Source organism: Megalobrama amblycephala, linkage group LG10, assembly GCF_018812025.1.
Source record: "Megalobrama amblycephala isolate DHTTF-2021 linkage group LG10, ASM1881202v1, whole genome shotgun sequence".
Taxonomy (NCBI): Eukaryota; Metazoa; Chordata; class Actinopteri; order Cypriniformes; family Xenocyprididae; genus Megalobrama; species Megalobrama amblycephala.
The window spans coordinates 12,169,265-12,745,980 of record NC_063053.1 but is presented as its reverse complement, the minus strand read 5'-3'; the positions used below and the strand labels follow the sequence as shown (position 1 = coordinate 12,745,980).

Below are 576,716 nucleotides of genomic sequence, written 5' to 3'. Positions count from 1 at the left end.
GCACTGGAAAACACACCAGAGGCTCAGTAAAGCAAACACAGTACAGGTCAGAAGCCTTCAGAAGTGACCTCACCCTGAATGAAGCACTGCGCTTAATATTTCACCGGAATCGGATGAAGGATTAAGAGGTATTATTTAAACATGAGAATGGAATATAAGTCCCTTTGAAACAGACTAGTATATTGCTGTAATGTGATGTGATGCAACAAAGGTAGTCATGTGAGTTTCTAACTAGAAAGAGAATGTCTACAAAAAGCACCATACTCAGCTGTTGTCTGTTTTCAGTTGCATTACTAAAAATTACTGGCAGGGAAAAGTTTAAATTGCTTATTGTGGTAATAAACATCATGCCATAGATGCTGTTGATACAGACTGAACACAGAACAGACTTTTTATTGACTGAAATCAACCCTTATTTAAAGGGTTAGTTCACCCAAAAATGAAAATAATGTAATTTATTACTCACTCTCATGTTGTTCTACACCTGTAAGACCTTTGTTCATCTTCAGAACACCAATTTAAGATATTTAAACGGCCAAACTGCTGAAATCACGTAACTTTGGCACTCCAAACCACTGATTCGATTCGTAAAGCTCCGAAGCAGTGTTTTGAAATTTGCCATTACTAGATATTGTTGAAAAGTCATTATTTTGGGGGGGTTTTGGTGCACAAAAAGTATTCTTGTCGCTTTATAATATTAAGGTTGAACCACTGTAGTCACATGAACTGTTTTAAAGGTGCTCTAAGCGATCCTGGGTGGAGTAACTTCCTGTTGACATTCAAAGTGTTGTCAAACAAAACAGAGGCTAGCTAGACCCTCCCTCCTCCTCCTCCTCCTCCTCCTCCTCCCCTCCGTGCTTCCTGAAACAGTCATGAACGCGTTTCACAGTAAGCATAAACAACGGCTCCGCCGTAAACAAATTTAGTCAAAGTTGTCAATAGGCTATAAACTAATTCATAACAAACAGTGGGTGAAAACAATCCTTATTTGTGTTTATATCCTTGTGTTGGTTAGGCGAACATGAACGTCCATTTAGAATAACAAAAAAAATGGTTTAACTCACCTGTCCAGCAAAAAAAGAGCCACCTGAATTTCGGATTGGAAATCCTTCATGTGCACGCGCACTAACCCCAAAACTCCACCCCCCAAATCATTCTTGTCGGTTATTGGCTGGAGCACTGTTTATTATGTTTTGTGGTCCAGACTGTACCAGTTTGTTTTTATTGCCGTTTTCGGAGCTTGTGGCGGCTACAGAGACTGCGTTTTTTACAGTGTGTTCAGGGGACAGGCAGCTAGCGGATAGTGAGGAGATGTTTGCTGTATGTGACAAAAAAAATGTTGTCCTAAAAACGCGTGACATTGCATAGAGCACCTTTAAATATGTTTTTAGTACCTTTATGGACCTTGAGAGGTTCAGTGGCTTTGCTCTCAATAGAGGTTTCACTGAGCCATCGGATTTTATCAAAAATATCTTAATTTGTGTTCCGAATATGAACGAAGGTCTTACGGGTGTAGAACGACATGAGGGTGAGTAATAAATGTCAGAATTTTCATTTTTGGGTGTACTAACCCTTTAACTTGTTATTTGACCAGTTGAAATGATTATTAATCGTTGGACTGTTGAAACAGCATGGCTCAGGTACAGAGATTCCTAGTGCAGCTTAACACACTCATAAACCTTACTTACCTGATTCTTACAAAATTCTGGTAACAAAATTATCACACACATAGAAGATTTGAGAGGTTTAAGAATTCTGAGAATTTAAATAACTTGAGATCGACCAATAATCATTTTACCAATATTTTTTTCCCCCAATAATTAAGCATTTTTCCTTGATCGGATATCGGTTTTGTATTATTGGATTCACTGATAAATGGCATCAAAGAGGCTGCAGACAGTGTAAAAGATACATATTTACTGTTTTGATTGTTATTTTTTTGACAATTTACACTAATTATTCCAGTCAACTAGTCGTTAGCCTAATAAACACCTAAACATTCCTATTAAACTGTAGTTTAAAACAAAACATTACATTTTTGCTAAGTTGATAGACTCCCTTGTTCTTTATTTATGCTCTCCATTGAAAAGATTACACTTTGTCAGTTTATTTTGCCTTGTTAATATTATTGTTGCTGCTGATATTATTTATGCTAATATTATTTATATTTATTATTGTGATATTAAGATGAAATTTAACAAAATCAAATTAAATATTGGTCCTGCATATCGGTTATCAGACATCAATAAACACAAATAATTGGTATCAGTATCAGTTACTAAAAAAAAAATCTAACTGTCGTCTAAAAATAACTGCAAGATAAATTTAGTGAATTAACTAAACTGGAATTCTCAATTCAATTCTGAATGGTGCACAGGCATGTCTTACGAATGGCGTGTCTTATATAATGTGGTTTCACACAGAAATATAACTGCACAAACCTGACTCTACACAAATTCAAATACATAAAAGTGCACCATACCCAATTAAAAAAAGACAGAGCAGATGTTACAGACAGAAACCACAGACAGCTGCTAAAAGAGAAACAGAAACTGTCTATATGACACAGTGAAACTGAGAGACAGTGACTGACAAATAGAGATACAAAGACAGACAGCAGAACAGACGCAGGAACCGTCTTTAGTCAGTCTGCAGTCAAAGTACAAAACTCAGTATGTGACATACTACTCTAGACTCAAGAGAGGATATGAGTGATCAGTGACAATGAGGTCATTTACTCAGATTTTAGCGAATGATGGTTGCAACCGTATTAAGCGGCGCTGCCATACTAGCTATTAGCATCTGCTCTAGAGGTTTTTTTTTTTTTTAATGTGAAACGTGACAGGGAATCAGGGAAACAGTGAAATATATAGAGAGTACAAAAATGTATAGCAATTAAATGCACAATTCATATTATATTTACTCAAAATTCATTCAAAAATATTTCAAAACAGAACTTAAAAACTTTTAAAAACTCAGAAATTTCAAGAAATTAAAAACTCATACAAATGTATTATAATGTATTCAAAAATGTTTAACAAAACATAATCTAAGAATTATTAATCAATAGGGGCTGTTAAGATTGTGTAACATTTATTATGGACACATTGTCCAAATATCATCCAATCAGTCTAGTATGACTAGATTTTATATTATTGTATTAAATATATACATAACATAAATGTAATGTAAAACAAATTTGACCACACATAAGCATACAAAAGTAGCCCAGTCAAAACACACTGCCAAAAACTCTTATAAAGTGTGTATGGGATAAAGTTTAAGGTGGGGCAGCTGGAGAATGTCCATTTCAGGCTCTTTTTTTCCATTTCAGATGGATTAGTTTATCCTGTAATGGACAGATGGTCATATAAACACACACTCTGAGAGATCAGCTGAAATTCACTAAAGGACAAAGGTCTGGGAGTGACATTGCAGTGCTCTGACATCTCCATCATCCTCTTATAACATACATGTATCCATCCACACATTCACACAAACCCTCTAAAAATACATCTGAGGTCAAACCACAAGGCTGTCAATTACAAAGACTTGCAGAAAGAGAGGCAACATAACAACTAACATGACTCTATGTAAACACAATGACTAAATTACTTGACAAACATCAAGCACAACACAAAAACAGACCATTTAAGCACTGATTGTCAGAGATTTTGACATTCACGTAGATAATACAAATTATGCATTAGGAGTTGCATTTACAGACTTTGGGATCAAGCAAAACATCACCAGACCCACTCATCATATTTATCATACACTAGATTTTATTATATCACATGGAACCGATTTAACTGATATAGATATTCTACACTAACAACATGCTTACTAGGTCCAACACCCACTAAATTACTGAAAGAGTTGTTACCTGTAACAGAAGAGCCCTTTCTCAATATTATTAACTCATCTCTATCTCTAGGTCATGTCCCAAGACCGTTCAAGCTGGCAGTTATTAAGGCTCTCATTAAGAAACCACAACTAGATCCAAATGAAGTGGCAAATTACAGACCCATTTCAAATCCTCCATTTATGTCTAAATACAGTTGTGTCTGCTCAGCTGTGCTCCTTCCTGCAAAAAAATTATATGAAAAATTTCAGTCTGGATTCAGGCCCCATCATAACATGGAAACGGTGCCTGTTAAAATTACAAATCACTAGCTTCTGACCTAGGCTGCATCTCAATACTAGTTTTACTTGATCTTGGTGCTGCGTTCGACACTAAAAATCATGACATACTCTTAGATCGACTACAAAATTATACTGGTATTTAGGGACAGGCATTAAGCTGGTTTAGATCGTATCAGACCTTTACCATTTTGTTTATTTAAATAGGGAATTTAAATGGGGAGTTAACCTCAGTTAATTATGGAGTGCCGCAAGTGTCTGTTCTACATGCTGCCCCTTGGTAATATTATTAGAAAACATGGAATTAGGTTCCACTGTTATGCCAATGATACTTATATGATGATGTTATACATTTCATCACGACCAGATGAAATCTCTAAATTATCCAAGTTGACAGAGTGTGTTAAAGGTGCCCTAGAACCAGTTTTTACAAGATGTAATATAAGTCTAAGGTGTCCCCTGAATATGTCTGTGAAGTTTCAGCTTAAAATACCCCATAGATTTTTTTTAATTCATTTTTTTAACTGCCTATTTTGGGGCATCATTAACTATGCACCGATTCAGCGCGCGGCCCCTTTAAATCGCGCACTCCCTGCCCCCTCGAGCTCTCAACTATAATACAGTGTATTTACAAAGTTCACACCTAATATAACCCTCAAATGGATCTTTACAAGATGTTCGTCATGCATACTGCATGTATGCGTCGGATCATGTGAGTATAGTATTTATTTGGATGTTTACATTTGATTCTGAATGAGTTTGATAGTGCTCCGTGGCTAAAGCTAACATTACACACTGTTGGAGAGATTTATAAAGAATGAAGTTGTGTTTATGAATTATACAGACTGCAAGTGTTTAAAAATGAAAATAGCGACGGCTCTCTCGTTTCCGTGAATACAGTAAGAAACGATGGTAACTTTAACCACATTTAACAGTACATTAGCAACATGCTAACGAAACATTTAGAAAGACAATTCACAAATATCACTAAAAATATCATGTAATCATGGATCATGTCAGTTATTATTGCTCCATCAGCCATTTTTCGCAGTTGTCCTTGCTTGCTTACCTAGTCTGATGATTCAGGTGTGCACAGATCCAGACGTTAATACTGGCTGCCCTTGTGTAATGTCTTGAACATGGGCTGGCATATGCAAATATTGGGGGCGTACATATTAATGATCCCGAATGTTACGTAACAGTCGGTGTTATGTTGAGATTCGCCTGTTTTTCGGAGGTCTTTTAAACAAATGAGATTTACATAAGAAGGAAGCAATGGAGTTTGAAACTCAATGTATGTCTTTTCCATGTACTGAACTCTTGTTATTCAACTATGCCAAGCTAAATTCAATTTTTGATTCTAGGGCACCTTTAAAGATATTAACATTGGATGACAAGTAATTTTCTTCTATAAAATTCAGACAAGACTGAGGTATTACATATTGGACAAAAAACCTGTACACAGAATCTCTTAGAATACAATTTGTATCTAAAATGATTTACTGTTACAGTTAAAGACCCGAGTGTTATATTAGACAGCAACTTGACTTTCGAAAATCATATCACATGTTACAAAAACAACCTTTTTCCACCTCAGAAACATTGCTAAACTATGGAACGTTATCTGTTTCTGATGCAGAAAAGTTAGTTCATGCATTCATGACATCTAGACTGTATTACGGTAAGGCATTACTAGGTGGTTGTCCTGCATCCTCAAACATACTACAGTTAGTCCAAAATGCAGATGCAGTTTTTACCAGGTCAAGAAAATATGATAATATAACACCAATTTTAGGATCTCTACACTGGTTAAGTTCCATATCGATTACAAAGTATTGCTACTGACCAATAAGGCTCTAAATAGTTCAGCTCCTGTGTATTTAATTGATCTTTTATTGTCCTACAATCCATCACGCGCTTTAAGGTAACAAAACTCTGGACTTTTGGCAGTACATCCAAGTCCTCTAAAGGAGGGAGGGTGTTTTCACATTTGGCTCCTAACTAAGCTCTGGAATAGCCTTCTTGATAATTTTCGGGACTCAGACATACTCTCCCTGTTTAAATCTAGATTAAAGACACATCTCTTTAGCCAAGCATTCACATAATACATCTCATAACATTGTACTCCAGTTATATCAGATGGAAAGCACATAATTATCTTTTGCCTTAAATGTTATGAACAACATATAATAATTATTTTCCATTTGCTTTTGTTTTTCTACAGATTACACCAGCTTCAGTTTGGATCCAGCCTCTTACAAAAATTCAGATGACCCAACACCTTTGAAGAGATGACTCTGAATCAACATACACAACTACCAAATTTTCTATATATTGTAATCATTATGATCACAACTTGTAATAACTGCTTTAATAAGATCATTGATTCTGCCTAAATGAATATGATGTTCACAAAGTGCATGATTTCTAATATCTTAGAACTGTACATTTCTGGAAATATGGACATTACTTGGACACTGTCACCTCTGATAACAAATTACTCTACATTGTAATGTAGAAACATGCATTTTCTGTAAAGCTATTTTGAAACAATATGTATTGTAAAAGCGCTATACAAATAAATGTGAGTTGAATTGATTTGAATTAGCTTTTTTAAAGATGCCTTAGAAAAAAAACATTACTGGTGTGCATCTTGAGACAAAACTATGGCACTGACATATTTTAAGTCTAGGACTAGACATAAAAATATCCTGTGCAGATGCTTAAATAATACACTGTTTTATATATTTTGCATTAATAAAATAAAGCAGTAAAGATTCTTGAAGTAGAAAAGAATTGTTTTATAGAATATTTATTATACTAATAAAAATTACCCTATAGGCCAGGGTTTGAAACTAACTTTCATATTGTTATAGTTTTACATCTATTTGCTTTATTTAGTTAATTTGGTATCCAATCCAACAACAAATGTATTGCTAGCTGTTGTGCACAATGCATTTTATTGCATTTATGCTCCATTTTCATTATGCTTGAAAAAAGTAACTACCCATTCTAAATTACAGAACTCTGACAATAACTGGCAGACCCCAATCGCCACTGCAACAACACGCTTTTAATAAGCAAAGAAAATATGGAGCATGATTATCATTGTGCATTCAGGTTACTGCTCCGCTCTCATTGATACTGACACACATTTTCCATCATTTCAATATTAGATGTCTAAATGACAGAAAATGCAATTGTATGACAAAATTCTGTCATCCACTGTGACCCCTAAAGGACTCACATTTCACATCTTTTATTACTATTCTTTTCTTTTAAGATGTAGCCTGAGGTAAGGCATTACATGATTTCCCCCTGGCATAGAATGCCCAAAGAAAAGTCCGTCAGCAGGAGAATATTTATGAAATATCTTTATGAAGCTATTTTTGACTCCCTCGGGACAACCAAGTATGTTCCAGGATGGAGTAAATAAATTATAACCGGAGAACAGCTCGTTCATTTTTCCTCCTAAAGCAAACCACTACAGAGAGACATACATAACATGTTTCTAAATCCATGCAATCTCTGTCCTTCCTTGGTATGACAACATTCACATTAAGTAGAGTTAGGTATCCTTCTCTCTCTCTCTCTCTCTCTCTCTCTCTCTCTCTATTTATTTAACTATCTATCACAATTAGGGTTGTAACGATATACCGTTTGTCTGTCTGCCTGTCTGTCATAAGGCCTATACCATGCACAATGACATACACTGACAAGACTTTCCTTAAAAGACTTTTACTCACAGAAAGTTATTGTGGAACTTTAAAAAATTAAAAGAATGGTATGGGGCTTTGAGTCTTTTTTGAAGTTTGAAAGCATTCCAACTCATAGTAACTGCACAAAAATGATGCAATTCTTCTTTAGTACAATGCTTCAGAATTTCTCCTTTTGTGTTCCACAGTAAAAAAGAATCAATCAATATGACAGTGCCTAGGTTTTTGGTGAACTTTTCCTTAAATCTCTGACTGACTTCTCTGGCAGATTACAAGGCATTTTGAAATGAAATAGACATCTGTGGAGAATGTCAAAGATAAGGGAAATACAAGGTCAGATCCTTCAGTTAAGCTCTTTTATAAGCTCCTCACCTCCCCAGAAGGCACTCTGATGAGTGACGCTGCCCATAATGTTCTGGGGACTATTTTTAGATATACAGTACAGCATTAGAGAAACCAAATTTTGATGAAAGTGCTGCTGAAAACAACCCATAGAAGTCTGTACCTATTTTCACACTTCGTCTACAGTTACACAAGTACCACTTTACGTTACCAAAAGATAACATGTCACTTAAACATGATGATTGAACATAATCATCATGGGTGATTCTTCAAAGAAAGCAGAGTCACAGGGCCAGTTCAAACACTCTAAACACACCACATCATTATCCCTTACTAGAGAGCACAATGTATTTGAACTCAAGGAGGAAACCATTTTCAAGCACCAATGTAATTATGCCTCTAGTCTAAATTAAACTATTCAACCACTGAATGTGCATTCCTATTTTAAACTTAAGTTTAAGCCACTGAGAATACAATTCTCTGAGGTGTTCATTATAGCTCAGGAGATTTTGAGTTCTCACCTATAATTTAATTATCAACTTTGACTCTTAAAATTCCTTGTGATTAATCAAATAAACACAAATAAAACAACTGTGTGGACATATGGTAAGAGTTTAGTGCTATAAAATGAATGTGATTTGGACAGAAAAGTCAGATTTTCTGAGCAAATCTAAGCAGTTTTTGATATTACTGAGACCTCTTTAGTCTTCTGTAATTCTTATGAGATATAAGATTACTCTGGTCGGTTTCTTAGAAATATCTGAGAGGCAGCAGATTTACGCAAAGCCAAGGTCTCAATTTGCTCTCCCATATATCGCATTGGTGTCTCAGAGAAATAAAATGAGATTTTAAAGAGATATCTTTAGTGATTTACCTTCACTATGGTTCAATCAAAAGAGTTCTCCCACATACATTTCTGCATGTAAACTTAAAGTTTGACCTGATGGGAATCCACAATCTCAATACCCATACTGTTATATCGTGTCTGATGAATTCATAGTTATGACACGATGAAGAGATCTCTATGTTGTGTTCTGACTTGACTACACTTTACACCAACTTATAATCTTTAATGAATCTTACACTCAGTTTCTGACTATTACACACTCTTAAAAATTCCAAAAGGAGATTTTCACAGCAATGCTATATAGAAGAACCATTTTTGGTTCCCCACACAACCTTTCAGTGATCATATCCTAAAAGAACCATTTTATTTTTCTTAGTGTAAAGAACATTTTAATAACCTAAAGAACCCTTTGAGCAATGCAGGGGTTCTAAGACTTTATTTTTAAGGGTGAATTATGTAGTAAGCAATATGTTGTTTTCTATTTTTAATGCATGTGTGCCATATTAAAATTATTTAAAAACATTTGCAGATGCATTGTCTATATTATCTAAGTATCTAACATATATCTAATTCCCTTCTGAAGATATGCTGATATGCTGTATGTGGGGGGGGGGGGGGGGGGGGGCTTTCTGGCCTTTGTGCTCTTAATAACAGTAAGGCAAACATTTAACCAAGAAGGGAATGTACTGCTATCGCCACATGTAAACGTTGTTTGCAAACAATGAACCTGTTACCCGGAGGGAAAAGCGTTACTCACTTGAATTTCCCTTGGCAATGTTGACATTGATCTCCAGCCCATCCCTGGTCACAGACGCAAGTTCCATTGATACATCTTCCAAAGATGCAGTTTTTATCACAGGTTTTGGAATAGGATCCTTCAGTGCATATTAGCAGGTAAAAAATCATAAACGTGAAAAGGTACGTCCTGAGCTCCTCAGTCCTACATAAGAAACACCTCGTGGAGAAGCGTGAAGACATTCTTCTTCTGCCAAAATCCATCCTCCTGTTCTCCTCTGATCTAAACATAGAGATAAGGTTACTGTCTTCATTAGACTTCAAGTTTTTAATTCGGAACTCTCTACAGAGCAGAGAAATACTCCTGGTTTTCTTACAATGTGTAGCTTGTTGTCATTGCCAAAACGCATGAATTTATTAACCAATATGTAACGTAACTTTCTCCAGTCTGTTCTAGAGGATGAACATCCACCTCAGCGCGTTATTCATAAAAAGCCAAAAACCATGTCATTTATATCGTTCCAGAAATAGCGACATAAGATACAGATGTGCAGTTATTCAAAAACTATGCCAACATAGTCGAAAAAATAACTGCGTGATTTGAGCATGCCTTTCCAAACAGTAAGTCGTGCTGTTGTTGCCGTTTCGCCTTTGTTTCTCTCAGAGATGCACTCGGAGACGAATGACAGCTCAACTCCTATCCAAAACAATGTGCAGTTCCCTACTGCTGCTCCTGCTGAGCTCAGAGCCAAATGACGAATCTTACTACGGAAAAGGTTTGGCTTATGAATATTAATTAGATTACGCTGACGTTGCTTGGTAACCTTCCCTGCGCGTCCAATCAGTCACGTGACACAATTAATATTCAAGAGCCAATCCTTCATCATAGTAGGATTGGAAACTCTTAGTCGTCTTACATTTAAAGCGATAGCGCCCTGTTCATTTGTGCAGAGCTGCATGCGCGTCGTGCGGGTTATAAAAGTTGTGGTCTGAACATAGGGGAGGTACTGAAGTTCTACGAGACCATTCTTTTTTTTCTTCTTTTTTTTTCCTCAAGGTCACAACTTAAAGGAACACTCCACCTAAAAATGAAAATTCTGTCATCATTTAGCTACTCCAAACCTGTATGTATTATTTCTTCTGCAGAATACAAAATACGTTGTCAATATTTTCTAATGATCTCAAAACAACCAAAGTTGTTTTCTCCTATTTTCTACATTCACATCATGTTATAATTACTGTAATGATTCTGAATTGTAAAAAGCCTTCACATGTAGAACTTGTAATTACAACTTGTACCACATGGCCGCTGTACCACCTGACCACTGCGATTTAAAGGATTAGTTCCCTTTCAAATTAAAATTTCCTGATAATTTACTCACCCCCATGTCATCCAAGATGTTCATGTCTTTCTTTCTTCAGTCGAAAAGAAATTAAGGTTTTTGATGAAAACATTCCAGGATTTTTCTCCATATAATGGACTTCAATGGACCCCAAACGGTTGAAGGTCAAAATTAGTTTCAGTGCAGCTTCAAAGCATTCTACACTATCCCAGACGAGAAATAAGGGTCTTACCTAGAGAAACCATCACTCATTTTCTAAAAAATAAAAAAATAAAAAAAAAGGTATAAATTTTAACCATAAATGCTCATCTTGAACTAGCTCTTTTCTTCTTCTCTATTTGAATTCCAGCAATGTAGACAGTGCTAAGTGTATTACTGCCCTCCACAGGTCAAGGTTTGAACTAAATTGTCATATACAATATGCTAGTGCAAGTATATAACAATTAGTTCAAACTTTGACCTGTGGAGGACAGTAATACACTTAGCAGTGTCTACACTGCTGGATTTCAAATAGAGAAGAAGAGAGCTAGTTCAAGATGAGCATTTATGGTTAAAATTTATATTTTTTTTTTTTTTTTTTTTAAATGAGTGATGGTTTCTCTAGATAAGACCCTTATTCCTCGTCTAGGATCGTGTAGAACGCTTTGAAGCTGCACCGAAACTGTAATTTTGACCTTCAACCATTTGGGGCCCATTGAAGTCCACTATATGGAGAAAAATCCTGGAATGTTTTCATCAAAAACCTTCATTTCTTTTCGACCGAAGAAAGAAGAAAATGGACATCTTGGATGTAAATTATCAGGAAATTTTAATTTGAAAGTGAACTATTCCTTTAAGGTGTGTTCAACTTCAAGTGGTGTATTACAAATATACAGAGCTTTATTTATGGTAATTTCGAAATGGCGTGAATGCAGCATAACTTCCCCTCCCTCTTGCAGCGACATCTCTGATTCTGGTGACGTGTTAACTGGCACAAGGGCAGGGCAACCTGTCACTCACATGAGATCACACCATCTAATTAATTCCCGATTGACAAAATGAAGTCCCGACCTACATTTTTTCTTGTTTGAGAAGCCCTTTTACTTGGATATACATCACAATAAGAAAGTAAAGACTATTGCACCTTACATTGCTACAACAGTCAATAAAGCATTAAGCTAACTGGAATGTTTATCTGTGAAATGGACATCAACATTTTCCCAGAAACTTAGTCATATTTCTGGATCAGCCTTCAGAATATTTGAGGGTGTGTGACTGTTTATCTGAAAAATAGTCTATTGTTCACTTATCTGAGCTAAATACTTCTTAAGATACCTCATGGGATAAATAAGCATGAGTGATGAGGGTGATGATGAGGATCAAGTCACGTAAACCGCATATTAATAAGGTCATATGTGGAATAAGCATAAACAAATTAAAATGTAGAGAATTCACACTTTTTTGCATTTTGCAGTATTGAAGATATTTCAGTTCACAGTTCACTTTATTAGCCATTTGCAGTATAAAACCACATTGGAAAAGATGTGCAAGAAGCTCTGAGTACAATGTACAATGTCAAACACGCAAAAAAAAAAAAAAAAACAGTGTAACAGTTCATTGCTCTCAAACAAGATTCTGGACATCCTATGCAGGGCGGGAATGTCATCAACTCTTCTGTACAAATCATATACATTTATAACTCGGCACAATCCCATCATTTTCTTTGATTGACAAATGTATTCACAAAATAAACTAGGCCTACAAAGTTTTTACTTTAGTGAGACTGAAGCGAGTGTGCTTTTGCAGTGATCATTACATAGGACGACAGAAAATGACTGTATGCCAAGTATAAACAAATGAAGATGTATCATCTGGGTAAGATGTCAACAACATTCTCAGAAGGCCATATACACAGCCATCACTGCACACTGTGGGAGAGAATAAAATTATCTCACTCAGGAGAACTGCTCTTTCTCTCTCAGGAAATTAGATTGGCTCTGTTGATAGAAACCAAGGAAAACAAAAAGTCGTGGCATCCTTTGTATTTATAAAGGGAAAAAAACTTTGATATTAGCCAAATTTGTACCACTTTGTGTAATCTGGCTGCCCCACTGGAAAGGGAGATAATCGAGGTTGATTAAGGCATGGGAAGCAAAACTAGATTTGATGAGTTGCTACTACAGGAATTGCCATTTAAACATTTGCCAGTTGAAGATTTTATGACATTCAGCAAATTTTCATTTTGATTTACATGTTATAGCATGTGCAAAATCACATTGATAAATGACAGCAAACCCAGGCATCATTGTTATAAAATATATAGAAGTTAATACTAAAACAAAGAAACTGACATGGCTTGTCAGTCTCTTAAGTATTATTAAATGTGTCTAATTTTAAAGTACAAGGCCCATGAGACAGTTTTGGTTTATTTTGCTGTGTTTTAGATTATCCGTCTTGGATAACTTGAAGTAGGTCATAGTGAATACATCAGCCAAAGCACCTGCAATGAAAGTGGTTGTGGAACACTGACGAGGAGGATAAACATGTGATATCACATTCTGTAAACGATTTATAGCAGAAACAGATTACGCAATAGAGCCAACCATCTGTCCTGACTGCAGTACAACTACAGAATAGCTGTGTGTAGAACATTGTGGGAAAAAAGTACTTATTAAATAATAATAATATAATAATAATTTACTATATATTTTTTATTTTCTAGAATTATTAAACCTACATTTTAAGATTAAACACACATACTGTACATCACTGTCACCAGACCTACACAATCGTCCATTGCCCAATAACAGAAACTATGCCTGCTTATCAATGTGCATACTATGCATCCTAAATAGTATGTGACATTAGTAATATTAAATACTATTTAGGGTGGATAGTATGCAAATTGGGATGCAAGGTCTGATACAGAGAGAGAGGGTTAGCTTGCACTATTTCATCATAGCCTTTATCATGTGACTGATGCACAAATTAGAGGCAGCTGGAGATTGCTCTGAAAACAACACTGAAGAAAAAGCAGTGTTTGTTTGTGTAAAGTGTTGCAATACATTACAAAGGGCAGGAGATTAAAAAGATGCATAGATGCAGTATTATTTATTTAGAAATGCACTTGTTTCCACTGAGAAAAATGTTACAGTGATTAAAATTAAAATCTACTTTGGCTATCATTAGATAATATCAATATTAATTTAGAATTTTAACTGTAATATTACATTCACAAAATCATCCTCTTAGTTTGTTGTTATTATGGAAATTATAGGCCTATTTTAAAAAGCTGTAGTTCGGTGGTGACATATGGTAAAGTGCATCAATGGGAAAAGAGATATTCTAGTGCCCTCTTGTGGTCAGATACTGAAGATGCTGTAGAGGCACTAAACTTTTAACATACATACACTATATTGCCAAAAATATTGGGACACCCCTCCAAATCATTGAATTCAGGTGTTCCAATCACTTCCATGGCCACAGGTGTATAAAATCAAGCACCTAGGCATGCAGACTGCTTCTAGAAACATTTGTGAAAGAATGGGTCACTCTCAGGAGTTCAGTGAATTCAAGCGTGGTACTGTGATAGGTTGCCACCTGTGCAATAAGTCCATTCGTGAAATATTACACAGTCAACTGTTAGTGGTATCATAACAAAGTGGAAGCAATTGGGAACAACAGCAACTCAGCCACAAAGTGGTAGGCCACGTAAAATCACAGAGCGGGGTCAGCGCATGCTGAGGTGCACAGTGCGCAGAAGTCGCCAACTTTCTGCAGAGTCAATAGCTACAGACCTCCAAACTTCGTGTGGCCTTCAGATTAGCTCAAGAGCAATGTGAAAGAGGAACTTGACTGGCCTGCACAGAGTCCTGACCACAACCCGATAGAACACCTTTGGGATGAATTAGAGCGGAGACTGCGAGCCAGGCCTTCTCGCCAACATGCCTGACCTCACACCTTCTAGAAGAATGGTCAAAAATTCCCATAAACACACTCCTAAAGAGTTGAAGCTGTTATAGCTGCAAAGGGTGGGCCAACTCCATATTAAACCCTACGGATTAAGAATGGGATGTCATTAAAGTTCATGTGCATGTAAAGGCAGGCGCCCCAAAACTTTTGGCAATATAGTGTAGGACTAGAATTAAAACAGTTACTCTTAATGAGTAGAATAAGGCCTTTTGAGATGCATAGTGAAGGCCTGCAACTTTTTTAAGTAGAACAGAAGATTGTTTACTTGATTTTGCTAGTCAAACAAGAGGCCAGAGTCCTGCCACAGTAATGGTGCATTGCGTTACATGGGAAATTCCTAAGCCCATGGGAACTTTTAACTGGAATGCCCCCTCAATGTAGGGAACTTGGGGTAAGCGCAACAACCCCCGACTTCAGAATCCAATATGGCTGCTCAGAGCATCAGCTGTAGTGAAACAGTAATAATATGTTGTTTATTATCATTTCTGTTTGTTTGTTTCAATAAACTCAGTGGTCCACACAGTACTATCCGACCTCTTTGGACATGATACTTCAGAATTATCTGTGCAAAATACCCCTTTTTATGTCTTTGTTTTCCGAAAGAGCAAGCACAAGGACGCATTCATCTTCAACTTGGTTGTGACGCCATTCCCAGCTCCAACATCCCTCTTCCAGTTTTGACGCCAGGTAAATGGAACACAGCATTAGTATGGTAATTAGCCCCTGCTGTAATAACACCATCTGTTTTCATTGAGGACTATTCAAAATAATAGACAAAATTGGCAACTTTTTTTTTTTAAACATATAATTCACAATTGTTTCCTTATATGTAATTAGCATAGTTTTTCTCAACTCTTGGGAGTACACTAAAATACATATGGCCTCAGAGCTCAAACAGATGAGGACTAAAAACTTAAAAAAAAATAAAAACATTTTTATTGCTCATGGGGCCTTTTATATATTTATAGTATACGTTTTGCCTTTTACCTTTGTATTTATACTGATATCTTTCCTCTTCTGCAAGCATAACCTCTCACAACCCACACTTCGGACAAAGTCTGCAATGAAACAAACAGTATCCTGCTTTGTCAATATGATCTGTGAACTGCCAACCTATCCATTAATCCAGAAACATTCTCTGACTGCAGGACTTTTTGTTGATACATTCACTGCTTATTGAATTATTCAGAATTCCTTCATTTTAACATATTTTCAAACATTAAAAAAGTAGCCTGTAGATACTAATGTTAGTCATGTAATGACCAAAGAATTGTAGCAGATTTTACTTGCTGTACTCAAGCTGAATATAAAACTTTTGAAATACAAAAATAAGTGTTTTGACTTTTGTCAGTTGCACAGATCCTCACATGTATATGCCTATTAACCCCTCACACGTACTTGTATAGATACACACACCCACGCACTCACAGGACACTGACCTTATACACTGTAAGACTCAGAGTAGGTCTGCAGTGTGTCACTCCCCAAGAGACAAACGGCCAGCATGAATCTCAAGCTGTGGCTGCTTCTCCTCTTTCTCTGTGCGGTCATTATCCCTGCACAGGTGTGTATGAACAATTATATACTGATATATCATAGATTCATTACCTTACAATACTTACTATGCTGTGAACATAAGACTTTTGTTAATCTGAACCTGTTAACAGTCATCCCCTTTTTGAGCATAGATCTAAACTTAAATGACTGTTATTCGTGAATGCTTTGGAATACAGACCTAAGGTTAGTCTCTTTTTAAAGAAGACACTTTTTTATTGCAGAAGAGAAAGCAGCTTCAAAAAAAATGAAAGTGTAAAAGAAGTTGTAGAAGTTTAAGTTTACTGTAAAGCAAATGTACTTAACTCATCCTTTTAATTTATACAAAATATACATTTTACAAATTAATTTAGACTCTTAAATTGCTGAAAAATTACCAAGTTTAGTCACACTTAATACAGTTATTAACTCAATTATATGAGAGAGAGAGAGAGAGAGAGAGAGAGAGAGCATATGTGAATTAGCCTAAGTTACCTGAGTCTGTGCGTCTGTCAAAAATAGTGCGAAACTGTAAGTTTATCTACTTCAATAAGCACACAGTTATTACATCACTGGTGAGAAATGTCATGTAGGTTTTAAGTTGCTAAACTATTTTACTGATTAATTCGTAAGAGCAGCGCGGAAAACACGTTTTTGTGCGAGTGTGTGCGTTTATGTGAGAGAGAGCGGGAGAAAAAGATTGTGTTTCTTTCAAGGGCGTTAATTGGGTATGGCTGCCTGGTCAAGTCAATGCAATTTATATAATTTTATTCATTGCATGCAGGATTAATGGTGTTAGCCTATATTACTATGTATAATAAATAATTTGTATTGTTAAATAAAACAGAAAAGTAAGTAAATTAAAGCGACCTGGTTGTTATATTCGTGTCATGTAAAATCAATGGCGCTATGCACGTGACGTCCCCGTAGACCGTCACGACTGCGGTCACGCCCACTAAGTGGCAAAAGACTGAGTGGTAGCATTGGTTTTCAGCGTGAATGTCGCGAAAAACACACAAAACACATCCAAAACGGGAAAGAGCTTTGCGATTGACTGTACAAATAGCTTTGACACAAAACCTGAGGTATATATTTAAAGACTGCAGAAAGCTACAGAAAAAATGGATCGATGAAATTCACAGAAACAGCTGGACTCCAGGCAGAGAAACATGGATTTGCAGTTATCATTTTGTGTCAAATTGTTGGATTTTGAGGTAAAATCATACCATATATATTTTATTGTTATATATTATGTTGATAACTCATCAATTAAATACTTTCCATCTTATATTCTGCATAATTGGGTGTTTTTAAATAAACAACACTGACAAAAACTATACTATAAAACTATATATGGCTATACTATAAAAACTATATATTTTAGGGCTGGACAATATGACGATATAACATTGATATAAGTGATTACGTGGATTTAAACCTACCTATATTGTAGTTATATAAAATATTCACAGGCAGATTTGCTTTATGTATTTCCCCGGCGTCGAAATCAGGCACATATAAATGTCAGGAAACACGACTCCTGGCTGCATGTCAATATCCATGGATTAGGTTTATTTGACAAGTTGTAATGAACACTTTCAATTCCAACCTTTAGTGTAATTCGTTAGTTTTACTCGCGTTTTTGCCGTTTCCCCTAATAAATCCAGTCATGCAGCAGGTTCTTTTGCCACTCAGTCCAGCTGAGAGAGCGCGTTTTCGACGGGAAAGTGATGTAGATGCATTGAGTATTGTAGCCAATCACAGGGATTTCTGTTGAAAATAATGACCAATCAAAGGTGTTTAAGTTACCGGTTGTCCTAACCAGCGACGGTGACAAGCAGAAATGGTTTCTATTTTTTGGGGAAGTTGCGGCTAGAACAACAACACAAAGTATGACAATTATAATCTCAGGTAATGTTTATGTGTTTTATTCAGTGTTAAAAGCGTGTAATGTGACTTTGAATATCATTTGCTCCCAGCTTTGAGGCTGTAGTAAAAGCAACAATGGATAATTCACCTCAGATCTTGAAATTAAACTAATGGAAGCAAGAACGTTCAAACTGTGAACAAACAACTGTATTCTATGACAAAGATTGTTTTAGTAGCTCAGTATGTATTTTTAATAATGTTTAAACCGGTTTAAACGGTGTAGTATTTGTGGAATTGATTATGTATTTATCCATTCCTTTTGAGTGCTGTCAAATTTAATCATAGTCTCTGGTGCAGCGCAAATGCCGCGAGAGCCCGCCCACGCTGTGTTCTGATTGGCTGTGGTTTTTGATTGATTGACTTTTAGTTTTACAAATGAGGACAATCTTTGTAGTATGAACAAAAATATTTTTGGTAATCATATTAAAAATAACACTTAAATTGGATAATATTCAGACTTTTGAGCTTTGAAGTGCTGGAAAAAGTTGTGTGAAGAAAGTGGGACTGTGAAGTCGAGGGAGTAAGATTGGATGACGTCATCAGGGTCTGCCATGAAATGATGCCGCTGGTTTCTTTCAGGACATAATAAAACGTATTTTGCGGTAACGTAAAAGAAAAAAAAGAAAAAATTTGTCATTTTATCCTATAATTATTTTGGTCAGTGTCGTTGTGGGTTTTGTTTCTTTTGCTATGCTGTTGTAGGCTGTAAAGACCTTTTGAAATAACTTAAAGGTACTCTATGTAAGTTTTTGACTGTACTTAAACATAAAAATACCATAATATGTTTGCAGATATTTATTAAACATGCTCAGTTCACATACTCGTTTCTCTGAAAACCATTGCTAAAAGTTATTTTACTTTGAAATTTGCGTTCCGTGTCAGAATGTCTGTTTTTATTTTGGTCTGTGCAAGACTGCACGTCGTCAATTTACCCAGTAATATTTCGCCACCCCGGGTTGCCAGTTGGTGGAAAACACAGCGAATTGCAACCGTGAAAGCCAGCGAACAAAATGGGTCAGAGATCGCAGATTCTACCCGACATCAGCATCTATCTAAAAATCTCTATGAACGGGAACATATTAAAATGCGATATCAACTTATCATAAATCAATAAATCAACTAATTATCTTACAGTGTGTAAGTCTCCTCACCTTCCAGTATCAATTGAGATCGCTCCTGTTGCGTGTCTTCAAAACAACCTGCAACCCGCAAGAGCGTCGAGTCTGAGGAGGAGGGGGCGGGGCAAACAATATTTTGAATTTGGACTGCAGTACCCATTTCAACCACTAGCTGTCATGCTTACTTAGAGCACCTTTAAATCATTTGGGGAAGTGATATGGAACTGTAATGTGGTCAAGATCTGTCTAGAACTACTTTAGATGTGCGTTTCACTGAAAATAATTCTTTGAACGTTCGTCAACCAATCAGATTCAAGCATTCAACAGCTCCGTAGTATAAACGTTTTTAAATCACTCGAATGATACCTAATTTATGATGATTACTAAAATATGTGATGGGGGAAAGGGGCAATATAAAAAGTGTGCCAAGTGTGTCCCGCTACTGGAACACTGTCAGGTAACAAGCTAAAATACATTATATTTCAGTTTTTTCATCTGAATGAAAATTAAGTGATGATATATTATGTTTTGTTTTGTACTTGGTCAAATGATGGTCAAAAGCAAATCTTTGCCTATACAGTAACCACATTTTAATTTATATTCTCTAATATTTGAACATCAGATATGAATCACGTTTAGTTAAAAAATAATATAAAAATAATGCATTTTCTGAGCAAGTTTCTCACTCTCAACAGTTGAAGAAAGAGAAACATGACAAACATGATAAGCATGATAAGCATGTTGGACGTGATAGACATGGGCACCATGAGAAACAAGGGGGTCCTGGTAAACATCATGGAAAGAGAGGCAAAGGAAGATTGCAGGGTAAGAAGTCAGCTTTTGTGTTGAAATATAATACATATGCATATACATCTTGCAAGTGTTCTATTTGTAACTTATATCAGACCTGAAGGCTGAGTTTGACACCTCAGACGACACTGATGATGATGACGATGGCAACGATTGGCTGTTTGAGCTTCAAGGCCTCAGAGGTATGATTCATTCAACAGATTTTTTCCTTGTATTGTTTACGCTACCATTCAAAAGTTATTCAGTAAGATTTTTTCTTCTTTGTTTTGGAAGAAATTAATATAATATTAATAAATACTCTGCAAGGATGCATTAAATTGATCAAAAGTGACAGTAAAGACATTTCTAATGTCACAAAGATGTCTGTTTCAAATAAATGCTGTTATTTTAAACTTTCTATTTATCAAAGCGTCCTGAAAATAAGAGTTTATATTTTGGTTCACATACAAACCAAAATATAATGTTATAAATGTTATATCAAACTGAAATCACCTAAACTATGATCAAATATATGTTTCCCCCTTTGGTAATTCAGGAAAATGCAGCCCAAATCCATGCCTGAATGGCGGGGTGTGTGAGGAAAAAAGGGATAAATTCAAATGCAAATGCCCCAGGCAGTTTGTAGGTAGAAGGTGTGAGAGAGGTACTGTATGAGATCACTTCACACCACCTGCACATTCATATATAGATCTTTGAACTCATTATGAGAAGCATTTGATGTTTGTTTTAGGGAAAAGGGTTTGTAAAAGAGGAACCTGTGGGACAGGACTGTGTCTTCTCACCTCAGCTCCTCCCTACTACAAGTGCAAGTGTATTCCACCATTTGCACCACCAAACTGCAAATCACGTAAGACTTAGGGCACTGAACTCATGCTGCACTGATCCAGAGTTACTTAATAAAAGACCATAGCATTTGGTCTAGGTTTGGTTCTAGAATGCTCAGAGTAAAAGTAAAACTGGTCTACAACTAATCATATTTCTTAGAAATTTGGGTTGTATACTTGTCGATTTATGGTTTATGTCTTTTTGTTTAGCCATTCCATGTGCACCAAACCCTTGTCAGAACAATGGCAGATGTGTTTCAGAAGAGGGTGATTTTGATTGCATCTGCCCAGAGGGGTTCGATGGACATTACTGTCAAGTCGGTGAGTATATATTTTGCCAATTACAGAGATTACAGAGAGTCTAAAAGATTCTGAATTAATGACATATGACATTTTTAAAATGTATTGCAAGTTAATTAAAAAGAATCATATATATATATATATATATATATATATATATATATATATATATATATATATAGTGCCCTCCACAATTATTGGCACCCTTAGTAATTATGAGCAAAAGCAGCTGTGAAAATAAATCTGCATTGTTTATCCTTTTGATCTTTCATTCAAAAAATTCACAAAATTCGAACCTTTCATTTAAGGAAAATAATTGAAAGTGGGGGGAAACTCACATTATGAAATAAATGTTTTTCTCCAAAACACGTTGGCCACAATTATTGGCACCCTTTTATTCAAAACTTTTTGCAACCTCCTTTTGCCAAGATAACAGCTCTGAGTCTTCACCTATAATGCCTGATGAGTTTGGAGATCATTCCTTCATGCAGAATCTCTCCAGATCCTTCAGATTCCCAGCTCCATGTTGGTGCTTCTTCTCTTCAGTTCACTCCACTCATTTTCTTTAGGGTTCAGGTTAGGGGACTGAGATGGCCATGGCAGAAGCTTCATTTTGTGCTCAGTGACCCATTTTTGTGTTGGATTTGATGTTTGTTTTGGATCATTGTCCTGATGGACAAACACAGCCCATTATTGGATTTCTAGCAGAAGCGGTCAGGTTTTGATTTTTTATCTGTTGGTATTTGATAGAATCCATGATACCATGTATCTGAACAAGATGTCCAGGACCTCCAGCAGAAAAATAGGCCCACAACATTAAAGATCCAGCAGTATATTTAACTGTGGGCATGGGGTACTTTTTATCCATGTGTGCACCAAACCCATCTGGTGGGTTTGCTGCCAAAAAGCTCTTTTTTAGTTTCATCTGACCATAGAAGCCGGTTCCGTTTGAAGTTCCAGTCGTGTCTGACAACTGAATATGCTGGAGATTGTTTCTGGATGAGAGCAGAGGATTTTTCTTGAAACCCTCCCGAACAACTTGTGGGAATGTAGGTGCTGTTTGATCATTTTTTTTAGGCTTTCTGAGATTCAAAACTCAACTAATCTCTGCAATTCTCCAGCTGTGATCCTAGAAGAGTCTTTGTCCACTCAAACTTTCCTCCTCAGTGTGCATTAAAACGATTTAGACACACATCCTCTTCCAGGCAGATTTGTAACATCTTTAGTTGATTGGAACTTCTCAATTATTGCCCTGATAGTGGAAATGGGGATTTTCAATGTTTTAGGTATTTTCTTACAGCCACTTTCTATTTTGTGAAGCTCAACAATCTTTTGCTGCACATCAGAACTATATTCTTTGGTTTTACTCATTGTGATGAATGATTATGGGAATTTGGCATTTGTGTTTCCTCATGTTTATACTCCTGTGGAACAGGAAGTCATGGCTGGACAATTTCATGTTCATGATCACCCTGGTGTGCTAAAAAATGTAAATATGAATGGGAATATACTTCAGAGATATTTTACTCATAAGAATTTCTAGGGGTGCCAATAATTGTGGCCAACGTGTATTGGAGAAAAACATTTATTTCATAATGTGAGTTTCCCCCCACTTTCAACTGTTTTCCTTCAATGAAAGGTTAGAATTTTGTGAATTTTTTGAATGAAAGATCAAAAGGATAAACAATGCAGATTTATTTTCACAGCCGCCTTTGCTCATAATTACTAAGGGTGCCAATAATTGTGGAGGGCACTGTATATATATGTATCTTTTTGGTGCTTCATACATAAATAACTAGAAAATGTGACATGTTGAAAAAATATGAAACAAGTTTTTTGATGGGCATTATATACTAATATATATATATATATATATATATATATATATATATACTGCCCTGCCACTGGAAAACACCCCTGGCGAAGTGTGGTTTTAGACGATATCAGCATAAATCCTTATCATTTTTTGGTGCAAATACATTAAAGTAACTTTACATTATCATTGAAGACCAGCAATAATAATTTTCATTTTGATTACATTGGTTACTGGTTTAAACTTGGCCCAGGTTTGTAAAAGATTTTTGGGTCAGCACACTTTAATAGCTTTAACACTTGATTGCCAATTAAGTTTAGAATACAATGATCCAATTAGAACCCAGTTTAGGTCAGATAGCTGCTAATGGTGGATATTATGATGAATCGAAAAAAATTTTTTTTCTATGTATAAACTGTTTATGTAATAAAATATGTTTTCATAGTTTGTGTTGTCCCTTATCAGTGCAATTATCACAAATTAAAAAGGATTCATGCCAATATTGTCCAAAACCCCACTTTTCTAGGGCGTTTCCAAACTTTTGGAGGGCAGTGTACATATACACACACACACTTTTAAATAATATATATATTGTTTATTATTCTCATTATACACCGCCCTATATATCTCTCTTATATTGGTCAATGACAAAAAAAGATCTTTAAGAAACAAATTGCACATTTAAAAATGTGCCGATTTCTTAGAAAAGCAATTTTTGTAAACATGTTAGTTTCATGAGTTAGTTTCAACACAAACTGACAAAAAAAAAAGAAGATTTACTGACCTAAAATATGTCAAAAGGTGTAATCGTCTAGTTAAAATAACATTATTTGACACCTTAGATAAATATGAGTTTGCACAAGTATTATTGTAAAATGAAAGTTTTCTTCTTCTTTTTAACTTTATTTTTATAGAGGACATAGACAATCATAGAGAGACAAACAGTGAAAACAGTCAACATAGCTTCATGGGTACTTGGTACATGGACGTTCTTTGAAAATGTAACATTTCTAAGGGGGAAAAAACTGTTTACCAGCACTATATTAAAGAAATCCTTGAATAAAAGATAATCAACAGGCTACAATGTAAACATATATATATATATATATATACATATGAAGATGCACATAGACATACATATACATACACACATTTATTCATATAATATCAAAAATATACTCATTTCCATAGCCATACTTTTATGCTGTTCTAAAGTAATATTTACATACAGTATGTTTACATATATGCATATATACATTATTATTACACATATTTAAACATGTTTTTCAAGGTAAAAAAAAATCATGAATGCCAGTTTTCTACAGTTTATACCATGTGAGACATGAATCTGAATCAATGAATCTGACTTACTTTGGCACATTGATATGAGGATCTAGAAGGGTCTTTTCTGTGATATAATTCCCTGTTTTATAGTTTATTGTAACATTACAACAACATGAACACACAGTCATAGTGTGCTGTGACTATCCTCAGACCCAAATGACTGCTATGAGGGGGATGGACAGTCATACAGAGGAAAGGTGTCAGAAACTGAAGAAGGGGACGAATGTCTCGACTGGAATTCTGAGTTTGTTCTGGATAAAGGATCTTTTCCTTCAACTGCATTTGCATCTAGTGAAGGCCTGGGACCGCACAACTTCTGCAGGTTAAAAACACGTGCAGACCAAAAGCCTGAGACTTACATATTTAATTAGTGACCTAGCAATTTATTTTATTTGAAAACATTTTTTTTTTTTTTTTTTTTCAAAATCCTAAAACTTTGTTTATTTACAGGTTTAAATTAATTTTTGGCAACTTTTTTATTTTCAATGTGCTCTTAGACTTTTTGATTCCACTTAATGTGCACATGTCAAAAAAACACCTGGGCATTTGGGCTTGATCAGCAGTGGACTTGTAATCATAGTAACTCTCAAATGCAAATCCTGCATCCCTCTGTATCATAGAAACCCTGATGGAGATAAGAAGCCATGGTGCTTTATAAAGAAGAACAGGAGACTTCGATGGGATTATTGTGATGTCAGAAAATGTCCCTCACCTGGTAAGACTGATAATAAAGTCACAGTGTGGTTTATAATCTGATGTTTTCCCATCAAGAGCTCAAACTCAACAAGACTAACATACAGCACCTCTATGGCCTTCAGTCACTTGAATGAATAAAGCAATATCTTTGAACCCTCTCTGACCTAGCAGATGTATTAGTTACATGACATAACATTGCTAAATCTGCATCAAATTTTATTCCACATTAGTTTTCCCACAAATTCAGCTATTCCTTTTATGTTGTAATTTTTTCCACAGCAACAACTACCAAAGAAACGGTGACCACCACCACTAAAGCTATCCCCACCACAGCTGCATTTATAGATACTTTTAGACCAATAGTAACTACTCTCCAACCAACTATACCAGTTAAGACAGGTAAGACTTCCTCATCGTTACCCATGTGCAATGTCTAAGAATGAATGAATGATATTAATGAAATAAATTGTCTTTAACAACATACAAAAGAACTATCTGCCTTTTAAATCATTATGATCATTGTTGGCTTTACAAAGTAAAATACTGATCTACTAGCTATTTAAGCTTATTGATGATGATGATGATAATAATAATAATAAGCTTAAATAGCTAGTAGATCAGTATTTTACTTTGTAAAGCTGACAATGATCATAATGATTTAAAAGGCAGATAGTTCTTCTGTATGTTGTTAAAAAAAATAAAGTTGCGTATTAATGCAAGTTACTCAGTATTAACATATTGTTTACTTAACTGTTTTATAATAGCAACTTCACGCTCTGAATTGATACAAATCCTCAGATTTTGCACTTTTTCCAAAAATGTCTCCTACCAGATGCCAGCACAACCCCAGAGAGCACCAGTTCAGCCCGAATAATCACCACTACTCCACCACCAACCATACCAACTACAAATATTACTTTTACAAGGAGCTTTCTTACCTGTGGTAAACCTGAGCCGAAAAAACAACTAAATCGGATTTATGGAGGTCTTAAAGCTATTCCTGGAGCCCATCCATGGCAAGTATCAGTGCAGGTCAAACCTAAAGGATCTGTCCAAGGCTACAGACACATCTGTGGAGGCACCCTTATCAAGCCTTGTTGGGTGCTGACTGCGGCCCACTGCATGTAAGTATGGCCTTTAGTACAATATTAAAGAACATATTTCACCCAATGACCACAGAAAAATGGTGACCCAAGACAATTTAAAGTATCAAACAGAGATAGGATACTATAGCCTAATGGTTAGATCTGAACTGTTTTGAATTTTGCAAGCAATCTCTTTTGTGCACCTGACAAAATTGCTTTAAATGTGCATGTAAAAAAAAAAAAAACAGGGTAATATATATTTTTTTAAATTACTGATTACCCTAAAATGATCAAGAAGAAAATGTTGTGCTTTATTATAATTATTAATATTATTAATTTCAAACAAGGTAATATGTGTGCTGTCTGGTTTGCTTTTTTTTGGCGGTATGTGTGCTTTTCTTCAAATCACATATTGGGTGAGTGTGAGTGACGATTGTGTAAATGTAACATCTTGTTATTTTTGCCCCATCCTTGCTTTTCAATCCATGAGAACTATAAACTGATTTAGTTCATATTATACTGCATTTAATTAACAGTTAGCATTATGAATTATCATTTTACTGTCATCCTAAAACAATGAATTTATGAGCTCTCAATATTAAATTTTACTTCTAATGTGGAGAAACCTGAAGTCTGAAATGTAATTTATCTGCATTATTTCATGCTTCTTTTTTGTTGTTATTTGTAACCATAGCTTAGTTTTATTTCCTTTTGTTGTGTGTACAGTGATAAAAAGCATGATTACAGTGTTGTATTGGGAGGATTAAATCTAGTTCAGAAGGAGCCAACAGACCAGACTGTGCTGGTGGAGAACACTATCGTCCATGAGAAGTACAAGGAAACTCCTGACGTTGTCTACAATGATATTGGTGTGTATTGTAGACATTTATTTGCACATATAAACAGGGTTTTAACTCTTTCCCCATTTTATGAAAAAAAAAAAAAAAAAAAAAGTTGCCAGCCAGCATTTTTAATCATTTTCACAAAACTTTCATGGCCCCCAGAATATTTTGTTGTATGAATATCTGAACATAGCTTCATGCATTCTTTTTTTTTAATCAACACTTGGAAGGTGGGTAAGTTTCATTAAATAAAGCAACATTTTGAACAAAAAGCTGAGAAAATCACATTTTTGTCTAAGACTACATCCGGATCGGATTTAGAAAGATGACCAAAACAGATGGAGTAGATCGCTTCCATCAACACCCTCAAAGCTTCACGGTCCTATACCTGGGTCGATATTTCATTCCAGAACATTAGACTGTTTTGATTTACAAACCCGATTCCAAAAAAGTTGGGACTTTGCAAATTGTGAATAAAAAAAGGAATGCAATAATTTACAAATCTCATAAACTTATATTTTATTCACAATAGAATATAGATAACATATCAAATGTTGAAAGTGAGACATTTTGAAATGTCATGACAAATATTGGCTCATTTTGGATTTCATGGGAGCTACACATTCCAAAAAAGTTGGGACAGGTAGCAATAAGAGGCCGGAAAAGTTAAATGTACATATAAGGAACAGTTGGAGGACCAATTTGCAACTTATTAGGTCAATTGGCAACATGATTGGGTATAAAAGAGCCTCTCAGAGTGGCAGTGTCTCTCAGAAATCAAGATGGGCAGAGGATCACCAATTCCCCCAATGCTGCGGCAAAAAATAGTGGAGCAATATCAGAAAGGAGTTTCTCAGAGAAAAACTGCAAAGAGTTTGAAGTTATCATTATCTACAGTGCATAATATCATCCAAAGATTCAGAGAATCTGGAACAATCTCTGTGCGTAAGGGTCAAGGCCGGAAAACCATACTGGATGCCCGTGATCTTCGGGCCCTTAGACGGCACTGCATCACATACAGGAATGCTACTGTAATGGAAATCACAACATGGGCTCAGGAATACTTCCAGAAAACATTGTCGGTGAACACAATCCACCGTGCCATTCGCCGTTGCCGGCTAAAACTATAGGTCAAAAAAGAAGCCATATCTAAACATAATCCAGAAGCGCAGGCATTTTCTCTGGGCCAAGGCTCATTTAAAATGGACTGTGGCAAAGTGGAAAACTGTTCTGTGGTCAGACGAATCAAAATTTGAAGTTCTTTTTGGAAAACTGGGACGCCATGTCATCCGGACTAAAGAGGACAAGGACAGCCCAAGTTGTTATCAGCGCTCAGTTCAGAAGCCTGCATCTCTGATGGTATGGGGTTGCATAAGTGTGTGTGGCATTGGCAGCTTACACATCTGGAAAGGCACCATCAATGCTGAAAGGTATATCCAAGTTCTAGAACAACATATGCTCCCATCCAGACATCGTCTTTTTCAGGGAAAACCTTGCATTTTCCAACATGACAATGCCAGACCACATACTGCATCAATTACAACATCATGGCTGCGTAGAAGAAGGATCCAGGTACTGAAATGGCCAGCCTGCAGTCCAGATCTTTCACCCATAGAAAACATTTGGCGCATCATAAAGAGGAAGATGCGACAAAGAAGACCTAAGACAGTTGAGCAACTAGAAGCCTGTATTAGACAAGAATGGGACAACATTCCTATTCCTAAACTTGAGCAACTTGTCTTCTCAGTCCCCAGACGTTTACAGACTGTTATAAAAAGAAGAGGGGATGCCACACAGTGGTAAACTTGGCCATGTCCCAACTTTTTTGAGATGTGTTGATGCCATGAAATTTAAAATCAACTTATTTTTCCCTTAAAATGATACATTTTCTCAGTTTAAACATTTGATATGTAAAATATTGAAATTTGAAACTTCCACATCAATGCATTCTGTTTTTATTCACAATTTGTACAGTGTCCCAACTTTTTTGGAATTGGGTTTGTATATGCTTTTTAATATTTATTTTTACATGTGCATAAGCAATGCTTCTGTCGCTTGACTCGGCTTCTTCCTCGCCTGTGTTTTGATCCGGAGATTATGTATTCTTTCAGAAAAAGCGTAATAGTGCCGGAAAATTCAGTCAATGGTGGGGAAGCGTTGTGTCATAAATTAAGAAAAATTCTGTCAATGGCGGGGAAAGAGTTAATAATAGTCAGTGTTACAGATTGTTTTAAATTTTTTGTAATGATTTTTGTTTTATGTATTTATTTATTTGTTTTGCTTTCTGTTCTTAATCTTTTTATAAGGCTTTTATTTTGAAATTTGTGATTCCTTTTCTTAACTGTGTCCGAAATCGCCCCCTATGGCTATCACTCTAATATATTGCACTATTTTGAGTGTCAGCCATTGTTTTGTGGTGGCCATCACCATAGTGGAAATTATGTAGTGCACTCATTCATACAGAGTGGTGTGGGTATGACATCACTTTGTAGGCCAAAACGTGGAAACAAGTTAGCATTTTAGCACTTCCGGTTCCATCGTCCCAAAGTCATTGGGTTTTTTTAATGGGATTTTGGTAAAATGGCTGAAATAAGGTCTGTGGTTAACACAAGCTAAAAACACTTTCACATTTTATTCTACAACATAAAATACATAAGTATTACCCCACTCACTATTTTATTTAACTTGTTACGTGTCTTGAAAAAGGCGGTTGCTAACAAGTGGCTAAATGAGACTACAGAGGCTGTCGGGGACATTAAATGTCATGCCGAACAGGTAAGACAGCCTTGTTATGCTTATAATTGTGCTCTTATAAACTAATCTAACTTAAACTTTCTGGGAAAATGTTTTAGATAAAAACTGAAAGAGTTGTTGGAAGCTTAGCGGTGGTGAAGTTAAAGTCGTGGGACCATGGTGTAGTTCGTTTATAGCCTACCTTTAGCTTTTTACTTCTGTCGACTGCATTTGGGCTTCAAAATTTATAAAAGTTGTGTTCATCTGAGAAAATGATCTTGATGGACAAAATGTGTATCATAAACTTTTGTTGATCACATAGCTTGTTTTTTGTGATAATCTAAAAACCAATGGGAAAAAAAAACCTATTGGGTTTTTGTTGTGGGAACCAGTGTGATGCTAACTGCCGACTGATTGGCCTACAAAGTGATGTAATTTCCACAGCCTTCTTCAGCACATGATACTTAAAGCAGTGCCTGAATTTACTCACTCCTTTCTCCCAAGTGCTGTACATGTATTTATTTAGGAAAAAAAAAAAAAACAGACATGAGAATAAATATAAGCTATAAATACACAAGAACTTCAAAATAAAATCCTGACAAGAATCAGAACTTCAAAACAAAAGTAATTATTCTTCACAGTATTGTTGCAATTCTAAGCAATTAATCTGGCTATTTGGTGATAATAATAAACAAAAAATCCACAAACTACTTTGAATGTCTGTAATGTTTTATTTTCTTGTATTTCTAATTTTCATTCTTTCTTGTGATATAGCTCTATTAAAACTGAAAGCTACTAAAGGAGAATGTGCTAAGGAAACTCAGTTTGTGAAGGCTGCCTGCTTGCCCAAAGAACCTTTCCCAGATGGAGCAGAATGCAGCATTTCAGGATGGGGAGCCACAGAGACGTGTATATCTCTATATGTCCATTTTGAGTTTTGTTGAAAGTTGATTAATGAAAGGACTGAATCCATTCTCTTTTCCTTCCTGTCTGTAGCAGAGTATGGCTCCATGCATTTGCTTGATGCACAGGTTTTGCTGATTTCTCAGGAGGCTTGTTCAAACAATAAAGTATATGCAGCTTTGCTGGATGACGGCATGCTTTGCGCAGGCTATCTCAAGGGAGGAGTTGACTCCTGTCAGGTGGGTCACCATTTTTAACTGTATAATGTTGTTTATTAATATTGAAAGCTGGTGCTGCTCTAACCAGAATGACATTTTGAAACATATGAGAGAAAAGTAAAATTACTACAAAGTAATTCTGTTGTTGTCAGATGTCAATACTTTATATCTCTCTGTCTTTCTGACAGGGTGACTCAGGTGGGCCTCTCACCTGTGCCAAGGATCAAATACACTATATCTATGGTATAGTGAGCTGGGGAGACAGCTGTGGAGAGAAGAACAAGCCTGGTGTCTATACAAGAGTCATGAAATACTTGGACTGGATCAATGAAAAAATTGGGAGCCAGTAGCATGTCCATGAAAGATAAACCACAACCACAATGGTTTGTTTTTGTTGTTGTTGTGTACTCTGACTCAGTAGTGCTTTGTACAAATTTGTATTGTAGAATTTAAGATGATTCTTTTGATTAATTAATAACATATTGTGTCATCGTGGGGATAAATACTTTTAAAATACAGTTTTAAAATACACAATTTCAGACAGCTACTGTTGAAATATCTTCTAGCTTTTGACCAATTTGATGTGTCCTTCCTAATATTAATTTCTAGTGTCCATATAGCTAGCTAGCAGTAACAGGAAATGTTTCTTGCCTCCACTAGCTAGCTATACATACACTACCATTCAAAATGTTGCGGTCAGTAATGCATATATATATATATATATATATATATATATATATATATATATATATATATATATATATATATATATATATATACTTTTATTCAGAAAGGATGCAGTATATTGATCAAAAGTGGCAATAAAGACATTTATGTTACAAAAGATTTCTATTTCAAATAAATGCTGTTCTTTCTATTCATCAAAAAAACTGTTTTCAACATTGATAAATATAAGAAATGTTTCTTGAGCACCAAATCAGTATAATGATTTCAGTCATGTGACACTGAAGACTGGAGTAATGGCTGCTGAAAATTCAGCTTTACCTTCACATTAATAAATTACATTTTAAAATATTATAAAATAGAAAGTGTAATAATATTTCACATTATTACTGTTTTTGCTGTGTTTTTTGTCAACTAAATGCAACCTTGGTGAGCATAAGAGACTTCTTTCAAAAACATGAAAAAAAATCTTGCTGAATTCTGAACTTTTGAATGTGTACTTGTGGCATGCATATCTATTTGGTATAGATACAGTATGTATGCCATAATTTTTATTGTACATGTATTTTTTAAATTTATTTTTTTTATTTACAAGGGCCACAGTACTTCAAGTTTTAATCACTTATGCTGCTCATTTATAAGCACTGAATAGGGTGAAATCAGGATAATTGGGACACTTTTTCCAATTCATCTCAAAGTGTCCCAGTCACCCTGAATTCACCCTACTTCAAACTGATAATGAATGAAATCATGTAAAGACGTAAACATATACATATAATGATTCATAACTGATTGTAGTAGTTATTTTGCACTCCTGGGAAGACAAACTAAGACATTTAAACAAAGTCAGTGTGAAATCAAACAAACCAGTTCTAGGGAGGCCTACTTGATCTAAATGCTATACATCCTAGGTATGAGTTTTTAAAGATGGTTAGGATTGACAGATCTTAATAGGTTTTGAGTTTGTTCCCTGAAGATCATGACCCGGACAAAGAGCCAGGTGTAGTGAGTCTGTAAATCTCCCAGCACAAAACGAGTACAGCGGCATCATGCTATCTACCCCTAAAAATGTCACCAGACCTCCAGGAAAGCTGCAGAAGATCCCTATCCGATGGACGCACGAGGAAATGGGCAAAGGATGAGCAATACCTCCATGCCAGGCAGTGTAGTCTCCATCAAAGTACTCCAGACACCAAGATTCAGAATGCCGGCCCAACCAACAGTCCTCCTTTTGGCCTTTTCTTGGGATGGATGAGTAGGTGAGACCCAGTTCCCAGTAGATTTTTCCACTCACATCTACCTCCCAGTAATGGCGACCAGAGTCCCAACACTGGAGGCTCAAGACGTTAAGGGTGTTGTCAAAGCGGCCCTCATGCTCAGGGACATCCTGCCATACATCTGTGAAAGTGGCACAGTCCCCTTCAGATGAAATGATCAGCTTGGGATGGGCAGTGGAAGGGTCCAGGACCACTCCTGATGAATCTGCGAAATGAAGACAATTTTAGAGTGATACCTGAGTTAAGGTTTATATCTTTGAAAAAACCTGTATGGAACAGTACAGTACTGTAATTTGTTTGTCAGTGAGCTAAAAAAGTAGCATTCATTTGGTGTAAATCATAAAAGATCAATAATTTTATGGGCTATTGCACAATAACTCACAGCTCTTCAGCAGCCTCTTGGCAATGGGGATCTGAGAGCGAATAAACAGTAGTAAATTGTTGGTGAGGTCCAGTAGCTGATCTGATTTTGTCTCATCAAGTTTTATGAGACCTGGGTCTGTTGCTGTTAACAGTTCCTGCACCCTGCCAACAGAAGTATGTTCAACATTTATAGCAGCACTTTATATAACACTTGTCCTCTATAAAAAATGCTGAGGGTTATTAAATTAAGGTTAGTATAAGTCCTTTATATGACCTATGGATTGTCCCAAATAACATAATGACCATGTATCATTTAGTATCATTTTCTAGTTAAGTTTCACATTCTGGTTGGCTATACTACCAAGATTTTTAATGTATTTGAAAGAAGTCTCTTATGCTCACCAAGACAAGCAATTATTTCATAAAAAATACAGTAATATGATTTTAAAATTATGGAAAATAATGAGAGTAAGGCGTAAATTTGAAATGATTAATACAGGGATCATTTATTCCAGATGTCTTTTAGACATGTTCTTAGGTTTTTAGAAACTAAATATTGGCTGGAATCTCATTAGTGTGTTTACATGATGCTTGTATAATCAGAATATGACTAATTTTGGAATAGTATCAGAATATTCCTGTGTGTGTAAATTTATTCAGTAAGCCCATCCAGCTATAGGATGGAAACTTTAATTTAAGAGATCATATTTGTTCCAGAATGCTAAACAGTGTTTCATTAATGCAGCACATTAAATAAACCTAAAACATGTTTGCTAGAAATGGATGCTGTCAAACATGATCTCTACAATAATAATTCCTTTGTAGATGAGTCATTCAGATGTCATGGTGTCAGTCAAAGGCTATAGCATGCCTGACATGGTGACAAAACAATCTCTAAGTGCGGTTCTAAATATACATACCTATCCTCATACACTGTGACCTATGAGTAAGAGAGAGAGAGAGAGAGGCAGAAATACATAGTGAGAATGTATTATGTTGCATGGTTGGTAGCTTTCACCATGTAACGTTGGTCATTTGAACTATTTGGCTGTTCAGAATTATACTGTCATACCCAGCTAACAAAAATACATTCTAAGAGTGTTGTAACTTTCCCATTACGTTCCCCAAGTTATTTCTGAATGTTCCCTGAAATGTTCCCTTAAATGTTTAAAAAAAAAAAAAACATTTTTTCTTGGTTAAACAAACTTTCAGGGAACAGTCCATTTTATAATTTTGAAAACTTTATGGGAATGCTTTGAATGTTCTATGAACGTTCTAAACAAGTAGTAACATTTAAATGCGTCCAACTAAAACATTTCAGAAAAAAACATTCCATTAACGATGTATAAATACTAGTTTTGTCCTAACATTTTGAGAACGTTATTTGACATTCTATTAACGTTAGCTGGAAGAATGTTTGTTCATAACTTTTAGAGAACCTTGCCAGAACATTAGCCAAAGATCTGAGAATGTTCCCTATTAGCTGGGTATGATACCATACTTGGCAGGTTAAGATAAAACTTAAACAAATGAAAAACAAAAAGAGTCCACAACAATGGATCTGTCCAACCAATTGCTCATAAAAAGGCACACCCTGTCACCAGGCTGTGTGTCATTGTCCTTCATCCCTTCATTGAGCTGGACCTCAATCTCTCTGAGGAGGAGACAGTTTGTCTCAATGAGGTTGTCTAGCGCTTGAACTGCAGCCGTCTCCTCCATCTCCAGCAGGGACAGCGTGATCCTACAGTCCTCCTCCAGAACTCTCCGCATCTCTTCATACTTCTTCACTATACTCTCTCTCACTGCAGAGGACTTTGACTGAGAAAGATGAGCAAATGTTTTAGACTAGACTCATTTGGCTAATCCATAAAAATGACAAAATAATGTTAAAACAGTAGTGTAATACAGGCCCAAAATCGTCATACATTTATATAATCATGTTAAAAAGAAACTTGTAAATAATCAGGTTAAATAATATTGCAATGTTTTTGTTGAATATCAAAACAAACAATGCTTGATTTTATTAAATAGTTTTGACTCACTTTAATTTCATTTTGCTTGCCATTCAGTTTCTTCAGTCTACATCTGATCACTTCCCTTTGCCTAATAAGATGATCCTGGATATTTTTTTCCATGTCTTGTTGAGAAAAGGAAAACAAAATACATGAAAATTCATGCAAACTGTGACATTTTTAGGATAAAAAAGGTAAAAGAGAACAAACCTTACCTGACACTGAGCTTTCATGTCACCTTGTTGGACTGAGTTGTCAGACTGAGAGACAGTCCTTATGTTGCTTTCACAAATCCTTAGGGGGTAATTTGCAACTCTGTAGATGTTCCAGCAGGCGAGATTTTAAGGAGCTCATGCTTCACTAATAGTGAAAGTAGATCACATGGGTGGGTCACAGTGGTACGATCCTGCCAGAGATAAATGGCATTCACCTTGACTCGTTGCTGTGACGCATCTGTCACTGCAGTGCTGCTTGCCACCTGTGACAGGACACTCGCATACCACTTCCTCTCCAGGCCATTTTTAGAGGTGGTATTTAAAGAAGTGGATAGTGAGACATTGTCCCATGTGGATTCATAACAATCAGGCTTTGTAATACAGTCTATGTATGCTCTCTATTAATGTTACTCGCAGTGAAACTAAGTACAAGTGGATTCTGGGAAATGCAGGAACGAGAAGGTCAGTTAGCACGCAGGAGGACCTACGATTTAGAATAGTGACAAGAAGTGAACAGAATGAGTTAGGTGTAATACTGAACACAAATCCTGCAGATCTTTAACTTTCAGCTCCAGCTCACAGATGGATCCACCAGATGGCAGCAGAGCATACACATGGCTGAACATCTAGGAAGAATCACATAAATTGCTACTGGTTTGCAAGATTTACAGTTCTGATGATTAAAATCCTAAGGTTGTTGTTGATGACAGTGACGAAGATGATGATGTCATACTGACATCATTCATGATGCACACTGCCATCCCTGCTTACTGCAAGTAACAAAACCAGTTACAGTTCATATGGGCTATTCTACAGAATTGGAAATAAAGGCATTAAGTTTATTATAGTAATTTTTGAAAGTTAAGGATTCATTCATTTGAATATGCATTGAATCAAACACTACAATAACATCTTAGTTAATAATTCAATATACTTTATTTTTGACAAAACATCCCATGTTTCGGTTGTGACTGCACATTTTCGTTAGTGACAGTAATGTTTTGGTAGCGACCACATCACATTACAGAATTTTAACTCACATACTAAAACATTAATGATTTGCATAATAAAATTCTGATGATTTGCATAACTGTACTAAAATGTTTATTTTCCCCAAATAAATGATTATGTTCCCTTCTGTCACTACCAAAACAATGATGTCACTACTGAAAGAGTCACGACAGTTGTACACAAAAAAAAAATAAAAATAATTTTTATCGAATAACACTCAAAAAACAATGATGTCACAACTGAAACTTCATCATGTTTCGGTAGTGACAATTTTCCATACTTTTGAGCCTAGCTCAAAGATGCTAACCAGTACATGGTTACCTAGCACAGTTCTGAACAGTTGTACACACATAAAAACTAAACTTTATGGAATAACACCCCAAAAGGTTTGCTTAATTGCAGAAAAAAATGTGTTTGGTAGTGACGTTCCTTAAAGTTACACACAGATTTTCAGACTTTTGAACACATTTAACTCAAAATGATGGTACCTATATGAAAGAGAGGCTATGAGAAGGAAGGACACAGAAATGTTTCCTGATCAAAAATGTAGAAGTGTGGTTAAAATGAGTCTCAGCCAATGGACTAAAACATACACTGTTTCAGTAGTGACATGAAAATGCAGGACACATTTTTTACAATTTCATGATTTAAAAATAGATATATGACATAAATATTTTTTAACTTCACCTTTTTAAAAAAAAATCCAAAAATGGGAAAATTGAAAAATTTATTCAATATCATTGCAAAAATTAATTCAATATCATTTTCACAAGTTGAAATTTAGGGGTTAGGGTTAGGGACAGCCACCTCCCAATTTAAAGTACCCAATAAATATATATATATATATATATATATATATATATATATATATATATATATATATAGAGAGAGAGAGAGAGAGAGAGAGAGAGAGAGAGTTTGTATATATAGTTATTCTCGATAGTATCATTAATTTGTAGTATATTGTACAAAATATTCAGAAAAATTGTAAAAAAAAAAAAAAAAAAAAAAAAGGAAAAAAAGAGGTAAACAAACAACAAAGTGTGTACAGTAGTTTGGATTCCTTTCTCAATAGTATCATTAGTTTGTAGTATATTTTCACAAGTACATTTAAAAAATGTAAACATGTATACATAAATACAATTTTTACATTGTTACATTTTTTAGGTACTTCTTAACATACTGGTAGGAAATTTTAGAACATTAATTAATTAAATCACATAAATTGAATTTCCTTATTCTGGATCAAATGGCCCTTTTGTATTGCTTCATATCCTAATTTTAGAAAACATGGGCCCAGGTATATCTCACTTGATATTCATCCACCGCTCAGATTTTCGCCTAAAATTGTGCGGACAGGCACATTTAACAACATCATTGCATATGTCATTTTAAAAACAGTTTTGTAGTACAGCAGCCAAAAAACCCATACATGAAATATGAGCACAAATAAAGCATGATCTGACTTATCTTCTGTGATCTTGCTTTGTCCTTGCCTTGCTCCCTGTGTAACAATAAAGCACAGTCAGCTTTACGTGCGCTTTAATAAATACAGGCCCGAGCACATTACTGGACTCAGAGGTGGATTGGGAAGACCACTGTGATCCATAATCCACCTTTCATCAGAATTTCCTGTGGAAATAAAGTCCCTTAATTTCTCCAATCTCCACCATTAGACAGCAAAACCTTGACCCCTCCGTTACCTCCCCTCTGGTCCCTCTTTAAACCACTGTCTATTAGGCAGCTCAGATTAAATCCCTGCTGTTGGACTTTAATAAGAGAATATTTGCTCCTGTATTTTAACCTTGTTATCCAATATCCTGTTCCATTTTCCTCAGAGTGTATGCTGGGCTGCTTTAATACAGAAAGGGTGCTTGACTTGAGGCCCACATGTAGAAAGAGGCAGGTCTTTGAAAACTTTTCTTTTCTTTTTTCTTTTTTTTGTATTTAAAACATATAAATGGGTCAATACAAAAAAATCTGTATAAATAAATAGTGAATCATGATCATCAGCTGATATAATCAGCTCCTTGAGTAGTACAGGCTATTTATGTAAGTTGATTGTGACGTAGTAGTCACAAATCAAATGATGTACTATTTAAATTTTGAACAATTTGAGCATGAAGTCAGTCTTGGTGACCAAGGACATGAAATGCTATATGTGTCCCTTTATCTGTAAACTGTACCTGTGAACATCAACACAAGCGAGTGTGTTGTACTTGACACCTGTTTATGTTTGGCAGAGGACAGTTCATTAAATATGTACAGAGTGTGTCGTTGTACTGGATGAGGTTAAGTGCTTTGTAAACCTCTTAGGATTGTATCAATAAAGAAAAGGTCCTTAATCGGTGTAATCACTTACTGTTTTAGACACCTATTCTTAATGTCACATCTACATTTGAAGCTTGGCTGAAATGTGTCGACAACTGCTACCAATATAGGACTATTATAATGTAACGTGAAAACAGGAGGTTATTAATAAAAGTATGTTTTAACAGCATTTTCAAACACCAAATGCACCAAATGATCATTCAAATCATCCAGTTTTTAAAATGTTTTTAAAACTTTTTTTAACGTTAAGGAAACATTTCATTTTATCTTTTTGTAAACATGGGAACATTAGTTTTGAATGTTCTTTGAACATGGGGTTAATAAAGGCCTTCTGAAGAGAAGCGATGCCTTTTTGTAAGACAAATATCCATTTTATAACCTTATAAGCTGTAAAACCTAGCTTCCGTTAATGTCTGTCCGCACGTTTACGAGAGAGTCAAGTTCCGGCGTATAGGACGTAGGTGTAGTAGCGTCAGCACCGGTGAGAAGTGATGAATGCGGAAGTGCAGAGGATAGAGCAAAACAAAATGCCAGAGGAAAAAATGTCAGAGGAAAAAATTATCAGAGGATTTCAACAGAGAAGAGTCGGGTCAGAGGCCACCCTTCCGCCGGAACTCGACTCTCTCTTGAATGCACGTACAGCCTTTCCCGGAAGCCAGTGATTATTGTTTATAAAGTTTTAAATATGGATAATTTTCTAACAAAAATCCATCACTTCACTTCAGAAGGCATTTATTAACCCACTAGAGTCATATAGATTACTTTTATGATGGATGAATGCGCTTTTTGGAGCTTCAAAATCTTGGGTACCATTCACTCCCATTATAAAGCTTGGAAGAGCCAGGATATTTTTTAATAGAACTCTATTTGTGTTTGGCTGAAAGAAGAAAGGCACATACACCTAGGATGGCTTGAGGGTGAGTAAATTATGGGATAATTTTCATTTTTGGGTGAATTACTCCTTTAACATTACTGGAAGAATGCCAGAACATTAGCCAAAGTTCTGAGAACATTTCCTTTTAGATGGGTCAGAGGGTAGATTGCCAATTATCGCCTTTATTTTAGATTTTACATCACAAAATCTAACACAAAACATCTTTAAGATATTTTTAAGATAGTTACTTGTTAGCTGTGCTGGGAGCGTCCTGAGATTCTCATGGCAGTTCGTAAAAATTTTACATTTTGGCAAATTGGTGGCTAATTCATATGGATTTGTACGATCTCATTTTTTTGTACAATCTGCTTACACCCCAGGGATAGGAATGTTTAGGGGTACACTGTAAAAAAAAATCCCGTTGTTTCTACGGAAAAATACCGGCAGCTGTGGTTACCAGAACAATACTGTAAAAATGACATCAAACCGTAAACATACTTACGGAGTTACATGTGAATTTTTCCTTTTTTAATATGTATATTTAACATTGGATTTCAGTAATATTAACATCATTGTTACACACTGTAAAAAAAAATCCCAGTAAAATTTACGGTAAAATAACGTATTTCATTAACTGATATAATGTTAATTTACCAACCTAATGAAGTACTAATATCTGTTTTGTACCTTTATAATACACTGACAGTCACCAAACACAGTGGTGATGAGAGTCAAATGATGAATCAAAGTTCATCACAAGCAGCTTTTCCACAAGCTGAGAAGCACAATACTAATATATAGAAGGTGCACACAGTGTCATTCACACACACACTAAACACCATCATGGTAACATGCATGAAATTTTAAAAATGCAATAAACATTAATTTAACAACATTAGATGTAACATAAAACCCTAATGTACATAACTGATTAGAAAAAAATGAGAAAAACTAAGAAGAAACAGAGTTATTTCAACGAAAATATATCAAATGTGAAGCATCACGCAGGGAATTGTGGGAATGTCAATATACGTTTTTTCACTGTAAATTTTACAATGAATTGTTATTTTTCACTTCCAAAAACTGTGAATTTAACGGTATTTTACCGTAAAATGACATTAAATGTACCATTAGATCTATTACAGTTATTCACCGTATATAGTACGGAAACTTTCTGTAAACCAATCAACAGTTTTTCACCGCAGCATTTTTACAGTCTTTTACTGTTAAAATCATGGTCATTTTTTACAGTGTAAGGTTGGGGTGGACCTTCAAGCTTACTTTTTTTCTAATAATCATATGTTTTTGTACGATTCACATTTCGTAATTACGGTAACGATTCTGAACTGTAAAAAGCCTTCAGGTGCTTGTAGAACTTGTAATTACAACGTGTAAACTCATAATTTTCTAAGAGCTGAATCATCAGCAGAAATATTTACATTTTCCCATGAGATCAGATTGGCGAGACGAACCTCAACCCACAGTGCAACAAAAATGAGAGCAAAAGTAGACCCTCTAAAAGTCATTGAATAATTCTCAAGTGTATTATTATTATTATTATTTTGTATTTTCAGACATGAAAACAACATCTGTATACATTTTTTATATTTATTGTGATCACCGTCGTTCTTGAGCAACAGAGCGCACCTTGGCAAACATATGAGAAGGGCTGAACTAATCGTGGATAGGAAACTCCATGTTAAATGATTTACATTTTGTTATCCAACAGCCCTTCCTGTTTAGTTAGGGTAGCAACATAAATAACAGAACAAAGGATGCACATACAGGCCTGAATGAAAACAGGGCCAGCCGGGCACTGTACAGCCCCACTCATCTTACACCCTGTCGCTTATATTACCTTCTCACTTACTGTACTTCCCCAGAGCCGGGAAAAGCTATCCCTGTATCTGCATCTCTAATGGCTGCTGCCTTTTGGGGAGTTTTCAAGCAGAAGGAACCGGCAGACAAGCAGCAATCGCTTAGTTAAATGCAGGGAGCAATCTTGAAACAGAAAACTGGAGCAGGACTAGGGGGTTGCTGGATGGGCTGAAATGTTATTTGGATGATACCCGTGCATTAAAGCGAGGGGAAGCTGTGTTGAGTTTCTCATTGAGAGGCAGCAGCAGGGCTCACTGCGATAAGGAAATAAGGCTAATGTTACCTGATCTGGTATAATGTGAACCAATTACTACTCCATTGCACTTCATTACAGAACAGTAATAGGGCCGGGGTGAGCCACGCTATATGAGCAGCCCGGGGAAAATTGAGTGGTCATTGATAATATGATAAAAAGTGACAGAGAGAGAGGCCTCTCAAACAAATTATTGAAATTTACAGTGAGTGGGAGAAACAGAATAACCTCATTTAGGCAGCCGTGGGCCAGCACTTGTCCAAAGTAGCACACTAGACACAAAGGACTGCTTATGGAAGGAAATCTAAAACGATCAAAGAATAGTTTTGGGCCCTGAACTCTACAGACCTGTTTGGGACGTTGAAATTATTCAGGAAGACCTTAATTCCTGAGTACTAACACCGAAGGGAATTTGGTGTTTTGTGTGACAATTTGTTTATGCTGTGTGTTTCAGCTATAATTCAAACTATCATTAGCACTATCTATATATCTATCTAGGAAACCAGTTACAATTTGAAAGTTTTTAGACATTTTAAGAAAGAAATCATTTACCTGTTGAGAGTGTGTTGACAGACTATAATTGGATGGCAGAAAACCAGTAATGATGTGGCTTTGACAGTTACAGATATGAAAAAAAAAAAAAAAAAAGGCGGGAAATCTAGTGTCCTAACCAGACGCAATGCGATAAGATTCCAGCGACGAGCAATTTGACTGTCCACAATAGACGCGACGCGAAAATGAGAAGCGATAAAAACCGTAGCCAATCAGAAGAGAGTGTGGGCGGGCTCTCTCGGCAAGAGCACAGTGGACACAATGAAATGGGCATTGGGCAAGTACTTAGTAATTCATAAGTATTACACAATTTAAACATTATTTAAAGTAGGCTACATACGGAGTGACTGAACCAATCTTTGTCATAGAATACACTTGTTTGTTCGCACTGAGTTGACAGTTTGAACGTTATTGTGCCCATTTATTTATTTTCAAGATCTGAGGTGAATTAGTCAGTGTTGTTTTCATTACAGCTAAAAAGCTAGGAACACAGAACGATATTCAAACTCACGTTAGACGCTTTTAACATTAAATAAGCACATAAACAGTACCTGATATTATAATTGCCATACTTTGTGTTGCTGTTCCAGCCGCAGCGTCGCGGAGAAATAGAAACCGTTTCTAAAATAGAATATTCACGTGATGCCGTCGTGGCTGGTTAGGACAAAAACTCAGATTAACATGGAAAAGATTAACTCTCTCAAGATCCATAAAGGTACTAAAAACATATTTAAATCAGTTCAGGTGAGTACAGTGGTTCAATATTAATATTATAAAGTGACAAGAATATTTTTGGTGCACCAAAAAAAAAAAAAAAAAAAAACTTATTATTAATTAAATTACTTATTTAGTGATTTCAAAACACTGCTTCAGGAAGCTTCGGAGCATTATGAATCAGCGTATCGAATCATGATTCAGATCGTGTGTCAAACCGCCAAACTGCTGACTTTGGCGCTCCGAACAGCTGATTCGACACGCTGATTCATTATGTTCCAATGCTTCATGAAGCAGTGTTTTGAAATCGGCCATCATTAAATAAGTCATTATTTTGTTTTTTTTGGGGCTCCAAAAATATTCTCGTCGCTTTAATATATTAATATTGAACCACTGTACTAATATTAACTGATTTAGGTGTGTTTTTAGTACCTTTATGGATCTTGAGAGAAGTAAAATGTCATCGCTCCCTATGCAGGCCTCATGGAGCCATTGGATTTGAACTAAAATATCTTAATTTGTGTTCCGAAGATTAACGAAGGTTTTACGGGTGTGGAACGACATGAGGGTGAATAATAAATGACAGAATTTTCATTTTTGGGTGAACTAACCCTTTAAGGCTTCTTGCGGTTCTAAATAGAACCGTTACTACGTGTAAAGAACCTTCAAAGAACCATCTTTTTTTAGTGTAGTGTAGTGTACAGATTTCTTTTAACAGAATTTTTATTCACTCAACCTTAAAAAAAAAGGAAGGAAAATAATAAATCAAACCAATCACTGTCTAAGCACATTTTCAATCATTGACGGTAATCAGATTGTGTTTACCTGAACGGGGACGGTTTTAAAGTATTATTAAAAACTTAAATGGAGTTTAGGCCTGGAAAAAATGCTCATATGAAATGGTGTGCAAACAGTGTTGAAAGATTTCAATCGTTATTTGGACAGGCGTCAGACTGGTGAAAGGAAAATTAGCATTGAGACTGTCTTCTGTTGATAAGAGTCTTTGTCGACAGGAATACCAAGAGGTGTGAGTGACACACTGCCTTTGACTTTACAAACACAGTCAAGTGCTTGGTAAATGTAAGCACATGATAGAGGAATGACGAGATTCTTACACTATCCCACTGTATTAACTATGAGACACTATAATGGGTGTGTATATATATATATATATACATAAAACAAACACCGAAGGGATATTATATGTATAAAATATAAAATTATTATAATAAAAGGCTTTTATTTTTTTATTCCGTCTATGTATATATGTAATAAAGTAGGTCTATTCATTTATCCCGAGTTCTCTGTGTCTCTCCATAAACGTTTATTACGAGGTACCTCTGCTAGAAATATTATTAATACACTAAAGTAGTAAAAAGATTACTGCAGTGCACATAATTTAAGAGGCATTAAAGGTCCAGTTAATCTAATCATCAGGATCTAAATAGGCAATATATTGAATACACGCTCCATTGATCAAAACTGTTGTGAAATAACTTATCAGTAGCACAATCTTAAACCACTATTTAAAGATCATTTTGCTTTCATCTACTGTCTGTGTTCTGCTGAAAAAGCTCAAACATGATAAGCATTCAATTTGGAATAGCAGCTTTGGCTCTACAGTAATCGCAAAGTGGATATTAATCAGTCCTATTTATCTATAGAAAGTGTGTGTGGGTCTGGCTCAAGGTAATTGTTTCATCCTGAATAGAAAGTTGGTGTGGCGGTCTCATTTTCATACCTAAATGCTCCTTTCAGGCCAGACTGAATCCCAGAAATGAACGCTGTTAGCACTGCCAATCTCACTCGGCAGAAATATGCAGCGGTAATTTGTGTCCGTGATGGTATGTGGAGTAAGAATATTAGCTGTGAAAGCTGAGATTGCAAACTTTTTAAAAACTTGTTTAAAATGCTAAACTAACAGCGAGATTATAGGGTGGTGGCAGCTCAGCGGTTAAAGATCTGCTCTAATAATCCAAAGGTCACAGGGTCAAACCCAAGAAAGTTTCATTCATGAACTAGACAGTTACTGCTATCATTTCTATCACAGTGCCTTGACCAAATAAGCATGTAACCTTCTCGCTGAACTTTTTACATTTACTGTAGGTCTTTTGAAATGTTCATCTAAATGGCAACTAGAACCAAAAATTCCTTCATGTTACGCTCATCAAAATAAATATGCTTACAATTTCAGCTAATAGGTCAAATGTGTCAAAACATCCATTTCATTAGTGATTTACGGTAATAATGATTGCTTTTTATTAAAATGCTTTTCAGAAGCAATTCCATGGTTGCACTGTACACACTGTTGACAAAAATATTGCAAATGTCCAGAAGCAATTTTATTATTTAAAAATTTGCATGTATTTATTTGCACATTATTGCATTATGTTGGCTTTATATTGGAACAAGAGCTTTACAAAAGAAACAAAACATTTCCTGAGGACATTTGCATGACTTATATAAGTATACCAACGCATTTACTAAGTGTTATGCTTTTTAAAAATATAATAAAGTGTTTTCTTGTACAGAATTACAACTGCACACTGAACAAACCCTACTGTAGCTTCATAAGACTAACCTCCATTAAAACAGACCAATATTTCAGGCCTGTTCACATTTTGAATGGATAAACAAACTGATGAACAGATCTGATCTCATAGATCTTATAAATGCTAAATTTAGACCAAAGAAGATCTATTTTACTTAAAATAAGGGTTTTCGGCACCTATCAAATTCAAGTCTGTTACATATTGGCATTCTATCACTTAGACTAGAGGTGCGCCTTGCAGTTATACAATTTATACCTTTATACATAGATTAAATGTGGCAATGATCTGCAGATTTGTTGAAAATAATAGACTCGTGTGGGGTTCTAGATCTCTCTCCGTGTTCTCGGGCCTCACTTGAAGTACTGTGTGCAGTACAACTGCTCAACATCCCTAACAAACACAGTCTTTGTATGGAGACTAACATGACACCCAATGTGGAGGAGGTAAGCTTCCTAAAGTTAAACGCATCACTTAGCTCATTTTAAAAGGCTTTGAACAGACAGACATTAACCTGAAATATATGCGGGCCTCTTCCTCCAGCTTAATCCAGTATTTAATTAGAGCGGGTCAAGGGCTGGGGTCGCGTGCCTGGCTGATCGCTGCTTAAAACTTGTCCGCGGCACAAAGAGAGTACTGATAGAACGCAACCGCGGGAATGACTGCAGATCTCCGTCTAACCCTATCGCAGGTTATTCTTACAGAAAGTGAACAGTGAGAGCAGAACACATAGAGAGATATGCTGCTCTAATGTTGTAAATAGCGTTAGATGAGTGGATAGATTAAGGAAATTACAAAAAGTCCAGGCTCGGAAGAGTTAGGGCTGTTTAACAACCTGACCTGGTATATAGTACCTTTAAATAATCAATTACTTTTAATGATATAATGATATTTCAGTAATATTTTGACAGTTTTGAGGAGGTAAGAACATCAGGTGTAATGACTGCAAATGAGATTGACTTAACATCTAGAGAATTAATACTCTCTATAGCAATAATATTGTAAATCATGTGATAAAAAGTACAAGTGTTCATGTTAATTTGCATGTTGAAATCAGTGACATTGACAATTTGTGCTTCTGTCACACAGCCACTAGAGGACAGAAGTTGACTGCAAAATTCCACATATTTGCTGTACCTGAGAATATTCCTTGAATAGTCTGCTCATCACCAAGACAAGTGACATGACTAGATTTACAGTAAAATAAGTTAGCTTTAAAAGCTATTACAAATCCTAATTGAAATACTTTCACAATTATAATGTAGATAAATGGTTCAAATTGTTTTTAAATAAATCACACACAAATTCCGGGTTGCCGAGTTATATCAGCTTTTGCTGTGATATGTTCTGCCAAAACAAACACATTTAATTAATAATTCTTCCAGTGACAATGCACTCTCTTTGTTATTTTCTCTTTGCGATGATTGATTGAGACCAAGTGAGGAGTATTTTATATTGGCCAGTAAGTGCTTTCCTGTGGTTCAGATATCACAAACTTTATACATATAATGGAATATGGCAAATAAATTGAGATATAAACAAATCAATTAATAATTATCCCAGTAGAGGCACAGAAAATTGCTATTGATGCAGGTTTCACAAAGATTAAAAATTACAAAATTGAGCAATGCAAAGTAATAATTATAAGATTACTTGGTTTGTACATTTCACCTTGTTTCTGTTAAGAAATTAATAATAATAATAATAATGCCTGAACCGCATAAGAAAAAAACTATTTTGCCATAATTTGCATAACAGAGACTCATGTTGAGGTTTAACAATCTATGCAGAGTTGCATTTTGCCCCCTTCATTTAATCTAATTTCATATTGATTCAAGGACAACAGAATCTGTTTGTGAACGCCGTCTTCGATTCATCTCAAAAGACAAGGGTTAAAAAGACACATCATTCAAGCGCTGACAGGCAAATTCACCTGGATAGAACGATTCACTTCTACTTGACACCATTCCCAAAGTGGTCATCCCGAGCGAAAGCAGATCTGAAAAGTTTGGTCTCCGAGCATGTCTGAGAGGGACGGGAGCGTGCGGCAGAGACAGGGACAGGTCTGTTCCACTCCCAGCTCTTAACAAGCATAGTAATACATCAGTCAAAAGCAATAATTTTACAATTAATGAAATTCCAATTTGCCTTCAGAGCATTTCGCGTTGACATTTTCCACATTGCAACAGCGCTTTGATAAAGTTTTTAAAATGCAAAAATGCATGGCAGAGGCTAAAGACCAGCCTGGGTGTCAATGTGCCTGCCAGAGGACTATGGTACTTAATTTTTATCACCACTCGCCCAGGGCAAAGAAAGCCTGAATGTTAACACTGGCACCATTTTCATTATCGCCATATGATTATGGATTTTACTGTGTTTAGCTGATAATACAACCAGGAGCTCACCTTAAAAGAATTTGCTGGGAGCCTCCATTTCCACCCAAATGAAATTTTCATTTGACAAACAAGTACAATTAGGCTGCTCCTCTTGTTCAGTGTCAGTCTGTTTTCTGATTGAACTTAGACCAATTTGCCGACGCTAAATGAGTTTGAATAATTTACATTCTGAATGTCTTGGGGACATTAGCTTTTGGAGTGCTAAGTGGCAGCATGCTTTTTGAAGTTGCTGATGATTAGATGTCATCCTCCCTCTACCTGCACATTTTGCAGCCTACTTCAAAGTTAAGGAGTGAAAAACCTATATACCTTGAAGTACAATGACAAGTTAAAAGTGATTTTTTTCCCCCCTCTCTTTTTTGGGCCAATTCTGTTAGGCGGAGAGAAAATTACTTTAATATGTGTGTAATGCACTTCGTTAGATTTAATGCACTTTGCCTCTCTCTGAGGGGGCTCTTTTCTTATTACAAACATTTCATATTTAGTTCAATAAGAGGATTTGTTTCTGTTAAATTCGTATAACTAATAAAACACAATCGGTTAATTGAACTCAAACATTTACTAATTGGGATTTAAGAAATTAAACGGCGAGCAGGTGCATAATTTTCCTGAAAAAAGGGATTGTTTTACAGATATAATACATTTTACGAATCCGTCGTTTCTCCTCGAGTGCTAATTTCACACGTGCTGAAGGCTGGATAAACAATCTGAGTCATATTTATTACATACATTACGGAAAATGACTCGCTGCCTTCCGTCGATGTTTACTCATCCGACACACAGACACATTCATACACACGTTTAACCGTATTATTGGTATATGGCTCCCTAATTATGCACATTAACTTATCATTAGCTTCGGAATCCTTAATATTAGCCTCGCCGTATAGAAAACAAAACAGCTTCGAGCCAAGATAGCATTCACGCATTCCCTCGGTTCCCCCCAGAACGGGCAGAGGTCTCTCCGACTCAATGACATCCAGTTGTTGTGTAAGTCTGCCAAGTCAGTTTATGGTTTCCCGTCCACCAGATCCAGTTTCCCTGTACAAATGTGCCTATTGTGCAGGCCTCTTGGCAGAGCAGACATACTTACTTTAATATTTGTGGGGCAGGATAACCTGCTGATACCAAGGAGGTCAGCTTGCTTCTCTATTTGCCTCCCTCTCTAGATTATAACTAGTTTCCATGACTGCGAGCAAACTGAGCCTGGCTTTATCACCGCCTCTGACCGAATCAGTGCGCGCTAACTGTCATTCCTGAACAATGAGCGTACACAGAGTTTGGGTCGAATCCTGCATGTTTAAATAAGCAGTTTTGAGAGACGAGTTGCGCAAGACGTCGATTTCACTCACCGCACGTACGTTTGAAAAACAGTCTGATTAAAAGTTGTAATTAGACAAAGTGTGCGCCATTGTTGTTTGTATCATTATAGCCCTCTTCTGTTTGACATCTGTTTAGGATTCAATCCTGTAGGCAAATTCTCCAGACGACCCAAGCCTCGCTGAGCCATGAAAGACTGTTTTTAGGCCCACACAATAATGTAAATATATTAGAGGAGAAATTGTGCTGCAGATTACCTTCTATCAATGGGAACTAAGCCTCAGCTCAGAACAGGGAGATGAGGAACTGTTGAAAAGCAGGTCACTATGGGTAGAGGAATAATGCAACATTATTTGTTTTCTCTCTCTCTCTTTTCTCTCGCTCTCTCTACTGGATTTGGAATTGACCTCAAATTTGAGTAACAGCTTTTTCGGAGTAATCCATTCATACTTGAGAATCTGAACACCAACGCAGAGTGGAGCGAGCGAGTGCAAAAGAGAGAGGGAAGGGAAAAAAAAGAGGGGATCGCAAATAAAGGAGGGGGTGGGATAGATGAAAGGCACAAGGATTTTTACAATGTGATTAGGAAGTAATGGGCTTGAAATAATGCTCCCACAGCTTATGGGAACAGTGCAGAAAAAATGGGGAATTTCCATTAAGGCAGAGTCTTTTCCCTTATTGAAGGTCAATGGCTCGACTTCGTTTTCCGATATCAAAATCATTACGGAACGAGGCGCGCTTGCCTACCGCTGAAATGGATGAAGCCCCGATTTGGTGCCCACCACCTCCGTCAACAATGAGTCCTCTGTCCTCGTCTGCGATAACTTACTACGCATGCACACACACCGACTCCAGGAGTTCTCCAAAGGCCCAGGTGGAACCGCTTCACCCCGTAATGGCTCTGTGGAATGCGGAGTAGTGACCCCTATTGGTTTCCCTTCCATGTGAGAGGCACGCGTATGTTAAAGCCTCCTCGCCTTGCCGCTGATGCAGGGAGAGCAATCAGTAGGGCATTACTCCCAGCTTGCCTTAATGAGCACTGAGTACAGAGGGTTTAGGTTTACACAAGGTTATTAAAGAAACTTAACAAGGGCGCACTGAGACAAATCAAGCTCCATGTGCTAATACAGTCCTCTTCTGTCCCGAGAAGGAGAACGTTGATGTTGATTTGTCAGCTCTACCGATGATAGGGAGATGCACGGAATGTAGCTACACTGAACACCTTTATGATAATAAGAGTTATTCTTGAAGTTTCTACAAAAGTCTAAGGGTATGTTTACACAACAACAATGTAAAAAACAAAAAACTGAAAAGTTTTTTCTCTTGTATAGATGACAACGCTGTCAAAACTATCCCCGTTCACACAGATCCACAAAAATGACTAAAAACTTTGTATTATGCATGCCAGGTCAGTAGTTGGCGATGTCACTGTAAAGAAAGACTGTGCACCTGCGCACACATGCAATCTTTTACACATGCCATCGCCGTTTTCACAAATCCGCGTTTTTGCCGTTTACAGATATAACAGAGATAATAACAGTATAGTTTTCAAAAACTTGCACTTTGAAACCTGTTTTCAAAATTTTGCGTTTTCAGGCCCCCAAAATGCCGTTGTCATGTAAAGCAACAGCCAAAGCGCATAAAATGTTTTTCGCCAATATCCAATATCATAATTTCACAACATCGTCTATACTTGTAGGTTTCTTCCTTTACATAGTTCTCAACTGGTTGGTTGTGAGTATTAAAATTGTTAGTGAAATCCAAATTAAAAACTAAATGACAAACTAATATAATTGTGAAAAACTGCAACTAAAATGTAATACAATTTCACTATATTCCAAAATAAAAATGCATGGCTACAAGTTAACTTTAGTTTAGTTTAGTACATATATTATGAAACAATGAGGCCTGGTTTCACAGAAAGGGCTTAGATTAAGCCAGGAGTAGGCCTTAGTTCAATTAGGACATTTAAATTATATTGTAGCCTTACAAAAACTACAACTAAAATGAAAACTAAAACAAACTACAAAACTCTTAAAAAAAAAAAAAAAAAAAATCTACTAAATCAAACTATGATAATGGACACAACTAAATTGAATAGAGAAATTGAAAATAAAAAAAGTTGTGTTGAAGGTCTGTTCTAATCATGGAGAGAAGAGAAAATAAAATGCTAAATGCAGTTTAATTAAAAGCGACTAATCATATAATTGTACATAGTATGGAATAGGGCAAAATAGGCTTATTAACTTTTAAAACAGAGGCAAAAATGCTTCAAATATGTTTTGTTTTCAAAGGCTGTCCAACAGTATTTTGATCCAAATACAAGACACTTTATAGAAGAAACTATTCAAATTAGATAGGTTGCTGTGTGTATATTCTGTTTTAGTTTCGTTTTCACTCAGTTCTCGTTTATCTGAGTTTCTAATTAGTTTCCTTAGTGCCTAATTCTATCACACCTGTTCTGTTTCGCGCTAATTGCTCCCCATGTATTTAAGCCCTGAGTTTTCCTTAGTTCTTTGTCCATTGTGGTTGAGTTCTATCCCCTGTGATTCTCCTAAGTTCTCTGTGTGGATTATAATAAAGACTGCTTTAGTTTCTACTCTTTCATCGTGCGCTTACTACTACAGCCACAGCTGGTTGTGACAGTTGCATGAGATGTCCTTATACTCAAAAACAAAACTATGCAAATTGAAAGAAAATACAAGCATTAAATACAGGTTCACTCAAAGCAAAGTTTGTGTCGGAAACTGTGTGTGTCATCTGAGCTGTGAATTACTGGCTGCCAAGAGCATGAAACCAATAAAATTCAATTTTGTATGATAAATAATTTTGGTATTGTGTTGGATCACCACTTGATGGCCAAAGAAAAATCCGGTTCCTGAAGCAAAACCATTTGAAAACCAGTGCTTTATGGCATTGTTTATTCACCTTTTGTATAAAGCTATCCAGCACTCCTTTTCCAGAATACTTAAACGTTGGTTGAAAAAAAAAAAATCATTATTGCAGTTTTCTTACAGGCTTACAGGTGTTGCTTTCATATACTCTGCAACTGCAAGGAATAAAGTTCAATTCATTTATAAAGCTGAGCGGTGTGCGTTTCATGTTCAAACCCCTTAAGTAGCTTGAGAGACCAATACAAAGAGCTGTAGGCCTCTCATTCAACGGTCCGGGTTCTTGGCTGTAATTGAAGAAAAGAACAAATCCTGAAAGAGAAAAATGGTGCCATGAGAAAAATAAGGTGCTCGCGTGGAGTGACGGAAAACAAACAACAGCTCTAAGCAGGCTTTTATTTATTCAGTCACCAGAGAAATCAAAGCCAGTAACTGCTGTTACAATTGTTTGCTTTGCTTTCCTCTGCTTCTGTCAAAGCATTGTGCCTTGATGATGCTTTGCATATGTTATATGTGATCTTTACCATTATGCAATGCGGGACTCAAGGGGTAGCGTGATTCGAGTAATGAACAATGAGAAGCTGTTTACATGACGATCGTGAATCAGCATCTCAGGAGTTTTAGAATCACAATGGCATTTCCTTTAATCTGGATATATGCTACACATGCTAATTAGACTAATTTCCAGTGGGTAAATTAACACAAGCATTGTATGTATGGCACAATATCAAATAATACCATCCCCAAGCATAATGTTTTTAATTAAGCAGTATTACACAAGTGAGAGTGTTGTTGTTCAGAAAATGTAGGTTACATTGCTATGTCTACAGTTGAATCAAAGCCATGCTGATATTGAGACCAACAGTTTAATAAACAAGAAGTTAATAAAGTAACTTAGGTTCATATTGCCAGTTAGTTTTAGATTTTGCTTTGGCAACAGCAGAATGAACTGTTGCGCGTCTCCAAGCAACACAGTAGTGGTGTTTTCCTTTTGAACAAATTGGTTAAGCGAATAATTCAATGATTGACAGTCGCTGTGTCCGAATGTGCTTACTTCCCTACCATACAGTAGGCAAAATCCCTTACAAAAGTCTATTCACTTCTTTTAAACCAAAATAATTATACATTCAGTCTACTTTTTATGTACTTCTCAGAAATATACTTTAAATTACACCTAAGTACTTGACTTAAACTGACAGAAAAGTCTAAGTCTATTTTGCCTATACTTATACTCAGTCTTTTTATCGAGATATACTTAAAAGTACAATTAAGTATTCTAAGTATGCATAGCTTGTAGCTGTGTTTACTCCTTTGATTGAGTAGGCTATTAAATACTTTTTTTCACATACTGTCTTATAAACTTACGTTTTGGCATCCAACACAACAAATTTGTTTGATAATATTGATTTATATAGAAAACAGATATGTTCCTAATTCTGAGTATGTGAATTTTTGTGTAGTCCACTAGTAGTGTACATAGGAATTTACTTCAAATCTACTTTTCCCATCAATGGCAAGGAAAGGGATTTTCCGTCATTTATGACACGTTTCCCGCCATTGACAGAAATTTCCGGCATTCCATGTATTCAATGTTATACAGTAGGCAGGGCTATTATGCACTTTCTGAAAAACACAACCAAAGAAGAAGCAGCAGAAATAAGGGATAGAAGCATTGGGCTTTTTAATTTGGTGCTTCTAATTAAGTGATAAAAAGCTGGTGCAAATGTTGTACAAAATACACATACTCATCTTTGCACCAATAAAATGTGCAAATCTTTATGTTTTACTATTGAATTATATGTTATATGAAATTAATTTAACTTAGAGTGGAATGTTTTCCTCGATTATGGGATACAATTAGCCTCAAATACCATTCCGAAGCAGTATTTGAGATAGTGTAGGTTTAGTGTGCGTTAAGGGCACTGCTGTGGCATTTTTAAGACCTGGGACAGCCTTGCGTACTTACTTCCAGATGCATGCACGTGATCTCAAGCAACCAAGACAGCAAGTGTGGGTATTTGGACAGGCCGAATGCATACGTGCAAGTAATCTGACGCAATCACCAGACATTAAACAGCAATGAAATTTTAACCCTGGTAGAGGTAGACTGTGAAGACTCAATCTATTTGATCTGACAAAAAATGCGATTTTCTCAGCTTTTTGTTTAAAATGTTTTTTTTAAATGAAACTTACCCACATTCAAGTGTTGATAAAAAAAAAAAAGAGTGCATGAAACTTGAATATTTTTCTTTCTTTAAAAGCATTGTTCTTTGTTTTGATATATTGTATGTTCAGATATTCATACAACAAAATATTCTGGGGGCCATTCAAATTTTGTGAAAATGTTAACAATTTTTGGATGCACCTTTTTACTTAAGATAAGTGTGTTTGAATGAATGATTCAGTGATTCACTCAAAAAGACAGTCGCTTGTCACCATGTACTGCCGTAACTGTAACCTGCAGAAAGAGTCACTGAATAATCCCAATCACAAATACACTGGAACACGCAAACACAGACAAGTGAAGAGATACAAACAGTGAAAAGTCTCAGTCCTGAAACGCCAACCAAATTTGAGAACCAGAACAAACTCTTGTACAATAATGCAGATGAGAACAAAGACACTGAATCATCATGCCCAAATATACTATAGTCTTTGATGAATTAGAGTGTGTTATAGAATCTGAACGATCACAAATAGCTCAGTGTTGGATTATATTTATTTGTCTTAAAAGGTTCTATATAGACCTTATGGGCCTTAAGTTCTTCACATCAATATCCTGGCAGTCATATTTAGGTATTACAAATGTCAGAGTTCAAAATAGGCTGGTGGAGTTTTAAGTGTACTAAGTCGCAACTACAATGCAGCCACACAATATGACACTGGATCCCCTTAAAGACCACTTAAGAAGTACGAAACTCTTCCTGAATCAGTAATGTTTGCCGTCAGAAGCACAAAGCCATGCAGTTTTCAAAGTTTAAAAACTAATTAAAGCCGCTCAGATTCTACATGCATTGTGTCCCCCCTTGACAGAGATCTCTGGAAGATCAAGAGTGCCTAAATCTCTCCCAAACCACTCAACAAACAAAAGCTGAGTAATAAATCCTAAATCTGATTTTGGTATCTGCAGTAGGCAGCCCATGTATCCCCAACACAGACAGAGACTCATTGTGCTGGGTGTGTGCATGTCTCTCTCTGCAGAGTACTAGGATCTGTGTGAATCTAAGAAACCAAGAATCCATTTGGACTTCAAGACTGTCATAAGCAGGTTAAAACAAAAGAATGGTTTTATGCTGGTATTTCTAGCTTTCATCCACACTGGAATGCTTTCACACTAGACAATGAACATTCTGCAAGATGTTGTATTGCAATGACTTGTTCAAAATACACAATAATGCAAATCCAGTATGGCACTATCCAATATTTTTGCACATAATACTAAATAAAATGGGCAATATATGACAATTGCATTGTGATGTATCATTTCGTGTGATTAAGGATTGTGCCAAAATAACTGGCATTCACACATTATAGCCCAAAAAAGAAAGGATATTGATTAGATAAGGCTTCTTGTACTTTTAAAAGCCAGTCAATAAGCTAATATACCTGATTACGCACCAAACTGTGATTGTATACGTGGCCATAAAGGTCCTCCTTTCATTGAACACACACTATAAAATAGTCTCTCCTGTGTTCTGCAAAAGGGAGCGAGATGGGCAGAACGAGAGCGAGAGCAAGAGGAGGAGGGGGAGGAAAGGGGAAGCGTTGGAGGCAGAGGGACTCAAACAAACGGTGGAGAGTGGCAAGTTTGCATTGCCCATACCAACAAGGCCCTATCTCATTAACACACCGCTGAAATAAAAGGGGGCTTTTCTGGCTCACAGCTATAAAAAAAATTATCATAGTGATGATGTTCCTCAGCCGTCAACAGAGCTGCGATAACGTTGTTTGATGATGACTTTCCCATGAATGTTAAGCAGCTGCCGCAGTGGAGGAAAGCAGCTTATCAGAGCCTAATGCCCATCTCTAATTCCTGCCCTTCTTGAACTAGCCATTTTCTAACAGCGTTAACTGTCAAATTTACATCCCGTCTTAATGCCACTAAAGAGTACGAAGGATGAAGAGTAAATGACAGCAGTGTAATGAGCAAGGCATCCCTCTTTCCTTCCTTTCCTTTTCTCTCTCTCTCTTTCTCTCCGTCTGTCTCTCTCTATCTTTAGGCATGAGATTTTCTAGAATTTGAGAGTCCTTTTTTCTCTCCACCTGAGCTAAGAGCTCAAAATGATGCCCTTTTGCTGCAATAAAAGAAATAATGGTGTTATGAGCAGAAATGAATTATAAATTATGGATTTTATTACGAAGTAGAAGGGTCCCGTAATAGGAATTAAAAATCACTGTAAGTGATTTCAGATTTTGATACCTAATTAATTTAACATTTTAGTTGGGCAATTTTTCAGTTAGATGCACATTCATAGCACAGAAGCAGAGCTATATTTTCTAATATAATACACTATCATCTAACATACATACATACATACACACAATATACACCGATCAGGCATATCATTATGACCACTGACAGGCGAAGTGAATAACGCTGATTATCTCTTCATGGGTGGGATATATTAGGCAGCAAGTGAACATTTTGTCCTCAAAGTTGATGTGTTAGAAGCAGGAAATATGGGCAAGCATAAGGATTTGAGCAAGTTTGTCAAGGGCCAAATTGTGGTGGCTAGACGACTGTGTCAGAGCATCTCCAAAACTGCAGCTCTTGTGGGGTGTTCCCGGTCTGCAGTGGTCAGCATCTATCAAAAGTGGTCCAAGAAAGGAATAGTGGTGAACCGGCGACAGGGTCATGGGCGGCCAAGGCTCATTGATGCACATGGGGAGCGAAGGCTGGCCTGTGTGGTCCGATCCAACAGACGAGCTGCTGTAGCTCAAATTGCTCAAGAAGTTAATGCATGGTTCTGATAGAAAGGTGTCAGAATACACAGTGCATCGCAATTTGTTGCGTATGGGGCTGCATAGCCGCAGATGCAGTCAGGATGCCCATGCTGACCCCTGTCCATCGCCGAAAGCACCAACAGTGGACACGTGAGCATCAGAACTGGACCAGAACTGGACACATATATACATATATGCACCCTACATGATCAAGTCAACAATAAATATGAAGAAAATACTTTATCTTTCTTTTTATATATATGAAGGAAAAAGGTATCTATCTGACAAAATAATTTGGCAAAATAATTTTGGCCTTAAAGCGCCATCCCTTAAGTTCATTGGGTTTTAGAGCAGAGCAAACAGGTTATCATAAACTGAGACATGCAGGTCCTATTTTAAACTAAAAAAAGTAGATGTTATCATACTGGAAAGGAGACACTGGTGCTGTTTAGGGGGGTAAATACTTTTCTAATTGCCTAATTTCCAGTGTATTGCTATTATTATTTCACCCGTATTTTAGAAGGGTGTTCAGACTTCTCACGGTGAGGCATGATGTGAACCCAACACTAAGCTAATGCAAATGAGACTCGTTGAAAGTTTTCCAAGGTCTGCATATAATTTAAGATGGCATTTAAGCTTCTTACCCTCGATCTTATCTCTTAAATTAATTCATCAGGTAATATTTCCCATTATTCAAAGGCATTATTTTATGTCAAAGAGAGTAATGGCATGATTACAGAGCCATGCACACAAATTAGCAGTGAAACGTGAACGTTTTCTCTTAGAAAATGATAGTTAGAGCAGCCGGAAATTAATGCAACGAGGAAAAAAAGGGGGAAAATCCTTTAAAAGGCATTGAAAGTGAAATTTGACACAATATATCTGGTCCAGAAGGCCAATTCAATTTGGGATTCTTTTTCATCTTTAATGATATATATCCTCTTCTGTTCAGATTTTGATTCTCGACTGATGAAGAAAGGGGCTACGATTAACTATTCAAGTTTGGAGGCAAAATTGTGCTGCTATAAAAAAAGGCAGAGAATGAGAGTTACCTGCTATCTCTCGCTTCATAATCAGGCATGTAAGTGAAGTTATGAATATGAGGTGTGTTTCATCTGGGCAGCCCCTCACGGGTGGGATGGACGATTCACTCTGATTAAATCTGCGCTCATCTGATTGGAGCGTGTAAGAGATTCTAACTGGGGTACATTTCACACTAATCTATAAGCCAGTGAAGCTGTCCAAAAGGCAAGGAAGTGTGATTAAAATAAAGAAACAGAAAACAGATAAATGTGCTGGAAGTCCTGCACTAAAAAAGGGAATAAATGATTCAATTTAAATGTACGATTTTATCTGGGAATGGTCTGGTTGTGCAACTTTGTGCTTAAACTAATTACAGATGAATGGCGGCAAACTCAGCCAGTCTGAAAACCATGACTTCGGCACAGCATGCATTTGAAATGCATCGCATTCATAAAATGTATTGCACTGATTTCACATTACTGTACTTTTTAAAGAATAGACACTCTCATGTTTTAGCTCTAGAGTTAGAGATGTTAGACATGACAAAAAATAAAATTATATGTTTGCTTGCCATAAAAATTTGCAAAAATTTGCAAAAAACTTAAAGTGTTAGTTCACCCAAAAATGAAAATTCTGTCATTAATTGCTCACCCTCATGTCGTTCTAACCCCGTAAGACCTTTGTTCATCTTCAGAACACAAATTATGAAACAATGAAATCTGATGGCTCAGTGAGGCCTCTATTGCCAGCAATGTCATGAACCTCTCAAGATCTATAAAGGTACTAAAGACATATTTAAAACTCATTCATTAAAATTCATGTGAGTACAGTTGCTCTACCTTATTATAAAGCGACGAGAATATTTTTGTGCGGCAAAAAAACTAAATAACGACTTTTCAACAATATCTAGAGATGCGCGATTTCAAGCGCTGCTTCGAAGCTTTACGAATCTTTTGTTTTGAATAACTCGTTCGGATCACGTAAACGAACTTTGGCACTCCGAACCACTGATTCGAAATGAACTGTTGAAGCCATCAACATTGAGTGGAACAACGCTGACTCTTCTTCCTGTAAAAAGCTGTCTGCAAATTAGGGAAGGCTATTCCATGCTAAGTTACTTTATCTACAGTATTTGTGCAATTCTTGCTAATCTCTTGACCAGTGATTTGTGATTACAATGGTTAAGACCATTAAAAGACCACTAAATATATATATGAAGTATTTTTTCAGGATGTGTAACACTTTGAGGCCAGATTAGATTTATCACATGTATACTGTTTTAGAAATTGCCTTTGGGCAGTGTGGATTTGACACTGAAGAACTGATGAATCTCATCTGCTTAATGTGTTTATGCTGGCTTAGCCCATAAACCTTGTTTCTGTTCAATGGAGCGTTTCAAATTTACCTCTCTCTCTCTAACTTGCTCTGTCTTTGTCTCTCACCCCATCTCAGTCATCCTTTAAGCATTGTTTGTTTAACTCTCTGATGAATACTCCAGTTGTTCCTTTATCTTTAGTATATACAAATACCAAAGCTTGCACACTCTATGAGTTAGCAAAACATGAATATTAATCACAATGATTCCCTTGATTTGAACCTTCTTACTCATAGTAAGATTTTACATTGAGTACAGCTATAACGAACCAGACTCTGCACAAGGAGGTGAAGATCTACATAGTGTAATTCATCATACTTTAGGACTACTGCGATAAAATAAAATGCAATTATCTACAATTCCATCTTGGAGCATCTTTGACTGCTGTTTTTTTTTTTCTCCTTTATGTCGTACTGTACAGCTACCCAAGCAAGGTTGTGGATTAATGGAATATAATGTTTACAAAGATTTTTTTTCCCTTTTGCCAACCAAACATCTACTTAAACCTCCTGTGGAGCCTGTAAGTATTATCTTGCCAATCAAATTAGTTTGTTTTAGCACTAACAGTCTAATCCCAGTAACACTGCCATCCTCTTCAAACTCCTTATTTGAATTAAAATGTCACACAAGCGAATCATTAGAGCTTAATGGTTCAAATACAGCTCACTATTACTGCCATAATAAGTAGTTCGAGGTGACAGGTGAAAATAGAAAATAAAATAAATGAGGTTGGCATGATGGAATTATCCAGTGCGAATATGTACCATTAAAATGTATGACGCACCAGTAGATGTGTCCCGCTGTACAATTACACATTAGGAGCACTGTCATATTTAGTGCAAAATGTAATGTAGGCTATAACTACTCATCATTCTTTCTTACAGGGATGATTTAATTTTTTTTTTTTAAAGATGTAAATAAAACAAATATTACTGGAGTATGTTTTACAAGAAAATACTATTTCTGTGTTTCTTTTCACATTTAATTCAGTCTGTCAGCTTACATGCTGTTTCTTTGTAATTGTTTGTTAAATTTACTAGCAATTTCTAAATGAGAATTTCTACACCATTGTTTTTTCAGTGGGCTTACTTCTTTTCTTTACGGTGGGGACAGTATCAGAATACGGAATGTTATTTTTCACACAACTATTGGAGGTGCAATTTGGCTACTAGTAAGATGTATAGACCTTATTCGCAGCAGCGCCATATTTGAATGAGTAATTGATCTAGGAGCTTTCTTTTTTTTTACTGATGCCACTGAAAACACGGTAAGTTTATTCCTCACAGCCTCGGTTTCATACCCGTCACTGCGCTGCTCTAAATAAGGTCTATACAGGTTAGTCAGCCGTTTGCTATTGCAAATTATGTATGTAACGTTAGTGATATTAAATAAAGCGGTTCAGTTGATACCTCGCTCCGTGTCTGTGGTCCTAAAGCTGCCTTTCGTCTATATTCGACAAACACCACACCGGAAGTCATTCTTTTCCAATGGAGAGTAGCACGGGAGCTGCATGAGTTTCTGCATATGCAGTGTGTTTTGTCGGGTCCGATTTTATCTTCGGTTGCAGTGAAATAAAGTCGTCATGAAAATTTCACCGTCGCTGCTCTCATGTCAACATCAAGGCCTAAATGAATCTGCAGCGGTCACGTGGTACAGGTAGGAGCTCCCGGAAAATTCTTATCTTGCTGTAATTACAGATCTACGAGGACGTGAACTCTTTTTACAAGCTGAAATCTCATAATTGGCAATTACAACATGGCATGAATGCACCTTATTGCAGTAATCTCAGGTTGTCCCGCCCTCCCGCCAGTAAACACGTCATCAGAGAAGAAAAGAGATGTCGATTAAAGAGGAAGAAGTTATTTTGACTAAAATTACTAGTGCACATGAATTAAAGTGATTTTAATCAAAACTCTGAGCGCAAGCTACCAAAATTTTTGCACTTAAACGTTATGCTTTAAACACAGCTTCTGTAAAATGAGCGGTTACAAATAATTATTAGTATGTAATAACTACATACAGAGTAGGGCTGGGCGATATATCGCATGAGATTGTCACGCGCATTTCGTCAGTAAAGCCGGTTCCCTGATTACCACTAAATCACCATCACCTGCTTTCAAATGGAGCGCCATTTAATAGACAGAATCGTAGTTCACTGACAAGACACGCAATATCGCGTTCATATCGCAGATGAATCGCCTTTGATAATGAACGCGATATTGCGTGGCTTGTCAGTGAACTAAGGCTCTGTCTATTAAATGGCGCTCCATTTGAAAGCAGGTGATGGCGATTTAGTGGTAATCAGGGAACCGGCTTTACTGACGAAATGCGCGTGACAATCTCATGCAATATATCGCCCAGCCCTAATACAGAGGTGTAAAGAGTACCTGGAAACCATACTTGAGTAAAAGTACAGCAAAAATTACTCCATTACAAGTTACAAGTCACCAATTCAAATACGACTTGAGTAAAAGTCTTAAAGTATCTGATTTTAACAGTACTTAAGTATTTTACTCGTGCTGAATGTAGGCTCAAAGGTGCACTAGTCCTCAACACCTAAGAGACATGCAGTGAAAATAAGAAACAATTGATTTGTAAGATGAGAAATCATGTTTATTTTAAACACCTCAATATTGCAATAAATCAAGGTCGACACAACAATCTTTTAAACGTCTACAAACTATCAAGCCTTAGTTAAGCTTAAGTGCAAAAAAAGCCATACGTAAACCAATATCAATCAAAAAGGTCTCGTCAAAATAGTGGATGTTAAGTAAAATTAAATAGTCAATGTCTACTTGCACTAGATGTGCTGGTTTAGGCCTCATCACCAGCTGCAGTCATGACCTCATATCCTAAATCAAACACCTGCGATTCAGAAACTACCTGCTCATGCACTCACATTCAAGTAAAATAGCCTTGCTGACAAGTTTGGGTGAGTAAAGGCAAAACGCACAAGATAGTACCTTCAATGCCCTTAGATGGCGATATCGCTTCTTTATATCAGAAACAAACTGCTGCAGAAAAAGTTAGGTGCCATGCAAAATGTAATGTGTAATTGCATTACTCATCACAAATGCATATATTGTATTGTTACAATTAAGTTCCATGCGTCTGCTAGTAGGGGGTGAAATGCGACAATTGTATATGGTAACCGGTAGACTGTACAATCTCACTTATTACATGACTGCTTGCCAAATAAATAAATACATGTACATGAAATTTTGATTTAAGTTGAAATTATTTTACAATCTTATAAGTGGTCTTATATATCGATTATTTAACGAATCGTATCTTTTGAACGATATCTGACTGCTAGATGACACTCATTTGTTTGAATCTGTCTAAGTAAAGGTTTGTGTTTTTATATTGCCAATAGCAACTTCAGCCTTGACATAAAGACAAAACCACTTTTTGCTTTCGCTTTCTTGGCAGAATTTAAAAGAAAAAATGTGTTAAAATCATCATTAAAGGCGTCATTCTGGACGACGGACACAATGTGACATTCTGTCTGCGTAAATATGGTTTAATAAATGAATTAACTCCATAAATAATGGCTGTAATGACATTTTAGGGGACAATAAGTCTGAGCATTGTCAGGAAATAGTTGATGTATGAGTTTCATGCCTCAGCAGTTCCTCAAAATGAATCGGCACAGGAAGATAGCTAGGGCCTTGCAACTAGCCCATTTCCCAGAATTATCTACTTGTTGTCAATTTGCACAGTGGAATTACACATGCAAATTGCACTGCCTGCACAAACACCACTTGGAGATGATAAAAACAAATTAACAAAGGCTATAGAAGAAGGATTTATTTCACTGGCTCACCCAGGTCAAGCAATACATGTATTTGACGATTGTGTGTACCCAATTTTGGTGTAATTATATCTGCAAATTATTCTTTGTAATCTTATTATTTTTTTCCCTTCAACCTTCTTCTTAAACTCATAATTAGCTTCCCTCGCTTCTCTCTCAAAAACAATTCAGCTGGCTGCCCTGTCAGGCTAACAGTGAATAATCTCATCTGGGTGTCACCCGTCTCTTCCTCCTCCCTTGTGCTGTGGCGTTGGACGTTATTGGTAATGGCTTGTACGCTGGATACACACGGAGGCTAAAAAGTCAAGGGTCATTAAATATGAGAGCACACCATCGGGCCAAATGCACGGAAAGCAGGCATATAGCCAGTGCAGAAGTCAAGCTATACATAATCGCCTCTTAACATGGTTTCTCATATTCGGAGCTAAATGAGGAATCCCTGGACCTCCGTGTTGGCTAGTATTAGATATCTCATTTACTTTGTACACACTCAGCTAATCTTCTCTAATGAATTCTGCCACCCCAAGCCAGATTCAGATGACTTAAAATTATTACTATTTCCTCAGACTTGCGCTTGCTCATTTGAGGCTCAACTCGGCTGGCTCGGGGAAAAAAAAACAGCCTGTCGCAGTAATAATTAAGACTTTGAGATGATTAGTTTATCTCACCACACTTACCACCTCTTTTCCACTATAACTAAAACTTAATAAGGGTTTCCAAGTTTTAAACAACAAACTCTAAATAAGTAATAAATGACAGAAATAATGATCTCGAGCCCGAACTGAACAAAAGTGCCAGTGTAGGAAGATAAACATGTCTTGTAATGAAATAAAAATAATAATAATCATAATCATTTTGACACTAGTAACTCCACAGCAAGCTCAGTGATGTATTACACCACCAAATTACCTTTAAAATTTCCAGTTGTCCTTGTCATCGAGTTGTCACATATATAATTAAATTGGTATTAACTGTGGATGGGTGATATCAGTTTGCAATGGAGAGGATATGGGCTATGTAGATTGACGTTTAATATATCTTAGTGACTTAAGCCCTATCATATCATATTTAGTTCTTGATGTTGGATGAAATTGATGTTTTTAAGGAGTACAACATGTAGGGCCTACTTAACCCGATAAAGACTATATCATATATGATACATGATTTTATAAGGCCTCTAAATTATCGACATGATCAAAACTTTGCTGAACTTTGTTGTACACAATCTACATGCCTTCTGTCATCTGATTGATAGTTCATACTTTTTCATTTGAATACATTTTAGTATAAATAAAGATATCAAAATGTCATCATATGTTTTGATCATATAAATACCAGGATCTGCACCAAACTGTGATTTAGCTCAGTTTGGTGTTTATTTTTGCTGCATGAGCTCCATATTCTCACTATATCATGCTACACTCTTAATTACATTTTCCTTACTGTAATTTCATATCAGGCTTTAGAGGGTTAAAAAATGATCACTAAATACTTACAGGTCAAGGTCAACACAGTAAACTCAACTAAAGCAGCAGTGAGCACAAATGAGGAACATTGCTCACTCACTACATGTTATAGAAAATACATATAGAGAAAGAGAGTGTGGAAGGGACCTATGAGAGAGAGAGAGCAAATGAGAAAGAGATAATTTGCTGGGCACATTCAAAACTAGTGGCACCCCTGCTGGAGGCATATCAAGCAGAAATTATATTGATGAAAATTTGTGACATTATGACAATACAAATTAGCTTGTTGCCTCAGAATCTGTGCACACTAAATAAATCATTTAAGTAAATAGGTGGTTTTGCAATTAGGCACAAAGCCCACCCCTATTTAGCAACAAAACAGAAAACTGATGTTATTTGATATAAATAAGCAATTTAAGCATCAGTGTTTTTCGTCTGCCAGTGCCACAGGCTAAACAAGATTAGCATGCTAATCATTTGAATGATAATGTGGTAATGCCCTCAGCTGTCTGAATAAATTGGGAGACATTGCTCATATAAGAGCATTCTTATCACTCTGGAAAACATGAGCAATTGTGTTTTAGTTTGCCATTTGTAAAAAAAAACTGAAAAGTGAATATATATATATATATATTTATATGTATTTCATAACTGAACCGGCAACAATGTTTCAGTAAGTTTACTCATTCTTACCTCAAAGTTTGCTACTGCACAATATATATTATTTTCATTAGGAATATTTCTGGTCAAGGCATCTTATTCAGGTTAGAAGCCATATTTAATTTTTCATGAATGAAAACGAGGCTGTGAGTGATAGACATCGCTACAGTCTGTTTAATAGGTTGTAAAATTCCATTTTTGATTTTCATAACCAGAAATAACAAACCTCCCTAAAACTTTGGAATAAAGTAATTGATACAATATATAATTTACATATTTAATGACTTTTGACATTTTTGTTTGGCAATTTATTTATGGCAAAAAATGGTCAATATTTAATCACCCGTCATCTATTTAGATTAGATTTAAAAAGAATGTTATAACAAATTTTATAACAAAAATGCAATTGGATAAAGACGTAAAAATACAGTAATTCATTTAGAAGGCTAGTAGTAGTAGAAGAAGTTGAATCAGTAATAATAATAATAATAAATTATTATTATTATTATTATACAGAAATAGACAAATTGACGAATTAACAAAAATATTAGTCGTGAACTATTATTCATAACACAGAACAACAGCTTCCACTATTTTGTAAAAGGCAGGATCCGAGTTCATAATAATGAGATTAAAGTAACCAATCAGCGTTTCTGTTACAGCTTTCACTCCTCCGCCGATCCAATAATGAAGCTCTATGTTCAAAACACGGAAATACAGAACGCAACTGTAAGCGTCATGCTGTTATTGGTGTTGTGCGCTGATATATTGTGATGTCGTTATATCGTCCGTTTCATTTAATAATATATTTGCTTTATACATAAATAACCTCCGTTTTGTGACATAGAATAATGCGGGAGTCTGCCACAGTTGGGTTTTTGATGATTCGCCGGATTTAATATGTACAGTGGACTTCTGCCGCCGGGTCTCACTGAGGCTGACCTGAGCTCTGATGATGCTGATGAAGGAGTAACATCCGAAAATAGACAAGGAGAGACAGACGAGCACCCCTTATGTCAATCAGGCACAGAGCAACATTCAATTGAATGTAATAAGTCAAAAACTGAATTGCACAGTTATGATGCCTCTGGGGATGATTGTCTTCCTGGAGTTTCCTTGGATAAGTGGCAAGTACGTGGACTGACTGAAGTTATGCATGTATGCAGTTATATTGTCAGAGAGTGCTTATCATGTAGTGATTAAATTATGTATTGTAAGTCGAATTGTGCAGCATACTTAATAACACTACAGTATAAACAAAACAAGTTGCATTCATTTCAATCATCATAATATCATTACGTCAGTATGACTGATTGACAGCACTGTTTTTGTTATTGTTGCAGAAGTTCAAAGATCTCCAAAAAGCAAAAGATGATCAGAGAATGAAGCAACCACAAACAAAACGGCAAAGGAAAAGGCGCCACAAGAAAGGTCAAGTTGTCTTCTCGTTATCTACCAGTGCTCTTATCCTATACTGTTTCTGTTGTGGTTTATAGTATCTAATTTATTAAACATTTCCATGCAAACATAAAAATGCACATATGTAAAGGAATTTGCAATGCAATCACAATGATGCCAAGTATTTTGTTTTGGTTGTTGGGTGTCCAGTAGAATTATAATCCTACTAATACTAATCCACATGCACTCTATTTGTGGAAATAAACAACACAATTTCACTCTTTCTAATCAATATGCCTTAATTCATGTGTATACTTTTTTAGACACATTTAATTTACATATTTTTGTTGTTATACCTTAAACAGGTGGGACACAGAATTGCAAAACTGAGCAGAAAAGGTATGGTGGACACTTAATGATGATTTCCAAAATTGACCATTCAAACAAAACATCAGTGCATTAGTCAGCAGGTCTTGAGAAAGACATTGAGAGAAACATGTGTAAACTACTCGAAGCTGATATTAGTCCTTAGGCTTAATAAACTTTGAATGAATTTGTTTTTCAGTGATGAAGGAATGAATAAATTAAAATAAAGTTCTAAAATGTTTTATTTGTTCACTGACTGATGTGAGAAATATAATAGTACACTGTAATACACTACACAACTTTTTGCTTAGGGTATGATGGGCACAGAATTTTGTAAGCTTTCAGACTATGAATCCATCCAGTTGGACAGTATCAAACGTGTTATTATTTTGAACCGATTTTCACATTCGGTACTGTGAACACATTCGGTAATGTGTCCGAAAAATCGCGTACTGTCTGAGTAGGTACTACATTTGAATTTGAATGTACTTCGTGATGTTCTGTATATGAATGTGGGTAGTATGAGTGAAATTTGGACGTACTACATCTGCCATGTTGTTACCGTCATGTGACCTACCAGCATCAGTTGCGTTGCTTCAATGCCATTAATAAATCATCTCCCATGGCCTCATTGGATGGTAAAGTATCCATCGAATGCACACTTCAGTATCTCGGCGGAAGTAATAAGTCATCTGGGTACTTTTTGCCTACTGTTTTTCGAATACTGTGTATTCAGACATACGTATTGTTTTTCGCATACTACATATTAGGGAAGTATTCAATTTCGGATACAGCGATTGTTCATTTGTCAATGAGGTGCATGTTACAGCGTGAGTTTGTTGTGTTTGGAATGGCTTGAAAAGTCTGGTAGTGTCTTAGTTGGCAGCTGTATGGTGCTTAGTGTTTTAAAACCTATTTAAAAGTTGTGTAGTGTATTCTAGCCTCGGGGGGAACAAATAGAACATGTTTCATCTTAAGTATAAAATTCTTCACATTTGAAACCTCCTTCCTCTTTCACCAAGCACACATATTTACCAAAACTCTGACTGGCTCTGTACTTCACCAGAAAAGGGATGTGTACAGAAATAATTGAATCTCACAAAGTATACTTGCTAGTCCTGGAGTGAATAATAATAATAACAGGAAGACTTGTCATTCTGTGTCTTTGCCCAGGGAGCCTGAAGAGAAACAGGAGGAGCACTGGAAGGAGCTAACGCAGTATTTTGGCATCAATGATCGACTCAAGCCTCCTCCTTGTAGCAGACCTCCTCTCATGGTAACAATGATTTCCACCATCTTCCTCTACCTCTCTGTGGGTGTCCTAATTCCACTCTGATGCTGAAAGCATTTTTATCCCACTGCCTCGTTCTGTTCTCTGCCTACTGTATGTGTAACTCGTAATTGTTTCCTCTATCAAATGTGAAAGACAGAGTGAGGAGGCGTTCTTTCTTCCACATGACACTGAGCATAACAGAATAGATCATATTATATTTAATGATGAGATTACCTTAATCTTGACATGAGGATGTAGCTGCACTGTCTGTTCTGGTTGGTGTTTAATATTTCCTATATGAGGTGGATTTCTCCATTGAAAGCCACAGTACAATGGAGTCAGGAGCTCTCTGTAATGCTGTAATTCAGTGATAGGGAGGGGAATGCTTGCAAATCAAATACACAGGACAGCTTGTGCTACAAATATGACATTAAGATTTTCCCCACTCAGAAGCTGAAAGGGCATCATATGTAGAACTGCATAAGGAATATAATAAACGGCATATGTCTTTATTTGTCCTCTGTAAATGGACCTGTTTTTAGTATTACCCACTCTTCCAGCACATTGAAGTTGGTATTAAATATCAGCCTCCTTGGGTTTCGCATTTTGTTAGAGATGTTGCAGTAGAATCGAGTTGTTTGTTGCATAGTCCTCCCAGAACAATCACCATTAATGTTAAATTAAGTATTTTTTTGTTTGACTATTGAAAAATAAAACTTCTTCAGACTGTGTTTAAACATTTATGGAATGTTTGGATTTGGATTATGGCCATGTTGGTGGATTTTGAATATTGGCATGAGGGTAATGACATTTTTTGAGAAATATTTGCGAATTTTAACATTTGGTAACAAATCTACTTTCAAGTCATGATAATAAAAAAAACAGATAAACTGAAAATAATATGAAAAAAAATGTTTTAGGAAAAAATGCAAGGTAGATATAGCACATTATATATAGTATATTATATTACAAAAAAGTAATTAAAGAGCCATTAAACCATTTAAAATATAATCTATTCTATTATAGTAATTATTTTCTTTTAAATCATATTATGGATTTAGGTTTGAATTTAGTGTGCATTTAATGGCTGCATTGTGCTGGCACATAAATATTGTTGCTTTACTTCTTCTGCATAAAAAAACATATCTGTATTCATTGAACAAAATTCACCTTATCAGCACTGAGCTGTTAGCAGGCATAGGTTTTTTTTTTTCTGTGGTGTCTGTGCACAGGTTTGCATGTACGTATATTGTACAGCTCATTTCATTTAAAGCAATGATATTTCTTTTTGCAGTGTATGATTTCAGTCTGTTCCTTGTGAGATGAGAGCAGAATATGTGAGAAAAGGATTCAAGAAAGCTGACTTTGTACATTGGCTCATAATTTAATTTCGTCATGCAGGAATTTCCTGATTAAATTTTCTATAAATAAGTCTCTTTAAGTGCAAAGCTTTGTAAACAGAACCAATTCATTTGTAACTTCAAGCCCTTTTTGCACTAATGCATATTACTTATCATTCTGCAGCATTAACTCAAAACAGTTTTTGCAGTTATTTTAATTTGTAAATTGTCATGTAAGCAGAATGTTGGCAAATGTAATTTGTTTTAAGTAGGAAAACGCTGTTAATTCAATTGTCCATATCGTTTAATGTTGAGCTCAAGTAATTTTGCATTAGCGAGGTTATTGAGTTAAAATATTGTTTTGATTATATATATCCGGTTGTCCTGTTAATTTAGACAGCTCTGCTGCTCCATTTTCCCTCACTTTCAAAGGCTATATCTATTTTGGATTAAACATTATTAAAGGGCTGAGCATATGCTGTGAAAATACATTTTAATGGAGTTGTGAGTGAGGCTGATTGGAACAGTCCCTCTGAAATGTTTACCTAAGCAGAATGAATTTTATATGACCGTTTCTGAAATCACAGTATGGAATATACATTAGCTCAGGAATAAATTACATCAGGTAGTTTAGTTCTGTTTTTCATTGTGTATGTATTGCTATGTTTTCATCTTCTTTTGACCATAAGAAGCAACAAACACGTCTAGAATTAGTGAAACTGGTAGAAAATGAGAATGTTGTGTCTTTGTTTTGGGATTTGTCTTATGGATCCGTAGTAGCAGACGGAGAGCTCTTCTCCACCAGTCCTGCTGCTTTGATGGAAATATCTAATTAAAGACCAACATTTATGTTTGGTAACCTCCTGTGGCTAGACAGATTTTTTGCCTAATATTTAATCAACCAACGATTTTCATTTACGAGAGGAAATCTACATATTTGTTGTAATGGCAGTCATATTAAAAAGAATGCCTGGGGGAGTTTTTAAGTTACTCTTTGATTTTTTTTTTTTTTTTTTTTTTTCTCGTCCCTCTATTTCTATTTGAAAATCACTTCATTTTATTTCCCTCCTTCTCATCTTCAGTCAGGCCTGGAAAAGAGCATAGAGAGTGCCATCGCTGAAGGGGACTATGGGAAGGCGGAAGAACTGAGTGACAGACTTGCTACTCGAGAGGTATGTTGCCCAGATAAGCCATCTCGGGGGGCGCACCAACTGTGACAAATTGAGCTAATGGGTCTGCGGCCATTTTGCCTGCAAAGACAGAGGCTACAAACACACACACACACTTGGGCAGAAAGTCTTGCAACCCTTTTACACTAAAGTTAATGGAAAGCCCTCCCCCAGTTTGAAGTACGGCAGTGTCTATAGAACTTTCGGTTCTGCCTTTTAATGAAGGCTACAATGCTTTCAACCCGAGCGCTAAAACATTTTCAAGGTGCCAGTTTTACACCTTTGAAGTGGGCTCATACCTAAATACAGTGCCTGCAGTTTTAAAAAGACACATTTTAGGAGTGTACGTAGGATCAAGCGCTTCGAAGCTAATTTGGCAGAAAATGTTACATTCGCACAGCTGTAATTGCAGTTAAAAAGACATTCAACTTTTCTGAAGTTGGGGCAATCATAGCAGGCAATATTTTTAAGCCTCGCAACTTTGATTCAATGGAATCTGAAATGCATTCCACTAAATTCCAGCCTAGGCTTTGATTTCAGCATTACTGCATGGAATTGATGTTCACTGTCAAACTTAAACAGTTTAGTACAGAAAAGATTGGGGTACGTACTTCTAGTTCACTTACCTATACATTTGGTGACTTTGTAGCATTTTTAAAGAAAACATGATTTTTATTTCTTCAGTCACTCCACCCCAAACCAAGTGTTTTTTTAATACAGAAGTGGTTTGACAAAAGATCAATTGTGCAAACTTCTTTCTTTCTTTCTTTCTTTCTTTCTTTCTTTCTTTCTTTCTTTCTTTCTTTCTTTCTTTCTTTCTTTCTTTCTTTCTTCTTTCTTTCTTTCTTTCAACAGTCTTTTCAGTGTTTGATAGGAAAAATGTCAAATGATGATGGGAAACTCATCATTTGAAGTGAAGAAGAATTCATTTTATTTTTACCTTTTATTTATTCTTACCTTAACCCAGGGTTGAGGAATGTACAGTGTGAAACGTCAGCGTATCAACACCCAGGATTAGTTGTTAATCCTGGATAAATTGTGAGCAGTGTGAAATGTGAATCAAGATAACCCAGGATCCCTCTAACCCAGGATTTAAAATGACCCAGGGTTAACTCTTTCCAGTGTGAAAGGCCTTTCTTTCTTTCTTTCTTGCTTTCTTGCTTTCTTGCTTATTGTACTATGTTGTCAGGCATATTTTTATAGCAGGTGTCAGTCATACCAACAATGAACCAGCTTTATTTCATCATGCAGTTGCGTTACGATATATTACATAAAGTAGAAATTAATCTTCTGTTAATAACTTTATATTTAGGTGTATTAAATTGTTTGTAGGCCTCATTCTGCAAATCCTTTTTGTGATAACAATTTTCTTTTACGGTTTATTGCCGTACTGCAGCTGTATCTGTTCCTGGCTTTGGTGTTTTTAAATGTATTTTTCAGTTTCTACAATAATTAATTTTCTATTAAGCTTAATTTTATAGTTTTATTATGGATAAAACAGTCTCAGGTCATGCTTCGATAAAGCTCTTCCATCCATCTAATCGGGAGGAGCAGTGTTAATCGTGTTAACCTCAAATATTAGTTTCCTACGTAATCAATTACAGCTTGTTTCTCTTGGTGTAAATGCGAAAATGACACCATTTACTCCGCACTAATGAAATCATATTGTGATGCTGTTGATTGTTGATTTGAATCAGTTCAAAGCAAGGTGATAATCATGCTCCTAACAAGCGTAGCGCCATGGGAACAAGCATTAAATAGCTCAGTAATGCCAACAACAGGCCCTTGGTTTATAGGCAATTTTCTTTTGAGAGTCTTTAAGCGGTAATCCATACAGATGCCACTTACGCTTATCTCTGGAGTATCTCTGTGGTTTTATCTTTTTCTTCCCCAGGTAGACGGAGACATAATAACGGTTTCTTTGGAAACCGTTCTCGGAAACATTTCATCATTACACGGGCTTCATTGTGATGCCACACGGCTATATCAGCCCTCGCCTTTGTTCTTTTGTTTGGTTGAGAATGGCAGATTTAAGCATTCCTTCACAGAGAGTTTATCTAGACTTCAAAAGCAGGTAAAGAATTTCAGAGATGCCATCATGCTGTCTAAAAGCTTGCAAATGACAGCGCTGAAATGTTTAAGGTTAGTGCCTCTTATCAAATAACACTGGTATAGTAATTATAGCAGGCTGCGTTATTAGTTTGCCATTGCTTGCAGGTAAAAACACAAACACAAACTGCATGGCTTTCCTCTTTGATTGACTTACCAGGACCATGTTGTCACAGAAAGCTTCTTAGAGCATCAGTGGATTTGAGCAGACTTAGCAGTCTTGAATCTCTCGCTCAGCCAGACAGCTGAGGTCTGCCTCTGACAGAACACTGGCAGTCGCTGCACAGTAATGCCACTGTTAGCTGCTTTATTTGTTCTCCACTAAAGACTGTATATTACAGATTTCACCAGGTAATGTGCATTTGTCATCTGCTGGACATGTCCCTTACGCTCTATAGACTGATTCAGCATCCCTCAGGGAGATGTAGGTATGGAAGATTTTTGTGAACATGCCAAGATAAGATGATACTTGCATGTTCTTTGTATCCAAAGTTTCATCAGCCATGTTAATGGTAACAACATGATAGGGTAGGTTGCACATATGGAAGATCATTTCTGAAATTTGAAGAGTTTCAGATTTAGGTATACGTGTTGCACCATTTGTTATTGTAGCCATACTTTATGCCTGCATATGTTTGCCAATGTAGCTACATATGTAGTACCATTCAAAAGTTTGGGGTCAGTAATTGCAAAAGTCTCTTATTCTCACCAAGGCTCCATTTATGTGATCAAAATTACGTATTTTTACATGTAATTTATCCATGTGATTACAAAACTGGATTTTCAGCAGCCATAACTTCAGTCTTCAATGTCACAATCATCATAATATGCTGATTTGGTGCTCATTTCTTCTTATCATTAATGCTGAAAACAGTTGTGCTGCTTAATACTGTGAAAACTGATACGTTTTTTCAGCTTTCTTAAATGAACAGAAAGTTCAAAAGAACAGCATTTATTTGAAATATATTTTTGTAATGTTATAAATGTCTTTACTCTCACTTTTGATCAATTTAAAGCATCCTTTTTGATAGTTCTTTCAGAGAAAATAATCTTACTGACCACTATCTTTTGATTAAAAGCGTAGCTGTGTTAATTCAAAATTTGTCCTTTTTACCACTTTTATTTGAGAGGTAAGTAGAGAAAGGACAGAAAATGAACAAGATCTGAAAGTTGCAAGCCAGATCTGAACTTACATATGAACACCAGTGCTTAATGTGTTTTTTTTTTACTGAAAGGATTTAATCGCTACACAACCTACTATCACTAACATTTCCAGTGAACTAAACACAAATTCTAGATAAACAGAAATATGTTGCCCCTTCTCAAGGGTCCTTGGGGGCAATTTGGGTATTAGTTAAGCATTTTATGCCCTAATTTGTAATCCGGCTAGTATTCATTATCACAGCGCTCCGTGCGGCCACAGAGCGCTCTGCCCAGGATAAATGTTGTTGCAGACACAGCTGTTTGAAATAATGCATTGAACAGTCAATAATCCCAGCTGTGGCAAGCCTCAATTTCAAGGTTCTAATAATATTTGTGTCTACTGATATATGAAATATCATGCGTTCTGTAATATGTTTACATGCTAATACAGCGTTAAATTAAAGGGTTTAGAAGTCGATGAGACAGTGATATACTAAAGGTCTTGTGATATTTTTTGAGCCTCTTGTTTTTGTCCTCGAGAATGATCTCTATAATGGGCCAGAGGTATTTTAAAACTTTTTTCCTCTCAAATCAAAAGGTTTTCATGCTTTTATAAATATAAAAATTCTGCTGTTTTGAAATGTTTAAATGTAGACAAATTATTGGTTGCTCCCTTGTTTAGCTTTTTTTAATCATATGATAATATTTTATTTCTTGTTTCCTTTAATCTGCAAATTAAAGCAATTTGTTAAAACCTTCTTTCAAGTTATCCTAAAAAGTGTGTGTTATGTGGGCTTTCATCTTTGTCTAAGTGTTTAAACACAAATGTGGATAGTAAAGGGTCCTTTGAGATTTTCCTTTCATGAATGTGTATTCAAATATTCTGTTGAAGGTTTAACTGTTCTTTTTGTTTTTGATTCACAAAGTGTTTTATAAATTAGTGTAAAAGGTAAAAGCTTTTTAATTGATTAGAATTAAATACAGTGTTATCAAATTCTTCACTATATCCTCTAACAAACCAAAAAAAAAAAAGACGGGTACTAGTCCAAAATCCAACTAATTGACCTTTTAAACGTACACTCTTAAAAATAAAGGTTCTTTATTTGCTTTGATGGTTCCATGAAGAACCTTTATCCCTTTATAACCTTTATATTATTAACATGTTCTTCACATCAAGAAAGATGTGGTTGTTTTTTAAGAACTGATCACTGAAAGGTTCTTTGGGGAACCCAAAATGGTTCTTTTATGGTTTTCGTCGAACATTTTGGCTTCATTAACAATATGAAGTACATTTTGCCATATACATCTTCCCAAAGTGCGTTGTTTGTTTCAGGTCTCAGACTTTGGGACCCCATTATGTACGTATATAATGCCTTGAAATATAACATAATTATGTCAAAGCTGTGACTGTTTGGAAATGTTGTTTCTAATTTGACTTTTAGATTCATGTTTTTTATTTCAGATGTTTTGATTTTTTTTTTTTTTAAGATAATGAATTACTTGCATCAACTTATTTTTAAGGGGTTTCATTTAGCCTTCTAAGCACATTTTAATAACAAGAGCTGCAGTTTAAATCTCAGTGGTAAAGACGAACTGAGCAAGACTAAACAAAGGACTGTCACACTCTATTATTTCCTACAGTTTTTCTCTGCCCCGATCACAAATATTAGCTCCGCATTACCACTTCAAAACGTAGACTTCCTAGTCTCGAGCGGTGGGGGGTACTGCGTCCATTTCAAGTTCTCCAGCAGTCAGACAATATGAAAATGATTAAAGGGAGACGCAGTCTGAAAAGAAGTTGTTGGGGGGGGGGGTGCAGTAAGATAAAGTCGGGTGAGTGAGTGAGAATTCGAGAACACGGGCACATACATACTTCAGTATGCGAGTTAGATGCTCACATTTCTTTTGCGTCACAACCAAGATTATACATTAGCATTGGCTTTATTATTATCGGTACACTTATTAAATGTGTTGCATTGCTTTTTTCGGTTATCAGCCTTCATCTCAGAATAATCAGCTGGGGTTTTGTCCTAATATGCGTTTGAAATACAATGTGTCTCGGTACAGGCAGATCTCTAATGACAAAGTTCTCTGAAAGTTTGCCTTTGTGTGTTCTTTACAGGGGTGTCATACTGTTTGAAGTGCCAGTATTGCAGTTAGGTCAAACTCATTGGTAGACACCAATCCAATTAAAATGCACTAGTTTGACAGCTTTTGTGAAGGAAGTTAGTTGGCCTTTGTACAGGCTGCTAAGGCTTGGTGCATTAAACGTAATGTATGTCTATTTATTTATTTTTTTCACTCAATTATTAATCATCTTAATGTTTCTTTTTCCTGATATGAAAGTAGCATGATTAGGTATTTTTAGCCCTTTTCTCCGTGTAACGAAACCCCAGACAGGCTCTTCCTCCTGTGCGGGCCCCTCCGGCAACAAGAAAACTGCTAAGCAAAAACTCTCCTCTTTGTTCCATTTTCTTTTCAGTATTAGCAATTTATCACAGAATGAACTTTTATTATATCTGTAGATGACTCACATTAAATTTTTGCCCATTAATTTTGAAATGGGTTTTGAAATGGGTCCTAAGCTTTTATCAAATGCTGGGGAATCTCATTTGGATTATTGTATTTCATTAATTACTTGATAGACAAAGCATACTTTTCAATGTAGATTTTTTTGTGCTGTTTAATTAATTAGCATGTTTTCTCTTTTAATTAAAGCCATTTTTTTCGAATTAAAGCCCACAGCAAAACACATATATAATTTTTTTGTAATTAGCCCTTAATTGGTGGTAGTGGAAGCTTAGCACCCTCGTTTCCTTTTTTTTTTTCCTGATTGCCATTTTATTGCCAGTCAGTCATTAATTAAACAGTTTTTCTAATTAGCTTATAAAACTGTTGATGGCACATTATTGTAAGTGTGAGTTCAAAGCTTGCTAATAAGCCTTGCCTGCTTAGAAGAGGGAAGATAATGAAATGCGCACAAAGCCAGCGAACTTTCAGACTTTTTTCCACTCCCTTGTTCCCTGAAGATGACAGTCTTATGTATCTGGAATCAGATTATTGGGGCTGAAACATAGAGAAGCGCATTATACCGAGAGCTTTTCCAACTATATCCCCCTCAGAGAGGCTGCTTCTCTGTATGTCTTGTAATGCTGTTTGTCAAGTTGGTGGCAAGATTACAGGAACTCCTTGTCTTATTTCCCCCACCACCCCCTTGAGACTGATAAGCTATGTTAACTGGATCTTTCACTGTATACAAGGATATCAAGTGTAGGACTCTCAATATGTCACTTTTGTTGAGAGGATTTTGTCTCCTCCGCTTTAGTGTAGACGACACAGGGTATTGTCACAGGAGCGTGGCCTGTTTCATTTCATTTAGGCAATGCAATGGTTTCCATGAGATTTCCCTTGGTATTGTTTTAATGCAAGCAATGATTATTCCAATCTGTCCTAACTGAACACATCTGGCAGAATTAGAACAGAATTACAGTAATGTTATTGATTTATTGGTGATATTAGAGAAGGCAAAAAAGTGTTTGTAAGAAACATACGATGTTGATATGATCAGTTGATTAAACAATTTACGGGTTTCACTTACACGAGAATATTACAGAATAAAATAAAGTGGCACATTTTTGGTGCATAGTGAACACTTAAAGGGCTAGTTCACCCAAAAATGAAAATTCTATCAAAATTTACTCCAAACCTGTATGTTGACGGTAGACACTGACTTCCATATCATTATTTTTCCATACTCTGAAAGTCAATGGCTACCATCAAATGTTTGTTTACCCATATTCTTCAAAATATCATCTTAGTGTGTTCAGAAGAAAAAAGAAATTCATGCAGGTTTGGTACAACTTGAGGGTGAGTAAATGATGACAGAATTTTCATTTTTTGGGTGAACTATCCCTTTAAGTGTTCACTATGCACCAAAAATGTGCCAATTTTATATGGTTCTGTAATATTCTCATGTAAATGGAACCCCATAAATTGTTTAATCAATTAATAATACCAACATTTTATGAATTTTTAAAAGGAAATTTAAATGTTAGAGAGTAGCATTATGTAAGTACTATAACTAAAGTCCAAAAACAAAAAAACACACACAAACAGCCTTAATCTAATAATCATTCTAGTCGCATACAAGTCAACAATGACCATCTAATATTGGCATTAAGGTGTGTGCAGGTGTCACCTATTTTACAGAGTGAATGTTATGTATAACAGCTATGTATAAACCAATTTACAACTGTTGGAGTTTTAATTGTTTGCAGTGCTTTTTCAGTATGTGGGTGCGAGTGAGAAAGCCTGGGTTATAGATGCAAACTTCAGAATTAATTTAAAACCTATTTTAACAGCTGCAAGGAAATCAGTGCAAAACCAAACTTTTCACCAAAGTTATTAATTTTAATGCATTTATTTTTTTCAGGATATTATCATAATATCATTATATATTTCAGAGCTTTGTCTGCTCCGATATAATTTGCAACCGTTACTGTCATATATTTGTGTAAGGCTCAATAATAAATGAACAATGCCCTGGCATCAGGTGATGGACTAGCATTGTAAATTTATGCAGAATGCATATATTGCACATGAACGTTTTTGTCACAGCAGCCACTGTGGCAGTTAGTGATCTACTATACAACACCAAGTGGGGACTGCACTACTGTTGACTTAACCCACCTAGTGGCCCCACGTTGCAGTTACAGGGCTGAGCAGAATGAACTCATCCCTCACAGACCTTTCAAAGGTCACGACATTAATAGTGCTAAATAAACCAGGCACTGAATAAGGCTTTGCTGAGGACTGGCGTAAATGGCACACAATGCCTTTTAAAGAGGAGAGAAGAGAAGTAAACGACAATGAAAACGCACTGAATGTAATTCTTACGGAAATATGGGAAGGTTTAGTGTGACTACCTAGAACAAAGAGCACTAGCGCTTTTTGTTGTGTATGTTACCTCCCCCCCCCCCCCCCCACAAGCCCACTTTTTTTTTTTTTTTTTTTTTGGATTGTGATTTTCATTCCTTTTTTTCCTGCCCTGCATTTTTCCTCTGTGCCCGCATTTGATGTGAAAGGATTTGGCACTAAGTCACAAGAGAGGGAAAAGGAGGGGGGGGGGATAAGGATGAAAAAGGAGGGAAAATCATGAAAAGTGGATCAAAAAAGTAAATGAAAAATAATGTCATATTACGGAAAATATGAGAGGCTAATTTGTGCCGACTTTTTGCTAATTTTGTTCTTGCCACAGAAAGAAGTGCTGTCACCTGCTCTGCGCTACACTGATGACAGTGCCAGTGATCCATGAAATAAGCTGCCGCCGGCTTTGTTCTGATAAGAATGAACAAATCTGCACAATGTACTGCGCTCCGAATCTCATTTTCATACTTGCATGCAGGCTAAAAGAAATAAGCTGTTTGCAAGGCTTGATTAATCAGACATTTGAGAGCTTTTTTTTTTTTTTTTTGTCTCTTTGATCTGCTCTGTCTCCTAGGTAACTTGCTTGACATTAATGTTGAGCCCCAGTAAAGACAATCGTGGATTGTAGACTGGACTGATTTAAAAAAAAAAAAAAAAAATAGAGATCTTTAATGCTTTGAATATAGCAATGTGTGTGAAAATTGGGGAGTCCCGACTGGAAGAGCGAAGGGGGGCTTTAATTTGGGTGATAGGGGCAAAATTTGGTTAAAGCTGGAGCGCAGGTTAATGTGGGTAATCCTTGTGTCGAAAATGCCGATAAATCTCAAGATTTAAACCTCAGAAGCCATTTGGCATCCCCGCACTTTGTTGTCTCAAAATGCTGCTTTTTCTTACCAGTGTCATTATTATGTCATGTTTATCATTTTCTGGTTGCGATAGCTTTAGCGCCTATTCCGCTTAAACGCGCCTCTCCAAAAACACCCTGGTGTGAATTATCTGCCAGCGGATCTCGCTAAACACGGGCATGATCACCCATTATAACTTCCCTCTCTGCGCTGTCTTGCTAGAAAACATGATTTATGGCTCTTAAAACCTCAAAAAAATGGCAAGGATTTTAAAAAACTGTCATAGTGTGTTAGCTTCAGGTTATGCAGACGCCTTTACAAATCTTCCAAGTGCCTGTATAGATGAATGCCTCGAGGGCCCAGCCGGAACCCCGCTCTCTCAGCCTGCTAAAGGCCTTATCTTAAATCCAAGCAAAGTACCATTAATCTTTTTGAAAGACCTTTATGGCTTTTAATGTATCCCAAATTAGAACATTTTACACCCTTGGTTCCTGAAATATGGCGATAAAAAGCCTTTAGAGTTTAATTTCTCCTTCCTGCTCGCTCTGACCTGCCTAATCCCAGCATGCATTAGGAGATATTTTAGTTTCAGTCTTTCTAATAAAGTTTATCCCACTTAATTATAATTGAAACATTTTTTTCCACTCTCTTGCTCTCTCCAGGTTTTTTCGAGCCTACAAATGGTGGCACATTTCCTCATTACCAACTGAGTTTTTTTTCCCCTGATTGTATTCTTTCACTGTTCTAAAGAATTACCCTCATATCCCCTCCCGAAAAAAACAGAGGCGGCGAGAGAAAGGCAGTGGGTAAAAGAAAAAAAAAAAAAAAGGGTTTGCGATTTGTTCCAAGTGTTTATCAAAGTTTCTTGCGGTCCAATAATAAACCCATCCCAGGAGTGATGGAAGAGGCCCGGACTCTCCTTTTGTTTCCTGAGCCCTCTGTGTCACTCTGGCTATTGGAATTAATCTAGCCACACCACACACATTTCCCCTCACTGATACCGTCGACATGTGCCTCTCACCCTCCTCCATTCATTTTGCCGTACTAAGTGCGTGCACTGCAATTTTCAGAATTAAAGGTCCTCTTTAGATGAACAGATTAAGTATATGAGATAATAACATTAATTATGCACATCCATGCTGAGTGGTGGAACGGAGGGTTGGGTGTCCTACTTCTATCTATGAACCACAAATTCTTTTTTTATTTTGGCAAACTCGAGCATGTGCGTGTCCGTCCGGGATACGCCATCCTCGCAGTGATGAAGATATGATTCTTCGAGCACCACCTTGACGTACTGGCAGTGTTGGTGAGGTTTGCCAGGCAGACTGATTTTCTCCAGCTAATGGAGCTTGTCTCTGTCTCCTTCTCAATAGCTGGCCGTGAAAATCGCACAAGCCGCCGATTGCCGTGACTTCGCTAGCACCAAACAGGAAGCAGAGGCTTCCCGGGCAGCCCAAAAAAGGAGGAAGCAAATCGCTTGGGGGTTTGTTGTGTTTTTTTTTTTTTTCTTCTTCTATCTGTCCCCAGTGCTGATACCCTGCAGTTTCATTAAGTCACTCTGTATTTCACACTTTAAATGTCCCTTCTTTCCTGGACTATGTGTTAACTCATGTGTATTCACTAGAGCTTTCTAATGAGCATGCGAATGCTGCTTATCTCTTTGGTCAGTCTCTGAATGCCCATTGAATGCTGTGAGCTAGAAGTATAGCCACAATATACAGATTTTGTTTGCATTGACTGCAATTATATGCAAGCAAAATAATCTGCTTTCATTGCTTTTTCTTTGCATTGCTTTTATAATTTTTTTTCTGAAATTCTTGATTATTTATGTCACTTTCAATGCAATTTTTTTTTTTTTTTTGTAATTTTAGGTTTGAAGCAAAGAAAAGATGGGAAACCAAAAGCAATATGGGATTCATGTGACATGCACAGCAGTTGAAATGTTTTTAAAAAGATGAGTAAAGATTTGGCATGTTGATAACTGTTTATAGAGGTAATCTTTTCATAATACATTATTATTATTATTGCACTCAAATTCCCTTATTTGTCATTTAACATTTAATTTTTTCTCTGAATCAGTTTTTTGGTCATTCATTCAGATTTGTGGGTCATTTTTATATAGCTAAATAAATTCTATAAGCACACCATTATTGTATGATTGGTCATTATTGTATGTTTTTTTTCTCATAATTAAATCTGGCACGTACAACCGCACACGCCATTTATTTACTGCCGTAAGTGGGTTAATCAGGAGCCGCTTTTTTTCTTCCATGGAGGTATGGAGCGAGGGAAGAGAAAGGAGAGATTAGGGGCCTAATGCAATGTACAGGATAATATGCAATAGGATTTGCCTGGGCAAAATGAAATTTGTCGGCTGTAAGGAGGTTTGAGCAGTCATAAACGAGGAGTTTAGTCGGGTTCGAGTGTAAGATGACTGTGTGTGAGGGAGAAAGCGAACAAGATGGAGAACGGCATGTATGACACTGGACTTAACCCATGATGCATCTTTGAGAGGATTGCTGTTGGCAGTGCATTTTTATAAGCCTGTCTATCAGATAAAATCCAGTTGACTGCTCTTTTAAAATATAAAATGTATTTATTTCTGTATAGAATGTATAGATTATATTATGTTAATATAATTATTTTAAAGCAATAGTTCATCCACAATGTTAATTCTGCCATAATTTATTTATTTATCTGAAAAACACAAAAGAAGCTTTGAAAAATGTTCATGCTGCTCATTTCCATAAAAATGAAAGTGAATGGGCACCAGGGGCTGCAACATAATTGATGTAATCCATATGACTATATTCGAAAACGTCTGATGCCAAATTATAGTTTAATGTGGGGACAGACTAAAATTTAAACTGTTGATCAATGAAAATCTTGCTTGACAGCCGTGGTCAACTTTTGCTTTCATTGTGTTGAAAATAATGGCATAATTTTGCTATAAACATCTCTTGTGTTCAACAGAAGAAAGTAAGTCACATGAGTTTCAAAATGCATGATGAGGGTGAGTAATTGAATAATTTTAGGTGAATTATTTTAAAATCTTCATTATATTTTTTAGCAGAATGATTCTTTATGCTGAGCACCTTCCTTTTTTTTAACATCCCTCCCACCTGCACAGCTCTGTCTTGTGAGGTCATTAGCGGGAATGTGGAGACTCACTCCCTTGATTTATGCTCTGTTGCCCTGAGGTGGAGACATCTGTAATTTTAGGGCTTTGACATACCCACCTTGACAACAGCCAACTGACAACTGTAGCACAAACTTGTCAGTGCTGCCTTAAGGCGTAGGGTGTGGTTTCAGCCCTGCCAGTTACCACGGAGACATCTTCCTGAAAGGAAAGCACTGCTCTGTTGTAAATGCCATCTTTAATACATCAGTCAAATTGTGGTTGTTACATCACTAGTATATGAAGTCTTAAAAGATTGCAGGCCAATGATTCCTTCTGATTAAAAGTCTTTTAGAATTTACTGTAGAGCATCTGGACCTTATTGAATAATCAGCAAATCAGCAAATTAGAATGATTTCTGAAGGATCATGTGACACTGAAGACTGAAGTAATGATGCTGAAAATTCAGCTTTGCCATCACAGGAATAAATTACATTTTAAATATATTAAAATTGAAAACAGTTATTTTAAACTGCAATAATAGTATTACTGTTTTTTTTTTTACTGTATTTCTGATCAAATTATTTGGTGAGCATATAAGAGACTTAGGGTTAGTCTTCGGTATCTGAACATTCAATTACATCTGTTATTTACCTGTTATTTATCCATTTAAAAGTACGATTCTGCAATCAGATGATCTGTAAAACATTACAGGATCTTGATGAAACTTGATTTATGCGTATTTCCGTATGTGTCACAAACATCCCAGACTATGTTTAGAACATGTCTAAGGCTAAACCACATCTCATCAGTCTACCATTAGTCATCTCAGGCTTTTTGTCTTTAAGGAGAGCACATGTCATCACCTATGAGGTGCTAATTACACTCATCTTGCGGAAGGCTTCACACTGAATGTCTCATCTGCTGAAAGATAACATCTTTTCACCGTTCGGCCGAATTTCACTGGACTGAAATTCACACACATTTACAGTAGGAATGATAGGGTGTGTACGCAAAGGCTTGTACAAAATATTTTTATTGTTGCATTGCACAACATCCTGAAGAATATTTCCAACAGTGTTGTGAGGCTTGCCAGAGACATCTATAATTATTAGGTATGAAACACACTGTCAGTCAGGTTTTTGTCTTGAAGTGGTAAGTGATGTTTAAAGTTAAAACAAATACAAATTATACAGTAATCAACCCTATTTTTGTACAGAATTTGTTATAGAACTCTCTTTGCAGATGGGGAGCCTTCATTCATATGTATATATACACTACAGTTCAAAAGTTTGGGGTCTTGTGTCTTTAGCAGTAAATCAGAATTTTAGAATGATTTCTGATTAGATTGACCCTGAAGACTTGAAATTCAGCTTTGCCATTACAGACATAAATAACATTTTAAAATGCATTAAAATAGAAAACTCTTATTTTTAATGTTATTTTTGTTATTTATTTTTGATCAAATAAATGCAGACCTGGTGAGCATAAGACAATCTTTTTAAAACATTGAAAAATTTTACCAACCACACAATTGTGAGTGGTATTGTATATATCTAAATGAATGTAATTTATTAATATGACTGAAAATAATAACTTGTTCAGTAAGTGAGTCAGATCCAGTAACCACCGAATTAGAAAACAATCATTAATGTAGGCTCAAATAATTTGTGATAATGATAGTCTACTTTAGTCATTCTGTTAAATATAAGTAACTTTGCAACTACGTGTCAACTTATTCTACTAACCTTAAAGGGTTAGTTCACCTAAAAATGAAATTTCTGTCATTAATTTCTCACCTTCATGTCGTTCGACACCCGTAAGACCTTCGTTCATCTTCGGAACAAACTAAGATATTTTTGATGAAATCCAAAAGGTTTGTTTAATCCCCCATAGAAAGCAATGAAATTACCGCAATCAAGGTGCCGAAAAGTATAGTAAAAACAGTTAAAATAGACAATGTGACTAAAAAAAAATTAATTTGTGTTCTGAAGATGAACAAAGGTCTTAAGGGTGTGGAACGACATGAGGTTGAGTAATGACAGAAATTAAATTTTTGGGTGAACTGACCCTTTAAAGGGATAGTTCACCCAAAAATGAAAATTTGATGTTTATCTGCTTACCCCCAGAGCATCCAAGATGTAGGTGTCTTTGTTTCTTCAGTAGAACACAAATGATGATTTTTAACTGCAACCGCTGCCGTCTGTCAGTGGAATAATGCAAGTCAGCAGGAACTTGGACAATAAGAGTAAATAAAACCCGACAGACAAATCCAAATTAAAACCTTCGGCTCGTGACGACACATTCATGTCTTAAGACACGAAACGATCGGTATCATTTTTTACCTCTAATACACCACTATGTCCAACAGCATTCATCACTCGATTCGTGAGGTCTGATCACGCTCTGACAAAGGCAGACATCACGAATCGAGTGATGAATGCAGTTGGACAAAGTGTTGTATTAGAGGTAAAAAATTATATAAATACTGTTCGGTTTCTCGCATAAACCGATCGTTTCGTGTCTAAGGACATCAATGTGTCGTCACGAGCCGCAGGGTTTAATTTGGACTTGTCTGTCGTGTTTTATTTATAGTCCAAGTTCCCGCTGACTTGCATTATACCACTGACAGACGGCAGCGGTTGGAGTTAAAAATCATCAATTGTGTTCTACTGAAGAAACAAAGACACCTACATCTTGGATGCACTGGGGGTAAGCAGATAAACATCAAATTTTCATTTTTGGGTAAACTATCCCTTTAACCCCAACAGTCTACTAATGCTCTAATGAGAATTAGTTGACATGTATTTGAAAACTAATGAAAGTTAGTTAAAGTAACTTAAAATTAGTAGAATGTCTGAATTGGACCATTGAAATAAAGTGATTGTACTGGATTTTATTTTTTTATGATTCGACAAATCAAAATTTTTGTGTGCAGTTTGCAAGTTAATTTCACGATTCATGGTCTTTTTATTGCTTGACTTTTAACTGGCATTTAAAACTCAGGTAAAATGTAACACTTTTTTTGTCATATTTTACCATTTCTTTTTAGAAGATTTCTTTTTTACACTTCTGTGTGTCTCTCTAGCATTTTCTTGAGTTTACCTTAATTTGAATCTATTTTTAGTCCACCAAAATGGCCCTGCAATGAAGGATGTACAACGTACATTGTTACAGCCGTCCAACTGGTACAGCTGTCCAATGTTTTTTTGGCGCAGCATTTTGGTCATTTAAATCCAATGGCGAAAATATCGAAATAGATTAAATTATTTGTTCCAGTGAAAAACCGAGCAATGATTTATGTGAGCAGAACCTGCTCCACACTCCTCAGCCTTTTGAAAATAACCTGTACATCATTTACAGTAATCCCATGTCCTCCAGGATTCCGGAAGGAACATGCATCTGCTGAGAAGCTAGTCTCGGGCCGCATACATAAACCATTTCACCATGAGGGAATGTTCCAGAGAACAGCTTTCAGAGAACATGACCATCCTTCCGCTTAGAGGGGTTGCTTGACGGCTTGGTTCCCTATCAAAAGCATCTCAGTCTATTAATCTCTTTGAACATGGCACAAAGCCTTGAGCTGTGTGTTTGTAGCATTTAAAGCAGGACAATCCGCTTTTCGAAGTCTTCGTGTATGTTTGCAGCTTGTGCAGCGTTTCTTTACTGCAGGCCAGGCTTGCACCCTGACCCGTGTTGATTTGTTGTGAAGCGCAGAGGAAAAACTCTTGATGCACATGTTGAAACACTTAAGGGGGGAAAATGGTTATTGTTAGAAAAGAATAACGTTAAAAAATCTGTGACATCCAATCCTGTTAGATGCTTGTACGTGGCCACGATGCGTTGAAATCCAGGTTTTTGCCACGAACATACAGACACGGTACTCCCTCTTCACTAGAAACCTGCATCACTTGAGGAAAAGAACGTGTAAACAGAAATACTACAAGTGGAACCTTGAGGACAAAATCATAGCCGAGATTCCCTAGATAAGCGGTTTAGCATGTCGAACAGTGTGACTTCACAAAGAAGCACCAATCCATTTGGGAGAAGAATAAAATTTAGCTTCAAAACAATTGAATGTTTTGTCGTGTGCGTGTGAGAGCACTGCTAGCATTCATTTCACTGTAAGACAGGAAAAGAGGAGCTGTCTGTGAGGATGTTGACTTTTTCCTTCGCTGATTTAATGACCTGCTTAATTTCGCTGTATCCGCGGCCCTCGCAGATGTTTTGCAGTTTTAATTAGTGTAATCATCGCTCTTGAGAGAGGCCAGGAGGTCACTCAGCGGGCCTTGTTTGTCAAGATGCTCAGAATAATAACACAAAAGACGTGTCATTTATTCTGTCGCTGCGTTCATTAAATAATTATATGTGTCAAGACAAAAGATTCTTAATCAGTCAGGAGAAGAAAAAAATAGACTCATTACAGAGTCAAATGAACCTCCATGCTCAAAAAAGAAAAAGAAAAAGAAAAAAAAAAAAGAGTTGGACTGTTTATGTTACTGTAGTGCCAGTATTTCAAAAGCATTAGATGGATATTTTCTGCAAATTCTGGTTGATGAGGCAGATATATTTAGTACACATAAAGCATTTAGTGTCTGTGTCTTATGTAATAGGTTTGGATGTTAGATTTTAGATTGTGAATTGCCTCGTCATCCAGAATTGGATACCAAACACATGAGGTGTCAGAACATTGCTATGGTCACCACGGTGTTAAGCATCACAGTTTCGGGAGTGAGTCATGTTCGGTACACACATGAAACGATAATTTAGGGGACTCACTTCCGCATTTAAATGTGGTTGTCTCTCCTGAATCTTTAGAGTTCTGACATGTTTTCTTTTAATTGAAGGCTAAATATCAGGTTCCTATGTTTCAGTAATTTCACTTTAATGGTAATGAAAAGGTTATTAGTCAGATATTGAAATGCCTTTTTTTCAAAAATGTCATTTAGTGGTATGTAACATTTGACTGTCTTTTGCTGCAAAACCAGCTAAGTCCATGTGTTTTGTTTTGTTTTGTTTTTTTTGTTGCAAAAACCTCTACGTCCACCTCTTTGGACAACAAGACATAGTAAAATGCCTGATCTATCAGTTTTACAGCAGCAAAAGGAACACTGTTGTGTTTACTTGCTACTTGCAAAATCCTGTCATTGCCACTGTAACGATGGACAAAACATGATAAAAACTTGAAGCTCGGCAATTGAAGGCCGGCTCATACGCACACCGTAATTCATCTTGAAATCATATGATTCGATTTGTGTCTTCCGATTGGTTCTTCTGTGGGCTTAGAGGCTTTTGCTGACAGAGGGAAGTGGCGTTTAGTGGTTTCTACCAACAAACCAGTATTTCTGAATGGGCTGACGCTGGGATTTAGCGGATTTGAAGCGAAAGTGTTTGATGAACGTATACTGTGCGGTGAGCATTCGCTCAATATCATTATCTAATTTTTGAATGAGGTGGCGTTTAATGGATTTTGCATCTGAACTCTTCATATATATATATATATATATATATATATATCATCTGTGGAAGATAGAATGCAAAGGACCATAAAATGTTCGTCCAGTAATTGCTTTCGGACCAAATGCAATCATACGATCACACAATCATGTGTTTTGAAGGAGGTGTGGCTTTGTAGAGCGCTCGGAAAGTAGGGTAGGACCTTATGCTTTCAAAGATAACTTGCTATTGCTTGCCTCTCTGAAAATTGCCTGCCCTACCTTTAAATGTGACATGGTCCTCACTGCAGAACACCAGATCCACTTTGCATATCCCTAAACCTACCCGTCACCACCCCCTGGATCTAAACCTACCCATCTCTACCCCCTGGATCTGGATCCAACTCATTCCACTTTACATATCCCTAAACCTACCCGTCGCCGCCCCCTGGATCTAAACCTACCCATCTCTACCCCCTGGATCTGGATCCAACTCCTTCCACTTTACATATCCCTTAACCTACCCGACTCCGCCCCCTGGATCTCGAGTGTTCTGCAGTGAGGGGCTACTGTTAAATGCAGGAGTGAGTCCCCTACATTATCGTTCCATGTGTGTACGTAGCACAACCATAGCAATGAGGGTTGCGCGATTTATCGCGATTTGGCAAAGGCTGCGATTATTTTATGCGCAGCTTGTCAGAGCTGTACGGCTCTGTGATCAGTAGTAAATGCTTCTCCATCTGAAAGCCAGAGAGTGCCCTTGTGCAGAAACTCCAAATATGCCCTGCCGCAGAAGATGCAATATTGCTGTAGCTGAATAAACAGACGATTAAAGAAGACTATACACGACTGTCTTATTCTGTGAAAGAAGCCACATCATCTCACAGAAGGATGTCGTTATAAACATCCTCAACTGCCGTTATGAAGTGAGTTTGAAGTAAAAACATATTATTAAATGTCTTTTGTTGGACAAGATGTTTGACGCGTCTTGATTTTTCAAATGTACATTATAAGTGACTCAAACTTGCAGTCCTTTCAGATGGATTAGAGCCATACTTCATTGTGCGCATAAAAAAATAATCACAGCCTTTGCGATTTCATAATCGCACTAAGAATCGCAATTAAGTGATAATCGCGTTTGTTCAATGTTATTTTTTGTATCGTGCGGTAAATCGTGCAGCCCTAATAGAAATGTTGTGGCGGATACACTATTCTGACCAAAGAAATATTACAGTGACAAAAGCCTCGTTATGTTCAGCAATTTTAAGCAACAGTTGACGGAGGCATTGTGTTTTGCCTTTTGCACCACACATACAGAAGAGATAAACATTTCTAATGCTCACTCCCGTAAATTACTGCACTGTGTGGGAATGCGATTAAGCACTAAAAGGTGAACTGACAACCGAATTTAGTTGCAGTGTGTATGTGGTAGGGGTGGGAATCCATTCTTGATTTTGTATTGAATTTTGATTTGATATATGCATAGATTTGATTCTAAACTTGTTTTTTGAATTGCATTCAATTTATTGTCCTTAAAGCCTTATACATAAGAAAACATGTGCCCCCAATTGATTGATATAAAATACAGCTCAGATGTAATTTGTGTAATGTTGAACATTTATGTCTCTTCTGTGACTTTTACAGAAACTCACTCTCGTCTCGTCAATAAACTACAATGTCAGTGGAGGCCAAATTATGAACATTTGTTACTAAAAACTTATTCTAAGTATTTAAATTGGTAAAGACTTGACAAATTGCTGTTTGAAAAAAAAATTATATGGTATTATATTTGAAAGTTTTTGTTAACTATCTAGATTACTTTATGCTCTGCGAACGAGGAAAGAGGACAACATACAGTGGTCTGATTAAAAAAAAAAAGTATAAATGCAATTTCTATATAATTAAACTAAGCTGTACTTTGGCTGGATATGGATATGGCAACACGTGAAACAGAAAATTGTATTTTACTTTGAAAGCACTTATAATCATCTAAAAATAACTCTTGAAACAAAATGGAAATGAACTTCCAATTAAAATTATGGTATCTTTAAATGAAATAAATGTTCCCTAGAACAAATATGCTGAATGCGCAGACATAATACTCTTTCATCGTTAAAAAATAATGACATATTGCATGTTATCTGAATTAATTATTAATTAATCTTCATGAATATTACACATTCTTTTTAGTGAAATTAGTCAATGCGCACAAATGTAATGTAATCTGCGAAACTATAGAAAAATATGGCATTTCAGTGTCTTTTAAAACACTAGTTGACCCATAATTGAAAGAAATAAGTTTGTTAAACTCCTCCTTTTGCAGAAAGGCTTTGAATGTGCAAGGCTTTACACATTCATTTTGCACAGTTTTAAACAGAACGTGCTCTGTTGAGTGACCCTGTGAGAACGGCCATAGAGTCGCTCAATGGTCAAGACGCTGCTGTGTAAACACACCTGCAGTGAATGATTCACCTTCACCCTCAGGGCTCTGACACCACTGACCGAACTAGAGAAATGCCCCTGTCTTACAAATGGACACTAAGCGCTCGCAAAAGCCTTCAGGGGATCTGCCCAAATCATCTTAAGTGACGTAATTACCATTAGCTTGATTTGTCTTTGTAGCCGGTACGGTGAAGTGAACGCTGCCGTGGAAGTGAATGAAACCTTTTGCCTTTTTCGCTGGGGATTCCGTGTCTACACAAAAAGTATTCCTTTCCCTAGCTAATAATTACAAAAGTTAGCTTGATTAGAAATAACCCATTAATGGGCCTTGTTGTCATAGCATTTTGGCTGAGCCTCATTCTGAAATAGCCTTTGATGATGAGAAAGATGCCATCAAACAGGTTTAAAGAAAGTCATGAGGAAAAAAATGAAAGGAAAAATACTTTTTTTTTTTTTTTTTTTTTTTTTTTTAAGCAGTAAAAGTCCTGACAAAACAAACTCGGACAGGCCGGTGTATCAGCAAGTTCTAACGAATGTCTGAAAATTACACTTGGCAGCAAGCGAAACAGTTTAGTGTGCATGTATTATAATCAACTGGGTCATTAAATTTGTTGGAGTAGCTGTAAGTCTGTGGCGGTGTTGTGTAGCTGCGCTCCTCCGAGTTATAGCAGCGTCAGTGTTTTCATGTCGAGGGCTGAGCTTACTTTCAGCGTAGACCTGATGAGTGCTGAACCAATTTGTCTCCAAACCCTTAGGAACTTTGCACAACTCTCTAAAGTAATTCCCTCACTTCTGGCTGCCTAAAACCTTGTCCCAGCACAAACAATAGCAATGCTTTGTAAAAGCCATTCTAAAACCTCTGCCAAGCATAATTTATCATTTGAATGACAATAGGCCACTTAACACAGCTTAAATTATTTCTTTGCACTATCAGCTACTTGACTGGATATGTGTTGTAACTGCACACTATCATTAACTGCAGAGTTTATGAGGTAGTCCCTTATCAAAGGCTTTGCACCACAAGTTTGGGTAGGAACTATGCTGAACTTTCTGTTTTCTCTCAGAGGTAGAAACTGAATAACACAAATCACATATTTCATGGTGTGAAAGAGCTGGTCCTGAGGGAATGAGCTGTAATTTAGTTGTTTGGAATATTTGCAATCATTTGTGCAACTCGAATTGCTTAATTCACAAGTCGCAGTTGTCATTTTAAATTAAAAGTCTTGCAGATGTTAGTATGTGTATCTGTGAGTGTTCAACCTGATCATTATATAAAAAAAGGTTAGTGATTTTAAAGGGATACTTCACCCAAAAATGAAATTTTCAATTTGGGTGAAGTATCTGTGAAAATTTACTCAGCCTCATGCATGACTTGAGGGTGAGTAATTTAGCCGAATATCCAAGCGGTGATAATTTTTTACACTTTTTGTGTGTCTGTGCGTGTGTGTGTGTGTGTGTGTGTGTTTGTGATTTATGAGTACACAAATTAGTATAATGACATGGGTATTACGACGTAAACATGAAATATGAGGACATTTCATGAAAACATACTAAACAATGTTTTATTAAAAATGTAAAATTGCAGAATGTTTTCTGTGATGGGTAAGTTTAGGAGTAGGGGTAATGTAGGGGGATAGAGTGTACAGTTTGTACAGTATAAAAACCATTACGCCTATGGAATGTCCTCACTAAGAAAGCAAAACAAACCTGTGTGTGTTGTGATATTTTTGGACTTTTGACAAAAGTATCCTTCAATTTTAGTCTTATCATTCATTAATTTTAATGAATTTTACTCTGAATAAAATAGCATCTAATTTTAGCCAACGGAAATAAGAATTTAGTTGACGAGAAACCAGCTATAAAACATTTTATATATTAATTTAATCATGTATCACCATTTAACAAAAACATCGGGTCAGTCACCAGCATTATTCATCTTCATTATTGCTGATAAAATATTAAAAATAATGATAAAATGACAATAATGACAACAATGAAAGAAAATGGTGGCCACAGTTCTGATTCCCATCCACTTTCATGATGGCTTTTTTTGTGGGAACAATCGTACACTACCGTTTAAAAGTTTGGGGTCGGTAAGATTTTGTTTAAAGAAAGAAATCAATACTTATTTAACAGGGACACATTAAATAGATCTAAAATGACAGTAAAGATATTTACACTGTCAGAAATAAAGGTACGGTGCTTGTCACTGGGGCAGGTACAAAAGTGAAAAGGTAAATCTTTGTACCTTACTTACCTCTAAATGGTGCATACAGTATTAAAACTGCAGTACGTTAAAATACATATTTGAACCTTAAAGGTACATATTAGTAACTTTTTACCTTTGTACCTTAAGGGTACTGCCCCAGTGACAAGCACTGTAGCTTTTTTTCTGACAGTGTGTCACAAAAGATTTCTATTTCAAATAAATGTGCTTTCCACAAAAATATTCAATTACATTTTAGAATATATTCGGTAACACTTTACTTGAAGGGGTGTGCATAAGACTGACATGACACCTTCATAATCATGACATGAAACGTGTCATGAATATGAAGGAGGTTTTGTGCATGTTTATGACAACTATCATTAAATGTCATTCGCTCAATTATGTCATTTTTAATGCAAAGATGACATTGTTTGAGATGTCTTTGTTACGACAACTTGACATAAACCAATACATCATAACCTGTCAGTGTCTTTGTCATGACAACTTTACATTAGCAAAACATCATAACCTGTCATAAACATGACATAGCCGATTAATTATCAAACTTAAAAAAACTACTTAGCTTTATGGGTTAACATTACATTACATTATTTTGGTAACATTTCAGTATAGGGAACACATATATAAACGATTAACTATGACTTTTCCCTCAATAAACTCTTAATTTACTGCTTATTATAGTTAATTGTTAGGTTTAGGTATTGGGTAGGATTAAGAATGTAGAATAAGATCATGCAGAATAAGGCATTAATATGCGCTTTATAAGTACTAATAAATAGCCAATATTTTAGCCATATGAATGCTAATAGTAATAAGCAACTAGTTAAAAGACCCTAAAATAAAGTGTTACCATTATTTTATAACAGTGTCATCTTTTTTACGAAATTTGAAATTGTCTATTATCTGACCTTCTGTTGGAGGAAACTTAAAAAAAAAAAAAAAAACATGAAATGACAAATAGTCATGACGCTGTTATAAAATTATTTGTCAGAGTATTGTCACTTAATGACATTTTAATGACAAGTTCAATTTGTACCACTGTACTTGAGCTCAAGATACATATTCATGACACTATTATAATGGCCTCATGACAGCCAATGTCAAAACCAACCACATGACAGTTTAATGTAATGTTAACCCATAAAGCTAAATGATGTCAAGTTGTCATGACAAAGACACTGACAGGTTATGATGTGTTGGTTTATGTCAAGTTGTCATAACTCGGACATCTCAAACAATGTCATCTTTGCATTAAAAATGACATAATTGAGCGAATGACACTTAATGACAGTTGTCATAAACATTCATAAAACCTCCTTCATATTCATGACATGTGTCATGTCAAGATTATGAAGGTGTCATGTCAGTCTTATGCACACCCCTTCAAGTAAAGTGTTACCATATATTCAAATAGAAAACAGCTTTTATAAATTGTTATAATATTTCACAATATAACTGTTCACACTGTATTTTTGATCAAATAAATGCATAAGATACTTCTTTCAAATGCAAAAAAAATCTTACCGACCCCAACATTTTGAATAGCAGTGTTGTTTAGATCAATAAATTAAATCTAATAATTTGTAAAAACAGGTGCAGCCAATTTATTTCCCCCCTAGATTTCTAAGTTTTAAAAAGATTTACTGTCTGTGTAGCTAAATTCAGCATCGACACATTACAAGTTTTGGCTTGGTGTACTTAAACCAACTAAGTATTTCCAGCTTAGCACTTATTAAAAGTCCAATGACAGATGCACGGTCACAGAAACGGGCCTATTTCATTAGCTTTACTATAACTGATATAATGCATGCCTGCATTAATCCTTTTTGTCTGAGAGGAAAAAGTGGACTAAATTAAGTTCTCGGTTCTCTAAACTAAGCTTGTTCACAAACAAACTAGAAGGCTGAATGCTAAATATCTGACGTCATGAGGCTTAACAGCATTAGGCCTCTGTTGTGTGTGCAGGAACCAGTACCGGCGCTCTGCTCCGCGATTCTTTTGGAAAGCCCAGATTTAATTAGTACATAAATCCCCTGAAAAATTCATGAATTTGCCTTGCCCCCTCATTGCTAGTGACTCGGGCAGTGGTGTGAGGCTTGCGGGTCGTCCCAATAAAGCAGGGTCACGCATGCAAACGCTCGCACACACACACACACACACACATTCAAAGTAAGAAAGAGAAAAGAAACAACTGTTTATGTAAATAGGGGATGTGTGTTTACTTGATGGAAGAATGGCAGGGCCCTGGTCTCCCCGTTCAGCTTAGCGAGTCTCAGCCAAAGGGGACCTCTCACCAGCAACTCCAGCCTTATTAAACTGATTACCAACTCCAACTAATTAATCAGAAACGAGGAGGGAGCAGTGTGCGTCGCTCCCAGACTACCCCCTTTCTCTCTTTCTCTCCGTCTCCTGGTCCAAACCCCCCTCCTCCACTTTTCTCAGCTCCCCTTTTCTCTCTTCTCTTTCCTCGGCTGTGATTGAAGTAGGGGAATGGTTATTTTTCATGCATCATCAGAACTGGTGGGATGGGAGGACGAGTAGTAATTACCTTACACAAACAAGGCCAAGATTGCCTGTGAAGCCACCTCTTTATTTTAGCTGGTGAGGAGAGAAGAGGGTGGAGGGGTGGAGGAAGGGAGGAAGGGAAAAGGGCTGCATAATGACTTCAAAACAGAAGTACAAGTGTGCCTCTTCAAGAGGATGTCGATTCTTTTATTTGAAAACACGTTTCCTTAATGCATCAAGCGATCTGTAACTTTCAGGATGAATTAATGGGACAGTTCACCCAGTGAAGACTTTGTGTTTTCTGTTGATTCTGTTGATGTATTGCTTTTTTTTTCTCCATACAATTACAATGAATGGGAACTAGAGTTTTCAGATTTAAAAAGGCGCAAAAGCACATTAAAACAAAAAAATTATATAAATAAAAGTAGCCCATAAGTCTATGGAAGTCATTTGATAGCATTTTTACTATACAGATCAACATTTACATTGTCATTCACTGAAAATTCACTGAAAGTTCAGTAGAGAAGGAGCAGTGTCCAACTGGTGAACAAATCATTTTTTTGTATCAGATCAGAATCAATTGAACTGGTTCACAAACCAGTCTGAATGTTTTGTTCACAAATTGTACTTATTTGGTTCTCACTGGTTCAGTGTTTCATTCCCAGTGGAGTTCAATTATGAGTGAATAATCTTCTTTAAAAAAAAAAACATTGTTTGTGCATCTTGCAGTGTTTTTCCTATCAAGTATTTTAGTAATCATCATAAATTAGGTATCAAACACATATCATTGGAAAGGTCTGAGACTCAAGGTTTCATATTTCACCACTATTTTGTGATAGAAGTGATATTGTGATGGAAATTAATTAATTTGTGACAGGGGAATCTGTCAGCCTGTGGCTATTTATTGCCTAAACAAAATCTTATAAGAACCTCAATTTCTTGTGATATCAGCTTTAAATTTGGAACACAACTTGGTTAGACATATGGCTTTGATTTTATAGTAATTTTAAAGTCCAGAGTATTTTGTAAAATATATATTTTGCATAAAATAAAAATGTACTTTTGCTTCACAGTAAACTTAAACTTCTGTAACTTTTTACACTTTTATTTTTTAAATGCTTTAACTTCAGCAATAATCTGCTGAGTATTCTTTAAAAAGAGACCAACCTTAAAGGGTTAGTTCACCCAAAAATGAAAATTCTGTCATTAATTACTCACCCTCATGTCGTTCCACACCTGTAAGACCTTCGTTCATCTTCGGAATCTTGATATTTTTGATAAAATCCGATGGCTCAGTGAGGCCTCCATTGCCAGCAATAACACTCTCTTTTTCAATGCCCAGAAAGCTACTAAAAACATATTTAAAACAGGTCATGTGACTACAGTGGTTCAACCTTAATATTATAAAGCGACTAGAATACTTTTTGTGTGCCAAAAATAACAAAATAGCGACTTTATTCCGCAATATCTAGTGAGGGGCGATTTCAAAACACTGCTTCATGAAGCTTTGAAGCTTTACGAATCATTTGTTTCGAATCAGTGGTTCAGATCCAAAATCCCATGATTTCAGTAAATGAGGCTTCATCATGTCAAAAGTGTTTTGAAACTTCAATAGTTCATGTGACTTTGGCAGTTTGGTACGCGCTCCGAACCGCTGATTCGAAACAAATGATTCGTTAAGCTTCGAAGCTTCATGAAGCAGTGTTTTGAAATCGGCCATCACTAGATATTGTTGAATAAAGTCACTATTTTGTTATTTTTGGCACTTTATAATATTAAGGTTGAACCACTGTAGTCACATGAACTGTTTTAAATATGTCTTTAGTAGCTTTCTGGGCATTGAAATAGGGAGTGTTATTGCTGGCGATGCAGGCCTCATTGAGCCATCGGATTTTATCAAAAATATCTTAATTTGTTTTCCGAAGATGAACGAAGGTCTTACGGGACGACTTATGGAACGACATGAGGGTGAGTAATTAATGACATCATTTTTGGGTGAAAAATCTGTATTCCAAAGCATTCATGAATTACGACCATTTATGTTTAAAAACGTGGGTGACAGTTGTTCCACAAAGTCATATAGTGGTTTAAAATAGCTTGAAGGTGAGTCAATAATGACAGTAGTTCAATTTCAGGATGAATTATTCCATTAATATGATGTGTATCCTGGTTCCATTTGTCCCATTTTGTAAATTGCGACAGTTTAAAAAAAAAACCACACAGACAAACACTACAGCATGCTCTTCCAATATTCCCTCAGTTCCAAGCCCTCCAAACAGAGTGAGATGCCATTGTCAGTGTGTTTTTCCAACACGTTTCTCCGGAGACCAGACTAACACAGTCTTTTCTTCGAACAGCCAATCTCTTAAAATGCCAAGTGTAACTGGGTGCCCTACTGTTCCTAATTAAAGCATGATTAAAGAGCAAAATGAAGGATTCCACAAAAGATGTATTCTCTCTCCCTCTCTCTCTCCGTCTCTCTCTCTTCAAGGAGTTCTGATTAATCCCCATTGGATGTAGTCGAACCATTTATGCATTCCTCTTCTTCTGTTTATCAAATAAACCCAAGTAATTAGAGACTTTAGATAAGTAGGCTAAATGGATGCCCACCCTGTGTTATCCAAGGCGCTCTATCCTGATAGGAACTCTAGCGTGTTTGGTTAATATCTGCTGTTATCCTTGTTGGAGAACAATGCCTTTGTGTCTGGCATCTGTTATTATGCTCACTGGGGCTTCTTTGACCTTAACAGACGGGATAGTCTGATTACATAAACCACTATTCTACACATTACACACTGACAGCACACTTTCATTTGGATGGAATGGAAGAATATATATAGAAATAAATCATTTACTAATATAAAAGACAGGGCTTTTTTTTTACCGGACAGCTCATTGCGTTCCTGGCAGATGAAGCTAGCGTCTCTGTGAAGATCACAAACACAGACGTTTTTGTTCAAGTCTTCATTGAGGTTTGATTTTCCAGCTTTAAACTGAATACCATTATGCCCGAGAATGTGGAAAACCCCTTGAAAACATCTAAGAGTAGAGTACCTGAGTTGGGCCTGTTGGCAACCCTTATGACTAACAAAAAGAGGATTAGTTGCCCGTACTTTAGTCAGCCATAGAAAGTGAAACCAAATGGAGCCAGAGATTTCCCTTCTGTTCTTGGCGTTATAATGGCATCTATATCATTCTTCCATATTACTTACCCTTCACTAGACACGCACTTTAGTGTTATTGAACGTTCTGAAAGGAAGAAAAAAATCTATATTAGCGAATCAGCCTCTCATCTCCACATGCTAATCTCTCAAATCCGTTTTGAAAATAGAAATGATTTGACAGTCCATTTGAGTCACTTTCACATGTTTAGCAGAGAATCAAATGTGTTTAATTGATTGCCCGGCGAGCTTGTTTCGTCATAGGAAAAGAGGATGCTAAATCAGATCATCGCATTGTCTTTGTTTATGTAAGGACTCAGAATCGACAGCTCGCTGTTGTTGGATTTGGCTTATCCTCCGAGGATATCCGTTGTATTCCTTTTCATTTACAGTAAGAAAGGGCTGGCTACGATCTTGTCTATGAGATGGCTGATATAAAATGCTTGGATAAAGAAGACATAATCACGACCGAGATTAAGATTCCTCGGTCTGGCATGAATTAAAAGTGCTCATTATCATACCTCCTTTTTCAGAACACACTGTCCAGTCGTCCAAAACCAAGCAAATCATTTCTTGATGAAAACCTTGAATTTAATAACCTCCCTGTGTTGAATAAACAGAATTAAGTAGGTCACAATATGATTATGCACCGTTAAAGTGTGTTAAGCTCTCTTCTATTTCAACCGCTCTATAAATTATGCTAATTATGTTAGCTATTCTCAGTTGATTGGCTTCAAAATGATCAGTGCTCCGAATTGAAATATGTATTCAAATTTAGCAGGCATCTGTATAGGGCATACAATGTATATTTCGAACATTAAAGCGGCCTTTTTGCAGTTTTTTTTTTATATGATTGGTATTTAATAGTATTCTCTGAACAATTGTCTGATGTTGTTTTTCAAACCATGTAAGAGTCTTGGCTAATTCGATCAAGAATTACAGTAATTAGCTTTCAGAAGTTTTCCTCTGACCATGGTAGCTGTTTCAAATGGTCATTTTGATTCTCTCTCTTTCTCTTTCTCCATGTTCTGCATTATAAAACTGCTCTGAGAAGAATGACAAACACCGTTAATCTCTTGCTCACTGCCAATACATTACAAAAGGCCGAAGATAGGATTCAGCTCCAGCAGAGTAAACACTCACAATTCAGCAATTGTCCATTACGTCTAAATGCGAACGATAACAAGCCTCATTAATTTAACCGCGAGAGTAAGTGGGGTAACACGAATCATAATTAATAATTGGCCTCCAATGTAAATGCAGTTGGCGTTTTCCAAATTGTTTCTCCAAATTCTGGATGTAGCTCACACAGGTTTTTTTTTTTTCTTTGTCTCCCCTCCCTAAATCCTAGGGATAGGTTTAGTCATGGATGGCTCTTTTAATTTGTTTACCACCTTCTCTCCTTTTCCCAGAAAACTGATCAAGAAGCCATTTAATTGCTGGAAGAAAGGGAATCACTTCCACCCTTCCCTTGTATTATTGCCAAGTGTGCTGCCAGGAACATGAAATATCTTACCATTTGTTTGTTGTAAGTCCTTGTAAGGAGAAAATCAGGTCAAATATAATGTAAGGCTTGTTAAAGGCCCCCCGATTTCTCTCCTGACGACACTTATTTTGATTAGTTCTCAGAAAAGCTCTGCTCTCGGAAGAACTCGCTCACAACTTTAATCCATTCCGGGTTAGAGCTGGAATGGCGAATTTAATGAGCGACGTTTAATGGCTTCAAAACACTGATGAGCTGAACTGTAACATTGAACTTGCGTAGAATCGGCATCAAAATCTATAAGTTTTTGACCTTCTGAATTCTCTACTCGCTCTTTCCGTGCTCATTAATCTCGGTGGCTTGAATCTTGTTGTGAAAGTGCGGATGTCGCTGCGGTAAGTGCATGTGAAAGGTGCATTTCTGGAAACACACCTGAGTGTGTGTGACAGGCAGGAGCTCCGGGGAGACAGACGGAGAGAGCGACAGGCTCAGGCATGCCCCTCATCATCTGGCAGGAGACGCAGACACTGCGCTTTTTAAAAATGGATGGTAATTTAATTAACTCTTTCCTCCCCACAGGCTGTTCTGCACAGATGGAGCTAAGTGAGGGCGAGGGCTGAGGTAAAGGACTCGCTGTTGTTGCCAAGAGTTTGGACAGTGTGAAAGTTGCTATGTGGACTTTAAGCAGTGCAGATTATGACTAGTCAGTCCCAGGTGATATTGAGAGACACAAACCTCCTGGGGGAGATTGGAAAAGTTGTGTTCACATAGCTTCAGCAGTCAGTGCGTCTCTGTCAAAGTACTGCGGAGGAAAAACAAAAACAGCTGTCGTTGTATTTTAACGCTGGCTGCTCAAAAATTGTTTTGGCAGCGCAAAATAGGAAAATGCTGAATGTCAAATTTAGTCAGAGCCTTTACCCTATGCTTAAAAATGTGTATTTTTTTATTTATATAAAATTAACAGCAATTATCAATGTGTTTACATGCTTAAAAAATGTTAAAATATATATATATATATTATTAATATATAAAATATAAAAGTATAAATAAAATATATACAATATATTTTATATACTTTATTTATATATAATTTATATATATATATATATATATTGCTAAATTGGTAAAACTAAATAAAGTATTGATTTTACGACACCATTAATCTTGTAATGTATTGATAATCCGCTGAAATCCAATCTAGAATCCACATCCAGTAGTGCCATACCTTTATGACAGGGATGTTTTGTTTATATCGTCTACACATAGGCTTTTGACCAGTGGTTACACAGGTTCATGGGTCTCAGCCATAGTCGTGGGTATTCCCAGTCGAGCGCAGATAATTGGTCCAGTCCCGCTCAGCACAAGTCCAGACTTGAGAGGCATGAATGTGCATACATGACTGCCTCATTGGCTCTGTGGGTGGGCAGAAGGTGGTTAGGCCTTCTGGGGGATCTCATGTCATGTGATTGGAGTTTTTCTAAAGTGAGGAGAAAGTGTATCCCATAGATGAACTCCACAGGCACCGGGTCAGTTCTTTTAGAGCCAATGGGATGAGGGTTCCTCATGATGGTAAATCTGTTTTGACCATACTGTCAGTTTCAGTGTGGCCCTGGAGACTGAGCTCTGTTTTGAGAAGGTTTAAAGTATTCTCTGTGGAGCCGTACTCAGTCTGTGGGTTTGTAATTGCATTTGGTGTCAGTGAGCCAGCAGACAGTTGGTGTGGGTGGATCTATCTATCTATCTATCTATCTATCTATCTATCTATCTATCTATCTATCTATCTATCTATCTATCTATCTATCTATCTATCTATCTATCTATCTATCTATCTATCTATCTATCTATCTATCTATCTTTTTCCTCTATTTATCTATCTTTTTATCTTTATAACATCCATCTCCCATCATTCATCCAACTCATTTTTCAATCATCCATCCATCCATCCATCCATCCATCCATCTATTCTTTACATCTTTTTCAATCATCCATCCATCCATCCATCCATCCATCCATCCATCCATCCATCCATCCATCCATCCATCAATTAAATCAATTTAATATATTTTTATCCAACCATAACTTTTAAATCTTTTATCCATCCATCCATCCATCCATCCATCTGTTCTTTACATCTTTTTCAATCATCCATCCATCCATCCATCCATCCATCCATCCATCCATCAATTTTTAATATATTTTTATCCAACCATAACTTTTAAATCTTTTTTCCATCCATCCATCCATCCATCCATCCATCCATCCATCCATCCATCCATCCATCCATCTATCCATTCTTTACATCTTTTCATCCATCCATTTTTAATATCTTTTTATCAACCATAATTTTAAGATCTTTTTATCCATCCATCCATCCATCCATCCATCCATCCATTCTTTACATCTTTTCATTCATCCAATTTTAATCTTTTTTTCCAACCATAATTTTTAAATCTTTTATTCCATCCATCCGTCAATTCTTTACATCTTTTCATCCATCCATCCATTATTAATGTCTTTTTATCCAAACAAATTTTTAAAAACTTTTTATCCATCCATCCATCCATTCTTTACATCTTTTCATCCATCCATTTTTAATCTTTTATCCAACCAGAATTTTTAAATCTTTTATTCCATCCATCCATCCATCCATCCATCCATCCATCCATTCTTTACATCTTTTCATTCATCCATTTTTTATCTTTTTTTCCAACCATAATTTTTTAATATTTTATTCCATCCATCCATCCATCCATCCATCCATCCATCCATTCTTTACATCTTTTCATCCATCCATCCATTCTTTACATCTTTTCATCCATCCATCCATCCATTCATCCATTCTTTACATCTTTTCATCCATCCATCCATTCTTTACATCTTTTCATCCATCCATCCATCCATTCATCCATTTTTAATATCTTTTTATCCAACTATAATTTTAAGATCTTTTTGTCCATCCATCCATCCATCCATCCATCCATCCATCCATTCTTTACATATTTTTATCCATCCATCCATCCATCCATCCATCCATCCATCCATTCTTTACATCTTTTCATCCATCCATTTTTAATCCTTTTAATCAACCATAATTTTTAAATTTTTTATTCCATCCATCCATCTGTCCATCCATCCTTTACATCTTTTCATCCATCCATCCATTATTAATGTCTTTTTATCCAAACAAATTTTTAAAATCTTTTTATCCATCCATCCATCCATCCATCTTTTCATCTATCCATTTTTAATATCTTTTTATCTAACCATAATTTTCATCCGTCTATCCATCATAAAGATGTTTCTATTTGTTATTCATTGAGACAAGTTGACTCTCATAGACTTACCAAGAGTCCTGTTTGGAGCGAAGCTTCTTCACCTGTATAATTACACAAGAGCTAGTCTAGATGCCGTGTACTTTAAAACCATGCGCTTAAACAGCACTTTGACTGACATAATTGATGTGGGAATTTCCTGGTTATTGCTCGTGCGCTCTCTCTCCTTTTCCATGTATATCCTTTTCTCTTTCTCTGTTTTTCTAATGACATATTTAACAATTTGTCATAAACACCACAATCATACCCTCTACCACGGGAATTTCTATTAAAGGGGGTTGAGGGGAGAATCAGCGAATAAATAAAAGACATTCTCGGGGGAAATCAAGGAAACATGCAGATACATGTTGAAACTCTAGAGAGGCTTCTCATTGAGACTTGAGAGGGATCTGCCAAATGCTGATGTGATGGAACCACAGATGCCACACAACAAGAGGAGGGGAAAAAAACAGGGGCCCGAGACCCGCAAGAAATAATGAAGCAATTAGAGAGACAATTATGAGCACCTGTGATGCTGATTGGCACACTCACACTCCATCTGTGTTTTCCTGATGCTAAAGATGCCTTAATGTTGCTAAGTTAACCTCTAACAAGGCCAGTAATGATTAGGAGTGCCCAAATTTACCGTCACACACACACACACACACACACACACGTCCTCATCTGTGCTCCATACACACACAGGAGGTTTGCATTAGGAAGAAGAGTTCATCCCATAGAGCAGGATTGCGTCATGTATTATTGAAGCTCTTGCTTGTATAAACACAACTCCAATAAATTGGGGTCTCCATTTTTCCGATTCATTAACGTTAATGCAGTTTTAATTAGTACTTGATTTGAAACCTATTAGATGTAATTTATAAGTCCTCTCTCGGACCTGCAAACGTTGCTGCATGGGATTACTAAGATAAAAGGGCCGAACTGAATTAGTCACTGTCTGGTACCGGCATGGGCTCTGAGATTCCTCTCTATCAGTTCTAACTGCATGTTTATTTGCACAAGTGCTTTCAATCACATTAGGTCGGACTAATGAATGGTGGCTTTCTCTTCGGGGATTGCATCACCAGTCTTGTCAACTCTTTCTGTCAGATTAAAACCATCCGTAATCAAGTCTGAAGGAAAAGGGTGTTCCTACATTGACGTTTCTCTATGATTTCCTGAAACAACTCTCTCTCTCTCTCTCTCTCTCTCAAAGCTCTCTCATGGGCGAGTCTCTTTTTAATAGCTGGTTTTATAAAGGATCAATTATTCAAGAGAAGAGAGAGAGGATATGGCCTTGGAATTAATGGAGCCGCTGAGCTTTTCAATTGCACTCGTGATTTATGTGTGGCCTTTTGCCTTAGTGGGAGAGAGATAAGGCATTAACATCATCATCATATAACCTGACTTACACGTCATACTTCTTTGTGTATCGTGTCGTTTGTTGTCATCAGCTCAGTGAATGCCATTGTGAAGGAAATTATGATTATTATAATAATAAAGTCAAAGAACATGACTGTTCTTCTTCTGTTTAACCAATAATGAACAGGTTTGGATGAAAAAAGCTTTATATGAAGCAATAATAAGAAATAAGTATATAAGTATAAGAAATAAGTATAAGTATATCTGTATTTTCATGATATCTGTTTATATATATTCAGATTTGCATTTAGATATTCACTAATAACCGCATATTCATACATATATATATATATATATATATATATATATATATATATATATATATATATATATATATTATAAATTTATTCAGACACCTTCAACATTTCATTCATTAATACAGTTTATTCACTATAGTTTTAAAGAATGGTAATAAAATATGAGAAGATCTCAGAATTAAACTGTGTCAGAAAAAAATAATCTTAATTATGTCAGATAACATTTAAGCAAAACATGGTCAGGTCAAAGTGTCTGAATAATTTTGGGCTCCAAAGTTTGATCAATTTTACTGGTAGTCCACTGTATGAAGAATTTTTAGGTATAATATGTCACAGTTTACTTTATTTTGCTATCCTCACTTACATAAATGAACTATAGTGTACTGCACCCACTAGTAAAATATATCAAAAATGATAGACAGTGACTATATATATATATATCCAGATTTACTTTACATTATAATTTTATATTTACAATTTATGTATGTATGTTTGTATGTATTTACTTGATGTCCAATACACTGACATGAGAAACTACTATACAGACATCTGTATCTCTCAGTATCTGTTCTCCATTGTAGTAAAGGTTTGTGTGAACGTGTGAGTGACAGCTATATTACCTGTTGCTCATCTGTTTCTGCTTTCACGTATGAACACCACAGAGCAGTAAAACTTAAAGTACGGTAGACACCAACGCAACCGACCCCCTCGTTTTGTTTTGATATACTTATTCTGGGAGACACCGACTGAAATGGTAGAAGAGGGTAAAATTTAGCAGAACAGGACAGATACTGTAACATGGTTCCCCTTTGCTGACAGCCAAAGTCACAACAGATGAGGAAATCCCCCCTTTCAACATGACGTGCTTACTGTATGGAAGAGAATCGTTAACATGGTCAATTTGAAGGCCGTGTCACACACAGATGTTTATCTCAAGCGGGGAAAGACAGGAAAACGCTCTGTCGGGAGAGCAGCGAGGAACAGGTGGAGCACTTCTGGTGCACAGGTTCTCTGGGAAAGAGATATTCTCTTTCACTAGCATGTGTCTGTGAATTGCCCCTAGACGTGAATTAAATGGTCCCATCTGTAACCTTATAAGACGCAGCTTTGCTCGCAAGACCTGAGATCGATTTTGTGCACTTATTCTTTGAGAGGAAAAACGCAAAAGAAGCTCGCCGGGGATCCGTTTTCAGACGGATAATGGCATTGTGAAACAAGGGGGCAATATAGGGCAGCGCTTTCACACATTCTTACATCTTTATATCTACATAACATGAACCATATTTACGATCAGAATCGCAGCCGCTTCCACTTCACTCAATCTACCTCAAGCTATTACATTTAGCAGACACTGTGTGCTGTTCCTTCGTTTATTGTACAAACAGCTGTACTGGAACTAGGTATTGTATCCACAAGGAATCGTACGTTTTACTTTTTTCTGTTTGCTGTATTCTTTTTTATTCGTTTATATCGACTTGCATGTGTAATCATAGCTTTTGACTGACAAATGATCTTTGGCTCTATTCCTCACACTTGCAGTGTGGAGAGGAGAGAGAGGTTTGCTGGCTCGTCTTAGTTTATCAGTCTAACCGGCTCCAGCCACTAGATGGGGTATGATAACCATAAAGAGATTCCCCGCGAGCTCTCGGCTACTTAAAACCCTTTAGATCAGTGTCTCCCTACTGGTTTTGTTTGAGCGCCCACGTTTTACATTGGACATGCGGCGACCAACACAGTTCCAAAATTATTTTGTGTGTAAACGTGAAGAATATTCAAATTAAGAATTGAAATATGTTTTTAATATGACAGACTGAACAGGACCATTGACATTTTTAAATCCATAAGAGGCAGGTTTAACAAATGTAACAAACACTGGACCAAATATTATATTATGCTATTTTCTAGTGAGAGGTACATTTTAGGCTAAATATATATGTATTTATTCACTTTTAAAAACATAAATTCTTTGCACATTTAGATGGTTAGTTGCAGTTTATTATTTGTTTTATTATTATTTAGTTTTTTCCACCATATATGATAGCCTACGCAAATAAAAGTCTAGAACGAATAAAAGAAAGAAAGATTTAAATCTGTTTTTTTTACCCCACATGTCTTGTTGGTGATTTATTGTTTCTTTTTCCTCAAATGAAAACTTTGCACTTGCAGTACACTATAATAATTTTTATGACTGTCTTTAAAGACAGGAAATTTCATAGTAAGTGGTAGACCAATAAAAGTCAATTGTAATTTACATTAACAACATGATAACTGGTCTGTCCTTGAAATGTGGTGACATACCAACTTGATATGTTGCCAACTTAGATCTTTTCTTTAGGGCATGATAGGAAATTCTGCAGTTGCAATACCATGTAAATCTGTACAAACAACTGTTAAATTCACTGGTTTTGTGAAGAAGAATCTGTAATATCAAAGATGCAGTGAAATTAGTGAGTTGAGTCAGTGAGAAATACTGCAAGCGGTTAACAATGTTTATATATTTGAAATAAAGTAATAAAAAAAAAAAGAGTAGAAATATTTAGGCTTGATGCCTAACTTGAAACTAAAATTTGCAATTACAGCAAATCTCTGATCCAAAAAATACAAATGCAGGTGTGCAGGAATCAATTTACATAAAGTTTTTGATTTCAATTTAAAAACTCCCAAGCTCGTGAAAATGTCAGCATGTAACCAAAGCAAAACACTCTCTCCATGGGTGGACATTCCATCCTTCATGAATATGAAAATCTTTCCAAACTAATCACAGGTCTTTTGGGCTTCATCCATGTAACCTGATGTATGCGCTGATGGTCTGGATTGAAATCCATATTTATATTTTTCAGACAAATGAGAGAAAATCCCCTAAAATTATTTGCTCAACATTATATTCTTGTACTGTTTCAAAAATACAGTAAAAAGTAATACTGTGCAATATTATTACAATTTAAATTTAAATTAGTTTATCTTGTTAAATATTTTAAAATGTAATTTATTCCTTTGTTGGCAAAGCTGAATTTTCATCAGCCATTACTTCAGTTTTCAGTATCACATGATCCTTCAGAAATCATTCTAAAACTTTTCTTATTGTTATCAATGTTTAAAACAGTTAATTTGATGTTTATTTTTTAAAACAATTTTTCTTTGATGAGTAGAAAGTTCAAAAGAACTTTCAAAAGTTTGTAACATTAAAAATGTCTTCCACTTTTGATCAATTCTTTGCTGAATAAAAGTATTATATATATATATATATATTTATGTAGTTGTGTAATATCTGCACTGTTAACTGTAACATTAACTGTCACACTCATGTATAACAGCAGGAATTTTTTACATCTACATGTAATTTTAATGATTGTGTTTTCATAGCCAGATTTAACCACAGAATCTGTGAGTAAGAGAAGTGATAAAGCTCTACTGATCACTAGAAAATAAATTTAAAGCAGGTCCTAGAGTACAAGAGAGACACTGAGACAGAGAATATTTCCCCACCTGCTCTGAGTTCAGCAAGGGTTCACTCCTCAACGTTAAGCCGCTTTGAGTTCACTCTCCTCAGGGCACCCTCGGTATATAAACACCAGTCAGACACACAAATATACTCACACACACACACACACACACTCACACATGCACAGTTCAAGCCATCTGATTGTAAGTGGTCAAATATTTTTAATGTCTTTAGTGGTGCAGTGAGCGGACAGGAGTGGAGGAACATTCCGGGGACTGAGTTGGTACTGACAGGCGCTTCTCACCGCAGCTGGTCAGGCCGATCGTGCTGTTATACCGAATAAAATACATAAAAGCAAACATTTGCTTCCCTCACTTTCCACAGTTTAAACACACTGTTTTTGGATGAGATAGAGTGGATATATTATAAGTGTGGGATATACAGTATCAAGGGGAATTTATTCCCTGCTCAATTGTAACACTCACCGACCACCACCTCTATTAAAATCAACCTACACCATCCCCATCTCTTAGTTGACCTTTCTTCTGAAATTTTTCCTCGCCCCAAAATAATGAATGCCTCCCGACTACTTCAGAAAGATGACCTAACACGTCGTCCTGAAGTAGTGGAATGTCATATCGCTCCAAAATCGCCCAATCAGCATGCCGGAGCACAGAGCAAACAGAGAGGGGGCCCGGTTGTGGGCCGAGGATGAGTTCGCGCGGGGCTGAAGTGCGCTCCTTGGGATGTCAATGTAATAGACTGGCTTATGATGTGTAAATAGCACGCTGCGTTAATGGCGGCTGTGTCGCACTGATGCTCTCAGCGATTGAATTTAAATCACAGGGGAGAGGAGATGGAGGCAGAGTGAGGGGAGGCTCTACACCAGGCCATCCCTGGCTTCCTCTCACGTTCCCGGGCTAATCTCGTTGACCTCCGGGGTGGCAGGAACTGGTGGAAGACAGGGGCCGGTGAAAGCGGGATATGGAGTGCTGGCTCACATTTTACGTGACATACATTTACTGGTATAGTTTACATTTAGCGTTCTCCTTTTGATATAAGAGCTGTTGTAGGATCAATGCTTTCAAAAGATTCACATCGTTTCATGTGAAAAGTAAATGTGTTCATTTCTGTGAGCCTTTCTGTGTAATTACTGAAACTAATCAAAACAAAAAGTTTTGGTAGATATTGTAAAATAAGGGAAATTCATAAATTCACACTTTTTCATACTTATCTTTTTGTATCTTCTAGTCATTTTTATTCCCAATTATAAATATGTATAGCAGACGATTTTTTTTTGTATTTTACCTATGCATCAATATATATATTTATAATTTAATATTTAAAATTATTAGTAGAAATAAAAAAAATAAAATAATCCAAATATACAAATAAATGAAATAAAAAAGAACATGTATGTATGACACATGGTAATTAATTAAAGCCTTTGTCTCAATCTGGTAAAAAAAAAAAAAAAAAAAAAAAGGATGAAAGAAACTCCTCCAGCCGTTTGTCTGATCTTTGTCGTACCTCACAAAGCATGTGTCTCTGATTCTGCCAAGACTTTTTAAAGTTGCTGAGAGAAAGGTTTATATTATAATATAAAACTTTAAATATATATTTAGTGTATTTAGTGCATTTCAATCACAGTTGCAACCATGGAAACAATATATTAAAACATTTAGCAACCAAAATATACCTTCTCCATGCTTTATTAATCGCTTTCTCTTTTTATTCATTTTGGGAAAATTCACATAATTCAATTGGTCAGAATTATTTTTGGATCATCAAGAATACATTCATCTGTTTGTATTAACTTTAAAAATGTCACTTACATTTTAATTTTGTATTTGGCTGCATTAAGTTTCCAATTTTACATTGAATTAAATGTGGTAGATGCAAACTTACTTTTAAATACAATAAAGCCCCCAGTTATGCCACATATACTTTACAAGGCCTCCATCAGCATGAATATAGTCATATGATAGTGTCCGCTGAGAGAGGTGAAAGCAAGAGTTTGAATCCAGCCTCCGTGGAGGTAGCAGCCTTTGATACGTTCTCCGTTTCCTTTTTCATTCTGGCAAAAGTGTCTGTTCCCACAGCAATTGACCTTGGAGTCTCTTCAGAACTTTCTCCCCACCCAATCTGCTGGTGCTAAAAGCTTGCCTGGAATCTGGCTGTTGTTTCATTACATCACTAAACTCCGACTCTCCCGAGATCCCCTTTTGAAAAATAACACCTGAGTTTTGGGTCAGTAGTGGCACGGGAAAGGAAGATCGGATTGGAAGCGGCAGGTTGGAGAGGGCAGATAAAGAGAAGAGGAAGAAATAAACAAAGTAGATGAAGTGAAATATAATTTGGCCCCCTATGTAATCCAGGGCTGCTGGAGACACCTCTGATCTGGCAGTTTGTGTGGTTAGCTTAGCGGGACTGAGCGAAGCTCGACTGGCTGCTGCTTTTCGTTCTGATCCTGGGAAGCAATCAGGCCTATAGGTCGCTATCTCAGAAGCGCTGAGGAACACTCTAAGCCCACATGCGTCTCTAAGGCAAGTCAGCGCAAAGTGGAAAAACTGAAATGTGGCAAGTCATACGGGGTGCTTGACATCCCATGATGCACTGGGGGAAACTATATTAAATAAACATTTACTGAACCAAATAAAACATTAAAAAATCTTATATTTAATAATAAAATAATAATAATAATAATAATTATTATTATTATTATTAAATATTAATTATTAAATATTATATATAAGAACTACTACTACTAATACTACTACTACTAATAATAATTATTATTAAATATTACTATATATAAGAAATACTACTACTACTACTACTAATAATAATAATAATTATTATTATTATTATTATTGCTATTATTATTATTATTATTATTATTAGTGGTGGTTCAGCCAATAAAATGTAGCTCTTATATTTATTATTATTATTTAAGAACTACTACTACTACTACTACTACTACTACTAATAATAATAATAATAATAATTATATAATAATTATTACATATTATATATTTATAATTATATAATAATAATAATTATTATTATTATTATTATTATTATTATTATTATTTTATTATTATTAGTGGTGGTTCAGCCAATAAAATGTAGCTCTTATATTTATTATTATTATTTAAGAACTACTACTACTACTACTACTACTACTACTACTACTAATAATAATAATAATTATTATATAATAATTATTACATATTATATATTTATAATTTATAATAATAATAATAATAATAATAATAATAATAATATTATTATTATTATTATTATTATTATTATTATTATCATTTTTATTATTATTATTATTATTGGTGGTGGTGGTGGTTAAGCCAATAAAATGTAGCTCTTATATTTAGTATTACTATTATTGTTATTATTAAATATAATTATATAAGAACTACTACTAATGATAATTTTTTATTATTATTAGTGGTGGTTCAGCCAATAAAATTTAGCTCTTATATTTAGTATTATTATTATTATTATTAGTAGTAGTAGTAGTAGTAGTAGTAGTAGTTCTTATATTTAATAATAATTATTATTTATAATTAATTATAAAAAAATTCAATTCCCTAGCAACCCCTCCCAACACCTTAGCAACAGTATAGCAACACCCTAGAAACCACTGAGCACTAAGTTTTGTAACTCCAGCATTGTGAAGGCAAGTTTCGCACAAACTAGCACTTTTCCATAGAAAATATAAAAATTTAGTTAATATTATTATTTTGATCTTGTGTTGTTGTAAGTGTTAATACAGTCTTGTAATGTCTTTCATAGGGACATGACTTAATCTGTTCTTCCATGTAGCATATTTTTGCTGAAGTTGTGGTTTCATTTACATTTTGCTCCAGCATATTCACAGCCCATCTTGAGCGGAAACGGCACTTTAAAATTATAAACACAAGTGCTTATGTGAAACATATTTCAAGACATTAGTCTCTCAAATATATTTGTGTTCTCTGTTTGTACAAAAATCTTTGGTGGTAAAATGATATATCACAGGAAACCTAATTCTTCGATAAACCTTAACACAGGGGCAAAGAAAGTAAAAGAAAACACTGAGAAAGAAGAAAAACAAGTGCTATGTCCTCCAGAGGAACTCGCACTGTATGCTAATAATGCGTCTGCAAATCATCTGGACAGACAGACCATCTCCCTCTCCTGATATACTGCTTCCTTTCAGCCCCTTTAAAATTCCTGTGACATTTCTAATAAAGGGTGACTAATACACATTAGTCATCATTTACTAATTAAAGTCCTAACATGTTTATCCACTTTTGCTTCGTTGACATGTCAAACATTTTGAAGAGTAGTTAGATGTATCTACGTGAATTCAAATGTTTATTGTGTTTAAATTACTTACTGGCACAGAATGAGAGTATCTATGATTTTGACAAAGCGCATCTTGGAAATTCTGTTTGCACTGTGTTGGATATTTGCGGAGCAGACGCTGGTCAGGCAGTATGAATGAATTAAACTGTGATCATGTAGCTAAAAGTCAAAAAGAGATTATGTGTGAAGCTGAAACACTTTACCAGCTCTTGCAAAGACCATGATGTAATTTTGAGATTAGAGAATGTTTTACAAGAAAATACTATTTCAGTCTTTCTACTGACAATTGTTTCAATGGCAACATTTTTTGTTTATGTACCTGCTTCATATCCCCTTACATTCCATGTAACCATAATGTTAAATCCCTTTAATGAGTGTCATGCTATAAAAAGTATATTGTGACAACCTGAGCAGCGTGACCATTGAAATCATTTGATATGTTGCTTGTTTAGAACCACAATCATCTGTATTTCAGTGATTTGGTTCTATTTAAGTTATTTGATCCATTTCACTTACTGATCAGATTCTTAAAGGGTTAGTTCACCCAAAATGAAAATGATTTCATTAATTACTCATGTCGTTCCATGTCGTTTTGCTCATCTTTGGAACACAAATCTTTTTGATAAAATCTGCTTTCTTGTCTTTCCATAGACAGCTACACAACTGACAATTTGACGCTTCAAAAAATTCATAAAGAGATCATAAAACTAATCCATATGAATTGAGCGGTTTAGTTTCAGCGAACATAAACAGAAGCTCAACCCAAACTGAATGACGCGTGAGAACAAATGTGCTATGTAACCCACGCGAATGAACCTCATTGGTTCTCGCACGTCAAGCAAACCTACTTGAGCTTCCGTTTGCCACAACTGAAGTGTGAGTTGATGAATGTTTATATGTGAATAAAAGCCTAAATTCTTTTCATCGTATAAAGCGATCGAGTCTCTTCAGACAATTTGGACTAAACCACTCCATTCATATGGATTAGTTTCATGATCTCTTTATGAACCTTTTGAAGCATCAAAGTGTCAATTGCGTGGCTATCAACAGAGGGACAGAAAGCTCTCAGATTTTATCAAAAAGATCTTTATTTGTGTTCTGAAGATGAGCAAAAGTCTTACAGGTTTGGAATGACATGAGGGTGAGTAAATGATGAGAGAATTTTCATTTTTGGCTGAACTATCCCTTTAAAAACATGTCTACCTTCTAGAAATGTGTTTAGACAAAGCTTTTTCCTCCTTTTTGAGCACCACCAGATGACTGTTTCAGGCTATACCATTTATCCCAGGCCCAAAGGCATGGCGAATTCCATGCATGTGCGTTTATTTGATTGTTTAAGAGTGATTTCCGGAAACCAAGTATTAGAGCGCCAGGAGCTGCCTTGTAACAATTAGGGGGTTAAATGGTAGTTGGCCACACAGGAGGGCATCGCCACACCACACCCCTCTTCCTGCCCCCGACAGGTCAAAGTTCAAGGAACTTTTCAGGAAACGTCAATTTCTCAACTGCCCCAAAGCAGGTGGACACCAGGCCGGCGCTGTTTACCCAAACAAAACGAGGGAAGTGAGGGAACGGCCAGCGAACGCTCACAAATAAGTCCAGGAATGAGGGTGTCCCATTGTCTCTCCTGAAACTCTCAACTCAGAACTGTGTGGCGTGATGTGCGCAAAGTTTGCTATTATAATTTTCGGTTAATCCTGCCCTTCGGCAATAGCAAGTCTAATTTAAATTAAACTTTAGTTCAGGTACTCCAGCTTTGAAGCTGATGCCCTTAAAAGCTGGTCAGTAAGCTCCCACAGAGTTATGCGCTTCCACCATGTTATTGTATTGAGACCTGGAGATGAACCCTCCGGGGAAGAGTTAGCCATTAGTAAAAGGATCAGACTGTTATTTGAAGAGCCAAGGTCAGATTTAGAAGATTGAAGGAGAGATAAGCTCTAGCCTTCAGTGTTTTGATTATGAGGTAAACAATCACAGAAGAGGTTGGGACGTCTCTTCAAGGAACACGTCGCCCCTTCTCCACCAATCGCCACGCACCTGCGAGAGGAGCTCGCGGAGTAAAGCAGAGGACAGAGGTCTCGGGAACTCTGTGGCGTTGTTCTCCTTGACACCAGCTGCCATCACCAGCGTGGCCAAGGGCAAGGTCACTATGCCGACCAGAGGGAACAGCCAGCAGATTGTTTTCGCTCCAGCAATAGACAAACAGCCGCCGTGGACACGCTGAGAGAGCCAGCTGTGGCCGTGACCTCTATACCCCACAGCCTGACCCCAAATTAGCACTATAAAGGCAAGCAGGGATGACAACTAATTATTGGCCTCTTGGCTGCCTGTGGCCCCACCTGAGAAAAATGCAGCTCAGATGTGCTGCTATGTGCTGCTTTTGTTAAAGGCGTAAATTTGAGGTATGACTTCAGTGGGTATTTAATTTCTTTTTATAATACATGCAGTGTGTAATATAGTTGTTTGTGAATGTAAAAGTTCTGCAAAGTTTTAAAAATCAATGTGTAAGATAAATAAAGTTATTGTCTCCCAAAAAAAGAATCGATTCCGAACTGACGAAACGTTCAGTAATTCCAGTCTCACTTCCGTAACGTACATACATAACAAAGTAACAAATTTGCATAATGCCCACCTATGGTCTTCTTTGGTTGCACACGAACAACGTCTACTTTGACCCACCCTCAAAAACTGTAGCTGGTTCATGTTGTGTACATGTCGAGAAGATGCTGTTTTCTGCACTGCAAAATAAAATTCTCTTTGTAAACACTTCCCAAGGATGAGGAAGTGAAGATACAACTGCAGTATAACCTTTTGTCAGCTGCTTTTCAAATCTCGGCGAGGTCAACGCAGGATTTGCAAAACACTTATCCATTAAAGATGGGACAGTACCCACTTTATTTGGACCAACTTGCTCCTCTGAATCACAGCCTGTAAGTATGATTAATTATTGATGTATATTTTTTAATCTACCGGGTGTTCAAAATGCTTAGTTTTGTGTTTTATCTCTTACTGAAATACTTCTGTGCAGTAATCAGCGGTGTTTCTTAAAATTGTGCCCATTGATGCAGAGTGTCTGTCGTTCTTACTACTTTGAGTAATGATAAAGGATGGAGGAAGATTTGTTTTACAAACTTTAATGTTACATCAGTGATTCACCTTAGTGCTCGACTGACACTGAGAATATAGTTACCTTTATGGAATAATCTACTAATGTCTTGAGATACAATCTGAACTAATATTCTCAGTTGCACGTGCATTATTAATATATGAATATTAACTAATTAATATTCATGTATGCTCCGCCTTCGGAAACCGAAAATCTTGTAACACCGGTAAATTTAATGGCCCAATGAAAAACAATGAAAACCAGGACATTTTCATCACTTTATAAAAAACAACCAGGACGGCCAAGACAGGACGTGAAAACAGGACATGTCCTGGGAAAACAGGACGTTTGGTCACCCTACAGTTCCCTCTTCAGTAGATTAGAAATATACACATCAGTTTGTTGATAGATATACACTTGTTAGTGCTGATGGTGAGGAATAACAGTTGCAACATCTCATAACGTACGTAGCGTATCACTGAGAAACGTCCTGCTCAAGTCGTCCTTGCGATGGAGGTTCGGGTTTAATAACTAGTTCTTCCAATGTTTCATCATCAGACATGATATGGTAAAATCGATGCCATCGTTACTTACAATTGATGAGCTTTAGAAAGCTTCCGGAGTTCAGCTTTGGTAATGGCGTTTTGTTTCCGACATGTGCTTTAAGCTGTAGACCAGTCACAACAGACTGGGCCGTCTGGCCAATCAGAGAAGAGTAGGCTCTCGGAAAGGAGGGGTTTAGAGACACTGAAGGTGCGTTCCATTCGACCGTAAGTGGACTGCGAAGTGGACTTCACAGGGTATTTCGCCATCTTAAGTGAGATTCCATTCCGAAGGGAGCGAACATGTCCCGTTTGAAGGGCACTGCGAACGGCATAGGGAATAAGGGAACATCGATACATCACTTCACAGGAAGTAGAGAGGTAAAATCTCCCAACTGTCATTGCGCACCGCGTCACCAGACAGAACTACGATGGAGCAGAGCCGTTGAAAGAGTTATTAAACGGCTCTCCGATGGAGGAATTTACGTAACTTATGCGTTTTGAGTATTCGTACCTTTTGTTATTCTTATACGAACGAAATTATTAATGGTTATAGCTATGAGTGTTACATTTGCATATTTTATTGTATAGGCATGACAAAGTAAAAGTGTTGAAAAGCAGCTGAGGCTCTGTCATTTTTTATTTTACTTTATTTACCTCAGAAGTGTTTACTATGCGGCTGCGCGTGGAAAAGAAAGTGCACGAGATGAGACCCAGACCATGGATTAAGATACAGTTAACCAAATGATAATTTATTTTCATGTGGCATGACAGTTACAGCTTCAAATCTGTTAAGAGTCAATTTTAAATTCGAAAGTAAATTATAATATATATTTATTTATGTTACGTTATATCATAATCTGCGCGACACCGTCGTGACTGTCTTTGATGACGTTTGCAGTGCGTTCCGAATGAGCGATTATTGCCAGCGAAGTCCACTTCAACGGATATACCGTGCTGAGGGAGTAGGGAGCAGTGAACACTGCGTAGGGACCCTGTCGAATGGAACGCAGCTTGAATCTTTGGACGAGTCTTTTGAGAATCTTTGAAAAAAGTGGTGATGCGCAATGTATATGATGAAAAAATGAAAGTGTTTTTTGACCTTTGATGCATGTAAACCTGTTGTAGGAGACGTCCAAAATTAGGAACCTGTTTTAAAATAACATAATAGGGGCACTTTAAATATTAAAATGAGCTCTTTTTCAAAGCTGGTTTGCTCTTTACTGCCTTTATAGGCAGTAAAGAGTAAAGCTGCCTTCTAAGAAATCATCTTAAAGGTGCCCTAGATTCAAAAATTGAATTTACGTCGGCATAGTTGAATAACAAGAGTTCAGTACATGGAAATGACATACAGTGAGTCTCAAACTCCATTGTTTCCTCCTCCTTATATAAATCTCATTTGTTTAAACGACCTCTGAAGAACAGGCGAATCTCAACATAACACCGACTGTTACGTAACAGTCAGGATCATTAATGTGTACGCCCCCAATATTTGCATATGCCAGCCCATGTTCCCAACATTATGAAAGGCATTAGAGAAGGGCAGCCAGTATTAACGTCTGGAGCAGCACAGCCGAATCATCAGACCTTGCTTACCTTCTTGCATAGGTAAGCAAGCAAGAACAATAGCGAAAAATGGCAGATGGAGCAATAATAACTGACATGATCCATGATTACATGATATTTTTAGTGATATTTGTCTTTCTAAATGTTTCGTTAGCATGTTGCTAATGTACTGTTAAATGTGGTTAAAGTTACCATTGTTTCTTACTGTATTCACGGAGACAAGAGCCGTCGCTATTTTCATTATTAAACACTTGCAGTCTGTATAATTCATAAACACAACTTCATTCTTTATAAATCTCTCCAACAGTGTAGCATTAGCCATTAGCCAGGGAGCATAGCCTCAAACTCATTCAGAATCAAATGTAAACATCCAAATAAATACTCTACTCACATAATCTGACACATGCATGCCGCATGCATGACGAACACTTTGTAAAGATCCATTTGAGGGTTATATTAGCTGTGTAAACTTTGTTTATGCACTGTTTAAGGCAAGTGCGAGCTACGTGGGCGGACAGCACGAGAATTAAAGGGGCCGCGCAGCATAAATCGGCTCATATTTAATGATGCCCCAAAATAGGCAGTTAAAAAAATTAATTAAAAAAAAAACTATGGGTTATTTTGAGCTGAAACTTCACAGATACATTCAGGGGACACCTTGAAAAAACGTTTGATGGCACCTTTAACTGAACTGGGACCTCATACGTGATGATTTGAAACTCTCCAGCAATTGATTTCAATTGAGTTTGATGTTAGCATGTTGCTTAGCAACATGCTAACATCAAACTTTTATGTTTGACTTGTACGTAAATAGCTTTTAATGTGTAATTTTATCTTTACCTCTAAAATACTGTTATGAACAATATTTGCTCAGGTGAATGTGACAAAATTGCTATTTTTCTAAAACACACATTCATCCCATGACCTATATTCACCATCAGGCAAGCCTCTGTAATGACACCGATTTTGTAGTCTGTCCCTTGACAGCCTGCTTGCCTAAAACATAGGTTTTATAGGTTCATAGGACATAACATTCATTGCTAAATTAAAGAACTGCATGCAATGTTGGCTCGTTTCCCTCCGATGGAAATACCCACATAGTCGTCTAATTATTATCATTTCAGCACTGTAATCACAGAAGCGTTCGGTAAAAGCTTTGTGTTTTACAGCCCCACCGAAAGGTTAGTATTTGAAACGTTTAGCACAAACACAATTCTCACGAAGATTGTGCTTTACCACCCAAATGAAAAAATATATAGTTCTATTAAAACAACTCCATTTTCCATTACTTTTCCCATCGACCACAAGCTCATGAGCTCGTAGCACATATTTTGCTGATGTTGCCTGGTGTTCTTGGGCAGTATGTTGCTAAGTTGGCCTTATCCCATTATTAGGCTAATGTAATGGGCTGTCCTAATCCAAACACACCAACTCGGTGGACCACAGGGGGTGAAACGTTGGGGCACCATGTTATCTGGGCACATTGCGGCTTCTTCCACTGATACTCTGGCAGGCATTAGGCCTGTTCAAACAAGTCCTTCACACCAGCTCTCTTTTAAAATGATTTTCTCCCTTCAGTCTCTCTTTTTCTCTCGCCCCGACTCTGACTGACAATCACATCGCTGGCTGTGCACATTCTACGGTCTTTAATGCCAAATTAAGCTCCGGACTCTTTTATTTTAAATGGGGGAGCCAGAGAGAGTGCTGACAATCACGATTGTGCCAGAGAGAGGAAAAATTAAACGGTATTTAAAAAATACAGAACCCCACATTAAAACCCTCCGCCACAATTGCTGCTAATTGGTAGATTATCCGGCCGCTCTTGGAAGCCTAATACACGGGGTGAGGAAGAGGAGACCCGGCCCCCGTACTCTTCCTCGGAGCGGCGGGGTGTGGGTCCAATCGCGTCTGAGTGGGCGAAGGATTAGTAGCGCCATTGTCGGGGAACATGACCTTGAGTGGAGTTTAGTTTAGCCCCTCCCTGTCCTCTCCGCAATCTCTGTCACCATATTCTTTAACGGCACATAATGATATGCTTTGGGAGAGCCGCCGATCCCACAACAGACAGAATAATGCTCGGCGATGCCAAAGGAGGTCTGATTTACAAGTATATAAAAGTGTCACGTTTCATGTCCTTTTGAAATAAAAGAGAAACAACTGGTAATGAATTCCTCCAACTTGACCTTCCAGAATGACAGACATAAAACAAACTGATTTGTGATTTAAAGGAATAGTTCACCCCAAAAAAATATCCTCATGTTGTTCCAAACCGGTATGACTTTCTTTCTTCTGTGACAAATATACTTGAAGTGTATTTGTATAGCAAGTATATTTGAAGAAAATATCAAATTTGAGTCGTATGGATTAATTTCATGTTCATTTCACAATATTACTGTTTTTACTGTATTTTTCATCACATAAAAGCAGCCATGTTGAGCATATTTCTTTAAAGTGTCCCTATAATTAAAAACAGTAATCAATTATTCCAAACTTTTTTTTTTTTTAGAGCTTAAAAGTTTTGCACTCCACTGATTTTAAGAATATGGAAAAAAAAGAGATGATATTCTTCAAAATATCTTCTTTTGCAGAATAAAGAAAGTCAAATACGAGTTTGGAACAACATGAGGGTGAGTTTATGGTTGAACCATCCTTTTAATATTCAGAGTTTTCTCCAAAGTCGTGCTTGTTCCATTTGAAAGGAGAGATCATATGCCCAAGCTGTTGACGAGCAATTATCTTCATTAATAAGAAAAATATTTAATTCCTCTACATTCTAACTAACTGCTGTTCTATCTCCCTCACGTTTATTGCAAAGCCTCTTTTAATTAATCAGTACTGCACCATAATAACACTCAAATTACATTTAAACTTCATTACTATTTGGCTTACTGATCCATAAACAGGGGGCTGGGAACAAATTAGCAGTGTGTTGTCCAGTATTGCGCTTCTAATAATTTGAACCCTAATCCTTTAATTGCAAGTGTGTGTGACTCGGATATCGTAGCAGGAAGACGTGTACAATGTCCACACCTGTGCAGGCGACTGCTTTTCAGCACTCTGAGTGGACACTTTACACAGTCCTTGGCTGTGTGATTTCCCAGAACGAGAGCGAGACCCATTACCGTCCCAAAGAAAGAGATGTTTTTCGGTGCTGCTTTTGATGAGCGGCCATTTGCATCAAAAAAGGCCTCAGTTTCCGACTGTAACTTGTGAACTGATCAAAAGGCCAAGCGATGTCTTAAAAGCTGAGCGGCTTTTCCCCTCTTTTGACATAAGAGAGGCTCTCCAGAGGCCCCCTTGCTGTTGTGGCCTTGGAGGTTAGCTAAACCAGCCTCTCAGACTGTACTGAACAGATCTGTGCGCTCCTCTTCACTGTGGCCCGTTTCAATGGAGAGGCTCAGTCACAGAGTATCGACGCCCCCTTTCACTAAAACACAATGAAAGCAACTTGTGCGTCTGCAATATGTGTATATGTGTGTATCGGTGGTCATAATGTGTGCTGTGAGTGCATGTCGGAATGCTTTGGAATAAAACGCCTGGAATTCTAGAATTAAGCTTCAAGTAGCATTATTTGCTCTATGTACTGAGTACATTTAAACTCTTAGTCCAAATCTGCTTAAGATGTATAAGAAGAAATACAGTGAGGGTGTAAATGTCTGAGAACGCTAGTGAAAATTCTTTTATTTTGCAAAAAAATGAAATAAAGATGTATTATTATTTATAAAATATATAAGTTTTGGTAACACTTTAGGGTAACGCTTTATTTTATAGTGTCATTGTTACATATGTTACATGTTACTATTGTATTAACTATAAATTATGCATAATTACATGCAACTAACACTAAACCAAACCCTAAACCTAAACCTATAATAAGTACATTTAGTTACTTAATATTACTAATACCTAAATGTATAATTACAATGTAACAAAGACACCTTAAAATAAAGTGTAACCCACTTTAGTTTAGGGTCCAGTTTTCACTATTATGATGATATTGGCTGCTTATTAGTACTTATAAAGCACATATTAATGCCTTATTCTGCATGCCCAGGTGAAAAAGAAGTACACTTCTATTTTCATGCACTAATTTTGTACTTAATATACTAAAAATTCTTCTTTAGTACTACTTAAGATAATCTTAAGAACATCTAAGTGTACTCATCTGTGCTATTTTAAAAACACCATGAAATGTGAACTAAAATGTGCTTTTAACATACTATCTCTGTATTTAAAAAATGTATTTAGTTAGCACTTGTAGTACACTATGGGTTCAATTGTACTACAAGTGGTAAATACATTTTTTAAGATTATCTTAAGTAGTACTAAAGAAGAATTTTTAGCATATTAAGTACAAAATTAGTGCATGAAAATAGTGCACTTTAAATACATTATAGAAATGTACTTTTTTTTTTACCTGGGTGACTATATTCTACATCCCTTAATCCAACCCAATATCTAAACTTAACAACTACCTCTGTTAATAATCAATAATTAGGAGTTTACTGAGGCAAAGGTCGTAGTTAATAGTTAGTTAATAGTGATAATTGGATCCTAAACTAAAGTGTGACTGTGTTTTTTAATGTATAAAATGTTTCACAATCTGTTTTAGCAGCATGACAGTTTGAGAGAAAGGTTAAACTTTTTTTAACATAACATATTTAGTCTGTGCTAAATATGCACAGCTTTTTGACAGCTTCAGCTGGAGCTGCATGAAGTTTTGTGTAAAACCATGATGATCATGTTTTCAGCATGATTTGAGAATGACCCAAAGAGTATCTTATGCTTAATGGAAGCAAGAATATCTGTACATGGAGTTTGCATGATCATAATGCATGTCATAAATTTGGGTAACACTTTATTTTAAGTTGGCATATTTACACTTTACTACATGTACTATATTAATAACATTAAATTATGCATAATTCAAGTAACTAACCTTAAAACAAACCCTAACCCTAACTGTAACCCTATAGTAAGTTCTTGTAGTTAATTAATAGTACTCAGTATTTATTTTAGTAATTACAATGTAACAACAACACCTTAAAATAAAATTTAACCTAAATTTGCGTTTTGCTATATTTATTACTGGCATAGAAATAGCACAGAACAAATATTAAAAAAATATATATTTTACATTAGAATTTTTCATAACCTTAAGCCTTCTGTTTATTTCAGATTTTCAGTGTAGTCTCTGAGAGTTGAACCCTACTATACCGTACGTTTCCTTGACCTGCTTCATTTTCCTCCATTTGTTCTGCTAAGGTAAGTAATAGAGCACTTCCTTTTTAAAATAAACATCACAATTTAGTTCATTTCAGAGCTATCGTTCCATGTCGGTTTTAAAATATAAATATTTGTAAAAACCTTTACAGATGCCATACTGACTATTCTTAACGTTGAAAGTTCTTCATTTTGCGAAAGGGTTTACATATTTTCATTGTCCGGCACATATGAGCTGTGAGCCAGAATAGAGATGAGAACAGGTTGTATGTGTGCGTGTACGAGTGTGTACATGTGCAAATCTCTCCTGATCTGCACCCAGCTGCTTTCACTTACAGGACATAGGGGTATATGGGTCACAAGGTCACAGCATGACCTCATCAAATTAGCCCCAACCGAGCGAGGTGTTTAGCACGAGTTAACGCTCGTAATCTGAAGGGCATTAAATGCAAATGCAGCAACCATATGCCCACTTCAAACAGGCACCGCTCGCTGGCTTCCCACCACCTCCCACCCCACCAGTATGTATTCATTGCCCAATCATTCACATGCCTGCCTGAGTGGGGGGCTGTTAAAATGACAATGGTTTTCTCTCATACTGACCAGGTGCAAAACATTTTCATCCCTGCAGAGGGAAAGACTGGGAATAGAAAGGCATTTGATATCTGTTAGGGAAAGATTTGCAATCAAAATATCTAAATTGTGTTTTCTAACTCTTCAGCACTCTCGTTATATGCACATCTCCTCAATGACATGACACTAACTTTTTTTGTTCTATCTATTAATTTATTAAAAAATACATTATAGTGCAATTCATATATACTGTACAATGATTTCAATACAGACAAAAGTATAATTTGACATTTTTATGACAAGGCAAGGAGGTTTTTTAGGTTGTAAAATATCATGTGGTGCATCTCCCAAAAACGTATTTGATATTTATGAAGAAAATTTTGAAATGTCAAATTTTGAAACATTTGCCACCTGTTTTAAACTAACTTTTTAAAAGGTTATAAATTTCTTATATGACACTGACCCTTATATCTATATTGGAGTACATTATGAATATATTGGATGTTGATATAGTGAAGTGAACTTTAGGGTGTATTTACAAAATGGTTTGCTGCCTCGGTTGATCTCTCATGAGACAGAATGAGCGAGTAAAAGAGAGAGAGTGAGTGCTGCCAGGGTTGCTGATGATTATGGGTGTGAGGGCTGATTGTACACCCTGAGGCTGTGTTGCATGCTGGGACATATGGCAGCTCCTATGTGCTAATAAACACCTGTGGACAAAGTGAAACAGGGGAGACCCCCACTGGGCCTGAGGCCTTTAATGCCACCTGTGCAGACCTCCACTATTCATACTCTCCCTCTTTTTTTCCAACATCTCCTCTTGACTTTGTAATCTTACCCAATAGTTATCTTTTATCTCCTTTTTTGTCTTAATTTCTTTAACGATGCACTCAGGAATTTTTTTTTTTATTAAAAAAGTGATCAAATGGGTCACAATTTATACTCTTATGAATATACATCAAAACATTGTTAGGTACAACAATGTATTTATTGTATGTGTTGTATTACAAAATACTTTTGCTGCTATTGAGGTGGGATACGGGTAAGGTTAGGGACGGGGTTCCCTTACAAGGGGTAAGGGAAGGGTCAACAGTGTAATTATAGATGTAATTACAGAAATTAATTACAGCTGTAATTACAATAATACATAAAAAGTGTATTGTATTACTTAATTAATTTTAGGACATAGTAGTCATGTAATATAGTGGGGACAATAAATGATTAGTGCTTTTGAAAAATGTTTAAATTGTTTATTTATATAGCCTAATAAAGGCTAATGTATTTTACACAGGGCAGCCATATTGAGTCATGTCACATGACCAATCAAATCCTACTCACTTTATCTCAGTAACTTCCTTATTATGAGACATTTTCACACAATGAATAAAATAATCATAGCTGACTGTATTTCAAATTTTTTTAATGGAAAAGCATTTGCTTGGTGGTTCAACACGACTTTTAATTATCAAGAATGCATTAAATTGGCATTAAATACATTTATAATGTAACAAAAGATTTATATTTCAAATACATTCTGTTCTTTTGAACTTTATACATGTATTCATCAAAAAATCCTGAAGAAAAATATCACGGATTCCACAAAAAATATTAATCGGCACAAACGTTTTCAACATCATTAATAAAAGAAATGTTTCTTGGGCACCAGATCAGCGTATTAGAATGATTTCTGAAGGATTATGAAAAAAGGAAAATGTTAAATTGTAAGAATATTTCACAGTATTATGAGAGACTTCTTTCAAAAATAATAAACTCCAAACCCCAGACATTTGAATGCTTGTGTAAGATATCTAGTTATAGATTGCACAATCATTTTTTGAGTTTGTGTGAGTCTATTGGCTGTATATTACACCAAATTTCTTCATGCATTGGAGAAAATTGAAGATACTCACCATTAAAGCGGAATGCAATGTTAAAATGTGTAGTCACGTACTATTATTCTGGTGGCATTTGAATAAGGAATGTTTTCATAATGCTCTCAGAGTGAGATTCAAGTGTTGGGTTAAGACGCACTTCCACTAGTGCGTCTGCACAGCTGCTGCGAGGTAGGAGGAGTGCCCCGGCAAAAAGAGAGCATTGTGGGAGAGCTCCCCCCTGTCACTCAAAACTCCTCTGATTAAATTTGTTTAAGCTGTAAAAGCACTTTGACAAGAGTTAGACTGTGTGCCTCATAACATATTCCAAATGCTAAACCTGAAAATTAGGGATGCGCTATCAGGGATTCCCAGAGAACAGTTTACCGCTTTGAAATCGAGTCCACTACTGAGGTTTAAACTAATATTGGCAATGCTTTTAATACAACCTCAGAAAATATTTATTTCTCATCATTAATGACACGCTATCCATTATTATTATGTGTTGGTATAAGATTATGTTAGTGAAATGTATGATCCCGTTAGGCCAGGACACAGTGTAGTGGTCAGAAAGCACATGTTGGTATGTGTGTGAGATGTACACATGCTTTTATACCCACTTAAAACTCTGAGACTTGGTTCCCTCAGTTTATTAGATTCTTTACTGTGGGTCCAGTCTGCAAAACCACATTACAGAGGGCACTATATAGAAAATACGTGGGCCTTTAATCTGGGGGGAAAAAAAAGCTATGAGCGATGTCCTGGTACATTTTTCAACTCAGAGATGATGAAGGCCGATAATCAACCTAAAATAATTTATAGAATTTCATTTTAAACGTCTGCTTTTCATTAAGAGATTTGTGTGATGTATGGTGACCTCTGTGGACATTCTGTGTATTCCAATGAAGATTTGACCATATGTGAATTTATGTATCAGACATTATTGTAAATCTAAATATTCTTTTAAAATGTATTTTAATAAATGCGATTTTATCCGATTTCGATAAATTCCACAGAAATTCTGTAATTTTTCCTTTATTATTATTATTATTGATTTTCAGGGTTTAAATTCAGAAAATACAATCCATACTATTTAGTTGACATTCATAGCATTTTATATTGGGACTGAATCCCAGTTTTACATGGCAGCTTTGTAAAATGAAACCATCAATGAAAACATTTTCACAATGTTAATAGAAGAGGCTAGAAATTATTTAATGGAACAAAAAAAATACATCAAGTATATTGTCACTGAAGAAATGACTGTATATATATTAAGTGTCTATCTTTTGTTTGCTAATAATCATCTGCTGACTTTTTTTTACATCCTGATCAATAATCCACATTAACAATAAATAAAGAGTGATTTTATAAAGGGTTATAATTTTTAAGAATAATTCAAATGTACCAATGCACACACTGTAGACATATTTGTACACACACAATTCAATCCTCTACCTTCTATCAATGACTTTATATATAATATTTAATTGCACGGACTTTCCTTTTTGTTGTTTGTTTTGGTGGCATCATTACAAATCTGAGATTTAGTTCACCCTATACAGGCAGGATTCTCAACATTACGTCGGTTCAATTCTCTGTTACGCCATGTGAAGACTAACATTAGACTACCCACCTTTAATCCTTTTCCTGAGTCTCGGTCCTAAACAAGGGCCTTTTGACCCATTCATTGAGCCTGTGCCCTTTGATATTGAGGACTGGTTGTAGAGGAGCGCAGCCCCTTTTGCAATGCCTTAATAAGTAGCTTCAAGCGTAAGGTATGGAGATCTGCTCTTGAAGGTGAAGGGTTAGCATTGCTAGGGCATGAGATCAAGCACTGGTTTATCCCAGCAGGGTAGTGAAAAGCAGAGCCACTTCAGACACTAACTGCCCGGACAATGCCGATCGGGTCGAACAGCGCTTGGATGAAGTGGTGCCCCTTTCACATCCGCAACAAGTGACAAAAGAGGCAGAATGAGAGACTAACCTGCTGTTTAGATAAATAAAGCTACTCTATCAGCTCTCATAATTGCTCCGGCCCCCTTCTCCTCTTCAGAGTCCCAGCACCCCTATTGTCCAGCGGCGAGTGCTGCATGGCCCCCTCAGATCCTCCTAATTGCTGACAGATTTGATTTCTCAGTGACGGCGGGAGCTCTGTTCGTGGCCTTTACATCCAGTAATTGCTTTCTCTTCTCCCCCCTCGTTCTCCCCTTCCCCTTCCTTCTTCGCTCTGCAGTCCGTTCTGCCCCCACTCTTCTCCCAAAACGGAATTCCCCTCTCCCCGTTCCGAACCCCCTTTTAATGGTTTCCTTCTATGTTAATAAATCCTTGCCATTTAAATCACATTTAGAGATGTTTTGAATAACTGATTCCAATTACCCCGTGGCCCGGTCTCGGAGAGGAGAGCAGCGAGAGTCTTGGTGCGAGACCGAGCTGCAGTTGGAAAGTGGGAAAAAGTACAGGGTTTCAAGTGAAAGAGGGGTCCACGAGTCTCTCTTCAACCCTCAATAGTGCATGAGCGCATACTGCGGAAGATTCCAGAAGCACTCTGAATTGCAGAATCACTGGAATTTTTTTTTTTTTTGCGTGAATTGACTCTCCTCTTGAATATTTTCAGATTTCAGGAAGATTAAAATGATACAGTTGTGCTTCCTAAAACATTTGATATTCTGTATCTTGTCTGAAATAAAGATAATGATGATGATTTTTTTTGTTATTATTATTAATATTATTATTATTATGAATTATATTCCAATAATTTCCATTTTAAGCATGAAAAGAAAGTTTATTAATAAAAAAGTAATATTAATAGTCCCACTTTATATTAAGTGGCCTTAACTACTATGTACTTACATTTAAATTAATCATTTGATACAATGCACTTTTACATTGTACTTATATTTTAAAAACACCTGCATGTAATTACATCTGTAATTAATTTCTGTAATTATATTTATAATTACACTGTTGACCCATCCCTTAACCCTTACCCCTACCCTTAAACCTACCCATACCACCAAACATGTCCCTATACCCGTATCCCACCTCAAAAGCAGCAAAAGTGTTTTGCAATTCAGTATGAACCCAATAAGTACATTGTACTTATTTTTTGATGTAAGTACATAGTAGTTAAGGCCACTTAATATAAAGTGGGACCATATTAATAAATAGATTATATTAATATTCTAGATAATACTGTTCAATGCAGCTTCAATGGTATGAAATAAAAAACAAAAATCATATACATTTCATGTTCTTATTCGTGTGCATATGTCCAATTGATGCAGCCTTAAACATGCCTTAAAGATGACTCTAAATAATCAGATTTTCTGAAACATCAGTTAAGTATATGTAATATAATACACAAATAGAATAAAACAGTATATAGCTACATTTTTAAAGTTATAGATACTTATAGTAATATAATATGTGACCACAAAACCAGTCATAAGGGTAAATTTTTTAAAAATTGAGATTTATACATAATCTGAAAGCTGAATAAATAAGTTTTCCATTGATGTATGGTTTGTTAGGATAGGACAGTATTTAGCTGAGATGCAACTATTTGAAAATCTGGAATCTGAGGGTGCAAAGAAATCTAAATATTGAGAAAAGTTGACCAAATGAAGTCCTTAGCAATGCATATTACTTAAAAAAATAATTTCTTATACATATATACTCAGTAGGAAGTTTACAAAATATGTTCATGGAACATGATCTTTACTTAATATCCTAATGATTTTTGGCATGAAAGAAAAAAACATTGACAATGTATTGTCGGCTATTGCTACAAATATACCCGTGCGACTTATGACTTCTGGCCCAGGGTCACATATCATAATATATATTATATAGGCTAGTGTAAATGATTTCATGTGTAGGTGCACCACAATATTTTACAAAGCACATTCAAACACAAAGCAATTTTGGCTCTGTAAATGTGGTTTAAGCATGAATGAAGGGGCTATTCAAAAGCAACAAACCTATTAATGCAACTCCATTAAAATATGTACAAAGCCTCAAGCATAAAATCAAAATGAAGTCTAAACAAACAAATATACTGCACTACAAAGTTATTTACAGCTAGAAAGCCACTTTTCCCCACTAATAAAAGTCCTCAACACACATACACATGCAAACACAAGTCTCATTCCCCTCAGGAAAGCTAGAGGGCCCACTTGAAAAAAGAACAGGCGCCAGAGCACAGCTCCCACAATCACTCCAGCAAACATTAAAAAGCTAATTATCCCGGGAACAAAAGTGCCAGTTTATTTTCACTTAACACAATTAGTCATAAACTGCATTTTGAGTTGTTAATCCAAGCCAGCTCCCATTCTCTGCCAATTATTCATAGTTGCATATTCATGCCGACCGTATTCAAAGTTTCAAAGCAAATGTTGTTGTTTTTTTTTCATTTGGTTGTGTGAACGTTAATCACACCACCCACACATTGCATGGATTAGCCATTTAGATAGGAGGCCGTATCAGGACCCGAACGCAGCTCCGCCAAGTGTTTGCTTTAATGTATATAGTGTTTATTCTCTTACTGTGGTAAGTGGCTAGGTACTATGTTCTCTGTCGAAATCATTCTAATCCATTCCCAGAGTGGGTGGAATAATTAAATGATTAGCAAAATATAGAAATATTTAATGCGTCTTGCCTTTTATTCGCTGAGCATCAATGCAGCCCCTTGAAGTGTCATAGGAGCTTGAAATGCTCAGAATCAAATTGGCTTGACATTCAGTTTCAAATGCTTGCAACTAATTCAAATGAACTCTGTCAACACATGACCCTGAAAGCCAAAACTTTTCATTATGGTCTTGAGACTTACACGTTCACAAGTGTGCGTGTGAATGTGAAACTGACCTACTGCTCTTTGTCCCACCCCCACCCCCCCAACCGAATTTTTCGTGAATATTCCATAAAGAGAAATGTGCAAAATCGCTTGTTTGGAAGTTGCATCTCTCTTCCGTATGTTTAAAAATACCATATTATTATTGTCGCTCCGTCTCGGACTTCACCTCTGAAGGTCATAAACCTCGATGTGTCAGTCAAACGCGTCTAAGGAGCATAATGTCATCTTGGTAACCTTTAGTGTTAAGATATCATTTTTTAATGGAAACACCTCTCTGATGTGAGATGCCCTTTGTTCAGCCAGCAAATATACAAATAATTATGTGGCTCATGATACAAAGACTTTCTTTTCTTGCACTAGACGCTGTCGTATATGTTACCTCCCCATTTGTTTGACTATGACAATGAAAAAAAATGTAGATGATCTGCAGGCCAAGTTCAGAATAAGGCACAGAGAATAGTAGGTGTACAAAAACATCAAACATGAAGCCGAACGCATAACATCTGGATAGTGCATTAGCGGTCTGGTCAGATATAAGTGATTTTTTGGTAAGGTCACTAACACGTCTTGTGCAGAGTAGGATGAAGAGTGATGGTGACAGTAAAGCAGTGCTGTGACTCGCTGACCCTCCTGTGCTACCACTCCTGGGACACCTGGGAAGAGTTTTTAACAATACCCATGACAGCTATGGTCTACATTATTTAAGACATTTAGAAGTTTAGACATTTTCGCTGCAACACTACATTTTAGCGTCCAAGTGCAGGCTTATAAAATACACATACTGTATAGCACATTATCGTTAACATTTTACAATAAGGTTCATAGTTAACTACATTAGTGAATAATAATGACCTGCACTTCTACAGCATTTATTAATCTGTTAACATTAGTTTCAACATTTACTAATACAATATTAAAATCAAGAGTTGTATTTGTTAACATTAGTTTGTTAAATGCTGTGAAGTAATATGAACAAACAATGAACTGCTGTATTTTTATCAACTGATGTTAACTAAGATAGCACAGTAACAAATGTATTGCTTATGGTTAGTTAATGTTAGTTAATAACATCTTATTGTAGGGGTGTTAATGAAATATCACATACACAAATTAAATAACATGAAAAATTTAAAGTGTGACTGAATTTTCTTGATTGGTTACACTTTTTTCGATCGTCCACTTTAGACATTCTGCTAACTATAAGCAGGGCCGTAACCACAATAGACATTGAGTCCCCCCAATAATTAGAAATGGCCAAATTGTTCCCCCCAATATTTGAGATTATAGATGCTGCTCTGCTGTTCTCCATTATGCACCATTTTGTTTGTTGTTAGGATGACAAAAAAAGTTTTAAAAGTAAATTTTTTTTGGCTGGTCTGCCTCAGCAGTCTAACAGAATCATCACAGAATGAGTGAGCTGGCCAATCAAATCAAAGAAGTGCAAATTGCAATGCGATGCTTTCGATTTAGCAGTGAAAGAGTACATGGCGAGTATGTAGCTAAATATTTAATAATATACGAGGACTGTTTTATGATTGAAATATTCAGCGACCAACAGTAATATCCAGTGATGCAAATTACTCAACATTTTTATGAAATAATTTGTTTAATATGAAATGATTCATGTAATTCATAACTGAATGTGATGAGACAAGAAATGTTTTGTGTTTTTGACACACGACACATACAAATAAGAGTGAACATATAAAATATTATTTGCAAATAGTTTAGTTATTTCTTTATTCCTGTAAAGTTATTTCGTTATTCCTGTAAATCCCTTTTAATCTTTTAATAATTTAAATACCCCCCCCCAAAATAAATAAATAAATAAAATAAAAAATTAATAAATAAAAATCATGGTCAAGACATGGTTACGGCCTTGACTATAAGTAACTTTGCAACTACATGTCAACTAACATAATTTGCAACATCAACTAAGTGTACGTTTACACAACAATGATGTACTAAAAATGGAAAACTGTTTCCTTTACTTTTTTTGCGTACAGACGACAACGTTGTCAAAAAGATCTCCGTTCACACAGATCCGCGAAAAACGACTAAAAAGGCTGTATTCTGCTGCCAGGCCAGTAGTTGGCGATGTCGCTTTGTAAAGAACCACTACAAGCCTATAGACTTTGAAACCCGTTTTCAAAAGTTTGCATTTTTAGGCCACCAAAACGCTGTTGTCGTGTAAATGAATGGCCAAAACGCAAAAAGGTTTCCAGATTTTAGAGGAAAAAAAAAAAGAAAAAGTGTTGTGTAAATGGCCTCATTAATTTGCAACTACATGTCAACTATCTGTCATTAGAGTAGTTAGTAGACTGCTTAGGGTTAGTAGAATAAGTTGACAAGTTCTTGATAAGTTCTTGAAAAGTTACTCAGTATAATATCTGTTGGGAACCATCAAAATAAAGTGTTAGCAGATATTAAGCAGACAGTCTAATACTTTAATGGCTATTAGTTGAAAAAGTAGTTGCAAAGTTCTATTTAGTAGAATGTCTAAAGTGGAATACTGAAATAAAGTGTTGCCCATTGATTTATTTTTATATGCCTTTTCTGTTCTTTTGTTTTCTTTTTTCTTTTTTTCTTTTCTTTTCTTTTCTTTCACATGCATGCACCAGATGGATCAGCAAAACTTGATTTATGATTACATGGCTTTTGCAGGTACTTGCAACACCATTTGCGGTATTAAGCAACCATAAATAGCTATGACTCTGCCAATGGGTTTGTACAGTACTAGCCTTGTAACTGTCTAATGTGGACACCAGTCCCAAAACATTTGAAAATGATTTCTAAGCTAGACGAAAGCGTGTCAAGACCCCGAGATGACTTCATCACAGCTGCGGAGTGAAGATGTGTGAGTGTTTGTACAGTAGTTTTGTACGCCGCTCTCTTCTGCCTCAGGGATAAGATGAGAGTGCTGTTGTAGCTGGAGTAGAACTTCACCCGATGTGCCATAGTCAACAACACAGCTCTCTGCCTGCACTGGCCTCCATTCTCACCATTCTGACTAACAAAGGTAACGGAAAAAGGTTATTCAAAGAAATACTGCCTAACCAAGTGCATTTGTTATGTATATTTTTATGGGTTATTAATTGTGTGTTTTTTTCATCTAAATATATTTTGTGTGAGTGATGTTAAAATTAGAACTGTTCAAAAATTTTCTTAAGTAAATCTCCATTTGAATGATTAAATAAGTCTTTGTAAAGTAATCGATTTGTGATTATTATTCAGCTATTAGATGAATGATAATATTTGTTGCTTTAAAAAGAATGATAAAGACAGTGAATGAAGCAGTCACCTGATAAATTACTTAAAGGCAACCTAAAAATGTTGAAAGTATAAAGTTATCTTAATATATTCATTTTAAATTAATATATGTATGTCTGAAAAATAAAGCAAAATTAGCATACACTGTAAAAAAAAAAGATTTTTTTTTTTTGAGTTCATTGAAATAAAAAATTTGAGTTAATACAATGAAGGCAATTGATTTAATCAACAGAAACTCAAAATATTATGTTATCTGAACCACATTAATTATTGAAGTTGATTTGACAAAAGAAAAAATGTTATGATAAAAAATCATGAAAATAATTTTTTACAGTGTATATACGCTGTCACAAAGATATAATCAGTATGTTTTTACCTAAAGAAACATAAACAATACAGAATACAGTTTTCAGTTTTGCTGTTGTTCATCCATTGGATCCATAACACTTTATTTCACAGTGTCCTTGTTACATATCTTACATACACTTACTGATAACAGTAAATTCTGCATAATAACCCTAAACTAATCCCTAATTCGAACCCTAACCCTCTAGTAAGTACATGTTGTTAATTAATATTACTCAGTATTTAAATAAAGTGTAAAAGTGACACCTTAAAATAAAGTATAACCAATTATAATTCACATAAAATATTCTTTCTCATTCACATTTCCTATAATAGCTTTGTTTCCACTTTATATTAAGTGTCTTTATACTATGTACTAACATGTAAATTAATCATTTGATACAATGCACTAATTGTGTACATACATTTTTGTACTTTTTTTAAATACCTGCATGTAATTACAGCTGTAATTAATTTCTGTAATTACATCTATAATTACACTGTTGACCCTTCCCTTTTAACCCACCCATACCACCAAACCTGTCCCTAACCTACCCATATCCCACCTCAAGTGTTTTGCAATACAACATGAACACAGTAAATACATTGTACCAGACTTTTTTTGTTGATGTAAGTACAAGTAGTTAAATACACCTAATATAAAGTGTGACCATGGCTTCTTTTTATAATGCACAAATATACAAGGCTATATGTATAAAAGAGAGAGAAACTGCCCATTTGGTTAAAACTACTCCTACCACAATGCTACAGTATATCAGTTATGGTATCGCTCATGTGCATGGCAGGTCGAGACAACCTTTATCAGCTGAACGCATTCCCGTGGGAGAGAGAAGACCTTCGCCACAATCCTAACCTTTGGCACCAGGTGCACACAAAGGGCATCAATTTAGCTAAATGTTACCAATAAAAAGAGATGTATCTACTTATCTCATATTTTACAAAAGAAAACGGCAATGACATTAGCAGCTTAGATAATATTTGATGGATAAATATCATTCTGTTCATGGTAAAGATCACCAAATGAAAGCTGTCTGTAAAATTATGAAACTGTTTCTTATACAAATATGTGTATGGTCTAAACCTAAAAAAATAAAAAAAAATCACTAGTTTCAAATGGCTACTTAAAGTTTATTTTCAAAAATGTATGAATTATTGTTATTATATTATGGCAATATGCAAATGCTGTTAAAACTTGTCAATTGTCAATGCTAATCAAAAAATAAATCATGTATTATTCTGTATTTAATGCATTTACACACCACAATGTGGTGAAGAGTACAAAATGTGTACATTTAAGCTGAGTGTGTGATTGTTTATCAGTTGTGTATTAAGTACATGAAATGTGTTTTCAATTGTGCAATTTCTGTTTAATTGACACGTGCTGATTACTGTAATTGCGTTATGCGTTTGTCTGTTTAGAATGTGAGAGGTTTTATAAATCTGCTGAAGAAGCCTGTCCATATGCATTCAATAATAAATCTTTGCACATTTTCACAAACATCTTCAGGAATTTGATTGATTTGTTTAAACAGATTGAGAAAAGCCTCGTCTTGTGCTAAGATTTTGCTTATTCGGCGAGGCTTTCAATGTGGGTGTCTTTTCTTTGTGTATGTGATTAACCGCATGGAGTTTGATTTATATATGTGCAATGTGTTTATTTAATTTATTCTAATATGCTGCTCAATATGAGCTATTTTCAAGCATCTTAAATAGATAAGGCTTTATCACTGAGGGAAGACATGAAAACAGTACGCCGTTTAGTGTGGAGTTGAGCTTCCCAGTGACTGCTAATAGGCTTTCACTAGAGCGCTTTAGCACTTTGAAGCCGAGGAGACTTAATGATCCCACAGAGTGTATTTCCATGCAGGGTAAAGCTGTTTCTCACACATTTTTTGAACTCATCATTACTTTAGATGTATAGCCTCTTTCCCCGTAACACTTCTCCTGCATGTAATACAGCTTAAATATGTCCCTGGTATGCAAATAACACAGGCTCTTATACTCCTACATGGAGCAAAAAAAAAAAAAAAAAAAAAAAAATGGAATGCCGTAACAGCTTTTTCTCCATTTCTCCTACTTCAGGCTATAAGCAAAACTGTGGAATAATAATTTCAAATTCTGAGAGCAAAAAGGGTTGACTGCCTTCCTCAAAGACAGCTGTATGTTTGATCATCCTTGCTACATTTAAAAAAATAAAAATAAAGATATAGGCCTAAAGAATATATATAAGAATATATACATACATATACACACAAACACATATATCAGAATTTTGTAAAACAGTTAATACTTATGTTAATACACATGTTAATGTAATTGATTGATTTAGTTAAGATATTAGTTAAAATAGTTTGTCAATAGTAATTTGAATTAATTAAAATGAGTAGAAACAGATCATTGATATACAAATGCAGGTTACAGTCTTTTTAAACATTCTACATTAATTAAATGATATTTTGGATATGGGTGTTGTTTGAACATTATGTAATAAAAAATAAGTATATTTATAATAAAAATTTGATGGAGCATGACTGTCCTGCATCATATCCTTTTCTCCCCTTTTCTCCCCCTGTTTCTTGTCTTGAAAGGAAAAAAAGGACATAAATCAAATAAAACTATGGTGTAAAACTCTCATCACTTACAAAATCACTTCTCGGAAAGCCAGAATTAGTTTTCATATAGTGATAAGAGGATCATAAGAAAAAAGAAAGAATGGAAAATAATTTAAAAAAAAGAAACAACTTTAATAAAGTATTCTTTAATATTATATTCTTGTATTCTATACTTTATACTTTATTATTACATAGTATTAGATGATATATTCCATGTGTGTGTGTATACTGAGACTAAAAGCATCAAAAACAACCACGTTAGGCTGAAATCTCTCATGAAGGCAGTGATGATGCATTGTAAAATTCCAGCGGAATTTTTGGCTCGTGAAATCTAACCTGTCAGTTTCCGTAGGGGAGATGCCTGATCTTCGGTTGCCCAGCTCATGTCATCAGGCGGCAGAATTAGTGACATATAGCTTAACTCGCCAAGCACCAACATAGAGATCTTACTGAGAGATAAACTCACGTGGCTCTTGTGTTCATGGACAGGTCTTTGATATATGGACTTGACTTGTTTTCTTTCATCTAGTTTGAATCGAAAATGGGTTTGTGCATTTTACAGTTACTCAAACATACTCGTCACCCTGAAATAAAAATAGATCATTCTAATTTTTTATGCAGTATTGCAGTATTTATTATAAGTATTTATCCATGCATATCATAGGCGTAATTTGCGGGTGGGACAGGTGGGACATGTCCCTGCCACTTTTTGAAACATATCGCAGCACGGATGTATCTAATACAAAAGAAACATCTCTAGTTGATTAGCAATTCATTCGTTTGTGTTAAATAATAGACAATCTGGCGCTTGGATGAGTTGTTTTTGAAATCATGTTGAATGCTCGTTGCCGCTGTTATCAGTGGCGCAACAGTGTTCTCTTGGCGCTCGTGCGCACGCTTCAATCTATCGGCCGGAGACTCTATTCGTTCCGGTGAAATCACAAAACAAAATGCACATAAATGTGTCCCTGCTCTTGATATACAATAACTGATGATTCTTTGGTTTTAATGAGAAAAAAATAAAATAAATCATACAAGGGCAGATTAGAACCCAGAACCTCTGGCACGCTGAACAAAAACTCTACCACAAGTCCACCAAGACAATCTAATATTAAAATCTAATAATGTAAATACTATCAAGACTAACAATTGTATTATAGTAGCTAGATGTAAGGAAGAAACTATCATGTTAAACATGAGGTCTGTGTCAATACATTTTGTGCATTTATTATTGTAATAATACAATACACCCCCCACTACCACACACATTCCTGTCCCACCCACTTTTTAAAACAATGTTATGCCACTGGTGCTATTATTATTTTTTTATTCATGCCCTCGTATTTAATCAAAATAACTTCCCCTCTTGCAGCGACATCTCTTCTCTGATGATGTAGCATGAGGGCGGGACAACCTGTCACTCACATGATATCACAGCAATAGCAAACCACAACGATACAACTATCCAATCAATTACCCATGAACAAAATCAAGTCCCGCCATACATTTTTTCTTGTTCGAGAAAAAATGAGTTTCACTCAATAGTTATAGCAACTTCCGTTTCATGCTGACTTTAAATGGAATTAGTGTAAGGGGTTTTTAAATCTATTAATAAGAAATATCCCTGTACAAATGCAGAATATGGCAATCAAAAAGATGAGTAATTTATTAATTGTAAAACAATTAACACATTTCTTTTCTCTGTCTGCAAGGCATCAACACATTAATCAGATATAAAATGTCATTCAGTTCTTAAAAAACACTGTCAATCCATCCTTACAATGACTTCTGGTTGTTATTTTAATATAATTGCTCATAAAACCTATAATTATATGGCCATAACTTTCTCATCTTTCAGAAAGCCCCTGTGTATTTGAACACAATATCTTCAAAGCTTTTCTCCTTCGTCTATTCCCAACTTATTTCTGGGAGCGCATTAGCATGTGTCTGAACTATGGCACTGCATACCTCCCCATCACTCTAATATATACATACACACAAGGGGGGGAAAGAGGGGCCGCGGGGCACACACATGTGGGTCTTTTCTCTCTCTCTCTCTTTCTCTTTACTATCTCACTCTCTCGGCTGGGGCACAGGGGACTTCTCTTAAACTCCAGCAGGAGGGACACCTGTTCACTCGCCCCCTGAAGACATGAGTTCAGTATTGCTCTGTCAATCTCTCAGCATCCTGGCTGTTGAACACATGGCAGTGGCTAACCATTCACTGACTCATTGAGAATGGAATGACTGAGTAAAAACCTGAGAAGTTTAGACATGCTTTACAATCGAAAATGTACTGTTGAAAGAAGAGAAAATAAATAAAAAAATGTGTTCATGTGGTAACATCTAAATTAATTGGGTTATATTTAAGCCAAAAAGTGTTTAATCTGACTAAATAAACTTGGCAAATTAATTTTTTTTATTTACTTTCATACTATTTTTACAAGTAAAGTGTACATTTTTGAAACTCTTAGTACAAAAACTCAAGCGATAACTATAGTGTTAACTACTTGGCACAAGCTGATTGGTCCATGTTACATCTGCAGCCAATGAGCTTGTTGCTCACACATTTAAATGGCTGGTTACATTCACTATAGCAGTTTGCAGTGCGCTTCAGAGTTAAAACCCTCCATCTTCCCCAGCTCCACCTGTATAGATCTGCTATGGGTTCATGATATATACTATTTGTGTCTTACGCGAAGCAGAGTTTTGGCATATGTATTGGCAGTAGAAAGTTCTTGTACTTGCTCTGCAGCAGCAGCAATAATCAGCAGCAGCAATAATCTGCAACAACAGCTATAATCTACGGCAGCAATTCAGCTGCAGCGTAGCAGATCTATTCCGCCAAGACCAAATACATTGTATTACCACACTGTAAAACCGAACAGTGAAATTAATTAAATTAAATGAGTTTGTTTCACTCAAATAATATTGAAAGTTCATTGTACTTAATAGAAAAAAGTTGCATGAACTCAAAATTTCATTGTAGTAAACTGAACTTAACATGATTGTGTTGAGCTGCAGCAGATTTCTAATTCCCAGCATGCTTTGCGTCAGACCATATAAATAACTGTTGAAATTAAGTGTTATTTTGTGTGTTTTTGAACACACTCTAAAAAATGCTGGGTTAAAAACAACCTAAGTTGGGTTGAAAATGGACAAACCCAGCAATTGGGTTGTTTTAACCCAGCGGTTGGGTTAAATGTTTGCCCAACCTGCTGGGTAGTTTTATTTAAACCAACTATTGTTTAAAAATTGCTATATGGCTAGCTTAAAATGGACCCAAAATAGTTGGGAAATTAAAAACCAGATGCAATTAGAGGCAACAATAATAGACAAAAGGTGAATGTTTATTAATAAGCTTTAATATTTTATTAATATAAATGTAATAGTTTAATAGTTTATTAATATAAATTTATTAATAAGCAATTTAATAAATGTTTATTGTTTAATAATTATTCATTGAACATTAATAAATGTTCATTTCCAACATACTTTGGGTTAATTTTAATTAAGCAATACAGTAATTTTTAAACAATAAATGAGTTAAATAAAACTACCCAGCAGCAAACATTTAACCCTACCGCTGGGTTAAAACAACCCAATTGCTGGGTTAAAACAACACAATTGCTGGGTTTGTCCATTTTCAACCCAACTTGGGTTGTTTTTAACCCGGCATTTTTTAGAGTGCAAGATTAACATATGGAGATATAAGTTAATGTTTAATGTTGTGTTATGTTGGGATTCAGGGGGGGTTCTGTTATGTTAGTTTTGTACCACTGTAGTGAAGAGTAGAGCCTGTGGTTAGGTTGAGGATGAGCTGCAAAACATTTAAGACCACATATGTTGTTTGATTACATATATGCAAGTATGTAATGACTCTCTGATAATGTCTCTCTGATAGTTATAATAGCATGTGTTATTTGCTATGTAACATTTAACCAAGATCTGAATGTGATGTTTATGTAAATTAACTGTATGTAATTAACATTATGATGAGTTGGGAAAGGGATGCTGGTGACGGGATTGTTAGTGAGAGACACCTGTGCACCACACTGGCCTTGATCCGCTTCCATGCGCTTCTCAGCCCCGCCCCACTTGTCATAAAAATTTTAAGTTCTACCAACTTTAAAAAGTGAGTTAGTTTACTTAAATGTTTTGAGGTAATAAGTTTCCTCAAATGTTTTGAGTATTCTGAACTTATTGGGTTTTACAGTGCATGCTAACAATCTTCAGAGAGTTGTCATGATAGAATTATATTTAGTTATACATATTTTCTTCAAATAATAAGTTTCAAATCACAACATCATGTGTTAAATTTGGTTTAATCACAGAAACACGACAATATGATCTTCTTTCAATTTAGTACTTTTAACAACCATTTAATTCAGTAGTAAACAATGCATGATATGTGTTTCAAATCAGCCTTGTTGCTGAATTAAAGATGTTACAGGCCACTTTAGAAAATAAACATACAACTTACAGAACTGACATAAATACATAATGTTTGTAATATTATCTGTCCAGTGTGTTATTATAAGGTATGATATGGTGTGAAGTGATGATATGACATGACTACAAGGGTTTGTGCTAGAACAGTTTGCTGCAAATACAGGTCTGACTTTACTGAGTCAATACTGTAGTTGACACTTTCAGGGTGAGTTACAGTAATTTTGCATTCTCTATTATGTTAAGGCCTCTGTTTACAGTATCATAATGTAAAATACCTGTGTTTGATCCCATTCGTCTCCCTCTTTCTGAAGCATTTCTTAACAATTTGATTGACACATAGTCATTGATTGTTTCATCTCACTTGTTCTCTATCCTGCTTTTTTTCACAATTGTCTCTCTTTCTCTCTCACACACAGACACACACACTTTGAAAATTATCGGAGATAAATCACTTACACTGTAACAAGAATTTATTATATTTAGTTTCCATTTCGGAAATTGCAGTCTAGTTTTATAAAATATCTATATGGAATCTATTTCTATAGAAATCTATAGATGTACCAAATGATTAATTGATTAACCATTAAGATCAGCTGTAGAAAAATGTAACTGAACTAGAAGAGATGCAAATGAAAAGTTTGATAGTATTATGAAAGGCAGTTACTGTGAATAAAATGTTTATATAGATGAAAACTTATTTTGTGTAGTGAAAATGATAAAAAAAAAAATTAACTTTTACTGTTGTTAGTTTCACTCAAACCACCCTTGTTCACATTACTTAAAAAACTCATGTAACTATATGAACTTAATTTAGCTGTGTTGTTTCTACTAAAAATGAGTATTGTCAGCTTTACTTAATAAGTGTTTGTTCAGTCAACTAGGCAGTGGATCCGTAGTTCCCAGCATGCTTTGCAAGGGACTGCATTAGGAGAGTAAATTTAGGGATTAAAGTGTTATTTTATGTGTTTTTCAGTAAAGGGAAAGATGTTGTTAGTTTATGTTAGTGTTTAATGTTCAGTTATGTTGGACATTTAAAGGAGTTTCTGTAATGTTTGTGAATTTAGTGTTATGTTTAGGATGGAATTCCTGCTCAATGGGCTCAATTCAGTTGAGTTTATTCAGTGTGTCATATTTTGAGTGCATTTTGTAGAGCAAATAGTTCATTTAATGAGGTAAATTAAGTCAATAAATGTGTTCACCTTACGTAATAAACATAACATTATTAAATAAACATGTACATATTAATATTATGTAGCAGTGACATATATTTACTCAAAGAAATTTTGTCAGCTTTACTTGAATTTCTTTTGTTCATACAACTAAACACTTGACACTTCTTTTTTTAAGTAAATCCAACAGTTCATTTTTTGAGTGTACTTTGCGATTTTTTGTGTTTTTAAAGTGTTTTTAAAATTCCCCACTTGCTTTAATTTAACCAAAGCATTAAAAAATGGTAGTTTTCAATAGTTTAGCAGTCATTTCAATTGTTAAGATTGAGTAGTAGTACTTGTAAGTTATTTATTTATTATATATTAAATTAAAAAGTAAATTAATTACATTTAAATTTAAAATAAAAATCTTTGGCGGAGTAACTGACCTGCATCACATCCTGCTCCCCCATCATTTTCCCCTTCTCTCTGCCAGCTTCTTTCTTGAAAAGACCCATAAATCAAATAAGACTTTAAACTCCCAAAAATTACACTTCTCGGAAAGCCAGAATTAGATTTGATAAAATGATAACACATAAAAACCAAACCTCATTAAAGTATTCTTTCCAAATTTCCCAACAATATTATGAAATGCAATGCCATTCGAGGATTTCGACATAAAGCACTCCGACTGCAAATGATTTGCTTTGGAGAGAAGAGCTTTATGAAGACTTCAGCTGAATTACAGCAGAAGGACACAGGGGATTCTCTTGCTAATTTAATGTAATATGAATTGCACAGCAGAAACAGACCATTTAAATTAATGCAACATCTGAGCAGCGCAAAGTGGGTGTACCTCATTTGCTATAATTGCGTGCATTTGCCTCCATAATTCCCCGAATTGGTCATGCCATTTGTGAATCCAGCTGTTTTAATCACTCTCATTTGTTTAATTTGTTTGTCATATCCCTGGTCTGCACATCCTCTCATGCATACAGAACAGCTTTCAAAAGCAGCACTTGATTCGTGCAGTGGAATGTGGATATAACATGCGGATAACTTGTTTATTTTACAACATACCAGCAGTATGTTTACATTTGCAAATGACTTGCTTGCCAGTTCACAATGCTCGGCATCATTGAATAAGCACAGCTCGACTGTGACATCCTGGTAGCAGTTTTGCACTTCTTTGTGCAGCCATGAAAAAAAGAAAAAAAAAAATGACAATGTTTTACTTAGTTTTGTTGTTTGATTGTAGTCATGATAATATATAGTAACCTCAATATCCTCATGTGATTATTCAGACAGACATGCACACAAAATACACACACATGGACAGTTGCATCATGAAGAGAATTTGTGCTGACACAAGATAAGATAAAAGAAATGTGCTCTCATAAAACATCTTAATGTTACCTTTGACAGTGTTAACATTTGTTTTTCAAACCCATCACCGTTCATGATTTGGCCTCAGAGGTTTTCTCGACGCTCAAAGTGCAACTTGCTAACTTCTGTGACAGTCTTGAGCGGCTATGAAGAGGTGAGAGGTGATAGCCTTTAGTGATATTCAAATAAACACTCTTGAAGTATTGTTCCACACAATGGACCTTTCGGCAGCCGCACGCCCCCAACAATTTCTGCTCCAGCCGTCGCAGGCTACATGCACATCTGCAGATCTATATATCACCATGCACTGCACACCCTAACATTCCACAGAGCGCAGCGCCGGCAGTGATTTGTGCTCTTCTCTCCTGTTTTTTTTTTTTTCATTATTATTAAATTTTCATCTGCAATCTGACTGTCCTCTCGACTAAAAGCACAGCCTTTTAAATCAATCTCGCAACCCGACCGTAAACCTGAAGCGCATTATGAGGCGTACTGATGTTACAATGGCATCCCCTCACCTTCTTTTGCTCCCTCCGCATGCACTTGGAACGCATATATATTGTCGTGTGCGAACAGATGGGCAATCTTGCAGCCAGAGATGCTTAAAAGTGTTTAATAAATGTAAAACAACCTATATAGTGTTGAAGAAAGGGGCCTAAAGCAGAACCAGCTGTCTGACCGTGGCAAGAGACCTTACAGAGGATTCGGGCCCATAAAGATGATGCCTAATACAGGCCAACACGTGGACCTTACTGATATGCAATACAGGGTCCTGTTGAATATTGGACAGTTTATGGGCTACAACATCATTCCTCTGGAAAAGTGGACTGAGGCCATACGTTGCTCTAGGCTAATTTATGACTTGATGGATTTTTTTCCTTTATATACTCTATCAGAGGAGAACAATAAAAGGAAGCAGGTGAGGTTGGAATGTAGAGCCTTTCATGTTTTTATCCCACTCCAGAGGCACACAGGCGTATTATGGTCTTAGAAGGTAATACATGAAAGTGTCTAACAAATTGTCAAATTAAGGATTGGTGTCGTGACCTCTGGTGGAGTCTCTTTACAGCCATGAGCCTCTTCCACCCCATGAGATTTTTTAAAACTGAACAGTGCAAAATTGAGAGCTAAATTTATGGAATGGAGAGGAAAAAGCTCTATTCTTTCCTATCTATCTTTGCTTTGTCTGTTTTTGCTCCGCCAATGAAAGTAGTTCCAAACTCCACAACAGAACCAGTGCAACACACAGTAATGGTGTTTTTTAGTATTATTATTATTATTTCTAACATTATTTTTTTGGCATTAATTCAAATAGGATAGTTAGAAATTGGACAAGAGGCAAATTGCAGATGGTAAAGGATCAAGAGCCGAGATTCAAACTCAGGGCGCCCAAAGAGCAGCTACCCTTCATGTCGAAGCACTGCCCACGAGGCTGACGATAGTGGTGTTTTGTTCTTGAATTTCAAATCGTTTGTGCAAGTTATTCATTAATTCATTAATCAAGACAGTCACTTCTTGCATTCCTGAATGAATCTGCTTTTTTTTTTTAAATTAATTGATTGAGTGAATAATTCAATGACTCGCTCTTAATCATAGTCACTTCTTTAGTTTCTTAAAGGGTTAGTATACCCATAAATGAAAATTCATGTTGTTCCACACCCATAAGACCTTCATTCATCTTCGGAAAACAAATTAAGATATTTTTTATAAAATCTGAGAGGTATATGACTTGTCCATAGACAGCAATATAATCACCACTTTCAAGGACCAGAAAGGTACTAAGGACATCGTTAAAACAGTTGACGTGACCGCAGTGGTTCAACCTAAATTTTATGAAGCGGCGAGAATACTTTTTGTGCGCAAAAAAAACTAACAAAAATAACGCTGACTCATTATTGGCTGGATCCTGCGTCAGCATCACATGCATGTGTCATGCTGCTCACGTGTGCAGCTTTGGCCAATACTGAGTCGGCATTCGGACGTAAACACGGAAACCATCACTGTGTTTACTGTGTCAACTGCGTAAGGATATTAACAGGGAACAGATACGGAATATAACGGAACAGAAGAGATTGTTAAATAAAGTTATTTTGTTTTGTGCACAAAATGTATTCTCGTCGCTTCATAAAATTAAGGTTGAACCACTGTAGTCACATCAACTGTTTTAACAATGTCTTTAGTACCTTTCTTGACCTTGAAAGTTGTGATTACATTGCTGTCTATGGACGAGTCATATACCTTTCAGATTTCATCAAAAATATCTTAATTTGTGTTCCGAAGATGAACGAAGGTCCTACAGGTGTGGAACGACATGAGGGTGAGTAATTAATGACAGAATTTTCATTTTGGGGTGAACTAACCCTTTAATGAATCAGTGTTTTTTAACAAATTGATTCAGTGAATGATTCAAATGACTCACTCATTATAAAGTCACTTGTCACCACCTACTAACCATGTAACCTGCAGAAAGAGTCACTACTAATACACAGATAGTCTGTCTGCAATGCGTAAAAATAAACAAGTGATACAAACAAGGAACGACTATGTACATACATATATTAAACATGGTTTAATTGGTCCATGAAAAGACCATACAGCTATCTTCATGGCTTGCATGTGAGGAGATTCTTCCGCTCTGGTTCCTCAGCTGTTTCCTGGTGTTTGCAATGAAGCTTAACTGGAAATGGCACATGGAAGAGCCCCTCCTCAGTTTAAGCTGTCTTAAATGCATTTTATATGACCTAATATTTCATCACACTAGGCCCATTTTCATTCTGAGATACAGTCCAGATAAGAGTTATAATCTATGTGTGACGAATGTGCCAGACTCATGCCTCTGACTCTGGTATGTACACAACACTCTGCGGTTGATGGCAGGCTGATGGGAATAAGGAAAGAGAAAGACGATAAAATGAGAGAGCAGGTGTGTTTGGTTAAGATCTTCCTGTCAAGTGGGGTGACACACACATCTGTAGTCATTTAAATGAATCTCTTATCAGTACCTCAATGTCCCCACTCAAGAAACATTGGCAGACAGTATGTTAACATGGTTGGTTTAGTTTTGTCAAGAGCCCCCAATAGACATTTATTGACTTTACTGTCTACAAGAGTAGACATTATAAGAATCCCTGATAGCCTGAATGGGACACCCCAGGTGTAATTTATAGTAAATACTATAGAGTTTTTGAACCATACTATAGTAAAGTACATGAATTAATTTGTTGTGGTAATTCTAGTTGCTATGGTAATATAACAACTATAGTAATATAAACACATTACGTTACCCAATACTGTACTAAGTTTTCTTTAATCTATAGGGTATATTATACTACAATACACGACAGTTTACTGCAGTAAAAACTAAAGTATACTATTTATTACAGTTGATCAGTTCACAATAATTAATATTACAGTATGCTGTAGCATTCATTGACAAAGTGTTGTAAATACTATAATATATACAGTTTACTACATTTTACTATAGTATGGTTCAAAAACACTATAGTATTTACTATAAATTACTATAGTATTTTTCACCTGGGACGGGTAGGATTCAAAGGGTTGTTAAATATTGGTTAAGTGTTTTTAAAAATGACTACAAGCATAAATGTCTGCCTTTATCCATTTTGTCCCTTTTCACATGTATTCATCTTACTTAACCTGCAAAATTAATTACTAATAGCCTTTTAATGAGCCTACTCTAAAACTAGGCTATATGCTTTTAGTAAAATGTCACTTATATAGCACATTTATCTAAAAATATATATATATTTGGATTGTTTTACAAACAGGCTGTTGCTTATTTCTTTTCCTCTTTCTTTTCTTGACAAAACTGACAACAAAAGGAAAAACGAAATGCTCAAACTCTAATAATCCTCCCAGTCATTCGAATCCCAGGAACAGCGCCAGGCGCGCACTGATCAAAATCCAGTGTTTCCACGGCAACAGAGGAGGAGTTTCCACTTCGACCCGTGACCGCATCAGCGGAAATGAGGAACTAGGAAGTCGAGTTCAGGCAGGGCTGATGTGGAATACCACACATTTGTTTAAGATGAATTAGTGTCGACTAAAGCAATATATTCATTTACATCCACCACAGATGTAGAGAATTGATACCGGTTCGCCTAGGCAGTCATCCCACAGTGGCGTCGCTAGCTGTGCTCGAGAAAGATGCTTCAGAGGTAATTATCAGAGCCTTGTGCTGTATGAATGTTTGACAGCAGCAGTAACTGTGGTTAATAATAAAACTAGCAGTGATGCTTCAGTGGTTTTGTACCATGTCTGATTGAATTAAAGAAGGGAAGAACGCGGAGTACTTGGTGAGTTTAGCCAATTTAACCCATGAACACCAGTTGTAAATTGAAATTTGAAGTTGTAAATACTTATAAAATATAAAAGATATACAGAAAAAAAAAAAAATCCTTAAAGTAAAACTTCAGGTCTCGATTAAAAAATTAATTTGACAGAACTGAACAGAGAACATATTTTAAACAAGTTTTTTTCTTATATAATTTCATATACAGTACAAAAACAACCTATTCATCTACATTATATATATATATATATATATTATATCAGGGCTACGGTGTATAGTTCTGTATTTGATTTATTAGCCTTTGGAATATTTAATTATTAATTATTATTTTAATTTAGTTCATTTTATTTTCAGATTGACAATGTTTCCTATATGTTTTACCATTTTGAATAATAATAAATTAAATGACATGACATAACTATTATTATGACAAGTAAATTTGATTACCACAATAATGTGCAAATGTTTTTAAAAAAAGTATATGGGATATATATATATATATATATATATATATATATATATATATATATATATATATATATATATATATGACAGTCAAACCAAAATTTATTCAGACACCTTGGACATTTCATTCATTAATACAGTTTATTCACTATATTTAAAAAAATGGTAATAAAATTTGATGTAAAAAATAAAATGATATATAAAATAAAATATGACAAGATCTCAGAGTTAAACTGTCAGAAAAAAAAAATCTTAGTTATGTCAGATAACACGTTAGCAAAACATGGTCAGTTCAAAGTGTCTGAATAATTTTGGTTCCATTTTTTTATTAATTTTACTGGTAGTCCACTGTATGAAGAATTTATGGGTATAATATGTCACAGTTTACGTTATTTTGCTATCCTCACTTACATAAATGAACTACAGTGTCCTACACCCACTAGTAAAAATATATTAAAAAGTCTAAATAATTTTTGGTTTGACTGTGTGTGTGTGTGTATATATATATATATATATATATATATATATATATATATATATATATATATATATATACAGTACAGTCCAAAAGTTTGGAACCACTAAGATTTTTAATGTTTTTAAAAGAAGTTTCGTCTGCTCACCAAGGCTACATTTATTTAATTAAAAATACTGTAAAAAACAGTAATATTGTGAAATATTATTACAATTTAAAATAACTGTTTTCTATTTGAATATATTTCACAAAGTAATTTATTCCTGTGATGGCAAAGCTGAATTTTCAGCATCATTACTCCAGTCTTCAGTGTCACATGATCCTTCAGAAATCATTCTAATATGCTGATCTGCTGCTCAAGAAACATTTAATGTGTACAATTGTACAAAATATTTGTGTACAATATTTTTTTTCAGGATTATTTGATGAATAGAAAGTTCAAAAGAACAGTGTTTATCTGAAATCTAATCTTTTGTAACATTATAAATGTCTTTACTGCCACTTTTGATTGATTTAATGGATCCTTGCTGAATAAAAGTATTCATTTCTTTCATTTCTTTTAAAAAAAATAAAAATAAAAATTCTTACTGACCCCAAACTTTTGAACGGTAGTGTATAATGCTACAGAAGCTTTGTATTTCAGATAAATGCTGTTCTTTTGAACTTTCTATTCATCAAGGAATCCTGAAAAAAAAAAGTACACAACTGTTTTCAACATTGAAAATAATCATAAATGTTTATTGAGCAGCAAATCAGCATATTAGAATGATTTCTGAAGGATCATGTGACACTGAAGACTGGAGTAACGATGCTGAAAATTCAGCTTTGCATCACAGGAATAAATTACTTTGTCAAATATATTTAAATAGTACACAGTTATTTTAAATTGTAATAATATTTCACAATATTACTGTTTTTTACTGTATTTTTAATTAAATAAATGTAGCCTTGGTGAGCAGACGAAACTTCTTTTAAAAACATTAAAAATCTTAGTGGTTCCAAACTTTTGGACTGTACTGTATATATATATATATATATATATATATATATATATATATATATAATATATATATTAAAAAGATCTGTTTTAGATACATGGCAGAAATTTTGATATGATTTGTAATATGAATTTAAGTTTAATATTTTGTTTTCTCTCTTAATGTCTTTGCTTTTAGGTGACTGAGTTGGAACAGGGTCAATGTGTGGAGTTTTACAGCATCAGTACCTTCTCTGTTAATAGACGCAACATTTGTAATAACAAATATGTTCTTCCCACGCTGTTAAACATAACTTTAAATTTTTATCACCTCTTGGTCACTCGTTTCCTGTGGTTAGAGGCTAAACAAAATGCGAAGGCCAAATTGAAGTACTACACTTTACCCTTTCACACACCAAAATCCATAGTTTCACATTAGAAGTCATCATGTCATTGGGCGAACAGTCGCAGAAGTGGTTTCCAACTCATGTCCAAGCCACTGTTCTGCAAGCCACAGACCTGCAACCAAAGGGCAAGAATGGCACCAACGATGCCTACACCATCATCCAGCTGGGCAAAGAGAAGTACTCCACATCAGTGGCAGAGAAGACCCTCAGCCCGGTGTGGAAGGAAGAGGCTTCGTTTGAACTTCCAGGGCTGCTGATGGAGAGCAATCCAGAGGTTTATGAGCTGTGCCTCACAGTGATGCACAGGTCCCTGGTTGGAATGGATAAATTTCTGGGCCAAAAACTCATCAACTTAAATGAGATATTTGACAACAAGGAACGACGGAAAACTGAGTAAGTGGGCTAAATATTTCATTCATTTTTGACTACAGATCTTTTAAAGGTGCCCTAGATTCAAAAATTGAATTTACCTTGGCATAGTTAAATAACAAGAGTTCAGTACATGGAAAAGACATACAGTGAGTCTCAAACTCCATTGTTTCCTTCTTCTTATATAAATCTCATTTGTTTAAACGACCTCCGAAGAACAGGCAAATCTCAACATAACACCGACTGTTACGTAACAGTCGGGGTGTACGCCCCCAATATTTGCATAATGCCAGCCCATGTTCAAGGGATTACACAAGGGCAGCCAGTATTAACGTCTGGAGCTGCACACAGCCGAATCATCAGACTGGGTAAGCAAGAACAACAGCGAAAAATGGCAGATGGAGCAATAATAACTGACATAATCCATGATAGCATGATATTTTTACTGATATTTGTAAATTGTCTTTCTAAATGTTTCGTTAGCATGTTGCTAATGTACTGTTAAATGAGGTTAAAGTTACCATCGTTTCTTACTGTATTCACGGAGACAAGAGCTGTTGCTATTTTCATTTTTTAAACACTTGTAGTCTGTATAATTCATAAACACAACTTCATTCTTTATAAATCTCTCCAACAGTGTAGCATTAGCCATTAGCCACGGAGGACAGCCTCAAATTCACTCAGAATAAAACGTTAACATCCAAATAAATACTTTACTCACATAATTCGAAGCATGCATACAGCATGCATGACGAACATCTTGTAAAGATCCATTTGAGGGTTATATTAGCTGTGTGAACTTTGTAAATGCGCTGTAATATAGTCGACAGCTCGTGTGTCAGGGAGCACGCGATTTAAGGGGGCGGCGCCGAGTGTAAATCAGTGCATTGTTAATGATGCCCCAAAATAGGCAGTTAAAAAAATTAATTTAAAAAAATCTATGGGGTATTTGGAGCTGAAACTTCACAGACACATTCAGGAGACACCTTAGACTTATATTACATCTTGTGAAAAAGCATTCTTGGGCACCTTTAAGGATTTTTAATGCAAAAGCCTTGTAGAACTATACAAATGTAACATTCTTTCAAATGGACCCTTTTCACATTTCCATGATTCTCAGTAGCGTCATAGTTAAACTTTTATAGTGGCGAATGGGAGACAAAAGCAAATATAATTTTTGTATTCTCATTTGCTCTAAGCAAAAGAAAAAATCCATGATAGCATTTCCATGACTTTTCAAAATGGGAAAAATATCGAGAGATGTATTACAGCAGTCAGAAGAGAGAAGTGAAATTTGCTGTCACTCCCTCAGCCACTGTATTAGAAATACCCTTGAGCAGCGTTCATTTGTTTTTTGTAATTTACTCCCAGTGTAATATAACACGAAGTATAGCATATAGATTTATTTTCAGTATTTTTTAAATTAAACAATATGATAAAGGTTGATGTTGATAAAGGTGGAAGCATCATCGCAGTCTGTGTAAAGAGTCCATAAGCAGAAGTGCAACTTAAAAGAGGAACCCGATACTAAAGCCTTGTCCTCTTTTAGTATCACAGTGAAGTTAGTGACTATAAATGTTATTTATACAGTCCAGATTAATGAAGTTAATGTTGCAATCCCAACATGCAAATCTATTTTATGGTACCAGTGGTTATGTCACTACTGTATTTATGCAATGTATAAGATTCTTTTGAAATCACAGGTCTTTTTTCCTCATTTAGATTTTTTTTAACTATATTTTTTTTATTATTTGTAGGTCACGTATGATAGCTGTTGGCTGATTACCTTTATCATAAGAGCAGGCCTACATAAATCCTAGAATGAAAGGTTTTGAAATGACCTGGGCTATTTTTAACTCCTGTAACTTTTAGTGATGCAGTTTCTTTTGAAGATCAGGGCACGTTGCTGACATGGACCATTGATGTAATCATGTCTTTGTTTTTGAAACCTGTTGTCCGAGTCTTAAATGTCTTTGGACATGCCATTTATATGCAGTACTATGGAAGGGTAACCATCTCATGTAGGCCTTTTTTTTCAGATACGAAACAGAGATAAAGGCATTTTGACTTCTTTAACTGCAGTTTGACTCAAAATCCCATGGTGGATGAACGGGTTTAGTGGAGATGATTATCCTGCATGCTATTATATTTTCCTCTCTTTTTGTCAGGCCCTGGTGACTGTATTTCCTTCAAAGAAACTTCATCATTTTTTGTTCTTCTATCTTCTGACTTCCTCTTCTTTTATTGTCAGATGTGACATAGGCTACTAATTCATTAGTGCGTCTTAATATTTTCTGATTTCACTTTTTTGGGCATGTACAGACTAGCAATAGCTTATGAGTATTGAGAGAGAAACAGGTATGGCTGGTTGACGTAGATAAGGCAGTGGCAAAGTCTTGCATACCTCACGTTATTGAATGCAGGAAATGACAGAAATCAATTACAAAAATGCAGTTTTTAAAATCTTACTATCATGCTTTTTTCTAGATGTAAGTAAGTAAGTAAGTAAGTAAGTAAGTAAGATGTAAGTATGTTTTGCACTGGAGATCTGTAGATGATTGCATTACCTCTCGTGTAATAATATATTGGTACCATATCAGTTATCGGCAGATATTAGATGTTTAATTGTGAATGCTCATTTTCCCTATTTTTCACTCTTACATTTGCCGTCATCGAATGATCGCTTAAAGTTAATCTTAAAAATGAAAATGTAATGCAAATTTTAAAAAAATTAATATCCATTTTTCATACTACATTCTAATGTGTGGATGCCTAAATTTGGTCATAATATGAAAATAATGGTGCATTCCATTTGTCTTTCGGAATTGGGAAAGTCCTGGTTCGCATTAGGAACTTTTAACTGGAATGCCCTGTCAAGTCAGAGTTGCGACTGCGAATCTCGAGGGAAGCGCAACAACCCTGACTTCAGAATCCAATATGGCTGCTCAGCGCAGCCAGTGAAACAGTAGTAATATAAGCTGTGTCCCAATTCAGAGGCTGCATCCTTCTAGGGGTGTAAGAAAATATCGATACACGTGAATATTGCAATATTATGTTTGCCGATATTGTATCGATACTCAAAAACTGTGTATCGATATTTATGTATTTATTTACATCCAAGAAAGAAAGCATCTGATCATAACAATGTGGACATGTTTGCACCAGCTCTGCAGTTCAGTATTTCAGTGAAGGCACATTTATTTAAATAGCACATTATACAATAGACTGCTTTAAAGAAAGCAGCTTTACAATATTAAATATAAAACAAACAGTCATTCAGTCATGAAATGGACTATGCACTTTCTGTTGTTAAATAGTTTAGAAATTAAAAACTGCTATACTGTGAACCTTTAAAACATATACACAAAAAGAATCCTGCAGTCACTTTACTATTTTCCCTTTACTTAGATTGCACAAAATACTGATTAGTGATATGAAATGCAAATGATACTGTATTGATTAAATAAAGTTCTTTGTCCGGTTTTATGCATATGTTTTTTTTCTTTATGACTGTTTTTTTCTAAAATTGGATCCTCTTCCTAAAAAACAAAACAAAACAAGGAGTATCACAATGTATCGCCTTTCTTACAGTATTGCAGTATATCACAATATATTGTATCATAACCCCTGTATCGTGATATGTATCGTATCGCCAGATTCTTGGCAATACACAGCCCTAGTCGTCACTGGCACGCAATGAATTCTGGGGCAGGTTAGACCACGAAGGATCCATCTGCAAAGGACGCATTTTGAGGCCTTCGAAGTATGCAGCCTCTGAATTGGGAGTTTGGGACGAAGCTATATTGTTTATTAGCACTTCCGTTTGTCTGTGTCTCAATAAACTAAACTAAAAGTGATGCACACAGTTCTATCCAACCTCTGTTTGTGGACATCATACTTTGGCATTGTCTATGCAAAAAAGAGTAAGCACAACAAAAGTTTGCCTGAATGCGTCCATCTTAGTTTTCAATCTTAACTCAGGTGTGATGTCATTCCTAGCAATGACATTCCTCCTCCGAGGTAAATTGAACACAGCGTAATTATTGGCTTATTGGTGTCTGCTAGAATATTAATATCGATGCATCCTCCTTACTCTCCTGGATATTACAACACTTCCTCTAAGCTTATAATTATTGTCGGTATTTCACAATCAGTGCCTGTATTTATTGTCACACCCTTGGGAGGGTGTTATGTACTGTAACTGATTGCTGAGATCATCTTTGACACTCATGGCACAAAATAACTCTACCAACCTTGCATCCCATGGACTCTCAGGGTTAGCAGTCCCCAATGACTCTGTTCATGCAAAGGTTTCCTACTAACTGACGCAAGGGTACAAGAGTCCGTTTCGACATTGGAGTCGACAGACCCTAATTATCGCACACCTGTGTTTGTTGATTGTACGGTGGTTCCCAGCGGCCCTCGCAGAGTGGGAGTATTGTGGTTCCAGGCAGAGGAAGATTTATCTTGGCCTTGACTCCCATGTGAAGAACAGGGGCTGGCTGGCTCTCCACATGCCCAGATCAGAGCTCCCTCACTGGGCCTGAGACCAGGTAAACCCTCTTCCCTCGGATCTACAAGCTCCCCAGTGTGTGGATGGTCTTGGAAAGAAACATAATCACCATTCACTAGCTGTGCCATGATGGAAGAAGAGCACTCAGCAAGATGGCAGCCTGTGACGACCCCAGAGGGAACCGTGTTCCGATACCGAAGGAGTGTTTACAGTAGTGTTTGCATGAAAGAACTGTGTCTAGGGCGGTAGTGTCGAACTACATTTCTGCAGGACTGGTTTTTGAGTGTACAGAGTGTCTTTTTAATCAGTGCTGAGGTCAAAAAAGGGCCCAAACTATGTTTGTACAAAAATAATGAATCACATTCTACACAGTCTATCAGGTTAAAAAATTAAAGTAGTTTAAATGGATATCATTGAAAGTTCACATTTAGAGGGACCGTGCTGAATCATCTCCTTTGAAATTCATGATTCAAGATACTCCTTTTTCATTTAAATTGGGCTGCACAGTAATAATAATTTTTCACGTTAGGCCAAAATTTAATTTTTAGTCTTAATAAATTATAAAATGCTAAAAATCAGTCAGTTTAAACACTACAAGTGAGTTTAGGCATCACACTATTATAATGTACAGTATGAAAAATGGATGGTAAAAAAAAATAAAAAAATTCTATTTTTCTTTTTACGTGTTATACTATTCAAAGGAACAACACAAAATATAGAATGATTACACCCCCCAAAATATCAAAGAATTATAATAATAATTATTATAATATTTACATAAGAAAATTAGTTAATTATTCAGTTAATCTGTATCTGTTATTATTTTAAAAAAATTAATCTTGCATCAGTGATTTGTTCACAATCACCATTTTGTGTTAAATTGTATAAAGAGAGAGTTATTAGTGTTTTTAATAATTAACATTATGAGCGTTCATCATAATGATGGTCATCTAAAAATAGGGAAAATGAGCATGCACAATAAATATACAATATCGGCTGACATATATTCAATATTGATGGATACTTATAAAAAAAAAAAATCTTTTGAAATATGGTTTGCCGCCTTACGTTTGCCTATGCAGGTGTAAGATGGTGCATTCACTCATTATACACTCTGGCCAAGTCTCTGTCTAGTATTGTACCTACATTAAGTGTTCACGGCGATCATTTCTAAATGAATGATCCCGTTCCAAGTGTCTTATATCGCAGGAGCATCAATATTCAGCCACTCTTGAGATTCACGCGGCTCTGCTGAAATATTGTCCATTTCATAATCTCCAAATACCGGTGTGAGAATCAATGAACAAAGGCCAGATTTGTGCAAATGCCACCTCCTTTTCACACAGTTACAGCATCAATCACATTACTTCCAGCAGAAAAAAGAGCAAGAGGTTAAATAAACAGGAGCTGGGGAATGGCCTAGATGGGGGCGTATTACTTCACATTCTTTATGTGGCCCAAACCTTTGCAGTTACCAGGGAATTATGTTTATCCCTACTATAATATGCGTTCTCAGGAAGGGGGAAGGCTTTCAAATGGACTAAATGGACTATGCTGTGGATTTGTGTGAAGTGAAATTGGGTTTCTGGCCAGACAAACACATTGCCCCCATGTCGTTTTTGTATGAATTATACATACAGAGCAAAGCCTGAAAGAGAGTCTTCCCACCAGGGGGGTTTCACAGAAAAGAGAAGTGAAAGAGTGTGTGGTTTTCTCCTGTTTGTTTTTATCAAGCTGTGAAAGTACACTGGAACATCTGCAAATTACTGGCGCATGTAGCACCAACCTAGCTGTTTTCAGTAACGCCTAAGAGGCCAACCATGCTTGTGACACCACGGCCAAAGATGTGTAGAGATATAGCGACTTCAAATGTGTGCGTCGAATTTACAAACTTTTCCAAGAGGGTTTTCTTACTAACTAATCAACTAATCGAGTTTTTGGATGAATTGTGTTGTGTGGAATATTGGAAGAAAAAAAAAAAATCAACATTGGATAATTCAAAATACTTTCTGTCGTTTTGACGTAATAAATATTCATAGAAAATCTTTCTTTAAAAATAAATATATAAAAATAATTCAAATAAAAAGTATCAAATTTTACATTATTGATAAAAATAGCATGATTGAAAATGCACAGCCCAGTTCGGAGTGACATCAAGTGACTTTTTTTCTAACTGTAATATCTGCCTTTCTGTATTTCTGACAGTTTTATTGACAAAATTTGGCTATTTGCCTCATACTTCTTGTCTCTCTCTTTTCAGCTGGTACACTCTAGACTCACGGCCTGGTAAGAAGAGGAAAGATCGAGGCAAGATTCAAGTGAGCATCCAGTTTGTACGGAACAACATGACCGCCAGCATGTTCGATTTGTCGATGCGAGACAAACCCAGATCGCCGTTCTCCAAGCTCAAGGAAAAGATGAAGGGTCGCAAGCACGACGGTGCCTTTTCAGACACATCTTCTGCCATCCTTCCACGCTCAGGACAGAGCGAGGCTGATTCTCTACCAGACCAGCACCCGCACCCTCAGGCTGCACCTGAACCCAAGCCAAAACGCTCGCTGCTCACTGGGACGCAGAAACTTTCTGCTGCTCACTCCATGTCTGATCTGATAGGAACTCACTTCAGGCCTAAACTCGACTCTGTGAACTCAATTGAGGAGAAAAGTAAGGACATACTGTATATGGTCTATATAAATGAACTTCACCACAGTCACATGACTTCAAAGTCACCATCATTAAGCTTAAAAAAAATATTGACCCTTAAAGTTTGAGTTAGAGTAGTTTGCAAGAGCAGGATTATAAACACAATGAGGCTGTAAAAGCGGACTAGTGAGTAGACGAGATTTACCTGCTCAGTGTGATGATGTTTAATAGCCCCAACAACATCTGTAGTCCCATTTAGCCACTTGTTAGCAACATCTTTTGTTTAAAAAAATAAATAATCCCAAGGGGTATTATTGCTGTATTTTGTCTTAAAATAAAATGTGAAAATATCTTTAGCTTGTGTTAAAGGGGTAGTTCACACAAAAATGAAAATTGTCATCATTTACTCAATCTCAAGTTGTTCCAAACCTCTATCTATCTTCTGCTGAACACAAAAGAGGATATTTTGAAAAATATATGGGTAACCAAACAGTTGATGGGCCCCATTGACTTCCATAGTATGGAGAAAAAGAAAAAAAAATACTATGGAAGTCAATGGGACCCATCAACTGTTTGGTTAGACATTCTTCAATATAGACCTTCAAAATATCTTTTGTGTTCAGCAGAAGAAAGAAATTCATACAGGTTTGGAACAAATTGAAGGTGAGTAAATGATGACATAATTTTCATGTTTTGGTGATTAACCACAGACCGTATTTCAGGCATTTAACCAAAACATGTTCAAAAACTGGAAGTGCTAAAATGTTAAATCATTTCTGGGTTTTGGACTACAAAAATGTCATCCCTGCAGCATTCTATGGAGAAACCACAAAGAAAACGTTCTCTTTCTCATATATAGGGGGCGCTACATCTCACCGACACTCTCAGAGCGATGGATATGGTTGCCCAACCAGCGATGTGCCATGTGATCCCTTTTCCGACATCGGAGACAACATGCCCCAGAAATTCGCCACTCTCCCTCGAAACCGCAATCCCTTCGAGGGTGATCAGGGGATGTGGGGGGCAGAGAAGAGAGAGAAGAAGGAGAAGGTCGGTCTTCTGGGCAGAGTGACTGGGAAGAAGGAAGGAAAGAAAGCAGCCACTGGAGCACGGACAGGAAGCTCTGGAGACCTGCGATCTCCAAACCCCTTTACCAATGAAACCTCAAGTGAAACCAACCCTTTCCTCTCACACTACAGATCCAGGTACAATTTGTTTTCAGCCATTTAGTTTTTTTCTTAAATTCATCAAGCTATCATTAAAGTTACTTGAGGTCAAATTCCATTAGCATCTTTTTTGACGGCATAATGTTCAAAAAGGAAAAATAAATAGATTAAAAAATAAAATAATTTATTTAAATACATTTTTAAGTATTCTATGTAATATTATAATATATGATAGTGACATATAATTCTAATAAAATAATTGCTGAGGACTATGTCCATATTCCATCTGCTTGTCATTCCCAACTTCTGCTCTTTTTCTCAGTAGAGTTAGGTGAGGACAGTCAAGCACTTAATGTTTATCAGAGAAAGTCTGTCATTAGGAAGACCTTATCGATGTCATTAGGCCCAATCCAGACTACAGGGGCCTGACCAAGTCACAGTAATGAGATCTGAATGAGAGATAGACCATTCAATTAACAATTTATCTGCCTGTAGCCTACTAGGCCGCTCATCCTCTCAGATTACTCTCTCATCTCAATTCAAAGGTCTTCCAGGGGTCACAGGTTAGCTAAAAAGACATTTAACAAACCTGCTTAATGTTGTATAGTGTACAAAGATCTGTGTGATCTTTCCAACCTTATACATGAACTGACTTTTTACAATCAGTATCCTTAAAGGGATAGTTCACCCAAAAATGAAAATATGGTCATCACTTACTCACCCTCAAGTTGTTCCAATTATGAGTTTCTGTTGAACACAAAAGAAGATATTTTAAAGAATGTTGGTAACAGCGCCCATTGGCTTCCAAAGTATTTTTTTCCTACTATGGAGGTCAATGGCTGCCGTCAACTGTTTGATTACCGTGTTCAGCAGAAGAAAGAAACTCGTACATGTTTGAAACAACTTGAGGGTGAGTAAGTCATTTTTGGGTGAACTATCCATTTAGTGGATCCCACCCATTCACAATATTTTATCATTAAAGGATCGGACCACTACGCATAACAATATGCCCATGTAAGCTTAGTCAGTTTCTTTTCCTGCAAGTTGCAGTGGTATTTGACGGTTGTGGTATGGGTGGAAGAAATGTGTCAACCGGTTGAATTTCCTAATTTCCTGTTATGATTAAAAAAATTTAACATCCAATTGCAACCTATAGTATAATCTGCAAAGTGTCACAGACAGGCATTTTCAGTGTAGATAACTTTGTTGGATTTTTATATATTATGGGATTATATATAATTTAACTAATGTGTGGTTGATAATGTGAAGCTGTTTTTGCATTGATGTCAGACTTATTCATTTACTGTGTGTAATTTTAAACCATAATTTAATATTACTTGATGTTTCATAATGTTTAATAATACACATTTTTTAAAAATCCATTTAAGTCACTAGATTGCCTGATAGAAATTAGTACATTGCATATAATATACACTGCTGTGTAAAAGAAAGAGGTTTTTAATACAGTACAGTCCAAAAGTTTGGAACCACTAAGATTTTTAATGTTTTTAAAAGAAGTTTCGTCTGCTCACCAAGGCTACATTTATTTAATTAAAAATACAGTAAAAAACAGTAATATTGTGAAATATTATTACAATTTAAAATAACTGTGTACTACTTAAATATATTTGACAAAGTAATTTATTCCTGTGATGCAAAGCTGAATTTTCAGCATCGTTACTCCAGTCTTCAGTGTCACATGATCCTTCAGAAATCATTCTAATATGCTGATTTGCTGCTCAATAAACATTTATGATTATTTTCAATGTTGAAAACAGTTGTGTACTTTTTTTTCAGGATTCCTTGATGAATAGAAAGTTCAAAAGAACAGCATTTATCTGAAATACAAAGCTTCTGTAGCATTATACACTACTGTTCAAAAGTTTGGGGTCAGTAAGAATTTTTATTTTTATTTTTTTGAAAAGAAATGAAAGAAATGAATACTTTTATTCAGCAAGGATGCATTAAATCAATCAAAGGTGGCAGTAAAGACATTTATAATGTTACAAAAGATTAGATTTCAGATAAACACTGTTCTTTTGAACTTTCTATTCATCAAATAATCCTGAAAAAAAATATTGTACACAAATATTTTGTACAATTGTACACATTAAATGTTTCTTGAGCAGCAGATCAGCATATTAGAATGATTTCTGAAGGATCATGTGACACTGAAGACTGGAGTAATGATGCTGAAAATTCAGCTTTGCATCACAGGAATAAATTACTTTGTGAAATATATTCAAATAGAAAACAGTTATTTTAAATTGTAACAATATTTCACAATATTACTGTTTTTACTCTATTTTTAATTAAATAAATGTAGCCTTGGTGAGCCGACGAAACTTCTTTTAAAAACATTAAAAATCTTAGTGGTTCCAAACTTTTGGACTGTACTGTATATATATATATACACACACACACACACAGTCAAACCAAAAATTATTCAGACTTTTTTATATATATATATATATATATATATATATATATATATATAAATCTTAGTGGTTCCAAATCTTAGGACTGTAATGTATATATTAAAATATATACATAATATACATTGCAGAATCACCTCTTTTCTCACAGTGTCTGAACAGTGTTGCCAACTTAGCGACTTTGTCGCTAGATTTAGCAACTTTTAAGACCCCTTTAGCGACTACTTTTCAAAAAAGCGCCTAGCGACAAACCTAGCGACTTTTTGGACAAACCTCAGTAACTTTTCAAATGTCACAAGCACTGTCCTGTGAGCGCGAGGTCTTGCTTTCCCGCTGCCGTCACACCTCTCTCGGCGTCTACTCTGTTCAGTGAGTGGCTGAGAGGAGCAGCAGCACGAGAACACGGTATCTGACAGACGTGAATGAGCGAGCTACACACGAGCTCACAGTGTTGCCACGGACTAAAGACTATTTCTGATTCTCCTTTGTTTTATATTTAAAGAATTTAGTTTGAAGGTTTTGATTTCCATTTTTCTTGTGTGCTTATCACTTATATTACTCACTATCACAAAGCTTTTATTCATCCGAACTCTGTGAATTCATGTAATTTACAAATATATAAAAATGTCATTCATTATATCATACTCGTTCTGTTGCCGGACAAAAAATAAAAATGTATATAGGCTATATATATATATATATATATATATATATATATATATATATATATATATATATATATATATATATATATATATATATATATATAGGAAATGAGAACAGCTTTATTTGACATTTGGCTATATTATATTATATTGTATCAAAATACAGTATATGAGCACGGATTTTGAGAGAAAACACTTTAGGCAGGCAGAATGCAACTGACGCGATGACGTCACAAATATGCTAATTTACGCATGACGTCACAAATATGCTAATTTACGCATGACGTCATCTAGCGACATTTAGCGACTTTTTGGGCAGGCTTTAGCTACTTTTCTTTGAAAATAGTTGGCAACAGTGTGTCTGAAACCGCTCGATCAAGGATCCAGTCTCTCTAAACCCCTCCTTTTTGAGAGCATACTCTGCTCTGATTGGTCAGATGGCCCAGTCTGTTGTGAATGATTTACCTCTTACAGCGTGTGTCTAAAACAGAACGCATCTAAATTTCAGCCCTGGAGGCTTCCTCAGCGCTTGTATACGCAGTGAGATTGACTTTTTCGATGGTGTCAGTTTTACTGTATCAATTCCAGCCCCAGTCCTCGTCCTTTGGAAGTGCATGCAAAGTGGAAAACAGTGCCTTCTTGTCATGTCGACAACACCAACCAAACACTTTCAGGCCTCTGCTACAACTACAGTGCTTGAGGGCGGGTCAAAGTAGGTGTTGGTCGCTGGCAGACATTGATGACCATGGGCTGGCATAATGCAAATGAAGCGAGACTGGAATTGCTGACGACTTGTTTTGGTTGATTTGTTTAATTGACAATAACTTTATTTGTCGTGCACTTTGATCTTTAAAACTTTGCATACTTTTTACATTCATAAACAGCTATATTATACATTCCATGAAAGGTAATACTCAAAAGAGCATAATAGGGGCACTTTAAAATTCATCAAAAAATCCAGAAAACAAATGCATAATGATTTCCACAAAAATATTAAGCAGAACAACTGTTTTCAACTGTATAATAACAAAAAATGTTTCTTGCGCACCAAATCAGCATATTAGAATGATTTCTGAAGGATCATGTGACACTACAGACTGGAGTAATGATGCTGAAAATGCAGCTTTGCATCACAGGAATAAATTACATTTTAAAGCATATTAAAATCGAATATTTTTTTAATTATTGTAATATTTCACAATGTTACTGTGTTTACTGTATTTTTGATCAAATAAATGCAGGCTTGGTGAGCAGAAGAGACATTCAAAAACATTTTAAAAGTCTTACTGACCCTAAACTTTTAAATGTTTAAAACAAATAAGGAAATTACCAAGACACACACCGTCACTGTGGTATAAAATTGCTCATACTGTGATCTAAGATTTTGGTCATACCACCCACCTCTTCTGTGAGCCGTAACTGGCTGCAAAGCCTTTGTTGTGGCTAGTGACCAATTGTTAGGAAACGAAACGTAGACATGCTGTTTGCATGTGAGGGGGCGTCAAACCATTTCCCGACCCTCTGTTTGTCACTTCACTAAAGGTCAACTAAAAAATTATATTGAACATTTGCGGGCAAGTTGCATTTGCACTAAAGGATTTGATTTTTGACAGTGCTTGTTGTTGAGCAAGATTACACCAATGTTGATTGGTCAGAACGTCAAATAAAGGACTTTCTTGTAAGATAAAAAGGGCAATTGATGCATTTATTGGAGTAAAATTTGTTCTCTGACAGTTTTGTCTTTTTTTTTTCTTCTGTTTATCAGTGACAACATGAGAAATCCCACTAGTAATGAGGACCTTACTCAGAGAATCAAAACCTCTCCCGACAAGAAGCATGGCATGAAAACCGCAAGAGAACATGTAAGTTCATTCAAAAGAAACATTGCACACTGCATTTCTTTTGTTTTACACTATTGTCATACATATAAAGTGGAATTACATGTGATGACACTAAATGTAAGAATATTTCTACCCATTGCTAAACAAGTCACATTGTCACTGTCCAGTCTGTCTTGACCACATTTCTCACAAGTTTTCAAAACTTGCCCAAAGTTTTAATTGGTCATTTATTGCAGCCCTATTATACATGGAAGTCGATGATGTTGATCTCTGACTGAGTATCACTTGTGGCGCTCCGCCTGGAGGGCCGTTTATCTAATTAACAGCTGAAATAGGTGGTCGTCGTCTTTGATCTGCATGTAATTTGAAGTAGTGTGATGTTATTAGTGCGCTTCCATTTCGTTAGTGAACCATCTTGGACAGCATGTTCTCTCACTCAATAATTGGAAATCTAATCATTAATAATACGCAATTTGTCACTGGTCTAATTTTACACTATAGGTCAAACCACGGTCAGTGTTAAACGTGGAAAGGGGCCCTCTCTCACTTTGTCATAATTATACTGATTGCGATCGTCATCATGTCCAGCGCGGAGTAACGCAACGTTTGCTCGTCTGCCGTGTGAGAATAGCCACTGAAGTGATGTTGAAACTGGAGACGCGTTGCTGAAAATGGCTTTCCTCACCCATTTTTGAGGTTGTGTTAACACTGCATCCGTGAAATAGTGTCTCTGGCACTCTAAGGCCTTAATTAAAGGAATGGGGGAGGGGGTGTGGGAGAGTCGGCCGAGGCATTTCAAAGGACTTGGAGTTTTAGATTTTCAACGCAAAGGCCCTCATTAGTGCCCATAATGAGACAACTGAAGAATGCCAAGTGGAAGTCTTATCTCTCCCACACTCCTGATTGCCTAAATCTGCTCATCAGCTGCTTGCCAGTTCATGGTCATTTCCTGGGTTCTTTTCCTGCCCCCGCTAGCTTGTGCCCTGGTGGTTTTGAAATTCATGCAGCATCTCTTTCTCTAAATCTTCCTTTGATTCAGTGTTCACTGTTCTTGATTTGCCAGAAAGTGTTTTTTTTTTTTCTTTTCTTGCTTTGTCTATTGACCAGCATTACCAAACACTCAATACAGCAAACACATCTTAAAATGTTTTATTGCATGCAAGTGGCATCAGCAAACAAATAATGAACCTGTTATGAAATTATGACTTTTAGTGAACGTATGATGTCAGTTCCCCTCAAGTTCACTACCGTTGTAGTTCATCACATTAACAAGGAAAATATTCCACTTCCAGAATCCATAAAGCATCAGTTCTTTTTTTTTTTGCCTTAATTTTGATCAGTATATCTTATCGTAACAATGGATTTATTCAGCAAATGTTTTTCTTGGAAAGTATACCTTTTTAACTGTACTTAAAGTGTACTTTCTCCTTTAATATAAATGCTACTATTTTGTTTTATTTTTTTCTATTTTGTTATCTAATGCAATGACATTCACATATTTTAAATGTGATTTACGTATCTAAATACTTTTTAGGGCCACTGCTTTAGTTTCTAGAATGGCAGTTTTATGGAGTCAAATTTGTTCTGCTGTTTCCTCAGGGAAAAAGAAAAGGAATGTTTTGTTTTCATTACCGTAATCTAAGGAGGATAATCGTAATCAAAGTGTCACATGTATAAACAGCTGTCCGATATGGTGGATCAAGTTCAAACCCAGAAGCAGTTCAGACTCTCTGAGGCTTCAAGTTAAGTGTTGAGGCTTGTTCCTGCCAAGTGTAATGTATGAATTCGGGTTATTATTAGTCTTATATTAATATTAATATTATATTTAATTTTAAATATAATAATTAATATTATATTTTATTATATATATATATATATATATATATATATATATATATATATATATATATATATATATATATATATATATATATATATATATATATATAAACACAGATCATTTTTATTATATTATAGGCTTTATTATATTATATTTATTATGACACAAAGCTAAATATTAAAATGTATTAAATTCATTTTTTCAAAATTTAATGCTGTAAAAAGTGTTATATTGTTGAAGGTTTTAATATTTTTATAAAGTAAATTAAATTTTCACATTAATTGCTCTAGTAGCAAAGTGTCCAATGAAGCAATTTTGGTGCGTATGAATAAATGTCGTGAAAGGTATTTTGTGAAGGGAAAAAAACGTTAGAGATAATGTATTGACTATTTAAACTAGAATTATACTGTATTCTACTCATTAAACATTTTATGTTTTGAAAACTTTTTTGTACTTATGTCGCCCAGCCCTAATCTATGGAAGCTTGTTTCCGCCACGAAATAAAAAAATGAAAAAGCAGAAACATTTTTTAATTGCGACTTTTTTCTCACGATTGCAAGTTTTCATCAGATTTTTTTTCTCAGAATTGCGAGAAATAAACTTTCAATTGCGAGTTATACAGTCAAAATTGCAAGAAATAGTCAGAATCGCAGTTTATATCTCGCAGTTATAACTTTTCTTGAAATTGCAAGTTTATCTCGCAATTCTGACTCTTCTCAGAATTGCATGAAATACACTCACAATTGGGAGTTATAAAGTCAGAATCGCGATATATATACTTGCAATTGTGAGTTTATACAGTATCTCGCTATTCTGACTTTGTGAGTTTATATATCTCGCAATTCTCACTTTTGTTCTCAAAACTGCATGATATAAACACAATTGCGAGAGAAAAAACTGGGATAAAAAGTTGCAATTACCTTTATTTTTTATTCAGTGGTGGAAACAAGCTTCCATACTTATCACCATTGAACTAATCACAGCAATATTATTTAAAGTCCCTGTTAAAACCTTATTTAATGACCTAATATATTAATTTATTATAATAATTTGCCTTAAAAAATATGATTTCATTTCCTTAAACACACACATAACATTATCAGAGTAGATTTGGTGTGAGTACTTCATTTCTGGAGCTATTTGGATTGTTTGGTAATTAGATGAATTTTGGGTCTGTGTCCTGTTGTGTTGATGTTGATTTTGGGTGACAGTTTTATTGTAATTAACTAAGCGTCAGTAATTAAGCATGACTGAGAGACATCGACTCATATTTTGACAGCAGTGAAATGTATAAGCTGAGAGATTTTATCAACTGACCGCATTTAGTGCTTGTTTTCACCTTGACTGCAAAAAGTGTGAATTTGTCAGAAGCCTGATAGCAGATGAGCAAATGTTTCTAAATTGCTGTTCCCTCAATATCATGGCGAAGTCAGATGCAGACACTTCTCATGTCAACACGTTATCATTCTGCTTGACAGACCTGAGCTTGAACGTTTAGAGCAACACATTTAATAAAAGCTCATTTATCAAGTGAGTTCTGTATTGAAGGAAACATTAACATGTTTATTTCACTCTCATCTTTTAATTTTTTTGCCGCTTTACAATTCTGATGCTTTTTTCCTAGTTTACTTTGTCCAGCTACTACTGTGTGTGGCATTATTGCTTATCCACTTGTCCATTTATAAACCAATGTGAAGTGTTTAAATGAACATATTGTTTCATGTTAGACATTTAAAGGGGACCTATTTTACACCTACTCTGGTGTCCCCAGAATGTGTCTGTGAATTTTCAGCTAAAAATACCCCACAGATAATTAATTATAGCTTGTCAAATTTGCCCCTATTTGGGTGTGAGCAAAAACATGTCATTTTTGTGTGTGTCCCTTTAAATGCAAATGAGCTGCTTTTATATATTTAATACAGGGTACATTTACCAATCACGTCATCTATTCTTCCTCACGCATAGGAGCCTGAAAATCTGCAGATGAGTATGGCGGCCTACAGCAATCTCTCCTTTCGGGAAGTGGTGCAAGAGCTCATCAAGCAGAAAGAGGTGGTAAAAAAGAAAGATGCTCATATTCGGGAGCTGGAGGACTACATTGATAACCTGCTGGTCAGGGTAATGGAAGAGACACCCAGCATCCTGAGAACACCCTATGAGCCCAAGAGAAAAGCTGGGAAGATCACGAAGAAGTAAAGGATCTCAGAAGCGTATTGTAATGTAAGATTTCTAGCAAAATAAATAATGCTTGTAAAAGGACACCGCAATGTTGGTTGTGACAGAACGCAAGTGTATTCGTTCGCACACGGACAGATTTCATGTCATTCAGTTATTCTAGGTTTTCAAGAACAACCGGATATATTGTGAAGAAAGACGGGCACTAAATGTGGAGATGCCAAACGGCCTTTTTAGATTTTTCCATAACTTTATTTTGATTTTTTTTTTTTAAGAATCCTATGAGCTGTTGACTAATATTTGTGAGTGGAACCATTTTTGAAAATATTCACAAGCAGCCATTTATAGTTTAGAACTACGTTTTCGTGCAAGGAGACCAATGTTATGTTTGTACCGAAAATAACTGTGTTTAAGTTGACTTTTATTTTGAATTCAGTCAGTATAACAGAATTCAGCACTTAATACTCTTAGTAGTACTGTGTTTTGGGGTGGGCTGTCCATATGAGGCCTTTGCTGTGACTGAATTCACACGGCAAAAGCTGTACCAGATCAATTGACGTACATGTTTGTCCTACACAAATATGTGAAGTAAGGAAACACCTGGATTGATGGCACCACGGGACATAGAAGTGAATGTTTACTGGATGTTTTATCACCAGGGCGTATTGGTTTACTAGAAGACCATGTTGGGTTTGACAGGGTAACTCTTCTATTGCTCTTGAGGGTGTTTACACTGTAGACGAAGAGCGATCTTGATACGTTAGTTGCAGAATGTTGGTAATGAAACCTTTTGGTACTTTTTCAGATCAGACGTCTATAAAATAATACACTGGTACACTACTAATTATTTATTTTGAGCTTGATTGCAATGAGAAAATGTGTATGTGAATAACACTGTTCACTTTACAAGAAACTTTACCAACACAAGTCCAAGAAACAAACTGCCTCTGTGATGTATAGTGACATCAGAAGTGTAGAAATGGGCATCCAGTCTCCAAAGACTTTATTCTGAACTGGAAAGTACTGATGCTCGGTATCTACAGTATACCGCAGGACTGTCAAAATGAGTGGACTGCCTACAGTTGACTACACCAAAGTGTTGACGGTTTTTGATTAAACTTAAGCTATTAAACTTAAGTCGGTCAGACAGTCAAGCACAGAAGTATTATTTAGCCCATTTTAGCAACTATTTGAACTTAGTCTAGCAGGTTGGAAACCACAGCAAATAACTGATTCATTTTGGGAAGTCTGAATGAGTCTTTAGTTCAAAACGCCTCTTTTCAGTCGATTTGATTTATTACAATGTACAGAATGTTTCTTGCAACAAAATTATGAGCAATGTAGACAAAACCTAGCTAAAGAACAGTTGTTTACAGATTGCTTTATAGTCTCAAGGCAGTACTCTTTGACATTGTACTGCTTTTCCAATGCAGGACACTTCTTACAGTGTTTACTGTGATTTTTCTTATCTTCTATCATCTTTAGTACATATCTGGTGAAAAATGGCTGTAGGTTTTGGTAACTGAGCATCTTTTTCGCACCTTAGGCTCATGCTGGAGCATCTGTGTGGTGAAATACTGTACAACAGTGGTGCATGTTTGCTCCAGATTCTGAGAAATGTACATTTGAGAAAACTAAAATGATTGATTGTAATGGTGATTTGGTTTATACAACTGTAAAATAGCCCGTTTTAATATGTTAGCCCTTCATGAGAAGAACAAAACTGATACGGGGCAATTCTTTAGGCCATAATACCCCTTTTTGATGTTTTGGAAACACAATAGTGTATGTATATAGCTCTGCAGAAAGCTTCCCAGATGTAGTTTTTCTTATTAACATGGTAAAACACTGTGCTGGAAAGGAAGTCACATCTTCTATTTTATTGGGTCACAATGAGCAAGTGTGGTATTCTAGCTATAAATTATTGTTTTGTTTAAAGTTTTATTTACTTACACTTTAATATGTATTTAGAGAAGTTTACATGTGTGTAATTGATGAGTCATGTTAAAATCATTCAGTGCCACTTGAAGTGTTACACAGTGCTGACATTAAAACCCTAGTGGAATGTTTTTTTTTTTTTTTCTTTTTTAAACGAGACAATTACTAAATTTTTGTTTGTTTCTCCATGTAGTTCTGTATACATGCTAATTTTTTAACCTTTTTAATATGGATAAATTTGTTAAAGCATTTATTTACAAATATCACAAATATGTGTTGTACGCTGGGCTCAATTACGTTATATATCAATGATTTTTCAGCATTACCAGTATATTTGTTATTTGTCACCTGCCAAAAATGTTTCATTGAATGTGATTCAGTTCAGGAAAGTCATTTGCTGAAGAGTAAAGCCCCCCCCCTCCCTTCTTTTTTTTTTTTTTCCTTTTCCTTTTTTTTTTGTATTTGATCTGGACTTCTATGCATTATGTGTTCATTTTCTGCTCAAGCTTTCGATCAAATAAGGTTCACAACTACATAAAATTTGCTGTAGATCTTGTTGGGCGGTTAAGATGTGTTGCCTCCCAAGAACAGTATGTATTGTTGTATTTTTATCATATCACGCACTTTCTTTCTCTCCCTTTTGTCTGGAACTGGAACTGCTATGCATCTCTCTCCAGAGCAATTCTGTGTGGTACTCCGAATGTATTTTGACCAATCAGCAATGTCTGTAATCACAAACACAGCGTTGATCACCCTGTGTAGATATTATCAAGCACTTCTTTTATCACTTTTTACAGTATATACAGCTGAAATGATAATTATACAATGTTTGCCTTCATTAACAGAATAATGGTCAACATGTTGTACATGGTTTCACTGTGGTTGATTATCAAGAAGACAAGTAAATGTCAGTCACATGACACGTTTGGGTTTTTTAATAAGTACAATTTTTTTTTTTTTTAAATCATTGATTTAATGATCTAAAGGTTGAGGCTACCTATTTTTTCCCCCTCTTTTTGTTTTTACAAAATCTTTCTGTTTTTCTCATGGCTGTTGATCTTTGATTGTAAACTTTTCATTGTTGTTTATTTAGCTGTGTTTATAGCTATTTAATGCATAATGTGTTACAGTGATCATGTTTTTGTGTGCTGCTATTTTCCTGCAATTTCCCAACAGATGGTTTAGATGAATTTGCGTAGCTTCATTGAGACTTGAAAGATCTGAGTTTATAAATAAAGATTTTATTTGTGATTTTCCTCAAAGGATAGTAGCAGGACAAACGTAAAATTAAGAAACATGAAATCCACAGTATCAACACAAAGTTCAAATAGAAAATGATATTTGAATATCAATTTTTTTTTTTTCCATTTGGTGTCTTGTATACATTAATCTCTGGTGCTGCAATCATATCCAATAAGTTACCAGTTTTTCAGTATTCTGCATCATGTTTGCATTGATGTAAACTACTTTTTGCTCAGACACTCCTTCCTTTAAAATGCTTCTTCTCCTCCTCCAAAAACTTGAATTTCCAATAGTGTGTAAATAACACTACTTAGAATATAGAATTTTACCCTCGGAATTTGCTTACGGTTTCAGAAAAACCATAGGCGAGCTGAGGATTTTTCTCAATGAGACACTTTCCTGTAGGGTTTTGCTTAGATGTAGTTATTGATGATTCATCCAGAAGTAACACGTCTGTCTTTGTATTCTTGGCATGCGGCATGAATGAGTGTAGAAGAGAGCTGAGTGTATTGTCTATGTGACTACCATACAAAAGGGGGAAAATGACAGTACAGCCCATTTCAATAAATCTTCTGTACTTCATGATATGTGTCTTTTATTGCTTCGATATACACGTAAAAGCTTGTAGAACAACATATTTTCACATTCCAAGCTGGGAAAGCTCAAATATTATTTGCTCTTCACCACAAAAGCATCCGTCTGCATTCAGTGTGTATCTTTATTTCAGTATACTTCGAGCCACTGGTGTCCACATCAATGTGTTCATTAAATGAAAATTCATTAGACTTTGCAATTATCTCTCCAAGCTGAGGGATTTTAGCTTTGTATTTGCATTACACTGCGAACCTCACGGATGTTGTTTCTTTCAGGGAAATAAATGGGAAGGAAATTCTCATGCCCACCCAAATAATATAAAATAGCCTCTTTAGTGACAAGGTAGCTTGTTAAACTTCTCACCTCATTTGTTTATGAGTAACAGGAGTGTGTGTATGTGAACCGCTGCATGTACAAGTGCCACTCAAGCTGTTTACCATCTCCTCCTTCTGAGGAGCAGTATCATTGCTCTTCATTCACAAGACCGGCCCCTTTACAATCAGCCCAGGGTCCTTCACAGAAATACTCAGATTTGGATGAAAATGGAGCTTTTTCAGACCCAATGAAATGTAGATGAACAGAATTCCCCATTGAAACAGAACGCTTCTCAAAGCAAGGATTTCCAGTAGTTCATTCAATAAGACACAGTCCGTCTTAGGAAGCTTGAAACAATGCGCTGTGCTAGACAAATGCTTAAAAGTATTCAGAGAGCTTTTTGTTTACTAGCAGTTTAGATTTATTTATAAGGCTTACAGATGAATAGTAAACCATTAAAGTGTAGTCCATAAGTTAGGCCAAAATATGCATTAATTCTTTCATTTAAGTTAAAGGCAGGGTAGGTAAAAAATTTTGTTCCAAATTTGTTTAAACTTTCTATATATATCCATGCATAATTAAAATGTAAGAACTCTGATAAAAAGAGTATAAAAATCGAGTGACTCTAGACCGTTTAATCTGTATTAAACACAGCTCATTATTTCCATCCGGGACGAAACATAGGATTGGCTTAGGCGACTGTCACTCTCTCGCAACCATGGCAACCACCCTTTTGCCACACATGACCTGCCCACTTGCGCGCGCACGTTTGATTTGGGGAATTCAAGAGGCATGGATCCTAGGAATGCCAAAACAATGGCAGAGAAACAGCAAGCAAAATTCACAGTACCGGCCTATGCAGTTAGTGAAGGCAAACCAGGCAAAAAAAGGAAGACAGTAACAGTACAAGAAAAGGCAATGAACAAAAAGTCTTTGGATAAACAAAGAAATAAAACGCGAGTTAATATCGGCGTGGCTCTCCAGCGATGTTGAGAACTGAGGGAACTCAAGGGGCTGAAAAGTGACTCCTTGATGGCTTTATTTCTGCTGGACAGGTAAATCTTTCTTTTTGTATTTTGATCATACATATTTTTTTGTTTATTTTTTTCATGAAGCATGTGTCATTAGCACACGTAGCTGCGTAATATAGCTAACATAACATTACTTAGCGAGCCGTAGTAGAGACGATAAATAATCTATAGGCCTAGCACAAGATGATAGCTATAGTGTTGAATTGTGCATAATTTTGCTTTAGATAACTAAATACATGTTTAACAGATAGTAGGCCTAACGTTACTCCGCATCTAGGAACTTTTCTTAGAACTATATTTACCCTCTGTCTAACTCTTTTACCATGTTCACCTGTAAGTTTACCTGCACGTTTTTTTTCGCCTTTGTTTTGTTTTTATATTCTCTACCTATGTTTACTGATGTCTTTATCTTGTATCTGTGTGTGTCGTACACACTTTGTTGTATGTGTGTGTTATTATTTTGTGTCTGCAATGCAGTTGTGAGTTGATATTTGAGTGTATGTTACTCTGTTTATCTGTAGAACAACGTATATGTTATGAATCTTACACGAAATTCATCTTCATCACAGTGTAAATGATGGTAATGGAAAAACGTGTATCATGCAACCTGTTTTTAGCTTTGCCTTATAGATAACTAGCTCGTTAGCGAATCAAAAAATATATATTTTAAACTTTACCAATATCAATATGCTAGCTTGATAGTGAGTACTAAAATACATCTTGTTTGTTTATCTTCATAATTATAAAGTTATTTTTATTACATGTGATTCTGACATGATGTCACTACATGCACTGTGCTCCTTCCTCTCCGCTCGTCTCAGGTAAATAATGCGTCTTCCAGCTCAGTGGTCGGAGTCGCACGTTCATGCGTTTTGGGGGCGTGGCTTTGGAAGGAGCCCAGAAGGGAGTGGGTGGAGTGAATGGAAATAATGAGCTGTCTTTAAAACAGTCGTGAGAGGTCTACAGACACTCGATTTTTATACTTTCTTTTTCAGAGTACTTACATTTTAATTATGTATTGATATATAAATAAAGTTTAAACAAATTTTGAAAAAAAGTTTTTTTATACATTTTTTACCTACCCTGCCTTTAATTTGTTAAATGTAATGCCCTTTGCTGAGTATTTAAACTAGTTAAAAAGAGGTTAAAAAGTCTAACACAGCTAAAGTATAACAAATCATCTGTAAATGTGTGAATTTTCCTACAAAGTTTGTAGGGTCTTGCTTTACAAGTTAGATATATTTCCATTCTTGTTTAATGATTCCACATTCTGTCCTTTTCTTTGGACAGGCTTGCTTTCATTTCACTTTAGTGTTTTTAAGCAGAGATTGAATGGTCAATAAAGAATCAAAAATATTTGTTCTGTTTTATCATCAATCAATTATTGGTAGACTTGCTGTAAGGAATAAAATAATTAAGTTTGGCAAAAATGTTTTTTTTTTCTTTTTGAGTACTGTAATAATGTAGTAACACTCATACACATACACACAGACATATATATATATATATATATATATATATATATGAATGCATATATGTACATATGTCTGTGTGTGTGTGTGTGTGTATATATATATATATTATTCACACATTTTTATGGCGTATGTGTTTATTGTACATGAATTAAGTGTCAAAATACTTCCTGGGGTCATTGTAAATGTTCCACTTTGTACCACTAAAGTTAATGATTATGCAGCATTAGACACAGATGGTGGAAGGTGTAATGTTTAATGAGGTGCACTGTGGATCATTTTAGACTGGTAATACATTAATTACCCTTTTTGAAGGACATCTAAAAGCCAGTAGTTACATTCATTACCACATAATGTTTTCCCCTTTGAATCAGAAATGCGATCTTCTTTTGGTCAAGTCAAGTGTATATTGTATTTTGATATCGACCCGCAATATGCTACATAATCCTAAAAAATACATGAGGAGCATCTTTTTTGCTCACTTTTCATGAATTAGCAATGACTAACGCTGTATATATCCTGGCGTAGGTTTACGTCTCATTTTCATCTACTCTAATTGGAACAATAACTTTAACACATTCATTGCGAGATACTGTTTCGTTTTGTCTAGTGTCCAGTGGACGTGGCACGCGTCATGTCCCTTTTGCTTTGAAGCCCGAAAGGTAGGGGTTTATATGATACGTGATGGCACCTGCTAGTGATCATAAATTACAGGACGGACAGCCGTGGTTCGAGCCCACCGGACAGCGCGTGTGTTTACGGGGACACGCGTGCAGGTGGAGGCCACCCACAGTTCATCTGTGCTGGTGTTAAAAATGGATGGGCGTCATGGCGCAGGATCGGTGACACACGGCACACGTCCATTCAAAGAGAAACACCCGCAGCAATTTCTGTGACAAGATGTTCGACAAGTGAAATTCAACACACGGATGAGCTATTCGGGAATGACAGGCCTAGGTGGCTGTCGGCCCCTCCTTATGGCCCAAGCTCTGTCTGAACCTGACCTAACATAAGCCAGATGTCAAGGTTAGCTTCCACTGGGGCTTCCACCTTGCTCCGAAGCTTTAGGAGAGAACAGTAAGTTAATCTGGCAAAGCACTTGGTTTATAGGGGAAACCTGCACGCGACTAGGTGTCAAATGAGCCTCTCAGCGCTAGGATGGGCCCCCATCAGGCCCTATTGTGTGTTCCATTGTGTGCTTGATTGGTGCCACGTGTCCTGGATCAGGTGAACAAAGGCCAGATGACACCTTGAGGTGCAGGATGAGGGGAAATCAGACACACGAACAGGACAATTAAAAGAAAAGGAGGTGAAAGGACCTGAGCCAAAGCTTAAGAGAAAGCAAAAAGAAATTCAAAGGTAACTTATAAAGTTTACAAAAGAGATAGGAGCGTCAGTGCAATTTTTAAGCATTTTAGAAAACTGCAATGAGGAATGACTTAATATATCAAGAGATTGTTCAAAACTTTCATTAAAAAAGCACAGATTGTTATGCAACAAAAAAGGTCTGGAATATAATGTATTCTGTTTTGTATAAAGCTTATGTGCATCTTCAGTCGTGACCTTTGGCACATTGCCAATATTACCGGCTTGAACAAATATAAGTAATGAGTAATATTTACGTGTGTGTGTGTGTGTGCTAAAATAAAAATATTTCTTGCAATTAAAAAATTATAAATTGCTATTATTTCTTTTTTAAAGATTTAATTATGAAAGGATAGTATAGAGTGGACAGGATCGGAAAAGGGGACTCGAACTCGGGTCGCCCAAAGTGCAACAGCGCTGTATGTCGGTGCGCTGCCCACAAGGCTATCGGCACAGACTTAAATTGCTATTATTATGTATAATATTCTAAAAATCATATAAAATATTTTAAAAAAGAATAAAAGAAAAGTGATTTATATGTTACTACTTCCTTTCAGGGCACAAAGAATCATATGCATGACATAAGCAAAAATATTTACATAAGCAAAAACTTATGATTTATGATGCTTGATAAGCCATCATCAGATAAGCTGCACTGGCAAAGAAAGCGTAAAAATATTCACATGCTAACATTAGATTTTTTTTTTCTTTATTCAGGTCGTGGTTGTCTCCTGTCTCTTTACAAAGAATTTACTTCTTTTAACCAAGGTTTTCCAAACTGGGGTTCATGAACCCCTGGTGGTTTTTGAGGGAACTGCTGGTGTTTTGTGAGTTCATGAAAATAAAAACTACATCATGTGACCATTAGCCAACATCAGAGGATGTTAAAATAATTAAATATTAACTTAAATCTCAGTGGGTAGGGTACTACAAGTAAATATCAAATCAAAGGGGTTCAGCTGGCAAAAAAGTTTGGGAATCCCTGCCTTAAAGGGATAGTTCACCCAAAAATGAAAATTCTGTCATCATTTACTCACCCTCAAGTTGTTCCAAACCTGTATACATTTCTTTGTTCTGCTGTAAACAAATGAAGATATTTGGAAGAATGTTTTTTTAACCAAGCAGATCTCGCCCCCCCATTGACTACCATAGTATTTTTTTTCCCTACTATGGTAGTCAATAGGGGGCCTGATCTGCTTGGTTACAAACATTCTTCTAAATATCTTCCTTTGCGTTCAGCAGAGCAAAGAAATTCATACAGGTTTGGAACAACTTGAGGGTGAATAATTGATGACAATTTTTATTTTTTTAGGGGTGAACTATCCCTTTAAACCAGGGATGGACAACTCCGGTCCTGGAGGGCCAGTGTCCAGCAGAGTTTAGCTCCAACCCTAATCAAACACACCTGAATCAGCTAATCAAGGTCTTTAGGATTAGTAGAAAGTTATAGGCAAGTGAGTTTTTATCAGGGATGGAGATAAACTCTGCAGGACACTGGCCCTCCAGGACCGGAGTTGTCCATCCCTGCTTTAAACCATGCATCATCAATGTGCCGCACATTGGAGAAGCAAGATATAACTGAATAAATTACATATACTCTCTCTTACTCCTTTACACCAGTGAATTTCCAATTTAACATTAACAAAAGTGAAAAGAGTGAATAGTAAAACTACACCTAATAATAAAATGGCTTCTCAAGGAAAATATTTGCTTGTGAGGACTGCCATTACTCTCAGTGTCCCCTAATCTGACTTTAATATTGTGAAATTTTTTGTTATATTGAGATATTTTCAGCTTAAACCAGCCTAAGTTGGTTCTCTGGTCTCCCAGCCTGGTCCATTGGCTGGTTTGAGTCTTTTTGTTTTTCTTTTTTTCAGTAGTGAATACAGTCAGTTAAAATGTGCTAATTGGGCCTGTCTGCATTACTTATAGTATTTTTTCTTAACTTTTTCCATCTTCAAATATTTCTGTTTATATGAGAGATCGTTGGTTTCATAACTTCTGTCAGATAATTACCAACAAAAGCACTTGTACAGATCTGTTGAAATGCTTGACAAATTGAACTTTGAGTGTTTGGGAAGGACGACTTGCATGCGTCAGTGTGTATGTTGATCTGTAAATGCCTCATTAGTCAGTCTTTACATTGTTCATAGTCTACCCATCTGGCGGTACCAGATTTTCTGGTTTAAACTGATACGACTCAACCTCAGGCCCAGAGGGGAGCATGTTTCTCTCTTCCTCTCCAGAGCACTTTTACTCTCAAATATGCTGCTAAACATGGAGTAATACAGTCAATCAGTCAGTTGTCTGCCTGCCTTTCCTCTAACATGAAAGCCCAGTCGGAGCACCGCTGGACCCTGTACCAGCCAAATTACTCCGGCGGGAATTACCAGCTCATAAATTCTAACGTGTCAGAGGGGTGGCGGGATTTCAGAAGCAGAATGTTTTCACCATTTTTTACTGGTTCCTGTGTAAGAGCTTGTCATTTTGCAGGCCAGACAAACAGTATCACAAACTGACAAAATGTAATGGTGTTTACACCTAAACACGGCCCAAAATCACAGCAATCTGGGCGGAGGGAGGCGATGGAAGCTGGGAGGCTGAGTGGCTTCCCACCATGCCTTAACAGGTCTCTTCAAAAGCAACATCTGTGATGTGTCAACTCCCAGAGACTCAAATCAACATCCTAAACCATGATAATCCACTTTGTAAATGTGGGGCAAGTTGCAACCTGCCTTTTTCTATTTCCTATTTTGCTCTCTCTCTAACACACATTTTCTCTCTGTTTCCTTCACCGTCATAAATGTTTATTCTTCCGGCACCTTGCTGACACTTTTTGTGGTATTTAAATGCGTATCTTCCTCCTCTATGCTGTTTCTGATAATTGAACACATGGTGAAGAATTGAAGTGGATGGATTTAGATGCATATTAGGGAAAGCTGCTCAGTGCTAAATGTGGTTAATAAAATTTCAGCAGAAAGATGTTCAATGAAGAGAATATTAAGAATATTAGTCATTTCCAGCTCACTCAAATACATTTTAGGCTTTCATTCAAGGTTTTGGAAAATTGCACCAAATGCAATGTGTTGTGAAAATTATTATTTAAACTACCGTTTAAAAGTTTAGTGTCTGTAAGGCTTTGTAATGTTTTTGAAAGATCGCCAAAGCAAAAAGTAAAAATGGTAATACTGTGAAATATTATTAGCATTTGAAATAACTGTTTTCTATTTTCATTTCTTTAAAAATGTAATTTATTCCTGTGATGGCAAAGATGATTTTTTTTTTTTTTAGCAGCCAGTGTCACATGATCCTTCAGTAATCATTCTAATATGCTCATTATTATCAATGGTGAAAAGAGTTGTGCTGCTTAAATATTTTTCTGGGAACCGTGATGTTTATTTTTCAGGATTCTTCGATGTATAGAAAGTTCTAAAGTACAGCATTGTTTCAAATATTTTGTGACATTATAAATGTCTTTACTGTCAGTTTAATGCATCCTTGCTGAATAAATGTATTAAAAAAATCTTACTGGCCCCAAAATTTTGGTAGTGTTTTGAATGCAAATTCACCACCATGCATGAGAACAGTTGTGAAAAACTTCTATAACTTGTTTTGCTTTGTGTTATGTAATGTTATATATTAATAGTAGATGTATTGTCAATGCAAGGCCTTTTATTTCACTTTTTTATTATTTAATATAGTTTTTCTAATGTTTCTAGATCCTCTGAAAATGAAATGAAAATGTGATCATTCATATAAACCCAAACCTTTGTTTTGGAAAATCCAACTCCTCTCATTGGCTAGGTTAAGACACCCGATCAACACCCTTCTCCATATGCTTTTAACAACTGCTCAATTAAATAGTGTACATTTCTCTTGTTATTTTCTTGAATAAGCACAGGGAACACTGAGACCAAATGGATGGACACCAAAACATGAGAGGTGTAGTATTTTTTCCCATATTTCAGTACACAAAAGCATGTTATCCGATGAGATGAAAACATTCACAAAATGGAAGATTGAGGTGTCATTATAATTTGTGAATTTTGAAAGAGTGTTGGTGACTTTTAATGTGATGTTTATGAACAGCAGATGTCTATCATTGAGCCTCAGGTGGGCTGGCAACCAGGCACAAGTTTGCTTGTTTATTTATTCATTTTTATTTGTTTGGTAAGCTGTAAACTAGCCAGTCTGAAAATGTCTGGCCTGTTAGTTTTCTTGTGTCAGTGCTAACAGAGGGCACATTCAGATGTCCGATCTTGCCAAATGGGCACAGAGAGAAAGAAGGACAGGATGGCCGTGACTAGTCTGTTATATTAAAGGTGCCCTCGAATGAAAAATTGGATTTATCTTGGCATAGTTAAATAACAAGAGTTCAGTACATGGAAATGACATACAGTGAGTCTCAAACTCCATTGCTTCCTCCTTCTTATATAAATCTCATTTGTTTAAAAGACCTCCAAAGAACAGGCAAATCTCAACATAACACCGACTGTTACGTAACAGTCGGGATCATTCATATGTATGCCCCCAATATTTGCATATGCCAGCCCACGTTTCCAACATTATAAAAGGAATTAGACAAGGGCAGCCAGTATTAACGTCTGGATGTGCACAACCAAATCATCAGACTAGGTAAGAAAGCAAGAACAATAGCGAAAAATGGCAGATGGAGCAATAATAACTGACATGATCCATGATAACATGATATTTGTGAATTGTCTTTCTAAATGTTTTGTTAGCATGTTGCTAATGTACTGTTAAATGTGGTTAAAGTTTCATTTTTAAACACTTGCAGTCTGTATAATGCATAAACACAACTTCATTCTTTATAAATCTCTCCAACAGTGTAGCATTAGCCGTTAGCCACGGAGCACTATCAAACTCATTCAAAATCAGAAGTAAACAATATAACAGTATACAATACTCACATAATCCGACGCATGCATGCCGCATGCATGACGAACACTTTGTAAAGATCCATTTTGAGGGTTATATTAGCTGTGTAAACTTCACTGCACTGTTTAAGGCAAGCGCAAGCTCTGTGGGCGGAGAGCACGGGATTTAAAGGGGCCGCAGCATAAAATCGGCGCGTTTATAATGATGCCTCAAAATAGGCAGTTAAAAAAATTAATAAAAAAAAATCTATGGGGTATTTTGAGCTGAAACTTCACAGACACATTCAGGGGACACCTTAGACTTATATTACATATTTTAAAAACATAATCTAGGGCACCTTTAAAGGATATGACACCAATCTACTTTTTAACCTATAGTGTTATATTAGCATAAACTGTAATACTGTAGCTTTGGCTGTCAACACAGACAGTTAACATAAAGAAAATAGTGTTCATGCCTCACTGTTTTGCATTATGACTGTATTTTCCCTGTTAAGAAAATGCAGTGAGGGATTAAACATAAAGAAAAATGCTGGCACTTTTATTCCAGGTTGTTTGGTATGGAATTTCAATAGCTGTTGTACATAATGCAGTGTTTGTAAGAGGTGACCTCATGTCGTTGACTCGATTATGGGTCAACGACATGAGGCATGGTTTTTTTCTTACTATTAATTTTTTTTTTTTTTTTTTTTTAAATAGGTCAGTAATTAAAAAAAAACTTTTTTTAAAATAAAATCTTTTTAAGAAATGGAGCAAATCTAAGATCCTAATGATATTCATAATTAAAAAAAACTTTGAATACATTCACATGAAAACATTTGAGTTGTCACTTTTCTAAAATGGCCAAAGTTTTTATTTTTAATGTATGAAACCAACATGAATATTATACAGAACTTTGCACTTGCATTTTGAACTAGATTAGCCTAAACAGCTTATCCTTATCATTATATAACTTTCCCAATTTTGTAAAAAAAAAAAAAATTCCAATATTTTTTCATTCATTCTTGTAATTAATTTTTAAGAGTGATGCACTTCATCACAAAGCAAAGCAGTATAATCTCTCTGACGGGACGGAACAGATTGCTTTGGAAAGCTGCAAGCATAACGATATAAGATCGGTTTTGATAGATCATGATGGCGGGACCCAATCCCTCTTTACACCTGCCACCTCCGTTTTACAGGTGCCTAAAATCAAACCGGCTTCCCCCAGTGTGAATGTCACTTCACTTTTATTGCATCTCACTACGTCTGAAATCTTTGTAAAGCTTTAACAGTCAGTCTCATGTGAATACTCTAATTTCTCTGCCTGCATTAGAGGTGTCAAGGTACTTAGTGTAATTTCACTCTAATCCTCTCTGCTAGCCGCTAACAACAGGTGATATGATTTCCCAGCCGTATTTTTTCCCATTATTCCCATTTTTTGAACCTCAATAGAATAATTCTTTGGGACGTTTTATGTTTGGATATTCTTTAGCCTATAGCTGAGCGTGGACCGAACAGACTGGCAGAATAAAACTGGCAGTGTCTCCGGCGTGAAAAAGGTCACTGTGCAAGAGGAGACATCAGTCTCTCGGTGGTCCCTCATTAAGAAACAGGACAATTAGCCAATTGCCCAATTAATTACAATCCTCTAATCTACAGAAAATGACTGGCTGGAAAGATGCACTGCTGCTTTCCGCCGCTTACAAAGAAAAGCTCCATGGGCGCTCCACAGAAGAGACTTAAAAGCTCTTTAATCAAATTAATCTGAGATAAACAATCATTTACCCCACTATAAAACTGCTACCAGTGAGGATTACAGTGGTGTTTAAGAAACGAATTAGCTCGAGTCATTCACGTTCGCCTCTTTCTCTGCTATCGAGAGACTTTCTCATTTTCTTCCTCCCTCCTTTCCCTCTGAATGCCAGACCGTTTACATTACAGTCAAGATACTCTGCTGATTTGACACCACTTGACAATAAACCGTGGACTGAAAGCCATCTCTTAGTAATCCCAGAGGTCACGAGGTCACTCCCGCTATAATGATAAACCGTGATGCCAAATCATGCCGAGTGCATTTTTGGTGCAGAAATGAAGCATTGCTGAATATGAGTCAGCACAGATGTTTTACCCTCTTCCTTTGACGCTCTAATTATCCTGGAGAGCCAATGCAGCCTCACAATGCTTCATTTACTTTTCGGCCTTTGTGGCAAACTTTCTAAATGATTGTGGTGTTGACATGAAGAATGATCGTTCAGTTCCCAGTCACGGCCAACAACCCCAGGCTCTCACAATCCTCTCTTAGCGGCGTGCTTGCAAACATGCCAAGGTTTATTTTATAAACACGGGAACATGGCAGATAATCGCGCAGTACTTCTCAAAACAGGCCCACAGCGTCATTCCGGCCGGTTTTCGCCCATATGTCCTCATTAGGGTCTCTCGCGCTCCGTTTCCATAGTGCAAACAAGGTGGAAATTCTCCAATGTTTTGCAAGTGTCACATAGCTGGGTGATGAGCCATCAAGCACAGGCTGGCTGGAATATCACTGACCCTCAGTCACCCCTCTTTTTTTCCCATTCGTGTTTTTCTCCGAAATGTTCTTGATTTGCAAGTAAAATGAGCACAAGAGTCGGCCTTGTAAACTACTCGCAGGTGGTTCGATTTGAAGGGGTGTTTTGATACAATTAGGCAACAGATAGAGGGAGGGGGGTTCAAAAGGGTTCTCTGACTGTGAGACTTGGGAAAATATGAGTAATTAATTGTGAGGCATCGGTTTTGACGGGGCAAGAATTAAGCTGTCAGACTGTAAGAATGGAGATTCTTATATCCTCATCCAAATGGAGTAATTGCTGGTTGTCACATGGTGAATTATTAGAGCAAAAGGATACACCTGTATAGTAGAAGGAAAAGAAGCATGGTAAAGAAACCTGCATCGTGTTCTCACTAGCAAACTGTAGAAATCAAAACAATACAGTATTTTGTTGCATATGGAAATTAAATGTTCTGAAATGCATCTTTTTTGTTTTATCCTTGCTTCAGAGTTTCAGTGATGAAAAAACATCTTTAAAAATATGAAATATTACAAATTAAAATAAGATTATGACAATCTAAACAAGAAGTGAAATATACTTAAACCTTTTTAAGTGTGTGTGTGTGTGTAAAATATATTTTTATACATATTTGTACATCAAAAAACACTACAGTCCCTCATCTGTGGCGTAATTTTATGTGCCCAAATAATGTGTATTCAGATGTTAGTGTCAAAAAAGTAAATAGGCACAATATTTTGATTGGACATAATTTTTTATGTGCCAATCAAGCTGTAATTTGTTAAATTGTGCAAAAAGTGTGAAAATATTATTTTATTAGGAACATTTGGGATACATAAAATGCTATCAATTAAATTAGTCTGCATAAACACAACATAATCTGGTAGGAATTGCATGTATGTCGACATTAAAGGGATAGTTCACCCAAAAATGAAAATTTTGTCAAATTTTGTTGTTCCAAACCTTGTATGAGTTTCTTTCTTCTGTTGAAAACAAAAGAAGATACATATTTTAAAGAATGTCGGTAACCAAACAGTTGACGGCAGGCATTGACTTCCATAAAGTGTTGGGTGTAACGCGTTTCTGTAACAATTACTTAAAAAGTAAAGTAAGGGATTACTGTTCATTTTAGGTAATTTAATTACAGTTACTGTACTTGCGTTACATAGGCTACTGTCGATTAGTTCAACAGTTCTGTATAAATCAATATTGAATTTAAAATCTAAATTTGTCATCTAAAGGTAAAAGTGAACGCTGCCTCTTTAAAATCGTTAGCTGTAGTGAAGTTGCGCATGAGTTCGCAACTTCGCACCAGCTGGCTGTGTAGTCGCAGTCTGAAGATGTTGGCAGAAGCAAGTATACTCGCGTTGGTTATGTGAATGTGAACAGCATGTGTAACAGCATATTGTCTCCGTTCATTAGGTCTTACTGACAGCAGCCTTTAAAACATGCTACGGTCTTCTATTGGTCTGTATTATAAATGATAATCAAACAACAAAAAAAACACTTTAATAAGGATTAATCTATGTTTACAGTTATGACTATGCAGAGTTATTTTATATTTGATTATTCAATTTCTGTGGTATTTTTACTTACTACTATTAGACCTACCTGAAAAAATATATAGTATTGTTTTATTTGTATCTTTAAATATTTTTACCTTGGTATCGAGTATTGTGCACTTTTGGTGGTACCGGTACAGAATACTAGATTTTTGGTATCGTGACATCTTATTTGTTACTAAAAAATTTAATTAAAGGGATAGTTCACCCAAAAATTAAAATTGTCATCATTCACTCGCCTTCAAGTTGTTCCAAACCTGTATACATTTCTTTGTTCTGCTGAACACAAAGGAAGATATTTTGAAGAAAGTTTTTAACCAGGCCGCTTTGACCACTGACTTCCATAGTAGGAAAAAAAAAATACTATGGAAGTCAATGGTGCCCCAAAACTGTTCAGTTTCCCACATTTTTTAAAAAAACCTTCCTTTGTGTTCAACATAACAAAAAAATTTATACAGGTTGGGAACAACCTGAGGGTGAGTAAATGATGACGGAATTTTCATTTTTGGGTGAACTATCCCTTTAAGTATCTTTTAATAAAGCTAAACTGTTTTAAAAAGCTATAAAACTATTCCATGTTTGACTTAATAATTTAAAATATTAAAAGAGTTTCCTTTCTATTGTCTATCCGGTCAAGGTTTATAGGGATTTTAAGAAGAAATTACTTATTGAGTAATTAAATTACTTTTCAGACAGAGTAATTAGAAAAGTATTTTAAATACAACATTGATGATGTAATTAGTAATTAATTACTTTTTTGAAGTAACTTACACTCTAAAAAATGCTGGGTTAAAAACAACCCAAGTTGGGTTGAAAATGGACAAACCCAGCGGTTGGGTTAAATGTTTGCCCAACCTGCTGGGTAGTTTTATTTAAACCAACTATTGTTTAAAAATTGCTATATGGCTAGCTTAAAATGAACCCAAAATAGTTGGGAAATTAAAAACCAGATGCAATTAGAGGCAACGATAATAGACAAAAGGTGAATGTTTATTAATAAGCTTTAATATTTTATTAATATAAATGTAATAGTTTAATAGTTTATTAATATAAATTTATTAATAAGCAATTTAATAAATGTTTATTGTTTAATAATTATTCATTGAACATTAATACATGTTCATTTCCAACATACTTTGGGTTCATTTTAATTAAACAATACAGTAATTTTTAAACAATAGTTGAGTTAAATAAAACTACCCAGCAGGTTGGGCAAACATTTAACCCTACCGCTGGGTTAAAACAACCCAGATGCTGGGTTTGTCCATTTTCAACCCAACTTGGGTTGTTTTTAACCCAGCATTTTTTAGAGTGTACCCAACACTGCTTCCATAGTATTTTTTTTTTTCCTACTATGGAAGTCAATGGCTACCATCAACTGTTGATTACCAACATTCTTTAAAATATCTTCTTTTGTGTTCAACACAAACTTATACAGGTGTGGAACAACTTGAGGGTGAGGAAGTGATGACAACATTTTCATTTTTGGGTGAACTATCCCTTTAAATAAACTAGTGAGAGTGTGAAAAGTGTGTTTTAAGAACATTTATTTTATTTTAAAAAAAATCCATAGTTGAAGAAATGCCCATAAATGTATAAAATGTCCTACAGTCTTTGACGGTGGTATTTTCCTGCTCTTTGACAGAGAATGTCCATTAGGACTGAAACTCTACATCAGTTTCCAATGCTTATCAGCACACACACAGATGTGATATACTGTATATCCTGAAAGAGCAGGAAGGGGCTGAATTGAATAAGAAGAGAGACCGGGATGAGCATAGATACTGAAAGAGAAAGCAGATAGGAAGACGGATGGACAGATGGGTAGATGTGGATGAGTTTAAGGCCAGAGTATGGAGTACCCTCTGAGTCACTGGACCAGAACCAAGTGGGGCTGACTGAGCCATCCACAAGAGCGCTATTGTTCTCATCATTAATCAAACTCCACTAGGGCAGGTAACATTCCCCTTATACACACATACACACGCACACATACTTAAACACAGACTGCCAGGAGGCATGAATGGGCTGCTTTTTTAGCTGGCAGCGATTGGCGTTTGAGCTGAGGAGAGGATGTGTTTCTGTTTCATTAGTGAGATGAGCTCAGCGCAGGCTCGCCACCGTGTTCAACAGCAGGTATTAACCTCCAGAGTTTGACCTCTGCTCAGATTCAGCTTCCATTTCGGAATCTTTCCCTCTCTCTTTCTCTCTGCCCCCTAATTTTTTTTCTTAGCACATGTTTTTCTCTATTAACTGTCATCTCTTTCTGATTTTATTTTGGGATGATGGTAATTGGTCATTTCCAGTCATTTCACTGTGCTGCTCAACAACATCTTTTTTTAGACACATTTAGTACTGATTATTTGTTTGATTGATGATTCTCTTTCATATGGAGCCCCTAAAGCGACATGGCGGTGAAAAAAATCTGAAATGGCAAGAAAAATAATAAGTCAATGCTTTTGCGTTCTCTCGCAAATGTTTTGCGTTTCCCCGAGAAACTTTGTGTTCGCTCTCAAAACCTTTTGAGCTCTTTGCAAGCGAACGCAAAGTTTCTCTGGGGAACGCAAAACATATGCAAGAGAACGCAAAAGCATTGACAAATAATTTTTCCTCCATCTCAATGAGGTCTACAATTATTTAGTTCGAACAAGAAATACAAAACCTGTCCTAAATGAAAGAAAACAAGTTGACAAAAAGACTGAATCCAGTATTTGGCAATAACATAGCAAAATGAGAGATTTAAAGGTGCCCTAGATTCAAAAATTGAATTTACCTTGGCATAGTTAAATAACAAGAGTTCAGTAAATGGAAATGACATACAGTGAGTCTCAAACTCCATTGTTTCCTCCTTCTTATATAAATCTCATTTGTTTAAAAGACCTCCGAAGAACAGGCAAATCTCAACATAACACCGACTGTTACGTAACAGTCGGGATCATTTATATGTACGCCCCCAATATTTGCATATGCCAGCCCATGTCCCCAACATTATGAAAGGCATTAGACAAGGGCAGAACGTCTGGATCTGTGCACAGCTGAATCATCAGACTAGGTAAGCAAGCAAGGACAATAGCAAAAAATGGCAGATGGAGCAAAAATAACTGACATGATTCATGATAACATGATATTTTTAGTGATATTTGTAAATTGTCTTTCTAAATGTTTCGTTAGCATGCTGCTAATGTACTGTTAAATGTGGTTAAAGTTACCATCGTTTCTTACTGTATTCACGGAGACGAGAGAGCCGTCGCTATTTTCATTTTTAAACACTTGCAGTCTGTATAATTCATAAACACAACTTCATTCTTTATAAATCTCTCCAACAGTGTAGCATTAGCCGTTAGCCACTGAGCATAGCCTCAAACTCATTCAGAATCAATGTAAACATCAAAATAAACACTGTACTTACACGATTAGACATGCTGCATGATGAACACTTTGTAAAGATCCATTTTGAGGGTTATATTAGCTGTTTGAACTTTTTTATGTTGTTTAAGGCAAGCGCGAGCTCTTGGGGCGTGGAGCACCAGATTTAAAGGGCCACACACCCTGAATCGGCTCATTTCTAATTATGCCCCAAAACAGGAAGTTAAAAAATTAATTAGTGAGTATTTTGAGCTGAAACTTCACAGACACATTCAGGGGACACCTTAGACTTATATTACATCTTTTTTTTTTAAGTTCTAGGGCACCTTTAAAAACAATCGGTCATTTTTGATCAGGAGCACCACAAATGTAACAAGGTTGGTGGGAAAAAAGTACAAAAATTATTACATTTTTTTGGGAAGTTGGGGTCAAAATGACTGGAACACAATGTGTGGATTAAGCATATTTACAGATAAATGTAAGCATATTTGCTTGCATGATTTTCAATATGCTTTCAAACTTTAACTCCACTGTATTGGTCATAATCTTTGACTTTTTTTCCCCACATAGGTGCAAATAAGGACAGTCAAGCACAGAGATATGTCATAACCACCCTCAAGTGTTTCTCTCTCATTTCTTTCAACCATAACAATGTTCTGTTAACTACATTTGTTAACTAAGAGATAGCAAAAAGCATGAAATCAACAGCAAGAGTGTCTGTGCATAAATTCCCCAAAAGTAACACACACCTCTTCAGGCACAGTAAAGCTGTGAGCCTCGAATTCTCATTCATGATAAAGATCTAAATGGCACACTCATTAACCGATCAAAACAAACAAGAGGGGGCAATCTGCATGCTCAGACACTTGAAAACAGCACTCTTTATGCACATGACGCTTTTCTTTTTTCTCTCTAAAGATAACACATTTAGGTGTTTTGTCTATGGCGGAGCTGGAAAATGAGCTACATGCAGCTGAGATACTTACAATATTAAGTTACAGGTGCTATATTTTTTAATGATCACAAATATTCCTCATGATACCTGATCTTTCGTGTGTGCATTTTGTCATTTCTATTGTGGTGTTTTACAGAGTTTCCAATTAAACTTGTGTTCTGTGACTCCGCACCTGAAGTACTAACTAACCCTGTCATCTGTTTTTTTTTTTCCTTAGAATGTTTGTATGTGTTAATAAGCGTGACAATGTCACATGATGCCGGTCTGCACATGGTCACGTGTAAACTTTTTTGCCAGTTTTTCTCATTAATTAAATAACTTTATATAATTAAAGTAAAATTTCACCAAAAAAAATTGCTCATGTCATCTCAACCTGTAAGCATTTCTTTCATCTGTAGAAAATAAAAAAATATATATTGAGAAATTTATTTTGTGTGTGTGTGTGCTTCAAGTACCATACGTTATGTGGACAAAATGTTCCCACAGAGATGGCAATATCTGAAATCCTTGTCCTTGTGGAAACATTTTTTGGTCCCCATGAGGAAACAGCTTATAAATCATACTTGGATGTTTTTTGAAAATTTAAAAATGCAGAAAGTTTTCTGTGATTAGTAGGTTTAGGGCTAGGTTTAAGGTTAGGGGAATACAGTTTGTAGAGTATAAAAATCTATGTTAATGGAATGTCTATCTATAAACCTATAAACTCAGCACCCTTGCTTTTGGCAAAAGCACTTTGGCACAATTTAGAGCTTGATAAAAATATAATATTCTGAGTTTTTTTTTTTTTTTTTTAAATGGGTGTCTTTCACCATTATTTGGCTTAACTTTTAACTTGTATAATACAAGGTGCTATATTGCAAAGCCATAGTAGATTTTCAAGCAAAAGGCCCCTAGTAGTTTTTCACTAAAACTGCTATATTTTTTAATTTTATTTATTTACTTTTTTTTTGAGTTGCTGGACTTGTTAGTTGCTCATTTGCCCTGTGTCAACTGCCATTTGCTTAAGTTCTCTCACAACATGTTCACATTGTCTTCTAACATGCACTCTAAAAAATAAAACATTGGTTCAACAAAAAAAAATATGTTAACGTTTTCCACTAGAATTTTTAACTTAAGCCAATTGGGAGAATTACATTAATTCAAAGCAATATTTTGAGTTGATCCAACATAATGTTTTAAGTACGGTGAAGACGTTTTTTTGCCACAATAAAAACACATTTCTAAGTAACATGAACTTAATAATTGTCAACATGAATGCAACTATTTAAGTTGATCCAACATAATGTTTTAATGTTTATTGGACACAATAAAACGCATTTCTAAGTAACATGAACTCACCATGATGGTAAATCTCCAAAAACCCACATTAACAGAAACTCTTCTAAATTAGCATAACAAAACACTAATTACTGCTAAATCTCCCTTACCATTAATCTTGTGCAAAAAACATTATATAACACTTAATTTTAGCATTTACTCTCCCTTTCAAGTGCCATGGGCAAAGCATGATGGGAAATATAAATCCCAGCCCAGTTTCACTTAACTTAAGTTCGTCTAAATTAAAAGAAGTGTTCATACAACACGTTTACACGTCATCAGATTGTATTTTACATTAACAGAACTTAAAATGAAATACATTTTTGATTAACTGAAAATGTTAAACTATGACAAGTCATGATAGTATATTGAATCAATAGGCATAATTTGTGTGTCATCCAAGCTCAATAAAATAACAATTACAAGTAAAAACAGCATTTCAGAACTTGATTTTTTTATCATTTTTTTAATATATATATATATATATATATATATATATATATACAGCTATGGAAAAAATTAAGAGACCACTCCAAGTTCAGAAATCAATGTTAAGTGGTCTCTTAATTTTTTCCATAGCTGTATATATATATATATATATATATATATATATATATATATATATATATATAATTTAAGTAATGACTAAAGGTCCCCTGAATTAGTTTTTAGAGTGTGATTTTTTCAGACATGTGGATAATAGTCAAGGAAAATTAAGTTTTTATGACCATAAAAAGGGCCAGTGTTTGGGGTAATGCATTACAAGTACAAGTTTTATAATCATATTACTTATTTCAAGTAACTAAAGTAACGCATTACTTTATTATTTACAAAACATCTGAGATACTTTTTCAAATAAGTAAAGCAAGTTACTTTTTTGTCCCATTTATTGACTGACACTTTTTCTGTCCCCATGTTGAAAGAAATCGTGAGTAAGTGCAGAGGTGTTGTGTGCGCTGAAACATGATGGTTATTGCAGTTCTAGTTTAAATGTGAGCATGCATCTCATCTCACTTGCACAAAAACAGATTCAGTATTCCTCAAAATGAATAAAAACAGTGAACTGCAAACTCAGAATATTACACTAACCTGCAATAATTAAATATGTTAAACAATACAAATAGGCTATACTTTATGTATTTGACTTTATTAACCAATGTCTTTGCTGCTCATCTTCGATTATCCAATTCAACCACACTAAAAAGCAATAATTACTTTAGATAAACATCACATTTGTGTTCCATTTTTGTTGCTAAAGGAAGAGTGTAACCCAGCCCAGGTTATAAAAAGTTAAGCAAAAGTAACATAACATTACTTTCCATAAAAAGTAACTAAGTAATGCAGTTAGGCTAAGTTCACACTGCAAGCCTTAATGCTCAATTCAGATTTATTGCTCACATCTGATTTTCAGATTTTATTTATTTATTTTTGTATAGCTGTTCACACTGTTGTTTTAAATGTGGCCAATATCAGATTCCAGTGTGAACAGATCATGGTCCTGAACTGACCCGCATGCGGAAAAGAATGATAAAAAGACGTCATGCAGTACGCAGTCATACAGAAGTAAACACAGAGGACATTAACGTAAGCGATTACACATTTATTTATTGTGTGATAAATGTGTGGTCTTGATAACTTCTGCACTGCAAAAAAATGCTTTTCTTACTTAGAGTTTTTGTCTTGTTTCTAATCTACATATCTACAAATTCGTAAATCAAGAAGCATTTTCTAGACAAGTAAAAATTATTGTCTTGTTTTGACTTATGCCATTGGTACATTATTTTGCTTGTTTCAAGCAAAAACTCACTTAATTTTGACTTATTTTTTCTGAAAACAAGACAATATTTTTTACTTGTCTAGAAAATGCTTCTTGATTTAAGAATTTTTATATATTTGGACTGGAAACAAGACAAAAAATCTAAGTAAGAAAAGCATTTTTTCGCAGTGTGGTATGTAAAGACTCCCATGAGCGCAGAATTGTGTGACGAATGTCGATCTAGAGTGAATTCCGATATGACTGTTCAGATTGAGGTCACATCAGATTTAGGAACACATATGGAAGTGGCCCAAATCAGAATTGAAAAGATCAGATTCCATGTTGTTTGTCCTGTTCACACTGTCATGACAAAAACAAATCTGAGTCACATATGAGCGCGAAAAGAAAAAAAAAAGAAAAAAGGATTTGGGCCACATTTACCTGCAGTCTGACCACAGCCTTAGTTACTATTTGGGGAGTAACAAAATATTGTAACGCATACTTTTAAAAGTAACTTTCCCTTGCACTGCTAAGGGCATTATTTTAAGGTATGCAGTCATTGTTTAATAACTTCTGTTATTTCACTGCAGCTGTGATTTGTTGCACCGGCAATGAGTATGCAGTATTTCACGGTAATGTTAGTCTGGACTGCTAAAATTATTTTCAGACTAGTTATTTAATTGGCTTATACTACTTTGACTGTGCTTATGAAAAGAAAGAAAGAAAAAAAAACCTCTCTGGTGTATATATATCTCTAAAATCCACAAAACAGATGCTCACTTATTTAATTACATGTTAATTCACTTAACCAGAGTGCTCCTTGACTCATGAATTCAAGGGTTCATGGATATCAAAAAAGCTCTGCTTCTCTAAAGCACCATGGATTCTGGGGAAAGGCCTTTTCGGAGTCTGACGCATTAATTAAAAAGCTCGTGGAAAGTGAATGTCTTATTTTCCTGTAATGAGTGTGGCTTTCATCATCCTGTTTTCCCCAACATGATGCTCCAGGCTTAAGTTTGCTTTTTTCAGCCTTACGTGCAGTGCTGACGCTGAGGCGGGCAACAAAGGCCTGTGAGTCACAGCGTGTCAACTCTCTATAGCATACTGTTTTTCTTCACCTCCTTTGAAAACAAATTATTAATTGGATTTAGATATTTGCAAAAATGATCTATTTAATGGGATTACTAGAGCAATAATGATCTTATTTGAGAAGGAAGCCATCCAGGCTTTTGGGGGCGGATTTATAGTGTCTTACCAGTTCTTCGGTAGTTAATGTTATGTTTGGGGCAAAGATAAAACTCCGTTTGTTGTTTTTGTGTGCTTGTGTGAGTGAGAGAGCGAAAGTTTGGATGAGAGATGGGCAACGGAGTGAAAACGAAGCCGGGGCTGGTGAGATGTCGGACGAATCCGAAGGGACCTCTCGCTCACTTGCATCCAGGGGGCCCCTCAGACACTCAGCCACTGAACTCCTGACAAGTTCAAGGTTGGAGAGAGGGAGCGAGAGAGGGACAAGTGAAATAAGGGGAAGGATAGAGTCTCTCGTGGCCACATAATGGCCTTTTCTGGCATCTTTATCCAGCCTGATATCTGGCTGAAGCTTTAACAGGCCCCATGTCAACTTAAGTGCTGCTATAGGTAATGGTCCTTTTCACTATCACTCTCTCTCTCCATCTCTGCAATTTGTTCCCCCTCCCCGTTTACACTCATTTTATCCGGTAATGAATTTTGCAGGGGGGGAAAAAAGCTGAAAAACAATGCAGAAAAAGTCACAGAGTTGTGTTTGAGCATTTAAGAGAGGTTTCTTTAAACAATCTGATGACACATTTAGGCATTTGGAAACTTTCCTCATTGACGTTCCGACCTAGAATTTGCCCGATTTGTCATACATATATGAGTCTACTAATGCCTGAACACACTGCGCACTAATTCCTTCACAGTCCACACCACGTTTACATTAACATTTGAATATGTTTCTTTAATATACATGTATTTTAAAATGCGCTGTAATCTTTCACTTGGTTTATAAGGATGTAGTCAAATGTGATTATGCTAATGACTCATAATTTGCATAAAACGGGAGGATATATTAAACTAGATTAAAAATATTGAATATTTATGGCATTATTTATTGCTGTTAGTCAACAGACATTTGTATGAATCCTCAAGATAAATTCATTGCATTTTAAAATAGTGCAATAAATAGGAGCAAGTAAGAGTTCTATTGTCTTAAAACACATTTTTTGTCGTATGTTTCCATTCTGGGAGGTCCAACGTTCAATTTAGGACATCTGTGCAACAATATATATTAATCCCTAAATTCTTACATAAAGACATTAAATTATTTTTAGTCTTTAATGCTGTTTATTGTACTAAAGTGAATATTTTAGTTACACTTTTTTTGATAGTCCACTTGAGTATAAGTAAATTTGCAACTGTGTCAACTAACACTCAATAATCTGCTACTACATGTCAACTAACTCTCATTAACAAGACTGTTAGGTTAGAGTTAGTTGGCATGTACTTGCAAAGTTACTTAAAGTCAGTAGAATGTCTGTTGGGGACCATTAAAATAAAGTGTTGGTAGATATTAAGCAGACAGACTACTAATTCTCTAATGAATGGTTGTTGCCGTGCTGTTGCAAAGTTACTTATAATTAGTAGAATGTTTAAAGTGGACTGATCCGGTCAAAGTGTTGGAAACATTCAAAATATATTAACTTGTTTTAAGTCTAAGCAGGGTTTGTTGATGATTTTATACATGCAACAACAATATTGACTGGATTTATGGTACTCGTGTATACGTGTGTGCGCACAGTGTGTAACAGGAGTGAGTTGTAGGTAATCCTCAGACTTGGTCTTGAGGCCCACATGTGAAGCCATCCATAAAGGGCAGTCTCACAGACCGCCATTCAGAACATTAATCTGCAAACAAGTGTTTTTTTGTGTCCCTCTTCTCCAAATTTCATCGCCATCAATTTGGTACACAGATTGAATGTGATTCAGCTCATGCTATCGAGTTCCAGTCCTCTTTTTACTAACACAGATCCACTACCCCCATCCATCCACACACACATACACACATACACACCCGCTCTGCACAAATTTACACACAGCACCTCTCCCCACCTCACCCTTGACCTGCCCCGACTCCAGCCGTGGATTTAAATTGGGTAGGAGGATGAGTAAGACAACAGCATAGATTTATCATGCTCATGGCTGCACGTTTATCAATGTGGATAAACATTATCATAATCATATACATGCATTCAAGGAGATTAAACCATATGTATGAAAATAAATATGTGTTTACATACTACAGAGACTCGATAAAAAGCATTTAAATGCATTCGCATGCACACACCTTCACCGATTTCAGGGTGCAAGTTCAAGTACATACAGACAGCAGCGTATTGTGTTGTGTATGATACATTTAAATGAGAATAGTGCATCAAATCCCACATATACACACTGTACACAAATAGACATGGAAATAACTACAGCTTGTGTAGTTCATTCCCTCTGAAACAATCAAAAAATGAATTAAATGAGTGAAGAGCAAAGCCTCCAGCAAATCACAATTATCAAACTGGCAATATGATTTTATATGTATCCCCCTGTGGTCACATTTAATGGCATTTTTTGAAAATTAATAGAATCTAATTTAATGTAAATAAGCCTTGGGTGGCAATGGCAGCCATGCTGTTCTCATCATCTATTCCTTTGAGAGACTCCCTGGATTGACTCAGGCCAAGACCTACATGTTGCTCAAATCAAGTGGCTAATCGAGTTACACCCCTTAATTTTTCCCGTAGCCATTCTCTTAATCTGCTCATCATTGGATCATTCCTCCTCCCAGCACCTCCAACATGATGCAATAAGGTGCAGTCCATTTAAATGGAGCCGTTCATTGTTCTAAATGAATAACACCTCACATTTATGACATTTAAGTGTCTGGAATTCACTTTCTCATTAATTGGCAATATTTAACCTCGGAAAATATTTTCAGGGGCATTTTTTTTTTACTTGTATGAGGGCATTTTTCCCCTCTAATAATGTAAAAACACAGTGTGCCATTCATGTTAAATAGTTCAATTAAATGTCAAGCGTGTAGTTTAAATAAACTGTCATTTCGAACACTGGCTATTAATAAAAAATAATGTGAAGTAACTGTAATTAATGCATATGATGTAGAACACGATAATGTTAGACGCCATATTGAATTAGACGTACAGTCTTTACAATGGCAAGCACTTTATAAAGGTCATAGATTTTTACAACGCATAACTTTTTGTCTCCTGATAGTTTTTCGGAAAGACGTTCTGGAAAGACGTTCAAGCTGAACAATCGGATTGTTGTTAAACTGACTAAGGTCTATGTACATTTTAAAGGTGCACTATGTGACTTTTTTGTTCAAAATTAACAACATTTAAATAATGGGTCAATACATCATCAATTCTTCTTCCAAAACTCTGATTCACTAACCTATTATAATTGTTTATTTTAGTTTATTTTAGACTTATCTATCTTAGTCAGGATGTTTTTCACAGTGTCTCGTCATATCCATAAATAAAGAAACGTTGCGCTGGCTACTTTGACGCATGGTATGTGAAGCCCAGAGTAAGTTATAGTTCACTTTTTACGCGTACCTGAGGGTCAGCATACGGTGCTGCGAATTTCGTCATCACAAGAGAATTTTCGTCATATAGGCTACGCATGTGTGCGCTGACAGATTTTTGTAGTAATTAGTTTATCCACAAGGTGGCATCTGTGCCCTGGGGCGTCGATTCACAAGGTAACGTTAGTCAAAGAAAAACTGCCAGAACAGACCAGAGCGCATGCAAGCTACAGCGACAATGGAGGCCTACATGGACGAGAGATTGTGTGAAGAAGTTAGAAAGTATACAAGAATACAAAGATTTTTACATGGGTTGTAAGTTATGGCGAGAGATTGCTCAAAACTGCGCATGCGTCGAACGCCTGTGTATGCGTACGAGTCAAATGAAGTATATTCTTCATACTTCAAGTATATACTTTCCAAGGCTGTGCGCGTACACGTAAAAAAGCAGTATACCCAGGCCTTGAGTGTCATGTTAGTTGTCATAACAAGCAAGAAAAGTTGTCATGGAGCAGCTAAACCTGAACCTCCGGGGAATCACCCGTTTAAAAAAAATGCAGAACAGAGGCAACGACAGAGCTCGTAACTGGCTTGGCTTTTCGGTGATGGCGAGGAACTGCAGGATTTGAAATGTTGTAAAAGTGACGTGGAGATGGCGTTTTATTACTCAACAGGTGAGTAAGGTATTTTATTGAACAGATAAATTCCCACAGCTCTCTAACAGAGTTCACTGTAATGTGTTATCTATTGTGAAGGGTCATTTTCACTTGCACAGTCTCGCAGAGCCAAAGCACAACCACAAACAATGTTCTTGCGCAAAATGCATGCAGTTTTGTTTTTTAACCGCTAGAGAGCCAAAAGTTACATAACGTACCTTTAAAAGAACACTCCACTTTTTTGAAAATAGGCTCATTTTCCAACTCCCCTAGTTAAACAGTTGAGTTTTACCGTTTTCGAATCCATTCAGCCAATCTCCGGGTCTGGCGGTACCACTTTTAGCATAGCTTAGCACAGTTCATTGAATCTGATTAGACCGTTAGCATCTCGCTCAAAAATGACCAAAGAGTTTCGATATTTTTCCTATTTAAAACTTGACTCTTATGTAGTTACATCGTGTACTAAGACCGGCGCAATGATATTACGCAGCCCTGTGACCCCCTGTTTGCACAGGGAGCGTGCCTTGCAACCATGGAGACATAATGTGGGAGGCGCTGCATAATATCATTGTGCCTGCTGCACCCATGGTACGCAGCAAAGTTCCTTGATTATTCAGCTGGAATGATAGTATAGTTCCTAGCCATAGCCTAGAAAATCATAACTTTTCATTTTCCATCGGTCTTAGTACACAATGTAACTACATAAGAGTCAAGTTTTAAATAGGAAAAATATCAAAACTCTTTGGTCATTTTTGAGCGAGATGCTAACGGTCTAATCAGATTCAATGAACTATGCTAAGCTATGCTAAAAGTGGTACCGCCGGAGATGGGCTGAATGGATTTAAAAACGGTAAAACTCAACTGTTTAACTCTAGGAGAGTTGGAAAATGAGCCTATTTTCAAAAAAAGTGGAGTGTTCCTTTAAGTAATTGTCTTTAGATATAACTTTCTACTGTGTACACAGTACATTTTGATGAAATTGGTAGTGTTTTCTGCAGTTTTTAAAGCTATGTTTTTCATGAAAAACTACCTCAGCTGCACTACAACACTAGCTTCTGAGCCAGTGAATACAGACAGCTACAGTGGCTAAAGAGGGACTAAACTCATAACAAAGTGAGCCTAGTAATGCACTGCAGTATCCATTTTGTCTGGTGCATTTGGTCACTTTCGGTGGCATTTCTGCTCCTACTCTTGGTTAATTGCTCAAACTGCATTTTACTAATTTACTGAATAAAATCTTCACTGATTCACAAAGTCACAGCAGGCACTGTGGTTGTCCGATATTGTGATGTGGTAGTTTTGTCACTGACAGCTAAGCGCTGCAATTGTCTGCAGAACATTATCCATGTTTCAGTATCTTTGCCCCCCCGAGCATCACAGCAGGTTTGAATATTAGTCTCTTCAACCAGCTTGTATTTCATATTAATAGTCCATCTGACATGGAGAATCCAGAGAAAGCTCTCCACGGGCAGCCTCGGTTCTGTGCTGTACAATAACACTTTGATGCAATGATTAAGACTGTGCTGCATATGACAGGCTGGCCTTCCCTCTCTCGTCTCCATCATTTCTCTCTCTCTCTCTCTCTCCCTCTCTCAGAGATTATTAATGTAGTTGTAGATACTGCCGGAGCGAAATAATTTAGACATTAGGATTAATGGGGGCTGGTGAGTGCAAAGGATATTGAAGTGTAGGGATGCACAGCTGGGATGAATAACAGACCCATTCCTGTTTGAGCAATATTTTGATGAAAATTTCCAGAAGGCCTTGAAATGCACCTTTACTACAGGGGCATCATGTACCTGGCAGTCCTGGCTCACTTTGTGAAGCCATTTTTGGACAACTTATTCTACATTATTTAACTCAAAATAATAATGTAAAAACCTTTCCCATTGTTTAAGCTTAATAAAAAAAAAATATGATTTTTTCAAATTGCATTTAAAATCCAATTTAGATTTTTCCTTATTAAACATGCCTTTCCAAAACAAATATTTGTGGTAATGTCCTGTTGGCAACTTAAAAAATAATCATTTTTTTGGAGAAGATTGTAAATGCATAACACAGTGCCCCTGCTGGGGAGGACCTGAATTACACACATATTCTGGTTACTGCCTTGAGTAAGAGGTATGGTCTCATTATAACTTTTTTGCACTGGCCAGTTATGCTATTTGAATATGCTTATGATAAAATCCTGTTTAGTAATTATTTCTTCAGACAGTGCTGGATTAAGGTCCGCTTGGAACCTGATGTTTAAAAGCCAAAGTATGCAGGGAATTCTTCTGTCCAGGTGCTACTGTTTTAGCCATGGAATCTGAATTTGGCAGTTTAAACAGAAAAGGTGTGTATTACCCCCCACCCCCCTGTGCAGCTCTCAAACATTAACCACGCTTAAGTTTTATATCCTAAGCATAGAAAATTAAATGTTACATTGTCTATGGCCTCTTACCCTTTTTATTGCAGGCGGCACATTAGAAACGCTACTTTAACAACAAATTTTCCGCTATTCAGTAGACAATCCAAAACCTTTTGGTATTTGAATTTTCTCTTCAGCAAGCAATCTTGCTCAGATGGGCGCAGAAGCACTCACCCATGTGCAAGTCCTGCCAGGTACCAAGCAACCATATACTCCCATTCACAAACAGGCCCCCTACAAGCAAATAGTTTTCAAGTAATTTAGCTCCTAGGTTACAGCATGTGGACTAGATTGCAAAATTTAGCGCCTTAAATGAATTGCACACCTTATGAACAAGTGAAAGCTGTACAACCGTAAACCTTTTGTTTAATACTTGACATCAAACACATCCTTTTGGTTAATTTGTGCGATTTATAATCAGCAGCAGATGCCTGCCTCGGTTCTTCTTTATCAAGACTCTCAATTTATTACTTCCTAAATGATTGTTCAACAGGTGGCTCCCTGTGCATCTGTGAACCTTGCCTTGGTGAACTTGAAGCATGCTTTAAATAGCTGCAAAGTTAGATTAAACATATTCCCTGCTGCATTTTCCCCCTTTTCCCCCCTTCCATCGCTTCAATGCTGAATATGTTGATTTATGAAGTGTTTGGGACTGAGGTCAGCGGCCCATTGAAGATTTATGAAACGGCAACTGAGAACGATTACAGAAGCCCAATCTATCACGCCACGCTGTTCTAGCATTGTTGTGACTCCGCCGTTATAACCTCCATCAAATGCATCACTCTCTGTAAATTGTGGAAGTTTGTTTGAAGTCAAAAGGGGATTCAAAGATCAGTGTAGACGGCACACTTCAGTGGATTGAGCCCATCCCTCTTTCTCAGTATGAAAAAGCTCCATCTAAACTTCCACTGTGTAATGCAGAACATGTTCCTCTATATGTCAAAGCAAGTGGATGAATAAGCCTAATTGTTTTTGTAACCCAGTGTATTACGGTCTCTTTAGGACTCTTTATATCACTGAGTATAAAGTGGATAAGTATTTAAAGAACAATAGTGTGTGCGTGTGTTTGCATTTACAAGGGTCAATGACAAATAAGAGTGTCCACGATAAGAAAGTGTAAACAATCTTTAAGAAAAACTTTGAAATGTGGTTTAGCCATCAAGTCAGTTTTTTTAATAAAACTTAATGGTTTTTAAAATAAATAAATAAATAATACTTCAGACACCGAAGACTGCTGAAAATTCAGTTTTCCCATCATATGAATGAACTACATTTTAAAAAATGTTAAAATAGAAAATTTTATTTAGAAAACATTTTAAAATGTAGTAATATTTCACAATATTATTGTTTTACTGTATTTAAGACTTGAAAAGCATTAAAACAGTACAGTACTTAAGAGTAGTGAGTGTGTAATATATATATATATATATATATATATATACACACTCATAAATGTACACATACATACACACACACACACACACACACACACACACACACACACACACACACACACACACACACACAGAACTAACTTTGCCCTGTCATATTAAAGGATTAGTTCACTTTAAAATGAAAATTACCCCATGATTTACTCATCCTCAAGCCATCCTTTAGGTGTATATGACTTTCTTCTTTCAGACAAATACAATTGGAGTTATATTAATAATCACCCTGATGCTCCCAAGCTTTATAACACACTGTTTGAGTGCATGGAAACCACCTGTTTGAAGCTCAAAAAAGTGCATCTATACTATTGCCTTCAGTGTAAACACCCACTGCTGTGATTGGCTGATATCTTTGCATATGAAAATATCCAAGTATTAATCTCTCTTTTAGTGCGTTTTTACTATTGCAGCTCTAAGGTTAACTAATCGTGAAAAGTGTTGCATTACTTTTAGATTGTGGCATGAAAGGTTGCAGTGATGAACATTGTAGCCGATCACAGACAATGTTGAGCACATGAAAGCAGTGATCTCGTCATTGCAACTCATTTTCTGTACACTAACAAATGCTTTCATCTTCGCTAACAGTGCAAACGCGATATAGCTAAAAGATTCGTTGAATAAAACGGGAGTTTTGCGCGTCAGTCACTGATAAACTCGCGCTGTTTGATTGACAGCTCCAGCTCGCGCTGCACCAACGATTACAAAGGGAGCTTTCTTTGATCGCTTTCTTTATATAATTTAATCACCGTTAAATAACAGATTATGTTCATCCTTCTAAGAGAAACAATGCAAGTTGACGTTTAGTCACTGGTTTGATTTACTGATACACAGACAAAGATCATCTGACTGTACATGAATCATTAATATCAGATCAGGCATTAGATTTAACACAGTTACTGACATGTTTCGTTACTGTCGAGTCCAGGCACTGCAAACCATTCTGTAATCCTCAACGGCATGTTAATTGCTTGGTAGCTCGATCTGGTTTTGCACCACATATGTTACTTTTGCGCAATTTGGTGGGCGGGGCTAAACAGGCAGTGATGAAGTAGGCGTTGATCATCTTCTGCAGAGGCGGTGCTTGCTGCCCTTTGACGTCATAGATCCCCACTTTGAAAAACCTGTCATTTGCTGGGTCTGGTGTCAATTAAAGCTTTTATTGGACCAACAAGGAAGTTTTCAGCTCTAAAACTTACAGGATATTCTTATAGTATGATGACCTCTTTAAGGTCAAATTATCTGATATTTTAAGATATTTATTGACCTTGAAACACTTTTTTTCTGCAAGTTTTTATTTATTTATTTTTTACCACATGTTGGTTTATCACATACAAAATTAAAAAGCTGTGAAGCAGATTTGTTAAAGTAATTACTTAATTTGTCATTTACTTGTCTGCTCTTACACTGTAATATCCACAGTTAACCACAGCAATAGTTTTTGATGAGCTTGTACAAACACATTGCAAAACACAGCATCTTCTGCATCCACTATGAAAAAACAGTAGCTCTCAGTTGGCAGAATGTAAAGTTTACTCGAGAACATTTGGAAATGAAGCTACGGCGTTTAAGCTAAAGAGTTTTACATGATCCTTTTTTAAGCGAGCTATGGATGGCTATGAGTTTAGGCTCGTGGGCGTTTTTCAATGGCTCTTCTGGCCTTAGCAGTGGGCAGATGCAGTCTCTGTCCCAGATCACTGAATAAACTCACATTGTTGAGTGTGTGGGACGACTTGCTTGGCAGTCAACGCTGACAAGTGGATTAGTGGAGGCAAGGCCACCTCTGAATGGTACCCACACGACTTGCAGCCATGGCGACGAGCATCGACGAGCATCAGTGCCACGTATCATACATCTGACAATGCTCGGTGTTTGCAAAAAAGAAAGGAAAGAAGGAAGATGGGAAAAAAACAACAGATACGCTACAGCATATTTTGAGGCTTCCGTGCATATGGCAGTGGCATTAAATGGTGGAGTAAATTTGGCATGTCTAAAAACTAGGATAATGATGATAAATGTGACAGCATGAAAACTAATTACAATTGTTTCACTGCGTTTTCCAATAATGCCGCAAACGCTTCTATGAAAACTCATTTGAATCTTCCACAAGTCCAAAAGGCAGTCTTGCTCCAAAGCCATTTGGCACGTCCCCTCACCAGTTTACATTTCTAGCGGATTAGCAGAAGAGCTCAAAAATAATCATGCCAGATGTCTCCTTACATCCAGAAAAAGAGCCTCCCCGGTGGCCATTTTGTTTTTATTCTTTTTTTTTTTTTCTCCATATCACTTTTAAGTGAAAACATTTTGAGGCCTTTAGACATGTTAAATCTCATGTCAAGATGTTGTGTATGCGAATTTGAGTCCTCTCATGTCTGTCAAGTTTTACAGCATTACCAGATTTACTCATTACTGTTGTTTGTAGTGGTACTTGTCAGAGGAGAAACCCAAAATGCCTCTTTTGTTGAAAATTGCATAAAAATAAACTGGACGGAAGGCAGATAAATGAACAGCAAAGAAATTAGTTTAAAGTACTTTAATAGCCTGTACATTTTCATTACAGAGGGGCGTTGTTGCTTCTGTCACGTTGTTAAATTAACTAATACGCTTTTACTGGACTTTTCTTCTTTGATTTATAATTTAAGGCTGTACAATTAACTGCCTTAAACGTTTTAGTGGTCTAAAGTCAGTAGCTTACAGGATAATGTAAACGACTGGACACTAAGCTTCTTTTCTTTTTAAATGTTTTTTTTAATCCCTGTAACAAAGGTTAGCCCAATTTAGAGTTTAAGAACATCCTATTCAAGGAATATTACAGGTACAATACAATACAGTTAATTTCGATTGATAGAATAATGAAGCATAATGTTGATTACCACAAGAAAAAAAAAATCTATCTATCTATCTGTCTATCTGTCTATCTATCTATCTATCTATCTATCTATCTATCTATCTATCTATCTATCTATCTATCTATCTATCTATCTATCTATCTGTCTATCTGTCTGGTATAAAAATAAATGTAACTGTACATAGAAAATGTTGGTAAGCAATTTTTTTCACACTATACTCATGTCATCATGCATATTGTTTATGCTTATTGTTGTTTATGGCAATTATTCCCTTCTATTGTAAAGCATCACTGTAATCCAGATTTTTGCTTGTTTAAAAGAAAAGATTTTTTTTTTGTTGTTGTTGTTGTTGTTGTTGTTATCAACATTATGCCACAAGTGCTGCCAATTGAGCTTGTATTGAAACCCAATAATAATAAATAATAAGTCATTTAACCTCCAGTTAATAGTAATGTTTGTCAGAGACAACCTGACAACTCTTTTCCATGGAGCACAGATTCCTCAGCTGACCCTCTACTCGCAACTATCGTCTTAGTGGGAAAATAAAGACACATGTCTCGTCACCCCATGCATGAGAGTGCTACAGTGTTTGTGGGATGAGTGTTTTCAGCTTTAATGAGCTTGGCAGGAATGCTCTGTCTCCCACATGTCTCGGGCAGGGAGGGGGCCATCTTATTGCTGCCACATGTTGAGGTCCCTCTCCAAGCGGTTCCTCCAGCCTGGTGTGGTCAACCAGTTCAAAGCAGCACGGCTCATTTGTTACACAACTTTATGTAACAATGAGCTGAAGCCTCGGTGCGTCTGAGAGGAAAAAAGGGGGCAGCAATGTAGGAATGTATCTGCACTCATCCTTCGTCTCTCCTCTTCTCCCTTTTAATGTTAAACGAGACCTGGACCTTTCACTTATAGCCTCTGGTTTATCTGTTTTGGATGAATATCTTAAATCCAGTGCCCCATTGCCACATTTTCCAGACAGCTCAGTAGTCATTTTCTCCCTTTTTTATTCATGGAAGCCCTTTTAGGAGGGTTTTAAACTCCAGTAATAGCACTTAAGTCGCTCTAAGAGATGAAAACTCTGCACACCGCACTTGATCATTGTCATGGTGGAAGCAGAGCGCCGTGCCACATATGGCAACAATCTGCCACACTAATCCAGCCAGAGATTAGACGACTTCGGGTTCGGGCTCCCTAGATCATGCACACTCCATCACATCTTCTATGCACCATTTTTATGAGAAGAACATAGCCAGCAGTCTTAAGTGGTAGTTGACAGAATCATTTGCCAGTGGTGGAGAATCTACCTCCAGCAGTGTCATCTTAGGCCCAACAGCATGAGTAACAACCGTTGTTGATTTGCAGGGTGCTGTAATTTAAGACCACATGGGTTTGAGTTTGGAAAAAAAAATGCGTATGAGAGTTTGATCCCTCGGACTTAAAAGTGAATGATTGGCTCTGTGCATTGTAATTGTTTTTGACCTGACCGAAAAATCATGATAAAGTAATAGATAACAAAGATTTTTGCAAAAATTATATATATATATTTTTGTATATATGTATATATATATATATATATATATTACACACAGGTACAGTCCATAGTGCCAATGATTCATTTTTAATTCTGAGAGATCAAACGATCATACTCATTTTTCTAAAAACAAAAGGGGAAAAAATCCTAGAAAAAACCTTAGTTTATACTTGAATGTAGTGTATCTGAGGTGTCCATGAAGTGCCTGTCTATCTGTCTGTCTGTCGAACTCAAGACCGTCTCGCTGTACTCGGACTGTATCCCCTTCCATTCATCCTTCAGCCAGTGTGTCTGCTTTGGGCCAAAGCCCTCAGGGAGTCCTCAGCGCCTCTAATTTGGGCCGCCCCTGGGGGCTCCAAGCTCTGGCTAGCTGGGACATATGCAATAATCTCCTTTTTACCGTTTAGAGGCTAATTTGGTAACATTACACCTGCCTCTGTGAGCCACCGCTTTGGCATGGTGTGGTTTGTGAGGCTTTTCCCTTTCTCTCTCTCCTCATTTTTTTTTCATCTGTTGGTAAGTTTTGTAATGAGATTACCCCAAAGCCTAGCTCTGCTTTGTGTCACCCGGAATACTCTGAGATCCGGGATCAACCGAATCAAAGCGAGGAGTTCCAATCGGCACAAGATGCAGCCCAGCCGACCTCGATTCGGCACATCCCCCCCCACCCCTGCCGTCCAGACCCCCGCTCCCCATGTGACTTGGACAGTCTCGTTCGCTATCACACATGACATTGTGTGTGAGCTTTGCATAGGAAATATCTTTGTCTTCTCTGTTGTGTTTGCTCGCCGGAAAGCTTCTTGCTGCCGTCTTATCATGGTGCCCGGTCAATATTTTTTTTGTCTATATTTGTGTTATTTTCTTTTATTTTGCGCAAAGAAAAAGGGTCAAATATTAAAACAGAAGGACAAAAAACAGTTCACTGCTTTGTCTGCTTCAGCTGTGGTAAAACACCACATTTCCCTTTCTGTTTCTCTTTAATAGTAATATTGGATTTCATACCGCAAGTTTTGAGAGCTAGACAATGCTAAACAGCCCTTTATAGACGGCTGTGTACATGACTGATTCCAATAAAACATTGAGCCACACACCCAAAACAGCCCATCTACAACCACTCTCTTTGTTCTTCTAATTTGCTCCAAACCTAATGGCCTTGTGACTACAGACGCTAAAGCACAGGAAAAATGATAGAAAAGGAGAAAAAATGCTGAGAGGAAAAAAAGAGAGAGAGAGCTTCCCAAGACAAAAAAACCGACTTCATTCCCAGAACATTGCCCATGATCCTCTCGCTGAACACATTAAGAAATAACATGTCAATATTTTGCCCTTCTCCACAAAATATGATTTTGATTAAAAGGTGTAAAGGTTAGGGTCATTGAGAGGGTGAGGATTAGTATTATGGGCTGTGTCTGGGGTTACCATAACAGTCTGGCTAGTGGGACTAGTAATAACAACAGTAGTAATAATAATCACGGACTAATTGATTGAACTTTGTGTGCTTCCTAGCCAGAGAGTAGATATTTTGACAAGCCTAGAGCTCCCCTTGAAGTCTATGGAATTAAAGCTAATATAATGAGGGATGCTTAGAGCACTTGTTTTTAAGGATGAGGTACTGATGATCATGGAAATTGCTTGTTGAATACCTTTTGTTTGCTTAAGTAATGAGTAGCACAGAAGAAATATTGGGAACGTATTTTTTTTCCCATGAGTCTGAGAACTATGCATCTAGTCATGTTTAAAATAGACAGAAATATATGTTAGTGAGCCAAAATATACTTACTTTTTTATGTACTGCTAAAAATGCATATTGCTTATGAGAAATTTTCAATGGAGGACATTTCATTGTTAAAGGAAAATGCACTCAAATATTTAAATTCTCTCATTTACTCGCCCTCATTTTGTCCCAAACCTGTATGATTTTTTTTTCTGTGGAAGACAAAGAAATATATTTCGAAAAATGTCTTTTTTTTTCTTCTTCTTCTTTTTTTGACCAATGACATTAAGTGGGGTTCAATATAGTGCAGTTATTTACCCTATTAACAGTTCCGTTGGACCCCATTAAAATCATCCTTCAAAAGTTTATATACAGGTTTGAAACGACACAAGGGTGAATAAATGATGACAGAATTTTTGTGATGAACACGGATTTAACATGGCAAGCATACATTTTGCAATAATACAGTGTGCACTGAACACTCTTTTTAATGTTTTAAAATGAGCAATGAAGGTCTCACTCTACTTTTTTTACACTGGTTTCCTCAATGTCAGTCACAACAGCTTATTTATAGCACAAATCATCCATTTTACTCGTAGCGAAGAATGTGCGGCTCTCTACATCGGCTGTAGCCTCTCGGATAGAGAGGTAGGCTGTGTTTGAAGAGTGCTTTTGTCACGCTGAAGAAAATCATGTTTGAAGTCTGGCCCCTGTCTTTCACACTTCTGATAAAGCCGTCGGGTTTAGCGTGTCTTCCGTGCAAAGCCCATGTCCTCCCCCTTTGTCTGACGCTCTCTTCCCCTTGCCTGCGCTCCCCCTGGCTCCCCTCTATTGTCTGCTCGCCTGTCACCATGCCCACATTACACTGTGTGGAGAATGGGCCCAAAGCCTTATCCCGAGGCTTCATGGGAGATGTAGTTGGGGGAATAGTTTTGTGGGTTATTTTCTTCCATTTATTTTGTGTTTGACCCTTGCTGATGCTGTGTTTATTTTGCCTTTTCAGACTAGATTTTAGTTCAAATTAGATCAAATTTCATCATATGAAAACCATATGTTGTGAAGAACAATGAGGAAATTATATACGGGAAGGTTTCATGAATAAGTTAAATGAGTTTGTATTAAATTGTATTATATTTTCATATACTTACATGGCAAATATTGAGCATTTGTTTTCAAATGTCACATTTTTCATAAAGCAATTTGGCTTTTGTTTTCCCTCACATCTTCTCCATTGTTAGCCGTATTGCCACGTCTCTTAAGCACTCCACGCATATGCATGCACAGTATCGTATCAATTGAATATCTCAAACATTTTCAGAATGCCAAATATTTAAACAGGCCAGACAAACAAGTGATTGTATTAAGGGGTTATTTCGCATAGTGTCCTATCAGCCCCCGCGATATTTTCATATTGAATGGGTATGCATGAACCATATGATCCTGGCATAAAGAGGGTGCCTGAACCTAGTCTCTTAAACTGTAGCAGGCATATATTACCAGGCTTAGAGCTTGGCAAGCCCTGTGTTTCCCAAAATAGATTTTCAACAATACTCCACGAGGTTGCATTAAATAAATCTGCACTCAGCTAATCCTAAAAGCAGTTCATATGTCGTGGAGATACTCTCGCGCAGGACAAAGGCAGACACTCCGCTCGTCGCGCCTTAGTCGAGGGACAGACACATTTAAATACAGATATTTACAGAAGGGGGGTGGATGGGGCGCAAAAAAAATCCTCTTTTAATGTGACACAGAATTCGGCTAAAAAGCGAGAAAGAAAATCTCCATCAATGTGCTACAGTGCCGCACAGCAAAGCAGATTTTTTTATATCAACCTACAGTATCTTCCTCCCTCCCGCTCTTCCTCTCTCTTTCTGCTGCAGTCTATTTTTTAATCTAGACCCAAACACTTGCAGGAGGGGCCATTTCAAACATGTTGTAGATAACTGTTAATCACATTACTGTTTTCCCACTTCCGTAAAACGCCATAAATAGCGTACTGAGGTTCATCCCCTTCTTTTTTCCCCATTGAGAGAAAATTACAGTTGATGAATTGCTTCTGCCATGCATGTAGGCTAATGAAAGCCTGGCTCCTGGGCTTTCCTCAACAAAGGCTCACGATTTTTCCACTTTCCACTAAAATAAGAACCTGTTCCACTTTTAATTAATGGTTCTACTCTTCTTCATTCAAAGGCTACGGCAGACTTTTAAATTGATTTCGGAGGTGAGCTTGCTCATTAGCACGGGGAAAAACAAAAGCATTGTTCTAGGATTGCAGGGGAGTAATTTGATCACACAGGTTTACGAAAGCTTTTAATTCTGATGTGATCTGCCAACCGAAATTACGTAACTCTACTGCTCATAATTATAAATGCACCAAACTCACGTTATGTTATGTACTTGGGAAGCTTTAATTATGAATGTACCTTGAAGTCGTGATGAAACGGAAGTAGCTACAGATCCTTTTTTCTGTGTTGTGACGTAAATCCGAGTGTAATGGATCAGCGAAAAAAAAAAAAGTAGGTTGGGGGACTTGGTTCAGTAGTGGATTGGATGTTGTGATGTGGGCGTGAGCTGGTGAGTGATTGGAGAAGTCCTGCATATGTCAGCAGAGAGAAGTTATTACATTTTAAGTGTGTAGATAATGTGTATAATATATATATATATATATATATATATATATATATATATATATATATATGAATGAAGCATATAAATTAATATAAATGGATAAATCGTTCACAGTAAGATGTAAATACACTGTAAAAATATTTTGCGATGTTGTAAATACAACAAAGATTACTGGAGTACATTCAAAGGCACAATATGTAAGATGTTTGGATACAAATATCCAGAAACTACAAGAACAGTGTTATATATCTTGTTGACTTGTGTACTTGCATTATCCCAGATGTTTCCAATAATGTTTAAATCCAGAGAAATAAGTAATTTTAACCAGGACACGGACCATGTCCATGCATCACCCATCAATGACATCAATGACATCGATTTTCGGTGTTATTTTGTAGAAACAATGGAAACACCAAAGATGCTTTAATATATTATGTGTTTTATTACAGGTGAGCAATTGTTTGGATACATTCATCAACAGAAAACGGATTATGTTATATAGCTCAACACATTAAGTCTTATTGTTTAAATCTCGTTTTCTTGATTTACCGCGAGTACCATGTTTTACCATGCCTAATATCGATCTTGCTTACTGCAGTGTGCAACAAGTGTCTCATAGCAGCTGCCGAGCAAACACACAGAGTAGCATTATAACAACTTTCAACACACAAATGTATCTGATATAATAAATATCAGCGATGCCTTTCCCCACACTCATGACAGGAAGAAGCGGAAGCGCTCGTCTGTTGCATAATAAAAGCTCCACTGCTCTCGAGCCATGCGTTGCGCTTTAGGAATCGCTCCAGAGGCTTTGTTCCACTCCAACGGTTTTTAGCCACACGCTGCTTCATACTAATGTTAATAAATCTTTAATACATTAGCTCATCCATGAATATGAATATGAATCCTCGTCGGATTCTTTTCCACTAGACATGAAGACAACACCTTCTATGATGCCGCGAAATCAAGGAGTCATCAAGCAACGCCTTTGTTTTGAATAAGCGACCTCTTGAGGCGAAAACTACATAGTGTGCCTCTAACAAGAAAATACTATTTCATATTTTGTACTTCAAAATTCAATTTTTGAGTGCAAATTGTTTCTACACCAATTTTTTTTATAACAAATTCAAAGCAAGTAATGACAAATATGTGTTTGTTGCATTGGTTATTAGCAAAACCTCCACCATAAAGTATTTCTATTCTGAGCAGACAGTCCCAAATAAAGCCTAACCACTCCTTAATGTAAATGACAACGGTGAAGGCAATCTTAGCATGCTTCTTAGACAGCTAGCATTGTGTTTGTTCATCGGTGTGACTGATGTTTGCTTTTGGATCAGTTGTCCACACTCAGCTAACAATTAGCATACATCTGCTGCAGACAGCATGCAGCCTTGCTTTATGTACACTGCTATCAAGACCCCTCGCAGGCAGCTCGGTGCAGTAGTGTGCAAACACACGTCTGCTTGACTGGATGCTAGCCACCCTACTGAGTGACCCTGAAAGCAGAGTCAAGTGCACCAGGCTTCTAATTGGTGAGCAATTATGCAAGTCAACAATTTCATTACAAAGTGTTTAGGTGGGACTTAGCCTTGATTACCGGCAACTTCACAGAAACCTGTTTAGACATCAAACTCCACCTTACCTTATCAAGCACAGATTAACCAGAGCAATGGAACGCTATTGGGTCATAACTCTTTTTGCACTGCATATTTTTCTAGATTAGACTAGAAACTTGACATTTTTGACAATCCTGAATTAACTTTTTGTCTTTTAAAGGGATAGTTCAAATATGTCATCATTTACTCATGTCATTCCAAACCTGAATTACTTTTATGCTTCTGTATTTGGAACAACATGTAAAACAGAAGTAAAACAGAATTTTAATTTTTGGCTGAACTATACCTTTTAAGTAAAACACATTCAGTCGGGACATTTAAAATCCTTCAAGTAATCTTAAACACAACCTTTTTTGACCATTTTTGTTTATCAAAATCATCAAAAGAAATACCTCAATATTTAAACATATGCTTTGAAGAACCGCAAAGAGTCTGATAGGTGACCCATGATCTGTTTTTACCATTGGAGAAATGGTCCCCCTGTTGGGTGTTCGCTGTAGGAGTGATCTGGCATTTGTATTATTAGCTGTCAGAATGAATACGGGCTGATGCTGAACAGACGCTGTGCAGAAGCAGTGGCGGAAGTGGCACTTTAGCACTGTGGCTGATTTCATAGCGATTAGTGCAAATCACCCAGCACTTAACGTTATTGCCCAGAAGGGCTAATAACAGCTTGACACCTCGTGTAAAATTTGTGATGTGCCACTTGCCCAAGTTATTATGATTTTTTAATTTTTTGTAATTTTTTTGATAGCCCAAAGAACCTCAGTCACAAATTATATGTGTCAGTGTGTGAAAAAAAAGAATGAGGCAGGCGGTTTGTTTGGAATAAAGTTCTAAGCCGTAGAATGGGAGTATTTAGGGTTTTACAGGGAAACGTTGGTGGCGCTCTCCCTAAACCCCCCAGTATACAGAGGCTTGGCATGACACAGAAGCTGCTGTCGCCATGGTGACAAGCCACTTCAGCTCAATCAGTGGTGCCCAGTGTTAACAAGCTTTGAATCAAACAGAATTTGAAAGAATAGAAGAATATAACTGTTGGGTTTGTGGGTCACAATAATTACTGTATGTTGGATGGACATTATGAATTATGATGAATAGAGAATTATATTGTAATTATAAAAATTACTTTTTAACCCTCATTTTTTGGTAAGGCTTACTTTACTGTTTTTCATTGTTCGAGGTTCCAGAGATCACAGTGATGCAAGTGTAAAAAAAATAATTGAAATTGAAATTTTGAAATGAACTTCCTATTTTCCTTTGAAATTACTTTAATGTGTTCCTCTGACTTAATGAAAACTTAGAAAGCAGTTAAGAAATGCAGAAAATGTTAACACTTTCTGATTAACGCTGAACAAAACTAAATATGTTTTCACCAACAAAATGAATTTTAAGGGTTGGATCAAGTACAAATAGCATCTTATGGTAGGAATTTGAATTGTAAAAACTGTATTTATTCATTTTTTTTTATTTCTGGAGACCTCGAACATTTTAATGGATGACAATTGAAGTGCATTATCAAGTTACATTTTTGTTTATCATTTTTATTTGATTAGGAAAGATCTTCAAGTAGGGCTGCACGATAATGTACAAATAAAACACTGCTTAGTCTTCACTGTATTAATTAAATATATACTGATACTTATTAAATCTACAAGACTTATTCAGTCAAGTGCAGTGAGTGATTTTCTCTTTGTCTTTTGTTGTTTGATTAACATTAAGTACATAGACGGTAGCAGGTTTATTCGGCTGCTGTCACTTTAAGAGCTGCGTGGATCCGATAGACCCTTTTCACAGTTCCGGGTTTCTCAGAAGTGGAAGTCATCATAGTTGGGTGAAATTCTATAGTAGAGAATGAGAGAATACATTCATTTTTTTTTTGTTTCCATTTGCTCAAATTTGAGCAAATTTTGTTTCCATTTGCTCAAATAACTCCACAATAGTGTTTTCACAACTTTAAAAAAGAGGAAAAAAATAGAGAAGAGAGAAAGATGTCATTTTTACTGTCACTCCCATAGCTGCTGTATTAGAAACACCCTCACAGCAGCGTTAAAGGGTTAGTTCACCCAAAAATGAAAATTATGTCATTAATGACTCACCCTCATGTCGTTCCAAACCCGTAAGAGCTCCGTTAATCTCCGGAACACAGTTTAAGATATTTTAGATTTAGTCCGAGAGCTTTCTGTCCCTCCATTGAAAATGTAGGTACAGTATACTGTTCATGTCCAGAAAGGTAATAAAAACATCAAAGTAGTCCATGTGACATCAGTGGGTTAGAAGTTTTTGAAGCATCTAAAATACATTTTGGTCCAAAAATAACAAAAACTACGACTTTATTCAGCATAGTATTCTCTTCCGGGTCTGTTGTATATATCCGCTTTCACTCCACAGTGACGCTGCTGCTTCTTCTTCTTTCCTGTTTTATGGCGATTGGCATCCAGCTTATTGGTGCATTACCGCCCCCTTCTGCTCTGGACAGTGACACTGATGACGTGTTATCTAGTGCGCCCGAGCTTCGTTTACAGTCTGAGGGAGACGCACGCTGTATTCAAGCTATTCTACATTGTTTGTATTTTGGTATTGCTATATTTTTTAAAATGGTGCGTAGGTGTGCATGTCACTGATGTCCTAATCGCGTCACTGTCTGGAGCAGAAGGGGGCGGTAATGCACCAATAAGCTGGATGCCAACCGCCATAAAACAGGAAAGAAGAAGAAGAAGAAGCAGCATCACTGTGGAGTGAAAGCGAATATATACAACAGACCCGGAAGAGAAGACAATGCTGAGTAAAGTCGTAGTTTTTGTTATTTTTGGACCAAAATGTATTTTAGATGCTTCAAAAACTTCTAACTAACCCACTGATGTCACATGGACTACTTTGATGATGTTTTTATTACCTTTCTGGACATGGACAGTCTACCGTACATACATTTTCAATGGAGGGACAGAAAGCTAAATCTAAAATATCTTAAACTGTGTTCCGAAGATGAACGGAGGTCTTGCGGGTTTGGAACGACATGAGGGTGAGTCATTAATGACATAATTTTCATTTTTGGGTGAACTAACCCTTTAACTAGATTTTTTAAATTTGATGCAAGGTAATATAATACTATAGTGTTATAAATGTACCTACATTTAAAAAAAAAAAAAAAAAAAATGAAAATATAAAAAAATTTGCAGGATTTACGATATTGGTGAGCATTAAAACGCATCATCGCGGTCTTTGAAAAGGGTCTATATACTTTTACACGCACACTTTCTTTCTTAACTGTTTAGTCCATTTAAGTAATAACTGGCTGTGTTTATGTGAATACTCACCAAGATAGGCATTTTGACATAATTTTGTCTGTATATGGCCATATAAGCTGCGGAAGAGAACTGAATTCGCAATCACATGCTTTTTAGAGAGGCTGCTTTCTGTGTGCACGAGTACTTTGCTTATTGCATTTAATAACATCAAGCATGTCACATGTATGTAACAGTCATGTGTCCAGTCTACTCTCTGCAATCTGCGTCGACCTTTAAAACTTGGACTTTTTGTAATCTTTTGGAGTATTAAAATCATGCAGCTATCGCAAACCCTTGTGATATGTACATTTGCGATATTTTAATATATTGTGCAGCCCTATCGATCTACTTAAAGCTATTAAAGGCAGTGTAGGCAATTTGTTTTATAAACACTTTTGGTTATACTGGTTGAAACTCTCTTTACATCCTGATAGCAATCAAGAATATAAGTGATCTAAATATTAAAACATGTACATATATCTTCTGGAATTCTCAGGACCAAAAAATGTTCATCCAATCATTGCATGATCAACAGATCAAAAGGCCTAGTGGTGTTAAAAGAGCGTCAAGCTTGAAGGTTGAAACATTGAGGCCAATGTAGTTAGAATGACCAGGAAAAAGAGCACTCCCGTAGGATGTGACGTGGAGACTGTAATAGTCTCAAACTGTCACAGTGTTTGCGAACACTAGACAGCCTCTGAAGATATAGGAATATCCTCTCCCCTGCCTCCGACAGCAAACGTCTGTCTCCATCAATCACGTGGAGTTAATTCAAAAGCAAAAGTCATCATAGTTGGGTGAAATTCTATAGCGGTGAGTGAGAGAATAGATTAAATATATATATTTTTTGTTTCCATTTGCTCAAATAGCAAACGAAACACTCCACAATAGTGTTTTCACAACTTTAAAAAAAGAGGAAAAAAATAGAGCGATTGATAACAGCAGTCAGAAGAGAGAAAGTTGTCATTTTTACTGTCACTCCCATAGCTGCTGAATTAGAAACACCCTCACAGCAGCGTTAACTAGATTTTGTAATTTGATGCAAAGGTAATATAATACTATAGTGTTATAAATGTACCTACGTTTTTTAAAAAAAAGAAAAGAAAAAGAAAATATAAAACATTTTGCAGGATTTACGATATTGATAACCATTAAAGTCCCTGTAAAGTCATTTTAAAGTATGTGTTCTGAGTTTGTCACACCGCAGAAAAATCTATTAACCGCCCTGCCAAATTTGAATGATTAAAAAATCTACAAGTAAATGAAATAAGTTATCAAAATCTCGAAAAAATAGGCAGCACTCTCTGCTCTCAAACGCTGGGGGCGTGTCCGCTGTCGGCGCTGAAACCACGCCCACTTGCGAGAGCTGCCGTCTCAACTGACTTGAGTCTAATGAGTGAAACATACTGATGCATATAAAAAGAATCATCTAGGGTTGCAAATTTTAGTAGAGTTACTGTGGACTACCTACTAATTATAACATAAGCAAACTCGGCAACTTACACTCATTGGTGGGCACGTACAGCGGATTATCTGTGAATTCCAGCTGTCTGATGAAAGTTTGTAAAATTATCCGGTGTAGAACAATGACTTTAGAATCCAATTCATATCATTGTTTTAGGAAATTTAAATAAGGAGACCGAGCTGTATTGTATATTATAGCAACAATGTAATATGCATTTGTGTGATGAAGGCATTACTAGCTAAATGTGCAAAGGGCTGTATGACTGTAATGACACTCGAGATTGAGCGAATGAACCGCTGTAGAGTTAGAGGCGGCGCCACGCTCGGTGCATCATCGACAGTTATATAGTGTTAGGGGAGGGGCTATGCTCGGGGGTCCAAGTGCGACATCAGACCCCCGTTTTAGCTCCGCCCAAAAAATCCTGAGCAGAGACTTGGTGAAAAACTGTTTAACACTCTAACTTCACAATTAAACATTACACAATTCACAGTCTTTGTAATGTGTTTCAGCAATACATTTGTAACATTTATAAAGTGTTTAGAAAGAATTCTCAGAATTGACTTTACAGGGACTTTAAAACACGTCATCGCGGTCTGTGAAAAGGGTCTATATACTTTTACACGCATGCTTTCTTTCTTAACTGTTTAGTCCACTTAAGGAATAGCTGACTGTGTTTATGTGAATACTCACCAAGACAGGCATTTTGACATAATTTTGTCTGTATATGGCCATATAAGCTGCGGAAGAGAACTTAATTCACAATCGCATGCTTTCAGAGAAGCTGCTTTCTGTGCGCGTGAGTACTTCGCTTATTGCATTTAATAACATTAAGCATGTCACATGTATGTAACAGTCATGTGTCCAGTCTACTCTCTGCTATGTGCTTCGACCTAAAACCTAAGACTTTTTGTAATCTTTTGGAGTATTAAAATCATGCAGCTATCGCAAACCCAGACCAGGAAAAAGCGCACTCACGTAGGATGTGACGTGGAGACTGTAATAGTCTCAAACTGTCACAGTGTTTGCGAACACTAGACAGCCTCTGAAGATATAGGAATATCCTCTCCCCTGCCTCCGACAGCAAACGTCTGTCTCCATCAATCAAGTGGAGTTAATTTAAAAGCATAAGCTACTTAATTAAAGGAGGTTAGTTGAGCACTGAAATCAAATTCCTGAAATGAGTTTTAATGTCCTCATATTCCCCAGCTCATAGGATGCCCCTTCCTCATCACCTCTCAAATGGTAGAGTAATATTCATCGACTTCGGTTTCCACGTTGTCATAAAACACAGTCTCGCCGCATAGGCTGCAAAGAGCATTCGCTAAAAGGCCGAGAGATGTTAATGTGGTCTCAGCAGGCCAAATGCACTTCTCTCTTATCGCCGTCCTCTCTTTCTTTCCCTCTCTCCATCCATGCCCTGCATCCCTGATGGGAAGCGCAGGACGAGATGAGAGGACGCGAAAGCGAGAGAGTGAGCAAGATCGTAGCATTAAGTAAATAATTTGTATGATAATTCATTACAGTGGCGTCTTTTTCAACTTTAATTGGTCTAAATGAAGAGACATTTCACACCATTTAGATAAAAAAAAGAAAAAGGAGGCCAGCATAATGAAAAGGGGGCCTGGCTATCGGACTTCAGAGGTTTGCTCTAAATGAAAATGTAATTGCAGGCGGAATGGTACAAGAGGAGTCGACCCAGCGCAGCAGATCGGGGGTATCTTCAGACAGCCGCGCAAAAGCTAATGACTGAGCAATTTGGAACATTTACTCACCCCAAAGACTCTCATTAAGTCAATCACAGGCTTAGCCGAAGCCCACTCGCAGCGGCGGAGGGAACCCTATGCGTTTATTCCGACATCAATCAGGAAGGCCGTCTCTCTCTCTCGCTTTCAGTGTCTCTCTCCGCATCTCACTCTCTAAAGCTCTCTCTCCCTCCTCCTCCTGCTAGTCGGCGGGAAAAAAGAGAGGCCCAAGTAATTTATTCGGGATCTTTGAGAGGATAATGGCCAATTATTTGTTTATAACACTGGTTAAATTTTCATTAGGCAGATTAATGGAATATCATGTACTGTCAACAGTGGACCGAGGGGTGGTGTGTCAGAGATAAACGCCCCAGCAGATGATGTCGCTCTGTGGGTAAATTGGTTTTTCCCACTCCCCTGTCTCTGCTTCTCCATATGGAAATGTAAAAGGTGGATGAGGTGGACGGCGCGGAGATGACAGAATATGGAATTGTGGATATACTGACAGAAGCTTGTTGTGAGCACTCCAGGCAGAATCTAGTCTTTTTATACATTTATATACATGGTTATTTTGTCACTGTTTAGATCATAAAAGTTTCTAGCATGTCTGAATTTTTCATTTATGGAAAATATGTCTCGGGAACATGGGCCAAGTTCTTCTTGAACAAGTTATACAGTGCGAGAATGCGGATATAAGCCTTCTTTTACAGTTTTCAATTTCAACTCCAACACTTCTAATGGTTCGACTGCATTGGAGATACAGTTCCCGCTTCGCTTTCTATCGGGCCGAGATGTTGGCACCATTTAAATGATTCATTTCAACAGTTTAAACTTTCAGATGGGCTCATAAATAGATTCATGGAGTCATAAATAGAGCTTTTCGAGTGGTGACACGAGGGGGACGGCATAATCTGACATTATGCAGCTGACTCTATTTCTGTAAATGACAGCCTTCAGTGAAGCGGCTGCTACAAGTAAAGGCAGTGGGACACATTCTGACCCCCTCAGACTGATAGGATGATAAATAGTGGTTTGAACCTGAAGTCAAAGGTTCATAAACAGCCACTTGAAACGTATCTAAGAATTCCTATTTTCTGCATATTGGAGTGTTATACTGCCTGAGGCATATACAAATCCAGATATCATTTGCTGGATTTTTATGCTTCAGAGAAAAGTTCTAAGTAGTCTTTAAGTACATCATGAGGTATTAATATTTAGACAATTATTTGGTGAATTCACTAAATGGTAGCACCATTGATGCATGGTATTTCACCACAGTAACCTGAGACTTAATAATCGAATAATCCAATTTAACCAGAAATATTTTAATACTATGTTACAGTAGGTATAAAATGAAAAATCACCCAGTCTATTTTCTAATTGCATGTTATTAGACTTACTGTTACTGTTTTGTTTTTTTGACCTTGTAATGTGACCTTGACAACAGACTTATGTTTGGTGACTAATGCCGGACTGCTCCAATCATTTAGTCTGCTCAGATCCTGGACTGTAAGCTCTCATTTAGAGCTGCCTCCATCCAACCAACAACCAATGGATTGAACCAAGTGCCTGCCCTACAGTGTTTTTCTTTTGGGTAATCTGTTTCATTCTGATGTACGTCACAATACGGAAGAAGAAATCTGTTGCTGCTTATTAGCAAAGGTATTTGTATTGCACAGTGTCACTGAAATGTATGAAGTGCATATTGTGTAACTGAACACTTTTAACTAAAGATGTAGATGCCACAAAAATTGTATAAAAATAAATTGCATCAAGTATACAAAATTTATAAAGCTAGCTGAAATAGTCAGGATGTAAAAACAAAAAATGTAATGCATTAAGTACAGTAGGCTCTGCTATAAACAATAAGGTAAAAAAAAAAAAATGTATCAATACTAGAGGTTGGAATATCGATACACTATCGTGAAAACTTACTTTATCGATATTTCTGCACAGCCCTAATAACCAATCATATAGCTAAATGTGTGGTGTTGAAAAGCATACTTCTGATGTTTTAAAAAGCATCCCTCAGTACATGGATTGTAGTTGTAGATTGATGCTAACAGTCTCAGCAAAGACAACCAAATTGCAGTGATCTGCTGCAGCATCTGCAACCTTAGAATAGGTGTGGCATTTAAATTGTACTCTGCAGATTTTGTGGCTGTTACATGATTTGCATAATTCCTTTTAATGAATCAGGCACTAAAACAATACAAGCAAACAGGGCCATCAGAAGGCATTTTTTTTTATGCATTCCCTCCTTTTGACTATGTCCTAAAAGAAATACCATAAAAAAAGTTATGTTTGGTTTTTTAGTCTTTTTAAATAACTATGTGTTATAAAATGCAAGTTAAAGTAAGGTGGGATTAGTAACGACACCAGAAATTATCATCAAAGTGGAAAGAGGAAGTGAGCCGACATTGAGGCCTAAAAAAAATGGGAGAACAAGTCAAGCATGTTGCCCCCTCCTCTCTGTCACCATCCATATCACCGTGGACAAATTGTCCTGATCTCCCTTTCACACATGCCTCCTCCACATCTAAATATTCATCCATCACTTTCCCTTAGTCTGGTATCACCCTCCTTAAAAGCCTGTGGGGAAAACTGAACGGCCGGCTCCACCCAATCAAAACAATCGCTCGGCGAGAGGTGGGGGTTATCGAGGGGCGAGCTATCTGTAGCTAGGGCTACGGGTTGCTGGCAGGACACAGGGTCCATTTAATTAGGCCTGCTGCTTCCCTCTGGTGTGAAAGACTCTCAGACCACTTTGATTCGCCATTGCTCTCCCAGCAGGAAGTGCCTGGTGATAATTGACACAGGATTTCCTTGTTAACCAGCCACAGACTGGCTGGATTAAAGTGACAGAGATCTCCAGAAGAAAGTGGGGAGTAGATAAGGGAGGGGTTGGTGAGGTGAAGGTGCTTGCTGAAGGTAGGGGAAATGGTGCAAGGGGGGTGAGCGAAGCAGCTATTTACCGCTCTTGAGAAACTAGAGAGGAAATCGCAATAACAGACTGGTGTGTGGGTCCCGGCGTGAGTTGTAGCTCCTACTTATCTTGGCCATTTCAGCTTGGCTGATCAAAGATTGGCTCCCTCAGAATAACCTGGACCCTGGGTTGAGTACATGCTTCTACGCTTTGGGTTTTTTGGCAAATTATCGTCCCCTCCTTCCCTGCCTCCCTCTGTACTGTGGTATTACTGTTTATAGAGGGCTAGAGAGGTAATCTCCTTTCATTCAGACAATTATGCACTATCGTGAAATGAAAGCACATTTGCAAATGACGTAATTTTCGCCTCTTTGTACCAACTAGGTCATGAGCCCTGACAAAAGTATTATCATACACAGAGAGAGAGAGAGGATAAAAACTCATTCGGCCGTGGACAAACATGAGGTTTCCACAGCACCTAATCCATATTATTTATTTCCACATTTTCACCTCCCTTATCCACACAGCTCACGCTCGCAGAAAACTCACACACACTTACTCACTTCGTGTTACCAAGTGTCCAGATTTAGGCTGAAATGGAAAACTAAATATCCAAAAAATCAGGGCACCAGAGTCTACATCTGGCATGACTGTATACAGTCATACAGACATTGAATTCTCCAATTTACATCATTAACTGTAAAGATAAATTCAGTACGTTTCACTGATACATGAATATGACTGTACAAAAAATACATTAGCATATTGCTGTGAAGAGATGCAATTGATTATATGCAATATTTTAATGCATCGTTATTGAAACAACTAGATCACATAGTTAGCATTAGAGACTTCTTTCAAAAACATGAACAAATCTTAAGACCAACCCTAATTTTTGAAAGGTAGTGTAAATAACACTGATATTGTTATTATAAGGTATTTTAGATCTTATTTCCAATATGCTTCTTGTTTATTGGCAGCAATGATGAATAATCTGAGAGTGACATTACTGTCCTGTGGTGGAATCCATCAGGAGGACTAGCATTTGACCCCATCTGACCTTCACTTCCTCCAGCTCCATCTGCCCAGAGGTCAGCAGTGCATGATCGCACATGAGAGAAAAATCAAGTGAGAGACTGGAGGTATGATTTTGGACTTGTGAGACAGATATATCTGTAGCTGTCTCTCTGTCACACAACAGAGTACAATAAAAGTCTACAAGACCACTAAATTGCATTAGCATAAGCTAATGCTAACAGTGTCATTATAAGCACCTGGGCAGTAGGACGTGTCTAAGGTCCTATATGTCTTTCCGTTTGTGCATCAGAAATTCTCTACTTTTTGTTGTGTGTGTGTCTGTGTTAAAAAAAAAGAGCTTTGTGAAGTGTTATTTATTTATATGGGAGATCAGCACAAGTTGTCACACTAGTTGGATCCATTTTGAAAGTAAGTTTATTCAAAAAAATAAAAAAAAAACACTTTACAATAGGTTTTTTTTTAACATAGTTAACTACGTTAGTTAACATGAACTAAAAATGAACATCTATTAATATTAGTTAAAGCACTGTCAACTAACAAGAACAAACTCTTTTATTAATTAACATTAACTAAGGTTAATAAATACTGTATTGCTGATTGTTAGTTAATACATTAACTAATGTTAACACATGGACTACATAGTAGCTGGACATGTAAAGCAACCAATCACAGTTTGTTTTGTTCATTGTCATGTTTTGGGGTGTTAAAATGTAAAGTCAATGTCTCTACAATAACAGTCCTACATTTAAAACTCTTGGACGTCTATGTCGTGAACTTCACATAATTCACATTATTCTGAAAATACAGCGTTTAGTTGCTCATAAGCACTTCTATGAGGAGATTTGTCATCACGACGGCTTTGTTTCCAGGTGGACCGTTGAAGAACGCGATACACACATCTCCTGGAAATCCTGTAGAATTTAACCAATCAGATGATGACTTTGAAACTCCTAAAGTGTTTCCAATTTTGTGTGCCATATGCATCAGCCAATGGTCCGCATGCGTGATGTCTGAAGCTGAGACTATAACAAATGAGACCTTACTGTAAAGTGTTAACAAAAAATATTTCCCAGGAAAAAAGACAGTTCATTGAACACTTATTCATCTTTCTTGAAAGATTAACAAGGACATGTTGTCCAAATATATTCTGTAAGTTGTTACAATGAACAGTTTAATTTAGTTAAAATTAGCTTTATTATTTATGAAATTGAAATTAGTTGACTGAATCTATTTTGGTGTGTTTGTTAACTTGTTTACATGCCATTATTCTGGTTTTGAACAAGGTTCTTGAAATCGACGTACAAAAAAACTTTCCCTCATGTATGACTAAATATAAAGCTTTTTGCAAATATTATCAGAAAACAAACTTTCAGCAAATACAAAATAATTTTCATGCACTTTTTTATTAACATTAAGCACATTTCTAGATTAAAAACATTTTATTTAAGTGTAGTGTTCCTCTTTCACAGGCCAGAGAAACTTTACACTGCTGTTGTGAGACTGTTATCAGTGCTCATGTCGGCAGGAACTGCATCTAAACCCTGCTGTAAGACTTCAATATGTGAGTATTAACACGCTTCAGGGTGCTTGACTTCTGTATCCGGAATTGCTTTCTAGCAGAGAGTGAGAAAGGCGAGACAGAGGGTTAGAGATTTGCTGTTCTCTCAGACCAAAGTAAATATGATAGGCAGGAAAAGCAATCATATAACCAACATATGCTCCCCTATCGAGAAAACACAGGAGTCTAGATTAAGATTTTGTCATGAGTGAAATCATTGCTGTTTAATTGAATCGTGCTACAGATAAACTCCTTGGTCGAGCCCTCTCCCGATGGCTAGGTCGTGATAAACAACTTCAATCAGAGTGCTATAGAGTCACACACTGGCTCTCTTGACTTTTCTACTGATCTTTATTCTGTGAAACTAGAGGAGAGAGAGAGAGTGTGTGTGTGTGTGTGTGTGTGTGTGTGTGTGTGTGTGTGTGTGTGTGTGTGTGTGTGCGTCCCCTAATGGTGAGAGCTATAGGACTGATTTTTTAAACATGTTTTAGGCCATCAATGCATTTCTTCATAGTTTTGATCATGCATAGATGTCCCAATTATTTACAAAAACCTCTGAGATAAGGGGCTTTTGCACCAGAGGAACAATTTTATAGTTCCTAGAACTAACTGTGGAAGTACGCACTTTTTGGTGTGTTCGCACCGCAGGAACTGGGAATGAATTTAGTTCTATATGCCTTTTGGGGGAACTAAATTAGCTCCTACTTCAGAGTAGGGTCTAACCCAGCACAATGGTAACTAACAGTGATGTAATTGGACAAACACATGCCATACGAAACAGCACCCACCATTTTTAAAACGTAGTGTTAATGCACACATAAAGAATGTAGTTTTCTCCACGAACATAACGAAACATACAGAAAGCTAATGTTAATGGCATTTACCTGTCGCCTTTGTCTGTGGCATTGTGTTCTTTTCTTGACCTCAGTGACATATAGCACCGCAAGTTGTTGGAGATTTCATCTCTTGGCCCTCCTTTTTGCTCTTTCCTTCTCATAACTTATATACGTCTACAGTATAACAGTATACGTCTACATTCCATCACCGTTATTGCGAATCCCACGAAACACAACAAAAACACAGCTCCGATCACGGCGTCCTCTATTCTCCAGTTGTTAACGTTGTTGAATGCTACACTATCAGACTCAGCCGGCTTACGTCACTTCAGAGTTCCTACTGCCGGTGCAAATGCAACCAGGAAAATGGCCCTTGGGAAATATTTATTTCTCAGGGAACTGTTCTGGTGGCTAGTTCCTATAACCAAGTTCCTATAACTACCTGGTGCAAAGTGCGTAGATTAGTCAATAGAATTATTTGACATGAATATGCATGTAAAATTTGCCTCAGGGGGTGTCAAAATTAAACAAGAGAAATGTTTTGCCTTGAATCGACAAATAATTTCATGGTACATAAAAAAGTCACTAGGGTGGTTCCCTTTTAAAAGGTACTTATGTGTACCTTTAAGGTACTGCACTTATATGCACCCTTTAGAGGTAAATAAGGTACAAGTGTGAACCTTTTGAAAGGGTACTCCCTGAGTAACAGATTTTGTGTAGCTTTTTTTTTCTGATTTTTTTTCTGATAGGAAGTCAATTTGAAGAATCGTTATGGATCCTGATCCAAAGGTGATGATTATGATTTACTGTGGATCGTTTGTTACTGAAATTTGTGAAAAAACACTTTTATCCAGTTGAAAGCCTAGCTAACTCTGTATGACAAAGGCAAACTTCAAACATATGTACTGGGAGCTTTCTGACTAAACCGCCAAAGGGGACGGGTCCTGAGTGGAGATTGTTAGGTTAGTATTTTGAGTGCATGCCAGAATCAAATGATTGCTAGGCTCTTTATCAGTGTGCCGCCACGCAGAGGGTGGGTAAATTTCTGGGCGTTGTGAACCATACCTTGTGATCCAGTCACTACACATTCCCCTAATCTGACCACTTCAGCTTTCCACTCATTGTTCTTCTGTATGGAGCCATGGTCTAGGATCCATTTGTGCTACTGGCTTGCTTGACTGAGATAAAGTAGTCCAAGGCCTCCTATGAGATTTCAGTGCCGAATACAGGCACTAGGATTCAAAAAGTTCCTATGGAAGATATCTGAAAGAAAATAGTCTTTTATGTTTCATTGTTTGTTGTTGCAACTATTAAGCCATTTTTTTTTGCAGATTATGCCCTTCTAAATGTTGTAATGTATTATGTATATACTTATGCTCCTTCAATCATTCAACTTCAAATGGATCTGGATCAGCTTAAATTCATAGTATATGTATATAAAAGGATATGTTAAGAGTAGGTGACCCAAGGTCAGCTGCAAACTTCAGGACTAATGTCCAGGGAAAGGGAGGAAAAGGTCATGGCCTCTACTGGCCAGGACTCCTTAGTCTTCAGATTACCCCCAACGGCAGCCCCTGATAAAGTACTGAAAATCAGAGCCACCTGTGAGCACATATGAAACCTGAGTTAGAGGGCAGAGGTGCTTATTTGTTTTTGCTAAATTAATGGAGGCTAATTGATTCCATTACATCATTACAGAGGGGGAGGAGAGATGGAACGTTTCCAATCAATCGTTGTAGGATGCCGAGGATGCCGAGGACACTTGATGAAGATCTGTACTGCTAATCAGAAACAGACATATTTGTCCACACTTTGTGACCATGTGCCAAACTTTCTCTCTTCCTCTCTCTCACTGTCATTCATTTAGTTCACCAGTATCCTAGAGAGCACTCACAGTGGCTGTGCTAAAACATTGGTTCAGTCTTCAGTGTGTTTACTGAAGTGGGAATTGGTGGGAGCTATCATATTGATATCTTGATAGATAACATTGTGATTCTTTGTTTAGCATGTAATTATTTAAATGTGTGATTATTATATTGCATATACATTTCATAATTCTGATATTGCTATTTCAAATAAATGCTGTTCTTAAAAACATTAAAATTACCAACCCCAGACTTTTGAACGATAGTGTGAAGGTATTTACAGTGCACAGTTTAGTGTGTATATATAAAGCAAGTAATTCTTCTGTTAAACGATTACTGAAGATGTGTGACAGTTCAAACTGATTCCAGTTATGGTCTGGACCAGAAGCTTAGTGAGGTTCAAGTCTGTGATAAAGTGAATTAGCCTGTTTACTCTGACCTGAGTGGGTGCTGAAAGATGTGCAATGTGTGTTGGATGTTAGACTAGTGACATGCTAGGCTACACGGGTGATTTAGATGACAGCTAAAGGAGGGGGCAAAAAAGGCAAACGAGTTCATTATACTTTTCTCCACTTCCCCATCACTCCCTTAGGAGCAGACAGGGAAGACATTGAAGAAATGCGAGAGTTAGGTCTTGTTCTTCAATACCTATTAGCAGAGGCCCAAGGGTGAGAGGACCATCTACTATCCTACCCCCACATCCTCGACCCTTCCTCAAAAGGTCGCCCTTTTTCTTCCAGTACAGCTTAAACATTTGTATTCCTAAGTTCTCCCCAAGCACAACTTTTATTTTTCCTCTGACTAACAAAATGAACAGGAGGGTGGAGGTTTGTAGGAAGAGAAGTGATTACAAATGCCTCCGTTCTAGTCTAATTGGATCAAGCTGACTCAGAGCATAATGAACAAGATGCTGTTTGTCATGCATGCAGATGAACAATTGAATTTGTTTCATCATGAAGTGTCATATACACCTCAGACCCTAAATTAAGCAGTTGTTTGCATAAATTAAAGGTTTTTAGGCAATGCCATTAGCAGGGAATTGCTAATTATTGCTTCCTAAATTATTTGGATACACTTTTTTTTGTAATTTGTAAAGTGAAAGTGTCTCATATTTATCAGTTGCATATGCTTTTCTTGGCAGACTGCAGCTCACTGTTGCCGCTGTCTGACAGAATCTATTAATCCATGGCTTTAGATTAATTTAGCATGTAATTTACAATGCTTGATACTACAAGTGTTGAGTTGAAATACTGATCGTATAGCATCACAGCACAGCGGCATTAACTTGTATTGGAATGAACTTCAAACAGTCTGGTTAGTGTTTGTTCTACACCTCGAACCTGAAGTAATTAATTTTTGCTATTTATTCTAACTAAATGTACAGACTCACTTTATTCAAACTTTTTGCACTCCAACAGTATTATGCCATTTTGTTTATGTAGAGCAGGAGGTGCCAAGGTCAGCAGTTTGATTTCCAGGTAATGCATGAACTGAATCATTTTATTTTATTTTATTTTATTTTATTTTATTTTATTTTATTTTATTTTATTTTATTTTATTTTTTTATTTTACTTTTAGAAGATTTTAAAAAACAACAACCATAGTTTAAACTTTAACATTATATTTTGCCACCTTGCAAGCACTGGTATTTTCTTCAGGAAATTCAAATCTGGTTACTTTCAGATGAATTTTTAAGCCTGAATCATAAACTTGTGTCATAATTTTTCCTTCTGCTGCCAGTTTCTAAGCTGTTAATTGCGGTTTCTATGGATTATGATCCCATGTAATCTCAGCAGTAAAGCTGCCTCGAGCCTAATGAACCTGTTGCTGCACTGCCCCACCAATTTTATTAAAGATGTGTGAACTGCCTCTGCACTATAGGCAGCCAATCAGAATCAACAGTGTCGTTATGCTCTTTCACCAACCCTACCAGCAAAATTCACCCTTTCGCTTATGAAGAAAAGCAGCTAAATCCAAACATGCTAACCTGCTGGTAGCATGTTAGACCAACACAGGAAAATCATGTATCAAAAGCTTATTTTAAAGCTCCATGAATGTCAAAATGTGTTGCCATTCTTAATTGAAATGTAGTACGACGACTGAGGAAATATAGCTAGCATCAGCCAGCATGTTTTATGGCAATACTAGCAACACCTGCTTAATATTAGCAAACCCCCCTTACAGTATATTTTACATTCCATGCGTCGCTCTGACTTTGATTTATCCAAGGGAGGTCAAGCAGAGATAAGATGGCTTATTCGTACTCGTATAAACACTGAGTCATTGATTTTTCAGATGCTGGCTTTGTCTCAATGCACAGTTTGTTTTGAGGACACGCAAGGTGCTAAACAAAGTCAACTTTAAGCATTGATGAGATGTTCCCTTAATGATTAACGAACGCTCTTCTGTGAAAGTTTGTCATCTGTGAGTGATTCAGGTTCAGCGACTAAGCCATTTCATGTGTGTAAGATCTGCAGAGGCACGTTTCATAAAGCAACACCAGGCTGAGAGTCTAACAGCTGCGACGGCGGAAATGATTAGCCGGGACCGCTGGTGTCTTTTGCCCAGTTCTCTGTCAGAGAGATAGAGCAATTAAAATCGGTTAATCACCAACTCTTCCGTAGGATACAGAATAGTCACACAGTCTCTCTGCCAGCATTTCTTTGAGATGTTCTTCTTGATGTCAGCAATTTGGGATTCTAAATTTTTAGATGCTATCTATCACTCTCTCTCTCTCCCTTTTTATTTCCTATCCTCTCAGCTGCAGCATCTGAGTATGAGAGCGAGGGTCGCCCTTCCCCCCCTCTGTCAACCTTACCATAACCCCAGGCTCCTGAACTCACTTGTACATTTTAGTCCTCGATAATAAACCAACATCTGCAGAACTTACAAGTGCTTTACCCGAGTTAATTGAGTAAATTGAAGCAAGCTGTGGCGCAGTGGTGATCTATGAGCCCCAGTCCAGAGCCCAGAAAGGAGACAACAGATTTACTGCGAAGACAGTGGGCGGCCTTTTGTTCGGGCGCTGGTTCACGGGAAGTTTGAGGTCAGGGCGGATTAAAATATCTAGAGGAACAAATGGAGTAATTTTGAGTGTAATATAAGGAACGCTGTGCCAGTTTCCACCAGCCGGCAGGTGTGATTTATTTGATTTTAAGCCCTCTTTTTTTCATCTGATTTTCACCATCCCCCAACTCTCATCTGACCACTGTTTGCAGTATTCAGGATTTATAGATAAAAGGTAGATTTGACCATATTAACAGGTAACTGCAGTTACCTTTGACATGACTAAAGGAAAGATAAAGAGCAGAGGAAACGCAGAGAGCGAGCAGGAGATGCATAACAGCAGTAAATAAATAGCAGCAGGGAACAGCCTCCACTGAGGGAATCAATCCAGCTATTTCCTCCTGTACTCAAGCCCCGGGGGTCTCTACATGGTCAAGTAGTGTTCATCTAAAACCAAAGAGAAGTGTTAGAGAGCATGAGAGAGAGAGAGAGAGAGAGAGAGAGAGAGAGAGAGAGAGAGAGAGATTTATAATTCTTATATAGCCTGGTCTAATGCGGTCCACTTGTCCAGTGATTGCATTAAATTGAGCATGCAAATTTAGCATGTTAAAGCTCAGGTAATATGTTTGTGTGGAGCGTGTCACATCTACAGGAGAAAAAAAATGCATGCTGTGATAGTTATTTAACAGATGTTTTCATAAATGTACAGAAATGTGTGGTATCCTCATAATATATTTGATAGTTTCAACAAATGTCAAAGTTTAATTAAATAAATGGCTCTTTATTGCTTTTGGAGTAACAATTTTGATAATTATTATATTATATTATATTATATTATATTATATTATATTATATTATATTATATTATATTATATTATATTATATTATATTATATTATATTATATTATATTATAATGAGGAATATTCCAACATACTTTTTTTATAAATTGCAAACCATACACCATTTGTCTAAAACAATAAATGGAGGAGTGTTTAAGGAAAATAACATATCTTGTAATTGATTATCTGTTTAGGAACAGCAGATGCTGTTTACACAAAATGTCCATATAACAAATCATATTTTATATATAAGTTATTAAAATACAAAATATACATAATTGTAAAATACAAAATGAAATTCTAAAAAATGTACCAAATGTATGTTGATGATGGTTTTCTGGCTTGCTGTCATTTAATTTTCATTGCATAAGTAATGATGCTAAACAGCAGTAAATAATTCATAATTCTTGTGTGTTTGGTTTTAGAAATCTACTACAACATGAAGTTCTCCACATGAGATCCGACACATTTACATCTACATTATTGAGTCATCTAGCAAACGCTTTTATCCAAAGTGACTTGCAAATGATGAACATCACAAGCAAATCAAAGGTAATCAGTATTATGAAGCATTTTATCATCACTTAGGATCATTAAAATGTTACGTTCATTGTGCGACCAGTGGGATGTGGGAACGCAAAAATGTGATAGTGTATGAGAAGAACACTAATGAACATGGATGTCCGGGACGGATCAGATAATTATCCCAACCTGATCAATGGCACTTCAATCCTGCTGTCTGCTTCAACATTCATATTCAGCCAAGACCACATATCTGTTTCTTTTCTTTCTCTCTCTCTCTCTCTCTGTGTCTCTCTTTCTCTCTAACCCCTCTTTGTGATTGAGTATGAAGTCTCCCACAAAGAGAATGTCAGAATGAAAGGCAGAGAGCAGGAGGGAGGGAAAAACAGTGGGCCAACCTCGTTTTCCGCTTGATGGGTTAGCTGCAGAGAATGCGCCTCGACGAGGTAAATGATTAAGGAGGGAGAGAGAGAGAGAGAGAGCTACAGATAGAGAGAGAGAGCGAGAGAAACTTTTGCGGCTCTGCCATTTTGCACTTCAAAGATCTAGCCAGGCAGGTTAAATGAAAAGCAAATGTGTTGCCCTGCCGTGCAAATACCTCGAATGTTTTAGCAGGTGCAAGCAATGAGGGAGGTGGGCAGTGACGGAGCCTTGAATGCACCTTGCTTTAGGAACAAGGGAGAGACGTCCTCTTCTCCCCTCATAAGAGACCTGGGCTTTAACAGAGGCTATAGAGAGGTCAACTTAGTGCAGGTCTCAAAGGTCAATTACTATAGGTTACCATGGGATAATATCCAGCCAAGTAAAGAGGTCAGTGCATGGGAATATGTTGTGTTCTACCATACTGTACCGTCAGAGTGTGTTCAAAACAACGTGTGAATGTGGTTTGCATGTTGATGTGTATTATGCAGAACTATTAAGAGGGAATTTACAGAATATATATAATGAATTGTCTGTCCGGCTTTTATAGTAAGTCACCAATAGTTGGCACTGTTTATCTGGCTGTAGACAGACACTGAAGGCCCAGTAAGTTTCAGTGTACTGTATTAACACATCTGCTGCTTTGTCTTCTGTAAAAAATAATAATTATATATATATAATAATATATATATATATATATATATATATATATATATATACAGTACAGTCCAAAAGTTTGGAACCACTAAGATTTTTAATGTTTTTAAAAGAAGTTTCGTCTGCTCACCAAGGCTACATTTATTTAATTAAAAATACAGTAAAAAACAGTAATATTGTGAAATATTATTACAATTTAAAATAACTGTGTACTATTTAAATATATTTGACAAAGTAATTTATTCCTGTGATGCAAAGCTGAATTTTCAGCATCGTTACTCCAGTCTTCAGTGTCACATGATCCTTCAGAAATCATTCTAATATGCTGATCTGCTGCTCAATAAACATTTATGATTATTTTCAATGTTGAAAACAGTTGTGTACTTTTTATTTTCAGGATTCCTTGATGAATAGAAAGTTCAAAAGAACAGCATTTATCTGAAATACAAAGCTTCTGTAGCATTATACACTACCGTTCAAAAGTTTGGGGTCAGTAAGAATTTTTATTTTTATTTTTTTGAAAAGAAATGAAAGAAATGAATACTTTTATTCAGCAAGGATGCATTAAATCAATCAAAGGTGGCAGTAAAGACATTTATAATGTTACAAAAGATTAGATTTCAGATAAACACTGTTCTTTTGAACTTTCTATTCATCAAATAATCCTGAAAAAAAATATTGTACACAAATATTTTGTACAATTGTACACATTAAATGTTTCTTGAGCAGCAGATCAGCATATTAGAATGATTTCTGAAGGATCATGTGACACTGAAGACTGGAGTAACGATGCTGAAAATTCAGCTTTGACATCACAGGAATAAATTACTTTGTGAAATATATTCAAATAGAAAACAGTTATTTTAAATTGTAATATATTTCACAATATTACTGTTTTTTACAGTATTTTTAATTAAATAAATGTAGCCTTGGTGAGCAGACGAAACTTCTTTTAAAAACATTAAAAATCTTAGTGGTTCCAAACTTTTGGACTGTACTGTATATATATATATATATATATATATATATATATATATATATATATATATATATATATATATATAGAGAGAGAGAGAGAGAGAGAGAGAGAGAGAGAGAGAGAGAGAATATATAGAAGTAATGAATGCAAATCAATTAAATTGACATCTGTATGTGCATTTATTTAGCATAGATAATGTTCTTGTTAATATTTAAGTCCTGCTGCCATTTGTAAATCCTTGTCCAGGGTTTCCAGGTGTTTATAAATCCCCTTGACATTTTACACAGACATTCTTTACTGCTCAGTGATATTCTGGTACTCCTGGATAGGGGATAGGGAGTTTCTGTGCTCCATATATATATATTAGCGTGTAAATAGTATGAAGTAGTATTAAACTGAAATAGAAAACTTTTGTAACATTATACTCTACCATTCAAAAGTTTGGGGTCAGTAAAGTTTTTTTTTTTTGGGGGGGGGGGGGGATTAAGTACTTTATTAATACTAGAAATTAATAATATTCAGCAAGGATGCAGTAAATTGATTAAATGTGACAGTAAAGACATAATGTTACAAAAGCTTTACATTTCAGATAAATGTTCTTCTTTTGAACTGTTTTCAACATTGATAATAATAATAAATGTTTCTTGAGCATATATATATATATATATATATATATATGTGTGATATATATATATATATATATATCACAATATATGTATATTGTTCAGATCCTCGTGGATGATTACAGATGCAGCTGTGAATAAGGTGGCCTCAACCAACTTTCTAGGATATAGTCATTATTTTTCAAAGAGCATTGCTTTAGTGTCCTGGACACTTAACAAATCCAAATCATTCTCACACGCCTGAAGATGACTGAGGAATCAGGGACAATTATTAGGCAATTAGGAAAATTGTTTGTCAATTGTTCTCATCTCGGTGTCAAACACAGTGGCACTCGTTAATTAATTTAATCTTAATTAGAGACTGCTGGCTCACCATCAAAAAATTATATGGATTCAATGTTGGTTTCAGACATCATTATGTGTAAGATGATATCTACATATCAGCTACTACTAATGTTGGGGTTTTGTTCATGACAAGGCGGTTTGTGTTTCTGTAATTACAAACTCAGCTCGAGTGTTCCATGCTGCTGGAAAGAAAAAAAAAAAAGTGAAAAAACAAAAAACGAGGGGCAAGGCATTCCCAGCACGCCTACGTTTGATCTGCGTTACCGCCAGATTGCTTAACACTGCGCTGCTCTACTGTCAGACAGTTCAAGTCTATTTTGAGGAGGATCGATTATATTTTCCTGAGAAAATTGTGTGCAGTTGGAACCACAGTGTAGCTCGAGGCTGAACATTATGCAAAGAGGCAGTAACCCAACAAAAGAGAGGTTTTTTTTTTTCTTGTTTGAAGGGTCAGGTTGGGGAGCTCTCTGATGGAGGAGAGAGTGGAGAATCTTGGCTTCTGGATTTATCTGGTGAGCGAAGCGTGAGGCACTTCTCTCCCTCTTCCCTCCATTTCTCCTCTATCTCTGGCACCAAACTTATCACAATAATGTTGAGTAAGATCGTTTTTGGCTTGTGCCTGACAAACTGATATAAATTTCAATCTGACTCTGACAGAAGTTTTCATTTTGCCAAGAGTGCAAAACGAGTTAAGGGGAGAGACCATATACACATTATGTGGATGCAAGCGGTAGCTTTAACATTGGGAGTGAAGGGTTTTTAATGGATGCCCGAATGAGATTTTTACAATTAAATTGATCTGCACGGCTAAGTAGTGACTTAGAATATTTATGAATGTCTGACACTTTTAAAATATTAAAACTTGTTCCATCAAACATTTTATGTTGTAAGCGAAAATAAACAGTGTTATTAAACAGTCAGACACTTTTGTGCCCTGAAATTTATTAGAACGAATGTCAGAGAAGTATGCATGCTTTTTAATACTTATCATAAATCATTCCTTAGATCTTTCTGGAAGTATTTCTTGACAGTTTATCCAGAGATGAATCATCCTGGCTGCTCAAAAAAGACAAGTGATTATAATTTAACAGAATGGTCATTCTATTTAATTTGATCATTTTTGTTGCTTTTGGCTGTCGCGGTCTCTCCCATGATGGGCATCTACAGCCAGGTCCAGTTTGGCACAAACAACAGAGGGAGGAATCTTGCACCCTCATTACATAGCAGCCACTCTAATTACAAGCTGCTCAAGAGATGTTATTCTACACCTGCTGGTGACAATGACAGCACCTCTGTCCCTTGCTCGTCTTTGCTTTTGTGTAACGGGGCGCGGGGTGCAACACAACACCGTTTTAAATAAATGAAGCTTCTCCAGAAGGAAGGGCCAGCCAAGGAACAAAACAGAGAGAAGAGAACTTGACTAGACGAGTTGAGAAGGCAGGGCGTAATTTCACCTATTAACAGTTCAAATAAACTGCATATTTGCTATTTTAATTGGTCTTAATTGATCAAATTTACTTTGGTCTGAAAGTGTTGCTATTATCATTAGCTTAACATAAACTTTATTCAGAGGCAGCAAACACATAGAAAGTCCAAGAATCATCATTCACCATTAAACTTTATTGCGGCATATTCCAGAGAAGTCTAAACTTGACTAAACTTTTTTTTTTCATAAATTCTTGCCTTTTATTTTTATATACAGTAATATCACTTGATAAATTCTCTTTGAAATACATTATATCAGATTGCTGCCATTGCAACAATAGCCTGGAATAACAGAGAGGTTACTTTGGCACATTAATGTTAAGCAAATGCGTACGTTATACATATCTGAGATGTTGTAAATTCTGACAAATGTGTGAATCAGTTCATTCGCATTACATTTTTTGCACTTTGTATCCTGCGCTACTTGTGTTTTGTAAGCCACAGGAGGTGTGAATAAATTGCAGTGTAGCCTGCGTGATCGGTTTGACGAGTACGGACCCTAAAACCATTGTTATGCCGTAAGTTCCCCCTCTCGGTCTAAATAAAAACATAAATGTATTACACCGGCAAACACTTTTACACAAGTACACATTAGGCGGCATGTCTCCTAAAAGGTTTATGACATCCATTTAGCATCAGTGAAGCCAGCTTAACATGGCCATGTCAAGATAACATGCAAGCATCTAGTGGGCATTCATTGCCTGTCAGATGAGATTTTACAGTGGCCTTGAGGAAACGGAGCCTATGTTTCCCAGGCAGGGACAGGGGACTTAAAATAGCACCTGAAAAGAGCAAGAAAGAAATAGATGGGGGTGAGAGAGAGACTGACAGGGAGGGAAAGAAAGTGAGAGCAACAGAGAAAGAGACAGTGGAGGCATTAAACTGAGAAACCGATTTTATGAAAATGGATAGTTTTATAAACCTCAAAAATAAAGGTTTCAAAAGAGGGTTTTCACAGCAGTGCCATAGAAGAACCATTTTGGGTTCCCCAAAAAACCTTTTTCCTAGTGTAAAGAACATTTTAATAATCAGAGGAACCTTATTCCACTATAAAGAACCTTTTGTATAGTGTAAAGATTCCATGGATGTTAAAGGTTATCCATGGGGACTGTATATGCCATTAAAGAATTATTTAACCCCCCGACATCAATGAAAATAGTGCCAAAGCATCGAGTTTTGCATATTGTTAAGCAGCACACAGACTGGAATGGACTATCTGATTAAAGCATTCCATAATCAGTCCACTCCTGGTCCACTCCAGGTATTACTACTCTAAAGTCATTAGTATTGTAATGGTACCAAAATGGTGGACTGGTGACATCAAAAGCCATATTTGGGTATGTACTGGCTCCAGACCATTGTAAGCAGAGTAAGCAAGTATCTGTCAATAAACTGGATATATGGGTGTCTCTAGCAGAATAATTTGAGAGGAGAGCCGTAAGAAGAGACTGGAAGAAGAAGTGAGAGGAGCACGTATGTGATGAAAGGAAACAGAATATGGAATAGGTCCGAGCACACTAAAGTGCTCTTTACCAAGCTAGAAGAACAGTATATTTCCACCATCTTTAGTCTTAATTCATCTCATTAGCCCCGTTCCAAGCCCCAGAAGGTGAAAGCAAACTGCTTATTATCTCATGAAAGGCTGTGTATTAGTGATTGTTGGGTTGAAATTCACAGACTAAATAATTACCCTCTGTTTGTGTCTCTCTCTCCATCTTCCATGCATAATAAGAGGCTTCTGGTGAGATGAGTAATCTGGTTCCAGCATGCCTCTCCCGGCGCGCTCCCCTCTTCACGCGATCGTCAGATGGCAAGGCAGCTTAGTCAACCCCTCGCTATAGGCCAGGATAATAATTGCTGTATTAATTGGTGTTGTCCAAGCTCGACAGAATATAAAAGATCCCACTGGGGCTAATAATTAATGTTTTTTCGCTCTTAGTTCCTCTGTCTCCCGCTTTTCTTTCCTCTTTCCATGTCTCTGTCTCTATCTCTCCCTCTCTCACCCCCCTCAACCCCTCCTTCCCGTCTCTGGTTAGATGTTGGAGACTCGTTTACGCTGTTTTTAGATTATTAGCTGGCCAACAACAGCATTGCTGGCACTGTACTATGTTTATTCAGATTGTGTAACCTTACAGTATGTACACATGCAACAACAAAAGTGGCTTGTCAGTTGTGTACTGGGAAGGAACTCTCACATTATGCCTGTTATTAAAGGCTCTATTTAATTGATGAAATCACTGAGTTTGCCCACAGAAAGTCTGGTTTGATTTGTTCCAGTTACTGTAAGTGTTACTCTGATGGATTAAATTATGATAGCTCAGTCATGAGTTATTAGTTATTTTTAAAGATCATAAAAGTGAGTAATTAGCATCTACGCAACTAGCATCACCAAATGAAATATCAAAAATAGTGACTTTTCAAATAGGTTTCCTGCACTGTAAATTTTTATTGTAATTTTTATTTAAAAAAAAAAAAAAAATGCTACAGTTAAAGCATGTTGTAAAGTCCAAGATACCTTCGTGAAAATTTTTTAAAAGGAATTGGAAAATGTTTAACATCTCATTGTATGTCATTTTACTCTAAAAGTCCGTCAAATTTATGGTTTTTGCAGTTAAATTTTTTTATAGTGTAAAATTTTCCCAGAAATCAACATAACATATGATTATATAGTATTATATAGTCTTGTTTCTCAGGGTGTTTTGTGTTATATTTTCTCTTGTTTATTTATTGCTTATTTGTGTTACATTTCTGTTATTTAGTTAATGCTTATTGCAAATGGCGCATATGTGTGCCATCTATATACAAGTATTGACCATGTTTTTTTGGACCACTTATGATAAACACTTGTGATAAACTCTGATGTGACTTTGTACTGTACCACCTATATTATTATGGTGGTTATCAGTACATTTTAAGGTACAAGGCACACACTGCATGGTATATTAACATTATATCATTTAATGAAATATGAATGAAAATATACAGACATCCAATAATATCTGAAACATTGTCACCATATTTTTACAGTGAATTTTTGGCATCCTCAGCTGACAGTTTTAAGTTAAGTGCCCCTATTATGGATTTTTGAAAATTACCTTTCATGTAGTGTATAACATAGTAAAATAAGTGAATGAAAACATCCTGCAAAGTTTTAAATCTGAAAGTGCACCGTATATAAAGTTATTATCTCTCAAAAGTAAGAGTCGACTCTGAGTCAATTAAACGAGACGTTTCGTTGTGACATCACAACGAAACATTAGCATATTGCCCGCCCACTTATTGCGCACGCAGATGCCAGGGAAAATTAATTTTTTCAACAATGCCACAGCAGGACAATCTTTTGTTGTTCCCGTCATTTTACTGACGACTACTTCTCAAACCTTGGGGAGTTTAACACAGGATTCACAAAACGTCTGGTCTTAAAATATGGATCAGTGCCTAGTTTCTTTGGACCAGCTTGCTCCTCTGAATCTCAACCTGTAAGTATGATTAAAAATTGATGTTTATATTTTCTATTTCTATTAAAATTCATAGTTTTTTATGTTATGTTGTATAACGTACACCCTAGTCTGTCTCCTGCTAACCGGCTCACTCACGTTTCTGTAGTTCTGCTATTCAGGTGTGGGTCCAATATCATCTAAAAATGTGTCGATTAATGCAACTTGTCTGTCTTATTACTTGGAGAAATGATCAAGGATGGATCACGACTGCATTATCAGCTAGTTAGTGCTCGGCTAACGTGGGAGTTTACAACATACAAAACAAAACTGTTTTTTTTCCTCTGCGTTTTTATTATTGCAGTAGAGTGGAGCTCTATCTGTATTGTAATCGGATGTTAAGTTGCTAGTCTGCGCTAACTAGTTGAAGTATTCTCTCTGTAAACGGTAAACACCCCTTGTAATGTCAAACAATGATATTGCCATTTTTCTTTGTTAATAGTTATGACAAAAAAGCCTGTGTAGACATCTGGCCTAAATGTTTATCTTATGTTAGAGCTTTTCAGCTTCGCTTGACATTCTGATACAGTTCCCACAGGTGCACCTACATAAAGTATAACAATGACGCTGCAATCTTATAAAAAACACAAACTAAGGTGACACTTACCATATAGAAACGTCGTACTCCAGTCGTGACTGCGAATCATTTTCTGGTTGATCGACAACTTCAGGCGTTTCATCGTCAGGCTCGAATTAATACAGTAAAATCGATGCTATCTTTTCTGTCCTTTTCTGTCTGTGCGCGCAGTAGACCAATCACAAAGGATTGCGCCATCTGACCAATCAGAGCAGTGTAGGCTCACAGAAAGGAGGAGTCTAGAGAGACTGATTCTCTGAAATGCTTCAAACGAATCGTTTCCAAAAAATTGAAAACTCAGATGAAATTAAATGTATATTATCAGAAAACTAAAGTGTTTTTTTTTTTTTGACCTTGCATGCATGTAAACCTGTTGTAGGAGACTCCCAAAAGAATATTACCTTAGAAAAGGCATAATAGGGGCACTTTAATTATTATTATTATTTAAACCACACATTTAGCAGTATATTTTATATAGTGCTGCTGAATACGTCCCTGGTCCTTCATTGCTTGGACAAACAGATAGTCCCACCTCAAACTACTGTTATTAGTTAGTCAGTGTTGCTGTTGCCAGTCTGGTCATGATGCTCAAACAAACATATAGCAATGTTTTGATAGCATGTTTCAAGGAAATCAACCTACAAATGGCATACTTGTAGTTGCATATTAAACTGGGATAGGAGAATGTGTTTTAAAATTGAAAAACTTCAGTTTTAAAGAATGAATAGCTCTAAAACAAATAAGACCAAAGTTCTTTGCAGGTTTCTTGTGGAGGGTCTATTTGAGGTGGTTGTAAAGGAGCAGTGCAATTTCATCCTCTGTACCAGTGTCGAGGACAAATTCACGATGCTTCATTATAACCAGTTGTAGTGCAGAAACTTATAAACAGATCTCAGAGTCAATCTCATACATGTAATTCTAATTAAGTCTCAGTGCACTTGAACTGCTTAGTAGCTGTCAATAGATTTCCCAACAGCCTTGCGTCTGCATAAAGGCTGGTAATGGTCTTGACCCCCTACCCTTTACCCTCCTCGGAAAGACAGCAGCAAGACAACTAGTTCATTAAAATGGCTCATTAGTCTTTTTCTGGTATGAAGGTTGTTCTCGAAGTAACACATTTTTGGAGGTCCATTTATGAGCCTCTAACTGGGTGTTCATAGGCTAATCAAACTCTAAAGAACCATAGCCTTATTAGGGGATCAGTGTGTGACGAGCACACAACCATTTGTCAATTCCTGAAACCACCTTTCTTTCTGAAGCCACCTGACGACACATTTGTAAGTAAAGTCCTGCTCTTTGTTAATCCCCCAGCTGCATTTACTGTTCTCCTTAATTGTACCCACAGCTTGTAGTGAGGAGGGACATGGGTCCTGGTGTTAGCAACAGGACTGTAATGACCTGTTAGGGGAATAAAATCTTGGGTATTGTCTGACCTTTATTTTTAAAACGGGAAGAGAATTACAAAGCATTGACATCATATGGTTGTAGTTTGTTAAAGTACAAAGTTGCACCCAGGGACTTTTTTTATAGGTATTGGGCTATTACATATGTCTACCGAATTTAATACCTGTACGTTAAACGTAGCGTGAATGGCACTTAATTGAAATTTTGTAGGTGGCGCTATCGAGCCATTTTGCCACACTTAATTCTGAAATCCATATCAGATGTAAATTTTCACCACTTCTGATGCGTGTGCAAAATTTCTCGAGTTTTCGAGCTTGTTTAGGCCCTCAAAAATGCGATTCATTTCGGAGAAGAAGAAGAATTGACTGAACAATTACAATAGGGTCCTCACACCATCGGTGCTCGGGCCCTAATTACATTCAATGGAATATAAAATCAGTCCACAATAAAAATTCAAAGCAATATTTATTTCAAAACTTATATTGATATTTTCTAATGGATAAAAAATTGTACAGAACATTGGGTCTCATTCACTAATAATTGCGTGGATTATTTTGTATTTGTACGCACAAGAACTTCTCTCGAAAAATCTCTGCCTAATTCACAGCACGTGCATACGCACGTTAATTTTTTTTTTTTAATCTCTTACTAATGTTAGCGAATTTGGAGTATTTTAAATGAGTGGCGGTTTGCATGAGGTTAGTCATTTGCATAAAACACGCACAAACCATCTCCATATAAGGGCTTTTAACGCAACTTTTCCTTTGCAGCCTTCCGTCACTCTCATCAAACATATGCTGCTCTCTGCAAACGCACTCTTGCCAGATCCTTGAGCAATGCCAAGTGTGTCATTCTCAAAACCAGTTCAAAAACACAACAAACACCTTTTATACTGACCCAGATTACAGATACGTGTAAATCTGCATTATTCAGAGAAACCTCACACCCGAAGCTATAACACAGCTTTTCTTACTCTTTTACTGTATACGATGAAATATATTTAAGATTATTTATTAATTTTATTACGTAATTTTATATTAACATTTTATACAGGGTAGGCCTAATATAGTCATGTTAAGATGAAATATTTGCGATTCTTATATTAACACGATTATAAGGCTGCACAGAGAAAGCTGCTTTTTGTTTACATGTGGTTTCAGTTGTTCCTACATTTTTACGTAAATGTAGAATAAATTTTAGCACGAAAGTTTTTGGTCAGTCATGATTTGTTCATGAAAACATTTGTAGGCAGATGTCATGCACAAATTTGTGCATATGTGTGCTTAGCAAATGAGACCCATTGTTTTATATAATTTCTTATTTTTCAGGGCTCTACAAAATTGTTTTCTGGCAATTTATATTTTAGCAGTCATTTTGTTATGGTACTGATGAGATGTGGGCATGGCAGAAAAATGATGAGGAAAAAACTGCATAAGATGCCCACAGGGCAAATCAAATGGCTTCCTTCCCAGCATGCACTGCTGTGTGAGATACTGGTAATTAACTTAATAGAGGCCTTTAATTATAGTGGACGACTGATTCATGGCATGTGTTGATGCTCCCCCACTGGCCTAAACAACCACTTGCTGTCTTGTTAAAGACAAATGCTAATGAATCTCACAGCAGTGGAAAAGCATAATTTTGAAATGCCATGACTGTGGCTCTCTTGGTCATCATGTGTTATCAAATCTTTGTTCATCACACTTATATGCATTCATAAAGTTGCGCTGATGGGCATATGCATATTAATTGTTGTTATTAACAAATAACTGAGTCTCATGCTAATGCTTGCCATGTTGTCAGATGAAGAGCAGAGGTGTGATATATCATAGCTTTACTCTGAAATGCCTTCTCATCTCGCAGATTAACAGTTCCAGCCAATGAAAGAACATTCAGTCTCCTCAGTTTCCAGTAAGTGGTCTAGTTTCTCCAGGTCCCAGTCACCTCATGTGCGACCAAAGAATCATTGACCTAGCGCTATCATTGACCAAGGAGCTAAGTGAACTAAAGCAGTGGAGAGCCATAGAAAACAATCACGAAAGAAGCCTGATATGTGGAGTGGAATAGATAAAAATATCATAAGCAAATGGCATGTTTTAACATTTTAATAGCCAATTGTTAAAGTAGAAAAAGTAATAAGACCTGGGAGCATGGTCATAAGCAGGACACATTCAATGTAATGAAAAACTCCCACACATTGTCATAGCATGAAATACCCCAGAATGGAAATTACATAACATTTTGGTCATTGACTGAATTGAAGCTAGAGAGTGTGTGTTTTTTTTTTCTTTCAATTTCCAATTTTAACCATTTTTTACACGTAAAGGGCAAATCAATATATAAAGCAATTTATTTTGGTGCAAATAGGTGATACAACATGTGACAAGGAAAAATTAAAAAACAATAATGAAGGTGTTATATGCACTTGCTGAGGTAATCTGTTCCTATTTTGTGAGGCGGTTTTTGACAGTTGTAATGAAATAATCACAATAAACTTTTTTGTGTGTTTTGAGATGCTTGACAATTTAGGAAGCTGGAGAAGCACAAAATGCTGTCAGCTGCCCAACCCAAGTAATAACGCGTGTTAATTAGTCTGATAAATTACGCTCAAAACAATGACATGTTTAAATAGCCCAATTTAGCTTGAATCCTAAATGAGATATTACATCAAAAGCCATCAATTTCCTCCTTTTTTTCTCATTTGAAGAGGCATGTGCCTTCCTGAAAGCATTTTAAAGGTTACGATTTCCTTTGACGATAAAGCAGTACCTTTTAATGAAATTCTAATTAGTAATTTCATGGACTTTGTTATTAAGCATATCTGATTAGTGCACATTTTTACAGCACAGCTCTAATTAAGAACACTTACTGTATGGTTTCTAACAATTCTTGTTTCAAAGATGGAGCAAATATGTTACAAACCTATTTGGTAAACAATAAATGTAGCAGTTCAGAGTTTTAATTAAGTTAAAGTGTGATTTCCCTCTACACCCTCTCATTACATTATAGTGTGGCAGCAGTTCTCCAGAAATTAGCAGAAGAGTTTGCTTCTTTTGATATTTAGTCACACTGAAACTTAATTTAAACTTTTTTTTTTAAATAGCCTACTAAATCACAATAACTCTAAAAATGGCTTAAACAATATGAATTTTGTATTACTGTATTTATGACATCAGAAGACCTTTAGGAGAAGTTTCCACCAATTATATCCATACGATGCGTAATCGATGACATTGCATTATCGCTTTAGGTCTGGAAAATGTATGTAGTGGGCGATTCATCTCAGCCCTTCCACATATGCACGTAGATGATCTGTGATTTTCAGACATACAGCAGTTGCTTGAGAACATAAATAAACCTACAGAATTTCTATTATTACCATGATTGCGTGGTGGAATTTGTAATCAAATACTGTAGTGTATATATTTGCTATAAAAACTACACCAGACTGACCTGGCTGATTCTTATTGCTACACATCTGACATTGACTTCTCAAGTGGTCCCAGTACAGGCCCCTGTGGGACTCCCGCAGTCCCAAACTGCCAACGTGTTTCCACAGTGGCGATCTGTTGGGCCAATGACTGACACCCCAGTACAGGAGAGCCCATTTAAAGTCCACAAAGCCCCACAGACCACCCCTCCAAATTTAAACCTTATCCCCCTCACCCCCACCCTACTTTAACATGAAGTCTACCTTGTCAAGTCACAAGCAGGACCCGTAATTTGGTCTAATAATTACCAGACATCACCACAATGAAACATCAGTGTCTGAACTTCTTTGGGCCCAAATGAATTTTAATACATTTGGAAAAGGTTGGCCGGAGGTGGGAAAGGGCTTTCCAGAAAAAGGGAGGAGGGAGCTCACATGTGGAAGCACTTTAGGAAGTGATAAATGATTTGAAATCCATTGCGTACCCCAGAATGGAAATTAGGGCGAACAGGTGTTAAATGGTAACCGCTGGTGCATGTTTTTTAATCGGGATGGAAAGGGGTTCCTGGTCTTTGGGATCAGATGTGTCAGGGCAGAGATGAGGTGTCAATCTGGGAGTGAAATGGTTTAAAAGTCTGCAGGCTTTACACCTTTGACCCGAAGGCCTGGACTCTACTGATCGCGCCTGCTTTTGGAGAGCTTTACTACTGTTCAAATAAATGCTCCTCTGTCCGTGAGCTGTGTGCTCTTGCTTTTGTTGGTTACCCTGATCCCTTTTGCCACTTGCGTCTATGCTACTGCAGAGTGTGAGGTCAAGGTATTACTGAAATAGCTATTGACATGATTCTTTTTTTTATATTTATTCCCTTTCATTACATTTATTTATTGTGAAATCAGTGATTTGTGCACCTCTAGCAGATTTGACACTCAATTTGTTGCTTTGCAACATTTCTGTTAATTGAAATATAGCTAAAATAAAACAAAATATAAATTGTAGATGAAAAAGTTGAAGTACTAAAATTACTAACTAAAATAAAAGTGAAGTTCTAAAAAAAAAGCACATAACAAAATTGCAAAAAATTAAACTAAACAATAAAACAAAAATATAGCCTAATAGTCAAATAGTAAAAACTAAAATAGTGTATATAATAATGAAATAACACGGCTGTGAAATGTAAAGGCAACACACACACACAGTGTTTAAATTATTATTAAAATGACCAACCATATTTTTTGTGTTGATATGAGTTCTTGGTAACACTTTATTTTAGGGTCTTTTAACTAGTTGCTTATTAGCATGCATATTACAAGAATATTGACTATTTATTAGTACTTGAGCACATATTAATTCCTTATTCTGCTTGACATTCTTAATCCTATCCAATACCTAAACTTAACTACTAACTTACTAACTATTAATAAGCAATAAATTAGGTGTTTATTAAAGGTGCCCTCGAATGAAAAATTGAATTTATCTTGGCATAGTTAAATAACAAGAGTTCAGTACATGGAAATGACATACAGTGAGTCTCAAACTCCATTGTTTCCTCCTACTTATATAAATCTCATTTGTTTAAAAGACCTCAGAAGAACAGGCGAATCTCAACATAACACCGATTGTTACGTAACAGTCGGGGTGTACGCCCCCAATATTTGCATATGCCAGCCCACGTTTCCAACATTATAAAAGGCATTAGACAAGGGCAGCCAGTATTAACGTCTGGTTGTGCACAACCAAATCATCAGACTAGGTAAGCAAGCAAGAACAATAGCGAAAAATGGCAGATGGAGCAATAATAACTGACATGATCCATGATAACATGATATTTTTAGTGATATTTGTAAACTGTGTTTCTAAATGTTTCGTTAGCATGTTGCTAATGTACAGTTAAATGTGGTTAAAGTTACCATCGGTTATTACTGTATTTACGGAGACAAGAGAGCCATCGCTATTTTCATTTTTTAACAGTTGCAGTCTGTATAATTCATAAACACAACTTCATTCTTTATAAATCTCTCCAACAGTGTAGCATTACCCGTTAGCCACGGAGCACTATCAAACTCATTCAAAATCAGAAGTAAACAATATAACAGTATACAATACTCACATAATCCGATGCATGCATGCCGCATGCATGACGAACACTTTGTAAAGATCCATTTTGAGGGTTATATTAGCTGTGTAAACTTTGTTAAGGCACTGTTTAAGGCAAGCGCGAGCTCTGTGGGCGGAGAGCACGGGATTTAAAGGGGCCGCAGCATAAAATCGGCGCGTTTATAATGATGCTCCAAAATAGGCAGTTAAAAAAATTAATTAAAAAAAATCTATGGGGTATTTTGAGCTGAAACTTTACAGACACATTCAGGGGACACCTTAGACTTATATTACATCTTTTAAAAACATAATCTAGGGCACCTTTAAGGGAAAAGTCGTTGTTAATAGTTTATACGTGTTCCCTATACTAAAGTGTTACCGAATACTTTTATATTTGTTAGCACTTTTAATATAAAGCAGCCCCAAAAAGTATTTGGAGATAAAATTCTAAATGTTATTGCGTTAAATAACAGAATATCCAAGCCAGCAAATGATACAAGACCTTTCTGTCAAAGCTAACTTGGTGGTCTCAAAGTGATTTTGGTGGATATATGAAGTCGGTTCCCCTCAAGTTCACACAGGTGTCCTAACAGATGTAGATGTCCAAGCAGGTGTAGTTCATCACATTAACATGTTCCACTAATGTTTGACAACCACAAAGTCTCTGAATAGACTTCATCTTTTAAAACCTAACATTTTTTATTTTAATGTTTTTATAAAACTGAAAACCTAACTGAAATCAAAATGAAATCATGTTCTTGTTTCTGTAATATCTTAACGGCCTCTTTTTAATGTTGTTGACTTAGAGGCCCTCAAAGTTAAATCCCTCTAAAGAGCTTCATACAAATGAAACCGTTTCCCCTTTTAGCGATATGAGCTATGCAGGCTAATACATTATCTCGTAATTGTAATTTGTCAGACTGTCTATCTCTCTGTTTGTTTTTCTGTCTGTTTCTATGTGTCTCATTCTGCGCCTGTCTCTGTGATTCTCACACCCACCCATCAAACGCTTGATTTTATGCAAAGTTTGGGAAAAGCAGTTGAATTGTCCACTTGTTTTAAGTCGAAACACTCTCGGCTTGTTTGGTGCCAGCTGTCCAAACATAAGAGGCTGAGATGATGATGGTAGTTTAGGGGGTTGAAGAGAGGGCGGCTCAGTCTGATGACGACGATGTGTTATATTTCTCTCTGACCCCAACACATCCCAGAATGCATTACAGCATAGCACACTCTAATCAGGCAGCGAACAGTGGGGAGATGGACAGCTGGTGAGACTATTTATTGTAATTCAAGTTAATTTACATCATACCTATAGGCTGGCCCACAGCCCAGATGGAACATAATCCTATCTGTTCTCCAACACAAGTTAACCGTTTCATTAGCCCGAGAACACTGCAGCCTCCTGCTTTTTGGCCTGTACCTACGAGGTGCTTTGCCATTGTTTTGCTATTTTGAACTTTTATGGGAGTTTCATTGGCTGTTTCATTAATGGACAAACTAATTTACCAGATCCTGCCTGCTTTAAAACTGCGGGAACAAAGGAGTAGGAGGGTGGAAATCAATCTTAGTCTTGTGGCAGAGCTGCTGACCCGTTTATGCTTTGAAGACGGTCACTTTAAAAAAAAAGAAAGGGAGGGAAGGGGAAAAAGAAAAGGGAAAAAAAGCATCTCAGAAGTTATTTAACTACAAACAACGCCTACCTTCCCCATTCCAGCTGCATAATCAAGCATAATAAGTGGCCTGCAAAGGTCCACTTAATGTATTTCTAACACCGCAGACCAGCTAATCCTGTCAGAGAGAATAAAATGGAAGGAGGATGTGTGTGTGTTGGGCTGGTGGTGTGTGTGTGTGCGTTTGTGTGTGTGTGTAAGCTGCAGCATGGATTTGAATGTTTAACTCCATGAAGCCTCATATTTCTGCCCAAGTGCGGATCCATTTTTCCGCTTTAGTGGCCATCAAGGAATAGAGAAAATAACAATAACAGCAGGGGCAGACCAGCAGCTCACAGTGGACTGAAATATGCCTGTAATGACTGCTCTTATTCTGCCTCTAAATAGAGACCTCCTCTGTTTGGCTCTGTAAAGCATATCTGAAACTCTGTGTAATATTCTTGCAAAGAGACATGAGTACAAATCTGAAATTTAAGTGTGTGTTTACTTTAAAAAGGCAGAAAAGAACTTGGGTAATGGAACATCTCTGTCATAGAATTAATTTTGATAAGACATGGTACTTTAAGAACTTAGTTCTGCAGTTCTGTTCGAGCGCTACACACTTGCTGACCTTAGGTAAAGGAATAGTTCACCCAAGAATGAAAATTCCATCATTATTTACTCACCGTCATGTCGTTCCAAAGCTGTATGGGATTCTGTGTTCTGTGGAACACAAATGAAACATATTTTGAAAAATGTATTTTATTGTGCATACAATGAAAGTCAATGGGGGTCCAATGTTGTGCAGTGTTGGACACCAATGACTTTCATTGTTTGGACAAAAACAGGTAAAACATTCTTCAAAATATCTTCTTTTGTGTTACAGGTTTGGAACGACATGAGTTAATAATGACTGAATTATAATTGTTGATGTTTTTTAACCCTGTAAAGCCTGACATATGAAAAGATAGTCACAAAAAAAGCTTATTTTTTATAATGGAGCAGTTTATTTAACCTTTAGAGAATATATATATATATATATATATATATATATATATATAGGCTACACATACATGTTTACAATAGGGGTGTAACAATATATCGTGTCACAATATATCGCAATACAAAAATGCAACAATAGCCCTATTCGGACAGGACTAGTTTCACAGGGGGACGTTAGAGAAATTTCTGTTTCACAGACGTACTTTGAGATTTTAATCCCGTCCGAATCTGCCATGTCTGTCTTTTTCTCACACGACCTCTGTAAAAATTCCAGAGCAAATTACCTACTGTTTTTCGTCAAACTCGGCGGTCCTCAGAGAAATCTAATCCCGTCCGAATGCGAATGTCTGTGATTTCCGAAAATGTTTTTTCCAAAACGCTTTTTCTTGTGGGTTTTGGTCAACGTGAACTACCGTACAATCCAGGGCAGGGTCTAGGGGGGGGGCTAGGGGGGGCATTGCCCCCCAGAATTTCCTTGTGCCCCCCCAAAAATGTGCAGCCAACAATAAAAATGAATAAGCCTACATAAACATTAAAAACGTCTCATCTATTGAATAAGGATCGGCCACTTTAATCACAGAAAAAAAAGTGAATATTATGCTTATAATGATATTTAATCTCACAAAAATGGACTTAAAATCCAAAAACATGCGAACTGGGAAGTAACGAACATTAATCAGAAAACACGTCGAAAACAAGTGTACACCTAATCTTCAAGCAAGTAGCCTAAAAAAAATATCACAATGAGGATCACATCTGCATCAGCCGAACATATTTTCTGCATGCTGAGATAGCTGTCAGCGAACATTTCCTCAGTAATTTCGTTAACAATGAATAATTTGAACATTATATCCAGGGGCGGCGCTAGGGGTGGGCTAAGGGGGCTGGAACCCCAAATGTTTTTCCAAAAGCCCTGAATCTTTCAGGTTTGAGGTTTCTGTGCTGCGTGTTTTAAAGAGAAGTGTGCATCCGAAAATACAATGTAGACTGAGACTCTATATCACAAATAAAAAGATGTTTGAGCCCTCTTTCATGACCAGGTACAAGTCAATGCTGTTTCTTTGTTCCATTTGCACTCTGTACATGGGTTGAAGCTCTCAGTTTTGAGCTTCCAAAGTGCACCAGACTGATGCATTTAACCTTAAAATACACAAAAATTTCTTACCGGGGGGCGTGCCCCCAGACCCCCCTAGATGATGGTATATAATGTACATTTTATGAACTTTAACCAAGAATACCACAAAAAACGCTCCTTTCATGTCAGTAAATTAAAATGTCATTGGACAAATATAGATTTCGGTTAAGCCCCGAATGTTTACAATGTCTGGCTCCGCCCCTTATTATGTCCATAAATAATTCACATGGCCTACATAGCCAGTACAAATTAGGCTATAGCCTATAATTTGTTAGCCACAAGACGATTCTTGATGAATCAAAAAAACAAAAAGTTAGCTATGAATATTAGCCTAGAAAATGCTGCCCTACCAAAATTTGTGATTGCCCCCCCAGTCAAGCAAGCCTAGTACCGGGCCTGGTACAATCTCTCGCTATCGTGCCGGTATCATGGCCGGTATTCAAGTTTCTGCTTTTTGCGCACCGATAATGGATGTAGATGTGTTTGGTACACTGCGAAGAAATAAAAAAAAAAAAATCAACAAGAAGAGCCAAATCACGTAAACTGTTAAGACTGGCTACTGTAATATCAGTTTCAGGTAAGATTACTTTCATTTCTGCACTTAATTACATAATGTGTAAATTATATAAGTTAAAACTTTTTATTCCAGTGGGTTTATTATAAGAACCCAGTTCTATTAAATCATGATGATAAATGTATGTTTAGTTTTTTCACACTACAATTTTTATAAAATGTTTACAAAACACTAAATGTGTTACGACGTTTTACTTTATATTTTACTTATATTATATTTATCTTATACTTTTACTTTATATTACTTTATAAATATCTGAACACGTGATCTTCTGAAATGCCCACATGTAAAACACAGACACTCCTACCTCGGTAATAAACACGGAGATGTTAGTCCCGTCCGAATCCGTACATAAAATCACAGACGTAGGTTGATAAGAATTGTTACTCAAACGTCGTTTGGAAAACTAGTCCCGTCCGAATAGGGCTAATGTCGTATCGTGGATAGTGACAATATGTGTTGTGCATAGTTCACTCAGTTAAAATTACTGTGTGAGGGGAAAAAATCCATTTAAATCAACAGTACATTTTTTGTTATCCTTTACCATATGTTTTAGAGTATCGCAATAATATCGTATTGTGAGTTCAGTATCGTGATATGTATCAAATTGTGACATGAGGGTATCATTACACCCCTAGTTTACATACTAAAGTTTACATATGTGTTTTTTGTTGAGTGTTATATTTGATACATCTTGGCTCATATAGTATGAAATAGGAGAATATGGTGCTTATACTCTAGAAGGAAAAAACGCCTTGATTTTATTCAGAGACCAAAATTGATATAAAAAAAAAAATGCAATTTGGTGCAGTTTCTGACATTTTTACAAAAAGTAAGATAAAATGGCAATGTAAATCAAAGAGATCTTTATAACAGTATAGGAGACTTCTTACATAAAATACATATAAATATCAGTTAGCAATTATATCTCAATAAGTGCGATATTTAAATTCTTTTATGATCATAGCTCTGCAATTTTTATTGTGGGGGGCAAAACATATAATTCATTGCAATACAGTGATGAAATACAATTATGAAATAGACGTTCTTCAAAAGTCTGATCATACTTGAAAACTTAACTTGCTTCAGTCCAATAAATGTTCGTTTATGCTTTATTTCAATGGTCTGCTTTAGACACTCCACTAAATAAAAGTAACTTTGCGACTACATGTCAACTAACTTTCATTAAAGTATTAGTAGACTGTAGACCAGTGGTTTTTAAACCTGTCCTGGGGGCACCCAGCCCTGCACATTTTGTGTATCTCCCTCATTCATCACACCTAATTCAACTCATCAGCTCGTTAGTAGAGACTGCAAGAACTAAATTGGGTGTGTCTGATAAGGGAGACATACGAAATGTGCAGGGCTGGGGTGCCTCCAGAACGGGTTTGAAAACCATTGCTGTAGACTGTTAGGTCAGGGTTAGGTGCTAGGGTTCTGCTTAGTAAAATAAGTTGACATGTAGAGGCAAAGTTACTTATAGTCAATAGTATGTCTGTTGGAGGTCCATCAAAATAAAGTGTTAGCAGATATTAAGCAGACAGTCTAATACTCTACTGATGTAAGTCTGGTGTTTGGTTGGGCTCTTTGTTGTCATGTCATGATTCCCACGTTTCTCTTGTATTCATACCATGTGCTTTTGTTTTCATTTGTGTTACGTTCTCATTGGTTTATTGTTTCATTGCGTTCAGGTGTTGCTTGTTTGCTCATCTGTGTATTTATAGCCCTCATTTTGCCATGTGTCTTGGTCTAGCTTTGTCATTTTTTGATGCTTTAGTCCACTGTTGTGCGTTTCATGTCCATGTCATACTTTAGTCAAGTTTCTGTTTAAGTTATGTTTATTTTCAAGTTATTGCTTCTTTTGTGCGCTTTCTGAATCATGGAATAAACTGCATTTGAGCTCAGAAAACCAACTCAACTTGGCCGTTACAACTGACTGCTCGTTGACATGTAGTTGCAAAGCTACTTATAGTTAGTAGAATGTCTAAAGTCATCCATTGGAATAAAAAATGGTAGAAAGGGTGTAGTAGATTGTGTACAACAGGTTTTTAGCATCATTTGATCATTTAGAGGCCTTAGAATTTTGCGTATCAAATATGATGCAGTAGGCTTCATAGGGTTAATGACAAAAATCATTTTGGATGAACTACCCCTTTAACAGCATTTTTTTTTTTTTTTTTTTCAAACTATTCTCATTCTGTTGTGGGTAGGGCTGCAGAGCCCAAATCCCCACACTGAAGAGTTTGTTAAAGCGTGAAATTTAGAGATGCATGTGACGCTAGACCAGTCATGAGGCAAAACAAACAAAGACGTCACGGAAGACAAACAGAGATTTGAGTGCATCAGATGCCTCGTTCTCTTCCCTTGGCTCTGTCAAAACACCTTTCCCGGGATCTGTGAAACAGACAGGGTCCATTAGGAGCTCAAGCATATAATCACATCTCTGTAATGAGTTATTAATTAAACCAGGGGCATTCATTGCCCCGCTAACAGCCTCATAAACAATTGACTGGAGATTTGTGATTTTTGACTCGCTGACACCATTAAACAAATCAATATTGGGTTTTGCAGCAAGAGCTCTGCGCCTGGCTCTCCCTGGTTTTTGCCAATCAGCCGCGTTGAATACTAATAAGGGAATTAGTCGCCTCATATTCCGCATGTGTCCCATCAAACAGATCCTTATCAAGAGGGAGCAGAAGACTCATTTGCATGGAGGAAGACTCTGCTTTGTAGGTAAAGATTTCACAATATGTCATTCATTCCCATCCTCCATCTTCCTTTTTGCTGCACAATCACACACACACACACTCACTTCGCTTTAGCCCTAATGACGAAATCATGGTATGCCATCGCTGGCCCCTAGGAAGCAGTTTATCCTGCTGTGACAACTCTTGAATGCTTCTTTAAATGCGTCTGCTTTCATGTTTATGCACTGTTTATCGGATTTTTTATTTTTTTTTGAAGCATCCTATTTTTCTAACGATGTCTCTGTCCTTTCTTTGAAAACGTTGCTGCCAACGAGCAGGGACCCAGCCAACCCCGGCTACCATTCAGTTCCTTTTGATAGCTGCGCCAATCTAAGTCGATAAATGTTGCACTTAGCACACCTAATGATGTTTACCATTCCAAGCGTGGAAAGAGAGGCTCCAAAGTGTGCTTTTATGTGTGATGTGTTAGCCAGCACGCATGAGGAAAATCTTACGTGATTAGGCTGAGGACTGCGCCTAAAGCTAATCGGCAATACAAACATGTTCATATACTTTAAAATATTCTTGAGGAAAAGATCATGTAAATAAAATCAGGTTGAGTCTGTGCAATTCCATTTCCTTTGAATGTAGAAATAATATGGCTGCCAATTTAACTCATGTATTAAAAATCGCCTTAAATGGACGACCCTCATGGAGTAAGATGCTGAAAAACAGTGAGATGTATAGCAAAGTTTGTAGTTTGCGATTATAGTTTTTATTCATTTTTATCTCAGTTTTAGTGACTAAAACTATATGAAAATGAAAAATGTTGCTTTAGCAATTAGCTGAAATAAAACAAGCATTTTTTATATTTTATTTTATGTCAGTTAACGTTTATTTTATTTCAGGTAATGATGTTTTCATGGTTTTAGTTAACTATAATAACCCTGACTAAGGTAAAACTTCTGTAAATATGCGCTTGCTTTTTTCAAGATATCTGGCATTAGCAATCTTCCGTCTTACCCAAGTCAGTCATTTGGCAATCACTCTGCATTCATTTACACTTAGTATTCAATAAACCACTCTCTTAACTCAAGTTAAGGACATAATTATGCTCAGCCTCCCCCACTTCTCTGATCCTGAAATCATTATCAAGGCCCAGGTTTAAGTTTCACCAGGTGGACAGGGGAAGGAGAGAAGCACTCATTTACTCAAACTCAGCAGTGATACTGGGTCCATCCCTCTTCTCTTCACCTGAGTGCCTCACAGAAAGGAGCTGGCAGGGGGGAGGCCGTGCAGAGCGAACCCCTCGTGTGTGGTCGCGGCTCTGTGGGGCTAATGCAGGAGATTGACTCTTTAATTGAGGCAAGAGTGATGCTCATCATCTCTCATTAATGAGGCCAGTTAGAAAAGTGGGAGTGCGTGTGTGCTTGGTTGAGAAAATGAGAATGCGAAAGAAGGAAAAAAGAGAGGTGAAGAGGCTCCGAGACATGCCTGGCCATCTCTGGGTGGTTATTAGGCACGAATCGCTCTGTGTTGTATGTTCTTTCGGTCTACTTCAGAGTGTCTAATGAGGCAAAAGAGAGGCTCGCTTATGATATCGGGTATCAATCACAGTCAATATGTCCAATTAAGATCAAAGCACCATGCTATTTTGAACTTCCCTGAATAGAAAAATGATCTCCTAATTAATATAGATTATCCAAGACAGACTGGAAAAAGAGAAAGGGACCAGTCTAGACACAGAGCAGGGTACCTCATGTGTTCACACCGGTCCCACTTAAACGGCTCGCTCTCTCATGGTGCATAACAGCAAGGGATTATGGGGGGACAAAGTGGGCATCATTAAAAACCTGCTCCTTAGGGTTTCACTGAGAAATGATTGGCGATTAAAGGTTTGAAATCTGCTATGGACCAGCATTTGATAGAGAGAAAGAGCAAGAGAGAGGTGAGGTACAACTCTATCTGTCCTGCTTATGCAGTCATTTTCCCCATTCTTTATCCCTCTTATTGCACCAGGATGTGTGTTCGCGGCTCACGCCGCCCGGCGAGGTTGCCAAACTCATTTCACCTTGTGGACCTCAACTTGACTGCAAGCCAGACAACCCAACGTGATAAGGCCGCATTAAACCTTCACTCTCCTAAGGGAGGGTTATTATACAGACAGAGAGAGATGCCGCTCTGCATGTGAGAACAACAAGTAATGCTACATTATGCTAGCATCACGTTCACAACATAAAAGGGGAGATAAATGCATGCCATTACCAATCACATCTACAGAAGGGTAGAGAGCGTAAAAGGAAAGGAGGGGAAAAGGGTTTCTTCTGTCCACAAGGTCTTTCCAACAATAGAATCCAGCCATAGAGTGCAACAGTCAAGTAAAAATCCCATTTATAAATCTTCATTTGATGAACAGATTTAATTTAGGCTTTTATTCACATATGAACATAAACAAAAGCTCAACCAAACCTGAGAACAAACCTCTTCCGGAAGCTGCATAACACATGGGAATGAACCTCATTGGTTCTCGCACGACAAGCAAATACTCTTGAGCTTCTGTTTACCACAACTGATGTGTGAGTTGACAAGTGTTTCTATGTGAATAAAAGCCTAAATTAAATCTGTTCATCATATTAAGCGATTGTGTGTCTTCAGAAAATTTGGACTAAACCGCTCAATTCATAGTCTCACGTTCTCTTTATTAACTTTTTGAAGCGTCAAAGTGGTGGTTACATAATCTGCCAATGGAGGGACAGAAATCTCTCAGATTTCATCAAAAAGATCTCCATATTGTTTTTGTATTTTATAATCACCAACTTAAATTAATATTTTTCCATCATTTTTTAATTTGATTACGTCATTTGCAATGTCCAAAACAATACAATTTTGCTTCAACTCAAAGTTGTTTAATGTTGTAGTTAATGTTTTAGAACCCTTTAATGAAGTACATGCCTATGTAAAAAATGGGGAAAGTACTTTAAAGGGATAGTTCACCCAATTCTGTCATTTACTCACCCTCAAGTTGTTCTAAGCCTGTATGAATTTCTTTCTTCTGCTGAACACAAAAGAAGACATTTTGAAGAATATGGGTAACCAAACAATTGATAGCCTCATTGACTTCCACTGTATTTTTTTTCCATACTATGGAAGTCAATGGGGCCCATCAACTGTTTGTTTACCGACATTCTTCAAAATATCTTCTTTTGTGTTCAGCAGAAGAAATAAATTCATACAGGTTTGAAACAACTTGAGGGTAACTAATTGATGACAGAATTTCCATTTTTGGGTGAACTATACCTTTAAAAGTGGTCATGCACTATAGCAGTCTGGAAATGGTTGACGACCATTACCTGGCTTGCACATTGTTTTGCTTTCATCTGCTCAAGTCACCATCATTGCGGTGGTAGTGAAAGTGCTGACAGACGTGTTCTCACACTCGCCTGAATTACTCCATAATTTCCAGTGATGTAGTCATAGTGATAAGTTGAGTTACAGTAATTCGTTTTCATTGCATCTTTGAAGAAGGCAGATCTTTTGCACAGCACACGTGGGACTTAAAATCAAAGATATGGTTTATTGTTTAAGTAAGCTTACTTAAACTATATGAAATCTACAGTGCAATAAAGGTCTAGAATAGCATTACTGTGTTACTAACTTTAAAATACCAGTGGATAGACACCCATGTCATCACTCTCTGGCATATTAAATGTACAACAAACTCATACGGCCAAATTATTACCCAGCTAACAGGGAGCCTTCAGGGAACCAACATTTTACCAGTGTTCTCTCAAAATCATGAACTTCCAGTAACATTAATGGAATGTTCATTATCTGGTCTGTAATAATCGTCTCAAAACATTTGAACAAAAAACATTATTTATACATTGATCATGGAATGTTTTTTTTCTTAAACAGAATTTTTTTATGGATTTTTACAAATTCTTTTGGCCATTAAAAGAGCATTTTGTCAAGACAGTTTTGTTTAAGAGTGGTAAGAGGACCTGTGTTTGGGATATGCGGATATGTTAAGTAGTCTGTGCGGTAAGGACTAAAAGCTGTGGGGTGAGCAGGGTGAAGAGGGAGCCTTAGTTCACTGGACAGGTGTAGGTAAACCGATCCAAGTGCCACCCAGGTTCAGGATGAACTTGAGACGTGTCTTCACCGTCCCTCTGAGGTGGAGGTCAGGAGGATTGTCCAATCAGCTGCTATCAGAGAGAGAGGACACCCCTTTACCCCTCCTCTGAACCAATGAAACGGAGACAGGTCACCCTGGTCCAATTAAGAGTCATAAAACATAATCAAAATTCAAAGGCTAGTCACTACGGTCTCCATTACTGGGGTTGGTCAGGCTCTGAGGCCAGCACTGATATCTGTTGGCCATGCGTTAAACAAATACATTGTGTTCATAGGCCTGAGCCTCACATCTCAGGTGAACTTGACACAATGGCCTGAACCTGACCATAAATAGCGACCTATGCATGCCTAAGCAGCATTCAATGAAATAAAGAACTTGAAAGAAGAATAATTGTGCTTTTGTTTGCTACAAAGAACAATTAAGATGTTCAATAAACACTGGGCTGACAAAGCCATGAAAGGTTCTGTGACTTTATGATTTGTTTAAGGTTTCTTTTTTAATGGCAGTTAATTCTCCTATAAATTTGCATGTGTTTTTTTGTTATTGCATTGTTAATTCTCCTGTAAATTTGCATGTGTTTTCCGTAGTTTTTTTTTTTTTTTTATTTTTATTTTATTTTTGAGTTATAGGTGCTAAAGAGGATGTTTTGTTTTATACATTTTTGCAATATTACTTGAAACTGTCTTTACTAACTGATAAAAGACTATTTATTAGGTGCACTGAAAGGAATAATATTAATATACATCATCTGTGCACGAGGTAGGGCCTTAAAAACATCAGCCAATCGTTTACGCGATCATCACGTAAACGATTGGCCCTCTGGCTTGTCAATCACTGCCGTGACGTTCCTTGTGAGAGACGAGCGCGGCTGCACGCTCCAGTAACTTTCCACACTCCACAGGCGCCGCATGCAATGTTTTTGTCAGGAGACAGGAGTAACAACTGCAGATTATGAGTTACCTGCGGTGAGTCCGACATAATGAATCCAAAAAACACGACACAGCGAATGCCGGTGGTAAACACTCGTGTTCCAATACTCGTGCACGAGTTTTGGGAGGCGTTCCTTTGAAATGAGCTGTGAAGGAGGGGGGCTGTTCTTACGCATGCGCTCATTTCAAAAACTCAGTAACAGTCTTTGGATTCTCAGTTGACGAAAAAATCCTCTCTATCACCTTTAATTCTCCTGTAAATTTGGATATGTTTTCTGTTCACACATGGAGAGACAGACGTTCCTTAAGTCAAAAATGCCTCATAAATACATAATGCATACACTTTTTTGTCATATACCTGCTAAAGCAAAGATCTTAAAGGTGGTATAGAGGATGTTTTCGTCGACTGAGTTTTTGAAATGAGCATTTGAAATGATACACATTTTACAACTAGCTAAAACATTCTGACTGTGCTCAACATACAGCGATAGTTTCCTGCTCCTGAAGCAGATTTATATACTTTCACATGGAATTTGAACACCGACTGTAATCGCAGACTGAACGCAACTGGCTCTGACTGGACGCGTTTGAGCGCGATCAGTCATAAGTATCAATTTACATTCATAATCGGCCTTACAATCGTTAAGCCGCGCACACACTTAGTGGATTCATTATGTCGGACTCACCTCATAATCTGCAGTTGTTACTCCTGTCTCCTGACAAAAACATTGCATGCGGCGCATGAAAGTTACTAGAGCGCGCAGCCACGCATCTCTCACGAGGAACGTCATGGCAGTGATTGACAAGCCAGAGGGCCAATCCGCGCACGTCTCTCACAATGGCAGTGATTGACAAGCCAGAGGGCCAATCGTTCACGCGATGATCGCGTAAACGATTGGCTGATGTTTTTAAGGCCCTACCTCGTGCACAGATGATGTATATTAATAATATTCCTTTCAGTGCACCTAATAAATTGTCTTTTATCACTTAGTAAAGACATTTTCAAGTAATATTGCAAAAATGTATAAAACAAAACATCCTCTTTACACCTTTAAACACTTTAATGATTTTTTTTTTTTTTTTTTTTAGAATATTTTTTCAATAAAATAATTTTGTTCCTTTAGTTTCTCATCAATATATTTATTATACTTTTTAAAATGTAGTTTATTCCTGTGATGTCAAAGCTTAATTTTTCTGTCTTCAGTGTCACGCGTTCCTTTTGAAATCATTCTAATATGCTGATTTGGTGCTCAAGAAACATTTCTTATTATTATCAATGTTGAAAGCATTTCATATTGATTAATATTTTATTAATATTTTTTGTGGAAACATGCATTTTTCAGGACTCTTTGTTAAATATAAAGTTCAAAATAACAGCATTTATTTGAAATTGATTTTTTTTTTTTTTTTTTGTATCATTTTAATTGTCTTTACTGTCACTTTTGATCAATTTAATGCATCCTTGCTGAATAAAAGTATTAATTTCTTTAAAAAATAAATACAATTTTACCACAAACTTTTGAAGAGTAGTGTATTTGTGTATGTATGCATTTAATTCCTGGACATGGATTACATTACATCAAACTTTTGGTTTGTAACTATGTCAAAATATCTGATATTTTGTGTTAAAAATACATGTTGGCATATTAACTATTTCGTCAGTAGTAACACATTTTATTGTATCACCATAAAAAATGATTTAAAAAAACCCAAAAAAGTCCATTCCGTCAGGATCTCGTCAGAACCCCTCAGGGGTGAGACAACAGCTGGCGTTTCCAACCAACAGGAAAGTGAGTAAGAAAAAAGCGTGTTTTGTTTTGTTTTGTTTTTGTTTTTCAGATCTGACACTTGTTATATTCAGATTACATAGAAACATCAAGCTTGAACATATTTCTCAATTCTCCACTACACCCTAAACAAAGAGCCACATTATGAGGAATATTCTTCCGGCCCAGAGGGACGTTCTGGCCTGGGGCAGCACCTGTGGTTGACATCTCAACTCAAAACCTGATTAAACCTGCCCATCAACCCTGCAGGCCTCTACACCTGTCCAACAACAAACATGTCAGGGCTTTCAGACTGCGCTCGGGGTGATTCTTCATTAACACAAACATGTACACTTAAGGTGACGTGATTTCTCTCTGTCTGATTGTGTGCGCGCAAATGTGTTTGTCTTGGACAGTAAAATCAAGCGTTTACTTGTTGTTAAATGTGCATTGTGCATGTTATTAGTGTATTGCAGTGACAATGAGATGCTATAAAGCATTTAAAACGACATAAAACCAGGATCAAAGCTGCAGGACTTTGTCTTTTTTGATGTTTCCTTTCTCAGGTTGAGACATGTCCACTAATGACCAAAGACATGGTGGTTTGTAGCCAGTGGCGTTGGCTGTGCGTAATGATAGAAGCATGTCATTGCTGCTTCCTCCCCCTGCAGTGTGCTCAAAGGATATGAAGCTAGTAGGAAATTGGGGTGAGATTTGTAGTATTCCTTTCATGTGTCTGATGGCCATGTTGTTTTATTATTTTTGTACAAGCTATACAGCTCTTCTACAGGAAATGCCATGAAGGCCAAGAATCTGTGTCTGAAGGTCATAATGGATGGGTGGGGGGGAGAATCTGAGGGATACTTGCACATGGTACGTTTATGTGAGTGTTTATGTGTGCTAGCAATCGGCCCGAAGCTCTGGGATAGGCTCCAGCATCCCCACGACCCTACATAGGACATACAGTTCGGATGGATGGATGGATGGTTGTTCTGTCATTCTGGGAATATTAGTGTTGTTTATTAAAGGGTTAGTTCATGCAAAAATGAAATTTCTGTCATTAATTACTCACCCTCATGTTGTTCCACACCCGCAAGGCCTTCGTTCATCTTCGGAACACAAATTAAAATATTTTTGATGAAATCCAAGAGGTTTTTTATCTCCCATAGAAAGCAATGAAATTACCACATTCAAGATCCAGAAAAGTAGTAAAAACATTTTTAAAATAGTCAACATGACTACAGTGGTTCAACCATAATGTTATGAAGCAACGAGAATACTTATTGTGCGCAAAAACAAAACAAAAATAACTTTATTCAACAATTTTTCTTTTCCTCTTCCCTCTGACTATTTTAATGATGTTTTTACTACTTCTCTGGACCTTGAATGTGGTAATTTCATTGCTTTCTATGGGAGATAAAGATAAAAACCTCTTGGATTTCATAAAAAATATCTCGATTTGTGTTCCAAAGATGAACGAAGGTCAGAAATGTCATTTTTGGGTGAACTAACCAAATATTTTCTCAAAATCTCAGAACTTTTTCAGTGTGAACTAATCACACTATTTATACTATAAAATGGCATAGAATTACGTAAATTGAAACACACCTATTGTGTTTATTCAGATTCATCAGACCCATTTTCAAATCCAGTTTCTGCTTCAGAGGGATGAAGTATAAAATAAGAAATAAACTCACATTATGAGGTGTAAAGTTGCAATTGCAATATATAAAGTTTAACTTGGAGGCAGAAATGCCATTCATATTTGTATCTCATCTCACAAATGTAGGAAATAATTGAATTTACCTGTGAATCTTCTGCAGGACTTTAAGGCCTTAGGCAGAATCATTTCAGTTGTTTTATTCTCACATAAACTAAATTTACTCAACCTTTTTTTCACATTACAGGTTTAACCACATTACATACCCAACGCCTTGTAGAGAGTGTGTCGTTTTTATTTTCCCTCTTACATTCCTCAAGCTTAACACTGTCATAAGTTATTTTCTGCTCCAGCGCAAACCCTAATTGATCGCCCTCAAAATCAGCTTTACGTTGTATGGGAAGATGACGGCATTTGATACCGATATTATGCGCTGCACTTGCCAGCTAATGCTATTTTTTCTGCTCTGGTGGAACCCGGCGTCTAGACAAAGTGTATGTACACAAGAACGCTGTAAGGATAAATGTTTAGACAGTCATTATTGTAATTTAAAAAATTTTAAGGTTGACTTGCTTTCAGATGGAGTTGACTCAGTTTGTCGGAGTGTGTGAAGCTGCCATGCCTCGGCTTGCACTCGTTCAACTTTATTGCCGTCTTGCTTTAGACAGCTGAGTCTCTTTCTAACATAGGATGATCTAATTACATAAATAAAGATATGTTCTAGCTGTCAATCATCACACAGGCAAAGCTGCATCAAAACTTTTGTGTGACAGTGACATGTAGATGGAGATTAGAGAGCTGGAAAGTGTATTGTTGACTGAGTCTAGCTTTTGTTTGGTCATTATGTTACAAATGTGCCAAATGACGCGCCCGGCTTTCTTGCATGGCAGATGGTACGGCTGTAAATATTATTGCAAGTATGTCAACACAAACAGAGCAACAGCGCTAAAATGTAGTTCATTTAGCTGTAAAACCATCTCTCATCTCCTTTAAAAGATTTATTTAAAAGATTCCAGCTCCACTCAAGTCCATTCAGATCCTACAGTGATTATATCTGTTTGGGCAGTCACAATGAATACAGTTTTTGTAAATACAAGCCATCAAGACTGAAATGCTTCAATTTCTGACTCTTATTGTCAAATTCGTGTGAGAGTATTAAAAGGATCTGCCGTTTTAACCTACATTTTTCTCAGTTTAGCCTGAGGTTAAAAGCAATAACCATCAGTTAAACACCTGGGATGGAGAGTGACTCATTTGACTTTAAACAGCCATGAGCACAGGGAACATTAGCAGAGTCGTCAGAAGTCCTGACTTCGCTTGCGCATTCAAGCTGATTCTGCTGTAATTATCTACTGGAAAAATAAAGAAAACAAAGAAACATCCTAGCCGAATCAATCCGGCTCATCAGCATGAGCTCATAAATGTCCAGGAGGATGTACTAATGACAATTTAGTGAGAGGGAAGTCAACTGAGGAACCCAAACACACACACAGACGCATTCTTTCCCAGTGTGGTAGAGAGGTCACAGAAAGCCGAGGGGCGGATGGACTCATGGCTGTGAATGAAAGCTGGTTTGGGGCAGTGTCTGTCGGATGGATTGAGCTGATCACAAAAGCATACCGCACAGGATGCTGTCCCCTGGCCCTAACGAGAACTGAATTATTGAGTAACAGGAAATTAAAAAATTCTTGCAATGCCTATGCACTACTCTTAGCCGTTGCGCTGTGACTTGGATTGCCCCTTCTCTGAACTTCGGCCACTGAACAGGTTCTTTTTTTTTTAATATCTATTTTCCCCCCAAACAACCCTAATATGGGAACTATTAGAGCAATAGCAAGAATTGGTTGTTTTTCCATCTGGTTTCTTTCCGCTGTCTTTTTTGTGACTGAAATGTATATGTACGATTTTGTCAAAAATCAAGTATTCGAAGTGATAAACCCATCGCTTTGACTTAGAGTCTGCGCAAAACTTGACAATTTTTAGGCTAAGTTCAGAACAGTAAGAAAGCAATGATGGTTGCCATTGCTTCAAACAGAAACATTTAAATGAATCATCCACCTCTAATTCCCTAATCTGAGGGAATTATGCTGCACAGAAAACTGATCACTCAGGAAAACCCTCTGAACCTAATACCTAGTCAATTACTGTCACAGTGCAAAGTGCGCTGGTTTACGATTAATACTGGTATATAAAAGTTGTGAAAACATCTATTTGTCAAAGCTGTCATTGTGAGTCAAACTGTACATGGGGAAGGTAAACGGAGCTACCAATGTCTTGAAAGCTTATTGCGTTTGCAAGACGAGGAAAACCATAGGTGGACTGTTACTTCAGCAGCATATGGAAGTTGTTCAGAGAGCATTTGCACTTTCCTCTTAATATAGACTCTCACATCAGAAGGGTTTGTCGCAGTTAGCTGGAAATGTTGGACACAAATAAAGGCTGGATTTGGTAAACTTCTGAAGCAAAGACCTGCACGTGTATTTATGGGCTTGTAGGCACATTCAGTGCAGGGAATGCTCATGATGACCAACACAGGTAATGAGGTATGACTGTATTACACACACTAGCTTGAGCTGAATTCCCTGCGGGACCACTACACTGATTGGCTGAAGGGGCCCCTGCCATATTACGGTTAGCGATTAGCAATAAATATGACATCACTTTACTCATACGTCTACAGAATTCATAGGTTCGAGAAGTCTACTGAAGTCACAAAGATTATGTAGAGGTTTAAATAGATGGCATAGCACACTAAATCTTCAATTTTTTGCAATTTCAGGGGCAACATTAACCTATTTTTGATGCAGGTATTACTGACCGTACTGGCTTTCTTGATGCGCTAGATGAGTTGAGAAAAAACATGTTTTAAGTTCACATTTGAATTCTACATTAAAGTGCTAGACAGTCTAGTGGTACGTTGTTTTTTGTTGTTATTGTTGATGATTTTGGCACACAAGGGGACCTGGCAAGTAGAAGCAGAAGATTTTGATGATGGTGAGGGTGACATAAGGGTGAAGACTTTTTTTTTTTTCAAAGCAAATCAAATGCAAATTGATTGGATTGATAAAACCTAGACATGTGAATAGGTTTTTTTTTTTTGCCACTTAATTGTAGACACACTTTTTAACCAAAAATAATAGTGTAACTTAAAGGGACAGTTCATCCTAAAATAATAAATCTATCATCATTTACTCATCCCCATAGCATTTCAAGCCTGTATGACTGGCATTCTTCTGTGGAACATAAAAGAAAACACTTGAAACATTCTTCAAAAGTTTGGAGTCAGTAAGATTTCGAAATGTTTTTTTGAAAAAAGTCTCTTATGTTCACCAAGGCTGAATTTATTTGACCAAAAATACACTAAAAAAGTAATAATGTGAAATATTATTACAATTTAAAATAACTGTTTTCTGTTCAAATGTATTTAACACTGTAATTAATTCCTGTGATGTCCAGTCTTGAGCGTCACATTATCCTTCAGAAATTATTCTAATATGCTGATTTGCTACTCAAGAAACATTTATTATTATCAGTGTTGAAACAGTTGTTCTGCCTTAGTGTTAGTTCACCCAAAAATTAAATTTCTGTCATTAAGTACTCACCGTCATGTCGTCCAAAACCCGTAAGACCTTTGTAAGACCATCTTCAGAACACAAATTAAGATATTTTTGATGAATTCCGAGGGTTTCTGATCCACACATAGACAGCAACATCATTGCACCTTTTGCACTACGTCAACTGCATATGACAACAGCTCAAATTGGTAAATAAAGTTATTTTTGTTTTGTTTTTGCGCAGAAAAAGTATTCTTGTCGCTTCATAACATTAAGGTTGTAGTCATGTTGACTATTTTAACGTGGACCTCAAAAGATGCAATGACATTGCTGTCTATGTGTGGTTCAGAAACCCTCGGATTTCATCAAAAATATCTTAATCTGTGTTCCGAAGATGAACGAAGGACTTACGGGTTTGGGACGACACGAAAGTGAGTAATTAATGACAGAAATTTCATTTTTGTGTGAACTAACCCTTTAATGTTTTTGTGGAAACCATGATACTTGCTGTATAAAAGTATTACATACCCCAAACATTTGAACAGAAGTGTATTAAATATTCTCATTCAAGTCTGAAACATCAAGAGGGTGAATAAATGATACAGTTTTCATCTTGGGGGGCAAATTACCTATTTAATTATTAAAGATAGTTGAAATCTGAGGGGTATGTGTTAGTTTAATATGTGATATTTCAGTATTGTGGGGCTGTCAAACAATACTGACTTCACTGACACACACACACACATTGCCAAAGTCATTATTTCCTTACTCACAGTACTTTCTGAAATCCAGGATGTTTACAGTTGAAGTTTGTGGTAAACCTGTGGCTGTGTGGCAGGTGCTGTAGTTGAACTCCTGCTCTTTCAGATGTTCAAAAGGCTGTGGCTGGCATATAGAGTGATCACTCTCCACTCTTTTATCTCTCTCTCCCCACATTAGCACATAAATGAAGCTTCACTTTGTCTCTGCAGCGCTAAAACTCACTCGGAATAAACAACACTCCTCTTATCGGTCATAGACAGATTTCTGACATCCTTAAAACCCTCATTCCATTAATATATCCCAGAATAATAATATTCCAACCAGGTGTCTTTGAGCATCCCGTTTATGTCTACACAAACTTACTTTGTTTGTTATATAAGCACAGATACGTGGTGAACTAACAATTTATTATTCGTGTATGCTTGCAAATCGTACAGATCACATGTACAACAACAGCACAAAACACAAGTTTTGGTGTTTCTGGACACTCACTAGATCTATTTCATGATTCAGGAAAAAGCCTCAGCGCTCAGCATCCAGTGCAAATTACATTCTCTGGCACACTCACACATTCTCATCTACATATGAGGCTGTTATAAACACCAGCAGGAGGTTCCTGAGCGTCGGATATATAAACACATTTTCGAGAGTGTGTCGATAATGAGCTGGAGTGTGATATAGCCAGCCAGCCTTGATAAGAGTGCGGACATACGTAGATGCCTGTTGAGGGGTTAACGCAACGGTCTGGAGACACCATTGTGATTTCAAACTGAGCTTATCACAGGGGAAGGAGCTGGCAGCCTCTTAGAAGGCATTATGTGCTCTCTGTTTCTCTCATCTTTTTCAACCACTCGTTCTGCATCTTTCTTTCACTTTTCACTCTACAAAGCATGTGGAGTAGAGCGGCATAGAATAAAATGTGAGGGCTGAGGAGAGTAAATTCTGACGCAGATTACAAAATGTACATTTTTTTCCCTCTTAACATGTTGGTGGCAGGACAAAAATTTAGGGCAAGTAGGCTTACGGGTAAAGTGAAAATTCTGTCATCGCTTACTCATTTTCTTGACATTTCAAACCAGTTTGACTTTCTTCTGCGGGACACAAGAAAAATAGTCAAAAAAAAAGAACATTTAGGTGAGTAAATTAGAATTTTCACTTTTGGGTGAATTATTCCTTTAAATTGGTCTACATCATTATTTCTGTATTAAGTTCAACTCATAATAGTTCAGGACTGTATTCACCTTAGTTCACAGATCAGTAAGGGGACATTTAACACCATTACTGTATGACATTTGTTATAATTATTCCATAAATCCACAAAGGTCAAAGACTCTTAGGGCATAAGTAAGGAGATGTAGTTCTTTGCAAAATGATTTGGACCCTTAACCATTCTCTCATTTTACTGCTTAACCTACGTTAAAATATAGATGTTTTTTTTTTTTTTTTTCTAAGCACTGAAATTAATTATTTTGCACAGTCCCTGAGATTGCAGAGATGAAATTGCCCTAACGAGGACTCAATTGCCTTATAATTGGCCTTTACCTGTGAATCATTAAAATAACTACCACATTTTCTGGGTTGTTAAAAAAAAGAGTTTTTATATTCAGGTCGTGATAGAGCTTTCAGCCTAAATTAAAAGCATTAATTAAAATGTGGTCCAAATGTAACACTGCCCACACCTCAATCTGCCAGATCTATCCACCTGCTTTACATCAGCAGGAATGGGCATGTTTTTAATGTAAAAAAGAAATACTACAAAATGCTAAAATGCCGGAAATGGAATACTTATGTAAGGGAGACTGGGGCTAGTTGTCACACTTTTCATTCCTGTGAATATCTTTTAGTTAAACTATACTATGGCCGAATACCTCAAATCTATTGAACAGTTCCTCCATTAGCCCACACTGTAAAAAAAATCCCAGTAAAATTTACGGTAAAAAAACGGCAGCTGTGGTTGCCAGAACTTTACCGTAAAAAATACAGTAGCAACGTAAAAATAAATCTGTTAAATTTACGGTAAAATAACGTATTTCATTAACTGATATAATGTTAATTTACCAACCTAATGAAGTACTAATATCTGTTTTGTACCTTTATAATACACTGACAGTCACCAAACACAGTGGTGATAAGAGTCACATGATGAATCAAAGCTCATCACAAGCAGCTTTTCCACAAGCTGAGGAGGATAATACTAATATATAGAAGGTGCACACAGTGTCATTCACACACACACACACACACACTAAACACCATCATGGTAACATGCATGAAATTTTAAAAATGCAATAAACATTAATTTAACAACATTAGATGTAACATAAAACCCTAATGTACATAACTGATTAGAAAAAAAAATGAGAAAAACTTATTTAATTATTATTTCAACGAAAATATATCAAATGTGAAGTTTCACGCAGGGAATTGTGGGAATGTCAATTTATGGTTTTTCACTGTAAATTTTACAGTGAATTGTTATTTTTCACTTCCAAAAACCAAATTTAATGGTATTTTACCGTAAAATTACATTAAATGTACCGTTAGATCTATTATAGTTATTCACTGTATATAGTACGGAAACTTTCTGTAAACCAATTCACAGTTTTTCACCACAGCATTTTTACAGTCTTTTACTGTTAAAATCACGGTCATTTTGGTGCTTTCGGCAGTGGACAGGGGTCAGCGTGGTCACCCTGACTGGTCTGTGGCTATGCAGCCCCATACGCAACAAACTGTGATGCACTGTGTATTCTGACACCTTTCTATCAGAACCAGCATTAACTTCTTGAGCAATTTGAGATACAGTAGCTCATCTGTTCTACTGTTCCTTCCTTGGACCACTTTTGATAGATGCTGACCACTGCAGACCGGGAACACCCCACAAAAGCTGCAGTTTTGGAGATGCTCTGACCCAGTCAGAGTTGCTGCCTAATATATCCCACCCACTAACATGTGCCGTGATGAAGAGATAATCAGTGTTATTCACTTCACCTGTCCGTGCTCATAATGTTATGCCTGAGTTTTGTTAAATTTAATTTTAGTTTTAATTATTTTAGTTCATCAGGTTAAACTAAATGAAAATAAGAAATGTTGCCTAGACACTAGCTGAAATAAAATGTTTTTTTTTTTAAATGATTATACTTTATTTCAAGTAATTTTTTCAAGGTAACACAAACAATATCCAATATCTACCAAAAACTGTAATTAATAAATTAGAATGAAATGCATGTGACAACCTTGCATAACCAGGACATTTATATCCTCTTCTTGATAACAAATCAAATCATTGTTGAACTTAGTCTTAATGTTTGCCAGTGTGGTTTAATTATGTCCACATATTTATCCAGCAGCTTTTACAAAAATATATTATTTAAGAGGACAGAACATCACAAATATTATCCTTATTTATGACCAGGTGTTTGAAAATTAGCTGTGTGAAACCACCATATAAAAACAGTTTATGTAACTGTAAATGTTTGATATTTGTAAAGTCAAGTCACCTTTATTTATATAGCGTTTTATACAATACAGATTGTTTCAAAAAGTGAAAATGATTCAGTGATACGAACAGAGTTCAATTCTGCTATAGAGCAGCTCTAAAAAAGAAAATAGTCATTGTTTAGTTGAAGTCAGATCAGTGTTGATTCAGTTCCATTGTAAAGATCAACAATTATTAAATTGGTTGCAGAAAATAGTGATGTCATCATCTAGCTAATCAATAATATTGTTAAATATTAAGCGTCTCTGAATAAGAAAGCCAGAGCCGACAGTAGCAAGGAACCCAAACTCCATAAAGTGACAGAATAAATCAGTTCTCTTCTGTAGAGAATTTCTAATCACTTAAATTTGAGTTTTAGTGCTTTGAAATTAAATATAATAAAAAGAAACGACTTCCTTACAAACATTACATTGAAAGTCAAAGTGACCAGTCTCTATTCTAGGCATTATACATCAGTGAATACACTATGAGAGATACTTTGGCAGAGTGTTAGTAAATTATTTACATATGTATGCAGCAATGTAATCAAATGTGTTGTTTTAGTGTTATAATGCAGCCTGTAATTATCAATGATATGTGTATATGTTTATTCGCCGTTCTAATACTTATTTGTGCTAGAGGGATGGTTCCTCGGCTCTCAAGGATGTCAGGCCCAGCTGCTGGCACACTGGAGATGCAAATTACTGGCATAAAAGCAAATGAGGGGAGTCTGTGCCAGAACCGGGCCCGTGCCAGTCCTGGAGAGGCACGGACTTCTCATAACTCTTTCTCTCTCTCTCTCTCTCTCTCTTTCATTTTTCTTCTCTCTCTCTTTCCAGCGATTGGCAGGACCCTCAGAAAGAAAGGAGGAAGAGACATTTTTTAAAACATTAAAGGAGTGTAATGCATCCTTACTAGTCGAGAATACTGAATTGATCAGTGCATTAGGAACAGCTTCAGATTGGAAATAATTATTGCACAAGGTGCTGAAATGCTGATGCCAACTTCTTACAGGAATGCATTTTAAAGGCTTTCGGATGTCAGTGTTATCTTGCGTGACCAAATTAGGGCCAAATGAGAAAAAGTTTATCTGGTATTTTCAAGTATTGGAAGAGCTTTAGGTTCATAAATCTTATACGGAGTGTGTATTTGTGGGTAAATCTCATGAGGAGGGAGCTGAGGCCTTGTGGATTAAAACTGAATGTTTTGTTTTCTTCTGTATGGATTGGAAGCCATGAGAACAGTTTTACAGGCAGATTAAACAGAACGAGTTCAACTGTTTGTGCAAATGCATGCTAGCTGTCTTAACACGCATGGAAAATCAGGAGGTAAACTGATTACAGCTGACCACCCATGACAAACATTCAGAAGGAAAAGTGATTTGACTCGGCTTAATAATCACAATCATCACTGCTTGTGTATTGTGATTTAGCATAGACTGGGTTTATCATTAGTTATATTCACTACATGAGCTGTAATAAATTAATGGCGATGAGCATCATACTGCAAGCTAAGTCAAAATATTTCTCAGAAAGTACTTCATCTAACCAAACCTACTAAATATGATGAAAATAGACCATTTATATTTGAAATCTATGGAATTATTATCTAGTGTAGATGCTGAATTCAGTTTTATGTTTACAATCTTTTTTTTTCTTTTTTTTTGAGCAAAGAAGGTTGGTAAGAAACTACTTACTTACTTACTATAGGGTTAGGTTTAGGGTTAGTTTCATGTAATTACGCATAATTTGTTATTACTACTACATGTAACATATGTAACAATGACACTAAAATATAGTGTTACCGAATGTTACAATTATTTTTGTATGATGAAAGTCAACGGGGTCTAAAACAACACTGGACTTTCATTGTACATTAAACAAACAAACAAAAAAAGTTACACTTTATTGAAGCCTTTAAATGTAATACATTATAAAAGTATTTTTATTTAATTATTTATGCACTGTAAAAAAATTTACAATTTTAAAAAAAGTAAGTAAAATATAAAGTTTAGTCAACTTGAATTGTGAATTTCTACTAAGTGACAACTTTGATATTTGAGTTGACTAAACTTAAAGATTCGAGGCAGCACAAACACTTTTTTTAATTGAAACGATTTTTTTTTCCAGTGTGCCTTCTAATGCATCTTATAATGCATGATATCATGAATAATTGTAACCACAGTTATAATACATTATAATTAGGGCTGTCAATCGATTAAAAATTTTAATCTAATTAATTACATACTCTTTGATTAATTAATCTAAATTAATCGCATACAAATTTTTTGCTGTGAAAGTATTAAATATTTCAATTCAAATGAATCAATGCAGGGTTTTTCCTGGGTCAAAAATGGTCTTCGGTGGTGACAGACATGGTCATCCACACAAACACTAAAAAGTGCCCTACCCACGTGATCTGCGAGCCTCATACTGACAATAAAGTACCCGTCACTCTCACTGTAATTCTTTCTTGCCCTCTTTGCAAAAAAAAAAAAAAGTGATTTTATAGCTTTGTAAGAGAAGATGCTTTTTTGCTAAACCTGAAAAGTATTAAAAAGTAGCATTTAGAAGTTATATTAACTAATAATATAATTTTCTACTATATACAATTGAATGCACCTAGCTAACAACAACTTGCTTTGTTCTGGTTTCACCTCACTCCAGTCTAAACTAACTGATTTTATAGGTAGGCCTAATTTACTACACATTGTCATTTAAATAACCTGAAAATACTGTGGATTATTAAGGCTAATTTTACTAACCACTCTTGCTAAATGGGGTAAGCACACTTGTGTTCTCATTTCAGAGATGTTCGAGTAAATGATTCATTATAGACCGTGTGGACAGATCAGTTGTTGTCATGATTCATTAAAATTAATCTGTTCAAATGAGTCATTAGGTCGTGAATCAGACATTAGCGGACGTTGACATGTTTCGTGCGATTCGCTGTTATTAGGACGTTGCAAAAGATTTGTCAACACAGAAAACACTTCACCACTGGATAGGATTTTCTTTTTGTTTACTGAAAGTGTGGTTTATGTCAGCTGCACGTGCAGGGCGCCTGTCAGAGAAGATGAGGTGACGTTCTTTTGAGCACTATTCACACCCAACGGTTATTCAGGAAAAACATTCTCCGAATGCGCCTTGTGAAACATGGATTCGGTCTTACGAACTTTTAGCATTCTGTCAGTTGATTTAGATTATTATGTGTGAGGTAGAGAGAGTGCAAAGATCTGTCTTTGCTTACTTTGAAAGAGCTCACACGCACGAGAACGGCTCCAGGTTCAAAGGTCAATACGGAATGGATTAATCTGCATTATTTTTTTTAACACGTTATTTTTTCTCAGATTAATTAATCGAAATTAGCGCGTTATTTTGACAGCCCTAATTATAATACTTATCTATTCATTGTTACAGTTTTAGAATGTGTGATGCATTGTTGCACACATGACAAACAAACGATTTCTGATGCAACAAGGAATATGCAAATATTACGATGCATTTTACCTTTGGTTACAATTATTTATGAAAATATATAATGCATTACAATATTTATATAATGTATTAAACATAAGGGCTCCAAGTGAAGTGTGACCAAAACTTTTCAAAATATCTTCATTTGTGTTTCACAGAAGAAAGTCATACAGTTTTGGAATGACATGACGGAGAGTAAATGATATTATAGAAGAATCATTTTAATTATTGGTGAACTATCCCTTTAACTAAGATTGTCTAGACAATTCTACATGCACTAATAAGTTCCTGATACTAGTTTAGAGGCCTGAATTGAAACTTTAATGTCACGGATAGATAACTGGAGTGAAATCACTGCTATATTCATAGATGATCTGCAGAAGTCATGAAAACAACCATGACCAGTGGTTTTATTCACAGAAAAAAAACAATAATCAGTGACCTTTTCACCTCTATTATATTCACAAAGCTACAAACAGTCCTTGATCCCATACTCTGTCATTTTCAAATGAACCAAAGAATGCTGTCCATACCAGACATGACAGCTGAAAAACGACATCTAAATAAATTCAAGTTGTTTATCAGTTGTAATTTTTACATTTTATGGCAAAACGAAAACAATTGCTTTGAAGGCAAACAGTTAAAGACTTCAAAAGGAGCTGGACAAGGAATGCCAAACACTTGGCAAGCATTTGATCTTTAAACCCCTTTGATCAGATATGTCCACCTAGGATAGCCATCTCTATTGTTCCAGCTATTGTCTTGCTCAGGGCTACTTTCTCAGTGACAAATTTGTCCCTGCAACAGTTAATGCAGCAATTCTATAAACCTTCTCTTGAAGGTCTTTGTGCTCAACCAACATACGTGGTGAGATACAGATCTGACTGTTTGTGAAAACACATCTGAAGTGAACTTACAATGTACGCAACCACTCATAGGCCTGGTTTCACAGACCAGGCTTAGATTAAGCCAGGAATTTAAGCCTTAGTTAGTTCAATTAGGATATTTAAGTAGCTTTTTTAAACATGCCTTAGAACAAACCATTACTGGTGTGCATCTTGAGACAAAACAATGGCAATGACATATTTTAAAAAGTTAGTTCACCCAAAAATGAAAATTCTGTCATTGATTACTCACCCTCATGTCGTTCTACACCCGTAGGACCTTCATTCATCTTCGGAACACAAATTAAGATATTTTTGATGAAATTCGATGGCTCAGTGAGGCCTCTATTGCCAGCAAGATAATTATCACTTTCAGATGCCCAGAAAGCTACTATAAACATATTTATAACAGTTCATGTGAGTACAAGAATACTTTTTGTGCACCAAAAAAAACAAAATAATGACTTTTCAACAATATCTAGTGATGGCTGATTTCAAAACAAGCTTTACGAATCTTTTGTTTCAAATCAGTGGTTTGGAGCACCAAAGCCACGTGATTTCAGTAAACGAGGCTTCGTTACGTCATAAATGTTTCGAAATTTCAATAGTTCATGTGACTTTGACAGTTTGATATGTGATCTGAACCACTGATTCGAAACAAAAGATTCGTAAATCTTCGAAACAGTACTTTGAAATTGGCCATCACTGGATACTGTTGAAAAGTCATTATTTAGTTTTTTTGGCGCACAAAAAGTATTCTCGTTGCTTCATAACATTAAGGTTGAACCACTGTACTCACATTAACTGTTTTAAATATGTTTTTATTAGCTTTCTGGGCATTGAAAGTGTTAATTATCTTGCTGGCAATGGAGGCCTCACTGAGCCATCGGATTTCATCAAAAATATCTTAATTTTTGTTATGAAGATGAACGAAGGATTTACGGGTGTGGAACGACATGATGATGAGTAATTAATGACAGAATTCTCATTTTTGGGTGAACTAACCCTTTAAGGCCCTGTTTACATTAGTGTGTTTTCGCGTAACTTTTGCTACAGTTAAGCATGTCGACCCTCGAAAACTGAGACTTTCGAAAACGCTGCAGAGCCCGTTTTAGTTTGAAAACGCCAGGGTTGCATTTCAGTGTAACTTTTGAAAACGATGGCGTGGATGCCCATGTTCACTCTGCGTATCCTTGACGACCGTGTAAACAATAACATGGAGACTGAACTGCAATCTTTGCTGGCTTCGTCATTTTTAGCAGCCATTGTGCAGTTAAACCAAAGTCCCTTTAAGACTATAGTCTTTGGTTAAACTCTGCATTTTTTAATACTGCAGCTACATACATGCGCAAGAGGCAACTGTTATACACGCATACCCAGTGTGAATGAACGGTCATGTAACATTTTCGGTCGTGTAGTGTACACGGAGATCGTTTCTGAAACACTGAAGAAACGCCAGTGTAGACGAGGATCATTTTCATTAAAACTCGTTTTAAAATGAAAACGCACTATTGTAAACAGGGGCTAAGATATGTTAGTGCAAGTTTATTTCAGTTAAAACAGCTCAAACATACATTTTAGTCTGGGACTAGACTTAAGCCTTGTCAGTGAAACTGGCAATAATGAATGTATCGGTCTACCTCATGTATCTATCAACCTCATCCACTGAGTGTCCATAAAGGTGGATAATTAAAAAATTATAATAATTTTGGTCATTTTTCCACTAAAATGTTTTTCTCCTACATGTTAAAATCACTTACTGATATAATAAAAAAATAAAACATAAGTATTTTTCTTTTAGATCAAATTAATCACAAATCATATCATCCATAGGCTGATGAAATTACCTTATTATGAGGACAGCATGATATGGGAAGTGGAAATCAAATATAAAGAGGGCTGAAATACCCTTAATTACCTTGAAATGAGAAACAGATGATGGTATCACTGGTTATGCTGTCATGCATTTGTTGTCTTATCAATGATGAAAAGTGAAATGGATTTGTTATCGATTTGTGGGGAAGAGAAATCATTTAATTTCATGTTCATAATTTAAATTATGTCTGTTCAGTATATGAGACATATGGCAGTCCTGAGAAGTTTGCTTCCTAAAACACATTCATCCAACAGCATTTATGAGACGTAATGCATAACTCCTGACCAGATCATTCAATCTCATTGCCTTTTATAAACCGATTACACCATTATGGGTGTCAAATAAAATCATTTATATCAAATTTTCACACATACAGAAAGGTTTTTTTTACCTGCTGGGCCTGTTGTGTAGATCAGGCCAACTCGATTTGCCCTCCGTTGCCTGTAGGTGTAAAACAAAAGCTCACAAATCATGCATTAGACAGGATATTTAACACGCTCATGTAAATACTCACACCGACACATGTAAGATCTGCTGGCTTTCTGTCTGCTGCACTACATTCACATTTTTCTCTTTGCTTTCCTGCACTACACTTTTGACACATGCTGATGATTATCAGTGCTATTCTGGGTCATTGAAAGTCTGCCAGGTGTTTTTACACTCATTCCTTCATTTTAGTGTAAGGAAATAAACACATGAGCAGGACGCAGATATATTAGTAAGTGAGATGAAATTGCTTTGCAGAGCCTTTGGCAGAACATTCACTGAACTAATAAGGACGATTAGGTGATTTCAGGGGTGAATGAGTGAGTATGTCAGTGTGTTCAGACCAACCCCTCATTTCCTCTTTCCCTGGGGGTGTGTCTGAACCTGCCCCCCAACCAACCAGCAGCTGTACGATGAATGTCCAGGAACGCCCCTCCGTCTTAACACAATGCTTCAGATGAAAGCAATGAAAACATTAAAGCAGTGGACAGACCATTGGGCTCGACAAATGCGCACGTGGTATTGTGTGCAGTGTGCATATTTTTGAACGTGTAGATATTTCTAGTTTTGCTATTACTTATTTTAGCACAAAAGGGATAAAGGCTGCATGTGAATAGCTTGTTTTGATTAAAATTACTTTGTTTATATTATTAACATTTTCTGTAGCTTATGAATAGATTTAACAGAATGCTTTCATCACATGAATATGATGAGCACATTGTTCTTTACAATGGATTCTACAGCAAATGCGGTAACATGCGTATTAAAAAAAAAGCATATTGTGCATATTAAAAAAGCAAATGCAGCACACAGAAATCCACTCCCTCTAGAGGTAATAACAAAGCCTTTGCTTTCTTTGCACTTTTATTAAAGCTAACCATCAAATACAAAGAGCTGAATTACAACTTTGTGAAATTTACAAATGTATCAAAATACATATTGCCATTGTTCTTAAGTAAAATTCATGTTCTAGAATATTTTAAAAAGGCCAAATAATTAATTTTACAGTTGAGAATATGTTATAGCATATTATGTTTCTTAAAATCTTGTGCTAGATATTTTCCACACACATTGTTTTTTTGTTTTTCGATTGTTTGTACGTTCGTCTATAGTGACAGTTCAGTTTTTGAAAACAAATATGATTTGTTTTATGATATGATTGAACACAAAAATCAACACACCTTGATTCCTGATGCTATGCCTTTGATTTTAGGGAGTGGGAAAGGATGGGTTTGATAAGTGTTGTTCCAGATGTTCTACCAGATAGTTGTTGGTTGAGGGTCTCATGATATTCCTTACAGAGGTACTAAACTCTGGGAATGTAACCACTGAATAAACAAGTCCACTCTTGAACACCTTGCTGGGTAAAGTTTGTGCATAGTACACGAGATTCCCTCACTTACAGGCGCTTTATAATTTTCTCTAAAGCTTTTAATTGTATTGAAATGCAGTGCAATGACATTATTGTGACAAATATCCAACAAGTAGTGGTCAGAACAATATACTAAAAAGTTCAGCATATAAGATATTGTTTGTTAAAAGATGTTTACTACTAATGGAAGCGTAAACATTTTAAATGTAAACAAACGTGAGCAATTTTTGTGGTCTGAATGGTAAATATTGTGTAAATGAACATATTTTGAAAGTGCAAACAAATGTAACGTTTTTTTGTTTCGTTTTGTTTTTTCTGTTTTGTTTTGTCAGACCGATACAAAAGTAAACAATTTTTGTGATCTGATTGGAAAATGTAATGTAAATATAAACATTTTAAAAGTAAAGTGCAAACAAATGTAATATTTTGTTTTGTTTTGTTTTTTCTGTTTTGTTACATTTTGTTGTTTTGTTTTGTCAGACTGATACAAAAGTAAACAATTTTTGTGATCTGAATGGAAAATGTAATGTAAATGTAAATATTTTAAAAGTAAAGTGCAAACAAATGTAACGTTTTGTTTTTGTTTTGTTTTTTCTGTTTTGTTTTGTTACATTTTGTTGTTTTGTTTTGTCAAACCGATACAAAAGTAAACATTTTTTGTGATCTGAATGGAAAATGTAATGTAAATGTAAATATTTTAAAAGAACAGTGCAAACAAATGTAAAGTTTTGTTTTGTTTTGTTTTGTCAGGGAAAGATTATAAATAGTTTAAGAAAAAACCTTCTTTTTTCTTCTTTTTTTACACCTTTTTGCCCGTTACCTCAATTTTACTTGTATGTAAACATGTGTATGGCATGCTCTCAGCTCATTTAGTGTTTTTCCTTAAACTTGATGTCAAGACCGGAGAAAATTCCAAATTTCAAAATCTCACACATTTGTCTTGTGTTGTTGGGTTCTTGTAATGAATGGGTTGTTGATAGTTATCAGCTTTTGTTGTACATGTAAACACACTCAATGTCTTAATGAACTGCACTGTAGAACGACTGATCCCTGCAGTAATTACCATCTGCCTCCTTACACACACTTAGTCATGGAGTAATGCCAGAGAACATGGAAAAAAAATCACTGTTTTCCTCTGATTTTCCCTCACAAACACTTCATACTGCATATATCAGTTGGCTTGTAGTATGGACAGCAATTTAACTTGTCTTTTAGGATATGGTGTATGGTGGGCAGTTTAATTGCTGGCTGGGTCTATGCTATCAATTATGATCTCCTTGATCAGACAGAAGGCCATTCTACACTCTAAAGACGGTCCCACAGGTTTTACTTGAAGAAGCTTTGTTATTGCATGACTTCTGTTGCTTTCTCTACTGCACTCCAAAACACCAGTAATTGTCCCTCTATATTCACCAGAGCATCTCTCGGGAATACACTTATTCCACCACAAACTCAAACTCCTTAAAAAACACAGTTGCAGTTGTAGAGCATCAATTAATGACCATTTTTAAAGGACTTCAGGTGTGCTCTGATCACAGAGGTGTTTCCTTTGGGAGAGAGAAGATGGGAGAAGGGCTTGACAGTTGGATATGGGTGTGAATGCTCTAGTTCACTCCTCTCCCCCGGCACAGCGGTGGCCAGCAATGGTGGGGATAGTGGGGTTTTGGCCCATTAGCCGAATGCTGTTTAATGAGAGGAAGAAAGTGGAAAGGAAAGAGAGAGGACAGAGCTAAAGGCTGACTCTTTTTTAATGAGCAAAGTGTGAGTCAATAAGCAATGGACGGCTTCTGCAATTCATGGATGCTTAATGACATTGCTAATCCCTAAGGCGACTATGCCAGCGAAACAATTGGTTTTCACCCTTGTATGGTGAAATATTCCAGCAACACCTACCCTCGGCCTGGGCTGCTTTTCAGACAGGGCGCAGGCTGCAATATGTGGAGCTAGATGGATTCAGGCAGTTATGGGAATATTTAGACTTTTTTACATGGAAATATGAAGTTACTTAAAATCTTTGTAATGAAATACATCCAAATACATGATATTACAATAACATCCAAGCTAACAGGGAACTTCTCAGAAGTTTGGCTAACGTTCTGACAAGGTTCTCTCAACGATGTGGACAAATGTTCCTCCTGTGACATTTATAGAATGTATATTTAAAGTTCATTCGCAAAAAGTTAGCACAAAAAAAATGTGTATAGGCCTATCATACAGTACATCAGATGGATGTCTTTCCTAAAAACATTTTAGTTGGATGATCATCTAAAGTTTTTTAAACATTTTTATCCGTTTCACACCATTCAGAGTAATGCAGTGTTCCCATAATGTTTTCAAAATGATAAAATTGACCATTCAGTGTTTTCAGAGAACATTCAGAAGAAAACCTAATGGAAATGTTAGCAAAACATTTTTATACATATTTTTCAGTGGGATTGTATTTCTTTTCTCGTTTATCTTTCTATTAAGATACTTCTTGTGTAATGATCAAGTCTGTGAAAAGATGAGGAGAAAAGAAGGTTAATTTTAAATAATTTAGGTGCCAAATTAAAATGATTTAAGATAAAATATCAAATAATAAAAAGTGATAAAATATTATCTAATTACCTAATAACTTACAAATCCTTGATCTAAGTCTAGTTCTCTAAGGATGGAACGCCAGGCCATCATATTCTCTATTTACAATATCCTCCATTGTCAACTCAATTTCAGATGTGCTGTCTATATGGAAAAGGATATGCAGTTTTAAAAGTGAAAGTAATGTGAAACTGCATTCCACATCACATTCCAGGCTGGACTTCAATGGTCTACGCTCCCGAGCCACTGCCACATCAGATCTGGCAGAGCTGAATCAATGGAAATTTAGAGGTAAACCCAGAATTAGTTAGAATTTTCTGGGTTTGGGACAAAATTGTCATGCATATAGGCCTCCACCCCTATATTTAGCAATGTTTTATTGGCCCCCTTGTCGTCATAAAGCCTGGAACGCAGGCTTTATGCATTGCATTGAGTAAATCACAAACTAGAAGAAAACTGCAGATCTGATCACCTCATAATAGCATATGATTGTTCTACCCCTCAGACATGCATTCATATGCATGTTGATGACTGAGAACTTTGGATTTTTTATTGCAAATATTTCAGTCTTTTTGAAGATACAGTACAGTTAGGTGCAGTATTAGAGAGTAACTAACCAAAAGACTAAAACAACACTACTAGCTTTTTAGATACAGCACTGTTTTTATTGCACCTATCGCTTTACAGTAAAGCTAATTGAGACGATCTCTGTTATGTGTTGTTAAGTCATTCTGTCCTGCCTCAGAAATAAATCCAGGTTTGGTACAAGACTCCTGTAACCAAACAGAAACTACTACAATCCTCAGACTCTCTTTAATAAATATAAACACTCTTATATGTTACAAACACATGCAAACCTTGACATATATCAGAACAAACAAAACCACTAACAATGTTTAGTGCTTGTTTGATTTCACATGCTTATCCTTTCTCTCTCTCTTACAGACCTAGATCCAGATGTCCTTTGCTTTCAGCCCAGTCTGTCTGCCAGCGGAGGCAAGAGAGCCGTCCTGGCAAGAAGAGACTGACAGATGAAAGAGAACGAATAGAGACAGAGAGTAATGAAGCAAGGGGGAAAGAGGAGAAGAGAGAGGTATGAAGATAGATGTATATACAGAGTGAGAGAGTAAGGAGAGATTTTTTTTCTTTTTTCCCTGATGTCTTTATTGGCAGTTCACCCTGGGAGCTCTTCATTGCTACTTGAGTCTAGAGAGACAAGAGCAAATGTGCTACATGTCCATTTCTTCATCCTCTCTCTCTTACACTCTGCCAAACTGTTCCGTTTCATTTCAGTTTTCCCTTGCACCTGTGTGGAGATGTAAGGTGACCAGATTTCTGAAATAAAAACCAGGGACATTTCTAGTTCAGTGGTCAATATATTAGTGAAATTATGAATGTAGTTATCTGTGAATTAAAAAGAGGTGCATCTGTTAAACTATGGCATATCATATCTGTCATCTGCGCACTGACTTACTACACTGAATTAATGTCACTAAAATAAATCGATAATAACATGCAGCGTCAAAATATTTGCGTATATTGCACACATCTAATGCAATAAAGAAAAAACAAAACATAACTTTTGAGATGTTATGTGGCAATATGTATAACAGACTCTTCTGTACTACAGTTTAAATGTTTGGGGTCGATAAGATTTTATAATATTTTGGTCTCTTATGCTCAACAAGGCTGCATTTATTTGATCAAAAATACAGCAAAAATGGTAATATTGTGAAACATTCATTTAAAATAACTTTTCTATTTGAGTAGATTAGATTTTAAAATGTAATTAAATTTTAGCAGCCTCAACTCCAGTCTTCAGTCACATGATCCTTCAGAAATCATTCATACTGATTTGCTGCTCAAGAAACATCAATGAAGAAAACAGTTTTGCTGCTTAAAGGGTTAGTTCACCCAAAAATGAAAATTACGTCATTAATGACTCACCCTCATGTCGTTCCAAACCCGTAAGACCTCCGTTCATCTTCGGAACACAGTTTAAGATATTTTAGATTTAGTCCGAGAGCTTTCTGTCCCTCCATTGAAAATGTATGTACGGTATACTGTCCATGTCCAGAAAGGTAATAAAAACATCATCAAAGTAGTCCATGTGACATCAGTGGGTTAGTTAGAAGTTTTTGAAGCATCGAAAATACATTTTGGTCCAAAAATAACAAAAACTACGACTTTATTCAGCATTGTATTCTCTTCCAGAATCCTTTCCATTGAATTGATTACATTGAATTGATTCCTTTCATCTGTCGGCGTTGGTAATGCACTTTTACGTCCTTGTTTTTGGCGATTAGGACATCTGCGACATGCACACTTATGCACCATTTAAAAAAATATAGCAATACCAAAATACAAACAATGTAGAATAGCTTGAATACAGCGTGCGTCTCCCTCAGACTGTAAACGAAGCTCGGGCGCACCAGATAACACGTCAGCAGCGTCTTACGTCAGCAGCGTCACTGCGGAGTCGTGAACCCGGATTGACAACCCGGATTGACCCGGAAGAGAATACAATGCTGAATAAAGTCGTAGTTTTTGTTATTTTTGGACCAAAATGTATTTTCGATGCTTCAAAAACTTCTAACTAACCCACTGATGTCACATGGATTACTTTGATGATGTTTTTATTACCTTTCTGGACATGTACAGTCTATCGTACATACACTTTCAGTGGAGGGACAGAAAGCTCTCGGACTAAATCTAAAATATCTTAAACTGTGTTCCGAAGATGAACGGAGGTCTTACGGGTTTGGAACGACATGAGGGTGAGTCATTAATGACATAATTTTCATTTTTGGGTGAACTAACCCTTTAATGCTTACTTGTAACATTATAAATGTCTTTACTGTCACTCCTTATCAATGTATTCATCTTTACTGAATAAAATAATTAATTTCTTTCAAAAAGAAAAATCTAAGGTGTGTTATTGAAAATTGTAATTTGATTTGAAATTTTTGGTGTTTTCTCAAATACATTTGGTTAAAATATTGTTTTTATTTCTCCTTTATTAACGGCTGCTTCCGAAATCGCATACTTTTTTTTGAGCAAGTACTTATTTTGAATAAGTACTTACTTTGTGACCGCTAAAAAAGTATGTTCTATATATTACAAATGTGTGTCGTATGAATGTAATCCAGATGTACATTCGCTATGTTTTCATTATCATATGACCTACCAGCGTCAGTTACGTCACATTACCGCTATTCACAAATCCACTTCCGTGGTCTGATGGGATATGAGTGTCCATCTTATGCACCCTTCAGAATTTCGCTGGAAGAAGGTCATCTGGGTACTTGCCTACCATCAGGAGACTTTGCCTACTGTGAATTCGGACATACTTCTCTTGTCACATACTGTTTTTCGCCTACTATATAGTAGGGATGGATGCGATTTCGGACGCAGCCAACCTCGGCCAAACCCCTCACTGAGCAAGTTGTTCCTCTCAGCAGGGCTTCACAGGTGTGAGTGATTGTTCTTCCTCCACCCCCTTCCTGTCTGTTTTCTCCTCTTTTCCCTTTTAACTATTCTTCCCCTGCAGTAGAGGGTGCTAGAACTATTTTCAGATATAAACACCCACACATCCTTCCCTTCTAGACTTTTTCTACCCAGCTCACACATCCCCTCCGACAAGGGAAATTAGGGCCAGTTTAATAGATCTTAGAGGCCACTAAACACCACCCGAGATTGCTCACTGATTGCCGGGCCTGACTCGTAGTCCACACACGTTCAAACACACACTCTGAACCTGCACACCCCCCTAGTGCTTATCTTTGCCTTTGGCCAAAATCAGCTCCTTTACTCCTCTTCCCTTAGAAAGAGCTGTCCAGAGAAAATATATAACCCACTTAATGTAGCACTCACCTTCTCTGAGGAGCTGAGAGATAGTATCAGATGTGGGAGTTTCACTGCGCAGGAACCAGGGGTTTGTGGCTTCCAGAGAAACATACAGTTGGTCAGATAATGCATTTAATTGCACTGTGTATATAATGGTGAAGGATTCAATTTGGTTTATGTTGTTTTAACAAGCAAAGGATTATCTGTTTCTTCTTGAACAAGCAAAGATGCCCTGTTATTTTTAAATGTGACGAAGCCTTTTTTGGAGTGTTAATGGCCTTTATCCTTCTAATCTGTTGTGTTTCACAGCAGAATTGTGGATCCAGAACCCAATTTTCATTCATCACTCGTCACTGTAGTTTATTAGCACCCTTTGGGGTTGATCAACCTTTGGGTAAAAATGTCAAGCTCCTTCAAAGGATTAAAACCTTTGTGGGTTGTCCCTCATGTCAGGTTCCTAATTCTCCTGATGTACTATTTTATATGGGGCCGTGACCTAAGAGTCTGGCCCATGAGAGCGCTCTGAGCATGCTCTGCACTGAACAGCCAGGTGCAGTTGGCTCAATATGGCTATCAAAACAGAGAGATTTGTTTTGCCTGAGATGCAGCCAAGAGAAGAACCCCTTTTAAAATAATTCTTTATTTTTGAGTGATGCAATGTTGTTATGTGTGAAACCGCGGAAGACAGATTTGGCACCCGGCCAAGCCTTTACATAAAGAGGGAAAAACGTCAGCACAGGCTGCAGGAATGCAATAGAAGGTGTGATTTATGGGATGTGATTGTGAAGAGGTTATATGTCCTACATGCTGTATGACTGGGTTATGATTGCTTTGTCTCTGAGGTCCTGTTGTTTTTTCAAAAGTATGAATCAATGATTTTATTTTTTTCCTAATTATTTAGTTTAAAAAGTCACACATGCATTGAGTTACACCTAATCTATGATGAGTATGTCTTTGATATATTTGATATATTTTATGGGCATAAAGTAAAAAAAGTCAGGGTAACAAGTGTCTGGGTTTTTAAAAGGGGAAAAAAGACACATTAAAAGTATTTTGGATTAACCTTATATAAGTTCTGTTCAAAAGAAAATACTTTACACATTAACACATTAATCTTATCAAAGGTGACAGTAAAGACTTTAGGATTCTTTAAAAAACATGTATCACAGTTTCCACAGAAATACACAAACATTTTTAACATTGGTAATAACAAGAAATGTTTCTTGAGAACCAAATAAGCACATTAAAATTATTTCTAAAGGACAACTGAAGACTGAAGTAATGGCTGCTAAAAATTCTGCTTTGCCAACACAGGAATAAATTAGATTTTAAAATATTTAATTAATAGTATTTCACAATTTTACTAATTTTACTGTATTATTGATCAAATAAAGGTGAGCAAATAGACTTCTTATGATATAAAAGATCTAAAAAATCTTACAGACCCCAAATATTGATATTATATACAATATATAGTTCTTAGAACACTAGAATTTAAACCAATGTTTCGGATATGACATGATTGAGAAGCTTTTCAGCACTCTTGATGTCACTTGAACTGAAAAGGAATGCAGAAATAACACAGATGTACGGTCTACGTAGACTGTATTTTCAACGTCAAACAATTTACTTCCCTCAAGGAGACATTTAGACATCTTTTGAAGTAGCACATTAAACCGACCTGTTATGAGAAGACCAGATGCATTCTGAACAGCGCAGGTAAAGTTTTACGAGTTCAGACTTTTAGGTCTTTTCCAAGTACGGAAATCAGTTTGCTTGTAGATTTACTCAAACAAGTGTTTTGATTCGAGACAGCATTTCTGTTTCCCAGGATTTAAACACTAGCTCCTTAATTCAAACTATATTTTTAAACTCATACCTTGTAAAGTGCACACTGCAGCCTCTGTTCATAAATGAGTGGACATTGGCAAAAAGGCTTTTAGCTGTGAGTGTAAACAAACGCTCTAATTCTAGATAATAGTTCACTGCACATGATGCTCAGGGAGCAGCAATGACCAGTCTCAGTGGCTTCATTATCACTCTAATTTGTATTAGTGAGGCCTATTCTCAGAGGAATAATTATGTATCTAGTGTGTGCTCTCTTAATGAGGTTAAACTTAAGTCTTTGCACTGAATGGGGGTCCAGTCTTGCCAGGATGTGAAAAAGTGCCGTTCTCAGTGGTATGCTGCCTGTTTCTGTAATTGCTGTTTGTTCGCTGTACACTATTATTAATAAGGTGGCAACAGGCTTGGAAATAATACTGCCCTTAGTGATATATGCACATGTTTGTAATCACTTTTGTAATTAGAGCACACCACTTAGTTCTGAGAATATTAATGCAATGTATTCAGATGCAACACTCTGAATCATATCGTAGGTACAATAATACAGCAGCATTTCTGTGTGTAGGGAGTCGCTCCATATCTGCTATCACAGTAGCTTATCACTGAGCAAAGTGCATGTAAAGAGCTCTGCTTTAAACAGCCTGATCCTGCTCCACAACTCACCTAAAGCCATTTAAACACTCTGACCTGTATAGGAGATACAATCGGAGAACACTCTTATCAAATAGATGGGATCCTGTCATCGCACAACCTATCTAACCTTGTCTCAAGAAGCTGAAACTGGTAAATCAGCACTCAACTGAAGGTTGCTACCAGATCAATCAATGTGTTGATGTTTGCTGGTATCTGTATTATCAGAGGTTTCACAGCTTGCTTGGGTTTAAATATCAGTCCAGTAAAAATCACAGAAATCTTACAATTCCTTTTCGGTTAGATTCTTGTGCTTAAGGACACAGTCTGCACCTGCAATAAATGACTGGGCAATGTTTTAATCGTTTAAATACCACTCTGAGTGGTGAAAAGAAATAAAATCTACATTTACAGTATGCTAAAAATGTATTTATGGGTCAATGATGTGTAAGAGTGTCCATGATAAAGAAAAGGAAATATGTTAACAGTTTTAAACATATGCCAGTGTTGGTTTAATATAGATACTATTTTCAAGAAGAGTTTACATTTAATAAAAATGTCACGTGGTGTAACCAAGTAAAAAGTGAAATTTTTCTTACATTCTGAATACACAATGTACACATCTTGATCATTTAAAATTAGGTAAAAAGTAAACTTCAATACAAAATTATGAATTTTATTATTCATATTAATTTGTAATTAATAAATATTATGTTTAAGGTGAATTGCACCACATAACATTTTACAACCTTGCCTTGTCATGAAAAGGTACAATTATCTAAAACTTTAAGTGACTTATTGACCTTAACAGTCATGAGGGTCCGCAGGGGTCCTCCCTATGATATCATTTCCTGTTTTTTCTGCATATTCGTTGTCTAATTTTGCAGACTTTTTCCAAATATTAAGCAGTAAAGCTGTTTTATACAATTTTACAAAACTATTTAATATGGTTTTCATTTAAAAAATGTTTTTTTTCTTCATTATGATATAAGGACGGTTTATGTTGTGCATTTTCGTGGATTGCATTTAATGTACTTTTTAATAAAGTAACAGAACAAAACAAAGAAATTAGTGTCTTTTCATTGACTTTTCTTTATCCAAGTACCATATATGTAATTTAGCTATATACTAAAATACTGACATTCCACTATACTAAACAAATGGGGCACAAACATTAAACAAGCCCCAATTATCTTAGACACCAGACCAAAGCACCAACTAGCTCAACACCACCAACTCACCCAGCCCACTTCTGTCTCTTCTATTCCTGCCTCCTCGTTAAAAACACCTCTTTTTTCTTCTTCTGCAAGGTTAGGGAGGGAAACCAGCTTATCAGTGATGGAGAGGGATTTATTAGTGAGAAAAAGATAATAGCTACCCATAGGGCCATAGAGGCCTGATTTACTGCCACTAATATTTAGGATTCCTACAGCCAGGCAGGCCGGGACTCTTTATCTTCCCCCCTGCCTGTGGCGCTGAGAGGTGCAGGGTCGAGGCCGGACGATGAGGGATGAACCCCCACGAAACCGATGCTCTCACTCGCTCAATCAAAGCAATTTCGGACACAGAGTGAAGCAAGAGGAGGAAGTTAGAGGGTGCTTGAGGCATCTGTTATAGCCAGGCTCAGAGATCTGTCAAGCACCTGCTGAGAAACAGACAGACTTCCCAACATAGGCTCTATTTTTAATCTGTCATATAGGAGTCAAGACCAGCAAACCATCATCTTTATTTAACATTAGCCTGTGTTCACATGGGCAGCTATTCACTGAAATTCACTAAATAAAACAACATTCTTATTAGAATATTAACATGGGCTGCCTGTTCCACACATACTCTCTTTTACAAAGCTATCGAGTGTACATCCTGGGTCATGTGCTGTTTCATAAAACCTACACAAACACTGTGCTGTCTTCTTTATCATTATTTATCAAGTATTTTAATATTTCTTCATTATGGTACTCTAATCTGTAAATTATCTATAAACCACAGTTTACCTCACTCTACCGAGTGGAGCTCCTCCACTGTGAACAGCATGTCAAATCTGAACTTATCTAGGGTATGAATTAATGTTTGTATTTGGCGTGCTATTTATACGCAGAAATTACTTTTTACCTGCATACGATACGCATTGTTAACCCCTTGGGTAGGATTGGTGGTGTGGGTTAAAGGGTTAGTCCACCCAAAAATGAAAATTCTGTCATGAATTACTCACCCTCATGTCATTCCAGACCCGTAAGACCTTTGTTCATCTTTTCGGAACACAAATTAAGATTTTTCATAAAATCCGATGGCTCAGTGAGCCCTGCATTGCCAGCAAGACAATTAACACTTTCAGTGCCCAGAAAGCTACTAAAGACGTATTGAATGTTATGAAGCGACAAGAATACTTTTTGTACGCAAAAAAAATAAAAAAATAATGACTTTATTCAACAATATCTAGTGACGATTTCAAAACACTGCTTCATGAAGCTTCGAAGTTTTACGAATCTTTTGTTTTGAATCAGTGATTCGGAGCGTGTATCAAACTGCCAAAGTCACGTGATTTCAGTAAAACGAGGCTTCGTTACGTCATAACGAGGCTTCGTTACATCATAAGTGTTTCGAAATTTCAATGGTTCACCACTGGGGGGCGTGACTTTGGCAGTTTGATTCGCGCTTCGAACCACTGATTCAAAACAAATGTTTGTTAAGCTTCGAAGCTTCATGAAGCAGTGTGTTTTGAAATCGGCCATCAGTAGATATTGTTGAATAAAGTCGTTATTTTGTTTTTTTGGCGCACAAAAGGTATTCTCGTCGCTTCATAACATTAAGGTTGAACCACTGTAGTCATATGAACTGTTTTAAATATGTCTTTAGTAATTTTCTGGGCATTGAAAGTGTTAATTGTCTTGCTGGCAATGCAGGCCTCTCTGAGCCATCGGATTTTATACAAATATCTTAATTTGTGTTCCGAAGATGAACGAAGGTCTTACAGGTGTGGAACGACATGAGGGTGAGTAATTAAAGGGATAGTTCACCCAAAAATGAAAATTTGATGTTTATCTGCTTACCCCCAGCGCATCCAAGATGTAGGTGTCTTTGTTTCTTCAGTAGAACACAAATGATGATTTTTAACTGCAACCGCTGCCGTGCTGTCAGTGGTATAATGCAAGTCAGCGGGAACTTGGACTATAAGAGTAAATAAAACACGACAGACAAATCCAAATTAAACCCTGCGGCTCGTGACGACACATTGATGTCTTAAGACACGAAACGATCAGAGCGCGATCAGACCAAACGAATCGAGTGATGAATGCTGTTGGACATAGTGGTGTATTAGAGGTAAAAAATTATATAAATACTATTCGGTTTCTCGCACAAACCGATCGTTTCTTGTCTTAGGACATCAATGTGTCGTCACGAGCTGCAGGGTTTAATTTGGACTTGTCTAAGCAAGTTTTATTTACTGTTATTGTAGAAGTTCCCATCCACTAGCATTATTTGACTGACAGACAGCAACGGTTGGAGTTAAAAATCATAATTTGTGTTCTACTGAAGAAACAAAGACACCTACATCTTGGATGCTCTGGGGGTAAGCAGATAAACATCAAATTTTCATTTTTGGGTGAACTATCCCTTTAATGACAGAATTTTCATTTTGGGGTGAACTAACCCTTTAAATGCGTATTATATGTACGCGAAAAGTGCATATCGTAAAACACGTGCATATCATATGCACATAAAAAGTAATTTCTGCGTATAAACAGCACACCAAATACAAACATAAATTTGTGCTATTGATACACACTTTAATAAGATCGCACACAAAAACTTCTTCATGCGCTTGCATTGAAAACTATAGTAACGGTATCTCTTGGCCACGGTAGTCTTTTTTTTTTCTTGCAGATGTCACTTTAACTGCTCTGAATGAAACCGATGTTACAAATTCTTATTCAGATTCATGGCACCAACAGTAAAATTTATTCATGTAAACAATGTTGTTAAAGACAGCTGTTTTTATTTGTTTAGCACCACCCCAATTCCACCTTTATTTCTATCCATTGAACACTAACTTACTCTGGGGTGTATTTAGAGCTTGAACCCTCTATAATGGACACCAAACCAAATCTGTTTACTTTCATTAAACTCAAAGAATATATAAACAGATACATTTGTGAATCAGAAAACTGGACAGTAGGCCGAGGCTACTTAAAGATAACACAATGAGGCCCGGTTTCACAGACAGGGCCTTTGAACTGACATATTTTAAGATATGTCAGTCCAAGTTACTTTCAGTTAAAACAGCTCAATCATGCATTTTATTCTAGGACTAGTTTAAGCCTTGTCTGTGCAACCGGAGGTGAGTGTGTTTATACCCATGGATGTCTTTTAGTGGTCCAATATATTTATAAAGCATTATGTTATATTGTAGTTGTATATACATACATTCATGTTTTGATACTATTGAGAGCCTTCACTTCCTTTACCTGAGCACAGGTGAAATATCTTCAGGGCTGGATACACAGTCCAAGATGACAGAGAGCCTAACAGGATATGAGGAGATATGCAGCTGTCTGTCCATGCTGATCCTGCGCTGACCGGGAGGCAGAGAGAACTTCGACAGCCACACTTAGATGAGAGGTCACAGGTTCAAACCACAGGTGTTGTGCCCTGCAGCAGGACACTTCCAGTCTAAACAGTGTAAACGGTTTTCAGGAATGTGAAAGTGCACGACTGGATCAAAAGAGTCAGCCAATCAGGATCCCGTTTACACTGTATCTTTTGGAGAGACTTTGGTTAAGCCATCCTGGTTTAAGTGCTGAGCTGTGATAAAGATGTAAGCTGTGTTATTGGCATGTCTCAGTGTAATGAGGTAAACATAAAAGCTGAAGTTTGGGGTGAAAACTACAAACGACTTCACCACCGTAACTGATGGCCAGGGACAGGTTCTCTTTAGCATCAAAAAAAAAATTATAGGCTATATAGTTGTTGTTTTCTTTTCTTTTCTTTTCTTTTCTTTTCTTTTCTTTTCTTTTGACCTTTGTTGCACAGACTGTACACTCAATCTAAGCACTCTTGACTTTAAGTCAACATGAAGCAGAAGTTGTGTTAGCCTTCTTTTCCCTATTGTGATGTATATCCAAGTGAAACAACTTCTCGAACAAGAAAAATTGTAGGACGGGACTTAGTTTTGTGCATCAGGAATTGATTGGATGGTTGGATTGTTGTGGTTTGCTATTGCTGTGACCTCATGTAAGTGACAGGTCATCCAACCCGATCTCACAGCAATTCGTATGTATTTTACAAGGTAGGTCATTCGTACGAATTCATATGAATTTGGCAACTCGTAAAATATGTACGATTTAGCAAAAAACGTACTAATTCGTACGAATGACCAACTCCTAACCCCAGCCCTAAACCTACCTGTCACTTAAACAAATCGTATGAATTCGTACGAGTGAGGTCATACAAATTAGCCACCTTGAAAAATACGTACGAATTGGTTGTGAGATAGCGTTGGCTCGTCCCACCTTGGCGCAAGTAAACATGTCATCAGAGAAGAGAAGAAATGATGTTACAAGAGAGAGGGGAAGTTATTTTGATTATAGATTTCGAGAGCATGCAATTAAAAAAATAAAAAAATATGTGTATGGATATTTAATACTCCAATATTCCATAAAAACATTTAAAATTTAATGGTGCCTTTAAATTAGCGTGCCCTTTGTTGCTGTTTGCCTGCTCACAATAGGATGTGGCTAATTAGTTAAAATGGCATAAGTGACTTTGGTTGTTGTCCTCACCTATTTAGAGCCTATTAATCAGGAGATTTTAGCATTATGCTGCAACCCATGTCACATAATCAGTGAGTGTTTTTCACCATTACTTTGTGCCTCAGGTGGTAAAAGCTCTGCCATACGAGTGCCTCACACCCTTTAGTGGCAAATAACACATCAGTGGAGCAGGTGTAGCACATCTAGCTGTTGAAAAGTGGGCACCACAATAACACAAAGGCATACAAATATACTCAATGGGCTATTGAGCAACTTATGAACAAAAATTTCTCTTCTTTCTTCAATTATATATTAATTCCGGTCAATAAATTCCTGGCATTCTCTAATATTTAGGATCTATTTGGATTAATATCTATTAAAATGCAAGGCATCTTATATATATATAAAAAAAAACGACTGTGTAAGTGCACACATCAGTCTGGAAACCACAAATTAGCTTTACTTTAAACTCTTTTTTTTTTAGCTGATTCAATTTCTAAATCTTTCATTTCCTTTTTCCACTCTGAAAGACATCACGCCTTCAGAATATTTCATCCCTCCCGCATATCGCCACCTCTTTAAAATAATCTCTTTGCCCAGGCAGAAATCTTACCGACAGATAATCGGAGATAAATATGCTTAATTGAGGCCAAGTGAACTTTCTCTATCCGCACCACAGTCAAGCAATCTAAAGTAAACGTGCTAATTAGAGCAAAGCTCTGTTCCTGCAGAATGCTGAGTGGGCCAGGCTGCTCGAAAGATGCTTCACTACGGCTCAGCCATTAACATGGGGAGGTTCTCATACAAATGCATTGCACAACATCACAGGTGTGCTGGATAAATAATATGCAATTTCTGTGTTACTTGGTCAAATTAATGTTTTAAAATCTCCACCATCTGGGTAAGAAAACTAGTAATCTATAAAATGGGTGTTATTGCAGATCACTTACTGTTGTATATATGAAAATTATGGGGATCTTTCACAAACCAATTACGCCTCGCATGTAAACAGAGACACAATGAACAGGTCCAACCGAACCACACCTGCTCTTTTATGTACTGCAGCTTCCTCCATTTGCCAGTTAACAAGTTTACATCTCGGCTAACTGAGATTCAAAATGTGGGAAAAACAGCTGAATAGCAGGCGGGGGAGATATAACAGATTCAGGTCAGACTGAGGTGAAAATTAACATTTCTCTCCATTTTTCTGAAGGGTCTGAGAGCCTAGTGTCTGTGGTCAGACCGCAGGCCATAGCACTGATGAGACTGGACCACTAACACCCAAGGGAAGCAAGTTCCTAATTACCCATTGTGCCTGACAGAAGCCTCTTAATTACCAACTTCATTAGCTTGCTGGTCTTTGTTTTTCTTCAGAGGGGGCCAGTAGGATGGGGGTGGAGGCTCGTAGGAAGGAGAAACGAGTTGCTGTTTTAGCACCTTTTCTCCCCTTTCTGAAAAATTCTTTTCTCTCTCTCTCTCTCTCTCTCTCTCTCTCTCTCTCTCTCTCTCTCTCACTCTTTACTCTCTCTGAGGAAATGTTAAGACCTCAGTCAAGGATCTAATTAGATTCATGGTGAGAATCAGACACCTTTTAACTAGCCTCTGGAGTCCCTAAAAGGACAGCAAGTGACTGGGCAGGAGAAAAGAAGAGTTTCTCACACGCACACACTACCTTTCATGTGTGAAGTGGCCTGCTTTACTCTTTTCTCTCACTTAGATTTAAAAAAAAAAAAAAAAAAAAAGCAACCTCCAGCAAACACAAACCATAAGACTATATGAAAAGGTCCAATGTACTCAGTTCTAAATAATGGGTTTTATTTATTATTAAATATTTTTATCAGCTTGAAAATACAATATAGGCTAATCAAAAATTAGTTTTTATTGCCCCTATAGCTTACGCGTTTGAGGATCCTTGATGATTAAAAATAATAGCTATAATAATTATGTGAATAGTTTATATGACAATAGTATTTGAGGGGGAACTTTTCTTAGATAGAAAAGTACATTGTCTTAATCCTTCATTATTAGCCCCAAATAGCCTAGCCTAAAATTCAGTCCAGTGAAAGCATTCTTCTATTTTGCCGTTCTGCTCTTCTCACAGTGCTGTGTTGATGGAAATAGTGATCTTTCCTAAAACTGTGGGCTATCAAAACATTAAGGTCATAAAGTTGAAACTGTGATCCCCGGTTACCAAGACTGTCAATACTCACCATAACTGTCCAGGGGTGAGTTTCAAGTATAACGACGTAACTCATTGCTTTACCACCAAATACAATGCATCGTTGTAGAAACTAGCTACTCACACTATTTCCCGAAACTGACGTCATACCTCATTCGAACACGTTAGTTCAACAATATGACTGTTATGACGTCATGTGCAGGTATAGTAATAACGAATTAATCGATTCGCATTTAATGTATAATATTATTGTTAATTTACTTCCTAAATAACAGAAAGACATTCTTTTTTTTAATCACATTAACATACAGTAGGCCTATTTGGCGTAGGCCTACACTTTATACGAAGCCAAGGCTACATGCGGTACATTCAGCAGCTTTCTCCGTCCACGTAACGGACGTTTCTCTCTAATATGTTGCTGTAACGAACTAAGGACTACTTCATTGTTTTTGTTTCCTGTCATTTTGCTTTATTTGATGTTTGATTTATCGCGGGTTCCTTTATAGCTACGTCGGGATTCCCGTACACATAAAAACGGCGCTGATTGTTAACATGCTAAAATATAGACCTATATATAGATTAAATATTTAAAAGGGTTGAAAGACAGAATGTAGCTTACTGAATGTTAGCTTGCTTGTTGTGCCCAATGCATGAGCTATTTAAGTCCACGTCCATTTTAACTAGAAACTATGCTTACCACAGCCCGAAAGATAGTTCCAACCACGTAAGTTCGCGAAGCTGTTTGCGAATGTTCGTTCGAACTAGGATTCAGGAAACGCCAAATTGTTCAAATGTTGGTTACGACGGAATGCCGACCATTGATTTAACGAAGCTTTTAGGAAATGCATCCCAGGTCCAGTTATTAGTTCTATTAATTATTCAGTTCAAAGCAATATTCATAATGTACTCACGCAAACTGGAGTCATTCTTAAACAAGAAAGTGAACAGAATTCATCTAACCAAAGTTTTGGATCTTGTGCACCTTCCCCTTCTCTCCACACTTTCCCACTAAATTCCATTGGCCAAACATGGATCTTTAGCATTTTCCCCTTTAAGAACGTTTTTCATTTTGTTGCATGGGTACAACTGTTGGACAATGTTTGGTCTATAGGCAGCGCACCAGTAGTTAATTTGGGTCTGATTCCAGTTTGAATCAGGGATAGTCTTTGACTTTCAGAGGTTGACACTGACAGTGAGTTATGTCAAGTGGTTTAGTGTTTTCTGTCTGCTTGAGAAATGTCAAAGGATTGACATAAGTCCCAAACTGAAAATGAAATGAGTCTGTGAAAATTCCAGACCACTGTGTGTGTGTGTGTGTGTGTGTGTGTGTGTGTGTGTGTGTGTGTGTTCTTATATCAAGACCTTAGTAATTTGAGCAGTGCTCATGAAGCAAGATATCAAACATTTCAGATAATACAGATCAGGCCTATGTATCTTGAAAAATAACTTTTAAAATTGCCAAGACAGAATGAAATGCATAATCATATAGGCTACTTGAATGTCTAATTCATGACAACATATGAGAGGAGTGACCACGAGGGCAGTATATGAGGCGAATCAATACGGCAACACATGTGATATATTTAGTGAAGCCATTGTTTATTTTATTTAGGGAACGAATCGAGGATTTTCCAAACAGCGAGGCCCCAGGGATATTTTATCAGGTGTACAGTCCAGCCACGTGGAATACATTAGTACTTTAAAGGGAATGTCATTTGAAAATAATAATAATAATTATTATTATTATTACTACCATTATTATCATTATCACAAAGTCTAAACAAAGAAATAAACTTTAACTTGAAAAAAAGCTTGCATTTGCACGCTCGACTTAAGACTCCTCCGTAAAAAGTTCAAAAAGCCTATCATTCAATTTAAGGAAGAATTAAATAAGATGTAATAACCACAACACTAATATGATGCTTTTGAATATAAAACACGCGAGGTAGTGCACTTGGGACGAACTCCAGTGTTAATTTAGTTTCAATCCACTATATGCGAGGTGGTCAGTCCACCAAGCTGACCAGGTTCATGCAGAAGATCCAAGATACCGCAAGCAAGCTGCCTGCCAAACTGACCGACTTACACTATTCATTTACAGTAGCCTATTGTTAAAATTTCGTTATTTAGGCGCTATAGGTCTAAGCGCCGCAGGTCTGTTTCTAGGCCTATATTTGTGGTCTGTACGTGCGTACAGTGTGAGCTCCCCTCTCTCTCGCTCGCTCTCTCTGTATGCGTGTCTTCAGACACCAAAATATGTAGAAGTGGGCTGTCTGTGAGATCTATCCATATAGACCAGAGGGGAGATTTACAGATTGTTCATTTTAAAGCTAAGTTACAGATTTTAGTTCTGTTGAATGATTTCTGTTCTTTTAATCAACCAGGTTTTAGTTGTCTCTGCTTTTACTTTCCAAGAAGTATTAAAGGCAGTTTAAAGGTAGAACGCTAGTTGCACTTATAGGCTAACTGATCCTTAGATAACGTTTACCAAAATCATATAGGCCTAGTTATCAGCACCTAAAAACTTTCGTAAATTAAACAAGTCTGTTGCGTGAAACTTTGAAGGATTATTAATAACCTAAATAAACTACTATTAGAATTACAAGGCCATTTAACACTATACAAGAATTTAAAAAACACCTTTAATAGAATTTTAAAAGTAATATAAAAGGTGCTGGCAATATTCCCTTTTAAAACAAAAGGCTACTCCGCAGTCTGTACAGTGTGCATGCCACTTGATAGGTCCAAAATTACATGACAGATGACAGCTTAACTTCATAGTCCTACCTTGATAAGAATAGTGATTTCGTAAGAAATTACACTTCAATTAGATTTTACCAATAAAGTTAGCAAAGAGAATTTGCTAGAGAGATTGTGCTATTCCCACTTGCTCTTCTTCCTCCTCCTCCTCCACTTTTGATGCAGGTTCAGCATAGCCAAATATTGTTGATTGATTGCAGTTATAAATGCATTGGATCCGTTAAGCTGTCGACCAAAACAGCACAAAGGAATAGCTAAGCTAAACAACTGCAGGGTCCCTTAAAATGATCCACACTGCGCGCTATATTTTATAACGTGCATTATAATATCTCCACGCAGTTGAGCTGTGCTGTATTTCTTACTCATTTTGTTGAAATATTTATGATGTTTTTTTGTTTTTATCTGAAAGCGCAAATCATTTCTTTATTATAGGCTATTCATAAATGTTTACTTTGATTACGTGCGATTCTTATGTTTGGCAATATTTTCACGCTATGTAAAACTGGGGTTAGGACGACAAATTTTTGGCTATTTTTTTGGACTATAGGATACTGGCGAAAGTTGCGGCCATAGTTCAGCACATTTGTACCTAGCTGTAGACACAGTGTATGCCTATAGGTTTATGTTCTAGGCAACTTAATGCGATCTATGTGGAAAATCCATACAATGGTCTTTATGTAATCTTAAGAGTGTTTGCATTTTAGGGAAACCCAGTTTACATCGTATCTACACTTTTTCATAGCTAGCTTGTCTGTTGAGCGACTTAAGGTTTTCGTTCAGGACCATCTAGATCATTTACGTTTCCAACGTCACAATAGGGCAATTTTACACAAATAACTACACATAAATGCAAATTTTGCCATTGCAAAGACTAATGCATTAATAATAAGTCGACGCGTTAACCATAGCAATAGATTTTTAATACGTTTTAGCATCTCTGTATTCTAGATCCGTCCTTTCAATGCGGATGAAAAACCCGGAAATTGTAATGCTGTTAAATTTGTCAATGAAATGACGCTTTGTGCCATCATAGTAAGGCAGGTGAAAGCCATAACAAGGCAAAGGTAAGCCCTGAATCTCACGCTGCGGGCTCGATAAAGTCTCAGCAGTGACACCGCTGTCACCCGTGTTTTACCTTTGATCCATTGATATTTGTGTTTAGTGGAGGGGCGGGGATGGAGCCTTCATGCAAGGGTTAGAGGATTTGACTGCTGCCAAAAGATAAGTACAATGCACTTGACCACTGATATAAAAATTAAGGCCTATACAATTAAAATTCTCACCGCACTTTCATTATCTTACCCGTGTGTCTTCTAGAAGATGTGCCTACATTTATTAAACCTAAATAACGGCGCAATTCACCGTCTCAGACTTCCAATCTTAAATCATTTTAAGAATGGAAACTCTAATCTTCTTCGTTAATAATAAAATGAGAAACTGAATCTAAGATGATGATATTTAATTTGTAACGTAAACTATTTTGAAGGGTGATTATTTTGTAATTGCTCATTAGTCTTGTATATTTATCGCTGTACCTTATGGCAAGGCCGCGGGAATTGTGAGGGGGTTGATTCTCCCATTACAAGGATCAGTTTCAAAAGCAATTTGTGAAACTGGATAGATTGTGTTTGTCGTGACGTCACATTTCAGTCCATGCTATAAATATCACCTCAAACCAACATTAATGGCCAGTCACAACCGGAACGCGGCCCTCTGCAAATACAAAGTCCAACAAAACTATAAAGCAACATCCTGCAAATAATTTAGGACGGTGCAGGACCTTTGATCAAAAGACAGCTATTATGGTTTTTTGCCAACTGTAAATAAATTGACGTGGAACTGGAACGGAGTACAGGCTGTACTGTACATCAATCTCCATTATACATTTACATTTTTCAAGGGTAGCTATAATCTTACATCAGTATATGGTGCAATGCTTTATAAGTTGCTATAATGTTTTAATCAAGGCATAACTTTATTTTGCACACCAGCCCAGACCGTCCACCGTACTGTAAAACTGCCTTTTAGTAGGATCAGCGGACGTAATTAAAGCTAGTAATTGCAGATTAGAGGTTTTGGGTCATTGGGGTTATTTGATAGGAGGCTGTTTTAAATGACGGGTAATTATTTAACATCACTCGTATGGCGCAGGTTTTTCACCTGTTTAAAACCCAGACCTCAATTTCAGAAACCACTGCAAGCAAGTTAGCTACACCAACATTTTTTTCTCACTGTATGATGAATCATGGCAATGGCCCTCTGTGATTGATCGTTTTCCCTTTGCATAAGCGTGGCGTTGTTGAACATTTAAGTTAATGTTGCTTCTGAAACAAGTTATCGCAGCACGGGGTAACTTAAGCGGGTCAGGAGGTTCTCAATACAGCGAGTCCCATGGCCCGTATGCTTGTTTAGAAAAGCAAATCGATTAATAGGCCTAGCCTATACAAGGTCGAAGTCATAGTCTTTTTGTGAATAATGACATTTCTCTGGGTAGATATTGTATCTTTCCCAAAAGTATTTAAATAATTTAAGCTGATCAGAATGTGAATAATTAGTTCGACACATAATCAAATTAAACACGTTGCCTATATGCTTTGAAAACTAGCTAATGTATAGAATAGAATAGGCCTACTATAGCCTACTTCGGCTCTCTAATGTTAAATAAAATTAATTTAGTCTTTTCAACTCAAATAACGTTAACAAATTTTTAAAAGTTTCTAAGCCTGTTCTGTTTAGTGAAATATAATTTCCCTCCTTTATATTCAGCTAGCTAATTGTCCAGCATTAAATGCAAAACACCAGTCGCATTTAAATCGGCAATGCAAAATTAATAAAGGGGAGCAAGCGGTAACGAGGGGGTGTCCTGTCTTTTGAGGCACAACCGAGGGAGAAAGTGCGCCAAATTTGTTTGCAGCGGATCAAGGCTCACCGCCTTCACTGCACTTTCTTTATCTTAATTCCAACTTGAAAAGATATAATTATCTAGTTTGAACAGGGCTGCTATCAAATCCTTCTTTAGGCAGGGTAGGGAACAGCTCGAGTGGATTGTGGGCTCTGAGCCGCTCGGTGTTGCCCGAGATAGGAGTAATGAAGTTGTGGAGTCCGGAGATACAAAGGGCATTAACCTCATTAGCATGAAACCTTTTCTTCTAACTATTGTGGGACCCTTTCAGCCTTCTAATCCCTCTATTTCAAAGCTGGGTTTGTAATAAAGCTTTTAGGGGTTTTTCAAAGCTAATAGTATTCTCCGCAGATTTTTTTTTTTATTACCGTTATAGTCCACAGACTGTTCAAAAATCCCCTTATATAGAATGTGTATGTATAGCCCTCTAAAAATGTTAACCTTTATCAAACTACGATTAAAAGTTTTTGGGGGGACACGAAAACGCTCAGCAATTTTTCGGAATATTTTGTCACGTAAGTAATAGTAATTTTATACAATTTTATTTTATAATAAAAAAGTCGATTATTTTTGCATATTGTGTTTTTAAAAAAAAAGAAAAGAAAAAAAAAGAAATTCAAAATACCAGGTAATGGATGAATTGACGTGTTTTCACATACAAATATAGGCTAAAATTAATATCTGCATTCTATATTCCTATAATAAAAAACAAGAACTGAAAACGAAGGCTAGATACATTCCATCCGTTGCTGCCGACAAGATTTAAACAAAGCTCCTATTTTGCGGCACATTGCAAACCTTCTCTTATCGCGTTGTGAGAGGTAGTCAGATTGTACTAAATTATGTCCAACCAGGCCCCCTTGGATCCACGGATTAACAGATTAAAGTGGACCACTGGGCAATGCATCCCCTTTCCCCCACATATTACTCGTATGATAATTGCCTAAACTGATTTGCACTTTCACAAAAGCTCGCAGGACTCTTTGTAGCTTGAACAGACCAGACGCTGCTCGTCTACCAATGGAAATAAAACTGGTTAATGCCAGTCTATCAGACTGAGCGGCAAATGAGGCAAGAAAAAAACAAGCACTTCGCTCTGGAAAAATCGAGCTCAAGACCGTTGTATAGCATTCTAATTGTGTTACATTTTAACCAGTCCGTTTCCCCCTTACATACTTTATATGCTCGGATTAATTACACAGCTGGTGGAATATTCCATTGATAACTCCATTGAATAGTGATAACTATGATACCTCGCCTGTTTGTCCTAATGACAATGACACCAAGGAACCGAATCAAAAGAAGAGAACTGTCAGTGCAACCCATTCAATGTTGTCCTATAATGTTTTTTCTAATACAATGCATCCCAAACCATTCACTATACAGGGCAAACGTCTCATTTTGGCCTCTTTTTGTAAAACAAAAAGGCTTTAATTTTATTCTGAGCAACATATTGATAAAACTTTATTGACAAAATATTGACAATTACATACTTCTTGGAAGTATACTTTGTGTTAAAATTGTAGCAAACTTAACACAAACACAAAATTATTTACATTCTTGTAAAAGACGATTTAACATAAACATTAGCTTTTAGTATCTCTATACATGGAATACGCTCAGTGCTTGAAGTTTTGCTGCCTAGGCGGCCGTCAATTCTTGCATTAATCCTTCGAGGCAACTCTTTAGAGGAGGGGCGAGTCCCGATCATATATTCGCACCAAGATTACGGAGTCATGGTAAAGCTTAAATTTTAAGGAATGTCATGGAGAATTTTCATTATAATTACTATTGTATGTGGTAAACTTGAATAAAGTTTTTTTTTTAATAATCTGGTTTTAAATTGGTTTTACTTCTTAAAAACACTATAACGCAGCACTGCTACTTCATATTGTTTTCACAATCACTTTAACACGAGAATCATAAATTCAAAGACTGCACACTGTTGTAAAAAAAAAAGGAAGAAGCACACAACATTTCTCAGATTAAAAATCGAATCAAAACAAATTTACTTTGAAAAAGGTCAAATTAATTAACCTACCAAAAATCCATTGCTCTACCATGCAATTCAAGTTTTACAAAAACAGCTGTATATTTTGGTATCTTGATGTGGAAGGTTCACGTCTTGAAAAAATAAAACGAGAGGAAAAAACCCCTCAGAAGTGCAAATGTCCTATGCGCATTTGAGCTATGTTTTGTAATAGTGGTGATGAGGTGGTGCGGGTAGTGTGGTGATGGGGGCGGGGGGCTGCATGTAATACCTGTCAATCACCTTGCCTTGGCAACGTGAAAATTATTGACAGTTCCCTTGTAGTGACAGCAGTGCCACCAACAGGATCTCTCACCCTCAAGCTGCCGATCTCGAAGAATCAAAATGTGATATTGGCTTTACCCTCTCCCTCTGTCAGTACACAGCATCCTTATCCGTGACATCCTTCAAGCCACGCCGCTGTCCCGGGTTCGAACAGTTTAAGTCTTTTTAATCGTCTGAGGTGACGTCAATTTCCTCAGGGCTTCCTTGTTTTGTGGCCAGTCTCCATCGGTTTATGTGATGAGTTCCTTTCTTTTTCTGTTGTGAATCCGACCCTTCCTCCTCCAGTTTCTGACGCTTGAACTTCGTCCTTCGATTCTGAAACCAAACTTTTACCTGTGGCGGAAAAAAAATGAAAATAGGCCTAATCAGCTTAAAATACAACAGCTTGGTCTATGAATAAAACAATTAAACAAAGAGAGTTTGCCTAACAGAAAGTATCACTAACAGGCCTTACGAATAACTAGGGCTAGACGGACAAAGAAGTGCCAGGTATCTCACAGTCAATCTAGTCGCGAGAGCATTGGTCGACTTTCATTTAGTGTCTTCGGTCTGAATAAATTAAAGCAACATAAAGAATTTAAATGAGGTATTAAATAGATATTACTGATATGTGAGGATGATTGGGGCATGGCTTTTCTTTTAAACTGCACCTGACCTGTTTACGAACGACAGGTTGAATCATCTGCTGCTACTTCAAACTTAAACTTAACTGAGGAGCGGAAATGAACTCGGTACAATAGAAGCAGCATGTGATTGTACATAATAGTGTGATACCAGGGTAACTTCACCGACACAGTCTCTTATTATCACGGATAATTATGTTAGCTGGCCTATTTACAATTCACCCCCCTCAATACTACATCCCCGTAAACCTTTTCTATTAGGCTAGCATACATTGGTAAAGTTCGGTCTTTAGCTTAATTCATCACCTTTATCATTCATATCATCCGTAAAGCTCACAGCTGACAACTTGGCAAGTGAGGCACATTTAATGTGCTTTCAGAGAGCTAATTGAAGCATTGAAGTGGCTCGTAGTCCATTTCTCTCTCTTTCTCTTCAGAAAGGCGGCGTTTAGAAAAGGGCCGGTGCTGTCACTGGGACAATAGACTCCGACCGGGCCACTGAACGATACGCGCAAATACGATCTTAAATATGGTTAGGGAAATTCATAGAATCCGCCTCATTCTTTTAAGTGTCCATTTAAAACGGTTAACTGGTTAATTGCCAAACACAAGAGCCCTCTGCCTAAAACGGAATCGTTCAACCTCATCAAAAACCGGGGTGAATTGGAAATGGTGGATTTAACTCACTTCAAACCATTACGCTTTTAGAACAATGCCTTGTTCTTTACGCATGTGATTGCCAACAAACCAAACTCTAAACAAAACAACATTTTCTGTTATAATCAACTAGAAATCAAAAAGTCGCGAAATCTGTAAAAATAATAATAATAATAAATATAGTAGCTATGTTCCAATACTCATCGCGACTACATGCAAATATGCTGGCAAAAAGAACGAATAACCGTTTTAAAAAAACAAAATATTAAATGTAAAACCTTAATTGTTTATTAAATCATTCAGAATGGCATTTTTGTGACATAAACATTGCCTATTACATTTAAGGTTTAACCAGCATGTAGCCGTTTCAAGGACGAGCCTGATTTCAGTCTTTATAGGCCGTATAATATCCACAGCACCACGCGCACATCCGCGTAGGCTGTACACGCTAATGAAGACAGGTAAACATCTTCTTACCTGAGTTTCTGTGAGGCTAAGGCTGTGAGCGAGCTGTTTTCGTTCTGCACCGACGACGTAATGATTTTTTTCGAAAGCATGTTCAAGCCGTAGTAGCTGTGATGGTGAAAAAGCTGTACGAATCCTTTTGGGCTTTCTTGCCAATGCATTGTGCAATAGGAAGCTTTCCGGACTCGTTTCGTTTCCTGTAATGAAATGATAAAAATCAAAACCCATAGTCTCCCATAATAACTTTAATTTTCGATATAATTGTTAGACTACATGCATTGTGTTCCCATGAATTAGTTGCCTACTATAAGGCCTGCAGTTTTAAAACATTACATAGAATGCAACATCTTACTAAAAAAAAATATAGCCTGCAATAATATTACATTTCCCGGTCTTTTCATTTAGAAATAGGCCAATGTGAAAGAGTTTTTTCTGTCTTCTTTCTAATGTGCTCGGCATGCAGTGATAGTGATAATGTTTTAGTGGCTAAGTAAACTTTTGTTGCAAATGCAAATGATGGACAAAGTAATGTTAATTTACCGGTAATCATTCAAAATATGATGCTCACAATATTAGTTTCCTACACTTAAATAAAACATGGAAATATAAGCTACGACTGTTTTTATTTCAGAACTGAAACATTCTGAAACTAATTCAATGGCCTTAAGTATCATCAGTGGTAGGCTAAATAAAGGTTTCATTACGAGTGTTTCGGTTATCAGCTGGGATGACAAATGTTTTCCCATATTTAGTATTACAAAAGTAAAATAAAAAAGTAAGACTTTTGCTATAACATTTGTGTAATTTAGTAGTAGGTATAGCCTATATGTATTACGATAGTATCACACTTATTAACGTTTAATAATATTACCGTTCATTTTAAGGGAAATTACATCACAATTTTACAGCATTTAAGAACCAGACAAAGGCACTTTCAGATAAAGGCGAAATTCTCATTTACGAGAAGAAGAAAAAAAAAGTCGAACGGAAATTAAACTTCCGTTCTTTTCATATATTAATTCGTTGCTCTTAAGTTTTTTCCCCTAGTGATATGAATGTGTATTATTTTAATATACATTTTCATATATATATATATATATATATATATATATATATATATATATATATATATATATATATATATATGTGTGTGTGTGTGTGTGTGTGTGTGTATATATATAAACTAGAATGCATTCAATATGTATCATATTCTTTTGAAAGGCAATGGAAAGCATTTAGGTTAGGCTAAAAAAATAAATAGGCTATTTAAACCTTAAAATAATTATTTTTAGTAACTAAAAAATCAAATAAGAATGTTATACATACTTAACTTGTGAGTTTTGAACTAGCTTAGTATATATGGAATAAAGCCAGGTTTCTTTCTTGCAGAAATTTACTGAGAACCGTTGTATAATGCCATATTTCATACTTCACAACATTAGCCCATATTTCGATACAATAAAATGGTTATAAACTTTTTTTCGATAGCATTAATTTTAGCATTTCTAATATATATGCACAAAAGCGACATTTCTAATTATCAATGAAAAACCGCCGTGTCCTTGGGCCGTGTGGCCTTTTTTTCTCTCTGGACGACTGGTCAAAATAATTGGCGAATAAAATATTTCGTACGAACTTACCTTGAAATCTGTGACCCAAGTATCTATATCTATGTATCAACCACGGGTAAAAAGTTGAAGGGTCCCTTTGCTGGCTTGCGAAAAGAGGGTGCGGACTGTGCGAGGACGACAGTGGGTGAGCAGCCAAAGCATGAGGAGGAGGTACTGAATGGACTGGGACGGCGGAGTTGGGAGGATGTGAAACAGCCTCAGCGAACACCAAGTCCGGGTTTGAGTAGACGCCCCTGCCGCTGGAATGAAAGCCGTTTAAAAATGGATTCATCTGGCTTGAGTTTGCATAGCTGAGCGCCGCTGGTCGTATGGGCTCCTCGGATCTCGACGCTGGCAAAGGATTATCCTTCGCTACCAAAGACTCTATGGTAAAACACCTCTTCGGTGTGGGTTGAAACATGGTTCACCAGTCAAGATTCCCCAGTTTAAGTGAAAACGGCACACGCGTTAGCACTAAAAATACTCCACACCCAAGACCAAAGTTTTGTCAGCAAGAGACAAGTTAGTGGCAGCTAAAGAAATGGTAAAAAAAAAATCTTTCAAAAGCACACAGCTCAACACATCGTGAGAGAGGTGGCCGACTTCTCCAGACAATCCATGAATGTGATCGGTTCCTCACCAGTTGTGCTAGCGATTTGTTAGTTCATGAGCCTAATTAGCTCTGGAGTCACATAAACAGTTTCCTCTGAAGCCTGTAATGGCTTGGTGATTGGTCGCTGCCGCTCGCCTTAAGGTTGAGGGAAGAGTCTTTAAGTGCGTCAATACGAACGAGCACGGAGAGGCGGATTCAAGCAAAACGGAACGGATTCGCCCAGAAACAGAGCTGTGGAGCAATTTACATACGCAGCTGATCCCATTGAGAGACTCAAGGTACTTCAGCATGTATTTGTGTTGCACACAGGGCATAACGACGCTTTTACACACGCTGTTACTACAGCGCCTCAGTGCTTAATCAGTGCACGTTTAGATGCATAACTACACATGCTGATTTGTACTTGACTACAGCAGTATAAATGCGGAGTGTCGTTCAAACAAATGACTGGTATCAATGAAATGATGTCAGAAAACAATCAGTTCAAATGACAATCTCTGTATTTCAAACTTTTGAAGGTTCTACTTTTCTGGCAGTTCGGTGGGCCTGTCTGACGCCCACCTCTGTATTGTCTCTCCGCGTTTTCATTTTCTCCGATGGGTTTGTGATTAGTTTAGGGATGAGAGACTCTCTTTCTCTATTGGCTAGGAGACAAGGATGAGGCTTATTAGACACAGACAATATTTTCAGCCCTGTTTGTTTGTCGTATGACTACAAGAGTCTATTACCCTCTAACTACTCATTAAATTAGCTGAGTTCAATCCCATTATGGGTTACTAATGTGCATTCTGCATCTCAAAAGTTCAGGTATGCATAGTTGACAACGCGATATCTCTTGGGTTTTGCAGGGTGTGAGGTAGTTCGATGATATTTTAATAACGTTTTATTCTTTTTACTTTAGATAAATCTCATACTGCACTACAATGGCTTAACATATTATTGGGTGCAACTGAGGGCAAATTTAGGCCATATTAGTAGAATAGCTTATGTATAATACGGAAACTGCAGATATTTTAGCAAAATTTCTACACTTTAATTTCTACCGTTATAGCCTATATAATATTTAAAATAAAATAAATATAGCTATTCTACTGAATTTGGCCATGTTACAAAACTCGCGTTTGATGTAATTTTTACAAGTGTGTTTTATGGCACGGCAGTGAACCCAACAATGTGGGAATAAAATATTAGCCTAAATGTTTACTAAATAAGTCTACATTTTTCCACGGTCATTGTTAACTTGAATAATTTTGCCTATAGCTCCTAAAACCCAACATTTGTCAAAATAAATGTACATTTTACATTTATCAGCTATTGGTTTAACGTAAGCTACGAACGCAGCATGACAATATAAGTGGTATTCAGTATAGCCTCATGCTGCATTGCATAAAACGGAGGAATTCTTCTTATGTCTACCCTTTCCCTTTCGCTTTTACTTGTGTTAACGCAAAGTGAGTTTATAGAGTAGTTTAATTTAAATGAGATTTTAATATTATTAATATTTATTATTGAATATTATTAATATTATCAATAATAATATTTATTATTATGTCGGTCTATTTTGCTTGCGTCTAATTTATTAGCAAATGCACTGTTGTGTAGGCTAATATCTCGGCGTGTCGGATTTAAAAAGCCTATACCTTTTTTTTGTTTTTATAGCCTAATCCTGTTATAATACTTGCTCAAATATTCAAGTGATTTTTTGATTCCAGAAAGAATCCCGAATCTTCAAGCGTATAGGACGGACAAACATCAACAATTAGCTATCAATTCAATATTTAATTAAAGGTTATTATTAGGTCACTCTTAGATTTTGCTCACTTGCTCTTCCGTGCAGTCAATTCTCCGAAGTAGGCTATTTATATTGCACTTTTGGTACACTTATGGACTCCAAACAGATGATATACCCCGCACATTTTCTTTAACTTCCATTTCCTCAGCCATACATAAATAAGACAGAACATTTCGATTTTTATTATGAATTAATCGTTTGCTGATGTAAATAAAGCACACGTTTGGAGTAAAAACGGCAAAAGAAATTGTGACATTTTTTTTACACGTCTGTCTTTTGCGAATTTGCTAAATAAGGCATATATAGGCTTTTAAATTCAATTTAGATATTCTACATTATGATTTCAGCTTTGTATTCTAAAGAAAAAAAGGAATGTGCTGGATGGGGATCTGTGCTTTTCGAAGGGGGTTCAGAGTCCTCTTCGATCCTCGCACTGAAGTGTAAGGATAGTGCGACACCAACTGGTACTTTTACAAAATGCATTTTCCGACAATTCTTGGACGTAGGCTTAAGTTGGCCGCATCAATGGAAAGCATAGTTTTACTGTCTCGCTTGTCTACATTGCTAATTCCTTTTTTTCTCTCTCAGGAAAATTACATTTATCGTTATGTTTACAGCACCTTTCGATTACATTCAATGACATCGAACGTCTTCCTTCATCGTCCATGTTACCACCTGCAGTTAGTGATAGACTATTTCTATAGTTCTACCGGTCTCCTGTGGACAATGACAAGCTCATGACAAGCTTTGACGAAAACATTCAAATCCCGCAATTAGATTCACCTGATCAAAAACAACCCAACGTTACATAACACTTTGCGGGCCTATAACATAAAAAATGTAATTAAATAGCACACGACATGTTACAACAAACTCAAGAAATAATAATAATAGCCTAATAATAATAAATTATCGTCAGCTGGTTAATTTTAAAGAATAATTTGTTCCTATATAGGCCTATCGTTAATTTGTAGCCTACATGCTGTCAAAAACCCTTTGATCAATAGCAGCACATCGTTTTAGTCTCCAAAACCCATTGATCTTTCTTCTGTGTAGTATAAAGAAAATGTTAAAAAGTTGCCGGTGAGCCTAGACCTAAGACAAAAGCGCATTGAGCTTAATTCGACAATTTATTTGATCCATCCTTCAAAAATGTGCCGGATACGCAATAATTATGTGGATTGCTTTTGAAAAGATGTTATGAAATGTAACTGACGCCCATGAACAGTTTTTCGAAGCGCATTGCAATAGAAATGTCAGTTGAATTATGTTATATCGTCAAACTGCAGGCTTCACAATCATGTATTCCGTGTGCAAGACCTATCAATTCCAATTTAAGAATTACCTCAGAACTGTTCCTTTCACTCCATAACTTGTAAGCACTTTGCACAGACCTATCGAAAGGAATTATTCTGGGATTTATATTAGTCAAGTAAGCATGTATTGACAAAATATTAGCCTACTCAGGTTTTTGTTTTTCTAATGATTTGCATTTTGAATTCAAGAATTCTATTCACATTTACCGCGCATTAAATATAGCCTAATTGTAGTGGGCCAATTGGTAATTAATTCAGAAATTGTAGGCTACTTGTTGCTATAATTTTATATTTATCTAATATCAACATTTATTTCAGTAATTTATTGAATAACATGAAAACATTCGAATTTCGCCATGAAATTCACTTGCCTTAAACACTTAAATAGTCTACCAAAGATTAGGCTATCTAATCAATGTTTTAGTCAGTTTTATAGAAACGTCAACTAACATTTGACAGCTAGCATTTATAAGTTTGGATATTTTCTTACACAAGCCACATGTGTATAGCCTACACATACTACAAGCCATATCAAATAGCCTGTTCTTGACCATTAGGTACAGTGCAACTGGAAGACTTTACAAGAAGCCTATCCAACTATAAAAAATTTTTTTCTTTATCTCAAGTTCGCTATTATACGTTTTGCATATAATTTTTGAAGGCTTTGCTACTATAACGATTATTTTCTAAACTCTTTCTGCCAGTAACTTGATCGCAAGTATTTTATCTATTCTTGAAATTCGATTTAGTTCTGCGAGTCTGAACTTATAAAATGCTTATAAACTAGTTTAAACATGATTTTGAGTTAAGTTAAATGGCTTTTTTTTTTTTTTGCTACAAAGGTATAAATGCGGAGTGTCGTTCAAACAAATTACTGTAAACAATGAAATTCTGTCAGAAAATAATCAGTTCAAATGACAATCTCAGGACATCGATAGATGGCACTGGGTGGCAGATGCATAAGTGTCGTGTAAAGGCATATATCCCACATTCACAAGCAGCACCCCTCCAGCTCGAGGTCCGCGGAGTTTACACACGGTGACCCGTGGTCAAACTTCACAAAGCAGGTCTTAGCAAATATAAGGGTCTAATCTAGTTTGGGAGTTCATAACCTCTTGCGTGGGAATTTGAGGCTCCAATTGTGGGATTATTGGCCTTAATTGTGGATTTTCCACTAGAATGCAACAAAGACCTCTAACATAATTGTTTCTCTCTTTCTTTCTAGTTTTTTCTGCATAATGATATAATGCGAGCAAAAGTTTATCACCCTCGCAGCGGGAAGAATCACGATCCAAAGAAGCCTTTCCATGAAACTAAGAACTCGCATTGATGAGGTTTACCGAGGATTACCTCTTATCAACGTGTGCGTGTGGTCTTCCTACCCCAGTTAGTTTAACCAAGAGCCAGTCTTTTAAAATAGGTGGCGTAAAAAGAAAAAGGCCAACCTAATCGAGTTTGAGACTAGATAATGCCATTGTTTTTGTTTTTTTGAATAGATCTCACTCTACTGTTAGAATTGTATGCATTTTAAAAAAAGAAAAACACAATAGACAGCAAAGTTTATTTACTAAACATTTTAATGTATCAATCAGGAGGACCAACAGCAGCGTATAAACGCTATTGTTTTCTACTAACAACAGCATAAATGAATAGATTATAGGGATCGAATCAATTGTTCTTGGTTTATTTATGGAGAAGCGTCTAAAGCTTCAGAAAAAGTTGCTGAGATTTAGGTGACACCTAGTGGCGGAAAAAAAAAACACCATTGAAAATCGATGCTAGGAAGACTGCTCAAATAACCACTGACTGCTCAAATAACCATTCTTATTTCAAACAGTTTAATTTATGACACAAAAAAGCATGATATTGTCTTCTGCTGTGTGATAATAACTGAAATTAGTCATTTAATGAGCAAACGACTTTATTAATAAAGATTTTTTTCATATTTCTTGAGGGCATACAACCACAGCATAAGCAGCAACTACAGCATGGACACAGCTGTAAGGATAACCTGATGATTTCATCTCAAAACCTCAGCACTACATCTTTGAGGTCATGTCTGCAAAAACGTTCATGTTCTACAACACCCGCACCTCAAAGAAAAAACATCTACTTAATTTTGTGTGACCAATTTAATCCTCTAAGCATGCATAACAAAAAAGGAATGAGCTACTTTTCAAATGTAAGGTGAAGTTTTTAAAAAGGGAAGAAATTTAAATGGCCATGTTTGAAAAGCCACTGTAAGTGTTGTAATTCTATGGCAAAGCTTTATGCATTTCATGTTAATGTAAGCAGTGACCTGTACTGATTAGAGAACACATCAAGGCTTAGTACAACATCAAGCAAGAAAAATTATGCTTTAGTATTAGCGGCGGACAGTGGTCCAGCCATCGTCATCCGTCTCGTTCTTGGTCCGACGTGGGATTTCCTTATCTTTGTCAGAGCGCCAGGTGCTCTTCTCGCCGCCCTCAAGGTCCCGTTCACGTGGTCTGGGAGGAGCATCTCTTTCAACCTTGCGTTCCTCCCTTCGCTCATCTCCACCACGACGCCATGAACCACCTTTTGAGTTGGGGGGGGAAAAAAAAGATAAGAAACTGACCTCTTAAAAGGTGCCCTAAGCCGTTTCACTGACTCTTTGTCTCAGAGGTCTTGGACTTTATACTGACATCTACTGTTGTGGATGCCTGCCCTTTTTTCTTTTTTTTTTATTACTTCTGCCACTTTAAACCAGAACTGCTCATCTTGTTTCGTGCGGAAAAAAACTTAATGGATTTAATTAGTTTTCAGACTGTGTTGGTGTGCATTAGGCAGTGTTTGCAGCAGCAAGGCTGTCTTAGAAGCATTTTGCACTGTTGTGGTATGCGTTTGTAGTTGCTGCTTGAGTTTGCTTATTCTGTTAGATGTACTTTTGTTATTTAGCTTTGTAAAAGTTTTTGAAAAGCTGTAAACATTACCATCTTTGCTATTAGTAACTCTGGTCACTCATGATCCAACTCTAAAACAGCTTTTTGTGGGCCACTGATACAGTGTCTTCATCTCAAGCAAGTGTATATTTTAATCAAATCTGTCAAAAAGTTCAAGTTCTTTATGTGCAACTTAAAAGAACAAAAAACAAAAATCTAAGTGCACTATTAAATGTGCATTTAAGGCAGATCATAAGATTCTAACCTTCATCGTGGTCTCTCTGGGGGGCTCTATTTTCACGTTCTCGGTCATCTCTGCGGTCCCTCAGGTCACGACGCTCACGGCGATCCTCACGGTCAAAGTCTTCACGTCGAGAATCACGCCAACTGCTCGGCTCATCACCGCCACCTCTTCTCCAGCCACTCCCTTCTTCCCTGCACATGCACACACATTCACTATTAAAAACTTGCTGGACTTTTAATTGCAAATAAGCCCCAAATACACCAGGACTCTTATTCTGAAATATCTATGCATTACTAATTTCAGCTGCTCATTCAAAAAGAAGCAAAACAGACATTCTTAACAACCATCTACAACATATTACAATCTAAAAACCAGGAAGTAAACATTGTCAATTCATTAACAGTAGATCATAAGCAAACGCTTGGCATACATGCATGGAACTGCTCTGAAATGCCTGTAGAAGACACAACAGTGCTATATTTTTACTTTGAACAATGCAACACTCACATTCAAGTCAGACTTTTGAAGTTTAATAAACAGATTAGGCCTTATCGCAATTTGTTTTTCTGTCCCCAAATTCAAGTCCTCTTAAAATGACAAGACTTTGTTATACCATTTAAGAACTGTTATGACCTTGAAATGTCTCAAGTTCTATCAAATTTGAGACTTTTTAAAGACCCACGGAGACCCTGCATCAGAGTTGAAAACAGAAAAGCCTTCAGACACCAGTTTGTTTTTCATACAGAGTAAATTTTTATACAAGTTGCATTATGTTTTCACCTGGGAGGGCGGCGTTCTCTAAATCGATCTCCCTCAGTACGGTCATCTACTTCACGCTCACCACCATCATCATCACGGTCAGTATCACGAGGAGGTCCCCAGCTTTCCTCCCGAGCCTTCTCCCGCTCTCTCCATCCACCTTCAAAAGGTTACATAAAGTAATTTGACGAGTTAAAAAAAGTTTATTGAAAAACTGCAACTGAACTGACTACAGATAACAAAAACTGTAAACTCACTGATCAAACACAAAATGGTTAAAGAGGTCATATTTTCCCCCTGAAGTCCACAAATATTAGCTAAGGATTTGTAACAAATACAGTCATAATTCATTTTTTCCATTTTCCACCCACCCTTCCTCCAACTCTTAAGCCCCTGATATATTTCAAGTGTGATCGAACTACCACTGGTCTGTGGATTATAATACGCAGGTAGGTGTGCTTTGGGGCTCTGCCTTTGACGTGGAAACCTTTATTTCTTCTGTTCAGTCTGTCGAGGTCAGATGCAAATAAAAACATGAACACACTGGAGAGCAGATTTAGGAGTAGAAGTTGAAGTTTTAATTCTAATTGAAAGCAAACTAACACTATTTTTTTCCTGTTTAATACTCAGGCATGTAAGCAACCTAAGACAAAAAAAAAGGAAGGAAAACCTGCTCCCCCTTTCCCCCACATTATTATTAAAAAAATATTTTACTAAATTATTAAAGAAATTTCTTATAACATTTATTATTGTGCTGTACAATTAAAAAAAAAACTTAGTATTTAATTAATAATAATAGTATTTATTAATAATAATAATAATTCTTATTTAAATTTTATTTTACAGAACGACAGTAAAATTACAATCCTAAGACTTAGTGTTGTCCTAATTTCTTTGCTTTCAGACATTAAACTACTGAACTTTTATTTTGGTGGAAAACTGCAGGGAGACTAACGCTTCTCTTTGCTGACAACATTAGATTAATGAATGATTCTCATTACAAATTTGGAAAGATGGTTGGAGCATGTTCTGTTACCAAATGCCAATTATAAGCAATTCAAACACAGAAAGTACAGAATAGTGTTTACTGTGAATCGAAACTGAAAATTAACACATTATATAAAAATATATAATTCCATCCCAACCGTTGCATTTTGATGATCGCACTAAGCCATACCACATTCTCACAACCATGCATTGTCAAAATTCATAAAAAATTGTTTTTTTTTAAAAGTTACCAGGCAACTGGCGAGTAACACTGTTTCAACACCAATTTTTACTCTGGTTCGGCACTTTGAACTCTGTCTAACATGCTAAGGGTGTCCCATAGCTGGCACCGCAAGCTCGTGCAGCGCCGTCAAAAGCAATCCGTATATTTAGCAGTACATTTATTTTTTGTCAGGTCATTCCATGATTTCAATCATCATTAAGGAACTAGCCACCCACCTGTATTCCATTGCACCGTGACAGGAAAATTTGATTCCTTGTGATATGACCCCTTTAACAACATATTTGGCAATCTGCCCTCAGCAAGAAAATATAAGCAAATACCATTTGGGCTCACACCTGGTCTCCCAAGTGGTTTCCAGGGTCGAGGATCATCGCTACGACGTGGGCCAGAGTCATCCATACCCCTGCGGCCTCCCCTATCATCATCCCCTCCTCTTCTGGGGCCCCAGTCATCATCTGCCCCACGTCGAGGCACTCTAGGTTCATCCATGCCTCTACGGGGCCCACGGTCATCATCAAAGCCTCTTCTTGGGCCACGATCTTCATCACCTCGTCTGGGGGCACGGTCATCGTCCATTCCACGCCTAGGTCCACGGTCGTCATCACCTCTCCGGTGACCTCGGCCATCTTCAAAGCCCCTCCTTGGCCCACGGTCATCATCAAAGGGCCGTCTGGGTCCACGGTCATCGTCACCTTCCCGGCGTGGACCTCGTTCGTCATCAAAGCCACGTCGGAGTCCTCTGTCATCTGAGCCGCCACGACGAGAACTATCTACACCTCTCCGGAAGGGCAGCTCACGGTCACGGTCACGGTCTTCTCGTTCAGGCTCTTCTCGGCCTTCACGTCCTTCCTGACGCCAGTCCCTGGGAGAATTTTTTTTTAAAAAAGGACACTGAATCTCAATACATGGCATCTAATTTGTCATCAACTTATCAATTAAATAGATGTCACTTACTTGTCAGGAACAGGACGTCGCCACTCTGACTCGCCCTCAACGCGTTTCCTCCAGCCACCCTCTTCCCGTTCAGCCCAGTCCTGAAGAAAATTATTTTTAAAAATTTGAACCTAGATATAAACTAGTGTTGTCAAAAGTACCGGTACTTCAGTATCAAGTCGGTACTGAAATTTTGAAAATGTGACGATACCAGCATTTCTGTAGTACCGGTAGTACCGAGAATCCGGGTATATTCGGTACCCACTGATAGGGCTGTGCCAGTATTTACTTGAATATGACACGAGTGAAGCACAAAGCTTTGTTTACAGAAGAAATAATAGGTTAGCAATTAAATGTGACATCGCAGCCATGGAAACATTTTGGTTAATGCCGAATAAGAGAGGTGCGTGAGTCCATACATTTAAGCTTCGTATTCTGTTTTCCGAATCGCGATCTGGTCACCTGATTAGCCGACAATTTAACAATATTCCATTAGTTATTCCACTGAACATGGAATCTGTTTTTTTTTCCCAAATCTTCACTCACGCAGGGGATTATAACGTTTGTTTCGTTCGCATTTAGGCCTATTTATAGGCTATTCGCATTATTTACTGTGGTAAAGTAGAAAAAACACCGTAGGACAGAAACCTTTGTGCTTGCACGTCAGTTTCTATTTAACAGAGTATGTGCTTGTTATTAGACTTTATAAGGCGCGTCAAGTTTATTTGTATATATCGCGTTTCACACACCAGTGATTTTTACTTTCGTTTTCTCTGGCAGCGCAAAATCAAACATAGCCTGAATGTCTTGCCCCTGCGGAGGATAAAACACGCTCTTCAGACCTTTTACAACAAGTGTCAGTTGCTTGTAACATCAGGAGATAACGAAGATATTATTAAAGAGAAATGGTCTCTTTCCTGCTCGTGTCCCACATCCCTCTCAAAGCGCAAAGCGGCTATATCAAAGTAATAACGGTACGCGTCTTTGTAGTGTGTTGTTTCTCTGACGGAATAGCTAAAATAAACACGCACGTCTGTTACCCCTGTTGAAAAAACGAGCATATGCTAGTAAAGTAGGTTTTGAAGCTGGTATGCTGGTTTGAGCTGGTTTATGCTGGTCCAGGACCAGCTTAGGACTAAGTATGGACCAGCAGGACCAGTTTAGGACCAGCATTTGACCAGCACTGTTTTTTCAACAGTACACAATGGAAGTTTGAGCATTTAATTTTTTATATTTTTTTTATATTTCAAAATTTATTTCATTGAGGTAGCCTATATATACACACACAAACACACACACTCCAAATCATATTTAATGTTATTAAAATAGGCTATATAAAATAGTAAAATAGTTCCAATAGATTTTACTGTGGTACCGAAATTGGTACAGAGAACCGTAAAATTTTCATGGTATCGGTACAGACTACTGGAATTTTGGTACCGTGACAACACTAATATAAACATTTGTATTATATGTGTAATCAACTGACTGCTGTCATCATCTGGTTAAAATAGAAATATACACAAAAGACATTTATAATTACAAAAAATTTTTTAAATAAGTGCCGTTCTTTTAAAAAGTTTTGACCTTTTTTTTATCAAATAAATGTAGCCTCAGTCAGCATAAGACTTTTAAAAGACAAAAACATCTTACTAACGCTAAACTCTTGAACAGTAGTATATTAGAATCCACTAACCGTTTAAAACGCATGAGTTTTTGTTCACAAGGAGTTCTGCTGGCTCATTAACCATGTGTAGACGAGCGTTTTTTTTATATTTCAAAATTTATTTCATTGAGGTAGCCTATATATACACACACAAACACACACACTCCAAATCATATTTAATGTTATTAAAATAGGCTATATAAAATAGTAAAATAGTTCCAATAGATTTTACTGTGGTACCGAAATTGGTACAGAGAACCGTAAAATTTTCATGGTATCGGTACAGACTACTGGAATTTTGGTACCGTGACAACACTAATATAAACATTTGTATTATATGTGTAATCAACTGACTGCTGTCATCATCTGGTTAAAATAGAAATATACACAAAAGACATTTATAATTACAAAAATTTTTTTAAATAAGTGCCGTTCTTTTAAAAAGTTTTGACCTTTTTTTTATCAAATAAATGTAGCCTCAGTCAGCATAAGACTTTTAAAAGACAAAAACATCTTACTAACGCTAAACTCTTGAACAGTAGTATATTAGAATCCACTAACCGTTTAAAACGCATGAGTTTTTGTTCACAAGGAGTTCTGCTGGCTCATTAACCATGTGTAGACGAGCGTTTTTTTGTTTGTTTTTTTACATGCTTTCGGCTATATATATTCCATTGAATAAAAGTTTTGTTTTTAATTGAATCGCAGCCTTTGATTTCACAATAGCACTATGCTATTTTAGGGCTAGGCTATATTTTTTTTCCATGGCATACAATTTCGATATTTATCACGATATTCATTTACCATTAATGGGGAAGGCTATCCACATGCTTTTCACATTTGTTAGACCCTGAGAATGAATGTAAACTTCTTTGTTCACAATTAAACTCCACGACATTCCTTAGAAATAACAAATATTAATATTAAAATAAATACTATTACTTTGAGAAGTACATTTTAGTATAGGCTACAATAGTGATATATTTCTGTCATAATTTCTTGAAGTTAAACTGAACTTTTATTTTGACAGACATGTAGATCTTTCAGCTTTATTTTCAGTGTGTATTTGACGGTAGTTTTTCCTCAAATGAAACAGTGAAAATCTTGTGAAGTGACTCTCAGAACAGCTCTGGAGATGAAGTTCATCTGTTTATGTCCTCATAACACGCAGATGCTGAAAATACTGAGCGTCACATGTGTGCGAGTTTGCGTATCAGACGAAACCGCACTGTTCATTCACACCAAGACATGCAGAAATCACTTATTAGTGACATGCACTGACTACCTGTTGTCAAGTTTACTTCTGCTGTGTGATAGGCTGTTAGATTAATCCATACCAAGTAAAAATGTACAGAGCTTAACATATCTCGATATGATATCGTTTATCACCCAGCCCTATGCTGTATTATGATTTTTAAATATCACGCAGCCTTAGAAAACGTCTAATAATGCGGTTCACAGATTCTTGTCCATGGAATGTGTCACTTCCGGTATTCTGCCATTTCATCAACAGGTTTTTTTTTCTTTTTTCTTAAATGGAGCACTCATATTTAATTGAGAAACTGTGACAGCCCTAGTAGTGTATGGTGTACAAGCAAATTTGAAGCAGGGTTCATATGAGTTACCTTGCTGGGTTTTTCTTCTGGTGCCCTCCTCTCCTCCTCCTTACGGCGTTCACGCTCCTCAATTTCCTGTTGTCGGGCGCGCTGCTTTCTTTCCTGTTCCTCCAGCTTACGCAGACGCTCCTGGTATTCACGTTCTTCCTCCTCTCTTTGCTCCTGTTCCAAGCGTTCACGCTCTTCCCGCTCTAAAACACACAAAATCAAAGACCAAATTCAAAAATTAAAAAGCAAGCACCCGCAGCAAAAACATCTTATGCATGACGTGATTTTTCTGAAGCCATAATTTTTGCAAATTACACAAAAAGACCCCACAATTTTTGCAAATTACACAAAAAGAACCCACAAAGAGACTTTTCATTTAATAATAAAGAATCACTGTTAACTAGGGGTTGAAGAATGGCAGATAAGAACCTTTTTTGAGCTGTTCTTCACGGATTCTCTGAGCTTCCTCTTCTTTCTGGCGATAGAAGTTATTTCGTCTGTCCTCCTTACGCTGCTTCTTTCGCTCCTCAAGACGCTTCTTCCTCTCCTCGACCATACGTTCTTGGAACTGCTTGAGTTTTTCCTGGGTACATGTGAATTGCTCATAGCTTAGCTAAGTGTCAACATCCAGTGCTTCCCACACATAGACTTTACTTGGGCGGGCCGCCCAGGTATAATAACGGCCGCCCAAGACACATTTTTGCTTTTATTATTTTTTTATCATCTTATACTTTTATATCCGCCCAAAATAATGAAACCATCCATGATCGATTAACTAGGGGTTTCGTACCTGCTCGTTATGTGTGCGTTAGAACTGTTTACTCCCGCTAACATTCCCATAGGCGCTGCATTTTGCAAAGTGACAAAGGGGAGCTGTTGCGTGTTCAACAAGCTCACGCAACAACGCTTCAGAAGTGATTATCAATCAATGAAAAGCTCAGACTTATGCCACGCGATTGCTAATGAACTCAAGTTGATTAATTATTACAATGTCTACTTCATGGCCTTTATATAAAATGTTTTATACAGTTGTAAGAATCTGAAGGATCAGCCTGCAATAATACAGACATTTCAAAATAAGAGTCCCGGTGTATTTCTGGCTTGTTTATAATTAAAAGTCACACGCTAAATTTTTCCTTTTTGGCATTATTGGTATTTTGGTTACACAATAAATTGTATTTAATTTGATTTCCATTTAATTCATAGTAAATTATTGTAGTCTCTCCCACAGGAGGAAAAGACTAAGAACATTATTTGACACATATTACTCATTATATAAATTTTACTAGTAAAATCTGTGTCCCATTCACTGAGAGAGACACTATATGACAGCAAGAAGAACATAGGAAAAGGAAAACCATTTAAATGCTGTAATTTTGCATAATATTAGTATGTAAATAAATGTAATAGTATGCTATGTAATTCAAATTCATTTCAATAAATAAAAATACTGTTAAAAAAAAAAAAAAAAAAAAAAAAAAAAATCACACATTATTTGTTTGTCACATGTAGTAGACCATTTTTATGTTTAATAGGAGGATTTTTCACCCGGCTACCACCGCAAGTATATTACTAAAACTTTTCATCTAATACATTGTCCATACTAGTCATTGAAAGCAAATACATAATCTGTAAAACATTAACTGAATAAATGAGAGTTGAAATTAAAATTTCATTTACCTCATAGATGAAGCTTCGAGCAGCTTTAATTTTGGACAGAAAGTTCTCCTTGTCCTCCATCATCCTGGACATTCTCTGTTTGTGTTCTAGGGCCTTCTCACGCTCCATCTTCATATTGGTTATCTGAGCAACAGATGAGCACAACCTTTAGCTTCAATTACACTAAACAATTGACATCACAACATGATTCAACATATGTACTTTACATGTGGATGATGTTGTTAATCTCAGAATCAAACTAAAACCAGACAATGACAAAGTACGGCTTCAAGAAATACTTCAAACTACAGTTAAAGTGAAAGTATGTTCTAGTATGTGGTGGATTTGAGACTCCAGCAAAAAAAATTAAACATGGACCAGAGGGCAAAGTAAAATCACATTCGAGTGCAAAAGGCAGTATGTGATTATTACCCTCTCTTCCTCCTGCAGCTCCCATAACTCCATGTCTTTGATGCGCTGCTCCTCGTAAGCTTTCTTGATCAGAGGAATCTCCTCAAGGCGCTTGGCCCTCTCAAAGTAGTCGATCTAGAATATGTATAATAATATCGCATCAGTGTAATAATCGGATGTCATCTATTCACCAAGTATACAGGATTAACCCTATTTCTTTTACATTTGAAACAGTTTACCAACATACTTACTTGCAATAAAGTACTTCAAGAATGGATAACGGAAGGTGTACCTTCTTTTCCTGATTTTTCAGACGCTCTTGAAGTTCTTTCTTCTCCTTTTCTAGTTGTTCAACCTGTTTGGCCATGATGAAGTCAGGGTCCAGTTCCTCCAGATCCTACAGCATAAAAAAATAAAAATAAGAATTACTTTATTTCATTTCCAGGGTAATTTTGCCAATAACACATTCTGGTAGGTTCTGGGCTCAATGTCCACTTCCCTAACAAACTCATTACCTCAATATCAATATCTTTGAAGGCCTTGGCTCCCAGCTCAGTCTTCTTGATCTGCTCCAGTCGCTCACGCACTGTCTTCTTTTTGATCTGCTCATGTTCTTGCATGATGCGCTCCTTCTCTCGCTCCTTGGCCTCCTGTCTAAGACGCTCTTCCTCGGCTTTGCGCACCTTCTGAAGCTCTGCCTCCCGCTGCTCCAGCTCCTCTTTCTCCCTCTGGATGTTGAGGCTCTCCAGACGCTCTTTGCGCTCCTCAATAGTTTGCCGACGAGCGAGAATGCGCTGATGCTCTTTGCGGGCATTTTTCAGGTAAGCGGTGATGGCCTGTTGACTCTGTTCCTCATGTTCTTGCTGTGGGCAAAGGTGGAGTTGATCAAACTGAAAACTAAAACTGACCAGCAGGGAGACATTCTACAAAACGTAACTGTTCTCTTACCAGTATGGAGGCAGGTTTAATGACTTGGATAGCTTTAGCCAAGGAGGATGACATGGCAGTGAGCTGATTCCGAATCTGTTCAGAGGGCATGTTCTGTAGGAATGGACCTACCGGGGAATCCTCTTTAGTAGAGTAGTTCAGATCGGAGCCAAAACTCAGTGTGCGAGATGAATGATCAATGCGCACCTTTAGGTTTAATAAAGTCAAAGTGACAGTTACAACAACATTTTGGAGAATTTCTTCTTTAACATTTAAACACCTATACTAAGATCCTTGCATTAGAAGCTAAGTGTGTAAGATATACATGTGCTTGTTAAGAAATGTAAAGACAAATGAAAGCCAGAAGTTATTTTTGATGACTAAAACTTTATGTACTGTACCTGCAGGTCACAGTGCCGTGCCGCATCTACAATTGAGCGCTCCAGTTGGAAAGCATCAACAAATGGTACCAGAGATGCCAACCTGCTGAACTCAATGCTTTGGTAGATCTGAGCCACCTGGTACATTAAAAACCCAGAAGACAAAACTGAAGATTTGCAGAAGAACAGAGCATGCAATGATTCCTCAAGTAGATATCTGAAATCTGGGGGTAGATATTCACACTAACCTGTTGTAGTAGTCTAAGGATGGTGTTGCTCTGCAAGTGAGGAACATAATGATGCAGGTCTGATTCCTTCTCAGCTTGGTCCCTCACCCAATTCAGCACCTATGCATCAGCAGCAAGAACACAAACAATACATGAATATTATGTCTTTAATGTGTGTTGATTTCAAGACCACAACATTGAAGACTGCTTTGTCAAAATGGTCTAACAAGGGCATCACTCTTCCTCTTAACTACAATTAAGTTTATGAAAATTAGTCACTTAATGGTTTTAATGGTACAGCATGGGTGTGTGTTTTGACATTACTCTGGAAATGTACATGATTCTTATAAGCTCAGAAAAAAATAGACAGTCAAATAATTTAAATGTAATGTAGCTAATACATCACGTTAATTAAAGGCACAAAGCAAACATGCATTATGTGGTAAGTGCTACTCGCCTTAGTCACTCTTCCACAAAGTTTAAGAGGGTGGAAATCCATCTCCAACCAGTTGTAGAGCTCTTTGACTTCAGGGACAACATACTGAAGCAGGTTGAACCTCACCTATGACAAGAATAATACCCAAAAAGAGTGTATTATTTGCAATGTTTAAAGTCTTTTCCAACAACACTTTGCCACACATCTCCAAATATCAAGAAACCATAACATTTAAGGGATAGTTCACACAAAAATAAAAATTCTGTCATCATTTACTCAACTTAAGTGTTTTGGTTAAACTGACCCTCAATGGAAGGACAGAAACCTCTCAGGTTTCATTAAAAACATCTTCATTTGTGTGTTGAAGATAAACAAAATATTATGGTTTGAAGCGACATAAATGAAAGAATTTTTATTTTTGGGTGAACCACCCCTTTAAACGGTATTACAACAGACAGGCTATTACCATGTCATTGATGAGACTCTGGCGGGTGGGTGGAGACTGTAGGCCAAGTAGAGTAGCCAGTCTGCGGTGTTTCTCTACAATGATGCCATCCATGTCCAACAGACGAGCGATATCAGTGCGCTCAGGGGTGATGGGGATAGACAGAGTGGCCAAAAGCACACGAGTGGACATTCTGTGGGAAATGAGCACAATACACAGAGCAATTAAACACTCTGAAGTCTCAATGAACTAATAAATATGATGAAAAGTTTTTTGATTAAGTAAAAACTACTCTACTGAAAAATAATTCCACAAAGCATTTAACCCAATTCCTCGATCAAGCTGAAAATCACTCCTATTTAATGCTAACCTCTGCATCTCTTCTTGGGTGAGGTTCTTGCGCATTTCTCGGGAGAGGTGATAGAGTCTGTGTAGGGTACAGGCATGGAATAAGGCATTGCCAGACTTCCAGAATACAGTGGACACCTTGTTGTAGTAGTTGGCCATAAGCTGAGGTTTAGGGGGCTTCTTTGAGAGGGCGAACAATCCATGGATGTCTTCAACTGCTTTGAATGCTTCCTGTGTTTGAATGCAACCAGTGTAATCAGTCATCAAAGATGGTGCTACATATAGCACACAAAAATACCATATATTGGCATTTTATTTAATTTTTTTTATCTTTTTCCTGTAATCTATATAGTTTTGTTCTTTGTTTGCATGTAAAGCACTCTCCTTTGCACTGGAAAAAAGGTTGAAAGGTACAGTATAAATGGAGAGTATATTTAACTGAATATATTTGAATTTAACAAATTCAACATTTCTATGAATTTAACATTTCTATGGAACATTGGTGCCTACAATGGAGAACAGAGACCTGCCACAGCTCCATGCTAATAGCGCTGTCCAGCTGGACCAGACGTGTCTCAAGGTGCATGGACTGACTCTCTGGGTTGTTCAGGTTGATGGCAGTGCTCTGGTTGTGATGTCGTTGGATCTGACCCAGGTGCATTCGCAGGTTGTCACACAGCTTACGGAACTCTGCTTTACGGGTGTACTGCAGGCAAAACTTAAATGCTGTGAGAGACAAATGAAATTTTTTTTCATAAATTAGTGTACAAACAAAACTTACATTTTAGGTAACATAAAATATGATTATGCACTATCATTAAAAAGACTGGGATTAATGTGTGTTTTTTTTTTTTTTTAGATTAAATGAAAACTTTTAATAAGCAAGGATGCATTAAATTGATCAAAACTGACAGTAAAGACATTCATAATGTTACAAAATATTTTTTATTTAAAATAAATGCTGTTTTCCATTCATCAAAGAACACAGATTTAAAAAGATGCAGCGTTATGTCCACAAAAATAATAAGCAGCACAACTGCTTTTCAACATTCATAATAATAAAGAAATGTTTCTTGAGCACCAAATCAGCATATTAGACACTGAGCTTTATGATGATATGATAATAATATGATTATTTTCATTTTTTGCAACATTACTTTGTAAAAATATATTAAAATAGAAAACAGTTATTTTAAATGGCATGTTTCACAATATCACTGTTCTTACTGCATTTTTGATCAAATAAATGCAGCCTTGATGAGCATAAAAGACTTCTTTCAGAAACATTATAAGAATCTTACCAATTCCATTTTGGATGGTAGTGCATGTATTTATCTACAGTAATCTGAACTACATTAATAAGAAAGGACCTCATTCCCTAACTCTACAGATAAACCCTTATCTGTACCATATGCAAAAACTCCCATGAGCAGATGTCTTTTTTTATTATTTGAAGTGTACACTGACCTTGCTGAGCAATGTCATGGTAAAGCCGCTCCACTTTGGAGTTATTCCTTAGCAGGTCCAGGCACTGGCGGTACGACTCCCACAGAAACTTGACCCAAGGCGTAAGCAGAAGTCTGTCAGTGCGGTCTTGAGTGTCTTCACCACTGACGGCACTCAACAGAACACTATAAAAGAAAAGGAAAAAAATGAACTTGATTGTCCTCATGAACATGAAATTGAACATAGATGTCCTTTCTGATAACAGATATCAAAATTAAACAGGACTTCTAGATGTAGAGAAATTCTGAAAAAATCTCTATAGACACATTAATCAGTGCTTCCCACACATAGACTTTACTTGGGCGGGCCGACCCACGTATAATAACGGCCGCCCAACAGTGGTGTAGTCGGGGCGATACGCACGCATACGCCGTATGCTTACTTTTTGCTCAGGGCTGTTTGCGTATTACGACTTCTAAGGATCAGTATTTACGTATACCCACTTGTTTTTTGCTTTGAAAGTCCATAAAATATTGTCCTGTTAGCTTCCCCTTTAACTGTGTGTCCAATGCTGTTGTGTAAACTCGCGATTCTTTGATGTAATTGGTGCATGAGCACTTCTGTCATATCTTTTCCCGCTCATAGTCGGCTAAAAACCAGGCTTCACAGTGCGTGTTCGCGCTGCAGTGAGAGACTCCGATCAAAGCCGCTCGGTGTTTTGAGCCGTGCATTGAGCGCATTTCTCTCACTGCAGCGGACACGGCGTGAGAAATATTGTGGTGAGTAAATAAGACTATTAATTAATTATATAGCCTACTTCATGCGTTCAGAGCTTTTATAAGCGCTAAGTTCCCGTACGAACTGAAAGACCATCAGCGCAACCGAAACCTTGTTTATAATGCATTAGTGGTGCGGGAATCATAAACATACTAGGCTACTCTCTGAATCTTATCACGCTCCAAAAGTTTGATAAGATTTCCATTCCGACACTGATGATAACATGTGCGATCCATTTGAATTCTATTGAGAGTTAAACACTTTAAAACGCTATAGAGAAAGTCAAACGTGATCTAGACTGATGAACAAAATGAACAAAAGACTGAAAAGAGGACAAACATCATCTTGCGCCAAAATTTATTAGGGAGCTTTTTAAACTATTCATGATCCATCCTTACTAGAATTTATATCGTTTTAATATAGCCTAGTAATTTTGGTAAATTTGGCTTACTTGTAGAATCTATAATCTATTAAGGGAATATATTTTCACTGGATTTATATTACACCTGTGACATGTTCTGTTGTTTCTATAGGCTATGTGTAGGTTGCTATTTTTCATAACAAATGCTATGATAATGGAAAATGATATAGTTTGACTTCTTATGGCACACTGAAGTAGAAAATTCTGTCAAACTGATAAGCTTACATGTGCATAAATAATATAAAACTGAGTTTGCAGAGGTTACCGGGGAAACAGCTATATTTCTGCTGTTCCATAAGCACCACCTACCGACAGAGAGTGGTTTAAATTTTCATTCAGCCTGACTACTGTTTTTGTTTGTTTGTGAAACTCATGACCACATTTTTATAATGTTAATAAATTAAATTTTGAATAATTGACTTTTTTAACACCCTTTTGGATAAAATGAAACTTTAATTTCAGATATATCTTTTTTTTTTTTTCTTTTTTTTTTACAGTTAATATAATTCCAAAGCAGTATGTTTAAATAATAGTCAAACTGTAAAGCATTAAAAATGTCAACCAATTTTAGAATGCACTGTATTTATTTGTTTTTAATGAGACATGTTACTAGTGAACAACAACATAAAACACATTTACTGTCGTGTTTATGTCGTTTATTTTATTTTTTTGTGGGGGGGGGGGGTCTGGGTAATAGTACACCACTTATTTTTTTAGGACTACACCACTGCCGCCCAAGTATATTATTATTTTTATCCTCTTATACTTTTATATCCGCACAAGATAATGAAACCATCCGCGATCGATAAACTAGTCGTTTCATACCTGCTCGTTATGTGTGCGTCAGAACCGGTCAGAACTGTTTACTCCCGCTAACATTCAAACGGGCGCTGTATTTTGCGAAGTCACAAGGGGGCGCTGTTGCGCGTTCTACAAGCTCGCGCAACAGCGCTTCAGTCTGCTTCAAAGTGATTCTCAATCAATGAAAAGCGCAGATTTATGCCAAGCGATTGCTAATGAACTCAAGTTGATGAATTATTACAAAGTCTACTTTATGGCCTTTATATAAAATGTTTTAGATGATTGTAAGAATCTGAAGGATCAGCCTGCAATAGTACAGACATTTCAAAATAAGAGTACCTGTGTATTTCGGGCTTGTTTATAATTTAAAGTCACACACTAAGTTTTTTCTTTTTCTTTTGGGCATTATTGGTATTTTGGTTACACAATAAATTGTATTTAATTTGATTTCCATTTAATTCATAGTAAATTATTGTAGTCTCTCCCACAGGAGGAAAAGACTAAGAACATTATTTGACACATAATTATTCATTTTATAAATTTTACTAGTAAAATCTGTGTCCCATTCACTGAGAGAGACACTATATGACAGCAAGGAGAACATAGGAAAAGGTGAACCATTTAAATGCTGTAATTTTGCATAATTTACAATGCATAATAATGCATAATATTAGTATGTAATTAAATGTAATATGTTATTTAATTAAAATTAATATCAATAAATAAAAATACTGTTAAAAATCACACATTATTTGTTTGTCACATGTAGTAGACCATTTTTGTGCCGTGGGTAATAGGAGGATTTTTCGCCCGGCTACCACTGCAAGTATATTTCGAACCTGTGGGAAGCACTGTTAATAGAAAGGAACGGTTTAGGCCTAAAAGTACCTTTCTGGGGTCTGAATGTTGTCCAGATCCTCAATGTCCAGCACCATCTGCTGAGACTCCTCTTTCGCTGTCTCAGTCTTCTCTTCCGCAAGTTTCAGGTAAGCACGGACCACATCTTCCAAAGATTTGATATTCACCTGAAGCATAAGAGTAGTAGTCAGTAACTTCATCCTCAGGAAGGATGAAACTGATCATTTACGTGTCTGTTTTTGTCTATACAGAAATTTGAGGCCAATTCTACAATAAAAAGTTAACTGGAAATCTTCATGACTGGAAATAATGTATAAAAATAACTTAAGAGCATTATGACAGATTTCTATAGTGAAAAGTCACGATGAAACAGAAGTGACGGATCTTTTATTCTATATTGTGACGTACAAGCTAGTGTAACAGATCATTGAAAAATGAAGATTAAAAAATATTTTGCATTCAAAAGTGGAAGCAAAGTTAAGCAGACTAAATGATTGGAGAAGTCTGTCGTTTTCACTGGAAGATTGAGATATGACATTTTAATTAAACATTATGAGGTCAAAACATGTTTAAAAAATGAAAATGTGCACAGATGATTTGTTCACAATGAGATCTATAACATGCTTTTAGAAAATTGATAGGGTGAATTTTCATTTCATTCCGACTTTAAAATGTATAACTTTCTGCTCAAGTCAACTATATGGTTTGTATAAAAGGGGTGCAAACCTGTTGACAGATGTTTTTGTACTGATACAGTCCCTCTTTTGCCAAGTGGCTCTTGCGAAGATCCACACAGAGCTCCAGATACTTGAGCATAATAGGCTCGTGTATCTTCTGCCATGTTCGATGTTTTTTGCTCTTGATGACATCGTAGAGCACATCCAAAGCTGGCTGCTTTTTACCGACTTCAAGAAACTCTGAGAAAGAAAATCAAAGACTGTCATGACATGCAAACCTCTGGGAATTTTTCAATTATGACATAGCCACTGCATCCAGATGGGAATGAATCACTGGAATTGCTGCAGTACTTCATTTATGTATCATATAGCCTTCAACCCAAATATGACATTTACAGCTGACTATAAGGCTACTATAACAGAGAAAAGAAATGGTGTCATTTTTGTAACGTTGCGTTAAAGCTGGTGGCAGGAGCGCAGTGCTGCAATTCCATTCACAATCTGTTTGTTATTTTGTCCAAATGCCTACGTATTTGATTTTCATTCATGAATAAGCGGAAGACTGTAATAGACTTAAGGATTTTTTTTCCACACATAATGTCATTAAATCTTCAACCTCGGATACCAGAAGTTGAGTGCTAAGCTAGCGGAATGGAATAGCTTGCTAACACGCACGATAGCGGTCTCTAGAAGTATGTAGATTATTTACACTTTATTTCTAATTAAAGTCCTCTCTTTTAGTACACTAAGAAGAGGTAGAAGTGATAGAATACATCAGGAAATTTGAAACGCTGCATCATACATGACACACGGGCCCAGTAAGGGTGACATCCGGCCTGCTCCAGAGCCTGTGAGAAACATGGCTGCTCCAGCACGCGCCATATCGAGCTAACAGCTAAGCCCACGACTACAGTCTAAGAGACGGCCGGTTACCATATTCACTCACCGTTTGCTCGCTTGAGAGCATTCTCCGGTCTCTGGAAATAGGCTGGCATTGTTATGGCTTGCTAGCAGGCGGTTTTCAGGTAGTCGAGGCTGTTTTATTGACTCTGCCTGCCCATCCGCGCTGTAACTTCTCGCCGCTCAAGCAAGAAAGGACTAGCGCACGTGAACTGCGCCGGCGAGGAAGACGAGAGTACCCGTATGTGCGCGTCCACACCACTTCGTCCACGCGCTCATGACAGACATGATGCATCAACATGCTAATTAAATATAGGACTAAATAAAATCATCAGTACTGAAATGTTGCGTAAAACGAATCTGTCGAAAGCCACTGTAACTTTTTAACTGTTAATTTTTACCTGCAGAAAGCAGCTTGACACATTATGACAAGAATAATAAAATTGTATGCCTTTTATTGTAGACATTCATAGTACACATTATTTATAAGATGGCAGTTGATCTTAATATTTGACCTTTCAATAATATTTTCTCTATAGGATACCAAAGACTTAAGGGATCAAAGTAAAAAAGCATGGTATGTTGTAATTATCAGTATTAATTCATTAAAACAGTTATATGAACAATTATTATTATGTGCTAAGCATTACATCGGTTAAATTATAGAGGGGTAATTCACCCAAGAATTACACTATGCTACAATTACACTAAAATTGCACATTCTGTCATCATTTACTGTCTCACATGCTGTTCCAAAAAGAGACATTTTTCAAGATATCTTCTTTTATGTTTCACAGAAGATAGAAAGTCATACAGGGGTGAGTTTCCCGAAAGCATCGTTGGTGAACCATGGTCGTAAGTCCCATTGAACTCTATTGGTAACGACGGAACTTGCGACCATAGTTCGCTTTGGGAAACGCACCCCAGGTTTGGAACAACATGAGGTTGAGTAATTTATACAACTTTTTTTTTTTTTTCATGTGATGTATCCCTTTAATTCTGTCTTTTTTTTTGTTTTAGAGTTAACAAGGGAAAATAGTAAAAATATAAAAATATGCTAGTGCAAGTATATAACAATTTAGTTCAAACTTTGACCTGTGGAGGGCAGTAATACACTTAGCAGTGTCTACACTGCCGGAATTCTAATAGAGAAGAAGAAGAGAGCTAGTTCAAGATGAGCATTTATGGTTAAAATGTATAAAATTGTATTTATTTTTTTAAGAAAATGAGCGATGGTTTCTCTAGATAAGACCCTTATTTCTCGTCTGGGATCGCGTAGAATGCTTTGAAGCTGCAATGAAACTGTAATTTTGACCTTCAACCGTTTGGAGGCCATTGAAGTCCACTATATGGAGAAAAATCCTGGAATGTTTTCATCAAAAACCTTAATTTCTTCTCGACTGAAGAGAGAAAGACATGAACATCTTGGATGACTTGAGGATGAGTAAATTATCAGGAAATTTTCATTTGAAAGTGAACTAATCCTTTAAATAATGTAATAACTGCCTTTGAATATCACATTGTTCAATTTGTATGTTTTTATGCAAAACAAAGAAGTTACATTTTTGTGAAATAATATTTCAATTAAAGATGAGTTTATTTACACCATTGTAGATTTGATAAAGTTGCTCCAAGTTTTGTGGCATTTAAAGTTGATTTAAAAATGTATAATTTAATACGCCTATAGTCTGATGTAGTTTCTATTTCATTGTATGTTGCTAGGATTTATTGTGTTAATGTTGATGATGCCTGTTTGTTCTTTGAAGAGGTTTAATAAAGGTTCAAATTAACTTTAATCGCACCAACACACTAGATGGCAGTATGTTTCAGGATATTTTAGTTGAACTCGGAGCAATAAACCCCGGAAGAAGCGTGTGGGTCACTTGACCAGTAGTGGATGTCCACAGTTTATGATAAGTTTTCGTTGTTTTCCTCTTTATTTTTCTTTGATACACATACTCGCGGGAATTATTGCAACTCAACAACTGATTCGCTTACACTGATATACAGAAACTGATTGATAATTGGCAGCGTTAGGCTTTTTATTAGAAAACTGCAGCTGGATTCAACACTTAAACGTCTATTTTTACAATAATATTTATTGTTTTTTGGATAGACTGTCCCGACATATTTGACAATGGTTTTTGTCTGAAAAAAAATTGCCTGTGCTTTCCAAACTGTAGACATAAACTGTTCACAAATCATTAAAGTATTAGAAACAGATCAACGCGGATAAGGAATGGAATATGGCTACATCTGACTTGATGCTGAGTCTTGGACTTATTGGTAAGATCGAAATAACTGGAAAAGACAACATTTGTACATTTTTTATGTATTAAAGTGATAGCTCACCTCCCCAAAAAAGTTATGTGATAACTTACTCGCCCTCATATTTTTCCTTACCCGTATGAATTGTTTTCTTCTGTTGAGCACAATGAGTTGTTAGGCACTATTTGTCAGTCACTATTTACTTTCATTGTGTGGAAATTAGAAAAAGGATGCAGTGAAATTGAATGGTGACTGAGACTGTCGGTCCCTAGCGTTCAGTCTAATATCTCATTTTGTGTTCTGCAGAAGATAAATGCCAATATGACAGAATATTTTTGGGAAAACTATCCCTTTAAATATAGAATAATAATTATTTATTTATTATTATTTTATAGGGTTTTATTTATTTGTCAGTAATTGAATTTGTCCCTTTTACACAGAGAAAGATGTAAATGCAGACACGCTTTGGGTTTGGTGCTATCCTTCCATTGGTGCTGATCTGCGAGAAGTTCTGTTGAGAAAATGTTGCCTGACGTTGAACAATCGTGTGCTGCACACGTTTGTGTTCGGACAGTACAGCAGAACCTGGTACTACATCAGCACTGTCGAGGTTCAGGAGCCAACTGCACTTAAAAAGGTACCAGACTTCATGATTAGGACACCACTACCATCCTAAAAGCTTACAAACCTGTTCTCGAATAATGGAACAGGAATAGTTCAATATAAAATGAACAATTTGATCATATGATACGTTTTTTTTTTTTTTTCGTTTTTTTTTTTCATTTAATCATCTTTGTCATTCCAAACCTGTGTGACTGACTTTCTTCTGTGGAGCACAAAAGGACACAAAGCACTTCTCAGCTAACAAAAATAGGTTCTAAGAACATTGCTAATGTTAACTTTGATATCTTTGAAGGAATGTTTTATTAACATTACTGGAAGAACGTTTGCTCGTAACCTTGCCATAATGTTAGTTAAATTTCTGAGAACGTTTCATGTTAACCGGGTTTCCATATAATGAAAGTGAATGGTGACCAGGGGCTGTAAAGCTCCAAAATGTGACAAAACGCACCATAAACGTAGTCCATCCTCGTGCGCTATATGTTCTTTGTCTTGTAAAATCAGCTCTGTGTGAGAAAATGTAAATAATTTTTCACTTATAATTGTTTCCACTGCCAAACAACTAACAGTCATGATATTTCTTATTTAAATGTACCCTCTCCAACTGTTTGTTGAAAGTGTGATGTGAAAGAAGTCATGTAAATTAATAAAATCTTTAAACATCATGGCCCGGTTTCACAGACAGGGCTTAGACCAAGCCAGGATTAGATAGATCTTAGTTCAATTAGGGTATTTAAAGGGTTAGTTCACCCAAAAATGAAAATTATGTAATTTATTACTCACCCTCATGTCGTTCTACACCCTTAAGACTTTCGTCATCTTCAGAACACAAATTAAGATATTTTTGATGAAATCCGATGGCTTAGTGAGGCCTCTAATGCCAACAAGTTTTGAAATTGTTTGAATATTGTTGTAGACAATAGGCCTTGGAGAGCCACTGCTATAATCTATTGCAATTATAACTTCATTTGTGACAAATCTGACAACTTAGTATATCTCATCATGTGCTTTTCACCTTAAAGGTGCTAAAAAGGATGTTTTGTTTTATACATTTTTGCAATATTACTTGAAACTGTCTTTACTAACTGATAAAAGACTATTTATTAGGTGCACTGAAAGGAATAATATTAATATACATCATCTGTGCACGAGGTAGGGCCTTAAAAACATCATGCCATCGAAAGGAAGGGGGGTTGTTCTTACACATGCGCTCATTTCAAAAACTCAGTAACAGTCTTTGGTTTCTCAGTCGACGAAAAGATCCTCTTTATCACCTTTAAGTGTTGTATGCTTTGTAGACAGATGGTACTTATTTTTATTCAAAATCATGCCGGTTTGCTAACTGACTTTTCATTTTCATTCAAAGGTGACACATTTCTCAATAGTTGTCACAGCTAAGGACTTCAACCCTGAAAAATATGCTGCATTCAGTAGAGTTCTGTGCAGGTAGGTTTAATTTAAGTAAAAACCATTTAGTTTCACAACAGAGGTTCCCACTTGAGTGTAGTTGTTTGTGTTGAGTTTAAATTATTGGTCATTCATCATTATTACTTCAGTAAGCATCTTTTGTTTGTCACAAAATCATTTCTAAGGACATACACTGACTTTGTGATGTTGCATCTGTAACATATTGTTTTTGCTCAGAACGTATATTAAACATGGGAGCCCTGTGAAGATGATGGAAGGCTACATTGCTGTTCTGACCAAAGGGATATGCCAGAGTGATGAGAACGGCTCCTTCCTTATCAAAGATTATGACGTCAGGAAAGCCTACCTGGCTGGCTCCTTAAAAGGTCAGGGGTGCACCCTTAAAATGAACATTACAAGCACTTATGGCAGCTTGAAGCAAGAACTGAACAGCTAAAATCATCTGATGTATACTTATTTTTAGTACCATAGCCATTTGCTCCAATTGGCTTCATGGTTGTTGGCTTTCAAGAAAGCATCTCAGTTCTGTAAAACATGTACGTATGGTATCCAGTTTGCTATATTTAAGATTTCATGAGATGTTTCAATCTTTATTTTAGATGTTGTGTCACAATTTGGTATGGAGACCATCATCCTTTACACAGCACTAATGCTGAAAAAAAGAGTGGTGGTCTATCACCCACGGATTGAGGCGCTGCTGGAGTTCACAAGGTAACCATGGAAAGTTTCATTACACAACAAGATCATTAAGTTGACATGAAATCAAAATGACCCTATTTACATCCTTAATTTAATTTCTAATTATATTGTGCATGATTCATTGACCTACATTAATCCAAACTAGAAATGTGTCAGATTAAGGAAAATAAAATAGGTTGCAAACAGCATTTCACATTGAATTTAAGTATCTTAGTATTTATGTCCTGTGGTGCTTTAACAAAGAGCAGAAAGTGCTTATGTTTCTATTTCTTTCTTTCTGCTGCGATTTCTGCACATCATGTAAGGATAAACGGTCAGGGGTCTCATAGATTGATTTCTTTCAAAAAGAAAAGGAAAAAAAAAATCTTACTGACCCCAAACTTATGAATATGATAATGGTCATGCACTAACAAGGCTGGAAGTGGTAAAAGTGTTTTTCTTTTTAAAACCAGAGCTCTTCCTGGCCTAGTGTGGCATAGAAAAGACTGGTCCATCCTCCACCCTTTTGTTCATCTGGATAATAATGAGCTGGAAAACCTCAAGCTGTGTACAGGTATGATGGAAAATAAGTCCTTCTCCCAAAACTCATTCTTGCAATGGTTATGAATCACTTTGTTCACTATCTATCTCTGTAGGCTACGTTGCAGGGTTTGTCGATCCTGAAGTCAGAGACCGATCAGACCTGTTTGATGTGTATGTAAATCTTCCAGACAGTGAGATCACTGTATCACAAAATGCCAAAGGTGAGAGATTCTGCTTTACAGATAGATTGAGACTAGAATTGTCAAGTACCAATTACCATGCCTTGTTTTTCTTTTTCAGAGGCATTGGCTATGGGAAAACTCCATAAAGAGATTGGCAACTTCATTGTCCAGGCTGCAGAGGACACTGATCGCACAGATGCGCAGGTTATTAAGGTGAGTAATAAGAACAAGTATTAGCAAAGAAACAACATATAGCTGTAGCACAATCTACTTTGAAGTCCTCAAAATCCTGCAACACTGTGGTTTAATCCAACGCCTTTTTTATGTTTCAATCTGTTTCCAGGAAATTTCAATAAAAACTAAAGAGATCCTCAGTAACCTGATGTCTCTTGCTGATGAAGCAGACAACTCCAAATTGACTTTGGAGACTCTGAAGCAGCGGCATTACCCTCCAGCGACTGAAAACTTTCTCTTCCACTTAGCTGCAGCTGAGCAACTCCTGAAGATCTGACCAATCAGTGCATCCCGTCCAACTGGCATGCCTCAAAATAATCATTGAGAGAAGAACTTACCTTTCATAGTGGAATCACAAAATGAATTGTAACATTTGAAAGAATCTCTGGCTAATTTCAGGGTTGTGAACAGGACAAAAGTTTTATTGGGATATAAATATATATTTCTTATAAAGATATACAAAAGATAGCTATAACTTGATCCTCTCCTGGGTGCAATTACAAATGTTGAATGTGATATTTCTAAGCGATAACAGGTTTGAGGTAAATAATTAATAATCAAACCTTTTGGTAGCACTTAGATCTTGAGCCAATGAACAATTTATATTTATATCTCTGCACTCATTAACAAGGTATCTAATTAAGTTGTTCGTAATCTTAATTGGGCATGCTCTTTGAAATTTTATAATATTTCATAATTGCACACCAAGGGCTGACGGTTGCCTAGTTCATGCCTAACAAAACATTTGTTTAGCTGTAAAATAACTGTTATGGTAATTGTTCAATTAAATAAAATTGCTCTAGCGAGGTTCCCATTAAATTCAGAATGTAAAGCCACTGAAAACTTTTTACTGAACTGTTGAGTGCCAAAACCTAACCATAAAGTTATGATGTTAATTAACAATCTGTAGGTCTATTCATGTAAGAGTACTTTTTAATGATAAAATACTCTAATTTAAATATACAAAAGTCATTCCTAATGTGGGATGGAACCTTGTTCCCACATTTTGCATTTGCATTGCCACATAATATTGGCTTCAGCATTCCTTTATATATTTTGTTTAATATCCTTATTAATCTCAAAACCCCTTATCAGCTAGGGCTATCCTCTGTGCATAAATCGATCATAGAAGAAATTCTGATATGTGTGCAATATATCCTGAAAAAAGAGGATGCTCAAACTGTACATCTTTAATTTCTTAAACACTGTCCTAATTTTCAGAGTCATAACATGCTGTTTCCTCAGATACTTTGTTAAATGCATATGTGATCATTAAACATACAAAAAGTACACGTGAGTGGCAACAGGAATTTTTTTGACACTAACAAACAGAGTGAGGTTATAATTGTTTGAGTTTTATTGACATTATTTGGTAAAATCCATTTCAATGTAGTGAATTCAGCTATTCATATGAATCCAAAACCATACAGCTGTACCTCTTAATTTGGTCATTAAGTATTAGTACAGCATCAATTAGTAGCTCATAAACCCTTTGGGAAAAAAGAGCGCATGTTTTTCATACTTCTAGTGTACACCATTTTGAATTTGTCGAAATACATTTAACTTAATATTGTATTGTTTCCATTGTCATTTCATGTCAGCAAACCCTGTCAATAAAAGTCACCCTCAAATAAGCAAGTTTGCAATAGCAACTTTACAGTCCTCTGTGGTAACACAGTTCCCCATTACTTTCAAGTGACTGAAACTCCTCTTCTAAATTCTCCCTCTTTATCTGCAAACAAAAAATAAGGTTAGTTGTCTGAATCATGCTTATCTATTGGTGATGGATAATGCATTTTTTGATGAAAACATTCAGAGAATTGATTAATGTATTTATAAAATTAAACTGAATAAGTATGACAACCTGGTTTATAATGAATTAGCACCAACATTTAACAAACATCAGTTATCTAATGCGTTACCTTGCCAAACTGTGGAAAAACACTGAAGGACACCGGAATCATCAGGCCAAAAATAATGGCAGTACTGACATGCCGAACAGGAGCGATTATCATTGGGTTTCTTTGGACAAACTTTGCCCTGAAACATTGACAAGAGATTTCACATTTTCACACTATCAAAACTTTTAAGAATCAAATTGTGAAATGGAAAGCAAATGGTTTGGACTTGTACCTTTTAAGAAGAGCCAGCAGAAAACTGGGAACAGCTGCAGTGGTGCCAAAGAGAGCAGCTCTTGAGAGGGCTGTTTCCTTTATGGCCTAAGACCAACACATGATAGAAACCAAATGATGCTTGAGATCCATGAATGATTAGATGTGAGACATCATATAATACTAATTACATGCGAAGAATATACAACAATGAGCCAAAACATTATGACCACCTGCCTAATATGCTGTTGGTCATCTGCGTGCTGCCAAAACAGATAATTCACTTCACCTGTGACTGGACATAATATTATGGCTCATCAGTAATATTTGAAATAATTTAATGATAAAGAGCTTAGGTGGAATAAGGTTTTGTTGCAGTCTCACCTTGGAACCAGCTTCCTTTGAAACTCCAACAGCATTCCCGTTAGAATCAAACACTTGTATTCCGTTCTCAGACTCTTCGCTTCTCACCACCATTACACTGAAAGCAGCTAGACAGGCTAGAAAACCACATGTTTGGCTCAAAATTTTTCAATGGTATTAAGACACACTTTAGATCAGGAATATGTATGAAATGGAGTAACTATGCTAGGTGTGTTGTGTGCATATACATTGGTGTTCTTACCTGAGAGAGGAATAGGTAACAAGGATCTACAGATGGTCTCAGTCACAGCACTGAAGAGTCTAAAACGCTGGAGTATAATCGGTGGAAGAGCCTGAAAAGAGAGCATTTCACTCCAAAATCAAAAGAAAATAATTATCTGTACTACAATAAAAATAGTATAGTTCACTGCTTTTGATTAAATAAAGTAGCATAAATTAAAATACAACAAATGGTGTGTGGAATAAAATAATCTATAATTTTCCTCACAAAACCTTAATGAGAATTAAATTATTTTTTTCATTACGTTAATGATCTTTCAGAGAAAACGTGTGCCTAATTGGCATTCAAATTATGCGTATTGTGTATTAAAATAATAATAATGCACAACATCTTAATGGACCTAAATTAGGCTTAATTTTCTTTAAACTAAACATAACTTTGTTTCTTTCTTTTGATTTCAGGGGGTGAAATATGACCCGGACATGAACCTTGAACCTTGACAGGTTTCATGAGATTCACACACCTGTGTCAACAATTTTCCAAACATAAAATCATCAGATGAATATGGTTTATTGACTGAGAAAACAGGACTGTGACAAAAATCTCTCGTACCCCTGCAAATGTTGAGTAGGAAACTGTTCCAACAATAAGAAGTGACTGCTTCATTGATGTTTTGTTATCCTAAGCAAAAAAAGTGAAATAAATGTAACAATTAAATCCTGTATCAGAATACTCATTAGTATTATTACTCACTTGCACAAAAGAAAAGGAAATACATCCTGGGACATAACACTGTGGTTAAAATATTCTGCTAAGCAACACAAAGACAATTTTTTAGTTTTATTTAAAAGTAATAAAAAAAGAAAGAAACAATTCTTTACCTTAGTTGCTGTTGCATTTCTGTTAGAATGGTTGAATCCTGCACAGTATGACTGAAGCAAAAACTGTAGCAAAAATTGTCACAAAAATTGATAGTTGATAAGATATAAATAAAGACAAACATGAACAAGAATGTACTTACTTGCCAAAACAAAGCAGGTTTAATGCCTTTGTGAGGTATTAAACTTGCAACAACCTGTGGAAACAAAAATATGTGTGATCTTTCATTTGCAGATTATGAAAAAAAAACTCACAAATTTACATTTTAAGTTGCTCATCTCTAGCACACCATAAGCACATTCTGAAATTGAGAACTCACCAAGGGAGCAGATATAGGTAGAAAACCTGAAAACAAAATGAAAAAGATGTCATCAGAGAAGCAAAAGAACATTTTCAATTCAGATGAATGCAAATTGCTTCACATATATGAAGCAATATCTCAAGCACATAAATTACAGAAAACACAAACCCTCAAGTTGTTGTTATACCTTGAGGACGAAACACTGGTGAGATTACGGCTCCAGTATCAGCATGGACAGAAGACTGAAAATGTATAACAATGTTAATGACAAAATAAATGTAAATAAATAAAATGTACTAACAAAATAAAAAGTACTGCAGTATTTATTATAAAATGATTTACACATGTACATCATTATTTATAATCAAAATGATTTCCCTCTGATGGTGTTTTTAACCCGACCCGTCACTCATATGAGATCACAGTAACAGCAAACCACAACCATACAATCAATTCCCAATGGACAAAATCAAGTTTCTACTTTTTTTTTCTTCAGGAAGCCATTTCACTTAGATGTATGTCAAAATTGAATCTATTAATATTTATTATATAATTAAAATTATACAATTATCATTTGTGAAACAACAGAAGTTAACACAGAGAACATATTAATACAAAATTTATTCTTTCAGTTCTGTAGCCTCTTTCGTCACATGTCAGAGGAGTCAGTGAATATCTATACCTGTTTGTCACGCTCATTTGAAAAATGTAAATTCATTCACTTACAAGAGACAGTAACCAGGCATTAGCAACCTAGAGAGAGATAGATAGGAATATTATTATGCATGAATGAATGAATGAATGAATGAATGAATAAATGAATGAATGAATGAGCTACTAAACATATTGTGCAGCCTACTTTTTCATTTCTCTGTGTATTTCCCTCTTTCTGAAGAAGTGTCCGGGCTTCCTCAATTTCAGCCTAAGGAAAAATCATATTATGTATTTTGTTGTCATCTATCAAATGTAAACAATATTATATGTAAGGAACAAATATCACAATGTTCGTTTCACCCTGTATGCGCATGATACTGTTCATACAGTCTTTCTATAAGAAGCAATTGACTGTACTCATGTGACTGATGTTATATTACAGTATGTGCATGTGCTGATTATGTTGCTGCTACTCACCTGTGATGACAACACTAAACGGGGGTCGAGGATGTTGAACCAGAGACGCAGTCTGCTCAGAAAAGACTGCAAAATTATCCATTTATTAGTCACTGATATCATAATTTTCATGAAAAAGACAAATATAAATCAAAACATTTTAAAACGACACACATATTCAAGAAAGTACCTGTCCATTGTTTTGCCAGTACTGTAAGTTGGGGTCCATTTTAGCTTTTTAATGACAGCTCTACAAGCATTACCAATTCATTTTATTATTCTTAAACACAGCTTAACTTGTGTAGGTCACGCAGTTAAGACATACTTGAGACTGCGGCGCAGCGCTTCCGCATGTCACGTGCTCAGACATCATCCAATTATATTCCAGCGTGATCAGGGTGCGCGTCAAAACAAATAAACGTAAAAGAGCCATCAAATTAAAGAAAACGAAAAAACACACAAAAGACAGAATGTATTGTTATTTGACACAAAATTGCCTATTACTTCATTTAGTTCATTCAGTTTCAATTAATTTGCTAAGCAACTGATTGATGGTTTTATTTCTGTTTTAAGTATAATTCTAAAAATGCCTACCTTTGACATTTCGTCGTAATGTGGTCTTTTTGCTGTGAAATCTTTAATAATATTTGATATTTTGTAATATTTGTAAATAAAATAACTTCTGCATTGTTAGAAATATTTCAAGATGAACATTTACTAGAGCAACTTAGATTTACTTGATTATCCAATACATACATCATCTTCTTCTTCTTCTTTTTTTTTTTTTTTTTTTTTTTTTTTTTTTTTTTACATTTTACGTGTTTAAATGTATTTATGATACAACATGCTTTTACAACATGCTTTTGAGAATCATTTGAGTTTAACGTAGACCTTCCCTTTATACCTCTCAATCAGCATTGCATTATGTTGTGCCCCCCTACAATTAAAACTAGAGAGCTTTGATCATAAAAATTAAGCATTTAAATATCCTGATGAATAAAATACATGAAAACACATGCAAACCTTATAGCCTATAAAATCGATTTTTCAGACTCATTATTTCATATGTCAGGCTTTAATATAGTTTTCAAACACTGATTCTTGTGGGCACCAATTTATCTATTATTTGTTTGTATTATTAAGCAATTATTTTAAACAACTGCTTAGGGGTGTGCGTGTGCTGCGCAACAAATGCAAAATTAGTGCGCAGCTTTGATGCTCAAGGAGTTTTTAGCTGTATTGAGCACATTGGCAAGATGGCAGCCACCATCGGGAGACTTCTCGGGACTTCTGTAAGTTTCATTTTGAAGTAGCGATGAATCAGATTTCTGCTGCGAAAGATTATTACGAGGAATAAGTGCTGAATTGCATTTAGGTGCATTTTGGTTAGATTCTGTTAGTCGTCGTTTGGTTAGCAGATACGTTTCACGGTATTTAACCTTTATCCAGCTTATGCAATGTTCACTGTGAAATACCTGTCAGAATCACCAGTGCAATTGTTTTGTATATATTGTGCAGACCTTTTTGTTATTAACTGATTAACAATTTGATGTATTTTTAACCTAACGTGGTAAGTAGCAAGTTTATGTTAGATTAAAGTATGATATACTTTTTTTTTTTTTTTTTTTAACTTCTTTTTACATACTCTCCCTGCAAATATATATTTTAAAAAGCACCAAAATGTACAGTATTCGTGGAATGTGCCATTATTCAGTGGACCTGTATAGTTTGACAATGTGCACAATGTTAGGAATATGAATGGGCATTGGTCAATGTTAGGGCATGGTGCTATCTGTTGAAAAGTGATAACCAGTTTGTTTAACGACTCTTTCACATGTTTGTCCCTCCTTTTCACAACAGGCAAGAAGAGTTGCAGTTAATGGACTGAAGGCCTTGGTCCCTCACAATGGACCATCAGTGATCAGGGCCCCACAATCCCTTGCCTGCATTGCTGCACAAAAAGCTTGCTTCTCAATCAGTAAGTCTTAAAAGACTAATGAGATTTTGTCTTTAATTAAATATAGTACTATCTTCTCTAATCCATCATGCATGTTTGTAAAAATCAGGCACTGCTAGATGGGCCCCAGCAGTCACTCAACAGGCCCCACATTTCAAAGGCACTGCTGTTCTCAATGGAGAGTTCAAGGAGATCAGCCTAGAAGATTTCAAGGGCAAATACCTGGTCCTTTTCTTTTACCCACTAGATTTGTAAGTTAATGTAGTAATCTAATAATTTTTAAATAACATTTAATTTTTTTGTAACTTTTATGGAGTGTAGAAATAAAGCATTCACTCATGCGCAAGATTGTCTCAGTATAGAGCATTCTTAAAGGAACACTCCACTTTTTTTGAAAATAGGCTCATTTTCCAACTCCCCTAGAGTTAAACAGTTGAGTTTTACCGTTTTCAAATCCATTCAGCCGATCTCCACGTCTGGCGGTACCACTTTTAGCATAGCTTAGCATAGTTCATTGAATCTGATTAGACCGTTAGCATCTCGCTCAAAAATGACCAAAGAGTTTTGATATTTTTCCTATTTAAAACTTGACTCTTCTGTAGTTATATCGTGTACTGAGACCGACGGAAAATTTAAAAGTTGAGATTTTCTAGGCTGATATGGCTAGGAACTATACTCTCATTGGGTTTAACTCTAGGGGAGTTGGAAAATGAGCCTATTTTCAAAAAAGTGGAGTGTTCCTTTAAGAATACAACTTCTATTGTAATATTCTTTTAAGTAATAATTAAAGTAATATATCTCAATTGTAACTATATTTATACATTACTATAGAGTTATTGATTAAATTATTAAATGCTTCTTTATTTCTGCCCACTCGGCAGCACTTTTGTTTGCCCCACAGAGATCATCGCCTTCAGTGACAAGGCCAATGAGTTTCGTGATGTAAACTGTCAAGTTGTTGGTGTGTCTGTGGACTCTCACTTTACCCACCTGGCCTGGACCAACACCCCGAGAAAGGTTTATACTTAACAATGTTCACAATATTCACAATGGCTGTGTACACACTGCAGCTAAATATACTTGTCACTTTACAGTGTTTACTAGGCCTTATTAATTAGTTGCCTGAAATGAAACACGCACAGTTTACATGCTGTCCAAACAGTGCAACGTTTGACACTGTACACATTACGGTTTATACATTCTCAGTTCTCTAAATAGGATCAAGGTATTGGGAAACTAGCATCAGAAATGCCTAAATCATGCAAAATGTTAATCTTGCCAACTAAAGTCTGGTTTTCCTAGAGTGGAGGATTAGGGAAAATCCACATTCCCCTGTTGGCTGATCTTACAAAGCAGGTGTCCAGAGACTATGGGGTCCTGCTGGAGGGTCCTGGAATTGCTCTAAGGTACCGTCATTTAATCAATGGACATGGCTTACTTTATTTTAGACATTCTCAAACATTTTATTTCCTGTATCTGTATGTTTGTTTTCATGCTTTGCTAAGCTTTTTAGCAAATTATACATCACTAAATGATGTTTCACATTATAGGGGTCTTTTCATTATTGATCCTAATGGAGTGATCCGACACATGAGCGTAAACGACCTGCCGGTTGGACGCTCTGTTGAGGAAACCCTCCGTCTGGTCAAGGCTTTCCAGTTTGTGGAAACCCATGGTGAAGTCTGTCCTGCCAGCTGGACCCCAAAGTCACCCACGGTAAGCTTTTTCTGTTTTACTGGTATTTCATTGTGCGATATGATTGTATAATATGTGGTTGGTGCATTAAGGACTACTAAAAATTGAGATACCTCAACTTCTGGATGAGTAAATTGAACCTTTTTTTGTAAATGTGTACACTGTTTTAAAGCAGGTAAAGGACAAGTTTTCTCTTTTTTTTCAGTATTGTTACAGTGATGGTAGTATATGTAAATTAACTCTTTATTCATTTTGAAGTACCTCCTAAACCCAGGTAGATTTAAAGGTAGGATAGGCAATTTTGGAGAGGCTAGCAATAGCAAGCTAGCTTTGAAAGCTCAAGATCCCACCCTCCCACCTTCAGAGCGCTTTCCAAAGCCACACCTCCTTCAAAACACATGAACATGCACAGCACCATGAGAGAGATGATACATTTTTTTAATATTTAGACCACTTTTATTATTGGCTGCTCAGGATGTTTAGAGTTTTAACCAGTATAACATTACCTACCCTACCTTTTAATCATTAAATCAAACCTTTTTGTAAATGTGTACACCATTTTAAAGCAGTTAAAGGATAAGTTCGTTGTTACGATGTCGGTGGTATACGTAAATTAACTCTCTTCATTTTAGTGCATCTCCCTGATTATTTATCTTTATAGATTTATTATAGATCTGGGTGCGTAACATGAAGGAAAAAGTATGCATTGTTCATTTACATATACTAGACACTGTAATACAAAGCTTGTTGAAAATCAGCGAACTTGTCCTTTAAGTTATTGTGAATGGGTAGTATTTGGCCAGCTATGAGCTACTTATTAAGTCTGTCATGGCCATAGATAATGGTATGAAATGTAAGGTTTGTGGGGTTGTTGCTGTTGTTTTGACTTTGCATTTATGTATTTGTTTGTTTTAGATTAAACCGACTCCAGATGGCTCGAAGGAATACTTTGAGAAGGTCAACTGAAAACGCTAAAACTATTGGTACTGACAGATCCTGCAGATCTTAGCATTTAACTGAAACAAGTCCATAATCCATATGCAAAATAAATATAATTTATAGACTTCATGTATCAGTATGTTGGCAGTTAATAGGGAGTGGAATCTGTTTTGATTTATATATTTAAGCTGTCCGAATAAAAACTGCACTGAGTTAAATTTGTCTCTTTGCCATAGTACATGCTTTCTATTCAAAGTGCTTCACTCTCTGACATAAGCAAATAATTTTTGATTAAATATTGTTTAATTATATAAAAATATATGCATGGATGAAGTTCACAATAAAACCAGTAACATGCATTAAGAAAATAAATGGGGTAAATTTTGATTTCATGCTAACTTTCAAAGAATATTATGCCTTAAAGGTACACGATCTAACTTTTTGCTCTCTAGCGGATTAAAAACAAATCTGCATGCATTTTGTGAAAAGAACATTGGTTTGGTTGTGCTTCGGCTCTGCGTGACTGTACAGACCTTTTTTTTTTTTTTAAAGGGTGATTCCCTGGAGGTTTGGGGTTGAGCATGCTCCATGTTAACCTTTCTCTCTCTTTGGGACAACTAACTTATGCCACTCCCATACCATTCACATGTCCATGTCCATGTCCAATCTCCATTTACAGACATGAAAAAACACAAATGGGCAAGTGACGTCTGTATGCAATTTCCCATGAAAACCATCCTGTCAGGTCTAAAATATAAAATCGGTTAGACAAAAACACGTTTTGGAAGAATTGATGTATTGACTCATTTAAAAAAAGTTAATTTAGATTAGAACAACAACAAAAAAGTTATAGTGAATCTTTATCAAAATCAAAACAATGATCCCAGTATATGGCAGGATAGGAGATATTAAAATCCTAAGTACTGCAGATAATTTTTGTTATAACAAATAATTATTTGTAAGCGCAAGAGTTTAAAAATATACATTTGTTACTAAAGAGGTAGAGAAATCTTGCTTTATATTATTGTTCAAGTACTGTACAATGATAAAGCAAAACTTTGATCTTAGTAACTCTAGAGTTTGGCTGATTCTTGTTCAAGGTATTTTGACAAACACATTTAATATGTTGAAAACAGATAAAGCTGCCGTCACACCATTTGTTTATTCTACTGAAAAGTGCAATCAATTACATACTGATTGTGTGTATTTCTTGTAGTTCCCATCAAGTACGCAGCTGTCCCTGGGGAGAAAATTTTAATTATGACAACTTTTCCTTCATATATAAACCATGCCTACATAACCTCAAAAACAATGTTTATTTTTTTTCTCCTTTTTACAGCAAGTTAATATTGTGTTTAAAATGTCTCTTTAGACTTCACATGGAACATGACATGAAGAACCAGAAATCAATTTTTTAAACTGGGAGGAATGGGTTTTAGAAAAAGGCTTTGCCACTTCTCAAACTTTTTTTTTTTTTAGTTACATACTGTATTTACACAATTGAACAAGAAAAATAAGAACAACAGCTCTAAGTGTGTCTGCACTTAGTAACCATGAAAACATCTAGTAAAGTGTACAATAACTTCACTTTGTACAGTATGTCTGCAGAGATTTAGCATGTGCGCCTAAATTGTGTCTGACAATCACAATTTTGGTTCAGATCATGGATACAAAAATAAGCATGTGAGTCAGCTGTCCAAGACAATGAATAGCCTTTCAACTCTTTAAATAAAAAAAATAATAAAAAAAAAGCTGATGACTATCTCCTCTATGAGCAGCACAAAGTCAATGAAGCACTTATTTTTGAGACCGTTCTACAAGACGCAAATGAAGGGTAGTGATGAGGGTCACCTAGTGTGTAATGATGATAAACAAAAAACAAACAAATAGAATCTAATCATTTGATTTGGTGAAAAATTCATGCAATATCAGGCAAGATGTAACGGTGCCACCAAGCCCACCCCAACCTTCAAAAAAAAGTAACAAAAAAACCTTTATCCGACTGTCCATAAAAGAAAGAAAAAACACCCTTTAATAAATCTGTACAACCAAAATACATTTGGGATCTACATCTACAGTTTTCATTATTAAGGTTATATACATGGCCACCCCCCTCCATATATTATCTTTACGAGCAGACTTCATTCAAACCCCAACATCAACATAAGACTGAACTGGAAAAAAAAACTAAATTTCACATCACACATCCCATTAAAACAATCTGCCACCAAACCATCATTTCAGATCATCAATCTCACTAGAATCTGCTTGTGGTTAACAAACTGTATCTGATGTGCCAAGCTCTTTTGCTCAGGTCTGTGGACCTGAGCTACAGGACAACAGATGCCCTTCAAAAGGTAGAGCTAAAACCTGGCTGCTTCATATTCTGGTTTATCTGTTTATGAAAAAAGAAGAAGAAAAAAACTAAATTTCTGTATTTTGGAATTTCAAACCACTTTATGAATTTGGTGCGATTCTTAAGCATGTAAAACAACACTACAATGATGGCATTGTACGTCTAATACAAAACAGACAAGCAAGAGGATGGACATTAACCCCACTCTCTGATATTCACATATAATAGAACAAAGGCTCTCAATACACTTTGGCCTCTTCACTGAAGAGAGCTAGACTATTCCATCAATAAAGATCTGTTCAATGGTTTTTGGGGGTGGGATAGAGTTATAAGAAATAGGAGCAACGTTGTGGTGTACTTTCTTTCCCCTTTTTTATCTGCATTTACTGCCTGCATTGCCTCTGGAGGGAAAAACATAAAGCAGATAAAATTAAAAAAAAAAATTACAATAAAAAGTCCTGTTTATTACACCTCTCATTTTACCCTTGTGTACGCATCATGCCGCAACTTTTAATTCATTGAGAAAATGGAAAACTAGATTTTGTACAAGATACCACAATCTCTTCTTGCAAAATAAATGGAGACTTTGTGCCCGCATCGATCGGGAGGAAGTGTCGGCTGATCCGCAGCATTGCTGCTGAGTTTCTAGTCGATTTTCACATTTGTGTAGATCTTCCTCACAAAGGCACTTGTTCCCATGTAACCTACCGCTCCTAAAAACAAAGATGCGCATTGTGTTAGCATAACAAGAATATGTCGCTCCCCTTTGCTATATAGCAACATTTATGATTTAAGAGGAGAATCACAGTACTAGAGAAGTGATTTTGTTTTCTTGTACTCACCACACATGATTCCCAGAGCAGTACTAAACACAGCCATGTAGCCAAAATAGAATGACGTCTGAAATAACCCATACATCCTGGGGAAAAATTTGTACATGCTAATCTTTGGTATCAGATCCACAGACTTAAATCTACACACAGACAATTATCATATTTTCTGGACTTTAAGTCTATAAGTTTTATCATCTGAAAACATGCTGCAACCTATATAATGCTATTAACGTCAAGCACGGAAAATAGAGCATGTATATGTACAGAAAACAAATAAGTAGTGTTGTCAAAAGTACTGACCGCGATACCAAGTCGGTACTGAAATCTTAAATTCGTAAACACCTCTGATTGGCCTTTGTGTTCACGTGCTCACCAGATTTGTCTGTGATTGGCAACAATGATCAGCGCTTCAATAACATTGTAAATAGACATCTTTGACGCTCTTCATTGAGCGCTTACACAGATAAACATGGGAGTGTATAAAAGCTTTCAACCGCTACTGCTTTCAAATTCAAACACTACCGTGTGTTGATCATTGTAGCCAATCACAGACATATTTGATGAGCGCGTGAACACAAAGGCCAATCAGAGGTGATTACGAATCCGATCAACAGCGCTCAAAACGTCATTTTTTTTTATTTCAGACTTGGTATCGCGGTCGGTACTTTTGACAACACTACAAATAAGTTCAAGCATTGCTAATCTGACATCACAGCAGTAAATGACAGTCATTTAAATATAGAGCATTCATACAATGACATTTGAGGAAAAGAAACTAAAACTCACTTTGTTTTGAAGAAATAGTAGTAGAAGGAGTACATGTAAACGTAAACTGCTGTTGAGGCTGCAGAGAGAAAGCTTGTCCACTGCCTAAAAAAAAAGAAAAAGAAAATAACATCTTAAAACAATTACTGTCATTCAGTCTCATGATGTCAGCTGGTTATGATGCATTTATGTCCCTACAAATTTAAATGCCTCTACGGTCTGATCCCAAGTACACTTGGGAGGATGGATGTGGAAACAAATTAAAATGCATAAGCAAAACAGCATTATGAAGACAGTATTGCATGTAATGCTCCTTACCATCTGTAATCTTCTGCATTGAGAAGGAAGTAGGTACAGACGATGGTGACACAGACTGTAACAATGCACAGGATCACCAGCACCAGCATCATAAATCCATACACATAGTAAATCTTGTAGGCCCAGAAAGATGTGAAAATGAAGTACCTGAAAGAAATTGTGAGATGATTTTTAATCTTACATATATTCATAATAGTTATGGGTGTGTGTATACATATGTACCCAGAAGCGTGCAGACTTACATCTCAATGAATATTGACCCAAATGGAAGGATGCCACCTAGACACACAATAACCGCTGGCTCCATAAACCTGCCAATTCAGAGAAACATTTAGTAACAAGGTAAATTTATTTATTAAAGTCTATAACTATCATTTAATCTAATGATAATTACTTTACGTAGAAAACCTTCAAAGTATTTACATTCAAATCAATTTGATCATGTTTGAACATGTATTCACAGAAAACAAAAATGAAACTGACACAATATGGGACGATATCAAGACAACTGAACAGGTGTGAGACACTCTGTGATGTGTGAATCATGATTGAGGTTACCATTTCTTCTCTGGGATAGGTCTGGGTACGGCATTGACCCTACAAGGAAAGTTGGGCTGACCGGACAGGTTCCTGCCCAGGATTGTCCCCACCAGGTTCAGAGGCAGAATAACAAAAAAACAGATGCAGCACACTGCAACCTGATCGAACAAATAAGATACATGACATTTCAACAGATGCAACAAGTACTGTACCAAAGCAAGGGTTAGTTAACCCAAAAATGAAAATTCTATAATCAATTACTCATCCTCATGTTCCAATAAGACTTTCATTCATCTTCAGAACACAAATGAAGATATTTTTAATGAAATCTGAGAGATTTCTGTCCTTCCATTGTCCTATTCATTCAAAATTCTCATGGTTTAAAATGTTCATAAAGAGATTGTCAAATAAAAAAAACGTATGAATAGAGCGGTTTAACCCAAGTCTTCTGAAGAGACACGATCGCCTTTATGTGATGAACAGATTTAATTTAGGATGTTTTTCACATATAACATTGATCTTAGCACACTAAATGGAAGCACAAGTGTGTGCTTGACACACGAGAAACAATGAGGTTCATTCTTACGTGTCATACCAGCATGTTTCTCTCTTTGATTAAGACTTTGATTAAACCACTCAATTCATATGGATTTATTTTGATCTCTTTATGAATGTTTTGAGTGAAAAGACTTTCAATGGAGGGACAAAAATATCTTAATTTGTGTTCTAAAGATGAACAAAAGTCTTATGGGTTTGAAACAACATGAAAGTGAGTAATTGACAATTTTCATTTTTGGGTGAACTAACCCTTTAACACTAATAAAACACTTTCAAAAAATTTCATGTATAATATGAAGAGGACTTGAAACTAAATGACACTAGCATGTTCACAACCAAATTTAATTGTCCAAAATAAAATATGTGATGTAAAAAGAGGTGACTGTCTTTCCTACTCAGCAGTTGATGCCAGTTGTAAAATCAGCCTGAGATTGACTGAGATAGGCAGATGACAAACTCACCATGGTCCCGAATGGGATGGCTCTGGAGGCATGGTAGTAGATTGCAATGAAGTTGATGAAGAATGCTGTGCCACACACCATGGCAGGAATCAGAAAAGCTCCTATGAACATCTGCTTTATCCATCTCCTCCCTGCACAAATGATGTACAATAGTTGCAAGAAATAACAAAAAAAGTCTGTAGACACCTATAACACCATCAATAGGCTACCTTAAATCCTTACATTTATTATATCTTACTTAGCACTAATATGGTTAAAATTATATTTGGAGCTTTCCTTATCGCAGATCTTACAAATATTAGTTTGCATACCTCCTTGTTTTGCATAAAGGCTTCCACCAAAGTAGCCGTTGACTGGGGACGTGGCAGCATAAACGAATATGGCTGTACTCAGCATGGACCCTCTCCTACAAGGGCAAACATAAACTTTCTTTGATGAGCACTTCAGAAAATGTGAATATCCCTCACAGCCTATCTTTCCATAAATGTCCAAATGTATATCACGATTTTACAACAATGTCATTTTTATTATAGCCATATAGACAATAGTTAAACAATACAAATAGTTTATCATTGCCCTGTTAATCATTAGGTAAAACTCACTCTGTATACAAGTCCTCAATCATGGCCAAAATGATGACTATGAGAGAAACAGAGAAGATTTGACAGCCAGAGCCAATGAGGGAGGAGAATATCAGCGGGTGGCTGGACGGCCTGAACACATCACCATGAACCTGCTTCCATCCATATTCATCACCGAGATCACGATCCTGATAGTGAGATATAAATAAGATAAAGTAAAACAGAATGTGCGTTGAGTTTGATAAGATGCAGAGAGGAAGACGGCATCCCTGAGAGGAACACAGCATTAAATTATGGAGATCTCATCAGAGCTATTAAACATCAGTTATTGTGAGGTTATGAATAAACACATACAAGATAAAACAAGTTTGTAAATTAAAAGGTGATGGGATTCATAAGGCTCGTTTAATAAAGTATTTAAATTTTTTTGTGTGAAAATAGTGATCACCATGTCATCCATTTCCTCTTCTTTGCTATATCTGGCGTAGTCTTTCCTTAACGTCCTCATCAGGATCATTGAAACAAGGCCCACCAGGAAAATCACCATCATGAAAGAGTTGAATATTGAGAACCAGTGAATCTGTCAGGTGCAAAACCACACAAACACACACAAAAATTCCATAAATTAAATATCATTCAGCACATTTTAAATTAGCTGGGAAGGAGTTAGCAAATAATTTGTGGCTTTTACCCGGTGTTGAAAGAAGGACGGATCAAGATATTTGTCAAATCTATCCTCAAATTTCACATCAGATTTCTTCCACTTCACCTGTGAGGATCGGCAGAAAGTTTGTATTATTATAAATATGCATGAGAAAGAGCCTACCACCAACGGAAACACTGATATCTTTCACACAATAAGCATTAATGTTCATTTTCCACACAAAGTAGAATTTCAAATGACAATTTAACTAGCATTAGTAAATATTAGCAGTAGTGCTGTCAATGTTAACGCATGCGATTACTTTTGTCCAGTTTAACGCGTTAAAATATTTAATGCTGCATCCGTTTTTTTCTGTCATCCTTTGGCATAGCGTTACATTATATGATCGAGCTCTTATTCATGCAAATGCTTTTAAACCATTCAATGCTCCAAAAAGAGAACGCGCGCCAGTATCGAGTTCTCTTTCACGCTTGAACGAACAATAACACACAATATTGCCAAAAATATCCGTTCTGTCAAATATCCTCATAAGAGCAGCCTTGAATGAGTTAAAAGCGGCAGCTCTTAAAGTGACAGCAACCACTAATGCCGTCTGTCATTGAAGATAATGAAAGAACAAAGGTAACAGAAAATTACTCATTGCTCTTGATTAAATAACTTTTGTAGCTTTAATAAGGATTAATCTATAATTAATTTAGGCTATAACTTATTACCTGATAATATATAAAATTATCAGACTGTTTGCTAAATTTATTCAGTTTCTGTATTTTTCCTACCTGTTATTTACCTGTATTTACCATGACATTTATTATGGGTTTATGTGATAAGTTGTTATATTTTTTTGAAGCCTACTGTTAAAAAATGTATAGCTTTCAGTTACACTGTAATGTTGAATGGCTATACTTCATGTTTAAAATTGGAGGAAAAAAAATCTATTTAATCAAGACATCAGTAACTGTATAGTATCACTGATATTGGCCTTCATTCATAAAAAGATAACAGTAAACAAGTATATAAAATACACTGTCTTTATGTTGTTTCTACCTTAATTTGGAGATTAACTGTGAAATTATTACATTATACAATATATTAAAAACGCAAGTGTTTGTAATTGCGATTAATCACAGGAAAAATGTGTAATTAATCTAGTTCATTTTTTTAATCAATTGACAGCACTAATTAACAGGTTTCTGAGGTTCAGGAAAGTTTTACTCACCGAGTATGACATGGGAATTCTTGTGTTTGGCACAAGCTTGACCTTCCCTTCGCTGGTCAGGTTAACATCCACAATTCTATTCCCATTGTATCCAATCTCCAGCTTTTTGTAAGTCCAGAGATAATAGTCCTCTCCATTCTCATCAGCTTCACCAACAATACCTTTAAATAAAATCCCACGAAACAATCTTCAGTTTAGAATGAAGGCAAAAACTTTACATAACTGTATATTATCAGTTTAAATTAATAAGTACATTAAATCCAAATCAAATAATGAAATACTTTCATCAAAAATGTAATAATTTTCTCTGCCTGTCTGAAATGACTGGAATGAATAACCACTAATATCACAGTCTAACATTTTACAATCCAACCAAACCCTAACGGACAAGTCTTCTTGAATATTGCTTCATGTGAAACGCTTCACATTACAGAGTGAATGGCATTTCATGTTGTCATTTCAAGTAAATAACCAACAAAAACATTTAAGCTATCGAGACAAACATATTATAATGCATATTAGATCAAATTAAATATTTCTCAAAAATCAATATATCAGATATAATTCTCTAAAACATACAGCTCACTCACATGGCAGTTAAAACCCAATATCTTTTCTTCCTTTCTCATGATCAAAGTTCCTTAAATAATTTATGAGCAACTATTAGAACACTTAATAACCCTACTGCTCTTTCAGAACACATGATTTTACAATTAATTTAATTTTGTTAGTTCTGTTGAATAATAATGCTTTTTAAAAATGTCCTCTGGAGAGAAATGGTGCGTTTAAAATGCTTCAATAAATGATTTCCCTTTCAGGTACAGCTTTTTTTCCTTTTTTTTTTTTTTTTTTTTGAGAATTAGGTAATGTCTTAGTAACATTCATTATCCGAGGTACAAGATCATTTGAAAATCTTGTAGTAAGCAGACAGTCATTAAATGGGAAGCTTACAGAAAATATATAGCTATTTTGGCAACTCACAATGGATCTTAAAGAACTCTCTGGCATTTCTGTATCAGCGTCCCTACAATGATGACTGCTAACTTGAGTCCCCCAAATGCTGTGGAGATGCTCTTACACAAGCTGTTGGATGTGAAGAATTATGTGTAGGGTGCAAGATGCCATATGAAAAGAGGCCATATTCTGAAGCACCTATAATTATGGTGGCTTTATCTTTCTGAACGTCTGCAGAAGTCTCTTTTGGGAGTGGACATGCTCTGGACATATGCTGCTGACATAACCATTTCCTGACTAACTGGGAGGAGACACTCAGCAGCCTGATGGTGGATGGGCGAGCTGTGTTAAGGGGTTGCCAGCAGCCCTGCAAAATCACCAAGAGCTTAAAACGGATTGCAATTTGAAGGAAACCATTGAGTTCTCCATGAATCCAACCAAACCCTAACGGGAAAGTCTTCTTGAATATTGCTTTATGTGAAATGCTTCACATTACAGAGTGAATGGCATTTCATGTTGCCATTTCAAGTAAATAACCAACAAAAACATTTAAGCTATCGAGACAAACTTATTATAATGCATATTAGGTCAAATGCAATATTTCTCCAAATATCTGCAAAATATAATCTCATGTGAGGTTTGTCTAGTATCAGATATACTTCTTGGGTTCTCCATGATCTAGGTCATGAAAAGCTACATCAAAGTTGAATGTCTTGTCAAACTAATAAACAGTTTCATTCACGTTGTGACCATAGGCTCAAGAGACAACAGAATTCGAGGGCTCTCAAACAACACTGTCCAGCAGAGCGGAAGAGACGACTAGATGGACACTCTCACCCTGAGGGAGGGCAATCATTGCATCCCATTGAGTGCAGGGTTGGAGATGTGCAAGCTGGGAAGCAGGGCAGACACTAACAGAGCTGGAACAGTGGCTAACATCCAGATGCCAGGTCTTTTTCTCTAGATTTTGAAACCACTTCTTTCAGTCATCTTGATGCTCCTCAAAAGGCCTTGTAATGGAACATGGACTTGATAGTCACAGAGCAACATGACATCAAGCATTTTAATGACCTTCTCAGCAGCCTCACATATGTTGCATTATGAACAAATCAATATTTCTAGATGCATTCTCATCAAAAACTGTCACAGAACAGGATGTCCCAGAATGACCAGCAGATACATAAAGATGTACAGACGTTGCAATTTCATATCTTTGCAAAGATGAATCCCAACAGGACCTCAAAAAATTGGTCTTTAATGCATTCTGATCATCAACAGGATGTACATACATAGTTAACTGTACCCTGGAGAGCAGCTGGTTACCCTGTCTCTGCACACCCGCAGAGAAAAGATGTGCCTAAACACAATGAATGCAGCAGGATTTCATTCACATTTTAGTGAAGGTCACCCACGAAACAAATACCCATCCAGTCTTTTTGATGAGTAAAATGATCACCAGAAAACCATTTGTCGTTTTTTTGTGTATGTGCAAACAGATGGGTCTCAAAAATATCTTTACCCTTCACAGTTGCTGTCTCATTCATAAACAGTCTCAGCTGAACAGTGTTATTGTGGTATTGTAACTAAAACTATTATAAAGATATTAGATGAAAAACTGAATATATTAAGATTATATAGAAATTTATAAAAGAATAAGAAAATCTTACAAGCACAACAAAATGGCTAAAAATTAAACAAAATAAACTGAAAAGAGATATAAAAGCTAATTCAAATTATTATATAAATAGTATAATAGTATATAATTAAAGCTGCAGTCCATAACTTTTTTTGGTTAAAAATTATTCAAAATCAATTTCTGAGCAAGTACATATCCAGCCAGTGTTCAAAACTATATCCTTATCTTAGCTCGATTCACAATGGTAAGCTTGTAATAATGTTTTATAATAAGAGCGACCTGGTGGATTTCCGTGGGAAATTCGAGCATGCAGCAGTTCGTCTTTGCGTCATTATGTCACGTCTGTAAACAGAAAGGAAGGAGTCCAGGCTAATCGGTTTTATCATGTTAGGATGCTGCTTGTAGCGGATCATTTATAGCCTGTTCTCACAGCAGCTGAAATAATTAAACTTCTCATTTTGATGGCGGATTGTAATCCATAAAGATCCAAATGACAATCATCAGTGACAACTGGAGATTCGCCCATTAGCAAAAGACTTCAGACTGCAGAGTGGCTGCAGAAATTGAAATCTACAGGTTAGGCTAATACACAGTAAATACACATAGTCACGCAATGGTTATGTTGTTAACATTAACAATGAGAACAAAGTATAACAGTTATAATAATTTGCACGGTTTGGTGTGATCCGAGCTAAGCGATTGTTAGATTTAATTACCATTGGCAGCACAATTTATTGTAGGCCTAATGCTTTTCCCCTCAGTTGGTCAGAACAAAAGTGGCAGACATGTTACTTGTTCAGATTATATTTTCCAGTGAAAATTCTTACATTGGTCATACTTCCAAGACGTAAAATCTGTGATTCTGAAGTACATTATCCACACCGGTGTAGTGATTGACAGCAAACATTAGATTCATCCGCTGAGGAGCCGTACCGATGCACAACGCACGTAACGATAACAATTCCGCATTTGACTGCAATCGCAGGTTTCAAACAGAGATGGCGACAAAGAGGAAAAATGCCGGACTGCAGCTTTAATGCAATAACACAGCAAACATTCTCCATCTAAAACCTAGGGACTGTTAAGGTGCGCTCGCATTATTTCAGCAAACATTTGAAGCATAAAAATATCCATTGTGAATAGAGTAGCAATGTACGAAGCAGCTTTCTGTTGGAACACCACAGCAAATTTGAGTGACCAACATGAGTGAAATCTGAATTGGGAACTTTTTCGCCCTCACCCAGATTACTATTGAAATGACTGGATTAACTAAATAACACCACACACAAAAAGCAGAAAAGCAAACCAGTGCTTGCCAATCACTCTGGCTTCCGGCTTACTCACCCCAGATGGGAAGGTCATCTATGTACATTTGGTACCAGTAGTGGTTCTTGATGGCATAGACAAACGCATCTTTTTTAGGTTTGTCTAGTTCAATGTCACAGTATGTCGTCTGCATCACCTCATCTGTAAAAGACAATTCCACATTGCATTCTTACAGTCACCACAAGAGCAATGATCTTACTTTCTATCAAACATGTGAATGAATGATCTACGAATGTAAATTTACATAATGTAAATTACATTCATAATAATTTACATGTAATTCTATTTAATGCTTGTGCCCTTGATAAACTTTATTTGAAGAAGTTAACATGCTAGCCACAATAACACAAGACCATACCTGTGTACTTGATATCCAGACCACTGAACTCCAATTCAACCCCCTGTAGCGCCTCTCCTAACGTCTCATGATAATGACTAATAGTCTTCTTCGTGCCCACACAGAATGGTAGGGAGAAATACTTATAGGTCTCCTGTCGGTTGTGATAAGGGCCCACTGTATTCATCCATAGAACCACCTCCTCTTTATCTGTGTACTGCAGAAGAAAGAGAACAGTCATTAGCTACCTGTTTCAAATATCAGCATCTACTTCTTCGTGATGTTAATTCAACTCCAGGAAGTCACCAATTAAAAGAGAATTTTAAAACTAAAGCCAAGCTCAGACTACTGGAGTTTATGCATTTTGCACCTAAACAATTTATAAATAGTGCAAAGCAAACTAACATATTCATTTAATTAAAACTGACTAAAGAAAAACAACATTCTAAATACACACAGACACGCACTCTCTGTGGTGTCCAGGATATGTGTGTGTGTGTGTGTGTGTGTGTGTGTGTGTGTGTGTGTGTGTGTGTGTGTGTGTGTGTGTGTGTGTGTGTGTGTGTGTGTGTGTGTGTGTGTGTGTGTGTGTGTGTGTGTGTGTGTGTGTGTGTGTGTGTGGCTCAAGCACACCCATAAAAATTACTCCATTCAATGTGAGATGAAGTCAGCTGGAAGTTAAAGGGAGGGTAGGCAATTTGTTTTATAAACACTTTTTATTATACTGGTTGAAACTCTCTTCACATCCTGATAGAAATCAATAATAAAAGTGGTCTAAATATTAAAAATGTACATTTATCTTCTGTGGAAGTCTCAGGAAACAAAAAGCATAATCGTAACCGTAATTACAAGATGGCAACCCATGACGTTCTACCCAGACCTGTTAACATCCTCAGACTCAGATTTATGCATTTCTATGTCAACACTATCAATGTTAGGGGTGTAAGAAAATATCGATATACATGAATATCGCGATATTATGTTTGGCGATAATGTATCGATTCTCAAAAACACTGTATCGATATTTATTTATTTACTTACATCCAATATTTGTGGGTTTGTGTTCGGTTTAAACCCACAGACTATAAAACCTAACCGCTAGATGTGAGCGTTATCTCAGAACGTAAACTGACGCATAGCCGGAGAAGCGTGAGGTGCATCAATAGCGTTAGCATTAGCAAATCCAGCTCACAAGATGATAAAATTATTCCGCTCCCGCGGCATACAGAGCTGAAGTGTGGACTCATTTTGGCTTCAACTATAAAGAACCCACTAAGGAGATCGACAAGAGTCAGTTGTTTGCAAAATAGACCATGTTATATAATCCAAAACTCTGGAAACTCATTGAATCTGCCGATGCCATCCTGAGAGAGGCATTCGATAGAATATGTACTATGTACTGCACGTTCTCCTCTCAGTAACAAAATAAAACACATAACAAAAAATGACAGCGGTGGCAGCATAAGAAGGCATCTGATCAAAGCGATGTGGATATGTTTGCAACAGCTCTGTTTCAACACTTCATTGAAGGCACATTTATTTAAATAGCACTTTATACAATAGACTGCTTTAAAGCAAGCAGCTTTACAGTATTAAATATAAAACAGACATTCAGTCATGAAATGGACTATGCACTAGTTGTTAAATAGTTTAGAAATTAAAAAGTGCTATACTGTGAACCTTTAAATCACAGAGAATCCTGCAGTCACTTTACTATTTTCCCTTAGATTGCACAAAATAGTGATTGTGATATAAATGCAAATGATACTGTATTGACTAAATAAATTAAATAAGGTTTTATGCATATGGTGGTGTGTTCTTTATGACTGTTTTTTCTCAAATTATATCCTTTTTCTAAAAAAAAAAACAAGAAATATCGCAATGTATCGCCTTTCTTACAGTATCACAATATATCGTATCGTAACCCCTGTATCGTGATACGTATCGTATCGCAAGATTCTTGGCAATACACAGCCCTAATCAATGCCAAAATGAATCTGCAGCAGTCAGGTGGTACAAGTAAGTGCTCTGTAAGTTGTTTACGTTCATTATTATTGTAATGTTTTGTGCTTTCAGACAGGAGGTAATTTAACATCGTATCTCGTCTCGTGATAGTTTGCAGACTCTGCTGTGTTCGTTCATGTGTTTTGATGGAGGCGTGGCTTTGAAGAGCTTTTTGGGAATTGCCCTACCCTACCTTTAAGAGATTTTAGAATTGAGACTGACAAAATTATGATGCTGCCAAACCCGCAACCAAAAAAGAGAATCAAGAAACCAAGTCAACTAAAAAATGCTTCACAAACAGTCTTTTCAACCACACAGTATCGTTATTTCTGAGCAATATATATTCATATTAAATCACAGAAGTACTGAGATACAAGTTTATAGTTTGAATATAAACACTGATGTCTACGGTAGAGCAAAATATAGCATTTCACCTTTTGAAATTAACTTCAAATAAGGATAGCAATTACACTGTTACACCACTAGGTGGCGACAGGTGACAAACATATTTGTCACTGTGTTCATCCAGTAATGAAACAAGTGAAGTCTTTATGAGTGAGTCATTGAATCATTCAAACCAATTTTTTTTTAATAATTCATTCAAATCAATTAAATGTTTTTAAATAGACTGCAGCAATTAAGATTATGTCAGAACCTCTAGTAAATTATGTGTTATTTTGTTTAGTTGCCCTTTCAAAATCTTGGAACAATTGCGATCTCTATTTAAAACAAAACAATAGTGATTCTCAATTTATCCAGAACCATGCAGCTCTAACTACCAGATGTTTCCAGTGTCGAAAAGGACAAACAATATCAAATTATTTATACGTATACTCAATCTACATTCAGCAAAATATACTGCACATAGTTTTGTTTAGTGACCAATATGATGTACTAGAAGCAACAGCATAAAAAAATGTTTCATCTAAAAAGTGTCTGCTCCTTGATACAGAATAAAGTATGCAGAACCTATGACACAGACCTTTGGAAGCAATGATATTGGTGCCTCTTAATTATTATTATTTTTTAATTTCCTGTTGTATCTTTGACCCTATTCTGAGGCAAATTACAATACATGATTAGACATACAAAAAAAAAAAAAAAAATTCCTTAAATTCTTTAAATTAAGAGGCTAAAGAAATGCAACAAAGACAGGGTGTGAATGTGAACCAGTAAATCAGGTAGTGTTACAACATCCTATCTGAATCTACAGAATAAATACAAAAGAGCAATGCAGCAACACTCTCATGTTCATTATCACAATGGATAATGAACATGAGAATAAGAGGAAGAAGACAACTGCATGGTTTACCATGAAACCTTAAACACTGTCTCCTATGCTCAGAGGTATTCCCGTTGGCACTAGTTTGAACAAAAAGAAGCACAATATCCACCAGAAATCCCAAGATCTCTTGAGACGAAAGAAGGAAAATATCTGTGAACTTATCCTATTTTATGAGATATAATTCAACATCACAGATTGTGTGTTGTGCATGATTCCAGTAATATTATGGAAGCTGTGAAAGGGGCTGCAATAAAAGTGAAGATTTACATCTCTGTAAACACCCAAAATCAACTTGTCTAAACCGATCATGTCATTACCACAGATGATTTTCATATTGTATTCAATAGTGAGTATTTTCATATGCCAATGCTTGAAATGCTGATGAATTTTGTAAGCATCTTCAGGACACATTTTGATTAAATATTAAGATTGTTTTTTTTGTTTTTTGCACATGCACAAGTGACCTGTTCACAATAAGATGCATTTTTAAAATAGTGAATTTTTATTCCATGCTGACTTAAAGTCATCTCAAATCCAAAGCAAACATCGTTATCACTAGGACTATAATACTGTATTCTGTACACAAAGAGTGTAAATTGCTACAATAAGTTTCTTAATTGCAAGCTACCTTATATATATAAAAAAATCTCCATTCTAATTTTAATTTTAAAAGATAATCCATGTAATTGTGGTCTAAAATATTTAGATGTTATTAAATATTTCTGAGTTATGCGTGTTACATTTCACCTTACTGGAGAGAATAATCGTGATGAACATACTGTGACCAAAATGACAAAGAAAAAAGACTGCCATTCTATCACGGTATCATTCTTGCAACCAAATCTGCTTTTTACTGTAAATAGGACAATGTTTTACAGTGCATCAATCATATAAAAGCCTAGACGAACCGGATATGTGTGTGTACAGACGGACATATTTATTTGAGCTAATGACGGTTAGCCGACCCTTCAGAGTAACCTAACACATACACAAAAGAAACGTACACAACACAAGAAACTCATCTTATGCCTAAAATAACATTATACTGATTATGCATCATACGAGGAGTCGAAACAGAGCATTTTGAGCTCAGCCCTGCTTTGCACAACATAATGTAATAGGATAGCTGATGCTAAGCTAGCCACGTAGCTTCTGATGTGCTTAGCATTTCTAACATAGACACGGGACAATGAACCATTCACCGTATCAAATGTTTTGGATGAATTTCTGTCCTTTAATGTTAAGCACTTTTGCCAGAACAACCAGCTCAATATCTAACGTCTCTCGAGACTATACACACCGAACACAGAGGGCTTCTCGGCCCGCAGTTTATCTTACCTTATGGTCGTGTTCATCTGCTCGAACTGGCAGCAATGAACTAAAAACAGTCATCAAGACAACCACTTCAATCGTCCACCTGCAGAGCCCCATGATTTTCTAGGGAAAATTCTGCGACTGATTTGAAATGGTATCTTTTTTGGGGGCTATCCCACCTTCCTTCTTCCTGGTTCTATGACAGTAGTTGTCTTGAGATGCTCACATACGAGTTTGTCGTAAAACTGTTCAGCGAGTGATCAGCGCCTCCGCCGCTGATTGGTGGGAACAGGTCACATGGGTAACTTGGACCTATCGTTGGAGAGAGCGATGAGTGAACGTTGAGGAAGAAAACGCTCTGCTTCGCCACCCATGGCCACGTCATCTGAGCGCAAACAGAAGCGGTGGAAAGGCAGGCATAGCAGGATGTAAAACCGCACTGATGAAATGTTCATTGATAGGAAGTTTAAATAATGTAGTCAAAACTCACGCCTAATCCGTAAACCTATTGGTGTAAGTTTAAAATTACAAAAAAAAGCGCTAGCCTAATTAATTAAACGTCGGTTAGCTAATTAAAGACCCTTGTTATTGGTCACCAGGCTTCTAAAATACATTTAACAAAAACGTAAAGGATTAGTTCACTTTCAAATTAAAATTTCCTGATAATGTAGGCTACTCACCCCCAAGTCATCTAAGATGTCCATGTTCTTCTTTCTTCAGTCGAAAAGAAATTAAGGTTTTTGATGAAAACATTCCAGGATTTTTCTCCATATAGTGGACTTCAATGGAGCCCAAACGGTTGAAGGTCAAAATTACAGTTTAGACAAGAAATAAGGGTCTTATCTAGAGAAACCATCACTCATTTTCTAAAAAAATAAATACAATTTTATATATTTTAACCAGAAATGCTCATCTTGAACTAGCTCTCTTCTTCTCTATTAGAATTCCGTCAGTGTAGACACTGCTAAGTGTATTACTGCCCTCCACAGGTCAAAGTTTTAACTAAATTGTTATATACTTGTACTAGCATATTGTATATGACAATTTAGTTCAAACTTTGACCTATGGAGGGCAGTAAATACACTTAGCAGCATCTACACTGCCGGAATTCTAATAGACCCTTTTACTGTTTGTACACAATGATGACGTAGCAATGTATGCGCGCATTTTGGCAACGAAACTATGGCAAGAATCAGCAGCGTGTCAAGCTACACGAGCGGATTAAGCAACACAGACAGAGAAAGTTATTTTAAAAAGTTGACTTTATCAAATGGTATCCGGCTACCAGATCCGTGTACTATATTGGAGTGGATAGAAGACGTTAGCAGATGGCCAAATATACAGTGGCCAGATATATATACGTATTTAGTTGAGAAACCAAGAGAAATTACGAGCATATAAATCATATCTAACACGTTAGAACCACTGGGGAACAACACCACTTCCGTTGCCAAAATGCACGCGCGACTATTGGATCACGTGGGCTGTAAAAGGGTCTATAGAGAAGAAGAAGAAGAGAACTAGTTCAAGATGAGCATTTATGGTTAAAATGTATAAAAATATATATATTTTTTTAGAAAATGAGTGATGGTTTCTCTGGATAAGACCCTTATTTCTCGTCTGGGATCGCGTAGAACGCTTTGAAGCTGCAATGAAACTGTAATTTTGACCTTCAACCGTTTGGAGGCCATTGAAGTCCACTATATGGAGAAAAATCCTGGAATGTTTTCATCAAAAACCTTAATTTCTTTTCGACTGAAGAAAGAAAGACATGAACATCTTGGATGACATGGGGGTGAGTAAATTATCAGGAAATTTTAATTTGAAAGTGAACTAATCCTTTAAGTTTACATGAAGAGCTTATTTCCCCCAAATTTTTTGACCTCTGAGATTTTAAGCTAATATTTAGGCCTAAATCATTTAACAACAAATTTGTTCAAGGTTCTCTGTCAGAGGGTCACATGACATGCAGACAAATCAACACACTAACCCCTTGCTGTTCCCTCATGAACCCCCAGGGATTTTTAAACTCCTCTTTGGGAAAACCCCTGGCCTATAGGTATTTTTGTTTTGTTTTGTTTGTTATTTGAAATGGGACAGGTAGCATAGCATGTTGGCTAATACCTAATTATATGCATTTGTCTTGCAAAGTCCTTGATAACGAGATCATTTTCCTAGCCTTTTACAACTCCAACACAGCATTTAAAGAGCACAAGAAATCAGAATGAGACTTTTGTGCTTGTCATTCAAATCCTAGAATGATATTGTCCCTTTTCCTACCTGCAGCTGACTAGCAAGCAGCAAATCATGATTCATTACTGATATGTTGCACACTTTCTCCCCTGCTGTCTGCCTATGAAGCACACATTGGCATAGACAATACTCTGATGATCTGCTCCACAATGCATATTCCACCTGGACAAGGTTGGCACCACTTATGCTTTCAACATTATTCTCCCCATTCTCTGCCTATCTATGGATGCAGCAGAACAATTCTATTAAGTAAATATGCATATACAGTAGAATGCAAATACTCTTATACTATACAGCATAGGCCTACATATCTTAGGACTATTTTGCTGTCCAAATATGTAAAGCAACCTTGTATCATGCTAAATTAAATGACCATTAGTTGCCCACACAATGAAAAACCTGGAAACTGGATCAAGAAATTAATTTTATTATGCATTGTGAAAAATGTTTTACTGCAGTCTAGAAAGAAATTATTGTTATAAATATAAACAATGCATGTTTCTTTGTTGCTATAATGTGTCAAAACTTTAAGCAGTTGCAGCATACACAACATATAATTCATATAAAATATCATTTGATATGAATTCTGTCATTCAAAATTACCAAGACACATTCTCTTTTTGTTTTTCATTCTCATTTTCGTCAGCCCCTCTTTGCAAGTCTTTTTGATGTCACAAATGCTACAGTATTTAAAGTCTCTTACACATTTTGTAGGTTGAAATTTCAGAGTATTTGATATCAGAGTGATGATATTAACGGTTTTATCATGGGACAGATAAGTTCACAACCAAACAAATCGCTTGAGTACATGAACCTTGAGTACTACTCAAATATACTACAAACATGGCGGAGAACCATCCTCATCCTCACCGGCTTGATGAGATGCCTGTTGGTGCTGCTGAGACTGATGGAGGGAGAGAGAGGGGGAAAAAGCAAGAGGAGCTTCTGAAAGTGGCCCACTCTCCATTTTCTTCAAAGCAGAGCTGCCAAATATGACCTGGTTCAGGCTGAGAAGGACTACCAGAGTGAGGCTGGATTTATCATTTAATAGACATTTACAGGTGTTATAAATTTGTCCACAAGCTCGACCAAAACTTTCCATATATGTTCTGGATTCATGACTGTCATGATATGAATGACCTCTGTGCACATTGTTAATTCTTGTTATTGTTTTGTCGATCAGGTGGCCGTGAAATTTTCAGTGAAGGGACCATATTTCAAAGTGGTGAGTAGACTGCACTCCCTATGTTATTGATTCACAGCCACTGTTTTCAGTTTATAACATCTTATATATAATGTTAATCACAGGCTGCAAAATTATTTTTCAGTATAGGCAAACTTTTTTGTGAACTTTGCCTCCCTATGGAGATCAGCCTGACATTGATGGCCAATAAGGCCCAGCGTTCCTCAGATAATTACTTCATGGTCATGGAGTGGCCCTTGCATGGACTTGTTGAGCTTCATGAGCTCCACACAGGAAGCCTCAATGAGAGGACAGCAAGACATGTTATGCAGCAGATCATCAATGCTAACATTTGCTGCGAGTGCGGCGTCTTCCATCAGGTCATCAAATTGAAGAACCTGATGGTAAACCAGGACACCATGGAGGTCAAATTGATTGACTTCGGGTGCAGTGCACTCATGAAGAAATCTGCTTTCAAAGTCTTCATTGGTATGTTTTATAAATTGCTTTATTAATTAGCTTACAGAAATGCATCATATTCAACTTGCTGTGGACATGTATTAAACATCAGACAACATAAAGTCTGTCGACAGTGTGGACACTGGACATTACTATTCGGAATGAATTGAATAATGAATATATATATATATATATATATATATATATATATATATATATATATATATATATATATATATATATATAAAACACTGCATTGTCTTCACAATATGAATTAAATATAACCTACATTGATTCATATTAAAGCTTAAGTTATTCAATCAAAGAGCAGTGAGCGATTTTCTCTTTTTCTCTTGTTGTTTGATTAACTACTGCTGCCCCTCTAAGAACCATATATGGTTTATGTCAATATACTCACCAAAATGGTTCTTTTTTGTGGTTTATTGCGCTTAATAACTCTTTTTAACATCAAACAGCTCCCGCACTGTATATTCTCATTCATTACAAGTCAATACATTCATCCTAATGGGAGAAATTCAGTAAAATATACTTTAGACATTACAATGTTTTTATCAAAGAAGTGCATACTGTTTACAACAATTCAGAATTTACAGTTACAACACCAGTTACAGAAAACAGCTATTTAGATGGATCTTTCTTGGTGTGAATCCTTCTCCTCCTATGCGTCTGTCTCATGCCTTCAGTGACTGCACAAACTCCCTGTAATAATAAACATAGGCATTTGTTTTTCTCCAGAGCTATCTTTACTTGCAACATGTTACCATGGACCTAGTACCTTGTATCTCTTATGAAAATTCTTTGAAATCTTGAAAATTATTAAAAACTAATATTCAACCATGACATCACCTTATGATATTTGGCAAACCAGGGTCTTTATACAGCCCATTATGAAGATATCCAAGTGACCCTTTAAATGGTACCAGCTTGACTCGTTCATCTGAGTTCTGGGCCTTTTTTGCGATTCTATAAATCTGAGCCAGAATAATGTAATTAAAACCAAAGATGTCCAAATGATTTTTTTACAAGATAAATTAAGTTTCATACACACAAACTCAAACCTCTTGAGCTGAGGCGAAGGGCACTAAATGGTCATCTTCAGCATGGAGAATCATAATGGGAGTTCTAATTTTCTGCAAACTATCAAAAAAAGAAAAAAGAAAAGTGAGATGAAAATTTTACAGTAAATTTTCATATTTAACATAACACTGGCATACTATTCCAATCACATTTCTACTCATATTGTTAAATATATATTTATTACTTTAGTGAAACAATGTCACATACTTCTCATCAGTTGGAAATTCCACAATGTTGTTTTTCAGTGGATTGAAAAGGAAGAACTGAATGTATGGGAACTTCCAATAAAACTGGAGAAAAAAAAAGAAAAGAAAAAAGGTACAAATAAGACTTATATGTACCAAACTATGATTAATGACCCATATTATCTTGTGTGGTTTGTCCATGTAAATATAAATGAACTTTAAATTTCATCAGAATTAAAATGTTCAGATTTCAAGTACATTTTACTTTGTATGAAAATACCAATTACAACGTTGTGAAAGGAAGCGTTTTTAAAAATATTTAAAAATGATCAATAAAATAAAAATATCTAAAATGAAAATATCTGATACTCATTTGTCAGGAGTTGTTTTTCTATGATTTCTAAGATCCTAAATGTTACTTACCCAGGAAAAAGGGTGTTCAAAAATTTGATTAGGTGCCACTCGCCCAGTCAGGAATGCACCCTCAAGTATTATTCCATCAAACTGTTTTCCTGTCAAGAAATGTGCAGTTTTTTAATCAAGATACTTTCAAGAAACACCATTCCTTACAGTCAGGAAATGTATAATTACAATATGTGAAGTGTTATAAGTTCCTCGTGTCTTGTTCGGACTTGTGTTACTTCCTGTTTCTGTGCCATGTTTTGTAGTCCCTTGTAGTTTTATTGTGTTATTAGTTCCCTGATTGTTCCCAGGTGTGTCTTGTTAGCTTGTTACCCATTTTTTATATACTGTATAGCCCTTGCGTTTTCCTCGTTCCTTGTCAGTCGATGTTTGCTATGGATTTATGTAGACGGATTGTGCCTCAACTCAGGTTTTCCTGTTGCTGCTTTGTTTGTTTTTCAATAAACTCCTCGCATTTAGATCTGCGTTTTTGCCTCACATTACATCAAGTTTACTATGCTATACAATGACAAGTGAAAGTAAAAAGCAAGACAACAACACTGAAGAAACACTAAGACAAATAAGAGCATAAAAATAAGCAAAATTCTTACCTTGCTCCAGTAATTTCACTGCAGTGTTAGTTGATACACTATTGACAAAAGAAAAAATACTACTGTTATACTGTATATGTAATATATATAATTTACAGTCATATTGTATTGATTGTCTTTGTTTCAAATATATTTATAGAAGTGGCAAAAGTCAATAAAAAGCAGATTCTACACACCCACTACCAAGCGAGTGCCCCCACACACACACCAGGCTGTTTCCACTGCGTGCCTTAACCCAGTCGTACAAGTATAAGGCATCAGTACTCAGACCGGCCTCTGTAGGTTCCCCAGTGGAGTCCCCAAAACCTAACAGATTTTAATACATTTGAGTAAGCAATGGAAAAATCATGAATGAAGTTTAAAATGAGTTCCAGTGATTGTGGGCTACAGTGAAGTGACAACATTTTAACCCACCTCTGTAGTCCAACACCAAGACGTGATATCCAATGGCACTCAAGACCTGTATGGCCAAGACACTTCAGTCATTATCACCATTCAAGTTCTTAGTCTTTCTACATAATGAATAAGTGAGTTTGCTCACATTTGCAATTCCAATACGATGGGGTGCAGATCTGTTTATTGAGGTACAAAAGTCACAACAGCATCAAGACAAAAGCAAATTATTTACATGTTTTTTCAATAAAATGCTAAATGTATCACTTTATTGATTTAGAAGAGAACTGATTTTAAATAGTATATCACCATCAAACAAGAAAAATTGCAAAGGAACTCAATGTGATAATTGTATTTAAGTTAAACAAGCTGATAATATCGTGGTAGTGTTTACACACTTACAGTTTTTATGCTTGGTTACATTGGACTGTGATATTTTGTTTAAATAGTGAGGTTGCGAAAGGGTTGAAAGTTAATGTTAAGTGATATGCTGCAGTTGCCCATCCCAGTTTTTTACTAAGATAAAGTACAAAGCAGTGTGAAGTTCAACGCACAAGTTCAATGTTTATGTATAAGTAAAAAGTATATGTAGGCCCATTGATCAATGCTAAGAAATTGTTCAGACATTGCATAGTGTCTGTTTAGCATATCAAAGGCATATAAATGTAATCTTTAGTAAAAAGTGATTCAGAGTCTTAAAATAAAAAGTGTTCTCTTGTGTTTTAAGTTGATTAAAAAGTTTCCTGCCTGTTACCCCCATTGCCATGGAGGTAGATGAAAATTGGTGATCCATCCCCCAGAGCTTTCTCATACCACTCTAGATTCTGCCCCTGCGCCTCCTTCCATCTATGTTCAGGTACAGTATACCTATAAATTAGTTACGTATAATGCAAGAACAAAGAAAAAGAAAATATTGACAACCTCAATATTTGTTATTGTTGATTTATAGTTTATATTGTTGTGTACATATGTAACATGTAGTTGTCTTAAAACTAACCACACGCCCACTCTCACTCCCTCCTCGGGTTTGAGGTAGATATTTATAGTGTGATTGAGACCTATATCTGAAGGTCGGCTGAGGTCAACATAGTCTGGAGAAATAAACAAATGAATTTACAGGAAAAATCCATAAACTACAGTACAATACATCAATATTGGGGAAAAAGTTGCATACCAGAGAAGAGATACAGAAGAAATGGTACTGTTGCAGAAAGCACGCACACTGAAAGAAGTCCCATTTTAGTCCAAGTCCACACCCACTGAGATCTTAAGAAAAGAAAATGCACAGAATCTAAGTGTAAAAAGTTCTGATTTTTGACCCAATAGGTTGCATTCAAGATGTGGTGAAGACAAATGTATTGTTAAACCAATGCAATGTGTTTTAGTCTTTGCCTTTGCTTACAACTCAACTTTGTAGTGTAGTTTAGTGTAGTGTAAACTTCATAGTTTTACCTTAGTTTTATTCCTGATGTCTTGTGTTGCCTATACACATCAATGTTTTTTTTTTTTAAACTGCAGATTTAAAGTAAAATTCATAGTCGCATTTTAAAGGTTCTTCTCTTTTACAACCATATTCAGGACTTAATGATACATCTGTTAGACATTGCCTGATTTTGTTGCTGTTAGTTTTATGCAGTTGTTATGCAGTCACAAACAAAAACAGGTCTACGCTGAATTACTTTTGAAGAAGTCAATACAGCAAATGTGACTTGCCTTGCATGCTCATTTAAATCCTTAGGTTTCTGCAATCTTCCTGCAGACTGAAATTTTCTTTCAGATTTATTGATTCTTCGCTTCATTTTGAAGAGCAGGGAACACTCTCAACGTTTACTTTACACTTTGGCAATAATTGACAAATAAACCATACAACTCATGGACGTGGATGGGTGTAAAGGGCAAAGAGCATGGACTGGGCTTATGTACACATTATAGCAGTTTTTTTTTTTTCCACTCAAGACTTATGAATATACACTGCTCTTGATAGGCTTTATTTATTTGATCAGTTATGAAAATAAAGTAAAACAGAAATAAATATTCCACTGTGTAAAGCAATGTCCAAAAACAAATAAGCATGTTTGTATAGCCATATTTTGCAAAGTATACACATATTGAAACACATTTTTAATAAGTTGTGTATTTTATGGAGAATAACCCAGTTTAGGTTATATTTGTGGTACCAGCCTTCATTAGTAATTTTAATGCTGAAATTCTCAATCAGAAGATTACAGTGTCATTATTCATATTAAATTTTTTTTTCTCGCACAAAGCACAATACTAAATGTATTTGATACAAAAATACTAAATGATACAAAAATGTATCTCTTGACTCTCTTTTACCATCCAGATGGCTATAGTTCTGGCAAGGTATTCATCATTCATGGAACTTTTTTTGCTTTTTTCTGAAACATTTTAGTTGAATTTTACTTTTTTTTTTTTTTTTTTTTTTTTTTACGTTACTACTTAATTTGATGGTTCAGAGAACATTCAAAAGTAACATTCCCATACTTGCAAAATAACAAAATAGAGAAAACATTCCCTTAATGTTTTATCTAACATTCACATAAATCGTTTGAAAACATTTAACAAACTGGATGTTTTGAACGTTCTAAGAACATTCAAATCAAAGTTTTAATAACTTAATGGGAACTTTAGCAAGATGTTCTTAGAACATATTTTTTCTACATCTCTTGGTGGCTTCTTTTACATCTCTTCTCTCCTAATGGACTTAAAATCTGGCTTTTGTATAAGTATCAGGAAGTACCATTAATATATATGCTGCATCGGAAAACCTAGACAGCTGACTTGCTGCCTCGCTGCCTTATCAGGCAATAACTTGTAAGGAAGGCACCTCATGAAACTGATTTCGGACAGACTTCTTCTGAGGCAGCGTAACAGTTTACTGATCTACACTACAGCAAAATAGCGCAAGCTTTGGTGAGAATTAAACAAATATTTAATTACTACAGTAGTAATTTCTCGATGGAAAATACAGCAAAAGTGGAAATGTTGGTCAGAAACGTACATTTGCACACAAACTGACCACTAACCGCAACTTTCGGACGCCAAATTTTTTTCTCTAGTTTTTCTAGCAAAGGCAGCGAAGGATACATTTATGCTGCCTTCATGAATCGATCAGATGAAGGTATCTCAGGAGACAGGAAGTGAAGCTAACATTGGATTTGGACGTGCCTTGATGCCTTCCTACCTTGAAGGCAGCATTTTTCAGTTTTCGGATGCAGCCATTGACAAATATATTAATTTACCAAAATTGAAAAGTTGAATTATTTAATTAAATTATCTTATTTATAAATAGAGAATGTTTACCTACCTATGTTAAACCTGTTTACCTCCTAATTCTGTATACTGCTGAAATAATTTGAGGAAAAAAACAGGAAGATGAACCTTTATTATATATTTTAAGCGTTCGAGAGCCTTAACTACATCACTTCCTGCTGCTGACGTTGTCGTTGGTTGCTACAAAGCATCATTCAGTTAAATGGGTGAGAGTTTAATGTCTGTCAGAAGAACATTGTAAGTTTTAACAGTTCTGAAAGCGACTTCTGTTGGTTAACTTCTCTGGTTTAATACTTGGTCTTTTGGAGAACCAACAGCTAAGACAAATTACACGAACGTGCTCGCCCGCTAAATTCAAAATGACTTTCGGATTCTACAGACAGTTTTCTGTTTGCTAACATTTAACATCCACCACAACAACGTCAAACATGCTTCTGCATTGCGCTGAGTACTTTGCACATGTTTGACGTGACAACTGACAGGAAGGGTTTTCATATTTACCATACTCACATATGTAAGTATGTATTAATGAGTTAGAAAACATTGGGTTGGGTACCCATTATTGGGTTGAAAACATCCACGTCCAAGTTTTAAAAGAGTTATTCTTTTTATTCTCCCACACATCTTTATTTCTTATTGTCATTTAGTTTGTTTTCATTTGTTGTTTCCCCACAGAAACATGCTTCGAAGAACAAGAACAGCAAAGGTGTATACAGAGCCAGCGACGGATGATGAATCTGATGACACGTGAGTTAATTTGCTTTGCTTTCACATTCCAACTCAATTTTTTCAAAACAGCTTTCAAGAAGACTAAGATGCAACACTGTGTGCAGTAAAACAATCTTTAGGCTCTTTCTGCCAATAGATTAACAGTGTTGAATACATGCTATTGAATTTTAGGTAGTGACTGTTACAAACCTTTTTTTAATGATGAAAAAATACAAGATCGTCTATTTCTTATCCTCCCTGAATGCTGGATATAATAGAAATCATTTCTTGTTACAGAACAGGCAATCAAAAAGATGACAGTGAGGGGTTAGATGAATGGTTGCCAAATTTAATTGGCAAAGGCAAAACTAAAGGAAGGTGCCAGAAGGGGACAGATGATCCCACTGAAAAGAAAAAAGTCACCAAGAGGGTGGCCAAACCTAAAGAGCCAAAACTTAAAGCAGAGAGGAAGCCAAGAGCTGCACGGGTTCCTAAAGCGAAGAAGGAGAAGACTAATACAGAGCAACAAGCTGAGGATGCAGTTCTACCGAAGCCTGAATCACACCAGCATGTGACAGTCAAAGAAGAGGCAAGTTTTTAGTATTTGACTCGGCAGCAGTAACTGTCTTGTAATAAGTGTACTGTAATTTGCTCTGCATAAAAGCCACTGCTTTTCTAACTGACTAATTACTAAATATGGTATATATACCCTCACTCATGTCAGCAGTTCTAATATAATTTATCCAACACAGACATCATGTACTCAAATCACTTACTTCATTGGGATGTCTGGTGATTCTATAATCTATGTATATTCTATGTTTTATAATTTTATCTCTTGGTTATTTGGCTAAATTTGGCATTTTCAGTACATACACTGCTATTCAGAAGTTTGGAGTCTGTAGCATTTTTTTGTTTGTTTTTGAATGAAATTAATTCTGTTTAGCAAAGAGGCATTAAATTGATCAAAAGTGACAGTAAAGTCATTAAAGAAGGTTTTTTTTATTCATAAAAAATATTTAAAACATTGTAGTAAAAAAAAAAAAAAATCAGTTTCCACAAAAAGATTAACCAGCACAACTGTTTTCAACATTGATAATAATAAGAAATAGGAATTTCCGAAGGATCATGTGACACTGAAAACTGGAATTATGGCTGCTGTATATTCAGCTTTGCTATTACAGAAATGAATGACATTTTATAGTATATTAAAATAGAAAACAGTCATTTTAAATTGCATTCATATTTTACTTTATTAATGTTTTACTGTATTGTTGATCAAATAAATGCAGTATTGGTGCAGTAGAAGACACTTCTTTAAAAAATTTAAAAAAAAATCTTTCTGACTTTTGTACAGTAGTATATCTTGACAATGACATTAGTTTTCACATCAGCAGATGTCAGCAGTTCTAATATATAATGTACTCAAATTGCTTTTGTTCCATTGCCTTATTTTAGAGGTTGTCCATGAACTTGAGCAGTGAGTTCAATAATAATGCAGCTGTCCCAGGAGATATGCTTGATGAGGGTCCATCCTCCAGCCAACATTTCCCCAATATGAAAAAAGAGGAGCCAGATGACAGCTTCACCTTTGAGGAACCGGCTCAAAAGAAGCAGAAGACCACAAATATGCCCCAGGGAAGACCTATAAAGCTCAAATCTGGCAATTCCTGTGTGGAAGACTTACAGATGAATTGGGATCCCATTCGGGTGGGTTATTAATTTCTTGAGACATGAAATAGTTATTGACTCTGTGTTGTTTTTGAAATAGTTGGATAAAGTTTGTTAAATGTATTATTATTTGCTATATTGTAAATTCAGTCTTTTTCTTCTCACATAGTACAATAATAGCAACTCAAATATTTCAAGACTGTTTATTTTTTTCATCCCATGTTATCCCATGTAGGTTCTTGCTGAGAAGACGGGTGTGGAGCAGTGGGTGTGTATGAATATTGCACAGCTCTTCCAGGGGGAGAACACTATTCCCTTCATGGTGCGCTATAGAAAAGAGCTGATTAACCATATGGATGCAGATGCTGTTCGAGACGTGCAGCTGACTCTTGAAGAGTTACGGTAAGACTGGAAGGACAAGTCCGAAAAAAAAAAAGACCTGAATGGATTTTTCCCCCCCTTTTTTTCCCTTTAATTTTCAGACATATCTACTAATTAGTGCTGATTTTATATTTTAAGTAGGGCTGTCAAACGATTAATCACGATTAATCGCATACAAAATAAAAGTTTGAGTTTGTATAATATATGTGTGAGTAATGTGTGTAATTAATATGTATATATAAATATACACAAATTAATGTATATATTTAAGAGAAATGTGTTATTTATGAACAAAAAATGTATTTATATATATAATATAAATTATATAAAAATATAAATAAATACATATACTTGTAAATATTTCTCAAATATATACATGGATGTGTTTGTATTTATATATACATAATAATTACACACAGTACACCCACATATATTAGGCAAACTCAAACTTTTATTTTGTATGTGATTAATCGTGATTAATCGTTTGACAGCCCTAATTTTAAGTAACAGGCTTGACATAGTTTAATTTTCAAGGAAACAGAATAAGTGTTTTGGTTTGTTGCTGGATAAAGTTTTTTATTTAATAATTTTACAGAAACTGGATGGATGGATTTTTATTTGTATATCCTGACTGCTTCCTTGCAGTTAATTAATCTATATGAAAATGCTTTTAGCAGATGAATGTCTTCAATGACAGAAGAAGCTGATGTTTGAATATGGCTATTAATTGGCTTGAGTTACCTTGATTAGGCTGCTAAAATCAAGTGTGACCTATAGATGGCAGCAGAGATCAAGCTGAGTAATGGGAAAAATTATTCTCAATGGAAGTGTCAAATTTTTTTTTTTAAAGAAATTAATACTTTTATTCAGCAATTATGCATTACATTGGTAAAAAACCTTAGTAAATAACCTTGCCTGATTCATTTAGATAGTCTCCTCCAATAAATTTAGTGTCTGAAAGGGAAACGCCTACAAATGCATATGCAATAAGATAAGCTGCAAAAATAACCCAGTCCGTGCCTTTTTCAGTGTTAGTTTTTCACTGTGCGTCTTTAGTAAACTGACAATATTTTTTTTAATGCAAAAGAGGGTTTGCGCTGACACAAGCTGTTAATAAATCTGGCCCATAATATATTAAAATAGAAAACTGTAGTTTTAAATTGCATTAATACTTCACAATGTAATTGATTTACTGTATTATTGACCAAAGAAATGCGGCCTTGGTTAGCATAAGAGACTTCTTTCAAAAACATGAAAAAAAATTTGAACAGTAGTATAACTTGATAATGTAACAGACACTTTTCATAATGAGAAAGCAAACTGAAAAGCAAACAGGATCAACTTAATTTTATGCATGTGTCTTAGGTCAGTGGCCAAGAAGAGCAGATCTGTTACTCAAACACTAAAGAAGGAGGGAGTCCTTACTTCAGAGCTGGAAATGGCTCTGAAGAACTGCACAACAGCTGATGAAATAGACCATGTGGTGAGAATAGAACAAGCTTCTCAGCTTATTTACTTTGAAATAAAATTTTGATCATTTGGTGAGGTTTTTGTCTGTGAGGGATGTAATAATAGCCTTTTGTGTTTTCTTCAGTATGCCCCCTATAAAAAGGGCAGCAAGTTGTCCAAGGCCCGGCGAGCTAAGGAGCTAGGACTGGAACCTGTTGCGCTGGCTCTGCTTCAGGCACCCCAGTCACTGGACCTGCACTCTTCGATCCAGCCCAACACAAAGGGTATCAGTCCTCTCTCTGTATACTACTTGCAGCAAGCTGCATGTTAAATTGGTGCTTGTATGCCAGAGGCCTGTTGCATGAAGCTAGCTGAACAAACTCTGAGTTTCAGAGTAGGTTTATTGTTTGAACCTGGTTTATATCAGGTTCAGCGGGCTCACAGCAATGCTCTGTATAAACATTCTCTGGCAACTGACGTGTCAAAATCTGAAGTGCCAATTACATGGAACATAGAGAGCGTCAATTTGATTTGATTTACTGTCGCGAGATAGCCGGCGCTGTTGAAGATTATGAAAAATATCATGAATTTAAATGCATTGATAAGGCAGGAATAAACACGGCTGCTGCAGCAAGAGTTTGAGAAGAGTTTGAATCAATGCATGTGTGTCAATTGAATTTAAATGATAATTTTTAGGTTCACAAAGAGCTCAAAAGAATACACGTAAGCTTAATCTGTTATAAATATAATTATTATATTAGTTGACAATTAATATGAATATGTTATTTGAATTATACAAAATTAAATTTTAATATATAAACAAATATAAATATAAACAATAAAAAATAAGCAGCAAAAGATGGGCAATTTTGTGTCTAAAATTTTTACAAGATAAACTGCTTTAATTTGGAGCAATAGAGATATAGGTGGAGTTGCTTTATTGCATCCAATATATGTCACTTTGCTCACAGCTGATTGGCCTAGTTTTGGTTTGCAATCTCTAACCCAGAATAAAACCTGCTCCGGAGCAGGGGTGCTTTTCCCAAAGCCAACTATGGTCGCAAGTTCCGTTGTTACCAACACAATTCAACTGAACTTGCGACCGTAGTTGGCTAACAATGCTTTTAGGAAACGCACCCCTGGTTAGCCGTGTAGTGTAAGTTACCATGCCGGTGAACACTGCTAAACACCGTCTTGAGATAATAGAGTTTGCTCAAAATAATCTCAAACATAACTGGGTAGGAACTGAAACTGGCTTAATGCAACAGACCTCAGATGGAACAACTTGAAATTGATTTATGGTCCCAACATTGCCTCCTTAATTTCTATATCAAATAAAAAGTGATAAAAGGCATTGAGTCAGTAGAGGGCAGCAAAGGACTTCAATTGTGACATATTTTTCTAGCTATTTCTTCCATTTATATGCATTCTTATGGATTCATTGTTATACATAATGTTTTCATATATTACCCTATAACTATGTGGAATATTTGTATTGTACAAGTTTGCAGGAGTCAGAACTATTCAACGCTTTCAACCAAAGCAATGCAGTTCTCATAAGTTAATGCAGGGTCACTGATAACTGTGAATGTTATGTGACATTTCAGCTGTTTCACTTCCTGTGTGTAGGGTTGTCGACCCTGGATGAGGTGACCACGGGTGTTCAGGAGATCTTGGCAGATATGATTGCAAAGGACAAAGAGACTCTCACCTTTGTCCAGTCACTGTGAGACACTTTAGCAAACCCAATATTTTATCCTACTCTCAAGTCCCTCTTAATTATCATCTTTCTATTATATATGAATCTATCTGTTTGTCTTGCTCTCTTGTCATTATGCATCTCCCCTTACATTTTCTAACCTGTCAGTCCCAATTATGTGTGTATGTTTGACTCTGCATATATGTATGCTCTCAGGTGTGACAGGAGTGCAGTGACCATTCACTCATCAGTGTCTAAAACAGCCCTGAAAGAACAGCAGCCACAGGAGGGCAATCAGAAGAGCAAACCGAAGGACATTGCCAAGTTCAGCCTGTATACTGACTTCACCTGTGATGTCCAGCGTATCCAGCACCATCAGGTATAGTCACCTCTTATCTTGTTCCATACCAGATTCTCTGTGCAGACAGGACACTTTTAGATCTATGAACATTTTATTTTTTATCTTCCTTTCATTCAGAGATTTGAATATCATGCGGTGATGTTGCTTTCTTGGCAAATTACACAAATGCCTGTTCTACAGTGAAATGTTATTTCATTATCTGCATGATTAACATAATTATATATTTTCTAAATAATAAAATGTCAGATATGATGACAGCATTTATTGCCATGTGGTCAAAAATTAGGTTTCTTTTTCTTTTGGTCCTTTTGTCACTTTTATCAGTGTGAATAGTGGAGAAAGGACAGCAAATAATTGGGAAAGGAAGGGGTAGTGGGTCTGGGGAAATTGTGATTCAAATTCAAAAAAAGTCAGTATTTTTTTTTTTTTTTTTTTTTTTTTTTTTTTTTTTGTAGATTATTATATATAGTATTTTTTTATATTTTTAGTTTTCTTTGTCATTTTTATAGGTTTTTAAACATTTCTCTATATCTTTAATTTATTTTTTAAAGGTGCCGTAGAACATGTTTTCAAAAGATGTAATATAAGTCTAAGGTGTCCCCTGAATGTGTCTGTGAAGTTTCAGCTCAAAATACCCCATAGATTTTTTTTATTCATTTTTTTTATCTGCCTATTTTGGGGCATAATTAAATATGCGCCGATTCAGCATGCGGCCCCTTTAAATCTCACGCTCCCCGCCCCCGAGCTCGCGCTTGCCTTGAACAGCATAAACACAGTTCATACAGCTAATATAACCCTCAAAATGGATCTTTACAAAGTGTTCATCATGCAACATGTCTAATCGCGTAAGTATGGTATTTATTTGGATGTTTACATTTGATTCTGAATGAGTTTGATGGTGCTTCATGGCTAAAGCTAACATTACACACTGTTGGAGAGATTTATAAAGAATGAAGTTGTGTTTATGAATTATACAGATTGCAAGTGTTTAAAAAATGAAAATAACGACAGTCTTGTCTCCGTGAATACAGTAAGAAACTATGGTAACTTTAACCACATTTAACAGTACATTAGCAACATGCTAACGAAACATTTAGAAAGACAATTTACAAATATCACTAAAAAATATCATGGATCATGTCAGTTATTATTGCTCCATCTGCCATTTTTCGCTATTGTCCTTGCTTGCTTACCTAGTCTGATGATTCAGCTGTGCACAGATCCAGACGTTACTGACGATACTGGCTTGTCTAATGCCTTGAACATGAGCTGGCATATGCAAATATTGGGGGCATACATATTAATGATCCCGACTGTTACGTAACAGTCGGTGTTATGTTGAGATTCGCCTGTTCTTCGGAGGTCTTTTAAACAAATGAGATTTATATAAGAAGGAGGAAACAATGGTGTTTGAGACTCACTGTATGTCTTTTCCATGTACTGAACTCTTGTTATTCAACTATGCCAAGGTAAATTCAATTTTCAATTCTATGGCACCTTTAAATAATTTTAGTACCTTTTAACTTAAATTTAAATTTATTTTTTGTTTTCAAAATTTATTTTAGTCAGTTACTATGTCAACAATTTATTTGTATTTTATTTGAACCTATTTCATTTAACGGAAATTATTTGTTGTGTTACTCTTCCTGAGGAAGGCTTGTGGCGAAGCGGGTAGAAAACCAAAAAATCATAACATTCATCTTTTCTGAATCGTTAAAATATTGGTTCCCGGGACTTAAAATGTCAGCACTACGTATTAACACTACCAGTCAAAAGTTTGGACAACCACATTTAAAGTTGTTTAAAGATCTTAATCTTTTAAACCTCCCCTCTCATCTAAATGCTTCTGCTAGTTTTGTAGACCAATATAAATTTTTCCTGCATATGAATTTCTTCGAAAAAATTTTTTTAATTCCACTCTTTTGTAAATGAATAAGTTGGAGTGGATAGTAGTGTCCAACATATATACTCACTACTATGCAAAAAGCATCTCAGGATACAGCTCATGAAATCTCTGCATAGGGTGGACACTTTGAAAAAGCTGAAATTTATGTGGGTGTTTTGTTGTGCAGCTTTACCTGTATTGCCCAAGACAATTTTCCCTTAACAGGGACAAATAAAGTATAAAGTAAAGTAATTTTGATTTATTTAACATTTTTAGTCACTACATAATTCCCATACTTGTGTTATTTAGATTTCATGGCTGTTCTATTATTCTAAAATAGTATGAAAGTCATAATAAACAATGAGTAGGTGTGTCCAAACCTTTGACAGCTACTGTATATGTATACACTTGAGCACAATCCTCCACTCCACACACACTGACAGTGTTGTTCCATATAAACAGGTCCTCGTGCCACTCTTCAAAGCTCTTCTGTCAGCGCAGTTTAACTGAATGTGTTTGTGTCAATGGCGTCCCCTTCCCCCTCTCTCACTTCATGGCTACACGCTTACTCAGAGTTGGTTATGGGCCACATGTCACAGTGACTCAGTCATCCTTTTCTCCCTCTATTCGTCTCTCTCACCCTGTTCCCTGTCCCCCAGTCATTCCCTATCTCCCCCTCTTAACATATGTGACACGTCCCCATCCACGTGCCTGTGGATTAAAGGCTAGGATTGACAGACACTGCTTCATGATGACAGCCGCTCATGGGCTCTGTGAGGAAGGAGGGGGATCAGGGCGTGAGGGTGAGAGGGAGAGAGACAAAGAGCGAAAGAGAGGCTGAATGAGTGAGTGAATGAGTGCTGGCGAAATCTCCTGTGAAGCATACAGTTTACCCGTTGTTAATCTGCTGACGTGGTTTGTCAGTGAGTGTTAATTTGAGTTTGCCGTGACCTGTGAGCTGTCACACTCCGGCTAAAATGAACCTTTTCGTGGTTTTGCTAAGGAACAGTGTGGAATGTATTTTGACAGGAGGCATGTGTATACACACATACTTGCTTGTTTAATTTAACACATCAGTTGTGAGAGTGTATTAAGGACAGATGTGTGTGCGTGTGGGTTCCACACGCATATCGAAAGGGTGAACCGGTTGGTGAAAGGATTTGTTGGTCTTAGTGATGCCATCATTAACAGAGATTACACTGATGCTTTGTGTAAATTAGGCAAAATGTATGCATTTTTATTCAAGTTCAACTCAAACTCTCGAACTGTCTACACTAGTGGTGTAACTGACTGTTGAAAAATGTTACATATTGAAAGATGAAAGATAAAAAGACGGGGACGGAAGCATTCAGAAAATAAAACTTCATTTGATGAGTAAATAAATTAATGAACTAAGTTAATGAACTATATATATATATATATATATATATATATATATATATATATATATATATATATATATATATATATATATATATATATATATATTACAGTTGTGCTCAAACGTTTACATACCCCCCTTGCAGAGTCTGTGAAAATGTTAATTTTAACAAAATAAGAAGGATCATAAAAATTGTATGTTCTTGTTTTATCTAGTATTGTCCTAAATAAGCTATTTAATATCACAGATGTTTACATATAGTCCACAAGACAAAATAGTAGCTTAATTTATAAAAATGAACCTTTTCAAAAATGTACATACCCTTGATTCTTATGCTGCCTTCATGTGCTATTGGAATTATCATAAATACGAGTTTCTTAAGTGAAAATTGCACATGAACACCCTCTGATGTCGTGTTTACCACTGGAAAGTTCGGAAATAGTTTTGACACCCAAATTCATTAGATGGGCGTGCCATAAACTTTAAACATGGTGGAGGGGAGAACTACTGTTATGACAGGTATGATTTATAAGTCCCCCCCCCCCCACAACAGCTAGATCGTCTTGTCTTGTGATTAATGTAGTGCATATTTACATTTGAACCGTATTGTATGTTTTATACACAGCGAAAATAGCTGTATCTGACCAAAATTACAAAATCGTCAGCAAGCAGATTATCTCGATAGCATTGTGAATGTTTATGGTTGTCAGTGCATGGGACACTACATATAATTTTGGTTTTAATAAGATTTTCCCAATAAATAGACAAGAATAAACCGGGTGTCCTCCATGATTTCTGCTCATTCCGAACAACAAAGCACTTGAATGCAAAAAGCTTGTAATCACTACTTCTGAAGTGGGAATTATGAAATTTCCGGTAGCACGTGAAGGCAGCGTTACTATACTGTGTAATAACAATAGTTGTTACTGAGTCCCTTGTTTGTCCTGAGCAGTTAAACTGTCCAGTGTTTGTCAGAAAAATCCTCTAGGTCCTGCAGCAGATTCTTTGGTTTTCCAGCATCTTCTGCATGTTTGAACTAGGGCTGGGCGAAACTACGGCGCAGAGCCGTAGTTCACTGTCAAGCTACGCAATATCGCGTTCATTATCGCAGACGAATCACCTTCGATAATGAACGCGATATTGCGTAGCTTGACAGTGAACTACGGCTCTGTCTATTAAATGCCGCTCCATTTGAAAGCAGGTGATGGTGATTTAGCGGTAATCAGGGAACCGGCTTTACTGACAAAATCCGCGTGACAATCTCATGCGATATATCGCCCAGCCCTAGTTTGAACCCTTCTCAGCTTTTACAAAACCTGCAAACATTCACTGATGCTACAGAAGCAAACACAGTGCATTAAGAACCAGGGGGTGTAGACTTTTTTAATTGGATGATCAGGATAAATTGTACTTTTTTTTTTTGTCTTCTGGGAAACATGTAAATATTTTCTGTTGCGAGAGGGCAGTAATAAATGAAAAATATGATCTTTAAACAAAATAAGAAAAACTTACATATCATCATCCTGTTCAAATGTTTACACCCCCCGGCACTTAAAGGCACGATATGTAATTTTTCACCACTAGAGGTCGCCTATTTAAAACAGAGGCATAGCTTGATGATGCCAAGATTGAGCACAGAATCATGGGAAATGTCTTAACCTCACAGCTGGTAGAAAAGAATTGGCACAGGACTCATACAGAAATCATGTTCATGGATGAGAGTATTAACGTTACTTTAGTATGAAGCAGAGCAGGGCCGAGTGCATGTGGGGTAATGCAGCGCTGTGTATCATATTAAATTTGAGTGTGTTGAAAATGAATTATTTTATGATGTTACTCATTTGCAGCTGCTATGAGACACTTGTTGCACACTGCAGTAAGCTAGATCGATATTAGAATATCATATTAATAAATGCTGGATGGCTTGTGTTGTTAAATGGCATTTTAAAACATATTGTGTGACTGAAAGAATGCTGTGTTACTGTGTACTAAAAATAAAGCTGCATCTGATTATTCTATGTTAGCCACTTTACAAAATACTGTTGTCTCTGAGGCATGATGATGACATGGTACTTGCGGAAAATCAAGAAAATGAGATTCAAACAATAAGACTAAACGTACTAAAGCAAGAGATCATATTTATTTTGTATGGAGAATGATCATTGTTGTGTTTTGAGCCCCATGTTGTGTATGTTTGTTTTTCTGTACATGCAAAGATAGGAAGTGAAAAGTTCACCCGTTCTTTCTGTTTTTGTAGAGGCCATCCTCTATTGCTCTGTTCCATGGCAATGCAGTTGTCTTTATTTGGAGAAAAAATATTGAATCGGAATAGCTCACTCTTTAAAATAATATTCATTTCTGTCGCTTACATTCCTCATATTTTTCCAATTATGATTTCATTGTTTTTGAGGAACATGATATGTTGAATATTTAGACTAAACTTTTCCCCCTTCTCTGTTTTGAAAATGTCATGTTTTGGACTGGCATGTCTTACAGCAGGAGAAATACGACACTAAACTAAATCTGAAAAAATGGGTTTTTAAAATGGCTGATTTTTCTTATTTTTTGTCTTTTCAGTGACAAGTGTTAAATTGAATCTTTATTTTCTGCACACATTCTCTTTTTTTCCAATTTATCAGCTTTGTTTGTATGTGGTTGTGTGATATGACAAACAAGATTGAATTTTTTTGGATATCTGTGCAGCCTGTTTTTAACAGCTGTTTTTTTTTTGGGTAGAAATGTGTTCTCCATGAATATAAAAAGCCATACTTGCTTGTATTTTTAGGGTATGTTTGTTTTTTATCAGTGTAGTCCTGCTGTGGCTATTTTACACATGGCATGATTCAGACTAGTTGGTTTAATATATGCATTACTATTAATATTATATTATTATTAATATATATCCAATAACTACATAGGGCTAAGTTGGAAATGACACAGTGTATGGAGAAAAGTTTGATATTTGTTTTGACATTTCCCTCATCTCATGCAAAACTTCAAATGCGATAAACATCGCATGAGAAAACCCAAGTAAACAGCTGCCTTAGGGTGTTGAAGTGCCAAAATATGGAAATATAATTTTCATCATATTTCTGGCTGCATTAATTCACGTCTTGATCGGGCCATTAGATGTTGAGCGATGCAGAGGGGGCGGATGCCTGCTCTGTGGTGGGGTGTGTGTTTGTGTAGGGGGTTGGTGGCATTTGTCAGCTCGGTTCTTCCGCTTGGAGTCCAGATTGATGGGTCATCTTTTCCTTCTTGTTTCCTTTCAAAAGGTTTTCCTCAGAAAAGGTCAGATACTTAAAACTATTTGCTTCACAGCATGTCACTTCCCCTTACAGGGTCAGTAAAGGAAAAGTGAGAGAGGCACGGAGCTTTTTGGTGCCACACGAGTACGTCTTAGTGCGCGCTGACTTGTTTTAGGAGAGAACGGGAGGGGGTGGTACCGACGGTGCACTACCGTGCCTCGCCTTGTGTCGGCTGTCTCTACAGGTTACTCTCTTGTTTCAGACGTTAGCCATTAACCGTGGGGAGAATCTGAAGATTCTGACAGTGAAGGTCAACATCCCCGACTGGGTGAAGAATGACTTCTGTAGGTGGTGCGTCAACGTCAGGTCAGCACACACCCAACAGTGTTCATACATGCACCACGCCTCATCTTCTTACTTTCTTCCTCATGGTCTGGCCCAATGCCTTTGCCTGTTTGATGAGCAATGGGTTGGGAACTTGGACTTTTACGATGCCAGGGGTTAAAGATTATCCATGGGTTTTGATACTGATGTAGCTCTTTCCAATATGCCTCAGACCTTACTTCTTTAAAAAAAAATGTTTTGATAATGTAAAAAAAATATATATATTGGTTTAAATTCATTTAGTGAATATTAACCCATTTATCTCCATATACTGTAAAAAGAAAAGATCATATTGGAAGCTCGCCTAATATTGCACAAATTAAAAAACTCTATGGGTTTAGAAGTTGCATTAAATATAATAACCATCAACATACTACATGAACAAATGGTAACGCTTTGTGTTACCACATTAATTTTTTGATGGTCCGCATTCATTTTTTAGTTACTATAAGTAACTTTGCAACTACATGCCAACTAGCAGCATTAGAGTATTAGTAGACTATCGGGTTAATATCTGCTAACACTTTATTTTTATGGTCCTCCAACAGACATTCTACAGACTATAAGTACCTTTGCAACTACATGTCAACTTATTCCACTAACCCAAACCTGACAGTCTACTAATACTCTAATGAGAGTTAGTTGACATTTAGTTCAGTTATTTATAGTTAGTAGAATGTCTAAAGTGGATCATTGAAATAAAGTGGAACCAAAAAAAAAAAAGTTTTAATAAAAATCATTAGTTGTATTTTAATTGTAATGTAACATTTTTCTCATATTTGTTTTATAAGTAATTACTTTAAGTTGAGGGAAGTTTATTTTTATTTAATTAGTATTTAATTTGTTTTATTTTGAAAAGTCGATAGATTTTTTTTCATTGAAAGAAATATTTTCAAATGCAATGAAAAGCACCTTGTTCCCAAAAAGATAATTAGTTGTGTCCTTGATTACTTACACATTTAAAATTATTTCCCTCTAGTTAGTACACAATCATGTCAGATTTCAAATACACATATTAGAGTTTTGTTGTTTGGGAGGCTGTATGAGTATGTGAAATGTCTATCAAGACTATATCTGCTGTTTGACTTGCAGATGGAGGCCACAGGGATTTGCACGACCAGAAATCATGAAGATTTTGAAGAATGCTGCTGAAGATTCCTACAAGAGATTCATTCTGCCTTTTCTCAGTCGAGGCTACAGGTTTGTTCTCACAAGATAGTTGAGCTTATTTTCTTTACACTGAACACAAAGATGCATTGCCGCCTCTTTTTCTTCTTGTCCCAGGACTAAGTTGACTGCTAGTGCAGAAAAAGAGTCCATTGCCATGTTTGTTCGTAATCTGCGTCAGCGTCTTCTGATGTGTCCTGTGCGTGGGAAAGTCATCATGGGAGTGGACCCAGGGTTTCACCACGGCTGCAAACTAGCAATCCTGTCCCCTACCAGTAAGACACCATGTGTAAATGTGTAATGAACTTGGATTAAATTGTATATGCACACAAACACAGACATAATATTGTATATTATTAGTACAAATTAAAAGAACTGTTCTTACTGTTCTGTTTTATTTTTTTATTTAATGTTAAAAACAATTTTTGTTGCTGAATTTTTTTTTTTTTTTTCCCATGATTCTTTGATTAAAAAGTTCAAATGAACTGAATTTATTTGAAATACAAATCTTTTTTTTTTACCAAAATAAAAACAAAATAAAAGCATAAAAATGTGTCCTTGCTGAATGAATGTTTTAACTTCTTTAAAAAAAGTTACTTAGGCAAAACCTTTTAAATTGTAATGTTTCCACAAAATTATTAAGCAGCAAAAACTGTTTTCAGCATTTATAATAACATGAAATGTTTCTTGAGCAGCAAATCAGCATATTAGAATGATTTCTGAATGATCATTTGAAACTGAAGACTGGAGTAATGAAGCTGAAAAATCAGCTTTGCCATCACAAGAATAAATTATATTTAAAAATGTATTCAAATAGAAAATAGTTATTTTAAACTGTAATAATATTTTGCAATTTTTCTGTTTTATTTTTGATTTAAAAAAAAAAAAAAAAAACCTTGGTGAGTGTAAGAGACTTCTTTCAAAAACATTACAAAAAAAATCTGAATTCTTCCAAAGAAAAAGTAAAACTTGAAAGATATATATAAAAAAAGGATTAATTTCAAAAAACAATGATACAATATTTTAGAACAAATTACAAAAATACCTGCACGACACAGATCATGCATTTGTTTTTGTCAATTGGTTCTAAAGGTTTTGGGAGAAAATGAAGAAAGATGCTTTTTTTGTCTTAATATTTTACGGCAATATTGTAATCAATATGTTTTATTATAACTTAACGTTTATTTATTGTATCTTTTATAATACTTTTCTAGTTTTTCTTTTGGCTGTCAACTAACAATCTGATTAATAATCTAATAATAATGGATAGTTATGGTAAATTTAAGCTGATGTTTTGAAATCTTTGTAATCAACCAAATATAAACTAGTATTGAAACAGACCAACATAGTCATAAAGAACTTTTGCCTCTTAATTGTAATTGCTTTCAGCTTAGTGCAACATAATTTTAAAGTTGATGAAGGAGAGTGTCTGATTGGCAGGTGTGATGAGAATGCCTATTGTGTCCTCTCAGTGCGTGGAGCTGCACGCTGTGCCCTGTGTGCCCCGCGTCCAGGCGACTGATCGGCCTGGCGGGTGTGTGTCAGGTGGCATTGCCATATTTGCCCTCTGCCCTGCAGCAGCACCACACGCAAACCCAGCTTGACTGTGACATGTCTGTGGGTGTGTAGTCACATGACCTGCCGGGCTCTTGAGGTGTCTATTGCTATTAGACTGCCTCTCTCAGGCTGACAGAAAATGGTAGCCGTATTGTCTGAGGAGAAGGGAACAAGGTGGAGACAAAAAATTGGAGAGGAATCGAATGAGAGTCTGCTGTACCTACATGATGATGATGTATTGTTAAGTTGATTTCCACACACAATCTAGTCACATGTGTCCTCTACTGTCCTGACATATCTCCTCTTTTTATTCTTTCCTCAGGTCAGATCCTGCACACAGATGTGGTGTACCTCCATGGCTTAGCTAAACACAAAGAGGCAGAAAAACTGCGCCATCTTATGTTCAAACACAGGTATTGCAATCATAGTGTTGACACTGAGCAGTTTGTAGGCACCATAAAGATCTATGAATAACTTGATATTTTTGTTCTCCCACAGCTGTCAAACCATTGTCATAGGAAACGGCAAAGCATGCAGGGAGACTGAAGCCTTCTTTACAGACCTAATTAAACGGCGCTTCTTCAACCCCATGGATGTGTCCTACTGGTATGACATTTCCCTTTTTAAAAAACAAAACAGACGACTGAGCAGTACAGCAGATGTTATTCTCCTCAGAGTTGCTTAGCAGTTTTTGGCTGTGTTTGTTTGAGGTCACATCAGGCTCTTGTACAGTCTTAGTGCAATTACAGCTTGAAATTTGAAAAATTTTCATCAATAAACTCTACAAAGAGAGAAAATAGCAACTGTTAAGCAAGGTACGCGGAAAAGGAGCAAAGGAAATGGTGCCGGTCTGGAATGTGTTACTCTTGCGGGTTTTAAATGGTATCTGGACCTTGTTTGACTGTCTCTAATTAAAAACAAATATTTCTCACCGCCCTTCAAACCAAACCAGTCCGACGTGTTTTCCTCCAACCCAAATAAAGACTGGATCTGGGATTGTCTCTCTCTCCTTCTAGCTAGACTCCTGTTTGTTGACTTTTGGTTCTGACTGGAGAGCTGCCCAGAACCGCTCTGAAGTGGCCGTTTATGGCGTACGCTGATGGCGGTTTTCATTAAAGCTCTCCGCATCCCTTAGCGCAGCTCAGATGGGTTGCCAGGTCTGCCTCAGTGGTTCTCTGCAAAGCATGATGTGTCAAAATTGACATTCAAGGCACTCCACAAGTGGATCCATTTCAACCTACGTTCTAAAATGAAAGTGGAAGATTTGAGATCTCCAAATTGGCAGTGCAACATCGACTGTTACGGCAGGCATGCCAGACAGTTTGAACTTTATTTCCTGTCCTTGTAGTCACAGCCAGGTATTTGTACAAGCAGGGTGCGAGTTGAAATAAACGATACTTAAAAACTGCATGCTTAAATGTTCCATTAAGTGGAGAAATGGATCTAGTAGCTGTATTTGCATGAAATGCTTGAACACGACGTGTTCTCGCTAGTTGTATTCACCATTTGTAAGTCGCTTTATATAAAATTGCCTGCTAAATGAATAAATGTAAATGTAAAAGAAACATGGAGCAGTTACATGTATATGAAAACACATGAAAGCACTCAAAGTGTGGTGTATGGTATCATTATTTTAATTTTAATTTATTTATATTTTCCCTTGAGGTCCACTTATAATACAAGTTAATTTTTTTTTGTGCCAAAAATAATCAAAATATTGATATTAATATTATTAATATTGATATTTCACCCTTTTCCTGACCCTTAAACTTCCCATTTTTTGCCTTTTGAGACTCAACACACACGAATGATTCTATAGGACGCTTACACATACATGGACCTGACTGACTTTTGCAGATTAATAATGCCAAAGTTGTGATAGTTGATGATGAATTGCATTGTACACTACTAAATGTAGGGTTGGTAAAGATTTTTTATTTTAATTTTTGTTTTGAAAGAAGTCTCTTTATGCTCACCAAGGCTGCATTTAAAAATAGTAATATTGTGAAATATTATTTATTACAATTTAAAATGATTTTTATGAAATTTTGAAAATTTTCTATTTTAATATATTTTAAAATGTAATTTATTCCTGTGAGGGTAAAGCTGAATTTTCAGGATCATTATTCCAGTCTTCAGTGTCACATGTTCCTTCAGAAATCATTCTAATATGCTGATTTGGTGCTCAAGAAACATTTCTGATTATTATCTGTGTTGAAACAGTTGTTCTGCACTTTTTTTTTTTTAAAGGATTCTTTGATGAATAGAAAGTTCAAAAGTACTGCATTTTTACAGAAAATTTCTATGACAATATAAATGTCTTCACTTTTGAACAATTTAATGTATCCTTGCTGAATAAAAGTATTAATTTCTTTCTAAAAACAAAACAAAACGAAACAAAATCTTACTGACACCAAACTTTTGAAAGGTACTTTGGAAGTGTAGATGCATTTTGTGGTATTGTGTTTTAGGTGTTATGTTTGTTAGGAAATATGTACTTTTTTTCCATTCCCTTTTGAAAGTTCATCTCCACTTTGCACTTTGTACATCACTAGTCAATTAATCTGGCAGCTTCATTTGCACCGTCTGCTATCTGTCTCCCTACTCCTCCGCTTGTTCAGAAATAAATAATCATCCGTTGCCCCCACCTACATCCCTTGCTCCCTCCCTTCTGTCCCGACGTCCCCGCTAGCCATCACTTTTCCTTTCTTTTGCCTGACTGCTCCTGAGGAATGACAGGCAGTGCCGGCAGACTGTGTGCGGTAATGAGCCTGCGGGATGAGCTGCACGGCTCTCAGCGACCTGGTGCTCTTCGTTTAAATGAAGGGACACTTGCCTGTTGAGTTGGTGGGGTTGTTACTTGAGGAAGACCAGGTTAAACACTGACCTTTTTGACATTTTCTTCCGGTTCTTTCTATTATAAGGCCTTTTTTGGTGATTTGTATTGGTACTTAGATGTTCTTGATAGGAAATTGGGAAAATTGTCTTTACACAGGACTTTACTTGCATGCAAGAGTGTAGTGTAGTTACTGTTGGTAATACATTAGTGCTGTTTTATTCTTATTTGTATTTATTTTTAACATAAGTTTTCATTGGTAACTTGAATGCGTCTAGCTTCCAGTGTCATTCGCTTTATTTCACCTACCCTGTTGCGCTGCTTGATATCGCAAACTGGTATTTGTTGTCATATTATTTTAATTCATTATCATAATCATAAATGCACTGGTTTTACCGTTTTACTGCACTGTGTTATTCTTGTAGTTATTTACCTATAGCGGATAATTTTTTATGACTCACTCAAAGACTTGTTTAGTAAGATTTTACCTGAAAAGATTTTAGAATTTTTATCATGTTCATTTGAAAAAAATCCATGTAAATAGTTGCGGTGTAACGATACCCTCATGTCACGATTCGATACATATCACAATATTGAACTCACGATACAATATTACTGCGATACTTCAAGACATATAGCCTTAGATGATGACATGGCAATAAAAATAGATAACTACTACTACCTATAGCGGCTAATGAATCAAGTCTTGCACAGAAAATGGCTTATTTCTGTGTTGCAAAATAAGAATGTAAGAATGTTTATAGTAAATATTAAATATACATTATATAATTAAATTAAATATTATATTTTATATCATACCTTTATTATTATTATTATTAATGTTGTTAATATGTAACACAAAAATACTAGCAGGCGTCCACATAAGCTGTTGCCGCATTCAAATAGCCATCATTCTCAAAGTTCTACACATCAATTTGGCTAATTTGTTAATGCTTTCACATTTTTCATATGCAAATCAATTTCAAATGTTTTAAAAGTTGTGCACACTACACTCATGGTGTAGGTCTTTTTATTAATCTCTCTTGTGACAGTTTGCCTTAATACCTGTGCTGTGCACTTAGAAGCTTAGAGTTGCCCTCTTCTTGAACTTTGACTCTGTAGTTTGTGCCCCAGTTGAGTCCGCTTCAATATATTAGCTGTGAGATTTACACCATGCTTTGAACCTCTCCCCTGGAACCCCTCTGTGGCGCCCTCCTCTGGCCCAGCACTCTTTACTGCCAGGTGCTTTTATCCTTCTAGACCGCTACAATGATTCAAATTGGTTTGAATTATGATTAAAGGAATGGGAGTGTGAGATTCATGTACTATCTCTCACTGTGACAGTATGTGTGTTTTATCAGTATTGGTGTGTGAATGCTGGATTCTCATGACTAAAACATGCTCAAAGGGCTTCTGACATCCAAGATGACCTAATAAAAGTTGACCTTGGCTGACATGGCGTCTTAACGCTTCTAGGAGAAACACTTGGCGCTTTGGTCATGGATTTGTCATAGTTATGTTGTACAGATTTGGGTTAGGGGTTCATTACATATTGTGTGCCATATAGAATTGATATGTTTATAAAATGTTTATTTTAGAGCAACTGCACTCTTATTTACTGAGTGTGAGTTGTCAATTATATATTATAAATGGTGTTTCCCTTCTGAGAAACATGGTAAGAAGGTGCTGCACTGACTCTGGCCATTGCTGCTGTTTGGCCCTGACTTTGCCTCTCGCCCCTGAAGGACAAAATGACATGTATCTTGCTTAACGAGGGAGCCTGTAGTGTTTCGACTGTCAGGACAGTGATCCTGATACTGAGCTATGGCTACAGACTGATTGGACAGCTCTGTCAGTTCTTAAGGTTGAAGACAGTGGCAGTGACCACCCATTTCCCCTCAGGCTTGCTCTCTGCCACCAGCCGGCCAGTCTCTGGTCATTAGACTCACTTTGCAGGGGATCACAGAATTACAGGAGCTCTCTCCTCTATCCTATTCGTTTTTCTTTTAGTACACACTGTTGCTGGGATCAGTTGTTAACAACTTCAGTCTTAATAGGAAAGAAACTACCACTTTCTGTAAATTATGAATAGATGCGTCTTTATAGTGTCCTTAACACTGGCAATGTCATGCAGTGTCAGCATGGATGAAAAAGTCTATATGAAACGTTTGCTTTTTAAAGGGACAATATTCAAAAATATTACATTATTCTTATTATTTCACTTTACCAGGAGCAAGCTTGCTGTAAATGATTATATATATATATATATATATGTATGTATGTATATATATATGTATGTATGTATATATATATATACATACATACATATATGTATGTATGTATGTATATATATATGTATGTATATATATATATGTATGTATATATATATGTATGTATATATATATGTATGTATATATATATATATGTATGTATATATATATATATGTATGTATATATATATATATATATATATATATATATATATATATATATATATGTATATATATATATATATATATATATATATATATATATATATATATATATATATATATATATATATATATATATATATATATATGTATATATATATATATATATATATATATATATATATATATATATATATATATATATATATATATGTATATGTGTATATATATGTATGTGTATATATATGTATATAAATAATAATAATAATAATAATGTTATATTTTTAAATATTTAATTCATATATATGCCCACATATATAATATAGTACATGCCCTTTACAGCCAGCTTGCTCCTGGTAAAGTGAAATCACTTTTTGCTGTAAGGTCTTGAATGACTAGAATTTTGCATCAGGGAACTTTGTCCTTTGAGGAGGATTCTGGGTAGGGTGATTAGGACAGTGAGGAATGAGGAGGAATATTTGCCAGTCACAGGCCCACGGCTAATGGCTCACTGAGGGATAGATGTCCGCATCACAGAGGACAGCCAGAACCAGTGGCTCCATAAACAGCTGTCTTGAGCCCCCCTAATTTTGACTGACTGCTGTTAATTTATTGAAATTTATGGTAATGTCTGTGTTTGGTTGACAGTTGTGGGGCTTTTATTAACATCAATGTGCCATCTTACATTTGCTCTTAGATTTATCTTGCCATTGAAAAGTAAAGCAGCCAGGTTTTTAAATGAGTAGTATCTCCTATTTGATCTACAATACATCCAACTAGATGCAGTAGTTTTTGGAATTCTTTTTCTTAGTATCATTATCATATTGGTTAGAAAACAAACTGAACGAATCATAATAAAGCTATATAACCAACGGTAGTTCAATAGTTAGATTTATATCAAAATAATTAAACTAATATAATTTGTTTACCTAAATCTGGGCTGTTTAAGGTTGCTATATGACATTATAACTTGTTACACAGAATTTAACTGATATGTGGTATTGTATACACTACCGTTCAAAAGTTTTGGGTTTGGTATGATATATATATATATATATATATATATATATATATATATATATATATATATATTTGAAAAAAGTCTCACCTAGGCTGCATTTATTTGATCAAAAAAGACAGTAATATTGTGAAATGTTATTTGAATTTAAAATGGTTGTGCTGCTTAATAATTTTGTGGAAACCATGACTTTTGTTTTTGTTTTTGATGAATAAAGTTAAAAATAACAGCATTTATTTGAAATAGAAATCTTTTGTAACATAAATGCCTTTACTGTCACTTTTGATGAATTCAGTGCATCCTTTCTGAATAAAATTATTCATTTTCTGCTGAACAAAAGTATCAAGAAAAAAAGCTTTTGAACACTAGTGTATTAACTGTTACAATAACTAAGAACATGGAACATCCAATCATAAAAATTAAAAATATCTAAATGATACTAAATTATATATGTTATGTATTAGATTTTGGTATCTGGAGTTTGTCAGACAATCTTGCTTACTATGAATACTTTCTTGCGTCTAACACAAAGTTTCCAGAAGAACGGACATGAATACTGCAATGTCACTCCCTATCCGCCTAGTGCTGATTGATCTGTGGCAGCCAAGCATGAGATCAAGCAAGCGGTCCACTTGAAAGTTTTCATTGCCTTAAACTCACATGCCAAATCCCCATTTGTCAATTTCTAATCTAATGTGCTCTTGTGATGTCAGAACAACTGGAAGCAATCCCCACCAGTAAAGTTTTTAACATGCTGCACATTTCATGCCTCATTTACTTGTATTTGGCCGTTTTAGGTTGTAGTTTATAGCCCTTGGAGTACAGAAAAAGAAATCGCAAGCAACATCAAAACATAGAAACCTCAAATCCACATCGGCATATATGAACTAGACTTCCAATGAAACTGGTATTGAAAATTAGAATATGGAAAGCTCTCGAATATCCTTTTTATGGGCTACACTTGAGTGCTTTGAATTGCAAGATCCAGTCCACAGTGTGAATCATTGAATTTACAAAATATTCTTGGTTTAGTTGAGGTTCTTGAGTTTAAGGCTTGGACACCAACATATATTCAAAACCCCCTTTAGCACGATACACAGGAAAACATCCAGCAATCTGGACAGCTGACACCCTCTGCCACAGTTCTTTGGCTGTTTTAAAGGAGGAAGGGGTGTTGAGGGGTGATGAACATCTGCCACCAGTTTGACGTGAGTGACTGTGAGGTTTTGCTCTTTTCAGAATTGTGTGATGGCGGCAGCTTGAATGTGCTGTTAACTGCACCTCCACGCTGACTAGGCACTTCCTACCCCCTAGCACAGAGCCTGAGACTGACGGCCTTTGACACCTGCCATTTTGGCCCTTTTCTGGGCAAAAAAATGTCATAGTGTTTAGACTTGGCATTGGTCTGATATCTCATGATTGTTTTGTTTTTTTCTCTTTTGGGAATCCCTTGGGTCTGCTGGCTGTGAGTAATTTTCATAAAAAAATTTTTTTTCATAGTACTGTTCTTTTTTTGTTTCAACTTGCGTGAAAGTCAAAAGACAGACTTTAGTAAATTTTGCACATTTGATGATGAGATAAATTTTTTTATTTATTTAAAATTGTATATTGCTAATAATATATATATTGCTATATCTCCTTTTGTGTACATTGAAATAAAAATAATTAGTATAGTAATATACACTACCATTCAAATGTTTGGGGTCAGTAAGAGTTTTTGAAAGAAATTAATATTTTATTCGGTAAGGATGCATTCAATTTATCAGAAGTGACAAAGAGACGTTTATTATAATATCATAAATAAATGCTGTTCTTTTGAACTTTGTTCATCAAAGAATTCGTACAAAAACATACCACGGTTTCCACAAAAATATGAAGCAGCACATCTAACTTTGTATGATAATCAATGTTTATTGAGCAGCAAATCAGCATATTTCTGAAGGATCATGTGACACTGAAGACTGGAATAATGGCAGCTGAAAATTCAGCATTATCATCGCAGGATTAAATTTCATTTTATAATTAATTAAAATAGAAAAATGATTGAAATTGTAAATCTCTTGTATCCAATTTAACATTTATCTTGCATAGGATAAATGCATAATGATACGTTTTTTCACAGAGACCTCCTAACTATAAAAATTGGGTAGTTTTTGCCCTAAAAAGCAAACTCTATCAGAAAAGTTATAAAATAATCAAATAGTATGCAACTTACTCTACTGCATAATTGCTTTGTTTGTAGTTGTTTATTTAATAGTTTGCAGGGAAAAAAACTTTCATTGTGTAGAATTTTGAATTTCCTCACCTTTATTGATATAAACCGCAGCATGTTTGCTTTACTTTTCCAAATGTAACCAGTATTATCAGGAACAGTGGACTTCTATCTGCAGGATTTGGAGATACCGTGACAATTTTTCTTCACCCTGCAGACAGATCTGATGAATGCGTTTAATTAGAACATGTGTTTAGGGGGCAAGTATCAAAGTATGTATCCATCTCTTGGTGTCACCCGGTGGTCATGGACATTGGGAGGGGGAGATGGACCGGCCTGGAGGGTGATGACAAATACTGAGAACACCACAATTACTTACAGTTAGAGGGGGCCCGGCCATGACTTTGCCCAGAGACTCTCATAGAGAGATGATAGTCCCCAAAGTGTGGGTGTATTGGGTGTGAGTAAGTGCGTGACTGTCAGACCTCAAGGGTCATCAAGTCATCTGCAGCACTTGCAGGCAGGTTTTGTCTTTGTTCTTATGTCTTGGTGTCCACTTGAGCTGGGCCGAGTGCTGGCAGCCTTCTGCTGCCTGCCCTTTTACAAGTTCAGCCGTGCCCTTAATGAAGAGAAGTGGCTGGTCGATGTGATGCATATCTATGTCAGAATGGTTCAGGGCTTGTACTCATTAACCCTTGCAGCCCTTCTAATTTATGCAAACATGACAGGTTCATCTCTTTCTAAATATCCAATACCTGCTCACATTTTCAGCACTGCTGTCATATCGTTATGGTGGAAAGAATGCAGAATAATTCTGTGCACTGAAGGACTACTACATAAGAAATTATTAATTTAGTTTGACGAGGACTGACATGGAATTATTGAACCGAATCAACCGCAAACTGAAATTAATCGAATATTTAATGAACGTTTAATTTATTTGAGGGTTCTCAAAATTAGAGATGGGTGTATTGAGTGAATCCAAGTAATATATAACATGAAAATTTAAAATAAGTTTAAAAAAAAGTTTATTAATTTGATGTTCTTTTCAAGAAAAAAATAACAAAATGCATAAAAAAATAAGTCTAGTCAATTACTTGTGCACATCCCTATAGTCAAGAAGAAATACCACTGTGTAATAATAATAACAATAATAATTATTATATGCAATAATATTAATATTAATGTTGTTGTTATATTTTATTTTATTACAAATTATGTAATATACATTGTTTATTATTATTATTATTATTAAACTAGATTTTTATTATAATTACTATATAATTCTTAATATATTAGATTTAATCTAATTATAATATATTGTTTAAAGGGTCATTCTTATATATTAAAAAAAAAAGTTTTTGTCATGTCAGTTCTGTAATGCTAAGTGAATGTTTACACTTCTTAGCAATGCATTGTCTCTGTGTATGTGATTACTATGTCTGAAAGAGACATTTAGATAACTTTCCATCCTTGAATTTTATGAAGAATAATTAGTTTTATTTTTACGGTTTATTTATTGTATTTAAATAATATGTGATTTTATATTTTATGTGAGGTTTATTTAATTGTTTATCTGGGTTGGCATGTGTTTCCTTCTTAATTTGTTCTTAATCTTTCTAATAACCTGCTCCACCTTGACCCCTAGGTCATATGCCAGAGCTCGTTAGTACTGTCATCATGGCGATCTGTCAGCTATGGGAGGGAGAGGGAGGAGGGGAAAGGATCTGGGAAAATGAGGACACCAGTCAAACTGGTGGTCCATGTCACAAAGCCTCTGCATCCTGTCATGAGTATGATGACACTAATTGGCAAAGTTACCCAAATAGCCCTTAGGCACCAATAGAGAGGAAGCAAATGTAATGGAGGCTGCAGTGGTGATCTGCCCTAATTTGTAGGGTCATTCTGTAACAGTGGTGATAATCATGTGCAGAGGACATTTATCTTTGCTGATGTTTTCAGAGAGAGGTCAGTATTAATATATGCCCAACCAGGTATATATTAAAACTGTTAAGTTAGAGTTGGTTTGAAAGGTTTTGGAATGGAAAAAATTGATAACTTGCACAATAACATAAAATCATATGTGTAAAAATTTATTTTTCAGATTTCTTGAATTGTACTTAATAATAATATGATAATATTAACAGAATTGAGATATTGTTTATATATATATATATATATATATATATATATATATTATAATATATTAGCACACCATAACACTCATGTACATTTCCTTGCTTTTGTATATTTTCTATTTTGTATATTGTGTATTTATATTTTTGTTTTATTTTAATTTTTTTCACGTATTCTATTATATTCTGTTTTTTAATATCTGTCTTTCTGTAAGTCACTGTCATTCTGTCTGTACTATGGAAGCTTCTGTCACCAAGACAAATTCCTTGTACGTGTAAACACACTTGGCAAGAAAGCTCATTCAGATTCTTAATAATAATAATAATAATAATAATAGTTATTATTATTATTATTAAATTAAATTAGCATGCAATAATCAATCTTTTCCAGCAAGACTGTTTTAACATTTATTTTGAGTTACAGTATATCAAAAATATAGTAGAGGCAAGCACATAAGTCCTCTAGATGGCAGTATTTACCCATATTTTTACATTTTCTTTCTTTCTGTTAGATTAATAGACCATTTTATTGCACAAATTAATGGTTTAAAACTCTTAATATATGAATCAGTATTTAGCAGTATATTAGTGGTTAAATTGTGTGTTAATTATTGTTAGTATTGTATTTGTAGCCTAATAGGTATGGGCTTTTTGTTGGTTCAGGTTGAGTTAACCTTACAGATGAAAATATAACCGAGTGCACTCTTTCACTATTGAGCCTGTGTGGTCGTCAACTTGCTCCCTCCAGTGGGACTGATTCTGCAATTAGTGTATTATAAATCACTTTGAGTGGCAAGCAGAACAATACACATGCTACTGAAAATGTGTTGAGAGAGAGAGAGTGAATCTAGTTGACACCCAAGTGAGAATCACTAAACCAGTGATTGACAACAAGGTGCACCCAAGGGAGTACTTATAAAGATTTCAGTGCTTTGCAAAATATTTGGGCTGTCAGATTATTTCAATAACTATTAGTAATTAATATCATGTTTGCAATACTCTTTTAAGGAATAAAGATTCTTCAAAATATGGATATAAAGATTTGTATTAAATATGGATGTACAGATTTGTACAAATTTGTATGGATAACACTTGTAACAGAGCATACTGTATGTGCATGACCGCACAGAAACCAAATGCAGTTATAACCCTCTGAATCCAGGGAAAAAGTTTTTTTTTGTCAGATTTTTTATTTTTTATTTTTTTTTTTTTTAGAAACTTTCTAGAAAGTTTCTTTTTAGAATTTTTATTTTTTATTTTTCAATGAAAACATGGCTGTATTGTGAAATTGTGTGTTGAAGTACATCTTCCATCCATTGCTGTGTACTCTACACTTCGGTTCCTGCTGTATCAACTACAAGCTTGCTATGGAAATGTATTTAAATGGACTCTTTGGTCTGACGCCTCCTAGACGTACTGAGGGAGCTTCATAAGTTCACTGGGGTCTTCATGAGGTTACCTCTCTGATTTCCTTGGAAACCAGCTTCAGTGTGTCTTTGTTGTTTCAGCATAACAGATGAAGCTGGAGCGTCCATCTACAGTGTGAGTCCTGAGGCTGTTAAAGAGATGCCTGACATGGATCCCAACTTAAGGAGTGCAGGTAATTTACATATTCCTCTTTTCCACACACTCAAAACTAGTGATTGACCGTTTTAGCTTTTTTTAAATTTTTTATGTCAGATATGATGCAGATATATGTAATGAAATTTAAAGATGACGATTGAGACATACACAAAATCTGAAATAAAAGAGACACTTATTAGTACATGGTATTTACTCAAAATTCTCTATAAAAACTGAAAACAGAAAATGTTTATCAACTGTTGACAAGGCTATTGGGACAAGGATTTAACATTTTTGTTATTATTTGCCGAGCCTACTGGTGCTAATAATAAAATACATACATACAATATTACTAACACACACAAACACACACATATATAATATATATATATACATTTTAAGCTGCCATTTTATATTTTATTTTTAACAATACTTTAAATAAATAATTGATATTTAATGGTAAAGATGTTCTTATATAAATTCAAGGCTTTGTTATGGTTTTAGGATTTTGCAAATATACAAACTTGTGCACATGAATGTCAAAGCTTCACTGGCAGAATATGTCTTGTTTTTCATACTAACGTACTAACATTGAATGAAAGCTGTCCCTCTGAATGATGGGATTGTTTATTCTCCAGTTCCAAGGCCCAATTCTCCAGTCACAGTCAACAGCCTTACCTGTCAGTCCAACTCAGCTCCCACTCAACCAGACCTTTACATGCCATTTCAGTCAACCTTGTCTCCTTAGTCTGAAATGGTCTCTCTGTCTCCTTTAGGCCACATTCATATCTCCAGTTGTCGATACATGGACTTCAGAAGACGTAACAATAGTCTTTCACAGTCTATCAAACCATCTAGTTTCACTTCTCTCTATATCTGTCTTACCCATTAGATATGTTTCTGTGAAACAGAACTTTCTGTAAAAAGGTTTGCCTGTGTTCAGACCACACAAGCACCCTCTACTCCTCCAAAAATAAAAAAAAAAGGCGAAAAGTTTGGAAATCACTCAAATGTTCTCAAAAACAGGATCTGAGAATTATACCAGACTTCCTCTATAAAAGCAGTAAATCAGTATGGGATTATTCATAAATTTTCCTCTGGTCAAATGCAAGAGCAAACTAGGGAGCTATATTTATCGCTTTTATGAAAGGCGTAAGAAATTGGACCCTCCTATGTGGGATGTGTGTAAATGTGTGTAGTGTTATGTGTTTTGTGCATTAAATGCAATGCTACATCACTAGCATAAATAATGTAGCATATATGTATATGTATGTATATGTATGTGTGTGTAATATATATATATATATATATATATATATATATATATATATATATATATATATATATATATATATATATATATATATATATATATATATATACAGCTATGGAAAAAATTAAGAGACCACTTAACATTGATTTCTGAACTTGGAGTGGTCTCTTAATTTTTTCCATAGCTGTATATATATATATATGTGTGTGTGTGTGTGTGTGTGTGTGTGTGTGTGTGTGTGTGTGTGTGTTACAAAAGGCTTCTATTTTAAAAAAAATCTTATGTTGATAATAACAAGGAAGATTTATGCTGGGTACACACTGCACAATTTTAAGAATTGTTGGATTGCTGTTTTTCTCACACTGCACAACTGTCTGGGGTACCATTTGTCTGCTGTTTTGTGCACATTACATGATGGATCGGCGACAGGGTAGATTACACGGCATTTCAGAAGATTTCAGAAGACAACATTTCAATAGGAAGAATCGCAGACAAATAAGACTGACAAATAATGTAAGATCACAAGTGAGATGGGAGTTTTTGTGCGAGACTGGATTGTTAAAGTGATAGCCTTAAAGAAGCTTGCGATGCAAGATGTCTGTGCTGATTTGCAGCAAAAAAAAAAAAGAAAAATATGAAGGAAAGACTGGTTGTTTGCAGAAGCCATGATTGATAATGTTTTCTTGCAGGTGTATGACTCCTCTGAACTTTTCCTCACTCTGTATCTTGCTCTCTCATTGACTGTAGGTTGTTGCCAATGTCATTTCCAGTCTAAATACATTTCACACTGCAGGACTCTGAGTTGCAGACAGGTCCAGATATTTGGCATGCTAAATATTTTACGGCCATCAGTGATGCATCGGTGTTTGTCTCAGTTTCCGTCTTTGATAACACAAACTACGTGATTGTCACTCACATGAACGAGCACCAATTTGCCTCCGATTTTAGGAATTTATCTGTGATTTTCACAAAACTGTTGGCGAGTGAATATGGGGGCTATAATCATGCAGTCTGTACTCAGCATTATTGAGCAGCAAATAAGCATTTTAGAATGTTTACTAAAGGATTATGTGACACAAAAGTCTGGAGTAACTTCTTTCTTCTCAAGCCCCGTCAGCGACTTTGTCGCTGTATGTAAAAAGTAGCATTCTGCTCTTGCAGAGTGTGATATAAATTACAGCAGTGCTCAGTACAATAAATCATTAACTAGATTAGCGATCGATCAATCAACGAATTAAACCCTCTCACACTGTCAAAAATTACTAAAACGTCATGCAAATTTTTGACGAATGTTCAATTTTCTTGTCCCTAATCATCAACATAATGCAGGGGAAACTGTAATATGAACTGTTCACTGCATCATATAATTAGAACAAACAATCAATGTATGAATCAAACTCACTAAGACTGCAGACGGTTTCTTTCACACGCGTAATTTTATTATGTCCATATATGTGGTTACAGATGGGAACCAGACGGTAACGTGAGCTCCACAGAAAGTCTTCTCTCCTATCGGTTGTTGCTTGTGAAATTTGCTGCTCATTTGCATAAAGTTTGCATAAACTTCACATTTCTGAACATTTGTCACGTGACTCGCATCGCTTGACATGCCTACATTCTGTCGCCAACAGTCACTGTCGCTTGTGTCATCGAAATTCGCCGGCCCTTCCTTTGAAAATGAATGGGATCATGTCACTTTGTCGCCGACGGTATGAACAAAGCTTTAGTATACTTCTTTTTGTATGAACACCGTCCTAATTAAGTAAATGTTGGCATATATATGTTAATGAATTTGTGTTTTTGACTTATTTCTCATTATATGACTCGTCCTAAACTACGCTGAACATACCTGTAGTAGAGAAAGGTGTTTATATCTTGATTGAGGACAATTGTTTCCAGAGGTGTTCAGCTTTCTATAAAGATCAAGGTGTATGTGCTCGCTGAAGTGGGTGACTGTTGAAGGAGGTTTTGAGGTGGCTTGCTGGAGCGTGATCACCAAGCCTCACTCGCTGCGTCTCCACGTTGAACTCTGTGGGAAATTGCTGCCTGTAATAATATTTGGAAAGGGATGGAGTTTCAGCTCAGGCCTTGTACAGCGCACACAAAAGCACTTCTCTCCACTCTCTGTAATGTGAAGGTTGTGCTTGGGCAGAAAACCACGCAATGTCTCACATTCTGTCCTGTGTTTTCTGTCTGAGTCGCTCTCTCTTTCGTTCTCTCCCTCAGACTCTCGGGACACGAGTTAAGATGGAAATCTGACTTTCATTTGCTGACCTTCAACAAGACTAGATAAAGCTAATGGAACAAGTGCGCCAAACTGCTTATGTTCATTTCATTTTATAATATTGTGTTTGGCTGGTCACATTTCCTGGGATAAGTTAGATTCAAGTTTTTCTGAATTGGGTTTTTATTTGTCTTTAATTGAGTTCTTATTTGACCAGACCTCTCTTAGTTGGCCCATGTATGACAATTTACTAGGAAAAAGGGGATTCATGAGTGAGTGTGTCTGTTAGTGGGCCGCTCTCTCTCTTTCTCTCTCTTCCTCTTTCTTTCCCCTCTTCCTCTTTCTCTTTCTCTTTCTCTTCCTCTTTCTCTTTCTCTTTCTCTTTTTCTCTTCCTCTTCCTCTTCCTCTTCCTCTTTCTCTTTCTCTTTCTCTTTCTCTTTCTCTTTCTCTTTCTCTTTCTCCCAGACAGATGATGGCATATTCATCTGTATAGGGCTAATATGTGATTTGTTCACAGTGTTTTTGTAGATTATTTCAGCCTTAACCTAGCTATTTTTGGTTATTGTAAATGTTATACTTTTTAAACAACTTTAAGATTTAAAAAAAAAAAAAAAAATCTTGATGACTGATAGAATATAACTGACAATAATAATGGGCTACAATAATATTTGTATATTCATTTCCGATAGGTTTTTCTTCTTTCCCTCTTTTTGCATGCTCATTTGTGATTGGGTTTCTTTGCTTCCTTTTTCGCATGTATTTAACCATATATATGGTCACATTTAAACTGCAAACACAGTTGTGTGTTGCAAGCCCTGATATTTCAGTAAATGCAAATTTTGTTTATTAATATAATCTGTGAAGCTGTGATTAGTGCAGTATGTTCCACACAAGCCTTTGCATGATTTAAATAGAGTCTAATTTACAAAGATTTATGCTTAAGTGAGCTTAATTTATTCTTAATTAAGTCCGTGGGTTTATTAAAGTGTAAATTGCTGTTCTCTTGAGGCATTCATTATTATATTTGAGCATTTACTGCACATAATGGTGAGATAATTTTCTTCCTGTATTCTTTTCTTTGTCCTCAGTGTCTATTGGGAGGCGGGTTCAGGACCCTTTAGCAGAGCTTATTAAGATTGACCCTAAACACATTGGTATTGGCACCTACCAGGTGAGTCACATGACACACAAACTCATTTGAAACTAGTTTTGTGCATCTCCTCTTCAAAAGCATGCTAATAATGGGTTGTTAGTTCATTATCTAAGTGTTTTTATTGCAGTAATGTTTATTGTATCTTTATTAAACACACTGTCAACGGCTGTGCGTCCTTTCACATAATACTGTGTACATGATGTTGTGCCTGGCTCTGCTCTTGATGCAGTCAAATGTTCGAAGTGATTGTAGGCGCATTCCCAACTTTCTAAGCCAGGCTCTGATTTTTAGTTTTGAGTAATAGGAGTTTAAAACAGAAGTCAGCTGGACTAGTGAGCTAATCCTGTCTCTGACTGTTTGCTTTTGCAGTCTCATATTATGAGTAATCCATTTTTCTCATGAAATTAATTCTACTATGATTCCCAGCAGCATCATTTGTTGACTCAAGGCTGGGCCTGATTTGAGTTTTTTTTTTCTTTCTTCTCGCTCTTACTTTTCATCTTTCGATTTTTCTCTAGCTGTCCTGCATACTTGATTTCTCTCTCCTGCCCTCTGCTGCTCTTTTTTTAAACATCAAGGTCTTCAACTCTGCAGAACTATAAAAAGTTCTTTATATACAGTACTGTGCAAAAGTCTTGGGCACGTCAGTATTTTCACCGCCCAAAAAAGGTTTTAAGCCAGTTATTTATATCTTTTGCTGTAGTGTGTCAATAGGAAATATCCGTTCACATTTTCAAACATTTGCCATTAATTGTAATAATCCAGTGAGATTTTTGAATACACAATAAGACTGATAACAGCCGGTGCTCCACAATGAGATCAGAGCTCACCATCATCAAATCCGTCTGTGATTACATGAAGAAACAGATGAAACTGAGACGAACTAAATCCAGAAGAACTGTGGCCATTTCTCCAAGAGATTTTAAGAAACCTGCCTCCAAAGCTACCTGAAGAAAAATGATGCCTAAGTGTACGTGGACAAGCTGTTTTAAATGCAAAGGGTGGTCACACAAAATATTGTTTTGATTTAGTTCATATAAATTAATTGTTAAATAAAATCTATTTATAACAGTATTTTTTAAAAACATCCTCACTTTACAGCATTTTTACACAAGTGCCTAAAACTCTTCACAGTACTGTATCTTTGCAGGCAGGTTTCTTCAAGCATCTTAGAGACACGGCCACAGTTCTCCGGGATTTAGTTTGTCTCAGTTTCATCTGTTTCTTCATGTAATCACAGATGGATTTGATGATGGTGAGATCAGATCACTGTGTGGAGCACCGGCTGTTGTCAGACTCCTTGTGTATTCAAAAATCTCACTGGATTATTACAATTAATGGCAAAATGAATGTTTGGAAATGTGAACGGATATTTCCTATTGAGACACTACAGCAAAAGATATAAATAACTGGCTTAAAACCTTTTTTGGGGGGTGTAAATACTGACGTGCCTAAGACTTTTGCCCAGTACTGTATGTACTACCAGTTTCCACAAAAATATGAGGTAGCACAACTGTTTTAACATTGATACTAATAAGAAATGTTTCTTGAGCAGCTAATCAGCATATTACAATGATTTCTGATGGATCATATGACACTGAAGACTAGAGTAATGGCTGCTGAAAATTCAGGTTTGCTATCACAGGAATAAATTACATTAAAAAAAAAAACATAAATTGTAATATTTCACAATATTACTATTTTTACTGTATTTTTTTCTTCCATATTGCGATGTATATCTGAAAAAATGTAAAGTGTGACTTGATTTTTGTCAATCAGGAATTGATTGGATGGTTGTGATTTGCTATTGCTGTGATCTCATGTGAGTGACGGGTCGCCCATGCATGCACCAGTAAACACATCATAAGTGAAGAGATGTTGTTGTAAGAGAAAGGGGAAGATATTAGTAAAGATTAGGAGGGGACATGAATTTTTTTAAAAAAACGTTTTTTTTAATAAATATTGCAATATTAAAATAAGTATGTCAACTTAGATTTTATGGTGACTTTAAATGTAAATTTAAATGTTGTTAAATCTGGGAATGGGCAATGTAAATGGCTAAAGTACAGTACAAAGTAATTGTAAGCCAAGTCCACTGCAGTTTTGGAGCCATTTCCCAAATAAGGAGAAGAAAGAACAACTTGCGTCTTTACAAAAGGATCAATATCACGTATCACATAGTTCTCACTGCCAACTTTTTGACTCAGAAAACATGCACATGTGCTGATGCTCACAGGTTTAAGTTAGCAGAGGATTAGGGTCACCTCGCCTTGCCCCTTGCACAGTGTGAGTGTTGTCTAGTGTGCATCACAGCGACCCCCTGCACGTCTGTCAGCACTTAGCGTTTATTTACCCTGCCACATAATCTGAGCAACACAAGATGCCTCTCCACCACACTGACATGCTGAGTGATAAGTGTGTTTGTGTGTGTGTGTGTGTGTGTGTGTGTGTGTGTGTGTGTGTGTGTGTGTGTGCGTGAGAAGTGTTCGTTTTGGAGGTTGCTTGCACTTTTGACTCCAGTATGGAGCAAACCTTTATGACTAAAGTAGTTAAATATCAACCACTCTTAAACACCATTTTAGAGATAGGTTATCGGGCCCGATTACTTGTTTTCATATTTGGCAGCTTAGGACATGCACACAGGCTGGTAGTAAAGGGGCTTCAACAGCTTGGGATAGCAAGGTTAAGCGAGGTACTGTGCTCCGTCTGCTATTATAGGCAGCCGCCATATATGGCAGAGGCGTTGTTATTTATACCCATAAAAACTGAGAGTTATGCTTAATATTGTGTTGATCTGCTGTTTGCTACTGGTCCATGATTTTGTACGTGTATTTGACTGCACCTATAATATTTATGTCCCTGTGGGTTATTTCTCTTTGGATTTATATAAATTGTTAAAATGTGTGTGTGTGTGTGTGGGTGTGTGTGAGTGTGAGAAAGAGAAAGAGGTTTACAGTACATATATCTGTGTTTAGTAGACAAATAGATTGGACCATGTATAGTGATCTTATTTCTTATCTGAAGTATCTCAAGTAGGGCCATAAGCACTATAATCATTGAAGGGGGAGTTATTATACCACTTCCCTCAATCATGAATATGAGGTAATAAACGCATATGTTTTCAGTGCTATGTAATTGTGACAGGAAAAAGGGTATTTTAGATTTTGTTTGTTTGTTTGTTTCTGTAAGGTTTGCTTTTAGGGGTAGTCTCATTTTAGAATTACATTAAAATGTATTTTATTTGTCTTTTCGCACTTATGGCAGTAGTAATACACTATTAATTTAATTCCATGGTATTGCTGATATTAAATTTCTAATATGCTACAAATGGTGATGCAGTGTAAAAATGGATATTTATTTTGAGATTTACTAATTATTAGTACTAATTATTAGTGTTTTTATTAATATAAATAGAGTTAATTGACAGAAAGCCATTTGAATATAAGCATATGGGAAATGGGCATGTACAATTTAAATATCTAGTATTACACAGTATATATAACATAGTACAATATAGGAAAAAAACTAATAACCAATATGGACTGATATATTGTTGTGCATTGCCAAATAAAATGTAAAATGCTAAAAGAAAAAGAGAAAGAAAGAAAAAGAGAGATGGGTGGAAACCTTTACTGTTAAATTGAAGTTGAATTGCTCACTTAGAGTTCACCTTCACATGACTTTTGATTGCACATCGCCCTCTATTGTTGCTTGTATTGTCATGACATGCTATTTAGTCAAAGTGGGTGGGACTTCTAGGGTTTAGGTTTATATAGTTAACTGTCAATCATTGAGACATAGGTGGAGTGTGTTCAGGTTTCCCAACTGCTTAAAGGTCCCAGAGGGCACATTTTACCATTTTACCCAGCTGTGAGAGAAAACATCATACACACCCCTGGATATTAAGGAAACTGTCACTCTCCTTGGCGCACTTTCCTTTGTGTTTCTCATTTCCAAACATTAAAACCAGCAATAAACCATTTTTATTATATTATGTTAATGAGTGTTTATCAAAGATGTTTTTCAGGTTGCCTGCAGGAATATGCATATATTAGGTTGTACTTTAATTTTGAATTATAAAGTAGGTTACATTTGAATGTTTGTTCACACAGGGACCAGTCTGTTGGTTACATAGGTATAGTAAATAATCTTATCTTATTTTTACACCATTTATTGCGACGGTTTAGAAGGTTGTGTAAAGAAAAAGTACCAGTGATGTCACTCCAGCCTTCTCTTTTTAATGAGCCTGCTGAGACTGTTCCCTCAGGGTAAAACGGAAGAGAGTGAATGAAGGTGTAAGTATTGACTGACAGGAAGCTGATTGACGATGATTGATAGCTGAGTCCATTTTCGCGTGGGAAAAAGGAAAAGTTATGCGCTTTGCTGAACACATTCACTCATTCTGATCACGTCTGATCTAGCTTTCGTTTTTCTATCTTTTACCTGTATGACTTTTCCCTCCTGCTGGGTAAAGTCAACAATTATCTTTCTATTTCTTGTCTTATGGCTGTTCACATTCGTAGTAAACCTTTTAAAGAAAAGTAACAGAAGTGTTTTTTTCTCATGAGTCTAGTAGTCCAATATGCCTGGGTGCAGCTCATGTTCTGTTTGACAGGTGTTTACTGACTCCAGACCTGGTCTCCAGGCTTCACCTGAGGTAAAGGAAAGATGGAGCAGAGTGTAGGTGAGAAAAGTGTCAGAATTAGTCGTTAAAGTGTCAGCCCACTGCCAGGAAACTGCATCATCTGATTTGCTGCCAAAACACTTTTTTGAATTAATGCACAGTGTTTTTAGTGGAGCAAAGCAAGCTTTGAATAGTTCTTATGTACAGAGTTCACAAGGTTGTGGCAACCTGGAAACATCAGGGAATTGTAAATTGTGATGATTTTTTTTTTTTTTTTTTTTTATAAATTGCCTGGAAAAGTCATGGAAAATTCTGTAGTGAATGTTTTTTTTTTTCCCTAGTAACGTTCTACTCTAAAATATTTCATAGACCAGATATTAAACTTGTATAGACTTTTTTTTTTAGTCTATTCTTTAATCTTTTACTTCACAAATTGGTCTAATTTATTCATTAGCAAACCAGTTATAAAACTGAATCATATTTCTGAAACTGAAAACTGAATCAAACTGAAACAAATGATTGGAAAGATCCTGAAAAAAGTCAAGAAAAAAATCAGAGGAACAAACACTACAGTTCAAAAGTTTGGGTCAGTATTTTTATTTTAAACAAATTAATAGTTTTATTAGGGATTCATTCAATTGAGCAAATGTGACATTAAAGACATTAAATGTACAAAATTATTTTATATGTTTATATGTTTCAAATAAATTGGGTTCTTTTGAACTTTCTATTTATCAACGAATCCTGAAATATAATAAGCAGCACAACTGTTTTCAATATTGGTCATAGTAAGAAATGTTTCTTGAGCAACAAATCAGCATATTATGATTTCTGAAGGATCATGTGACACTGAAGACTGGAGTAATAATGCTGAAAATTCAGCTTTGCATCACAGGAATATATTACATTTTAAAATGTATTTAAGAAGAAACAGTTATTGTAAATTTTAATAGCCTAATATTTCACAGTATTACTTTTTTTATTGTATTTTTGTTCAAATAAAGGCACCCTTTGTGAGCTTTAAAGGGTTAATTAACCCAAAAATAAAAATTCTGTCATTAATTACTCACCCTCATGTTATTCCAAACCAGTAAGACCTTCATTCATCTTCGGAACACAAATTAAGATATTTTTGATGAAATCCGATGACTCAGTGAGGCCTGCATTGCCAGCAAGACAATTAACACTTTCAATGCCCAGAAAGCTACTAAATACATATTTAAAACAGTTCATGTGACTACAGTTGTTCAACCTTAATGTTATGAATCGATGAGAATACTTTTTGTGCACCAAAAAACAAAATAACGACTTTATTCAACAATATCTAGTGATGGGTGATTTCAAAACACTGCTTCATGAAGCTTCGAAGCGAATCTTTTGTTTCGAATCATTTGTTTGGAGCATGTATCAAACTGCCAAAGTCACATGATTTCAGTAAATGTGGCTTTGTTAAGTCATAAGTGTTTAGAAATTTCAGTGGTTCACCACTGGGGGGGGGTGACTTTGGCACCACTGATTCGAAACAAAAGATTTGTAAAGGTTTGAAGCTTTATGAAGCAGTGTTTTGAAATCGCCCATCACTAGTTATTGTTGAATAAAGTGATCATTTTGTTTTTGTTTTTTGGTGCACAAAAAGTATTCTCGTTGCTTTATAACATTAAAGTTCAACCACTGTAGTCACATGAACTGTTTTAAATATGCCTTTAATAGCGTTCTGGGCATCTGAAAGTGTTAATTGTCTTGCTGTCAATGGAGGCCTTACTGAGCCATCAGATTTTATGAAAAATATCTTAATTTGTGTTACGAAGATAAACAAAGGTCTTAAGGGTGTGGAACGACATGAGGGTGAGTAATTAATGACATGATTTTCATTTTTTGGGTGAACTATCCCTTTAAGAGACTTCTTTCAAAATATTACTGACCACCACTTTTAATGGTAATATACATTTTTCTACAAGTGCTTTAATGAATGTCAGATATGTTGACCGATTGATCTCTGAATGATTCGTTGGTGAATTGTATTGAATCACAGTGATTTAAAAATCTTATCCAGTAGTCACAAATAACTAGGTGTTCGATTCCAGGTTTTTTGGAGTCGACTCCGACTCCCGACTCCCACTGTTGGAGTCGATGGAATCGACTCCTCGACTCCATTTACTGTACATCAAAACGGTCATAAATAAGCCGAGATGGCAGTCCTTACACACTTAATTTATTTTTCCCCGACGCGAAGCCTTAAAATCCCCTCGTTAAAACAACACACGTTTAGTGAGACTGTCTAAATTAGTCCAATTTAGAGATGACTTGATGAGTAGCATATCAACATTGCTAATTGCCGATACCTAATTTTATCGAGAGAAAAGTCACGAAAAACATCTGTGGTCGAATATTATGTCAGAATTAAATAAACGAGAAAGCAGGGATTCTTAAATGAATTCATCTCATTATAATGGTCGGGGGATGGCGCTAAACGCATATGATCATTGTCTTAAAAGTGCTTGGACATTAGAGTTAAAGATGCTAAAATTAATACTATACATAAAAAATGCATACAATAATGTACACTTATTAATGTGTTTATTATTGATGTGAGTTTTTTATTATTTTTATGTATGGTTAGTTTAATGAACACGGTTAACTATGGAAAATCAAATCTATATTTATTGCAATAATATAAGCCACCATCAATAAGCCTACTGAAGCTGACACGGAGGTATGTATAATTACAAACATACTATGACTGTTATCTATTTCTAAAGTAAGCTACATAAATGTATGTGACAAAGTTTCTGCGACAGCTTTCTGACGCGATTCGTCAGTGTCCGAATTCCTCGCTTCATTTCATTCACTCCTTGCTTAGTGCACTTAACAATAGACATTATGCACTTCACTGCCATGCATTATGTAGGCTATGGATTCGAGAATCAGTAAACAAGTGAGCGATTCCGGACACAGCAACAGAGTCACCACCGAGAGTCGATTCCTGTGCTGGAGTCGACCCCGACTCTGGGGCTATTCAGAGTCGAGGAATCGACTCTTTTGGAGTCGACTCCCCATCACTACAAATAACTCTAAAGATCATAAAAAAGTCTGAAATATACAGTTTTCTATTAGTGGCTTGTGAATTTGTCAAACTGGCTCAGACTGAATCAAAAATATTTCTCTCAAATGACTGGAAAGATGGAAATTTATTGGTCAAAAAGAGTGGAAACATATACGTGAACTTAAGCTCTGTCAGATCTTGTCATCTCGTACACTGCTGTCACGATGTCTTTAGCTGTTTTCAGATGCCTTGTTTCGGGGTATCCGCGGGGCATTAAAAAGCATTAAATGGATTAAATGGTCATTAAATGGATTTTGCGAAAATTAAGGCCTTAAATTGCATTAAAAAACATTAAATTTTATTCCTACAGGCATTAAATTTTTTAGATAGTTTTGAAGAAAAATAATACTATCAGTTTATTTTGAATATAGCCTTCATAATTAATAACTTTGATTTGCTTTCGCGAAATATGTACATTGATATTCAGCCTCCAGGTCACAGCCCACCGCTGTCCAAAATGGCGTTACGGCAATATTGCACCGGCCGGAGGCAATTACCAAACTGGTTCCACGTGTGAATATCAATGTACATATTCTGCTGTTCAGTGAGTGGCTGAGAGGAGCAGCGCATTCAGTTGAGGCTGTGCGCTCTCTCAGAAAACAAATAAAATAGATACTATTGCTTCTAACCTGAGTGATAATTTTATGTGTACATATAGCCAAAATCACAGCAAATGTCTTTATCTTATGTGTATTGTGATTTTGTATAAATCAGGATTTTAGCGCTGGTTTAACATGTCAGGGCTCGACACTAACGCTTGTCACTTAGTCCGGGATAAGTATATTTTTTGAAAGGGCAAGTGAAAGAGAATTTTAGGACCTGATTAAAACATCAATTCCAAAAAAAAAAAAAACGTGAGAATGACTGACTGATTTTATTACATTTAGTCTAAGTGGCGATCGATAGTGGAAAATAATAGGCTGTATAATGTAGGCTACTGACGATAACAAGGTTGAGCTGTTAAGGCTCGCGCAGCATCTCGAGGAGAAATGGAAACATGAGCGAACCACACACAAAAAGAAACTCAGTTAAACATACTGCGGCTAAAATTCAAATTGTGGAGTATAACTTGATACAGTTAAGCAAAATCACATGACCAAGAATGCTTTTTTCCTAAATAGGCTACCATCACAATTAAAAATGTGACACTGATTTCATACAACAGTTAATTTAACAAATAGTTGATATTAAGTCACTTACATTTTAGAAGGAACATTGACTGTTTTTGTTCTATTTAAGCAGCGAAAATAGTTTCAAACAAAAATCACATCAGAACCATAGTGTAGCAACACTCACCCTGCATCCCAATGTGCAAACTATTCACCCTATCCGCCCTAAATAGTATTGAATATTACTAATGTCACATACATGTCGCACAGATTTAAATATGTCAAAGCTGCAATATTCTGAAAGGATATTGCTTCAGAAATTTTAAATTTATATTTACACCACAAAAAAGAAAATCCTTTTTTTTTTTTTTTTTTTTTTCGGACAAGCAACCCTTTTACTTGTATGACAAGGCTTAATGTCGAGCCCTGTATGTAGTCTTAATAGGCTGCATTTCAGTCATCATTTCATGTTGTCTGACAACAAAACCAGAAAAATATATAGATGAAACAATTTTATTTGGACTTTGGCTGTATTGAAATAATATTATGTGTGCGAAAAGGGTAGCACCAGAGAAGCAAATGCGAATGCAACAATGACATGATGAATATTCTAATTGCCATATGACGTCATCTATCAACATTTACCGACATATATATGGCATTAAAAAATAAAAAAATTGGCATTAAAAAGCATTAAATTAGATTTGATGAAACCTGCAGAAATCCTGTTGTTTGGAGCTTTTGTGTTTTGCTGAAAACGTAGGTCTCTGGTTACGCATGAGGCAGAGGTTTGGGAGGTATGTTAAGGAATCTCCTCAGTCAAACATCTTTGTGTGTTCAGCTCTCTGGGAAGTGTTTTCAGAGCCTGCAGCTGGTTAGACCTACATTGGGTCAAAAGGGCGGGGAAAGAAGAGAAGAACTGATTGACATCTCGGAGTGGCAGCATTTCATAAAAAAACCCTGTTAACTGGGCTGAGTGTGGACAGACATACTTTGTTCTGGCGCTGGGGCATATCCAAACCAAACAGGACCTCGCACCTGAATTTAATCCCGTGGTTTGTGTGAGCCTGTATGTTTTTGTGCGTACGTGTGTGCCTGGCTTGGGTCGGAGACCTCGTCGTGGCTTTGCTGGGCTTGGTGAGGCAATGTTAGTGCGTATTTGTGTTACCACTGGCCCGTCCCCTGCGCTATACCTGGCATGTCGTGGTCCGGGATGTGTGTCTGTTCAAACAGTGGGCAGGTTTAAAAAAAAAAACTATATGAACTCCAACCACATTTCTTCACCTATTCCCCAATGCTTTAATTGAGTTTTGGATGTTTTGTCTTCAAGGTTACCACAGCGCTAAGCCATGTCAAAGCTCAGCTGTCAGCCGCTCTTCCTACTGTGAACGAAGACCAGAGAGTGCGGCTTGTGTGCGTTTGAAGACAGATGGAAAGCTTAATATCGGCTTTAGGCGAGCATGGTCTTTCTCAGGCCCTCCTGGAGATGTTGGTTTGATTCTTAACGTATGCTCTCTACCAGATGCAGCTCAGTGCGTCTCAGTTTTACACTCACTAATTGAAATGGTTATACAGTCTTAGATATATCCAGTAGGATTGACAGGAGATTGGAGAGATGATGTGGCTGAAAGCCGAAGGCTTTTTCAACTGCAACTACTAGAAAGATTTGAAGTGTCTAGGCTGATTTTTCACATCTGACCACAACAATTTTAGCTTATATTTACATTCTTGTTCAGCTTTGTTCAATTTGTCCACAGGCTTGATGTGTTTTTAAAGCCTTAAAGGGATAGTTCACGAGAAAAAATGAAAAATCCAAATCTGTAGGACTTTCTTTCTTCTGCAAAACACAAAAGACGATGTTTTGAAGAATGTTGGTAACCGAACAGTTTTGGTGAAAATTGACTTCCATTGTATGGACAAGAGACACAGAAAATATCTACTTTTATGTATGCTCTATTAGATGCAGCTCAGTGCGTCTCAGATTTACACTGACTAATTGAAATGGATATGCAGTCTTAGATATATCCAGTAGGATTGACAGGAAATTTGAGAGATGATGTGCGTGAAAGCTGAAGCCTTTTTCAACAGTTACTACTAAAGAGTCTAGGCTGATATTTCTAATATGACCACAACAATTTCAGCCTATATTTATTTTAAGCTTTGTTTGTACACAGTGATTGTTGTGTCTTCAAAGACTTAAAGAGACAGTTCACCCAAAAATGTTCGTTATTTGCTGACCCACATGTCATTCCAAACTTGTATGACTTTCTTTCTTCATAACACAAATGAAGGTATTCTGAAAAATGTTGGTAACCAAACCATTTTGATGACCATTGAATGGACAAAAAAAATCTTCTAATTTAACTATCCTCTTTTATGTTCTACAGAAGCAAGTCATACATGTTTGGAAAGACATGAGGGTAAGCAAATGATGACCAAATTTTCATTTTTGTGTGAACTATCCCTTTAATTCGCTCCCTCCTGACCCTCCAGTGCCAGACGGCCTGACAGTTGATACGGATCATTGGCCGCTCTCTTGTTCTCTTGTATGCTGTTCATTTGGCTTTTTCTCCCAGTATGTGAGTGTTAATATCGCAGTGGTGGCGTCCCACCTCGTAAATTAGTGTACCCTTGCACATAACTTCCTGGAACATCCTTTAAAAATAGATCTGGGGGGGCCTTGATGATTGATGGCTTTCTAATGAGTGCGCATTCCATCAGCAGAGCTCCAAACCGCCTGGAGGCGACACTTTTTGGGTGTCTATCTCTCTCAGCCTGCTCAAGGACTGTGAGAATTTTCGTTCCATCCGCGCTCAAGGCGCTTTATACAGCCGACTGGCTGCCAAATACTCAAAAGCTAACCTTAGGGTTTGGGAGCAGCTACATGGGAACCTGTCCACACACTTCTCAGGTTGCATCCGGCTATTATGCGGCAGTATAGGTATTTGTACGATAAAAATAAAGAGTTGTTTGTTGTTTTTTGTGAGAAGTATCTCGAGCGTGCACTGATTTATTGATTATCAGCAAGCTGTTTGTGATTTTGGCATTTTTCTCTGTGTGTGTGTGACAGTGATAAGTCTGATGAGTTGCTGTTTTGAAATCACCATAAACATCACATGGAAAAGTGCATTAAACTGTTTGCAAACATGTGTCTAAATATTCTTTTAGAGAATATAAGGATCATTAGGAATGACTGGGCTGCCGTTGAATATCTCAACTACTGCCTTCAGGCTCTCATGTTTATTGTTTAGATTTCACGTTTCATTTCAACACAGGCCTTCCAGTAGCGCGCATCATTTTCTCACCTCTCTAGGGTTACAAAATAAAAGTATGAGAAATTTTGACAGAATTTTACAGCCGATAGCATTCACCCACATGAAGGCTGTTTTTGTGCAATAAATGTTTTGACTGTCTTCTGTATCAGGTGATATTAAAATATTTTATATATATATATATTTGTCTGTGATAAGTGATTTTGGTCCAGTTTCACAGACAGGGCTTAGACTAAGCCAGGATTAAACCTTAGTTCAATTAGGGTATTTAAGGATAGCTTTTATCAACGTACCCTAAAAATAAAATAAATAATAATTACTGGTGTGCATCTTGAGACAAGGGTTAGGGACATATTTTAAGATATGTCAGTACAAGTTGCTTTCAATTAAAATGGCTCAAACATGCATTTTAGTCTAGGACTACCTTAAGCCTTGTCTGTGAAACTGGGGGTTTGTCTTTGCTTGGATTAGATTACTCCATTGTATACAGCCTGACAGTATTTATCACACAGACGTCCTTGGCCTGTTTACACCTGGTCACTTCATGCGTTTTCTCTGATCGGATAGCTATCTAATCGTGAAAAGATCAGGTCTAAATGATCTCAGGTCACTAATATTCCTGCTATTATTTGTCCTTTGTTAATTAGTGTTTTACTGGTCTTTAATAATGCTTGAAATTTACATTAGTAAGGCTAGTTGTTTTTGCTATGGTATTTTAAACCATAGGCAAAGGTTCCTTGTGTAAGTGTTCTTTAGCCTGTTGATTTTTGTTCATGACTTGCTCCCTGAGAAAGTCAATATGTTGGTTGATTTATTTATTTATTTTTTTTATAAAAATTGCTGCTAGAGATGCTAGATTGCTTACGTTCTGTTGTGCTCCTATGTACGTTATTCAAATATGTTGTGCTGTGGTATGCTAAGGAAATCTCTCTCTTTATTTTAAAAATGTGCTTTGTGCCCTTTTCTATTTACTTAGAGGCATTTGCAAACTGCAGTACTAAAGTTTAGCAGAAATAAAATAACTTGAAATTTTCAACATCTCTTTACATTGTCTTTTTGCACCAAATTATAGAAAGTAGTATCGATAACAGTATCGATAAGTACCGGTATCGATGAGCAGTATCGGTATCGATAAAATTCAAACAGTAATATTTATTTTATTTTTTGACTTGATTTGATTTATTTTATTTACTTTTTTTAACCTTTTTATATTTACCTTTTTTATTTTTATTTAACCTTTTATTTTTTAAATTAATTATGTTGCCTGTTTAATATATTTTAAAACAAACCCACAAAACTTGTATCATATCTTACATTTTCTCATTGTTTCGGCGCCTGCTCTCAATGGACCTGTGTTTTGTGGACAAACAGGCAGATCTGCTAATGAGTTTACAAGATCAGATTTCTCTATGTAACAACATTTGTTTTGAGGGTGATTTTTTTTTTTTTTTTGAAGAAACATCTGCTTCTCAGACCACTTTGACAGTGTTTTCTTGGCCGCATTTTCCCATTCTGAATGTACTGCATTTTATTACATTGGATTCTTCAGCTGGCACATTGCGTCGCTTTGTGTTTAATGTGAAACATGATTGTCATGGTAAAATACTAACAGTAAGTCTTTAGTGACTGACTATGTAGGAACCAAAGAAAAGGATATCTTTAATGTCTTCCTCTAAACATGTGTTTAATACCAGATAAATTGGTTTGTTGTGAAAGCTAGTTCATTTGTAATATGTCCATGAATGATTAAAGCAAAAGATATTAGGATAAAGTATCCCGATCCACACCATCTCAGACCCACCTTTTACTTTTTCTCCATTGGTTGTGCAATTTCAAACACTAACACTCTCTGAAAGTAAACCGCTGTGTCCAAATATGAGGGAAATATATCGTCTATGTCTTTGTTTATTATTTCTGCCTGTTCTTGTGTTAGTGTGTGACTGTGTGTGTTTGTGTGTGAACAAGGGAGGTTGAATGTGTATATTGAGTTAGTTGTAAGAGGCCTGTGGGATTCTTGGACTGTTTAATATACAGAATTTTTATTCACACAAACACTATAACACAATAGCGCACGCAAAGACAACTTGAAAGTATTAGATCTTAGTCACGCTGTAAATTTACACACAGAAAAGTACACATAACTGGCAATACATGTCGTACAATCCCAAACCACAAACCTTTTGAATTGAGCAGGTGATTCAAAATTCACATGCTCCACAGTTCATCAAAATTTAGTTGAAGATGGAATTGAAGTCAATTAACTTATTCATGAGTAGTTTAACTAAATTTTATTTCCCAGTGTGTCGAACTCCACAGAAATGGTTTAAAGAGTACAGTATAATGTTTACATTTTGCTATATATTTTTTTTTTACCTGTATGATGCTGTTTCATATTAATTAATTCATAATCTTTTTTCGATAATCTGTTTTACATCACAATATGGAAGAAAAGATATGTTGCTACTTTGGTTTCTTTACAACTTTCAATTTTAGTGAAATGATCCAGTTTTACCCCAAGCCACCATAGTCGACTTTACCTAGTACATACAAATCTTGTTCTAAGTGGGGAAGGTGTTCATCGTAATGAGTTCTCCTAAATGAAGTATTGCACATTCGTCTAACAAGGTTTCAAGCACTGGTATAACTTCTTCCATATGAATACTGGTCCCAATGCAAAACAGACAAAGGCTTGTCAGAATTCCCTGCTTGCTCCTAATTTTGGTCAGTTTTGGATTTGGCCTTGCGGTTTTCTTTGCTTTGAATTCCATCTCCATTTTAGAAAACCGCCTCCAAAGTGTGAAAAGTTCGGCTGGATTAACTTTATCAATTCCCTGCACTTAATGGAAAACCCCTGTGAGAGGACTTTGAAGTGTCACAGATGCTTTCCAATGAAAACAGCCTCAGACCTTCTCTCCGTGTCTCTTGAGGCAAAGCGATCCACTGGCTGCCTTTTTATTCAGCCGTCTCTTTTTTCCTCCTCATACCAGCATGAACACCACAAAGTATTTAGGGTTACCGTTTGATTGCCAGTGACACGACATTGGCCTTGCGAAACGGCTTGTTTTTGGAAAGTGACTGAGACAGCACGATTTGTTGCTGAGATATCTAATAGATGTAGACTTTCTTGACATTTCAGATGACGCAGAGTAAAAAGTTGTAATTATTTTCAAAGTAACCGTAGTGATTTAGTGAACTTTGAATGTACATCAAAATTGCGATTTGAATCGATTCAGCATACTAGATAAAACATCCTTCAAGGTGTTTGATTTCAAGTTCAGAGCCCAGGTCAAAAACAGAGCCCTTCCTTCTCCTTTCTTACACAAACACACGTTCTAAGACTGGTCACTCTTTCCAGCACGACGTGTCGCAGAGTTTGCTCAGGGCAGCGCTGGACGGGGTGGTGCAGGAGTGTGTGAGCTTCGTGGGAGTGGACATCAACATCTGTTCAGAGACGCTGATGAGGTAGAGACCAAATACTTTCCAGCAGGAGTCACAACATGGCAACTTCTCACTCGCCTCCCCGCTATTGCTTAGCACTCTGTTTAGTCTGACACCCTACACGTCGTGCGCTCGCACACACACACAGTCTCACGAACCGTAACATCTTTTCACTTCCCCACTACACACAAACATTGTGATCTACATACACAAACATTGCTGTTGCCTAACATATACACAAATTGAGATATATAGCCTCGAATATTAGTCACATAAACTTACAGAAACACTGAAATGTACACATTCGTTATATCCACTCGCTCTGTCTAATACCTTGTAGGATTTCGTGAGTAATTGCAAATTGTTTGCACTATGGAAAAAAGTGGCTTGGAATAATATGTTTCCAGAATACAAAAAGAATCATGTCTACATGCCCCTCGATGTGCCTTAAAAATGTTTTTCATTTACACAGCTTATTCTTTAAAAAAAAAAAAACCTTCCTTCAACACTATAGAGGTAAGTATGTGTACTTAAGTGAGTTTAAAAAAATATTATGATGAAAGCAGGTAGACTTGCATATTTCATCAATACACTAAATTCAGATACATGTAAGCATTAGACTGAAACAGGCACACATTTCACAAAGATCAGATTGCTATATTTAACTCTTTAGGCTTATGCCTATGACTTATAGTGTACTTAGACACACATACATCACTATTCTGAGCTAGAAAGCTGTATGATCCCATTAAGAGGCAGGGTTAAATGCTCGTGAGGTAGGCTGGGATCAGGTCATCTGTTTACCTGACTTTAAATGAGCTCTCCGTACCAGAACTCCAGACGACGTGTTCGTGGCTCCAGCATTATTTCGCCCCTTATTTATAAGTGATGACATACAATGTTTACATAGCTGCTTTTAGGGGAGCTGCCACTTCGAATTGCCCATACCGTGTCACAAAAAACTTCTCAATGCCTTTCTGTTTTGTATGTAAAGGTCAAAAAGATTATGAGATCTTAGGCAGCCATCTGGTAATTCTGCTGGAAAATGTTCTCAATATTTTACTAATATCTGACTTCTTGTTTGTGAATATATAGGGATTACATAAGTATGAAAAGGAATTTCCATGGCCTTGGGTGGACTTCTGAAGTGAAGTTCTTTATCCAGGATGTGTGGTTAATGCTGGGTATTGACATATAAAGCAATGACTAATTCTAAAAACAAACTGTAATTGAACCAGGCGGTCAAACGGGAAGATGTGAGAGATTACATTTAGGCTTTTTGGACTACATATCTGTAATATCTGACAGATTAAACATCATTGTGACCTCAGATAAGATGTATCTTAGGATGCCATTTCTGAACATCAGAGAAAAATAGCAATACTAGCTAATCAAGATCATCAGGACAAAAAGTGTGTGTGTTTTTTTTTTTTTTTTTATTGTTCATTTTGTTTTATCAGGCACATAGCAGGTCTGAATGCAGGCCGAGCACGCAGTATTATGGAATGGAAAGAAAAGAACGGACCTTTTCTCAACAGAGAGCAGCTGAAACTGGTCAAAGGCCTTGGTCCTAAGAGCTTTCAGCAGTGTGCCGGCTTCATCAGGATCAACCCCGAGACAGTACGCAGGTACACGGCTGGGTCATGCCACTTCTACTTCTACATGTTTTTGCACCGAGCTACCTTTATATACCTTTATGTTTTATAAAAGGCCTGTGTATAAAGTGATATAAATTATTTGTCTAAACATTAGCCATGAATTATTAAATATTTTCATATTGTCGGATGCTTCCGTTAAGATGTGCCAGTGGATTACCTATTAGTGATGACTTTTGCCTCAATGCTAAGAAATTAAAATACTATTACAAACACTATTAATATCAAAAATGCTATTAGATAATGTTAAAATACTTTTCACTGTGTTCAAATTTTCTTAATATTAAACCCTTTTCTGGCTGATTGATAAATTTATTTAGGGATTTTTTTTACTTATTTACTTGTTTTCTTAGTTGAATTAATTTATTTGGAGCAAAGTGGGACAGGTTGTCTCACTGGACCATTTTATACTTCTCATAATTATTTGTTATAGGCAGTTCTTTGAAGACAATGTTTTTATTAGTTTTCCTTATACATATCATACCAGTACAAACAATAAATTAATACACTGTATACAAAAAATATATAATAATAATAATAATAATAATAATTATTATTATTATTATTATTATTATTATTATTATAGAAATAATCACTGTAATGCACAACAAGGTTGGCAAGTCACAAATCAGGCATGGACCTAATATTAGTCATCCTTTGAAGTAACAATCTGAATAAAATTCTCCCACATGTCAACATCTATGTGATTTCCATTCAATTTAGCTAACATTTTTCATATGATACACTCTCAATCATAAATTCAGTCCTTATTTTAAGTGTAGGACATTGAATATCTTTCCAAAATGTAAGCATCAATCATACTGAATCTTGTTATACCCAGTTCTGATCTCAGTTGACATCTTATCTTATCAGAAACATCTTATTTCTCCTTGCAGAAAGCAAGTAAAAAGTGGCACGTTACCCCAATCTCCCTTTTTACTGTAATGTTTTGTAATTGTGCTTCATACAGTATCAGCTGCAGAGGGAACGAAGACCTTGAGGTTCCTCAGAAACAGACAACTGAGAAGAGAAAAGTCAAGGGCTCTGGTAGCACCTCTAACCGGTTTAACCCTCTGGACCAAACCTGCATCCACCCTGAATCCTACAGCATTGCTTTGAGGTGAGAACAGAGCGTGGCACTGAACTATCATATTACTGTACTACAGCAGATGATCATTGGATCTGCTTAAGGATTGACCCAAGTGGTAGCGAGTGTTTACCTCAAGTGGGAGCATCTGGTCCTGTGTTGCTCAGCGTGAGAGTTGTGCGAGCTGCTGCCGCCTGTATGAAAAGCACATTCAGCGTGTGCTCAGCACTCTCTGGCAGTGAATGACGCTCTTCCCACAGCTGTGCTGCTCAAGTCTGTTTAGACTACTCCAATCTGACACTTGTGCCTGTTGCTTCCAGAAGATGTGCACACGGATGCCCTGTGGTTTGGATGTGCTTGCATGCATGACAGCTGCAAGTTAAATCAAAATCAGTGTGTGCATGTGAAAGAGGTTTTTTTAAAATTGAATATGAACCGTGGGCACGGCATCCGAGCGCTGTGGAATTTGGAGGATTTATTGGTGAATTGCAACTATAATTTAGAAACAAGACATTCATTCATTGCCTATTACTCACTTTTTTAATTTCCTCCATAGTTGATGTCGTACTTTGGCATTAGGTGTAGCACAGTGTGTGTATCAGTGCAATTACACTTCATTTGTGTCACTTTGTGTGTGTGTGTGCAGTTGTGTACAAACGTCTGAGACTACATTGAAAATCCGGGATTTTTTTTTTGTTTTAAACCTGGAAGTTGTTTGGTTTAAAAAAAAAAGTAAAACAAAGAAAGTTATGACTTAAAAATATTCTTAAAAATTATGACTTAAATTATTTTTCTGGCAATTCTTATTCTGGCCTATTTGTAGGTCATTAATCACATGAAAAAGCACATTTGTGACATATTTATTATTATATAATAATCTGTAATTAATGTGTGTATAACATTTTTATATATTCAAAAGATAAAAAATATAGAGAGATTGATTACAGCAGTCAGAAAAGAGAATGTTGTTGAATTTGCCGTCACTCCCTCAGCCGTTGTATTAGAAACACCCTTGTAGTCGTGCTAATTTGTTTTACAAAAAAGGTCATGTAAAACAAAGTATAGCATTATAAATGTATATGAAAAAAATCTGAAATACTAGATTTGCGATGTTGATAACCGTGGAAACACATCATCACGGTCTGTGAAAAGGGTCCATTGCAAACATTCTAATTTATGTTTGTAATTTAATACAAATTTTCATTGAAAATATAATATTTTAATAGAATTAAAATAGAATTTTAATAGAACTGTCATTCTGAGACTTGTGGGCATCACTGTATATGCATGTGTGACCTGTGTGTAAGTGTATGCATGTCTGTCCACTCGTTCTCTGCCTGATCTGTCATCAGAGGCGCCTTTTGGGGTCAGAGGTCTAATAAAGCCACTTAGGGGTATGGAGTGGGGGAATAATCACCCTGTCATATATCCTCCCTCCTCTCCTCCTCTTCTGTTTGTTTTCATTTCTCTCCGTTAGGCTTCATTTCCGACTAAACCAGGCAGAAAAGCCTCCCTTGCAGTCCCTCGTATTATCACCATTCTCTATCGTTACCAAATGCTGTGCTAATGGACGTTGCTCCACTCCAATTGTCATCATGAGCCCAGGCATATTTTTCTTGGAGTAACAGGATTTGATTAAACATGGCCACCAGCAGTGCTGAGTTGGTAATGTAGCGCCCAGCTAATGTAGCGGACTTTAAACAAGGGTTTCTAGGGGGCTTGGGAGGAATTCTGGGTATTGCTAATAAATTGTATCAAATATGTTGCGAGCTTCAGCCAGGGCTGGAATCATAAGGCTAATGATGCGAGCAGAACCATCTGAGCAATGGCTTTATAATGATGATGACAAGCTTGACATATTCCCAACAATCTGTAACCCATTTCTGCACTGGGTTCATCACTCTTGTCCTCTGTTTCACCAGCTCATTCTCTTTCCTGTTGCAAAATTATTGGACGGCTCTTTTTCACATCCTTTCTCATTTTCATTCATAGCCCTGTTTATATATCAATGCAGCAGTTAATAAGAATAGAAATTAAATGAAAATTCACCCCTCTCTGCATCAGTAACTGGTTTGCACTTAATATTTGTAAAGTCGGGACAGGAGGTGGCTTAAATCAGTCACACATTGTGCTTGTGAAAACATGCAGCTTGCCTTCCTCCATTTCGTGAGTGATTTCGTTGCACGTCGGGCGCTTTGCGAAGCGTGGGCCAGTGGACCGTAATGGCGGATCATGTTACTCTAATGTGATGAACTTGATACTCTTAGCCCCACCACTTCACACTCATACACACACAAATACACATACACAATATGTAATGCTGACCCTTTGATTGACCATCTATAGTATTTAAGTATTAGCTGTGAAAGAAAGGTTGATGTTAGCACTTATTGGAGACTCTTTGGATATGGAAATCATAACCAAAATAAGCTCTGACTTTACACTTGACTGGTTTACGTTGGATATTTATTTTATTATAGCCAATAACCGAGAGTGCTTACTTTGTTTTTCATTATTTTGCGAGAGCATGAAGAGGAAGGTAGTGATTAGGGCTGTCACAATAAACTGGTATTGGCGATAACCATGATAATCATGATTTAAAAACTAAATATTGATGTTGTGTTAATACTACACCTATGATAATATCGTAAATAATCCAGCGCTAGAAATCTGGTTGACACTTCTACCGTATTGCACCTTAACGCAGATTGTTTCCCATTTTGAAATGGTAATAGAGAAGATGACAAGGCAGTGTGTTGCTAGTACTGCCGCACAAAATTGTTTCAGAGAAGATGACAGATGAAAGCGAGACACTCTACCCACACCTGAAATAAATTAGCTCGCAAGTGGGAGTTTTTTTTTTTTTTGGATTACGTATAAATGACTGCAGGAAGTGCCGATCAACAGTAAGTTCTTTTTGTAAATATTTTATACAGTTAAATCCTGTTCACACCAAGAACAGTAACTATAAAGATAACTATGATGATATCTACTGTATATAAGCATCCACTACAGTTATGTTGCCTACCACTTTAAATGCTCAAGCTCTTTAAATTCAGGTAGAGTGTGATTGGCTGTCGATGTTTTTATTTTGTTCATCAACTGGAAACAATTTTTCTGAAATTGATTCCAATGATTTCGTTCCTATGTGTCATTATTGTTAAAGTCCCCTTGTAGTCAATAATTATATCCCTTAAAACTCATCTTTGATCATCAAAATTACACATTTAAAAAAATTTTCCTGTGGAAAAAAAAATTTGTTTATGCCTTAAAATAGCTGGAATGTAACTTTACACACTTTTACCTCATTTATTATACGCGGATCTATGAATATGTTAATTAGCCCCGCCTCCACTCACTCGCATACACTCAAGAGATCCACTCTGTAAACTTTTACTCAACTTACTGAGGTAAACGCTGCACAATGGTATCGCTTTTTACAACGCCAGACACGAAACGGTAATTAATATGATTAGCCTTTTGCTTGACTACATTATCAAACAGCTAATAATGTGTTGCTAATGTTACACAAACCATGCTCCCATTCGCGAGTCAGACAGCTGCCTTCTAACAATCAGTATCCTTACAAACGCTTTGAACAACTTTACGTCAGTGGAGAAAGGCATGTAATTCATTATAACATCGTTATATACATCATGCACCCGCTATATTGCCAAATCTACCCGATTTTTTTTATTTTTATATCAACAGAAAAATATACCAGGATGTTCTCTTGAAACTCTCCTGCTTCAGAGCGGTCATGGTTGATGATATGCTAAAACCTGCCAACACATTGACATGATTGGTTACAAGGTAATTTGCGATGTCAGAAACACCAGCGATTTTAAACCGCGTCTTTTTTCACTGCAGTTTTAAATAGAAAATACTCAGCAATGGTGTTGACTTATGAATTTAGACATGGTTTTCTTAAAGCATATTAAAAACACCACATGGATGTCCATAAACAAAATTAAAAACTTGATTTTCACCACAGGGGGACTTTAAAGTTGTGGTGTGGACTTACCCATTCTCATAGAATTAGAATGATGATTAAAACTTGTTATCGTTATCGTCCTTGGTGTAAACGTGCCTTTATGGTTATTAATTCTTATGGTTTTTCAAATATCTATAGATGTCATAATAATATTCGTATATATCGTTAGTTCTTTTGGCCATGATAATTGTGTAATAAAAATCGGATCTTGTGACAGCCCTAGCAGTGACAGAACAGTTCACCCAAATATAAAAATTCTGTCATAATTTACTCGCCCTCCATATCACTTTCTTCTGTGGAACACAAAAGAAGATATTGTGAAGAATATCCTAGACACTCTTTTTCATATAATAAAAGTAAATGGGGACAGATGCTGTAAAGCTTCAAATTTACCAAAAAAAAAAAAAAAATCATAAAATTGCTCCATATGACTGTAGCAGTGTTCCAAGTCTTCTGAAGTCATATGATAGCTTTGTGTGAAACAGACCACTGAAAATCTTGCTCTCTGAAGCTTTTAAATCAAATATGCCGCTGTTAGATGTCGCATTAGGTTTAATGTAAATTATGACCGTTTTCATTGTGTGAATTATTACTTTGAGTACTTTTCTGTCTTCAACAACCAAGCAACACACAGATCCATTTTGCCATTATGAGCATTGCCAAGATGACTCTGAAGAAGTGAATAGCTCTTCTTCATCATCTTCAATGCAGCATTAGTAACTTATTTTTCTCAGGGATGATATCAAATTTCTTACATTCACTGATGACAAAGAATTAACTTCAGGGTTACTGCTAAGGGGACCACACACTAAAGCAGCCTCATTGTGTCTGGATAGCCTCTATCATTGGGCCCACCCAGTAGCTTACGGTGTGGGGAACAGAGGCCTCATCCACAGCGCTCCTTGGCGGAGCTGCTTTTCATTATGCCCAGAGGATAAGGCAGACTCCGCTCTTCTGGATCCAAAAGAGCAGCAGCCCTGGTACCCCCTAAACACTAACACACCAGAGGGAAACATAAGCCCAGCTGAGACCCCCTCCAGAAACCTGAGCCCTTGGGCCAATCGCCCACCTCCGCCACACTCACACTGTAGCTGTTCATAAATCACTCAAGATTTCTGCTCTCCACCCTCCTCTCTCTCTCTCTCTCTCTCTCTCTCTCTCTTCATCTCCATTCTGTCCTTGTGCCAACTATGGCGTTCCAGAGGGACAGCTGGAGGGAAGCACAGTGTCCCTGACCAACATCACGAAAATCTGTGAAGTACTAGTGGAGGATGATGGGTAGTTGCTGTTGGGCAGTATGAGTGCTTGAGTAATTTGTTGAAATTGGTACAAGTACAGGGCACAGGTATATGTGTGAAAGTCATTTACAAGCACTATAAGCTTGAGTCGGAATTTTCAATTTTCCGTTGGAATTTGGTTCTTTTTATGTATGATTTTTAATATTCTTTATATGGTGATCAAACCATATGTTTGTTGGTTTGACCGTTAGTCCTGTTGTTGCTCTGGAGTCTGCAGAGAATGCAATGCCACTTGAAACACTCGGTTCTGCAGTTCTTTCATCGAATATTTTACTTTCATCCACAGTGTGTGTTCGTATCTGTTACTCTTTGCATTTTCATCACCTCATAACTCCAAGGCCCAAAAGAATTATTTTTTGTTTCACTATAGATCTAGTTCTGCTCTAGAACTGTTAGGTGTTTCAAAGTGAGCATGAAAGGCTTTTGGAACTTCTGTCTTCAAACAGCATGTTCCAGAGTTGATGAATTTGCAATATTCTTCTAAATGAGAGACCTTTTGCCCTAGGTTAGTCATTTGCAGAAACGCATCCAAACCATCTCCGTATTCTGCGCACAACTTTTCTTTTACAACCTTTCACCACTTTCAGCAAACATACAGTAAATGCTCTGTACACGCTATCAGCATCCCTCCTGTCGATCATACACTTTTTCAGGAGGGTGAGTCGAGAAGGAGCAATGATGTGTTTGTATGAGTATTAGTGTTGTATATCTATGTGCAAGCTCGGACAGTGTGAAGTTGTCTAAGTACATACAAAAGAACGAGTGTGAGTAGATTTGCCTGTCACTGTTGCTGTCAAGCGCTCTATCTGCAGCAGGAAATGGGTGGGGCCTGAACCCACCTGCCCTGTCAGTCAAACAGAGGACAGCTGCACTGGCGTCAGGCTTTCACGACGACGGTCATCCATCAGCAAGCTGGCTCAGCAGGTCCGCCCCCTCCTCTTGCCAAAACTCACATTCCAGTAATGCCCAGGACCCCAGCATTCCACAGCCACCTCTGGACAGCTTGACCCCCTGCTACAGGCTTGTTGCACGCTCCAGGACATGTGTGTCCCTGTAGAGGTTATACTGCTCATTTGCACCATGTTCTGATGAGAGCAGTATTCAGGCACGTACTTAGTGTTTATATGAAGGCGACATGAGGAATTATGGACTGGCCTTTTTTCATTGTGTGTTACTTTACATTTAAAAGGGTCCTTTTTCAACTTTATTTAGTGTGTAATGTTGCTGTTTGAGCATAAACAACATCTGCAAAGTTACGAAGTTCAAAGTTCAATGCAAAGGGAGATATTTTCTTTTACAGAAATCGCTTTTTAAGGACTACAACAAACGGCTGGTAGGGACTACAACAAGCTTCTTCCCTGGTTTGTGACATCACAAACCCTAAAATTGACATAAAACCCTGCCTCCAGGAACACACAAGGGGGTGAGGCCATGTTGGGCTGCTCTAGAGAAGAGGAAGAGTTGTTGTAGTAGAGTGTTGTTACCATGCGTCATTTTACAAGCGAGGGTCAATTCAACGCTGGATTTGCACAAAAGATTAACATGACGGCACATGCTAGTTGATGCGTTGAATCAACTCCACAGCAACTACATAAATTTATCCACTAACCGTTCAGAAACTTCCAGTTGCATTCTAATAGTTGTAACTTCTTCCTGACTCTCTCCATCAGTGTCCGAATCTGGTTTGAACAAAGTAAGGCTGAACATTATTACTGACAATCGTCATTTTGGCTGTGTGTGAGATTCTGCAGCTTTTTGTTGTTGAGCAACCAAAGCATGAGCTGTTAAAGCTCCGCCCTCTTTTGGAAAGGGGCCGGTAGCAGCAGCTCATTTGCATTCAAAGGGACACACACAAAAATGGTGTGTTTTTGCTCACACCCAAATAGGGGCAAATTTGACATTTATAATGTTGTAAAGCCTAAATTCACTTTGTTCCTTTTTTTTATTATTATTATTATAATTTTTATTTAGACAATACTGTATATAATTTTATTATCAACCATTTTTCGGTTATTGGCCATAAGACAAACATAATTATTGGCTTATCAATATTAGCTAGAATTTTAATGTGGGAACATTTCTTATGGGTATGAATTATATTAATGATTCTGCATTGATGCAAAATTTTAATCTAATTATTTAATCTTATTTATTGATTGAGAAAGCATACATAGGACAAAACATTGAAGATAGATCATTTTCATGAGATCTGAAAATTCTGGCACTAAAATTACAATGAATAATAATAATAATAATAATAAAAAAAAATGAATTAAATTAATTTTTAAAATTGCAATATTTTTAGTTACAGATTGTTCCAGTCTTATCAGGCAGGCATCTTTTAATGATGATTATGATGATGTAATAATATTTGTTAATAATGTTATACACACACCCTCAAGCTGAGAAATGTGGTGGTTAAAAAAAATGCCATAAATGTATAATCTGGAAGTGTCACCTCTGGGCATTTATTTGTTATCAGTAATTTCAATGCAACTCCCTAAACCAAAATCAAACCATGATGTGCCTAAAGATTCCCACCCATACATATGTTGTGCATTTACTGTACATGTTGTGATCATTTTTCTATTTACGGTATATGGGCCTAACAGACAGACCTACTATGCAACACAGTATGAAGCTGAAGTTTAAGCACTGTCTCAGTGTTGCAGTTCATGATCACATTATGAAAATATTGGCTCATCCTGAGCCAGAGATTATGGGCTGTGCCAAGTAATAGGCCATGTCTGGATCGTTTTCGCTGGCTGTGTTTGGTCTGTGTTCCTGCTTCACTGCTCAAGCATCAGCACTAACCTTTTCCTTTAATGTATGGTGCTCACAATGCGGTTAGATTTATGAAGGGAGACAGAGTCTTCATCTCTGGGACTCTAGAAATCAAGATTTAGGGCATAATTAGTCTCACCTCCCCTCCCATATCTACCTCCTCTCCCAGTCTTTGCTCTCCTCCACTCCGTGTGTCGACCTTCAGGCTCCTTGCTGGTGTCGGGGGAGTTCCTCCACGTGTGCTGGGCTCTGGGAAGGGCTATTAAAAAGCCATTCATTAAGACACCACCTCCCATGGACCTCAACAAACCTCACTGCCTTACCACAATATCTGAATCAAGTATATGCGTTTCTATGTGATACGTTTCTGAATAAGATTTAAACTTTACAGAAGGTTTTATAGAAAACGTCCTTAAACTGATAAAATGCACTTAATTTATTTCTTCACTTGACAAGACTAATTTTCAGTTCTTGCTCTCTTCATTCAGGTTCTTGTCTCAAATAGGGGGCAGTTTGGATCAGATGGGTACTGCTGTTCTCAGGCAGAGTGTTGAGAGCAGTGTTAAGAGCAGTGGTCTGGATGTCTTGGCCAAATTTCTGGACACCACACCTGAGACTCTACAGCTCATTGTGGATGGACTCATTCAGCCGCCTGGCTTTGACATTCGTCAGGGTAAGAATCAATCTGTGACATGCTCACACTGTTTCCTCTCTGTAGAGGACAGTATAACCTTTGTATATGAAGATATTTGCAGGGCTAAAAAAATTACCCACTGTTCCGGCAAGTTAACAACTGTCACTTGCCCTTTCCGGGTCAGTGCTGTGTTGCCTCCATCACATTTGTTGATCTTGTACATTCATTTTTATGTCTTGAGTTGCATTATAGCTGTGAAATGTCCTGCATGTTGCAAATTGCAATAAAAATGTATAATTCTTTTGTGTTGGGTCCAGTGGAAATTGTAACTACATGTCCAGCAGGAAAAAAAAAAACACTTTGGCCCTGTTTACACCTTATATCAAGATGTATTTTGGATGATCGGATCACAAGTAGACGAGGGAGACACATACCCATTTAAACCTGGTATTTTTAATCTGTCTCTTTTTATCCACTTTCAACCACTTCCTGTCCTGATTTTTTTCAATGGGAGGGTCTATTAGTGGGTAAATGTTTCTTTTTCCAGATCTTTTGATCTAATGGACAAAATAAGCTTGCCAAATTTACCTACGAATGAACCCAGAGACGACTGAAAAACACAGAGAGCAGCAGCTTTTGTTTCTGCTCTGACAGCCACAAGACCGGCCGAACGCTGTGAGTACATGTTAGAAATCAGGAATGGTGAGAGAACATTGTGCTTGGTACATTTTTCGTCTTCAAAACAAACTTGGGTCTTGAGCCGACAAATTTTAAATCCCATCTGGCTAGCACGCTTCCTATAATTTTTATGCATTAGGTCAGTTGGTGGAGAGTAGGTGGTCTTTTGCGCTGTTTGGACGCATTCGACCACATGAGCGTCTACACTACAAAAGCAATCCGGTCGAATGTATTTTCCACTACCTCTGGAAATGGTTGAAAGTGGACAAGCTCAAAGTTTTTCACCCCATTTACACCTGTATTTAGTGTCATCCATTTGTGATCTGATCGACCAAAACCCATCTTGATACCAGATGAAAAACGGCATTTGAGCAGCTTTTCCAACACACTTTCATGGCACTTTGTGACCTCTTTAGATTTTGGTGAATTGGTTGCAAATTTGTATTGTATTATTTTGTAAGGTCTTATTTGTACATTTTCATACAGTGAGGGTTAGTTCTTTGCATGCTTCGTTTTTTTTTTTCTTTAAAAATTAAATGTTTTTGTTTGATTTTATATGAAATTGCCAACTAAAAAATTTGTTACATTTTCTCATGAGATTGGGTTGGCTTTTCCATACAATGCAAATGTTTTGAACTTTCTATAATGTGTTTTTGTATCTTAGCCTGTGGCAGCATTTTAAGACAAAAGTTTACCGTACCTCACTGTAACACTCGGATGAAGATTTTGAAATTAACTTAACACAATACAGACCACAGTATCAAAGTACTTTCTCAACATGGCCGCTACACAGATCATAGACAATGCTGGCATCTCGTTCTCTTTTCCTCCCTCCCATTTAACGATTCCCCTCCCGTCTCCCCTGAGACAGTCTCTTGTCTGTGAGATGACTGGGCGCCGCTCCAGGCTTTTGAAGTCTTGCCGCGTAATTTGGGGGAAGACCCGCATTATTAAAGCAGACCTGCCGAAAGATATATCATTAATGAGAGAGAAAGCTGCGTAAAGAGGAAAGCAGAGTAGCCTTGATCCCAGCTCTAAAATCCCCCAGTGACTCTCCGAGTGAATAAAAACGACCAAACAACAAACGCCTCTTCTGGTTTTTATGTTAAGCTCAGACATCTGAGAAGACATTGTTTTCCTTCTGCGGGTGTTGATAGTAAATGTTATGTTTCATTAAAGGTGACAGGATTATAATTGAGATAAATGTCTTAATGTGTTTTCAGGGTTGGGGAACAGAGTTCATTATATTCAGAAAAAGGTTTTCTTTGGGAATAGGAGTGGGTTTTATTTCCGTACTTGAAAAGATGATGGCAATGTTCGTTGAAGTTGAATTAAGACTCTGCTGGAGGAAAAACTCTATTTGTAGATCTTTTAGAAATAAATTAACCTGAAAATGCCACGCACACACACACACAAAAAAACAAAACAAAACAAAAACAAACTTTTGCTCATATGTGAATAAATTGTTTTTAAACATCATTGATCGAGACCATTAGTAGCACTGGTGATGATATGTCATCTCGTCAGTGTTATGCACTAGATGGGACACTAGCTTTCTCATTAGAAGGCTGCAGGCTCACTTCCGCTGGTTGGAAACCTGATGGGTTCTGCTCTGTAGCCAGCTGTATAAATAACTGCCATGTGAGTGGTGCTCTAGGTAAGGTGTCCCGGATAAGAATAATCAGAGATGAATGTTTCCTGGACTGCAGAGCCTGCTGAGAGGCCATGTTTATGTAAAAAGCACCTCCCAAAGAAAATCACCCAAAAAACGAGAAGAGGTTTGAGAGGCCTGGTAATATTATTTGTTTTAAATTATTAACCAAAGCTTGTTTCTAATGTCTAGCTTTGGAGTTCTTGGATCACTTTGAAACAGGGTCCTTAAGACACGCAGAGGAGGCGGCTAATGTCATTGGAAAGACATTCCACCTTCTTTCCATCTTTTTGTTTCTAACGGTACAGTCATATTTACCGTTGATTTCTGAGATTTTGCGAAATCCAGTTCAATAGGAATCCGAGTGATGGGGTGTTTTGCGCGAGGGCGAAAAAGTTCCCCATGAAGTCGGTCACACAAATTCGAAAGAGAACAAAAAGCTGCTTGGTTTAAAAGTGACTTCTGTGTCAACTGTCCATCATTCTTTTTTTGCCCACAAAATTTCAGTAATGTAACTGCAACTTTAACCCAATTATTTTCTTTTTTTTATTGTCCTCAATAGATTTTGAGCAGGCAGACTTCAAGCGAGAAATTGTGTCCATGAATGACCTGCACGAAGGCATGGTGCTGACGGGCCGTGTAACAAACACTGCTTTATTTGGAGCCTTTGTGGACATTGGAGTCGGCCATTCTGGTCTCATCCCAAAGCGTTTCATCAAACCGGATAAACTTCCTGTGGACCAGAGGCGAAGAAGCCTAGCTCTTGGCCCAGGTGAGCGGGTAGAGGTACGAGTCATGAATGTGGATCTTCAGAGGAAACGGATCAGTCTGGACCTCATTAGGGTTCTCAGATAGGAACTATAATTGAGGATTTACTGTAGTCAAGTGTAGTTAACTGTTTTCATGTGGAATAATGTATTTGTTTATGGAATTTTGCCATGTTTGACTGTGCTGAATGTGTTGAAAGAGAAAATGTCTTAGAAAATGTTTTTATTTGCACTTTAGCAAGTTTAGCAACTAATCTGTCCATAAATAATATTACATTGTTTTTCATATCTTGTGACAAAAAAGGTTCTATCATTTGTTCTTGTAAAAAAAAAAATTTTTTTCCACCTTTTGCTGTTACTGTAGTTTTCAAATCATTCAATAAAACAGATGTAATGTTTCATGAAACATGACAGGATTATAATTGAGATGTCTTCATATTCCCAAATATGATGATTCCCATTGCAAGTGACACCCTTCCTAAAATAAATAGGCAGTTACATGTATATGTATATATACACTATATTGCCAAAAGTATTGGGACACCCCTCCAAAACATTGAATTCAGGTGTTCCAATCACTTCCATGGTCACAGGTATATAAAATCAAGCACCTAGACATGCAGACTGCTTCTACAAACATTTGTGAAAGAATGGGTCACTCTCAGGAGCTCAGTGAATTCAAGTGTGGTACCGTGATAGGTTGTCACCTGTGCAATAATCCATTCTTGAAATTTCCTCACTACTAAATATTCCACGGTCAACTGTTAATGGTATTATAACAAAGTGGAAGCAATTGGGAACAACAGCAACTCAGCCACAAAGTGGCAGGCCACATAAAAATCACAGAGCGGGGTCAGCGCATGCTGAGGCACACAGTGTGCAGAAGTCGCCAACTTTCTGCAGAGTCAATAGCTACAGACCTCCAAACTTTGTGTGGCCTTCAGATTAGCTCAAGAACTGTGTAGAGAGCTTCATGGAATGGGTTTCCATGGCCGAGCAGCTGCATCCAAGCCTTACATCACCAAGTGCAATGCAAAGCGTCGGATGCAGTGGTGTAAAGCACGCCGCCACTGGACTGTAGAGTAGTGGAGACGTGTTCTCTGGAGTGACCAATCACGCTTCTCTGTCTGGCAATCTGATGGTTTGGTGGTTGCCAGGAGAACGGTGCTTGCCTGACTGCATTGTGCCAAGTGTAAAGTTTGGTGGAGGAGGGATTATGGTGTGGGGTTGTTTTTCAGGGGTTGGGCTTGGCCCCTTAGTTCCAGTGAAAAGAAATTTTTATGCTTCAGCATACCAAGACATTTGGACAATTTCATGCTCCCATCTTTGTGGGAACAGTTTGGGGATAGCCCCTTCCTGTTCCAACATGACTGCGCACCAGTGCACAAAGCAAGGTCCATAAAGACATGGATGATCGAGTTTGGTGTGGAGGAACTTGACTGGCCTGCACAGAGTCCTGACCTCAACCCGATAGAACACCTTTGGGATGAATTAGAGCGGAGACTGCGAGCCAGGCCTTCACGCCAACATGCCTGACTTCACAAATGTGCTTCTAGAAGAATTATCAAAAATTCCCATAAACTCCTTAACCTTGTGGAAAGCCTTCCCAGAAGAGTTGAGGCTGTTAAAGCTGCAAAGGGTGGGCCAGCTCCATATTAAACCCTACAGATTAAGAATGAGATGTCATTAAAGTTCATGTGCATGAAAAGGCAGGCGTCCCAAAACTTTTGGCAATATAGTGTATATGTATGTACAAACACCGATCAGGCATAACATTATGACCACCTTCCTAATATTGTATTTCTAATATTGGGACCTTTTGCTGCCAAACAGCCCTGACCCGTCAAGGCATGGACTCCACTAGACCCCTGAAGGTGTGCTGTGGTATCTGGAACCAAGATGTTAGCAGCAGATCCTTTAAGTCCTGTAAGTTGCGAGGTGGGGCCTCCATGGATCAGACTTGTTTGTTCAGCACATCCCAAAGATGCTCTATTGGATTGAGATCTGGGGAATTTGGAGGCCAAGTCTCAAACTCACCTCAACACCTCAAACTCATTGTTGTGCTCCTCAAAGCATTCCTGAACCATTTTTGCTTTGTGGCAGGGTGCATTATCATGGTGAAAGAGGCCACAGCCACCAGGGAATACTGTTTCCATGAAAGGGTGTACATTGTCTGCAACAATGCTTAGGTAGGTGGTACATGTCAAAGTAACATCTACATGGATGGCAGGACCCAAGTGCATCCTGGTGCCATGTGTTCCCCAGGTAAGCGACGCACATGCACCCAGCCATCCACGTGATGTAAAAGAAAACGTGATTCATCAGACCAGGCCACTTTCTTCAATTGCTACTTGGTCCAGTTCTGATGATCAGACAGATATGAATATCTTCTGCAGTTAATAATAATACTATTATTATTGAATATAATACTGCTTAAATATATAACTTAAATATTATTAATATTGTTCTTTTTACATAGATGTTTTTGTGTGTGTTTTTAAACCTACTGTTACTGTAGTTGTTTTTCTAGTACAGCATGATTATGATGCCTGAAAAGGGCATTTCAGAGGCCAGTGATCTAAACACTGGTATACCAACTGGATGCTGTTGCTATGAACCACTCAGGATGCAGCCGCAGTCACAGATGTCACCAAACTCATGCCTGTTTGATTGGCAGCCACTTATCAGGCAGTGAATGGGGAAGGGGGGGCGGGTGTAAAAGCAGCTGCCGCACTGCAATATGACTAGAGGCCGTGGGGGAAAAATGAAACCTAATTATCCTAGACTAGCCACGTGCTAATGAGCCCCTTCAAAATTAATCCCACGCTCCCTCGTCTCTATTATCTAATCTGTTTGTGTTTATATGACACAAATTAAAAAAATGGATAAATAAGAAACTTGAGGTGCCCTGAGCACTTAAAATAAACCACAGGGACTGAATTCCAAATGAGTGTGTGACATTTGCATTGGGGACGTTGCTTTGAATTACAGAGAAGTTTTGTCAGAACTGAGCTGAAGTGGATGGATTGAAGCCTCAGTGTATGATCAAGTGTGGTGGATTTTACATTGGTTTTATTTAATAATTCTGCCGTAATAAGTAATTTTTAACTGAATCTGGTTTGCTAAAAATAATGTACAGACAATTCCCGATTTTCAGTTTTGTTGTAATTTCTTATTAGTAACTTTTTTTTGTATTGTATCCCATGAGTACTCCATAAAGACCATGTATACTACCATTCAAAAGTTTGGGGGTCAGGGTTTTTTTTTTTTTTTTTTTATTATATGTTTATTCAGCAAGGATGCATTACATTGATTAAACTTGGCAGTAAAGATTTCTACTGTATTTCAAATAAATCTATTCATTAAATTAAGCAGCAGAACAGTTTTCAACATTGGTAATAATAATAATAATAATAATGTTATTTATGAAGGATCATGTGACACTGAAGACTGGAGAAGTGTCTGCTGAAAATTCAGTGCTGCCTTTTCAGGAAAAAAATACATTTTAAAAATATTAAAATAATAAATATTTATCTTAAATTGTAATAATATTTCACTATATTAATGTTTTATTATATTGTGATCAAATAATTGCAGCCTTGATGAGCATAATTAGTTCAAAAACATTTAAAAATTTTACCGACTCCAAATATTTGAATGGTAGTGTAGGTGTTGTGGTTGCTCTGCTACCAAGAAAGGCAGAGGGGGGAATGGCTGGTTTTAAACCATTGACTATTGGGCCATGTGTGCAGCTCTTATCTGATTTACAGACTGCATGTCCTAAAGTTAGATAAAGAACACATGTGGATTTATGTGCATGTGCTGTATTTTATTTGTTAAAACATTTCTCAATCTTTCCCCATTACAAGTGTTTTCATTAGCTTAATCAAGAAAAGCATAGGGCTTAGATGTCATTTAAACATCTGGTCCAACCACGCAATGTCTTTGGCGATGATTATATATGGAGAACAGGTTATGAAACTGGCAGTTAATGATGTGATGAATGCAAAAACCCAGGGCAAAGTACCGCTGTACCAAGCCCACATACACACAAGAGAGGTGAGAGGAGGAGTCCCATCACCCCTGAGTGCCTGAGATGGCTTTTTTTCGGCCTTGACCACTTCCATCCATCCCCTTAGATCCAGGGGGGGCATCCTAAATTTCCAAAAGAGCCCCATGATGACTTAAAATGAGACACAACAACTATTAAAATAAGCTGAAATATTTTTTCCTTATTTTATTGACCCCCTAATAACTTTTTCTTTGAAGAATAAGGATTCCCAAATTGTTGGAAAACTTAGATATATGAGGGAATTTTAAAAGTGTAATTTCTAGAACTGGAAGATTCATGGAAAATGCCAAAAATATTTTATCGGGTGAAAATTTTAAAAACATCCTTATCCTTAATCTTTATCCAGCGAATCACAATAAACTGGAAAATTAACTGCCTTTGAGTAAAAAAGATTGAGAACTGTTGATCTGAATTATCATTTAGAGTGTGAACAGAATTCTGGAGTCACTCCTGAAACTGCAGTAATTGACACATTGATAAACATAATAAGCAAACTTAGTATCTTGCAAATGTGAACAAGTAACATGAATACCAACAGTTTATCCTTTTTGATGTCTGCTCTTTTTGAAGAAAGAAATGTTAGCAACCAGAGACATTTATGTCTGAATGATGGCTGAAACTTTGCACTACTAGCACTTTTTATGTTTATTGTGTTTTATAACATGAATTGAACACTGAACATCCTAAACTTTGGGCTTGGCTTTGAGGGAATCTAGTCCATACAGGAGAATGAGGGCTATTTAAATAGACGTGAGAGACTCTCACTGTTTAACTGCATAAAACAGCTCCTTCAGCCAAAAGCAGAACACTTCTCTCTTTTTCAGTAAATCAAAGACACATCCCACAGCTTCCACAACCACACACAACTTCCATACTTGAAAAGTGTTCCAACTGCACCCACTGCTGCCGTCATCAAACACAAGCAAATGACCATACCACTAATGTGCCTGGACATTGAACTTAATGATTGAATCATTGAGAGCCTGTTCTGTACACTTGTAAAAGCTTCATATTAGTTGTGTGGATTTCCCATGAAGCCAATATTGCGGTATGGTTGCAGTGAAATCTAATTAGCCTTCCATCCAACAGAAGAAAAACACCAAGAGTGTAACTGGAATTTTACTGCAAAAGTACTTTGTGTTACCCATGAGGAGCAAGTTTATATGTCCCTTTAGAGAGTTTGTTCAGTTCCCACTGTTAGTTTTTGCATGAGTTTCCATCACTCCGTTGGGAGAAAGATGGTTTGTACTTGTTTAGTTTTGGAAAAGCTGAATTTTCAGCAGCCATTACTTCAGTCTAGAGTGTCGCTTGATCCTTCATGTCTTTACTGTCACTTTGAATGGTAATAGATTTATATATATATACACACAGTGTATATAAAGAGGTAGCGTTTTCTTATTAAATTTAAGGCTTTAACTTTCCTAGCTTAGTTGTGTTGTTGTTATTATTATATGCATTTAGTATTGTTTTCCCCTACTGTCCCATAGAGTAATAGAAAACACATCCAGTACTTTGCGCAGACCATTAAAACAACTTCATTCTCTCAGACCCAGTCTTTACTCATACGCTCTTCTCCGAATGCCTAAGGGCAGGCGAATGGCTGTTTGCATTAGGTTGCACCTTGTCAACAGAGCTTATAAAAGCTGTTGTCCCCAAATGAGAGTGATATCAAAACCTCAACACAAGCATTCGATTAGCAGGCCCATGAGGGCCTCCTGTCTCCCCAGAGCCCCCCTGCCCTCCAACCCTACTGAAAGTCATCTTGCTCCCTCTTTGGCGGCCATTAGACTAACTGTGTTACCCAGGCCTGGTATCCCCTGCAGCCCCTCAGCTCATCTCCACTAAGTGGATAATGTCTTTAGACTGATTATGAGAGTGAAGGATGCTATTGAGATGGGGCCCTGCAGCAGCGAGTCCTTTACAGGCCAAATATTTTTACAGCGGTCCAGGTGTTTCATTCTCGGGAGGGGGAGGGTTTCACATGATTGACACAAATGTGAGGAGAGACATTTCACGTAGAATGATAGCTTAGCTACTATTCTCATCTTAAGGCTGTAAGAAACCAAAAAATGAAATTCTACTCACTCATATTGCTTGAAATACATTTCCATACAAAAAAAATGATATTGTAATTGTCCAAAATTGCAAAAAAAAAGATAAAACTTATGCATCAATTATGATTTTAATAAAAGTGGCTTCCAAATGAGGACAATTACAAGCAATTTACCATCCAAGAATAAACATAGCACCAAATTTCAGATTGAGCTACAGCGAGAAATATATACTGTGTATACATATTTTAATCCTTTTTACATTATGTACATATCCATATACATACATATACACACACACTTTGGCACTGATGTACTGTAGACTCAACCTCAATTCTTCCACAAACACAAATTGTTTAAAGTTTAGTTGATTCATGCCTCTTGGCCTTCAGTATTATTTACCAGGCAGTCTCTTTCCTCCTAACAATACTGTGAAATCCCCCATCAGAAATATTTGTGGACTCAGTAGACCTCTTCCTTTTCTTGGGTCATCAGTGTAGGCCCCTTTGCTCGCTGTGATTGACAGGCCTGAGTAGGAAGTTGTGTTTCCACTCGCCCTCACCTCACTGGTCCCCTGATATGCGAAGCCTTTATCAGTGAGAGTTTCTGTAGACCTTCTGACTTTTTCACGTCTCTCATCTCATATGCATGTTTCATATCCCCGGATCATTTTCACCCACCGGAAGGAAAAGGGGTACACACGAGGGGAAAAACCCAATAATGGCCAGAGAAACATGCAATACTGAGTTCTAAATTTGAACATACACCGTTGCAACTATAAATCTGAAAAAATAAGAAAGTTTTATTATTGTTCTAATACATCTTTGTTTCTAACTTATTTGAACCTACATTGCATTGAAGTGCAATTCTAAGTAAATATAAATTTTAAACAATCTGAAAAGTTACTTTTTTACATCACCACTAAGATTTTTCTTTTGAAAGAAATTAATACTTTTATTTAGCAAGGATGCATTATATTGATTTAAAGTGACAGTATTGTTACAAAAAGATTTTTATTTCAAATAATGTTCTTTTGAACTTTTTGTTCAGCAAAGAATCATGAAAAAAATATATCATGGTATCACATGATCCTTTTTGAAGGATCATGTGACGGTGAAGACTGGAGCATAGACTGTAAAAAAAAATATGGACGTAGTGTCCGTTACATGACCCATAGAGCTCTGAACAGCAATTTTGAAGCGAAAATGAGGCTGCTGCCATCTTAGCAGCAAGTGACCGCACGTCACTCCCGGATAAGTGAAAATGGGCAAAGAGGTGGTACGTGGTAGTAGCCCATATGACTGGTTGCTGAAACCACGCCCGTCTAGCTCGACGTGACCATGTTAGCTATCTATCTTACTATCTAAAATATTAATAAAGATAACAAGCTATATAATTAGAAAGTTCTAAAGGTTTACTATTAATCTATGCTGTTATTTATTTTATTTTTTATTTTATAAGATTTAGATGCTCCAACACCAGTAATTTGTGTGGGGTGTGCAAAAAACAACAAAAAAATCAAACGGAACTTCATACCTTTATAATGAAATAGAGATTGCGAGATGAATCCAATCCGTGGCACTTGGGTAAAATGTCCATTGCAAAACAAAACAGTATTTTTTTGTCCACGAAAGCGTTAAATCCATGAAATATATTATCCATTGTTTGCATCACATTTCTTCTGAATGATCTGCTCTCCATCATCGTTCAAGAAATAATGCAATCTGAGCAGCGTTTATGTTGTAAAACTGTCTGTGATCGTATATATCTCACAAACAAATGAGCTTGTGTCCAAAGTATAATTTTTCAAAATAATGCAGCAGTTTTAGTTATAATATCCAAGCAGTGCTGTCGGAGTTTTATATCCTCCTGCTATTGTCATTGTAGTAAATCTCAGGAACTTTTAGCCAATGCCAAGACGATCCAACAAAGTGTGTTCTGTTTATCTTCCGCATGCGAGCACATACAGACGCACATCAGTCTCAACTATTAATGCAGCAAGCCATATTTTATAATTGTATTAAAAAAAAGAGAGGAAAAAAAAAGCACCAACACGGCAGAAATGCCAAATTCAGCGGCTGGAATTAGCTGAGGTAACAATAACATGACGGCTCACAGACAGCAGGGGCATACCTGTCACTCAAGGGTAACACTTTATAATAACTGCACACTATGAAGCATTAGTTAAGCATTAGTTAATAGTTATTTCATCACTTATAAAGCATTAATAGACATTAGTAAGTAGTTTATAAATACAGCTATAATTGCTTTATTCTTGATTTATAAGCATATCTATAATGTGTTCAATAATTGTATTTTCATACTTTATTAATAATCAATTTATCATTTCTAAATTAAGTATTACATTATTTACAAACCAGTTATTTAGGAGTTGTCAGTAGTTCATTTAGTAAGTGTAAGAAAATGATTAATAAACTATTTAAACATTCATTTATACATCTTATTATTTAGACACATAGTAATAGTTACGTAGTGTGTTAGTAAATGTTTTATTAACACATATTCCTACTGCAATTCATGATTAATTCAGGTAGTTATAAAACATTTAGAAGTGGTCAGTTAACTATTTTTGTGAGCTCATCTAAAGTGAGGACTGTTTATGCTTTGTAAAGCTTTTATAAATGAGATTTAAAGGTTCAGTGATCTTCTGCACTGCTGTTCTCTAATATGTTTTAAAGTTAGTACCGAGGTAGTTTTGACACTAGGAATATGTTAATAAAGCATTTATTAACACACTGAGTAACTAATACTATATGTCTAAATAATAAGATGCATAAATGTACATTTAAATATTTTATTAATCATTTACTTACACTTCCTAAATGATCTTATGAACCACTGACAACTCCTAAATTACTGGTTTGTGAATAATGTAATACATAATTTAGAAATGATAAATTGATCGTTAATAAAGTATGAAAATACAATTATTAAACTCATTATAGATATGCTTATAAATCAAGAACAAAGCATTTATAGCTGTATTTATAAATGGCTTACTAATGTCTATTAATGTTTTATAAATGATGAATTAACTATTTACTAATGCTTAACTAATGCTTCATAGCGTGAGTTATTCTAAAGTGTTACCCACTCAAGTGACCACGCCCTTAATTATGCAGAACTTTAAGGCTTAGTATAATTTAAACTGTTGAGTTATAAAAAAATTCACCCCCCTCAGAGTTGTCATGAAGGGCAAAATTAGCTATACAGACCAAAACCACAATTTGAACCAGACTGTAAACATGTTTTTTTCTGCTGTAAACTTTAACATGGGACTCAATGAGATTCTGCTCTCTTCTGCAGCCTGTCCCTAGCGGCCAGTCGATGAATCACAGTTTCAGTCACTTCCGTATTGGCTTCATGAGAAACTGGGAGAGGTTGCCGCTTGGACTGGAGTAATAAATGCTGAAAATTCAGCTATACCATCAAATTAATACATTACATTAAAAAAAAAAATTTAAAAAATAAATTATTGTGTAATAATAATTATAATAATATTTTTCAATATTGCTGTTTTTGGTCAAATAACAGTAGGTATGCATGTCTTATTGTTACATAATAGTTTTCATCATTTACCATAATGACAGAGGCCTTAAGATATGAGCATGTTTGATTCACTCCAAACAAATTGACAGTCACAAATTCATTTTAACTTTATTCTAAAATGACCTGTTAATCAACACTTTAAATGTCCTTAAAGACCCAGTTGAGACCTCTGATTTATTAGTTACCGCTATAACATTGTGCAAGATTATTTGATGTACTTTTCAAATTACATTGTTTAATAAATCCCCTGTAGCCAGTGAACTTCATTGTAAGCATTGGTAATGACAGGGGAGGACATGTCCTGACGTGTCTCTGAGATGCTGATGGTGGCTGCCAGGACATTAGACCTGCTGAGTAATTACCCTTCATTTAAGATATTCAGCTTCTAAACAATAAGGAGTAATAATACCTTATCAATGTCAGACTGACTTGTCACATTATGACAGATTTACTGTTAAAACAATACCACTGGCTCTCGAAAGCAGACCTGCCCTGAGACGAGCCGTCTGCACTCTACACATGGGCCGCTTCCAGTGCTGTCACTACATCACACTGCACACTCCCACCCATGTCACACCTCCACAAAACCTCATAATGCACTGTTCTCAAATAAAGTAAGTCTTAAAGCATTTCTGACTGTTTCATTTTAAGTTTGAGAACAGGATGAAAGCTCTTTGACACCCATAATAAACTCCAATGTGATCCATTTTGATTTGATTCAATTTAAAATGTGATACTGTTTTCTTAACAGATTGGGAAGCTTTTAGATTCATTTGCTGATTTATATCTGCTAAGAACATTTTAATAAAAACATTATTTGAAATTCTTAGTGTGGGTGTGTAAGTGGGTTGGTGTCTGTTTCTCTGTGCGATCATTTAGGGAAATAGGAAGGAAGGAGGTGGTCTATTAACTGTAGTGCTACTTGGCCCTAACACCTTTAAGACAGCTGATGATAATCTATTTGTCCCAATGGCCAGCAATTCAGGAACAAGAGGAGACAGGCCTGTCATCAAAGGCTTTCAGTCATTTTTGGCAATTAGCTGTGGTTTTTCAGTGCAAGTGTTGGCGTTTCTGTTCTGTCAAATAGATACAAGATGTCAGTTTTAGGCAGTGGACTCTTGCCTTTCAAAGCAAGTGGCATCAAGGCTACAAACATGTACTATCAGCAGTCACACATCTAAATGCCTTGTTTTAATTTAATTTTGTTAAAATACCTTTCAGGCATAATATAGCATTTTTGTGGGGATCAGAGTTCAGGCTGTATGTGACACTTCAAGGTGTGATGAACATCATGCTGACCCCTTTGGCAAAAAAAACCCCTCATACTCAATAAGTCCAAACACGTTTTGAAGTATAGGTCTACTAGTTTTTATCCATGTTGTCCTTTTTAATAAGAAATTTGACATTTGTTCAGTTATTTGTTTCATTCAGTTATTTGTTTACTAATGGTCCAAAAGAAAAACTACTAATAACAACGGCCAAACAGTTAGCAAATGAAATATTTTGTGCTGTATTTAATATTGTAGTAATTATTTTTCAAGCAAACAAATTGACTTAAGGCCAGTGTGGGGGTAGCGCATTACAAGTAACATGCATCACATAATCAGATTACTTTTTTGATGTAACAAGTAATGTATTATACACATTAATATTTGAGTAACTTTAAAAAAAAAAAAAAAAAAAAGTTATGCATGTTTACATATTTAGTCAATTCGCTTAAACATTTTTTAAACTACTGAAATAAAATTCTTTCTCTTTTCCATAACGGTCACTTAGACTGTCACTTGTGTGAGTGTGAACAGACAAAAAGTATAAAAGTTACAAAACACATTACTTTCAATAAAAAGAGTTGTACAGTGAGTGATATAACCCATAATGTTAAGAGATCTTTTGTATGGGATACATAGCTCTAGTAATATATAAATGTACATTTTAAAAGAAAATTAAGGAGTATGTTTTATAGGATGTGTTGTTGAATGCATTGGTGTGTTGCACTTGCAAAAAAATACTTCTCAGTAAAAAAACAAAACAAAACCCTGCAACGCTTGGAAGAGGGCCAGGTGAGATAAAGTAATGCAAAAGTTAAGTACTTTTAATAAAAAGTAACTATGTAACATAATTAGTTACTTTTTTAGGGAGTAGTGCAATATTATAATGCATTACTTTTAAAAGTAACTTCCCCAACACTGCTTAAGGCTGTAATACACAACACAACCTTTTTTTTCGTGATTTAAAAAAAAAAAAAAATTCTTATTGCGCTTTGTAGTCCAGACAAGTCAATGCTAATTGCCAAAAGTCAGTGCCAGTGGTGTATGAAGGGCACAGACTCATATTTTCTAGTTTCAGACTATGATTCCATCGGATATCAAACGTATAATATTTGGAGCCGTTCCAAATGTGTTTTAGTACACATTGTTTTTTGTTTGTTGTCATGCATCTTCTAGCAAGAGGTTTATGTTTCTATGTGAGTTTGTTGTGTTTAGAAAAACTGTTAAGCTGTGTCCAAAATCACATACTGTCTGAGTAGGTACTACATTTGAATTTAAATTTAGTGCATTCTATATAGTATGTATGCGTGTAGTATGAATGAAATCCAGAAGTACTACATCCGCAATGTTGTTACTGTCACATGACCTACCAGCATCAGTTATGTCTCTTCAACTCCATTCACAAATCCTCTCCCGTGGCCTCATGGGATAGTAAAGTGTCCATCGTATGCGCACTTCAGAATCTCGCCGGAAGTAGTAAGTCATCCGGGTACTTTTCGCCTGCTGCTTTTCAAATACTATGAATTCGGACAAACTACTCTTTTTGCATACTGTTTTTTGCATAGGCTACTATATAGTAGAGAAGTATTAGATTTCGGACGCAGCATTGTGTGATCCTCAGTCATTTAGTGTAATAGATAGATATGGATAAATAGGCTAGTATTTTAATATAAACATGCAGAAATATTAAATAATAAAAATATTATGGTCCTGGCTTGTTAATAGTTATCAAGAGTAAGGTAAAAGTTTTTTTTTTTTTTTTCATTTAACACATTGCAATTATGAGCTGTAATGGGTTCAGGTTATTTCTACCTGTCTTGGTGACAAATATTCTTGTATTTGCTTGTCTATGTGTCCTGTGTCTATGTCCTTCTATATCCTGGCTTGTTCCATCAACATGTCCAAGTCATGACACTTCAGAAACTCCACCTAACACTCACCATGTATTGTAAGATGCCCATGCTCCCCAGGACCGAAAACAGAGGCCAGAAGTTTCTTGGCCAGCGAGCCTTCAACAGAGCTCTGACTGAGCCAGAGTTTTACACTAAATGTAACTGATTTTGTCTCGGGCCAAGCACAACACTGTAATGCATCTTAAAAGCATGACAAGTTCAAAAACTGCAAAGCCGTAGGCTGACTCATTGGGGCCTTTTCACAGGGGCCAATATTAAGATATTAAGACTCAACAGCAGGAGATTTAAAGTAGTGCACTGCCAAAGCCTATGTACTTATTATTAGGATTAGCATTCTAGTCCAAATCACCAAAATGTATCGTGGTAACTGGTGCATTCGCAACTTGCAATTGCAAGACTAGACTGGATGGATTCACAGTCTGGAGATAAAACATCACAGTATGTGCCCATACTATGCAATTTTATGTAAAATCCATCAACACAAATCTGCAGATGTCTGACTTTTGGAAACTAGCATCGACTAAGCCTAAAGCGCTATTTAGTCATATTAAACATCAATCATTTTAAAAAGTTAAACATTTTAAATACAGTCTATACAACAGTCTCCGTGCTCACAGCGTCATCATACTGACATCATACTTGCGCCACTCTATTTTTTCCCCGTGTATAGCCTACTATATTCACAAAATCAGTTTTTTGGATTGACTTCCGCTTTTAAACAGGATTGACTGTCAAACGCACAGCAACTGACATTAATTTACACAACTTCATGATTAAAGCTGCTGTCCGTAACTTTTTTGTGTTCAAAATTTACAAAAATGATATAATGAGAATGTACAACATGAATCCATTTTCCAAAGCGTGTTTTTGTCTTACCCTGAATCATGGTACACTTATAATAAGTGTTTATATTCGGATTATTTCACACCGGACTGGTAGGACCCGCCGCAGAGTATCATAGTAACTGCGTGACTCGCCATAGACATACACGGAGAAAAGTAGCTCCGGCTACAATGTTCTTCCGCAAGACGCGTGCAGTTCTGTTTATTAATCGCTAGAGGGCCAAAAATCGCGGACTACAGCTTTAAGTAACGATAAATTTCCTGTTGCTTCACGTGTAACCCGGTGTAACCACAGTGAGAGTGACTAAAGTGAATATTAAAAATGGCGTCCGTAACAACGGAAAGTCTTATCACAGGGTGCGTCTCAATCAGCTCCCTAGTTCAGTAGTCAGGGCACTCAGGGAATCAGCAACATTCATTTTGATATACTGATTCACGACCTAGGGAGCTGATTGAGACTCAGGGACGGTTGACGCGGCTAGACAGCAGCCAGCGTGAAAGAGCGCAGCATTTAATTTGGGCCAAGAAGACAAAGCTGACGAAAGCAGTTCCATGAGGAAACGTCGACTGGGTCCAAAAGATATGACAACGCATTTCTCCGTCCATGTAAGTTACTAAAACACACACGAGACAAGCGCGTGTGCAGCGCAGAGACTATATGACGTGACAGACACAATTCTCTGTGAACGCAACCGTACGCACTCAAATAGTACCTGACTGACAACCCTATGGAGCGGAAATAGTCTCAAAGGTAATTTATTAACAAAATATCATTAACATACTAATTCATGCTCATAAAAAGTACTCTATTGTAAAAAAAAAAAAAAACTGAGGTAGAGAGTAGATGCTTCTTATGTCTACCTTTGTATCTTTCTCTCATATTTTATAACAATCACATTAGGTGTCTTAATTAAAATAGACCCGCCCTCAACCCGTTTGATTTGAGAGAAGCTGTCAGGTGAGGTCTGCAGCTTACACCATATAGTTTGTAGGCTACCTGAAGGTTTTCTCATGCTCCGGGTGATCTACTTTAATAAGAATAATTAAATACCATACAGGTTTATACAGTATTATTAATAGTTTGTAGTTAATTTTGAGTTTATAGGTTTAAATTCAGCCCAAATTATTGTACATATAACAATTATTATACACGAAACACAAATGTATAATTTCTTCTTTTTCAACATTTTACCACTTTGTTTCCCATGATTCCCTTTTGCCATTTTTTTTCAATTACTTCATTTGTTTTCCCATGGAAAACTTGCAGTCTTGAATAGAACAGGTTTCTCAAGCTTTCAACGTGCACATGATATTTGAGATGAAAACAAATAACATAATGTTGCATATTATATTTAATGTTGGGTAATTTGTTTACCTCATGACTATTTCCAGATGTTTTTATTTGTCTTCTTGATTCCTGTGAAATGGCAAAGAATACCAGGGAATTTATTTTTCTTGGAATACAGATTTAAGAGCCATGTTCAAATACTGAAATCGATTAAAAGACAGTTCAAGGGAATGAAAGTCACTCTATTTATGCAAATTTTCTTAAATACAAAACAAATAAGGCAGCACCCCATAAAGCTATCATTTCATTAAATATAATTTTAGTGCTTGCACTTGGCAAAGTGAAGGACGCCCACACAAAGTATAAACTGTAATGTGATATATTAATCTCTGATCGTTTTTCACTTGAGTAGAATCTATTTGGTGTGTGTATGTGTGTATTTCCTCTCTATGTTCAATGTAGAGCACAGTAGTTCTGTATATCAGAGCTCTATTCAGGAGCCCATAATTTCCTGCATTTCCCCTGGTACTCTGCTGGAGACGCAGCTGGCCTAGTCTGACGTGCATCTCAGCCATTGTTTCTGCAAAGGATCAGCTCCCAGCTGAACTCACATCCTGCCTATGAAGGAAGCATAAGGGACAACACAAGAATATGTGCGCAGAAGGCTTTTTTTTTCAGAACAGGAGGGTTTAATGAAGCCTAATGAAGATCTATGTGAGTCCAAAGTGGATTTGACTGTTCTGTTAAAAGTGCAAGGCTGTTAGCATTCCTTTTAAGCAACAGATTCCCAAAGTTGGCTCAGGTCAGACTCAGAATTTGTTTGCGTCACCTGTTTGGAAGCAGTGTAGATGTTTGGATTTTGTCACAAACAGTATTGTGCATGGAATTGGTTTAAAAATTGAGATCAATGTTGCTGTTAACATATGACCTAAAAGTCCTTCTATCTGCTCCAAATTTATGTGACAATGACAAAACACGATGGATCAAAAGGCAATTGTTTTGATTTCAATGAGCTGAAAATAATTTAGAGTACGCAAAACACAAGTAACCCCCAGGAGTTCTGTGGTCTACACACTTTGGAACAAGAGAACCAAATGAGCGTATTTCATCTATGGCTTCCAATGCAAACAAGGGCTTAATTTTGGCAGCGACCACTGTGCTTTGCTGATACTGTTAATTGTACTATAAGGGACCTGGTGAAATCTGCGTACTGTGTGGTAAGTAAGTGTGCGGTCCTTCTTCTTGCGATAGTACAGGCCTCCTTCCTTAAGCCTGAATAGCACTTTTTGGCACACGTGGGATCAGGTATAATGATGTCTTTGGCTGCCGGTACACTGTAAACGAACTCAAAGCGCTTGTGTTTATGAGCGATCGGGCTGCTTGGGGACAGATCAGAAGCAGGCCTGTAGCTTAAGCTAGAGTTACGTTATATTTTTAGTCAATTGATCTCATATTTTCAACTAAAATTATATGGAAAGGAATGTCAAAACCGACCAAGCAGTGAAGGATCTATCGGAAGAGTTGAGCCTAGTGATGATAGAAATTGGAGGACCTCTGAGGAATTTTGCAGACTTGAACAAAATGTAAAACCAGAGTATGTCAAGATTTGTGTAATGAGGGAAATTCCGTATGGTAACTCTGTACATATGTAACCTAGGATTTTTAGTTATTATGTTGAGGACTTGCTCGCATTTAGACATCTTAGAATACGCTGTTGTTTTTCAGATCCCTGTTTTCTGGCCATTGCTATTTTTCTTCCTTCTGAAAGGTATATTTTTCCTAAAATAACAAGTGAGAGCAGTAGATTTGAGTTTTATTTCTAATAGTACAGATTAATGTTTTGTGGACCCTTCTGAAGAAACTGAGGAAATTGTGGCATTTATAAAAAGTGTGTGAGGTGGAGAAAGAGGTGGAGTGAAAAGTTTGAGTGAGAAAGGAAAAAGACAAAAAAAAAAAAAAGAATAAGGGAAAGAGAGAGGGGCGGTTTTTGTCATCATATCTCCAAAGCCTCAGTTCTGCATTAGACTCATGGAAAACTACTTAGAACTCCAGACGTGCTAGTCTTGCCAGAATCAGCTTCCATTCCAAAAGGAATTAATATTAATATTAGAGAGAGTCGACCCTGACATGTGCAATTTAGGCCAGAACCCGTATAAATCTATCCCAGAAGCCCTCGCTTCCGGTTGGCCGAGACCTGGAAAGCTGGAACTTCGAGAGCTGAGTGTCTGAAATATCCATCGGCCAATTATCTCTCTTGCCCCGCTCGGGCTCAGAGCTCCATAAAAACTTGTCTGAGATGGACTCTAAGGCATTTCTGTTCCTCTTGCGGAAAGGGCTCTGTGCCTCGTATCCCATCTGACAAGCACTTAAATGTGAAGGACAAAAAGAATTCTACAGTTCATCTATCACCTGTTACAGATTTGGGCTGTAGCTGAAAAGTAATAGTGTAGTGTTACCCGAAGCTAGAAAGAGATCCATGAAGTCTATTACTGAAATGTTCCTAATGTTGGCCTACGAGTGGTTCAGTGTTTACACATATGGTTAGATGTATAAACCTATATACTTTTTGTGAGTTTGAATTTAAATGGAGTTGGCCATGACCCACAGGAAGTTGAATTGGATACACAGAAATTATAATTAACTGAATTACAATTTTCATAAATCAAGAAAAAAAATTAATAATGAAAAAAAATCTTCAAGACTTTTTAAAAGGGTTAGTTCCTTAAAGGGTTAGTTCACCCAAAAATGAAAATGATGTCATTAATTACTCACCCTCATGTCGTTCCACACCTGTAAGACCTTTGTTCATCTTCGGAACACAAATGAAGATATTTTTGATAAAATCCAATGGCTTAGTGAGGCCTGCATTGCCAGCTAGACAATTAACACTTTTAATGCCCAGAAAGCTACTAAAGCATATTTAAAACTGTCCATGGGCCCTATTTTAACGATCTAAACGCAAAGTGTAAAGCGCATGGCGCAGGTGCACTCAGGGCGTGTCCAAATCCACTTTTGCTATTTTAACGACGGAAAAATGGTCCGTGCGCCGGGGCGCATTTTTGAAATGGGTTGTCCCTATTCTCTTAATGAGTAATGGGCGTAACGTTCAATAAACCAATCAGAGTGTCATCTCCCATTCCCTTTAAGAGCGAGATGCGCTCGCGCCATGGCGGATTGCTATTTACATGGCGGAATTTGTTAAGTGGCCAGTCAATCTTTCAGTTGTCTGCGTTGGATGCAGGCTTTCAAATAGCTCCGCACGATGAGTCAGTTAATATATATATGTGTGTGTATTGGCACGATTGTTCAATTAATTAGCCAATTTCGTTCATCATTATAAGTAGTAATAGGCTGAATTGAAAATAGGTAGCCTAATTCTAATACATGCAATGACTATTCATCATTACATTTTTATATTTATGTAGACTACACAATAATATTCTTTTACACTGTAATCCTTTTGTTTTTAATATTTGGCATGTTTGTGTGATGCGCATCCCTGTGTGTAATAAGCAAAGTCAACGCGCACTGTGGACGTGCCCAGAGGTGCAGTTTCTACCAACGCGCTCTAACAAAAAATATTGCGCCATTGACTTTAGACTTTAGACCAGGTTTGAGTTGGTCTATGGCGCAGTCTATTTTCAGCTCCTTAAAATAGCAATGCGCCGGCAATGCGCCTGAACACACCTCTTTTTTAGACCAGCACGCCCATGGGCGCACTAACTGGCGCAAATGCATTTACTAATTTAAGGACGTGGCGCTGAACGGGAAAACGCGAATGGCGCCGGACGCAAACTAGCAAACACACTTGCGCTGCGCCTTGCGTCGCATTGCGCCGGGTGTATTATAGGGCCCCATGTGTCTACAGTGGTTCAACCTTAATGTTATGAAACGACGAGAATACTTTTTGTGCGCCAAAAAACAAAATAACGACTTTTTTCAACAAAATCTAGTGACGATTTCAAAACAAGCTTTACGAATCTTTTGTTTCGATTCAGTGGTTCGGAGCACGAATCAAACTACCAAAGTCACGTGATTTCAGTAAACAAGGCTTCGTCACGTCATAAGTGTTTTGAAACCTTTCGAATATTTCAATGGTGCACATGACTTTGTCAGTTTGATACATGCTCCCAACCACTGATTCGAAACAAAAGATTTGTAAAGCTTCGAAGCTTCATGAAGCACTGTAGTCACATGAACTGTTTTGAATATGTCTTTAGTACCTTTCTGAGCATTTGAAAGTGTTAATTATCTTGCTTTGCTGTCAATGCAGGCCTCACTGAGCCATCGGATTTTATCCAAAATATCTTAATTTGTGTTCTGAAGATGAACGAAGGTCTTACGGGTCTGGAATGACATGAGGCTGAGTAATTAATGACAGAATTTTCATTTTGTCTGATTTTTTTTTTATTTTTTTATTTTTATTAAAAATGACATATTGCAGTTACATTAAATGTCTTTGAATCTCAGTTCATTTTAATTATACTTCCTTAAACTGGAAGTATATAAAAATTCCATTTAAAAATTCCAATTAATAAATTTATAAAGTATTGTCAATTCAATTGTAATTTGCTTTGATACATTAGTAATAGTGCAAATTGTCCTTTAAGATTTTTTTTTTTGACCCAACTATGCTAGGAAAGATGAAGCATATATTATTTCTGTGCAATGGCTGGTTAGTAAGTAATGCCTTGTGCAGTCAATGAATCGCTTCTTGTAGACTCCCATGAGAGACTTTAGGAATGGAACATCTAGCTGTTGGAATTACAGTTAAAGAATCCATTTCCACTGGAGTGTTATGAGAATGTGACTTTCATTTCCAGATTTATCGAACTTAATAGATAATATTCGGAACTTAATATAACATCTACAAAATCACTTGACTGAGCCACCAATGTTAGTAATTCCAGAGCTCCGTCAAGACCCTACTGTTCTCGGGCCTTGTTCCACAGCCTCTCAGCAGGTTCAGTGTGTAGCCAATGCTAATATTCTCTGCACCTGTGTAATGTGTGCTAGAGATTTGACTGCTTAAGTTAGCCGTGTCTGTCATGCTAGCTGTTTTCATCTTGCTGTTAATTTATTTCTCTTTGCCTCTGGCATGCAACCGCCTGTGATGGAGAGAACTTGAGGGTGTTAATGTTTTTTTTCTTTTGTGCAGCAGAACTGGCTGGCAGGGAGGAGAGCTGTCCGCCTTAAAAGTCAAAATGACTAAGTATGACAAAGTGAATCAAGTGAGCTAATACTTGAACTTTTTTGAGCCATGATGGATTGACTGTCCAACACTGAGAAATATCTTCATAATATTTACTCAAATACTCCAGGAAATGAATGCCTCCAAATGGCAGTTTCAATTTACACCCTCTAAAAAGTTTCCTTTGCTCCCACACGCTCTTCCCTTTACATCATGTTTTCTTTACATCTTTTTACTTTCATATAAAAGGAAATGCTAGAATGTGGGATTGTGCTGATACTTTCCCCAGTGCCACAGCAAAGTATAGTTGACATATATTTGAGTATAGATGACAGAGAACCACATACAACAAGAGGTGCTAAAGTCAGAAAGAGTAAGCAGTTTAAATGTTCAATATAACAACATCATGTAAGAGTATGAAATGTGAGTCTGGTAATCTAAATATCTCATGAATACATTTGCCAGACAGTTGCATAATGTAGTTTACCCTGAGTATATGAAACAAATTGTTAAAAATGACTTATGAAAAATTAAAATTCATTTTCATTTATTTAATAAATTATTGAACTTATTTTTTATTACCAAAGAAGTAATATTTTGCTGGGTTCCACATTTTAGCCTTCGGTCCAAATTCAATATTTGTGCATATCCAGTTGGAAGCTGATCATATTTAGCTAGTGTGAATAGCAAAAAATCACATAAAATGCGATTATTTTTTATTTATTTATTTATTTTTTTTACATTTTAACAAATCTGTTTTGAGCTACATTCATATGTGGTTTGAAATTGTATTTTTGGAAATCTGTTTCAAGTCTGACCGCTCTAATCAGATTTTGCATGGCTTGTCACTTTCTCACGTCACGTAAAACGTAAACATGTCGGACACTGTTATAGGAAACGTGCTTAAAGTCACTGCAAAATGAAGGTTTTGTTGTTGCAAAGTGCTGGTTAGGCAGAAAAATGCCTGAAAATGCAAACTTTTGAAAAAAGTTTCAAAGTGCATTTTTTTGAAAACGATACCGTTATTGTCTTTGTGTAAACTACAAAAACGTGAATTTGTGAATACAGTGACGTCATGTACACGCATAGTACGTGTTCAGTCTATAGGTGCATAGTTTTTCTTTACAAAGTAATGTCGCCAACTACTGGCCTGACATGCATAATACAGCGTTCTTAATCGTTTGTGAATGGGGATCGTTTTGATGACGTTGTTGTTTGTACACGAAAAACGTGAAGGAAAAACCTTTCCGATTTTAATACATCGTTGTCATGTAAACGTACCCTTAGAGTAACCTCATTGGCAGGAAGTAAGTAGGCTACTCTCATGTTTTATCTGTTTTCATTGTGAAGCATTGTGTAGAATGTATTTATCAAACTTGATGAGTCAACTCTGTTATCAGAGTTATTGCAAGAAAAATCATCCAATAATTATCAGTTACTCCAAACTTACATGTGGGCCCAACTAACTCCAACTGGTTGATAACTTATTGTTGGCAACCCTGTTACCCATTCTGCCTTGCTTTTCTAAATTTTCTACCAGAATATTTTACCAAAAAATACATTAATGTTTTATTCACTTTTCATATTAATTTAATGTTTATTGTGAGAAATAATTAGATCACACATTGTTCTAATCTAGACATGTTGCTATATTTTGGTAACAGGGTTGTAAAAATATCCTAAAATAAACTAAAATGGCTTATGTAGTTTGACCTCCTGAGGTGGACAAATGACATCTAAGTATCATTGTTGACTGTACCCCAAAACAAAAACAAATAAAAACATAACACAGTGAAGTAGCTGAAGTACTATAGTGTATCACAACGAACCTTTAGTATTTTGCTTAAAAAAAGAAAAAGATATTTCTTCATGAGGTAAGCATGCAGTGTCTTTTAGCCTGGTATGACATGGTGTTGTGTGCTGTGTGTTTATCAGACATTTAGTGTAAAAAGCTGTTGTGTGGCTATGTGCTGTATACCGAGTGGTTTTATTAGAGTATTTGAGCCTGAAAACACTGTTATTTAACGTTGCGCTATGTACGCTGTGTACTATGAGCAGGAGTACAGTTTGTAGTGATCCTGGTTTAGGCTCAGGGCAGAGGAAGGGATCCAGAGCAGAAATGAAGTGGTTTAACTGAACGGGTAACCTTGAGAGTCCGGGTAGAATTACAGGTGTACTTCCTTTCCCAGGCTCAAAAGAGGGAGTGTAAATCTTTGTGGCTGAGGAGAGATGCAGCCAGGCCTGCTATTGTCATACACACATTCACACACAATGAGTCAGGCAGGTGAGCGAGTGGGTCTTGAGATTTGGCGCAAGTGAGGGAGAAAGAAAGAGAAGTGAAACCAGAGGCGCCTTGCTGAGAAGCTCACCTGGGGATGGAGCGGCGTTCGGGCTTATTCAGGTGTGAGGAGGGGTGTGTTGCCTCACCTTCACGCACACACAGATACATGATACTTCCTCTGGTCCCACATCCCGACATGCCTTGTTTCACATGAACACCATCTTGCCAAAACATCAATGCACTGATTAGCTCTACTCAGACGCATGTATTTATAGCTAAAGATATTATTTGGCACAGGTTTAAAATGGAGCGTTCACCCAAAAATGAAAAGGCTGTCATCATTTTCTTAGCCATGCCATTCCAAATGTGAATGACTTATTCAGTGGAACACAAAAGAAGATATTTTGAATAAAATGTCTCAGTATAATGTCCATACAGTGAATGTCAGTGGGGTCTAGTTGTTATGGACCCTATTGACTTTCATTGTATGGATAAAAACAGTTTTTTTTTCCTCTCTCTTTTGTGTTCTGCAGAAGAAAGTCATACAGGTTTGAACTGACATGAGGGTGAGTAAATGATGACAAACGTTTCATTTTTGGTGTGAATTATCCCTTTTATGTTTTAGAAAATGTAACTTATATTGACAATATACTTTTGTTTTAGATTTATTTTGAGCTAAATTCACTTGAGCCATCAATATTTATGTAATTGACTCTCAATGTCGGTAATTTCTTTCAATATGTTTTAATTAAATGTTTTCTTTATTACATTTTAATTGAGAGACAATGAGATCACAAACTCTTGCATATATTCAGGCAATCTTAAATAGTTTTTTTTTTGCATAAAAAAAGCACATGATGGTGCTTTATACACATACTCCTCTAAGCTAAACCCTTTGTGACCATCTTCTGGCTGCTGTTTGCAGTCTTTATGTGGATTGATTTCAGCAGCAACATGATTATCCTCATCACTTTAGCGTCCGCAGCCTCTGCGAGGCAGCTTCCCGTTTCTCAGTGCTGCAACCCTACACCAATATAGCAAGAGTTTATTTCGCCCGTTTATTTTTACTAGCAAATCTCTTCCTTCTCCATTCCTCCCACTCGTTAGCCTTCCATTGTTGGAGAGGAAGAAAGGAGAGAATGAGAGTTCGCTAAACGTGCACTATTGGAATAGTATTCTGGCTTCCCTTTTCCTCAAACTCTAGCTTCTTCTTTGCCAAACATGCTGCCAGTAAAACACAGCAGCATATGACATTTTGTCATATATTTTTTAAATGATAATGTGAAGTAAATTGAGTATGTAGTGTTTTAAGTCACTATCTTCTTAGTTCACTTTATACAGTTGGCCTATGCCTTTATATGAACACTCAAATCATAGCTGTTTTCAGCATGTTTCATTGTGTGGTAATGTCAATAACATATGACTAATATTTTTTGCTGAGAAGTGTGCTTCAGCAGGCCCAGATGTACTATCTGTGGATTTGTATCACATTTTCAGTTGACTTCGTTAGAATGGATTTCAATTCATTTTTGACATTTTCGTTCATTCTACTGTTCAAAAGTGTGTGGTCAGTAAGATTTTTTATTAATTAAGTTAAATTAAATTGATCAAAATTGACATTAAAGACATGTATAATGTAAGAAGTTATATTTTAAATAAATGCTGGTTAACACTATATTTCAATGATCCATTTTAGACGTTCTTTTAAGTAACTTTGCAACTACATGTCAACTAACTCAGAGTATTAGTAGACTATCTGCTTAATATCTGCTAACACTTTTTGATGGTCCTCCAACAGACATTTTACTGACTGTAAGTAACTTTTTAAGTACATGCCAACTTATTCTACTTACCAGAACCCCAACACCTAAACCTAACCTAACAGTGTACTAACAGTCTACTACAGTCTACTAATACTCTAATAAGAGTTAGTTGACATAGTTGCAAAGTTATTCATAGTAGAATGTCTAATAAAGTGTAACCAAATGCTGCTCTTTTGAACTGTTAATCAAAGAATCCTGAAAAAAGTCAACATAGTTTGAACAAAAATATTAAGCAGCATGACTGTTTTTAACATTGATAATTCTTGATCACCAAATCAGCATATTAGAATGATTTCTGAAGGACCATGTGACACTGGAGTAATGGCTGCTGAAAATTCAGATTTGCCATCACATGAATAAAAATATATTAAAATACAAAAGTTCTTTAAATGTGTAATAATATTTCACAATACTACTATTTTAACTGTATTTTATAACAAACAAATGCAGCTTTGGTGAGCATAAGAGACTTGGTTTAAAACATTTTAATTCCACAGAATTTTCCCCTAGGAATTAAACATATTACCTTGCAGTTTCTAGTGTGATACTCTGCTGTTTGAGCTATAGAAATGCTTTTTACTACTTTACAGTGCTATTGTCCACATTTTGTTTTTTTACCTGTATGAATACGTTTTAGTTGGCCAGATGGAGTTGATGTGTTTGATTTTGTGTTGGTTTGAATCTCACATTTGATAATTCTAGACCATATAGATGATATTTACCAAAAACAAAATGTGACTGTACAAATAGAACATTTTATTGGCGATGCATGTGTCAGTGCTTTGCTTTGTCACCAGTAGAGGGAGATAAAGAAAGCAGTCTCTAGGGAGTTCAACAATAAGGCTGTATGTGCTAAAGTGAGACGTGTCATTCAAAGGTCACTTGTTCTTCATTAAACAAGAGGCCTTTGAGAAAATTAGTCATAAAAACAAGCTGCTGGAGGTCAGCGCTAACATGTAAGTGATTGGCAACTAGATGTCCTGTTGGGCACCTGAAAGCCTGTCTGAGCGGCATGAGAGAGGTGTGATGCTTCCTGCATCAGAGTGTGTTCAGACTTGACTCTTCTGGCAGCTTTTCTCTTCAGCTTGGATGAACTCTTGCTGACATTAGTTTGAGTGTAACGTCTGCTATGACTGCATCCATATTCAAACACACACAAGACCAGTGGCCGACTGAATGCAGGTGAGAGGAAAGCGCGAAGGTCGATAGTTTTGAGTAAAGACGCAACAAGAGGCAACCGATTTTTAATAAGAAAGACCCAGCAAAGCCTGCAAGACCTGTTAGACCTAACTGTCACTGCTCAGGAACAAGGAAATGAGACGGTGTGTTTCCTTTTTGTCAAGCCAAATCATTTAAAGAGCACATGCACGTCTGGAAACACATATTTGTACAATGAAGGTACTGTATATGTGTGTGTACATGCTCTTCTCAGGTTTCCCAGTCAAATTATTCAAACCTGGTGTCTGTTTCATAGCAAGATGCAATGTCTTCATGAGATGAATAATAATGTCTTTGTATCTGCTTGTATCTGAGTGTTCAAATATGTCTTGGCACAAATGATTGGCATATTAAATGTTTTCGTTGAACATACACAATGACAACGTAATGTTTCGAGTGTAGAAAAAAACACCAAAGGCTTATCAAATTACCTTGCTGTATGTCTACAAACTTTTTACTCTGGATTAGAAGCACTTGAGGATCTCAGAGTTTAAAGAGAGATTTTAGGCTCCCGTATTAAGGGTGCTGACAGGCCGAGGCTCTGTCGTGTGTTGGAGTGATGGTGAGAAGTTAATGACTACCTGTTCAGGTGAGAACAGCACATACTGTGAAACTAGTCTGAAGACTCTCACTGACAGCTTCTCATAGGAGGGTGTGCAGAGACTGATAGGCCAGAACTTCCTCTGAAAGACAAGGTAAACAGCAGGGCGAGGATGACAGCACAGGAATGTGAAAAATGCACTTTAATGGATCCTTTAGTGTTCCGCAGGGCAGGTCAGTGAGTGAGAATAGAGAGGTAAAAGTGGTGGGCTGAGCCTTTGGAAGAACTATACAGAAAAAGGGAGGATGGAGGGTTGTGCTGAGAGACTGTCAAACGCATCTACGGACGTAGGTGGGAAAGGAGGGATCCGCTAGATATACCAGAGACGGGACTCTCTACACAGTTACTTATTGTTCAAAGGGAAACGGCTTTCAGTAGACCTTTCGCACACAGTCATGCTCGCTTTGCACTGCTGACAGATTTATCTTGGAGGACGTTAGCGAAAGGCTTAAGCTTTTGAACTCTGCTGTTGTGCCAAAAATATTACTCAACTGTGGCATTACATCATTAGGACTTTGTATTTTTAGGTGGTTGCAATGACTATGTTGGCAACTTATTTAGGAACATTTTACAGAAAATATGCTTGAATTTAGCATGAACTTGCTTATATTTTTACTTGTTATGTAATGACTTAATGTGATTTAAATTTGGCGCAAGAATAACAGCCTTATTCTGTGATTAACTATAAACATTTCAGTCGTAATTTCTGTGTAATTCTGATAAACAGAAAGACTTGTTGAAATGCAGTTTAAGGTGATTCATATATTCATAAACAAATTTAATGTAACATTTTGCCCAGATCTTTGAATCCTTGGTTGTAATCCAAGCAGATCTGCTATTGTTAGAAATGTGATTTAAGTTGTTGACAATTGTACCTAACAGCCACAGGATATCCCATGTTAATGGGGTGTTAATGGGTTTCTTTATTGCTAGGGTAATACCGTTGGTCTTTTTGTGTTTAGTGACACTTTAAAGAGACAAAGTGGAACTATTATGTACTAATTCTTAAATTACATAGATTCCTAGGTGGCACAGAGCAAGACTATTTGATGGCTTTACAGAGTAATTGGTGTAACTGGTTTTGGTTTCTCTGACCTTTGACCTTTGACCGCAGAGGCTAAGATGCACCTGCAACTGTGTGTCACGACCCATGTAACCTCAGTCACTTCAACATGAGAATACTGGTCAAGACAGCAGATGGATCCTAAAAAATAGCTTTTAATTATTTACTCTTTCCTCTATCTATAAGGCCATAAAATCAAAATCAGGCTAAGTGTGTTTCCAAGGGGTGCTCTCATTATTATGTCAAATCTAAATAAAGTGTTTTCTTCCAAAAGAAGACATTTTAAAGAATGTTCACACTGCTCACTTTCAATGAAAGTGAATTGTGACCAAGGGTTGTCAAGCTCTAAAATTGTCATCGTCAATGTCGTCCATACAACTCATGCATTACATTCCAAGTCCACTTAATCTATATAATTTCCTCACCTTCATGTTGTTGTAAAGCTTTATTACTGTCCTGCTCACACTTGTCCATTTAATGGCAGAGAATAGTGACTTTCATCAAGTTTTTCTATAAGGATGCAAATGTGTCAGAAAATATATTCCAAGTGCTCTGGAAGGGTTTGGCGAGAAGCAAACCGAAAATGTAATTTATAATCTTGACCTTGGCCCTTGCACTCCTGTACATTCAAGTGAGTGCGCAGCAATTCCTGCCGGTGTGCCCAGGAAAACGACACGAGCGTATCATTTTAAGGTATCAATTATAATGAATTTCAAGTCGAAACATGAGGCCTACAGTATAAACCTCAGTTGTGTCAGAATGACAGTTCAAATAATGTAGGCCTATAGTATACCTAACTCAATATATAATTGTTTTGTGTCGATATTTAAGAAGACTTAATGCACAACCAATGTAATAAATTATATCTTGATAAATTTTTGGTATTTATAATGAATTTAGTATTTATCATGCGACCAAGGTATGGCAGCCACCATACTCTGCCATATGCAATTGAAGTGTTTGTTTGATGGATGAGGGGATGTAAAGAGAGAGCGTGTGAGAGGTATTGGTTTATATTTCCATGTGTGTGTGAGCGTTTGTGTGAGTATGGAGTGAGAGAGAGAAGCGAGATGTGGAAGTTGATGTTTCCCTCAGGGATGTGACATCCCTGCAGAGGAACAAAACCAGTGCGGTATTAGTAACAGGATACGCCGCTAGCGCAAACTGGAAACTTGTACCTCCTTATCTAGAGGGCAAGTGAGTCGCTTTGTATCGTTTTCCCATACATACCTGATCCACCCAATAAGGTCCTGTTTGTGTCTGTGAGCTCTCAATTTACAAAAAATTCCCCAACGATCAGCCAGCACACAAGGAAACGATATGACTTTCAATCTTACACAGACAATAACAACTGTTTGTGTAATTGAAATCATTATCAATACCAGCTCATCGCTTCTTTAATAATATTTGTACAAATAACACAATGAAATACTACATGAATGTACTAATGTGTATGATTTTTCTCATTTTTACAGTTTATATAACTAGTGTTTCTTGACATAGCAGGTTTAACCTGACAGTCAACTGTGTGTGGGCATGACTTTATTTGTGTGTGTGTGTTTACTGATTCATTGCTTTAATTTCCTGAGTACTTCTTATTTCTAGTGTGTAGTTTTGTCAAATATACTGACTTTGGTGTGAGATTGGTACTGAAACTTTAAAAAATGTGACACTACCAGCATTTCTCCCTAGCATTTTGAGAAGATGAGCGGATTTGTAAACACCTCTGAATGGTCATTATGTTCACATGCTTACAGATATGTCCATGATTGGCTACAATGATCAACGTACGGGAGCGTTTGAAAGCACACGGAAGTGTTTGAAAGCGTTTTGAAAACAGGAGTGGGAGCGTTTGAAAGCAGTCGTCTATCAGCGGACCGGTCCACTGATAGACGTCTGCTTTCAAACGCTTCCATGTGTATCTGTATAAGCACTCGGTGAAGAGCATCAAAAATGTCTATTTACAACATTCTTTTGAAGCATTGATCATTGTTGCCAATCACAGACATATCTGATGAGCATGTGAACACATTGGCCAATCAGCGGTGTTCACGAATCTGCTCAACAGCAGTCAAAATGCTAGGGGGAAATGCTGTTTTTAAAATTTCAGTACCAACTTGGTATCGAAGTCGGTACTTTTGACAACACTAGTATTAAGTTGCAGTGTCTTGATTTCTATTCTTGTGTTTGTAATATAGACTATGGGTCAGTGACATATAAGGATGTCCATGATATAAAGATAAAGAAAATATTTTTAAAATGTAAATTACATGACGTGCCAATTCTCTTTGTATTCATCTTTTTTCACTTTTTATACAGTTTTTAAAAAGTTGCAATTTAAAGGGGACCTATAATGCAAAATTCACTTTTATAAGGTGTTTACACACCCTGTGGACAAACATCTGTGTTCAAACAAACCAGCCTATAATGGTAAAAATCCACCCACTCATTTTATGCCAGACTGCTTCCCAAATGAGGATCACGATAGATTTGCTCAGCAGATTAACATGATGGTATATTCTAGTTGATGAGTTGAATCAACTTAACTCCACAACAACTACATAAATTTTTCCACTAACCATTCAGAAATGTCCAGTTGCATTCTAAAAGTTGTAACTTCTTCCTGAGTCTCTTCATCAGTGTCCGACTCTGGTTCGAAAAATGTAAGGCTGAGCACCGCTACTGACAATTTCTGACATTATGGCTGTGTGAGATTCTCCTGTTTTGTTGTTGTTTAGTATTGGAAGCACAAGCTCTTCTGGAGAGGGGACAGGAGCAGCAGCTCATTTGCATTTAAAGGGACACACACACACAAAAAAAAGGATTGTTTGATATTATATATATATATATATATAACTTCCATTAACTCTACAAGTAAATCCACTTCACGAGCTTATTACTCTTCGACAGCGATGCCATATAAATATACAGAGCTACTGCAAAAACAGAAGTTCAAAACAAAAAGATGGCTGCATGCTTGATTCTTTGGTGCATAAGGGCTATAGAAGAGGTGTATTCAAGTTATTGTATGTTTGAATTGGACTTAAATAGATCAGACAAAAAAAATGAGCATCATGTCATTGACCCTAATTCTGTGCTACACTGAAATTACATAAGCTCAAGGTCTTCACTGTTAAGCTTAAGGTGGATGTTGCTATAGATTATGATAATAGCAACCAGACGTTAGCAGGGAAGGTCTGTGGTGAGACACAAATTAAGACACAATTGAGAGCTCTATTTGTTACCTCGCCTGAGGTTATACTGCTCAACATGACATTTTTGTTCACCCTTTCTCATCAGCTCTCTCTCTCTCTCTCTCACTGCTATCATCCGTTTCACACCGAGTTCCGAAGAGTCTTTGGTTGCGTGTTTTTTCACTCTTTTTTCCTGAAAAAGTAAGGCGATCTGATCCGGCTTTCACTTTTTTTTTCTCCCAGAACAATTGCGGAAGTTCTGTGCAAGTGCAGACGGTGGAATGAGACAATGAAAGAGTTCAGGGCTCGTATCCTCATCTGTAAAATCTCCCTCCTCTGAAGGATGTCCATCTGCCTAGTATCTGGTTGCAGAATGGAGACACAAATTTTGACAGGGAATTTTACTTAAAGTTAACAGTAAATGTGTGTTTGGTCAACTAGAACCTGATGGTCGAACCTACCACTGAATTCAAGACATGCTTCCTCAGAACCCAAGCCCTGGGGTGCTCTCCAGTAATGACTTTGTTGCGGTTCAATTTAATTTCAGTGCTCTATCATGTATCATTCACGACTCTTCAGTTTGTCCACGCCTGAGGATATCATGCTTTTATACTTGCTTCAGTGGAAAGGGTGGGTTTGTTGTTTGTGAAGTGATTTTCATTGATGATAAGCGCCATCCTGAAGTGCTTCTGTATGAAGTGACATTTACATCTGTGTTTATGTAAATGGCGATTAGAATGAATATCCATTCATACAGCGCATGTTTATCACTACACATATATACACACACACACACACACACTTTATATTAGTGTTGTCAATCAATTAAAATAAATAAATGAATCACAATTAATCGCACCTTTAAAATGTTATATATATTTAATATTGTAATACATATTTTCACATTGAATCTCCAAATTAATGTAGAAACCATTTTTTTTCTTTTTTCTTTCTGGGGATGAAATTACAGCCATTCAACATTATAGTATAAATGGGTCATAATTTTTAACATTTAGTAGGCTTAAAAATATTAACAACTTTTAACTGAAGCAAACTTAAAACAATCTTCACGTAAACCCATTATAATAAATGTCAGCTGTGCCTTTAATAAAGTGTATATAGTAATATAGTGATGATTCTGTCTTTGTCATTATCGGCTCTCTCCGTTTGAATGACAGCGGTCAGTTAATTTTTTTTCATATATATATATAATATATATATGATATATATGTGTGTGTGTGTGTATGTATGTGTGTGTGTGTATGTATGTATGTGTGTGTGTGTATATATATATATATATATATATATATATATATATATATATATATATATATATATATATATATATATATATATATATATATATAATATCAAAGAAAGTAAACATTTTTTGCCAATTATAAATTCTTCATCATCTTAAAATAAGTTAGATTTTCCTGTCATTACAAATCTCAACTCTTACATAGCTTGTTTGACCTTTTTTTCTTTGAGGAATGTTCTCCGTTTGATGAATGTTCATTTGACCCAGAGTGTTCTTTAAATCTGAGCACATTTAAAGGGAGCATGTCAAAAGGAGATTGATTTCTGTGCATTTGACTCCAGTCTGCTGTGTTTATATCCAGTGCACCCCATTCCCTACAGTGGCTGTGTGAGGACTCATAGATTTGGATAGGCTAAATGGCAGAGCTCTGTAAGTGAATGAAGCAGTGGTTAGCATCATGATAAAATATAAGACCCTTTTGGCCAGCTTGCAGGCAACATAGACAGACGGCCATGACTCATTGCTACTGGAGCCAACCTGTCTGCAAAAGTACTCAGAACCTGGACCCTGGGTCAGACACCCCCCTCCGCCTTCCCCTCTGTCCCCCAGCTGCTGGCCCTTGACAGGACCACAGGCGGCCCCATACATGGGGGTGTTATATGGGCTGTTTGATCGCCCCAGTTTCATTTTTTTTGTGCGTGTGTGTGAAACGGAAAGTGGGTGTGAGAAAGATACCTGATGTAATTTGCTCAATAATCTCTTGTCTCCTGTTTTCTCCTGCTTCTCCTATGTTTTTATAATGAAAGTCTAAAGATTTTTTTAAAACCCTTTCCCCTGGGCATTTCTTTAGTGCAGCAGGAGAAGGGTGTTGGGTCACAAACCACCATGTCCAATGCAGTCATGAGTAATGTTTCTATTTTAAACTACAGCTATAAACAACATGCATATTTTCTTACAGTGAAAACAAATAGACCAAGCTGCTGAGAAGCCATTAGCTATCAATAAACAGTGAGTGCCATTTATTTATTTTTTTATTATTATTATTTTTTTTTTACTTTTAGCTGGAAGTACTCCTGTGCAAGCAATAGATGATTTTTTTTCATTGGAAAGCCATTGGTATCTGCCTGTTATCATTTCAACAATCAATCCTCAATAAAAGAACCTGTTCCTCATCTAACATATTTGTCTGTTTGATTTGCCTAACCAAAGTAATTTAGTTGGAAAAAGCAATCTCAAAAAAATTCAAGGAAGTGTTTCTCACTGCATTTCACCCACGGAATTAACACTATATTATTAATATAATTATACTTTATTCTGGTTTCATTGGGATGACGTTTGAAAATAATTGAAAAAGAGAGAAAAGTCAATTACTTAAGAGTAGTAAATCAGAAATATTGTGAAGACCCAGGCTAACTGTCAAACTTACACAACAGATATAATAATCTAATGATATTCTGGAATTTTAGTTCTGAGAACATAATTCAGAAAAATTATTCTAGTTTAAGAAGGTTTTAAAATAGATGTTTAAATCCAACATACAAAATGACTGCTTGAGAAACAATTTTGTCTCAAAGATACAGCCCTTTGGATAACTTCTGTGACAACTAGCCCCGGTCACCCTATCCCATGAGTGTGGAGGATATTTGCTCACAAAGATACAACCAGACTTTTTTCCATTTGCTCCTGCAGCTCTGAACCTAGTCTAGGATACTAGTCACAGCATTTCTAGTTTATTTATAAAAAACACACTTTTAATAACTTAATTATCACAATGAAGCTATGAGAGTCATTAAAAACATGCATTAGAGTAGCTGCATCAGCTGCATACTTTCTGTTAAGGATTAATTAAGGATCGTCAAGGCAGTAATGAAAACGTGGTTTCAGCCACTGAGTGCTAAAATCTTTTTTTCTCCTTTATTTTTACCCTGAATTAGAAATTCCAGGCTGGAAAATCTGAACATAATCCGAAAACATGAAAAGGAAATGAGTGTGAATGTGAGACGGTGAATAAACAGGCTTGGTATATTTCCATAGGGTTCTACACTGCTTGCTGTGTGGTGCAACTGTGCCTGGGCCACATATGTCAGGAATAATTAAGGCTCCGTCTCTCAGTCCACTGCGTCTGTCTACCCTTCTGTAACAGAGCTGAAAAAGCCATGCCTCTCCTGGTGTCCCTGATCCTGACCTTTGGCCTCTACCTGACCTCTTACCTCCACATGCTACTATCAGCTATTCAATATCTAGCCTACCCTGTGACTTCTGTTGGTCTCTGACCTTAGTTGGCACATAACCCTGATAAGCATCACTATTATGACAACTTGATGATATAGATACAGCAGTATTAAGTAGAACATTTATGCATACTGATTGTCAGAAATACATTGTCTCTGAATAACCTGACTCTACCTTAGTTGATATACTCAATTATATGTGCCACTATATAGTTTGAAACACATTTTTAAATCTTTTTAAAATCTTTTTTACATTTTCAAGATTTTTATTTAAAGGTGCCCAAGAATGCTTTTTCACAAGATGTAATATAAGTCTAAGGTGTCTCCTGAATGTGTCTGTGAAGTTTCAGCTCAAAATACCCCATAGATGTTTTTTTTTAATTCATTTTTTTTAACTGCCTATTTTGGGGCATCATTAACAATGCACTGATTTACACTCGGCGCCGCCCCTTTAAATCGCGTGCTCCCTGCCACAGGAGCTCTCGACTATATTACAGCTCATTTACAAAGTTCACACAGCTAATATAACCCTCAAATGGATCTTTACAAAGTGTTCGTCATGCATGCGGCATGCATGCGTCGGATTATTTGAGTATTGTATACTGTTATATTGTTTACATCTGATTCTGAATGAATTTGAGGCTGTGCTCCGTGGCTAACGGCTAATGCTACACTGTTGGAGAGATTTATAAAGGATGAAGGTTGTGTTTATGCATTATACAGACTGCAAGTGTTTAAAAATGAAAATAGCGACGGCTCTCTTGTCTCCGTGAATACAGTAATAAACGATGGTAACTTTAACCACATTTAACAGTACGTAACCAAATGCTAACGAAACATTTAGAAAGACAATTCACAAATATCACTAAAAATATCATGATATCATGGATCATGTCAGTTATTATTGCTCTATCTGCCATTTTTCGCTATTGTTCTTGCTTGCTTACCTAGTCTGTTGATTCAGCTTTGCACATCCAGACGTTAACTGGCTGCCCTTGTCTAATGCCTTTCATAATGTTGGGAACATGGGCTGGCACTATGCAAATATTGGGGCGTACACCCCGACTGTTACGTAACAGTCGGTGTTATGTTGAGATTCGCCTGTTCTTCGGAGGTCTTTTAAACAAATGAGATTTATATAAGAAGGAGGAAACAATGGAGTTTGAGACTCACTGTATGTCATTTCCATGTACTGAACTCTTGTTATTTAACTATGCCAAGGTAAATTTAATTTTTCATTCCAGGGCACCTTTAATGACTAAAATGCTATTAGTGAAACTATCAAATAAGAAAAATGTTTTCCTTGAATACATCTGAATGTACACATTATAGGTACGATAATAAAAAAAAAAGTTTCTCATGATCACAAAATCTGCATTTATTTGATTAAAATACAATAAAAGCCATAATATTGTGAATTATTATAATTTTTTACATTTTTTTAAATGTAATTTATTCCTGTTATTGCAACACTGAATTTTCAGCAGCCATTACTCCAGTATTCAGTGTCACATGATCCTTAAATCATTATAATATGCTAAATTGCTGCTCAATTATTAATAATGGTTCTTATTATGTTGCTGCTTAATATTTTGGTGGAAATCATGATATTTTTTTTTTTCAGGATTCTTTGATGAATGTTCAAAAAAACAACATTTATTTGAAATAGATTTTTTGTTGCATTATACATGTATTTACTGTCACTTTTGAGCAAATTAATGCAAATAAAAGTATTCATCTATTTTTTTAATCTAAAGTTTTGAATGATAGTGTCATGGTTTACAGAAAAATATTAAGCAGCAAAAACTTTTTAACATTGATAATATTAAGAAATATATCTTGAGCAGCAAATCAACAGAACAAAAGAGACTTTTCAAGAACATTAAAAAATTTTAAAGTCCCCCTGTGATCAATAATTTTATCCCTTAAAATGACATATTTCAATGTTTTGTCCTGTGGGAAAAAAAAAAAAAAAAAAAATTCATGCCTTAAAATAGCTTGAATGTAACTCTACCCCCTTGCTTCATTTAGTTTACGTGGATCTATGAATATGCAAATTAGCCCTGCCTCCACTCGCTCATGCCAGCTCAGAGATCCACTCGGTCAACATACTGAGGTAAACGCTGGACAATGGTATCGTTTTTTACTACATCGGACTCATGACTGTAATTAATATGATTAGCCTTTTGCTTGAGTATGTTATCAAACAGCTAATAATGTGTTGTCACAAATAAGTTACAAATAAGGTTTAACTGTAGTGTATTCAAGTACAGACATGTAATACTTAGGCCTAAATGTAAAATAACATTAAAGTGTTCACTGTATAATATAGGTTAAGCTGTGTTTTGTTGTTTGATTAACATTAATGACTTACCCGACTTCATGGATCAAATATAACGATACATTAACATATTCTTCCTCAACTGTTTACATTCACTTATGACATAACCGACTGTGTTTACAAGAATACTTGCAGAGACTGGTATTTTTGACATAATTTTGTGTGAATGTGTCCATTCAAATGCATGGAGATGCAAAAGAGGAATCAATTCGTGAGCACAAAATTTTGATGGTGAAACTTGGCACTTAATCCGTGAAACACCGTGTGCCAAATTGTGGAGCCTGGTCAGTACAGATCAACTACGATCCGTTTAACCCCTTCTCACTACTTTATCTCTCTCTTTAAAAAAAAAAAAAACAGTGTACACACTGATGTCAGAAGATTGACTTGGACATTAGATACTAAAGGCCTGTAACAGCCTCAGCACTGGCAAACAGTTTGCTTATAAGATTGCTTATAAACCATCATGTAGATGATGAGATCTCGTCAACAGTACATTGCTGTGCCCGCTCATTCCATGCCACCCGTCAGCGATGTTATTGCATCACTGAGCCCTGGAAGACCCATCAGCCTCCTGGCTCTGGGAATAGTGGGGGCTTCCCTCTCACTGGCAACAAGCAACCTGATCAGCAGGCATTATCACCTCATAATTACAGTCCTTTTGGACATATTAGCGTAGGCGCTGTGATCCGGTTTCAATGCGGAACCCAATTCCCCAACACATTCCCCACCTCTCCCGTTTTTTACAAATGCCTTCTCAACAAACAAGCCTTGTATAAAAATATCCCCCAGCAGTAATGGTTCTCCAATGCAGTTGGCCAGAGCATTAAGCATGTGATTTGATGCGGCCAATGGGGAAGATGTGGGGTGAAGCGTGTTAGGTTACCTGAGTGGGGCATGATGATTTTGCATGGCGATGGTATTTATATCAGCAGTGAAAGTGTCATGGCGAGAAGGTCAGAGGCTTGAGTAAACACATGAGTCTGCCGTATCAGAGAGAAATCTGCTTGTTAAACGTGCAAGGCCTGTGTGAACACACATTTACGCAGAGCACATATGCTCCTAGCGCTTGTGGTTTTCTCATATCAAGAGGCCTGTCTGACTCGATGAGATCACTCAAAGAGAAATCGAGAGTTACATTTCCCCACTTCTTTATAGCACAATTTATGTCAATTGAAATTGAGTGGAACCAAAATCAAATGTACTGAGTCTGACTGAGGTGATAAAGTGCATATTTCCCCAGTGTAGTAATATGGTAGAGTTTCTTTCACACTTTCTCACACACATACACATTTGTCTAACAAGTCACACATGCAAATCTCTGACCTACAGAGCAGGGGTAAAATAAAAGCCATGAGAAATTGCAGGTTATCATCGTGCTCTCTATGGGGTTAGCATTTACTTTCCGTGTGCTTCCCTTGCGTATCAGTTTCAAATGACAACACTGGTGTAATTGCACCATTCCAATGTGTGATAGATGAAACCCTTATGTCTTCCCCCGGTTATATGATGAGAAGAAAGAAAAACCTGTGTTTATTTTCTCCAGGCAGCTTGGTGCTGTCTCAAATGGAAACTATTACCTGAAGCCGAGTTGGGCCAAATAAATATCTATTAAAGCGGAATAATAAAACAAACTAATGTAGGCTGTGAACAAAATATTTGAGCCCTAAACACTAGTTCTAAACTCTAGATTTATGCCATGTTGGACTCAAAAACAGACTTTTGCTTCCAAAGCTGAGAAAGCATGAATCTCTGCAGTGTGTGAACAATCGCCTACTTTAAAGTCTAATTGCCACAATCTACATCCAAAAGCGGGAGATTTATTGATGTTATTACCTATATTTTCAAGCATAAATCTTGAGTGGGTTTTCAAGCTTTAATGAGTTAGCGGTTTCAAGTTCCCTCACCCTCCTCCAAGAACTCATATCATTCCATAGATGGCTTTCATATTTGTCGAGTTAAACGCGTCAATCCTCATTCAAGCTCTTGGACTCGAAGCAACTGTGGGCCTCCAGGACACCTGTGTGGACCATATCAAATGTGCCACTCAGTCTGTCTAATACACATACACACATGCGCACTCACTAAGACAAACTCTATGTATATATGTATAGATATATAAGGATGATAAACATGTGTAGGTAGAGGAGATCGGAGAACTTAAGTGCCCATAAGTATTTGGGCACTTTTGGACAGTTCAGTCACATTCACTTTTTCTTAGTCAGCTTTTATTTATTTATTTGTTTTTCTTTGTTTTTTTTTTTTTTTTTTTTTTTACCAGTTGTTCATAGTTTGCAGATTAACCACAGGTGTAGTTCATTGCATGAACTGTAAACATGTTTCAACATTTGACTGAATAATTTATTTTGAATGTAGGGTCCGTGAAACATTTTCCATGAAGAGTTTGTGCTTTCTTTCAAATAAATGGCAATTGGTTTGCTATTTTGTTATCAAATTCACAGACATTTATCCACGGAGGATAATCAAAACATTAATTCATTTTTATTTTATTTGACACCTTAATTTTTTTCCGGCATTGAATAAAAGATAATTGCAACTTTTTATCTCACATTTGCGTGATATAAACTCGCAATTGTGAGTTATAAAGTCAGAATTGTGAGATATAAACTCATTTTCTCAGAATTGCTACTTTATAGCAATTCTGACTTTATAACACACAATTGCGAGATATATAAAATCAGAATGGCGAGATATAAACTTGCAATTCTTAGAAAAAAGTCTTTTTTTCCTCAGAATTGGACTAAAATTGGACAAAATTGTGCGATTAAAAAGTCAATTATCTTCTAAAATGTTTTATTCCGTGGCAGAAACATGCTTCCGTCGAAAACAGACTAGTGCCTTAGTATGCTTAAAGGCAGAGTAGGATGCTATCAGTTGACATGCACCCCACTGCTAATGTGGATTGTTCTGTTAGTGTTAGGTGCCCAAACTTTGTAACCACTCAGAGTTTGTTAATGACTCTTCCTTCACTCAGGCAAAATTTTATGGTGCTACTCTGTATATTTAGCAATTATACTGTAACAGATCTTTATTTGTGGTGGTAAAATGTACCATTTAACATGTGCTTTGTAAAGTGTGCAAGTATTTGAACTCCTGAAGGATGAAGCTATGAAATCCAGAGAAACGATTTTTCTTAGAGGTGGACAAATAAAGCTGTCTCCAGCCCCCAGTAAAAGCTCCCGTTAAAGAGTGCGACTAACTCATCTTAATGGAGTGTTATTTTTCTGTTCCGTCTCTCTTGGTAACATCATAACATTTTCCTTTCCCACCCACAAATGTGAGCCCTGCCATTGACATGGTATTAGTCAAGGCTCCCTGTCAGAGTCTGGCTGTGCAAATTCAGGCGCAGGTCTTCGGCACCTGCCAATCAACGCCACAGTACTGTCCCAGTCCAGCCACAACAATACATGCACACCATCTCTGCAGCTGCTTTGGCCCCTTCCACCTCACCAACCACACCCTGCACATATGGTCACTTTTTATTTGCAAAATAAGCACGTTCAGCCAGTTGCTAATATTTCTGTTACCTCTGAACAGCTGAAGTCAGGTGATAAGTTCATGTTCATGTGAAGTTTGAAGTTCATCTGTGGGATACGAAAGTGATAAAGCTGTTTTTGTTTTTTCTTTTAGCGCCAAGTGGACACAGGAGTATAATCGCTCCATAAGGTGGTATATATATTATGCCGACCTGCGTATTCCATATTTTGTAGTTGCTCCCCTGTCGCTCACCTCTGGGTTGCAAATGTTCTTTTACTACTTAAATAGTTCCATCTCCTCCCAAAAACATCCCATATGGTCCCCCCATTGTTTCGACTACCCTACTCCCTGGTGTCATGCCTTGTCACTGTTATTATAGGCTTACACTCACAAGACGCTGTGATTTGTTGTCCTCTTCTGGCTTTGAAGATCTAAAGAGTTGTACAGCGTGAGATGAGGGGAGATGAAGATGAAGTCGACAGCCGTGGCCTTTCCCCGAAGCTCATACGGCCGCACGCATAAACACACGAAGGAGCATGACTGTACACAAACTCTGACAACCCAAAGTCAAGAGGCTTGGGTCAAGTTACGATTTCCCCTTTGTGTCTTTAAAAATCCGCATATGACAATTACGGTGGATTTGATTAACTGAGAGGGCGGCGCAGATAGTCCGGATTTTTTACGAAGGGCCGGAGGCTCGGGTTTCACTAGCTGTCATTTATACGGCCAGAGAAAGGCAGGGGGAGTCCCTTTACTGCTGAGCTGGGGCCTGGGCCCAGACTTCAAACACTACTCTCCAGCATAGCTCTTCACTTTTATAATGCGCAGGGAATGAGAGTACGCGCATACACAGCACTTAAAATGCTACATTAGGGGAGTTTTGAGGAGTAGTGTCTGAACTCCAACAGTTTTACTTTACTTGGACCATTGTAAGTGTCATTTCTTGAGACCTGTCCATGTGACCACTTTTGTCTCTGTCGTCATCCAGTATAGTGTAGTTTTTTTATTTGCTTTTCTATTAGTTGTTTGCTTTTCATAACATGTTTCTTGTGCTCTGTATTTTTGCTTTTTCATTTTTCTTTTTCATCATAGAAAATGACCTTTGGTTTTAGAAAGGTCCCATATTTTTATTATTATTATTATTATTTATTATGGAGAAAATATATTCATAATAGCAATAATCATTATCATCCACATCATGATACATTGTTTATTTGATTTTATTTATATAACGTAACCCCTCCTGTTCGAACCGCCTGCTCTAATCGGGACTCGAACCCGGGTCCGTCGGCATGGGAGTCGGGGGCTCTAACAAGGAGGCTAAAGTTTGCAGTCTCTAGAGCCCCTCTTGAGTTCAGAAGAGTGAGGTTTACATGCACAGCTCTTACTAGCCTACGTCAGTTACACTCCCGCCTCTAAACCTCACTTCCATCCAGGTCATGGCACCAATGTAACCCCTCCTGTTCGAACCGCCCGCTCTAAACGGAACTCGAACCCGGGTCCGCCAGCATGGGAGTTGAGCACTAGTGTCTCTAGTGTCAGTCGCTAGAGCACCTATTGAGATTAGGGGAGTGAGGTGTACATGCACAGCTCTTACTAGCCTACGTCTGTTAAACTCAACCTCCTAAACCTCACTCCCATCTGGGTCACGGCACCAGTGTAACCCCTCCCGTTTGAACCGCTGGTCCGCCGGCATGGGAGTCGGACACTCTAACAAGGAGGCTAAAGACTGTAGTCTCTAGCATTAGTCGCTAGAGCACCTCTTGAGTTCAGGGGAGTGAGGTTTACATGCATAGATCTTACGTCTTCACTAACACCTTTCAAAAACATTCATTTTGAGGAATAAGTTTGTTTTTGTTTTTTTTAAATGGTGATGATGGTGATTATTAATGATCATAATATATTTTATTTTACTGTATTTATATAGCACCAAAGGTCATTTGTTTTAAACAGTATTATTATTATTAATCAAATATATATATATTTCTTATACAATTAAGATCAAGTGATTTCTCTACTTCCCTCTAATCAGCAAACAGCAAATCCATTCTCTTCTTAAGGCCCCTTTTCTCCTCTCTCTAAACCAAAACTCCCTTTTGCCAGACCGTCCATGACAAAGGCGGCCTGTAGTCCCTTGAGTTCGGTCACGAATGGATTGGGCCCACTTGTTTTTACAAGCACCCCATGTCAATGGTCTAGTTTATTGGGACAGGTCTCCTCTTGGCCTGTGAGGCGCTCAGCCGATGGACGGCACGGATGAGTAACCTTTGTGTATAAATAGCTTCCTTCATTAAATCAGTTGTTCTCTTAATTGAACTTAAATAAAGAATGACTTATGCCGGCCAGCTGGTTTTAATAGAGCAGACTGGCTTGTGGTGTATAAGAGGAGCATTATTTCAGTGCACTGGGCCAATTGCAGGGTGTACTGGGTGTTATCAACATAGAAGGTGAAAACAGGAGAGGCCACCAGCTAGCCTAATGCATTCTGAGGTTTCATTGGTTTATTTTCCTAACAATGAAATAAATGGTTTGGTAATTAAATTTTCGCCACTGGCTTTAGACCTAATGGGCATCTGTGACAAGTGTTAATGTATGACGAAGAGGCTGAAGGGTTTGACACAAAACACACCGGCCTCGTTTCTGACTGCTACATACTCTTAAACACTTTTCTCTACCGTCTTCTAAACCTGCAAGCAATTTTGCCATGGAAGGCCAATCAAACTCCTCTGCCAGGGCACAGTTTGTATTAATCTGCTAACCTAATGCACTGAACTCACTCAGCTGCACTGTGATACTTTTCTCCAGCCATCTTTTTTTTCTCAGTCTCTCTCCTCCCTGAGACAAGAATTCTTGAAGTGAGCCGTTGTTTGAAAGCGTTTTGTGGTCTCTGGCAGCAGCAGCTGATGGAAATTTGCTGAGTTGGAGCCCTGAAATGTTGCAGCTGTCTCAGAGGAGCTCGGCCACAGCTCCGAGTCTCACTGCTTGGCCGCTGGTCAAACGGAGGGAGAGGACTGATTGACTTCCTCCCACCCTCTCTTCATTATTTTCTTTCTTAGTATCCCTTTTATGCCACTTCATCATATAACACTTTCTGTGTCATTTTAACTGTCGCGTTTTCAGACCCCCAGTCTTGTCCAGCTTGTAAACCAAGTAAAGCTCTTACCTCATCTGTGGGTCAAAAAATGAAGATTCCTTCCGCCCCCTTGTATAGTGGAAATCGAATAAGGTTGCATTACTTCAGCCCACTTTTACAGGACCTCCTGAGCCACAAGAGGAAATGGAGAGCCGTTTCTTGACCATAACTCACTCCAGAGAGATTTAGAGTTTAGGGGGAGATGCTCCAAAATAGTGTGAACTCATTTGTATGTGTGCTGCACTCCACTAAGAGGAAAGCGGCCACTTGTCGTCTGGAGAGATTGAGTAATGCAATCCTTCACAGCCCAGCAGCATCGCTGCCACATACCTCACTAATAGCAGGTTGATTATCAACAAGACTGTCCTTTAACACATTCCCAACATCTGCTTTCTGTCTAAGCGTGGAGGGTGGATATGCATAGACGTTGCAGAACACTTGCACACACCACTTTCATTGTAAGTGTATTTTAAAAAAACACCTTCTGGTTCAGAGATTATATATATATATATATGCACATTTAATGCATGTTTGTAAAATTGTGCACCTTTACACTCAAACACTTTCATGTGCTTAAATTTAAGTATTTAGATTGTCTAATGCTGCTTCTGCTGTAAAAGACACACACTCTCTATTTCATCCATCTATAGCCTCACATAGCCTGACATCCTGTTGACATTGTTTGACACCATTTTGATTGAGAGAGTTTTAGACGTACAGATAACGTGCCATATCCTCCTACGATGAGCTCTGAGTTTTGTTAGTTACATCCTGGGTAAAGTTTATAAACTTAAGCACTGGCCTGGAAGGCCCTTTGGTTTAAAAGCAGTTATTGCAGTGAGTGGGATTGAAGTCTGTTTTTGTTTTTTTGGTCCAGTGTCTCTGCGTAGGACTGCATTCAGCAATGTACATAGCACAAACTCACACGGGCTGAAATATGTATACAATCATGAACGCACAAACTTGTTTTTATATAATTTGGTAGACTTTCCATAGACTTCCCCTAAACCTACTGATAAAACTACCTATCATAGAAAACTTTCTGCATTTTTCATTTTCAAAAAACAAAACAAAACATAATTTAGTATGATTTATAAGCTGTTTTCCTCATGGGACCTGACCAAATGCCTCCACAATGTCAAAAATGTCAGGTTTTACCGGACATTTGGTCCTCACAATATAGATTAAACAAGACACACACACACACACACACACACACACACACACACACACACACACACACACACACACACACACACACACACACACACACACACACACACACTTTCACTATATTAGTAAAGACATTGCATTGACTTTCATTGATTTAATATCAGGTTAATGATATTTTCTATCACCTAACCTAACACCTTCCCATAACAGAAACGTGCAAAACACTAGATTTAAATAAAAACATGTTTTGGCTGACTTAAACCTTTTTAACTAGTGAGGACCATTAAAATGTCCTCAATAGTCGGTTGTCATAATATTTTACTTTAATATTTTAAGTGAAGACATTTGGCCCTCACAATAGCCAAACCTGTATACACACACACACACACACACACACACACACACACACACACACACACACACACGAACACACTTATCAAAAATTATATCTGACTATTCTTGCACACCATGGAAATTCTATGTAGACTTTTCTCCCCTTACCCATCATAATTTTGTCTAATGCATTAAGTGAGCCAAAACTGCCATTGGTGTCCCATCCAACAAACAAACAAACAAAAAAAATAAATAAATAGTGACTGATGCCCCTGGTCTTATGATACTATTGACAGTATGGTATTAACATGTATAACATTAGTGCAGCAGAGCATCTCTTAGTTTTGCTTTAATGATGGCTTAAAAGCCTTATAACTGATTCACTGGTTCCCCACAAACCCACATCTGTTTGATTGACACATGCCTCCCTGGTTGTTGGGACATGTTGCTGATTGAGGCATGGTATGCGATTTCCCACTGAACCCCATCCCTGATTTTCACTCATTACAAAGCCCTCTGAAAGTCCACGGTGTCTCCTCTCAGAACTGATTTCTCCAGCTTCTCGGTTTCCCCCTCGTATGGCTCCTGCGGCCGAGGCCAGTTGCTTGGGCAGGCAACAAATGGAATCAATTTATACCCCTGGAGCAAGGTGGTTTTGATGACATTTAAAATGTTCACAACGTAAACTCTGGATATAAACATTTCAGGTCAGGAAGAGTTTAGAAATGTCTTTCATAAACATGCACAGGGAAGATTTTTGACTTGCTTTTGATAGATGGCCAGTCGTGTGTTCAAAATGTAATTCAATTTGCCATGCTATGTCCTGACAGACAGAAACAGAGAGAGAGAGGAAAGTTATGGAAGATACAGGAATTAATCGGGACTTATTAGTTTTGACCAGAAGTGTGTATTTAGAAAATAAAAGCAGGTTATGATATCTGCCTTTAGAGAAACTCAAGTACACATTAAATAATTAAATCATTATTTAAAGTCAAAGTGAACATATACATATGCTCAAATAGAGGCTGAAAAATACAGATCTTATATGTGAAGGGAACGGTACTGTTCAGTGACCACAGAAGAGTGATATAAGCATTGAACCTTTCAGTGAAAACATGAATGTTTATTTAGCAATGTAGCCTACTGCGGCTCTGACAGAAAATGTAGAAACAGGCCATTGATTTATTTTAATTTGTTTATTTAATTTTTTTTTTTGTCCAATTTTTCTCTGATACAATATTTAAAGTGTTTAAATGGTATTTCAGAATAATGAAAATGGAAATGAAATAACATTTAGGTTAAATAATTTTTATTATTAAATAAAATGCAAATGTTCAAATCTAAACTGTGTGTTGCGTGCGTGTGTGTGTGTGTGTGTGTGTGTTTGGTTCAGGTAAAATGTCCCCAAAAAGATGTAAATATCCAAAATCCTTGTCCTTGTGGGGACATTTTTGCTCCACAAAAGGAAAACAGCTTATAACTCACACTAAGTGATTTTTTTTGAAAAATGTAAAAATGCAAAGTTTTCTGTTAGGGTTGTGTGTAGGGGTAGGGGACAGAATATACAGTTTATACAGTATCAAAATAATTATGGAAAGTCCCCATAAAATCTGGAAACCCAATACTCTGTGTGTGTGTGTGTGTGTGTGTGTGTGTGTGTGTGTGTGTGTGTGTGTGTGTGTGTGTGGGTGTGGGTTTGTAAAAAAGCAGCATATTATGTAATTTTTATTCTGTACTAAAGCAGGTAGGAATTCTCCACCGCTCACTTTTATATTCTCATACAAACAAACAAACTTTTTTACTGTTCCCAATCATTAAATATTGGGGATGCACTGGAATTACAACTAGGCTTAATTTCCCAGCCTTGTGGTTTCAGCGTTAGTGTTAAAGGACAAGGTTAGTGTTAAAACCCTACACTGTAAAAGTCTCTTTCTGCAGCTTGACCATCTTAATTGATCCTCCATTAGTGCTTTATAGACACTGTGTCCTTCGTCCTGTGCCTCTTTTATAGATACTAATAAAATGTTCAAAGTCCCTGTGCAGCTCCTTATCATGCAGCAGTGTTTTTATGCCCTGCTTACACCAGGAGTGTGACTCTGTCTCTCTACTGTACAGTCTGATGATGAGGGTACGGTTTCATGGCCCCTGCCTTCATGTCGCAGCCTGGCACCATTTTATGACTGGAAAAAGAGAAAGAGAAAAAGAGAGAGGCATTAAAAAAAGAGATCTATATAAAGACGCACAAGATGGGGAGGGGTATGCAGGAAAATGAGGCAATTTTATTTTTTGATTTGTACAAATATATGTTAAATTATTTTATTAAATACACACATTTCACAAAAGCATTTGCTATTTTCCCAAAGCTATATAAACAAAGCCTATTTCATATGGTTGACTTTGGTTCCTTGGCCAAACAGTGCACCGGGGGAAATTGCGACTATAATGACAGGCCTCTGATTACAGTCTGCGCGCATTGAGTTACTTGTTGTTATTGGTTTAAATCATATATTTCCGTTTCTAGGTGGAAAAAGAAATCAGCTGGATTTAGGAATGTGGAATATGGTTGAATTAATAACCCTAGAAGGATATGATGTGAGCAATTCCTGTATGTACACTACAGTAACTGGTAAAAGTGTATCAACATATGTAGTGTAGTCTGATCTCCAGTGTTGCTGCTGGGAATGATGAAGTTTTTTGGCTCAATTAAGAGAGACCAAGAATGAGAACATAGAACATCATTATATCACATTTATTTATTTATATATTTTCAATGTGCAGCTGCATGATGACAGTGTTCACAATGAAGCAAACTGATTATACCATTTTGCTTGAATGTTTTTGCAGATGGTGAGACTTGTTTTTTTTTTTTATTGTAAGTCAGTCACTGAAGTATTTGAAGTGACTTGTTTTAGATTTTTAAGATTGGTCAGACTAGTTCTTAAGACACAGTCTTAACATAGTGGCTATGTTTATGCAACTGTCCCCAAAACCTCAAATTGTGTGGAAGCAACAATGTGTTAACAGTTTTGTTAATGTGATATTATTTAGCGTGACTAACTGTTGAATCGTGAAGATGCCTGTAACAAAAATTAAAAAGTTTGTAGACCCTTTCACAGTTTAATGTGTTTGGTAGAACAACTGTTCCTGTGATTTTTGTGGAAAAGTTACACTGTTAAAATCTGTGTTGTTCAAGAAATAATATTTATGCAGTGTTTATGTATAGGAGAGAGAAAGGATGAGAAGGTGTTTGTCAGTGTTTGGATGTGTCCGTGTGTGTGTTATAAATATGATGCATTGGGTGGAAATATAGTACCACTTCAAACTCTTTAGCATTTGTAGAGTTTTCTGTTTTTGTCCACAGTTTTAACTAGCAGCAGCCCTGTACCACATTTAGTATCTTGCTTTCCATGAAGAGATGCAAGAACAACTAAATCTAAGTGAATAATTTGCTGAAACACCTTAAGCCCCTTTCAAACTAAATTACAAAATCAAAGTAGCACTTGCAAATAATTATGCTTGTGTTTTTGAATCAGGGTACGAAGGAAAACAACAATTAACAGTGAAAGTTCCCTCATTCACTAACTTTGTCGACTCGCTCTGATAGGAGAGGAAGTATCTGTTTACTTTGTGATTACGACAATTTTGCTGTCGCGGGGCAGCAAATTCAAACCAGTCGCGAGGCTAGATTACTCCAGACAACATGAAGTTCGTACGGCCGCGCACATCCAGTCCTCCACCATCGGCTGCGATTTCTTCAAAGTAAAATAAACCTTTATACATAATTACAGAGAATTCTGTATATTTTTCTGTCCGTTCCCCTCTAACAAAAAGGGTATATTTTAAGGGCCAAGCATGTCACGCTTAACCACCGGCCTACAAAGTAGATCACACATCGGAGGACCTGACCCGAGTCTCTTGTTTATTCAGAGCAAATTCTAGAGAGAGGGTAAAAGGAGCCTTATTCAGTGCACATACCAAATCGCATGGACTGTCATATTTAGACTGTTCATATATCCCCGCTTCAGAGTTGCCATGTCATGAAAACATTATCAAAGTAAATATTATGACTGTACACATGTTCTTTTATGCAAAGAGAGCTAGTGTGAAGTTGGGTCCAATCTTCGGGCCTTAGGCCTGAGAAGGTGGTGAGACGTCTGTGAACATGAAAGCACTGAGGTTGCTTAAAAGCATAACTGGGTTATCAGCCAGGTCTTGATTGCGTTATTATTCAGTGCTACTGTTTTTCTTATCAGTCAGTCAACATTTCAGGTCAGGAAACAAGCTGGAGAGACGCGTTTGGCTGTGTGCCATGTAGACCTGAAGGCATGCGCCTCAGAAACCCCACACGTGTGCGTATGGTGAGATCTGGACAGTGTCCCCGTGACCAGAGAAGGATGTGAACAATTACCAATTCTCAAAACACTACTTTACCGTAGTTAAATATATTACACGCCTTACACCCACAGCGGCTGCGGCCCTCTCTCGCTGCAACCTGCGATATGTGGACCTTACAGAAATCCAGCCACCTTCAACAGGCACAGTCTACTGCAATTAACCAATCATCATAATCATCATCATCATTACCATCATCATCATCATAATCATAAACTCACTGAACGTGCTTTGTACAAGGTGCTTCACACTAATTTACACCAGCCAATGTTAGTTTTTGTTTTATTTTCACTTCTCTTATTGGGAGAGAATTTTAACATATGAGTTTAGAGCTTATATGTAAATAATCATACACTGTTCTGGTTTTACAGATAGAGTACAGTACGAGATACAATAAGAGATTTAGGGCAGAATGGGAGAGTTGTAACAGGATAAAAAATAAAATTTTATATCTGGCTATATAATTTGACCTATTAATGAATGTTAAATTTCTAGATTCTGATGTTTAATTTGATATATAACATCAACCTTTTATATTTAAATGTTAAAGATATAAAACGGGAAATATCATGGCTAAGCAAACAGAAGGTTCTAACATTACAATGTAAATTTACTGGGCACACAAAGATTGCACAAAATGGCATGGTGTAAACTACATTTGACAGAGCTGTGAGAGTGACTAATATATATACACACACACACGCACGCACACACATTCCCTGTTATGTATTTTTGAGTTGTTAGATTTATGAATTTGTATATTTTTATTATATTTTTTTATATTTTTATTATTTTTATTTTTATCCCTGTAAAGTTTAAAAAAGTAAATTTGATTACGTTTGACAATGTACTTGACAATGTAGATTTCTAAATTAGGTTTATAGTTTAATTTGTAGCAAGCAAATATAGGAATATTATATAGAAATGTGACGCGCAAAAAAAACAGAGCAACAAACATTGAAACATCACCCTATAGACACTCTCTCGCTCTCCCTTATAACGCATAATAATAACTGTTGATAATTAGGCTATGCCATGCATGTTGTATTGAGTTTCATGTAACTCAATCTTGTTCGAAAAAAATTTTCGCAAAATTCTGATGTATTTTATCAACTGCATCTACGTGTTTAGAAAACAGCCCCCCGCACATAAAACCTCTATAAAATATCTAAACATGTTGTACAAGGCACTGAGTCCGCATAAAATAAAGACAGATACAATCCCTCCGGCCATGTGGGTGTCCACCTCTGTAATCCCAACAGACTGATTGATCCACTCCGTATTCAATATGGGGTATAATTGCCCCTCAATGCGAGGAAACGCGCAGCGCATGGTTGCGCTGACTGCAGCACACAGGCCCCAGTGACACTTGGGTGCTGCAGCACAGGAAAAGGCGGAACCAGTTCATTTTGATCCTGGATTTAAGAGATGAAACAATCCTGATTGCCACAAATCAAAACCTGAACTGTAATTAGTGAACGCGGACATGGCTCCATGCATCAGAGATAAATTAAACAAACAATTATTTCTGTCCTGCGTAACCGCTTCTCGGAAGCTCAAGTTAAACCGTCGGTCGCCTGACACACGCACACTTTAACTCTGTGCATTAATAAAGCTAATTTACTGAAGCTGTCAGACGCAATAAGAAACGAAACGCAACAATGTTTATTGCGATTTTTCGGTGGAGAAGGCTTTTCTGAAATTTGGGAATAGAATGCAAATCTAAATCACCTACAACAAAACACTTAAGCGAAATAAGCATGTTTATCACACAAAAAATGGGGTTGAATTTTGTAAGTGCTCTCAAAAAAAAAGAAAAGAAAATTGTTTAATAATATATTAAATAAAAATAATAACTAAAATAATATAAAATAATAATTATAGTCATATACATAATATATTTATTTATGTATTTTTGTTTACGTAGGATATAGAAGTAGCCTAATTTTAGAAACATTTTCCAGCTAAGATCTCGCAGGTTTAAATGTAGGCATTTTGTGGACAGTCTTATATGGTCGCAATCTGTGGTCGTTTCTGATTTATGGACAGCCAACGGGATTGCGGGAGACGCTTACACTCAATCACCAGTTCAAGCTCCTCCGACAACACGCTAAACTGAGGGCATAATGTGTCCACTTGGGCTAAAAGCCGGTGTACAGTTGCATCGCAGTAGCATCTGCCTAATAGATATTGCAGAGACTGAAAACAAATGGGCTTCTCTTAGTGCATGCTGTATCACTTCACAGTTCACGCCGCTCACAGGTAGAGTCTGTCTGTATAAATGCTTTATCTTAAGTTATCTCTAAATGGCCCGCTTTAACCGTTCTGATGAAAACAATCACTGAGAGTAATGTGTTTAGCTTTAGCTTATTTTACAATTTAACATCCGCCTCTACAGACATAAATAAGTCCACGCTGTAGCCTAAACATTACACATATTATTCACGTTTCTTGAAAGATAAGCTAGGCAAAATCGGTGTAGCGAATATAAGAAATCCGCTTTATTTGTGAGATCGGCTAATATCTAAACCTGCTAAACTCACTCATTCAGTCAGACGCTTTCCAGAAAGCCACTTTAATGATTGTTGATCAAATCATATGATTAATGACTCCACAACTGCAGCTTTAGCTGGAACAGTGACTTATTATTTTTCATGACCAAACAGAGACACAGACAGTAAGAAAGTATTTGCTTTTAATATATTATATTATATTATATTACAATACAATACAATACAATATAATAATTATTTAAAATAAATGAAAACAAAACCAGCAAAAATAATTATATCTCAGAGGTTGGAGTGTGGAGGTGTGTGTGTATATGTGTGTGCAATAGCTTGATTTAATTAATCATCCTCAAATCACTAAACCTCTAAATTAGAGTAATTCAGGGGATAATTAGTCATGCATTAAGTCCTTTGCTTAGACCAATATAATCTGGTTTTATTGGTTTACATCTGTGGTACAGAGTTACAAATAATTCTCATTTGAATATTATGCAAACTCCCAGCAGGTGATGCTCAGGAAACATCCTCAGGAAATAATTAAAATGAATGAATACATATAATTTAAAGGATGATATTATCAAAAACACAATTCATGATAATAATTTGCATTGCTGCAGGCAGCAATGGTTTGTAAATAAAGGTGTTTGTGAGCGGGTTTAGAGGGGAAGTGTGTGTGTGTGTGTGTGTGAGAGAGAGAGAGAGAGACTTGCTTCATTTGTGGTCTCCATGGTCATGTACAGCACGGATGAAGGTTACTGTCTCTCTTGTGTCAGTGTGCAGGTTACTGTTTCTGTGGTCACACTGGCCTCTGTCTAGGTTTAAGTGTGTGCGTGTGTGTGTGTGTGCGTGCGTGTGTGTGTGTGTGTGTGTGTGTGAGTGCAGACTTTGGCTCAGTCTTATTCTGATATATTACCATTTGATCCTTCAGTTTCCTGCCATTGATCAAGCCCCACCTATTCAGCTGATGGGCCAGAGGAGAAACCCGATCACCTAACAAGAAAGAAGCAGAGGAGAGAGGAAGGAGAAAATGAGAGAAATGGTACAAGCCTTCACCACAGCCTCTTTTTCCCTTATACCTAAAATACATCCCACTCAGTGCATCTCAGTTTTACTGTATCTACTTTACATTTACACATAATTCATCAGCAGCAGCTTGTCACCATAAACCGCCTGTGTTTCACATTCAGAAATGCTACCAGGCGACTGACAATATTAACCTTATTTAGCACGTATTTATCGTCTTCCTAAACTGTACAAAGTGTCGCAGTGTTCACACACAGCAAACCCGTCTTCTATATGTGTCGCTAAACCACAGACAGGCATTACAGTATCGTATTTACTCTATGATTATTAGCTGACAGATCTGTCATTAAGGCAAATATCAGGAGAGTGGCAATTATAGTCTGTGGATTCCTTTTACACTGACATACATCATCCTCATCTTCTCTTTTACACACACACACACACACACACACACACAAACACTGAGAGACTGAGTGACAGTAGATCAGCTAGCCTGGCCCCGTGGAGGTCATAACCCACACCATCTGGATCTGATCGCGCTGCGCACAGAAAGGTGCTGCGTTTGCAAGGTATAGCCCCTTTAGCAGTGGGAACCTGCTACGCTGTTGCTCTCATATTCGACTGTTGAAGCTGGGCATCTGAATGCATATTCATACTTTGGTACTGCTGAAAGACAAGTGTAATGTTTGGAACTAGTGTATGGAAAACTCAGATGTTGGCAGCTTTTATGTGATGATTTAGCCATCCAATGTAAATGTCCAAAACATTATATTCTCCCATGTGAGGGAGGTAAGAAAACAATGACAGAATTTTTGTGTAAAAGAAAACGTTAACGTGTGTCTGTCAGGAAGCTGTTCAAGTCTATGCTTGGCTGGAGAGAGCTCAAGTCATTCACTCCAGCGGTGTAGCTGTCAATTACTGTCCTTATCGGCTTACAACTGGAGAAGGTGAGTGAGTGACAAACCTCTCTTTGAGGTTTTAGGTTACACAATATGGTAACAACAAACTGTCACTGGGCTTTAGAGGCCTCATCGAGGAACCTGGGGAATTCCTGCCCTGGGTCAATGCACATAGTGTCTGATTCCAGAAGGTTTGGATGAGATTATCTCTTTGTAATGAACTTAAACTTCAAAATCTGTGTTAGCTGACCAATATCTGCAGTGTTGAGATGGATGACTATGAAGTGAGGATTGAGCTAAAGTTTTTTTTTTTTTCTTTTCCTTGTTGACCGGACTTATTGAGTACCACTGCAGTAAATCTGTGGCACTTTAAATGCTGACGGATACGTCTCACACCCGGTGATATATAAAGTTGGGTCTCAGTAGCCCATGTCCTTCTGAGGAGTCTTGTGGTGCCCTTGTCACAACGACACTGACAAATGATCAGGCTCAAATAACGGCACACTGCCTCTGTCAGTTCCACAGAGACATGTAAACAATATTTTGATGAAACTAAACTAAGCATGTAAAGGTTTCTCTCCAGAACCACAGCAGACCAACACTCTATTCTACCTGTCACGGATGTTGCCTAAATTTCACGTTTCTTTCTCTTTGTCTGTAACTTCTGAATTATTTAACCAGAGAGTTAAGTGAACAGAATCGGGCTCATGGGACATAATGCATGCAGATGGAAAAACTGTGCCAATTTGAATCTTGGGTCATATTTTCTTTAATACTTTCTATTTGCCAGAGTTTTATAGCTTTTATAGCATTTTCTTTACTATAATATGATGTTCATGATTTTTGTAGCATAGCACATTATTAAACAAGCAAAGTTTTTTGTACACTCACGGTTAAAAACAACCCAAGTTGGGTTGAAAATGGACAAACCCAACAACTGGGTTGTTTTAACTCAGCCGTTGGGTTAAATGTTTGCCCAACCTGCTGAGTAGTTTTATTTAACTCAACAATTGTTTAAAAATTACTGTATTGCTTGCTTAAAATGAACCCAAAGTATGTTGGAAATTAACATTTATTAATATGTTTAAAAATGAACATTTATTAATAAGTTTAATGAATAATAATTAAACATTTATTAAATTGCTTATTAATAATGTTCACCTTTTGATTATTTTTCCTCTGAAATTATTTGTCTGATTTTTAATTTCCAATGTATTTTAGGTTTATTTTAAGCCAGCCAACATTTGTTGGGTTAAATAAAACTGGCCAGCAAGTTGGGCAAACATTTAACCCAACCGCTGGGTTAAAATAACATTTTCAACCCAACTTGGTTTGTTTTTAACCCAGCGTTTTTTAGAGTGTACAATTACATCCTAATTAAATGTTAAGACTTTAAATGGATAGTCCACAATAAAATGAAAAAGTCTGTCATTTACTCATCCTAATATTGTTCCAAACCTGTTTGACTTTATTTATTATGCGGAACATGTAAAAGATATTTTGAAGAGTGTTGAGCAAACAAACGACATTAGAGCCCATTGACTTCCATTGTATGACGAAAACACTGACATTTTTCAAAATATCGTAATTTATGTTCCACAGCAGAAAGAAAGTTATACAGTTTTAAAACAACAGGAGGGTGAATAAATGACAATAAGTTTGGAGGAACAGCTTAACTGGCAGGATGAAGGGCATACATTATTATTTAGATAACGAAACTTAGATATTAATAATTGATTAATAATGTATTTTTTAACAAAGCAACCTCTTAATTATACAGCTACAATTACAGTTAATATTGCTGCCACATAAAATAATTTCCTATCATGTAAAGACATAAGATATAGATATAATTTTGCTAGGATGTTTTTGGCATTTAAAGGTCAAAATATGAATTCTTGGACAAAAATAAAGCATTTACCATGAGGCATAAAATTAAGCTAACAAAAATCACATAAAGCAGTAAATTAAAAAGGCTAAAGTATATCAACGTCTATGTTTGCTAAATTTATTCAGTAATTCTTGCCAAGCAATGACAATTTATCAAGTTATATGTAAGATATTCAGCTTCTACAAAGTACATTTTTGGTAACACTTTACAAATAAGGTTTTATATAGTTAACATGAACTAAGACTTAATATTTCTACAGCATTTATTTATCTTAGTTAATGTTCTTTTCAACATTTTACTTATACATTATTAAAATCAAATGTTGTATTTGTTAATGCACTGTGAACTAAAATGAGCAAAGTTTAATAAATACAGTAACAAATGTAATGCTCATTGTTAGTTCATGTAGTTAATACATTAATGTTAACAAATGAGACCTTATTGTCTATTGAAAACCTAAGTGTTACCACATTTTTATTACCACATACAAACCATCTCAATTTTATATTTAGTTTAAAACAATAACATTGCAGCAAATGATCTGTCTGCAAAAGTCTATTAATAAACTGTTTCTAATTGGTTAAAAAAATTTCGCTTTTGACCAAAGATCACTCCAAAGCATCAATGGTTGCCATTGTTGGTGAGGAAAAGCTGAGAGCGCATGGAAGACATGGGAAGCAATAAAAGCACCCAAGGGCTCAGATTTCTTCCTCTTTATTCATATCTCCCTCTAAAGCAATTATCCATTTAGTTTGCTAATTTAGCTTTTCCTTTAAGTCTAGCATGAAGCAGGGAGAAATTAAGACCTCAGACGGAGAAAAGACATCTTATCAGAATACATCAGCCTGCCATCGCAATGATAAGTGATGGTTATTACTCCAAGGGTCATTTCACTGTTTATGCTATTTCACAATAATGTTAAGCGGCTCGTATTTTACATGTGACAAAACATCAGTCTGTATCTTTTCAGCAGAATCTTAAAGTAAATAAACGGGGGCCTACCATAGCACTCCCCTACTGAGAGCAGCTAAGGTTGCCTCATCACTCTTTATTATTTCTCTACTTCTCTCCTTGCTTTTATGCGTTTTATTAAGAGCTGTAAAGCTAAGAGTCTTTTGTATAAAATATATACAAACTTCATTTTATTAGACCACAAGCCACAATTTCACTGTTTGACAAGAAAATAAGTTGAAGTGAAAAAAGTCACATCGCTCAGCTTGATCTAGAAGGCATTTAAAATGTCACTACATTTGACCAAAGATATCTTTAACAGCATCGATGCATCAACAAAGGCCGCATAGTTGGGCTAATGTAGGACTAATGCAGCAAGCGGGAGCTTGTTTTTATTACCGCGCAGCCTAGTGTTTGTGCAATTTCTCGATTTTCTAAAGCCCACGTTGACAGGCCCACTCTTTGAGCCAAGCCCCAGCAGATGTCCAAACATCGGTTAATGTAACCAACAGGACCCGTGCACCCAGTGCACAGAAAAGAATCCATGTTGGCCAAAGCAGAATAACTCAACTGGAATAGCCAATGAGTTCACACATCCTGGAAACGGAGTTTAATGTAATGTTGTGGTTTAACAGTTATAAACAAAGCTGACATCTTCATCCCAGCGTAATCTCCTTTATGTGACTTTCTCTGCAGGAAACGTTGGGATGAATCACTTGACCTCTGATCCACAGGCAGTGAGGGAAGTGTGTGTGTGTGTGTATGGGTTTCTGAGCCATTCAACCAAAGTAAGTGTATTGCAGGATGCAGAATGTGAACAAACAGATGTTTTCTCATTTTTCTTGTTCCATGAACAAATATTTATATATTACACACAAACTACCATTCAAAAGTTCTGCTTAACATTTTTTTTTAAATCTGAATCTTTAACTTATCTATAATTTGCTTTAGACTTTATTCTGAGTCTTTGTAGTCTGTGTTATAATACAGCGCAGAAAAACTGTGACAACAAACCTAAGGTCTGAATAATGAGATGAATTATATTTTTGTCTTATCTGATTGCTAAACAGTATTTTATTTCTGTTTTGTGTTCCCATTTTTTCTTTTTTAAAGCAAGAAATCATTAGAGTGACCTTTCTTGGTGTTTGCTTTTGATCCTGTCTGCCTCCTAATGTAGAGTTTGAGGAAATGATCCAATAAAACAGGATCATCTGTCTAAGAGCAAGACAGCTATGAGCAAATCAATATGATACTGTATACTTCAGCGTCGACTCACCACAGAGCAGTTCTTCAGCCTGTGCTGGTCCAATTCTGAGGGATAAATATAAATGTTATACTTTAATTATATAATTACTTTTATATATGCATAATACATCTTACAAAAGACCGTGGGTTGAACATTAAAGCATATTCAAACACTTTCATTGTGTATGAACCTAGTTTTTTTTTTTTTTTAGAACCACTCAAACAAGAATGAAGTTAATATAGAGCTCTAAACACTCAATGCTACATTCCCTACCTTCTTGATATAATGCTGTCATACAATGCCTTTTGCGCCCTTGCTCTGAACAAATAAAATTATTTGTAGTTTAAAAAAAAAAATCAAAACAAGACTGTAAAATATGACAGTTTGGTTTTAAGTTTTATGTAGTCTAGTCCAGCAGATCTAGTCATACTATGGTCAACCTTTTTTTTTTACATTTTGTTTATAAGAAACAGGAAATAATGATATGAAGTCAAGATAAACAATCTGATTTTCAAACTCCCTTTGCAAGTTATCATCATCTTCTTCTTTGATGAAGTCCAAGTCAAACTTAATTATGGCATACTGATTGCTCCTTACAGCAGAAGTTTCCGTTGAGGAGAAAACCTATATATCAAAACCAGAAATTTTCACTCTTCATAAGCAATTTCTGGTAATTGTCTTATTGATGAAAAGACCGTTATGAAATCTGTTTTTGTAAATGTCAGGTTTTCATTTCAGAACAACCCATCGCACAGACTTTCATGTCATGTCAGGTTCTCTATTATTTGTTTTTCCACTGCCTGTTGGGTATCTCGGCACAGTACAATGATGCTTTGGTTTGTTTGGGCCTCCACAGAGGATGAGAAGCTCGTCTGAATCAGTCATTGTTTGTTTAGTCGCTATCTACCCTCCATATTTGGTTTATAACTAAACTTTGCAACGTGAACTCTCTGCATCAAAATGATGGTTCACTTGAGCAAACCAAAAACAGATCTGAAACAAATGTATGCAATGTTAGTTTTCAACCTTGCTCTCTTAAATGGCACAAAAACTTATAATTGTAAAACCCCCTGGTTATGATGTTTACCAAAAATAGCTTTACCTCAAAAATCTGCATATATTATTTGCTACTAGCATTGGAGAATTAAATAAACGCAGAGAGAAGTGTAACTGTAATCTCGGCTGTAGGGACCCGAGGCCGTGCCGTTGTATCCCCAACAAGTCATCAGGATCAAGTTGCTATCCACTGAGGGGATTGAGAGAGGATTGAGTGTTAACCATCATGGCTTCCCTATAAACATGCAGTCACACTGACACAGAGCCTATTGTGTTATGGAGCAGAGAAAGAATGGGCAGTAGGGAAATGTTGGATGGAGAGAAAGATTGCAAGAAAGTGAGAGTGGAAAAGAGCTAAAAAAAGACGATATAAAAGAAGAAAGTGAGAGAGTGACTGAGACAGAAAGGGAAAGGGAGCTCTGTGTGGATGGATGGGCCTGCAGGCCGTAGGGACTGGTGTAACAGCCTCTTGCTCTCAGGTGTCCAGTCGATAACTGATGCATTAGTCTAGAGCTCTTTGCCGGTTTTGGGTTTAAACACACATTTTCTTAATACAACATGACCCCATTTCCCTCTCTCATTAATCATGAAACACAGTTAGACTGGCCCCTTCGGTCTCTGACAAAGGGGGCAAACCTACTGTTGAACCCCTTTCACACTGCTCACATTGACTTGAATGTGCCTATTGACTGATGATAACTGCTGGATATTCTTCTAATACACAGTCTAGGTCAAAGCTAAACTATGCATTCATTTATGTGCTGATTTGTGACCTCAGTATGTAAGTTGTCATATTTGTTTATACTTTATATTTCCTGTTAAGTCCAAACCTGGACATCCATGAAGGGCTATTACGAAGTTTCCAGAGCAACTGAGTACAGCATCTCAACGTACATAAAAAATACTTCTGCCTTATACACAAATTCCTGTGGTTTGTAAAAGTTTCATAAGGTTTTGTCAACAGATGTCCATGACACATGCACGTATCTATAAGACACACGTGAGCGAGGATTTTCTCATTATGTTTCAACTCAGATTTTGTCATCAGCTCATGGATTCTAGTTGTTTGCTGTTTGCCATTGGTGTGTTTCCAGCCACCCACACGAGCTCGTCCGTTCTCTTACCCAGCAGCCCTCAGTCCTTCCTTTGGTAGTCACATGTGTCAGATATTCCACTGTGACTAAACATTTCTGCTTCCATTGGTGTACACAGTTTGAATTCCTCAATTCATCTTATAAACTTGTTTATGAAAGTAAACACTGTGCCTTACGGACACAGGTTATGATCATTATCCATAATTTCAACAAAATGGTACCTGGCAGGTCTTCAGAACAGAGAGTAAAATGTATTCTGCTAATTCATAAAGAAAAACACAGTTATTTTCCAGCAAGTGTAGGCTAGTGGTAGTAAATCCCTATGTTGCCAATGACAAAAGTCTGACGTTTGTTAATTTGTGAATATTTTATCAAAAGAACACGATAATGCCAAAACCATAAAAAGTATTGAAGAAACAGTTTGGACACCTCTGACTTTAATGAATGCTGCTTAAATGATTTTTAATGATTTCAAATAACTTTTGATTAACAGGAAAGGCTTGATCTAAGGCTTTTGTAGACACTTTATTATTAAAAATTGTATTATTATAAATTAATTTATTATATGTATGTGTGTGTGTATATATATATATATATATATATATATATATATATAAAAAATTAAAAATTATATATATATATATATATATCATTAAAAATATATATATATATATATATATATATATCATTAAAAATTATATATATATATCTCATTAAATTAATATATATATATATATAATTTTTTTAATAAAATATTTTATGTATTGTTATTTTATATATATATATATATATATATATATATAATACATAACATTTTATTTAAAATGTCATTATTATATATATTATATTTATATTATATAAATATATATATATTATATATATTTATTTAATTACGCGCACACATGCACGCACACACACACGCACGCACGCACGCACACATACGTATACTTCCATATGTGTAGCTTCATAGCTTAATGACTTTATTAACATTTTCCACATTTCTAGTAATAGCAAAGAATAAGTCTACATTTTTATAAATTTTTTTTTTTGGTAATTAATCAAAATTATATGTATGTTTATTATGTATTGCACTTGCATTTGTAATATACTTTATTTATTAATATTTAAATGTATTTATATTAGTATTTAAATATATATTTAAAAATAAATATTCATAATATTTTTATACATTTTTCAGTACATTCAGTACAATACCTATTTGTAGTGTGCTGTTGAAATAGTCATGTAAACACATCCGTCTAATGAGCTGTCATTATTCCCACAGTATGGACTGATGAGAGACTGTGACCAGTACATCCATCTTGTGTTCTCAATAAGACTAGAGAGCTGAACCTGGGTGAGGTCAAAACCGCCGTACTCTCTATGGGTTAAAGCTGCCTGTGTGAGTGACTAGCGGCAGCTCTATAAAGGCTTGTGAGATTGTGCAGGAAATAGAGGAAACTAGAGTCTGAGGGAGACTGGGAGACAGAGGCCACAGCAGAGCAAGGAGGAACAGGTCAGATTGGGTTTACTGGCCTGTCAGTCTGTCAGTGATACCCCCACTGCATCAGTCCGTCAGCACTGCGTATAACACACACGCATGGGACACACATACACAACTTTAAAGGTGCCCTAGATTCAAAAATTTAATTTACCTCGGCATAGTTGAATAACAAGAGTTCAGTACATGGAAAAGACATACAGTGAGTCTCAAACACCATTGTTTCCTCCTTCTTCTATAAATGTCATTTGTTTAAAAGACCTCTGAAGAACAGGCGAATCTCAACATAACACCGACTGTTACGTAACAGTCGGGGTGTACGCCCCCAATATTTGCATATGCCAGCCCATGATTGAGTCATTACACAAGGGCAGCCAATATTAACATCTGGATGAAAGGCATTAGACAAGGGCAGAATGTCTGGATGTACACAGCTAGGTAAGCAAGCAAGGACAATAGCAAAAAATGGCAGATGGAGCAATAACAACTGACATGATTCATGATAACATGATATTTTTAGTGATATTTGTAAATTGTCTTTCTAAATGTTTCGTTAGCATGTTGCTAATGTACTGTTAAATGAGGTTAAAGTTACCATCGTTTCTTACTGTATTCACGGAGACAAGAGCCGTCGCTACTTTCATTTTTAAACACTTGCAGTCTGTATAATGCATAAACACAACTTCATTCTTTATAAATCTCTCCAACAGTGTAGCATTAGCCGTTAGCCAGGGAGCATAGCCCCAAACTCATTCAGAATCAATGTAAACATCAAAATAAACACTGTACTTACGCGATTAGACATGCTGCATGACGAACACTTTGTAACGATCCATTTTGAGGGTTATATTAGCTGTTTGAACTTTTTTTATGTTTTTAAGGCAAGCGCGAGCTCATGGGGCGTGGAGCACGGGATTTAAAGGGCCACACACCCTGAATCGGCTCATTTCTAATTATGCCCCAAAATAGGCAGTTAAAAAAATGAATTAAAAAAAATCTATGGGGTATTTTGAGCTGAAACTTCACAGACACATTCAGGGGACACCTTAGACTTATATTACATCTTTTAAAAAAAAAGTTCTAGGGCACCTTTAAAAATACCCTTTCATTATAAATTTGTGGAGTGCTGCAAAATTAGCTAGCCTAAATGTTTATAATCCAGAGCTTGCTGATTAACACCCATTCTAAGTAGATGCTAATATTGTGGATTTTAAATATGTTTTGGAAAGCTGTGTCATTATCAGTGGCAAAAACTTTGGAGAAATTCAATCCAAAACTGTGGCCGTATCGATGAGTGACAGGATGTTGCGGGAGAAGCAACACCATGTACACAGATACCTTTGGTGATACTGTGAATGTCTTCCAATATACACACTCATACACACACCCCCACAACACACTCTCAGGGATGGTATTTCAATACACAGACTGGGCAGTATGGAGCGCTTTCTGTCTGTGTGGTTTCCTGTGAAAGCTTAGCAGCTGATTTTACCATCGACCACAACAATAGGCCTGACACCAAATACTCCCAAACATACACACACAAACACACACATACAGAAAAGATGAGACCAAGAGAGAGAGCTCAGTGGATGTGTGTTGTGTTAGAAGGTCAATAAGATCAGCATGTTTATCTTGATGTGTAGCCGACCCTTCTTCCAGACATTAAATCGCCTATTGCCTATTAAGGCATTAAGTTAAACAGTTCATAATTGTCTGCTAATCTGCCCTCTGCCACCATGTTCAACATCATAATTTGTGAAGTTCCATTATTGTTGTCTTCTGTCTACTCAAGGACACTCTCTCGCTGTGAACCTGATAGGCAGATCAATTTAGACCTTGAGATTCTATCAATATCAATCCCCATGTAGCCTCTTACCCAGTAAAGGCCACTTAAGCACAAGAGGTCCCATCAAGTTAACATGGATTCCCTCATCAATCGCCTGGATGGACGGACAATGGGCTATTTTAAAAATTACAAAGCCCATGTGTTATGTCAGATGGCCAAAGAAAGAGGTAACAGTGGTAGTATTTTAAGCATGGTGATATGTCAATAGTTGTAATGTTGGCTACATGCTAACTACCTGCACATGTACATGCACTTTAAACAATTTCCCTTGGACTAAATATACTGTACTATACTGTATTTTAATATACTTTCATATATCATTTATTTCTGTGATGCAAAGCTGAATTTTTATCAGTCATTTCTCCAGTCACTCCAGTGTCACATGATCCTTCAGAAATCATTCTCATATGCTGATTTGATACTCAGTTATTATCAGTGTTGGAAACAGTTGTGGTGCTTAATATTATTCCTGTGATATTTTCTGGATTCATTGATGAATAATAAGTGAAAAAGAACAGCATTTATTCAAAATAGTAATCTTTTCTAATAATATAAATCTTTGCTATCACCTTTTATCAATTTTAACACAACCTTGCTGAATAAAAGTAATTATTAAAATTCATTTCTTTCAAAAAAAGAAAGAAAAAAGATACAAAAGATTTCTGTATTAAATAAATGCTGTTCCTTTTTTTTTTTTTTTTTTAACCTTTTATTCATCAAAGAATCCTGAAAAAGGTATCACGGGTTATAAAAAATATTAAGCAGCACAACTGTTTCCAACATTGATGATAAATCAAAATACTAGAATGATTTCTGAAGACCTGAGTAACGGCTGATGAAAATTCAGCTTTGCATCACAGAAATAAAAGACATTTTAAATAGGGATGTACAATATATCTGCCACCATATCGGTATCGACCGATATTTTTATTTTTAATGTTATCGTTACTGTCCCAATTAAAAAAATGTAGCCAATACATTAAAGCGATAAATAATGGATTATTTCCTTCAGCTGAGACACTTCGGATGTGCACTGTCTGCCATTATGGTTTTGAATTGCTTGAAATATGATTGAAATCACTTCAAAAAGGAAAATACAGTGCAACATACAGCCAAGTCTGTCATTATAGGCTAAATAATATTATAATGAGAAGAACCATTATTTTAGATTGTAATAATATTTCACAATATTACTGTTTTTTTCTAGTCTGGGTAAACCCAGCCTGATCTGCCGGCGATTTGATTTCGCTCGGCAACTCAGTCTGGAAACCCGTGCATTAATTTCTGCTGCGCTGTTACACTTTTGCGGGAACCAATCACAGACTGGCTTATCCACCTTGTTCGCTATTGGCGGGTATATCACGATGACAATATAGAAGCAACGGCGAGCAGCTTTCAAACTCTATCTGATCTACCCGTCTCTCGCACGACCGTCACTCCAAAATAACAATGCACAATCACAGTGACGCCGATTGTGTTAAGCATTTACCTTATCTGAGAGAAATGTAGCAGAGCGTTGATCCGACAGTCTCTTCGTAGGAAGATTACAAACAGCGATTAATGACACACGACGATTCTCTGCTGTTATTTTGGTGGTTTGCTTCACGATGTGAGTACAGGACTCTTTTACTTCAATGCCCCTTGATGGTAGACAATATTTTTATTATTTGCTCTATATGTTTCGTCTCCCTGCTTCTTGAATCTTGCGCCGCCTGAGCTGACTGGAATTCTTTTTGGTTGTCATGACAAAGACGTAGTTTAGGGCGGCTATATTCCGCGTTCATTTACACTGAACCGGAACAGTATCAGAGTCGCCTTTTAAACTCTCGACGATGCTGAATGACTTCTTTAGTTAGCAAACAAATTGCTCGAGTGGGTGTAAATACCGATCACTTTCATGTTTTTTTGCACAACCTGCAAAAATCGCTCGATGCCATTGCTGCTTCTGCAATCCGCGGATCAATGCTTCAAACCAATACAAACTAACCCTGCGTCTCGTTCAGCTCCCTAGTTCCCTAGGTAGTGAATCAGTATATCATGCAAGTGAATGTGGCTGATTCCCTGATCAGTGCCCTGACTACTGAACTAGGGAGCTGATTGAGACATGGTAAACCTGTCTGGAGTTTTCGCATCGCTCTGCAAAGTACGTCACCCGGATTGTTGATCTGATTGGTTGAAGGACTATCCAATTGCGTGACTAATGCTTGTTGATCACGCCTCTTGTGCAGTAGGAAATACATAGCAAACTCCCCAGACCAATGTTCAATTTTAAATTGAGCTTGGTCTGGTGATAGCCAGACTAGTTTTTTTCTATATTTTTGATTAAATAAATGCAGTCTTGATTTACTTGATTAGCATATGAGACTTGAGAAATATGAGAAAGAGGTCTTTCAACTGTCCCAAAGATATAAATATTTGTTTATATTTGTTCATGTACACTTGTCTTGGACAGATAGTAGTTTGACGATGCAAAAATGCACTGTAGCTTGAATATATCTGTGCATTTAAATGTATTTATTATAAGTGTGGACGACAGATGGTGATGCCGTTCTGAATGCCAATCTTTTAATCAATTGCGTGATTATTAGAATACTGAACGACTAGCGTTACTACCTAATTCATCATTCTCTCTCACAAAGTTATGCTTTCACCCCACATCTTCACGGAAGTCTCTGTTTTCCTTCTCTCCTGGAATTGGGACTATCCTTCTCGACCCCTATCCCTCTCCCTTATACAGACTGTACCACTGCTTCATTTCTCTTTTTCCTCTTGCTCTTTCTCTCTCTCCCTCTCCCTCTCTGCCTCCTCCCTTGGCGCTCACTTGGGCGGGCAGCCGAATTCCTGTGGGCTATCCGGTTACCGGTTGCCATGGAAACCAGTGGGAAGGCAGCTCCATTAATCATTTAGAGCGCGCTCGAAGTGGAGGTCAGCCTGATTGCAGCGGATAGGGTATCATCCCTGTGTCCCACCAGGGACCTCCTTGATTTGAATTAAAAAAGATTAAGCTCGCCCCCCCCATGCACCCCTACCACCGTGGCCCACCATCATCATCGGCCCAGCCGTATCATGTGACCATGCTCCACGGAGCCACGCGGATTAAGAGATCGGAGCTGTGCGTTTGTTTTTCAGAGACTCGCTGAAACATTAGACGCGCACAGGTGTCTACAACAAGGAGTTCAGGAGCTTGTGTAAGAAACGGACAAAGACCGCGTGCACCCCTCCTGGGCTTTCTCGTCTTATCCTCCTATATTTTCTTTCCTCTTATCCTTCTTTTCTTATATTCTATCAGTTACTTGTTGCTGCTCTTCTTCAAACTGGAAGCAATAACTCAGTTTTACTCTCCCACTGACATTTCCCTCTCTTTCAAGCCTATGAAATGGTGCATTTGTTGCAAAACCTCTTTATAACTTAATAGGAATATGATTTTTACGAGCATGTAGGACAGCTGCCGCTGGCCAGGGGGACCCGAGGCCAGACGTGAGCGTGGGCGAAGTCGGTGTGACAGCTCTAGGGTCACAGTCCACCAAAGTCTGAAGCCTGTCTGGTTGGGGTGGGATCACCTCGATGAAATGTGAAGAGCAGTGAAATGACCAAAAGCGTTAGTCCATGTGAAATGGCCCTTGGGCCTTGGGCTCGCCGGCCCCCTGTTCCCTAATGACGGCAGCATGAGTTTAGATTTACAGGGCCTCTGTTGGAACGCCGTGGAGAGCCATGAATCATCTAGGCTATGAAATAGTGGCACAGCCAGCTCCGCTGCAGCGGCTCCCAAAGGTGCCCGCCAAATTTACAGGCGCCTGTAGCACTTCAAAAACTTACCATAACTTAAATCCAGACGATTTTATTGTTCCATAGAAGCAGAAAGGGAGATGCGAGGAAGGTTAGGGGGAAGATAGATGGGTTGGGGAAAAATTACAACCTCCTTCATGTTAGTCAATTAAAATTCCAGTGACGGCCACTTTCAGGAGTTTGGGATTCTGCATACTGTAATAGAGCTTAAACTAATACTGATATGTAATGAGTCCAAGCTGTTTTACATTGATAAGCTGAGGGATTTATCCTTGTATTCCAGTCGTATGGACAAGCCCAGGAGAGCGATGTCAGTAAAATAAGAGCTCCAATGAGATTATTATCAGCTCTCCTTGTTAAAATTAATGACCTCGACACCTTGCTCGCCCAAGTTACAAGTCGTTTGGCTGGTACGCCGCCTTGTTAATGTCCACTTTAATAAGTGTGTCGGTAGCACTAGCCTCACAAGGCTTGAACAGATGCTGGCCAGCAGGTCAAGCTGCTATAAAGAGACAGAAATCAGACAGGCAATGTCTGTGACTCAGGACCTGTGTGAGAATATTTCAATTTTCAGATTTATGCAAATTATTGTGAACATTATAAGATTATAGTCGTGATGTAACAGAAGTAGCGACAGATATTTTCTTCCATTTTTTTGCGACATACATACGAGTGAACAGATTATCGAAAAAGAGGCTGATCTGAATGTGAGCTTGCACTCAATTATAATCTATTCCTTATTATGGAAAAAAAAATACTTTGGAAGTCAATGGTGCCCCACAACTGTTTAGTTACAAACATTCTTCAAAATATCTTTCTTTGTTTACTTTAGCAGAACAAAGAAATGTATACAGGTTTGGAACAACTTGAGGGTGAGTAAATGAAGACAGAATTTTCATCTTTCTATCTCTTTAAGAGGACTAAATGACTAAAAAAAATGTTTGGCACCCATCACCAGAGAGAAGTCTGAATGCATGAATGACGTTTCCCGAAAGCATCGTTAGTCAAGTATGTCCCATTGAACTCTATTGGTAATGATGGAACTTGCGACCCGTTCGCTTTTGGAAACGCTCCCCAGAATAAGATCAATTACATGCATTTAGAAAATAAATAGGGTGAATTTTCATTTCATGCCGACTTCATTTGTATACACTGTAACACTCTTTTTGTTTCAATCAAGTTGCAAATCTGTTAAACCTTTTCCCTAAAAAACTTTCATCCCTTGCAAATATACATCATATAAATTCATGCAAAAGGTACCATTCAGAAACCACAATGTCTTCACAATCTGGGCACCGTTAACCCACAATTTTCACCATGTGAACACTTTATAAAATTGATCACAATCCATTCAGAACCTCAGGATGCACAAAGATATCCACTCTTCAGTTATTTGGTTTTGCATCCATGTTCAAATTACAGGAAGAGTACAAGTACTAGAAGTTAGAGGAGAGAGGCCAATGAGAATCTCTGTTGAGATCTGTGTTACTGTAGTTCACCATGTTCTTTGCTTTGGAATGCTGAAGATATACAACAAATCTTCTCCAGCCAGTGGAGATGCCTGCTGAGAAGCTTGATGCTTTCCTACAGTTCATAAGGCATACTGGGGCTAATTCTGCTGTCTTGTCAGATAGTTGCTGCTGTCTATAGAAGAGTAACATTGCATGCGATGTAAATTAGATTCAAAATTGGGTTGAATGCTTGGGAATATTTTTTTTATAGATTTTGCAGTTTTCATTCAGTGTGAATTACAGTACAGTGTGTTCAGGATGTTTTGATATTACTTTTGTGCTTATTCACATACAAAGTTTTTTTTTCCCAGTTGTGAAAATTGATTTTTTAAGAACTTGCATCAAGCCAGACACAGGTCTCTTTTAAAACTATGGCTGTTGTTCGCTCCAGTATTTTGTTCCATCATATATATTGAAAAACATTCTGTTGTTAATAAGGTTTACAGTTGCAGTTTTGGTTTTGAGAAATGTTTATAGTTTTAGGAAATGTGCCTTATCAGTTGAGAAAAACTAACTAACATTTACTAATGCCTGCTACACGTGAAGTCATCACACCTGTCTGAGCAAGGCATGTTTGATACCATGTTAAGCTGTTCTTTGTTGTGGACGAGACAGGTAGTGTCAAAGTGTTAGCTGACTCATGGGGCACATTGGATGAGCAGCAGATGGCCTGTTATCTCTGTGAACTAGAACTCTGTTGCTCTGATCACTTTACAAATACTTCAGTCCACCCACTGAGTTGGTCACTCAAACTGAACATGAGCTGATAAGATAACATTTACCACCAGACAAGCTGTAGGTTGACCCTTGTGTTGAATGAACTAGAGCAGCTATGGTAAAAAGAGATGGAGGGAAACCAAAAACATATTGAGAGTAGCTGCAGTGAAAAAAAGAAAAAATGTTTTTATTATTCGAAAATCAAGATGAGCTGAATACTGTGAGCCATAATTCATATTCAATTTTTCTTTTGTCACTTCACAGTCTAGCTTGGGTTACACTTTATTACAATAGTCCACTTTAGACGATCTACTAACTATAAGTAGCTTCAACAACTCTCATTAATTTGCAACTACATGTCACCTAACTCTCATTAGAGTATTAGTAGACTTTTAGGTTAGAGTTAGTAGAAAAAGTTGGCGTACTTGAAAAAAAGTGTGTTCACACTTGTTGTTCGCTTCACTTGGTTCGTTTGGTCCAGACCAAAAAAACATTTAGTCCTGGTCTGTTCACATTGGCATTTTTTTACACTGAACCTAAAGATAGCAAACCTAAAGGCATAGGGATACATTAAACTGATTGGTCGGCTTTTATGACATATATTTAGTGACGGAACTTACCAAACATTCAAAACAATGCTGTGTGCTGGGCTTAATGCGCTCGTTGTATTTGCGTAGACTACATAGGATGGTAACCAGCTAAGAACTTGTGAAGAGCTTTAAAAATGTGTAAGCGAGTCAAAACAGTGGCATGAATCCCTCCGTCACACACACACAAACGAAGATCTGCTGCGAGTAGACACGGTTCTGATGCCTGTACCGAACTGTAATGGGCAACATCATGACTATGACTAGAAAAAACAGGTATGCTTGAGCATTCCATTCGAACCGCACCAGAGTTCATTTGGAAGCAGGGCCGAGAGCCATCTTTTCAGTGGTCTCGGACCGCTTGTTTGGTGCGCACCAGGGTTTGGGTGGTTGCGTTCACAGTTATTCAAATGAACCGCAATAACAGAGCAATTGCACTAGGGTTCATTTTAATTGAACCAAACATGCCAAGTGTGAACACACTTATAGTCATTAGAATGTCTGTTAGTGGACCATCAAAATAAAGTGTTAGCAGATATTAAGCAGACAGTCTAATACTAATTCTCTGAGTGTTAGTTGACAAGTAGTTGCAAAGTTACTTATAGCTAGTAGAATGGACTATTGGAGTAAAGTGCTAACCCATTTGTATTGTCAAAAGTCATGAGGACATCAGGAAATATGAAACATGAAATTCAGCTGTGTGTCTGAAAGCGTGATATATGTTCTGGTCTTCATCTCCAATTTATTTGTTGCGTGCTATTAAAGACTAAGTATTGGCGGGAGGCTTGATTTTCTGAACAGGTTGATAAAAGACAGACCAGCTGAGCAGAAGGGAGAAGAGTGCTTTTTCTCAGCATTGTGGGGACATTCCCGCAGTTCAGCTTTAATTAAGCAAACCACACGAGCGACTAAGGAACAATGAGACATCTGTGTGGGTGCGTGCATGTGTGCTTTTGTGATTCTGCGGTTGAAAACCGCAACCAGGAGCAGGTCTGCTTCAGTGATCGCAGGTTGCTATTACATAGATTCTAAAGCCATGTAGGTGTTGTCGTACTTGTGAGGAGTTGAGACGTGATTCATATTTCATAGGGCGAGACAGTCTGAGAAAGAATGTGACAATAATGGCCAGTGGTTCCTGTGCATGTAAAGTCTATGGAGTAGATATGTACGCCGTGTAACGGATGGATGGGTAAAATCTAACTTGTTTTATGTCTTTGTGGTGGTCAGAACTGTTTTTGAACCAGTGAACTCCTGGAGACCAGACCGAACGCTGATGACAGGCCCTAAAGCTACGACTGCTATTTATTACCACTGTAGCATTTCAGCACTCTGGTAAAGTGCATGTGAGCAGGTAGAGCTCAAAAATGTATCATCCTTTCACTGATAAAACAACAGAGAACAGAAACAGGGTGGCTATAAAATCGCAGATTGATTCCAGACCTGGATTTTATAGTCCAAGGGTTATAGAATATCTGGTCAGCGTGATTCTGCTGTGCCCCGTCTATTATCCAGATGACCAACTCACATAAACCGGCTATTCGCGTAATACTTCATTCTTTCTTTCATGACAGATTTCTTTTCTTTTCCAGGGTTTATCCTCTTTTTCCTTTGCTGTCCCTCTAGTGGGATCAATGTTCTGTATTGACTTAGGATTTTAAAATCCTGCCTTTTGTTGCATGGACTTTGCTTTTATTACAGGATGGGTCTCATTTTACCTATCAATCACTGAGATGTCACAACAGCTTTGAGCACTTTACAGAGGGCAGAAGGAGTAACTCCTTTAGGCCAGGATCAAGACCAGACACAGAACATCTCTTTAGCTCTCTCTTACTTTTACCTCTGCTCTCAATTCATGTGAAATGCACAATGCAATGGTATTTCTAAATAATGTGTACTGCTTGTCTGTTCCTAGATTAGATGTTTATTAAGTAAAAGAATTGTTTTGTTATAAATTTCCATCATTCAGTCTTTTACGTGTGAAAGTTGCAATAGTAAGTATTATGTGTCCCAATGCATGTTTTTAGAATGATATCCTATGAATTAAGTTGAACAGATTTTATAAATTGAACTTGACTCGCCAATAAACCCCCCCCATTCTGCCGGCAGGTCGACTGCAGGACAAGCCCCTCTTGCCAATCAAGAGAGACTGATCCGACTTAGTGTTTTGCAAAAAACACAAACGGTGAAATTCATACTTCAACAATGTCAGCTTTCCTCCGCTTGCCTGTCACTCATCGGAAAAGGCAGCGAAGCTTCGGTTGCAGCCACTGAAAAAAATACAGATGCTCGAAAAGAAGATCCTGTCTCATTTCCTGTTCCTTCATTCACTTCCTGACCTTTTCTGCGATCAGCTCTGTGTTACTCGCCTTCCCAACCTCCACCATCTGGTACTTCCTGTGCCCGGTGCTGGCTTATTTGGTGTGGTGGTCGCTTCTGATAACCTGACGGAGCGAGTAGCTTGTGCTTTTTGCTGGGCAAGGTGCCAGCCTCCTCTCCGCTGAACCTATGTTTGACCGAAAGCGTGAGGAGTAGGTGTTTTTTTATTTCTCTTGGAGGCCTCACTCAAAGGCCAGTTCTCACTCTGTATAACCTGCACCGAGGCCTTTCGCAGCTCACAGAACAAGCCCTGACAGAACAAGCCCTTCTGTATGCAGAGCGTCTTGCAAAATGTTGTCTTTTTAAAATGCGCAAATCAAGGAAACAAAATAGATCCTGTCTTTAATAAATGCAGCATTGAAAGCTGTGGCAAATTTAAAAGGTGAAAAACAGGTGAAGGCCTGTCTTCATTACATTAGTATTGACTTACATAACCCTCCATTTACGCTTTTCTCAACTAAGTCGATGTCTTCCTTTCCTGTTCCAAGCAGTCCTAAATGATTGAATTAGTGACTCGATTAGACCGGACAAAAACTACAAATCTGCTGATCCAAAAGACAGGCTTTAAGTGCTTATTTCCAGAAAGGACACTTCAAAGAAACCACTATTTACAGCTCAATTCTTGATTTAAAAATATTTAATAATCATAATAATAATTTTGTGTTATTGTTGTTTGCAATTTATTTGTTTGCCTTTTGGCTGTAATTTATCAATCAACATTGATTTGGTATTATTTTTTGATAATGGCTCAGTTCTTGGTTTAGTTGATGGTACTAAAACAGTAAACAGTTCTGGAATTAATTATTTTTTTTTTTTTTTTTACATATTTACATAATTGATATTCCTAACTTGCTGCAATCACATAAAGACTGTAGACAGATGAAATTGGTATTTTGAAGATTTATATTTACAATCTCAAAGAAAATAATTGTAAGACATGAGAGGAATTAAGCCCACACTTAATCCTTAAATCAAAGTGTGGATTTTTTTGTTAATGTTTTTTATATAAAACCCTTGAATCTATAGGCATTTACAAGCTCACGAAAACAGCACCAGACCAAGAAATAACACCCTTGATGCTACAAATGCCCATGACCGCAATAAACACTCTTGCGCCCCTTGAAAAGAACCAAGCATTAATGAGTTTGCCAAAGCGACAAACTCCAGTGTTGTGTTTGCTTTTCCGCTCCATCAGGGAATATAAAGTTTAAGGGCCTTTCGCTATCAGTGACCCAAGAAGAGGAGGCATTTGTTGAAGAAGTGGCCGTTTAATTGCGGAACTGCAAGGCTGCGCAGAAGGTTGCTAATGCGGCTCTGAACAATGACACCTTTGGAAGTACAGTTACAGGAGAACAAGGCCCCTAATTTATGTCAGCACTATTGCAGGGTTGAATTTATTGATGGTAATGCAAGATGGTGAGATCTGCTTAAAAAGCCCCAAGGCCTCTTATTATACAACTTGTCTGTCTTTCACACTAACCTGAACTGTAACTGTAGAATCTTAGCTGACATGAAGGACATATGGCATCCAAAGAAACCATTAGAAGGACAGTACCCCTCTTGCTCAGAACCCAACGCCCCCTCCCACTCTCATACTGTTGAAGTGTTGCTAAAGTTAGACTGCTTGCGATCTGTGCATTAGGGAACTGTGGAAGTCATTTGATGGAAAGCGAATGCTAATTTTCTGGTCGCTTTAGGATTATTATTCAAACACAGGGAGAGGAAATATCAGGATGGAACTGGAGAACAGGACGAATGCGGAAAGCATCTGGCCTGTAACTGAGAGGTCAGCTGGGAAACGCCACAGCCCCACGTACACGGCTGGGTGTATATATATTGTTTTAATGTCCAGGCCTGCACTCTGTCTGCATACTTCTAGTTGTCGAAAAGTGATTTTTGACAAGGGTTCAGATGAAGACATGTGTTCTATAGGCATGTTGGCTCTGAACCCCTTTGACCCTCTAAAAGACACAAGAATGTACTAACTCTCAATAATTTCACCTTTGTGTTTTACTGCAGTGGTGGGAGAGGAACATCCAGCTTTATTGGCCATTAGAGGCCCTAAACTTTACCCAGTACCAGTCACTTCCCTCTTTGAATATTAAAGTTCCTCTCAGAACCTAATCAGGCAGGAGTGGACATCCATTTCATATATTCGTATTACATTAGAGGTCAACCTCATGGTGACTGTGAGGTTATCGCAACAAATACAGACGATATGTCGATACCAGTATTGGTTATAGCTTATAATCTGCTGACTCAACAGTTCTGTGAGGTGTTGCTTACTACAGGCACTGAAATCAAAACCATAGTGTCTCTAGAGGACAATATTGATGTTTAGTACATAGTATCCACACAACTTTGAAAGCCATATATTGTTAACCCCTTATCATTCCTGTAAAGTTAGCCTAAAACGCCTTTAAAAAAAGGCATAGCCAAAGATAATTGCGTGCAGTTCTTGAACCATTTGGAGTATATGTATGGTTTTGGTCTTTTTAAAAGGTAACAAGTTAAAGAATTAGTTCATTTTAAAATGAAAATTACTCCAAGCTTTAATTACCCTCAAGCCATCCTAGGTGTATATGAATTACTTCTTTCAGAAGAACACAATCTGAGTTATATTAATAAATATCCTGATGCATCTAAGCTTTATAATGGCAGTGAACAAGACCAACGAGTATAAAGCTCAAGAAAGTGCATCCATCCAAAGCAAAACGTACTCCACACGGCTCCGGGGGTTAATAAAGGCCTTCTGAAGTGATGCGTTTGTGTAAAAAAAAATATCCATATTTAACAAGTTACAAAGTAAAATATCTAGCTTCCACCAGACCGTCAACCACATTCAACTGACGAAGAAAGTTCAAAACATTTATGCTACGTCCTACGCCATCATATTCAACTTGGGAAAAAAGTGTAATCCCTCTTGCAGTTCAAAGCGCTTATGCTACGTCCTACACCTTCCGTATTCAACTTACAAAATAAGCTTAACTGGCGTGACGCATCGCATCGCTTTGCTTCAGAAGGCCTTTATTTCCCCCACCCTGGAGCCGTGTGGAGTACGTTTTGCTTTGGATGGATGCACCTTCTTCAGCTTCATACTCGTTGGTCCCGTTCACTGCCATTATAAAGCTTGGATGCGTCAGGATATTTATTAATATAACTCCGATTGTGACCATCAGAAAGAAGAAAGTCATATACACCTAGGATGGCTTGAGGGTGAGTAAAGCTTGGGGTAATTCTCATTTTAAAGTGAACTAATCCTATAAAGGGATATTTCACCCAAAAATGAAAATTCTGTCAACTGTTTTTGTCCATACATTGAAAGTCAATGGGGTTTAAAACAACACTGGACCCCACTGACTTTCATTGTATGGACACATTTTATGTTCTGCAGAAAAAGGAAAGTCATACAGATTTGGAACTACATGAGGGTGACTAAATGACCAAATTTTAAATTTTGGCTGAGCTATCCCTTTAACCTAGGCCTCTGAACCTAATTAGAGCTTGGACGGTGCTGTAACTGTACATCTCCTCCAGTGCAGACCAAACCTTCCCCCAACAGTCCTTCACAGGAAGCCTCTGAACAGCTGCTTAGACACTTGTCTGGACTGAGTTACTGCAAGGTGCCTTTCTTTCTGCTTTTATTGATAATATTACTGTAGTTGATGTAAATATGGCTTTGGCATAGTGTCTTTATATCAGCATGGGCCACGGCTGGCCGGCAGACCAAAATCATGACCCCCATTCCTCTGTCCCTTAGGTGAGGCTCAGGCAGGGGTCTGCAGGAAGCCATAAGCATGCTGGGCAACAATAAATATCCAAATGCTCTCCTTTCATTTTTTTATATGCTTGTAGTTGATACTCGGTCATAGCTTCATACAGGAACATAAATAACTCCACAGGCTTTATCTTAAAGGGGTAGTTCACCAAAAAAATGAAAATTCTGTCATCATTTACTCAGCCTCAAGTTATTTCAAAGCTTTCTTTCTTCTGCTGAACACAAAATAAGATATTTTGAATGTTTACAAGATTTTCATGTGTGGGTGATAAATAATATAAATAAAATAATTAATTTTACTTGAGATAAATTGTACAGGTATTAAATCTTACTTGAAATTAATTCGGAATGTCATATAATTGTTAGACATTTCTTGCTCTTTTTCACAACAGACACATATGTCTTTTCTCAAATGCTTCTCTTATGTGGAGGATCGCAATATTAGCCCATTTATGTTAAATAAATTATTTTAAAACATTCTGATTGAGTATTTAAAGAATATATTATGTGTAAAGCCAGCTGTTCACTCTCTCGTTTCATCATCTGTAGCATATACAGACACTTCTTTCTTACTGCTTACCATCTTACAACCATCAAGCCTTTTATCTGACCTGTGGGTGTAAAGTCCTCTTTAATGCGGGACTGCTGAGGACACTTGTGCGAACGTCTGCTCCAGCTGCCACATACACACTCATGAATATGATGGCCAAGTTGTTGCTGTCCTGCCCAGTGTCTTTTTTTTTACTGTGCTTAGTAATGCATGACGGCATTTATTTAATCGTTACTTTCAGACATGGTAAATATAAATTGTTCTCTTCCAGCAGAACAAGCTGCTTCCCCTTTGATATTAACAGTTTGAATTGGTTGGATTAAGTTGCAATATAATCAAAATGGAGGAAAACAGGCATTTAATTAAATCTGTTATCAATGTTTGATATTTTTCTGTGCATTTTTGTCATGGAACACAGTTGCGTATAGTCTACTTCCTCCCATGTAAATTCTTCTAAATTTGATCTCAAATACAAAACAAAATAGAAATCACCAGTGATATCAGTGATTTTTTTTTTTTTTTCCTCCTAGGTTGTGCTTGCAAAATAACTAATAAAGAGGGCAGTATAGTTACATGGTCTGTGTACCAACCACTAACAAATGTCTTATTTTACTCTCATATAAACTATGCTAATATTTATCACATAACAATATAAACTATCAAACAAGACATTGTGTTGTCTGTCATGTGCCAGTTTTGCTTTATTATTAAACAGATTGTAAAGTCTTGCAAAGGCTGAGTATACAGTTTAGTGAACTACAGTCTTTAGATTTTACATTTTCAGATTACACGCAATTAAAAATTAAAATAAAAAAATCTGATGAAATCTTTGTACAAGAAAATGTATGTATATATTTTAAGTTGCAATCATATCTATGATTACAGGCGAAGTTCCAGTTAGATCTAGTTTGGGGAAAATGATAACTGTAAGTGACTGAAACATTATGGATTGACTTTCTCCTTTGGAATGGACACATGTAGCCATCCATCAGCTCTGTGTATTTGAGTGTATGCGCATGAGACTGTGGGTGGCCTGGACTGATGGTAGTATTGCAATTTGTATTCAATTGACAGTAATTCCACTGTCCCCAAGACACTCCCCCAGCACATCAACACACACACACACACACATTGGTTTTCCATGTTTTATGGGGATTTTCCATAGACATAATGATTTTTATACTGTACAAACTGTATATTCTGTCCCTTACCCCTAAACACAACCCTCACAGAAAACTATATATATATATATATATATATATATATATATATATATATATATATATATATATATATATATATATATATATATATATAGTATATCTCCTCACTTACATAAATGAACTATAGTGCCCTGCACCCACTAATAAAACAATTATATCTAGTGTCTGAATAATTTTTGGTTTGACTGATATATATATATATATATATATATATCAGTCAAACCAAAAATTATTCAGACACTATATATTTTTTTTTTTTTTTTTTTTTTACCAGTGGGTGCAGGGCACTATAGTTCATTTATGTAAGTGAGGATAGCAAAATAAACTGTGACATATACCCAACAGTTCTTCATACAGTGGACTACCAGTAAAATTTATACAAATTTGGGACCAAAAATTATTCAGACACTTTGACCTGACCATGTTTTGCTTGAGTGTTATCTGACATAATTAAGATCATTTTTTTCTGTCACAGTTTAACTCTGAGATCTTGTCATATTTTATTACCATTTTTTAAACCATAGTGAATAAACTGTAATAATGAATGAAATGTTCAAGGTGTCTGAATACATTTTGGTTTGATTATATGTAATCAGAGATATTTAACTGATTTAACTAAGACTGTGCTTATTCTGACACACTTTACTTTAACATTGGCATATATTTTTTTAAAAACATTGTGTTTCATTAGTTTTTGTTCTATATTCAGAAATTGAGATTATTTTCTGAGTGATTACTAACCAGTGTTTTTTTTTTTTCTTGCTGACATCATCTTTAAGATATTTTGAATGAAAGTTTGTTATATTTTAGATCGATATTTATTTGCACATCATTATAGTCAAATATGATTTATTGTCTTGTATATAGATGAAATCTTGATGGAATTTGTCATATTAAATGACTTCTATTAAATGAATAGTGAGATAATAAGGTATGCATATTATTCTGTGCTCTTGTCTCTCTTATATTTTAATTTATATTTTTTATATTTATTAAGAACCAGGTATTAGTAAGTGATAAAAGAAAGGTTAAAGTAATGCCATAAAACACAAGAAATGCATGAAATACTTGCATATCCTGTTTTGCACCTATTTTGTCTACAAGTGCAAAACAGCAGCCATGAGACCTTTCTTGCTTTCAGTGACCTTGGTGTTGACAAAAACTAATGCTGACCTGGAGAAGTGCGAAACAAGGAAAACTCTGAGGCAAGTAATATGAACATATGTTCTTACTCTTCATAAGCAGTTATATTTAAACTGGGAAAAAAAAATCTCTGGAAAAGCCTAATCTTTCATCATCAACCAACAGCCACTTTTCAAAGGTCCAGTCCAGTCCAGTCAAAACTCATATCTCACTTATCACACTATTAGTTCACCATTTTATTAAATATGTTTTCCAGTCATTTGTTACATCACATTTTCCATTTTATAGACAGAGAAGTGTATAAATTAAAAATAACTATAAATTAAATTCTAGATATGAACATTCATTGAAATTGAATCTGTGATTTATATTCTTTCTACCATGTAACTGTGAGGCAGTAGAATACAAATAATATCACATTGTAAATGTTCAATCATAGACAAAGATTACCATTTTACAGGCGTTTCCTTAACCTGAAGGTCTGTGTTAAATCGCAGTCATGTACTGAAAGCCAACAATATGTAAACGTTTGTACACACATCTACCCAAAATGCAAACAATTGCCATATAATCTTTACAATATGTGATTTTATGTTGCTGCCTTTAGTAATTCTACAAATACAGCAGTTTTTATCCTAAACAGTCAAAAAAACGTTATTATAGTTACAGAAAATTGATATATGATTGCTTTTAAAATGCTATGTCTGGGTAATTTCATCAAGCACAAGCCATAATTGAATTTGGAAAAACATTAGAGACATTAGAGCCAACATTACAAAAACATGATAAACCTTCACATAAAGCTTTAGGATCACACCATCCAGGACAACATTAATGTATGTCACCACCTGTCTTACCTACAGTTCATGAGACAACTTACTTATAATATTATTATATATGTACATTCAGCTGTTTGTTGTTTGGTTGTTTTTGATAAATTCAGTCATGGTAAATCACAGAATGTATCTGCACAACTTTCTGATTAATGTTTTATAGTAATGTTACAGTAATCATATTGATGGTCCTTGGGGACCTCTGAAACCAATGCACACTTCTAACACTTCATAAAAGCAATATTATTATTACTGCCTAACATATGTTGTATTAAAATCTCAAACTAACATACTTCATACCACATATATATATATATATATATATATATATATATATATATATATATATATATATATAAATGTTTCAGAAAATGTATACATGGCTCAAGCAGTGAGATTCATATTCTATTCATTTTCTATAATTAATCTTTATAAAAAAAATAAAAGACAAATTATAGGCTAAAGGAGGATTTTTAATTTCGAATTCTTTCTTATATGCATATAGTGCTACAATATCGATATTTTATATTTTTCTTTGATCTAATGATTAGCCGCCTTGCCATTTATTTCACTAGCGTGCTCAAATAATTTTAATTTACCGTCAGAGGATTTTATATATTGATTAAAAACTTCTATGCATCTATTTTCTCGGCTGCCGTGCTCATTATTGCTATCATGTATTATTACTGCTATTTTCATAACGAATTAACATTGATATAGCCATTATTTTGAGCTAATCTTTCAATTACATATCTGCATTCTTGAACTGAGCGTATACTGGCGAATCTGCAGTTTCAAACTAATCAGAGAGAAAACCAATGCCACCGTTCAGAAGACTCCACATGTCGCGCGCGACCCAGTCTCCTGGGATATCACAGTCAGTCGGGCAAATCACAACAAGTCGTACACCAATAAACAGACAATTTTCTAATAGTTTCAGGTCAAGACAAAAGCTAGTTAAGTGTACGGGAACAGTCAGAACGGGTAAAATGCGTTGAATACATCACTAATAAGCCGTTACGCCTCCACTTGTTGCATAAAGGGCAGCATCATCATTCTTTATAAAGGGTTTTATCGGCCTCCAATGGAAAATTATTTAGAAAGCATAATACATTTTGTTACCAACCGAATCACATGTACATTAATTGTGAGAGTTTAAATATGTTTAATAGGACTGTAACACATTTATGTTTCGATTTATGCTTTGGGCTGTATCTCAAACTTTGATATAAAATACCAATATTTATGTAGTTTCGAAATCTAGTATTCATCTCCAACCTGAAAATGAATGGCAAGTAAAATGTGCTGTACTGATAGGTCGTAACACTATTACTGTTACATTTACTATTACATTTTTGTGCATAAATGTATTGTGGTCATCAAATGCAGGTTCAAAATAATTATGTTCAATACACACAACCTAACATTTTAAGTATTACGATTTAAAAGGGTAAACAGAAAATATTTCCTTTAAAAACAGCAAAAGAGATATAAAACAAATACATGCGATTCTATACATCAGACAGACATTGTGTTTGCACTTTAGTCATTTTCACTATTGTGTGTAATGTATAGGCCTAAAGTACATTGAAAAGTGTTCCAGGGCTTCCCGTTTCATGATTGATAGCATTATTCACACTTATGCAGACTAGATGTTTTTGTTTATTTTTATTAAACGCAACTTAGTTATCTATTCGCGCTGAAAAGTTAATACATTTCACTATTTAATTACGATGGGTGTCTTGTTTTTCTTCCACTGAACCGCACATTGACACCACACGTCTGGGTTTAATTCTTTCTATTCCCGCTTAACATGACATGTCTGAAAAAATGTAACTCATCAGGTCTTGTGGTGCAAGCCACGGAGCAGCCGCGCACTGCCGCCACCCTGCGCTTTGCAGAGAGGAAAAAACATCTTGCAATAATCAGTCCAATTAGTGGAGGTCGCGGCTGCGCGCTCTCCGGTTAGCTGTGGGAGGTTGTCAAAACAGGGGGCGGCTATTAGACGAAACGCGATCCCCATTCATCAGCATTGTAATAATCACCATGCAGACGAGCAGAGCAGGTCCTTCGAAGTTCTGATCAAAATGATCCGTGGAAACAAGCCGTTTACAAACAGTGTCAAGGCGAGACGAGTACCTTGATTTGGCCTGTCACTGACACCAACCCACCCACCCCCCACACAGAAAGCATCCAAAATCCTTTCAGTGTGTTTTCCATTGCTTCACTGTACTGGTATAGTTTCATTATATGCCACAAAAGGAAAATATTGGTAAAATACCTCGATTTGTGACTATCACCGAATAAGCTATAGCCTTTAGCTGGTAAAGTAACTGTTTTATAGATCAACATCATATAAATCAACATCAATTGGTGCAATAGTCTGTCATCAACAATCCTGCAAATCAGATATATTGTCGTCAATAGTTTCAGTGTCCAGGGAATGATCCACATATCAAGTAAGGAGATCAAAGTAACGCATAAAATATTTACTCACAGCAAAGTGCAATTTAGGCGCCATATCAATTTCCAAGGGCAGTGGTGGTTTCCGAGGTTGGCATTAATAGCTGCTTTTATTTATATATTTACTTACTTATCTCAAGATCAGCAACAGCCATTTTCACTGACTGCGTAAAATTCAACATCTACAGAATCATTTTAGTTGTAATCTAAGTGTAGATTTTAGGATTTCTCTGTCGTTTAGGTTTTTATTATATGGCTAATTGTATATTTTGTAACAATAATAATTGGGTAACACTGTATTTTAGGGTCTTTTAACTAGTTACTTATTAGCATGCATATTACTTGAATATTGGCTGTTTATTAGTACTTGTTAAGCACATATTAATGCCTTCTACATTCTTAATCCTACCCAATACCTAAACTTAACAAACGTACTAATTATTAAGCACTAAATTAGGAGTTTATTGAGGAAGAAGTCGTAGTTAACAGTGAATATGTTCCCTATACTAAAGTGTACCAAAAATGGTAGTTAAAATTTGTGAATTATTCAATTCAACAGATGCCATATTTCTTTATTAACCAGATCACAAGAATGTCTCTTCAAAAAGCGTCAGAAACATGAATTACTTGTTTAATTATTTTATCATTTTTCATTTGATCATTTGCAGTAAGATATTTAGAACATAACCAGTGTATTTTGTGACTGTATTGCGCAAAATTACCACTTAAAAGGGTGGATGGAAATTGTAGCATTGTAATCTTTCCACGATATTAACCCCAGAGAATGTTACATGCTTTGACGTGTTTTGAATAATATGCTATGCAAGTTCTGAAGTCTTTTTCACTAACAAGCCACATCACAGGCCTTCACTGCACCATGCAGCACGGATACAAAACTGCAAAGACACTAGACCTTAAACTAGCCCAAGCAATTTTCTCTCTCCCTTATAACAAGGCTGGCATGTCTCAACAGTATCAGCTTTTTTATTCCATGAAATATGTGATTTTGCTTAACTTTCTTGTGGTCTCAAGTATCACTGAGTTGAAATCAGAGTGTTCGTGATGAAAGCAGAACTTTGTTTCTATGCCACGGTACACGGTGAGTTAAAGTTCAGTCTACAGACACTGACTGATTATATGCCAATAATGGTGTGCGTAATAGTCATCATTAAAAGATGCGCCTCACGGAGCTGTGCTTTCGCTAAATATGTGTTGCGGTGTTTTAAGAAAAAATAATGTTCTGTAGTCATAAGTTATAACTTAACATGAACATCATCTTATTACTTCGATTAACTTTAGTCAACGGCATTTTCAATGAATCTGAGTTGTCTTACCGGCACAAACGTCCCTCGCAGTGTTTCACCTTTGTGGTATGGTACCCAGTCGTTGTTCATTCTAACGTGTATCCTTGAAAACCGCTCTATACTACTTAAAAACGCCCTCCAACCCTGTTCCACTCTAGTCCATAATGCCTGGCTTCCACGGGTGTGCACTTGGAGAAACATACCCCCTTGTTTATCCTCAACAACTGCTAAATAATGCATAACAACTGGTCCGATTAAATAGCTACTGAATTGAACAGGAAGATAAATTAAATAGAAAAATGTAGGCCGAACGTGCTTGCAAAAACAATCATATTGTGATTTTATGTGATTTGTTACATTTGATAGCAGTAATAATAATGTACTGCAAAAGGGTTAGAGATACCTTGTGTATGGTTTCTGAGAGTTCCCCAAACGTTGGAACTGTGTGATCGACAAGTTACAAAGTAGAAGGTTTGCATGGGCAGGGTGGATTGTCTGCTTATGTTCACTCACACTCCGGGTCCTTGGTTTGGAGAGCGTCTGGAGCGCAATCCTGCTCTGGCGCTCTCATCTCAGCTGCTGCTACCTCACTACCTCACAGATCAGCGCTCTTTGGTTGCTGGAAGTGTCTGTCAAACCCCGGGTAAAAAAATGTAATATACAGGGAAAGTCGAGGCTATATTTCTATGTCGGTGGGCGGGCTTTAAATGAAGGGAATAATCAGTCAGCCAGCCCAAGGAGCCACCTCAAAGCATATCAGGTTACCTTGAATGACAGCGTAACCATGGCAAATAATTTGACTAAAACTATTGTCTTATCCTCATCATCCCCGGGTCAGATAACCAACCAATCACCGTTCACATAATCGCTTTTCTTGCCAGCTTAGAATAATATTATTAAAACAAGAGAGCGAGGTCCTTCTTCGTGAGTGCGTTATGCTGAAACGACATAGAAGAGGTGGCGAGAGACTCGCGCAGGAGGAACAACTTTCTCTCGTATGCTTTAGATGGATATACGGTGTATTATGCTTGCTTGAACGGATCTAAAGTTTTGTGCCTCTCTTCGCCAGGAGTGGGATTTGATTTCGTCTACTCAAGAAGTCGTCCTAAAATTTTGCCCCCAAGGGTTTATTTTAAGTTTGTTGAAGAACTGTCGCTGTCATCGGTAAAATAGACATAAGTACAAAAAGTGGACGTTTATTCGTGACAAACCATGTCTATGCTTCCAACATTCGGCTTTACGCAAGAGCAAGTGGCGTGCGTCTGCGAGGTCCTTCAGCAGGGTGGAAACATTGAACGTCTCGGGCGCTTTTTGTGGTCTCTGCCGGCTTGCGAACATCTCCACAAGAACGAGAGCGTGCTCAAAGCAAAAGCTGTGGTCGCTTTTCATAGGGGAAATTTCAGAGAGCTTTATAAGATTCTCGAGAGCCACCAGTTCTCTCCGCACAACCATCCGAAGTTGCAGCAGCTGTGGCTCAAAGCGCATTATATCGAGGCTGAGAAGCTCCGGGGCCGCCCTCTTGGGGCTGTTGGGAAATACCGCGTCCGAAGAAAGTTTCCGCTACCCCGCTCCATTTGGGACGGCGAGGAGACAAGTTACTGCTTTAAAGAAAAGAGCAGGAGCGTGCTGCGGGAATGGTACACCCATAATCCATACCCTTCCCCGCGGGAGAAGAGGGAACTAGCAGAGGCAACGGGGCTAACAACAACACAAGTCAGTAACTGGTTTAAAAACAGACGTCAACGCGACCGAGCAGCGGAAGCTAAAGAAAGGTACGGGTCTATAGTCTTTAGCTAAATAACTGTTTATTATTATTATGAGTTTAAGTGTAATTAGAAAGCATTCTTTACATGGAATGCATTCATTCATGCAGTGAAATTAAGACAGCGGTGTGAGTATACCTAAGAAACGTGCATAAAAAAGAAAATCCCCGTAGATAGATGGATAGCCACACAGTCACTACAAATGTCATCTGTTCCTAGTTCTGTTAGTCACTTTATATATATTAATAGCCTACCATTTTTTAACAATAGGCCTTTTCTTAAATGGCTTGTTTTTATATCTTTTTCTAAAAATGACGTTAAAAAGCGTAGTGTGTGTATTATGGTGTACTCAAACTTTAGGGAAAAATAGTCCATTGTTAATTAATGGGAATGTTCTTCGAATTGTGAGATTTATCCTGGATTTATCTGTACGTATTCTTGTTTAGAATGTGTGCAGTTTACTCCTTCTAAACGGGTGTCTTGTTTCACCCGCAGGCGAGGTAGTCAAGTCGAAACCACAGTGTAAACCATTAAAATAGCTCGTACGTTTCCCGATACTTTATCCTTAATTAATATTTTATGAAAGATCCTTTACTTGACATGTTGTGATTGAGAATTTAAATAAATCAGTGGCTTACACTATTCTTAACCTAGACGGTTTATTTACAAACCATTTTAATAAATGATTAGGGCCTACATAAATCATATTTTCCTGGATTAGCTCGTTAATATGTTTAAACGTTCTTTAGCTGTTGTGAATTAATAATATCGACACGAATTAGAACAAATGATTGATACACACACACAAGTGTGCACACGCCTTTTATGCCCTATATTTGTATGTCAATGAATAGGATATTCTGTATTTTATAGCCTAACTCAGAGGCACATTTTTTTTTTAAGTTTTCGTATTATTATTATTATTATTATTATTATTATTATTATTATTTTTATTTGTTTATTTATTTATTTATTTATTTATTTATTTATTTATTTGTATTTAATAATCTTTTTGCTAATATTTCACACCTACAGAACCAACATGTTGTCTTCAACTTATAATAATATTAATTGTTGTTGTTTTAGAATTATATGCCTACCTAGCCTGTATTAATTTAGGCCACGAATAATTATGACATTTATTAGGCTATTATAAGAAGAAGAAGAAAAAGATGTGTTCATATTTAAGTTTGTTTGCTTAGTTAATTAGTTGCTCCTGCGATGTCAGAGACATTGTTTATGTAGGCCCACCTTTTAATTATAGCCGAATTGTTTTGAATAGCCTACTAAAGGTGTCGGATGTAGATCTAACCCTAACTCTACTTTTTCATTTTCACAGGGAGAATAATGAGAACTCGAACACAAACAGTCACAACCCATTAACGTCTTCCATGAATGGAAATAAGACTATTTTAGGAAGCTCGGACGACGACAAAACGCCGTCTGGTACCCCAGATCACACCTCGTCAAGCCCGGCCTTGCTCCTCACGTCAAACTCCGGACTTCAGTCCCTACACGGCCTCGCACCTCCACCTGGTCCCAGCGCCATCCCAGTGCCTAGTGCTGATTCCGTGCATCACCACCATTCATTACACGACACTATACTGAACCCTATGTCATCAAACTTGGTCGATCTTGGCTCTTAAACATGTGGACCCTTTCAGAAGGACGCTTGTACGTGAACGTTTAGAGTAAACATCTCCTGACACGTATAAAACAAAAACAAATGAGACAAGGAATGGACTAAGAGAGTTGTGGATGTTTGTCGGCTGACCTACTTGCAAAGCTGATATGGAGGGCCTTGATAGAGGTATTTTTCTAGAATGTAATGCCATGATCTATTGTTAATAAACATGCTAAAAACGTCTTAATTGTTGATATCAACATTATTTGATATCGTTATTATTTTAGATTGCAAATTGACCCAGGAATCCTCAGTCGCATATTCCGTTTGTTTACATTTATCTTTTTTTAAAAGGCCATTCATTGTTTCATTTTAATGGGATTTCATTTAATGCAATGCTTTAATACCAACACAGAATTTCAAACGACTATGGGGCATCTCTTCATTTTCATTTGTATTTTACTTTTGGAAAGCGACTGCATGTAACCTTTGGGATCAATAAAAATAAACTCCAAACTCATCATAGTTTCATTCATATACCCTTAACAATAAAATAAGATGCATTTACCGAGCAAAAAAAAAAAAATGTTTGAATGGTTTGTTGTACATGCTGTGCAATGGTTTGTTGAGCAGGTGTCCTGATTCGATCGTGTGAGACCCTGTTTATGACATGCATTCGGTCACGTGGTGGGAACGAAAGTTCAAAAGTTTTACACTGTGATCTTGATTCAGGCTTAAAATTAAGCTTTTTGGAAGTTATCATTTTTTTGAGGTTATAACAGTTAATGCGATGCTCTTATAAAATATAAGCATTTGACCACTGCATTGACAGTATAGTAGCCTATACTTCAAACTTTGAAATATAGCTATATATCCTTTTCTATACTTATTTTGTTATGCCCAATTTTCGACAGACCACAAACACAAGAGAGGCCTGTATGTTTTCTTTCCTCATCTTTTTTTTTTTTTTTTTTTTTTTTTTTTTTGCAATGTTCAGAAATTTCAGTACATGTGTCAACATGCGGCTCTAACTAATCTGATATTCAGTTTTCACTGTACTCCATATTATCCAAATACATCAATATTCCAATACCGCACAATGCTCATTACCGATGCACAACATATACTTATACCTAGAAGAATGTTCCTTCTCAGCACAGTGGGATAACTTTATTCCTAGGCCACCTACTAAATAAGATAGATAGATAGATAGATAGATAGATAGATAGATAGATAGATAGATAGATAGATAGATAGATAGATAGATGATAGAAGCAACATTTTGTGTACTTGTTTTCACTTTATTATTATAGCTATACATTTTCTTGCTATTATTATTATTATTATTTACTCAGTGAAAGATTTAGTTGTGGGTCATTCAGTTGCAGTTTGTGAATGTGATATCGTGAAATAGTCATTTCAATGGTCAGTGAATGTGAATCCAAATTATCGTAAAGTTTACGAAAATACTTTTATCGACGTACTTTCACAACATCAAAATATTTTGCAAAAACTTGAATTCAGGAAACTTCTCTTATTTTATTAACAATGCCGTAACACGAACTGCTCAACATTCAGTATGATATAATATAATATTAACACTCTAACCAGTTCTCCGGAAGTCTATATACCCAATGTGTAATATAGTCTAACCAAACTGTTATAGGCAAATCTGTAAACACTCATCCAAAAGGAGCTGAATTCTTTATTTCCTACAAGGTTAGGGTGCAAGTCACTTTGGATAAAAGCGTCTAAATGCATAAATGTAAATGTTAGTCTTTTACTCTCATAAATCTGCATGTTTACAGTATTTGATCTGGTACTTAATTAATGCGTTAGTGTACGCGGGATCACATTAGTTTTCAACAGTCCTGTGTTCACATGCAAATTATTTCTTTATTTTTTTCAAACAAGATGGTAGCAATTATTTTGAGCAGCCCCATGAACATATGAAACACCATGTTTGTTGCAGTATTGCATTCTCAAAAAACAAGGTTTGTATCCCCAGAGAATAGCTTATGTAGCCTACTATAAGCTAATGTTGTCCATGTCCTTTTTAGAAATCAACAAATGCCTAACGTTGCATATAGCCTATGATATGCGTGCTTTTAAAGAGGCGGACAGGTCGTTAAAAAAATCGGGCATAAGATGTAAAGAAAAGCTCTCTCAGTATGAGGCTAATACGCTATAAATGCAATCTTATACGCTGAGTTAATGCTGGAAAGTTTGTTTATGAGGAGATGACGTTTAACAGTCTTGCAATTTTAGTTGCATTCCATCTCCAGTCTCCTTCACTACCTCTCTCGTTGCTGTTATCTCTTTTTCTTTTCTTTTTTTTTAAGATGTGTTTGCAGCGGTTTTGCACTGTGAATTTACACACAGATTTTTGGGGGCTTGTTCTGTCAAAATAGTCCGGTCTCATTGAAAACTAATAGGCTATATATGAATAAAAATAGAGAGTCATGAAGTTAGGCCTATCCAGTTTATATATGTAGCCTAATGCTTCTTTATTTAAAATTGTTGGTGCTCTAAACTACAGGCATAAATCATGCGTATTGGTCAAATACAAAAGCCTGTCCTGCTTTAAAGTTGAAAAAGGACTTTTCGTCGTTTATAACCTTTAAAACTATTTTATTTTAGACAGCTTAAAAAAAAAACTTTTTTTTCCACTTCATTTTTCATTTACGCCTTCTTTAATTTGTATTTAATACTTAGCCTACTAAAAATGTCATTGTTTAGAGTTTGACTCAAGACAGTTATTCATGTAGAATTTGGTAGAAAGACAAAAAAAAATCGATACACCGAGTTTAAACATGCATTTGTTTATGTTATCATTGTTTTTTTATAATTCTGCCAACAATTTTATATTTTGGACTTCATTAAGCATTAACCTGAATACCAGAACTGGATAGGCCTAACTTCATGACTCCCGTACTCCACAAATAAATGAATAGGCATACATAGCCTATATAAACGAACAATGATACAAATAAATAAATTACGCATTTTCACGAAAACAATATAGATAAATATTATAGAATTATTCTTTGTTGTTTCACTGGATTTAACATAGCTCTAATCCAGGTTCAGCTCTAATCCAGGTTCACCTCGCCCATAAATAGCCTATTTGGAAAGCCTATGATATAATAACCTCCTTGAAAAAACATTTTATATATATTAAAAAAAAATATATATTTCATGGAAATTTATGAGTAGTGATTAAACGACTTGTGTAAGCTAATTTAGCCTAAATAAAAGCGAATGGGCCTGTCTGATGTTAACAGATAGTTATCTTATAAGATCATGTGATAATCATCAAATGACAATAATCATGTGATAAGAGTTAACACATTATTAAATTTCACATATAATCGTAGAATAGCCTACTCATTGGAAATACATAACTGTCAACTCAGCGTTATGCATGTAGCCTATGTTAATTAATAAAGAGTTCTAGAGAATGAGTTTCTCTAATGGCAAAAATACTTTTTTTTCTTTTTTTCAGGCAATACTCTACAGGTGCAGGTTTCTTTATGATGACAATGACACATTCCTAGCTGACAAGGTCTCTTCTATGACAAATCAGGTCTTAACCGGGGCGTACGTGTCAATTCTTTTGCCCGTAGAGCAGATATATTTACACAAATAAGACATATGAAACATCTTCACTTGTTTTGGACATCAAATAGTTGCGTTTTGTGCACATCCTGCATTGGTTTTATTTTCCCCTAAACGTTTACTATTAATTTTATCCATAAGGAATATGTTCGTTAAGTAGCCTACTTTTAATACTCTGGAGGCTGAACACAATTTTAGCTAAACTCTTGCTGCATAACTTAATTCACTGCACTCCGCATGGCGCATAGAAATAGTAGGCTATAGCTAAACGGCGTTACTGAGCTTCTAACGCAGAAACTGCACGCATTCCCCACCCCTGGTCGCTGCTGGTAAGTTTGACGCAAGAACTGAAGAGAAAGTTTCGAGCCCAGGTTGTTCCAGAACCATAAGTGTATGCTAAATCACAAGACACAAGGTGGCTTTGCTACTCATTGGAAAGAAGTAGGCATATGTGTATGTGTAACTATTTCTGGGGGGACAAATTAACCCAGAATTGAGCTAAATCTGACAAAACCTCATTTTGGGGACGCGTCATCATTTGTAAAACCGGTATAAAAAATAAATAAAGTAAAAAACAAATTTGTATAAACACAAAGTTTTCTGTTAAGGTTAGAGAGGGTTATGTGCATAGTGTATAACCAGGCATAAATACTAGGGTATTATACACTAGCTGAATATAAAAACACTAGATTTTATATAGAAGCTAGTTAAACTAACTGTATATAAAAATAATAGAGGTCTATGTCCCCATTTAGATTTAGTAAAGGAGCGCGCGCGCGTGTGGTCCGGGTATTCCCTATACGTTGTGGGGACCAAACCAGGATGATAAAACTTGAACGTTATGGTGTGTATATGCGAAAATAATAGCGACTGTGTGAGAGCATGAATGAAACTCAGCTCTTAGTGCTCGCAATAGTCATTGACGCCATCTAGTGAATGAATGAGTATTTGCAGAGAGGCTGTTTGACTGAAACATCGCCTATGTTGTTTTAGGTTTAGGTCGCAGCAAAGCGAGTAATTGTTGATAAAGAAGAAAAATAAAGACGTCTGTTGACATCTGTTGAGAATATGTGTGAGATTTTACCATTTGAGAGTAAATGACACATATAAAATAGAAGAGTGAATATACAAGAAAAAAGATTTTTAAAAAAAAGTATTCTAATACAACAACAAAGTTCCAAGCAAACATTGTGAGGGAAAGGGGAAGATAAGATGGTTCTTTCCATTCACTGGAATAAGTGTTGGGCTTCCAGAGAGGGACTGACTATCAGAGTACACAAGCTTTGTCCGAATCTCATTGGAGATTATGTAGGCAAGTTGAGAGACTTGGAACACACTGAATAATTACGATTTATATAAAAATGACAAATTCTATAAATTGCAAAATAAAGGATAAAAATATTTTTATTAGGTACAGATATTAGATATAGATTTAAGATATTTACATTAGTCAACATTTGAAGTGGATCAAAACCTTTCATTAAAGTTGTCCTAAAACATTCTTCTTAGGACAACTTAGTTCTTATGACAACTTTGATGAACGTTTTCGATCCACTTCAAATATTGACAACAATACTTAAATCTACAAACCAACAAAAACGTTTAATAGACAGTGGATGCAAATCAACCTTTCATCATCAGCATCTTGACTCTTTGATGAGATAACAGTTTAGACTTGTCATTGTATAAGGATCTCATGGCATTTTGCACCTTTATAACCTCTCTATCTCTCTTACAACAGTTGTAGATTCTTTTCCTCTATAGTTCAAGGAGTTTTTTCCAACAAATAAATGTCACTCTCCTCCCTGTATACTCAGTTGATGGAAAAGGGAAAAGTGTTCTTTCGTGTCAAAAGTAAATTTTCTAGGTAAAATGAATGTTTTGTCAAAGCAGATTTACCCATAGATATGCCATAAGTATGCCACACATAGTTGTTAATTTAATTACTGTACATGGCACTTTTTACAAATTAGTGACTATTGCCAGACCAGTTTGCTGGTGCATGTCATTCTGAACTCTGCCACCGAATGTAGGAAATGGCATTATTGCGTTCACCATTAATGAACCATGTAATTTATTGTCAGTTTTGTAACATTGTAACATTTATAACTTTGACTGGATGCACTCTGCATTTGACTTTTATTGTTCATCACAATTTAATATCAATCACATTCACTGACCCTGGATAGTTCACCCAAAAATTAAAATTCTGTCATTTATTCACCGTCAATTTGTTCCAAATGGTTTAAAAACCTGTTTGAAACCTGTATTTCTTTCTTCTGCTGAACACAAAAGAAAATATTTTGAAGAATATCAGTAACCAAAAAGTTGATGGACTCCATTGACTTTCATAATATGAAAAGAAAAAAAAAATACTGTGGAAGTCAGTGGGGCTCAATCAACTGTTTGGTTACTGACATTCTTCACAATAACTTCTTTTGTGTTCAGCAGAAGAAAGAAATTCATACAGGTTTAGAACAACTTGAGGGTGAGTAGCTAAATGATGACAGAGTTTTTATTTCTGGGTGAACTCTATCCCTTTAATTATTCTCAGGGAGGCCTGGAAAGCTGTATGACCCAGTCTGGGGTTTTAACGGGGTGTTCGCGACACCTAGAGAGTCAGCGGCAGTACTGCAAGGGCTCCCCCAATTTATAGTTTGAATATGCTATACAGGCTATAATATGCGGTATAAATAGCAATATGGCCGCTGCTTTCACATCTGGGTTTATTATTATTATTATTATTATTACTTTTAAATAAATAAAAGGTAAGAAATAATAAAAATGAAATTAATTCATAAATACAATCTGTTAAACTGTCTATTTTAACCATTGCCCATGAATGTGAAGTTTTTTTGTTGTTGTTGTTGTTTTTTGTTTTTGTTTGTTTGGTTTTTTACATTTAACATTTTGGAAAGAAAACAAAACGCACCAGATTCAGCTCATTTTTACAAAGATTCTGAAACAATCAGGTGGTTCTCAATCCAACGGTTCTGACATCATATATCAACTGCTTTTGGGGAAAATAAATAAATAAATAAATAAAAACAATAAACACCCCATGCAGTGCTTACACTATGTAGTGTCCTGACATTATTCCTAATATGTGTGTGTTTCTGTGTGTATATAATATAAATATATATATATATATATATATATATATATATATATATATATATATATATATATATATATATATATATATATATATATATATATATATATATAATATTGTAGGGTAAATGGGGGAAGATGCCCCCCTTAGGAACAATTTACATTCATATATAAATAGTAACATTTAGATATACAATAAGTTTAGCATGCGCAGAATGAAGATGCATCAGCCAATGTGCGGTCTTCGGGGTATTTTGAGACCCCAAATGACGTTTGCTCAAATAAAAAAAAATGTTCCCTTTGTCCAAATGGCATGAGACTTTGTACGGTGGTTAACACTTTTAAGATCTACAAATAAAAAAATAAAAAAAATGGAGTGATATCTTGTTTTTATGTTAGTGTAAAAAAAATAGTAACACTCGTGGTCTTCGGGGTCTCTGGAGACCCCAGGCAACAAAATGCAATTTTGTAACAATATAATATATTTTTTAAAAACCAATGTCATTTTACTCTGTTTATTAATGTTTTTTCTCAAAATTTGTGCAGTTTTTGGAGGATTCATGATATCTTTTAAATTTATATAAATAAATTAAAAATTATTTTTTAAGCATGAACAGCTTTTTATATAAAATTCACTTTATAAAAGGCCCATATTTCTAACTTTCATTCATGTGGATAACATGGATAATTTGACATGGTTTAGTGTAAGTTTTTTGCCCATCTTTTGAAAAATGCCGTTTTAAAAGTAAAAAAAAAACAGTTTTTCAATAATAATTTTCTAATAAAAATAATGAAATAATAAAATAAATAATTTTTATTTTTGTGTGTGCCTGTGTGTGTGAGCATGTTCTTTTTGTATTGGGGATGTTTTTGCATTTTTGGAAGTGTGCCACTTCATTTCTGTCTATATGTATTGTGCGTTGTTTCTGATTTTCTAAGTGGGGTCTCTGTGGGTTACATTATTGATGATATTATTGAAAAACTGATTTTTTTTCAGTACAAAAAATGCTAAACTTTGACAAAAAGTAATTTTTATTGTTATAATTGTGATTTCATAACATTTAGATATGAATCCAACTGAAAAAAACTTGTAAAAAGACATCTTTCAGTCATTCAAATAGCACATAGCATATAGTGGAGCTTTACAGCCATCTACTGGTAAAAATGATAGTTTTTTTACTTTTATAACTGCATTTTCCAAAAGATGGGCAAAAATCTTACACTAAACCATGTCAAATTATCCATGTTATCCACATGAATCAAAGTTAGAAATCTGGGCCTTTTATAAAGTGAATTTTACATAAAAAGCTGCTTTTGCATAAAAACCTATTTTAAAAATATTTTTTAAATTAATTTATATAAATTTAACGGATATTACAAATCCTCCAAAAACTGTACAAATGTTGAGTAAAAACATTAATAAACAGAGTAAAATTACATTGGTTTTTAAAAAATATTTTATATTGTTACAAAATTGCATTTTGTTGCCGGGGTCTCTGGAGACCACGAGCGTAGTCCCCAAACGAAGACCGCACAAGGGTTAAGGAAAATACAGTAGAAACATTTGCTAATTTAGTTGTCATAGCATACACAACAGCACTACTGATAATATGGTATATATATATATATATATATATATATATATATATATATATATATATATATATATATATATATATATATATATATGTGTGTGTATATGTGTGTATATGTGTGTGTATTTTATTGCTCTCTTACAGTAAAAGGGCACCCACGCATCATGGCTTGATCTACAACATGATAGCAATGATCTTCAACAAAATAGAGAGAGCTTTGGTAATTATTAAGCGAATATTTAATTAAAAATCTTTTCTGGCTAGAATTGAAATCAAAGGTTGAAAAAAAAAGGTTAAAAAAAGAGATACATTTAGATTTACACATGAACTGACCACTAACCGCATTTTAGACAGCATTTTATTTTTTTTATATCAACTGTAATTAACTCACAGGATAGTATCATAGGTCAGGGATGGGTAACTTCGGTCCTGAAGGGGGGGAATCAGAACTAAATCAGAATGAGCTTTATTGCCAAGTATCCTTACACATACAAGGAATTTGTCTGGGTGACAGAAGCTTCCAGTGCACAGACAGAATGACAGCAACAAGACTGGTAATAACAATAAAATAAGTAAATAAATATAAATATATATAAAAATACACAATATACAAAATAGACAATATATGTATGTACAGGTATGTTACATTCAATGCAAGGGAATGTGAATATGAGGTATGCTAAGTAAATATGAGTATAAATAGTATTTATTTATAACTCACCAGCCTGTAACTTTCTAGTAATCCTGAAGACCTTGATTAGCTTGTTCAGGTGTGTTTGATAAGGGTTGGAGCTAAACAAAAGGATAGATCCATGCTGCCTTCAAAAATCAATCAGATGAAGGTATCTCAGTTGGCAGGATGTGACACGATCATAGGATTCGGATGTATCTTGCTTTTGGATGCAGCCATTCATCACTTTGAGGAGCGAAGAGCAGGCAACCGTTTGGCCACCGCAACATGGTGAACCTCGATCCTTGTCTTTGTCAGTCATATATAGGGAATCAGTGTGTACACATCTACACAAGCTTATTAAGATTTTCAGGAAAATTACAGGCAGGTGCATGTGAAAGTTGGGTTTTAACTAAACGCCACTTAAAAGGATGTTGGTCTTTGGCACCCCTGTTCTAGAGCTGTTCTGGAGCTTGGACCCTAACAGAGGCTTTCTCATTCACATCCACATCCCCAAGATAAAGCTCCACCCTGAACATGAAAATTTCATGTTACATACCAGTGGATGAATTATGTGAGCGGATCTCATATGTTTTTCATTTGAACCTAAACATAGGGATATTATAGTAGGACTTACTCAGGTGTGAATAATCATATACTATATATATATTTTTTTTTTAAATAACGGCATGTAAGTCCCATTCTAATCCATCTGGGTGTTTAGAACTTTCAATTTGAAACCTTATTCATAAGGGGCCATGAGCATTTACATGTATAATAACATAATAGGTCTATTATATCTACAATATAAAGTCTAATTTACATTGATTTTTTTTAAAAATTTCCCAGCCTCCCTACTTAGCTTGATGTGGATTTCTTAGCAAATGTTTAAAAAAAAATAAAATAAAATAAGGTTTTCATACTAAATATTTTCTTGAGTTTGATTTGCACGTTTGGCCAGTAGGTGGCCTAAGTGACTAACTGAAATTTACCTGACCTGACGTTGTGGCCAAAAGTTATAGCAGTGACATACATTTTGTGTTTCGCAGTTTGCTGCTTCAGTTGTTGTGGTGTTGATTCACATTGTATTCTAGATTATTGTGCAGTCATCAGATTGAACTTTAGAAATTAATTTTATCACAAAAACTCGCATCTTACTGTTGAAGACTGATTGCTAAAAGGAGGGAAGAAATGCATCTAATCATTGTGTTCTTGTGTTAGCAATGGTTACCTCCAAAAAAAGACATGCAGCCATTATTGCTTTGCATCAAAATGGCCTCACATGCAAAGAAACTGCTGCAAAGAATATTACACCTAAAAGAACCTTTTACTGGATTATCAAGAACTTCAAGGAGAGGTTAAACTGCAGTGAAGAAGGCTTCAGGATGTCCTAGAGTGCCCAGCAAGCTCCAGGACCGTCTCCTCCAAAGGAGTCAGCTATGGAATCGTGTCACCACTTGTGCAGAGCTGCTCAGTATTGGCAGCAAGTGGGTGTGAGTGCATTACAGGATTACAGCAGAAGATTGGTGCAAAGTTATTTTCTCCGATTAAGTGCCCTTCCAACTGATTGTGACATCTGGAAAATCGATCATCCAGTGAGGAAAATGTGAATGCTACCATGAGTACTGTGTCATGCCAACAGTGAAGCATCCATTGTGGGGTTGTTTTTCATCCAAGGGAGTGGGCTGTGTAACAATTCTTCCCTAAAAATACTGCCAGGAGTACAGAATGTTATCAAAACATCCTGCAAGAGCAACTTCTCCCAAAGATCCAGGAACAATTTGGTGATGATTTGTGTTTTTTCCAGCACGATGGAGCACCATGTCACAAGGCAGTAGTGATAATGAAGTGGCTCAGAGATCATTAATCCCATTAACAATTTAACACCTGTGGTCAGTCCTCAAAAGGCGAGTGGACAAGCAGAATTATGATCAACTCCGAGCAGAGGTTATGAAGAAGAAGGGTCAACAATGTAAATATTAACTCTCTGCATATATTGAATGTTTTTTTTTTGTTTGTTTTTTTGCCAATAAAAACCTATAAACTTTGAAATGCTTATCATTGTTTTCCAGTATACCATAGAAACATGTGAAAAAATAATCTACAAATAGGCCTACTACAAATAGCAGCAAACTTTGTGAAACACAAAATATATATCACTGCCAATACTTTTGGCCATAGCTGTAGAAGTTAGCACTTATAGGAAATTAATGTGTTAATATGAATTACAAAATTAAATGGATACAAAGTATATTTAAAGAATACTAATGAATGCATAAATGTTTTAATGACTGCCTGTTTTTGTTTCTTCTTTTAAAATGGATAGTTCACCCAAAAATGAAAATTATGTCATCATTTAATCACCCTTAAGTTATTCCAAACCTGTATGAATTTCTTTCTTCTGCTGAACACACACACACAAATATTTTGAAAATATTTTAACTGACTTCCATAGTACGGAAAAAAAACAAAAAACAAACAAACAATGGAAGTCAATGTGGCCTACCAACTAGTTTTCGACATTTTTCAAAAATGTCTTCTTTTGTGTTCAGCAGAAGAAAGAAATTCATGCTGGTTTGGAACAACTTGAGGGTGAGTAAATGATGATAGAATTTTCATTTTTGGGTGAACTATCCTTTTAAATAACTTTTTTAATTTATTTTTAAAAAAAGAGAGAGTGCAATGCAATCTTTTAAAGCCCTGCCGGGAATCCAAGAAACGGTCCTGTAGTTAAGAGTGTGTTTTACTGTCCATTATTAGAATGGTTCGCCAACTCTTACACTGTAGTTTAACTTAGAAAGGCTGCGCTCCAGCGAAGCCCTTCGATTTTTACATTCGGTCCTTAGAAATTCAGGGTATCAGTGGTAAAAATTTAACAAGGGAGTCCGGATTCCATTACATTCCGAGCCATCTAACTCTGTGATCTAGCACAAATGGAAATCCAGTTCAGTGTTCAAACATCATTTGACTTACATACGATTAATTATTGATGTGTTCACAGTGTGCTTGTTCAGCATCATCTCCCGGTGAGGGCATGAAGTGGAGAGAGGCTCAACCAAAGCTGCACATCTTAACTGTAACAACAAAAGAAAAGGTGTTTTTAGATGTTTATTTAGAGCTATCCCTGTTTGAACTCCAACTTCATTTCAAATAACTGATTTGAAATTCAAAGATTTTTTGGGGTTACACTTTATTTTAAGATGTATTTGTTACAGTAGATTATACATTTAAGTACTAAATAATATTACTTAACAACATGTAATTACTATAGGGTCAGGTTTAGGATTCGTTTCATGTAATTATGCATAATTTACTGTTATTACATAGTATTTACTTGTAACATGTGTAACAGATAAACTGCAAAATAAATTGTTACCATATCTTGTAGCTTTTAATTTATCTATTAGTCGCAATTTTTTGTTCGTGTGGACTGGACACCTGCATAATATATGCGTAATTTACTGTTATTACATAGTAATTACATGAAGCGTGTGTAACAAATAAACTGCATAAAAAAAATTACCATATTTTGTAGCTTTTCATTTATCTATTAGTCTCAATTTTATGTTCATGTGGACTGGATACCTGCAATGTACCGTTTTCTAAAAAATGTGTTTTTCTTTCACAGCTTGAAGACGCGAGCTATAGGGACGCTTCGAACTTTTCTCCACAAGATGGCGTAACACGCATACGAGATCAACCAGTATATGAGACGCGCTTCCGTCCACTTGAACACAGTTGAGCTGCATGCACACCTATCACGTGTAGCCTATTCCGTTCTATGTTTCAAGCTGAGGTGAAATCCATCTTTTGCTTTTTTTCAGTAATTCAGACAACAGTTAAGTATATAGCTTATATAGAATATAAGCTCTGTAAGTATAAATTATTAAATATATTAAAGTATTCAACTAGAACTACTAAATCTATAAAGGTCTGTAAAATAAGTCATTGCTCTCTCCGAAGGCCTAATTTTTTAGGCTTCTTAATAAGGTAAGTGTCTGTAAATGGGTCCTGCATCTTACATTCTAGTTCTCTAGCTTTTGTACTAAAGAGAAAGATTTGAATATAGGCTATCTATTTTTTATTCTCTGGAGCATGAATGTGAGTAAAAACGCCAGTTGCAGTTCATCTAAATGATGTGCAACCAAGACACCAGCAGCTAACATGACATCTGTTTAAATGCTTTCATGCTAATACACTCCTCTCGAATAGCGTCTTTGTTAGTGCGTCAAAGATTATTTACAGAATGAGTCAATTGCTAAATGGTTTCATGATTGTTGAGCGGAATCGCCGTAGGAGGCGGTTAGGACTATTGGAGGCTGTGAGGTCGAGCTCTGGCGCGCAGCGGGGCTCCAATAGGAGCGGCGTTAATTGAGGAGGCAGAGTCGAGGCGGGCCAGTAGAGCACGGGAGCGCGAAGAGCTGGGGCAGGGCAAGGTTCTTGGAGCTGAGCGTATTGTTTAGATGTATAAAATATGAGACCAAAATCTCTCTCTTCCTACCTCCTCTTTCTTTAAAAAACAGATATTTCACAATATCTCCCGGTCTCAGCTAAATCTACACTCACATTACTACTATTCTGTTATTGTGGATATTTTTATTTGTTGTAGCCCATCTTATCGATTTTGTCTTTATGTGCACCTGTTAAATTGCCCTGCTTCATCAAATCACAGAAAGCTTTCCCTGTTAGAGCTGAACATTTGTTATTATGGTTTAAGTCGCAGTAGTTATTAATATTTGCATTAATGATAATTATTATTATTATTATAAGCTTATGTTGTTGTTTTAGTGCAATACTGACGGCTGTACGCGAAGTTTACTGCATTAAGGGAATAGCTGATGGTATTTGAACATAACATTACAAATAAATCATGTTTTTTGTATGTGTATTTTTAGCCTACTGCATTTAGCTGCAACTAATGTGTAGCATGATACCAAAAAATAGATTTGATTGTAAAATGTGTAAACTTTTCTGTTTGTTTTTGTACATATAGCTACTGATAGCCTATCTGTTGGACTTGTTTTAAGTTTGGTTAGAATGTGAACGCAGGTGCTCGCAGTAGGTAGGCTATATGTTGTCTCCGTCAGTCTGCCCACCCACATGTGAGAATGATTCGGGAAGTTTATTATTTGTCTTTAACCTTACAAGTTGTTATGTGATGAAACAAAAAATCTGAATATTTTTCCACAGTTCGTTGGATCTCATCCGAATTAACCTTCAAACGGGCTCTTACACTCTGATCTTACTGCTGATCCTGTATCATAGCCTCTTGTGACCTCTAAATTACTCTGTAATAGAATTACAGTTTTTAATCCTGCTTGCCAGAACGCCTCATCACAGGCTGCTGGGTCAAAAACAACACTCGCAGTGCTCCTTTAAATGATTTATTACATTTTTTATTTGTTAATCGACTTTACAGAATGAAAGTCATTGGTAATTCGTGTACTTTTTCTATCCAATAAATAAATAAATAAATAAATAAAAAATCAGTGGCTGTCTCTACAAAGCCAAGTAGTTAGTCATTGCCCTTATTACAGTTTTTTGAACCAAAAGGAAAGACGCGAGCAGCCGACCAAAATAAAAAAAATATATATAGAATTGATCCAAAGGACTCAACAATAGCCTATGTTGGGTAAAATATAGAATAATGAAGTGATGTAACATTACCTTAGAGATGTGAGAAGGCCTATGTCAGGAGCAGGAGCAGCTTCAGGAGCAGCTCAAGGTCTGAAGTAGAAATTACCGGCAACATTTTTTGTCACATTTTAGCTATAGCCTACGTGATCTAAAAATAGGCTACTGAATAGGCCTACTTTTTTGGAATGAATTATTACCCCATAATGGGATAACACGAACAATCATATAACTTTCAGCTTTTGAATAACAGAAACTATCATTATGCGTATAAAATGTATTTGTTTTTTAGACATTTAATAGCGGTTCGATCATTGTCCTCCTATACACACTTCCGCCTAATGCACATCTTTGCCACAGTGGCAATAGCCTACTAACTCAGTGCGGATTCTAGCTCTACGTACCTTGTCCTGTGCTTATTTGTGAGAAGGGGACTGTTTCGGGAGGGGAAAGGCCCAGTCTTGCCAAGAGTGGTTGCACTGACAGGCTATGCCGAGGCTCCAAGCTTTCAATCCGGGTCAGAGGGAACTGACGCTCATTGAGAACTGCATGAATACACACGAATAGAAAAGTTGTGTTCAGTTAGCCGATGAAATCAGAGAAAAAACAGGGCTGTACAATCTTTTCTTATTGCCGTCTGCGGTCCAATTGCATTCATTTGTCTCTGTGCGTCTAAGGTTATGGGAACAGGACAAAAAATCTATTCTGCCTTTTTGACACCCTCGCCATAGGGATAATACACACGTTTAGGCACTGGATGTGTATGAAAATGTTATGTAGTCTATTGTTGCTCAAGTTATCATATATATATATATATATATATATATATATATATATATATATATATATATATATATGAATTAATATAATTGAATTAATAGCTAATCTTTGTGTACAAAGTATTGAGTTTATAAGGGCCCACATCTCTTTGCAACTGCGAAAAGTAACGTTTGTAAGCAAAGAAATGAGGCATGTATTCAAGATATAAAACCATTGTTTTTTTTAGCGATGTCTTATATGATAGCTAAAATTTCTCGTTAATTAATTAAAGTTTTTACCACCTGTTATTTTATCAATCTTATTTTCAAATAGCATTAGCCTATTGATATTACTGTTTAAAGAAAACTGCTCGTCTCTAAACCAATTTTCAGCCCTAAACATGTTCAAGACTTATATCGGCCGATAAATTAATGTAGTCTGAGAGGATAGAATGATAAAGATCAGTGTAAAGTGATTGGAGAGTTCCATCGGCCATTGATTGTCCGTATCTGTTTTCTGCAGATGATCTTCAGAAGTAAAAAGTACCAATGAATACAAATCAAATGCTTCTTTATTTTAGCATTTTATGTAATCAAGTGTCATTAGGATCAATGGGTATTTCCTTATGGTCGCTCAGATTTAGACTTGAGATGACTTACAAGACATACACAAAGCACCGTACATAATTACGAACGTGAGTGAAATAATAAACACAGCCTTATTTAGCATTGCCGGTTGTGGGAGCTAAAACTACAGCTTTCCTTTAGTCTCCAAGTTATCTGTCGTAAAACCGACAGACGGGAATGAGAGGAGGAGAGATAGATTATAAGGGGAAAAATAGCTATTTAAAGAAATATTGCTTTATTATTACTTAAATATTAGTCTTTAACTAATTAAACAGAATTAGTCCATGATACAAATGACTAATAATGGTTTTAATAAATGTTCGATATAGGTTGGTTAGTTTTGTCTTCGGTGCATCTACAGTTATTTGTCACATCTACAATGTTCCTCTACATTTGGATAAGTAAAATCGGAGACACGAATTAACGCTGTGAGTCTTCAAGTCTTATTGTTTAGTAAAGCTATTCTCCATTCATAGAATAACATTTACCTTTAGTATATATTTACGTCAATAAACTGTTTGTGTTTGTTAAAGTGCGCTGTAAAAGTTCTGGAGCAAACTAACTGAACTTCTAAATTACGTCCTCTGTATGGTTTTCTGTGTGTTCATGCGAGTTAGTGTTAGCTGCTCGCCCAAAGGTAGCTTTTTCCTTGCCTAGCTCAATTTGGAATGAAAAGCGGTTTCGTTGACTACAATGGGACACTGGTCCGGGGAGGAGTCCACCATGATTAGTCAATTTAATGGTGTACACTTAATTTTTGCATTGTGTACATTAGCCACTGAATATTAACAAAAAGAAAGAAGAATGTTCAACGTGTTACAGCGGATTTTATGTTTTAAAAAGTTCCTGTAGCCTACTACAAATTATTTGTATGTTGAAGAATTTTGTTACACGAGTGATAAACTTATTTCATGCTCTCCGTAAACTGGAGAGATAATAAGTTTAAATGTTGTTGTAGGCTATAGAAAATGATTTGTGGAAATGACACACATAATGCAGTTTTATAACAAAATGGAATACTGTATTTTCAGTTTAGAAACGTATACATTAACAGAAGCACGCAAGAAAGTAACATTGAATTATAAGCGCTGGACTGGAAACATGAAATAGACTTGGTCAGTCGATGATGATATCCAATATTTTGTCTTTTGCATTATTCTCGACTGATAATTCATGGTCACTAAAGAGTTCTTTTCATGGCATAAAACAGAGAAACAAAACGCCTAGAGCACTTAATAGTTACGTTTTGACGAATAGTTTATGTAGGGACACCAAGCCAAGAAAAGTGAACAGGGATAGAAAAGAGAATGGGTATAGCAATATTATTTACAGACTTATTTCTACACATATATTACAGACTGGGAGAATGATCGCATTATTTAAGATATACATAATTCAATATAAAATCTCGAAATAAAAATAAAAATCTGATACAGTCATAACGATTCAGTTCCACATTTGACCAGTACCCCACATAGGCAGTGACAGAAAGTGTAGTAAAAAGGTGCTTACGACTCAAATGATTGTCTGATGAACATAAAGGAAAAGAGGATTGCATCCTGGCTGCTCGTCGTCACTCGGACTAAAACAGAAAAAAAGGCGATGGACACCGGTTTCTGGTAATTCCCTCTTCACGGTGGTCCTGGTAGACATAATAAACGTGGGGCATTTCCCCATATACAAAAAAAATAAAAGAAAAAAAATATATTTAGTTATATATATATATCATGCAAGTGATGGGGTGGGGGAAAGGTGTGGGGTCCATTGAAAGCGCTTGAAAAACACGTGCTTTTATGTTTTTTTTTTTTTTCCTTTTATAATAGTAATATCAATTGGTCCTTTTTCATCTTCCCCGATAATTAATAAAGTTTATTCAGGTCCATTTTCCTGTATATATTTCTATGTTTGCGTATCATACGTCGCATTCCGAGTCACTTGATGTTACTGAAAGAATCGACGTGCCCGTGTCGACTCGCTCTGTCATACTCGAAACACTGGTCGTTGGACTAGCTGCAGTTGATGGCGACTCCGCCGAACTGCGTGGAGTGCAGCCGGATTCTGAAAGGGACCGCATGCCATTCTGCCCTATTGCTTGATGCTGGAGCCTATAGCAGAAAAGTGAGAGAATGGTATGCCATTAGAATATAAAAGTTGTAGGCCATTTTTTTTTTCACTAAAAAACGCGCCTCCATATTCATGTAATTATTGTGCTATATTATAACTACATTAGACATAGTTCTTCAAAACGATTTAGATAAAATAGAACTCTAATAATTCTAAACATTTGCTACGTAATAAAGTGGATGCTACTGCTATATACGATACAAACAGCCCTGTTGCTACAAGGATTAAGTCTACATACCAAAATATTAGCATAGGCTATTTATAATCTATCCTCGAGATTTGATTGACTTCTCAGGATATTTGTATCTTGTAATGATACAAATAAGTACTGTTTTCAATTCCATTGTGTTATAATTAGGTGACATCAGTTAAAGATTGCTGTCTTAGTGTGCTGTATGACCAAAAATGTCATAGTTCTTGCTTCTATTAGCGATGTGTAGTCATCCAGTCAAGTGCAATTTGTAGATTTATCCATTAAATAATATATATCAGTAACACCAGTCAAAGTGCACTTAGTTTCTGCTGCTTTTTCATTCCCAATATACATAATAATATTTAGCGTTTAGGAGTAAAACAAAAATCATTTGAATAGGCTAAATCATCTAAAATAAAACTCACTCTAACTAATTTACGCCGTGTTATGTGTAATATAAATATGAAGTACATTGGGAAGTTAAATATTTAGCCTAATAATTTGCACAATGTCATATATAACAAACACTAGTCCCTAGAATAATTAATAATGATTTATTTCTCAATGTTGTGTGTTCGCAAGGTTACAAATATTTGTATTTACAATCTCATGTAGTAAAACTTGTTTGATAAACTACTCTTTGCATTGACAATTACTTTGGGTAGATTTTACTTTTCCAATATTGCAACAGAGAAATGTTATACGTACAGTGTTTTTTTTTTCTTCTCCAATTAGGCTTTATCCATATTTGTATTATGTCTAGTATCTAGTATTTATTATCAGTTTGTTTTTTTAATCAAGATTTAAATATTTGATGTGTTAAAGGCTATTTTGTAACAGTGTAAGCAGCACACAGTAGATTTGATGTGAAGATCATGACCATTTGATCATGGTATGTTATTTTAGCTATTTCAGGTTTTTTTTCCCATTGCCTTTTTCACACGTTAACAATCATGATATAGGTCATTTTAACTATTTGCTTTTATGCTCTAGTTAAGACTTTCTAAACATCTTACACATGGCACAACTTAAATGTCGTCGCTCTTGCTCCCTCATTTTTTTGTACGCCTCTAAAATCTATTTGATTCTTTATTTACTGCAATACCTACACAATACATTGTGTTTTCACATATCACAACAATTAATTTATGAATATATATGTGTATTACGAATGTTTAAACAACATTTCCATGGAATGCTAAGCATACATAACGTGACTGACCTGTTTTTTGCTGCCGCTGCCCTGTCTCGTTGTCTCCGGTTTTTAAACCAATTTCCGACCTGTGTAGGAGTGAGTCCAGTGGCTTGAGCCAGTTCCCTTTTCTTGCTGGGGTTTGGATAGGGGTCCTGAAGGTACCACTCCCGCAACAGACTCCGCGTTCGCTCTTTGAAACAATGCGTCTTCTGCTCACCGTCCCAGATGGTTCTAGGCAGGGGAAACTTCTTTCGCACCCTGTACTTATCAACCGGTCCTAGGGGACGCCCGCGTAGTTTCTCGGCCTCCTGATAGTGAGCCTCTAGCCACATCGCTTGTAATTTACCATGCGAGTCCTTGGTAAACTTGTGGTTCTCCAAAATGTGGTAGAGATCGCGAAAATTGCCTGTGTGGAAGGCAACCACAGCCCGGGCACGAAGGATGGATTCATGCTTGTTGATCGCCTCGCAAGCACCCGGCGCCACTGGAAGCGACCATAGGAAGCGACCCAGCCGCTCGATGTCCCCGGTCTCCTCCAGCGTCTCGCAGACGCTCGCCACTTGCTCTGGAGAGAAGTTTAGGGTCGGTAGCTGAAACATTGACAAGTCTTCGGGAGACCTGGTGCTGGGCGCACTGCTCGCCAAGAGCAAAGGGCGATCAGCAAAGTTTGGCAGGAAGAAATGAGAGGGATAAAGCTCTAAAGGCGATCTGAAAACCATGGAAATGACCTGAGAGAGAATGAAATTTGCCAAGGAAAAAAGAACGACGAATTCGGATTGAATGATTCAATAGCTATCGCCTAATGACACCAGCCTCATAATATCTCCCCCTAAATCCACCGTGAGTGTAGCATTGAAATATTTTGTTTCGCTTTTCTATTGGTCTTCTCGGTGTCGTTGTAGGGTTGTCATGGCAGCCCTGCCAATCACTGTCAAGCGTGCCAATCATTAGCCAGTACGTAGAGGCTTTCACCACTTCGGCTGCAAGCACGGGGGGTTATCAGGAACTCCAATCTCAACAGCACCCTCCCTCCCTTGACTCGTGTGAAGTCGAAGCAGAGTCTCGCCTATTTGTTGAATGGAATGAGCAATTAGAGGGTGGAATATTATTGTGATCTTAACGAGGCTCGTTAAAGTTAAGAAGATATGTAGGGAGAGAAGGCAGGGGTGGGGTCTCGGGATGACAGTCACGGACACGGGAATTTAAATGAAGCGCTAAAACGGAATCTACAACAGGGTGCAGATAGGCTATTTCACTCTTTAGCGCCTTGTATGAAGCTGGAGAGGATGTTACGCCGACTCGCTTAACCCATAGCCTAAAACATTAGCCGTAAAACATGCACTGAATTTTATATCTAAAAGGATTAACATATTTGTTCGCTGTGTATATCGCACGCCGAAAACTCCCGGATCGTTTTTCTATTTCGATCGCATTTCGATGCTATTCTCACACAGTGACAGCCGTTTACTAGTGGACGCGCATCCCTGTGGCTCCGCTGATGCTTTACTATGCTCAGAGACCAAACCCTGGCCCATTGCCCACGCCTGTTGAAAAAAGCACGTGATCGTTGATGCACATTTTTATTTTTATTTGATTAAAAATGTTTGCAGTTAGCTATATAGTTAAATAATATTGTGCGCTACTTTAGGTCGTTAAAATTTGAAAGACCTTTTCACGAGAATGAAGGATATAATCTATAACTATGCCACGAGATTCAGCTTCCAGCGGCGTGTTGATATGGGTTTTTTGGCATGCACCAAAAGAGTCTGTGCTGCATTATATTTAGACAGTGCTTAGTAAGTGTTAAAATTTACGTGTCCACTCGATAAAGAACAATGACAATATTGTGAGAACATGAGGTGTACAACGCCGCAGCATCCAGACTTTCTCTAATTTAGCTAATGCTGGCATAATTTAATGCAATTTCCAGAATTTTTCAGGTACTTGTATGTGTTTTTCAGATACTGAATTCCATTTTATCAAATAAGTATACATGTAAATGGGATAACATTTTTATTGTATTAACTTTATTTCCTATTCCGGTAGCTTTATTATTAGCCACCCATGTCAGATTTACAGAAATGTACTGCAAGGGGCGGGGAAGAGATCTTAATAGAAGTATTGGGTCACGTCGTGTCTCCAGGATCAAATCTGTTTGTTCTTCTGTCACAGGAAACTTAAGTGAAGTAACTCCAAGTGGCACTTCAAGTGGTCCCTTTGCAAAGCTTTTTGGACTGGAAATAACCTGTGTTGTTTCATTGTTGACTGTGTTTTTAAAAATCACTTGGTCAAGCTGTTTAACATTTAGAAATGCTCTTAATTATGACATATGATACAGGATTTCCCCCAGGTTTTTTATTTGGCGACATCAGTGTTTGCGTGGCTTGATTCAAATGTGATTTGCAAAAAGTTCTGTCATGTAGTGGAACTCACTTAAAAACAGAAAGAACGTCCCAAGTTGCCGTAAAATCACTTTGTTTAACATTGCCTTTGTTTTCGTTAAGCAAGTCATTAGCATCCCCAAATAACTTCATTCACCTGGTTTAATCGTCTGTTTATCCCCTATAGCTTTCATTGCTCTGTACTATGCCAAAATCAGCGGGGAGCAAGGTCCTCAATACAGATGAACGTTTAGCTGTTTTTTATTTGCTGACAAAGACTATGAAATAAGAAAGTAATAGACAGTGGATTATTTCGCTGCTGAGCATATTTTATTTAAACATGTTTCTTGTTTCAGCATTTAAGTGAAGTGACATCAGGGGTTTGAAACTTAACACGTAATTTCGGAGTTCAGTCTCTCTGAAAGAGCCATAATAAAACTACGTGTCGTCACAGCATGCCAGAGATCACTGAGAAGCTCGGTCGTATGAGAAGGTAAGTAAACCATTTCTTATAGCTCTCGATTCAAACTTGCTCTCATTTCTTATCACACGAAAATGTGTCCTCCCATCCACCAATGTTGGCAACTACGCGGTTAGCATGCATGAGTAATTTTGTGCGAGTGGTTAGTCTGGGACTTGCATGCAAGTGTTTGAGGAGGAAAGGGCACGGGACAATGCCTTCTCCGGTTAAAGGGTTTATTTCATTTTAAACACTTATTCTGTTTTTATACATCCACTTAGGTCATCATTACACTTTGCCAAACAGGAAATCGATCTCCACGCGACGGCTGCAGAAACACAGAGTTCTATCAAGAGACTGTCTTCTCGGGAGCGGTGGTTTGAGTCTTTCTGTTCTTGTTTTGTTTTGTTTTGTTTTATTTTATCCTCTTTTCTTAAACTAACTTATGGGTTGTAACACTTGATGCGGCTCCAACGATTTTGATCCATTGCTCTCTCTTCCCTTATGTCACGTCTCTTTCGTCTTTTTTTTTCTTTTCATTTTTGCGTTTTTCATTGTTTCAGATTTATAAATGATCTATTGCTGTTTTCTGGTGCTATACTGCAAAAACGGACTTGATTTAAATGTTGCTATGAGGTTTGTGTTGCGTGCACAATTTTGGACGTCTTTGCATCCTGTAAGTTTTTATCACTTATCTTAAAAATAGCTAATTATTCTGAGACTCACCAGAGAGTTGGTCAAGTTCTTAAGAGTGTTTATGGCTTCGTAAAAGACACCAACAGATTATAAAGCGAAGGCGATAGATTAAACAACAAGCATCATTCAGTAGCCAAGCATATTCCCAGTTTATCGCTCTTGAAGTTGTCATCCTCTGTCGGGACGTTGCTCTCCTCTCCGTGAATCATGCAAGACAAGTGCAGCTTGCAGCGTTGTGGGGCCGTCGTGACGGGGCGCAAATGCCCCTTTCTATTCGCTCAGCTCAGGGTCTTAACCTCGGCTGTATTTTGAATCCGCTTGGCTTGTTAAATGTAGGTAGTACAATGGAGGCGTTTTATTACTTCTGGCTATACGATGTCACACCTACTTATGTAGGTAGCCAAGATACAATTCCAGTATTTTTTTTTTTTTTTTTAAATGTTTAGTGTGACAACTATTTAATATGTGTGATTTGGAAAAGACATTGGGTAATTGCTGTTCATCGAACACTCTGATTTTAACATATTTTTAAATCATTTATTTGCATTGGCTATAGTATACATTATTTGTAGTTGTTATTTATGAGTTCCTGATACCTCGATGACATTTTAGATTTCTCTGTCTTTTTTTTTTCTTTTTTTTTTTTTTTTTTTTTTTTTTTTTTTTTGCTGGGGGAGGGAGGCGAAATGCGAGCACCATTTTCAACAGAGATGCCCCCCTCCCCTCCTTTTTTTTGTGTGGTCTCATTAAGTGGGCATCCTGCTAGGTCTGCGGAGTTATACGGGAGCTGTCCAATCACTGCATTTGCACGGCTTGTTAGCGACATTTAATGAGGGTTCTCTGCAAACCAAGTGAATGGCGCTTCAATGTTAGATTTACCTTGTGTCAACTCGTTACTTCTAATGAACCCATTGGAGGTTTCGTTGGTGAATGGAGCCGGACGCCTGGAACTGCAGGCCCTCTTTCTTCCGGTTTCTCTCAGAGCTTTGGCTTGGCCCAAATCCATAGTGTGTGGTGTGGGTGGTGAGGACTTGCACTGTATTTTGGGGGGTCGGGGGGAGTAGCGGAGATATTCGTAGCTACGTTGTATCCATTCTAATGTTGTTTAATTGATTATGTTGATTTCAGGACCTCATTCAGGATCAAAATCATACCCATAACCTTTGAGTGATAAAGTACTAATTTTTCAAAACCCCTCATCGCTATAATTGCACAAACCTACTTCTACACACAGCGTACCTTTTTAGGATTATCCACCACAATCTACACATTTTAACACAATGTTTTGATATTTAGGGATATTTTTGTTTAAGTTTTGCACTGTGCAACAAGGTGTTTAATCTTGATGCAAATGTTTAAGAGTGTTTAAAGCTGAATGCATATTTAGTTATTTAAAATATTACTGATAATATAAACAATAGTGATGATGATTTTATAGAATGTATGCAGCAATTTCTAGAAAATATGCAATAAAAAAAAAAAAACTTCGAGTACTGTTGTGAGGCATGCAAACCCTAGTTATTAGATATTAGATGTATAATGTTTATAATTTTACGAAACTGTACAGTCACTGACATTAACATAATAAATTAACAGATTAAAAAAACAAAACAACTTTTGACCAAACCGTGTGCTGCCAATTACACAAAATTAAAGTGAAAATAAATATTACATGATTAAGCCTGAGACTGCATATCGCTTTTTGGTTCTATAGCCTATTAGATTCTGATGTGAAACTTGAATTTCTCGAATTAACCAATAATTGTGTAAAACATGAGAGAAGCTTAACGAGAGACTACGTTGATTTAATGTTTTCCATAAAAACCTGGTTTAAGAAGTAGTCTACAGGTATTCAACGTGTTTAAATTAAACCTTCGTACATCCTGTTGTCATTTACTCGGGCGGGGTATGGTCTTGTTTTGCGTTTCGTATTGGTAGCCCTATCAGTTTTGTCAGTCTTGATCAGGTGCAAAGTGATAAGATAGAACCATTGAGGCCGCTGTCATAACGACCCGGGGCAACCCGACAATAATTCATAAACGCTGGCAATCTGTCACTCTGCGTCTACGGGGAGGTTTCTATTAGAGCTTTTAAATTGGCAGAAAGTGAAACACAGGTCTTTGCCTAGTAAGACAACCCAATCTGGAGCAAATCGTCAACATGGGCAAATTATTAGCGCCTCAGTTGAGCTACCGCTGAAAGGGCAGACCCATTCATGAATTGTGCTCAATCTCTTCGTCCATTCTTTCTCAGTCATTCATGCTATAATGATTCAATTTAGGCATGTTGGAAAAATGAGACCCAAATGTAGGTGGAATATTTTAAGATTTTTCAGTTTAACTCATTCTTCCTACGCTCAATGAGTCTTTGTACGTGATTGAATTATTTAATTTGTTGTTAATATTATAATTTGTGTCTCCAACATCACTGTACGTTGGATTGGATCCATCGATACATCCAAAGTACAGTAATATGTTGGAGGAGAAAAAAAAGTTCTAACCATTGAGATATATATGAGATGTTGTTTCCGGTCTAAAAATAGACGTGCTGAACTTTTAAACATAAATGCGAAGGAAACTAAAATAATGAATGCTTACATTATTTGACATAATACACTACATACAATGTTGATAAAATACAGCGATAAAGAAGTTTTTATTTTTATTATTATTGGGCTCAATTTTATTTTTGAAATAGAATTAATTAATTTTAGATTTATTTGATTCATAATGTAATAAAGTGCAACATTTGATAAGGAACAGTGCACCATGCAACCTGTCTTTCCCTGTTCCGCCTAAACTGCTGTGTTTAACATAAGCCTTTTCCTCGTCCTTCATTTGACAGGGAAGTCAAGTGACTGAAAAATTACACGAGTGAAACCAGCATATTTAAATAGGACAAGCCCTGCTATTGTAGCTTGACGTGTTTTTGTTCCTGTTATCGAGAATGACAGTGATTGTTGCTCGAGAATGATAAATAATAATTGCATTTTGTTTTGCTCACATCATGTTTCCCCCCCCCCTGGAATTTGACTAGACACATTTGAATGTTTTAGTTTATGTATTGGTATTTGAATGATATGTTTAATAAGGGTGCTCATTCTTAATTTTTGTATTGGCATCATGTAATGTGTATTCCCATGTATTTTATAATTTTACTATATTTCATCAGTGATGAATCCAGGCTGGTTAAAGAATAAATATAAAAACACTGGCTTGTGTCTGAGCGACCTGTGCTGACCTACAAAAGCTCTCATTTGTAAAGGTTAGGCAATCCTTTGGTAAACATGTATTACAACTCTGCTTATGTCTGATATCAACTGTAATTCCAACTCCCTCACTAACTCATTCACTCACTCACTCATTCAAAAAATTAAATAAATAAAAATAAATAAATAAATAAATGAATCACGAATGCAACCAATGCGAAATATGTATTATTGATTGGTCATGATCTAGATTTTGGTCTGCCCTGGGACAATTCCTTATAAAATGTTTAACTTTTCATTTATTTCAGCAATTTAAATATTAACTTACCTTATCAGAAGTTTAAGTCAAGGAGGTGAACAGAGTCATCTAGATTTTTTAGGCCTACTTATGATTACTTGGCAGTGACTGAAAGTGTAGCATCCAGAACTTGTTATTCATGGGTGAAAAGCATCTGTCGAATAGGATTTCTGTCTAAAGAAGGGTTTGACCACAGAGATCAATAGAGGACGTCTGGATTGCTACAGGAGATGAAATGCGCTACATCGCTTTGACAGGTACAAGGCGCTACTTTGAGGAGACGCGCGAAATATCAACAGGTAGATATGCTTTATATGCCGAGTGTATCTAACGAATAGCTAAAGAGAAATTCTGAAAAATAATTTTGAGATTTTGAACTTGTGAACTCGTGATTTTTTAACGGGACACTGACAGGAAGTTACAAACAAAGAACTCTCTTAAGTTTTGTTGTGTTCCTCACGAAGACGGAGGTATTTTTAGTTATTTTGACGTATTTTACTTAGTGTTGATATTAACAGATCAACGAGTATCAATTTTTGGTTTAGTTGATTATTTTTTATATTTAAATTACTTACAAACAGAGGCTGCAAAAATGGTCATTCTATTTCGATTAATGTAATTTGAAGAGGTTTTGGAAAATTAAAGGATGCTATGTTTGTTATTAAACTCTTTAGGCTTACATTGTCTGATAAAATTAATGATACTTTCAGAAAAGTTAAATTTCTTTCAACAGAATTAATTAGATTTTACGTGAATGTATATGATTGATAGTGTTATAAAGTGAAGCTATAGTGGCAAGGCTTCAGCCAGGGGTTTATAGTCTAGTCTGTAACTTATTTGTATGTTTTTCAATTCACAATGAAATTTTCTTTTCTTTGGAAAGCCCATCGCACCCAGTTATAATGTTTCCCTCGTGTTTGTATAGCATCCACTTCCAGAGTTGATCGATATTAGAGTTGACTAGGAAAAAAACTCAATGTTTGCACATGCTGTTCTGACGAAATCTTGAAACACAAATGTAATTATGCCAGTCTAACTTCTGAAACGTTCATTTTTAGCGCCCCTTTAAGGTACTTGATCACATTTTTTTTTTTTTTTTTGCAGATTAACGCATATGTATTATTTATCACTTAATTACATTATAGAAGATACTCAAGCAGATGTCAAAACGTCTTAAAAATGTTTATGATTGAGTGAGTGAGTCCAGTGCGCGACGCATTATCCCGTGCCCAAATGAAAAATTAATGACTGACAGCTGTAACCTGTAGCCTGTAGCCAGCCCTCGGTCTTTCAATTGCTTTGATGGTCATCACATCCACCATCTCAGACTATATGCTCAAATACGGTTACGTTATTGATTTATGACCTGTAATTCCTTGATAGCCTAATACAGTGGGAGAATGAAACCCCAAATTATCTAAATAATTCTCTAGTAGTCTTATTTAATAGCAGGTTGTATAAATGTGATTCTTGTTTAGGCCTTATTGCAAGGTTTCTCAGACTGTTTGCTGCGTGTGAACGCGACAAATATGCGCTCGCGCACTCAGACAAGGTGAATCTAAAGGCAAAATGTCGCGCAGAGGTAATGGGAAGTTATTGGGAGGTTGTCCTACCATATTGTCCTGCAGGTCTGTGGTTCACGGCGGGGTTAAAGAAACTGTTGATATCTTTGTTTGCTCTCTCCGCCAAATCCCTTTCCTTCCTAAAAAAGGATGTGTCCTGCCCAGCAGCGCTGCGCTCACCGACTCGCACCCCTGTTTGTTTTTATAGGTTTACAACATTGACCAAAACAGGAACACAAATAATATTGCGACGTCATAAACTGCACGGTATGGTCTTGTCTTGTGAAAGCAAACACCCGTCCTCGAACTAAAGTGAATTCTTTGTCTTTGGCTATTTTTGTCTGCAATAACCCAGAAAATCCTTGTACTTTTGCCTATTTCCGAGTAACTTGCTTTTGTGAAAAAAATAGCCTACATTTGCTCAGTCTCCCCAGCAGTATTAAACCCAATTTATCAATAATCCTTTCAAATGAAAACGTGAATTGGATTGTTGATAATGTAACAAAACATAAATTACAGGAATAAATAAATGTTTTTTATTTAAAAGTATTCTGTGTGTGATGTTATGAATGACTGTGCACGTGTATAAATAAAACAATACAAATAAAATACATTTAAAATGACTATTGTAGGCCTATATGATTGTTGCTGTTATGTGTTGATATAAAAATGGAATATAAAAATGTATATTTCATGATCTTTCAAATCATGGCATATGATCAGTTGCATTCATGTTCTCCTTTCCTTATTCAGAAAAAACATTCTCTACATTGCACTGAGTTATCTATGTTGTCTTTAAAAGCTATGGTTCATATTACTGAGGAGCTTGCAGTATTTGACCCATCAGAACAATAACATTGTTTGTCAGCCTGTCACTACTCGGATGACTGAGCTGCTAGCTGTGTGTGAGTGTGAGAGTGTATGTGAGAGCGACTGTGAGTGTATGAGATAAAGAGACAGAAGGGGAGGGAAAATATTGTTATGTCCTCTGTATTCCACAACATGACTTGAGGCTCTTAGCACTTTTTAGGTTTGTCTCTCTCTCTCTTTCTCTTTCTCTTTCTCTCTCTCTCTCTCTCTCTCTCTCTCTCTCTCTGTGTGTGTGTGTGTGTGTGTGTGTGTGTGTGTGTGTGTGTGTGTGTGTGTGTGTGTGTGTGTGTGTGTGTGTTTGCATGTGTTGATATTGCCTCCATTAGCCTCATTAGATCTGTTTAGCTGCAGAGCATCACAAACAAAGCTGAACATCATTAGAGCACACATCTCTCTCTCTCTCTTTCTCTGCCTCTCTCTCTCTCTTTCCCACTTTTTTATTCTCCTCATCTAAGTACTGCTATCATGTGGTGTAACATGTAACAAAACCTAAAAATCCTAAATGTTGTACTGTTGTTTGTATTATTATACTGTTGTGCACTGTTTTTTCATTTTTGTTAAGAAATCTTTAGAATAATATGTTTATATTATTACACTGCTAGATGCAGTATATTATTTATTCAGCAAGGATACATTTAATCAATCAAAATTACATTAAATACATTTATAATGACACAAAAGATTTCTTTTTCAAATATATGTTCATCAAAAAATCCTGAAAAAAAAAACCCCACTTCCACACTTTCCACAACTCACAGCACAACCATTTTCAACTAATAAGAAGAATTGAGCACCAAATCAGCATATTAGAATGATTTCTGAAGGATCATGTGACACTGATGACTGGAGTAATGGCTGCTGAAAGTTTGTCATTACAGAAAAAGAAATTAAACTGTAAAAAATATTTCAAAATATTACTGTTTTTGACTGTATTTCTAAATGCAGCCTTGGAGATTGATTAAATTTTCTTTGACTTCACACTTTTGAAAAGTTGTGTATATATGGGCGAGTCTAAATGACCCATCATATCTGTCCAGGTCAGAGTGTCCCTTAGAAAACACTGCAGTCACACAGACAGTCACATTCTGTGTGTTTATTGTATAACTGTTTGATTTGACATTTTTCAAATTTCTCTGTAATAGCATAGATCTTTCTGAATAAAACATAGTGAGCTATTAACATTCAACCAACTAACACTGAAATTCTGTGAGCAATACCTGAGCTGTAAATAAATGAGGCTAGAATGTGCTACATGACTTCACTGGACAATGTGAACAATAACAAAATGTAGTGCTGTGTAATCCTGTATCTAAAGTATAAATCCTAAATGAAATTCCATAAAAGGATTAGTAGAGTGTCACAGAGGAGCCGGTTAAGAGTACCAAAGGTAATTTGTAACCTTAGCAACTACTGGAAATGGGGATTATCACAGCCATGTGGGCCGCCTTTGTGGATTGGGCCAGAGTGAGGTTGCCCAGGCTACAACCCGGATTCCTAAATCATCATAAAGAGTCACAGACAGATTTGTAAATTCTAATTTATATAGAGGAAATTAATTCTAGATACTTTCAAACCTTTGCCACTTTAAAAAAGGGTAACTGTAAATTCCACAGTGATACATGTTGTTTATAAATTAAGGAAGATTCTGTATTTAGCGTTTCATTTTTTGGCAACCCTATACTGTAAAAAAAAAAAAAACAAAAAAAAAAAAGAAATGAAATGACAGAAATACATCTTTTGTGTTGCTGAAGGTTATTAAAAACCAAAGTTGATTTGTGATTTGATTAGTAACTGGATTTAACTAAGCTGTTGTCCAAAGCTTCAGTTCAAAGCAAGAAACTCACAGTCTAACACTTAATTGTGGAGGCATTTTCCAGCAAGTTTAACCACTTTCTTGTTGGGACTTCTCAAATGTCTTATTGCTTAATCATGTGGAAGTGACAACAGCCAAACCCTCTCTATCTCTCTCTCTTCTCTCACTCTCTCTGTCATTCTATTTTCATTTCTTTGTAAGTTTGGGGAAGCTATTAAAGCAACAGTAAAAGGCTTCACAAATGACATTTGCTGACATTCAAGGAAGTGCATTTATCAGCCAAGTACAGTTCACCTTGGTGAATGAAATCCATTTGTGCCAGTGTCTGCCTGGTGGCCTCTCTTTCTCTCGTTTGCTCTTTCTTTCTCTCTCTCTTTCTCTCTCTAAATTGATGCCCAGCGAATGGGGAAATGGCGAGGTGGCGCACGGTGCGGCAGCTGCTCTCAAATGTCACGCTGGAAAATCTTTAATGGGCTAAGTGTAGCCTTTCCGGCCCCAACTTGTCAGGTAATCAGAAATCTCTGTGACTCCTCTCCCTCCTCTCTCCTCTTCCCACATTTCCAAGCTCCCCAGGGCCACATCCCAACATTAATTACACGTTATTCTGTTCGGAACTCCACCGCCGTGAAACAGATAGACTGCTTTTAAAAGTCAAGACACTGGAGGAAAAATCTTCTCTGCTTGGTTATACATTTATTATCTACAGGGAAGCTAATCGTGTTCGTCAATTGTTTCAAAGACTCGTGCCAAAACTTTTAAGTAACTCTACATAATGGTCACACAGAAAGGACAAGAGGCCAGAGTTTCTTAAACTCGCCAACATGTCACTCATAGATGTATTGACTGCCAACACTGTGCACATTACACAATATAGATCTTCTATAGTAGACAATACAGTTCTTGAGAAATTTGAGTTTCTGATTGAATGACAGATTGGATCTTTTAATTCAGTTTGTCTGTATTTATATGTGTACCCATGTCAAATTTGATCTGTTGTTCGATTCATGATTATATAAGCACTGTATACAAACAATAAACGAGTATTTTCTGCATTATTATTGTTGATGTGATTTATGTGAGAATATTCATCACCAAAACAAAAAAGAAAAAAGAATGTTGTCACAAAGTAAGAGGTTTTTTTTTGCAATTGTTTACTATTTCATATTTTGTGTTACATTTCATGAGGGAAAAAATATGTTTTTCTTATAGGTTCAATAAAATTCCTCTACTCCAAGTCATGCAGCTGGTCATAATGTAAATAAATTTAGCCTAGCATGATATTAGCATACCCTTCTGTTTTATAAAGGTGATTAACATGCTACTGCAGGAGGAGCCACCACTCTTCAGAACGCTTTGTCCTGAACAATAGCCAGGTCAGGCCAGGTGCTGTACAGACACGCAATATCATTGTTGAAAGAGCTAAAGGAAAATGGCGTGCCATTGCTTGGCCACCAGACAACCAGCTCCATTCAGCATGGGTTAATAACTTATTAGGAAGAAAACATGTGGCGCTGATGTATGATAACATTTATACACAGGTATAAGAGAATAATATATAGGTGAGTTTTGGTTGACAATTTAAAATCTCTTCAGCGTAATATTTAGACCAATTGCAGTTCGTATGTAAAACTGTTCAAATTTTTTAGATAATCTTCTGTTGAAGATCAGAACATGTAATCATGAGGACATAGCTTGGACACAGAGGCTTCTGAATGGAGTTGACCTTTTGCATCAGAAAGCTTGCCACATTAACTCTATTTCCTGCACATTCAGGTACAAGATGGCAGATTAAGCTTCTCCTAAAGGCCGTCTGGGTGCAGGTCCTGAAGTTGTGACTCTTATTCTCAACCTCAAGGTGGTGCTGATGGGGAGAAAGGTGGTACTGTAGTATGAGTACTGTAAATATGCCCATTAGAAGAGTGAGTGTAAGTATTTGAGAGTGCTGACATATATAAGGTATTGTTGGAGAGATTTGTATAGTGATTGGATGTCGGAGATGCACAGCACAACATAGACGCACTCACGTTGAGGGGTCAAAGTCGTGAAGAAGTTGTTGTCGGTGTCACAAGGGCTGTGTAACACACATACACAAAAGACACAACTACTGTCACCGAGGGAGCGGACAGGCTATTTGGATATGTGCAAGCTACTCTCAGGCAGTGCATGTCCACTGGTAGCCTGACTGAAAAGTGCTTTTCCATGTTAGAAAAAAATAAGAATATTTTTTTCCCCTTTCAGTAAACTCCCTTGACACTGAGTTACTGCTGACAGAGCACTGTGTCTGAAAATCTCTCGCCGTTATGATATCATGCCATGAAAATAAACTCACTGCCTTATCAGTGCACACCTCTGAATAAACCATGTGCCTGGGACAAAGCACCATCTACATTACAGAACAGTGTAATCATTGTGCATTATCATTGCAGTTAACTCTGTGCTACTTTTAAATGTTTTTTTTATTAATAACTAATTAATTTAATACCACACAAAAGCACCAGGACTGCAAAGAGGGTGGAGAACAGCAGCGAGATAAGATTTCTATGAAATAATTTGTGCTAATAGTGTCAGTGACTGTAGCACTTCACTGCCATCAAGGCTGCCTTGCTTTAAACAAGAGGACATGCAGTAATCATCATTCTTTAATTTTACTTCAAGGAGCACATAATTAATTCCTCATCTTGAACTTGGAGGGAAAAGCAGAATTCATTTAGAGCCATGCAAGATAATGTGAAATCCCCTATGGTCTGATGATGATGTAGGGCAGCAGGGTTCGGCTACTGCCGCCCTGCTGTTCTAAAGCAGATGCTGCAACAGCAACATTATGGAATTATCATTTCTATTTAACTTCAGGAGTACTTCATTACAATAGGGTCAAACAAATTAGCTGTTAATGCACTGGCTGGGGCACAAAAAAATGTGGGATGGCAGAGCTGAGAGACATTTAATGTATTGTTTATTATATTTGGGGTTAGTAAGATTTTCTATGTTTTTTTAAAAGAAGTCTCTTATGCTCACCACATCTGCATTTGTTGGATCAAAAACACAGTAAAAAGCAGTAATACTGTGAAATATTACAATTTAAAATGACTGTTTTCTATTTAAATGTATTTTAAAATTTAATTAATTATTGTAATGGCAAAGCTGAATTTTCAGCAGCCATTACTCCAGTCTTCAGTGTCACATGATCCTTCAGAAATCATTCTAATATGTTGATTTGCTACTTTTGACCTTTCTGAATAACTGGAAAAAAAAGAGCGAAAGCAAGTGTCAGAAACTACAACACTAGAAAGTCCCGAACTGGGATATCCTGTCTTTCTCACGCACAACTGATATGCTGCAGATAAATTATAGTGTAGAGATGTAGACACAAGAATGAATGCTGTCAGTTGTAATACAACACCAAGATCAAAAGTTTATCAGGGCAATAGTCAGTACAAATCTTAATTAGTGCCTTAAAAGATAATGATAAAGAGGTGTTTAAAAAAAAAAAAAAAAAACACCTTCATTGTCTCCATCTTATTCTTTAGGAGATATTGTATATGGCAGATAACTTGAGAAACCATCACGACAACAGCTTATCGACCCGACAATGTTAAGTATGCAAAAATACATGTGAATTATGATCATAAAAAGAATGCTTTGTGCTTAATCTGACTTGGAATGTGAGGTGTTAGAAATGACAACACACACACTCAGTACAATCACACATAAGTTCCCAGGGCATATTAACTGCACGGTTTCCTGCGAGAGCTGTCAATCTGAATCACAAACCAAGTCCAGACAGGGTCATGTACATGTGTGTGTGTGTGTGTGTGTGTGTGTGTGTGTGTGTGTGTGTGTGTGTGTGTGTTTACAAAAGCTGATCTGAGCCTGTGCACAAATTCGACTGCCAAGTATGTGAGGGTTTCACCGATATTTTGACATACATAAGGTGCCCTGAACTGAGGAAATTAGAGAAGCCTTGTGTTTGTGTGTGCATGTGCATCCTGAATACGAAGCCGACGTGCCTGGGCAAAGGAGTAGGGTGTTCTGCTTTTAGCATTTCTTAATGCACAAAGGCTAAGGATTGAGTTTCATCTGTCTTCAGTTTACACAGACACTAATGAGAAGGCATGAAATTGGCCTTTGCGATTAGCCTACCTTCAAAACCCAGCCTGTTGGAGCAAGGCCTGAGGGCCATCATACTTCATCTCAGTGAGACATTACATTAGTCATATGAATGATAATCTGACAACCTGACACTTTAGCTAAGATCAACAAGAAGGTTAAAGAATCCGCTTTAAAGCCCTCTGTAACACGATCAGCATTTTTATCGGCATGTAACCAGCGCATAACATCATTGCTATCATTTTCTCCACTAATGACGGTAATGTCGGCGAGCGCGCATTGATGTCCGCGGGCCGATTGTGTAAATGAAACAGAAAACGTACAAATTACATTGTCAATTCAAATTTAAGCAGGTAATGCCGCCCATTCATTTTACCAGCCAGCGGTCCCTCTAGTTATCTGTGACAGAACGACACGTCGACGGCTTGCTTGAGGAAAAAAGCGTCAGGCAACAGCAGTGCCTCGAGTAGAGCAGAGAAGAGAGGCGCTACGACATGAAAAATTCATCGTCCCTGCCTGGTAAATCACTGGGCTGTTTTAATTTACGTAGGAAAGAGGCCGTGTCGAAGGCCAGTTGCTGTTCTAATTAAACTGATACAACTCACAGAATTGGCGCGCTCGTCACCGGCGGTCTCCGTGGCGGCTGTCATCGCCCGCCTCGCGCATCTTCAGACTATTTGAAAATCAATTATCTCAACAAACCAGCTGTAAGGACTGCGTGCCAGCCACTTATTCCTGAAGTGAATAACTTATTTGAAATTCATTACGGCACGGAGGGACGGAAGTCTCGGGTATTTCTTTATTTATTTCCATTATTTATTGCAGTTCTTAAACAATACACAATCTCATTTTCATGTTCTCTTAACCTCCATGACTATTACATGACTTCACCCATCTCACCTCCGTCATCGCCTCTGTCTGCAGATTGTGGTGGAGTAAACTCGCCGGTTCTTTTCATTTATTTATTACATGCAAATCAAAGCACTCCTGGAGGTGCTCTCCCGTTTTGCATAAATATTGATGGGTACGGTTCAGCCTGTGTGTTTGTTTGTGCCGGGGGGAGGGCGCTGAGGGGGGCGGGCTGCTCAAAACATTATCTTTGCACCGTCAGATTGACCTAGCGCAAGAACCCGCTGCACATTTTGATGACATCCTTTTTTGTCACCTCTTTTGCAGGGTAGATGACAGGCCAGGGATGAGCTTCAAACAGCGGCGTGTATATGTGTATGTATGTAACAGGCCTGTGGAGTGTTTGTGTGTCAAGGACGTTAGCGGGGTGGACAGCTGATGGACACCAGCGTGGAGGAGATGTGATAGTGAGTTGATGCAATGTCACTCGCACTCAGATCTAACCTGAGCGCTCCCTCCCTCTCTTTCCCAGTCCTTCCCGTGCCTCGGTTCCTCCCTCTACAACTGCTTTCTCCCTATCACACTCCATTCCACACCCCCCTGCTATATCTCTGTCTCTCACGATGTTCGTTCCTAGCCTTGCTTTCCTTAAGCCCTTCACACAGGATCAGGTCGCAGGCGTGAAGGGGGGGCTGAGAGAGAGAAAGAGAGAGAGAGAGCCAGAGAGCGCTTTATCAGCAAGTCTGCTTGATGGGGTTGTCAGCCGTGAGTCAAGCAGGGTCACCGTGGTGACAGGAGGTGTCACTTCCCTGCATCGCCGCCTTTTGTGCCACCAGCTGCAGTCTTGAGCACGCTTTTCACAGACCTGACTGGAGCTGTGCGCACAACGTGTGTGTGTGTGTGTGCAGCGTGTGATCAAGATACTACTGCTTTTTTCCATTTATTCCTCTGCCAGTGAATTGAGGCTCTGCTGTAAAGGTGGTGTGGATAGAAATAGTGTCCTGTATTTTCTAAAATGCTTCTTCTTCATTGAGATTGATGAAGGAAGGTCATGGTACCACATGACTTAAGACTAAGCATACACACTCATTTTTAGAAAGCATTTGTTGTGTATATTGATCCAGATCATATACAATTCTTCAGCCTACAATGTGCAGGCAGGCAATGGCAACAAGGCTTTTTAGATACATTGCAGAATGAAGCGTAAGGCAGAGCTATAGTTTTGAGTTCATAGTTTTAATTTCTACTTTATTTTCAATTTGTCATTTTAGTTTTGTTTTCTTTAATTTCTACTCTATAATTTGTAGTTTTAGTTTCCTATTTTATGGCTGTCAGTTTATATATTATTAAAAAAAAATTATATATATATATATATATATATATATATATATATATATATATATATATATAATTTTTATTATAGTTTTTGACAAGGTATATTATATATATATATATATATATATATATATATATATATTACATATATTCAAATATATTTTATAATATATTTTATAATATACCATGTCAAAAACTAAAATAAAATTAATCCGCCATTTTTATTTTAATGTAGTTTATGGAAATATTTATATTTATTCAGAAAGGTCACATCTATATTTATATTTAGCATATATTTTTGTTTAGGAACACAACTGTAAAAGTAAAAATATGCTAAATATAAATATTTATGGCTCCAAAACTAACTATATATATAGTTTCTTTTTTTTTTTTTTTTACAGTTGTGTTCGTTTGTAGGTAATACTTTATTTTAGTGTCCTTGTTACATGTTACATGTAGTTAACTACTATAAATTGTGCATAATTGTATACAGCTAACCCTAAACCATACCTTAATCCCAACCCTATACATGTAGTTCATTCTTATTACTCAGTACTTAAATGTCTAATTACACTGTAACACGGACACCTTAAAATAAAGTGTAACCAGTATTTATTTTCATTTCAGTTAATGAAAATGTTTTAAATGGACAGAATGACAGAATTTGTTATTTTTCGTTTGAACTATCCCTTTAATAACAACACTGGTGTAAGGTGCACAGTGAGTGTGTCACTGCGGTGTCCATTGCGCATTTGCAGTACAGTAATGTAAGATTAAGTAAAGGTGTTCTCTCATTCAGCCTCAGGCTAGGGGCTTACAGCAAATCAAAAAGCAGAGCAGAAGGAAAATGGGGTCAAATTGCCTTTCAGCCGTCGTAATCTTCAAATCGTTGAGAAATTACCTCAGGAGTGAGCGCTAGCAATTTGTTTCTATTCTGAGTAGTGGGATGAGAAGGCCACTTGAATTACTTAATTTCAGAATTTGACGAACACACAGACATGCTATGCACCATGTGTGCTCAGCAGCCCTGAAAGGGAGTTGTTTACATGCAAAAAGAGAATAGGAGCTGCAATCGATGGCCAGGCCATTACAGGATATGCTTAAATGTGGCAGAAACGTTTTAGCAATTTGCCAGTGTCCAGATTCTGCAGAAGGAATTATTTGATCAATATCATTGCTGCCTAATAGACAAGAGTAAATTATATGATCAATGCCGCTGCCCAGTGTACAGGACAGTGATACCTTTGTACACACTTTGTCCATGTGCATGTATGTGGCCAGTGCTTGCATTTACTATTTCTTAATGTCCCTCTCTAGGCATATTGTGGCCTAAATGTACATTAGAGGCTTTAAAATGTAAGCTTTATGCCATGATTTAAACATTTGCTGCCATTTACTGTACAGGCCATGTTGTACTAAATTTGTTCAACTTCTTAATTTCCATCGCTACATTTAATAACCAGGAAATCGTAACTCTAAATATTAAGCTCTATACAAACTTGAGAAATGTTATGATGGTGTGGTAACTTTCCTCTGATCTAAAATGATATGTGTTTACGTGTCTCGCCCGTGGTTGTATACACAGGAGTATGTTTAGTGATCTGAGATGACATGTTAGGGACCCAGAATTTGGCAAAACAAAAAGCAGTGATGCAATTCTGTCTGAAGTGTGCGCGGCGCTTCCAGACATCACTCTCCGGCAATGAGTGATCCTGTTTTGCTCTGTCTTCAGGACAGAGGGAGCGCTGAAGTCTTTTCATAAGACAATGTCATGATTTCTTTGGTTCTTTTGTTTTGAGTTCGATTTATTTTTCTGATTCTTCACTCCTCGTATTCATCACATGACAAAAGCATGGTGTCCTTGCTAATGCTAAGCAAGTGAGACGAAAGAGAGGAGGGAGTGAGGTCGCAGGAGGGAGAGTGCGAGTGGGAGAGTGACACAAAGAGAGCTTGTCATACTTGCTTAAGGATGAAATATTAAGTGTGCAGCCAGGTTGTAATTTTCTCCAGCAAGTGCAGAAAGGGTGTGGGGGAGGAATCACACCATGACTTTCTCTTTCATTCTCCAAGCTGCATATTACTATTTAAACAGCATTATTTTAATTACAGGTGCAATAAAAAGCACAGCTGTTTAAAATACGGTGTTGTAATTCTAATACACCGAATTATTAATCAGTAAACACTGTGCCATTCTGTCTAAACAAAGGACGTTCTAGATCTTTGTCATATTGCACATTATATTTGTGATCAATTCACAACTTGCATTAATGTTTTGTGCTCCATTGCTTACTAGAGTGGACTCAGTATTTATGTGTGTGTGCGTGCGTGATATTCTACCTTTCCTGGCAGGAGTGTGTGTGGAACTTTTTCCTGATGTGATACAGAGAGACAGGTGAGGATTTCATCTCGCTTTCACTATAGGTCAGGTCGCTGGCTCATCTCACTGACTGTGTCTCTCTCACTGTCCTGGGAATATACCCTTTCCCGACCCCCTTTCGTCACTCTCAATCACACATATGCATACACGCATACATTTTGTTTTCATATTGGAGACTTTTTACATCTATTGTTTTATTCCTTATATTGCAAGCATGTTTTCATGAGAACATGAGCACACACACACACACAAACAAACAAAAAAACGAATACGCCTGTCAGAGGAAATAATCTCAGGAATAATTTCAGGGAACAATACAGGAAAAATATCTCTCTAAACTGAGAGAAACCATAAAATCAATACAATCTCTTAATCACATAGCAATTTTTTTTTAACATAATGTGTGTAATATGAAATGGTTTGGTGTTTGCTTCACAGTTTGCTTAGATTATCATAATTGTAAACCTAAAATAGTTTATATATTTGAGATGGATTTTTAACGTTTTAGGTTGAAAGTCGGGTTAAAGGTAAAGCAAGATCTATGCATAAAAGACACAATAATAAAGGCATAATAAAAGTTTACAAGACAGTTTTAATGTACCCTTCATAAAACAAAAAATAGAAAAAACTATAATTTAAAAAGATAAATAAAAATCACTTAAAAAAATTACAGTTTCAGTATTACTTAATGTCCTGCTAAGATACATTTCATATAAAACAATTACAAAACTTAACCCTGATTTTTTTCCGACCTGAAATTTTTACCTACTTGATATTCGCTCTTCTTCAATACAAAATTTTGCCAACTCATTTTTTAAAATTAGATTTTATTAGTTTTTACGTCAACTACAATGGACACCACAACTGATGCAACATAATAATCCTCATATTTTAACCATACTTATGAACTAGAGTTTGTGAACTAGTGTTGAATATTTTGAACAGAACATACTGAGCAATGCAATAAGAATGTAGAAAAAAGGCAAGATGATAATTGACGCTGGACCACAAAACCAGTCATAAGTCACACGGGTATGTTTGTAGCAATAGCCAACAGTACATTGTATGGGTCAAAATTATCGATTTTTCTTTTATGCCAAAAATCATTAGGATATTAAGTAAAGATCATGTTCCATGAAGATATTTTGTAAATTTTCTACCATAAATATATCAAAAATGTATTTTTGTGAGTAGATATGCATTGCTAAGGACTTCATTTGGACAACTTTAAAGGTGATTTTCTCAATATTTAGATTTTTTTGCACCCTCAGATTCCTGATTTTCAAAAAGTTGTATCTCGGCCAAATATTGTCCTATCCTAACAAACCATACATCAATGGAAAGCATATTTATTCAGCTTTCATATGATGTATAAATTCACCAGTGGTCCAGGGTCACATATGAAGTTTTAAAATAAAACTCTTTTTGTTGGTTGCAGTGGGTGACCCTGAGTATGTGTATATGTCTTTGTGTGTTTGTGGATGTGTTTATGTGTTTATGTGTATTTGGTTGTTCTGATAAATATACGCTTGCGTGCAGTATAGCATCAGTGTGTGTGGAGGGTGTATGAGTGTGTATAATGCTGCATGTGTATTCATTCATCTCACATCCACTGGGGCTGTTTCCCACTAAAACCAATGAAAAATTGATTGACAGTTTATGGTCACTTTGAAAACATAAATAAAGTCATATTAATAATATTTAATTTACATTAATGTTCATAAAACATGAACATTAGAATTTCACAAACTGGCATGTGACTAATTAATGTCCATTGCGACTCTGAAATATCTTCAAAATACTGTAACTTTGATTATTATCACTTGATAGTATTAAGTTTAGGTGCAAGTTGATGAGGCTACCATAAACATAAATCTGCATGTAAAAGGTAAAAAAGGGGGCTTCCTCCTCCTCCTGTTGGTTAGCCATGTCTGTTTTATGTGATGCCTAAAGCTCAGTCAGATTACAATAAGTTAGGGGTCATAACTTCATTGTGATTAGTTGTTCAGGGACTAATCAGTGACCAGGCATTTCTCATATTATAAAAACATAATTTTATTTAATAAAAGAGTACTGAGAAACAAATTGTTCAAACAATCTAAAACAAAATTACTATCAATGACTCTCAAATAGTTATATAAAAGCTGACCTTGCTCAAGACAGTCAGCCTATGCAATTTCTTTTAACATAAAATATCTAGATGTGTTTTAGACTTGTTTTGTAAGGTGTGATCCATGTGATTATGTGTTGGCCTGATTTCTGTGTGTGCCATGCAAATGATCCCTGGCTGTAGAGATTTGTTTCATGATGATGATTATTTTAAGACAATCAAACATGATCCTTTCTTTGTAATCTTGTTTTAAGGTAGATTCATCAAAATGATTTTGTGTCTTATTCAATCCCCAGGAGTCATAAGCTCATGACACATCTTATGTCATGGCTGTAGAGCTCCTTTATGTGCAATGAATGTCTGTAGGAGATAAATTACAGTAAAATATTGCAGTCCATTTCCCTGGTCAAGCTATGATGCAAGATGTGTGCTGGATCTCTAAAAGGGACTATAGATGAGTGAGCCAGGGTGATGGAAGTGTTCATAGGATGAGTAGGGTTAAGAAGGCGTGTGCGCTTCCGTGTGTGTGTGTGCGCGCACTTCAGCTTAGCACCACTGATTAAATCAACTGCATTTCTCATTCAGTGAAGAGCTATAGGTTATCCTCATCCATCAGTGAGGTTGATAATCACAGCAAAGGATGGAGGTTAAAGACAGGACATTTGTACATGAAAATTAAACTATTCACTCATAAGAGTTTTTTTTCTTTTTTCTTTTTTTGAAGTGTGGAATCATGTCCATGACAATAACATAATTCAAGCATTATAATCACAAGATTTCCCCAACAGCTCATCTACCATTAATGAAAACTGATGATCAATGGTTTAAATTCATCTCAAAGCCATGTTTAGAAAACTCTGTGATGCAAAAAGAGAGAACTTAAATGCATAATACAGACTTTACGTGTGAATATGGAAAGTGTTATAAAAGAGGTGCGAGGAAACGGAGTGATCTTATCATCCCTCAATCTTCCCCTCTATTTTCTCTCTTCTTCTGTCTTCAGTGCTGATGAAACATTGCTATTGTTTATGCTGAAGATTAGAACGAAATTGGGCTGAAACTGGTTGTTCTGAGGAGATGGAGATAAGGCTGAGGATTTGTATGGGGCCGTGTGCGGGGCCCTCTTATCGGGGCCCCTGCCACAGGCACCATATGAAGTTGTTCAAGCTAATTAGCCCTGGCAGGAGCTCAGCCTCGCCATGATGGCAATTCAGCGAGGCCCCCACACAAACACTCATAAATACACATCCTCTTCATTATCATGACTTTTATCCTTTTTCCTTTCCCTGACATGATAAGAAATTTAATTACAAAAATTTACATTTCACAGCAATAAGTCTGGATAAACAAATGTTTTTCATTAATGCCATTTTTAAAAGCGAATGGCTGACACTTATTTCACCAAGACATTCCACAGCTTGATTCACATTCACCCAAAACTGAGTGTGAAATCATGTTTGCCCAGGTCTTTGATGAAGAATTATTCATTTGATGACACAGTATTTGTAACACATTAATTGATTTACCCTCTTCAGATGATCTCTCTGTTGCCATAGAACACAGGTGTTGTTTCTTAGTCTCAGAGAAACAGTACAGTCTAGTTTATTAACACTCTCACCTTGACACATCCTGCCTTATGTGAACACCTACTAGAGTCATCTGACCTTTGCAGAAAAATGGAGTGGTTTTTCAATATGTGCAGACCCCAAGGACTCCTATTTGTGCTTTTAAATTACATCTATTAGGCATTTTACACGTGTATGTGTGTGTGTGTGTGTGTGTTATCGTGAGTGCTTTTGGATGGACTGAAGACCACTCATTACAGCAATACACAAATTCTTTTGCAACTGCAAGAAATGTGAAGCCTCAAGACTAGTATGTTTATCAGTGCGTTGTTAAAATGGAGGATATATATTAGAGTATATTAGAATGTAGGACAGAATATACAAGGAATAAGGGTCTTGTCTAGCGAAACAATCGTTCATTTTCTTAAAAAAAAAATAATTTATGTACTTCTTAACCACAAATGCTTGTCTTGCACTGCTCTGCGATGCGCCACGCATGACGTAATCTTGTTAGAAAGGTCACGCATGATGTATAGGTGACAGTACAGATCCAGTGTCTACAAAGCGAACGTGCAAAGAGAAAATGAAATGGCGTGTTTCGTCCTACCGTGGTACTTCTACCTACGTCACGTGTGGCCTTTCTAATGTGATTACATAATGCGTGGCGGATCACAGAGCAGTGCAAGATGAGCAATTGTGGTTAAAAAGTATATACATTTAAATTTTTGTAGAAAATGAACGACCGTTTCACTAGACAAGACCCTTATTCCTTGGCTGGGATCGTGTAGAGCCCTTTGAAGCTGCACTGAAACTGCAATATGGACCTTCAACCCATTGATCCCCAATGAAGTCCACTATATGGAGAACAATCCTGGAATGTTTTCTTCAAAAATCTTAATTTCTTTTCGATTGAAGAAAGAAAGACATGAACATCTTGGATGACATGGGGGTGAGTAAATTATCAGGAAATTTTAATTCTGGAGTGAACTAATCCTTTAATTGTTACACCAATTAAACGGTTAGCTACTCACCCTCATGTCGTTCTACATCCATAAGACTTTCGTTCATTTGATATATTTTAAAATGTAATTTATTCCAGTGATGTCAAAGCTGAATTTTCAGCGTCATTATTCCAGTCTTCAGTGTCACATGATCCTTTAGAAATTATTTTAATATGCTGATTTGCTGCTCAAGAAACATTTGTTTTAATTATTGAAAATTTTTGTGCTGCTTAATTGTTTTGTAAAAACTGTGATACATTTTTTTCCAGGATTCTTTGATGATTAGAACACTTATTTGAGACAGAAATCTTTTCTAACAGTGTAAGTCTTTACTGTCACTTTTGATCAATTTAATTCACCCTTGATGAATAAAAATATCAACAACAAAAAAACTTACTGACCCCAAACTTTTGACAGCTATGACATATTGAGAAATGAGAACAGAATGTAATATTTGGTAAATCTGACAGTTAGAGAAAAAGGCTTTTTTTTTCCTACTTTTTTTCCCAGGATCTTATCTGTAGTATTCTTCTTTATCTTCCTGGCATTAACAGGTCAGCCCACAGTGCATTACAGTGAGTTAAAAGTTCATTTATACACCAACTAGCACACTATTAGCTCCTCTTCTGATATGCAACTGACAAATCCCAGATCGAAGCATGATAAACTGCTCGGCTAGTGAAACCACACTTGAGTGTGTATGTGCTGTGTAGTTTGTCTGAGATCAAGTGGAAACTGGTACTTTTTTTGCTTGCTTTGAAACTTCTCTTCCATCAGTTGACCACATAGTAGCATGAATAGCATTATCACACATACAACTTCATTCAGGTAGCAGGTAATTAAATTAGTGCACTTAGCTGAAGGTTAGTGCGCACACAAAAAAGACTTGATTCCATACTGTATAAATCTTCTGGTGGCTTTCAAGAGAGGTAAAATACATTTATACATCAGGTATCTCTTAATGTCTGTGGTTCAAATCACCTTGAACCACAGCAAGTAATGCTAATTCATTCAGACAATAGAACACACTCTGCATTCATAGGGCTGAAGCGTATTGTGCCTGCGTGTACCGCCTTTTGAAAACAGTGGACACCAAGCGAATGAGTTTTTGTGTTTTTGAGAGAGATAAAGAGAGAGAAAGAGAAATGAAGGTTGTGAGAGAGTTTTTCCACAGGCTTTATTTGTGCTTGTAGTCCAATGGTTTTCTAGAAAATGACCCTGTGCTCGAGCGTTTTCAGTATCTCAAGGTAAACCAACAGAGGAAATCAAACAGAAGAGATTAATAACTTTGTTCATTTTTCTTTATAGAATGAAACTTCCTTCATGTTTTCCACTCCCAATGGTAAAAAAGCAATTAATTACAAACAATAAAAATACAGAAAAAAGTCCTAGAAAAAATGCATAGGCCAAAATAATTAAAGATTTTTTCTTTGAGAGCGCAAACCTTAGTTTTTGGCTCTCATTATCTTCACATCAACATCTGACACAGGGGGCATAAGTGTATATGTGTGGGTGGATGGGTGTGGGTGTTTGTGTTCACAACATAAAGTTGGTTTCCTTCCAAGAAGGACACAGTATACTTGGTCCGTACTGTGATGTGCAGATGTTTGTGTGAATGTGTTGATGTGTGCATATGACAGCTATTGCTAATTAATTAGCCTGGAATGTTTTGACCTGGTTTGTTAATCCTCTCATGCCAAACCAAAAATTACCCAGCTGCCCTGAACAGGATCACCCTTAGATGATATGTGCAGGGCTTTCTATGATCAACAAGCCACCATTCTTTCATAGACATGGTGTCAGAATGTTATTGTGTCTGCTCAGACACGCACGCACAGATCCTCTGATCAAATGAAGATTAGAAAATGCCACACCAAGTCAGAGACATGTTTTAAAAGGACTAGAGTGAGTTTTTAATGATAGGCTACTGATGCTCTACTACATCATGGGTCCATAGAGACAAACTGAATCTGAGCTTTAAAATTGGCCTCCAGGTTTATATGGAGGATGTCAACATTTAAGTGCCCTGGCTGCTGTCATACAATATTCAAAGCAAATTCCCTTAGGCAAAATCCTGTGGCTTAATGGATGAAGCCGCTCAATGCATTTACAGGAATGATGGAGTAATATGACGTTCATTAAGTGAATGTACAGGTGAACCTGACTATGAGTCCCTTGGTGGTTCCTGGTTGGCCGAAGACAATGCAGATGAAAATGTAACTGGGCCTCTGCTGGGTACCGTTTATCAGATGCATTACACACTACATCAATATTCTGTTCAATATGCAAAATATCTGCAATATTTATTCTGCACGTCCATCTGGGAGAAGGCACATATGCAGCAACCGATCCCACTGATTTCTCCCTTCACCTGAGCTCTAATGGAAGTTTCATGTACTGAGAGACACTGATCAAAGAGGCCAGTGGATTGGATTGACTGGGAAGAGACGTTGAATGAATGGGTGAGATGAGAGGAGGAAGGGCTGAAAAAAAGTGATGTGGTTATATCAGCTGCACATTACAAAGGAAAAGTGTCTTCTTTTTTAATTATTATTATAAAATATTTTCTTCTATTCCGGCTTAGAGAAAAGTTGTAGATTGTTTCCCCCTTACAAATTGTTATGTGACATTATCAACACATTGAGCTCAAATAGACCAACCAATGAGGTTAGTTTGGGGGTGGGGCTATCTGTTTGTCTGAGGGAGACTTGTTTGAAAACAGTCACTGGCTGCATCCGAAATTGCATACTTCCTTACTATATAGTCGGCAAAAAAAAACAAAAAAAAAAAACATGTATGTTGAAATTTACAGTATTTTAAAACAGTAGGCAAAAAGTATTATACATCAGTGTTGGGGGCAGTTGTGTCCTAATGGTTAGAGAGTCAGACTTGTAACCTGAAGGTCACAGGTTCGAGTCTCAGTACCGGCAGGAAATGTAGGTAATGGGAGTGAATGAACAGCGCTCTCTTGCACTCTCTTCCTCACAACTCTTTACCCACAACTCAGGTGCCCTTGAGCAAGGCTTCTAACCCCCAATTGCTCCCCAGGTGTAAAAAATGGCTGCCCACTGCTCCTGGTGTGTGTTCACTACTCACTGCTCTCACTTGGATGGGTGAAATGCAGAGCACAAATTCTGAGTAAGGAATACTTGGAGTATACACAATACTTGGCCCCACATCACATCACAGACTTTACTATCGCATGAGGCCATAGGATTTGTGAATGGCAGTGAAGCAGCGGAATACACCGATCAGGCATAACATTATGACCACCTTCCTAATATTGTGTTGGTCCCCTATTGCTGCCAAAACAGCCCTGACCCGTCAAGGCGTGGACTCCACTAGACCCCTGAAGGTGTGCTGTGGTATCTGGAACCAAGATGTTAGTAGCAGATCCTGTAAGTCCTGTAAGTTGCAAGGTGGGGCCTCCATGGATCAGACTTGTTTGTTCAGCACATCCCACTCAATTGGATTGAGATCTGGGGAATTTGTAGGCCAAGTCAACACCTCAAACTCGTTGTTGTGCTCCTCAGAGCATTCCTGAACCATTTTTGCTTTGTGGCAGGGTGCATTATCCTGCTGAAAGAGGCCACAGCCACCAGGGAATACCGTTTCCATGGAAGGGTGTACATGGTCTGCAACAATGCTTAGGTAGGTGGTACGTGCCAAAGTAACATCCACATGGATAGCAGAACCCAAGGTCTTCAGCAGAACATTGCCCAAAGCATCACACTGCCTCCGCCGGCTTTCCTTCTTCCGTAGTGCATCCTGGTGCCATGTGTTCCCCAGGTAAGTGATGCACACACACCCGGCCATCCACGTGATATAAAAGAAAACGTGATTCATCAGACCAGGCCACCTTTTTCCATTGCTCCATGGTCCAGTTCTGATGCCCAATGTTGGCGCTTTCGGTGGTGGACAGGGGTCAGCGTGGTCACCCTGACTGGTCTGCGGCTATGCAGTCCCATACACAACAAACTGCGATGCATTGTGTATTCTGACACCTTTCTATCAGAACCAGCATTAACTTCTTGAGCAATCTGAGCCACAGTAGCTCGTCTGTTGGATCAGACCCATGGCCACCCATGGCTCTGTCGCCGGTTCAACACTGTTCCTTCCTTGGACCACTTTTGATAGATACTGACCACTGCAGACCGGGAACACCCCACAAGAGCTGCAGTTTTGGAGATGCTCTGACCCAGTCATCTAGCCATCACAATTTGGCCCTTGTCAAACTTGTTAAAATCCTTACGCTTGCTTCTAACACAACTTTGAGGACAAAATGTTCACTTGCTGCCTAATATATCCCACCCACTAACAGGTGCCGTAATGAAGAGATAATCAGTGTTATTCACTTCACCTGTTCATGGATCGGTGATCGGCGGTGTGTATATATATATATATATATATATATATACATACATATATATATACATATATATATACTGCATTTTCAAACAGGTAAACGGTAAACAGGTAAAATCACAATTTGATGCGGATATAGGTGATATAGCCTAATTCCCACTGTGATTCCCACTGTTTCTTCATTTAGCCTGGTTGAGCTGCTTGCCACTGAGTTAATACCCAGGCATTAGTGGAAAATGTAAAGAGGGATGTGCCCGCTACGTCCCAAAGGGCAGATGATTGTGAGTGATGTCATCACAGAAGTTTTACATAAGCATGGCAATTATGTTGATTTATACGGATAGTGCTAGATGAGCAGATGTTGCCTGCGGCGGCCCGGCCTGGATCTACCTGAGATCAGGATCTGCTGCTTTCCGAAGTGTATGTTACTTGGGTGGTGTGCCATTGAGTGACAATCACACGGTTTTGACACCTAACTGCCGATTCGGGTTAGGCGTTGTGCTGCTGTCATGGGGCGTGGGTACAATCTCCATCACGTCTCTGTGTCAATTTAACATCTGGTTCCAGCTTCAGGCTTCTCTGTACTGATCTCTTCCTCAGTTTAACCACAAAAATGTCACACTGGCAAAACTACAAGTAAATCCCAGTCATGCTGTGTCTTGATTTGCCTATATTAAAAAGCAAGTTATCTTAGGTGAACACAAATGAGAGTGAATGTCAGGAGGATTGTATTCTTTAGTAATAAAATAAGTTCAAAATTAATGTAAGGTAAAAAATAATGATGGTCAACATGGAAAAAGCACTGTTCAGTAAATGTCTTCTCTAGTAAAGCAACAGTACAGTTCGATTCCCAGGTTATAAACAATTGTTACAGATGCAAATAGGAAGTGACATATCACTCAGTCGCCCAAAGGCAAGTTCAGATTTTATTTGACTGGTGTTGTCTAATTGATACAACGATGGACTGTCTAACCACACTCTCAGGATGTTGAGTCTGCACAATTTTGTAGGCATGTTAGGACACTGCAAAATTTCACATTTGATGTGGAATGACTAAACAAACTCTGTTTAACATAATTTAAACATGTGTCATATATAGTAACTATTGTATGTGACCTGCTCCACCAATTTTGAACCATAAAATACGTTTTGAGTTTTATGTTAAATTTATTTAAACACATAAAAAAGTTAAGACATCAATGAATTTATATATAGGCTATACCAACATACACAATGAGTATACTGTCAAAACTGTTCCATGTATTTTGTATTTCTGCAAAAGTAAGAGTTTATTATAAAGTGAAGTGTCTATTATTTAATTCATGTGACCCATGATTGCATTATGTCTGCATCGTTCACCTTTAATTTTGAGGCCACACCCTTCCCCTGTCAAATAATGTCTTCTCATGCGGCAGATACATTGATGCGTGCATTTGTGAAGTCCACAGACATGCAGAGGGAATATTATTTAAAAGTTTTCTATTTCAGGTATGGTACTCTATGTTCATCGAGTTATAGTGTTTAATCACACTTCTTTTTTTTTCTTTTTTTATTACATTTTTTCATTTTTTACAACAAAAAAAAGTATGAAATCATGAAAACACATATATCAATCCACCTTTGTGCCGAGTTCACCTGAGCTGTGGAGTGTTTAATCACTCTTTCTTATATGAACAGGTCTGGTTTACAATAAAAGATTGAAAAGGAATGAGAGATATGCACACAGTATATATGTGTGTATGGAATTATCATATATTGCGTTAAAAAATAAATGACAGTGCATGAAAATAGTTACTAGTCTCTGTTTTTATTTGATTTCCATCAGATAAGGCATTACATCTACGAATATTCTTTTACCATTTACTGTCAGGGACTATTTTTCTGGCAGAAGGATGTACCCCGCTAGAAATTTTACGCTCCCAGAACATTCTCAGAACATCCCCACTGGTGTAAAGGATGTTGTCTAGTAATGTTCCCAGAACGTTCAGAGACGGTCACGATGTGAAGTTCTTTTAAGGTTTGGGGGATGTTATTTGGCGGACCTTCACAGAACATTCAGGACATTTTCTGAACGTTTAAGGAACCATACTTTATTTGGAAATGTTCTCAGAACGTCCCTGCTGCCCTTGTCAAAAATTTAATTGAAAATTAGAGCTAAATTGACTAATAAAATTGGCTGTTCAATCAAAAACTATTTTTTCTTAAAGTGAGAAAAAAAAAAGACCTGATCAAATGGATTTTGTTGATCATTGTTGATGATTTTGTCATCATACTATGGTCTTAATCACTGATCTCTGAATATTGTATTTTATGTTGTAGTCTTGTGATATTGCATAAAATCCTGTCCTGCTTTGACATTTAAAAAAAACTTTTATCATTGTGCAGAAATTATTCAGACAAGATCATGTAGACTCACACAGTCATCAAGATTCTGCGTATGATCCTCAACAATGGTGACAAAATTTTCAGATAAACAGATCAACTCTGAGCATCACAAAACAAGCTACTAAAGTCACAAAAAAGATTTTTGTTTATTGTCACCATTGTTGAGGATCATACGCTGATTCATGATGTCTGTGTGAGTCTAAAAGACACTGCTTAAAACTCTGTCTGTATAATAAATAAATAAAAAAATTGCTATAATTAATGTGTCTTGATAACACAGTTAAAGCAGCCAGAGAAAATCTAATGTTAAATGTCAAGAATCAAGAGCCCATCTAAAGCAAACGCTCACTTCCAAAACAGTGACTTCAAACTTTATTATTATTTATTTAAAACACCCACGTAGAAGGCGACGTTCTCGTGACCTTGCGCAACTTTGCCTAAACGTTCTCTAAAAGTGACAAAAATTCTTACATTTTACACAAAGAGTACATTTGGGAGAATTTGACATTTTACAGAACATTTGGGACATAAAACATCCTCTTTTGGTAATGAAAGTGCTGCAGTTCAAGGTTCCTTATATGACTTTAGGGGGACATTCCAATTTGGTTATTTTATGGTCACGTGAGAACGTTACAAAGAGGACATTTGGGAAGTTATCAGAACGTCCTATAGTAATAGTCCCTTAAACATTCCCAGAACGTCCTGAATGTTCCCTGACGTCCTGAACGTTCCCCAACCCTTAAAAGAACTCCACATTGTGACGTTCTCTAAAGCCGAGTTCAGACTACACGATTTTAGCCCCGACAAATGCCCGAAATCACAGGCAAATCGGTGCTCGTTCACACGAGTGACAATCACGCAGTGTGAATGAGCAAAGACGCGATCTGAGAGAATCACAGACGAGTCGCCGACGCCCGTGAAATATTTGGCATGCTAAATATCTGGACCTGTCGGAGATTCAAAATCCTGCTGTGTGAAAAGTGTTCTGACTGAAAACTACATCGGCGATGACCGACAGTCAATGAGAGAGCGAGATACAGAGCAGAGGGGAGTTCGGGGAGGAGTTATAGACCAAAATATCAGCAATATCAATATCACAATATCTCCCCAACCTTCCTCCTCCATATTCTTCTTTTCTTTTTCTTGTTTTCACTGCAAATCAGCGCACAGGCAATTCGTATTGCAAGCTTCTTTTAATAATAATCCCAGTCTCACGTGAGAACTCCGGTCTTGCACGCGTGATATCGCGTTATTTCCCTGTCACATCTCGCGTGTGTTTGGTTGTGAAACGTAGTTTGCGTGCCAGACAGAGTTGTCGGCGATTCTTCCTATTGTAAAGTCATGAAGTGTGAAACCTTCTATCACTGATCCATCGTGCAGTTTGAACACAGCAGCGACTGAATGCTGGCCAAGATAGTCATGCAGTGTGAAAAGAACAGTGACCCGACTACTTTGAAAATCGTGCAGTCTGAACTCGGCTTAAAGTCGAGTTCAGACTGCACGATTTTAGCCCCGATTTTGGCTCGCCGATAGGTTGAGAAATCGCAGACAAATGCCTGAAATGTTGCCCGAATGTTCTGTAAAGGTTCTGAATTTTCTGAGCCTGATTAGCTTGTTCAGGTGTGTTTAATTGGTGTTGGAGCTAAACTCAGTGGCGCTCCAAAAGAGGCCCCTGCCATAACTGATGTGTGTGTTGATGAATGTATATATTTAATCTGTTCATCATATAAAGTGATCATTTCTCTTCAGAAAATTTGGAGTGAACTGCTCGATTCATATGGATTTGTTTTACGATCTCTTTATGAACTTTTTGAAGCATCAAAATTGGTAGTTGCGTTCACTGTCAATGGAGGGGAAAAAATCTGTCAGATTTCATTAAAATATCTTCATTTCTGTTTCGAAGATGAACAAAAGTCTTAGAGGTTTGGAACAATAAGAGGGTGAGTAAATGATGACAGAATTTTCATTTTCTGGGTGAACTACCCCTTTAACAGCGCCCTTCAGCCGTGACTATTTAAAATACAGTTAGCAATCTAGTTTAATTCTTATTTTTCTTATTTGTCTTTTTTTTTACTTGCTATTTAACAAACTACGGCCATGCTTCCGTTTGAGCCAAGGCAGCAGTGTGTCAAAGCGGCAGTTATTGTTTGAATTTTGCGATAAAATTTCTGTAACTTGAAAGCTTACTTTTTTGTAATGAAAAATAACTTAAAACACATCTGGAATTTATTTATGCTATGGATTTATGTTATGGAATTTATGCTCGATTTAATTAATTCACACAATTTATTAATTCTTTTTGTTAAACCATGACCATGTTGAACTAATTCATTTCCTCTATGTAATTTAGTTAAATTGTGTGGCCACAATTTAGCAAAAATGAGGAAAAAAGTTAATTAGTCGTGGAAACAAATTCTTAATTCCTGGCCATCATATCTCATCAAGTTTTTTTCTAATAATCGCGCTTCTCCACAAATGTCTCAATGTGACTCAAAACAATAGAGTGGTTCGCATATGCAAAATGAGCCCATGTGTACATGTCCAAACACAACATGCACCAATGTGTACAAACAAGCGTGTGCTGTAACATGCTTGTGTACAAAATGTAAATCATCTAGCAGATGCACCCAGCACAGCTAACAATCCCTGCACAATGTGGCGTTGTGCACTGCATGCTTTGGCAGCAGCTGAATGACGAATCTGAAGCCCCCAGCCACCCCTCCCATTCACAACCGCCTCCCCTCAGCTAGGCTGCCAGTCTTTATCTCACTTGGTTGGGTACAGAAAAAAGCAGCATGTGTGTGTGTGTGTGTGTGTGTGTGTGTGTGTGTGTGTGTATTAGGGCGCATGTATTATATTGGAGGTCTTGAGAGTGGCTTGTGGCCCTCAAAACATGCTTGTGTCCAGTGGGGGCTGTTTACATGAATGGAAGTGTTTGCTTCTTTTTTGGTGGTGGTGGTGGCGATGAAGGAGAGCAAGGCCCTGCCCGGCTCAGCGCTGCTGAATGGAACGCCCTTTTACCGGACACTCCCTGCCAGCCTGCAGGGTTAATGGAACCGTCATGCGGGGGTCAAGCGCAGACACCTGGGTCTCCGTTAATATGCTCACAGCGATTACTGTGCCAAATAGGCTGACCTCCTCTCTCTTGCTTGCTTTTTCTGTCTTTCTCCTTTTCTCACTCTCCTACGCTCTCTCTCCATCTCCCTCGCACCTGCCATCTTGCTCTGGCATTGTGTGGCTGTGAAAACGTTTAACCGACGTTGAATGAGGAACCCCTGTGTTAAAAGGGAAGGGGGCAGGACACAGAGAGAGAGAAAAAGAGGCCAGAAAGGGCACGTCCCTCCCTCCCGCTCTCTCTCTGCACTCGTCCCCGCCGCACGAAGGGCACGTCTTTGTTTGTTTTT

General features: G+C 36.5%; 15 protein-coding genes and 7 long non-coding RNA genes across 39 annotated transcripts in view; 12 read left to right on the top strand and 10 right to left on the bottom strand.

The window, feature by feature from the left end:
* The window catches only part of LOC125276794, a 29,480-nt gene extending 22,256 nt beyond the window's left edge, over nucleotides 1–7,224 (top strand). The window contains exons 3-4 of the long non-coding RNA XR_007186759.1: nucleotides 1–128; nucleotides 6,368–7,224. The exon at nucleotides 1–128 is cut by the window's left edge and continues 123 nt beyond it. This is a non-coding gene — a long non-coding RNA (uncharacterized LOC125276794). The remainder of the gene's footprint in view (nucleotides 129–6,367) is intronic.
* Nucleotides 1–10,631, bottom strand: part of atrnl1a (attractin-like 1a) — a 264,774-nt gene extending 254,143 nt beyond the window's left edge. The window contains exons 1-2 of one of the 4 annotated variants that reach the window (XR_007186758.1): nucleotides 10,161–10,631; nucleotides 9,806–10,066 (exon numbers count right to left, since the gene is read on the bottom strand). Coding sequence is in view for 3 of the 4 variants with exons in the window: in XM_048204633.1 (XP_048060590.1) it covers nucleotides 9,806–10,066; nucleotides 10,161–10,180 (281 nt within the window). In the remaining variant the exon portion in view is untranslated. The remainder of the gene's footprint in view (nucleotides 1–9,805; nucleotides 10,067–10,160) is intronic. The other 3 variants (XM_048204633.1, XM_048204632.1, XM_048204631.1) reach the window with 3 other exon arrangements.
* A 4,506-nt stretch (nucleotides 10,632–15,137) lies between these two features.
* Nucleotides 15,138–16,636, bottom strand: LOC125276791. The gene is made up of 3 exons (XR_007186756.1): nucleotides 16,517–16,636; nucleotides 16,065–16,135; nucleotides 15,138–15,803 (listed from the first exon to the last, which is right to left on the bottom strand). It is a non-coding gene; the product is annotated as an uncharacterized LOC125276791 (long non-coding RNA).
* On the top strand, nucleotides 15,671–16,406 carry LOC125276792. Its single transcript, XR_007186757.1, has 2 exons — nucleotides 15,671–15,764; nucleotides 16,102–16,406. It is a non-coding gene; the product is annotated as an uncharacterized LOC125276792 (long non-coding RNA).
* LOC125276790 (hyaluronan-binding protein 2-like) lies at nucleotides 16,506–31,768 on the top strand. The gene is made up of 14 exons (XM_048204630.1): nucleotides 16,506–16,641; nucleotides 20,353–20,482; nucleotides 20,563–20,649; nucleotides 21,003–21,110; nucleotides 21,198–21,314; nucleotides 21,502–21,612; nucleotides 24,899–25,070; nucleotides 25,369–25,463; nucleotides 25,724–25,843; nucleotides 26,277–26,568; nucleotides 27,256–27,398; nucleotides 30,879–31,013; nucleotides 31,101–31,246; nucleotides 31,414–31,768. The coding sequence occupies exons 1-14, from the start codon at nucleotides 16,582–16,584 to the stop codon at nucleotides 31,573–31,575; spliced, it is 1,878 nt and encodes a 625-aa protein (XP_048060587.1). The 5' UTR covers nucleotides 16,506–16,581; the 3' UTR covers nucleotides 31,576–31,768.
* Nucleotides 31,769–32,313: 545 nt separating this feature from the next.
* Nucleotides 32,314–36,398, bottom strand: LOC125276789 (probable E3 ubiquitin-protein ligase TRIML1). The gene is made up of 6 exons (XM_048204629.1): nucleotides 35,777–36,398; nucleotides 35,592–35,686; nucleotides 35,143–35,367; nucleotides 34,470–34,489; nucleotides 33,569–33,711; nucleotides 32,314–33,391 (listed from the first exon to the last, which is right to left on the bottom strand). Exons 2-6 carry the CDS (start codon nucleotides 35,682–35,684, stop codon nucleotides 32,841–32,843), a joined length of 1,032 nt encoding a protein of 343 aa, XP_048060586.1. The 5' UTR covers nucleotides 35,685–35,686; nucleotides 35,777–36,398; the 3' UTR covers nucleotides 32,314–32,840.
* A 30,126-nt stretch (nucleotides 36,399–66,524) lies between these two features.
* Nucleotides 66,525–82,543, top strand: fam204a (family with sequence similarity 204 member A). The gene is made up of 7 exons (XM_048204627.1): nucleotides 66,525–66,958; nucleotides 67,171–67,258; nucleotides 67,591–67,624; nucleotides 68,765–68,867; nucleotides 71,287–71,376; nucleotides 81,770–81,879; nucleotides 82,268–82,543. The coding sequence occupies exons 1-7, from the start codon at nucleotides 66,728–66,730 to the stop codon at nucleotides 82,317–82,319; spliced, it is 708 nt and encodes a 235-aa protein (XP_048060584.1). The 5' UTR covers nucleotides 66,525–66,727; the 3' UTR covers nucleotides 82,320–82,543.
* Nucleotides 82,544–148,342: 65,799 nt separating this feature from the next.
* LOC125276787 (rab11 family-interacting protein 2) lies at nucleotides 148,343–172,587 on the top strand. 2 transcript variants are annotated; one of them, XM_048204625.1, is made up of 6 exons: nucleotides 148,343–148,721; nucleotides 150,971–151,571; nucleotides 158,321–158,724; nucleotides 159,563–159,908; nucleotides 164,735–164,831; nucleotides 168,616–172,587. In XM_048204625.1, the coding sequence occupies exons 2-6, from the start codon at nucleotides 151,219–151,221 to the stop codon at nucleotides 168,844–168,846; spliced, it is 1,431 nt and encodes a 476-aa protein (XP_048060582.1). In that variant the 5' UTR covers nucleotides 148,343–148,721; nucleotides 150,971–151,218; the 3' UTR covers nucleotides 168,847–172,587. The 2 variants fall into 2 exon arrangements, with proteins under 2 accessions (XP_048060582.1, XP_048060583.1); XM_048204626.1 differs by lacking the exon at nucleotides 148,343–148,721 and adding an exon at nucleotides 148,730–148,859.
* A 25,398-nt stretch (nucleotides 172,588–197,985) lies between these two features.
* On the top strand, nucleotides 197,986–282,934 carry LOC125276785. 3 transcript variants are annotated; one of them, XR_007186754.1, is made up of 6 exons: nucleotides 197,986–198,453; nucleotides 223,026–223,187; nucleotides 224,553–224,644; nucleotides 231,614–231,740; nucleotides 282,170–282,317; nucleotides 282,518–282,934. It is a non-coding gene; the product is annotated as an uncharacterized LOC125276785 (long non-coding RNA). The 3 variants fall into 3 exon arrangements; XR_007186753.1 differs by having other exon boundaries at nucleotides 282,170–282,934; XR_007186755.1 differs by lacking the exon at nucleotides 231,614–231,740 and having other exon boundaries at nucleotides 282,170–282,934.
* Nucleotides 282,935–302,589: 19,655 nt separating this feature from the next.
* On the bottom strand, nucleotides 302,590–308,028 carry emx2 (empty spiracles homeobox 2). The gene is made up of 3 exons (XM_048204624.1): nucleotides 306,836–308,028; nucleotides 305,208–305,392; nucleotides 302,590–303,783 (listed from the first exon to the last, which is right to left on the bottom strand). The coding sequence occupies exons 1-3, from the start codon at nucleotides 307,224–307,226 to the stop codon at nucleotides 303,616–303,618; spliced, it is 744 nt and encodes a 247-aa protein (XP_048060581.1). The 5' UTR covers nucleotides 307,227–308,028; the 3' UTR covers nucleotides 302,590–303,615.
* Nucleotides 308,029–312,429: 4,401 nt separating this feature from the next.
* Nucleotides 312,430–330,836, bottom strand: eif3s10 (eukaryotic translation initiation factor 3, subunit 10 (theta)). Of its 2 annotated transcripts, none has more exons than XM_048204622.1 (22): nucleotides 330,626–330,836; nucleotides 329,729–329,919; nucleotides 329,033–329,169; nucleotides 326,167–326,330; nucleotides 325,226–325,425; nucleotides 324,722–324,930; nucleotides 324,373–324,544; nucleotides 323,928–324,032; nucleotides 323,492–323,590; nucleotides 323,265–323,381; nucleotides 322,885–323,070; nucleotides 322,452–322,799; nucleotides 322,229–322,333; nucleotides 321,958–322,071; nucleotides 321,547–321,669; nucleotides 320,296–320,449; nucleotides 319,888–320,069; nucleotides 316,618–316,697; nucleotides 315,984–316,525; nucleotides 314,454–314,592; nucleotides 313,695–313,864; nucleotides 312,430–313,085 (listed from the first exon to the last, which is right to left on the bottom strand). In XM_048204622.1, the coding sequence occupies exons 1-22, from the start codon at nucleotides 330,672–330,674 to the stop codon at nucleotides 312,892–312,894; spliced, it is 3,780 nt and encodes a 1,259-aa protein (XP_048060579.1). In that variant the 5' UTR covers nucleotides 330,675–330,836; the 3' UTR covers nucleotides 312,430–312,891. The 2 variants fall into 2 exon arrangements, with proteins under 2 accessions (XP_048060579.1, XP_048060580.1); XM_048204623.1 differs by having other exon boundaries at nucleotides 315,999–316,525; nucleotides 330,626–330,835.
* A 1,583-nt stretch (nucleotides 330,837–332,419) lies between these two features.
* On the top strand, nucleotides 332,420–337,823 carry dennd10 (DENN domain containing 10). Its single transcript, XM_048204619.1, has 9 exons — nucleotides 332,420–332,865; nucleotides 333,288–333,484; nucleotides 334,835–334,914; nucleotides 335,113–335,261; nucleotides 335,496–335,607; nucleotides 336,048–336,148; nucleotides 336,231–336,338; nucleotides 336,418–336,512; nucleotides 336,643–337,823. The coding sequence occupies exons 1-9, from the start codon at nucleotides 332,826–332,828 to the stop codon at nucleotides 336,808–336,810; spliced, it is 1,050 nt and encodes a 349-aa protein (XP_048060576.1). The 5' UTR covers nucleotides 332,420–332,825; the 3' UTR covers nucleotides 336,811–337,823.
* Nucleotides 337,824–337,867: 44 nt separating this feature from the next.
* On the bottom strand, nucleotides 337,868–341,911 carry sfxn4 (sideroflexin 4). Its single transcript, XM_048204620.1, has 14 exons — nucleotides 341,729–341,911; nucleotides 341,560–341,625; nucleotides 341,288–341,350; nucleotides 341,155–341,181; nucleotides 340,616–340,670; nucleotides 340,447–340,472; nucleotides 340,270–340,323; nucleotides 340,130–340,192; nucleotides 339,861–339,929; nucleotides 339,270–339,360; nucleotides 339,029–339,144; nucleotides 338,667–338,752; nucleotides 338,456–338,573; nucleotides 337,868–338,265 (listed from the first exon to the last, which is right to left on the bottom strand). The coding sequence occupies exons 1-14, from the start codon at nucleotides 341,765–341,767 to the stop codon at nucleotides 338,188–338,190; spliced, it is 951 nt and encodes a 316-aa protein (XP_048060577.1). The 5' UTR covers nucleotides 341,768–341,911; the 3' UTR covers nucleotides 337,868–338,187.
* Nucleotides 341,912–342,687: 776 nt separating this feature from the next.
* prdx3 (peroxiredoxin 3) lies at nucleotides 342,688–346,351 on the top strand. Its single transcript, XM_048204621.1, has 7 exons — nucleotides 342,688–342,830; nucleotides 343,399–343,516; nucleotides 343,605–343,746; nucleotides 344,377–344,512; nucleotides 344,798–344,901; nucleotides 345,046–345,211; nucleotides 346,106–346,351. The coding sequence occupies exons 1-7, from the start codon at nucleotides 342,795–342,797 to the stop codon at nucleotides 346,154–346,156; spliced, it is 753 nt and encodes a 250-aa protein (XP_048060578.1). The 5' UTR covers nucleotides 342,688–342,794; the 3' UTR covers nucleotides 346,157–346,351.
* A 1,075-nt stretch (nucleotides 346,352–347,426) lies between these two features.
* On the bottom strand, nucleotides 347,427–363,724 carry tm9sf3 (transmembrane 9 superfamily member 3). The gene is made up of 15 exons (XM_048204618.1): nucleotides 363,302–363,724; nucleotides 358,696–358,891; nucleotides 358,356–358,478; nucleotides 354,422–354,582; nucleotides 353,233–353,310; nucleotides 352,990–353,121; nucleotides 352,563–352,729; nucleotides 352,272–352,366; nucleotides 351,961–352,091; nucleotides 350,960–351,099; nucleotides 350,644–350,712; nucleotides 350,402–350,548; nucleotides 350,105–350,188; nucleotides 349,328–349,404; nucleotides 347,427–349,198 (listed from the first exon to the last, which is right to left on the bottom strand). The coding sequence occupies exons 1-15, from the start codon at nucleotides 363,392–363,394 to the stop codon at nucleotides 349,131–349,133; spliced, it is 1,761 nt and encodes a 586-aa protein (XP_048060575.1). The 5' UTR covers nucleotides 363,395–363,724; the 3' UTR covers nucleotides 347,427–349,130.
* Nucleotides 363,725–367,203: 3,479 nt separating this feature from the next.
* On the bottom strand, nucleotides 367,204–373,310 carry LOC125276776 (lysophosphatidylserine lipase ABHD12-like). 3 transcript variants are annotated; one of them, XM_048204616.1, is made up of 13 exons: nucleotides 373,190–373,310; nucleotides 371,036–371,127; nucleotides 370,859–370,952; nucleotides 370,609–370,728; nucleotides 370,010–370,040; nucleotides 369,883–369,928; nucleotides 369,645–369,774; nucleotides 369,469–369,506; nucleotides 368,879–368,967; nucleotides 368,478–368,560; nucleotides 368,252–368,330; nucleotides 368,040–368,164; nucleotides 367,204–367,892 (listed from the first exon to the last, which is right to left on the bottom strand). In XM_048204616.1, exons 2-13 carry the CDS (start codon nucleotides 371,097–371,099, stop codon nucleotides 367,865–367,867), a joined length of 927 nt encoding a protein of 308 aa, XP_048060573.1. In that variant the 5' UTR covers nucleotides 371,100–371,127; nucleotides 373,190–373,310; the 3' UTR covers nucleotides 367,204–367,864. The 3 variants fall into 3 exon arrangements, with proteins under 3 accessions (XP_048060573.1, XP_048060572.1, XP_048060574.1); XM_048204615.1 differs by lacking the exon at nucleotides 373,190–373,310 and adding an exon at nucleotides 371,575–371,731; XM_048204617.1 differs by lacking the exon at nucleotides 373,190–373,310 and adding an exon at nucleotides 371,314–371,469.
* Nucleotides 372,737–436,393, top strand: srbd1 (S1 RNA binding domain 1). 4 transcript variants are annotated; one of them, XM_048204614.1, is made up of 21 exons: nucleotides 372,737–372,795; nucleotides 373,831–373,902; nucleotides 374,161–374,452; nucleotides 375,322–375,573; nucleotides 375,770–375,936; nucleotides 377,281–377,398; nucleotides 377,510–377,648; nucleotides 378,994–379,090; nucleotides 379,280–379,442; nucleotides 386,201–386,304; nucleotides 387,415–387,522; nucleotides 387,607–387,764; nucleotides 389,369–389,459; nucleotides 389,545–389,652; nucleotides 401,188–401,279; nucleotides 405,829–405,911; nucleotides 421,357–421,463; nucleotides 422,900–423,067; nucleotides 424,065–424,214; nucleotides 432,746–432,930; nucleotides 435,783–436,393. In XM_048204614.1, the coding sequence occupies exons 2-21, from the start codon at nucleotides 373,835–373,837 to the stop codon at nucleotides 436,073–436,075; spliced, it is 2,943 nt and encodes a 980-aa protein (XP_048060571.1). In that variant the 5' UTR covers nucleotides 372,737–372,795; nucleotides 373,831–373,834; the 3' UTR covers nucleotides 436,076–436,393. The 4 variants fall into 4 exon arrangements, with proteins under 4 accessions (XP_048060571.1, XP_048060570.1, XP_048060569.1 ...); XM_048204613.1 differs by lacking the exon at nucleotides 372,737–372,795 and adding an exon at nucleotides 373,230–373,361; XM_048204612.1 differs by lacking the exon at nucleotides 372,737–372,795 and adding an exon at nucleotides 373,302–373,669.
* Nucleotides 436,394–449,854: 13,461 nt separating this feature from the next.
* Nucleotides 449,855–515,012, top strand: LOC125276773. 3 transcript variants are annotated; one of them, XR_007186749.1, is made up of 5 exons: nucleotides 449,855–450,309; nucleotides 488,163–488,273; nucleotides 492,695–492,786; nucleotides 496,680–496,910; nucleotides 507,452–510,265. It is a non-coding gene; the product is annotated as an uncharacterized LOC125276773 (long non-coding RNA). The 3 variants fall into 3 exon arrangements; XR_007186750.1 differs by lacking the exons at nucleotides 496,680–496,910; nucleotides 507,452–510,265 and adding an exon at nucleotides 493,112–493,268; XR_007186748.1 differs by lacking the exons at nucleotides 496,680–496,910; nucleotides 507,452–510,265 and adding an exon at nucleotides 514,414–515,012 and having other exon boundaries at nucleotides 449,857–450,309.
* On the bottom strand, nucleotides 480,086–519,747 carry LOC125276774. The gene is made up of 3 exons (XR_007186751.1): nucleotides 519,046–519,747; nucleotides 488,148–488,224; nucleotides 480,086–482,512 (listed from the first exon to the last, which is right to left on the bottom strand). It is a non-coding gene; the product is annotated as an uncharacterized LOC125276774 (long non-coding RNA).
* Nucleotides 519,748–519,939: 192 nt separating this feature from the next.
* On the top strand, nucleotides 519,940–522,922 carry six2a (SIX homeobox 2a). Its single transcript, XM_048204609.1, has 2 exons — nucleotides 519,940–520,787; nucleotides 522,118–522,922. Exons 1-2 carry the CDS (start codon nucleotides 520,228–520,230, stop codon nucleotides 522,422–522,424), a joined length of 867 nt encoding a protein of 288 aa, XP_048060566.1. The 5' UTR covers nucleotides 519,940–520,227; the 3' UTR covers nucleotides 522,425–522,922.
* Nucleotides 522,923–530,831: 7,909 nt separating this feature from the next.
* six3a (SIX homeobox 3a) lies at nucleotides 530,832–542,789 on the bottom strand. Of its 4 annotated transcripts, XR_007186745.1 has the most exons (6): nucleotides 541,958–542,789; nucleotides 539,931–540,523; nucleotides 537,438–537,578; nucleotides 537,067–537,126; nucleotides 534,373–534,473; nucleotides 530,832–531,158 (listed from the first exon to the last, which is right to left on the bottom strand). XR_007186745.1 is itself a non-coding variant. In XM_048204608.1 (2 exons), the coding sequence occupies exons 1-2, from the start codon at nucleotides 542,647–542,649 to the stop codon at nucleotides 540,331–540,333; spliced, it is 885 nt and encodes a 294-aa protein (XP_048060565.1). In that variant the 5' UTR covers nucleotides 542,650–542,789; the 3' UTR covers nucleotides 539,418–540,330. The 4 variants fall into 4 exon arrangements, 1 of the variants encoding a protein (XP_048060565.1); XR_007186744.1 differs by lacking the exon at nucleotides 530,832–531,158 and having other exon boundaries at nucleotides 533,777–534,473; XR_007186746.1 differs by lacking the exons at nucleotides 530,832–531,158; nucleotides 537,067–537,126 and having other exon boundaries at nucleotides 533,777–534,473.
* A 175-nt stretch (nucleotides 542,790–542,964) lies between these two features.
* LOC125276771 lies at nucleotides 542,965–550,398 on the top strand. Its single transcript, XR_007186747.1, has 2 exons — nucleotides 542,965–544,804; nucleotides 545,053–550,398. It is a non-coding gene; the product is annotated as an uncharacterized LOC125276771 (long non-coding RNA).
* Nucleotides 550,399–576,716: the final 26,318 nt, after the last annotated feature.

Excerpts from the sequence above, each read along its gene's own strand:
- LOC125276790 (XM_048204630.1), top strand. The coding sequence starts at position 16,582 with ATGAATCTCAAGCTGTGGCTGCTTCTCCTCTTTCTCTGTGCGGTCATT. Across the intron at positions 20,650-21,002 it reads TGAGCTTCAAGGCCTCAGAG|GAAAATGCAGCCCAAATCCA; the intron begins GTATGATTCATT and ends TTGGTAATTCAG. Across the intron at positions 25,071-25,368 it reads GGACCGCACAACTTCTGCAG|AAACCCTGATGGAGATAAGA; the intron begins GTTAAAAACACG and ends TCTGTATCATAG.
- LOC125276789 (XM_048204629.1), bottom strand. The coding sequence starts at position 35,684 with ATGGAAAAAAATATCCAGGATCATCTTATTAGGCAAAGGGAAGTGATC. Across the intron at positions 35,368-35,591 it reads GCAAGCAAAATGAAATTAAA|TCAAAGTCCTCTGCAGTGAG; the intron begins GTGAGTCAAAAC and ends CATCTTTCTCAG. Across the intron at positions 34,490-35,142 it reads ACACACAGCCTGGTGACAGG|GTCACAGTGTATGAGGATAG; the intron begins GTGTGCCTTTTT and ends TCTTACTCATAG.
- fam204a (XM_048204627.1), top strand. The coding sequence starts at position 66,728 with ATGTACAGTGGACTTCTGCCGCCGGGTCTCACTGAGGCTGACCTGAGC. Across the intron at positions 66,959-67,170 it reads TTTCCTTGGATAAGTGGCAA|AAGTTCAAAGATCTCCAAAA; the intron begins GTACGTGGACTG and ends TTATTGTTGCAG. Across the intron at positions 67,259-67,590 it reads GAAAAGGCGCCACAAGAAAG|GTGGGACACAGAATTGCAAA; the intron begins GTCAAGTTGTCT and ends TACCTTAAACAG.
- LOC125276787 (XM_048204625.1), top strand. The coding sequence starts at position 151,219 with ATGTCATTGGGCGAACAGTCGCAGAAGTGGTTTCCAACTCATGTCCAA. Across the intron at positions 151,572-158,320 it reads AAGGAACGACGGAAAACTGA|CTGGTACACTCTAGACTCAC; the intron begins GTAAGTGGGCTA and ends CTCTCTTTTCAG. Across the intron at positions 159,909-164,734 it reads CTCTCACACTACAGATCCAG|TGACAACATGAGAAATCCCA; the intron begins GTACAATTTGTT and ends TCTGTTTATCAG.
- emx2 (XM_048204624.1), bottom strand. The coding sequence starts at position 307,226 with ATGTTTCAACCCACACCGAAGAGGTGTTTTACCATAGAGTCTTTGGTA. Across the intron at positions 305,393-306,835 it reads CTTGGGTCACAGATTTCAAG|GAAACGAAACGAGTCCGGAA; the intron begins GTAAGTTCGTAC and ends ATTTCATTACAG. Across the intron at positions 303,784-305,207 it reads TTAGCCTCACAGAAACTCAG|GTAAAAGTTTGGTTTCAGAA; the intron begins GTAAGAAGATGT and ends TTTCCGCCACAG.
- eif3s10 (XM_048204622.1), bottom strand. The coding sequence starts at position 330,674 with ATGCCAGCCTATTTCCAGAGACCGGAGAATGCTCTCAAGCGAGCAAAC. Across the intron at positions 324,033-324,372 it reads AGAGTCTCATCAATGACATG|GTGAGGTTCAACCTGCTTCA; the intron begins GTAATAGCCTGT and ends TTCTTGTCATAG. Across the intron at positions 323,071-323,264 it reads CACGGCACTGTGACCTGCAG|GTGCGCATTGATCATTCATC; the intron begins GTACAGTACATA and ends TTAAACCTAAAG.
- dennd10 (XM_048204619.1), top strand. The coding sequence starts at position 332,826 with ATGGCTACATCTGACTTGATGCTGAGTCTTGGACTTATTG. Across the intron at positions 335,608-336,047 it reads GCGCTGCTGGAGTTCACAAG|AGCTCTTCCTGGCCTAGTGT; the intron begins GTAACCATGGAA and ends TTTTAAAACCAG. Across the intron at positions 336,339-336,417 it reads TGTATCACAAAATGCCAAAG|AGGCATTGGCTATGGGAAAA; the intron begins GTGAGAGATTCT and ends TTTCTTTTTCAG.
- sfxn4 (XM_048204620.1), bottom strand. The coding sequence starts at position 341,767 with ATGGACCCCAACTTACAGTACTGGCAAAACAATGGACAG. Across the intron at positions 341,351-341,559 it reads GTTTAGTGTTGTCATCACAG|GCTGAAATTGAGGAAGCCCG; the intron begins GTGAGTAGCAGC and ends ATTTTTCCTTAG. Across the intron at positions 340,671-341,154 it reads ATGCCTGGTTACTGTCTCTT|TCTTCTGTCCATGCTGATAC; the intron begins GTAAGTGAATGA and ends ATACATTTTCAG.
- prdx3 (XM_048204621.1), top strand. The coding sequence starts at position 342,795 with ATGGCAGCCACCATCGGGAGACTTCTCGGGACTTCT. Across the intron at positions 342,831-343,398 it reads GGAGACTTCTCGGGACTTCT|GCAAGAAGAGTTGCAGTTAA; the intron begins GTAAGTTTCATT and ends TTTTCACAACAG. Across the intron at positions 344,902-345,045 it reads GGTCCTGGAATTGCTCTAAG|GGGTCTTTTCATTATTGATC; the intron begins GTACCGTCATTT and ends TTCACATTATAG.
- tm9sf3 (XM_048204618.1), bottom strand. The coding sequence starts at position 363,394 with ATGGGGCTCTGCAGGTGGACGATTGAAGTGGTTGTCTTGATGACTGTT. Across the intron at positions 358,892-363,301 it reads CAGATGAACACGACCATAAG|TACACAGATAAAGAGGAGGT; the intron begins GTAAGATAAACT and ends TTTCTTCTGCAG. Across the intron at positions 354,583-358,355 it reads AGATGACCTTCCCATCTGGG|GTATTGTTGGTGAAGCTGAT; the intron begins GTGAGTAAGCCG and ends TTTTATTTAAAG.
- LOC125276776 (XM_048204615.1), bottom strand. The coding sequence starts at position 371,660 with ATGAAGCGAAGAATCAATAAATCTGAAAGAAAATTTCAGTCTGCAGGA. Across the intron at positions 370,041-370,608 it reads CATGGCAATGGGGGTAACAG|ATCTGCACCCCATCGTATTG; the intron begins GCAGGAAACTTT and ends CTCAATAAACAG. Across the intron at positions 369,929-370,009 it reads ATCGTATTGGAATTGCAAAT|GTCTTGAGTGCCATTGGATA; the intron begins GTGAGCAAACTC and ends TTGGCCATACAG.
- srbd1 (XM_048204611.1), top strand. The coding sequence starts at position 373,358 with ATGGGTGAGAGTTTAATGTCTGTCAGAAGAACATT. Across the intron at positions 379,091-379,279 it reads CTCACCTTTGTCCAGTCACT|GTGTGACAGGAGTGCAGTGA; the intron begins GTGAGACACTTT and ends GTATGCTCTCAG. Across the intron at positions 389,460-389,544 it reads CATCTTATGTTCAAACACAG|CTGTCAAACCATTGTCATAG; the intron begins GTATTGCAATCA and ends GTTCTCCCACAG.
- six2a (XM_048204609.1), top strand. The coding sequence starts at position 520,228 with ATGTCTATGCTTCCAACATTCGGCTTTACGCAAGAGCAAGTGGCGTGC. Across the intron at positions 520,788-522,117 it reads GCAGCGGAAGCTAAAGAAAG|GGAGAATAATGAGAACTCGA; the intron begins GTACGGGTCTAT and ends TCATTTTCACAG.
- six3a (XM_048204608.1), bottom strand. The coding sequence starts at position 542,649 with ATGGTTTTCAGATCGCCTTTAGAGCTTTATCCCTCTCATTTCTTCCTG. Across the intron at positions 540,524-541,957 it reads GCAGCGGCAGCAAAAAACAG|GCTCCAGCATCAAGCAATAG; the intron begins GTCAGTCACGTT and ends TTTCTGCTATAG.